General features: G+C 51.9%; 29 protein-coding genes, 5 long non-coding RNA genes and 2 other non-coding genes across 68 annotated transcripts in view; 21 read left to right on the forward strand and 15 right to left on the reverse strand.

Annotated features, from left to right (window-relative positions):
* Positions 1-19774: 19774 nt before the first annotated feature.
* Positions 19775-26093, forward strand: LOC137864610 (uncharacterized). 2 transcript variants are annotated; one of them, XR_011101571.1, is made up of 4 exons: positions 19775-20312; positions 20559-20931; positions 21488-21607; positions 22476-26093. It is a non-coding gene; the product is annotated as an uncharacterized lncRNA (long non-coding RNA). The 2 variants fall into 2 exon arrangements; XR_011101570.1 differs by having other exon boundaries at positions 19825-20312; positions 20663-20931.
* A 15457-nt stretch (positions 26094-41550) lies between these two features.
* Positions 41551-56032, forward strand: LOC137864801 (uncharacterized). 4 transcript variants are annotated; one of them, XM_068699319.1, is made up of 20 exons: positions 41551-41697; positions 42006-42137; positions 42385-42514; positions 42676-42769; positions 43622-43772; positions 44163-44325; positions 44809-44934; positions 46116-46178; positions 47543-47665; positions 47971-48126; positions 48543-48596; positions 48853-49070; positions 49363-49439; positions 50190-50300; positions 50850-50936; positions 51792-51899; positions 52088-52209; positions 53296-53418; positions 54785-54827; positions 55001-56032. In XM_068699319.1, the coding sequence occupies exons 2-20, from the start codon at positions 42035-42037 to the stop codon at positions 55076-55078; spliced, it is 2130 nt and encodes a 709-aa protein (XP_068555420.1). In that variant the 5' UTR covers positions 41551-41697; positions 42006-42034; the 3' UTR covers positions 55079-56032. The 4 variants fall into 4 exon arrangements, with proteins under 4 accessions (XP_068555420.1, XP_068555421.1, XP_068555422.1 ...); XM_068699320.1 differs by having other exon boundaries at positions 41576-41697; positions 42003-42137; XM_068699321.1 differs by lacking the exon at positions 41551-41697 and adding an exon at positions 41751-41882 and having other exon boundaries at positions 42003-42137.
* A 4799-nt stretch (positions 56033-60831) lies between these two features.
* On the forward strand, positions 60832-63756 carry GNG13 (G protein subunit gamma 13). The gene is made up of 3 exons (XM_068699335.1): positions 60832-61322; positions 62419-62559; positions 63282-63756. Exons 2-3 carry the CDS (start codon positions 62462-62464, stop codon positions 63385-63387), a joined length of 204 nt encoding a protein of 67 aa, XP_068555436.1. The 5' UTR covers positions 60832-61322; positions 62419-62461; the 3' UTR covers positions 63388-63756.
* A 62-nt stretch (positions 63757-63818) lies between these two features.
* On the reverse strand, positions 63819-74714 carry CHTF18 (chromosome transmission fidelity factor 18). Its single transcript, XM_068699334.1, has 22 exons — positions 74538-74714; positions 74098-74268; positions 73820-73961; positions 73503-73683; positions 73257-73346; positions 73110-73162; positions 72783-72924; positions 72441-72653; positions 71647-71744; positions 71442-71565; positions 71195-71322; positions 70501-70594; positions 70326-70424; positions 69910-70040; positions 69469-69631; positions 69098-69322; positions 68841-68990; positions 68155-68285; positions 66507-66651; positions 65145-65261; positions 64482-64539; positions 63819-64130 (listed from the first exon to the last, which is right to left on the reverse strand). The coding sequence occupies exons 1-22, from the start codon at positions 74653-74655 to the stop codon at positions 63994-63996; spliced, it is 2910 nt and encodes a 969-aa protein (XP_068555435.1). The 5' UTR covers positions 74656-74714; the 3' UTR covers positions 63819-63993.
* Positions 74715-74794: 80 nt separating this feature from the next.
* Positions 74795-78702, forward strand: RPUSD1 (RNA pseudouridine synthase domain containing 1). Of its 3 annotated transcripts, XM_068699219.1 has the most exons (6): positions 74795-74880; positions 75083-75222; positions 75308-75431; positions 75564-75666; positions 75749-75850; positions 76098-78702. In XM_068699219.1, exons 2-6 carry the CDS (start codon positions 75137-75139, stop codon positions 76496-76498), a joined length of 816 nt encoding a protein of 271 aa, XP_068555320.1. In that variant the 5' UTR covers positions 74795-74880; positions 75083-75136; the 3' UTR covers positions 76499-78702. The 3 variants fall into 3 exon arrangements, with proteins under 3 accessions (XP_068555320.1, XP_068555318.1, XP_068555319.1); XM_068699217.1 differs by lacking the exon at positions 74795-74880 and having other exon boundaries at positions 74892-75222; XM_068699218.1 differs by lacking the exon at positions 74795-74880 and having other exon boundaries at positions 74892-75141.
* A 2187-nt stretch (positions 78703-80889) lies between these two features.
* LOC137864944 (mesothelin-like protein) lies at positions 80890-89071 on the forward strand. Its single transcript, XM_068699583.1, has 17 exons — positions 80890-81027; positions 81275-81511; positions 81756-81787; positions 82166-82215; positions 82838-82958; positions 83037-83122; positions 83471-83597; positions 83687-83877; positions 83966-84056; positions 84141-84285; positions 84797-84981; positions 85375-85524; positions 85679-85812; positions 86037-86167; positions 86260-86354; positions 86549-87587; positions 88323-89071. The coding sequence occupies exons 2-17, from the start codon at positions 81466-81468 to the stop codon at positions 88421-88423; spliced, it is 2724 nt and encodes a 907-aa protein (XP_068555684.1). The 5' UTR covers positions 80890-81027; positions 81275-81465; the 3' UTR covers positions 88424-89071.
* A 1750-nt stretch (positions 89072-90821) lies between these two features.
* Positions 90822-105368, reverse strand: LOC137864902 (mesothelin-like). Its single transcript, XM_068699506.1, has 23 exons — positions 105248-105368; positions 104864-104949; positions 102672-102712; positions 102330-102351; positions 102176-102203; positions 101671-101842; positions 101101-101316; positions 100825-100995; positions 99658-99804; positions 99455-99504; positions 98810-98930; positions 98403-98488; positions 97697-97826; positions 97375-97565; positions 96535-96625; positions 95923-96034; positions 95486-95670; positions 94540-94686; positions 94175-94308; positions 93374-93501; positions 92652-92746; positions 91865-92054; positions 90822-91375 (listed from the first exon to the last, which is right to left on the reverse strand). Exons 2-23 carry the CDS (start codon positions 104931-104933, stop codon positions 91281-91283), a joined length of 2622 nt encoding a protein of 873 aa, XP_068555607.1. The 5' UTR covers positions 104934-104949; positions 105248-105368; the 3' UTR covers positions 90822-91280.
* An 8910-nt stretch (positions 105369-114278) lies between these two features.
* Positions 114279-127398, forward strand: CIAO3 (cytosolic iron-sulfur assembly component 3). 3 transcript variants are annotated; one of them, XM_068699874.1, is made up of 11 exons: positions 114279-114432; positions 115799-115894; positions 117242-117385; positions 117718-117850; positions 118216-118350; positions 118700-118818; positions 119868-119997; positions 120208-120280; positions 123973-124110; positions 125175-125332; positions 125982-127398. In XM_068699874.1, exons 1-11 carry the CDS (start codon positions 114367-114369, stop codon positions 126218-126220), a joined length of 1431 nt encoding a protein of 476 aa, XP_068555975.1. In that variant the 5' UTR covers positions 114279-114366; the 3' UTR covers positions 126221-127398. The 3 variants fall into 3 exon arrangements, with proteins under 3 accessions (XP_068555975.1, XP_068555976.1, XP_068555977.1); XM_068699875.1 differs by lacking the exon at positions 114279-114432 and adding an exon at positions 115418-115569; XM_068699876.1 differs by lacking the exon at positions 114279-114432 and adding an exon at positions 115469-115607.
* Positions 127399-127910: 512 nt separating this feature from the next.
* Positions 127911-133089, reverse strand: HAGHL (hydroxyacylglutathione hydrolase like). The gene is made up of 8 exons (XM_068699878.1): positions 132728-133089; positions 131893-131957; positions 131642-131759; positions 131252-131360; positions 131023-131126; positions 130758-130859; positions 130593-130672; positions 127911-130310 (listed from the first exon to the last, which is right to left on the reverse strand). Exons 1-8 carry the CDS (start codon positions 132830-132832, stop codon positions 130145-130147), a joined length of 849 nt encoding a protein of 282 aa, XP_068555979.1. The 5' UTR covers positions 132833-133089; the 3' UTR covers positions 127911-130144.
* Positions 133090-133587: 498 nt separating this feature from the next.
* Positions 133588-144185, reverse strand: LOC137865106 (hydroxyacylglutathione hydrolase, mitochondrial). Of its 5 annotated transcripts, none has more exons than XM_068699881.1 (10): positions 143974-144072; positions 142086-142116; positions 140453-140634; positions 139924-139988; positions 138266-138383; positions 137094-137202; positions 136338-136441; positions 135781-135882; positions 135555-135634; positions 133588-135018 (listed from the first exon to the last, which is right to left on the reverse strand). In XM_068699881.1, the coding sequence occupies exons 3-10, from the start codon at positions 140555-140557 to the stop codon at positions 134919-134921; spliced, it is 783 nt and encodes a 260-aa protein (XP_068555982.1). In that variant the 5' UTR covers positions 140558-140634; positions 142086-142116; positions 143974-144072; the 3' UTR covers positions 133588-134918. The 5 variants fall into 5 exon arrangements, with proteins under 5 accessions (XP_068555982.1, XP_068555981.1, XP_068555983.1 ...); XM_068699880.1 differs by lacking the exon at positions 142086-142116 and adding an exon at positions 143626-143667 and having other exon boundaries at positions 143974-144065; XM_068699882.1 differs by lacking the exon at positions 143974-144072 and adding an exon at positions 143626-143667.
* A 58-nt stretch (positions 144186-144243) lies between these two features.
* Positions 144244-145511, forward strand: FAHD1 (fumarylacetoacetate hydrolase domain containing 1). Its single transcript, XM_068699885.1, has one exon. The coding sequence runs from the start codon at positions 144420-144422 to the stop codon at positions 145089-145091; it is 672 nt and encodes a 223-aa protein (XP_068555986.1). The 5' UTR covers positions 144244-144419; the 3' UTR covers positions 145092-145511.
* Positions 145512-147516: 2005 nt separating this feature from the next.
* Positions 147517-174700, reverse strand: MEIOB (meiosis specific with OB-fold). The gene is made up of 16 exons (XM_068699877.1): positions 174618-174700; positions 160092-160235; positions 159860-159963; positions 159176-159248; positions 156348-156405; positions 154881-155012; positions 154055-154127; positions 153117-153312; positions 152710-152810; positions 151528-151580; positions 151346-151441; positions 150851-150952; positions 150293-150446; positions 149768-149951; positions 149169-149255; positions 147517-148618 (listed from the first exon to the last, which is right to left on the reverse strand). Exons 4-16 carry the CDS (start codon positions 159242-159244, stop codon positions 148493-148495), a joined length of 1431 nt encoding a protein of 476 aa, XP_068555978.1. The 5' UTR covers positions 159245-159248; positions 159860-159963; positions 160092-160235; positions 174618-174700; the 3' UTR covers positions 147517-148492.
* Positions 174701-178868: 4168 nt separating this feature from the next.
* HS3ST6 (heparan sulfate-glucosamine 3-sulfotransferase 6) lies at positions 178869-207476 on the reverse strand. Its single transcript, XM_068699156.1, has 2 exons — positions 206947-207476; positions 178869-179616 (listed from the first exon to the last, which is right to left on the reverse strand). Exons 1-2 carry the CDS (start codon positions 207315-207317, stop codon positions 178998-179000), a joined length of 990 nt encoding a protein of 329 aa, XP_068555257.1. The 5' UTR covers positions 207318-207476; the 3' UTR covers positions 178869-178997.
* Positions 207477-208656: 1180 nt separating this feature from the next.
* On the forward strand, positions 208657-212658 carry LOC137864948 (uncharacterized). The gene is made up of 2 exons (XR_011101701.1): positions 208657-209083; positions 209726-212658. It is a non-coding gene; the product is annotated as an uncharacterized lncRNA (long non-coding RNA).
* A 13231-nt stretch (positions 212659-225889) lies between these two features.
* Positions 225890-229157, reverse strand: MSRB1 (methionine sulfoxide reductase B1). 2 transcript variants are annotated; one of them, XM_068699152.1, is made up of 4 exons: positions 228443-229157; positions 227951-228093; positions 227732-227846; positions 225890-227209 (listed from the first exon to the last, which is right to left on the reverse strand). In XM_068699152.1, the coding sequence occupies exons 1-4, from the start codon at positions 229155-229157 to the stop codon at positions 227178-227180; spliced, it is 1005 nt and encodes a 334-aa protein (XP_068555253.1). In that variant the 3' UTR covers positions 225890-227177. The 2 variants fall into 2 exon arrangements, with proteins under 2 accessions (XP_068555253.1, XP_068555255.1); XM_068699154.1 differs by having other exon boundaries at positions 228471-228611.
* Positions 229135-237139, forward strand: LOC137864723 (testis-expressed protein 2-like). Of its 4 annotated transcripts, none has more exons than XM_068699149.1 (13): positions 229135-229272; positions 231287-231429; positions 232166-233046; positions 233135-233335; positions 233420-233723; positions 233918-234129; positions 234267-234440; positions 234561-234660; positions 234816-234948; positions 235050-235187; positions 235376-235588; positions 235698-235818; positions 236238-237139. In XM_068699149.1, exons 3-13 carry the CDS (start codon positions 232183-232185, stop codon positions 236361-236363), a joined length of 2586 nt encoding a protein of 861 aa, XP_068555250.1. In that variant the 5' UTR covers positions 229135-229272; positions 231287-231429; positions 232166-232182; the 3' UTR covers positions 236364-237139. The 4 variants fall into 4 exon arrangements, with proteins under 4 accessions (XP_068555250.1, XP_068555251.1, XP_068555249.1 ...); XM_068699150.1 differs by lacking the exon at positions 229135-229272 and adding an exon at positions 229477-230478 and having other exon boundaries at positions 232163-233046; XM_068699148.1 differs by lacking the exon at positions 229135-229272 and adding an exon at positions 229477-230478.
* Positions 237140-237269: 130 nt separating this feature from the next.
* On the reverse strand, positions 237270-245102 carry RPL3L (ribosomal protein L3 like). The gene is made up of 10 exons (XM_068699155.1): positions 244971-245102; positions 243912-244104; positions 243132-243300; positions 242116-242251; positions 240999-241185; positions 240436-240596; positions 240089-240190; positions 239347-239442; positions 238879-238998; positions 237270-237385 (listed from the first exon to the last, which is right to left on the reverse strand). The coding sequence occupies exons 1-10, from the start codon at positions 244971-244973 to the stop codon at positions 237329-237331; spliced, it is 1224 nt and encodes a 407-aa protein (XP_068555256.1). The 5' UTR covers positions 244974-245102; the 3' UTR covers positions 237270-237328.
* A 563-nt stretch (positions 245103-245665) lies between these two features.
* On the forward strand, positions 245666-247246 carry NDUFB10 (NADH:ubiquinone oxidoreductase subunit B10). The gene is made up of 4 exons (XM_068699269.1): positions 245666-245869; positions 246147-246285; positions 246563-246702; positions 247041-247246. The coding sequence occupies exons 1-4, from the start codon at positions 245722-245724 to the stop codon at positions 247136-247138; spliced, it is 525 nt and encodes a 174-aa protein (XP_068555370.1). The 5' UTR covers positions 245666-245721; the 3' UTR covers positions 247139-247246.
* A 366-nt stretch (positions 247247-247612) lies between these two features.
* Positions 247613-250702, reverse strand: RPS2 (ribosomal protein S2). The gene is made up of 7 exons (XM_068699268.1): positions 250525-250702; positions 250249-250338; positions 249703-249810; positions 248981-249154; positions 248747-248906; positions 248196-248287; positions 247613-247736 (listed from the first exon to the last, which is right to left on the reverse strand). The coding sequence occupies exons 1-7, from the start codon at positions 250678-250680 to the stop codon at positions 247656-247658; spliced, it is 861 nt and encodes a 286-aa protein (XP_068555369.1). The 5' UTR covers positions 250681-250702; the 3' UTR covers positions 247613-247655.
* Positions 250703-250887: 185 nt separating this feature from the next.
* Positions 250888-251887, forward strand: LOC137864783 (uncharacterized). The gene is made up of 2 exons (XR_011101622.1): positions 250888-251132; positions 251613-251887. It is a non-coding gene; the product is annotated as an uncharacterized lncRNA (long non-coding RNA).
* LOC137865171 (small nucleolar RNA ACA64) lies at positions 251285-251408 on the forward strand. Its single transcript, XR_011101794.1, has one exon. It is a non-coding gene; the product is annotated as a small nucleolar RNA ACA64 (small nucleolar RNA).
* A 238-nt stretch (positions 251888-252125) lies between the features above and the next one.
* Positions 252126-262641, forward strand: TBL3 (transducin beta like 3). Its single transcript, XM_068699222.1, has 22 exons — positions 252126-252226; positions 252317-252368; positions 252464-252559; positions 252763-252810; positions 253397-253538; positions 254054-254138; positions 254599-254769; positions 254981-255056; positions 255242-255338; positions 255646-255851; positions 256222-256363; positions 256820-256878; positions 257120-257223; positions 257884-258034; positions 258162-258392; positions 259074-259144; positions 259672-259828; positions 260255-260313; positions 260787-260890; positions 261272-261343; positions 261897-262055; positions 262414-262641. Exons 1-22 carry the CDS (start codon positions 252192-252194, stop codon positions 262524-262526), a joined length of 2430 nt encoding a protein of 809 aa, XP_068555323.1. The 5' UTR covers positions 252126-252191; the 3' UTR covers positions 262527-262641.
* Positions 262642-263067: 426 nt separating this feature from the next.
* NOXO1 (NADPH oxidase organizer 1) lies at positions 263068-267614 on the reverse strand. Its single transcript, XM_068699223.1, has 8 exons — positions 267380-267614; positions 266807-266887; positions 266634-266709; positions 265961-266132; positions 265520-265710; positions 264971-265084; positions 264643-264760; positions 263068-264417 (listed from the first exon to the last, which is right to left on the reverse strand). Exons 1-8 carry the CDS (start codon positions 267437-267439, stop codon positions 263811-263813), a joined length of 1419 nt encoding a protein of 472 aa, XP_068555324.1. The 5' UTR covers positions 267440-267614; the 3' UTR covers positions 263068-263810.
* A 9718-nt stretch (positions 267615-277332) lies between these two features.
* GFER (growth factor, augmenter of liver regeneration) lies at positions 277333-281534 on the forward strand. Of its 2 annotated transcripts, none has more exons than XM_068699252.1 (3): positions 277333-277574; positions 278190-278395; positions 279015-281534. In XM_068699252.1, the coding sequence occupies exons 1-3, from the start codon at positions 277368-277370 to the stop codon at positions 279175-279177; spliced, it is 576 nt and encodes a 191-aa protein (XP_068555353.1). In that variant the 5' UTR covers positions 277333-277367; the 3' UTR covers positions 279178-281534. The 2 variants fall into 2 exon arrangements, with proteins under 2 accessions (XP_068555353.1, XP_068555352.1); XM_068699251.1 differs by having other exon boundaries at positions 277334-277574; positions 278187-278395.
* An 8578-nt stretch (positions 281535-290112) lies between these two features.
* Positions 290113-309661, forward strand: SYNGR3 (synaptogyrin 3). 3 transcript variants are annotated; one of them, XR_011101556.1, is made up of 5 exons: positions 295877-296122; positions 300101-300341; positions 304905-305047; positions 306920-308250; positions 308304-309661. XR_011101556.1 is itself a non-coding variant. In XM_068698818.1 (4 exons), exons 1-4 carry the CDS (start codon positions 290197-290199, stop codon positions 307127-307129), a joined length of 693 nt encoding a protein of 230 aa, XP_068554919.1. In that variant the 5' UTR covers positions 290113-290196; the 3' UTR covers positions 307130-309661. The 3 variants fall into 3 exon arrangements, 2 of the variants coding, with proteins under 2 accessions (XP_068554919.1, XP_068554918.1); XM_068698818.1 differs by lacking the exon at positions 295877-296122 and adding an exon at positions 290113-290295 and having other exon boundaries at positions 306920-309661; XM_068698817.1 differs by having other exon boundaries at positions 306920-309661.
* A 2622-nt stretch (positions 309662-312283) lies between these two features.
* Positions 312284-329243, reverse strand: ZNF598 (zinc finger protein 598, E3 ubiquitin ligase). Of its 3 annotated transcripts, none has more exons than XM_068698815.1 (13): positions 328915-329243; positions 326160-326272; positions 324620-324749; positions 322266-322477; positions 321474-321691; positions 320749-320866; positions 320274-320315; positions 319514-319695; positions 318208-318277; positions 316801-317564; positions 315802-315937; positions 314871-315015; positions 312284-314598 (listed from the first exon to the last, which is right to left on the reverse strand). In XM_068698815.1, the coding sequence occupies exons 1-13, from the start codon at positions 329131-329133 to the stop codon at positions 314251-314253; spliced, it is 2697 nt and encodes an 898-aa protein (XP_068554916.1). In that variant the 5' UTR covers positions 329134-329243; the 3' UTR covers positions 312284-314250. The 3 variants fall into 3 exon arrangements, with proteins under 3 accessions (XP_068554916.1, XP_068554915.1, XP_068554917.1); XM_068698814.1 differs by having other exon boundaries at positions 318208-318280; positions 328915-329242; XM_068698816.1 differs by lacking the exon at positions 320274-320315 and having other exon boundaries at positions 318208-318280; positions 328915-329240.
* Positions 329244-340273: 11030 nt separating this feature from the next.
* On the forward strand, positions 340274-342005 carry NPW (neuropeptide W). The gene is made up of 2 exons (XM_068699333.1): positions 340274-340756; positions 341715-342005. Exons 1-2 carry the CDS (start codon positions 340346-340348, stop codon positions 341748-341750), a joined length of 447 nt encoding a protein of 148 aa, XP_068555434.1. The 5' UTR covers positions 340274-340345; the 3' UTR covers positions 341751-342005.
* Positions 342006-348388: 6383 nt separating this feature from the next.
* Positions 348389-380584, forward strand: NHERF2 (NHERF family PDZ scaffold protein 2). Of its 2 annotated transcripts, none has more exons than XM_068698890.1 (7): positions 348389-348788; positions 353108-353365; positions 371827-372003; positions 373872-374025; positions 376112-376155; positions 376479-376541; positions 378146-380584. In XM_068698890.1, the coding sequence occupies exons 1-7, from the start codon at positions 348579-348581 to the stop codon at positions 378302-378304; spliced, it is 1065 nt and encodes a 354-aa protein (XP_068554991.1). In that variant the 5' UTR covers positions 348389-348578; the 3' UTR covers positions 378305-380584. The 2 variants fall into 2 exon arrangements, with proteins under 2 accessions (XP_068554991.1, XP_068554993.1); XM_068698892.1 differs by lacking the exon at positions 348389-348788 and adding an exon at positions 350826-350960.
* A 564-nt stretch (positions 380585-381148) lies between these two features.
* Positions 381149-387127, reverse strand: NTHL1 (nth like DNA glycosylase 1). 2 transcript variants are annotated; one of them, XM_068698893.1, is made up of 6 exons: positions 386990-387127; positions 386431-386645; positions 384734-384904; positions 384023-384182; positions 382321-382426; positions 381149-381648 (listed from the first exon to the last, which is right to left on the reverse strand). In XM_068698893.1, the coding sequence occupies exons 1-6, from the start codon at positions 387045-387047 to the stop codon at positions 381525-381527; spliced, it is 834 nt and encodes a 277-aa protein (XP_068554994.1). In that variant the 5' UTR covers positions 387048-387127; the 3' UTR covers positions 381149-381524. The 2 variants fall into 2 exon arrangements, with proteins under 2 accessions (XP_068554994.1, XP_068554995.1); XM_068698894.1 differs by having other exon boundaries at positions 387014-387117.
* TSC2 (TSC complex subunit 2) lies at positions 387024-420141 on the forward strand. Of its 7 annotated transcripts, none has more exons than XM_068698881.1 (42): positions 387024-387157; positions 387507-387659; positions 388535-388621; positions 389260-389370; positions 390190-390334; positions 390469-390586; positions 391063-391111; positions 391526-391651; positions 392006-392079; positions 392419-392545; positions 393178-393321; positions 393550-393687; positions 393905-394008; positions 394803-394884; positions 395753-395908; positions 396251-396367; positions 396919-397041; positions 397293-397399; positions 397991-398144; positions 398874-398996; positions 399327-399461; positions 399976-400165; positions 400597-400690; positions 401017-401119; positions 401340-401434; positions 403952-404083; positions 405863-406027; positions 406670-406822; positions 406998-407110; positions 407564-407785; positions 408224-408439; positions 409978-410046; positions 412214-412374; positions 412717-413219; positions 414009-414084; positions 414989-415075; positions 415314-415500; positions 416582-416721; positions 416936-417014; positions 417730-417821; positions 418096-418194; positions 418553-420141. In XM_068698881.1, the coding sequence occupies exons 2-42, from the start codon at positions 387522-387524 to the stop codon at positions 418718-418720; spliced, it is 5502 nt and encodes a 1833-aa protein (XP_068554982.1). In that variant the 5' UTR covers positions 387024-387157; positions 387507-387521; the 3' UTR covers positions 418721-420141. The 7 variants fall into 7 exon arrangements, with proteins under 7 accessions (XP_068554982.1, XP_068554983.1, XP_068554984.1 ...); XM_068698882.1 differs by having other exon boundaries at positions 403955-404083; XM_068698883.1 differs by lacking the exon at positions 409978-410046.
* Positions 420142-420474: 333 nt separating this feature from the next.
* Positions 420475-504688, reverse strand: PKD1 (polycystin 1, transient receptor potential channel interacting). 2 transcript variants are annotated; one of them, XM_068698880.1, is made up of 46 exons: positions 504035-504688; positions 469631-469702; positions 468715-468786; positions 466840-467009; positions 464758-465426; positions 464249-464432; positions 460785-460999; positions 460239-460351; positions 460030-460156; positions 458533-458804; positions 457285-458034; positions 456056-456187; positions 455246-455421; positions 454673-454806; positions 450885-454507; positions 449734-449880; positions 447294-447437; positions 446051-446330; positions 444487-444703; positions 443269-443419; positions 442163-442315; positions 439861-440005; positions 438432-439034; positions 437789-437945; positions 436812-437064; positions 436053-436248; positions 434851-435021; positions 434603-434746; positions 434059-434269; positions 433583-433709; positions 432686-432802; positions 432440-432489; positions 432121-432323; positions 431786-431891; positions 431038-431156; positions 429874-430076; positions 429370-429564; positions 428504-428643; positions 428191-428318; positions 427657-427825; positions 427216-427341; positions 426879-427053; positions 426110-426397; positions 425618-425752; positions 425086-425400; positions 420475-424699 (listed from the first exon to the last, which is right to left on the reverse strand). In XM_068698880.1, the coding sequence occupies exons 1-46, from the start codon at positions 504307-504309 to the stop codon at positions 424073-424075; spliced, it is 13179 nt and encodes a 4392-aa protein (XP_068554981.1). In that variant the 5' UTR covers positions 504310-504688; the 3' UTR covers positions 420475-424072. The 2 variants fall into 2 exon arrangements, with proteins under 2 accessions (XP_068554981.1, XP_068554980.1); XM_068698879.1 differs by having other exon boundaries at positions 449734-449883.
* On the forward strand, positions 504047-507566 carry LOC137864624 (uncharacterized). The gene is made up of 2 exons (XR_011101577.1): positions 504047-504130; positions 506288-507566. It is a non-coding gene; the product is annotated as an uncharacterized lncRNA (long non-coding RNA).
* Positions 507567-516955: 9389 nt separating this feature from the next.
* RAB26 (RAB26, member RAS oncogene family) lies at positions 516956-545999 on the forward strand. Its single transcript, XM_068698889.1, has 9 exons — positions 516956-517276; positions 519669-519779; positions 540168-540209; positions 540878-540944; positions 541019-541071; positions 542465-542530; positions 542825-542881; positions 543231-543307; positions 543601-545999. The coding sequence occupies exons 1-9, from the start codon at positions 517070-517072 to the stop codon at positions 543701-543703; spliced, it is 783 nt and encodes a 260-aa protein (XP_068554990.1). The 5' UTR covers positions 516956-517069; the 3' UTR covers positions 543704-545999.
* Positions 546000-546281: 282 nt separating this feature from the next.
* Positions 546282-548898, reverse strand: part of LOC137864673 (uncharacterized) — a 2725-nt gene continuing 108 nt past the window's right edge. Inside the window, exons 1-2 of the long non-coding RNA XR_011101587.1 lie at positions 548868-548898; positions 546282-546995 (exon numbers count right to left, since the gene is read on the reverse strand). The exon at positions 548868-548898 is cut by the window's right edge and continues 108 nt beyond it. This is a non-coding gene — a long non-coding RNA (uncharacterized lncRNA). The remainder of the gene's footprint in view (positions 546996-548867) is intronic.
* Positions 547065-547151, reverse strand: LOC137865170 (small nucleolar RNA SNORD60). Its single transcript, XR_011101793.1, has one exon. It is a non-coding gene; the product is annotated as a small nucleolar RNA SNORD60 (small nucleolar RNA).
* The window catches only part of TRAF7 (TNF receptor associated factor 7), a 24346-nt gene continuing 22995 nt past the window's right edge, over positions 547548-548898 (forward strand). The window contains exon 1 of one of the 3 annotated variants that reach the window (XM_068699039.1): positions 547548-547707. The gene's annotated coding sequence lies outside the window, so the exon portion shown is untranslated. Of the gene's footprint in view, positions 547708-548643; positions 548747-548898 lie in introns of those variants that run through there. The other 2 variants (XM_068699040.1, XM_068699041.1) reach the window with 2 other exon arrangements.

Consider the following 548898-nt stretch of genomic DNA (forward strand, 5'->3'; position numbering starts at 1 on the left):
CGTCGCCAGCGCGGCCCCGAGGACAAGCGCAGCCCTGTGCGGCCCTGCAGTGCCCAGCACACAGCACCCACGCGCCCGGCCGCTGCTCGGGGCTCAGCCGGGGACAGGGGCTGCTTTCAGGAGGCGGCTGGAGTCACCGAGTCTGCCGCCGGCCCCACCAAACTCAAACAGGTTTTGTTTTATCGGGCCCTGGCCTGGGCGCGCAGACGCGCTGGGCTGCTTTTTCCTGTTTGCTTAACCTGGGGTTTTATAACTGGCTCTTTCTCTCGGCCCAGAGCCGCGTGTTTGGAGAGCTGGCGGGGTTTGGTGCCGCGGGTGTCTGTGCTCAGGGGGTGTCGAGCATCCTGTGGGGCACAGCCCCGCGCTTGGGGTAGGAGAGGAGCAGCCGCGGGCCGGTCCCGCTGGGTCCTGGCGGTGCCGTTGGCCTCAGCCCCCCAGGGGACAGCGGTGGCTTGAGAGCACACAAAGAGGCTTTCAGACTTCCAGCTCGGGGTCAGCCCAAGCCACAAGTGAAGGGATGAGCGTTGCTCTGTGCTGAGCCCTGAAACGGGTCCGTGCTTGGGGCAGAAACAGCATCCCTTGGTGCCACCAACTGCATGGGGGCTGATGCCAGCCTTGCCCCTGCCCTGTCCCCAGGGCTCATCTGAGCCTGTCCTCTCGCAGCATGAGAAGCTCAGCAGCGTGGCCATTTGCAGTTTTGAAGGAAAAAGATGAGAAAGCAACCAACAGGTAAACCTGTCCTACAGACCAGTGTGGGGGGGTGACCACACTGCAGGGAGGATGCGGGCACAAACGCCGTGTCACACGTTCCCCCCCGCCTCCAGGCCGCATGTACCAAACGGGCACCACCAGGAGGGTATTTCTGGAAGGGGATTAAAGAAAGCAGCTCGTCAGTAACCACAGAGAGCCTTCCTCATCTTGAATTTTTTCCTGAAAGTGTTAAAAAAGGAAACAACCACCCCAGTGCAGGCAGCCCGCTGTGGTGTATGCCCTGACGTGGGTGCTTGCCCACTGGGGACACCGCGACTCTGGGGACTCGCCACGATGACTCTGTTGAGTCCTGGGTGTTACACCGCTCGTTTCTGTTTGCAACAGGGCTTGGTGGCCTGCCTGAGCATCTGATCCCCATCCCACTGACCCCAGAGGTGCCTGTGGGACCATGGGTGCTGTGAGGTGTCCACCTTTGCCAGGGGTGCTCCAGGCTCAGCATGGCCAAGCCCCATGAGGGTGCACAGATGAGCCACCCGTGCACTCCCCTCTCCCCGTGCCACCAAGGCCAGCACCATCAGGGAGATGAGCTTTGCAGGGGTTTAAAACCTGTCCCAGTGACCGCTTGCAGCTGGCACCAGTGAAAGCTGTGGCCACGGTGGTGCTTAGCCCCTCGCCACAGCCTCAGCACCGCTGCAAAGTGTCGGTGCTCCCAGGCAGCAACCGGGCGAGTCCCGTGCGTGAGCTGCATTTGAACCCCGACTAATAGCTTAACTGCAGGGCTTGGAGCAAACCTATAGTGCTCTCTGAACTGTAAATAATGTTTATGGCTCGATTGTGTTTTCCTAAATATTTGCCATAGTTCAAAACCAATATTCTGAATGCGTCTTCCTGCAAACAATGGAACATTTTGTTCCCATTACCATGCGGAAGGACGGGGGTGAGCGCTGCGATGCCGCGTCTCGCTCCCAGCATCTCCCTTCCTAGCATGGCTGGGGGACAGCAGCAGGCTCTGCCTTTGCTGTGCTCGGGGTGACGGAGGCCGCTTTGTGCCCGTCAAGATCTGCTGTAGTTCAGGCCCCCCCAAAAAGCACCAAGCAGAGGTTAAGGGGCGAAGCTCGGCTGCTGGGGGCTGCCGGTGCAGCTGCTGCCTTGCTCAGCCTTCGGGGATTCAGCGCGGAGCCTCCCGTGGAGCATCCCTGTCTGTGTGAGCACAGGAGCTGCCGGCTCTCACCTCGCTGCCAGATGTTATTTGAAGCATTTCATGATATTTTTTTTTCCCAGTTCTCACACAGCTGAAATTCAGCCCTGGGGCCGGATGCTCTCGCAGGGCCACGGGCAGCACCGGCTGCTGGCAGGGTGCTGGGGTGGAGAGCTGGGGGGGAGCCCTGTGCAGCTCGGATCTCTCAGGCTTGGCAGGATGACGGAGCCTCCTGTGGATGGGGAACCCGGGGACTTTGCACCTGCAACCTGTGATGGTTGAGCCTGCCCCATCCCCATCTGTGCCCCGTGAGGGACCAGGCTCCCACTTCGTGCATCCTCCTGAGCTAACTCTCCACTAAAAGCTCCCCCAGCCTCGCCGGCTGCTTCCCATCCGCGTTCATCTCTAATGCAAACAAGCTGTCCCTGTCCGGGGCAGGATCCGTGCCTGCCCCGTCCATCCCAGTGAGTGACGGTGCGAGGGCGCAGCGGGGCCGGGGGGGCGCGGCCGCGTGTCCCACGGGGACAGAGCCCCCCCTGCACCACGGCCGCTCGCGGGCTGCTCACCGGCAGCTCACGGGGTGCCCCCCCCACACACCCCGCTTTAATTAATTTCTTTTGGTTTCCAACCTCTGGGTCAGGGATAATGGAACCCAGACTGTCATTTACATTCCTGTTTGTTGTGCGTGGCGCTGCTTAAGGTTTTTTTTTTCTTCTCCCTTTTTTTTTTAAATCTGAAATTCTCGCTCCACTCTGGAGCGCTGGCTGGAAGATAATATACATTCAAAGGCAGCGAGGAAGGTGCACGCAGGGAATTAAATTAGAAACGTTTCCCTGGGACAAAATTTTTAAAAAGAAAAGGAACAATTATTTTGAGGGGGTTAGGAAATCAGAACCACATTGTGTTATCTGTTGACTGGAAGTTTTCTTGGAGAGGTTTTTTTTTTTTTTTTTTCTTCTCTCTGAGCTATGCACTGGACATAAAACTTTGTGGCGTTCCCAAATCAACGCGCCATAAATCCATTTGAAAGATAACTCTGTCTGAGGCCTGCTCCTGCCAAGTCCCTCTCCCTCAGATGCTGCAGAGGATGGGAAGGGGACACCCACCGTGCACCCGCCGGGGGGATTAGGGTCTGGACATAAACCACGGCAGCTCCTCAGCGCAGGGTGCAGGTCTGTCAGTCAGAACAGCCCCTGGCTTCCCCCTGTGACAACTCTGTTGTGTTTGCTGTGCTCTCCCAGCCCATCCCCTGATCCGGAGTCAGACCTAATCCCACTCCTTCCTCCGGTTCCTTCTTGAGGTCCAAAGTGGTCTCAAAGCCGCTGGTGACGAGGCCAGGGTGCTGCTGTGTGCCTGCCCCATCCTGGGACTCCCAGGCTCCCACGGCAGTCACATCCATCCCAGCAGACACGGGCGGATCAAATTAAGCAGCTTTTCTTTTTCTTTTTGTAGAAAAATGTGTCTGACTCACGGGTTGTTAGGAACACATCCTCCAAAGAGGCGACCCGGTGTGCGTGCACCCTGCGTGGAGCACTGGGGAGCCGCTCACCTCCTGCCCTCTCCAGTCCAGCTGCATCGCGGCACGAGGGCTGTCTGGCTGTCTGTTTGTCTGTCTGTCTGTCTGTGAGGACATGTGGCACTCTCAGACCCCAAGGAGATGGGTGAGTGCCATCAGGAGGGCTGGGGCAGGTGAGCCGTGTGTCCAGCACCCCCTCTGGGGTTGACAAGAGGATGCCTGCTGAAGTGCTGGGTAGGGGGGCGTTTTTAGGCTAAGACCAGGGTGGTGTTTTTTGTTTGTTTGTTTGTTTGTTTGTTTGTTTTCCTTTTTTCCATGATTCCAAAGTTTTTAAAGTTTTGGGTTTGTATTTCCACCCATTGGTGGTGTTGGGTCCTGCAGCCTTGTCCAGGCTGCTCACCCCAAAAAAGGGAACCGGGTTGTTTTCATCCTATACATAAATGCCCGGTCCTGTGTGGCTGCTGGAGAACACAAGTTAATATACACAGGCAGGTGGAATTTAGTTCTCTCTTGTACACAGGGAAATCAATCCCTACTTGGGTAATTTGGGAAAACCCAGCAGTGTGGCAAGCTGAAGGTGTCCACGCCAAGGGGACAGTGGGGTGGGAGGCTGGATCAGGCCATTCAGGGTCCCCAGAGGGGCCGAGCCCTTCGGTTGCATTATTGCTCTCCCTGTCGTGTGAGGCTTTGGCTTGGACTTCACTGAATATAAAGTTGCAAAGGCTTTCAAGTTTTTATAGATATCTCCCTGTCTCCGAGCCCCGCAGGAGAGCTGTCTTCTGGAGGTAAGATGAAAACCTGCGCCGTGTGTTAACACGCAGCATTTAGCCTCCCACAGGAATTTCAGACAGCTGGAAAATCTTTCGTGATGGATTTCTATTTTGAAGTTGTTTCCAAACACGGGAAGGGTCGCTGTAAGACAGCTGAGCTTTCTGCGGGGATTAGCGGTAGCAAGGTGATGTGGGGTGGAAATGCTTTGTGCTGCCGACACCGACAGGGTGGGTTCTGTCACAGGAGGTTCCCGACTCCATCACCATCTCGCTGCTCCGTGCACCCTTGGAGAACTTCTGCCCCCCTTCAAAGCCCCTCAGACTGACACCCTTCCTTTAAAAAAACCCTCTAGGGTTGGTCTAAAAAAACCCTAGGGCTGGGGCAAGAAGTCCTTCCTCTTGTTGGATTTTTTGGGATCCACACAGGTCGTACTTTGAGACCTTTCTCTGGATAGCAGCGTGCATTGGAGCAGCACCTGGGGCCGTGGCTCTGCAGCAGGGCCAGCAGTGAGTCCTGCAGGATTCACCAGGCTCATACCTGTCCGAGCAGCACCGTGCACCAGCCGGGGACCTCCTCGTTCCTGCAGCATTCCTAAGCTGTGGTTTTTTGTCGTGAAGCTGCCAAGCTTCAGTCTGTGAGTTCCCGGAGCCGTCTCGGTGTGCCTTCCCCACTCGGAGCTGCTTTTAGAAGCTGGCTTCGCTTTAACACATATTAAAGGAAAGAGCTTTTTTCCTTCCCAGTAGATTAAGTTTGGCTAAACAATTCAGTGTGAACTGCTGGGCATGAGGCAGAAACCTGTAGGCTAAATTACCCAGCTGCTATAAGTTTAGACCAGCATGGGATGAATTTCAGGATCGTATATTAGTTTTCATTTAATCTGATTATTCTGGGCTGGAGTTCCTGGAGGGTCTTCAGGTTATTGTCAGTCAAAAGGATCTTTAAAAGCTTCCATTTGCACTAAACTTTTCCCATTAGAAGTCTATTTTCATTATGGATCAATTTTTATTTTAATGAAAAAATTATTCCCCTCTTTTTTTTTTTTTTTTTTTTTTTTCCAGATGGGTTAAAAATGAAGCAGCGGCGGTTGCTTCCCTGCTTTGTGTCAGATGTGCAGCCGGGGGGGGGACTGGCGAGGTCCAGGCACGGAGGGGTTGGCGGGGTCTTGCCAATCAAAATGCCATTTTCCTCTTCGGGCGAGGATCTGGCGTGGCTGAAAGACCTCGGGCGGGCGAGGCGGAAAACGCAGAGCCCTTACCCTTGGGATTTTAGTTAAAAAAGCGATGTGGAGGTTTCCAGAAATAAACCCCAAAGCTGTGTCCTTTGTTTATGCAGGGTTTTGCACTGGATGTGCCAGCCCAATCCCTGTGTCCCCGCGCTGCTCCAGCTGGCAGTCCCAGCACTGAGCCATTTGGGACCAGCGCCGTGCGAGGCTCTGTGGGGACCCGCTGCTGTCTCCTTGTCCCGGTGCCTCCTCACTGCCAGAACCGCTCAGCGGGGCACGATTTGCAGGGGGGTGATGGGGAGGAGGGAGCTGAGCCGTGGAGCTGCACATCCCAGCTGAGCACCCTGCGGGTCCCCACGGGTGTTGGGTTTTGTGGGCAGCCCAGGCTTGCTGGGGACAGCCCTGAGCATGTGGAGTTGGTGCTGTTGGAGGTCCAGCCATGCCTCAGTTTCCCTTTATGCAACAGAGGAGATTTCATTCTCTCCGCAGAGATAATGCAGATGTTGGTTTGGTTTTGTCTGGAGGGGAGGATTTCTGGGCTGCTCTCTTACAGCAGAGCCTTCCTCCACCCAACCACCCTCTCCATCCGACAGCCCCTGACTCCCCCATCCTCCACAACCTCCCGTTTCTTCCTCCCCGGAGCAGGAATTTGGGAGCAGCCCTGCAGCAGCCAGGGGATGCTGCAATGCCCTGCACATCATTTATTCGGGGGGCTTTCCCCTCTCCCCCCAGCACGGAGGAGCCTGCTTCCTCCGCGGTAGCTGCTCCGGATAGGATTGCACGTCGCTGAGCTTTTCTGTGTGTGTAACTGTTGCTGAGACAATTACGTTAAAATCACACCACCTGCAAGCAGTTAGTTAGAATAATAAATAAGTGATAGATTATCAAATAAAGTGTTCGCTTCAGATGAGGTCATCCTAGCACCGTGTCGCGGGTCTCGGAGGGTTTGCAGGCTGCTTTCCTGCCGCTGATCAGCTAAATAGCTCTTGTATCAGTCAATAAAAAACTTGTAGAGATTAAAGAATCAATTAGGCATTAGCCGAAGGGGCAAAAGCATAACCCAAACATGCTGATAAAATCCAGTAGGTGATTATGGGAACGGTTCCTATTTCATTTTACGTTAGGAAGGAATAATTGCTCGTTACAGAGCATGGAGCAGGCCTAGCCTGGAGACTTTTCCAGCTTTATAGGGAAGCAGGAGGAAATCCTGGTGCTGGGCTGACAAACGCGGAGGCACGCCGTGTGTTAGGGCTGAATGTGTGGGTTTTGGTGCGTTCTTTAAGGAATGGCATTTTAGCTCCAAAAAGGGAGATGGGGGAGCCTGAGCTGTTGTTTGCCACGGCCTCACCTGGGGAGATTTCTGCCCCAACCAGAAAATTGCCTGCTGAAGACAAAAGGCCATGGGCACACGTTTGCAAACACATTTCTGGACCCGAGCAGCGCTGATGCCCACCGATGGGCTGCACCCTGCGAGGCATGGGAGCATTTATATTCACATGCATTGCGCCTGGCAGATGTCTGCTGTTGGTACACGCACAAATTTTGGCTAACCAACCAAAATCTGATCAGCTGAAAAAGCATTTGGGGATGCATATATTCCAGCCCTTTCCAATATTTCCCACGTGGCCTCCCATTTTCCATGAAAACTCATCCGCAGCGCCAGCTCTGGTCTGGGCAGCTCGTGGGGGGGAGCCGGGCTGTGCCATGTCACATTTTGTTAATTCATGCTAACATTTCGTCTCTCCGCATACCTGTCTGGCAGGTGAGACGGGGAATTTGTTTTTCCCTTTGTTTGTTTGTTTTTTTTTTTTCCTTTTTTACAGTTCATATACCAGCAGGCCGTGCTGTGGCTGCAGGCAGATTGCTTCGTGTCACTTTGTTTTAGGAACGTGGGGGGAGTTTATCCCAGCTTTGTTGATGAGGTTTGGGCAGAGCTGTGCCATGGGGCATGTGCACGAGGCCAGGGCGTTGCCTGGCCTGCGTTTTTCCACATTCACCCAAATAAATAAATAAATAAATAAAGCCCAGAGCTGCAGGGCTGGCTCCCCGGCCGGTGCAATGCCGTGCGGCTCGTGCTGGAGCTCGTCTTGCCCAGCTGCAAGGCGGCCGCTGCCGCCCGGGGTTGGGTTTCCAGTGCAGGGGAAAAAAGAGCCCGATCCTCGCTCGGGGGCTGCGCGGCTAATCCCCTGTTTATTCTCCGTCTAGCCCAGACGCCCACGCTGTCCTGAGCTTTTGTGTTCCTTAACAAGGTCCAGAGTAAAAAGATACCTCTGCGGCAGCTGCCTGCCGCTCCTGGGGCCGGCACTGCTCCGCCTGGCCGCAATGCTGAGCTTTTATTTCACCTACGGTGCTGCACGGACAGCGAATGTAGTGCAGGAAGGCTGTGCGGCTGCTGACCGTACCTATAGTGCATGAGCAATCCCATGTGCTGCCCCTGAGCTGGTGCATTTCAGTGGTAAAATAATCTTTGTCTCCTGGGGCAATTTACAGGGCCAACTGCTGTTCTGGAGCTGGGGAAAGGGGAGCATAAGTGGGGAAGTGGGATCTCCACACTGCAGCTTATACATCCCGTTACACTGCCAGTGAAGTGTTGAAAGATGCAAAACTAAATAATAATAATAGTAATAGAAATAATAATAATAGTAAAATAGTAGTGCTGAAATCCTAAGGGAGATAAATATACTTTGGAAATAAAATCAATAAGCGTTCTCATCTCCTGGAGTAAAGTAACTGTTTAAAAGGCCGAGATGGTTCTGAAGCCTTTAAATAAATTCAGAGGTGACTGAATGAATTTAAATGACTTCAGTCTCTGAGATTGTTTTGCAAGATGCTGTGTGAGGGCCCTGGGCGCTGTGTCCCACAAGTACCCCCCTGCCTCCGATGCAAAACGTGCCCGTAGCCCGCGTGGCAGAGCCACCCAAGGCAGGGCAGCAGGGGGACTTTTCAAATAGGTGATTTTCCAATTAATAATTTGCTGGAAGTGTGTTTTCTGCAGCCATGCTGGGCACCGCGCTGGCCTCACAGCACCCTCCTGACACAGCCCTGCTCACGGGGCAGCGCATCGGCCACCGGGGTTTGCTTCTTGAGCTGGAACCAGGGGCCAAGAGCTGACGCTGGAAAAAGCCAGAAAGGAAATCAGAAGGATTCCCATCCTTGACAAAGCGGCTGCTTTTCATAAGCAGCTTCTCCCCGTCTCCAGGAAGGCCTTTGGGAACGACCACAAGCCGTGTGACCCCTCCGCAACCCGTCCCGTTTGTGGGGCCGCAGGTGCCCACCGCAAGGCCAGCGCGGACAGCTGGGTCGGCTCCTTGGGAGACCCCAGCACCCCTTCCCGCTCGCTCCCCTCCTCTCATTAATTGCGTTTTCTGTCCCTTTGTGGCGCGGGCACGGCGGCTCGAGCATGCAGCTGTGCGCCCGGCGCGGAGCAGCCATCTGCAGCACCCACCCTGGAAGAAAGCCTCGCAGCTGCGCTCGCCTGGTACCGGCGGTACCCGGACGAGGTCATTCATCACCAGGAGCCCGGGCAAGGAAGCTTGGCAGGGAAGAGGAGGACGGCAACCACAGGAGGCAAATTTTAAAGATACCGTGCGGGTGGCAGTTGTTGTATCCGCAGCCTGAGCTCGTTTCCTCTCGCTGCTTGAGACGGGCAGCGATGGTCCCCGCCGGGGCTGGGAGCGCCCTTTGTGTCCTGCCTGCGATGGAGCAGCCCCAGCACGGCTCCATCGAGGAGCAATGACCCAGGGCTGGGGCCAGCTCTGCCCCAAGAGGTGGCAGTGGGTGGTGGGGTGGGTGTCCCCTCTCTGTGCAGCGTGAGAAGCATGGAAATGGGGAATGAACAGCTCGGTCCCAAGGGCAGCACGTTGGGTTATGCTGGGAGGGTGCCTTCCCTGCTGCCCTCACTGAGATCCTTCCTTGCTGCCTTGCCCCAGTCTCTAGAGCCACATACAATAACAGGAGAGCAAAATGTGTGAGCTGAGCCCCGTAGGTACTGAGGTGCACCATCCCCACTGGTTCTGGCTGTGTGAAATGCAGCAGCTGCAGGTCCCGTCCCCCCCCAGCACCCGTTAGCAGCACGGCTGGCTGGGAGAGCAGCCACGGTGATGAGCTGAGGTCCTGGACTGGGGAGCTCATGGTCACCCCCTGGGCCTCCTCCTTGGCTACTGCTCAGCCTAGCAGAGGAGCCAGCAGACACCCAACAGTGACATCCACTGCAGCTCTGATCTTGCTTCTGGTTTTCTTAGCCCCCAGGTCACTGGAGAGGAGGGTGGGTATCAGGAGCTGTGTGAGAGCCATGAGCTGAGCACCCCAAAACAGCATCTGCAGGACCCTGATGTGCTCCAATGGACACAGGGTGCCACTGCTGGACCCTTCGGTGGCGACAGCTTCACTCGGATAAGACAGGACACGGTCACCTTCCCAGCAGAGAGAGGTGAGAGTGGGGAGCACGGTGCTTGTCCCCAAAAGGGACCAGGGAACAGGGTGCACGGGGGCACCTGCAGAGCAGAGAGCAGCAAGACCTTGTCCAGCAATGCGCATCGCTACTGGTCGTCTCTCCGTGGGATGCCCTGTCTTTCCTGTTTACTTGTTATTTTGGAAATGGAACAATAAATAATTTATCGCTGATCGGTTGGCACGCGTCCGACTTGTCAGTTCAGTCGATTTTAACTGGCCAAGTGTCAGGGCAAAAGGCCAGGAACGCTGTGTTAGGGAACAGTCAACAGCACAATTATAAGATTAACACCTTGTTTAGTGGTCAGATACTGTCGAGTGGTAAAAGATTGCCCCGGTTTGTCTCTATAGAGCATCGCTCACAAATTACCTTATTAAGCAGGATCTCACTCGCGGTCGGCTCCCTGCACCTGTGTCCTCAGATATTTCCATTCATGCTGGAGAGGAGGCCAGCACTGCCGGGGCTGCTGGGGGCTGCGCAGCTGCGGCAGCATTATTCGCTCTTAGCATATTTGCATATCAATGAGACTCTGATTAATATTTAAAGAGCCAGCTGTCCGAGCCACCTATGAAAGAAAAAAAGCTCTGTTAGTGTTTTATCTATTTTATTATTTTTTTTTTTAAGGGATAACACTTACTGCCCTTTATCAAGTACGCTTCATTTTTAACCTCCCCCCTATTCTTTTTATTAAAAAAAAAAAAAAATGCCAGGGGGAAAAAAAAAAAAGATATGAAACGCCATTAAGGAGTTATCAGTGAATTAGTTGTGCTGCTCTCAATGCGTCTCAGTGCCTTTGTGCCGCGCTTGCAGCTGCATGGCGCAGGTTTGCAGGGGCCGCGGGGCCGGCGGGCGCCCATGGGAACCGCGGCTGGGGGCAGCTCCGGGAGAGCGCTGGGGGCTCGGCAGCGGGTGGCAGGGCAGGGGCTGCCTTGCTGGGGGCCTTTTTTCACCCCGGGTTCCCCTCGCTGCCGTGGCAGAGCCATCGGCGGTGTCGCTGCGCCCCAGTTCTCCTTGCATGTGGGCACCCGAAATGCTCCCGCCACTGGGGGCTCACTGGGGTGGGCTGGGGGCTTGTTGGGGTGGGCTAGGGGCTCGTTGGGGTGGGCTGGGGGCACAAAGCCACTCTGTTCATGCCATGTGCACCGTGTGGTCACTGTGGCCATGTGGCCGGTGTGGGCATGGTGAGCACGGTGATGGGCGCTGGTTTGCGCCCCACCAAAATTCGGCTACGGGAAAGGAGCAGGACACAAAGGAATGGCTCGAGCAGGCTAATCAGCTGAAATGCCAGCGAAAAAACGAGGCTTGGTATTTTCTGTGCCTTCTCAGCGCTGTTAATCGTCAGGCCTTTTTGTTTCCCTGCTTAAAAAGCTGTCATTTTAATAGGCTATTCTCTTGCCGTTTTTTTCCTTGCACGTTTGTCAATAATCCTCAAACAGCGGAAGCTTTGTTATCCCAACTAATTGGAGTCAAGTAGGGCTCTGATAAAAGATTTTTCGCCACCAAGCCCTGGGAAAAATGCAAAAGGATTTTAATTTTCAATAAAATATGCAGATAAGTAGAAATTAGCAGTGGGGAAGGGGGTCTGGAGGCTGCGTGAATAATGGTGCTGCTCAGACGGCCGCGGCTCGAGGGACTTAATGAGGACTTCAGCGGGTTGTTTGCGTTGCTGCCGGCTCTGCGGGGCAGGCAGGGACCAGGGGGTCAGCACATGGACCCTGTTGGGATGGCAGTGTCCCCCCCGCACCTGCCTGACTGCCACCACCCTCCAGCCTGCGCTTTCCAAGGGAAAAGGATCACTCGGGTACTTTTTTTTTTATTGTAACCAGTACTTTTTGCAGCGGTGGGGTTTATCTGGCAGGTCGCATCCAACTGCAGCTGCTGCAGAAATATTTCAGGTCGTGCTTTGTTATTTTTGCACAGGAATGGGTGAAACTGGGGCCTCTGTTAGGACGGCATCGCTGCGGGACATGTGCAGCTCCCAGTACAGGCACGCGTTTGGCCGTGGCCAGGTTTGGTTGGGATGCACGGGGGCTCGCTGCTCACTGCCTCCCCCCTGCAAGCACCACGCAGTAGCTCCATCCCGCCTTTCCCAGCAGCTCAGAGCACTTCTTAGGACGATTTGGCACAACTAATGCCTCCCAGCAGATGCGCCCCATCCCGCTGGGATGTGCTCAGCCCGGGGCAGGAGGCAGCCGCACGCAGCCGCCGGGGAGAGCAGGAAGGAACCGGTGGCCCCGTGGCCAGCTGAGGACGCGGGGAGCAGCCCCCCTGCTGCCAACAGCCCGCACGGGGGGCTCGCAGAGGGCCCTGGGGGGAGCACAGCTGAGCCGTCACCTGTTGGAGCTCAGACGGCCGCAGCTGCGCCCGGCAGCTTTGAACCCGCTGGATTAGGCAGACAAGAGTGCCCCGCACGCACTTGTGCTCCGCATGCCAATGCCTTCCTCCTCCTCCTCCTCCTCCTCCTCCTCCTCCTGGTGCACGCCCACAGCCTCCCCGACCCAAAGTCTCATCCGTGTTGGAGCAGCAGAGGTGTGTGGAATTCGGATGATTTCACAAAACGCACCGTGCCTGGGGAGCACATCATGCAGACATCGCGTCCAGGGGCCGCATCGAGCCTCTCTTTTGTTTTTGGCCCCAAAGTGAGCAAAACGTGGTGTTTCCAGGAAAAAGCTGATGGCTCAGCTGGCCGGGAGCCCACCGCCACTGTCTGCGTGGGTAAAATCATGGGAAATCTGGGAGAAAAAAAAAAAAAAAAAAGTTATATATTTTAACTGGGAGAGCCAGCATGTAGTCACAGCCCAGTGCTCAACTGCAGTTTTTCAGCCCTTTCCCATCACCTTCCCACCCCCGTTGTGGTGGGGCTCACAAATCATCTGCACCCTCCTTCCCCTGTTTTGTCTCGCCCTCCTCCACCAAGCATCCAAAAACCCAGAGGTGCTCCAATTCTGCCCTCGGACAGCAGCAGCCCAGATGCCCCTGTGCCCTGGCGGAGCTCAGCACAGCTTTTTGGGGACACGGAGGCTGCAGACACGGCTTTGCTGCCCCAACCATGCCCTGCTGCTCCCCATGGGCTGCCTGTCCTCGGCATGGGGGCTGGGAGCTGCCCCCACTTCTCATTCCCTGCTCGAGCTTCAGACAAACCCAAAGCCCATGAGGTCGGTGGAAGCGGGTCTGAGGATGGCCTCGGTTCCCAGGTGTGTTGCTCAGGATTTGCCCTCTGCCAGTAAAAGCAGAGAGGGATCGGTTTGGGTCTGGGTTGCTGGGTTTTTGTGTTTTTCAAGCTTTCTTCCCCGCGCTGTACTTTTAAAATTGACGAGTTTTGCTATCTGTTCCCCACGCTCATGCTTTTGGTCTATTTAAGAGCAAGACTGTAACATTAAGGTGATTTATAGCAAGCTCTGGAGTGGAAGGGCAGAGAGCTGGGTATTTTTTTCCTTTTCCTCAGGTGAAAGAAAACCTCGAATGTTAACTCATGAGACATTACAACGACTGCTCCTTCAATCCTTGATTTACGAGCTCAAATTTATGAGTTAAAAATTATTATTCCACTCGCATATATTTTTTCCCCTGGCCGTTTTAGTGCTTGTGAAAGGTGAGGGTTTTGACAGCTCCTGGAAACAAAAGCCTTTAATATCTCCCCGAGCGAGGCTCTCCCAGGCAAGAGGAGAGCTGCCAGGAGGACTTTCCCTCGCCGCTGCAGATATTGGTCACTCCAGCCCCAGCTTATCCAAACAGAGCAGAAAGTTGGCGTGAGATAAGGCAGGGCTAATGAGCAAAGTCTGGGTTTTGTGCCTCTGGGATCATCCTCCGCACCCGGGGAAGATGGGCTGGGGAGCACGGCTGGCACAAGGATGCCCATCGCAGCCCTGCTCCTGGCCACCTCCAGGCTTTTTGGCAGGGGATGCGCAGGGCACTCTGCTTTGAAACCTCTTTCTGTAGTGCAAATCTTACAAAGCACTGTGAGATCATAGAAAGATTCAGTGTGTTACCCATGATGTGGGATGTCTGCAGCCCTCAGCCCGGGTTTGAGGGGATAACCCGGCCCCACAGCATCACCGGGAGATTTAAGGGCACGTTGCTGGCAGGCTGCGGGAGCCCTGCTTGTGTCCCTTACATCAAGCAGGGAAAACCAGGCGTAGAACTGAGTATTCAGTAAAGAAGCTGTTTGTTTCCAGAGCACCTTTCCCATCACATCGCAGCAGCCGGGCTGTGCCGGCTCACCCTCCTCCCCCCAGGTGGCTGCAGGATTTTTCTGATCACTTTGGTGACGAACCTACCCCAGCCCCGACTGACACCAGCGTCTTGGGCTAACCTAAGCTGGCAGCAGCCTCTAAAATGTAACATCTGTGAAATACCAGTGAGCAAAAAATATCCTCTTTAAAGCATATGTCGCGCAGTGGCTTGGAGAGCCTGGGGATTAAAACCTTTGTGGCACTCGGGAAATAGTGCCAGAGCCCCTGCTGCACTTCATTAAAGTACATTTTTGATGCAGCTTGCCTTATTCAATAACAATTTAGCTGACCAAAAGCCGAATCAAAAGGGACAGACAACTGCACAACGTTTTGTTGCATTTGCATTTTCTGCATTTTTTTGTGTCAATTTGCCATCCGCTGCCGCAGCGCTGGAGATACAGCTCTGCTATCCAAAATGCAGCCAAAGCACCCCCAGCTTGGGGCAGCAGTGCTCGTCCCATCCGTGGTGGCTGCCTGTCCCAAGGTCACCACGCCGCAGAAAACACTTCTGGTTTTACTGGCCACGAAAATGAAAAGTTGGGGTTTGGGCGGTTTGAGTGTCAGAGCAGAAAGGAAAAGTTGTGCTGACCTTGGCTGCTTCCTGTGGACATTTCCATTTTGAGGGAAAAGGCATTTTTCTGTTGAAAAACACGCTCTTGCAAAGAAGAAGGATGGCTCGGTCAGCTCAGGACCAACACGGATGGCTGCAGATATTCCTGGTGCAGATCTGTCCCTGAGGCCACATCAGGGCACAGATGGGACAAACATCCCACATCCCGGTGGCTTTATGGACACCTGGGACTCTGGAAGCCCCGAACATCTCTTCCATCTTACGGAAAGTCATTGCAAGAAGTGAGCCAGTTTCAGGGTATGAAATGGCAGCTCACATGGCATCGAGTTGTTTTCATCTCCTTCACCAACCTGCTCCTACAGGCAGATTTTCTTACCCTCAAATTTGCTGAAAAAAAAAGAAAAAAAGAAGAAAAAAAACAGGTTGAGATTTTGTATTTCAGGTGTATGGGGTGAATTTTTTTCCTTCATGCAGGCAGGGCAGCTGAGGCTTTGCTGGGCATTGGCTGCGCCGTGTTTGAGCCACTTGATTTGGAGAGTGGAATATTTGGGAATATTTTGAAATGTAATATTTGGAAGAGGATATTGCATGGGCTGAGACTGCAGGCACTTCTCTATGTGAGTCTGTACAGGGCTGATCTGCCCTAGGGTGTGGTTTTTGGGGTGAGGATCACCTTTTCTGCCCTTGTTACCTGCCCATGGGCAGAGCAGGTGCTGCGCTCATTGCAAGCTACCTCCTGCAGGGTGGGCACAAGGAGTTCGAGGTGGAACAAGCACCGAGGGCTATTAAGGGACATTTTCCAGCTTCAGGCATCTCTGACCGTGCCTGTTCCCTCCTGGTGCACCAAAGCCCAGACTGAGGGATCCAGCAAAGCCCTCGCGTTCTCCATCCACGCACCACAATGTTCGCACAACTTCATCACCATGGGCTCCCTTGTGTTGGGTGAGCCGGGGAGCAGGACAGGGCTGGGGATGACGTGAAGCCGTGAGCGATGCTCCTGAGGTCAAGTGCGGGCAAAAGGGGGTCCCAGGGGAGCCGGGCAGCCAGGTCCAAGCGTGGCCCCACCACGTGCATCTTCTCCAGGAGCAGCCAGCCAATGTTCCCACAGCGTGTGTCACGGTTCCCTGAATAACCAAGGCGTTCGTACAAACAAAACAAAGAAACCCTCCGTCTCTCCGGAGACAAGTCACAAACAGAAAGCCAGGCCAAGCTCATTGATAGAGCTGTGCGCGGTGAATCACTCAACCAGCTGTAGTTGAAGCAATTTGGGTCAACTATGCACCCTGGCACAACTCCACTGGCTTATCTTGCCTTTCACTTGTTGTACCTCAGCTGAGAGCTGTGCGGGGCTGTCCGCTAACTGGCGAGTCCTTGGTGCTGAGGGTGGGTACCTGCATGTGCAGATTTACCTGAGGAATATGCTCTGATTTTTTTCTGCCTGCCTATGGTGATGGCACTTTTATTCCTGGCTCGTTTTTCCTGCAGCCACACACAGAAGACAGCAATGAGCAAGGATTTGCACTGAGCTGCTCACGTCCCTATGGGTGCAGGATGCACTCAGAGCCTCACAGGTGTCCGAACAGGTCTGTAACATGCCCCGTGGTGCAGCACCGGGGTGCCAGGCATTGCCCCACCTCTGTGAGCCAGCACGGGGCCGCAGCGAGGTCTCGGCGCAGCTCCCGATCAGCGAGCGTGGGCCCAGGGGACCTTTCTCCAAGATTACATCAGTAGCATGAGGATGCTGAGTGTACTGTCTGGGAATCTAGAAGACGAGGGTTTTTTTTTCTTCAAGATTATGTATATGATAAAATATGTTCTTCTGACTCTCTTTTTTGGGCCGCCTGCAAGCAGGGATGTGCTGCAATAGCGGCGCTGCCTGCTTGCCCCGCACCTGGGGCAGTTTTGTTTGCTGAGATGGGGCAGGACGGGGCTCGGGGCTCAGTTCCCCTTCTCCGAGCTCGTGCCCAGTTTGGTACTGGTGGCAGAGTGGCTGGAACTGGTGTGGCTGGGCAGGAGGGGTGTGCACAGCACTGGGTTCTCAGCAGGGGCTCAGCGCAATGGAGATGTTTGGGGTTTGGGTACCACCATCAGGGTGCTCCGAGCAGGGACCAGCTCATGAGGGCAGCTTTATTGGTGCTGTCCTTGGAGCTGGCAGCTGTCTGGGTGAGGATTTCGGTAGATGAAGGGTGCAGCGTTGTGTGGCAATAGAACCTGGTGTTTCCAGCCTCCTAGTAGGGGATTTTACCCCAAACGAGGGGGTGAAGTAGGAGAAGGATCCAAGGAGGTGCAGCTGGGAGCCTGCCTGAGATATGGTGCACACAGAGCTCAGCCCAGCTCTACACAGGGTCCTGGTGCAATGCGGGACCAGAATTGGGGGGACGAGGGCAGCCCGGGGGCTCTCTGTGCGGGAACAAGCTGCTCTGCACAAGTGTTTGCCGGCAGCGGGGGGGAGGCAACGAGGATCCAGTTCCTCGATTTGAGGTTAGCTGGAAAATGAAGGTCTGCCCCCGGGCAGCTGGGGATTAGCTGGGGGGAACTGCAGAAGGGGGCAAAACGCGGGGCTTCCTTCGGCCAGGATGACAGGAGCATAGTTGAGCATCAGCCAAGGCCTCTCGCAGCCCCGCGCCCCGCAGACAGACTCCACCTCCCGCAACAAGCGCCTCGCGCCGGCTTGGCAGCGCCGCTGCTTCTGGCAGCCCCCTCCCGAACAGCCTCAAAACGTGTCTGACAGATCCAGGGTGAGCTCTGGTCCCAAAAAGGGATGAGAGGAGGGGGCCGGCAGGATCCACATCAGCTCTGCTGCCCGCGTTGTGCCCTTCCTGTGGGTGCCGCTTGGCCAGAAACAGGTGGGAGAAGGGGATGGGGCTGAGCATCGCCCTCGGTGCTGTGTTGGAGAGCCAGGTTGTGCACTTCAAGCCCTTCTGGATGGAGGAGGGAGGTCAGGGCATGTCCTTGTCCCAACTGGTAGCCCAGCGGGTTGCCCTGGTGCCCACTGAGCCTGCCCAGGGCTCCTGGCTGGCAGGAGGGATGCTCGGAGGGACAGCGCTGGCTTGCCAAGCCCTGGTGTGCTGGGGAGTGAAGCATCTTTAAAAAAAATAATAATAATAAATTGCTCCCTTTCAACATTTCAGCAGGGAACTGAAATTTTAGCGGTGGGGGAAAATGGAAGAAAAATTTGTCAGTGGGGATGCCGGTGAGTCGCTCGGCTCCTCTGTCCTCCCCCAGCACAGAGCAAGAGGGGATTGCTCCACAACTGCAGTTTTCACCCAAAGAAATTAAAACAAACAAACAAACAAAAAGGGAGAAGAAAGAAAGAACACTTGGCCGTGTTTTTCATGGTTCCCTTCCCCCTCCTTTTTTGATCGTCTCTGTCTTGTCCAAGCCTGGTAGAGGCCGACAAGTGAGGATCTCACCCGTCCTTTCAAAGTAGCGGGGAGGAAGAAAGCAGCCTTTGTGAAGGGGTTTCTGAACTTCTCTGTTCTGGGAAGGTTGGAAATAGCACAAAAACATCCTTTCTCACTATATTGTGTCGCTTCCAGCTCTAAGCTCCACCATGACCCAGATGTTTAGATGCTGATGCTGAAAAGGAAAAATAAGAGCTACGAGAGAAAGCCAAGAGAGGGGGGTCGCTGTGTGAAATTCGCTTCTAGAAACCTGCTCTGGGTTGGGTAGGATGCTTTCTTTTAGGATCAGGAAAAAGAATTAGTGAAGGAGATTGAGACGTTGTGAATCAGTCTGAACTCAGTGGGTACCGCGGTGACTGTTAGGCCAACTGCACACCTCCCTCCATGCAGCTGTGTAGGGTGCTGTAGGACACTGCACAGTCAGCCTTGAACGTGGTCAGGATTTGTTTCTATCAGGAATTTTTGCTGCCTTTTGATCCAATTCTCCTCTTTTCACCCCTGTGTTTTGAAGTGCCGTTTTCCTGCCCTTGGTGCGAGTGCATCATTTTGCTTTTAAAGTTATCTTTATTCAGAAGGAGGGAGCTGTTTAGGTGGATGTAGGGAATAGCTGGTACTGCACACTTGGTTGGACAAGGAAAGTTAAGTGTGAAACTCTTCTGTATTGTCTCTTTCCTCTCTCTAGGGCAGCAAACCCTGTGTTGGGGTGGCAGTAGGAGCAGGAGATGGACACCGTGCTCACCCACAGGCCAGGCACGTGCCAGGTGGGTGTCCCCGTGTCCCCCGCAGGAGCCATCCCCGGGTCTGTCCCCAGGGTGTGAGTGATGCTTGTTGCTTTGGGGTGATGCCTTGTGGCTCTGTGACTGCTGGGAAAATCCCACGCTTTGCTCCTGTGCAGGCTGCTGGGGGCAGGGAGATGGGTGCAGCAGGGAGGGTGACATGGTCAGCACCCAACGTGGGCTGTGTGGGGACAGGGAGGATCCATGGATGTGAAGGTGACCCCAATTTTCTCCAGTGATGTGCCCTAAATTATGCTGCACTTCTGCCCATCCCTAAGCTTGCTCGGATGTTCTCCTGCTCACGGCGGGTCCCTGCAGCCACAGTGTCCCCATGCACCCCCCTCACCATTCCCCAACCCTTGCTGGACAGGAGAGCGGTCAGAGACCCGGCTCCCGCCCTCCCTTTCCCCCAGTCGTGCTTAATTCAATTTGCTGCTCCCCAAACGGCTTCCCATAGTTTGACCATTAACAAATGGACTTGGCCAGAGGCCCCGGGGACCATTTGCATGATAAACCTTCTGCCGCGGCGCGCGCGCCAGCCCCGGGCACCAGCGAGCCACGAGGGCCCTGCCAGCAGCCCCGCGGTCGGCACGCCAAGGAGAGGTGCCAAATCTCAGCCAGCCCGTGCCAATTCGGAGAGAAAGGGGCGAGGGAGCTGCACACAAAGAGCGGTTTATAGCCCGGCCGGGCACCTGACACTGGGAGGAGGGAGGGCTGGGACGTGCTTAGCCCTGATAATCCCCGGGTTGAGTTTAATATATATATATATACTTTTTTTTTTTTTTAATCAAAAGCACAGCAACAGCTGGGGCCGAGGCTTTCCAGGAGATGAACTCATGAACAACTGTTCAAAATAACTTTATTCGTACTGCTATTAGATCAGTCCACTGGGGAGCAACCAATTATTTTTGATTACTCGAGGCAGATAAGGCTGGGGTAGAGCCGAGAACCACGCGCTGCAAGGGAGAGGGGCTGGAGGGAGGCACCTCCTGGCTCACGCACGCTGGCTGCGATCTCCCTGGCAGGGTGAGGGCCCCCAGCCCCTGTGGGAGCCCCCAGCCCCTGTGGGAGCCCCCAGCACATTGGGTTTGAGGGTTTTGCACAAGGCTTTGCAGGTGTGCGTGGTGTGGGCATGAAGGAGGCACAGGTGTGCTGCAGGCAGGCAGGTGGGGTTGTTTGCAGGCAGGTGTGTGTTGTTTCCACCTACAAACCAATTAACGGTGATGCTGCTGAGCTCATTAGCCTGCCTGTGGCTGGCCCATCCACCTTGTTTGCTAGCCCCCAGCATGCAGACAGCCCAGTGGAGCACAGGGATTGAGCAGGGCAGGTCCTGTCCCAGCAGCTGAAACAAGCTGTGCCTGGTCTTGGTGCAGCAGTGCCAGCAGGAGTCAGCATGGGCAAGGAAATGAGACGCTTCCAAATAATTTACCACCCTCTGCTTGCACGAAATCCATTTGCACGGTGGGTGAGGAGCAGAAAAGGGGGATTGGGGTCCCTTTGTGCTGCTCCGAGGCACAGAGCCGGGCTGCTTGGGGTGCAGGACCTGTGCAAGCTCCGCACTGCCCCAGGGTTGGATTGGGCTGGATGTTTCCATCTCTTCCCTTACTGGGCTGGGCTGGGCGTTGCCCATCACCCAGTGGGCACCAGTATGGGGTGGCTGGGCCGGTGGCATCCCGCTGTCCCTGCCCCAAGCCTTTGACTTTCCAGATTTTGCTGTGCTTGGTCGCTCGCCCTGCCTTCATCCCTCGGGTGCTCGGGGTTAAAGTGCATTCAGTCAGCTGAGGCCAGTGCTCACCATTTCTGCTTTCCAGCATGACATCAAGCAAACCTGAGTGTGCGAGCTGCTAGCCAGCAGAACGGTCTCCCAGGGGAAGGAAAGGTGGAAGCTGAGACGCTGAAAACTGGGCTGCAGGGAACAGCCTGCACTGGCCAGGAGACAGACTGCATGATCTAATAGGTCTTTTCCATTTCTCGCTCCTGTGATTCAAGAAGTCCTGTCGCTGGGGATTTTTTAAAAATAGACTGGATGAAACACAAGACGGTGGATGGACAGATCGGTCCTGCCTTGGCCGGGGGACAGGTTGGTCTAACAGGACTTTTCCATCGCTCTGTTCCATGATTAGTCAAGACAAGAGGAGAAAAAGGAAACTGATAAACTCTGGATGGAATTACTGTTGTGTTTGCCTTAGTCAGGTTATTATAATCCTGACATCATGTCTTGAAAAGAAGACTGGAAATAAATCTCTAGCAGATAGGATCTGCTTGCGGGGGATGAGGGGTGCGCGGGGCTGCGGGGGGGCAGGAGTCAACCACCGCTGGGTCCCCCTGCCCAAAAAGCCTCCTCTGGGCTCCCAGCCCTGCAGAGGGAGCAGGTGGCTTCCAGGAGAGACCTCGCTCCTTCTTCTGCCTGTGCTTTCCTGCCAGAAGCACCTCTGTGGGGGTGGCACAGGTGCCTTCGGGGTGTAAATTGGGGTTTTTGGTCCCTCTGCTGCTATGGGTGGGTGCGAGCCCCAGGGTGAGGCTGCCCCAAGCTGTGTCAGAGCCCACAGAGCCCCGGTCCTTACTGACCACAAAGGTCCTGGTGGAAATCACCGTTTCAGGGAGACAAATGAAATATTCTCCCTTTTTTTCCCTAGCAGGTCTCCACGAATGGCAGGTCTCAGTCTGGAACTGATTTGACTCCAGTCACCAGAGCCGCTGCTACCAGGGATTTTGTAAGAATCTGCAAGGCCTTTAATCTCTTCCCCTACAAATAGGTATGATGTAAAACCCAAATCCTGACCACCTCGTGGTTACAAGTTCCTGCAAGAGCCAGGAGCATGAGCCCCGGGGTCCTGGCCAAATTCCAGCGTGGGAATTCGCCTCTGCCCCTGGGTTCCTGCAGCATCAGCTCCGCACTGCTCACTGCCAGGGCCAGGCTGCATCCTCACAGCAGCCCCTGTGCTGTGGTGCTATGCCCCAGGAAAAATGCATTATTATTTTTTTTTTGTATTTGTTTTGTTTTTCTCATTTAGCTTGTTTAGCGAGTTCGTTTTGTTTGGTCTGTGGAAACACGCTCCACTGCTCTCCTGCCACCAGCCCTTCGTGGAGCTGCATCCCTGTGCTCCTAGGGCTGCTTCTCATCATTCTGATGCCAAATCCCCATCCAGCTCACACCTGCAAAGGAGAAATCCAGAGCAGGACAGGCAGCCCTGCTGCACCCTGCCAAGGTCTGGCCACCTCCAGCCCAGAAACTGTCCTGGCTAATTCCGACCTGGCACAGGGCCGAGTGTTTACGGGTTGAAACATGAAAAAAGGTAGATTTTTTATTATTATTTATTATTTTATTTTTTAATTATTTTTTTTAATTTAGTTCTACCTGTTGCATGAGGTGGAGCACTGCAGCCTGCACCCAGCACCATGGGAAGCTGAAGATTGTGCAGGGAGATCCTCACTCTGCCACCAGCTTTGGGCTCCTGGCAGGCAGCAGTGCCCTCTAGTGCGGCTGCACCTGCTTGGCTTTGGGCTTTTTTCTTGGATTTTGGAGTTTTGTTGTTGCTGTGGTGGTGGTGTTTTTTTGTTTCTTTTAATAAGGGTCATCATCACATCTGATTTTAATTTTTTTTTCCCCCTGACCCACTGGAGCTCTGCAAACGCCTCTCCTGGCACCATGCCCCAGGGAGCTGTGAGCATCCCTGCACCACGCCACGACCTCATGAGCACCCCCCGGGAGGGTCACCTGCCTCATGTCCCTTCTCTAGCTCAGAACCGTGCCTGGGGATGACAGGGATGTGGCAAGCAATGGATTCATGGTCCCTGTGCTCTCCTGCCCGGGGTGACAGGGAGGTCTCCACGAGGAATTTCGGTGCAGATGTTTAATAACAGCAGGACACGTGAAGTCTTGTTCGCCTTCACGGCTATCGGTGCTGCTCAGCCACGCACACGGTTGTTTTCCTTGGCTCTGACAGAGAAACGCGCTCCTCGAGGACTTTTCATTAAGCAAAAATTTATGAGAGAGGATGAAAATCGTGTTTTACTGTCTGAGGGCTCAGTCAGTGCTGTTTCTTCAGACGTTTTAGTAATTCGTCTTGGCAAGGACCTAGAAAATGTCTCCAGTGGAACAGAAATTTCCCTTGGACGCTTGGAGTCGCTCGCATCGGCCGGTCCCGTCCCCAGCGTGGACCGCTGCCCGGATTAACGACCTGCCCCCCCGGGAGCCGAAACAAAAGCGAAACACCTCGCAATTTATGTCCAGTGAAAAATAACGTGCGCATGATGTAAAGCGTTATTGGGATTTGATGCTAATTTTAGTGGTCACCTTGGCTGCGTTTGAGGAAGTTGCCGGCGCTGCCAAGAGCAAATTTACCTGATGATGAATGAGGAATCGGAGCATAAAATAAATAAATATCAGCAACACCTTTTTTTTTTCCCTGCTTTTTTGGCAGGTTGGTGTCATCCAAGGTCACACATTTGTGCATTAGGAGAACTACTGCCAGAGCTTAGCGCTTTAAAGTCATTTCTGAGTGAAGAGCAGCATCTTTAAGGGCTGAGTCTTAAAAAAAGAGTCCAAAATATTCTCCCAAAAAATTCTTGCCATTGGCTAGGTTTGCACATAAGGTGTTAATCTTCTTCCCTCCTTGTGTTCCTTCTTAGGCTTGGAAGCAGCTTGCCATGAATTTCTGCAAAAATTCCTTGTTTTCCTCCTTGAATCCAGGGCTGAAAGCACCCACGGCAGCCCCGACCTGGAGAGGGGCAGGGCAGGGTGTCCTGCAGGGGAGGAGGTCGGGCCACGGAGTGCCCCTTGTTCTCCTCTCCATGGGAAGACCTCTTGAAACTTTGGTTTTCTGTGCTCTAAATGGAGAAAAGGAGGGTTTTCTGTTTGTTTTTCAACAAATCGCAACAAGCAGGAAAATCTTTTGTTTCCATCAGCGCTTTTCTCAGACAGAGCCCGTGTCCCAGCCAGCTCCTGGCACGAACTCAGGGCTGGAGCCAGGCTCCGGCAAAGCAAACAGCACATCCCAGGGCTGCCTGAAGCACCCCGAGGAATTTCAGCTCCCCGCTGAGGTGCCCTGCCACTGTCGGAGGACAGACCCAGGACCTGGGGGAAATCCAGCCATCCCAACCTTTTTTTGTGATTTCTTTTATTACTTTGTCCTCCCACAGCAAACCAGGAGGGAGGTCAGGAAGAACAAGCGTTTTCAGGCTCCCGGCACTGCGACGACAGAAAGCAGACCTCTGAGCGCTTGCCCCTCTGCGAGCTTCCAAAAACCAGTGCAAGCCCTGGGCAAGTCACAGCTACAGAAGGGCTTGCAAGCAAAACCAACACGAGCCTTCCTGCATGACCCCTGCTCCTGGGGTTCAGAGGGCAGCAAGTGTCACTGCCCTGGCTCCCAAGCTGTTGCTAATTACTGAAAGCATCTCTAATAAACCAGGAAGCTCCCCCGTTAGAAACCACGAGCCTTATTTGCGTGTAGTACCAAGCATTCTGTGGTTTCGGAGATGGCCTTTCCAGATTTGCTTTTTTTTTTAATTTAGTTTTGTTTATTTTTATTATTTTATTTGTTATTTTTTTCTTCCCAAAGAGGATGCGGGAAGGGGATGTGTAAGGCTGCCGAAATAATGCAGCCTGTGCAGGGAGGGGACGTTTGCGTTGTGTTAAGCAGGTTCCTCAGTGGGGACGAGGCACGGCTGAATTTATAGCAACCCTCAGAAGAGAATGATAAATGGAAGCTGTAATTTTTACTGGGGAGGGGGACAGATCATGGGTGAGGGAACAAAATAATAAAAAAAGCATAAATTAGAAGCGCGGCTTGACGGCTGGGAGCCGAAAGTGTTTGGCTCGTATATAATGTGCGTTTCTCGTGGAACATGATCCAGCCCAGCGCATGGAAATTACCTGCAAAAAGACTTTCTATTAAGTCATATTACTGTGAACTCTCTCTACAAGGGCTCCGAGGACGGGTGCCCCGAGAGGCGCTGCTGCTCCTTGCTTCCTGCTGCTCCTGACCCACATCCTACAACAACCGCCCGCCCTCAGCTGGTCTGCACGGCGCTGCTCCGTTTTGGCACATCCATATATTTAATATAGTCAGGATGAAAGTCAGAGAGCAGGGCCAGCACACCTTTTAAGCCCAATACAAGCCCAGTGGGACACCCTGTCGTTCTCCTTTCTCTCCTTAGGAGAGGTTTGGATGGTCTGGGGGCAGCTGCTTGTTCTTGCACCCATCCAGCATAGATGGGTGCTGGTCCCCATCCTATTCCAAGTGCCCAGGGGTATGGGGCAATGCTCTGCCTCTTGGAGCCACTGTTTTTTAACCAGGAAAAAATGCAATGTGCCATGAAGCAGCGCTGCGGGTGGCTCCAGGACCCTCCATCACCAGGAGAGTGCAGGAACATCACTGCCAGGACGTGGGAATGTCACTGCTGGGACACAGGAACATCACTGCCAGGATGAGCAGCTCAGAGGATGTGGTGTGTGCCCCTGCCCATCCCAATGCCAGCAGTTTGGCTGCTCACAGACCCTTCAGATCTGGGTGCCACTGGGATGTGCACGACCTGCAGCAAAGTCATCTGCAAAGCCTTGCCTCGGAGAGAAGTGTTAAACCAGGACAGCTCCTCCATGCAGGGAGGGTGGCGGGGGGCAGCCTGGAGGAAGGCAGGAACCAGAGGCTTTGGTGGACCCACAGGAGAAACAGCAGAGTTGAACGGAGTGACTCTGGGTCTGTCTGATCAAATAACCGGAGTGGGAAGGGGCCGAGCATCTTTCCATGACACATTTCCACCCTCCACACGTTCTCGAGGAGCAGCAGCCTCACAGCGCCCCAGACTTCCCAAGTCTCGTCCTGACAGCCAAGTTTGTCCCTAAACCTGACCGGTTTCTTTGGGTTTGAGTCCATCTACCAATCCCTTTTTGATGCCAGAAGTGCTTCCCTGAGCCAAATTTCCCTGGTAATTGTCCTTTGGATTAGTTTGGAAAATTGCATAAGCCCTGGGTTAGAGCTGGCTGCGTCTCTCATCCGAGTGCCTAAGGCTTCATGGGGCAAAGACTAAAGAGCTGTGAAATGCAGAGATATAACAGATGTTGACATGTAGTGAAAATACTAGACGCAGGAGCCTAAGATAATAAATCTGAAAAATTAACACGTAGGAGAACGAAAAAAGGAGCAATATGTTTTGGTAATCATTCTGAACTGCTGAACCCTTCTCCTGCAGTTCAAAAATCTCTGGTATTAAGCAGATGTCATTCAACCAATGATTAACACATTACCGAATTTCTCCAGTCGTTTAATAAAAGTTTTACATAACATGCAGGTAATTGCTTCCAAATGTCAAGGTAACAATGTGGGCTTCTATGGATGGCATTGTTTCCAGCGTCAGGTGAAAACCCCTCTCGGTGCCGTGCTATCAGGCGAGGTCCCGCTGCGAAGACCCCGCGCCTGGCCAGCTGCTTTTCCCGTCACTCCTCCTACAGCAGAAACAAAGAGACAGTCGGGGAAGATGAAAAGCCTTCGATCTGGTCATGTTTTCTTCCCTTTGAATGTCTGTGCAGGCAGCAAACAGGCCTCGTGCTCCAAAAAGGAGGCACAGACACGTCTTCTCTGTGATTTTATATTTTTTTTATTTTTTTCCTTTTTTTTTTTTCGCTGCTGGATGCAGGTAGGTAGTGGAGAAGAGCAGGGTACATGGGATGTCCTGGCAGCAGGGGTGGGTGATGCTTCCAGGCAGCCCACAGGCTCACAGCCACCCAGCCCATTTCTGCAGCAGCTCTCTCCCCATTCCTGAGCCCACCCTGAGCTCAAAACCCGAATTTACCCACCGTGGGAGCAGGGAAATGTTCATCCCAACCAGGTTATTTGCCTGAGAGCTGTCCCCGTGTACAGCCGGGGGTCTCAGCACCACTGCAGGGTCTCGCTTGTTATTTCAGCATCACTCCCAGCGAGGTGTGAGAGTGATGGATGCCCGGGGACGGGGGAGCCTGACAGGCTGCAAACTGTGTGCAGACTCTGCGAATTGCTGGCCGGTGGCTTTCCAGGCTGCAAATTAGCTTCCTAAATTGTAGCTGGAGAACAGGATACTGCGAAAACAACCGATCTGTCGCGAGATGCATCCTGTGTTTGTCAGAGGCCAGTGTAGCTCTGTTGAGAACAGCAAGGGGTGGCTGTCCAAGGTGCGTGTAGATGCCACAGCTTTGACATGATGCTGGCTTTTAGGAAACCTTTAAGTGTTTTGTCCTGGCACGGCAGGTGGCACACACTCCTAACACACTGCTAACCAGCATCTGCATCGGATCTCGCTGCTGCTGAGACGGGCAGGGCTGAGAGAGCAGGATTGTCCCCGATCTTGTGAGCAGAGGAGTCCTGTCCCAGGTGCAGTGCTCTGTGCCAGACCCGCAGGGATACAGCCAGGTATGTATATTTGTAGATAGGAATGTTTCATCATTGAAGTCATCTGGCTTTTTTTTTTTTATCATTTCCACATCAACTTTTATCTTGAATTAAAAGCCAGCTCTTTTTGGCACTTTTTCAGTGTTTTTATGAAGGCGTAACGACCACCCCTTGCCCACCTCACCCCATGGCCTTCAGCTGATCTAACTCATCCCATCCCACAGCCCCCAACCTCCGGGGAGCGAGGACAGGCCAGGTGGTCCCAGCGATGGGAGCAGGATGGGGAGAAAGGGGCGAAGGCAGGGTAGAGCTGGCGGAAAGGGCTGTTTTGCTGCCCTGACCCTCTGGGGGTGCTGGTATTGCTGACACGGGCACGGGATGGGCACAGTGCAGCTCCTACCTGGCTGCAGAGCGGCCCCGGCCCTTCTGCCAGCCATCAGGGAGCAGGGTGGGAAGGCCTGGCAGGAGGGCTTTACATTGCTCTGTACTGAAAAGCAATACCTGCTGAGATTAAACCGCTTGGCCTCCTTCCCCCGGTCTCCAAGGCAAACATAGACGGTTCTATTCATACCCACAAGAAATACATATTTCAGCATTTGGTTCTTTTTTTTTTTGTGCGTGCGCTTTGTTTTATCTAGCGCCACGGAGCTTGGATGTCTCTTTCAACTCATATTGTGCTTTGGATGCGGCCTCTCCTATTCAGCCCTCTTGCTGCCTTCATAAAGCATAACAGCAGCAGTTGTTTTTCCCCTGGAGCAGGGGCTGCTGTAAACCCACGGGAACCTTCTTGCTGAAAGGGGACAGAGCATCCAGGATGCTGCCATGGCCATTTCCACAGCTGCCCTGTACCCTGGGCAGATTGGCTTTCCCAAATCTGCACGGAAAGCAACAAATTGTCCTATAAAAATTACTTTCTTAATTCCTATTTTTCTAAGGAGACAGGCCCAGCTTGTAAACTTGGGACTGACATTTCCTCCTCCTCAAATGGGCAGCCGAGTCCATGACAGAAGCCGTGGCACTGACATCTCACAGGGGTCTTCAGATTCTGCCCCTCTCCCTCCCTAAATACACACTTGAAGCCTCTTTTCCTGGCTGTGGGAAGTGCATCCCAGGAGCTTACCTAAGACCCCACCTTGTGCAACCCCTCAGCAGCTGTCAGACAGCAGAAAACCACGCAAGGACATTTCTACTGATCATCCAGCTGAGAAGGGACAAGAGCTGTGGGCCCAAGTGCCAGCACTGAGTCCTTGCCCCACACCTTGTGGCAATGTGTTGCCCTTGAACCTTGGGCTGGGAATTGTGGATTTTAAGGCATTTGAAATCTGTGTCTGAAATCTGTGACTCGTCTCATGCCCTAACCTTAGAGAAGGGACATTTTGGGGTGGGGTGGCCAAATGAATGAACAAGAGCAGCTGTGTGGGACCTGCACCGCTGCCTGGGGACAGCACCTGGGGTCCATGCCCGAAAATGCCCATCCCGGCTCCAGCTCCCACCAGCTATCAGTGGGGTCAGTTAATGCCAATGCACCCATCATCCGAGACAGCTGAAGGTCTGGTTCTTCATGCCCAGGTGAGCACCCAAACCTCTTCTTTTTTAAAATACACCCATTTCTATTTGTCTGGGGCTGCATGTCGCATGAAAGTGCGCCCAAGGCTGCTCTGATTCTTGCCGCCAGCTTGCAGAGGGGCAGCTGAGGGATGGCCAGCACCATCCCCACTAATGGGCTGCCAGTCCTGCCCTCCAGGCAGCCAGGGAGGAGGCAGACGAGGCTCCAGCCCCACACGTCTCAGCTGTGCAGAGCACCGAAGACAAATGAACTGCAGGAAGCATTTCCTCTGCCGAAGGCTCGCACTCGGGAGGTTTCTGTTCACAGCGTAGGTCAAGAGTTGAAAAACGAAGAAGAAAGGAAAACAGATAGGAAGATCCATCTTCCCCTGTAAAATCCCCAGAGCGGGGGGCACTGGGAAGTCATTTTTCACTGAGCTCAGAGCTGTTTCTGGCCCTTCAGCAGACGTTATTCTCTGCTCAGACCTCATGTTTTGGGACATCCTCATGGGTGTGGGAAGAGCTGGCTCGGGGGTGAACACGGTGCTGGGAGCAGCCCAGGTCAGGCAAGGCAGGTCAGGTCCAGCCCCAAAACGGGCCTTATAAAACGTTCCTTGTAGTGCCTTGGGATGAGGGAGGAATTTTCCCTGCAGGAGGATTGTCCTGGGCTTTCCGGGTGAAATACACTTTGCACCTTCCTCTTTGCACGACGCTGCTTTGGGGCAATGGGGCCACAGCTCCACACACGCTGGCAGCTCAGTTCCTCAGCATGCAAACATTTTCCAACAGCTAGGGCTGAGAGGCAAGGAGAAATGAGGGGCTTGGATTTGCCAGCATTAACGCACAGGTTAAGAGGGACAGCTTTTAACGGGGAACAACCTCTGCAACAAGAGGAAGGAGAATTTCAGTACGGTTGAAGCACATCTAAATAAAATTCCTTTCTGGAAGGAATTCAAGAAAATTATTTTCCTTCTGTGTTTCTGTCTCTCTTCTTCTGGCTTATAAAAACACCTTGGCTTGGATATTACATCAACTCTGCCTTTTATTAAAAACCCCTGCTCCAGTTGTGCAGATCTCATGCTGTTACATGAAAGTAAAATTTTATGACCAGAAGCTGAAATTAGGAAGGAAACTTTTTTTGTTGTTGTCATGGGCTGGATGCTGTGGGTAGTCACGGGGGCCTGTTTATTTTTGTTGTTCCTGAAAGGCAGCCAGCCCTGGGGCTCGGCACTCGGGGCTTTTTGGGGTGTTTGCTCCAAGCAGGTGCTGGCAGAGGGCAGCTGCGCCCTGGGCCGTGCGAGGGGCTGGGTGCTGGCCTCCATCACGGCTCTTGTCACCTTCAAGTGAGCAGGGTTTTGTGTTTTTTTGCCATTTTTCACCTTAAAGGTGGTACTTCTGGTCGTCCGTGAATTCCTCCCTCCCCTGATAAAAAAATAATATGTATATAAGGGCCAAAATAATGTTTTGAAGGTGAGGCCACTCCACCAGCCGGGTGGTGGCTCAGAGCTGGGGACCTTTGCAGCACAGCTTCAGCCTCAGCACCCCGGGGATGAGAGGACACCTCGGGGGACTTCAGGCCTCGAGGACAATCCCTGCATGCAGCCAGCTGGGAATGGGGCTGGGCTGTCCGGAGACACCGTGGCGGGGATGGGGGCTGCAGGTCAGGCCCAGTGGCCCCTCCGTTTCCTTCCAGCCCCAACGTCTGCGCAGCCGACTGCTGCCCTGGGAAGATTTACGGAGCAGCAGTAAGTATTTCACCAGCTCTTTATTAATAACGCGGCAATAAAAAAGGTGCAGCCTTTCTTCCCAAGGACTCGCAGAGCCCCTAATAATCCAAGGAGGGATTTGGCTCCCCCCCCGGTAGATGGCTCACCGGTGGGCATGCTTTACGGCCCCTTTGTTGGAGAGGGGCTGTCCCCCAGCATCAAAGTGCGAACTGAGGCTCGGTGATGGGCTACCCCATAAATCTCTCCTCCCTAATCCTTTCCTTTCTACCATTTGCAAACTGGGGGAGGTGGGGGTGGACTGGACGAGGCAGGCCGGTTTTAACCCTTTGTGCTTTGGGGGAATCTTCTCCTCCTGAGCAGAGGAACGGGGTGTGTGAGAGGAGGACTGGTGTGTAGCCACCTCGTAGCAGCAGGTAGTTGTGTTCTGCAATTAAACCCCAAATGACAGCTTAAAGAGCTCCTTTGGAAGTTTAATAAGCCCACCACTGTATATAAGAAATAAATCTGGCTGCATTACAATCATTTCCAACTACTTAAGCAATAAATGCAGAGCTCTGCTCCTATTCACCCATTACGTGGGTAGGGTTGCTTCATTCCTCGCTTGGTTTCCAGGTTTGGGTTTCCAGAGAAGGACCCAGCCCCAAATTCAGAGACAAATCAACACTGCGGAGACTACAGGCCTGTGGCAGGGAGGTGGGGTGATCCGGGGCTTTGGTTTGGGGCCACCTTGGATCTGGGGCCGAAACTAAACCTTGAGGAAACCGAGTCAAATCCCAAAATCTCCTTTTGCTTTGTGGCTGGTGATGTGTGGGGCTCTGGAAAGATGTGTGGCATCCTGGCTACTCGGCGCTGACCTTAGAGGCAGAGGATCTGGGTGAAGAGCAAGGGGAAGGACGGTGATTTTGGTCTGCAAGTGTTTGTGCAAATGGCTTGTCCAAGGGCAGGTTTTACAGGCGGGACTGTCACTGTCATGTTGTGACACCAAAACACTTCTTGGTGGCTTTCTGCCCTCCCCGTGCCCACTGGAGGTGGGATCAGGTATAAGGGCCATCGTTGGCCACCTCATGCAAAGTCTGCTGGCAGACCTTGTGCAGCCTTCAAGCTGCCACACGGAGCTTCCCAACCTCTCCTGGCCCTGTTACCCAAAATCTGCCCAGCGAGGGGCACCTCCGTGCCCAAGAGAAGTGGGAACCATCCCAGAGCAGGATGGAGCCACAAAGGGCTGCTGCAAGCACCTCATCACCTGCTCCCTGCAGCTGCCGATGTCTCCATCCTCCAGGCGCTGCGAGGGTTGAAAAATGAACTCTGTGTCCGCTTTATCATAAAAGATCCCGGGCTTTTTAAGCCCAGCTTTATAAACAGTGATGAAAGGTCCTGCAACGGGCAGAGGTCTGCTTTTGAAATTGAACAAATTGTCGTTTTATGGTTCCCGTGTGGTGGGGGGGCTGTAAATCTCCCAGCATTTAACGCATCTGTTCTTTTCCAACCACGCTACCAACATCTCGAGGAGGAGAGGGAGAAATATCTGACATTTCCTGACATCGGCTGCTCTCACGGCCCCCGGGAGCTCCTCGGGAAAGTTTTTAAAGTAATATTTATGGATGATCATGGTGAATCAGGGCCTGAAAGGTACAGAGACAGGACTGGTGTTCATTAACATTTGGAAACTGTGCACTGAGGATTTCCCTGCGGAGGGGCAAAAGGAATGGAGTGAAAGTGAAATAGCTTTCGAGGTAATCCAGGTCTTTCTGAAAATTATTGTCGTTGGTAAAAATCAGAACCGTATTTTGGATGAAGGGAAAAAAAATACATTTTGGGGATGGTTTCCCTTAAAATGCTTTTCTTTCTAAAAGTCCATAACGAGTTCCTTAGCAAAGACATTTGTTCTTACTGATATATGGATACACGGTTGGTTTTGGTCTTTGTTCATACTCGTCTCCATATTAAAACAACAGTATATCTGCTCCAGCTAATTGCCTAGGAATAGCTTCCATTTGATATTTTTTGATATCCCTCGTTGCCACAAACCATTTAGTTCCCACTTGATAAAAACGTCCTTAAAGCGTTGCTCTCACGCTGGCTTTCACGTGATGTTCTCCGAGGTGAACTTCCACGCCTCAGTAAATAACAGATCTTTGACGGAGACTTGTAAAATCCCTCGGCGGTTACTCAGCATTAATTACTCGGGTTTTATGAACAGGAAAACTATGCACCGGAGGACGGCCGGTTTGGTAGAGCACGAGTAGAATCAGGTCCGGGGGTTTCGGCTTTCAGTGCGTTTTCCTAAGGGCAACAGCGGTGCCCTTGTAAGTCAGTTAAAAGCCTCCCCACAGCCCTGACTGATAACACGGAGTCCCTAGAGGTGAGCCAGCGTTTGTCCTTAATGTATTTATGTAAAGTATCTTTGGAAGGATTTATTCAAATGAATGCAGGGAGGAGATAAGGCCACACGTGTCCTTTGAGCTGGCTGTTTCTTTCAGCACAATGCCTTGGGGCTTATCTGAGTGTACCTAAAATCAGAATTAGCCAGAGAGGGAGAAAATTAGGGGATATTGGCAAAACAACATACAGATTGCTCCATAATCCCCAGGGTTTGAATTTCTTGGGACTCCTGTTGTGTCCCTGCACATCCTGCTCCCAGCAAGGACCACATCTCACCTCTGCAGCACACCGAGTGGTGGCATCTCTGGTGGTCCTGTGTGGGGCCATCGGCAGCCCTGCAAGCACAATCCTTCAGCTAGGAACTGCTCCTGGCTCTCTGCTCAGCTCCGTGAGCTTGGCACAAGGTGAGGAGCTCAGCCTGGGGCCCCGGGGAGGCGGCAGGGAAGCAGAGGAGGGATGCTGTGCCTGCTGCATGGAGCTGCAGCTGCTCTGCCCCATCCCCTGGGAGCAGGGTGGGTTTGGGGCACGAAGCCACGATGAGTTCAGCAGCAGCACGATGACTCCCAGCACCCAGCCGACCCTTGCAAAATGCCACCAAGCTGCTGCTCATAGCCCAGAGCTGGATTGTTACCACAGGCAGCAAAAAATGGTGGTGTTTTTTTTTGTTGTTTTTTTGCTTTTCAGTGACTTCATGAATCCAAGACACTGCCAATTCTCTATCATCCGCGGCATTTAAAATGTCAACACCTCCCTCCCAAATGGAAATGGAGTTAAAGGTCCTGTGCTAGCCTGTGCCCCTTGCTCTGCTCCTCCTGAAGGACTTCATAGCAAGCAGCCAAATCCTGCCCCTCTCTGTCTCTGCTGAGCTGAATTGTGCTTGCACAGTGCTGGGGCCTTGCCGAACTGCAACCAAGTTCAGGCTGCAGCAAGCTGCCCCCTGCCTGTCCATCCCCAGGGTATTTGACCCCATGGTAGGTGCCGTAGCTCATTGCTTCCATGTCTTCTTCCTTCCATGTCTTCCCAGCATCTCCCTCTTAAAAAGAAGCCTCCATCTCTCCCCCTTGCTTCCTTTTTGCTGAGGCTCTGCTTGGAACTTGCGTAAAGCTTGCCCAAAAATAACACTGGCCGCTCTCCCAGCTGTGGGCGTCGTGACTTCTGTGCAGGGAAGGCTGCGCTCTCATTCGCTTTGTGGCAGATTTCGGTCAGCGTTGGCCCCCCTCCATCCTTGCTGGTACCAAATTTACAAGGTTCCTCCTTCCAAGCCTTTCACTCTTCTCCTGGGCTTACCTTTGCCTCGCTGAGGCCTCGTCTCTGGGAAGCCGCAGCGTTTTCTTGGCGCGGCCACCTGCGAAATGTGGCACAGACAAACCAATAAAACCAGCCAATAAACCCCGCGACGCTTCTTTCCTCTGCTGCAAGTGGCCAAGGCAGCGCCGCTTCCTTTGGGATGACATTACAGCGCAGCAGAGAGGATGAGACTCGGATCCTTTCCTATTTGGTTCCCGGCCATTGGATAATTTTTCCACCGGTGCAAGAAGAGGAATTATTTTAAAGGGAAAATAGTTACAGAGACAACTGCCGCGGGTGCTGGAGGGTCAGCCTGGGGTCCCTGCTCTGGTACTAGCCTCTTGGGCAGTGGTTGCTCATCAAAACTGGAGTGAGAGCCACAGGCCTGATGCCCAGCTGACGCTAATTAGTCAAACTCTTATCATTTTAATGAGCTTGACATGCAAAGATCACCTGCGCTGGTAGCTCACTTACATGCTCCTGGCAAGAAGCACAATAAAGAGAAGAAGTGTGCTTTGTCCCTCTCAGAAATCCTTCCTCCTTCTCAAAGAGGCCAGCCGGTGCCTTTTGGGGTGGGGGGAAGCCTGCTGCTGGCCACAGCCCTGCTGGGGACAGGGGACATCCCCCGAGGGATGCAGGCAGAGGCAGCAAGGGACTAGCCCTGTGCCCTGGTCCAGCCCTTGGCTCTGCCCTGCATTCATTTAAAATGCTGTGAAGTGAGAGGGATGGGGTGGGGAATGCTGTCTAAAACTTGTTCAGAGCCTTTGTTGGATAAATCCCCATGGTATTTAACTTAAAGGAGCTGACACCAGTATGAACCATGCCAGCACCACCAGCTCTTGAACACGTCCTACCAACTGCCTGCAGGGCTCTTGCTTTCTTATTTAAAGCAAAGACTAAAAGCAGCTACAACTGCTTAAGACCTCTGTGCAAAAAGAACACTTTTTTCATCTTTTCACTGCAGTAGGAAATAGCATCTGCTAGAAGAATCTGGGACGGACAGCACACAGAGCCTCGTCTGCCGGCCCCGCAGGCTGCGGAGAGCCAGGGCAGAGGGAGAAGGGAAATAAAGGAAAGACTTCCAGGAAAGGGAAGAAGACATCCCTGTATTTACAACTGTGTACCTGTGCTTAAGCAAAGTCCCCAAAATGCTACTGGAACACAACATCAGGCTGCTTTGTAGTAAAGTGAGCTCCGTGAGGTTGTGCGTCTGCTCGTGAGCCTCAGCTGACGAGTGACAGCTCTGAAGAGGCAGGAAAGTGGTCAGGAGTAAGCATGAAGCATGTAAGATTGCAGAATTCAAAAGGATAAACATTATTTGATACCTTATTTATAGGGCACCACAGGGGAAAGGTAAAGGTTTCAGAAAAGAAAGAAGCACTTTAATTTTATCTGGAGATTTTCCAACAATAAAATCTAATCCATCATTCTCTCAGTGTGACTGCTCTTAATGAAAATTTAGAGGCTGTGACTGAAATTTAGAATTCACAGGGGATACTATTAGGAAGATGTCTAGCAGCTATGCAAAACCTGTTATATCATAGCCCCTGCCAAAGGCCGGGGGAAGAGTGGGGTGTGAAGCGGACAGCTTTGAATTCGGCGTGCCGAGGCCGAGCGACGCCGAGCCTTCCTCGCCGGGTGGCAGGGGGACTGCCGGGGCTGGCAGGGCTCATCCCGGGGCTCAGCACACTGGGGCTCAGCAGCCAGGCCTTGTTTCCTATTTATGACTTGGTCTGAGACCCTCCAGGTTTGTTTTGTGCCGCACAGCCTGGGTTGCTGGTGGTTATTTCAGACGTGCACTGCCCGGGAAGCATGAGGACAGAGCATGGAAGGAGCCCGAGGGGAAGGCTGGCCGTCTCTAATCGTTCCCAATCCTCTGCACTTTATTTTTAATCAAAGCAGATCACTAGGCTGTTTCCAATAGTTTTTAATGGGCAAAAAGGAGCTTCGATTATAAAGACAATAATGGTAAATTATTTAAGGGCCTGGATGTACATCATGAATCAGTTTAATACCAAAGTCACTGCCAATTACCCAACTGATTCAAAATGAGACTCCATCACAAAATGTTAAATCACAGGATAAATCTGTCCTAGGAAGGGCTTTAGTAATCAAAATTCTCTCAAAGCAGAAAAACCTTTTCTAAAAGCAGGGGGAAAAAAGGGTTACAGCTTAAGCCAGACATTATATAGTAATGCCAGATGTTAAACAGTTGACTTAAATTATTGGCAGCTATCAAATGCAAGATACTAATACTACTGGTTGCAGAGCTATGCCACCAAGTTTGCAATCTGTGGAATGGGCTTAAATATTCCTTTAATTTTCTGCCTATGGATAATAAGCAATTTGGATTAGCTTCCGCAGAATAATAACCTCCTAATTCTCAGCAGATGAGTCTAAGCCTTCTGCAACATCAAAAAACCAAGGCTGTGCTTAATATGTAACCTTTAATGGCATATGTTTTTAAATTATATGACTCCACTGGACACGTGTAATTAAGCCCAAGAAATGCTTATAACCGCTCTGCTTGCCTTGCAGACAGGAGAAGGCACCTACGTTGTCCCAAATGCGGAACAAAACTAAAAATCTGTTCATGGATTGATACTCAAAGGAAAATGCTGATCTGCACCCCAAATTGGCCATTAAAACACCCATGTATGCAGTCCCATATGTCCTGGGCATCCTGCAGCAGCCCCCACCGTGGTGTCCATCCCTAGCTGAAGGGATGGGGTCCTGGGGATGGCCTCGTCCCCCGTGCTGCTCAGTCTCGTATCCTTGTCCCGTGTTTTGTTCTCACCCTGCACTGGGCTCCGGGATGCATTACAAATAAATGAAGCAGCCATAGCCAGACCTGTTTTCCAGCCGTTTGCTCATCGATGTGCGTTGTGCAAATTATAAAAGCTCCCCAGCATGGCCGCAAGCCTACACGTCCCGTGAGCTTTTGTTTTGTCTTAATTCATTCTTTTTCTTTCCTTCCCTGAAAAAGAGCTGCAGGCACTTGTGAGCTGGGCACGCTCCTGGTGCTGCACCACGGGAAGGTCCCTGCGGGGGGCTGGAGGTGGGTGGGACGGCGGCGAGGAAAGGGTCAAAACATCCTTCTGGCTGTGAGCAAAGGAGGAATGTTGGCAGGGGAAGCCTTGCCACAGGAATAAGAGGTTGTCCTGGCTGTTCGGATTACTCCACATGGGGTGAGTAAAACTGTCGGTCGGACTGAAGCGTCTGCTATACAAAGGGGAATAAAAACTCATTAAAGGTCTAAAAGGAAACTCTATTAAAATACCAAATATAAAACGGAGGAGACTCGATCACCCCAGTGCTAGAGAAGTGTCAGAGCTTGAACGAACCTGGCTTTTTTTTTTTTTTTTTTTTTTTCCCTGAAAGCAGAGGAAATGTGTTTTGTGGAAAGCCAGGTGGGATGAGGGGCAGGTAGGGTGTCAAAGAGCACTGATAATATTTCAGGGTCTCGTTAGGAGCCTGGAATACGAAGGGGATTTATTCAGTTTTCGGCAGGGAAGAGAGTGCTAGCAGATTTTTGAAGGCTTTCCAATGCGGTTCATGTTCATCTGTTTCTTAAATCGCGAGCTGCTGGCTGCCGTGGAGGGGAGCATCTCCACCTCCTCTGTCCCCACCCCGCTGCCGGCACCGACTCAGCGCCAGTGCATCCCTGTGGTCCCCCTGCCCTGGCCCGCTGGGGTCCCCCCAAAAACCAACAAACCAGACCGCTTTTACAGGGCCCGAAATACCCCGGGAGCGGTCCTTCTCACGGCATCTCATTTCTGCTTTATTTGATCTTGGGGAAGGGAAGAAATTACGATGGGAAGGAGCTAACCGAACTGTTTTCTTCCAAGCATGAAAACACCGGGTCAGCCTGTGAGTGCTGGAAGAAGGGAGCCTGGCTTCCAACACACTCGTTCCTCGTGCCTGATGGGCTTAAAAACCAGTGTTAGGGCTGTCCCCCTTTGTAGGGGACACTACTCTGCTGGCTTCTCCTGTGTGGAGAGACCGGTGGCACACAGGCATGAATGCTACCAAGGCTTCTCCACGGATGGGGAATTTTGTCCCACCTCTTCCCAGATTTGAAGGTTTTGGATCACGGTTGAATTCAGGAAAGGCATAAACAGAGGGTTCCTCTCTCACACACACATAACTCTTATCACAACATTTTTGGGACTTCTACCTGCCATCCATTTGGTTGAAATCAGCACCAGAGTTCAGTAATTACCAGGGCTGCACTCATACATGGGCTGTCACCACATGAATCTCATTTCCTCACAAGACCAGGGTTCAAGGAAAAGCTTGGTCTGGTTTAGACAGAGGTACAGAGCAGCTAACGTGTGTTTCCCTTGCTCTGGTACCATTCTTTTTCTCCTGCACAGTGAGGCTTGTTTTTCTTTTCAGCGCTCCCTCTTGGATCCCGGCTTTTGGAGAGCAAGGATGGCTCCCTCCCACCTCGGTGACTTCTGGACACGAAGAGGGCCCGTCATTCACTCAGGCACACATTATAACCACGTAAGCCTCGTTTCCGTACGAAACCCGAGCAGCACTGCTGCCACACAACAGACGACACTTCGTCAGCCCATTGCAATGCGCTCGGAGGCACTTCAAAGATCAAGGGGAGGGGGGGACCGCCTTCAAGTCACCGCGGAAAGTTTGCCCGTAACAGAGGCGACGGCTCTGCCGAGACGCCAAAGGTAGCTGGAAATGACCGCAAGCCTTTTCCCAGCAGCTCCGTTAGGAGAATCTCTTTCACAGCTCTAGCACTGAACATCCTTTTCGGGGCCAACGAGCGCGAGGCAGGAGTCAGCTGGCGGTGCCGGCACGGATCTGCGGCACCTTGCTCGGGCGCAGCAGGCTGATGGATTAGCACTCGCCCGAGGGGAATTGTAGGTTTCAATCCTCTGAGCCTTTTCCAGCCGACTGATCTATCCCAAGCCTTTCATCGGATACAAATGGGCCTTTGACTTTCAACAGAATGAAGCAGCAGTAAATATAAATGGGACGTGAATATATATATATATATATTTGGAATGGATGTTTTAATGGTCTGTTTGCTCTACAGCTCTGCTGTTGCGGTCAGAGAGGAATTCTACCTCTATTTCAGGAGCCAGTGGTAGAAATCCATTCCCCTAGTCCCCAGCAGCCCACTCCCATTGAGCTGAAGTCTTCTGCATCTTCAGTTAAACCTTGACCTGGTCCAGACTGCTCCATTCCTCCCTTAAGGTTTCACTTCCCAGCCTGCTGCTAATTGTTGCCTATATTCCACTTCTTTATTTTGAGGCTACCAGTTGTTCCCAAATATACACCTATATAAATCTTTATTCCCATTCCAGGCACTGACAAACACAAGCCCTTGCTGTGCTAAGCCCCAGCAAGCAGCAGAACAAGGTTCCTGCTGCCTTTGCACAGAAAGGGCAGGGGCAAGTGCACAGCAAAGCAGTCGGTGCTCTGAAGGGATGGGGAAGCTGCTTCTCTCATGTGCAACAATAAGAAGAGAATATGGTTGCATTTCCAGGTGTGTTGGAATTGAAATGCACTGAATACCAGCCTAAATCAGGGGTATTATACAGTCCTGTCGCTGTGGCCGTGGGAGTTCACCCAATGCTTTCTCATTGTTCTGCCTTGGCACAGGATGGAGAGTTGAGTCTGGCTTATGGGCTCAAGGAGCAGGAGAGCTGTCTCTTCACCCAAAACACAAAAGTCACTGACCTATGAGATGAAGACCATAAAGCAGAAGCCTGTGGTGTCAGTCCCAGACCTCAAGCTCTGCTAGGTCTGGGCATGAAACGCTGCGTGGCAAAGCAGACTGAGCTGAGGCGATACAAAATTTAACCAACATACTTTACACCCACACCACTAAAAATAGGACGCCGACGCCAACTCTTCATCTGGAAAGAGAGGAAACACCAGTGTTGCTGTGTTTTGGATGAAACACAGCGCTGAGTCCTGACCATATTTGGCCATAAGATCATCTCCCAGGACTTCTGCATGAGAGCGGAGTTTTCAGAAAAATTCTGCTGGCCAAGTGCCAGTTCTGCCTTTATTATTTCTCCTTGCTATCTCAATACTTCATTTCATCACCTAAATTGCTGTGTTGAGTTACTTTGGGCTGTTAAAACGCTGTCATGCTACAGAGGCAACTATGTGAGGGAAATGATGGCTCTGCAGAAAGTGCTCCACGCAGCTGAAATCGGGCCACCTATTTAGGTGTCGGGTTTAAATTTTTCATTGTAAGCACAGAAACTTGAAACACTTTGCCCAAATGTGTTGAAAGCTATGAAGACATTAAAGATTATCCATAGAATAAATATTCATTTGCAGGAAGGCATTTTTAATGCATTAATATTTCAAGCAGCATGTTGAAACGTGTGCAGCCTCTTACAGAAAAAAGGTAATCATATTCCAAGTGTTGTTTCAATAATTTTTATTATTAACAATACCAGAAAAGTACCACATTTTTATGAATTGACAGCAGTTTCAGCTTAAATTAAAATACTTCCTAGGTTTTCCTTGTACTATTAACTACTAGTAATGAAAAATTTCCATTCCATGGGTATTAGTCCTCAAATGCTCTCCTAAAAGGTTCTGTAATACCTTCCGTTTGCTGATAATTTTTAACCAACAGTACTGTTATGCTTGTGCTGAAAACATGAAAAGTGTCCTTATTTCATTCACAATTACCCCGTCCACTTTTTCCCATAGAAAAGGCGATTATTTTGCCAACAGCTTATGAATATATTGCAGCTTTACATCTTCAGCTTCCTGTGTATCAGAATTTCCACTTTTGAGGCACTTTTGGTCCCACCGGCTGATGCTTGCCGGGGCCTCAGTGTGGAGCTCTGGTACCATCTAGTGTTCCTGGGAAATCCCAAACATCTGCTGGATGTGGACATCTTGCTCATCACCTGCTGGGTTTGCAGTAGGAGAAATCTACCATGGGATTTTTCCAGAGGAAAAAAAAAATAAATTTGGTGATGCCCAAAGCAGCAAAGCTCCATGAGCAGCTGCCGTGATGGTGGATGCTGGGCCTGGCTGGAAGGGAAGCGACTTTTTCACTGTGTGTGTGGTGTTTGGGGCCACATCTGCGGGGTTCAGTCACGGAGACCCCCAAAAGGAGACACCACGGGTGTCTTCAAATATAAAGTAAGAAAATTAGATCCCAAAGGAGGCTGCCATGAGGCGTGAGAGGCGGCCTCTCCCTTCCCTCACACAGCACCTCGCACACCACAGGGCCCTGCAGGATCACACCCTGCCATAATTCCTGTTCCCCCCCCCCCCATTTGCTGTGAAGGACGAGGGGTTTATTAGGGGTTTATTCCACCAGGGGGCCAGCCATGCCCCTAGGCGTGAGGGGGACACACGCCCCCCCCCTTGCCCACACCAAAGATGGCGGCCCCTCACTGCCCTCCCAGCCATTCCAAACCCGCTGTGAGGGCGGAAGTAGTGCGGGCGGCTTCAGGGCGGGCTGCCCTCATGGGGTCGCCGCCTCGGAAGCGGTTTGGGGTTCAAAGAGTGGCGGGGCCCGGCGGGACGCTGAGGAGCGCGGTGGGGACCTTGGGGGGGGGGGGTCGTGAGGTGGGGGCGGCCTGCGGGGCCCGGGGGCGGTGAGTGGCGGTGGTCCCGCCAAAGGGGGGCAGCTCCCGCCGTCCTGTGCCCTTTATTTTGTCCCTCCCTTCCTCCCCGTTGAGGTTTGGGTGGAAAAGTGGAGGTTTTGGGGGCTGCTGGTTGTGGTAAGGGTTGGGTGGTGCCGTCCCTAAGGCGGCTCGGAGGGGTTGGGGGCTTTGGGGGAGGCGTTTTGGGGTGTTTCTGAGGGCGGTGGGGGCGAGCTTTGTGTCCCGCTTGCTGCCCAGCAGCGTGGTGCTTCCTTCGAGCTTTGGCAACCATGGGGTCCTCAAAGGGGGAGGAGGAGCAGGGTGTGATCCTCATCAGCGACGACGAAGCTGAGAGCACGCTTGGGACTTCGGTTCTGTTGGTAGACCCATCAGGTAAGCACTGGGCTCCTGCTCACCTGTGAAAGTTCTCACAAAACAAGTCTGTGAAAGCCTCTCCTACCTGTCTTTGGATAGCATGTGCAAGTCTTTTTTCCTATTGCTGTGTGCCATTTGCACCATATGCAACCATAAGAAAACTTGCACCTTAGTGTTTCAAAGAATAACTCTTAGTAGCTGATAACTTTGTTATCAAGTTGTAGTTACCTCTCTACTCATTTAGACTTTTTTCTCTTTTATACAGAAAAGACCGCCGTGGAAGAGGAGAAAACTGAAGAGGTTGTAGATGAGGAATGTGACCTCATGGTTACATTCTGTAAACAAGCAAATGTGATGCCCCACGCCAGATACGACTGTACAATACACCCGTTTGAGTATGTTCGCTGATGTGGAGGACGATATGGGGCTTTCCTTTCCTACATTTAAGCCACCTTGTCAAGTAACCTTGTTAGCATTTGAACAGCTAACAAGCAGAAAGAGTTGGACAAGGGCACAGCCAGCTCTGTAAGTAATGGTCTGTTTTTTAACTGTGCAGGAGAACGGAATGTGATACGTGCTCGCCCCTTGGAAAAAATGCTGATTTTTGCAGTCAGTGCTACTGCTACATTTGTGATAAACTAGCTTCTGAGGTAAGGAAGAACTGTAGTTTAAAAAAAAAAAAAATGCACAACTTTGAGTAAACTGAATTCCTGAAGTCTTTAAAAGACATCACTCTTATGCACACTAAAACAATAAACAGAACTTAGAATTTGATTATTTTAACATTTCCTCTTCTAAATGTTCATCTCAGTCAGCTTCACAGCGCTAAACACATGGCCAGTGTCTGTATTTATTTCTAGTAGTCCAGTAAGTTGTTGGAGTAGATGTTCATTTGATAAAAAACAAATGTACCTCCTCTTTTCCTTGGGCACATGGTGTATTTCATGGAATCATTGCACTAAATCAGACTGTTTCTCACTGCCCTAGGCAAAGGTCAAACTTTAGATATTCCTAACCAAAGTGTAGGGGGGAGCATTGTTTTGTTCTGTTTGTTTGTTTCTCTGGTGTGACTCATTTTGTTTTAGGGGGAGGGATCTTTTGTGTATCTCTCCTTTGCTTTGCTTTTGTTTTTTAGAATTCAGCAAACTTTACTTTGTGAGTAAAGTTGGGCTAAACATGCAAAAACAACGTTCTGTTACCAGTTTACAAGGGGGAGGGTGTGAAGCCTAACTGCCTGTAAGGTGTTCGTTAATGAGGGTAAAACTGTGGGGAGAGGAAGGACCTGTCCTTTTTTTCCTGCTTTTAAAGCCACGGTAGCAAGCTATTGCTGCATTGGTCTCTTGCCTCAGCTGTCAGAATACCTCCTTGTGCTTTGACTAGCTCTGTAAAGCATGAAATGAATTCTAGTCCTTCACTGAGTTGGAGGAACAACTTTTTGTCTGCTTAACTTGGGAGGAGAAAAAAAAAAAACTTATCCCTGTCTTTCCCTTTTCATGAAATAGTGCCAGAATTGGACGACCTCTTCCCTCTGTCACTGCAACGCACATAACAAAAGCAAATTCTGGAAGGAACAGCGTGATTTTGCCTTGGCTGGTGTTCTTGTAATGTTCAAATTGGAGCTCACAGAAATAGATGCAGACCTTCGGCATGGTGGTAAGCATAGTGCACTTACACTGTCTTGGGAGACCTGTGGCTGGCTGTGTTTGCTCAGTCTGTGGCTCGATGATACTTAAAATCTGTGAGGACTGCTTGTCTGGACTGCAGCTGTCCTTGCAAAGGCCTGGTGAATTATTTAGGTAGCAACTTTTCTCTGCTATACCCTTCCTGTTCCATTTGTGGAACAGACAGATCTGCAGGTCTGTTTTTTTTGCTTCCTACTTTTCTCCCCCTGGAAGAAGCACCAAAGCATGCCTGGCCATTAAATTGCATGCAGGGGATTTGACAAACATTTCACACAGGGTACCTATGAATGTCTTGCTGTTTCTTTTAGTTTTGAAGAAAATGAATGCACTAACAGTTTTACGTCTCTGCCTGCCCTCTTAGGAAATCTTCTAATAAATTTTATCCAGGAACTTTCTGTGGAATATAATAAGTATTTGATTGGAGAAAAAATACCTCCCATACAACATGAATGCTTTTGTCTCCCAAAGTTACCTCCTGGCCAATGCAGTATCTGCAGGTCACGCAACCCGGAGGTTGTATACAAGTAAGTGACACCACAACTAGCAGTACGTGTTGGTCAGTGCAAGTTTGCTTTCCTTTAATTACATGCTAGTTAGAGTCATGGCACCTGAGATAGCGGGAACTTAACTGAGGGAACCTAACTGGTCAGCTGGCAATTAAACTACATCCAAGTTCAATTCAAAAACTCCTTTAAGTGTATTTTTAAATATGTCCTTTTCTCTATGAGAAGACAATTGCTAATATTCCTCATAACAATTTGGGAAAGCATGAAACTGAAGTCAATATTTTTACTAATTTCTTAGAATTGGGTTTAGTTCTTACTCAGTGGTATATGCCTTTAAAATACTGAAAGTAATGCTTAGCAAATGCCATGTCACCGTGTCGTAGGTTCTCGAGGAAAGGCAAGTTAGTTTGCTTTCCAACAGTAGGATGGTCATAATTGCCATTTGTTTACAAAATACGTTGTTCCAGACACTTTATCTTATGGACTGCTTAACTTTCTTAGGTATTCTGGAGTTTTTGCGCTGGTAACAAGATTTTTAAATCAGGCAGAAAGAGAGAATCCTAAAGCTACTGCTGTCATGCTTCTGGGAGCAGCTAAAGAGCTAGCCCTTCATAAAGACCCTGCTTTGTAAGTATCCGGTTCCATATCTAGTGTGTAATCTCTGTTTGCTCCTCAAAAGGAGGAGATTAAGTGAGAGAGTTCTGGTTTTCCATTTATTAAGGGTAGGAACAGTGTAAAGGTCATAGCCCTGGTTGCAGCACAGCGAGGGGAAAATGAGTATGCATGAGGAAGAAATGAGCCTGACTGCAGGGAGGGATTCTGGGGGACAGAGAATGATAAAGGTTGCATGTGGGAGGAAGAAGTTGCATGGGATTGAGCCATGAGGGAGAGAGATGATCTCTGATGATGGAATTTGAGATGGGAACTGGAAGCAGAGAGGGTAACAGACAGCAGATGGTGGCAGGTGGGAATCAGTTCTAAGGGAGAAGATAAAGGGCAGGGGAGCGTTCCTGAACGAAATATGTGCAAGCTGCATTATGTGAAGAAACATCTGCTTCTGAACTGGAAGGGAGGACGTGATGCTTTTCAGGTAGTAAGTCTTAGAGCTGTCCCATAAGTCTGGAAATTGACCTGTTTTGCTGGGAGGACTGAACAATAAATAAACAGCACAGTGTTTAAAGTCTGTTTTTTATTTTCATGTTTATAGTATGGCTGGTTCATACTTGATTGCTGTCTGGCTCGAGCAAGGTCCCGGAACTTTGCTTAACAGAATCTAAATATTTTGGAGCTAGAATTGAAGGCTTCTTAAAAAGCAGCAGTAAATGTGGTGTGGATTAGTTCAACAGGCCAGAAACAGCAGCTCCTCTGCAGTTATTTTTGAGGAGTTATCAAGGTTGGAACCATTGCTTGGGTAGCTCTCCCTGTACACTTACTCAGAGTCCCACAGCGTTCACTGTAGTCACATAGGATGTGGTTTGGCCCTCTTGTGGGCTGATATACAGCCCTGTGCAAGCACAGATGTGCTTAAAATGATCTAATACAACATGTTAGAAGGTTAGGTACGGCTTTCCTGCCCCTGTGACTGGGCCAGAGGGGTTGTGCGTTAGTTGGTTAGGTACTGCTGAAAACCAGCTCTAGGATGTTTTACACTTCGATCACTTGTTTTATCAATTATTAGCGTGATAGCTCCAAATGCTTTTTAAGAAAAGTGTTGTCTCAAACAGTTGTGTACAGAGAAGGTAAAAATGCAGGAAAAACAAAAAAAAATAATGCTTTTCTTTCCCTCCCCCTCTCTGTGCCCCCCTTAGAAGCTGGCAGAACCATGGTCATATTGATTCGCTAAAGCTTGCTGTCCCTTATTTGTTGCAAAGGTAAGACTTATCACATAATGCTGAGATGGCAATAAGATGGTTGCTAGATGCAAGCATTCTGCTTGCACTTGAGGTTTGAGTGTGTGCTTTAGCTCTTAAAAGCCTTAAGTAAACGTGCACAGATCTAGAATAAAGGTATGGAGTCTTATGGTTCTGTAGCACTGGGGAACAGGACCTAAATATACAATGTCAGGAACTGGTTTGTTTGAGCAGGATATGGAGAGCGAGCTGCATGTGTGAAGACTGCAGATGTGTAGGGACAGACAGAAGAGTATGGAAAACTACACGCACCAGTCAGCCTAATAAGCAGGGACCTCAGCATGCTTTCTTATTCTATGATTGTATGCAGCAAATCAGGGTTTTTAGCATCTCTGCATCTTAGTCCCTTTCTGTGAAGGACAAGAGCAGTATCAGCCTTGCTTAGAGCCTCGTAAGGACTCAACCCTTCTTTGTTGCCTCAGAGGAGACTACCTTGATAGTGAACTCAAAGCCAAGAAGATGGATTACTTTTAGACTGTAATCTAGGAGTGTTCTGTAGGGCCAGACCAAAAGATGGTGTTGGGTAGCTACTTGTGGTTAGTAAGCTGAAGAGTAAATAGCATCTGTTCAGAATCAAAACAGCAGCCTTGTAGTCCTCCACTGGGATGGAGTAGTCGGGGACGTAACATAGTGAAGTTCCCCCAGAGGTTAACGAATGAGGACATCTCGCTCACTTGGCTTAATTCATTTCTCATTTTAGCTTTTCACCTTTAACCTGAAATTCACTTGCAACAGAAGGTTAATGAATTAAGAATTAACTTTTTTCTAGGAGCGCTCAAAAACAATTAATATTCTCACCTCTATGACAGGTATAACCTAAATCCTTTATCAGTTTTCATTTTAAATGACTATTCCTGAATTTATTAATTTTTTACTTTAAAAGAACAGTAAAAGGATTTTCTTTGCCTCCCTCCCCCAGCTTCAAAAGAATTAAGCTCTTTGTGTCAGTGTGTTATCTTCAGTTTTCAGTTAAGACAAAAATGGTTTCACAAGCTTTGAAGCTGCCAGGAGCTTAGGTTGATCAGTTTCCTTATCGAGTTTACAGGACGTTGCTGCAGTGTTTCTTGCACACTCACTGGGGATCTTCTTTAAAGCATAAGCCCACAGAACACATGCTTGCACTGATGTTTACAATTAATAACATAAGAGCAATATCCATATTCACTGCAACTCTTAAAGCACAAACTTGCAGATCCAAACTGTCTGACATTTAACTGAAGAAATCTATATGTACTCTCTGTAGTTTTCCATGTTGTTTTTTTTAATTTAAATAGCAATTTTATTTAACGTTAACATTTTCTTTTTGTTTTTTCTATTTAAAACAGGATCACAACAAAACTTCAGAGGATGCTAGTGTTATGTGACTTCCCAAAAAATTTATATGAGAAGTTTATTCATTTTTTCCAGTCCATTTCACTTCCGTGTCACTGTTTTGGCTTCTCAAATAGGTATGTTCTTTGCTTGTTGTTTACAAAGTATATTTTCATACAGCTGACTTATTTGAAAACAGCTGTACAGAAATGCACATTTTATTGGAAGGTTTCAGTATTAGCTACTTGCTATCCTGTCCTTACCATAGTAAGAAATTATTTGATGCTATTGCTAAGTGCATATTGATAATTTTCTGTTTCTGTCCCTCAAATTGAACTGTAAACTTCAAATGTTTTATTAATAAGTCTTCACATTACTTAAGGGAAATACGTTGTGGCACACTAAAAAAAAATACACTTAACGTTTCTTTTTGTGCTTCTAGCTTGAACGTTGTGCCATGGGATCATGTCTTACTCACCACTGTTCTAAAAGGCCAGAATACCACTGGACAAAGAACACAGAAAGGAAGAAAAATATTTCTGTGGGAAGCGCTTCCTGTCATACAGGCCCGAGTGGAGAAATTAGTAGACAAAATGAAGTGAGATTGGTTTAGTCTCGTTTTGTGTTTGTTTGTTTTTTTTTCATTTTATAAATTCAACTTTGTTATTAACTGCAAAAAGTGTGTTCTGCTCTCTGAGTCTTCTGAAGCTTCTATTCAAAAGAATATAATCCACTTAAAGACACTCCTGTTCCCAGCCTCCTGTTCTATTTTCCTAGAGTACAGAGATGATCTGTGGATAGCTCCTTAATTCAGATATCTACTGTGTTCCAAAGTGTCTTTATGGAACTTATTTCCAACAGTCTCTCTTTCTGCCAGTTATATTGCAAAAAAAGGTTAGAAATACCTCTTATGTGGGAGGAACTACTGTTTTGCTTCATGAATTGTAATATTTGACATGTACACAGCTTAATGCTTTCTTTCTTTTCCTACCCACTTGTTTTTTCTCTACCCAGCTATAAAGAAGTTGTTCGCTACCTGAGAGCTGTGAAATGCAATGATACCAAAGGGTAAATAGCTCTTCTTGTTTCTTTTCTTTAGGTTTGTGTCCCAGTCTGTCCTTTTGTTCAATATCTTAATAAAATGACAGAAAGAAAAGCGGGATTTTGGCAGCTGTTTACCAAGTGAAAATAATACTGTACTGCAGCTAAGTTCTGCCTTATTGGATGTAATTTACTAGCTTTCAAACTTAATCAGGTATATACATACACAGTGTAAAACTTCCAGTGAACAAAAATAAAGTATGCGTTTACTTCTTCTTTCCAGGTTAAGAGACCTTCGAGATAAAATCCCATTCTATTTGTGTAAAACTGGAGACTTCCTTGATGCGGCGCATTCTCTGTTGTTTCCCGTCAATAGCCTTGCATGCTGCACTGCCTGTCGGCTAACGCCTTTTCAGTTTGAGGTCTACCTGAAGATGTTCAGAACAGGCAGTGTCCCCACTGGAAAGGATATTCAAGAACCTGCACCCTGGATTACAACTGGCAAGTGTAACTTCTTGCTTTCAAACGTTTAGAATCTTAATTGCAGCTTTTAATGACATTCTGAAGTCTAAACTTCATTCAGTTTTTTTTACAGTTTTCTAGGATAGCATGTAGGTTCTGCATAGAAGAACTACAGCAAAATATTCTAAAAAAAAAAATAGCTGTAGATGCTTTTTTTTTTTCTTTCAGTTTCTGTAGAAACCTGTCTGCAACTAAACTATTATCTTGGTTTTATCCATACTCTGTAGTTATTCAGGCAATAAAAAAGAGTCTTGGATTTTTCTTCTTGCAGGGTCTCCACTGAAGGATGCTGTTCTAATTAAGCAGGCACTCAAACTCCTTTACAGCAATCTGTCACTATATAGGAATGTGAGTCTGTATTAAAACTCTTTCTATGCCCCATTGAGTGGTTTTGTACATTATCTGTTTTGTCCAGTTACTTCTCCAATGAAAGGATTTACTGTCAGGACCCTTTTCTCTGAATGGTTCATACCTTTGTGAGACTTTTGCTTTACTTGTGGGGTTTTTGATCATTTAAAAAGTCTTGTTTGGGGGAGGGGAGGAAACAAACTCTTTTCTCCGATAATAGTTCTGCATTTTGTCACAAAACATGTCAAGTTTTGTAAATGGTCCGTTGATTTAGCTGGAACCTTTCTGACAAAATTATGACAAATCTTGTATGTATGCAGCTCTTGTAAATTTCCTGAGTTTTGCAGTATGCCATAGTAGTGATAATCAAACTTACCATATGTATACGTTCTTACAGCCCCACTGTAAATAATCATAGCAGTAACGATCACACCAGCAGCAGGTCTGTTGATGGGTCATACAATAGAAATAAAACACAAAATAAAATAAAACATATAAACATAAAATAAAATAAAAGCCTCACTTTACTACAGGTGAGGCAAAATAGGTGGGCTGTTTTGCAACCTGATAAATGAGACTGGGGAAACCCCAAGCATTAACATGTAATTTGGGTGTAGTTTTGCCTGGGTGTTCCATTAGAGAGAGGAAGAAGAGTGAATGCAAGTCAGCATGTCAAAGGGACTTACTCTGATGGCTAAAGTTTGCTGAACATGGATTTGACTGTAAAACAAATGCTCTGCTGTGTTTCAGCCTAAATGCTGGAGTTCCCTCATCATGATTTTGGGTAGTAGCCGTTTGCTAGAAAAAAATGGGCACCTACATCCTCTGTCACTGAAAGAGCCACCGCTTGACTTCCAAGAGGTAACTGAAATAGGGCTTTGAGATGGAAGTACTGTTGTCTCTGCTTTATACAAGACATAATTGGATGTGGGCATTGCCTCATCCTTTTAAATACTAAGGTTAACGTTACACTACCTCATCAAATATTTTTATGGTATGTGCCAAACGTAATACTTTGCAAAAATTGTGAATAGGGAATAGATGAACTCTTTTTGCAGCTCAATGCTGAACACTAATTCTATATTGTTCAATGTTGAGATGAATCAAACAATAGCAAAATGGATAGGAAAGCCATTTAAGAAAAATGTGTTCAAAGAGTCCTAAGAGTCAGTACCTGGGTGTTTTCTTGACAAGAACAGAAATAAGTGTCTGCTAATCATAACAGGTTAAAATGATACGTCTAGTTAATGCTACAGAGCCTCAACTTTCTGTGTGTATGCTGTTGAACAGTCAACTGCATCTGTAAAAATGCTGAAAATAAGTGAAAGCACTTTAAAGGAGATCGTATTGGGCAGTTTGTAAAGTAGGTAGGCATCCTCTTTGACTTGTGATTCGTTACTTCTTTTGCAGGGGGTGCTGGCTGCCAGTGGCAGTCTCTTGCAGGAACTGAAGGCAAAAGTTAATGTTTCTTTACCACCTGCTATTTTCTCTCCTCAAGTAAGTGTGCATCTGGCAATAAGGAAATTGACAACTTGGTTTATAGCTCTCAAAGATACTGCAGTTGTATTATTATGAAAAGCTGTTAAGAGAGGGCTTGAAGATTTTGGGGAAATGGCATAAGACTGTTGTTCTTCACATGGTCTGAAGGTTAGAGCAGAAATCTTGGATTGTAAGGAAATGATTAGGGCCTGTTTTGGTCTGACTCTAAGAAAATCTTCAATCCAGGAGAAGTTTAAATTCACTGCTGTCCAAATTTATGCATCTACAAAGTGAGGGCTGGTAATCCCTGATTCTGTATTAACCTCGCACATAGAATAATCTTGTGTCGTTTGATTCAAATTAGAAGCTATCCTTTGATACTAACAGTGTGTTTGTCTCAAAACTCAGAATAGCACAGTTTCCCAATTTGCTTTGAACAATGGTTTCAGGTGTGAAGCATGACTTGAAACGGGTTATTTTATTAAATACAATCAACTATCTAAGGAGCAATCTTACTCTGTTTCACCTCTCTTGAGGAAACTGCATTTAGGTTATTCTCCAAGTACGTTACTCTTGGGCCAGAGTTTTTCTCCCCTTAATTCTTCCACTTCTGCTATACTGTGATGGTATGAGACTTCATGTTTCTGTGAGGACTTTGAAAGCCCCAGGCAAAACATGCTATAGAAACAGAAATACTTGTTTTATTCTCCATCTTTTGGTCACTGTAAGATTCTTCTGGATGTTGTCTATCATCTAGCCTGTGTGCTTGGAATGGTAGTGATTTAGTGCTGATTTGATTGGATGTGATATGCGAGTAGTGAGAAAGTGGACTTATAAATACATGTCTCTTCTTGTGGATATCTCTTCCTGCAGTTACAGCATGAGGCTTGTCTTATTCTCGCAGTGCAAGCAGTACAACAGATGCTTTTCTGTGATCTCCCATACTTGACTTCCTTCCTAGAGATAGCCCTGGCTTTTGGGGTGAGTCCTAGGTATTGACTTCTATTCTAAGAGATTAAAGCAGATTAAATATAAAATCTGTGTAACACCAACCTGGTGTTGTTCCCCTTAAGCTTTTTTGACCTTTAATTTCTTCTGTGTATTTGTGTTTTTTTAAGAAATGATAGACAATTAAGTTAAATCAGTGCCCTTATTTTGTCTTTTCCTAGAATAACTTCTGGGCTCTGAGGCTGTTACTGGATCACCTTTCCTATCAGGAGCATGTTCTCCATGGCACTGTCAATCTGATTTTGAGAGATCTGAGTCGGCAGAAAGTAACAATGCTAAAACTGTGAGTAAACACTTGCTTCCTGAAATCTGTTCATAAAAATCTTAATAGCAGTCTCGAAGCGGTAGCATTTAGCAAAGACACAATCCTTAGTTCTTTGAAAATAAGATGCTAGGAATCAATGGGAAACAAGAGACAACAGAACACTTACATAAATGATGCATCTGTTTTGAATATTGTGCACGATCCTGATTCCTTTTCTCAAGGTATAGAATGACCTCTGTGAGAGGAATTGGTTAACTTGACTCAACCATCTGAGCGTAGGGTTATGATAATGGTCTACAAAGCTTTCTATGCTAAAGGTGACCAGGGAATAATTGTTCACAGATCAAGAATCAGGGGGCTTAAAGGAAATCTGACGTGGCAAAACAAGATGGATTAAGGTTGTATCACTTGGAGGTGTGAATTTGGATGAGGAGAATGCTGTGGAAACAAAGTATATACGGACTGAAAAGCAATTAAGCAAATTGCTGTAAGACTCAAGTACGACCAGCGTGGAAATAGCACTCCAGACCTAAGGAGGTAGTTCTTGAGCTGTTGACGATACGAGTGTATTTAGACAACAATTAATTTCCATCAGATCTGTATGAGCTAGCACTATTCCTTATCTGTTCCTTTAAACAAAAAGTATCTAGGGCATCTCCTTCTGTGTATCTGGTTTGCAGAAGGCCAAAATAAATATTGTGGTTGTTGTGAAGGGAGGATACTGAGCTAGACGGGCATGTAGCAATAAAGCTTTGTAGTATTTCTTACACAGTAATGCTTATTGGGCAAGTAAAGGTACATCTGGAATAGCTGCAGCAATCTGGAGTCTCTTTCCCTGATGGGGACCCCTATCATGGTGAAATAGTTCCAGCTGGAAAAAGAATGCCTGGTCATGGTATTGCTATGCCTACCTAATAGATATATTGTTAATCAGAAGGTTTTAAGTGGAAATTGTGATTTTTGCATTCCTATAATGAGATACTACTACTGTTAAAGCAGATTGAAGTATGAGAAAGTAGCATCAAGAGAAAAGCAATGCAGATATTGCCATTTGTCTTTGTTATTGAACAGATATGTTCTGTTTCTTGGTCTTATGTTGTTTAGGTGGCAAAACCTTGGTCCCCAGTATGTGGGTGAATTCCTTTGCCTGTTCCTGACTTGCAGGCATAAGAAGATGCAATCTATCGGTCTGTTTGCTCTGAATATAGTTACAGAAAACCTGCATATGTAAGTGTTAATCTTTATCATAGCCAAACAGCAAATCATTATACATTGCAACAGTGCTGGTAGCTTTCTCTTAATTAACAGGTTTAACGCAAAATTAATTACTGTTTTATATACTTCCTTATTATTAGCAGCAGTAAAGATACTGAAAGTGATAGTTTGAGTGGATTTGAAATTGTTCTATGTTCCTGTTGAACTAAATGGCCTTCTAACTTGCCAGTGCCCTATGTTGTGTCTGCTCTGTGCAACCCTAACCAGTCGAGTTCTGTTAGTTTAATGCCATTGTCATCTCACTTCATTCTATTTAGGTTTATAAAAACAACAACAAAAACCTTAGTTGGAATTTAGACACTGGACTCTAGGGAGGTATAATGCTGCATAAAACTTCATTTAGAGGAAATAGTTCAAATTAGCTCAAAATGTACATTGTTGTATATCTGCCAGAGTACAGTGGGTTTACAGATGTCAACGTTTCTTTTAAACTTGTAAAAGATGTTTCACATGGTGGTGAGGGAGTAAATCCCTATTAAAAACTAGACTCAGGAACATCTGGGCACTGTAATGCAAACTGATGACAGGATTAAGTTTGTGCTTGTCGGTCTTATCCTTTTTTTTTTTTTTTTTTTTTTTAAAAAAAAGAGAAGATTTGATCAGCACAAAGCTGCTGGAGTGGAAAACAGCTCTGAAAATGTCTGAGTACTATGTTTAGATTACAAATGATGGTAAAACACTGATAAGTCCCTATGGAGACCACTAGATATTCCTAAATATAATCCTTGCTCTCCTGGGTTGTGCAGGAAAGCATTAACTTCTATCACCTTACATCTTATGTGTTGACATAATAGTTTTAAAAAGAAATGACTCGATGCTTATATACCAGAAGGCAGAATAACTGCCTGCTCTGACACTTTTAATTCACACGTAGCAGATGGCAGCAGAATAACATTGAGAATTCACTTTTTAGTAGCTTTCAAGTAAAATTCATGAACATGTGAGTTAACTTACCTTGTAAAATGCTTTTTCCTTCCCCTCTCTCAAGCCTTTGTATGTATCTTAGGAAATAAAATTCCTAACTTCACTCTGTTGTTAAATATAACTTGGCTCATATAAAAACTTGCGGTTCTAATAAATGCCTCTTCTTATCTCAGATTTTGTGAGGTTTTACAGTACGCTCTAGCAGTAATCCAAGAGAATTTGATGAGATCCTTTTTGTTATGGTCTATCTTTGTCTTTTTTTTTACTGTACGTCTGATGCGGGAGTCCTCTCTATTTGGAAGTTGAACTGAATTGTTAGTGTGGCTGAAACTGGGGGCAGGTCTGTCCCTATAGAAAATGGATTAAGAATTTTATATTTGGATCTGTTTTTCAGGTGTCCATGGGCAAAGCACCTTTGCAGATTCTTTCACAATGTAGTAAGTATCTCTGTATCTCAGAATTAACAATAAAGCATATAAATGACAAATAAATCATTGATATATGGTGTATTTGATATGTGATAATTGATAAATATTTGAAATATTTAGCAATGTCATTTATTGTAAAGTTGACAAATTACTGATGTATGTTATCTTCTTTGTCTGCACAGGGATTAAGGTATCTGCCCCTTGGCACTGCAGCTCATCGTGAAGTCTCAAAGTTCATAAGCATTTTTGAAAAACTATAATTTGCCAAAACTTTCAAGCATTTTTCAACTTGTATTCCCTGGACATACCTCTTGCTGGGTTCTTTGTTTTCTGTTTTGTCATCTCTTCCTTCACTTAAAAACATTCACCTAAGAACTGAACAGACAAAACCAAAAATTTTAGATTTAGGTGGTGAATAGTGGCTGTATTTCAGCAGATATGTTCTGGAAATGTCCTTTTTTTGAGACATGTGTATTAAGCCCTCAGTTAAAGAGGCAAGAGCTGTATGTTGTAGGAAAAGCTGGCCTACAGAGATGCTGATCTGAGGCGGCGGATGCAAGAGGTATGAGGAGAGAAACACGGACGAAACAGCACCAGAAGTTTTTGCTTTTGAGTTGCACAATTGTGTAGTTGTGTTCTGGGTGAGAAAGCTGCAGCAGAGCAACTGCTAAGAGAACAGTTAGAAAACCTTCTCCAATGGGGAAAATTGCCTCTCCACTAGTGTACAACAGCGTACGTTAATGCTGTTTGCACTCCTTGGTTTTCTTTAGTGCATAATTATAAAAATAAACCACTCTTCAGTTAGTGTGGTTCAGCCTGAAGCTTTCTTATTTGCTGCAAGAAATCAGAATCAAAAAAGCCATAGCCTGTTTTTTGTACTTAAAAAAAATATATGTATAGTTTTAAGGTTTTCTAATTGGGGGGGCTTTTTTATATTCTACAATAGCTGGCAAACTGGTGCTGATGGCTGTCTTTTTTTGAAGTCTGACTACAAGTTTTAAGAAAACTTCTTTGAACTGTGAAGGTAGAAATGGAAATATTTCTAGCCTTGTTGTACTGTTCTGATACCTGTCTGCATTGTTTTGGCAGTTCGGACGAAGTTGTTATACTGTATTTTGTTATCCAAAGTGAGTTACGTTATTCAAGTCTTCCACAAAAAATTACACGCATCTAAAATTACTTGAGGTTTAATAAAACTTTTTGTAGAAATTGCATCATGTTGTCAGTTCTGTGAGGTTTTTGTTTCTTTGTTTTGCTTGTAAGCAGTTGCTGTGCCTTTATCTTGTGCTGTCAGGGGGTCAGTGAAGTCCCCTGCTGCAGGTGAACGTGGTTCTGTTGGATAGTGGCAGGGGTGGCCACGTGCTGTTCTTTTCTGGCCTGGGCCCGTGTGGCATGGTCTTTCATCCTGGTTTCTAAGAGAGGTGTTGTTTTTTTTGCTTGTTCTTAGTGCTGTGATCTTTCGTTCTTAGTGCTGTGATCTTTCTCACCCCATCTACATGAGTAGAAGGCCTCCATTCCTCGTGTAACAGAGGTGAGGAAGGAGACTGCAACCACTAAGCTTCTTTTTAGTCCTCACACAAGGTGTTTGGACTCTCTGCAGCGCCCTGCTCTACAAGCCTTCCTTTCCAGCCTGCGGTGGGGCTGGGCAGCCTGCGTGGCGTTGCTCACGCCTTGTTTCACTTCTCTGCAGATGTAAAAAGACAAGGGCAAAGCCAAGTAAGCCATTGCAGCTTGAAGTGTGTGGGCTCCTCGGTGCCATCCTTTTGGTGCCTGGAGCAGGGCCAGGCAGGGGAGGGAGTGGGAGCAGGTGAGGGCAGCGCTTCCTTACCCTGCACAGTCTGCATTTACCATCACAGGGAAGGGCAGGAACTGCTTCCACTGCAGTAAGTAAATAGCATGTCTATTCATTATTTATCTGCAGCTGAATTTTAATGAATTAGAGCAGCAATGAGTAAAGCCCTTATAGCGAGGATTATACTACAGATAATGATATAATCTTTTATGTATGAGAAAATGACTTTCTCTGCAGATTAGCACTTGACTTTGTAATAACTGAACCTGTCTATCCAAGCCGTGCCCAATCAACCACAGTAGAAAACATCTTCCCAGTACCCTGAGACTGACTAGTGTAACCTCAAAGGTAAATTGAAGGCTCTTTTTTTTCCCTGCTTTGCTCCAGGTATAATTGAGATGAACAGAGCTCATTAAAAATTGAAATCTATACTTCAGAGTAGAAAATATGCATCTAAAGCTCTCTGATCCAGATATTGTATTTTAGCAAACAGGACTCTGCTGTTTTAGCAAGAGTACGTACAGCTGATACTGCCAAACACTAAGTAGAACACTTGCAAGTAAGTACATGCATTGAAGATAAAACTTTGTCTGGAACTAATGAAATTGTTTGAGATTCATAATGTCTGGGAAGGGAATGCCATCGTTCAGCCCAGGAGCATAAGGTGTGTGTGTGCTTGGTTGTGATCAGCAGACCTCCACTGAGTTTGTCAGAGAAAGATTTCTAAAATATGTGGCTAATAAACTAATTGTTTAAAAACTTGTCCTCTAGTGTAACATTTAAGGGGAGGAAAAAAAGAATTATCTTGTGCCAGCCCTAACCTTGTGAGGCTCTTCTGCTCTGGGGCAAATCCTAAGCTCCCACAGCATGGTTGGGATATTTCTAGATCTGAACAGAAAATACCACCTGGCACCCCACCACCTCAAGCCTGACATGAATAACTTCACACTCAGGGTGGATTTGTATGAGAAAAGGGCAAATAGGTGAGTTCATGGCCAAGGAGACAGTGGAGGAGGGCACAGGACCACCCCCACATGCGTTGCCTCGTCCCCCATCTGCTTTCCAGCCTTGTCTCTGCTCAGTGGGCTGGGAGAGAGCTGCTGCTGTTTCTGCCAAGGACACTAATTAACCTGCTAAATGAGTTTATCCCTTCAGAGTGTGTACCGGAGAACTGAGTTATCTAAAATACCGTTCCACTGAGAGCCTTAATTAGCAGCGTGTGCTGAGGGCAGACCCCTGCTTTCTGGGGGGTGGATGGGGGCTGGTGCCTTGCTGCTGTTGTGGGGCCTCACCCTCAAATGCTGTGCTCAGCATGTGCTGTCCTCCCTTGGGTGCTCGTGCAGCACCCAGCTCTGTTTGACAGGCACAGCATCTCTTCCCTTCCCTGATCTCCTGGCTTGCACACTTGGGGCTTCAGTCCCAGAAGAAGCCAAAACCAGCTGGCAGCTAAATCTGGTTGCTGCCACAGTAGCTCCATGTCAAATGTCCTTGCCCACTCTTGCATACCCTACAGCAGGGTCCCTGCCACGTCCCTGTGTTTGGAAAGCATCCTGGTGCTAGTCCATCCCAGCACTGACCTCATATCTCCTGCCCACATCCCTGAGATAGATCCCATCCCTGCTGGCTCCTAGTTTGAGACCACAAAGCTGCCCCTTACCTTCCTGCACCCGAGACACATTTCTCCAGCCTCCAAACCCTATCTGAGATAAGGGGTTCATGATATTTTCTCCTTTTTTACCCCACACCCAGGCTGTGCTGGGCATGGGCTGTGTCCCCTGCGTGTGGGCTCCTTCCCACCAGTGCTGGTGCTGCCCACAGATGGCACCGATGACGAAGGGCTGAAGTCACTGCTCGGCCACCTCGGGACACCACCGAGGAGTAGCTTTCTCCCAGCTGCCTGCCAGACCAAAAATACTCCATTTTAATAACTGGACTAAGCAAAGTTTAAAAAAAAAAAAAAAAAAAAAAAAAAAAAAAGCAGCTTGTTGCTGGCTGCCAGATTAACAGATGGCTACAATCATTAATATTGCAAAACTTCAGGAGTTCATAATTCTTTAATCTACAAAGCCAGGCAGGGTTGCTAATGCGAGCCCTGCAATCTGCTGCGCAGGGTGGGCACGGTGGGGGCTGCGCAGCTGGGTCCTCAGTGGGTCCTCGGGGATTTGGCACATGGGGCACTTGTCCTGCTCCCAGCCCAAAGCCTGCCAAGAAAAGGTACCAGGGTGGCCGTGGCTATAGGAGGGGATGAGCTTCAGGGCCCCCTCAGTTTTGGGATGGTGTTGATGGCTCCAAAATTCGGTGGGCACTGCCTGTGCCATCCCTGGCAGCTCTGCCCGGCCCCTCTCAGCTGGTGCTGCAGTCAGATTGTGGAAAATCCACAGAAATCCAATAACCCGTCTCCAGTGTCATTTTATCGCTAAACCCCAGCCTTTCCCATAATTGTTTGGAGGCAGCGCTGGGAGATTACGACTGATGTCAACAGCGAGATAATCTGCGGGCCAGCGCGCCGTATCGCTGACCTCCTTCAGGCGGGTGGTGCCATGTGGAAAAGTCCAGGCGGTGGCGACGCAAGGAGGCCACCACCACCACGGAGCCGTTTGCAGGCACCCAGCGCTGCTGTCCCAACAAATACGCACGGGCACCGCTGCCCCTGGGCCACCTCCTCATACTGCTGGCTCCATGTCCCACTGCCAGTCCCTGGTGGCTCCATCCATCCATCCATCCATCCATCCATCCATCCATCCATCCATCCATCCATCCATCCATCCATCCATCCACCCATCCATCCATCGCTGGCTGCAGCCCAGCCCCGCTCCCTGCAGCATCCTCTCCTGGGGCAGGGCAGGGGGGCGGTGAGCCCATTAGGAGGCCGGGGGGGGGCCGTTAGTGCTATCGATCCTCGATCCTCGGTGGAGGCTGCCCGCAGAGCCTGGGGATGGGCGCCGGCAGCGTGCAGGGAGCAGCAAAGCTTTTGGGATGGGGCACCCGGGTGGCTGCAGGGGCTTCTGCGCTGCCAGAGGCATCCGAGGTGCAGCCTTTGTGTAAGAGAGAGAGAGAGAGCAGCAAAGAATAAAGTTCTTATCATGAGGATTACGCCATAGATAATGATACGGTCTTTTACGTATGAGAAAATGTCTTTCTCTGAAGATTTGCACTTAATTTTATAATAACTGTGCCCAATACTACGTAATAAGTCACTACCTTCTAATAGCAGGGATTAGAATCTGTGCCCAATCAACCAAACATCTTCTATAATATATAGTACATGTTAATTATAGTATAATTTATGTTTTATTATATTTATATCATTTTATATGCTAAATGATCTACTATATTTCTAGTGTATATATTTACTTCATATTTTATTATTCACAGAATCACAGAAACATAGGGGTTGGAAGGGACTGCAGGAGATCATTGTATATATACAAGAGATTATTTTATATATTTTTTTTTTATTATATATTTTTTTTCACCTCCCTTTCCTCAGGCGCTCAGGCCAATGCAGGGCATTTGCTCCCTGAGCCTCCAGCACACAGGGAACCCCCTCAGTTTGGCAACACCAGGCTCATCGCTTTGGGGTGGAATTGGGCAGACTTTTTTTTTTTCTTTTTTTAATGGTTGCTTAATATGGATGGTTTGTTGTTTTGTGTTTTGTTTTGCTTTGTTTTTTTTTTTGTTTTTTTTTTTCCTTTGCGGTTTTGCTTTTACTTCAATTATGGTGATTTTAATCAGTTAACAACACTTAGTGTGGCTTTATCTTTTTCCTCCCTGTAAGTTACACTAATTGCTGCTTTTTAATGCTCTTGTTGTTCAACGTGTGCATCCCCTGAACTTCACCCTGGCCAAATATTTAGTTTCCAACTGCTCAGTATTGCACTTGTTTTTTTTTCTTTCTTTTTTTGTCTTTGTTTTTTTTTTTTTTTTCTTTTTTTCTTTTTTTCTTTTTGTCTTTTTTTTTCTTCTTTTTTTTTTTCCTTTTTTTTTCTTTTTTTTACTTTTTTATAAGCCATTCCCATGTGCACCCCTGCAAATCCCTGCCCCCTGGCCCTGCCAGCACCAGGAAAGTGGCAAGATAAAGCGGGAAGATGCAAGAAAACCAGGGGCAGCAGCACACAGCCACCAGCCAGGCGAAAGCAATGGCATGGGCATGGGGCTGGGGTCTGCATTTTGGGGGGGGGGAATCCTTGTTGATGGCACCCAGGAAAGCTTTGCAAGGATGCAGGCAGGGATGCGGGCACAGACATGGGCAGAGGTGCAGGCAGGGATGCAGGCACAGATACATGCACAGATAGGAGCAGGGACACGGGCAGGGTTGCAGGCACTCCCTGGGGTGCTGCTATGTCCCAGCACTCATCCCACTCGTGTCCCCCCGGGGCCCATCCAGCCCTTCCAGCGCAGCCGAGGCCGGGGTAGCCGCGTTTCGGCAGCACGGCCGCTGCAGCCCCGGTCCCAGCACGCTGCCTTCGTCCCGGAGCTCACGTTCAGCAGAGCCAAATCCCCCGGGAGCAGCAGGGGGGGAGAACGCTCTCATTATCCGGCTCTTGCCGTGTCGGAGGCAGCTGGACGGGCCGTGCATTAATAGATTACACAGAGGATTTGGGCTTGCTGACAGCGAGGGCAGCGCTAGCGGGAGGCGAGGCCAGCGCAGCTTGCCGAGCCGGCGGGGACGGACGCAGCCCCCACTCCTGCTAACACCTTTTCCAGCCGAGGTAGGTGGAGAGCTCGGCCGTGGCCGTGGCACTGGGATGCTGCTGGGATGGCCGGAGTGGGGCTGGGGATGCTTCATCACCGGGAGAGCCGCCGGAGGGAGCGGGAGCAGCGGGGAGGCCGGACCGCGGGCGCACAGGGATGCTGGGCGCTGGGTGCCCACCCTCCTCCCGGCCGTGCTGATTATTTTCCCTGTGGATGCTCTGCAGAAGCACGGAGCTGCTGAGCCCTGCCCTGCACGGGGCTGAGGATGGCTCGGGATGCGGGGTGTCCCCCGTTTGGCCACCCCGGTGCAAAGTGATGCTGCTGGGTGGGCCCGGTGCTGCTCTGTGCTGGACAGAGCATGGCCCCGGGCTTTGCTGGGGTCATGGGTGGCTACGGGCAGGAGGAGATGTCCCATGTGCCACCCATCCCTGGGACAGTCTGGGAAGCTGGGGATCATGGGGCTGTGGTCACAGTTTGTGCCCAGTTGGGTGCTGTGCCTCAGTTTCCCCACCATGTCCCCACTATTCGCCGTGTTGCTGCGGGGTGCTCGGTGCTTTGCTCCCCTCACCCCCACCAGCCCTCCCTGGGGCCACAGGGCCTCCTTCCCTGGTGGATGGTGCCACTCGGTGCTGCCCGTGGGGGCTACTGCAGTTCAGGGGTGAGGCTGGGAGAGGGGGATCTCACCCCAGCCCCAAATACTGGTTTAGGGGCTGCAATACATCCCCACCAAACACCCCACTGAGCCTTCACCAGGGCTGTGCAGGGCCAAAATCCCTCCTGCCCCTTGCTCAGGGCAGGAAAATGCTGCCCCCCACCCCGGAGAGCCTCTGGTTTGTTATTTACACACACCAACAGCCAAATTACAGTCAAATCCAGCCTGGCTCTCCGGGCAGGCTTTGCATGTGCCCACGGGCTCAGGGTGGGTACAAGAGCGCGGCACCAGGCACTCACCACCATGCCCGGCCGTGCCACCGAGGTAAGCAAAACCTCCCAAAATCTCTCGGAGCCACAGGTCCGCAATGGGTGGGATCGGGAATGTCCCCAGGAGCTCAGGGAGCACGGGGATGGGGTGGGGGGCAGCTGGGGACACAGCACGGACACCCTGCCTTTCAGCCCCCGCTGCCGCCGCACCGAGCCCCCGCCAAGCCCGGGTGCCATGGACGAGTGGGACCTGCCGCAGTGGAAGAAGGAGGTGGAGAGCCTCAAGTACCAGCTGGCCTACAAGCGGGAGATGTCCTCCAAGACGATACCCGAGTGAGTGGGCATGGCTGGGAGTGACGGCGGGGCTTCCTCCCTCTACCCTCTCCAAATCTCCTCCCTGAGCGAGTTCAGAAATCGTCCCCCCACAGCCACCCAAGCCCCAGCTGCTGAAGGCTCCCCAGACCCCCCCGCAGGTGTCCGTAACACCCCGTGCCTGCTCCTCTCAAGATGCCCAAGTGGCCGGGATGTGGTGGCAGCTGAGAGACCTCTGGGACTCCCCAGGAGCCCCCCAGCGCTTTGGGCTCAGCCACCACCTTGTGCCCTGTCCTGTACCTTTCCTGTAATGGGGCGGTGGGTGCGAGGGCAGACACCCAGAGGCTGTAAAGCAAAGCTGGAAATGAAATGTGTAATGTGGTCGTGAAGAGGCATTTCTGCGTGGCTCGCACCTCACTGCTGCCTGCCATGAAGGGGCTCAGGACATCCCCGCGGCCTCTCTCTTACACAGTGAGGGGGGAGAGGAAAAGGGCGACCCAAGCACAGTTCACAGGGTAGTGCTGAGGCCAGCAGCACACGGCAGCCACAGGCACTGGGGACAGGAGGCAGCTGAGGAGGTCTCAGCGATCTGGGGGCCCCCAGCATGGTGCTCCCACAGCAAAACTTTGCCCCAGGCCCACTGTGTGCAGGCCTCGATTCGGTGCGGAGCAAATCCAGAGGGGTTTGTGCACTGCAGCCCCAAAAACCCAGGCTGTGTAACATCCCCCTGACCCCTCCCGCAGGTTCGTGAAGTGGATCGAGGACGGCATCCCAGAAGATCCCTTCCTGAACCCGGAGCTGATGAAGAACAACCCCTGGGTGGAGAAGGGGAAGTGCAGCATCCTCTGAGGGCCGCGGGCCGCCAGCAGCTGCCGGGCGCCCGGCCTACCGCTGAATGTACACTTTTTTATTAGGTAGCTTCCGAATACGACTAACTGAAAAACCCTACCCTCATCTTGTCTTATTATTTTTAGTAGTAGAAGCGTTTCTTTTTTATACGGGCTGCCTGGGAAAACAGATACGGGGTGGGCAGGGTGGCCGAGAGGCATGGGGCGAAGCAGAGGAGTGAGGGTGTCTCTGGGGCTGGTACAGACTGCCACATACCTCTGCCCCCCTTTCTGTAAACATGACTGATTTTTCAACTTGTAAAGGAAAAAAAAAAAAACTTTTATAAAACATTTACAATGATTTTACTCTTTTGTATCTTGTAGGCTATGCAGTTTTGCAGCACAACAGGCAAAACATGGCAACTAAGGGTTTATAAATGAAATAAACAGAGCAATATTGCAAGATTTTATTAATTTTTATATTTTATTTTTTTTTAAACAAAACAACTGGTTATTAAAAAAATATCAGCACCATCTGCACACGCTCCATGCAAGGGTGAGACAGCTAAAAGCCAGCTTATCCTTTCGCACCTCGCTCCGGTAGCTCCTGTGTTCCCTCTGGTCCCTGCTAGAGCAGGTCCTTGATGTAGAGATTCCTCCTGACGGCGTTTGAAACCCCTTCGTTAAATCGGAACCAGACGTCGCTGTTGCCCACGGCCTTTCCCATCTGTCTCTCGATTGAATCTTGCTCAGAGGGCTGAGCGGCTGCAGGGCAGGGACGGGGGGGGAAGGTCGGGGATAAGGAACGTGGAGGAACTCCCCCCCTTTATTTATGAGCCCCACTGATGCTGAGAGGGGAGCTCACACCGTGCACAGGAGTGGTTGCAGGCACACAAGACTCAGCTCCCACAGACACCTGCAGGACCCCAAACCCCTGCTCCCCAGCTCAGTTCATTTCCCAATTTCCCCTTCCCACCCCACCAGCATTCCCCAGGGCTGGGGACAGGGCTTAGGGACAGAACACCCCCTTGGGCACCCGTGTGTGCGGGGTCCAAGCACTGCAAATACAGGGACCCCCGGCAGCACCCGTGGGCACCCCGTCCCCCTGCCACCTACCCGGGGCTGTGGACACCTTCTGCCGCAGAATCGGCCGCCCGAAGAAGTCAGTCTCAGGCTGTGGAAAACAAACAAGGTTGGGGTCAGCACAGCCCTGCCCGTGCCTGCTCCAACCCCCGGCGCAGGAGCAGGAAGCCACCGAGCAGGAGCTGAATGCAAATCCCGCAGAAAAGGGCGAGTGGCCTTGGTAAAATGCAAACAACATTCAAAATCAGTAGGAAAAGACAAATGTTAGGGGTTGCTGTGCTAAACGGGGCTTTGCTGAGGGCTGAAGTCTGAAGTTCAGCCCAGGACAAGGGGCGGTGGCACGGGACCAGGAGAGCCCCATGGTGTCCAGTTGGTCCCTGGTGCTGCTCTGGCTGCTCCCCAGTGACCTCCCCGGCTGCAGCCAGATGGGGTTTGGGTGCTTCGATACGGATGTACGTGGGCTGTGCTGAAGGCACTGCCACATCTCCTGTCCCCACAGATGGGGCCTTCAGGGGATGTGCTGCAGGCTCCCCCTCCCCAGGCACTGACGTCCCCAGGTGCAGGGAACAGAGTGGCCGTGGGGGTTTTATGGCCAGATGGGTGCAGCAGGAACACCCCAGGGACACATCGCAGAGCCCACTGATGGGTAAAGGCCCCTCCGACCTTACTGCTGATAACTGTCCCCCCCCCCCTCACCTTGTCCTCCACCGCTGCCCTCCTCACGATGTGCTCCAGGCGCTGCTGGTGGTTTTGGGGCGCTGCCGGTCCCGTGTCCCCGCTCTCTGCCGGCTCATCAGGGCCTCTTGCTGGCTCCTGTTGGGGAGAATACCCCTGAGCACATCCCCTTGGGGCTGCTCCTGGGTGTCCAGACCAGGGAGAAATCCCCCAGCTGAGGACCTCTGCCTTTCTCCAACACACAAACACCCGAGTGTTCCCATCTGGGAAACGCAGGAGGATTTCTAAGGGTTTTGTTACAGATATAGTCATCTTCAGGCTGTAGTCTGGGGTCTATTTGCTGCCTATTTGGATAACAATACTTTGTTAGACATGTTTTTCACCATGTTGTCTCCCAGCAGCAGCTCCAGATTAGCCCAAGGCAGCGCTTTGGGCACGCTGTGTGCGCTGCCTCTTTGCCTGGGACTTTGTGGTTGGCACTGCATAAACAAGAAGCCTCCAGAGATGTTTTTACACCATCTCCCTGCCACAAGTATCCCCTGAGGAACTGCCTCTGCTGCAAGAAGGGGCTCCCAGGGACCAATTATCCCCCTGGCACCAGGGCAAGGCAGTCAGCAGTTACACAACCCCCACCAGGGCTGTTTCTCAGCCTTCACATTTGCCCACTACCACCTCCTCCTGCCTTATGCCCACTGCTCCGTGCAGCAGAGGGTTTTGGCAGTGGGCAAAGCTCTGCTCCTCCTGGGTCCTCTGGCATCCTTGGGAAGATCAAAGTGAAGCAACAGGATCATCCAGATAGGAAAGAGCAGGTTGGCTCCTTCACTGATGTGTATAAGTCACAGCCAGGTCAACTAAAATTCCCATCCCTAGCTAGGTTACGGGTTTAAAGCTCATACTTAGAGTATTTCCAGAATTCATGCAAGAAGATGAGCTGTTTGGGCTTGGATGTGCTGCCCCGTGCCTGCTGTCAGCCCTAGGCAGATGTGCAGGGGCAGGGGGGGCAGGCTGTGGGGACCCAGGGGGTTAATCCTGGATTTCCAGAGGCAGAGCAAAAGCCACCAGCGTGCTCGTGCCTCTGCTGCCATCAGCAGGCAGAGGCGGCTGGTAGGGGCAGCGATGGTGGGCAGGGGCATTTTGTAACCCCAGAGAATGGGGCAGGGGGACACAGACAAGACGTCTTCCTAGACCCTCTCCAACTGCAGTCAGGCCCCCTAACAGGGTCTGTGCATGCGCTGACAACCACTTGCTGCTTTGGGAAGACCCCATCCCCACACCAACCCTAAGGACTTCATTCATCCCCATCGCCCAGCTGCACCCCAGGCGATGGACCCACCACCACGGGCCCCCTGAAAGCCCAGCCACCCCTGCTCTCCCCCTCCGTACCTCGCTGAGGTTTCGTGCCTGCAGCAGAGCCTCCATCCTCCTCATCTTTTCCAGCTCGATCTCCCTGGCGATGAGCTGCTTGGCCTGGTAGGTCAGCTGCTTTCGAGCTGGCAGGTCTGGGAACCGGCAGACATCCTCCACGTTCCTTCAGCAGCAGCAGCCAGGTGCACGGGGGCAAGGAGGAGAGAAAATCAATCCATCACCGTGCACGGTGAGACCTGCAGCACTGCCAGCCCTGTCCCCTTTCTGTCCCACCCTGGGACACGTTCCCCACCGCTGCCCTCCCAGCGGGTGCTGGCAGTGTTAGAAGATGCCCAGGTGGTGCTGGACGTGCAGCCCCAGGCTGCCCTGGGACAGCGCAGCTGAGTGACAATCCCCGGGAGATTACACGCTTCTTAATCTTGGTTTGAGTGCAAGAACAGGAAATTACACAGGTTTGTGAAAAACAGGCTGCCCTGAAAAAGCCCAAGCCACAGGGTCGCAGCTGAGGCACAGGCGGCAGCAGGGCCCTTGCCACAAAGCAGGGGGGCCTCAGGGAGCCCCCCCAGGGGATGCAACCGTGAGCAGGCATTTGGGCAAACCACAGCAGCTGGGCTCTGAACAGGGCTGGCACGCCAGTTAAGGCTTTTTCAGCACAGTTGAAGCCCAGCCCGAGCACCGAGCAGCCGTCTGGTTTCCTTCGTCTGCCGTTTAGACCGTTCTGTGCTTTATTCACATTCAGTATTGTTTCCCTTCAAATAATGGGAACGCACTCGCATGTCAGATGGATTTGCAGCTGTTTAGAAGGCAGCTGTCAAATCTACTGTTTAAAAAGTCATTTTTCTTCCTGTGTTTCCTCACACGGTCCCTCAGCTGCCTTTAAAGAGCAGCAGCAGTGACAAGGCAGCACCAGAACAGGCTGCTGCAGGAAAAGCAAAGAGCGCAGACACTGAGCTTCCCTGTAAAACCCAGCTCCTGTCCTTCCAGGTACTGCCATCTCCAAAACCACTCTGGCTGTACATTGCAAGAGAAAACAGCTCGTGACAGCTCAGAGAAAACAAAAGGTTTTGCTGTTAAAACAGCTCTGTTTGCCAGGTGCACTGGGATGGTTTTTAGGGGTGCCAGCAGGACACGGCACCTCCCTGCAGCACCAGGCATTGCCGCAGCAGGGGCTGGGGACAGCTCAGACCTCAGAAGCAGAGCACAGCACACCAGGTGCTGCTCCACGCTGCTCCAGCACCCTGCCGGTGGCTTTTCGGAGCAGCCGGGCTTGGGGGGCAGGAGAGCGATGCCTCGCCACAACCCAAGCAGGTCCCCCAGGCATTTCCGTGGAAAAAAAAATAAAATGCTTCGCTGTAATTAGATACGGTGGCTTGATTTAACAGAGGCTAATTTCTGTAATTAACTTTGTACCAGGAAGACATTAGCTTTGCTCCTAGCTCTGCTCGGGTCTGTATTATTTCACCAAAGCCTCGGGAGCATTTACAGCTCAGAAGATCCCTAAAGCACAGCCAAGACTCAGGTCCAGGAATGGCATGCTACTGATACACCAGCTCATCAAATAAAACCGGGACAGTGCACTCATTTTCTCATCCCGGTACAGCACCCACGAGCTCCTGCCTGGCAGAAAGAGGACCGGGCAGAGGAACAGCAGCCCCTCGAGACTTACGGGTCAAGCTTGTAGACGTACTGGCCCTCGGGCAGGCGCTCCTGGTGGTAGGTGAGGTTGTAGGCCAGCATGGTGCTGATGAGGTCGGCGAGCTGCTGCTTCTCCTTCAGGCTGTAGAGCTGCGTGTTCACCTGGGGAGGACAGCGGGGCCCACCGGGGAGGTGAGCAAGGGGAAAGCACAACTCGAGATATCTAGAGCAGCTTCTCAACACAAAAATAACCCAAAGCAGGCTTCTTGTCTCAAGATGAGAACAGATCGCAAATGCCCATGAGGATACGACTAGGGAGGAGAAAAGTTTGGTCTCCTATTAGGGACACCCTGCGCTTCAGGGCAGGGGAGCCTCCTGCATCAGCCCCAAGGGTGAATGTGCCAAAGGAGCAGGAGAACCAGAACCAGGCCTCCAAAATCCTCACTTGTGCCAAGCCCCCGGCCCCAGCTCTGGGAGGTGCACCCACAGCCAGGTGTCTGAGTGCCACCTCCCCTCTGACTTCTGCATCGGGTGCAATTCCAAACCAACCCTGAACTGGGGACGTAGAGGTCTGGGACATCAGCTCAGCCCACGCCAGGGCAGGGCAGCACAGGGGACGTGTCCCAGTCCCCCTGGGAGCCTCTCGGGGAGGGGACCCATCACCCAGGACCCTGCCACCAGGACCAGAGCAGCCAGAAGGGAACGTGGGGCACTCACCGGCCGCAGCTTCGGGGTGAGGATGTCCAGCAGCAGGCAGAGCACCTCCAAGACGAGGGACTGCTGCCCGGTGCGGCTGCGAGCGCTGGGCGTTATCCCCGAGACCATGGACACGATGAGGTTCTGCATGTGGTTCTGCTTGGCCAGGGCCTGGGAAGAGACATGGCCAGGACAGTTCAGCCCCAGCCACGAGTGCAGGCGTCCCCATGAGCAATGGGGCCAAAGCCCCATGGCCACCGTGCCCGCCCAGGGCTTGCCTCGTGCTGGCTGCTGGGGTAAGCGAGCCGGGGGATGCTGGTGGCTGCGAAGAGCAGGTGGAAAGCCACGGGCAGGAAGGGCAGGTAGCGCATCAGCTGGAAGCTCTGCCCGTGCAGCACGGCCCTGCCCAGCATGTCGGAGAAGCCCAGCCACTCCAGGGCCAAGCACACCGAGCTCAGACTGGAGTCCCGCAGCTTCATGTTCAGGAAGTTGTCGTACAGACCCTGCAGGGTTAAAGACAGGCAGTGGTCCCGTTTCAGGATTTTAAGCACCCCCCCGAGCTCAGCTCCAGCACCGCACTGCAGCCTGGCACTGAAAGGAGCACGGACAGGAGCTCACAGCCCTGGCTCTCCTCTCCAGGCTGCTCTACCTGGGCGAGCTTCTCCTGCTCCCCCGAGGAGCTGGCGAGGTGCAGGACGCGGTGGAAGCGGTGGGAGGAGGCGTTGAGGCCGGCCTTCACGCCAAGGTGGGACAGGTCGTCCTCGTCCGCCAGCAGCTGGTTTGGCAGCGTGGGGTCCATCCCGATCCTGTGCCTGCGGACAGCAGCAAGGACAGGGCTCAGGGGGCCTGGGCCACGCACAGAAAGCGCAGTGCTGGGTGGACCAGCAAGGAGGATTTGGACCCTTTTAAACCAGACTGAAGGCAACACCAACATAAAATTAACGGGCACTAAAAAGAGCATCTAGAGTACCCAGATTTTCTGAAATCAAGCCTGGTCTCCAGCATGGTTTGGGTTTCTCCACTGCCAGTCCTGCAGGCAGGGCCAACGAAGCAGCATGTGCCAGACAGACCTACCAAATTCCCCGTTTACCTTTGAACCCGCGGGAGCTGGAAGATCTCTTGCCAGATGGAGAAGAGCCCCTTGTTTTGGTCCTTCAAGCCGATCTTCATCGTCTGCACCATCTGCACGTTCAGCTCCTTCTGGCCTCGGCCGTGCAGGAACTGCAACACAAGCAGGGGGCTGCGCAGGGGGAGAGGGGCAACGGGAGGAGAAAGGGGGTGCCAGCCACAGCTCTGCGGTGCTGGGAACAGCCCGACACAAAGACACCTCATTCTTCCTCACACTGTAGCAGAATCGAGGTTAAAAATAACACCAGGGACAGGACTGACACTTTAGGGACCTGCCTGGAACACAATCTTTCCCTTAATCCCCACCTGAATCCAGAGCAAGGTCAAGCAAAGCAGCAAGCCTTCACCCCCCTGGGACCTTCCCGCTGCTACAAATACCTGCAAGGTGTTTATGCACGAGCGGATGTCGTTCTCCGTCTTCTCACAGAGTGCCAGCAGCGCTCCTGTGTCCGCCCTCATGCCCTGCAGGAGGGCGATCTGCAGGGGAGGGAGGTGAGAGGGGCTCCGGCCACGCAGCCACCGCGCGGGGACAGGAGCCCGGGGCTGTGCGCACCTCGCCGAGCCGCTGGGCCAGCCGGGACGGGGCCGTGCGGGGGAAGCTGAGCAGGAAAGCTTGCTGCCGCAGAGGTCTGAGGGCAGGCACGAACCTGGAAAAAAGAAGCAGAGGGTGTCCGAGGGTGTCTGAGCCACCCCAACAGAAGAAATCCAGCCATTAACGTGACCCTCCAAAGAAACACGGTTTAAAGCGCTGCATGTGGTTGCATGCACCAACCCTACCGTTCTGTTCAGCCTTGAGAAGAGAAGACTGAGAGGGGATTTCATCAATGTTTACAAATATCTTAAGCATGGGAGGCAGAGGAATTTGGCCAACCTCTTTTCAGTGGTTTCTGGGGACAACGGCCACAAAATGGAGCCCAGTTCTTTCCGCACCATGCGAAAGAATTTCTTAATAGTGAGGGTGATGGAGCGCTGGGACAGGCTGCCCAGGGAGGCTGTGGGGTCTCCTCTGGAGATATTTTAAAGCCTATCTGGATGCCTACCTGGGCAGCCTGCTCTAGGGAACCTGCTTTGGCAGTGGGGTTGGACCCGATGATCTCTGGAGATCCCTTCCAACCCCTACAATCCTGTGACTCTGTGCACATCCACACCCAGCCAAAACTCACACCAGCACCCATCACCTCGTTCAGGGCAGGGGTTTCAGCTTCCCCCCCGTCCCCTTTCCCACCCCGAGGACGAGCAGCACCCACTGGTCGTTGCAGATGCAGACGATGGGCCTCAGCAGCAGACCGCCCTCGCGCCGCCTCCGCCGGCCCGGCGCCGCCTCGCCCTCCGCCTCCTTGCTGTTGATGATGTTCAGCAGCACGCTGATGGACGCCTCGGGGAAAATTAAGGCACAAAAGGGAACGAAAGCTTGCCATTTAGAAGCAAGAAACAGGTAATAAAATAGAGCAGAGGCTAAGAATTAAGCAAAAGGCAGCCAGGTCAAGGGCTTACGGTAGGCGCGCCGTCTATCTCATCGATGATCAGGCAGTTTGGCTTCTCGTCGGCGCCCAGCACTGACTTCATCTGGGTGGCAGCTTCGATGCGGGTCTTAAAAACCTCCGGGCTGCGGTCGTCGCTGCAGGAGAAGGCCACGGGGGGAGGCTCAGCGCGGCACCACCACCAGCGGCTTTTGGGGCCGGGCAGAGGTGAGGCTCACCTGGCGTTCATCTCCACCACGTTGTACCCCGCGTGCTTCGCGATGACGTGGGCCAGCGTGGTCTTCCCCAGGCCGGGTGGGCCACAAAGCAGGGCCACCTGTGGCACAGAGGGGACATTCAGCCCCTGCAAGGCCCTGCGCTGGCACCTGGAGGGGCACCGTGAGCAGGGAAAGTCACTGGGGGAAGGGGAATGTAACAGGAGCTCCTGGAGACAACAGTCATGCTGGCTAGCAGCTGGACCTCTCATGCATTTTGTAAATGTATAGGATGATAGAAAATGAAGAATAAAACCCCTTTCAGAATCACACTCCCAAAAAACAGCTTTTACACTTTTAGCATCTAATTTTTGTTTCCCTACTTTTTACATCCTTTCACTGGATATGTTGAAGCTGGTAAAACAGCCTGGGTGGTTATCTCCATTCCTTTTACTGTTTCAGCACCATTGCTCTCTTCCAGAGGCAGAAACTCTTGCTCAAAGACATGACACGTTAGCCCCTCACGAATGAAGTCCAGACCAACCTCTGATAAAAAGGGCACTTCCTTCCTCAACCAGCCCATTTAATTTGGCTGGAGAAAGTCTCTTCAAACCTGCTCCCCTCTACTTGTTATCACATTACACAAGATGAAACAGCAGAAGAAATTAGAAAAATATATATTTCTAAATGAAAAACAAGGAATCCATTTTTTTCCCAGATCTGCACTGGAAAAGAAGAGAAAATGAAGACCCTGCTGCTCACCACGGTGGTGGGGTTAGGAAAGGAGGCTCACCACAGCCACGTCCTGTCCTGCTCACCTTGTATTTGGGTCTCTTGTGCTGGTCCAACTCAGCCTCCAGAATCTCCTCCGTGAGCTGGGCCTTCGTCTTCCACTTATTCTGCTGCTCCTTGGACTGCCTGAACGGGGGATGAGCCTCAGCGCTGGGCTTTGCCTTCTTCACGGGCTTCTCCCTCCCGAACACCACCGTGTCCCAGAGCTTGAGCCACTTCAGGAGGCAGCGATTTGTGTACTGGTGGCAGACAAGAGCGAGCAGTCAGAGTGGGATCTGAGGAGCAAGAAGCAAACCCAACAACCCACAGCATTAAAGAAGAGCTATGAGCGATAACCCCCCCGAACCCCACTTATCCTAGGAGCTCACATCATCACTGAGCAGCTCCATGTAGCGCCGGGGAGTGAACTTGTCCACCCAGAGGCAGTGCAGTGAGGATTCCTCCTTGTCCGCTGCCTCCGCTGCCTCCTGAGGCTCCGCGGTGTTGGTGTCATCACAGGTCTCAAGGCAACTGCGAGGAAGGATTAACACGTCCCAGACCACGCAGGGAGCCAGGACAGGGCTGGGAACTAAACCCAGACTTCCCAGGCTGAAGGATGCTGGGGGCAGGCTCATCTCCCCCACACACCCAAACCCACCAGAGCCTCGAAGGAGCCACGTCTGAGCGCAGCAGGCCAGGAGCTGCCCACACCTCACCTGTTTATGATCTCCGTCAAATGCTGCGACATCTCCAGAGCGCGCCTGCGACGCTTGGGGACAAACGGGGCGAGAGGTGGGGGTCAGAGACAGGCTGCTAACGGGGCAGCAGGGGGCAAAGGCTGGCGGGGCAGGAAGGTGAGGTACCTCTTCGTTCACTTGTTCCTTCAGGTAGGAGAAGGGGACCCCCAGCAAGTGGAGCGGCCGGCGTGCGTTCCAGCCCAAGGAGTCGGGGAGCTGTGAGAAGCAGAGGGTGCAGTGATGCTCACGGTGATGCTCACGGTGATGCTCAGCACGGGTGCTCTGTGCTTCACCAAAGCTCTGCTCCTGAGCCAAATGGAGGTCGCAGAAAGCAGCTGAGCTGAGGATGCCCGGCCTCCACACCCCCCTCACCTCCACTCCTGTCCTGGAGGGATCTTCCCTCACAGCCATGAAGACCCTGGTGCCTTCGCTGGACGTCACGTTGATGTAGTCCTCCAGGATGGGCGGCCGCCTGAGGACCCGCTTTGGGTTCTTGTGGGAGGGCGGCGTGGTCTGCAGGGGGGCCATGCCGCTCACCTCCAGGCGCTCCGAGCTGCACAACAGGCTCCGTTATTTGGGCGTGAGATAAGGAGCGCTCAGAGCCCACCCAAGGGCAGGCCTGAAGGGCTCTCTGAGCAAAACACGGTGACAGAGGGACAGCGATGAAGCTTCCAGGGGACCCAGCCAACCTGGCAGCCTGGGGAGCTCCCGGCACCTCCGGGCCAGGCACGAACGTGGCAGCGTCCTGCAGGACATCGGGAGCCCACTCATCGTCCGCGCCGAAGTTCAGCTTCTTCACAGCTTCCAGCCGCTGCCGCTTCGGCTTAGGAGCTGGGTGAGATGGAGGCAGCAGAAAGCTGAGAGATGTGGCATGGACTGAAGCCCACCAGAGCAGGCTCGGGTGCAGCGGGGCCCCGCAGAGCCCCCAGCACACCCCAAAAACCAGCACGGGCTCAGCGAAACCTACTGAGGGTCACGGGAGGCTCCGGGGCTGGGGAGAGCTGCGGGGATCCACGCAGGGCGCACTCCTGGCTTCTTTTCTTGGGGTTCCCCCCCCCGGCTGGCTCCGTCTCCTCCAGCGGCTGCCTCCTGCTCCGGAACTGGGAGATTTTGGGGCCGGCAGGCGGGGACGGGTAATCTGCGGGGCAGCGCGGAACGGGGCGGCTGGGGGCTGGCGGCCACCAGCGGGGCCACCCGGAGCTGGGGTCCCAGCCCCACGTCTGGGAGGCTCCGGGGATGGCAGCACATCTCCGGCACGGCCGGACGGAGCCTCCCGGGCTCCGGTTCGTGCCCGCTGCCCCCTGACCCCGCCGCCAGGAGCCCGGCCCCGCAGCCGCAGCCCCCCGGAGCCGCTCCCCGCTCCCCGCCGCTCTCCTCCCGGGCACCGCGCGGCCCCGGCGCCGGCACCTTCCAGCTCGGCCAGCACCTCCAGCTCGGCGGAGAAGCGCTCGTAGAAATCGTCCCCGGATCCGTCCCCGGGGCTGTCCCCGAGCCCCTCCATGGGGTCCTCCAAGGGGCCCTCCATGGCCCCACCGCGCTGCGCCCCGAGCTTCCTCCCGCCGCGCCGCTCGCCGGCACGGCCGCTGATTGGCTGCGCCGCGCCCCCCGGCTACAGCAGGAGGCGCTGATTGGCTGCGCCCCGCGGTGAGGCTGGAGGAGGAGGCGCTGATTGGTTCCGGCGCGATCCGCGCTCGGCGCCGAGGTGACGCGCTGCGGCCGCTCCGCCCGGCCGGGCCGGGCCGCGCCGCAGGTGGGCCGGGAGGGGGCCGCGAGCGGGGCCGGGGCCGCGGGGAGCCGCGGGGACCCCCGGGACCCCCCTCCCCGGGCCGGGCGTGCGTGCGGGGCTGAGGCGGGTGAACGGCCCCGGGGCCGGCTCCCTGCCCCGCTGCTGTCCCCGCAGGGCGCTCGCCATGGAGCCGGGCACCATCGACAACCTGTGCATCCTGTACCAGAGCCCCGACTTCATCGTGGTCAACAAGCACTGGGACGTGCGCATCGACAGCAAGATGTGGTACGAGACCCTCACCCTGCAGGGCCAGCTCAAACGCCGCTTCCCCGAGCTGGCCGACCCCGACACCTATTACGGCTTCAGGTGAGCGCCGGGCCCCGCGGGGGGCTTCGTGCGGCGGTGGCGGAGCCGCCGGGTGCTGCCCCCCCCCCATGCCCTCTGCCCCCAGGTTCTGCCACCAGCTCGACTTCTCCACCAGCGGGGCTCTCTGCGTGGCGCTCAACAAGGCGGCGGCGGGGAGCGCCTATAAGTGCTTTAAGGACCGGCTGGTGACCAAAGCCTATCTCGCCCTGGTAAGTGCCTCCTGCCACCTCCTGCTCCTGGGTTTCTCACCGTGCTCGCTGCTCGCCCGTCCCGGTGCTGCTGAGGAGCGAGTGTCAGTGCTGGGCGCACCCCGTGGGCTGCCTCGTCCCCTGTCCCTGCAGGTGAGGGGTCACGTCGCCCAGAGCCGCATGACGATCCGTTACGCCATCGGGAAGAACACCACCGAGGGCATGACCCACATGATGTGCATCGACGGCACCCAGGGTGAGCGCCCTGCCCGCACTGCCCCCGCCGCCCTCACCCATGTGGGGCCACGCGGAGCTGACCCCTGTGGATCTCGTTGCAGGTTGTGAAAATCCCAAGCCCTGCCAGTCGGAGCTGATCGTGCTGGAGCATGGGTCGTACAGCGGAGACCCCGTGACCAAAGTGCTGCTGCAGCCGCTGACAGGTGGGAGCTGTGGGGTGGCTGCAGAGGTGGGGGCTCCGTGGGGGCTCACACTGCCTTAGGGCAGGGTGCTGAGGCCGGACGGGTCCTGCGGTGGGACCTGCGCTTGCAGCCACGTGGTGCAAGGCTAAGCCTAGAAAGGGCTAAGCAGAGCTGAGAGCTCATGGAGGAACTGAATTCTCTGGCTGGGGGGCATTAATGCCATTTGGGAATTGGGTGATAACCTGTTCCTGCTCCTGTTTCCCCCCAGGGCGCACCCATCAGCTCCGCGTTCACTGCAGCGCCATCGGCCACCCCATCGTGGGGGACTTCACCTACAGCCACAAGAAGGACAGCAGCCCCTACAGGATGATGCTCCACGCCTACTACCTGCGCATCCCCACCGGCAAGGAGCTCATCGAGGTCTGCGCGCCCGACCCCTTTGTCACTGAGATGGACAGCAACTGGGTGCCCCACCACGTCACCCACCGGCTGGACGACACCATCCAGGAGCTGAAGGACCAGGCGATGCAGAAGGGGGAAGCGGAGGAGAGCCAGAAAGCCGTGCTTGAGGACAGGGGAGAGGAGGTGCTGAGCGAAGCCAAGAGCCCGGAGACAGAGGAGCAGCGAGCCCGGTGCGAGCAGTGGCTGGCCGAGTGGGCTCTGGAGTGAGCACCAGCCCCGTTCCTGCATTTCCAACCCACTGCTCCATTTCTGTCCCGATGGGTCCCAGAGCCCAGCGCTGACTCCGCATCCGCACTTTCCGTATGCCGTGGCATCCCTCACTTCTGGGGCTGGGCTTAGGCAGGTTTTAGCAGCAATTAGGATCGGTTTATTTTTTTAACATACCCATCACCCATCTGGCCACCGGACGCCCCTTTCCTAATTGTGTGCCTCGCAGCCGTCACTGCGTCACGCGCCAGCTTAGAGTGACCCCAGAGCATCACGGCCCTTTGCCAGGGCTGGGGCACGGCCGCTGGCTTTGCCAGGAAGGTGGGGGGCAGCTCCAGAGCCCACCCGTGCTGGGATCTGAAAGGCAGCCCACCAGGACGTGCTGGCTGCAGCTGCGGGATCCGTGAGGTCTGCGCCCCCCGTTCCAGCCTCCTGCGGTCAGCGGCAGGACCCCCAGTGCAGGGGATGAGCTGCCCGCCCCCTCCCCACCCCCTCGCTGCGTTTTTTTAAAGGCTTATTGAAGATGGATGAGTTGATACTAAGAGATTTTAAACTTTTTTCAGGTTTTTATGAGAAGAATCTAGTCTTTTAGCAGTTCTGAATACCGATGGTCCCAGAGATGCGCATATTTTTAGTACTTCCCTTGTATTAAATTAGCCAGCGTCCCGCAGCTTTTTCTAGCAGCTCCCACTATTCTTTCTACTAGCGTTTCCTTTCCTTAGCGCCCACCTTTTTCCTGGGTGTGGAGGTAACTCCTGGTGAGACATAAGAAGACAGAAGCTTCTTTCTGCTTCATCCTAACCAAGGGGAGCAGTTACCACATTTTGGTCCTACTGCTCGACCGCCCGGCTGGCGGGTCGCTGCGGGGCTGTTGGCACTAGATGGTGCCGGAGGCAGGCCCTTTGCTTAGGCTGTTTGTTAGGGCTCTGGAGCAGGGAGAGGAGCGGACGAGGTGGCTGAAGCGAAAATAAAAGCTGCAGGCAGCAGGAAGGAGCTCGTCTCTCACCTTGGCGCTCAGGTTTGCAGCATGCCAAGATTCGTTTCTGCACAAATGCCCTTGCTTCGCCGGCCAGCTTCTTCCTGCTTTGCTCTCCAGTTTCCGCCCCACTTCTCTGCAGCCCTTGGAGAAAACGAAGAGAGCAGATCAGCGTCAGTGGGATGAGGAGAGACAGCGCGTGGGCCACGGTGCCCAAAGGGACCGGAGCCACTGAAATGTGTTCCTGTGCACCGAGTGCCAGAGCCCCAGGCACCAAGCTGTGTGTGCCGCAGGTCCCACCAGCCCACGAGAAGCCCTGGTCCATGTGCAATGCACTGTGTAAAATCTCATGCGATGCACCTACCCAGCGGGTGAGCAGAGCAGCCTAAAAACCCGTGTGGGGTCTTGCATTGTGCTTGGCTCTCGCCCTGCTCGGTGTGAAGCTGCTGGGGGTCAGGACGGGCGCACGGCTCCGGCACCGAGCGGGCACCGAGCGGGCACTGGGGGCTCAGGAGGCGCTGCTGCGGTGGCAGAGGGCTCGCTGGAGCCGTCTCCGCCCTGCCAGGTACCATCCCCACCTCCAGGTGTGGCTGGGGAGGCAGCTGCAGGCGGGTCGGAAGGCTGCGGATTGATGACTTGAACTGTTTGCCAAAGAATTAGCGTCAGCGATGTGCCCAGCAGGGCCCAAAAGGTTCCGGGTGAGGTTTGCTGCCTCGGAGCCGGGATGCGCCCATCACACAGGTCCTGCGTGGGGACGTCCCCGTTGCCACTGGTGGCTGCAGGGACAGGGGCTGCCCTCGGCTGCGTGGGGACACGCTGTGCCAACGCACACGGGGACAGTCACACAGACCATCACGGCCAGGGGCTGGCCTCAAACCCTCACCTGGGAGCACCGGAGGAGCCCCTGCGTCCCACGCCGTCCATCGCATGTTGCACTTCTACTCGATGTTGCAGGAACCGGAGAAATCTGTAGTTTCTTTCCCCAAAGATGGGGTCACCGGAGCCCTGCCCCTGCTCTCCCTCGTGCACCGGTGGGCAGTGCTGTCCGCACTCGCTCCCACGGGGCATTTGCTGCATCGTGCGTGAACCCACTCGTGCATGTGCGGTGTGGGGAGGGGTTGTGGTCGGGTGTGCGTGTTTCGTGCCATTCTGTACCTCTGGGAGTAACCCTTATTTATTGTGTGTTTGTGGACATCACCATAGTAAAGCGTCACCTGCAGGCACCGCAGTTCCCCCGTGGTCTCCTCCTTCACCCCGCGCTGCCAGGCGAGCCCAGGGGCTCTCAGGAATGAGCACGGACCGGCACAGCGGGGCCAGCCCCAGGGCTGCAACCCGGCCAACCTGTCCTGCGAGCAGCACCCACTTTAGCGCGGGCACCGGCTTTCATCCTCACCCTGGTGAACCCCCCCCTGGCCGAAACCAGCAGGATTATCCGTCCAAAAGCCCTCCTGGGAGGGCAGAGGGGCTCGGAGCAGCTCCACCACCGCAGGGGATTCGGTAGCTCCCATGCAGGTGGTGAGGACACACGGGGAGGTTGGGGCAGGTGCTGCCTGATCCTTCCCCAGCCCAAACCTCGGCCCCCCTGTGCCACCCCACAGTGTTATCCCCAGGGATGGAGGCCCTGGGGATGGGAGCAGGGAGGGTTGGCTGTCCTCGCTTGCACAATTCTTCCCTGGGGACCTTTTCCATCTCAAATACCCGAGGTCCCACCCCATTTCATGCTGTGGGTCCCAGCCCTGGCACTGGCCTTGGCACTGGTTGAGCCCCCCATGTCCCTGAGGGTATGGAGGGGTTTGGGGCCCCAGGGACCACCTGGAGCTCTGTCCCCTCCTGCACACACACCCCGGGGTGGGCTCAGCCCCCTCCGGCTCCTCTCCCCCCGCAGCCTCTGGCGGTGTTGTGCCAGAACCAGAACTCTGTCACCCAACAAAAAGCACCTGACTGACAACACCGGTGGCTGGGGCTGTCCCAAACCAAACAGAGGTGGAAGAAAAGTTTCTCCTAACTGCTAAAAGTGCAGACCTCTGGCAAGGACAGGCGGGAGCAGCGCAGCCCCGAGCTGCTGGGCTCCGTAGGGGCCGTGGGGAGCGCTGCCTGCAGGCGTTGGTTTTCGGTGCCACTTTTACATCAGTTCACTCCTCGGCTTGGCACAGCTGGAGAAACAAAAGATCCAAAGAGATTACGTGCAGCCTTCAGGTTGTGAGCCTTTAGGGTTGGAGATCTGGCCGCAGCGGGGAAGCAGCCGCCAGGAGCTGGGGCTCTCCTGCTGCCTCCCGACGCAGGAGGCTGGGGAGGCAGCGACCCCGTCTCGCTGCCAAAAATACAAAGGCTCCCAGCACATGAGGGTCCGTGGCCACCTCCCGTGATGGGTCCTGCACAGCCCCTGAGGTTTTTCAGGGCTGGGTTTGATCCCCGAGCAGATCCTGTGTCCATGGTGCCCCACAGGTGCCCATGGTGCCCTCGCCCCTGTTCCCCACCACCGCCTGCCAGGAAGGCTGGGGTGGTGGCCGCATCCTGCCAGCAGCCCCACACAAGCGAGTTTCTGTAATTGCACCATTCCAGCAGCAGCTATTTTTATCACGGATCCTTTTGAAACAGAAACCAGAAACCTCTGCCAGCAGCTGCCCGAGCCCCTGCGCTGCGCGACCGGTTCACCAGCTCGGGGACGGGGGGACACGGGGGGCAGCAGGCACTGAACGGCCCCGCAGCGAGCAGCCCCCAGCCCCGACAGCACCAGGGCAGGACCCCCACATCCCTCGAACAGGAGGCACAGGGAGGGGAGTGCAGCCCCTCTGCGAAGGCTGACATTCCCCAAAATGCACCCAGGGGCAGGGGGAGCTCCCACCTCGCTGGGACACACAGCTGGACCCCTCACTGCCCAGCTGCCGTCTCCTCCCGGGGCTCAGAGGTCACAGGCACTGCATTCACAGTCTTGCATCATCATTTCCCTCTGGCTTTTCATTGCATCTCCTTGGAAAGGCTTCGCTTCCTCTTTTTCTGCGTCTTTTTTCATGGCACGTGCTGGCTGGCATCACGAAGCACGACCAGAAATTCCAGGGAGAAAACTGTGAGAAAGGAAACAGAGATTGTCCACCTCCAGGGCAAGAGGAAAACAGTGAGGAAAAGGAGTTCTGAGCCTTTACCTGAGGACTGCTGTGTTCCGAACCCCAGCTGCCCTATAAAATATATCCCCAAGTGGCTCAGAGGGTTGTGGCTAACCCAGAGGACCTTTGTCTCCGTGAGGAGCACAGGAGCTGCCAGCCCAGAGGCATTAATTCGTTAGCCCCAAAGTTCAAAGTGACCCTTTACATAAATAAAAAAAAAAAAAAAAAAGGGGAAAAGGAAAGGAAAGAAAGCAACTTTACAAAACACTGTTGAGAAACTGCCTCCGTCACACCCCGTTTTTCAGAGCACCATCCCCACCCCGCAGGAGATAAGGGCTGCACCGCTCCCCGGCGCTGCTCATCCCTGGCGGCTGGCGCGGGGCAGGCGGGCTCCCGGTGCAGGTGGGGGCCTGAAACCCACGGCAGAGCAAAGCTCCAAGGCCAGGAAGGTAATTCTCACATCTGCTGATCCAGCTTTTGGAGCAGGGACTTATTTTCTGTATGGGGGGCTCTCGGGGTCTGGATGCAGGGGGTGCAGCACCCGCTTGTGGGGCTTCGTGCGGGGTGGCTGCCGCCTTGTGCTGGATTTCTCCCCACCTGCACTGCTGTGGCCCCACGAGGAGCCAAGGGATCGAGGGGGACCCAGCTCGGGGTGCCAGCAAGGACATCTCCTTACGGAGTTCATTTCAATACCAGGCAGAGAAGGGGATCTGCCACCCACCATACGGGATTCAGAAACCTCCCACGGCTGCGCGAGGACCTGTGCGGGCAGTACCGGGGCTCAGCTCCAGCCCCAGCTCCAGACGGAGGCAACCAGCACCAGGACCCCCCCCAACTGCAGCCCCCGCTCGGTGCCCACCTGCAGACGAAGCCCCGGAGCAGGCAGGATGCTGCTGGCGGCCCCCGCCCTGGCCACCCTCGTCCTCAGCCTCCGTGAGTCACCGCCTGCCTCCGGGCTGCGCTCCCCGGGCTCTGCCATCAGCAGCCGTGGCTCTGCTCGGGGAGTTTTGGCCAGCCCGCAGCAGGCTCCACATCAGGGCCCGGCGTTTACTAAACCTTGCTAAAATGAGAAAAGAAATCGTCCCGGCCTTTAAAGCTGGAGCTGCTGCAGAACAGCCCCCTATCACCTCTGCATGTGTTCCTGCCCGTTTTATAACACCATCTCACTTTGTTGCAGGATTTTCCACGGGCCTGGCACGAGCCGCACTGGTAAGTCCCTGCGGGTTGTCTCAGGGGCTCCAAAGGCACGGCAGTGACCCAAAAGCAGCAGAGCTGTCACCATGCCCTGGCCCCATCCCCATCCTGGCCGTGCCACGGCCCCACTGTGCCTGCTCGCAGCTGCCCCACAACCTCCCCGTGCTGCTCCCAGTCCAAGGGAGGGGGTCCCAGGGGAGACAAGGGGAGCCCCACTGCTGAAGGGTTTGTCCCCAACCTTGGCACGGGCTCTGGTGGCTTTTGCACCTGCGTGTGACCTGGAGCATCCCCAGGGCTGCAGCCTGAGGGCACAGCAGCCAGGCTGGGAGCGCTGCCCAGCCCTGGCAGATTTTGGGCTCGCTGCAGCTGATGTCTGCCTGTCCCCCCCCCCAGGCTGCCCTGCTCTTCGGCACCGTCCTGACCGCCACCGAGCCCTTTGCTGGGTAAGTACCAGCCCCTGGCAGGGCTCAGCGAGCGCGGGGGGCTCAGGGTGCGGCCGGGGGCTCCTGGCTGGGGTGGCCGTCGCATTTCTCCCCGCGTGCGTCACCGCCGCCGTGACAGGGAACTTGGGCTGGAGAAGATTTAAAACCTGGTGCAGCCGGTTCTGGTACTGGGCTAGGATTTCAGCCCCATCGGCTTGTGTTGTAGCACAAACAGACAAAAAAAAATGCCCTTCCCTTTACCGGGCTGGTACAGGCACAACAGGAGCCTCCTCCCCTGGGCCAAAATTCCGGGCTCTGCTGGTTTCTGCCTCACCCACAGCCCCGGGCACCCTGCTGCAGCTGGAGCCTGGCACTGCCCCGGGCTGCAGGGGACACTGCCTGTGGCTCTAGGGCATCTCCTTTGTCACGGCATCCCTTTTGTCAGGGCATCCCTTTTGTCAGGGCATCCCTTTTGTCACCGCATCTCCTTTGTCATGGCACCTCTGCCCCTTTGCCCCATGCAGCCCCAGACAAAGCAAAGGGGAATTTCCCGAAGGGTAGGGCAGGTTCACCCTTGCCAGGGGGAGAGGGAAGGGAGGGACCCAAAAGAGGGATGCGATGCAGCCGTACCTGCCCCCTGCAGCCTTCCAGCCTCGGTCCTGCAAGGATTCCAGTGCTCCCAGGCCCACCACCTGCCCGCTGCCACCGTCCTGGCGCTCGCCCAGGAGATGCGGAACAAAAGCGTGGAGCTGAGCAGCACCCAGGTGGGCAGGGGGGGCTGTTGGGGCGGAGGGGGGCTCGCACGTCCTCAGTGTGGTTAATAAAAGCTTTTCTTTGCCCAGCTGTCCTGCCTGGCCCAGCTGCTCGCTGCCAACAACCTGACGGCCGACTTCAGTGGCTACCCGCCTGACCTGCTGCTCTTCTTCGAGTGAGTACCGAGGGTGTCCTGGTGCCCCTCAGGAGCTCCACACGGAGCAGGATGCGATAAAAATCACCTGCTGCTGGTGGCACCCTCAGACCAACACAGGGCACTCCCAGCCCCGCAGCCCCCCAGCCCCTTCCTCACTCTGCCCCTCTCCAAGGCCAGCTAAAGCAGCACGGGCTGTGTGGGGCTGGGAATGAGACCCCCAGCATGGGCCAACGCACAAACTCACCCCTTTCCACTCATTGCTCAGAAGGGAGGCACGCCTTAAAACAACTCTCCAAAAAGGGGCAGCCTCTGTGCCCCCGTTTCCAGCCCCCCCCTCCCCACACCGCTGACTCTTGCTCCCCGCAGCGTGGCCGAGGTGCGCGGCGAGACCTGCGAGGAGTTTTATTCCTTGGCTGCCCACGGGAACCTGGAGCTGCTGCCCCGGGGCTCAGCACAGCGCAGGGCAATCCTGCACGGGGCTCTGGCCTGCGTGGTGAGTGGGGTCGTGCCGCGGGATCTGTGCTGGGGATGGTGAGGGTCCCCCGTGCCGAGCATGGGACAAGCACCACGTCCCTCTCCCAGGGCGCAAGCGGCTCCCACCTGAGCCTCGAGCAGCTGGGCAGCCTCGGGGCGCTGGTGTGTGACATGGAGCCGGACACCATCACGGCCTCGGATCCTGGCATCCTGGAGAACCTGAAGCTCTGCTCAGCACTGATGGAGTCCCAGAGGGGTGCTGTCAATGCTGTGCTCCTCGGGGGTGGCACGGCGTATGGGTGAGGAGCCCCCACTTGCTGGGCAGTGAGCAGGAGGGGGGGCGGTGTACCTGTGAGGATGCTGGACCGTGCCTTCTGTCGGTTGCAGGGATCCTTCGGGCTGGGATTTGCACACTCTGCAAAGTTTGGGGCCGCTTGTGCTGGCTTTGAACCAGACCACGCTGAGCCTGGTGGCCAAGGTAAGCCGACCCCAAAGCGCCCATCCATCCACTGGGGCCAAGCCACGGCCACGGGACCCAGCACCCTCTGCCCTCCCCTGGCAGGCAACGAGGGAGGCGTTTGCCAGGAGCATCGCGGCCACCTACAGCAGCCAGGGGTGGTCCCAGAGGGAGAAATCCCTGACCCTCCTGAGCGCCTTCACAGCAGCCTCAGCAGCTTCTCACCCCCGGCTGAAGCGGAGCGCAGACCGTGAGCCTTTCCCTTCCCTCTGGATCCTTTCTGTTGCTCAAAGCTCGTGGGGTGAAAAAAGCCCCCAGGGAGGGGGAGAGGATAGGCAGAAAGTGGAGAGTGCCCATAAAGGAACCGGGGAGGTGGGGGAAATGTGGGAAATGTTCCTTCTGCGTGCTGGGGGCTGCAGGGGGGGCAGCACTGTGGGACCCGTGCAGCTCATGTGGCTGTGCTGGACCAGAGAGCTTTTAATTGACAAAGCAAATCGCATATGGCCTGCAGAAACATAAGCACGTTCCCCAGGAATAAGTTTAAAACTGACGAATGAAAGTGAATAAGCCACAAGAGTGAGAGGGAGAACTGGGGGTGGGAAGCTGACCGCAGCCCTGCCCTACTTGGTGTTCAAGCAGCGTTACTGCCATAACCTGCCCCTTCCACAGGGCTTTTCTGGGGGCTGTAAGGTCCCATGATGAGATCAGGGCCAGGTGTAGGGGGAAAATGCTGACCCCTGAATTGTGCTCCCCACCTGCAGGCTGCACGTCCACACCCATCACCCCCAGCAACCTCTCTGACAGCCTTCTGCTCATCGACTACGAAACTCCCGAGCAGTTCTACCTCTGCCTGAGTGATTTGGTCCTGCAAAACAGCCTGGAACGTGTGCTGGAGCAGCCACTCACCACGGATTACCTCCAGATGGTGAAGAAAAAGCTGCTGGAGGTGATGGATGAAGCAGGGCAGGGGCTGCTGCTCGGTCCCCCGGTTGGCACGGGTGGGACCGGGGTCTGGGCGCTGCTGGGAGCAGGAGGTGCTCAGCGGTGGGCTGGTGCTTGGGGTGATGCCCCTTGGTGCCCCGCAAAGCAGCAAGGAGTTTGGGGGCTGGGGATGGCGTGGGCAAGGCAGAGAGGCAGCAGGATGGGGAAATAGGTGGGGGTGAAGAATGCGTGGCAGAGAGCAGAAGGGTGGTGGTGTGGTGGAAACAGGGGTTTCTCAGTGCTCCTTAGGCTGCTGGAATTTGCCTCGGGATATGGAGAGCACCTCCTGTCTTAATATAGACAACGAGAGAAGCATCCCCCCTTCCCGACCCTCTTCTCTGACCCTCTGGCCATGCAGATATACCCCGCGGGGATCCCGGAGGAGCAGCTGAGGCTGCTGGGGCCAATGTCCCGGCAGTTCTCGGCTCAGGAGATCAGGCAGTGGCAGGTGACCTCCAGCGACACGCTCTACGCCCTGCTCATGAACGGCACATGGAGCACTGCCCAGGTACCTGCGCTGCTGGGGGACATGGGGGGACAGCTGGTGGCAGCAAAGGCAGTGCCCGAGCAAGGCATGGGAGGGGGTTTGCAGCTCACACGCCTTCCCCCCAGAAGCATTTTCCTGCCCCGGACACACACAACCCTTGGATTGTGTTTTCCAGAAGGAGCAGCTCATCGCAAGGTACCTGGAGCTAGGGGGCAAATTAACCGGCCCCTTGCTTCGGAGAATCGGTGGGAGCTGCCTGTGCAGCCTGAGCGAGGAGCAGATCAAGGGAGTAACCCCAGAAGCAATCGGGTAAAGCACTCTGTAGGGGTATTTGCCGGCCCTGCGAGGTGCCTGGGATGGCGGGGCAGGAGGGCAGAGGGGCAGCGAGTTCCCACCTCCGTCCTGGCCCTGCCATGTCCCCCTGTCAGCTCCTGCCTGAGCCAAACCACTTCTCCCCCCCAGCCACCCAAAGGGCTTTTGAAGTGGCTTGGGTGTTGCCCCGTGCCCTGCCCTGTGACCCTCCCTTTCCCCAGGAGCGCCGGAGAACTGGACATTTCCTCCTGCTCTCAGAGCAAAAAGGACCAGCTGTACAGAACAGCCCGGGAGGCCTTTGATGGCCAGGCCTGCACCCGAGCCTATTACGACCAGATCCGGCCCTACCTGGGTATGTGCTGGGTGCTCCAGCCTGTGCCTTCCTCCCCATGGCAAAGAGGCACGGGGATGCACGTATTTAGGCCCCCACGTGCTTTCTTCAAGGTGGAGCTCCAGTAAAGGACCTGAAGGACTTAGCTAACGCTGGCATCACCATCAGCATGGACACTTTTCTTGCCCTAAATCCCAAGGAACTGCAGGTAACTGAAGGGAAGGGCCAGTCGAGGGCTGCGCTGTGGGGCTCCAGGCCGCAGGCCCATCGAATCACCAAGGCTCTATTTTTCACCTTTTTGTTCTTTTGTAAGCTATTACTTTCTCTGCAGCCCCGTTAGTAAAGCACCTTGTGGCAGTGTCAGCTGTGGGGCTGACCAAAGGTGCCGCGTGTGTATTGCAGAAACTCAGCGTCATGGACGTCAAAAACCTGCTCGGGACGGAAGTTCAAGAACTGAAGAAAGCCGAAAACCAGACCGCCGTGCTTAGCTGGATCAAGAAACAGTGCCAGGAGGAGCTGGACCGGATCCTGGGAATCTGCCTGCATGGGGGGATGGAGGAGCCCTGCCCCACAGGGACCACCCCCCCGCCTCACCCCGCCACCTCAGCCAGTAGCACCCCCACAACCGCCGCCCCCACCACCACCACCGCCCTCCTCACTTCCCCCAGCCCCATTGCCACAAGCAGCCGCCCTCCTACTATGCCAAACACCAGCCCCAAGACCCCCACCCCAAAGGCTGTCAGCCCGACCCTCCCTACCAGCACTGCCCCACGCGCTTCCACCCCCCGGCCCAGCACCACCGTGGGTCCCGCTGCCACCCCCACAGCCCGGCCCACCCCAGCCCCCAGCTCCATCACCCCGTGCCTCATCCACCAGTCGGCCACCCCAAACAAGACCACCACCACCCCAGCTGTCACCCTCCTCACCACCATCCTTGCTGCCACCAACCCCAGTGCCACCACTCCCAGCTCCATCCCCCCCCCAGGTGCCACAGGCAGTGCCCCCCCCAGCATGGGTGTCACCAACCCTGCTGTTACCCGCGGCACCAGCACCCTGCTGGTGCCCAGTAACACACCAGCACCCGGGGGCACCACCAGCCCAGTTCCTGCCACCCATTTCACCACCAGCCCGAGCACCCCCGGTGCTTCCAGTGCCCTTGTCCCAAAGTCGACCGCTGCACCCGCTGCCATCACAGCCACTGAAATGAACCTTCCCCACAAGCCCACCCCAGTTCCCAACACCACTGTCTCCACCCAGAAGGGTGGCAGCTCCTCAACGGTCAAGACTACAACGTTTGCTTGCAAGACTGGTGCCCCTCCGGCACTTCCCGGACCCTCTTCCACCACCTCCAGGAGTGAGAACACCAAGAAGACACCCACAGGTGTGCCAGAGACACCGAAACCAAACTCTGGTGGATACATCAATCTGCAACCCGAACCTGGTAAGGCGTGTTAAGAGTCAGGAAAGGCTTAGGAATCGAAACCGAGGCAGAAATCTTCACTGACCAGAGCAGCCGATCTGCATTTTTCCTTGCCAGGTTCAATCCTGGCATGCTGTTGTCCACAAGAAACCCCAGATAGTTGCTGGGACACCAGGTAGCAATGTCTCCACAGGGCCTTACAGCCCCTGGGTCTGCAGCATTCTGCCTTCAGATCCTGCAAGTCCAGCAAGGTGCATCTTAGGATGTCTTGTAATGTTCTGAGTGCACAGCAGCCCTCAGCCGCTCTGCAGAAAGCTGGAGAAATTGCAGTAATGCCAGTGCTCTGCTTTATTTTTCACAGGGCAAGGATACAGGCCTTCCGTATTTTAGCTGCACGTGGTCTTCTTGAATAGGCATCACTGCAGAAGCCCTAAAATCTGAAGTCCTGTATCCTGACAGAGCTACTTCAGTAGTTTTATTGACTCAAAGAGATTTACTCCTGTTTTACACTAGCAAAATTAAGAGAAGACTCATTCCTCCTGGCTGCTCATGGCAAGGTGGTGTTTGCAGCTGGGGTGTAGGTCCAAGCCTGAAGGTGCAGGGTATGGCCAGTGTGACAAAAGGCAGAAAACTGTTGTCCTACACATGCAGTCCTTCAGGGTACCTGAACCCCAAAGCAATTCTACAGCCCTAACAGCTCACACGTGGTATTGATATGGATAATCCAGTTATTTCTCATCTGTGTTCTCTCTCCAGGATCAGGATCCTCTCCAGGATCAGGATCCAGGCTCTCCTCCTCCTTGGTGCACATACTGACCATAGCCGTGGGCTTATCACTGCTGCAAGGGCTTCTCTGACACTACACCACCACCCCTAGCACCATACTCACTAGATCCCTCCTTTAATTTTTCACCGTTCTGCAAAATAATGGTGCTGGCGAGCTCCCTGCTGAAACGCAGAAACTCAGGAAAGTAAAAGAGTTGGTCTGTTTGCTTCCAGCAAGGAATTTGCTCATTATTTTTGAAGCTGGGAAGTGAAAGGAGGACAGATGATTTTCCATCCCAAAGCAGCCCAACAGATAATTACTACCTAGTTGCTCTGTGTAGTACCAGTATCAGTAACATTGACTGAGCTGGCAATGCATTAATGCTGACAGCGGGTACGGTTCTGACAGCTTCACTCACACTGGGTGGCGTTTTACTTCTATGCAGTCCCACTGGGATCTGCTGAAAGCAGTGGGAAAACTCAGGGATTCAAGCTACTGGCCACTGCAAGATAGGTAAAATATGGCCCAGGAACGCTGCCAGAAAGCTCGGCCAGAAATCCACTAAACTGCATTTAACTTGCTTCATGAATGTTTGAGACTTTTGATCAGCGGTTGTTCAAACTACGCCAGGCCTAATTAGAGGGAAGATTAACTGAAGATAGTTTGTCTTGATTACTGTTGCAATACTATGTAATAAAGTATCAATCAACTTTTTCCCCTAATAAAATGTGTTCTTTGATGTGTTTAGTGCTTTGTGGTTTTTGTTTGGTTGTTTTTTTTGCTTTTGTTTTTTGTTTGTTTGTTTGTTTTTCCAGCTAACAAACCTGAACAGTTTCCACTTCTTTTGCTCTGACTTCCTTCTATCTTCTCCTCTCATAGCTCTTCTGCAAGCAAGCATTTCTCCCTCCAGCTTGCAGAGTTTCCTCCTCACTAATTCAATTCTTCACGGGCTGAGGAGACTCTCTCATGTCATTTATTGAGTGAGTCAAGGCACGAGGAAACAACTCAAGATTTCTATTTAAGGAATCATGATTTGGGGAAATACTGTTAAAAATGTAGGCTGCCTTACTTGGAATCCCACGCCCTTCCCTCCCAGCCTAGGTAGTGCCCCAGCACCACTGGATGCAGGCAATGAGGAAATGTCTCTTGCCACCCAGAGATCTGCAATGATGGACAGACCAGTCTCTCACATTCCTTTTCTGTAAACCCAGACAATAAATATTTATAATGCCTTTGCAGGAAAGAAAAACGGATTTCAAGGGCTAGATTCTGACAAAGTACAGTTCGCACTAGGGCTTTTTCAGACAGAAATCCCCCATGAGTGGAAAAAATATGCTGAAAGCCTTATACAAAGTTCTTACGCCTGTTTTTTTATAAACGATCTGGATGTAGGAATAGAAGGTTTTTTGAGCAAGTTTGCTGATGACACCAAACTTGGAGGAGTTGTGGACTCTGTTGAGGGTGGAAAGGCCTTGCAGAGGGATCTGGATAGGTTGGAGAGCTGGGCGATCGCCAACCGCATGAAGTTCAATAAGAGCAAGTGCCGGGACCTGCACCTGGGACGGGGAAACCCTGGCTGCACGTACAGACTGGGCGATGAGACACTGGAGAGCAGCCTAGAAGAGAGGGATCTGGGGGTCGTGGTAGACAACAAGTTGAATATGAGCCGGCAGTGTGCCCTGGCAGCCAGGAGGGCCAACCGTGTCCTGGGGTGCATCAAGCACGGCATCGCTAGTAGGTCAAGGGAGGTGATTGTCCCGCTCTACTCTGCGCTGGTGCGGCCTCACCTCGAGTACTGTGTGCAGTTCTGGGCACCACAGTATAAAAAGGACATTGAACTGTTGGAGAGTGTCCAGAGGAGGGCTACGAAGATGGTGAAAGGCCTGGAGGGGAAGACGTACGAGGAACGGCTGAGGGCACTGGGCCTGTTCAGCCTGGAGAAGAGGAGGCTGAGGGGAGACCTCATCGCAGTCTACAACTTCCTCGTAAGGGGGTGTCGAGAGGCAGGAGACCTTTTCTCCATTAACACCAGCGACAGGACCCGTGGGAACGGGGTTAAGCTGAGGCAGGGGAAATTTAGGCTTGACATCAGGAAGGGGTTCTTCACAGAGAGGGTGGTTGCACACTGGAACAGGCTCCCCAGGGAAGTGGTCACTGCACCGAGCCTGTCTGAATTTAAGAAGAGATTGGACTGTGCACTTAGTCACATGGTCTGAACTTTTGGGTAGACCTGTGCGGTGTCAAGAGTTGGACTTGATGATCCTTAAGGGTCCCTTCCAACTCAGGATATTCTATGATTCTATGATATTCTATGATTCTGTCCCACGAGGAAGCTGAGAACAGACTCAGCCCTTAGATTTCTGCAGTCAGATTTTCAAATAGAAAACTATCACACCTGTCTGGGGCTCCCAGACACTTAATTTGATCCAATACCTGCAGACACTATGGTGCAGGCAGTGCAAACGGAGAAAAGACAACAGACACTCATATTTTGCTTCTGGCATTTTTTACTTAGTTCCACCATTTCTTTACAACCAGCCGGAAAACTTTACTCCCACTCAGAGGTCCTGGCAGTGTCGAGAGATCAAGCTCTGAGAAATTTAATTGTTAACATGCAGAACAGCTGATTCGCTCACCCTTACACCCACCAGGGTTACACAATGAAATATTGATATTGGTTTTGTTGCAGCAGCATGGCTGGGTATAACCTGGGCTTGGTCTGTACAAAGGGAAAAAAAGATCCTGCTCTGAAGGGTCTGAAATCTTCCCTTCAGATGGAACCCCATTTTTTTTTTCTATTGATTTGAAAGAGAAAAGCACCTAGCAATGAGCACCGGGCTACGTAGCAGTTGTCTGCTAGCACTGAGTCCCCCTTTATCCCGCTGGCCTGCCTCAGAGCAGGTCACAGGCTGGTCCCCCTCGTCTTGCTGCCTGCTGAGAGAAGATTTTCAAGACAAGGCCATCGTCATCAGGAAACTGAGAAGCAGAGCAGGGAAGAGGTGGGCTGCCATAGCCACAGTGCCCAGAGTGGATGAGGATGGTGCTAGAGGAAAAAGAGGGAGGCATCAGTGCAAAGAAACCAACAACTGAATCACTCCCCGTGGGGAGAAGTTCCCTTTGTGCCACATCTGGGGAAGATCTTTGGCTTTCTAACTGGTAAGCAGCCATCATCCTTGGCAGAACTGAATTTACTTCCCCCCCATGCAGGGAGGCGAAGGGAGCAGGTGAGCACTACCCAACGTTTTAGAGGGGCTGGGTGGCTGGGAAGTGACACGTGCCACTGGAAGGGGTCTGCAGTAGCCCAGACCAACAGCACAGCTGAGAACAGGACTAGAACTGCTTGGCAGTGCTGCCCAAAGCAACCATCTCAAGCAAGGTCCCTGATTCAGGGCCCGCATCAGCTTGGTGCACACTCACTTCTCTTACAGACTGCCAAAGGCACCCCATTTCCACAAGGCAGTGGTTTTCCTTCCTGTGGCCCCAAAATAAATATTTAAAGCGTGACAATCAGAGGCCCTAACATACTACGTACGCTGAAATTGAGGTGTGACGATGATTATGTAGCCTTCTTGTGTTCCCCCAGTGAGCCCAATGGCCAGCTTATCCAGTTCTGCTTGTTTCTGTCTTCGGACCCACTCCCGGATGGGAGACTTGTTCTGCCATTTCACCAGATCACGAATATTTACCCCAAGCAAGCCCTTAACTTCAGCAGGCGTCAGGCTCTAGGAGAAATCAAACAGCAAGACTTACAGCTGTAAAGGCAGAAATGGCAACAATACCTCTGCTCAAGGAACTGGTGAAGTTTATATTAGCCCAAGTGTTAAAAACGAGAAAGACAAACTTCCAGTGAGTAGTTTCAGTTGGAATAATCTTGCCTTTGGTTAGGGGAATAAACACAGTGATTCTTCAAAGCCTCTTTCTGTTGTCCTCTCATGACACATCCCCTTGACCCACATGAGGGCCCCAGTCCTTGCCCAGGTCAGTAGGCTTTCTTCTAAAATTGATGATATTACTGCTAACGCTCTTGTTAGAAGATTTGTCACATAGCTGCGTACTGTAGCCTAGTGGAAGGCTCCTACTACTGCTCTGAGAGCTTGGACTAAAGAAATTCCCCAGTGAGATTGGGTAAGCATCCTTGTATGACTCCAAATCAAACCTCTTCAGAAGTTCCAGGTTGGTTCTCCACTTTCCACTAGTCAATTATCACTCTGAATGTGATGGAATGACTCCAGATTTACACCAATGGACAATGCAACCAGAAACAACCCCTTAGCACGGCATACACGCAGGGAGTGAAACAATTTCAACATTCAGCTCACCATCAAAGAGTCTGTTCTTAACTTTGCCAAAGTATCAACACTCATGTTCACGTTGTCCTTGCTTAGGGCTTTGAGATCCGCACCAGGAGCTCCACCTGTGACCAAAAAGAGAATGTTTTATTCCAAGCATGGAGATCAGCCCTCAAATTAGCAGTGATGTGTATCTGTATAGACTGGAGATACAGTGATGTCTTCTAAATTTATTAGGCTGGGGCTGCTAACGGAGTAAGTTCCAACTGAAAAAAAAAAAAAAAAAAAAGATGCTAGTTCATTTTGCTGCAGGGTTTTATGATATTGGCCATTAAATCAGTCTGCATCAAAGCCAGACGCTAGATGGGAGGGGGAAGAAGAGTTTACTGAGGCTGTGAATAGGGTTAACAGGGAAAATCTGATTTTTTTGACGTGGGGAATGGCTGTGAGATAAGCATTAAGCATGAGCAGCTGGATTTCCAGGGGTCCTAACAGACTTTACCCATTCCAGAAGCCCAGAGTCTGATTTTCCCTGTGACAGTTGGGCAATTGATTTGGGGAATTCTAAGTCAGGTACAGATTCTTTCAATAATATTTAAGCCCACCTACAAGTTGGAAAAGGATGTAGACCCTCCAGAACATTTAACGGTTTGGCTTTGAAAATTCCCAAACCTTAAGATGGTATTTGATCCCCACTCAGCTTCTGACTAAGACCCCCCTCTTTCCCTGTAAAAGATTGTTCTTTTACATACCTAGATATGGTTCAATGTGCTTATAGTAAGAAGGTAAATAGTGCTGGTCTGAGAAAGCACGTTTTGCTTTAGCATATAAGATGTCTTTCGTAAACTGTGGACAGGATGAAAAATTCAGAGAAACCAGTCTGTAGAAAAATGAACATTTAGGAAGAGTTTTTATTATTTTCAATGTGAATAATTTTTGAACTATTCTGAGTATCTCTCTGGGCTTCTCTACACAGGACAGATTACCTCCTCTTCCATATAACCCCAGGTATTTCCCAGTAGATAGAAGAGGTATGGAGAGAAGCTAAATTAAAAAAAAAAAAAGACTCAGGCTACTGCTCAATGTGATATGTCTTCTAAGTAATGGTGGCTCTGATGGTGTAACGATAAGTTTGTGTGTTTGAAAAGATGTAGTTATTTAATTAATTTCATTTAGCAGTCTTTCAGAGGAAAGTAAATGTCATCAACTCTGTTTTGCCTTTAGATAAAAACATGCTTGCAAACCATGTTTTTTGTTGTCACCGATATGGTTTAGTGGAGGACTTGTTATAGTGTTAGGTCAGAGGTTGGACTCGATGATCTTGAGGTCTCTTCCAACCTAGACCATTCTGTGATTCTGTGAAAAAAAATTTGATTGCAAATTGGAGCCCTTCCTGGCAGAATGGAGAACAGCAGGCTTTTAAACCCAGACACAAAGCACGTACTGAGTTGCTTCCTAGATTTCCTTTCACTGAGTGCAGAGAAACTAAACTGAACTTGCTGATGCAGAAGTGTTTTTGCAAGCAGCCAAGAGCATCGCAATATTTGACTCACTTCAAGGCGTTGGAGTCTATCCTATTCAGCGCGGTTGCATTTAGAAGGCACAAGTCTTTTCTATTAATTGCTTCCAGTGCAGTGGCGTTCAAGGGATTTCCCAAGGTAACGTAACGTTCAATCAGTGCAATAGCCTAGGAACACAATTATTTTTTTTCAGAAGTTAATTTTAGCCAGCATCTATGGTTTCATCTTCAAAAGAAAAACAAATGCAATAATTACACAATAAAAACAAAACGTTTTAAATCTACTTGTTTGGACTTCAAAGATGGACCAACCATCTTTGAAACCACTAAGCCAGTTCTAAACCAGCAGTTCCCAAACAAGGAAGCAAACCTAGGCAGGAAGCAAATTGAAATCCCCACCTGTTCATCTTTGGGCAGTCTTTTTAGCAAGGAAGCCAGAGTGTTAGGTGAAGTTATCCTCCATCTTTTAATTTCTTCTGGGGTGGCAGTATTAATGAAGGAGCCCAGTTTGGAGAGTAGACTGTCAGGATACCCATCAGGGTATGTCTGTGGAAAGACTGTTGTTATTGCTATGAATGCTCTTTGTCATGTCTATGCTCTTTGCAAGATCACTGTGGAAAAGCCTAAAAGGCCTGCAAGGAAGAAGAACCAAAGCCAGTGAGATTACTTGAGCACATCTGTCATGCATTTTTCTGTATGACAGCTCAGGCAAGCAGGCCCCAGGGAGGGAACAAAACCTGCAGCAATGCAAATTGACTCAACAGAGACATGAGTGGAGGTATACCTTGAAGTGGTGAAGACTAACCAAACACTGGACCATCAGCACAGTCAGCAGATCAGAAGTGATTATTCCCCTCCATTTGGCTCTTGTGAGACCCCATCTAGGTACTACATCCAGTTTGGGACTCCCTGATGCACTAAAGACTTTGACAAAGTCTAGAAAACACTAGGAAGTCTAGCAGAGGTCCATGCTGGCTGAGGAGTTGGAGGCACAACATAGGATGTGGAGCGGCGGGGCTGAGGAAGCTGGGTATTTCAATCTGAACAAGAAAAAGCTAGGAGAGGATTTAATTACCATCTTCAACTACTTACTGGGAGATTATAGGGAGAATGGTACCACAGTCTTCTCAGAGGTGTGTGGTGAAATGATAAGGGTCAACGAGCAATGAAAATTCTGAATAGGTATTAAGAAAAATCTATTTTCACAGTAAAGGTGGTCAAACATTGGAAGAGGAGTGCAGAGAGATGGTGGAGTTTCAGTCCCTGGAAACATTGAAACTCAACTGAAAAAGTCCCTGAGCAATCTTATCAATGGATAATTTGTCGTCCTTCAGCCTGGCATTACCTGATCCAGATTCTCCTTTAGCACAGCCAATTGCTCTTTACTGAAGGGATAGTCCAGCATTTGAGAGAGGTGATTCTCCAGAGAGACATTCTTCAGGCAAGCACGTAACTCTTCAGCTGTATACTTAACAGGCATCATGTCATCGTTAAGAACTGCGTCTGTTATCTTCTTGTTGTCTGGGCAACCTGTTGAAGAAAGTATTAAATGTACTAACACCACTGCCCCTTGTTAAATCCTTTTGCTTCAAGCTTTGAGTGCTCTCCATAAAGATGGAGGTAGACAGGTATGCAGTCATTGTTCCATACTCCTCCTGGGCAACCTACCACCAACTATTTCATAGCTCAACTCAGACAAATTCAGGGAGTCCCACAGGCACTGGGGTCAACCCCAATACCAGGGGGAACACTGCTGTTATGGATCAGAGAAGGTTCCCATACCACTAGCACGCTTGTGCCTAGCAGGCAGGAGTTCTTCAACAATGGTGGCCAGCTGTTCCCTTGACAAAGGCGAATCACGTGCAAAGTTTTTCAGCCAAAGAGTTAAAGCATTCTGCAAAGAAAGAGTTTAATCAGGAAGATTTTCCAGTCTTGGGTATATCATCAGCATAAGTGATTATTCACACAGATGAGAAGCCTTATTGTTGAGATACTATGGGCAGCTAGACTTCTGCTAGAAGTTTAGAGACCTTTCCTTGGTTTGCCATAGTGTAATTTCTAAATGCTTAAACTCTACCGTATTCCATGCCCTGTAAATGCCTTTCACTCCTCACAAAGCTCTGTATATAGTTACTACAGCTTTCTACCTCTGGTCCTCTTCTGACAGTTATAGGAAGAAGATTACAGCGATCTGGGTTGGCATTTGCAGGCCTTCTGACTTTATTAATCCTCACTTTTCACAGACCATCTGACCCCTTTGGCACCATGTTTTTAGATGAAGACATACTAGTGAAAGCATGAACAACCACAGTCAACAACCCCTGTCATATTTCTACTATACTGCAGATCCTAGGAGTGCTTCCCAAACTCCTCACACCCCTATGAGTAACCCACCTTGGGGATCTTCTGCAAGATGCTGTGATCAAATATGGGAATCAACCCAGCGAGCTCATTCAAGGTAGAAACTGACCACACTGAAGGAGGCCTGCATACAAAAATTAGTAGGGATTAGCTTTCAAGGATTTTAAAAAAAAAAAAAAAAAAAGGAACTTAAAAGCTGCCAGCATTATGCCTTTATAATATTTTAAGTTAAGAAAGTAGAAGATTTATATCTTGAAACTTCTCAGTCACTTCCTGTTACACCAACTTTCATTCCAGTGGAGCAGAAGCAACTGTTAGTAACATGAATAGGGCAGCTGTATAATAAAATGGCATTTAACAAACACAATATTTTCTTAAGCATGAAAACCAAAGAGTATCTACTGCTTACTATTGCCCATTCAGTGCCAAGATCTTAGATCATTTGACACAGGAAGGAAAATATTTTGCCTCTTTGGACAATGTGTCTTAGAGACAGCAAGGGACTTATTAAGCATCTGGCAGTTTAGGAGGTGGAAACAGAATGTTTTCTGAAAACCGTTAGGTGACAAACAGCTAGAGCCCATCTGTGTTCATCAGGACTATCTCAGATAAGTTTGGTTAGTGAAAAACAAACCACAAAAATGGTTTGATAACTACTGCAGGTGAGACAGAAATAACTATATATTTTTCAGTTGAATTCCAGGCTAAATTTTCAACTGAAAGAAGTTCAGATAAAACAAAATAAAAGGCCCAATGTGAAATTTAAAACAAATGATTCAAGTTTATGATCAAGCTGGTCAGCTGGAGTTTACTTAGGACAAGGGTTTTGTTTTAGGGAAGTATTTTACAGATGCCAAGAAGACAAACGCATACCCAAACGTAGTGTTACCACTGCTGATCACACTCTTAATAGCCTCTTCTTGATCAGGTAGGAAAGATGCACACTGGCTCAACTGCTCCAGCAAATTCTCACCAGAACTTCTAATGTATTCTTCACCCAGGTCACAGACCAGATGACCCAGAATCTCTGCATTTTCCTCGTTCACTTGTGTTCCAGAAATTTTCTAAAGCAATACAAGACAGAGGCATTAAATAGAACTGGATACCACTGTAGAAGAGCATTCTTGGTCTTGTTGACAGCTGACAACCCCAGACTCTCCACGGCTTTGAGCAGAGTTGTCCCCTGACCACATACCAGACATGCTAGAGCTTCCAACAGCAGCTGTTTTCGCTCAGACGAGTCTCTTTGCAGAAGATCAAGATTGGCTTTCCCAACACTAGCAAAGTACTGCCTGCAGCTTCCTGTTGCTGCGTAGTCTGAAGGGCTAGAAAGACAAACACTCTGTGAATTCTGCTGGGTGAGATCAAACAGTTGGTCAGCTCTGTTCAATATAATGTCTTCCACACACATGGTCTAAACTCTATGCAGTTTCTTCTCAAAGACTGAAGTCCACATTTTTCAAAAACTCGTTTTCAGCTGAAGGACTCTATTGTGAGACTCAGTTAAAATTGTTCAAGATTTGGATACAGAACCACAGCGGATAGCTACTGGAACAAAGAAATCCACTCCACTGTCTATTTCATCTGATGCTGTAAGGGAAAAGCCCCCTCAGAGAGGATAAAAATTACTAAAAAGCCATAGTGGTTTCACATCAAGGCAGAAATATCTAAAAAGAGCTTCATTCTATTTTACCAGTACGAAGGATGATTAAATCTGAAAGGACCTTAAAACTGTTTTGAAAGCTTTCCACAGTATGATTTTTTTTTTCTGTAAGGATGCCTGAACAAATTGGAAACGTATGTCAAACATGAATTAGTCATTACCAGCCAGCTTACAAAGTCACGCCTTTTTTTCCCCACCAATGCCTAACACAACAAGATGAAAACCATAGCCCATTTACCTTAAAAATAGCAACAGGTCTTTTGGATAGCTATCTAAATCCTTGGGAATCCCATGCAGCGTCACCATCTTCACTAAGCAACTCAGCTGAAAGGATAACGGAGTTTATATCAGAGAAAGAAAACAGCATGGAAACACAAGAAAAAAATGAATATAAAGATTTTACCCCACTCTAAAGAAATAAATAAAAAGACAGAAATTGGAGATTTTGGTTTCTGAGACACCTAGCCAACTGGGTTTTGACTTTGCCTCTCCCTGAAGAAATTCAAAACAGTGTGATCGAGACCCAAGACCAGTTACATTCGTTCTAGTCCCTTAAGCTGAAAGCATTCTTGTTCTTGCTGAACAATCCTGATTGGTATCTCCATCGCAATATCAAATGCAGCATTTTGGAACACAGGAACTGACCTGGTCTTCTCCTAGCTGGACATTCTTCTTCTTCATGACTTTGGCCAGCTGCTGAACTCTTTCTGTTCCTATTTCATTGGCGACTGCGCATGTGTAGCCTTGGAGAACCGACTGGGAAAGCCTGTACATTTACAGAAAGCAAATCAGAGGTGCAAGAACTTCAGGAGAAACGTCAATTATAATCTCCTGTATATAACATGACAAATATGACAAGCATAAACCCCTCCCATCCTTAAATCTTAATGCTCTCCAATCTCCATCTACTCAAAATTGCTAGTCTTGCATTTCGTAGGAGACCAAAGAGCCATCACTTCTTGAATAAACATAATCTGGAGACTTTCCACACTAAGCTGCACTGCTGTGCCCTGATGTACAAGATCAGTCTCCTCTACTTGCTTTTACTACATGCCACACGTCAAAACCAAAATAAAGCCTTGTTTTAGAAAGCAAGTCTGGCTTACAGGCACATTTTGCAGCTAAAACCCTGTAGGCCTTGGTGCTATGTGCCTGTGTTTGTGTTTGAATGGTGTTTTCCCATCTCTTGCTATAGATTAAAAATGATGAGGCAGCATTTGTGACAAAGGCAACATGGATAACACAAGCAAAGCAAGCAAGGAGAACCGAAGGAGAGTAAGAAAACACTACCTGCTGAAGTCAGGCTCTCTCTTTATCACATCACTGAAAAACATGGCAGCCTGTGGAGCAAAGCCAGATTGACAGTGGTTTACCATGCTCTTCTGCAACATTCACCTGTATTTTCAAACAGATTTGCAGAGTGGTCTCACAGCTCTGCAATGTCCAAGGCTGACACTGAGGGATGAGAAGGACACCAGCTGCTAGCATTTTACCTGTTCTCGGGTCCACATTTTTCTGTTGAGATCTTCAATACTGGGCTTCTCATCCTCAAAAACAAGCGATGATTTTGGGATGTAACTAGCCAGAGCATCAGGGATACGTTTAACCAACTCAGCAGGGTTGCTTACACTGGAAGAAATCTTAAAACAAACAAACAAATAAACCATACGTATATTCACATACATACATAAAAATAAACAATTCGAAAATAATTTCTGTTGAGGAAATGAAAATTTGGAAAGAGGCCAGGGGAATTCCTCTGTTGATCATCTGGGCATTTGTCAAAGACCTAATACGAAATATTTCCTGTTTGACACATGCATCAGACTAGGAGAGCTGCATGGAGCTAACAGTTGAGGCTCTGATGAAAGGGGATGATTCTGTCTCTATCACTTCCCCGGCTCCTGGCTTTATGCCCTAAAAGCCTTTAGTAGGTCAGAAAGGAGAGACACTTCTTCCCTCTCTGACATCCCAAACAACATCTTAACTCCAGAAGGCACGTTGCAGAGCAATCCTTTGGTGAAGATGTTATTTCCCTAAGGCATCACACACAACCCTGACAGCCCCGTTGCCCCAGCACATGCTACAGGCTATACCAAACACGGGTCAGTGGCTTTCCTACAGGAGGGAGGACGAATAACAACAAATTCAAATGCTGCACATGCAACTTGAAGGTTAAAGTCATGGCTGGGAAAAGTGGGAAAAGAAGTCCAAGACCTGTACAGTCACACTGGGAAATGGTATAGTGCATTGCTAGGGTCTGTCCTAAAAGGGGCTTCCTGAGAGCAGCCTTCACTTCTCACACAGTCTCACCCCAAACCATGGCAATGACCTTTCCCTGACAGCATCTTATCAACTCAGTGGGGAGTAGTTTCTAGATATACCCTGTAGAAAAACTCTCTCTCCTGCCCCAGGCCCTAAGAGGCTTGACAGGTCACACTGGCTGGCAGCCAAGGACATCTACACGGGTCCAGGGATAGGGACGTGGGATGCCTGTCCTGCTGCACACTCCGGTTAGCAATGACAAATACCCCCGAGGGAATGCCGTGTGTGTGTGTGCAGGTATGTGCCAATGCCTGGCCCCAGGTAACCAGTGTTCTCGGCTGTGAGTCATGGGAGCTTTGCTAATTTGTGACGTCCATAGAGAAAAACAATTTCACCATTTCCACAAATGTCCTTTTCAGAGCAGAGGGCAGGGTCACCAACTGCTGGACAAACTCAGGCAACTTAATGGCTTCCAAGATCACTTCTGGAGGGAGACTTTGAAGCGTGCTGCTGCTGAGGCCAGCCACCAAGCTCCCCAGCTTTGCCAGGCTCTGTCCATCTGAAATCTGAAGGGAAATACATGCAGGCATGAGTACACAAAGGGCCAAAGATCATTTGTGCAACTAGCTATACCAGGTGTAAGGTGCATTTCTGGACCTCAACCTTTGTACCTGATAGCCAGAGCGGAGCAGTTTATTGATAATAGCACTGGACTGGTCAGCATTCCAGCCACGAACTTCACCCAGGGCAGGAAGAGATGCTTCAAGGTCTTCATCACTTATTTTATTTTCGATGTCGGATACGGACAGCCCAACAGCAACCTGGCCCAATTCATGCAGGATTTCAGGAGTGAAATGCTCAAACTTGCTCACCAAAGAAGAAGCAACCTGAAGAGGTCCCATACAGAAAAGAAAGTCAGAAGAATAATGAGATGAGCCTATTTGATCCTACAAGCTTTGGATGTCTTAAATCACTGGGTTTTCTGCCTCAAATTTGTGTGATGGTGCCTGTGAACGGACTGCCTCTATCACTGAGATTTGCAGATCATAAAGCACCAGCCAGACACCATAATAATAATAATAAATTAAAAACAAAAACAAAACTAAATAAAACAAACAAAAAGAAAAACACAAAGGTGAGCTCTAGGAGCTTATATGGGAGGCACAAGAGTTGAATCCTCAATTCTCAAAACTTCTGTCTAGCTGCATGAAGAACTGCGGTGAGGCTGGACAGCAGATTACCTGCAGTTCCTCTGTTGTCAGGAAGGAGGGAGCTCGCTCTCCGTTTATTCCTCTGTGTGTCACTTTCAGCGGGCAGTTCTTGGTGATCCTGTGGGCCAAGCTTAAAGCCTCGTCTCTGCTCAGGTTGCTCACTGCAGAGGGGCTCAGGTAGCAAACGAATTTGTCTGGGAGACTGCAGGTGGGAGAGAAGGGGGAGAGGTTACCAGTCTGATAGGCTGTGACTCTGATTTTTCCTCTTTTTTTCCAGAGGATGCTCTTTTCCAGTGCATATTTCCCCTGATTCCTGGGGCTCAGACACTGTGCCCCAGGAAACCATTTTCCCTTCGCAATTCAATCCAGCAAAACAAGGGCTCTCCCTGCCCACAGGCAGCTCTGGGACTCTGCAGGGAGGAAGGTGCTACACCAGGCTTCAGAGGCTTCCTGCCACCCAAAGTGACATCCCCAACAAACCAGTAACACTCCCCAGGGAAATGGTGCCAAGGTAATTTGCTGATGGTTCACATACCTTTTCACTGAAGCACACACGGTGGTTTCTGATTTCCCAAAAAGAGAGAGAGAGAGACAAAGATAAAGGCACTGTGATAGAAAAACGTATACAGAACCACGTTTGAATATTACCTACATAAAAATGTAGGGAAATTACTTGGTAAGAAACTCACCATTGACAGGGGAGCTGGAGCACTGAGCAGGGAGAAAGAGAGAAAAGAGATACCAGTGTAACTACAGAGTGATGTTAACGCAGCGTTATTTGTGATCATTTCATACAGAGAAGCTTGGACCCTACAACCATTTGTACTTGGATCTGGCCTGAAAACACACAAATACCTACATCAGAGGAAGGGCAGTTAGCACCCACCTCCCTCACAACACCCTTAATTTGGTTTGTGGCAGCTGATGCCCATCAATGCCCTGCTGTCGGGAGAAACCGCGCTGACCACCAACCCCCACGTGCTTTGCAAGCAAAGACATGGGTGACACTTCAAACACAGAGTTTGCCTTACCAGGTATGTCTCAGCAGAAGCTGGATCAGCTGCCAGCCAACCTGGAAGACAACGTGGTGTGATTTTAGCAGCAAATGCAGGACAGAGGGCTCATTCTCAGTCCAACCCCCAAATGGCTTAATAGGTCCTGAACCTCACTCATCTCCCTGCATTATTCTGTTCTTCATTCTGGACACAGTATTTCACAGAATCATTTCTGTCAGCTGTGGCCAAGCCTTTGTTGTTTTTCACACCTCTCCTGCTAAGTCCTTCACTGGATTAAAAGACTCCAGTGCTGCAGGACTGCACAGGGCACAGGCAGTGCCCATGTGTGTCAGCCCTAAGAGCTCAGCAGGGATTTACTAAAAGAAACCAACCTGTCACTGCTGGCTCTCGGCAGGTCCCTGCAAGCTCTCCACTACCCTACACTTTGTTTCCCAACAACTTCACTACTCCACACATTGTTCCCAAAGTAAACTTACATCTCCCCTCCCAATACCGTGAAGTTCAAAATACGGTGAAATGTGAGCTTAGAAACCAAACCAGCATGGACAAACTCAATTCTCCTTGGCATTACCATTATTTACTTCAGATTAGAAGCCTGCCAAGCTCAGCATCTCTTGTGTACAGAAAAAAAAAAAGAAAAAAAAAAAAAAAAGATTAAGGCAGGGACTTCCATTGGTTTGTGACAGGACAGAACAAGTGTCTGCAACAAATGCCACATGAAACCAGAGGCAGTGAGAGGGAGAAGACAATGGTTTAAGCTCCTGAGGTTACACTGCAGGGCTGACGGGCCCAATTTGGGTGGTACTGAGTCATTGCTAAGTCGTTTTTGTCCATGTACTTCTCACACAGGAGTGTTCTCCCTTCTGGGAAGAGAGAGAAGATCCCCAAATGCTGATGTGCTTCATGGTGTCGTGACCTGTGGTTCCTCCACACCCTATGGCTAAAAGCCTAGGCTGTGCAAGACCAGGACAGTCCCAGTCAAACCCGTGGTAATATTTGGGCACAAATCAACGGGATGGGAGATCCTCATCACTGAGCTGTGATGGGGAAGGGGGAGGAGATGTGAAGGCAGTGGTGTACGGGGTGTGAATGAGTTCTCCATACAGTGGCCCACATTAACAAAGGGATTGTCAAACAGCTTGTAGGGATGGATTAGAGGAGTCCCTCATTAGTGTAACAGCTTTTTTGATTACTACTTGCTACACCTTCTTAATCATTTAATTAATAGGGAACTGCCACTAAGTAACAGGCAAAGGAACCGTACCCATAGGTGGCCTGGTACGTTCCTCTAATCCTAACATACATTAGATTTACTCCTAGATAATGTCCCAGAGGAGTTCCCGAAGTAACCAAGAGCTCAGTGCCAGAGGCCATGCTTCCCTGCTTGCAGACGGAGCTGGGACTGTTTCCACCCATAATAATCACTTCCTCCTCACCTCAGGATCGGACCTTGGAAAAATAAAGCCAAGCCTTCTGGCCCCAGTCTTGGAAAGGTCTTACACATATGTTTATCTTTAAGCACAGAAATCATCCCATTGACCTGTAAGAGCAATGCTCAGAGATCCGTGTGGGAAAGGAGGAAGAGGAAGATTGGCTCCTTGTTCTGCAAGACCAGGGAGGCCCCCAGTTCACTATCACAACAATCCTAATTCTATGTAAGGGCTACAGGCTCCTCTTGTGTCATGAATCATCAAAGATTTGTGTCCATTGCTCTGGAAACAAAGCCTTTCCAGAACACTGCTGTCACTCCTGTGCCTCGTTAGTGCCCAGGCACGGCAGCCATAAGGGACAGGACCAGCTCCGTCCCCCACAGGCATTACTGACCTGCCAGCCTTAAAAACAATTGCATTAAGAGCCATTAACTTTTACAAGCAACCCGTGTACTTCTACTGGGCAGAGACTTCTCTCCCTGTACAAGATGTCAATATAAAATTGGAAAATCAGATTTTCATCAGGGTTTCCCAGAGACACCTGCATATTCCAGTAGAAGGAGCAGAAACTAATTGCTAATTTGCTACAGGAACTAATATATTTCAGTTCACAGACACAATAATAAGCAGGACTAAAGGCTGGGGATTTCAAGCAACCACCTAAATAACGTTCAATGGCATTTCAGCACAATCTTCCCTTTTAAGGGCTATCTCAGCTTCAGCTGTTTGTGAGGAAAATCCTCCCAGGACACCCGTCACCCTCACGGTAATACTCACCAACCAAAAGAAGGAAGCCAAGCCGTGGGAGCAAAGGCAACATTTCTGCAGAGGTCTTTAGGGTGCCCATGCACACAAGGAATCACCTTATTTCAGCCAAGAAAAATCGAATATGAATAATACTTAACTATAAAAATAAAAATAGGAGAGTTGAAAGGTGCTCGTTCAAATAACTATCTTGCAAACGATCTTACACATATCAACATGCTTCGCAAAACCTATCTGAAACTGGATCCAAAGCACACAAAGCTATTGAGGGTCTGCTAAGTCTGGCAAAACACTTCATTGCATGAGATAATTCAGATAGTTAAGCTAGATTCCTCTCCGGGAGAAGACAGTATCAGTTTGCAGAGCCCTGCTTGGAGGATTACCGGTGGCACTCACCTTCCAGCTGCTGGTTGCTGCGTCCTCAGTGCGCAGGTCTCCAGCTGTAGAGGGCTGCTTTTGACTGAGCAAACCAGGGTGTGTCTCCAGCTTCTCAAAACTACATCTGAAATTACAGGATGGGTTTGGAGCGCTGGACACACCTGTAAGTCCTTGAAGATGCAAATGCTCAGTAGTACAAATAAATGGGTGCTGTTTGTTAATGCTTGCCATTCCCTAGGACACCACAGGGAACGCCGAGCCCACAGAGAGGCTGCGTGGAGGGACAAGAGCAGTGAATAGATGCATTCCTTCCTTGCCCTGCACAGGACCCATTTGCCATTCACAACCATCTTCCAGCTCCAGAATTGTACTCCCTGAGATCCCTGTCTCCCTATCACCAGAAACGTGCCAAGTTCCTCCAACACGACATTACGGGCTTTCCAATCCTGCAGGCTGCTCTACTCCAAGAAGTAAACAACGTTCTTTTTAAAGAGCTTGCATTTGGTTATAAGGGATCTTTATGCATGAAGAGGAATGTCGTGACGGGTTTGTCCCGCTCCTTTGGCAGAACAACACACGGTGGGATTCCCCACGACGTCCCCAGGACGGCACATCAGCAGCCAGGGGAATCAACTTGACTGAACTTGTGTTCTCTCCCAGCTAAAGGTCAGTTTGTAAGGAAAATGAGACCTGCTGCAGATTCTAACAAGGAATGGACATTAACTTTTCTTTCATCTAGTTCTGACTTCGTTTCTCTGACCCTCAGAACCGAGTCCTCAAGCCACTACGAAATTGCCCACAGTACCTCTCTTGATTTCTCTGGATGCAGATGAGTAATTCTGTGTACTCAGAATTGAAAAAATCTTTGTTTGGTCACTTTATCGATGCCTTTCAAGAGAAGTTTGAAAAGCCAGTTGTGTCCCAAACTCCGGCTTGTCCCATCATGCCCACCTACAGCTCAGGTGTCTGTGGCAACACAGAGAAAAGCTGGTGTTGACTCAAGGCACGTACCCAAACCCCTGCTCCCTCCCCACTCCCAGCTTTCTTAGCACACTTAACATGTTTATCAGCTATTTTGAAACTAGTAAAAGAATACTGATTCACACTTGTGGTTTGTCTGACTCAGAAGTCCAAAGGATGCCAAACATGAAAGCAACTCTCATCGGCACCCATCTAAGCTACCTCTAGCTATGTAAACTCGAAACACGTAATTTTATAAATAGTCAGGTTCGTGGATTCCCAGTTCAAAGCAAGAAGACTTCTCCAGAAAATCCAAATGAAGTCTCCTTGAGATGGATGGAAGAACCTTTAATCGGGCTTCAAATACCACCGCTTTTTGTGCTTTTTGGAAAGACAGCATTGTGAGCAGGCTGGCCAGGAAGGGGGGTCAGATAGGCACGTGTTGCTCTGGAGCCCTGGTCATGCTGCTGGAGAACTGCAGGTCCCCAAAATGAAGAAAGCAACGAAGAGCACGTGGCACAGCACGCCTCCGCCATCTGCAGCCAGACCCACGGCTCTTCACCAGGGTATCAGGAGGTGAATCAGAAAAACAGGGAAGAGATGAAAAGCAGAAAAATCAACAGTGAGCCTTGGCCGTGGATGAGGAAAAGAGGGGAGGGGGGCAACGCAGAGGGTCAGGATTTTCTGCCTGTGTTAGTCAGGAAATCATGCATACCTAAAAAGTGTGCAGAGCACCCTCCCTTCTGGGGAAAGAAACTAAGGTTCACAAAGGCAAGGAGGAACTTTCGTCTGTAAACAAACTTACTTTTCTTAACTGTGTTCACAAGGTGGCTGAGCAGAAGTATCCAGTATCTGGCATTTGTGTTCATACCAAAGAAAAATTCAGATTAGTACACAGGATAAGGCTGGAGATGATTTGTGGTATTGTATCTGCTCAAGTAAGAGTAAATAAGAGCTGCAACCTCTTGAAATAGGCTTCCAGCTAGAGGGTTTGGGCTGTGATGCCACCTCCAGCCACACCACTCTGTAGCACGGGATCAGTTGGGTCTGTTGCAGGTTTTCCTGCACCTTCTGGATGCCAGCCTGCCCCAGCCTGGGACACAGCCGCAGAAATGCAGGAGGCTCAGCACTGCTTTCAGGGCAGGAGAAGATCCCTCTGGTGGATGGCCAGTGAGGAGAACATCACAACCTCTCACAAAGTGATGTGACTCTAGAAAAGCAGATTTTATGCCATAATTCCATGCTAACCAGAGAGGACGTGGTCTAGGAGCTTCACTCCTAAAATATTCTCAGCAACATGCAGCAATTCAGATAGCAACTGTGACTAAGGAAGAATTTGCAGCCCGCACCCAGGCAGACAAGTCTTTCAGGGGACAGAGCCTAGCACACCCTCCGCTACCACCTCCCCTGAAGCGGAGCTCTCCCTGTCATTAATTTCATTTGCACCTCGTTCCCTTCCTAAGCCCTGCTTTCCCCACCCTCTGTGAACCTTCCTCATTTCGCAGCATCAGGCCTCTCAGGTCTCTTGCAAACAGAAGGGAACAGAGCGCACGCGGTGGTAAAACTCCCTCTTGGTGGGAGACAACCAGAGATCTCTTCTCGCCCAAGAAGCAAAGAGCTGGAAGAGGTCTCAGCCCTCCCCTTGCACCATGGTGCAACTGCAAATACCTGGGCTGACAGAGGTGCATCCAGGCTGCCATTGCATAGGCATGTAGGAGGATTTTGGAGCTCTCCTGTGAAAACAACCACTTCTAGCTCGCTGCAGTTACTGTGGAGACCTCCCTCTGCCTTCTTGCATTCTTCCCTCTCTGTTTCCTGAGATGGAAAATAATCCAGTGCCTTCATGTCACCCCTCTCTCTTCCCAAGTGCATGAATTTCCCTGTGATAGCATGTGGGGAGCGTAGCCCAGCTTTGCATCCTGACCTCTCATCGCTCACGCTGAAGGGTCAGGGCAGGAGGGAAGTCAATGAAATCTGCAGAGGGTGGGCAGGAGCGGGCCAGGTCTCAGCTGCAGTTTGTGCCATGGAGGAATGAGTCGGCACCTTGAAAACCCTCTTCTCACCCGGCTTGACCCTGAGTGTGCAGCATCAAGTGCAGCTCACGAGTTCTTCAGCACCAAATGGTACAACTGTTTGCCGAGGTGTTCCTGCCATGGTAAGCCAGGTGTGGCAGCAGGCAGTAAATCTCCCTCGATCCCAGCTCCACCATGCACGCCACACACCCCGTTCAGCCCAAAATCATTGGACTTCCCCATAATTTTCATGACAGGGCCTTTGCACTCTCCCAGAAAAGCCAGGGCTCCCATCGGTTCGGTCCTGCACCCCGGGGCAGCCGATCGATGCTCGCACCACAGGTGAATCCCCATCAAACAGGTCAGAAGGTGGCAGGCACAACAGCAGCTTTTAGGAAGATCTCCAAGATCTGCCTCTTCTGGACAGAGAACCAGAAAGTAAGGTGGATAAGGTTAAGGCTCAGCTTAGAGCAAATCTCTTTGGTGGGGCAAGGAAAGGCCCAGCTTGCTGTAAGAGTCGGGTGAGCAGTGGGAATCCCTTGCAAAGGGCTGTGACTAGAGTTGACAGAAGGGATAAAGACAGAAGTGATGCAAAGCCTGTGGCCTAAGGTATAAACAGATCAAAGCCCACAAAAGTGGTGTTATAACAGAGTCATCACTTGCACTTAGCCCTTCTGTTATCCTCCCTGTACAGATCTCAGGCTTACTGGGACTTGGCACACAAAGGAAGACTCCCCAGTAACTGAACTAAGCCCCTGTGAAACCTCTCCTCTGCTTATCTCTCTGGAAGTGCAAACAAGGAAATAGTGCTAAATAAACGTCCACATCTGAGAACTGTGATTTCATTGATAACAAACCAGGTATTGCTCCATTGCTCACTGTTTCCACTGCAGAACTGTCCTGCCCTCGCTCCTGCAGCCCTGGACCACAACTGCTATTGCTCCTTACAGAAAAGAAAGTCAAGGGGCCTCTCAAAACGTTTGTCAGAACATCTCTTGGCTTAGTAGTGGAACAGACTTAAAGCACTTTGCCTGGAGCAATCTTGCAGGTCAGCAGCCTGAAAGGTTCTGGGTTAAGGCATTTTTTTGAGAGCTCTCTCTTGCAGGTAGCCTACGAATAAGGCTTTCCACTTGAATATGCTGTTGGTCAGTGATGGTAAGAAGAAAGCTTTAGCATAATTAGGCAGCTATGATGTCTGGCATCACAGCCTTTGCAGCACAGAATGTGTTGGCCCATTTTGGCTCCATAGCCACCTTTCAATGGATTCAAAAGGACCAAGCAGAGGCAGTTCAGACTTGAGAAGGAGCTGACCTTTCACACAGGCAAATAAATTGCACGGCTTTGTCTCAGTAGGTGGCAGATGCTAGAAGTGACCACTGCTTCAGAAAGCAACTGTACAAAAGCTCTCCGTTCAGACCTTTTCCAAATGCAAGTGTGGTTTTGAATTGACGGGGCTGATTCTTATCTCAGAGATCTTCAGAAGAATGCGTAAGCACACAGGTCACATCCAGCTATGCGACTTGCTATTGCGTACCTGCTTGTTAAATGTCAGCTAGAGATTTTTATAAACAAGGCAGTATTTCGCTCAATACACAGCTTGGCTCACTTCTGATTGCTTAAGCTTTCAGTTACAAGTAGGGAACATGAAAATAAATATCATTGGCTTTGAGATGTCACTGTGCCCACACCTACACATGCCAGTGGGGTCTGACTGAGGGTTTGTGTCTGACATCTCAAGCAAGTCAGTTGATCCTCCTTCCCTACACTAACAAACCTTCAATTAAGGCTCTTTCTAAATTGCGAAGGACAAGAAAGGGAGTTGAGGGTCTCAGAGACCTGCCTACCATCAGATACATGGGCTCCTTGGCCGCCTCAGGACTAAAACTCAGTCCTGATCTGTTCCCACTGCACTAACTTCACAGCAAACCCTGCTCTGGCCGCTTTGCACTGCCAGAGCTATTCTCTGCACACTGCTAAAGGAAGTATCACGGAGACTAATAAAAAAAAGGCCAAACAGTATCAAATATCAGTTTATAGCTAGAAGTACAACTGACCCTCCATGCTAACACCTTGCTAGAAGTTTACACAAGAGATTTTGCTTATTTTCTACCTCCCTTTCTTCCTTATAATCACATTTGTGTTGCATGAGCTCAAAAACCACCTCTATCTAACACTCAGACCTCCTGAATTAAAAGCCTAAGAAAGCTAAAAAAGAAGTACTCAGAAGTCTGATTTTCCTCTCTCTCGGCAAGGTTTCTATTTTTGTTGGTGACTGACTGGCTGCTCTAGAGAGAGGTGGTGTTCAGCACTCCCCTAACCCTACCAGTTCAGCAATCCCCTAACCCTACCAGTTCAGCTGCCCATCACGTCTTAGAGACTCTCCTGACACATCAGCAGCCAGCATTCAGAAGCAGGACCTGGTTTCAGGTAAGTGACATTTCTGGAATTACATTTTGGCAGGAGGAGGCTCAGAGCTGACAAATGCTCCGAGGAGCCCAGCCCAGCTCAGGAAGACGCAGGCTGTTACGACACCGACCCCTCAGCCATCAGTTCTGGCTGCACCATGGTGCTCAAGTCACTAGAAGTATTTGACATCCAGCACTCTGGCAAGGTGCTACTTGTGTCGGCTGCTGTGCCAGGTTCTCACAACTCCCATGTCTTTTGGGTGAGCGGGTCCTCCTGAAGCACATACCTGCTGTAGTGCCAGGCATGGAAGTATTCCCACGGTGAGTGCCTCTGCCCATTTTGCCCTGCCGTATCATCAGCACTTGGACATCTCTAGTATGCACTTGAGCATAGCAAAAAATAGCTATAATTGACAGGCACTCCTTATTCTCAAGGACAAAGAAGCTCTGTGTTTCATAGCTTCAAGAAAATGGTCTCCTATATGAGTCAGCTGCCTGCTAAAAATCTTCACGTGTTCTTAGTTGCTTCCCCTTACAACAAGGCTGACACCTTGCGATGTAGCAGAGCAGCCTGACCTCCCTCTCTTCTTTATATATAAATACTCAGATATACATGCACAGGTGTGTACACAGTCACCTACAGACGGTGACACCACACACAGCCCTAAAAGAGAGGGGAAAAAGAGAGAGCCTGCCTAGTGAGAGATCCCACCCAGACTGGAAAGCCTAGCTCAGTCTGTAGCATGACCAAAAACCATTCCTCAATCTCCCTAAAGCCCATCAGCCAAAGGCCCACAGCGTTAAAAACCCTTTTAAAGTAACTTCTCATCCCCATGTGGCACCTTGCAGCACCCTGCAAGGGATTTATTTCAGCTCCCAGTCTCCTGCCTTGTCGTGCCCCCTGCAGTGAGTGCTCTGTAAGGCAGGCTAGGGAGCCTTCATCCCTTTATGCTGCATGTATGTGTCTGATGAAAAGCCACGGGGCAAGGGCTAGATAGAAAATATTTGGCATTTTACCCTTAGCCATGAAACCAGCTGACAGGAACGGAGTTCAACTGGATTAGCTCCTTCTCTGTGTTGCTCAGGCACTGACCCAGCTCTGTTCATAGCAAGACCATCACAGCCCCTCAGCCATCCAGATGGTCCTGGTGCTAACTGGGAATGAGGAAGAGCCTCTCCAGTGCCTTCCTAGAGGACTTCAACACTTCTGTCCTGAAGGTGAGTAATCTAAGTGACTGCAATGATCAAGTCCTCGGGAGCACAGCAGGTCAGAGGTGAACTCTCAGACTTTGAACTCCGGGAACCTCACGGCCAGACATAAAGTCAGTCTGGAAGACGAGTCAGAAAGGAGTTCCTCCTGCTCCAGCATGATTTGATCTCAGTCCAGCCCTTACTCTGGCTTAGCTTCTGTGCACAGACCAGTGTAAAAAAGGCTCTTCCTCAGAGGAACTTTGGGAAGCACACCCACCAGCCCAGCCTAGAGCCAGGAGGTAAACAGCAAGGGCTTTGCTATTGCTGATCTGTGGTGACCTAATGACTAACAAAAAGCTTTGGACCAGGCGCCTAAGCTTGTTAACATCCATTAAAACATGTATGTGAGTGAGAAAGACCTTCTCCTGCTTGTCCTAGCTGTGCTGAGTGGAGGCTCTTCATAAAATAAGTTAAGAATAAGTTAAGCAGAGCAGCCTGAGCCTGCCCCAGCCTTACTTTACACATAGCATGACCACTCTGCTGACTGCCGTAACAAAAGCAGTGGCTGTGGGAGTGTAAGAGAGAGGAAATCCAAGCACCTGGCTTGCTTTGTTGTCCAACTCTGCTGACAAAAGAAAACCTGAAGTGCCAAGGTCAATTCCCCAACAAGGCCACTGCTGGGCCGTATTCCCAACTTTTATTGTTAAACGGGGAGGAAGGAAGGGGAGGGGAGCAGCATAGAGGAGGAATTGCAGTTACTTTGCCAATTTTTCCTTCATCACCTTTCCTGCTTAGCTTCACCACTCAGGGCTTTCTAACAGCTCTGCTCATCACCTTCAATTTCTTCCTCCTTCCTCAGAGCTCCGATTTCCTAGGAAGTGCTGAAGTTCAAGAAATGATGCTACTGAAGGCGGCTGAGATCATCTCCCCACAAATTCCTGACATGCCCTGGGAAGACACACCTGCGTGGCGCATTTTGCTCCCCAGTGTGAAGGAGACAGTGCTGGAGCTGCTGCCCCTCAGCACGCCGTGCCCGTCCTACCAAGCTTTGTGTCTGCCAGCAGGGCTGCAGTTCTGTGTGGCTGTGGGGCAGTCGCTCTTGCATCAATATTTATTGATCAGGCAAGGGCTGCTTTTACACCCAGTGTAAAACATGAAGATAATCAAAATCAGTCAACAACCCTGCTCCAATTGCAACATTTTATTGTAGAGGGATACCAAATACTAGTCTTTATCTCTCAAGCACACCATAAATGATATGAGCCAGCAAAAAAAAAAACAAAACTCATTAGTCACATGCAATAGGCTAGCTATTAGCACCTGCCACCTTTGGTTTGTCAACATTAAGAAGTTCTCCTCACCCCACTAGACCCATCTGTGCTCACAACAACACTGGGAAACAGAAAGGGAAATTGCTTCTCCTTTTGAGGCTACAGGGAATATTGGTGCAAGGAGGTGTGATATTATAGAATAAATGGAAGATAGGCAGAGAAATAAGATTTCCATTTGGCATAGTGATTTCCCATCTTAAAGCGATCAGAGAGCAGAGCAGACCCTGCATCTGCAACAGAATGAATTATTAGCCACTCTTCTCTTAGCAGCTAAGAGATTAGTCACAGGAAGGATGCCTAGATGCATCAGAATATGATCTTTCAGAATATGCTGTGGGCTTTAACTCTGCAGGTCCGTTTTCTTTACAGGATCAGCATGCCAGGACAGAACAACTGGGACTGAAGACTGGCTGCAATAGAATCTGGGAAGGTGTGTGTTGAGGAACTAAATTAAATGAACAAGCCTTTTACCCAGACATTGCTGGAGTCTATGCACTGAATAGCAGTAAAATTAGCACCAGCTTCTAAGAAAACCCGATAGCTTCCTGGGCTTTACATTGCAGAGGTGGGAGTTGGTCTATTCTCCCACGTGCCTGGTGACAGGACGAGGGGGAATGGGCTTAAGTTGTGCCAGGGGAGTTTTAGGTTGGACCTTAGGAAGAACTTCTTTACTGAAAGGGTTGTTAGACATTGGAACAGGCTGCCCAGGGAGGTGGTGGAGTCACCATCCCTGGAAGTCTTTAAAAGACGTTTAGATGTAGAGCTTAGGGATATGGTTTAGTGGGGACTGTTAGTGTTAGGTCAGAGATTGGACTCGATGATCTTGAGGTCTCTTCCAACCTAGAAATTCTGTGATTCTGTGTGATTCTGTGAAGGAGTAAGGGCAAGATGCCTGTGGTTCCTCAGGACACCACCTCCTAAAGCAAGGATTATCTGGGGTTTATATGGGAGATTCCTAGGTCTGAGCCATGTGCAACATCGGGGGGTGAAACACACATCTGTATTTGGATCTGTGTTTGGAAGTGCAGCTGTAGGACTTTAACCAAGCAGAACTAAACGGGGCCCAGCGCGCTCCTTAGGGCGCCTGCACCTCAGCCCCTTGGTGCCACACCGCAGCCCCGCGCATGCGCACCGCCCTTCACGACGCCGCGCCTCGCTTGACGGCAGCGTGGCACCCGCGTTTTTGCGACGGTGTGGCAGCGCCGCCCTCCGCCCGGCTGCCGCGCTTGACGGCAGCGATGGCGTCGCGGCTGAGCGGGGCGCTGCGGCTGGCGGGCCTGGACGACTACATCGCGCCCTCACAGGTGGGCAGGGGGGGCGGTGGTGAGGGCCGGGAGGAGGTGGGAGAGAGGTGGAGTCCCCCAGCTGCCGTCAGGGGTCGGGGGGTACAGGGGGGAGAGGCTCCCATGGGTGCCAGCCGCCCCCATGGGTGCTGGGCGCTGGCAGGGCTGGGCCCCCCGGCCTGGGCCCAGAGGTGTTGCCAGGGGCACCGAGACACCCTAAAGGGTCACTGAGCCGCCCTAAAGGGTCACCGAACTGCCCCAGAGGTCACCGAGCCACCCCGAAGGTCAGTAAGCCACCCCAAAGGGTTATCAAACCACCCCCACGGGGTCACCGAGCTACCCCAAAGGTCATCCAGCCACCCCAAAGGTCACCAAACCACCTCAAAAGGGCGGCCTGTGACACCCCAAGCGGGGCCGGGGTCGTGGGGGCAATGAGCAGGGCAGCAGGGGCACGGAGGTTTCTTTCCACAGTCATCAAGCACCAACAAAAGTACAAAATCCTGGACGTTTGCTTATAAATAGTGCAGAGAACTTCTGAATCTGTGGAATGGGATGTAGCAAATCCCATTAACTGTCCCTTTAATACCTGCGTTTCCCACTGAAGTCTCTAATGTAAATGATGTGACCCGCTGCTCTGCTTCAAATACAGTTCCTTGCTTGGTTTATTCACCGAGCAGAAGTGAAGAATCGTAGAGACTTGTGCCTATAGTCTCTGAATCTGGCAAAATGCAGAACAAAAATGTAGTAAAGTTGGATTAAGTTAGGGGTAAATCTGTTTAAAGGTGTTGGCAGAGCAAGGATGCTAAAAGGCAAAATGAATTGTAGCTGTGGAAGTAGGACAAGGAGTCATAAAGTGCGTAAACAATAAAAATCGCACAAAATGTGAAAATACCCCGGAGACTTCATCACAGAACAATACAGAAAGCTGGAAGCTGTCCATCTGAGGTCGTCAGAGTCCTTTCGACATTGCATGAAACTTCATTGGCACTAGCCACATGGAGACTGTAGCGACCACGCCTCCATCGGTTAAAATTCGCAATGAAGGCTGCACGATCATCTGTCAGATTCGAGAGAGGAGAGGAGGACTTTACAGGCAAGGCTCCTGAAAACACAGCTGTGCTATTTGAGAAAGAACACAGAAACTCTCCTCTGGTTTTGGTATGATGCTGAAAAAGTGTTCCTTCTGTAAAAAAGGGGTAAGCGGATTTTGCTGGTACATTTTCCCTTGGTGCTTATAAACACCGTAAGTGTATCCAGCATTGCTTAAAGTGGGGTAGGAGGCGTTCACTTTAGAACAAGTCTCCGGGTTTGATCATTTTGGTTTCTTTGAAACCAGCCTTCTGTGCGACATTGCTCATCTTGTTCTGGGGTTTTATTTCTCTTTCAGGAATGTGTCAAGCCTGTAAAGGTGGAAAAAAAGCCTGGAAAAGCAGCAGCTAAGATCAAAATTGAAGCAGATGGGAGCTATTTTCAGATCGGTCAGGTATTTGTGATTTTTCTTTATTATTGTGTAAAATATGCAGAAAATGCTAACGTATTGTTACATATTAATAGTTGTAACCTATTAAATACTTCACAGAGGACCAAGATGTAATAAGTGTTGCTTTTGTCATCAGCATTCTCACATCTTTTTTCCAAAGTCCAGCTTGTTAATGATTAAATTTTACGAGTAATAATTCTGATTTGGTGTCTATTATTATGCTCTGAAACATTGACAATAACAAATGGTGATTTTTAGTATAAGAGCAGATAAGCTAAGTGTTTTTTGCCATCAATCCTTAAACATTAATAATTCCTAGAGTATTTGAGATAATGTCTTTTTTATTGCACTGTTTCATATGGTTACTTACAAAGAGATTCAATTAGATTAGATGGTCTTTTAACTTTAAAAAAGTGGGGCAGGGGCAGTACTTCTAAAGGAGCCTGATTTCTGATTAAATATTTTAATTCAGTAGTACCTAATTGCTCTGTGTCTGACTTTGAGATATGAAGTTTAAGGGGGAGAGTCTCATTGCAAAACTGATTTATTCAGGTCAATTACTATGAAAAATATTTCCTTCTATTGCCATACCACACAATGATAGTCAGCCATACATTTCCCTTTTAGTGTCTGTATAAGTTTTGCATGCAAAATATCTGCAGAACATTCAGCATCACCTAAAAATGCTAGCAAGTTGTAGTCTGGTTACACGATTTCTTTAGCAGGAGTGAAATTCAAGACTCCTGTGAAGAAACAGCTCCAGTACTATTCAATAATATGAGCTGCGTCTGACAGAGGTGGCAAAGCTGCTGTGCTTTCCCAAGGGTAGATGTTCAATACACACTGGAGGTTGGGTCTTAAAGGCTTAGGATCTCTGTGGTCTACAGTTTTGTGGTTAAAGTTGCAGCTGCAATCTGCAGTATGTTAGCCATGGCGGCCCAGCTTTTAGCCACCCACAAGCTGAAAAACTACAAGACAGGCCGTATTTGCTCCTGGGAAAGTATATAATTGCAGTGTTTTGGAACAATGTCAGCCCACCGGATAGCAGAAATAACTGTGGCCTCAGCAACTGTTCCATATGTGCTGACAAGTTCATGGTCTTGCTGAAGTTTATCCTGAAGTTCCTCAACATATTTGTGTGGGTATGCCGAAAGATCACATTAAAATCAGCAACCTTCAAAGATACATCTTCCTCCTTATTTTACTGAAAAAGAAATAAATAAATAAACCAGGGGGGTAAAAGGAGCAATATCTAATATCTTTGTTACTAAACAGAGTAAAGGTTAGAAACTGCCTCCCTGCCTAATTCTCTATTGCAATCAAAACCGAATCTAATCTGTTTCTGCCTAGGATGGAGAAGCACAAAAACTGGAAAAGGCTAAAATTACTCTGAACGACTGTTTAGCTTGTAGTGGCTGCATTACATCAGCAGAGAGTGTGTTAATCACTCAGCAGAGCCACGAAGAGCTCTGCAAAATACTAACTTCTAACAAGGTAGGTGACAAGACACGGGGAGGTAAGCTGCAAAGTCTTAGGGTCTTAATAGATTGGTGTGGTGCATCTGTAGAAGCACGTTTGGAAACAGCACACACAAAAATTAGTTTCAAAGATGGGAAGGATCTGAATACATTCTCAGTGCGGCGTGGTGCATTTTCCAATTTTTTAAAAAATAGTCATAGGTTTGGGAATGTCCTTTTTATGTTGCCAGTCTATGTTAGTAACTTGGGAGGTGAACTGGAGATATTTGGTGAAGTTCTAATGTGCTACAATACTGCATGAGCTCTGTTGGTACTGTCTGAACAGATACTTTTTATTTATTTTTTAAGACTGCAGCTCCGAATGAACAGAAGTTGGTGGTGGTTTCTGTTTCACCACAGTCCAGAGCTTCACTAGCTGCGAGATGTAAATTGAGTGTTCTGGAAACAGCAAAGAAGTTGACTGCATTCTTGAAGAGTTTAGGCAAGTGTGGTAATGTGTTCTGTTAATCACAGGTGGGACTGCTGGGATATGTGTTAGGTACAAATTTTATGAGCTCGCAAGGGTGATGTAAATTAACCTCCATCTGGATTCATAATTCTGTGTAATTTGCATTAAGCTAAAATGCAAGCATTCTGCATTTTCAGTCGCAAAGTAAAGTTGGAGTAATGGAGAGAAGGAACTTTAAATGATTCACATTTTTCCTGTGACTTTTGCTCTTATCTATGCTGACATGCTGGGGAAAACAGTTCACTCACAACTGCAGAGGTTGATAGCTGTGGATATGATGTGCAGTTTGCTGCTTGTATGTTCCCTGTGAATTTTAACACGTGTGCTGTATTGCCTAGGTGTGCACTATGTATTTGATACAACCTTTTCAAGAAACTTCAGTCTGCTGGAGAGTCAAAAAGAGTTTGTAAAACGCTTTCAAAAACAAGCTGAAGACAAAAAGGCTTTGCCAATGCTAGCTTCTGCCTGTCCAGGTATGGTAGTAAATTAGTTACAGAAATAACAAAATGGCATACTAAAGTACATCAAAACAAGACTTCAGAAAGCTAGTCAGAAACATTAACATGGATAAATTTACTGAGGGGATTACTTTCTTCTCAGTACAAAGAGATCTTGGTGTTAATAGCAATAATGGTCTATGCAGCTGCCTACTGATCTTTCCAAAATGAATTGTGTTACACTTCCTTTGCTTTTTGCACTGAAGTGAGTCTGAAAATGGTTATTACTGGGTAGTAAGTCTGGGGTTGAGGGCCTGTGGGCACAGTGAAGGGGTGCTTGTTTTTTTTATTTATTGCAGCTGTTTGCTAATTAGACTCTCCTCAGGTTGGATCTGCTATGCAGAGAAAACCCATGGCAGTTTCATCATTCCTTATATCAGCACTACCAAGTCTCCGCAGCAGGTCATGGGCTCCTTGATAAAGGGCTATTTTGCAGAACAGCAGGTAAGGTCTATTGAACAATATCTGATATATATTCCTTTGTGTTTTACAAGAGAGCTTGAAAGTAAAAAGTTGTCTTGTAAATTGCCAGCAAAGGCAGCATCTCCCTCGTTTCTGCATTATCTAGTAAGAAGCTGACCACTGGGCCAGTAACACTAAGCTTAAGCTTGGTGGAGTACTTAAAACCTCTCTATATTATTCAGGAAGGCTAGGGAATCTGATTGTTCAGTGTACTTGTGCTGACATCTCAAATACCACTGTGTAGTATTTTCATGCTGTTCACAGTTGGTGGATAACTTAAAATAAATTAACCTAAGACAAAACTTCAGTCACTGCATACGTGCAGATCATGTCTTGTCTAAAAATTACTTGTTCTTTCCCAACTTAATGTTCTGTTTCAGTTTGACTTCGTTTTGTGCTCAGTCTTTAACCTTTGGAATCTTTCCAAATGTAAATTTGATACTTAAAGACTAGAGTTATACTAATAGCCCAGAGTTGTCCAGCAACAAACTTAAGCACCGTTTCTGATTGTATGATTTATTGCCCATTAACAAGCACTGGTTTAACGCTTGCATTAAATAATTGCTGACATCTGCATATTTGTAACAAAAATTGGCAGCTACTGAGAATATTTGGCACAAGACAGCAAAACAATGGCCTTGAGTCAATGACTTATTTCCTCAGCTTGTACTTATTTCTTGGATGGTCCTGAGTTTTTTGTCCAACTCTAGATTATTTCTCAGTTACTGATGCAGGGGTTTAGTAGCGTGTTAGAAACGCATCATGTAACTGAATAGGATTTCTCCACTGATTGGATCACCTGCACTAGCAATAGGTGGTGGTGGGGAACTGTGGAAGACCATATTGGTGACACTTGCTAGCAAGGGTTCTATAAGAGAGAAAAAATATATATTTTCATGTTCAATAATCAAGAGTACTTCCAGAGGCATGGCAGCATTAATTTCTTCATACTCATTTGTAGTTGGAAAATATCTTGCACAAGACACGTTTGATATTGACCCATCCAGCTACATTGCTGTGTCTTTTTCCAGCACTTAACACCTGACCAGATATACCATGTAACAGTAATGCCCTGTTATGACAAAAAGCTAGAGGCTTCAAGGCCAGACTTTTTCAACCAAGAGTACCAAACTCGAGATGTGGACTGTGTAATCACCACAGGTAAGTAGAGCTAGAGACAGTCTAGATAATTCTGGACTGGTTTTAATAATCTTTTTTTTGGTGGTGGAGGAAGTAATGCATGGATATTGCTGTATAATCTCACTTCAATAATACGAATCACATTCTGGTAAAGACTGCAGATGTATGCTTAGGTATTGATCTGTGGATTGTTTTCCTTTATCCCCAAAATATGCTGTGCTTCTGTTTTAGGGGAAGTGCTAAAGTTACTGGAACAAGAAGGAGTATCTCTATCAGATGTAGATCCTGCTCCTCTGGATACCATGTAAGAACAAGATTTCATTTGTACCTTTCAGGCATGTTCTTGTTCATCCACTCTTCTTACCAAGTTCTTCAACACAATTTGCCTTGTACTACTGTTCTCCTGTGCACAAGGCTGCATGTGTTTGCATTTATTTGTTTTCACTAATTTTGAATGAGTACAATTCTGCATAAAGTACTTTAGCAACCTGTGACAAATTTACACTTTTGGAGCACCTGTAGCTGTTTGCTAGATTTTAGTAGGTCAAGGATTAGCAATTCTCACCATAAATCATCAGTATTGCTATAACAAGCTCAGTAAGAGTGTAACAGCAAAATAATTGTGCAGAGAAGTACAAATTGCATCACAGTCGTTTCATTACTTTTACTCCCAATATAACTGGTTGAATCCTATGAAAATCTACCTGCGTGCTCAGAGGAGTGAAATAATCTAGGTCAGCAATAAAAGAGTTTGCTGAAACAAGGCCTGGTATTGCACTGGCTGCAAATGCAAGTTTGCTTGTGTCTATTCGTTATCTGAGCTTCTATAAGGATTCCAGTATTAAAGCAGAGAAAAATATTTAGGTCACTCAGCTAATCTCTGGGAGTCTTTATTTGCAAAAACATGATCTTAAACATATGCAAACCAGATGAGACTTCAGTTGCATTAACTGAAAACATCTGGTTAAGTGACAACTGCAGAGATCTAAGAGATTATAGAAACATTAAAATCGCATTTTATCACTCTAAGTTGACATGCAGTAGTGGTTCCACACTGATCATTAAACCAAAGCATTCTCTTCATCAGTTTAGAAGAAATGTCTCTGTAGCACTTTGTGTCATAATAAACATACTACATATGTAGCAACCTTTACAAATTTTAAAAGATTAACAATATAATTCAGAAGTTTACTGTTCAGACTAAGATTTTAGGAGAGATTTTGATACCCCAAATACACAGATGGCACATGAGTAGGATGTGGCTCTTGTCTGTTTTCAGTTATACCCTTTGCAGATACAACACTTGTTTTGAAATGTAGCTTATTTCTAAAAAGGATTGAAGTCTTTCCAATAGAGATTGAAGTCTTTCCAATACAACTAAGTGCCATGGGCAGCCTTTGCTTAGGAGCTGTCTGAACAGTATGTGTACTTTGACATAGCTGTGAACAGAAGCATCAAGAATGTGAGATAGAGATTGTCTACTGCAGTCTGATCCCTTTTATTCAAGGGATACTTTCAAAAAAAAAAAAAACCACACCATAGTAATGAGATTTGTAGCTTATTAGAAGATTATTATTAGATTTGTAGCTTCTGTACTTTTAGGTAAACTTAAAATGTGAACCTTGTTACCACTGATAGGTAGCAGAAGGAAGACTTTCCAAATAATACACTGAATCTGTTCTGTAGAACTCAGTCTCCCATTCACATTGCTCAGGAGGACTTGCTTAAGGAACCGAAAGCACACCAAGCCAGCAGTCACTCTTTTTTCATTTACTATGATTGATCTTGTTTCACTACTATATCTGCCTTGAAAGACATGATGATATAAATGACATCAGGTGATGCATAGCTGGAGTACTGATAAAACTTTAGGAACTGAGAGACTGCATAACATGGATGCAAATGTTTTTTGTGCTGCCATTAAGCTTGTATATTGAAGGAGTTTACAGCAGTGCATGCGTGTAAAGCATTTTACTAGCACAGATGTACTCATGCATTCTGAATTTATAAATTCTTCTAGTATTGCCTTTTTCTAACATGGCTTATGCACAAATTACTTTCACATCAAAAAAAAAAAAAGAAAAATGTCTTCAGCTGTAATAACCGTCTGCATGGCTAATTCCCAAAGGTACAATTTCAGAAGTTGCCCATGTAAACAAGCACTTCTGAACTACATCTTTTATTGCTATACTATTAACAGAAAATCAAGGAGTTAAAAAAAACATTCTGAAGTGTTTGGATTCATTTAGGAAATAACATTATAGAGGTGTCAGTTATAACATAGAACAAAATGTCTAATTACTTGATAAAAATCTCTGGCTCACTCCTTAGGAGTACATTCTGAGCACTAGGCCTCATGCTTGTGGTGATAAAGTGCTTCTATAACCTTTTGCTAGCTTTAACTTACTCAGTAAATTGACTGGTTACAAACTGCACGTATTCATCAGAACTTGGAGCATTAACATAAGCAGTCCAATGACTGTTGTTCTGCCTTATCCTCCAGCACGTGGAAAAGCCCATTAAGAGGTTATTATATTTGGCAGCAAGAACGAGATAAAGTGCCAGAAATCTGAGGACTTTTGATGGTATAACTGTTTGCTCCAGGCCAGCTCTAAAGCTTACTGGCAGCCTCAGTTTAAGAGAGTAGCAGTACGTGAGGCCAGACACACTGAAACATTTCATTAATGAAGCTCAGTTCCTGTAAACAAGATCAAATTAAAAATAGTTTCTGAAGGTGATTACAGGCTAAAGTGTTGCCTTCTGCAGTTCTTCTAAAACTAAGATTTTATCGCAAGAGGCAACATCTTCGATTTGACTTGAAACTGCTTGGCCTGAATTCAAGTGTTTTCCCTCCTGCAGCTGTTAGTAGGAGAATGCAAGTGTCACTGCCTGATGAGTGCTTATAAGCATACCCCACATTTTATTATTCTCTTATAACAAAAGCTATTGTTGTGGCTTCCATCTGGTGAGCTGTTTTTCAAGAAACATTATCTTGACCTCTAAGTACTTGGTCGTGTTTTAGGATATCAGTGAGATGGAATTATTTGTGCAGAACTTGAATTAACAGAACTTATGTTAGTGCAGTTACTCAACACCAGAGATGTTTTGAACTAGAACCAGGTTCCTGCTGAGGACAACTATGTACAGAACAAATGCCCTGGCATTATTAGGTTTGTTCATCTTTATGTTCTGCAACTCTGATGGCCATGTGAAACCACAGCAACACTGGTTTCATCTCTTCATGCTTGGACAGACAGCACTGATACCTCCCTGAAGTGTTCTCTGGTGTCCTGGCAACTAGACATAACTATCCATTTTCCAAAAAAAAACGGTGTTGTAACAGAGGACCAGAGAGCTTTAAATAATGAACTCAGCTTTTGCTGATGTTGCAGAAAAGCTTTATGACCGATGTCTCTTGACTGACTCTAGACTGTGTTCTCCACAAGAAGCATAGGCTGCACAGATCCATACCCCCACTGCTTCATTATTTCCCTCCTCCCATTTCTAAGTATAACCCAGGATGTTTGTAGAGATACTAAACAGGAAGCTAAGTAAAAAATGCATTCGCTTAGACATCTCAGGTAATTGCCCTCATAACTCAAATGTTCCCAAATGTAGTTTTGTTGTGTGAAGATTAAGTTGGCAGTAGGATCAAGTCACAGTATTTCCACTGAGCTTAACCCAAGGGATGTTAGCACAGAGTTAAATCTGCAGGGCACTGAAGCTATAAATAGTCTCTTCCCAGGAGAAAAGGCAAGGCTAGGAGTTCAAAGGGAGCCTGTCTGTGGCTTGTTCTATTGCTTTTGAATTCCCCAGATGAAAATTCTGCTATCAGAGAACCTCACAGGACTAACAACATGATGCTTCTATTAGAAGTACTGAAGCTGTTTTAGTATTGGTGTAATGAAACTTCTGTTTGAAGGAACAGTGGGCTTTGCGCTGGCTGTTGTTTTATCAAAGAACCCCTTAAAACTGCTGCTTTCTTCCCTTCCTCAGGTTTAGTAGTGCTGCAGAAGAGGAACTCACTAGCCACTCAGGAGGTGGTTCTGGTGGTTATTTGGAGCATATATACAAGTATGCAGCCAAGGAACTCTTTGGAATTCAAGTGGATACAATTCAGTACAAACCTTTAAAGTAAGAAGTTTAAAGTTTTTACAGAAAGCACTATTTTTATTGCAATTCTGTTTATGCTTTGCCTTGCTGATGGGCCAAAACTTTCTTTGCAATGTTAAACATTTTACTTTGAGGCATGGGAATTGGCTTCTCACTCCCACAGTTGCTGAGCCATAAATCAGCCAGCACTCCATGCAGCCTGGCCCTTGGAGACTTCTAGCCCCTTCACCACCCACACATTTCATTTTGGCCTCATGGATTTTCCCAGTATCAAGTTTCAGATAATTTTAGAGCAACTTAGAAGTCAGAGCTTACAGGGATCTGAGTTGTCTCACCTGCAAACAGGCCAATAATGTAACCCTGTTACTGATGTAGCTATAATGGAAGAGAAAAAATCTTATGTCAGGATTTTGGAACTCCGTTTTAACAGTGTTATGGTAAGAAAGAAAAAAGTCACTTTGGTTTGGGTATAGAGGCACATTTAGCTGAGATTCCTGCATGCTTCCCAGGTATAAGCTTAATGTGACATTTGTAGTGAATTACAGTCCTGATTAACAATATTAGTGCTTAGTAGTCTCTGTTGTAGGAAGCAGATGGAATATGGAAGCAGTTCCTTGCAGTCTCCATACAAAACACTTGATAAAAGTGAAATTACTTATTATCAGGAACAGGTATTTCCACTAATGTTAGGAGTCCAGAAGCCTTCACTGATAGTTACCTCCATGGTTTTATGACCCGCTACAGTTTAAGTTTCCTTCAGTAGCCTCACTGATGTGTAAGTTGGCTGAAGCCAGCTCAGGTGGCCTATAACAGTGAAACTTCAGTTTAGGCTCCATTTGCTTAGGTTTTGAGGATTTATTCAATACGGGTGTTCTTCAGGAAACTGAGTTCAAGCAGCAGGTCTTCAGACAGGATCAGAAAAGGATTTGTAAGCTAGCTCTGCCAACTGTTTCGCTTCAGTGGCAAAGAACTAGGACAGCTTTCTCAAATAAGACTCTATGAAGAATTTTGTTTTGACGTAGGCTTCTTTGAAGTTTAAAATAGAAGTTAATTTTGATAAGACATTCTCTGCTCTTGTTCCTCAGAAACAAGGACTTCCAAGAGGTGACACTGGAGAAGGATGGAGTAGTTCTGCTCCAGTTTGCCTTGGCATACGGGTTTCGAAACATACAAAACTTAGTGCAAAAGTTGAAACGAGGGAAGTCACCCTATCACTACGTTGAAGTCATGGCCTGTCCATCAGGTAAGGCTGCACAGGGATTTCACTGCTACAGTCTGTAGCTGTAGGAAGCCATATGGAGCTGTAACTAAAATGTGAGATGACAGCAGCTTCTCACATCCCTGAATGTTGTGGCAAAGTCTTCAAATTCTTAAGATGTGATAGTACCAACATGGGATTACCAAGGGGTATATGTGTTTTCCTACCTAGAAACTAGTAATTCTTCGGGATTTAAGTAATTACAGTTAAGTTTCATGTTGAAACAGCAAATCCAGAACATATCCTAAGATATTTATCTTACCTTCAGTTGAGACCACAGGGCTGTTTTTGCCTAGGTTGCATACTGGCTTTTTTTTTTTTTCTTTCCCTGATGACAGAGGAAGAAAGCCATCCCTCCTTGCTTCCTCTTATCTCTGCCTCCCTGGCACTTCCCAGGAAGCCTTGGAGCCCTGTCACAGCTGGGCTGAATTAATTAGCATTGGGTCACACCAGGCAGTGAGCTCCCCTCTTGGGCTGCTGCCTGCCCTGCTGCTGTGAGATAATGAGGGTGTGTTCTTATTTCTGCAGCTGTTCACAGGTGGAAAGTAAGCTCAACTGTAGTTGGTTTTGTTTTCCTGATAAAACTGAAGTAATGTCTAAACTCAGTGATCTTTTCCCACTTTGTTTTATGCAGGCTGTTTAAATGGAGGTGGTCAGATAGAACTGGAAGGTGAATCCAGCAAGGATGGGCTCCAGCAAGTTGAGAAGCTGTATAATTCTCTTAAGGCTGAAATTCCAGAGGAGAACCAGACTGTAACTGAACTGTATGAGCAGTGGCTGGGTGGCACGGAGTCAGAAAAGGCTGGGAAAGCTTTGCATACAGAGTACCACGCAGTGGAGAAAATAAGCACTGGATTTAACATCAAATGGTGACGACTGATGCTGGATGCAGATCTGTGAAGCCCAGATGAACTCAGTGCCTTTTAAAGTTGATTGTATTTAAGATTCTCAAGAGACTGCTAAAGCTCAGCGCCATCACTGGTGAACTGCACTTTCTGACTCTCCTTGGGGAGAAGGTAATGTGCGTATAGGCAGGCAATACTAATTCCTACAGCTTTATAATTATTATAATGATGTGAATAAAAGACAAACAGTGACTTAAATACATGTTAAAAGAAGCAGTAATGTATCTTAGCCTCTACAGTCTCTAACGACTAAATCTGCATTCCCTTTATAATCCTCTTCCTAACATAAGTGACAAATTTAAGGTACTGAAGGATTTGTCTTGAAGTAGACTGTAACCTCACCGAGATGAGCTTTATGCTACCTGAGAGTATTTCCCATCCAGGCTTTGCTGTATTTTTTTACAGCACTAAGTTTTATGGCTGTCTCTTTTGGGACATCCCCATTTAGTTATAAATGGTCTAATTAGACCTTGGGCTTTGTTTTTATGTTTCTCTGCCCCTGACTGGATGCCCTTGAAGTCCAGCTGCAGCCTCTCTGCACTGGCAGAGGGGGGCGGGTACCAGCAGCCTGTAATCATGCAAGAAGCATCATCTCTAGGGCTGTTCTGTGCCCTGCTGAAATGTGACTCGAATGAATGTTTAAGAAGAAAAAGCTATGTGTTTTTTTTTCCTTTAATTATAACAATCATCCATAACTGGGGACAATTACATCTCTCTCTCCATAAATACATAGAGACACACACAGCTGTCACAGCTACACTGGCCTCAACAGTTACTGATGAGTAATATCCTTAAACTCAGCAAAAACAGTTTTTACAGTGCTTCAAGTCAGAATTTATTGCTACTTTTCTTTTTGACAAAAGTCCTTGGTGTCTGAAAGGTGTTAATTTATAAAAGGTCATAGAAAAAGAAGGCCGGGGGATGTAGTCATCACAGTTTACCAGAATAATCCAAGAGGTTAGCAAAAATACATCTGATTTAATATGGTGCATTACAATGCTTTGCCAAAACACGTGTGGATGTGAACTAGATTTGGTCTTTTGTTACGGGAGATGACGTGTGCTTGACTTGCTATCTGTATTTTTACCTATGGGTGTTTTCATAACTATTTACAGAAAAAAAAAAAACACAACTGTGAATGACTAACTCTGTTTTGGTCTCTTTAATCTGAATGTCATTTCATGGAGTGACAGCATGTATAGGAAGGGGACAGTGGAAGTGGGAGGAGTTGCAGCTGTGCCTTACTTCAAGGTGAAGGGACACTGGCAGATGTGGAATCTCCTTGTGACCGCTGCAAGTGAAAATGAATTTAAAAATCATGTTCTTCCTTCACTTAAATATTTCTCCTTTTCCCAGTTACTTTCTGCAGAGTCATTCATCACATAGCAGTGAAGTGGATGAGAATTGAACACAAAGCTGCCCTTTTGCTTTGTTCCTTCAGAGTAAATACAAACAGCCAAAGCTGGTTACTGCATCTAGCCCAAACTGAAACCTTGCCCAGACCCTTTTCAGAGATAACCCCTCAGTTACTGCAGGCCGTGAGCTCAGGGCTGGCAAAAAGCAAAGCTGCCAGACCTTAATCTGCCCCTTTTAACAGCTTCTCTGACACTTCCCTCTGTTCAAGCCTCCCACTATTCATTAGAAGTAAGCCAACAGTGTAAAAGACAATTTTAATGTTTTTAATTAAAAGCTTTACATATTTTAGGTGTTGCCGATCAATTAGTGAATTCACAGTGTTCATAAGGCAAAAATCTCCCACTGTTTCCCCCTCCCTTCCCTAGTCATACACAAGCAAGTTGGTAGTTGCAGTGAATGCCCTTCTCCATGCATAGTTCTGTAGCACAGTGTTATGCTAAGTCGTAACGTTTTTATCTACAGGAAGAGAGACCAGTGCTAACGCAAACGAAGTCCAACATGCTGCAGTGCTGAGCCCATAAACTGTGTACATCAGTGCAAAAGAAACACATTCTGTTCCTGGTGAGAACATGCACATCCAGCCAGAAGTGCACAAGTAAAGCTGAATGAGCTGTAGATTAATGAGGATTTGCATTTTGTCACCTCCAGCTACCAACATGCACCTTACTAGAGCTGCCAAAGGACTTTCCACCCAGACCACAGCTCCCACAAACTCTCCCAGTTGTCTGCTCTTGCCACGGTATCAAGAGCAGCTCCAGTTTCACCCAGCCTTTGAGCTGCACACTGCTGTCAACACAAGCAAGCCCCGTGCTAGTGTGGGAACCCTCCCACACGCACCCTAGTGCATCTTCACTCAATATACAGCGTCCAGGGGCACTCCCCAGGTACGATGCCTGTAGGGCATCACCTGCAAACTGCACCATTACATCTGAACTGAGTAGCTGGGAGGCAACAGTACCGAGGCAACTTGTGCAGCAGGACTGACTCTTCCCCTCCTGTGCAGAAGAGTAAATTCTAACAATATAACAACCAACCAAACAAAAAAAAAACTTAGTCAAGTTTCTAGCAAGGGAAAAAATGGCCATAAAACAGGCTTCAGTGGTAACAGATGCAGTTCACAGTCCACACACAACAGATCCTGAAGTCAATGCTATTCCAGTGTTAGGAGCTATAAAGTTTGTAATCAGTGCTGATTAAAAGGACACCCCCGTGGTATGGGGCCGTGGGGCCAACTCCTCTGGTTGCTCCTCTCTGTTCTCATGCAATCTGCATGACCTAGGGGTAAACTGAGCAACACCGAGACAACGAGTCACACACATTGCACAACTGAAGGAAAGGAAAAAAGAGATTGGTGTGACTGCCCAACGCGGGGCAACCTGCCCCAAACCAGCCCCATCGGAGGGATTTCACAGCTATTTACAGAGCTACCTTCAAGCCCTATTTTTCCCTAAAAAAAAAAAGAAAACTACGTTACTCGGTTTTGTAATACAACTCACCACCACCTGCAAAATAAAAGCGCTACACATTTTTCAGACTTAACAAATAAAATACAGTACTGATTCTGCACAAACTGAACAATGAGGGCTGCATGCTCAAGAGGCATAAGAGACCCAGCTGCTCCTCACTCTTACTCCAGAGGAAAGGCGAGGTATGTGTGAATTTATCCAGTATTTTTCCAGTATTCTATCTTGAGGGAAAAAAATTGTAATGGATCCATAGTAGCACATGGTTGCTGCCTAAAAGCTCTCCCACCCTGAAAAGCACTGTACAGAGTGGATGAGAGCGTGCTCTCCTCCACACCTGAACTCCACCTGAAAGCATCCTGCAAGGCTTAAGCAATTTGGATGGCTCCGCTAAGTCAGCAATTGCCTTAGAAACCCCTCCAGGATCTCCTACATTGCCTACAATAAACCAGAAAGTAAAAAAGGAAAAAAACACACAAACCACAACGCAGGCAGGGTTTCTGTCAGCCCAGCTCTGAAGTCCAGCAGCTGCTGATGCCCAGCTCGATGCCCATCCCCTGGCTGCTGGGAGCCCGGGGCCAGCCCTGCGGCAGCTCCTGCGCGTCCCCAGGGCCTCGCACCCATCCCTGCCCCGGGCCTGATCAGGGCATGGGGACACCCCGGGCAGTGCGAGGCAGCTGGAGGCAGCAGAACTTGGAGCCCACTGGGTGCTGCCAATCTCCCCGCTCCCCCCAAATCCTCCTCACCCTCTGCAGCAGCACCCACATCCCGGTGGCGCAGGGCTGACCAGCGTGGCTGCTCGCTGGAGGCAGCCACACATTTCCAAAGCTCCTGAAGGCAGCAGGAGCTGGGCTCGGCGCTGGAGGGAGCGACAGCAGATTGGGCTGAAAACGAGCAGGTTTGGGACAGGAGCCCCTTCCCAGCGGTGAGGCCCTCGCCGCCACCACCGGGATGCTGAATTTTGGTGGCTGTGCCCATGGTCACACCAGGGAGCCGCCTGCTGCCACCGCAGCTCACTTCTTCTCCAGGAAGGGGCTGAAAAGTCCCCAGTCGAAGGCCAGCACAGCCTGGGGATGGGGCCGCTCCTTGGGCTTCTTGAAGTTATCCTTCTCGGTGCGGAGAGCCCTCAGCACCTCCACCGGCTCCGTCTTCCCTGTGAATTTCTGCACGGCCTCCTCCCTGCAAGGGCAACGGCTCCGCTGGGATGGTGGGGATGGGATGGGGACCCAGCTCGACACTGGGACAGCGAGGGGCATGGCCTCAGGTTGGGGGCACTGTGGGCATGTGGCACCCTCCCCTCCCTCGGGGTTTGGAGTTCCCAGTGTCCAACAAAGCCATGGGGAGAAGGGATGATGCTGGAGGGGAAGGGGAAGCAGGTTTGGGGGCAGGAGCAGAAGGACAGGGATGGACACGGGCCCCGTTTGGGGCCCTTTGTGCCCCCAAGGTGCTGGCTCTGCTTACGTGACCCGCAGGAAGGGGTTGTAGAGGAACTCCTCCTGCAGCGTGGAGGGCACCGTGGGCAAGTCATCATCATCCCGCTGCTGCAAGGAACCAGATGCGTCCAAAAACCCGCTGGCACCCAACATCCCCCCCCGCCATCACCTCTGTGGGGGCACGGACACCTACCTTGGCCCACGCAAGTTTCTTCTTCACTGCTTCGTTCTCCGGTTCCACTTTTAAGGCGAACTTGAGGTTTCGGACGGTGCACTCGTGGCCGCAGAACACTTTCTGCAAGGGCAGCGGGAAGCACCCAGCGTCGCGAGCGCTCCTGGTGCCGGATCCAACCCTGCTGCACCCCAGTGTATGCAGCCCCGAGGATGGGCACTGCCACCCCATCAGCCCCCCCAATATTTTGACCCCCCAAGTAGGGGCTGAGATCCAGGGCACTCACCGTCTCCTTCGGCAAAGCCCCCAGCACCTGGGTGAGGTTGGTGTACATCTGCTCCGCCGTCCCCTCGAAGAACTTCCCGCAGCCTCCCACGAACAGGGTGTCACCTGCGGGGTGACACGGGGCTGGGCACGGGGGGGACCCCAAACCCACAGCCGGACAGGGGGACACGGTGGATTCACCCCAGGAGCATGGGGTGGGGATGGGGTGCATGGCAGCAGGGTGGGGGTACCTGAGAAGAGAGCTGGTGCGTCCGGGGAGCCGTCCTCCCACATGAAGTAGCACATATGGCCCGAGGTGTGGCAGGGGGTGAAGAGGCACCTCACGCGGATGGCCCCAAACTGTGGGGAGGGAGGGTCAGGGCTATGGCCAGGCATATCTGGGCTCACCGCGGACCCCCGGCCTCCCCAAACCTCCATGCTGCTTGCCCAGGGCCTGGTGGGTGGGAGACACCAAGGGGGACGCAGCCTTTGGGGTGCCCCAGCGCCATCCCAAACACACCGGGAAGGGGACAGGGCTTCACCCCATGGTCAGCACACCCACCCCACATGAAAGGTGCCACCTCTGCATCACCCCGGGGGCTGCACACCCACAAACACCCCCGGGCGCAGGGCTCACGCACCGTCAGCTCCTCGTTGGGGGCCACCTTGTGCGTCAGGGCCCCGATCCGCTCATCGGCGCCGTACACCCGCAGCCCGGGGCACAGCCTCGCCAGCTCCTCATTGCCCCGCGCGTGGTCCCTGCACGGGGAGAGGAGGCAACAGGCACCACTGGGCGCTACTGGGCACCGCTGGGCACTACTGGGCATGGTCATGGCCATGGCCATGGGCACGGCCACCACCTGCACCCCGTACAGAGGCCAGGGACACTTACCAGTGGTGGTGGGTGGTGAGGACGGCTCGCAGCACCACCTCCTCCCTCCTGACGATCTCCAGCAGCTGGAAGGGGCCAGGAGCAGCAGGAGGTGAGGGCAGGAGGTGGTGAGCACCCAACACCTCGCACCCAACACCAACCCCACACACCCAACACCCAACACCCCACAGCCGCTCTCGGAGCACCCAGCACCCAGCACAAGATCAGTCCCGCACCGACCCCACTCTGCAAACCGGGTGCCCAGGGAGAGGAAAGGCACCCCAAAAACCACGCACGGCCGGGGGGGGCTGGCAGGGGTTTAAGGCACGGCTCAACGTGCAGGACCCATCACACAGAGCAGGGCAGGGGGGTGCAAAGGGGCAGCTCCCGGGGGGTCGGGGGCTGTTTTGGGGCCGGGGCCGTTTTGGGGCCGGGGTTGGCACAGCAGCAGCAGGAGGTGGGCCCGGTGCGCCCCCCCCCCTCCGCTCCTCCACTGCAGCCGCCTGGAGCCACCCCGGGGGGAGCCCAAATTCAGCGCCCCCCAGCATCCCCCCTCCCGGGGCTGCCCTCCTGGAGGAGGAAGGAAACGTGCGAGCAAGCGGCGAACGCTTAAAAAAAAAAAGCGAAAAAATAAAAAATTTAAAAAAAAAAAAAGAGGAAAAACAAAACAGAAAGCGGCGGCGCCTGCCGTGCCTGGGGGGGGTGGGGGGAGGACACGGGGACGGCTTTAGGGGGACCGATCGGGGCCGGTCGGGCTGTGGGGGGCTTTGGGGTGTCGGTAGGAGGGGGTCTGCTCCGGGTTGAGCCCCCCCCGAGCCCCCCCCTTGGCAAGGGGCAGGGGCCCGGCGCCTCTCACCCTTTTGGGCACGGCGGCGTCCACGGCCACGGCGTCGCGGGTGCGCTCCTCGATGACCAGGTACATGTAGTTGTCCTCCAGCACCGACACCACCTTCACCTTCATTATCCCGGGGCCGCCCGCAGGGACCCCCCCGGGATTCCCCCCCCCGGAGCCGGAGGCGGCCGCTACCTGCGGGAGGGGCCGGGCGGGGAGGGGAGGGGAAGGGACGGGACGGGAGGGAGGGGAGGGGAGGGGAAGGGCTGCGGCGGGGGAGGGCGGCGTCCAACCTCGTCCCCTTCCCTCCCTCCTTTTCCCTTCCCTCCCTCTTTTTCTTCTTCCTTCCTGCCCTCCCTCCCTCCTTTTCCATTTCCTTCCCTTCCCCTCCTTTTCCTCTTCCTCCCATCCCCTCCCTTTTTTCCCTCCCCTCCTTTTCCTCTTCCTTCCCTCTCTCCTTTTCCCTTCCCTCCTTTTCCATTCCCTTTCCTCCCTTCTCTCCTTTTCCATTTCCTTCTCTCTTTCCCTTTCCCCATCCCTCCCTCCTTTTCCCCTTCCTTCTCTCTCCCCCCTTTTCCCTCCCCTCCCTCCTCCCCCAGCTCAGTGCAATGCAGCCACAGGGCAGGGGGCAGCTCCTCCTGCAGCCCCCAGTGCAATGCAGGTGGTTAATCAATCCCTCAGCTCCCTCCCACCCCATTTTCTTCTTTTAAAATAAAAATATAGTCTTAACAAGACCTTGTATAAAGCCTCAGATGTTCCCCAAATGCCTACCTGCTCCCCCGTGGGATTAAGAGGCAAGCTGCTACAAGGTCGCTCGCTGACTTTAATCACCAGTACAAAAAACCACGACTTTAAGAGGTCCACTTTTTTTTTCCAGACTGCCATACTGTTTACAGCTGCGTTTATTTCCCCAGTTGTCAAACAGCCACCAGTACAGTCATGCTTAGTTGTAGCAGCACAGCATTCAAGTTAAGGAGTCAGTAAAGTTTTAGGTACCATTTTTCTAAAATACATAAAAATTTACCCTTTTTTTTTTTTAAAGCAAATAAGGAAATGGTGCTACACCAAACTCCGCTCCTACACTGCCACTCAGCACGCTCTTTAGAACAGCAGACCAAGTTACAGAGCTGAAATCCAGGCGGTTGTGCACTCCCTCACGGCACTGCTTACCAACCAGCGTGCACTAGGGAGAGAAACTGGAACCAAAACTGTTCAAATCTGTTACAGATTCAGCTGTGAAACATTTGTTTGCAAATCTCTTGTATTTGAGCAGATCCGCAGCATGCAACTGAGACCAAGAAACGAGGGATTTAACACACCTGGGAGGAAGATGCATTAAGGACAGATGCCAAGCCTTTAAGACACTTATATGCTAGGTAAGTTCTTTCTTCTCAGGGAACAGCAGACAAATTCCTTCTTCATTTTTGTGGTACTCACACAAGTAACACACAGATCACGCCCACGAGCAGTAAGCAGGTGCATGCAAGCAGGCTTCAGTTAGCAGGGAAAGGGCATAAGCAGCGGTGCAATCTCTAAGCCAGCATGCTGCCTGGAAAAGTTACTGCAGTCCAGGACAAGGAATGTCAAAGAGAAGAGAAGATCCCTGCAAAACAGCTGGACAGTCCCGGCGTGCCATGGGAAGAGCCAGGCCACAGCATATTTAACAAACCATGCCCTAAACTGGCTGCGGCAGAGCAGGTCCATCACTGAGAGGTTTTAGTAGAGCCAGAAGTGACAGAATAGTTTAAGTAGCAGCATGGAAGAAAAGCTTCTATCTTCAGATGGCAATGCAGTTAACTGCATTTTGTCCCTGCTTTAAACGGAGACCGAATACCTTCACGTAGAGCAGCCCCAATCCCACTGTCTGCGTACACATTAGGCGCCTATAAAATAACAGGAGTTTTTTTCCTAAGCCTCAAGGCTCGGCCCTTCCCTACCCCAGCCTCTGAGCTATGTACCAACGCTTGTAAAATGATCTGCATGTGACACGTGACAGTTGGAGAGCCAGCAATAAAGGGATAAATATTCTTCATCATAATATAAATATGCTGTAGAGTATCTCAACAAGGGCAAAGTGCTTTTTTTTTTCCTCAATTAAAATAAAATAGAAACCTAAATAAGACTGTCTCGACCACAACAGAACGTTCAATTCCTAAGACATCTGAATAATCCAAGTTGCTATGAAACTGACAGTAAAGTGACCTAGGCAGAGTGCTCAGTCCTTTGGGACCCTGAAGTTATCCTTCTCTTTTCTGATGGCTCCCATTGTCCGGATAGGGTCCGTCTCTCCAGCGTGCTGCTGAACTGTCTTCTCCCTGCCAGGAGGGAACGCCAGGGACAGAAAATGCAAAGGCTGAAAGATAAAATCTCAGGTATGAAGTCACTACTGCCCCATTTTGCCTGTATCAAGGGGATATGTTCTGTTTAAGATCAAGGACTCGGGGCTTTGGCACAGGCTTATCAGCTCTCTTGGTTGAAACACTCACAGGCAAGAGGAAGTTGCAAACACTTTTATGCCTTGAATGGCATCTTTTACTGCGTCCGTCTGCCCAACCCTGCGTGCTGAAGGAACATCATTACACAATAAAGCTTGTTCTGGCTCCTGAACTCAGGGACTTCAGCACTGGCAGAGATGCTCGCCAAAACCCTTCCAATTTTACTGCAACAACCTTCTGCCAGGACAACGAGTACCGTACCTTACTTACGGAATGCAAATGCTTTAAGGAGAGTCTTGAGGGCATCAAACAGGAATGTGTGAAGCAAGAGAGTAATTCCCACTTAAGGCTCTTTGTTCAGAGACCTCATCCCTCCCACACCCCCCTCCACCCCAAGCCAGAGGGCCCGTTCCTACCTCACTCTCATGAAGGGGTTGTACGTGAACTCTTCTGCGATGGTGGAGGGTATGGTTGGCTCGCCGCTGTCGTACTTGGCCTAGAACAAGGGAGAGATTTCTGCCTGATGGGGAATGTTTTGGTGAAAGAGGAACACCCCACCACCATCCCCTCTCCTCTACGTCCTCAGAGAGGCTCTTCCTCCACGAAGGCACACAAGTTTAGGAAAAGGATGAACCAACCTACCTTGGCCCAAGCAAGCTTCTCCTGGATACTTGCATTATTGGGTTCAACGTGCCGAGCAAATTTGAGATTGTTGATAGTGTATTCGTGACCACAGTAAACTCTCTAGGAAGAGAAAGGATGAGTTACACGTGGTAACTCTGAGGGCACAAAGGTGGAGTGCCAAATCATCAGCGTTATTGTACACAGCAGAAACAAGAGTCAAGCCCCCAGGATTCACCGTTCTCTCCACCAGACAGATGCAAAGTGCTGGGAGTTACCAGACAACGCTAAGTGCAAATTTAACAGTTAGCCTGATGAAAGGACCAGGGCATCCAAGCTCTCCAGCCTTTGTTTCAATAAGCAGACTCTACTTTCCCCACAGAACACAAACATATTTGGGTACCCATTTCCTTCTCAAAGGACTCCAGCTATTCGAAAACAACTCCTGAAGTAAGCGTGCATTCCTTCAACATGAGAAATTCTCTCACTGAACACTATTACTGGGAAGATGTTTTTTTCTGATGTCTGTAGTAGTTTCTGGCTGGTTACCTTACTAGCATAAAAGAAGAGTTCCATACCGTTTCAGGGTCCAAGCTGCCCAAGATCTCAATCAGCGCTCTGTACATTTCCTCTGGGGTTCCCTCGAAGAATTTCCCACAGCCGGCCACAAACAGCGTGTCACCTGCAAGCAAGGCGTGATATGGCATCAGACAGAGCTCTTCACACCCAATGTGAACACCCTGAGGGCTCGGTCTTGCCATTGCTGCCCTCTCTGCAGCTCACGCTGCTCTGCCCTCACCAGGAAGGCACAGGGACAGCCAGGCTTTCCTGCTGCCCCACACTGGCTCGGTGCTACATAAACCCACACAACAAATGGTTCTCTAACCTAATCTCAGCTTCTGATGCAGGAAATCCCACAGCCTCACCAGGCAAACCATGCCAGAGCTTCCCTACCTGTGTCTGCTGTCCACTCTTGTCCCTTCTACAATAAACACTTGTCCTCTTTACTGTGAGGACAATAAAAAAAAAAAAAAAAAAAAAAAAAAACAGCTCATTTCAGTGAAAAAAGCAATAGAGGTAGGACTCATCCAGGGCTCATTCTTGATTTTGCTTGCAGGGTGTCCAGCAATAGTTTACGGAACTAGAGGAGTTTCACTGGTTTCATTTACAATTACTACTAGGTAGCTTTGTGCGGGGACAAGGTGTGGGAGTTAAATTAGCTGCACTGGTAATAAGGAGCGAATGCACATCCAGAGTCAGGAGCACACAGGCAGAGGGGTAGCTTATTTCTTCGCAACACAGACTGCCGGCGGTGTAACCTCCCAACTCCTCACCTGTAAAAACAGCAGGTGGCTCGGAGCTATTTGGCTTAGTCACATAATAACAGATGTGTCCAGAAGTGTGACACGGCGTACAGAGGCATTTCACATTAAGAGATCCCACCTGAGAAGAAGGCAGAAGACTGGAGCTTAAGCTACTGTTTGGGAGCATTTGTACCATTAGAAAAGAATTGCAACTATTACAATGGCCTAGTAGTCCTACAGGCAAATTCTCACGTAGCTGGTCAGTAAACATCAGCTCTTTTCCTGAGAGAGTCCAGCAAAAGAGTTTTATGGCAAGGACTTGGAAGGGAGCTGTTTCCTCTTAGCAGGTGTTGTTACAAAGAGAACTGCCAGATTCTTTCATTTGCATGCAGAGTGACTCAGCGTCTGGTTGGCAGCAAGGGAAAATAGATCTAGAGCCATACAAAATCCTAAACAAAGTTAATCAAGCGGAAAAAGCTCCGAACAAAAATGAAGCTGAAGGGTAGAAGTGGAAGACGCTCAAGAAAAGGGAGGGATTAAACACATTCATGAGGATGTTTACCCCACAGCCTTAATTTGTGCACCTTCCCATGTTCTGCTGTGCTCCCTTCTTTGCTTCTGACTGCCCCACAAAAGGTGCACTGCAGGAATAGCAGTGACATTCATGCCAGCCTGCAAATTTCATAGCAGTTTATGCAATCTGCCAGCTCATCTATAAACAAACAGCCACGTTTCAACGAGGTTTGCCACTTTAGCTCTGGAAAAGCAACGCAAGGCAGCTAGCCCTGCTGGCCCACTTTCTCTTCACCCTGTGTTTCAGCCTGCATTCAGAGAGCACCGTTTGCATTTCCTCAGTGCTACCCAGGCTCTAAGCAGAACACAAGCCCTGTGCTTTCGCATTTTGGCTCTGACCACCCCAATTAAGAGAGCTGTCAAAGAGCAGACAGACACCCAGCATATCCCAGGCAATACACACGTCTGAGCCATGCCAATGTTACCATGAGAACTCACACCAGCTAACAGGAGCCAGAGGGACTGTGGCTCATAGGGCAGGAAAAGGGGAAAAGACGTAGTTAAGCCATCCACTACTTCCAAGAAATGTTAACACAGTAAAAAACAAAAAACACCACACCAGTCCACCTCCAAGCTGTGAGAGGAATGGGAGATGCCCTCAGCCAAGTCCTGCAGACCACTCCCTTTACCTTGAGCGTTGTCAGGTGAGACACCTTCTGTGTCAGAGCTCCAACTCTGCTGTCCCCGCCGTACACGCGCAGCCCCGTCTCCATCTTAACGAGCTTCTCGTTTCCTCCAGCATGGTCCCTGGAAGGTCAGAACAAGGGATTTTGGTAAGGATGAACACAAATTTATCTTAGCTCCTATCGCAACAGTAACCTCCAAGTGATCATTTCTGATCAACTGGTCTCCCCATATCCTGACATCTAACACCGTCCTATCAAAGAGCATGCTACGTCAGCACCAGTGGAGATAGTTTCTTTATATGCCAGTTAATTAAGTGCTGGTGGCTGCAGAGCAGCACATTTAGGAAGGATTTCTAAATAGGACTTTGGTCACTGTCTCTCCAACAACCCCCTCAGTTTCACACCTGGTTGGGAAACACCGGCCTCAGAGGATCAGAGTCACCTCTCCAGTAACTGGGGCACTGAGATGACTGGGATAACAGTTATCGATTCAGTGGCACCACCACGACCCATGGGAGAGGTTATTCAGGTTCAGCACTGCAAAACTGCTAAAGCAAAACATTCATCTCCATGTCCCTGGCAGAGTTAATCTGCAACCCAGGTAATCTTCCCACAGCTGCTGACTAAGTATCGTGCCGCAGAGACATGCCCCAGCAACTCAGTGCTGCACTCCACAGCTACCTGCACGTTTATCCCACTGACCAGCTAAAAGAAGTCAGCATTTTGAAGGTTAAAGGCTCTAACACAGAGAACTCGTAGCCTAAACAATGTGCCTGGTCATAGCAAGAATTACTCATATAAAGTCTGGCTTGACTCCAGGCACAGGAAGACTTTCCCATCTTTGTTGTGCACTCGGCTACTTCGTACTGATTTCTCTGCACTTCACTTCCTCGTGTGCTCACCATGCCTCTGGACCAGGTAAGGACCAGACTGTCCCCCAGAGCAATGCAAACAAACAAAACAGCATTTGGGATAGCCTGGGTGTGCCCAGTCTGCTAGCACCTGGACATCTTCTAGGAGAGATCTTGACACACAACTTCAAAGCAGCCATTTACCAACCTCAGACTGAGGGAGTGTCTTCCTTTGCCTCACTAATTATCTCGCTACTGTGCTTCCAAGTCTGTGCTAACGCTTGATCAGTCGTAGCTCCAAGCTGTCTGGTCAAATAAGAGCAAGGAACAGCCACAGCAACTGTCCCCCACAGGCACACAACGGTGTGCTGATTTGAGCCATCCTCTCTTAGAGACTTCTCTTACTCCATTTATCCCTCTCCTACCTTGTAAAGGAAGATTTGGGAGGACTGTCTGCTCCAGCTGAGCCACCAACAGCACAAGAAAGCATCACTGCCAAAGCAGTTAAGAAGGAAAGGCAATGACCAAGGCCCAGATGCAAGGATGAACTCTCACCACTGGAGCCTTTCCTCTTTGCTCCTGTCCTCACATCTGCACTCTGAATCCAGGCCCACTGGGACACCCAGGGACCTGTGTCCCTGCACAGTCGGTATCCTGGTGTCCGACAGGCCAAGGGCACTGCCTGAGCTCTGATCCTCGCCTCACACCTAAGCTCCTGACGAGAGAAATCTGATCCAGAAGAGAAACAATTATTAACTGCTTGTGTTAATGCGGAGGAAAGGGGGATCCCACTACAGCAGATGAAGTTACCAGTGATGGTGTGTGGTCAGGACAGTGGTCAGCTTCACGCCATGCTTTTTGACTGCATCCAAAACCTGCAGAAACAGGCACGAGGAGAGCATTAGAACTCACATGAAGCAACTGAACAGCACACCTGGTACCTGTGTGCAACCACTACAGGGTTTGAGAGCCACACGTGCATGCAATCACCCCAGCAACTTTGCAGAGAGCCCAGCCCTCTTCAAGCAGTCATTACAGATCAGGACACGAGGTCTCTGATCCAGCCAGGCCATGACTAAACCCTCAGTCCCATTTCCTCTTTTCTGCACAAGAGCAAACACGGGGAGGGAACAAAATCAGGGCAGCAACTCTCCAAGTCAGAGAGAAGCTGCCTGCGCTCTGAAGCTCAGTGAAGCTTTATCTGCACGCAGGAGAGGCCAGCATTTCCTGCCTTTCCCCAAGCCTGAGTCAGCCCGTGACTAATTCCCTCGTGTACGTGGCAGCCTGGAAGCATCTCCCAGAGAAGCAGCCCGCTCCCGGGGGCAGCGGACAGCATTACCTTCTGGGGCTGCACGGGATCAACTATTGCGGCCTCCTTCGTCTCCTCGTCGATGAGGAGGTACATGTAGTTGTCTGTGAGGGCCGGGAGGAGCTCCACCTTCATGTCGGCTTGCGTGACCGTCTTCGACTTCCTCTGCTCGTGCTCTGTGTGCAGGAAGAAAGCTCGCAGCCACACAGGACCTGGGGAGCCAAAAACAGCCAGACTTCAGGTTAGCCCTGGGAGGGGTAAAAGTAGGACAGCACAGCAGGTCTGTGGGCAAGGAGAAGGGCATGCACAGCCCAACCTGCCTCCTTTAGAGGAGAAGAGGAGAGCAGCCACCACGGGACAAAGCGTTAGTGCCTGGCTGTGTCACCCTGTGCCCTGCAGCATGGGAGGATCTTGGTGCTCTGCAGCTTCTGAGAAAGGGATGGGACTCTGCTCCTAGGGATGTACTCATGCAGGCGAAACACTGTGCCTTGGTTGGAGAGGTTTCAAGGGGCAGGAAAGCAGAACAGAGAGGGAGCACTTGGGCAAAGGTCAGCCTGAGACAATGACTTTGCAAAAAAAAAAAAAAAAAAGCACAAAATGCCATGTTACAACCAAAAGGGAGAAAAAAAAAAAAAAGAAAGAAAGAAATACAGATACTGCTAGAACAGAAATATCTGGTTCATTAATTGGGGAAATCACTTCTTACGTAGAGCTACAGAGAGAGGGGAGGTTCTCTGCGTGGAAGGCCAGGCTCCCTGCCTGGCAGATACCAGGCATGCACTGCAGGAAGGGTTCTTGCTCACGGACTACCTTGATGCAACAGCAGTGCTTCCCTATTTGCTTTTGGTTAAATGTTTAATCAAATCCAAGTAGAAAATCTGATTCCAGATGCAAGTAACCTGGGCTCCTTTTTTCCCCCCCACTCTTTAACTCACAGATGCACAGTTCTTAAAGAAGCAACTGAGTCATAAGAAGCTCTGCCATAAAAAAAGGGAAGGAAAACAAAGACAACGAGGCCTTTCACTGCCAGCAACCCACAGCACAGGCCTGGGTCCATGCGCATGCAGGGTGAGAGACACCAGCCTCTACAAATCACACATCAGTTGTCTTCAACCCCCAAGGCCCCCACATGCCACTGAAGGTGCCTGCGTTGCTCTGAATCATGCTGGCTCAGCTCCTGGTTCATTTTGCACCACTGCCTCCAGCCCTAATGCTCCGCACTTGGTGCTCGGTAACCTCCATGGGTGCCAAAGGGAGGGGTGATAATTCTCTTATCAGCCTGGCCCACTCTCACAACAGCTCAGTCCTGATAAGAGGCAGCTTCGGGGAGCAGAGGCCCCGCAGGCTGCCTGCAGCCCACCCGGAGCTCCAGAGGCTGACCCACACAGTGCTGCAAAGCCAGGACCAAAGCTCCCACCGTGCATGCAGCTGCAAACCCAGCACAGGGGTAGCAGCACCCCTAGGGCCCCTCCAGTACCACTATCCTGCCCAGAACATCTTCCCCTTCTGCATCACTACCTCGCCTGCTGGTATTGGGAAGGAGGCACAGAGGGGAGATGGGGGTAAAATTAAATGCAAAAAAATAATCCCAAGGCACAACAGTGTAGGCATGCTCTGGGTATGTGACACAGAAGGCACGTAGTGTTAAAGAAAGCATCCATACCTGCCAAGTGGTCCTTAGGGGCAGAAAAGTCCTTTTTAAAAAAAAAAAAAAAAAAGAGAATAACAAATCCTTACTATTACGTGGTAGGAACAAAAAGTAATCGCTCCTCAACTGCTCTAGCATAACATGGAGCACTTTGCCTGTGGATGTAACCAGTCACAAGAGCTATGTTTGCTGTATGTTTGTTTGCAGAGTAGATGCAAACTGGAAAATAATAAAAAGAAAAAAAATACAAAACCACAACCCTAGCTTGAACTCAAAGGAATTATTCACATAGTTACAATGCTTTCTTCCTATGAACCATTTTTAATCTTGGCCATGATCCTCAAGACTCCTCGCATGTTTCGCTCAGGATTCGTGCACAACAAACAAACGACACCACACACGGAAATGTTTTCTGAGATGCGATCTAAACAAAGGGACAAGAAAGCGTCCACGCCACATGAAACTCATTCTGACTCCCATCTGCAGCCGAGCTGCACCTCTCCGGTCTGCCTGTTCAAGGAGCACACCAAAAGCTCTCACGCACACCCAGCACTGCTCGTAGGAGAGCAGCAGGCTCAGCCCCAGCCCTGCTCTTCCCCAGCACCTAATAAAATGGGCTCATTTCGAGATCACTGTGATGCACGCAGGGCTCCTCCAAAATTAAGGTCCAATAATTTCATTTCCACTCGTTTTATACCACGTCCCTGCTGACTCGATGCCTGAAGCACATGGGAAGCACTGATGGTAACACATGCATGCTCGAGGTTAGGGGCAAGCGGTCAGCAGCATAGGTTAGTAAGAGGTTACTGCAGTAAGGGGGTGCTTTATACACTTTCTCCACAGTATTTTGTTTTACTCTTTTTTTAATTACAGCAAAGAGTGGAAAATTCCTCTTTCAGATGTGGCTGTCACACACGAAAGCGACCGCACATGCATCCCCAGATGTACATCCCTGCATTGCCACATCAGTAGAAACACCACGTTCACTTTTTAATGTGCAGATATTTTTGGACACCGGGCGAGCTTGCGTTGGCTGCACACCCCCGGGGAGCAGCAGCTCGCAGGACGCCCACCCATGCACACCCTGCAAGGGGGAATTGGGTCTGCCAGCCCCTCGGTTTGCTCGTTCCCAAGATAGCACCAGGGTTTCCATGCCTGGCACTAACTCCCAAGGGTTCTTGCTCATAAGGCCAGGTCTTAAAACTGGAGTGATGCAAAAGGCCTCCAGCAAGACCCGCCCGAGACACTGTCAAGCCCCAGCCCAAGCTGCAGTTCCAAGAGACGCTTTCAGAATTTAGGCCGCAAGTTTAAATGCACAGCCCAGCCTTTTTTTTTTTTTTTTAACGTTATCGATACAATTTCGCATTGAGCTCAGTTAAAATTCCAGCTCCCAGCCCTCAGTTCCCCAGATCCACAACCAGCGCCCGTGGCAGCCCAGGAACTCCAGGAGCCTCCAAGATCAGTTATCAGTAGAAAATTAAAAAAATAAATAAATAATAAAAAAAAAGCAAACCAACCACCACCAGAGCCAGGCTCCAGCTAAGCAGATACTGACCTACTTGGGGCTGTGAGTCAGCTTAAAAAGCTCTGCGCACCCCTGAGTGGGCAAAGGAGAAGAGAAGCCACCGTCAAACTGCTGCTCCCGGGGGGGGGGACCCCCAGATACCCCCGTCCCCCTCTGGGGCCTCAACACCCCCAAAGCCTCCTGCCCAGCCCCGGAGGAAGGGAACCCCCGGAGGAAGGGGGACCCCTCGGGTGTCAGGGGACGCCCCCTGAGCAAGGGGGACCCCCGGAGGCAGGGGGACCCCCGGCCGCCCCCCTCCCAAGGGCAGCCTCCGGCCGCCCCCCAGCTCCGTGCCCGGCGGGGCAGGTGGGCTCCGGCCGAGCCTCCCTCCCCACCTACCGGCTCGGAGCAGGGCCCCAGCTCGCAGGGCGGTGCCGAGGCTCCGCCAGCCCCCGCCGCGCATGGTGCAGGCCCGGCCCGGCCCGGTTACCTTCGCTCCCCGCCCCGGGAGGAGGAGGAGGAGGAGGAGGAGGAGGAGGCGGTGGCAGCCCCCAGCGGCCAGCCCCGGCCCCAGCCCCGGCGTACAACGGGGGCGGCGCTGAGCCCGCCCGGCCCCTCTTTGCACACCCGGGCCAGGCCCTTTTTTATTTTTTTATTTATTTATTTTTATTTTTTTCCTTTTTTTTTGCCCAGCCCTGTGGTGGGGCTGGGTGAGGAGGCGGAGGTACGCGGCCTGGCCCTGGGAGGCAGCAGGCAGGGGAAGGAAGAAACACGGAGCTGGATTTGTGGCTCCCAGCCCGGCAAGGACACCCCAAGGGCACCCCGGGGAAGGAGCCGCCGAGCTCATGGCCTCCTCCCGGCCCTTGTCTCGCTTCTGGGAGTGGGGCAGGAACATCGTCTGCGTGGGGCGCAACTATGCCGAGCACGCCAAGGAGATGGGCAGCGCGCCGCCCGCACAGCCCCTCTTCTTCCTCAAGCCTTCCTCTGCCTACCTGCGGGAGGGATCTCCCATCCTCCGGCCTTACTACTGCGCCAGCCTGCACCACGAAGTGGAGCTGGGGGTGGTGATCGGGAAGAGAGCCCAGGCCGTGACCCAGGAGGCTGCTATGGAGCATGTGGCAGGGTACGCACTGTGCTTGGACATGACCGCCAGGGACACGCAGGAGGAGTGTAAAAAGAAAGGTTTGCCCTGGACCTTGGCCAAAGCCTTCAACACGTCCTGCCCGGTGAGTGAATTTGTGCCCAAGGAGAAGATCCCAGACCCTCACAAGCTGAAGATCTGGCTGAAGGTGAATGGAAAGCTGAGGCAGGAGGGGGAGACCTCCTCTATGATCTTCTCCATCCCCTACCTGATCAGCTACATCAGCGAAATTGTCACCCTGGAAGAAGGGGATTTGATTCTGACGGGGACTCCCGAAGGAGTTGGGTCTGTGCAAGTAAACGATGAGATAGAGGCTGGGATAACTGACGTCCTGTCCATGCGGTTCAAGGTGGCACAGCAAACGCGTCGCTCCTAACCGAGAGCATGGCTGGGACCCTTGTCTGCATAGGAAAAGGCTCTTTGGGAGTAACTGGCAAACAAAAAGACACACAAACTGTCCTGTGAATTAAATTGATATGGCCTAAGCATCTACTGGACTGTCGGGTGTCAAGGACACATAGCTCATGAGCTCTGAAGACCTTTGGCCGAAACAACCCCATTTCCATGGAGGTTTCAGCCTCCTCTGAGGCTGTACAGCGGAGGCCAGGCCAGGAGTCCAACCCAGCGTGGGGCAGCCGGTTAATACCTAAACGGTACCTTGGAACTTTCTGTGCAGACTGTGCTGGGAGACAAAAACAGGGCAGGAAATGCAGCAGCAAGACTCTGGCTGTGTGTGCAAGCCCTTCTGTTCTATATATTGACTTAAAATTTAAAAATAAAAAATTAAACATTAAAATGGTGATGTATGGAAAGTGCTCTGGGGTCCTGGTGAGGACTGCAGCTCTCCCTGTGGTACCTGCTTGTTAGTAGGAAGGCTTCCATGTCCTGGCTCCCAGGTCCCCGTATGCTCAGCCTCCTTGCGCAGAGGTATTAAAGTAGCAAGAATGTACACAACGAGAAATAAAAGTTTAACCTGAGGTCTGGAATCCACCCAGGGTGTGAAGCTACATGCCCTGGCAGCTGTCAAGGTGGGGTTGTTGCAGCTTGGGGTGCTCCAAGGGCTGGCTCATAGGCGACTAAACAGCGGTCAGAGGTGCCCTGCTCCTGGGTGCTGGGGCCCATCATCACTGGGGAGCTGCAACAGAAAAGAGGTGTGGTGAAACATGGGAAAGCCTGTGGGGAAAGGTGCCTTTGCAAAGCACTGGATATGTTTTCATAATTACAGTGAATAATCTATAAAACCATAGATATCCAGGGGGTTAACTAATCCCTTTGTAGGCCACCACTTTAAAAGTTACCCTTGGGCATTCTGAAAGCCCAGGTTCACATGCTGTGTAGGGTGGGGGCTCCTTTCAGTGGTTTTATTTCCAAGATCGAGGATTTGGGGTTATAAATAAAAATTAGGAGCTAAGGCCCACCCATCCTATATGAAATCAAAGATGCATATGCAACAGTAAACCAAGAATTACAGCTTCAGAAAGAATCTCTTTCCTCAGAGTATTCTGCAATATAAAGATGTTTGTTTTTCACAGTAGTTTCATGATTCCTCCATGCGTTTTTCAAGTGTACAAATTAAAAGAGGATTGCTTTCCCTCCCACTCCAAGGGGCGTTATGCAGCAGAAGTGTTCCAGATGCCTGGCAGATCTTTTTCTTAAACTAAGCTTTAAATATACTTCTAAAAGTGAAATAATACAAAAGATCAAGAATAAAGAAGCCCTTGGTAAAGATCACCAGTAAACTTGTCTTAACTTTCACTGATTTAAATATATTTTATCAAAATCTAACTGCAGCAATTACCATTACTTACATAACACAGTGCAACAGTTGAAGGTTTTTTAAAAAATATTTCCAGCTGTTAAAAAGCCACATCATGTAACTTTTCCTGTTTCCAAACTCCAACTGATCTTACGCTCTCGACCAGTTTACATGACAGTGAGCTCTCTTTCAAATCAAAGGAGTGACAAAACAAGTTATAAAATATTAATAAAAAATCTCTCCCCATGAACATCAGAACTTACCGTTTTCAAAGGCTGCACAGTCATCCAATTTCTAAGAAAAACAGATGGATTTTTTTATTTTTTTTTTAATAATAGTTGTGAATGCTGAAGTGAAATGCTGAAGCCAGATCTTAATAACTGCTAGAAGTTTTGTTTCAAAATGTACATTCGAAGTTTTACAGAACAAATTATGGCAGCCCAAAGACAAGTATCTCTGTGAAAGAGCAGTGTGGTCCAGTATACTGCCAATCATATGGTAAAAGAAAGCAGAACATGTTGTATAACAAAACATGTATTTTTTTCTATCAATTTCTATTTTGCTTGTCCAGCTGCATGCATCTTAAGCACATCACTGCATGCCCAAACACCACCAGGTACTAATCCTGCCAACACATACACATCTCAATTCTCTGCATTTCAACATCAGCCAATGGCTTAAAGCACGTGTAAAAGTTTTTTATGATGAGACCTTATAATAACTAAATGCTGTGAACATAATTCAGATTTTACGTAAACAACGCTTAAGGAATCAAGGCCAATTGAAATAAACATTCAGCTATTACTTCTGAACAAAACCAGCCTCTGCCTTATAGAAATAAAAATGTTCCTTGAGTCAGTGGGAATGCTGTGCTCTGAATTTGTTGCAGCTCAATGAAAAGCTGGGCCAAACAGCAAAGTGAGCAAAGCGAGCTGGTCTGAACAGAGAATTTAGGGTGAATAATTCTGATGGAAAAAGGATGGAACTCGCTCTCTTTACTGTTTCCTTTCCTTTGTGCCTGTAAAACATTACTGTCTATGGCAACAGCAACAATGCAGTATTTGTAATTAGGTCTTAAACACTGTGTATCAGTTGCAGAGCTGAGTTGTGATTAAAATTATTGGAAGCATTCAACACTTTCCAGATGTAACAGCTAATAGTCTGCAGTTGTTATTGTTGCAACAGCAGAGATGCAGTGACCCAACACATGCAATATTTGTACATTTAAACCTTTGTTCTGACTCACAAAAGTGCAAAGGTGCAATGTGAGTGTATTGATTGGCAAAATTCACTGTTTCTGCTATTGCTTCCTTTCTGCCATAGTGTTCAGACAAAAAAATAAATAAAATATCTGGAGAAGGGCAAAATGTACATACCTGGGTTCTTTCTGTTCAGCTAAAAACTGGGAAGGAAGAATTACTTTCTTTTCTGCCACCTACAGTCTTAACTTGTTTTGTTGATTGTCAGCAGTCCCTGGTAATTATTAGTCTGTTCTAATAAAACTTAGCCTGTCCTAAAGAAAAGCAGCCTTGTAAAAATCTTGGCTATTTCCAACCCCCTGCAGTTGCCGAAAGTTCTGTGTTTAGACTTAACAATGTACACCACAAATGCAGGCAGTACTTAAAAGGGGGTAGTCTTTATTTATTTATTTATTTATTGAAACAATACAGAAGTAGCACAAAAGTAGCTTTGCAGTTAAACAAAGCACAAGAGATTTGTCTTGTATAATTGTTATTTCTGATTTTTTCAAGTGTTTTCTAAACTGAGTGAAGAAAGCATCTACTCCCCCCCACACACACACACCAAAGGGATGAATTCAGCAGAACTAACTTTTCTTAGGCTAAGGACTTAGTCTACTTTTCAAAGTACAATCACTAGAAAAAAATATCACCACAGAAGACCACTTAAAACAACTAGTAATGCATATTCCTTTTCTACCATCAGAACATAGTCAGCAAAATACTCCAACAATCTTCTACCTCTAATAATACAGTGAGGAAATGGTCTTTTCCCAGCTGTTATCAGTCCACATGGTTTAATCTCTTTCTTTTTCCCAACAAGCTCTGACTTGCCTCTGTTGGGTCTGCCAGTTTGCATGAAAGTATATTCACCTTCAGACCAGTTCTCCAACTGGGTGACAAAGTGATCTGTAAAAATAATTAAAGGTCTTTGTTGTTGTTGTTTTCTTTTTTTTTTTTTTTTCTGATGTATAGTATTTTGATATATATTATTTTCAAATATCATACAGCATATTTAATTGACATATTTTCTTATACACATTTTACATTATTTTAAACATGAATACACAGATTTTCTGTTTTATACTTCTTACTACTGAAGTAAAACACTTTCATTATTTCCTGGAAATAGAAGGAGACAGTGGAGGAGAAGGAAGAGTAAGAACAGTTTTGCTGAGAAGGATAACTTTATAAACAGGGAGTCAATTTAGAGTTGTCCTAAAACAGACAGTTCTATGAAAAAAAAGGAGTCCAGTCCAGTATAAAGCATGAAATAACTAATAATAATGCACATTTCTTCATGAAGAGACATCATCTGATGCTGAAATTATGACAAAAAGCACTTACTTTGAATATTCTATGTATAAAAACTAATGCTTATTCTGAAAAGTTCAGCACAACTGACATACACTACCTAATGGGAAACAGCCACTGTTTTAAATTAATATTAAATACCAACTTTAAAATAAATCTTGCTTCGCTCCAGAAGAAGTTGCCACTTCAAGGCAGTCTTCTTGTCTTCTGTTAGGGTGAGGAACTCGTGAACCTGTTAATAACATGACATCAATGAACTCTACTTCAGCACATAACCGTAACATCACAACAAAATGATGATTAATTTTAAGCTCTATTTTTTCTCTTTTAATATAACGTTTGCTGTGATACACATACCTAGACAGTCAGATTAATCACAATATATTACAGGGTGTCTGAGAATCAAAGTTAGGGAATTCCGATCGTGTTCTCAGAAAAGTGTAAATTAATTTAGATGAAGTGGTATTCTGAGTAGGGTATTAACTCTTACGTTTAACATATTTCTTCTTATTAGGAGTCAATGACTTCTAAGTTTTGACTTTAAAAAAAAACATATGTATATATATATATAAGTATATATACATATCCATATGTATACATTTAACCACTGTATGTATATACATACACACACATATATAAATGAAGAACGTATGTATATATGAAGAACAGTCAGATGAATTTGCAATTTTCATCAGGCTTCACAGCTCAGATCAAATAAGAACAATCTCATTTGTTTCTACTTACAGTGCAGCCTAATGTTTCCTCAGCTACGCAGTCAGACAGGTAACAAGAGTTAAGAGTGCCTGTATGGTCTGTCAGATTAACGAGGATGTCAAAGCTCGCAAAAGTTGACTCTGAATTTGAAGAGATGTCACCACAGAAAGTGCATGTGTTTGACATTTCATTCACCACAAAACGGCATATTGAACTGAAACACAAAGATAATTAAAGCATGTATGTAATTCCTCCCTGCTTGAGCCTATTTTCTTTAGACTGAGATTCCCCAAGAGACTCTTAAAAAAAAATTAATCTTCTGCACTCAGTCCATCCAAGAAGAAATGGCCTCTTTTCTCTAGGACCAGAAAGTCCTTCATAAAGCTAGCTCATCTTTCTTGCTAATGCTGGAAAGTCTACACAACAGAAATTCATGTCCTTCTCCAGAGCAGTTTTACTTCTTGTCCAGAATTAGACTAAATATTGTTCTAATTTGGGCCAGGGGTAGCAGGATAAACACTTTTTAATACAAACTTAAAAGAAACAGTTGCTTACCATCTGTTCCGAATAACTTTAGATACATTATCATCAATGTCCAATGTAGAAATGTAGCCATAAATAATGCCAAAGACTGGTTCAAGTTTCCCATCGCTCTGTAAAGCTTTTTCTTTCAGCTGCTTCACAGTATAAACGTTAACTATAGTCTCCACTAAAAATTTAAAAGACATGTTTTGTGTCTGAGAAACAAAAACCACAGAAAAGCAACAACATATAAAAAGGACCTCAAGGTAGTAAAGAAGAGAGGATTTAATCTAAAGCATCAGAAAAGCCCTGCACACCTTCCTTTTGGAGCAAGCTTATGATTACAGGGGGAAAAAAAGATAACCAGGAAAATCTCATACTTAATCTTTGTATCAACCCAAAATGAGTTGATCAAAAGTTGATCAAAACTTTCCCTCTCCATCTTTCTTACTTATTAAAGCCAGAAAAAACATGTCAGGGCACAAGCTCACATAGTCACGTGAACATGTGAACACACAAAGAACTTGAAATTTCAACTTCAGTACAAAACTACACTATCTAGTTCAATAAAATCAAAGTGTTTTAACTTACAGTTAATGGATTCTTTTGATTGCTCCTCCATTTTATCATGCAAAGATCCTGATTGTGCACTCTCTTTTATGAAGCTGAAGAGAACGTTTGCTTCTGCAGTTTCTTTAATATATATATATATATTTAAGTTGTGAATATATGTAATATGCAAAAACAACAAATATATTGTATAATTTTTTAATTCTGGTAGAACTGTCATGTCTTGTAGATTTAGCCAAGGGATGCTTTTTTTTTCTTCTTTTACCATTAGTCATACATGGAATATATGAAGGCTGCTTAGATTTTATCTATACATATATATTACTATTTTTATATATATGAAATGGAAGCAAAAAACTTGGTCAGTATATAACAGATGAGAAAGAGGGAGCTTTCTGAGGCAAGCTGGTAGAAGAAATTAGATCTCCAATGGATTCATTCATGCTTTCTAGTCTACAGTGATTACTAATATGTCAATTATGCAATTGTCAGAAGCAATATGTCGATAGCTCTTACCTGGATTAGTTGTAATAATGGTCTTTGATATCACAGTTGCAGTCATACAGTTCCTAAATTTGTCAAAATTTATTCTCACATCTGCTGCAAATATTACTGGGCACAAAATAAAAAATCTGTTACCTTAGAGTATGCATCGCATTAAGAACTACAGTAAAAACATCAAGACAAAAACATTATACCTGTTTTTCGTGGGATCCAACTTTGTGCAAGCTGGATAGACTCATTATCCCAACTAAATCAAGAGAAAATAGTGGGTCAAAACATTTCTGAAAAATAACTAGAACTGTTAAGTACAAAACAAATAATACAGTTATCATTAAACTGATCAAAGAGAACAATTCCCTTATTACATGCACATGCAAATGAAATACTGCGTATATCCATGTGCATCTAGTTCACAGCCAGTAGGATGATTTAAGTGTGGTCCAATACTGTCCCTATATTATCCCATGCCAAACAGGATAAAATAAAAGGGCTATTAGGCTGTTCAAAATGATTAAATGTCACACACACTTGGAAAAATGCTACATGCATTTCAAAGTTTTGACTGAAGTAATTTCTAATTAAAGCAAATCAGAAAGAAAGTAGCTGCTTATCATCCGAGCCTTTTCTGTGGGAACAAGCCAGTTATTCACATCACTAAGCCAGATGTTCAGCCAGCTTTCCAACACTGGAACCTTTGTAAACTGTGGATAAGCCTAGAGTGAGGTCAGTGCTATTCCTAAAAAAAAAATTAAAAAATAAAAAAAATAAAAAAGCTTGATAAAATCTCTCAAGTAGTTCCTCTAAAGTTTGGATGGCAAGAATACTGCCAAAGCACAGCTCTGTTCTGTTTTTCTCAATCCCCGCAAAAAGATTTCAGATATTTACTTTTCATCTAGTATTCCTCAGCCACCTGTTCACTGATGGCCTCTGAAATATCTTCACTACAGTGCTGTTGCTCAAGCATTTCCCCAGATCTTTGCCTCTACCTATAACTCCATGCAAGAGCAAAAGGCACTATTTAAAGTAAGCACAGGAACTCCACCTAGTCTCTCCTTATGAGGACTCCTAAAGCACACAGCTCTGTATCACTACACACCAGCACTAGAACAAGAGTAACAAAGCTGTTGCACTGCAACCAAACAAGCAAAAAACCACCACCTATCTCCACTCCACTTCTTAATTCTTCTTGGCTAGCAGTCAGCCATCATACAACTAGTCAATACATGTAAGGTTACTCTACTATCTCTGTTTAATATATATTGCTGCCTCATCACAGTTGCTACACAAATAATACATTTAGGAGTACTGTAAAGAGTATGCATTCTTTATCTACTCATGTGTGAATTTGTGTATTTTAGTAAATTAAAACATTTTACCATATAATTGGAAAAGACGTCTCTGTTTCATCATAGAGCTTCACTTCACACCTCTGACCTTTTCTTTTGTCTGAAGTCATAAAATACTTTGGCTCCCCAACCTTTAAAAAGAAAGAGAAGACACTTTTATAAAAATCCATCTTTTACATATTTGCAAATTATCTACTGCTTGCATATGTATGATTTCCAAAAGGCAACTTCTGTAGGACATTTCCATTCCCTTAAATTTCTCCCTCATGTTGTAGATGAAAACTTTAAGTAGACTATATTTCAACTCACTTGAAATGACTGCCAACCTAAACAAACAACACTGATTCCTGGTCACCGAGTCCCAAAATCAATATTCACACTTAAGTCAATTAAGTTAGCCAGGCTAAGTAGAGAAACACTGTGGCACCTTAACTTACTGACATTACAGCTGCAAGCACATTAAGGATTCTTCCATCAAGGCTTTGTCCATTTGCAACGATGTCACCCAGTGAATAATAATCCTGAGGGTCCTTGACAGGTAGATGCGACAGAGAAAGCAGTTTGGTGTCCATTTCATAACATGAAGAAGTTTTCACCACTGAATGATTTTCACTGAGCAGTAATTTGTAGCAACTAGGTAGTATGCACAGAAAAAAACCAAGTCACATTTCACTTAACCAACATTAACAGTCTAAAATGTTAATTCAATTCATATGTGAAAAAATTGCTGATTTTCTCCTTTGTTTTCCCAAATGATATATATAAATTCCGACTTTTCAATAATTTTTAAATATAATTTTCTAGCTTTCCTCTTACAGAAGATTTATTACTGTCTACTTAATATTCACTTAGAATTCAAAAGCCAGCTATCAACATAGAATACATATTTCTAAGCCTTTCAGCTCTTAACAATGACTATAAATAAAATCTGAAATGTCTGTAATCCAGGTAATTGAGAGGTTTTGGCATCGTGACATACTAAGACTACTATGGTCTGACTGGATTTGGTAGGAAGTTTTCCAAAGAAAGAGCCCAAGGAGTTTAGGAATGTTTAAAATGCACTGTTAGCCAACTGAAATAAGGTATAATCAATATATTCTGGATAAATGTATTTTACAGAAATGCAGTCTACAGTTCTTTTCCCAGTGAAGATTCTACCTGACATTTGTTCTACTACCTCTTTCTTTTTAGCCAGAAAGTAAGTAGTGAGTGTAACTACGATGGATATACACTTGCTACAAAGCTTAAGAGATAAAGAATAAGCAAGAACATAAAACTTCTACCAATCGTATGCTGCTGCAATCAGCTGGCAATTAAAGAAATTATTAACTGTGATCTTACTGGAAGGATCTACCAGTCTACACTTTACATTTACCTAGGAGTTACAGGGTTGAATTTTTCTTCCCTTTCTCCTTCCTTTGACTGGACTAAAGGATTTTCAATTGTAACTGAAATAAAACATTGACAAGTTATGTTTAAAAACTGCAAACAGATACATATAAAGAGAAGTAGCTTTAAAAATGGTTGCTTCCCAGGTCGGATATGGAAAATAACAGATACGTGGTACAACTACTGTTAAATGCTTTCATACTGAAAACAGTGTCTGTCCAGACAGCTCACATTATAGCCAAAGTCCCAAAGGAGTCCTCAAGACATTTAATGGAAATAAAATGACTAAGCGTTCTTGTGTGCATACTTTTCATAGGCACGAGTTTCATCCGAACATTCTGATGCAGCAATCGTGGGCAGCAGAGGATTTTAATAACTTAATATACAAGCACAGACTGTAAATAAATATGTTGCTGTTGTGTTTTAATGGACAATCATAGTAATACCTAAAAGTAATGAAGACAAAAATAAAAAACTGAACTACTTTACAGAGTTTATTTTTCATAATTTGTAAGATCTAAATGTAATGTAAGAGTTTAGATCCATTCAACTATAGGTAAGTTCTGGGTGGCTGCATTCAGTGGATTTCTATCTGGCCTTTTTGTTTACATATTTATTGGTTTTTGAATTTAAATTCTAGAGATTTTATTCCCTTCCTCTATATACTTAACTGAACAATTTGTTTCCAATTAGACTGTTTTCCAAGCCCTCAGAGAAAAATATAGTAAAACCACAAACACATAACACTGAATTACTGGGGAAAAAAATACACATTCAAACAGAGACATTAAGAAAAAAAAATTCCAACTTACCACAGTCACCAACTCTAAAGCTTTCTGAAAGTGATCTAATATACTCTTCTCTGCCCCAACAACTAACATTTATAAAATAAGTTGGTGAATCACGAATAGTGAAACCGAAGGTGTATCTTTCAGACCCAATGTCTGCAAAACCAAACAGCACTATTAGCATTCAGTAGCACACCTTAGATTCAATCAAGAACATGTGTATAAAATCTGTGGTGGGAGGTTTGGCTAGATTTTGTCATTAAGAACTGCCATCCGCAATCTGGTGAGTACCACTAGAGGTCAGCAGACTTTTTGGTAAACACATCGGTGTTCATGGATGGGGACAGCTACAATTCCTAAATTGGCTGTACCCCTAACATGCCACCCACCCACACGTATCACTTAAACACAGGCAGCACCATATAAGCTTACAAATTAAAGAACTGTACAGTACAGCATTCAAAGCAGTCATCCTACCCAAACACATTAACAAAGGTAACTCATAAATAAGCGTATGTGCTAGCAAAAATAGTCTAGGCAGGCAGTTTTTAGAGGGCTGTGCCCATGTATGAGAAGACCGAGATGACATACACGGCTGCAGATTACAGGCAGTATTACAGTTCAGATAGTACTAAGGGGTCTAACTGATTAAAACAAAGGGTTTCCAGCCCTATAGAAGTTCATGATTAAGTGAGAGTAAGAAACGCTGCACTCCCTTTTCCCTCACAGCTAATTAACAAGCTTTCCATGGATCATACAGCAGCCTGCAACATGTTATTTTCAAATTATCGGTAACAACTGTGGAGCCATCTGCATACAGGGAGCGCAACCTGGCTGTAGTTCCATGGAGGCATCCACGTGAACCACCCCATTTCCCAGCTATGTAGAATTGCTTCTCATGAGGATGACTTCCCTCCAAAAATTCACCAAGAGCAGGCTCAGTGATGCCAATACCAACAGCATAACTGAGCCCTTCACACAGAGCTGGAACGACTGTGGCTGGAGGTGCTTCCTAGCACTGTGTTGTCTCTAATCTGTAGGTACATGATCTCAGTTTCCAATGAACAGTGTATTAACAATGTACCATTCCCATTTTTTCTTGAGAAATACTAATTTGGTGCTACCCAGACCAGAAATTACTCATTTCACTCAAGACATCTCCTTAACATTTCTAAGACAGAATGAATATGAAGAATTGACTCCAGCAGTATTTATAGTACTAGCGTGTTCAAATTGGTACCATCTTCTTCAGACGCTGAAATACTTCCATGCTGGAATTTTTTAAACTGAATTTTAACTGATAAGGTTTACCCAAACTAATGCTGCTCTCTCTTCTTGTTTCCCATCCCCCACAGTTTTTTTTTTTAATTTCTATTCCATACACTTTACACTAAGAGGTCTGTTTACCATTTACATATCGATTTCAGTCATACATGCCAAATTATACCACATAAGAAAATGAAGTAAAAACAGTTAAAAAAAAGACTCTACTTTTTCTGTCTGGAAAGCCTCTGACATCTGTTTTCCCAATAACCACACCGATTACATTCTAAAAAATAAAAAGATTATAGAATACAAGTATTAAACACAGATGTATACGATGAATTAGATTTCATGGACTTGTACTCTACTGATGATAATAAACATATTTCTGACTGGTAATCATTTTAATCTATTTATTCCACATTACCATATGAACTAAGGACTACAACATAAACATACAATTTTACTTTAAAAAATGTGACTGAAAATATTAAAAGAAATACATCTGTTTCTGTTTGTAAAGACAATGAGAGGACAAAAGTTCAACCCAAAACATTTATAATTTTGTCTGTTTACAGCATCCTCTCCTCAGGTAGGTAGTGATGTTGTTGTTGATGTAGAATAATATATAATATGTATTATAATATATATCTATGTGGTATTAAAAAAAAAAAGTATCTCCTCAGCATGAGAGAAGAGCACAGCAGTACTAGTTTGGGAATTTAAGAGGTAAGCAATGCAAGCAGTATGGTAACAAAGACTGGAAGGGTGACTGTCACTGCAACACGGCAGAAAGACAGAGGACGGTAAGGGACAGTTTAGCAATTTAATAATCAACACATGCTGAATTTTCTATCTGTTCACAAAGCAGTACAACCTGACCGACTCCACTACAACTGTACAGTATCTGTACGTGCTCAAAAATTAGGTCTCACGTTCCCAGTTTACTCTGAATCACTAGATGGAGCAAGGTAGCTGTGTTATCCTACACTGATGGACATAAACTCGTTAGAAGGATGGATGTGGAAATAGTGTAACATCTTCCAAAGTTCTTCCAGTCTTTTTATCATAGAGTATTTTCTATCTATCCACAATATGTAATGAATTAGTATTTTTTCTATTTTTACTTTTGCTTCTTTAAAAAAAATAATAAATGAAATCAAACTACAACATACCCTGTATCTCACCACTGGTGTGAAGAACTGACATTTAGGATGACTTTTTACATAAACTATGCTGATGTAGAACTACAGTTTACAAAAGAGATCTCCACTATCCCTGCTGCAAATGTATTCATTATTCTTATATTAGTAGTAGGGCTGCACAGCAAGCTGGCAGAAGGAAGTGATCTGGCTGAAAACTATGGGGGGAGAAAGGGGTTTAAGAACTTTCAGAGATCATTTCCTTGATCGACTTTATTGTGCAACTACACAAGCATTAGTTTCACCCGAAGAGGAGGAGTGAAACATGCCAGCCACAAGGGAATGGGCTGCACTGCCTTTTTTGGCAGAGCATTGCTTAAGACTGCTCAACCAAATCATGAGACTACAGCATTACAACACTGCAAGCTTCGTAGACTTTTAAAAAAGTCTTTTTCACTTTTAAAAAATAAACTCCAAAGTAAAAAACTATGACATTTCGGTACTTTGAATGCAAAGAGGTCAGCTATTTTAGACTGGTCAGTATGTGTTTAGGAGGTTATCACCAGATACTGGTGAGTTATTGTAAAGAAGGTTGCTGTGTTTTTTTATTATTATTAACATCTGCTAATTGCAATACTCAAAATTAGTTTTATTTGTAAAATAAAATCTTTTAACAATCTAAGTGAACCAGTTTATTGTGAGTAACTGTGAGTGACGGATTACTTGTGCTGGAGACCAGGAGTTCATAAAAAGTTGGAAAAAAACATGTGATTTCTCCTTCATATGTTTAAAATAAATGAGGAAAAAAAATGGTAATCTGTGCCCCTCTAAACAAAAGCTGTGACAACAGGAAAACTTGTTTTCAGCTCCTCACAATGCATCAGGTTTTCCATGGGGGATACAGCTCTGCAAACGTGCATCTACTTTTCCCTGTGTGGAGAGATGCAGCTGTAGCAGGGCACTGCAGCTCAGCTGGTAGTGCATCCATGTGGAAATGCAACTTCTCTGTTCTGTTCTCCAGGCACCAACTCCCAGCAGCACCAAACATTTAAAGACACGTTATCACTGGTGGGCTACAGAGAGTGATGGGTGGGAAATAATGAAGAGAGAGCTAAGTAGCCTTCTCCCTCTTGTATTAAAACAATCTTGGATACCAAAGAATGAAAAACTGGGTCCTCGGACTTTCTATTTTTAATTCAATCATCTAAAACCCAAAGGAGAAAAACATTGAGTTACACTGCACACCTTTTTGTTCAACTCTTACTAGTGAATACAAAACTCTGCTGTTTGCTAAGTTCACTTTTCGGTTCATCCTACTCTCTCGTACTCCCCCAAGCAAAGATCTTAGCTCCTTAATAGCCTGACAAGCACAAAACCTGCTTTTTGTTCTAAAGAAACAGAAACAAACCCATTTCATGTGTAATTGTGAGATTTTTTATCTAGTTAAAGGACCATACCATTCAACAAGACTTTTGTTTGAATAATTAAGGACTACATTATTTAGTGGGATTGAGCACACAAGCAAAAATTGCAGGACCAGGCCTTATGTTCATAGCTTGTTGTAAAAGACTATTGTAGGTTACAGATGTATTGTGACTCCATAATGCTGACTCTGAACATGCCTTTACTAATTCAGCATCCATTTAAAACATTACAAAGAAACCTCTGATACTTTCAGACATTGAATTGTCCAGTCAATATCTGTAGTTGTAGTATCCACATATTATGGACAACAACAGCATCAATTTTCATTTTCCTGGTTTATGCACAAAGAAAGTAGGGTACTTTATATCTAACAATTATACTAATGCTATTAGTATCTAAATACATGTCAATTACATAATTTTGCTGAAATGTAATACAGCCATATACAATTTCACTTGAGAACAAAAGTACTATGTCACTGGGACTTACAGGACGAGCAAGATTTGGGTGCAGATCTGAAAGTGCAACAAAGTCCTGTGTTGAACTGTAATAAGCCATTTATCTGTAATTTGAGAAAATTAATTTAGATTTTAAAAAGATCTAAACAAATCACTTAAAACTATTCATAAGGAGAACAACAAGCAATTTTTATCAAATGTTTTGACCCAAATAGCATGTCTTCAATAAAAGCATTTCAAGCCATCTAAATTAGAAAATTCTTTATTATTTGTATTCAGTTATGTAATAGTCATGAGCTTTACTATGTTATCTGTGCTTCTCAAACAAGTGCTTGGTTGGTTGGTAGCTGTTGTTTCTGTAAAGCATTCAATAACTCCATTAGCACAGGCCTTGAAGAAATATTTACTCTCCTTCTCCAGTCTGGGAAAAAGATACTCCAAATTTGCTATATAAAAACTACTTAAGTGTGGCTCTCAAACCTGCTCCCATCTCAATACGTGGAAGAATGTATGTACACTTACTAGGAAAGTCAACTATCCCTCCGAGGCACGTCAATATCCTTGTCTCAGTTAAATATTGTTAAATGATGTACCTCACACCACAACTGAATCAGGTGAGAGACAACAACACATGGATCAAAGCACTAGCAGAGAGGCTATTAAAGATTTAAAGTGCTCCAGGCCCCGAACAGGGAAGAGCACTATCCAGTTGTACCGGTCGTTTATCCTCTCCTCAGAGGCACAAGCTCAGCTCCTGTTGTCAGCGGAGGGAACCTGCTCTTCGCGCCTGCTCAGCACCACCCAGGATCAGACCCTCTTCTGAGGAAAAGGAGAAGACAGAAGACAATATTTAAAACCACTGAAACCTTAAGCACTGTCATGCCATCCCAAACCGGTGTCTGGCAGCAGGCACCCTCAAAGCCTGACACCACAGAGATTTTTCTCACCGCCGTCCCTCCAGCTGCCGAGAGGGAAATGGGACCAGGAGGGGACTGAGACACAAAATGGCGGCGGGCGCCATGGGCGGGAAAAGGCCTTCGTGCCCCTCCATGTGTGACCGAGCCTAACCAGCCCCGGGCCTCAGGGAACAGCTGCCAAAAACAAACAAACAAAACAAAACTGAGAAATTTGAAGTCTCTGGGTCAATGCTTTAACCTGCCTGAGCAGTGGTGAGCAGCCTGGAGCCACCAGCCTGGAGGACAGCACCATCACATTCAATTTCAGTCAGAGAGCTTGGCTGAGGGTGCAGAACTTGCATTTCACTTCACAGAATTATTTATAAATGTTCTTATTTGCAGGACTGGACCTGGTCCACCTCCAATCCATAGCTGCAGTTCTAGCTGTAGCAAAGGGTGCTCTTACCAAGCTCCTGGAGTGCATGAAGCTGATGAGGCCCAGGAGTCAAAAGTCAGCCTCATTCTGCCACAGTTATAAATGCAAAAGATACCAGCAAACCCCAGTAAATTTCAGAAAGCTTTGGAGAAATGGTTCCCTATCGCTTTTTTTTATCTTTTTTTTTTTTTTTCCTTTTTTTGTGGTAGCTCCAGGAGAAAAAAAATGTAGCCTGCATTTCATAAATGAATTGAAATTTATGTTTTAAGACATTATTTGTATTGATTTGCACACAGCATTCTTGGGTTTTCAGGCCATGCAGAGGACTGAAGTGGGCCATTTTGTCCATTTATATTGCATTATAAATTTTTTTAATCGATACTCTTCACTTCTGTGTCATAAAAAATTCTACTCCTGATCAGTAATTTTATGACCTCAAGGTCATAGCTATTGAAGTTTTTAGTGTAGCCTGACAAATTCTCTGTGTTGGTTCTGTATTACAGGATCTTTCATTTCTTCAATTAAACAGCTGAAAAAGGATACCACCTGTGCTCTCATATTTATTGTGTCACTAAAGTCCATGATAATTACACCATGCTGATGACAAATGGCATGACAGAAAACTGACAGCCTGGGTGCTCAGGTTTTTTAGGTCGCATTTTATACAGTATGATCTATAGATCTAACTTTGTTCCATAGGTTTGAAGTCTCCAGAAAAGAGAAAGAACACGTGACCACGGGCCATTTTTCTGTTAATTTCATTGTTTTCACTACCTCAAGCTAATGAACTAACAGCAGATAACAAATATGGTGATGGGACCCTAATCAAGTGGGAAGGAGAACTTGTACGCTAGCTGGAAAATGCTGCTGGAGGTATATGCCTCATTCTTACCACCATGACTGCAAGGCAAAATACACACAAAAAAAAATATCTGAAATGAGATCTGCAGGGTCTGCACTGCTGCTGAGGGTGATCAAGGCAGAATCATGCCCTGCAGACTTATGGGCATTGGATTTGTCCAGCATACCAGCAAGGTTTGGGTGGGATGTGAGCACCCACTTTGCTAAACCGAGCAGGGATTCTGCACCACTGCCCTGGCATGGGCACCACTTTCCTTAGGTTTTGTCCCCTTGAGTTGCTTTTCTCCCACAGGCACAAAGGGCAGGTGAAACCCGAGGCGGCTGGTGCTCCCAGCCCAGGGCTGAGGCTTTGTTTGGTCTCAAAGCCACTAGAACAAGGATGCTGTTGTGCACTGCTCCTCTGCACCCCTACAGCCTCCGGAGATGGTTAACAAACATGTGCTTTTGCCTTGTGGTCTAGTCCCATTCCCTGCTCTCATTTTCAGCACACCTACATTTTGAAAAAAGGCTGTAATTTACTTTCCCATGGTAGCTCCTGCTAAGAAGACATTCTCAGGTGTATCTAGATGCAAGAAGCATCACAAAGGGGTGCACCCATCCAGCCACAGGCACAAAGCTGCCGGGGGAGTGGATGTGAGAACAGAAAGTTTCCCTGGAAGACATGATTTGGTGCTGAATTTCTAACTTGCAACTACGGAGACAAGAATACATTTAATTGATGTACCTGTCTCACAGTGATTCTGACTTCTGCCATTTGTCTGGCACATGTCACAATAGGGGACAGTCAGCAATTTGGACTCCTGTAGGTTACTAACAACATCTAACAACTAACATCTAACAACTAACATCTTTCTGGTACTAATAATAAACAAATATCTTCTAACCTGAACATATCTCACTAATATGCAATATTAGCAGCTTCTCCAAGTTAGGAATTTTTTAACAGAAACACTGAAGAGCACTTACAAAAACAAAAGTTACTCAGCTTTACTCAAGCTTTCCTCCTCAATTGACCTCAAAGTGGTCTTATAAAAGATATTCAGCATCATTATGTCCATTTGACAGCTGGAGAAACAGAGGCCAGGAGCAGTTTCCTGAGGGCCAGGTATCACACGAGGACCCCTAGGCACATCCAGCCCAGTACAAGCACCAGCCCCTGCAGGAGGGTACCAATACAAAATTAGTATTTTTCTGATGTAGAGCTTGATCCCTGAGTGATTTCAGCTCTCCAGCACTTCAGCAGCACTCAGCACTCTGACGGATTCAATCTGTGATTAGCAAAGACTTCCCATGCACAGCTGCAAATTGAATGGTCCCTGCTAATTAGGCCTTCATGAATGGATTTATTTAAGTTATGCTCATTGGCATGGTCAAGGAGAGCAAATGCCATTTTGTAATTCACTTAGCGATTTGTTATTTGATGATCAGTACTGTTTGCATGTAGGAGAAGCTGTCTCTGTCCAGCAATATGAGAGACATCTCTGAAATTATCTTCAAAAAGATTTTCAAAGCTTGAACATATCAAAATATTTGCTCTGCAAGTTTTATACTGCCCACAGTTTTTACAGAGTGGGCTCATTTAACGTTTATACACGCTAAGGACAAATAGAATCTGTAAGATGAAAAGGGCAGACCCGTAATTTTATGTAATTGGCCTGACTGAATGCATTAAAAGCATCAAATTATTAAAGGTATTCTCTCTTCAGGCTTTAGCTGATACCTGAACTGGATGAGAACAGAGATGCTGATGAAGTAATGATGGACATCTTTAGCAGAAGTAGTGCAGGTGCTGATGCAGCCAACAGGTGCTCAGTGTGCTGAGGGATATTTAATCTAAATTTCTCTCCATCACTGCAGTGAGTCTTTGTTCCTCTCTTGCCTTGCCTTGCATTCCCCCTGTCCTGGTCTTAAGCACTGGACTAATCCCAGCAGTGATCCAGTGAGATTTCCTCACTCTGAAGAGAGCTGCAACCTCACACAGCCCAGGAAAATGCAGCAACCTGGCACTTTATTTAAAAAATAATAATAAGTGTGAATCATGGCTGGTTTCAGTATAATCTGTGCTGCTTTTAGCTGCTTTGGTCGAGGGAAGACACCAAGACCTGAGGTTGGTGCATCTGTGCAGCAACAGAGTTTGAGCGCAGCTTGTGTGCATGTGTGAGCAATGGAGCCCTACATCTCAAAGGCTTGGAGCAGGGGTGCTGATGGCTCTCTTCTGCCCTACTGCTGACAAAGAAGGAAAAAAGCCATCTTGAAGGTGTGAAGCTATTTGGGACATGTAAGTGTTACCCTTTCCAGCTGTCTGGGAAGGACAGTTTTGAAACAACAGATGCTAGCAAGACATCTCCTTGTTCTCTCTGGTGAATTCACACGAAACTCCTTGAAACAAGATCCAGCTTTCCGCTTGGGCAGGGAGTGAACAGCATTTGAAGGGCCTGAGAGCAGCGAGGTCCGTGCTGGCAGATGGCAGCAGGGCTCACCCTGCAAAGTCAGACCCAGATGCTTGCTCACCAGCAACCTCAGTTCATAACCAAAACACGCAGTGAAACCTACTCACATCAAGTGACCATTGCAGAATTTTAGAGAAAAAAGAAATAGAATTTAAGACCTTCTGGATAATCACTGTGTAGCTGGTATATTTTCAGCAGTTTGCAAATAAACATATCTCAGAACTAATCCTTCTGTGCCTTTGCTATTCCAAAAAGCCCAAATAAGGTGTCCGTATAGGAATTCACTGTTTGAAAACACTGGCACATAGTTTTCTTTACTTCTTTGTCCACACAATATTCTACCTTGCTTTTCTGCAGATCGGGCTTTAACTGCTGAGAACTTTTGAGTAATCACTCTGCTCTTTAGCTTACCTAGAAGTGCTTCTTTTTGGAGCCTCCGAGCAGTGTGAGAGCACCCAGACTACAGAGGATAACTTCCCCCTTGCATAATTCCAAATAAATAAGTGAGGTCAGTGAAATTACTTGGATTTTCATCACTTTCCTCAAGACCAGAACTTCCTCCTCCCTCTATGAGCAAAAAAGCAATGAATATTTTCCAACAAAATGCTATGAATTCAAAAATACAACAATTAAAAATAGTTTTAGTGACAGCTCCCTGACATTGGGGAAGAATGCTCTGGGAGGAAAAAAAGAAGATATTTAGCATTGGTTGGCTGCCATTCAAACATTTTCAGCTATTGAAATCAATGAACCAAACCCAAATAAATTATATCTGGATTTCAGTTTGAGACACATGATACTCAACAATACCAATTAGACCATACGGGATGGGAGTCTTCCAGCAACAAATGTGGGGGAAAACCCTTCCAAACTTCAGCTGCTTCAGTTTCCAACCAAGTGTAAAACTCAATCCTTTTCACAATGCATGAGCAGTTCATAAGGAAGAAAATTTAGGATGTAAATCTCAGAGACAGATGGGGATGGCTGTAAGAGAAAACTGGAATCATAGAGTAAATAACATTTTTTCCCCCCACCACAGAATTCAGTGAACAGAACATCAGTGAAATGCAAACGATCTGTCCAAGCTAAACTTTCCAGCAAAAATATACCTTTGATCTCCTGGCTGAGTGCTTGGCCCCGGCACCAGTGGCATGGCTCCCACTGCCTCTGAGGGCCAGGACTGCATCCAGCCCGTTCCTATAGGTAATGGTGTGTCAACATTTCCACGGTACGCCTGGCTGCCTGTCAGCCAGCTAGTTAGAAAATTCCTGCATCCCGACGCTGACATTTTCAGTTTTCATTTGCTAGAAAAACAAAAACTCCCCCAAAGCCTTTCCAGAATGCAGAGATACAAGACCTGATCAAAACAGGACTTTATCAAGAAATTTTCCATAAAGAAAACGAACACTAGAGGTCAACCTAACAACTTGTCCCGGAAATATATATCCCTGGAATAAAATATTACAGACTTCTTCTGTATACTGTACACCTCTCTAACTACATCCAGATTCACTGGCTTGGCAAGGCACTTCATATCTAACAAGAGTTTATTCTATTCTTTTGAATTTGTTCTCGTCTTGCTGTACATTAGTATTTCCTTTTCTGGAGCTTGCCTGTATGATCGCTGTCCCAATTCACATGGCTCACTAATGTACTTAACTACCCGTTTATGAAATGAAAGGGGAAATTGGCACTTGTGTGCGTAAATACTGGAGGCCAAATGTGTCCCTGCTGCAGCTCCACTGCAGAGGGTTGAGCTGGATTGGAGATGAGCGCAGAGACAAAGGGGCAGCCATCCCCACGTGGATGAAACCCATCTCACTGGTCCTGGGGTCTGCTGGATAAAGCCACAGCCTCAGCAGCAGCAGCAGGGACCTTGTGAAAAATTGGGTTGGATGTGAGCAAGGAGTTTGTGGCTTTCAGCGTTCAGTTCTTTTTCAGTTCAGGCCAGGCATCTTCCTCCCTCTTCCCTGCTCCACGTAAGAGAAATAACATGTAGAAATAACATGTAGCCCTGCCAGCCTGCTCCAGCTTCCCACCGCAGCCTGCCATTGCAAATCCCCCGCTCCCCTCTTGTTGGGCTCCTTTCTCAGCCAAACTCAATGGGGACACCAACGTGGAGGCTACCTCCACCGAGGAAGCTAGGGGACATTTAAGACTTAAAAAAACAAGTCCAATGGAAGCGTGGATCCAGCAAGGAGTGTGCTAAAGCAAAAAATTTCTCCCAGGGAGTCACTGGGACCGCTGGTGTGCTTTGCACTAAGCACATATGTGAGTGCTTTGCTGAACCGTGGCCAAGCGCAGTTCTTCTTTATGACTGCGGGCCAGATCCTGTAGCACTGAGTAACGCCGATGAGTAACATTCATTCACACAAGTGGTCTCTGTGGGGAAGGGCTGCCAAGTCCTGGCCCTGTATGATTTTCTCTTTAGCAAGCAGCCAGAGCAGAGCTCCATATGGCAACGCCAGTTCCTCACTCAGCAGCTTGCCTGCTGCCAGCTCCGTGGTGGAAACAGCCCAGTGAGGCAGAAATGTTCCAGCTCAACCTTCATGCTACAATTACCTTTAAAAAACTGCCAGATAAATTCCTTAAAATTCTTCCAGGGAGTTTCTTCCTGATGCAGCTCTGTGTACGACCATGACCAGTGATGCTCTCATGGGCAGCACCCGAGCTCTTTTTGGGGGAAGGTATCTCCCAGGGCTTGTCCACAGGGTCTCAGCTCTCAGCACCCAGCTTCTTGGTGGCCCTGAGGCTGCTGCAGATGTGCTGGGTTAGCAGGACAGGACTCTTATACTCCTCTTCAACATGACCCTAATGTGGAGCTCCAAGAGAGCCAAAATTGGGCAGAGCTGAATGGGAAACCTCCCCCCTCGTTCATCTCACCTGCAGCATACTCCCAGAAGCTGCAGGGCTCTGGCACCTTGCCTCTGGAGCTGCTCTGGTCAAATGCTGCCCTTCCCCAGCACCTCTGAGTGCCCACAGGGGAGATGCCCAACTTGGCCAGCCCTGGTGCAGCAAGGACAACATCCAGCCAACCTCTGCTCCCTGCCTCTTGGGGGGGGCACGTGAAAAACATCCACCTGGGAGCATCTGCAGCCCCACATGGGGTGCACCCTGAGGCTCTTTCTGAGGGCTGACAGCAGCCACAGCAACCAGCTGCTTCCCACTGCAGAGACACGTCCCTCACCAGCCCCAACACCTGCTGCACCAGCCACAGGGACCCTCCATGTGCTGTGGGAACCCTGCCCGAGCCCCCCGGCACCGTGGAGACCCTGCAGTAGGAAGCAACAGCCACCCACCCAGGAACCCACACACATCCCAGGTTCTCCCCAGCCTTCACCAGCCCTGGTCCAAGAGCCACGCATGCGATCACTGGTGAAGGTCCTGAACAAGGACTGACATTTCGTGAAGGTCTCCAATGACACTGGGCAGAGTGCTGAGGAGACGGACCTGCCAGAAATGATCAGCAGCACTCAGAGGGGAGCAGGGCTCCAGTGTCCCTCATCACCAGCAGCCGCTCCCAGTCACCTCCAGCACATCCCTCAGTGCCATCGTCCTCCTTGTGGGGTCTTGGCACACAGCAGGGCTAGGGGCAAAAAAAAAAAAAAACAGCAATACCCAAGCACAGTGGGCTTCACCCAGGCAGGATCAGGCCCCACCAAGGCCAGCAGCAAGGCTGGGTAACACTTACAGAGCCTCTCTGCATCACTGCACCCTCAGCCTCTGTAGCGTGTGCTGTTACTGCCAAATCAATACGTGAGACTTCTTGGTAAATAATTGTGTCAGTGGGATGTTAATGGTGCACAGTGCTCGTGGTGTCAAGACTTTTTTTTTTTTTGTCAGCAAAGCAAAGTCATTCATTTTTCTCCCCCTTCCCCCTCCCCGAGCCTTCCGAAACGCACAAAATGGGCTCCAGACCCACCTCCTACAAGGAAATGAGAACCAGCCCCGGAGGATCACCCAGCAAGAAGCCTCTGTTCGGAGATCTGACGCCTCTTCAAAGCTGGGGGAGCAAATGTGCTCCTACCTCCGCTGATTTATGAAGAACGTCTGCGTCACCGATGCAGGGGAAACGCTTAAACGCTACCAGAGGGACGGGGAGCCGGGCGCTCGCGGCCTGTGCTTGGGGGCTGCCCATAGCCCAACTATTTATTATGCTTTGTTTCCATATAATTAGCTCTATATTACATTTGGGGAGGAAAACAAACAGCCTGGTGGCTGCGGCACATGCTGCTGGGTTCTGTGCCCTCTAACAAAACAAACACTGGTGTGCCACAGCCGGAGCAGCACGATGGCAGGCGGGACGTGCCAAAGGCACACAGCAGCAGCCAGCCCAGGTCCCAACGTGTGAGGGGACGCGGGGAAAGCAGGTGGCTCTCCCCTGCTGGCAGGAGATGCCCGGTATTGCCTCTGCCAAGGGGAAGCCAGCACACGGCTCTGCAGCCTGCCCACAATCAGCTGGAAAGGTTTGGATAAACAGGGACAGAGCCCAGCGGTGCTGCGCAAAGCTGCTCCTCCTCCCTTCCCTGTGTTGGGGTGCAAATTGCATTGTTTGTTTCTAATTTCTGCTGATTCCCTGGCATTATTTATGCTCTTGAAATACAGCAGTGTATAGTACATGCAGGCACAAGCATAGCACTTCATTCATGAAATACATCCCACTACCTATGCTAATTATCAATCGGAGCAGTAAATAACTCCAACAGGCACAATTTTCCGAATGAGTAGAGGACGTGGCTGAAGGCTGCCCATATGCCAGGGCTGGCAGGGTTGCACCAGCAGGGCTGGTGGAGTAGTTCCTGAAATGCTCTCTTTTCACACAAAACAAAGCCAAGAGGGCCAGTGCAGCCCCAGGTGGGTGGCAGTGACAGCTGTGCCCTGCGCTGGCACAGGGCTTCCAGCCAGCCCGGCTAGTGCTAGATGGACATCCATGGGGAAACAGGATGCAGCCTGTCCTGGGATGCTCCCAATTAATGCCAGAAGGAAAGGGACAGCCAAAAGGTAACCACTCTGTCCTGTCCAAGGGACACAGCCACACCAGGAGCTGGTTCCCACAGCACCTCACACTCCAGGAGAGCCCAGAGGCCACTGCAAGAAATAAAGGGCCTCTATAAGAATTCTATTTTATTTTTTTGATTTGATCATGCTGGAGAAGAGGAAGGCAGTACATAACATCCCTGTGTAGAAGCAGTTGCTTGATTAGCATAGTTAATGCCTCTGGAATTTATTCAATGTCTGAATTCTTGCACTCTTTCCAGGGGAAAAGCAACAGGGAAATCTGCATAATGCTGTCCATGCAGAACTGTGCCTCAGCTGTCCCAAGGATTTCCCTGGAAGCCCTCTCTACCCTCCAGCAAGAAAAGGGACCCAGGAAAGCCAAGCGCTAGGCTGGATAGATTTAGGGTTGCTAGACTGAGCCTCATTTATCTTGGCTCAAAGGTGAAGCAGCACCACCCTCAAGGACAAAAGCTTACCAAGCAAAGTAGGAAGATCTGAAGCAGACACTGACCTGGTCTCAGTCACAGAGCTGCACCAAGCCAAGCGAGGTTGATTTATGGCAGCAAGAAGGCAGTTTCCTATGCTCAAATTCATGCCCAGCTCCTGCCACCACCGGAGCTGCCTGTGCTGGGTAGAGCCTGTCCTGCTAACACCACCTCTCCTGACAGCTCGGGGCTGCCAGCAGCCCAGCACAGAGCTGAGATGTGACGCCCATGCTCTGCCTCCACAGGAGGCTCACACCAGCACTTTGTACTGCTGATTTCAGCATCCTGCCTCGTTGGCAGCCTCGAGAGTCCCAAGGTAAAATAAAGACCCTCGGGAGGGGTCGTGCTGCAGCAGACAGTCCCCAGCCCTTCACCAGGGGGCTGATCCCATCCCGATCACAGCTCCAACCAGCAACTGCAGCAGGATAGGGGCAGCCATGCAAACCTGTCCCCCCCCTGCTCTCCCAGTCCCCCCAGTGTTGCTGTCAGCTCTGGCTGTGCTCATCTGGGTTCATTTCGGGGCAGTGTGTGTGAGCAGGGTGGTACAGAGCGTGAAACAACAGAGTGCTTTCAGCAGCTCTAACATTCACCCTGAGGCGATAGTGATACCCAGGCAGCCTCTCACCAGGGCTGGGCTCCTTCCAGTTTAGCTGGTCCCTGTTGCAGAGGGCTGAGCACGGGCTGAGGCACTGAGGAGGCCAAAGTGGGAGCCACAGGAAGCACAAACCCATGGCCTCAGGGGGTTAAAGCCCAGGAGTGTGGTGGCAGGATGCCCCGCAGCACCCAGCACTGCCAGATATCACCGCATCCAGACAAATCCCCAATTCGTGCTGCTGCCTGCACACACCAAAGCTCTTTGCCTCCCCAGGGATCCCCCAAATATCCTCTCCTGCTCCGAGAGGGAGGCAGACAGCAGCAGATCCACCACCCCCCTTCCCAAGGGAATCTCAAACTCAACACCTGCCCATTTCCACCACTCAGAAACCTTTCCCATCCCCGAGGAGCTGCAACAACCCCAGCCTCCTGCAGAGCCCCTGCTGCCAGGGATGCTCCTGTGCACCCGGGGCAGGCGGAGACCAGCACCCGCTGCTCTCCCCAGCCCTGCAGATAGCCAGCGGAGCCTCTTCACCTTGGCTCCCTCCCCAGCCATGAGCTATTTGCCAAGCCCTGACTTGGATCTAGCGATAGACTTTTGTGCTCTGGCTCGTAGATCCCGAAAACAAGAGCTTTAATCATTGCTTGCTTTTATGTGCCGAGAGCCAAAATTGTCTTGTTAAATACAGTAAGCGATCAGTGCTCGCAGTAAAGAACATTTCAATGACGGCCTGTGTGGGTAATTATTTCAGGCTTGCCTTTCTTCCCCTCTTGAGAAAAATTACGGAATGTGGAAATTATTGCGAAGCCTCTCTGGACCTCGAGCCTGTTCTGCTGTCTGCAGGCGCTCACTCCAGGCAGCTGCAGCGACGTCTGTGTGCCTGGCCGGGCACGCTCCTGCTCGCTGCTGGGCACAGGAATCGGTCCCTGGGCATCTGGCACCAGGATCGTGTCCCCTGCCAGCAGCTACAAGAGGGGCCTTGAGCTCAGATAGGTCTAAATGACCCCAATTGTCCTAGAGGCAACAGGAGGCTCTGCTGTACCAGCCTTGTCCTGCCTTGTGCCCAAGCTCAGCACATCAGCACAGCCCAGAAAACATTGGTTTATTGTTTTTTTGTTTTTTGTTTTTTTTTTTTTTCCTACCGCTGTATCCCTGAGCAGCCTTCAAGCCATGCTTGGGAACCCTTGTCTCACCCTTTCCTCCCAGCGCTTCTCTTTCAGTCCCGTTTAACATTACGGTATCAAAGTTTCCTCTTAGCTTTTGCTGTGATTTTTTCCAAAGATTAAGCAGCACAGAGGAAGCTGGGGGCAGCCCTGGCACAAACGATGTCACTGGAGCCGGCTTGGACCAGAAGTGCTGCAGTGAGGCCAGGGCATGCAGCAGCCACGGGGAAGAGGAGGAGGATGGTGCTCAGCTGTCCCCTTGCTCAGCCCCAGCCTTGATCAAGGGACTATTGTGGAGCTTGGAGAACAAACCACAGCAAAGGGGCTGTTTTGTGGAAAGTTCCTTTTTCCAGCATTCTGATCAAAATATCCCTGGCTGGGTGGTGCAGGGGGGCTGCATTGCTTCCCACTCTGCAACCCCAGCCCTGGGGAGTCGCAGCATGAACACCTCTGTGCAGGTTCAGGTGCGAAACAACCTCCCCCCAGCTGGCAGGTGGGCAAAAAATTCATTTCTTTGAGTTTACTGCAGATGGGAGAAATGGGGCAGAGCCATTAGCTCGAGCAGGGGCCCTGTCAACAACCTGCAGACAGGCAGGGCTGAATGGCACAGCTGCATCACCCCATGGAGGGAACAGCGTGAAAACTGCAGCAGGAAGGGCCCCACAATACTTTTTTTCCCCTCTGCAACCAGACCAAGATCAGAGCAGAAGCCTTCCAGGGAGGACTCTTAACACATGGCTGCATCTCCACGTGTAAAACCTGCTGTGCTGGCAGATCCCAAGGCAGCGCAGCACCAGGTGCAAGGAGCCTGTATAGGGGGGCTGAGCACCGTCAGCAAAAGCAGATGTGCCCCGCGGTGGGCACAGCTCCACGGCACCAAGCCCAGAGCAGCTGGGCACACGGAGGCACCCTGGCTCTGCACAACGTGAGCAGCTGCACCCCAGGGGAGGCTGCAGCTCCGCAGGGCAGGATGCTGCTGGGTTTGGGGTCTTTGAGGTGATACAAAATCATCCATGGGTACAGCAGACCAGCAGGGTGTGCCCGCTGCCAGTGTTCACACACCCAAACTCACCTTGCTGGACAGGTGAGCTCCTGCTTTTCAGTTGTCAGCTGGCCCTGGTGCAGCTGGGACCTCCCTGCCTGTCCCCAAAGCCTCCCTGCAGCTCCAGGGCTGGCTCCTGCACCCACCCCAGAGCCAGACCCAGCTCTCCCAGTCCCCCCCAGCACCGCAGGCTTTGCACCCCAGGTGCGAGACCACATCCTTCCCTCCCAGCACCCACGCCCCATCCCCCTGGTGTGCTCCTCCACACCAGAGCCCTGAGTCCCTCGGGACACCACAGAAGCTGCCTTAAAGATATTTGTGTGCTCCCCATCCCTCCACCCACACACGGCCCCGCTTCTCAGCCCCGTTTGCTGGGAAGGCGTGGGGGGGGACGCGGCACCCGAGCAGAGCCAACAGGAAGGGAGGCACTCCCGAGGAGCGCTGCTTCTAAACCACTCCAATATGGCAAGGCAATGGTAACCAGCTGGGAGAACGCTTTAAAGACCCTTAATTAAAGGCTGGCTGTTGCACAAGCCCCTTTTTCCCATCCCCACAGGAGCGTTTCCCAGTTTCCCAGCCTCTCCCCCGCTGCCCTCCATCCCCTGCACTTCCCCGCTGCTGCCTGCCCGCAGCGCACTGGGGCGCTCAGCCCCTGCAGGCAAGGGAAGTTCATACCCACAGCACAAGAGGGAAAAGTGAAATATTCTGTGATTTTTTCAGGCATGGATAGAGAGGCAGAAGCTGCAAAGCTTGGACATGCCAGCCAGGTGCTGGGACCATCAGCTTCATCGCCTTGCTGTGCTCTGCACCGCTCCTCACCCCCCATGGTAAACCAAGGGAAAATGGGGCTGGATGAGGGCCTCCAGCTCCATCGCTTGCCTCTGACACCAGAATCCAGCTGCAGCATTGCTTGATGCCATGGCACGAGGCAGCCCTGATGGCTGCAGCTTCCTCACCCCTTCCCCTGCCCTGCTCTGCACCCCCAGGCAGTGGCACTGCCCGGTCCCACGCGTCCCCCTGTGCCCACACCCGTGGGAAGCGATGGGGGGTACACAACAAAGGGCTGGGGCTCATCTCCCGTGGGACAGAGCTTGCTAGAAAGGCCCCAATTTATTCCCTCTATTGACATAAATTGATGGATTAAGCTAGGCACTGGAGGGCTGTTTCTAATCAACAGCCCCCAAAGCTGTCGTGCTGCCAAGGGAAAGCGCTCAGCCTGCACGAGGGCGCAGAGCCCAGCGGGGCTGCGCCGCCTCTGGCCAGGATCTGGCCCTTCACCCACCCTGACCACTGGGGGAAAAGGGATGCCACGAGCCAGGGAGCCCATCCTCTCCCAGGGGGATGATCCCAAGCACCTAGGATGACCGGAGCATTTAAAGATGCCCCGAGATGGAGCTAAACCCATACAGGAGGAGGCCAAGACTGGCACCGCTCCTGGTTGAACACACAGGCAAGATTTAAGATCTGAGCAGAGAAGCAGCTTGCACTTTTAAAATAGCTCAAAGACAACATGTTTTACCCCAAGAAAAGCAAATAAGCCTGGTCGAGCTGGTTTCCTCCCAGCAGTGCCACCATTTACACGCCTTCCATGCTCTCTGGAGCCGTGGGGGATGCAGGGTGGGGGCTCCAGCCCTCACTTGCAGCGGGACCCCCAGACACTTGCGGTGGGGACGTGCCAGCAGCGTGCCCTGTCCCAGTTTGAACAGGAACTGATCCCAGCAGGTTGCTCCCAGATAAGTCATTTGGTTAATTATTTCAGTAAGCAACAACTTTCCTAAAAGCACTTAGCTGCCTGCTCGCTCACCTCCAGAGGGGCTGAACACAAAGGCCGCGTTTGTCTCACCCTAATTCCAATTAACCCAGTGAATAACCTCACCCACGGTCGGGGCACAGGTTGAACCAAAGCAGCCCAGCTCCCTCGGGAATGGAGGTGAGTGCCATGCTCTCTGTTTGCTTTTACACCCACGATGCTGGCTGCACCTGGCAGTGCCTGTGCCCACATGTGTGATGCAGGCTGCGTTTGCATGGCTTGGAAGCCACCGCAGGGCACGTGGTTGCAATTACAGCAGCCTCTGCCTCGGCGTGGGCATTCTCTTTTCTGTCGGGGAACATGGCATGAGTTTGTTCCATGTGTTGAGACTAAGTCAGGATGGAAAGCAGAGCAGCAGGCAGGGGAGTTGGCAGGGAAGACAGGGTGCTCTAAGGGGATGCACGGCCCTGTGAGGGCTCCCCTCTGTGCTGGGTGGGCAGATTCAGCCCTCCCTGCTCCACCTTTACTTGTATTTAAGCTCTGGTGGTCCCCAAACCCCATCACTGCCCCCATCACACACTAACAGTGCACCAGCAGCCCCGGGGAGCAGCAGGACTGCCCCACGGGACAGGCACAGCTCCTCTCACAGACCTCAGGCACAAACACGGGAAATCTCACAGGTACCCAGGCACCCAGGGGTGCTCCCTGCCCGTCACTGTGAGCAGCCACACCACCCATCCCCAGACCCTGGGGGGCACACGCAGCACCAAGCACAGCCAGCCTCCTGCCCCCCTTACCAGGGGGATCCTTCCCCGATCCAGGACAGCTCCTCTGCCCCCTGCACAGCTGGGACAGATCCTGCAGCAAGGAGGGACCCCTCAGCCTCCCACATTTATAGCCTGCAGGTGCACAGGGCCCCAGCAGCACCAGCCCCACCTGGGAACCCGGCCCCATGTGCTGCAGCGGGCAGGGAGTGGGCGGATGGGGGTGTTTTCAGGGAAAAACGTGGCTTTCCTTGTCAAAGGTTAAAAAGTGTGTTCCCAGAGCACACCGAGATGAGAAGTGTAATTGCAAATCAGCTCTTCTGGATCTCCAGACCTACACAAAGGCTGGAAAGTTTTAATTATTTCCTTGTGGAGCCTTTTTTTTTTTTTTTTTTTTCCCTCTTCTGTCCTCCTAAATTTGGAATAAAAGAAGAAGAAAAATGCGTAAATAAAAATTTTGGAAAGCTCTTGCAACCCTGCTCTTCCTGGCGCATGCAGCAGCCGGGACAGATGGGGAGGCCCAGGGCACAGGAACAGCAACGCTTTGGAGAGTTACTTTTAAAAACAAAAATTGGGTTAGAAATGGGAACTGCTTAACCGAGACTGGGAACAAAACTTCTTTTCACGCCTGGCAGCCAAGGATTCTTGTGTGGATTTCCATCCCCCTCTTGCTCTGGCACTTCCCCCATTTAAGATCCACTGGGAGCTGGTACCCAAAAGGCATTTCTGCAGCTCTGGCAGTACAGGAACTTTGCATCCTCCCCAGATTGAGCAGACACAGACCCATAGCTCAGAAATGCCTTGCCCAAGCAAGACCCAGCGGTGTGCTGGGGAGCGATAGCTGCCAGTGCGCTCCTGGGGACTCAAGCACGGACTTCCAACACCTGCCATCCTGTGGGAAAAACATCATCTTCCAAACTTCTGGATTTTTAGCAATCTGAGATAGACGTAAAGAAGGGAAAAAGTCATAAACACATCCACACGGGGCTGTTTTCCCTCCCCAGTCCACCCCAGCGCCACGCAAGGAGACATGAACACAGCTCTGCGTATAACTTTATTCCATCCCAGCCTGGCAGTGGCAGCAGCTTCTCCACTGCCTCCTGCCCACGTCCACGGGCTGATCCTGAAGCAGAAGGCACTGCGATGGGGGGCCCAGCTCACATTTCCTTAAGAGCCCACCTGAGATCTCCTGCATGAACTCCACCAAGGCAGCCAAAATAAAGAGGCAGAGTTTCCCTTCCTCAGCTCTTGGTGCACACGAGGTGTTGTGCCTCCACCAAGGCGGGAGCTGACCCTTTCAGAAAATCAGCTGCTGACTTTTCCTGCGTCTCCTTTTTTAATTAGGTCAGCGATGCCAAAGGCTGTTTCTCCTCTGGATGGACGTGGGACACGCTGCACCAGCACGTGGTGGGCTCCCCGTCCTGCTGATGGTCAGCACCCACCTGGCCTTGGGGAAGAAGACAGCACAGGGCCACCACGACTCTGATAACAGCTCCGACTCGCCCATCTCATCTTGGCTTTCACCACTGATCGTCACCTGTCCTCACAGGCTGGAGTTCCCCAGTTTAGGGCTAAGGCCATGCGCACGCGGAGGCCACCAGTGCGCCACCAGTGCAGCATGAGGGATGCTTCAGGCTGGTCCTTCTGCCGGACACATTGCCCCAGCACCACCATGGGACACCACTGCCTTGTGCCATGGACAGCACCGATTTCCTGAGCCGATGCCATCCTACAGCATGGCACGGTGGAGAAATGCCTGGTGACCACTGGGGATTTCAGGCAATCGCTGCTGTCAGAGCGAGATCCGGGCGATTTCATCCCGGGCACCTTCCCCCTGCCTGTCCAAGGCCACTTTTATTGTCTTGATGTAATGAAGTGCGGGCTTCACCTGGACAGACCCACAAGTGGCTCCTCTCGGAGGCAATGAATACAAATACTTGACCTCATGAGCCGTGGGGCAGCAATTAGTTTAAGCAGGGGGTTTGTGTAACACTTCAAAAGTCTTAATCCGTGCGGTCAGCCCTGGCACGGTATTTGCCAGAACCTATTGAGTAGTCTTAATGAGTCTGCAAAGCAAGCTTTCAATACATTTTGGGTCGCTTCAGATGCTTTAAATGGCATAGTCTATATGGTATTGTGTGGCTTTAGAAAGGCCCGGGCTTTAAAAAAGTATGGGTCCCTTTCACAGGGCAGACAGAAACCATCTTTAGAGCCGGGACCCTTAGCGTTTTGCATATCAATACGGCTCGGGCTGAATGCAGTCACTCAGCTGGGAAATAGGATCACTATCAGCGTTTCCAGGCTTTCACAGGCACTTGGGAAACTTTAAAGCCCTTCGCGGAGAATAATTTGGTCGAATATCGTGGCTGGAAACAAAACCTCGGGCGGTGGAGCGCAGTGCCTCGCGCCGAGCTCGCGGGACGTTACGGCAGGAGCCGTGTCCGGCCTTCATCTCCTCTTCCTATTTCTTCAAAACTTCCCCGATTCCTGCCTTAAAAGCCCACGGGGTTGTACACCACAGCCCCGGCATCTTCAGCTGCTGCGGAGCTGCTCATGGGTGTTCGAAGGGATGGAAACACGGACAGCCAGTGGAATGGGCAACCATACGCATCTAATTCCCACATCATGTTAATCCCACTTGTGTCACCTGTCCCATGCGTGTCACTTGTCCTGGCATCCACCAGACGAGCACAGGGGCTGAAAGGGGCAAACGTGCTGACCACACATTGGCATGGAAAGTACGTGCCAGCTCCAGGGGGCACAAAGGGTGCCCCAACAGCCGGGACATGGGAACGGGGAGAGCTGCGTGGGGCAAGGCACAACGTCCCAGTGTAAAACAGCAAGAGAAGGCTCCCGTGCCTGCTGTGAACCCCAGGACAAGCTGTACCCTCCACATCCATCACCCTCATGCAGTGGTAGAGGTGCTGAGCGGTGCGGGAGGGAAGGGGACGTGGTGGGACGGTCAGCGTGGGGATGCGGCACCAGGGGGAAACCACAGCCAAAGCCTATTTGCAAACAATGCGGGGCCCGAGGGCCCTTGAAAACACGTAATTAGCTCATTAAAGAATCAAATACAAGTCACTAATAAGATATTAAAGGTTAATTAAATGTTTTCCCCATATTTAATTAAGGGAAAACTTGTTAATTCAGACTAAACTAATTTCTGCAGCCTCCCGTGATAGCTCTCTGCGGCTGCAGATCTGAAAATCTATTGAGATAATTGAACCCAAAGGTCAGAGTCTGGGGCTTTTGTTTGCTCTGCTTGGGTGAATTTGGGGAAGCAGGGATTTATATTTTATGGGGGAGAAATGCCCTACTTCATTAGCTGGGATACTCGAAGAGCATATGTGATACACAGCTCCCTGTCCCCAGCCCAAAATCTGGCACTTACTCCAAACTACCTCTGTTAATTGTTGTCCTTAACTAGGAAATTCCTTCAGATGATTCTCAGCCTGCAGAAAACACCCCGTGCTTTGGGTTTGCTGCTTGGCCAGCCTCAGCCCCACGGCAGCCAGTGGCTGGCCCCAGCACAGACGATTGCCTGAATGCAACCCCCTGGGCTGGGAAGGGGCTGAGGGCACAGCCAAGCACCCACTGTGCCCCAGCACCAGCACCCCTTTTTTTCCCCTTTTTTATTTTATTTTTTGCACGTAGGATTGTTTCAGCAGAGGGGAGCTGCACCCGGGGCTTTTTCAGTCTTGGCCAACACCATCAAACTATCTCACCACGTCCAGGAACAGCACGGATCCATACTTAGCATTTTGGTTTTAACACTTCCAGCAACAGAATGTGGAAACGGGGGGAAATCGGTGCAGGGAGGAGCAAGCTCATTGCAATCACCTTCACAGCCCTTCTCCCGTAAATCTCACCTTGAGATACGAAAATCAGAAAATAAACCGATGGGATGCACAGAGGCTGACCTTGTGGCCAGCAAGAAGGGAAAAAGGAGCTGCCATCAAATGTCACAAACACGGACCTATAATTTATCGTCTAAGGCTTGACACTGCTCACAGTAAAATCAGAGAGTAACCGGCTCTCTGAAGGCAGCAGAGGGGCTCACACATTATTAAATAGAAGTTATTTTTGCCACCTCCCTTGCTGGAATGGGCACGGGCAGAAGCCCCAGGGCAGGAGCAGCCCGGACCTGGCTGTGTGCCCCAGGGCTGGTTGGTGCCCGGTGCTCGCACACCCATGCACCCACACCCTCCCTCTCGCCCCCAGCACGGCCACAGTTAACATAGATTTGCAAGATTTATATGGAAGAATATTTAATCTGCTCAGGGGGAGAGGGGTCATCTGTGTTTTTATTTCTTAAATATTTCTCTCTACTCCGGAAGGGTCCGTTTCTGGCCGGAAAAGGTCCGATATAAATTAGAACGAAGGGAGGAGGCTGCTGGTGGCCCCGCGCACGGCTCAGTCCCACCCGAAGTCCTGCCCCGTCATCTGGTAAAACTTCATGTTGAAAGGTCTGTAAAACTCCTGCAGGCGCTGCACCACCTGCCCGTCGATTTTGGGGTGCGGCCGCCCCTTGGACTTCCCCAGGCAGCGGGGCTTGCTGCTGCCCTCCGGCTTCTTCAGGCAGGGAAAGCCCTTGGTCTCGTTGAAATAGAAGTGCTTGTCCGTCACCACCCTCTTGAGACCCAGAAAGTCCTGGACGCGGCCCATCTCCCCCGCCGGGTCGCTGACGAGCCGCTCCCCGCTGACGAAGAGGAATTTGGAGAGGGGGAAGTACCGCAGCCAGTTGTCCAGGTGCTTGGCGTAGATCCCGATCCTCACCGCGCTCCAGCTCGTGTCGATCAGCCCCGTGCTGACGTTTTTGAAGGCCAGGGCCTGGAAGCTGGGGATGGTGGGGTTTTTGGAGAGCGTCTGCGTGTAGTCCGAGATGGCGCGGGTGACGGGGTTGCGCACCACCACGATCAGCTTGGTGTCCCGCGACATGTTGTAGATGCGCCGCGGAGCCTCCTTGGTGACGAAGTAGCTGGGGGTCTTCTCCATCGTGATCTGCCCCTCCAGCGTCCGCGGCATCAGGCTCCTGGGGAGAGAAAGGGGCACGGTCAGGGCTGGCGGCTGTGACCCTGCCTCATCACACCCTGTCGGTCACCTCCTCATCCTCAGACCCCTTTCTTGGAGCCCCCCTGCCCAGCTTAGCCTCCTCCTGACCCCCCAGACCTGTCCCCAGGAAGGGGTTCCCCATTACTGCCCCGCTCGCACCCCACTGCCTGTCCCAGCTCAAAACCAGGGAGGAACAACGGCTCAGCAGGACGCTGGAGGAGAGGTTCCTTAGAGCACTTCATGCAGAGAATCTGACTGAAAGCAACTCAGTTTTTGTTGGGGTAAAAGCCCCTGAGAGCCCTGCGGGGTCGAGGTGCCGGTGTGATGCACGGTGTGGAACCCTCCTGCACAGCACCCTGGCACCGAGGCAGGAGCTGCCCCAACCCAGGACCATGCAGAAGCCCCCGTCCTGTGCCCATTCCTGCACGGGAACACTTTTTGTCCTGGCCACCCAACAGAGCATATCGACTGCAGATGCTCACACACTCCATAGGGTTGCAAGGAGAAAAGAGGAGGAGAGGTAAGCCTTGACATGGGTGTGGGCACCCATTTGGGTTGGCAAAGGGATAAGGGGGTAACCTGGGGGTCTGGCACAGCCCTGGCAGCAGAGATGAGCACTGTGGGGGCTAAGCTCAGCCACCTCAAACCCAACCCAACCGGGATGCAGAAGCCCACCAAGGCTCCCCCCTCCTCCAGACATCAAGCAGTTAAGGCCAGAAAAAGATTGTTTCCTTTAAAAAAAAAAAAAAGGAGGCGGAAAACCTCTCAGGGCCCAGGCATTGTGTTGTGTAAAATTCACCGCCCTGATTGTTCCCTCGTGCACTTTAATGAGGCATTAATTGCTGGAGAAATTACCCAGGCATATCATAGGCGTGTCACCCCATGGGCTGAGGGCTCAGGGGGCTGTGAAGGGGTACCCCCCTGCACCAGCACAGCACCTGCCCTGAGCTCCGCATGTCCCTCTTCGTCTCGGGGGGGTGGACACGTCCCCCTCTGGGTAGCTGGTGAAGAAGGGGCTTGGTTTGAGCCCACAGCGGGGTCACCTCGGACACGGCACGCAGGAGGTGCTGAGCGGGTGCCCCCTCAACTGCCCAGCCCCAAATGCCAACCATGGCCAGGGATAAAACACCCCACGGGCGATCCCCCCACGTGCTGCTGGAGCTGGCAGCGCTCTGGGGACACCGATGGCTCTGCCTGGTCCCGGTGGCACTGCTGGGCCGTGCCTGGTCCCCAGGCAGGGACACACGCAGCAGCCTGGGCCACGCCGCCGGCACGCCAGGGCTCTGCCCAGCAGCACGTGTTCCTTATGTAATGGGAAAAGGCTTGAGGTTTGGGGATTTTTTTGTTTTTGTTTTTGTTTTTTTTTTCCCCTGGACGCAGGAAAGAACACTTTATTAAAAGCATTTGCGAGCAACGCTGGGCTCCGCACAACTCCCTCCCCCGAAAGAGAGGCGAAGCCACTTGCGGCTTTATTTTGGTGGCTTTTTTTGGACAGTGACAGCGCTCAGAGCCACCTCTCGGCCCCAGCCTCACCGGCCATCAGCAGCGATGGGGCAGCCTGCACAGCTGGCTGGAGAAGCTCCTGTCCAGCAACCTGTCACTTTCCCCTGTACCTGTAACCCCAAACACATCCCAAACCCAAACCCACAATGGCTGGGGGATGATGGACACAGACACCTCCAGCCCGGCCACGTCCCCTGCGTGTCCCCGAGCTGCCTGTGCTTGCCTGGGACGCCGCTGGTGTCTCTGTTTCTGGAGAGCGACTTCCCACGTGCTGCTCAAGCTCTCAGCACACATGGGCTTAAGACCTAAATCCGTCACTGTCCCCGCTGTGCAACAAAATGCTCATTATGCAACATTTGGGATGACGCCCTCTGAGATGCCACAGAGCCAACGTTACACCGAAATGCTGCTTTCTTCAGGCTGTGCTCCACAAACTTTGACCCGAGCTCAAGTTCTGCTCCGCTTTCGTTAGAGGCAGAGCTTTGAACCTGCTGCAGCTGCCACCACCGAGCTCCCCGAGCCATCAGCACCCATCCTGGCATCCGCAACCCTAAAAACTGGTCATTTCTTATAGCACAAATTGAAAGAAAAGAAGAAAGGAGGAGACCCAGACTGCTAGTCCAATGGGAATTACCTCCAGGTACAGCGCAGCGCGCCTGGGTGGCCACAGAAAAAGTTCCCGGAAGGCAGGGTTTTGAGAAAAAAATCACTAAAACATTTTAAAGGTACCAGGTTTTTTATGCCAACACATGCCGCTCTGTCTGTGCTGCCAGGGGTTATTTCTAGGAAAAAATAAAATAAAAATACATCCCTGCCCAGAGCTCTCTCTGCCTGGGCTCCACCTGACTCCCCACCCCGCTGTGATGATCGTGAGGAATGATGCCAGCCTGGACACCCCAAGAGCAAACTTTCCATCAATATTTTCCAAAAGCTGCTTTATGCCCTCTCCTTCCCCGCAGGAGGGCAGCCAGGGCTGACAAGCGGGGTGACACGTGCCTGATGCCACTGGTGCCTTCCCCACATGCATCCTGCCCACCAGGGGCTTGTCAGCACGCAGGAGCAACCCAGCTTTAATTAAAGCCGACCACGCCCTCCTTAGGCTTAAGGAAAATTTAATTAAAGTAGAATTTTTAATAAAAGCCCACACTAAGGCAGGGATTCCCAACTCTGCACGGCTGGAGCAGCAGTGAGGGCTGTGCGAGGGATGCGGGGACTGTCCCCACTGGGGACAGCGACGCCCCACGCAGACCCCCAGGAGCAGCACTACGAGCAAAGCCCCTGCACGACAGTGCTACCAAGGACCCTTTACAGAGCCCCAGCACCTCTCTGGTTTTGTTGCTGCCCAAGCACATCAGGAACGACGGCTGCCAAAGAACTGTGCAACACGCATCTTCTGCACAGCTCCGGCACACGGATTCCCGGCTACCTACGAGATAATTACACTCTTTCACGTTTTCATTAACTCCCTAAGAATTGCCCCGGTTAATTATTGATAAGCTCTGCCTGCCTCCAGATCTGGCGAAAACCAGCAAATGAAGGGCAGGGCTCCTGTTGTGCTCCATTTTAGCAAAAGCGCTGGAAACTTGAAACTTGGAGCTAATTTTTGTTGACCTTGAGCTCCTCGGGTGCACCGAGCATTGCCCACGGGAACATGGCACCACGATGGGGGGCAGCCTTCGATGGAAGTTGGATTTCAAGAGATCCCACACGCCCAGGAGGAGGGATAAAAGTCCTGCTTCTCTATTAAGCTGATAAATTTCAATTTTTGATAAATATCGAGGTGACTGGCACTTGAAAGGCATCGGAAAAAAAAGATTTCCTATGTGGAGATGTACAAAATGTGGAGATGTACAAAATGTGCCGCAGGGTGCTGGCACACGGGGCTGGTGGTCACCGGGGGACTCATATCTGGAGCTTTTCCTCGTGGCTCAGGCACGCTGCTGAACCTCCCCGGGACAGCACAACTCATAGCCAGGGGGAAACTGCAGGTTAAGGCTGTGCTCCTGGGGGCCCTCGCTTAGATGAATGACCTCCTCTCTTGAGGTGGTGAGGTGCAGGAAGCCACAGCCCTGATAACAACGCAGAAACCTGCAGGAAATACAGATTAACAGCCATAGCAGGCAGGTAATCGGAGCAGACTTCAAAACCTTGGGCTGACATAACTTCCCAGGGTTAATCGGTTGAGGATTCCTCAGCTCTGGGATGGTTTTGCTGGAGACGGAGGAGAACTCATCCCAGGAACGGGCTGAGTGTAAAGTAATGGGTGCGCCTGCCTGGGGCGAGCTCGCTGGTAAGGAAGGCTCCAGCCCGGCCGCCTCCCACAGGTGATGCCAGGCAGCATTTTTAGCAGGGCCCAGCCTGTGCCAGGAGTGAACAATGGCCCCAAAACCCAGAAAAACCATGGACAGGGGTGATGGAGGCTGTTGGACCAGGGCATGCAGGTCCTGCATCATCACCCACCCCGTGGAAGGCAAAAGGGGGAACAAAACCTCCCCATTATTATTAAAAAACGAGCGCTGACCAAATAAAAAGAAAGAAAAAAAGCCACCGACAAAAGCAAGTGAAAGGCGAGGGGATTTCTGCCGGGGTGGACATGGTTGAGAGCTTTCTGCAGTGCCACAGACAGCGACTCTTTCAGGGCGCTCAGCCGGGAAGGCGAGGGGTGATGCTGGGGACAAAACCGCCAGGATGGGCGCAGATTTGGGTCACCCTCCCTGGCCTGGCTGGTGCAGGCAGGGGGCACAGAGCCATAGGGACATGGGGGACATGGGACATGGGGGACACGGCACCCCCCGAGCAGCGGGGTGACAGCCTGCCCCATGGGCTCAATGGGGCCGGCACCTTTTTGTGTAAATGTAAAACAGTTTGGAACCGGAGAGGGGCGAGGGCCGGGACAGATTTATCCAGATTTATCCTCTGCCCGCAGCCACCCCTACCACCCGGATCTGCATATGAATCGCCCCAAGGCTTATCTCACCCGGCGGGGACAAGGCGGCCTTTGTGGTGGCAGCAGCAGCGGCTATGAAGTTGTTAAACTGGAACCAGTTAGGGATACTCTCAGATACTGGGCTGCTCCGTAAGGCAGCCGGGATAGCGGCACCTCTGCTGGAGAGCGGGGCGAGAAGACATTAAGGGCTAGGACATCACAAGGATGGACCCAGCCACATGTCCCCGGGCACGGAGCTGCAGCAGGACCACAGCTGCCAGGGATGGATGGGGGCGGCCACCCTGAACCCCCCCATCCCCAAATCAGCGCCTGTCCCTGCCCTGGTCCCCTCCACCACCTCCTTCTGGAGCATGTGTTGAACCTCCACACCCCGACAAGCCGCCCGGGAGCAAATTAGGGCCGTGGCCACGTTTGCTCCTCATTACTGCGCTCTTCCCCTCGCCTTCCCCGTCGCCCCCTCGGAGGGGCCAGCGGGGCCGTCCTCGCCCCCACCGGCGGGCAGAGCCCCGCGGCGCTTTCCCTCCCCGCCTGCCTCCATTATTTTTGATTCTTTCGCCGATTCAAAAATGTGCAAATGAGGCCCCAGCTTCCCAATCGGGCCTGGCCATGAGCTAATTGGCTTTAAGCAGGGAAACCTGAATATGCTAATGGGGGCAGTAACGAGCCCGGGATGCGCCTGGAAGGGGAGCCAAGCCCTCGGCTCACTGATCGGCTGACTCGAGACACGTCAATTAACAACAGGGAAGATAATTTATTAATGCTCCTTTGCTCCCCTCCGCCCTCTGCACCTAATTACAGATGGATACAAGAAACAACCCGGAGGTTTGGGTTGTTGAGCCCCCAGCACCAGCAGCAGCCCAGGACCAGGCTGAAGGTGCTGAGCGGGCGCAGAGGATCCGCGGCTCCTCCAGCCTCAGCGATGGGTCCCTGCCTGGAGCCACCCGGGCCGGGCAGCAGAAGGGGCTCAGGGAAGGGGCTGGGAGCTGGGGAATGTTGTGTTTGGCTTCCCGACCTATTTAGCATCATGTTCTTGGGGATGTGGAGTGATGGAAAGGGGAGAAGCCTGAGCCAGCATTAGCATTTCTAATCAAGTGGCTGCTTTTACGAGTCACCCGACACCCGGTTATTAGCCCCCGATAAGAAGCAGGGCCGTTTCAGAAGCCATTCAAAAGAATAAATCACGTCCCTTCTGCAGGCTACAAAACCATCCAGCCCTCTGCACACCCCACGTCTCAAATCCTGCCCATAAGAAGAGGAAAAGGACGTTTCCCCCCCAACACCATGGGGCAGCTACAGCCCCCTGGCACGCACGCCTACTCCCCTCCACCACACTTCATCTGCGCTGGGCCCACGCTCATGTTTATGGCTGGGGAGTGCAATTATGGGCAGCTCGAGGCCCTGAGTGATTACGGTGTTTTCTTTCCATGGTTATTCCAGCAGGGTCATTAAGGCCAAAAGGGCTACTGGTGAATACACCCAACGCATACCATTATGGAGAGCAGAAACCAGAGACAATGCGAGCCCAGCTCTGGCCCCAGAGCAGCAGCACTGGATGAAGCTGCATGGGGTGCCCCAAGACAATTGCTCCTGCTCGCAAACCTGGCTGCTTGCACACACAGTGCTCCTGCACATATTCATGCACCAGACAAGCACCAAGAGCTGGCTGGATGGGGACAAGGAGCCAGCAGTGCCACCCCGGGCAGGGTCCACAGCAGCACGGGGATGCTTGCAGCCCACAGGTGCCACGACTGGAGAGAGACCAGGAGGAAAAAGCTCCTCCGGTCCCTGCTGCACTTCACGCGCAGTGAGCAAAGGCACCTATTGAACACCCAGAGTGCCAAAGCAGCTGAACCCCCTTTTACAGTTACAACGGGTGAAAAACAAAATAGCAACAGGAATCCCAAAAAAACACCTCCAGAAAGAGCGAGCAGGCAGGTCACCTGCACGGGGACCGGGGACGCTGTGGGCTCCCTCTGGAGCAAAGCTCAGCCGAACACCACAATTAGAGCCCCCCCCAGGGGCTGGCTCCCCGCGCCCCTTTGATTCCCAGCCCCGGGGGCGCAGGGACGCCGGCGGCAGGTGTCTTGCCTGTGACCCGGGTCAGCCAAGGGCTCTGATCTCCAAATGACCCTGCCCGGCAGTGAATATGTGTACCCGCGCTCAAACAGCTTGCAGATGAAGGAGCAGCAGACTGGAGATGATTTATTCAGGAATTAAAGGTTCAGTACCCCTTTTAAAGGCCGAGCCTCGCCACTGTCAGCCTTCATTGCACACAATTAAAGGGGTTAGCTGCCTGGGCCCGCCACGGCCCTCCTCCCTTGCAGGGGAATGAAATAAAACAAAAACAACCCCTCCACACGCCCCCACCGCCCCGCAGCCCCGTCCCTGCAGCGTACGGTTTGGGGCATGACGGGGGGATTTGCAAACTCAGCCCACGAATGGTGCTGAGCTCAGGCACGGGACGGTGCTCTCGCAAGGATGGGGAGGTGCAGACCCTCAGGAACGGGTTTTCTCCCCTCTCGCAGATTTATTTCCTTCCCTTCAGAGTTCGGCGAGCTGCCCCAGTGTAACCGAGGGAGGGGAAACATCGCTCACGGGCGCAAACAGCAGGAACTCAATGAAAAGCTTCCTTCCCTTTATAGCAGAAAAGGAAGAAATCCGCTGCCTGCAGCGGCTGCTGGTAATCTCTTTCCAAGGCAGTAAATTTTCCTGCAGCTACCCCAGCAAGTAATCCAGCAGATTATTACACCTTTCAGTGAAATCAGCCGTTTAAATACGCTCTCCCCTGGCCGTGCATCTTCTGTTTTACGGCCGGCTGAAGATGCCCGACGGGCAGGCTGAGAGCAGCCAAACAAAAATTATGCTCTGCTGCAAACAGAGCGGAGGCACCGGTGACAAATTTTATACCTCCGGTAACCGGGTCCTTGGGCGCTCCAATAAATAAGGAAAATTTCCTCTTAAAACTCGGCGGGGCTGCCAGGCTTGGGGCCGTGCATCACCACCGTGAGAAGCCCAGGGGAGAGCAGGAGGGGAGCACGAAATGCAGGGGAGGGACGCACCCCAGGTGGGCAGAACACAGCCAGAGTTTACAAAATCTTTCCTTACAATTACAAATAAAAAACCCACATATATTGGTTTTGACTGAAGTATCCTCTTGCAGCAACGGGCTGATCCTTCCTGGTTTCAGGAAGGAAATAAAAAGGCCATAAGATCTCAGTTTTTCAGCTTTAAAGTTGCACGGCTTGCGTCTCCTGTCTGAACCCTGCTTGCGCCCCGGACAGGGCCAGCAGCTCCTGCAGAAACGGGAATTCCCCAGCATCCTGATGCCAAAGCAGGTGAAAGGAAAGTGGGTGTGCACCAAGAGCCAGCCCTGGGCACGCAGTGAAAAAGCAGAGGGGAGCGCATCCCTCCCACGGCACCGCTGATGGGTTAACCTCTCCCACAGCATCAGCGGCCCTGGGGAGGAAAAAGAAAAATCCTATAATTTTGCAGTTCTGCCTGCGGGACCTTGGGGCACTGCACGCCCATGAGCCTCACTGAGCAGCTGCAATACAGGGACAAAAAAGGGGCAAAATCCTCCAACATGCCGGGTGTGATTGTCCTGCAGCAGTGCAGGGTGCATCCACGGCCCCGGCATCGCCGCAGGTGTGGGACCAGCGGGAGCGCAGGCGAGAGGGAGGAAGAAAGGAGGAATTCACACGTGTCTGCCAGAGCGAGACCTTCCTGCCGGCCGCTGCACCGACAGATGCTTTGATTTGATCAGCAGATGCTGACGAGGCACCAAGACAAGTCCCCAGAGCCATGAATAATTTCGCTGCCTTCGTGTTTATTTGATCTCAGCGTGGGGCTGCCCGGCGCGGCCGCCCCATCCGGCGCTCTGCGCCCCATGGCCCTGCTGGGGCTGGGAAGGGTGCTGGGTGCTCTTCCCCCGTGCACCTGCACCCCCTGCACAGGTTGGGGGGCACAGGGAGCATGGCATGAACATGACCAAGCCCGTTTTTTTTTATTTTATTTTTCATTTCTCCTTTTAAATGGATAAAAATGGGAACTCTGGACCCGAGCAGAGAGTGGAGGCTCTGCCCCAGGGCCACCAGGTTCTGTTGCAGTCACCGAGTCAATGCTTGGTAGAGCACAATGAATGCATTTCTGAGTAGCTAAGTGGCCACAGCCCCCCGTGGTATGGCACAGATCCACCCACCCAAGGTGGCCTCCGGACCACAGCACCCAGGGAAGCGATGGCCAGGGCTGAGCAGTGGTGCAGGACCGCAGCCAGGCCAAGGCAGCACGAGGAAAATGCCGTGGGCAGAAGGGATGGGGAAAAACCCTCACTGAGGTCTCTCCAGGATGCTATCAGCTCCTCCCTGGGTGGCTTTGGGACAGCCTGGGGCCACCTGCAGCACATGCAGCCCTCGCTGTGACACTGCTGAGCATCAGATGGGGACAGGGGACGTGGGGGGACAGCATCTCCTGCCACAGGCAGCCCCCTTCCTGCAGGCCCCTGCACCTCATCGCCAGACACTACAGGTGGGGAGCACACCCTGGGGCCACCCAGGAATGCGAGCATTGGCAAGGAAAATCAGGATAAAATAAACGTGCAGGTGGCTGCAGGCACAGCCCCGCACACGGGACACAGCCGCAGTGTCCCCGGGCCCCGTGCAGAGCACGGCGCAGTCGGGTGTTCTCCTCGGGATAAAACCACTCTGTGAAACATGAGCAGGCTCCAGAGACGGGTTAGCTAATCTGGTGAGGAAAAGCTGTCAGATTTGGCCGAGGGACAGAGCCAGCTTTATTTATTTTATAACGCAGCGGGTGGTGCAGGGAAGGCTGCTTGGAAGCTTCGTTCAGGGTTAAAAAAAAGACCAAAAAAAAAACACAAGACCTGCCTCTTCAGCAGGTTCCCTCCTCATGCCAAAGGGAGGCCAGGCTGACCTGCAGCTGGGAACCGCTGCGTGCACAAAAAAACAGGGGGAGACAACCCGGGTGGGTGCCCAGAGGCACGTGGCCAGGGAGCACGGCAGTGACGGGTCCATCTCGCTCCTCACCCAGCCACGGGCAGCATCCACGGGGTCTCAGAACACATCTGCACTGGTCCAGGGCCTCTCCTAGGCTTGGAAGCCCATGGCACGATCTTACAGGCCCTGTGTTAAACCTGCACAGCCTGACCGAGGACCCCGGGTCCTACTCCAGCAGGTAAACCATAAGCAGTAAAAGCTGCTCATATCACCCGTATCTTAAACTGAGCAAATTCAATTGCTTTAACTAATCCAATTTTAAAACAATTACACTGCCCACAGCACCTCCAGCATCCAGTCTAGAACTGCAGCAGCGGGATGTGACGAGTTAGAAACCAAAGATGCTACCAGGGAGGGTTTCGCACGTGGCAGCTCCGCTGGTTCCACTTCACGGAGACTTCTGCAGAAATGCTTTCCCGGCTTGGCTTCCCCCTGCTGAACAAGCGCTGGTCCTGTTCGAAGCTGCAGGTTCGAGCTAACCGCGAGTCGCTCTGAAACGCATCCAGAACTGTCTTGTTTCTACCTACGAAAACATAAATCAGCCCTCGCTCCTGGACCGCAGCCAGGCCTGAGGTCTGCGGCGAAGCCTTTGGGATCCATCGGGAAAGTTTCCCGCCCCGGTTTTAAGCTCTTTTGGCCAGATCCACAAAGGTATTTGGGAACCTAACGCTGACTGAGATCGCCGGTACCTGAGCACCCAAATCCTCCCAGGAATGGGATCTGCAGGCAGCCGCCTTCGCCTTCCTGAGGACAACACTGAGAGCTGTGCTGGTTTCTGAACAAGAAGCTGAGCTTTTCCCTGTTTTTCCACATCCCCCAGCCCCCTACATCCCCAGCTTGCTGGCGAGCATCCCCGCACACAAGGGACCACGTGCCCCAAACCCATCTGCCACAGACCCCCGTCCCCGGTGGCAATGAGCAGCAGGACGGGGCAGGGAGCCAGGACACCAACAGCCGGGCACTGCCACCAGCAGCTTCCACAGCCCAAACCAGAGCCCGAGCTCTAGGACTGGGCCCCAGGGAGGAAGGGCACCATATTGGAGCAATTACCTGGGTTACTCCCATCTCCGCGGGTGCCCGCCGTGCCCACCGCCAGGCTGGGTTCAGTGGCAGATGAGCGGCACCAGCTCTCAGCAGGGCACGGAGCAGGTGTGTGAGCAGCCCCATGAGCGGCTGTGGTGTGGGGAACGGGGGCTGCTCACCCATGGGGGGAGGCAGCAATGCCACAGCTGTGCCCAGGCAGGGGGTGCACAGAGATGCGGTGGTGCCCCCCCAGGCATCTCCCTAATGTTGTCCGCAACAGCCTGAGCAGGTGATGGTGTGGCTGCTGCATCCACCCTGACTGTGAGATGGGCACCGGAGCCTCTGGGCTTGGTTTTGGGTTCAACAAAGGAAGCTTTGAGTTAAGCCCTCACCCTGTAACAGGCACTGTCCCCTTGTCCAGCCAGCCCCTGCACCCTGCAGAGCCCGTGCTACCTGTGCGAGGGTTCACAACAGCTCAGGGCTCCAGGGGCTCGTGTCCCCATCCCTGCCTCCGTCAGCAAGAAACAATCCCATCCGGGCTGCTTGGTGCTGCTCTCGGGCAGGACGTTGTCATGCTGCCACAGAAAAGCTCTCGTTGTGATGGAAAACGTACCCAATTTTCCACAAAAATGAAAAGAAACAACAAAAAAAAATCCCCATCTGTGTCAAATTTGTAATACAGCCTCAGGGAAGATGGGAAACAAATTTAGCTCTTTTTTTTTTTTTTTTTTTTTTACTATCAGAAAAAGCCCCGTTTCCTGGCAAGGAGCACAGCCGAGCTGCGCCCCGAGCACAGCAGTGCCGTGCGGGGCCATGCTGGGGACAAGGAGCATCCCATGGCACCCACCAAAAAGAAGGGGGAACTGGCCCCGAGGGGCTGCCCAAAGGTTCCCCTCCCTCATAACCTGCTCAGCCTCTTCTCTGCATCCACAGGACTTTTCTCACCCACCTGCAGCCCGTCCCACATGTGCCAACAACGCTCCCTCTGTGGAGAAACCTCAGAAAGGCAGCCGAGCCCTTAGGGGTGGCTCGGGTGCCCCCTGGGCTGTGCCCATCCCTCTTGCTGGGCACTGGGGGGGTCCTGCTGGTCCCCAGTGCAGGAAATCCCTGCCCTCCCAGCCGGGCTATTTGCAGGTCCCCAGCCACCCCAAATCGGCCCAGCAATGGGGTCTGGGGGCTCTGGCAGATCCGGCTGTGGAGCCAGGCTCTCGGCCCTCCCCACGTCCTCCTTTCCCCAGGAACAACTGGGAATTCTCTCACAAAGCATTTCGGCACTGGCAAAGCATCAGTTTGTGGCAACCGGAGCTGTTTGTGGGAAAGGACTGGATTTTTATTATTTTTAGCCTGGCTTCCTAAGGAAATGTGGCTTAAGCAATCACACGGTCTGTCTGCCTATCCGCCCGCCTGTCTGCTGGTCTTCCCTCGGCCGCGTCTGAGCCCACCGGCCCATTCCAACCTAATTTAATGGAGGAGAAGGATCAAAAGTAGGAATTTCGCACATTTCCAGGAAAAGCTGCGGCCAAGCAGGAGCCGTGACCCTGACCACTACCCTTGGCTCGGGGAAAGGCAGCTCCAGCACAGCCCCATGAGGAAAACCCCACCAGGAAAGCGCTTTGCTGGCCTCATTCAAAGGAAAAGCACAGGCGAGCATCCCAGCACACCCAGCCCTACATCCTCGCACTGTCACGGTCCCCAGGGGCATCGTGGAGCCCTGCAGGACCAACCCCAGGCAGGAGCAGACCTGGCAGCAGGGCACAGCACCATCTCCATCAGCAGGGCCAACACGTGCGAGCAGGATGGACGCGCCCGACCCTCACCCCTGGGCAGAGGAGCAGCAGCAAAGAAAGGGCATTTCTTCACAGCCCACAAAGCTTTGGGAAGAGGGAAGCTCCAGCGGCACAGGAATTCAAAGGCTACATTATTTGCTCCCGAGTTATTATGTGCCATCATGTGTACTCAAGACAGTCTTAAGCCTTCAGAAGCTGGTGGCCAGCGGAGCAGCGAGGGCTGAAGCGCAGCAAGCTGTCAGCAGCAGAAAGCTGCTATTCATTTGGCCCCCATAGAGGAGAGGAGCAAATCCTGCCCGGCCTTTTCCACTGGTGCAGGGACAATAACGCGTATTTCATTTCACTTGGCCTGCTTCCAGCCATCAACTTTTACGTGCTTCCAGGAAGCGAGGGGCTGACTTTTATTTCTAAGTTTGAAAACCTTCCCCAAGGCCAGCACACAGCACACATTGACCTCTCTGCTTCTTTTTGTTATTTGTTTTTTTTTCCAACATCCGAGCTGCCTGTAAATAAGGCATCTCCCCAGGACAGGGCTGGAGGGGCACGGGCACTAGCGGGGTGCTCCACGAGTGCTCAGCTCTTTGCGTCACACCTCAATTCATCAGCAGTGATAACAATTATCAGCAATGACAATAATTTATCCTCATGCATCAGAGGCTCCTCCTGGCTCAGGGCCGGGCAGAGCAGGCTCACAGCGGGCAATTCGGATGGTGCTGGGCTCTGGTGGCAGCAGCACCGTGGGATGGGCACAATCTGGGACTTGCAGGGTGGGGACGGAGCGTGCAGACAGACCCGATGCGGATCAATCCTGCACCCTGGTGCTGGGCATGCAGAGCCCCAGGACATGCAGACAAACAAAAAAAAACACACACCGCAAAACAACACGAAACAAGACAAAAAGTTCTTTAGGTATTTCAGAAGAGTTTCTCTTAGTTATCATGAAAATTTAGCTCAGAAATGTGTTGGGTAAAACGTTCAATTCCCCACAGCCTAGAGAGCCTCATCAAAAATCCATTTGAAGTGTTACTCTCAAATCCCTCATGGCAATGGGATATTTTAAGGTCAGTTAAACTTATTATTCACTCAAGATTTTCTTTCAGGTTCCTGCATATTTTAAACAGATTTTCCCCCATCTCTAACCCAACTGTGTTACAAAAACCCTTTCCTTTCTTTTTTTTTTTCCTTCTGAAAAGAAAAAAAGTTGTCAAAAGAAAAGATACTAATCAGAAACAGCTTCTGAAGTCTTACAAGCTGCTACAGTTTGTACTTGTTACCAAAAAACATTGATGCTCTCTCCAGATCCCTAAATCCCTTGACTTTTAAAATGTTGAATGGAGTTGTGCATGGAAAAAAAAAAAAAAAGAATTAGCAATTAACTCAAATTTGTTTTTTTCTTCTTTCTTATTTGCATTTCATTTTCCTTGAAACACAGTTTATGCATGATTTTTTTTTCTCCTTCAAGTTGCTCAAGGAAAGGAAGTTTCTTCAATAACTGCTGAATCTGGCCCTGCGCAGACAAGCTGGGGCTCTGCACCAGTTCTGCAGGCCCAAAGTAACAAGTGTATTAACAAAAAATCAGACTACTTTTACAAGTGGCCACAGAGAAACTCTGCAGATGATTACAAGGTTCTGAGGCAGTAAAAAGATCAGTGATCCCCTGAAACACAAACGTCAGTTTTCCGCTCAAAAACTTCCTGGTTTTAAAACACTCAATTCAAGGTTTCCCTTAGAAGTTCTTTGCTTTCTTATTTTGTTCTAAATAAATAAATAAATAAAAAGCAAAACCCTGCTTCGGAGAAAATGGGGCTTTTGACCACAAGAAACCAAACCGTACAGCAACCCAGAGTGAAACTGCAGCTCCTGCCTCACCCCAGCACCTCTCACCTGGAGACCAGCACCGCAGGGAGAGACACCAGCAGTGGCACGTGCGTGGGGACAAGTTGGTCCCCTCCTGTGCCCAGCACCAACACCACACCTGGGTTGCTGCGCGGGGCTCCCCCACCTGCAGAGCTGGCTGGCACAGCTCCACTCCATGCTGAAACACCTCCTGTCCCAGTCCTGGCCAGCAATATTGCACAGCCAGCATTTTCCATCTCGTTTTGGCACCTTGGAATCTATTAGGAAAATCAGCGAGCCAACCAGTGGCTAACCTCACAGCAGGGACCAGGAGGCAGGTTCCTGTCCTTGCACCACCACCCCCCATCCACCTCCTGCACTACTTCATCCCCCTGCTAGTAGGAAAGTGACTCAGCGGGTCCCAAGGACCCTTTCCTAGGGGTACTGCAAGCACCTTCGTCTCCAAAGCCCTCCAAACACATCCCTCCTCCTTCCTTTCCCCACGTAACGCATGGTTCAGCCAGTGCCAGGGAGATGGCACCTGGTAGGAGCCTGTTTCCAACCCTCTCCCAGGAAAGACAATGAGATCAGTTTGAGCCAAGCTCCTTTTTTGGGTCAGGTATTCGGTAGGAGCCAGAGGAAAGGCAACGAGCACCAGAGCCACCCCTGCTCCCGTGTGGCAGCTGGAACAGTGTTTGCTTGTCCCAGGGCACAGCTCCTGCAACTCCAGTGTTTGGTGCTGCTGCTCCAGAGCCTTCAACCCGGCCAGGTCAGCATGAATTAGAGGCAGGACACCCCCCAGCCACTGCTGAGATGGTTTTGGACCCATTAACGTACATGGGACTGGGGAGCCATGAGGCATTTCCAAAGCTCCACCTCCCAGGCACAGCGGAGACACCCTCACAAATCACTGGCTGCTCCCTGAAAGATGCTCAGAGGTTATACCCCAGATAATAATTCCATAAATTTGTGAAGGTCACAAACAATATTAAAAGCTCTACGTGAAGCCAAGAGTAATGCAGCCAGCACAGGAGGCAAATTGAGCAGAGAGGAAAAGACTGCAAGTGCCCATAATCTTGCTCTAGAGAGCAAAGAGTTTAGAAATTATTAAACAGTTCCTAGCATTTCCAGCCATCTGGCCTGCATTTCTCCATTTATTCAATCAGACATATGCTGCTTTTATCCCCACAACTGCCAGCTCTCCCCTGTGCTCTGAAAACATGTGCATCCTCCATCCTGCTCGCTGTCAGCGCGGCACAAAGCACAGGCTGTGTGTTCCGCACACAGCGCGGGCTCCTAACAAGTGAACGTGCCCGTCACAGCCACTTCCACCAGCACATTTCTCTCACTTGTACCCAAACATCAATGTTTGCACAAAACAAGGCAGTCTTGGCAGACTGAGATGGGAGTTTCGAGTTGGAAAACCCCGCTCGTGCCAAGCAGCAGCAGGCCCCTGAAAGCCGCAGCACCAGGTCTGGTGGCAGGTGTGGAGAAGAGCCCACGAAGAAGAGCCTATGAAGAAGGTTCCTGTGCCATTCTCCTTGGGGACATCACCGCCTGCTTGTGCCAAAGCACAGACACGCTGCCCTGCTGCCCAGCCACCCTACGTGCAGGCCCTGCAGCACACTAACACGTGCAATGGCATGCCCAGGCCACCCCTGCTTGGTGTAGCCTCACACAACATCTTCTCTGACCAGCCAACCCTTTGGACCTCTCACTTCCAGCCATGATTTCTGCCCCGTAACGAGCAGAAGATGTGTCCAGGGGGATCAGAAGCCAGAAATGCAAATAATGGATGGAAAGGACCAACGAAGCCTGTGGCACCACAGGGCAGCGCCAGCAACGCAGGCTCCTGCTGCTCAAGCCCATCATGGCCCTGGCCACTACAGTCTTTGGAGGGCAAGAGGAGTCCCCACAGCATGCTCAGGGACATCTGCTCAGACCCACGAGCCACAGGGGCTGTTTTGGAGCTGCAGCCACCACTGCTCCCTGCCCAGCAAGGAGACGGAGCTGCCGGCTGAGACCAGGCCTCGCTTGCTGACGCAGCTCTCCTGCCACCTCCACCAGGCCTCTCGTCCTGCAGCCAAGCACTTCTTCGTCTTCATGGGACGCCACCGCCACGCCGGCAGTGCCTGCACATTCCTCCTCCATGAGGCTTCCCCAGAGGTCGCCCCTCCAGCAGGAACAGCGCTCTTGGAGCCCACGGCAGGGCAAGGAGTGAATTACGTTTGCTCACACACTGTCCGGGGGCTTAGGTATCAGGCCAAGTGTTACCAGATGTGCGGGGATCTCTGTCAGAGCGATCTGCAGGCTCGAATGCCTGTTTGGATATTTAATATGTTGGTATCTGGGGTGCGAGGGTCAGAGCTGGGGGTTTCAATGCAGATGTTACACATCTTTTCTACTCTTACCATCACCTTTTAATAACACCATAAATCATCAGGCACTTCTCAGGTGACCACGTAATTGCTCATTTGTGTATCCGAGCAAGCTTATCTGGCCTCTCACTCCTTGCTGCCATACAAAACTGCCAGCAAAGGAGACCCGCTGGGAACAAACTGCAGCTACGGGGCTTTGCGTGCCCCGTCTCTCCTTCAGCAAGTCGTCTCCTGGCATATGTGCTTCAGATGCATCGTGGCAGCGCGAGGAAGAGACAAGTAACTGATACGGGAAGATTAAAAAAAGGTTGGATCAGTCTGTTCCTAATGTGAGCCTTGCTGCTCGCAGCCCTTTGATTGCAGCAGAAATAAAAGATGGAAATTCACTGGAGGCAAAGGAATTAATTAAAAGGAGAATAAAGGAGCATCGGTCTGTTGGAGTCCTGGCATCAATTCTGAGACTAGTTTTGAAGTGGCAACAGTTTTACTTGTTCTTTAAAGCTGTTCCTCTATGTCCTGCACGGTGACTTGGGGAACTAATGTGCAGCATGTGCGGTGCCTTTAGCCAACAGCCTTCGGGGATGAGGCGGCTCAGCCGGTGCAGGGCCCACGGCCACAGCACCCAGCCCATCCTGGCAGCCTCCCCCTTCTGTATCCAGCATCCTCCTCAAGCCCTGGAGACGAGGAGGAGCTGTGGCCTCTGCAAGGTCTGTTCAGGACTTTACACCCAAGTTTGCACATATGTACAGCTTTCTTCTGGTTCCTGAGCCCTCAGGTTTCTCGTTTCTTGTTACACTTGCGTCAGGCAAGAACTGAAGCTCTGCCCAATCCCACAACTCTGGGAGCTATGGCTCTAGTGGTACCTCTCCTTTCTGTCAGGAACTTGGATCCAGCTTCACTTGAAGCATAGCCTGGGTGGGGACTGCTTTCAGATGGGCTAAAGCCAGCCCTTGATGTGACTAGAACATAAAGTCAGCCTTAAACTCCCTTTATTTTAATTAATGCTTGCCTAGAAACAGGTTTAGAAGAGATCTTGCCCTATCAGACTGTTTTATGCTAAATCACTTTATGCTATTTATCACTTGTTCAAGTTTCACACTCTGTAGTTCAAGTTTTACAAACCTTTTACAGGGCAGAGACCTTAGAGAGAGCCCTGGTCCATCCTGCAAACACAGCGAGCCCTCGCACACTTCCCGATACACTCTGAAGCGGAGCAATATGAATCTGGAATATACACAAGACCAGAACTGAACAAGGCAGTCCCTTGTGACCCTTGGAACAAGAGTGGCTCAAACTGAGAGCGCTGCAGGCAAGAATGAGGTGGCCGGGCTCCACGGCGCCAAGCTCTGTGCCAGGAAATCAGGCGGCAGTGCTCCGGGACCCGCTGGTGCAAGGAGCCAGCTACCACCTCCAGCATCCACTGCCGGGGTGCCTGGGGCCGGGGATGCCCCTGGGGTCCCCAAAAGCCCGGGCAAGAACCAGGCTGTGTTTCACACCCGGGAACAAGAAGCAATCAGCCCCTCTCCACCAGAGCAGCTCGGCGCTATGGCACCAGCTGGGTCCTGCCTTGCCCACACCAGGCTCTGGGATGCTCCCAGCCAGGCCCTTTCCTCCCTCAGCGTGATGCAGAATGCTGCCCCTGCAGCACCGCTCACCCTCCCTGCAGCAGGATCAGGCCCTGGGGATGCCCCCTTCCCTCCTCCTGCTGGGAGCAGCCCCTTTGGGAAGGGCCAGCACCAGCAGCAGCTCCACGTCCCGGTGGCAGCTGAGCGGATGCAGGTTGTCACACTGGGTCTCTGACACCGCGGGGGACGTTCAACCCCCTTCCGGCCCCCAAAACACGCTTTTCATGGAGACAAACGATCCCTTCCCTCAACAAAACCTAAACTCTGAGCCCAAAGCACTTGGCAGCGACCCCTTGAAATTTTTCCTCATGGCTTGCGTGGCTTAGGAACATGACTTTCTGCAGCATAAAGGCAGCCGGAGGAAGCGGCCGATGCTCTTGTTGAAGAATAATCATCTCCCCCCCCCGGCTGGTGCCAATCGCACGGAGCCCCGCAGAGCTGTCACTCGGAGGGATGGCGCTGGCAGCCCCAGCAGCACCCGGCTGCGCTGGCCGGGGACCTCGGCAGCTATCGACAAGTGCCAGCAGTGAGGGATGTGCTGATGAGCCCTGATCAATGCACAGTGAAGGAAGCCCCTTCAGCAGCCAGGCCAGCCCCAAGTGCTCCCAGTAATTGGAGGATTTCTTTCGCCTCCACTGTTATTGATGGTTTTCCCCTTCGGGGTACGCTGCCACTTGGTGCTATCAGAGAGCTGAATGGCACAAGCAAGGTTGGTAACAGTGGCACAGCGCACAGAGCAAAGCATCCAGAGGGAAAAGCAAGGGAGAACTTCTGGGCACTGCCAGGAGCTGAAAAAGTGCTCCAGGGTTAGGAGAGATGCTGGAGCTGCTCTCGCTGCTTTTGGGTCCAAATAGCATCCAAGGAGCTATGTAAAAATATGTAACTCTCACAGTGGACCAGACACACGGCAGATGTATTTCAGTGTCCTGCCCCGTAGGTGCAGAGAGGCAGGAGCAGCAAAAAGAGGCTCCTGACACCTCCGCCCTCAGTTAGAGAAAGGAAAGGGAACTCTGCTCCCTGGGTCCCAGCTAGTCACCACCTCGCCGTGCCATGGCTTTTGCTCTGGGGGCTTCATTTTAGCAGCACCAGGAGCAGCGGGTCCTGCCCTTGGTCAGGCACAGGCAGCTCAGCCCCTGGGACCAGGCTCTGGGATGCTGCGGGCTCTGGAGCAGCTGGGAGGTGCGGGAGGGCTCTGGCAGCGCGGCCCCAGCACCGCTGCACCCCATCAGGAGGCAGAGCTGAGATCTGGCCCCTGGGGACGGGACCCGTCACGTTCCCTGTGCGTTCCCATCACTCAGCACCCGCTCCCTCTCCTGCACGGCGCGGTGCCCGCTGACAGCGGCTGCTAGCTCACAGCTGGACCAGCCCAAGGGGCGCGCAGTGGCCGGGCACGAGATCACAGATTCTCGAACACGACCGCCCAAATGCCCCCTGTGCAGCCACGGGTACACGTAGGTGTGCATGAAAAGACGGAGCTGCTCGCGCTGCTTAGGGACCGAGCAATAAATCAATAGCAAAGTGGGCAGCCCTTCCAGCAGCAAGGATGCTTAACAAGGTCACATCCTTATTCTCTCCAGACTAATGAGCGGAGATTACTAATAAGACCTCGGTGACAAGTGGATGTATTAATGTAATTCACTCCTGCCTGTAATCAATTTGCTGTGTTAAAATCCGCAGCTCCTTCTGACACCGAGATCTCCCGTGCTGCCCCCAGCCGCCGCAAGGCTGCTGGCTGGAATGGGGAGTCGTGTCCATGCCGGGCCGTGACATTTTGTGCAAAATCTCTCCAAGAGGAGCCATTTCAAACATTTTGCTCCACAATTCAGACATGAAACAGTGCTGGTCAGAGCACTTTGTGTGCTGCTGTGCTGGGCAATTCGTGGAACCCCGGCTGCCTGGCGAGCAGTGTGTGCTGGAGCAGGGAAAGATGCTCTTTTTGGTCTCTGGCTCTCCAGCACGTAGCAAAGCCTGGATTTCCTGCACACAGTCATCGCTCTGGTCCATAAATAGCAGCAGTCCACGGGGCTGACCCCGTGGACTTACAACATTAGGCATTTACAACCAGTACACAGGGATCGCTTGCACGTTCAGGCTGGGTTAGCCGGACACGCTGCCTCCGCGCCCCAATGACAGCAGAGTGCTCTGATTGACTGCAATATTCCCCATTTGCATTTCAAATGACTCTTCAGATCAAGAGTGACTCACTTAAGAGATGCATGAATAATTCTGAAGACGCTTAGACTCCTGTGATCGGCGAGCTGTCCCCAGTCGGAGGCAGGAGGAGGCCAAATTGAATTAGCTGCTGTGAATTTTTCACCCAGGACCATCCCCACAAAATGTGAGCACGTGAAATGGGAGCAACCGAGAGTCCCGGGCAGCCACACTGTGGGACCGGAGGGTGGGGACCCCAGCTGAAAAATCAACCCCTCTGCCTGCACAGCACACTGGGAGGCCAGAGGCATGATGCCCGCGAGTTTGGGCAGAGCCCCAGTAGGAGAGCAGCGCAGGGTCAGACCTCCTCCTCTGGGCCCAGCTGCAGAAAGCTGCCATGTATTTCTTGCGTGCAGCCACCGCGATTTTCAAAGCCCTGCAGAAAGCTGTTCACAATATCCCTCTTCTCCTCACTCGGTACGTTTATAAACAAACGCACCAGAAAATATGCGGTGGGAGGAGAGCAGGGGGCTCCCACGGCACCGCCAGCCCCTCGCCGCGCCCCCGGGCACAGGCGCTGGAGGCGGAGGAGCTGCGAGGGCTGCGAGCACCCCAGGTACAATGCAGCTGGCTTCTCGCTGCTGGGCTGAATGCCTGCAGGAACCCGAGCCCACCATGGTGCTCAGCCCTTGGGCCACCCCAAGGACGTCGGCTCTCGCTCCCGGGTAGAGCACGGCCCTGCAGGAAAGAAATGGGAGCATCGGGCTGCCGCCGAGCAGCTCTGTAAGCAGGCGGATTTCCAAAGCCCTTTGAAAAGCCATTTAGAGCTAAGTCCTGGTATTAAACCTGGCCTTTCATTAGTCAGGTTTTCAATCTCTACCAGAGCCTGTTTCAGTGAAAAGTTTTTTAAAAGGTCAGGAAGAAGCTTTTAAGCATATTTGCCAATTAACTATTGTAACTCCCTCCTCGACTGGATGCGAGCTGCCCGCTTCCGTCTCCAGGGACGGTAATTACTGTTTGGTAAAAAGCTTTGAACACCCCTAAGTAATAGTCTCTCCTTGCATAAAAGCACCCTAAACCCACTGGCCTTTTCCACCTTCTGTCACAATCCGCATCTAAAAATAATCTGGAAGAAAAAAAAACAGAATGCTCTTAAGAAGAAACCCCCGTGGTGCTGAGCGAGGCGTCGCCGGGTGTCGGCACAACGCAATGCACGCTGCAGGACGCGGTGCTGCTGCAGGGTTCCAAGCAAAGTTGCCAAAACGGGGCAATTTGAAATACAGAGGGGGGCCTGGGGACCCTGCCTGTCCCAAGCAGGTTGGGCAGGAAGCACAGCAGCCCCCCGCAAGGGGTGCTTGCACAGGCTGCCCCCTGCAGCCCCCTGGCCTCATCTGGAATATGGCCAAGGCTGCCAAAGCCCCACATTAGCACCCCAAGCCCCTCATATTGCCACAATTGCTTTTGCAGCCCCTCAGCATTTCCACTCCTAGAAACCCATCCGCTTCCACTGCTGCCCCTGAACGTTTCTTACATTCAGCCTCAAAAGTTCTCTGGAGTTCCAAGGGGATGATAAAAAAACTCCCACGTTTATGTGCTTAAATTTCCAGCCCCTGAGGTTACAAAAGAGCAACTGGGGAACCCAAGGAAAAGGCCGTGACCGAGGAAGTGTTTTTCAAAGACATTGATTCATACAATATTCATTTTTTAAAACAGTTCCAGGATTTCCAGGTGCCCAGCCCCTATCTATTTATTCAAGCAGCCTGGGACAGCAACGCTGGCATACTTGAAATCCTTTAGAAACTCAGGTTACTTCTACACACTCCAGTGCACAGCGTGTATATAAAACCACCATTTACTTAAAAGAGACAGCACCAGAGAAAGAATTCCTCAGTCGGGAGGACCACGACCCGTTCCACTCCACGAGTCACAGCGTCTATCAGAAAACCCGGGGCCAAGACTAACACGCGGCTTCAATCGCTTGCTCCTGGCGCTATCTCTGCATGGAGCAGCCAGCCCGGGCTGAGCCTCGCAGCCTCAAAGCCCGGTGCTCAGACCTGAGCGCACCAGCGAGCAGCACCACGCCGACTCCAGCAGGATGCGGGTGAGAGCACAGCCCGGAGCTGGTGGCCAGTGGTGGCCTGGGGCTGGTGGCCAGGGGTCCCTGCTGCTTGCACAGGGTGGGCCAGGAGGAGCTCCCCAGGCAGCAGGAGCCCAGCCCAGCCCCGCTGCCCTCAGTGGTGGCTGCCTACGAGCGCTTTAAACGTTTTCAAATGTTAATTCCACATCGTGGCAATAAAAGCTATTTTTAATCCCACGTGAAAGCACTTTGCAGCAGACCTAGCTCTGCACGTATCACGCAGAGCATGCGACGCGCTGCAGCAACCAGGCAGCGGTGGGACGGGGCACACGGTGGTGGAGCCAACCCATCCTGCTGCTAGCACAGCGCCTGCTCCCTCCTCTTGGCACAGAGCTGGGGCTGAAGCATTCCCTCAACAGCCAGCAATACGGCAGAGTCACGGAGCCCCGTACACGTGGACATGTTTTTTTCCATCTAAAGACAAATCCAAACTATCTTGCATCAAATAAAGCATTAAAATATCTTCTTTGTAGTTAGAAAATTGCAGCTTTTCCTCGTCTTTCCTGCATTTTTTTTTCTTTTTTTTTCTTTTAGGATTGCTCTTAATCTTTTAAACATGGGGGTGAGGACAGAGGAAGCGGATACAAAAAGGCTCTGTTTTGCAACAAAAACTTAAAAAAAGAATGAGAGATCACAAAATCAGAGCAGTAAACCCAAGAAGCGCGCTCCAGGACTGAGTTTCTGCAAACGCACGAAGGAAAAACAAGGGCCACTTTGAGGTGCAGAGTGCTGAAACGCGAGTCCATTAGGAGAGCAGATTAGCCGGTGTCAATGAATAAAGATAATGTCCCGGAGCAGCTCTCAGTGCATCGCCATCTGACTCCTCGCAAGATCCCTTTGTCTCTTGCCACCTATGTGTTTCTTAAATGCGCCTGTGAAAAGCTCTGCCTGGAAGGGGATCCGAGCTTCGTGCCAAAACGCAGCCTGGTGACTCCTGAGTAGCCCCAGCGCCCGGGTTTTATTCAACAGCTTGTGCTATAGAGTGTCTTGATCTGTCTGTACAATCACAACACACACAAAACCCCCTGAAGGCATCTACTTAGCTCTACTTTTCAGCTGCCAATAACACTCACAGCAAAAGTCAAAAGAGCAGCGCCGGAGCCGTGTCCCTTCCCTGCCGCTCAAAGGCTCCAGGGCTGCGAGGTCCGCAGATAACAAAGTCTGGCTCAAGAAATCCTGGACGCCTTTCAAGAACGTTGTTAGCTTCCATGAATGGGCTCGAAGGGGGGAAACATCGCATGCGGCAGCTTTTGCTCCCCGTCCACCTCCGCCGGGCACACACACATGCTCCCAATCTGGGGCACCCTCCGCGCAGCCCGGCATCCATCGGCTGCTCGATGCACGCACAGAAGCACAGCGCGAGCGTGACAAACCACATGAAGAGTTCTTCCTCCCGCAGCCCCCAGCATGCAGACCTGCATGCGTTGCAGCCCACCAAAAGGCAAAACGAGGAGGAATCGTTGCAGCCAGCTGCAGCGGAGAGCAGTGCCAGGTCGCTCGGCAGTGCCGGCCATGCCCACGCAGCTGCGTGCCGCCGCTGCGGAGCTCAAGCCTCAACACTCACGTGGAGGCATTTGCCAACTGTTACCAGCAAACCCACACTGGCTGGATTGATTACGTCTGCCCCAAAGTAAGAGAAAATGAGGAAGGAATCGCAATTCCTGTGAAATCCAGCACGCACCATCACTCAGAGCGCAGTCTCGCGGAGCACAACGCCAACGGCCGCTTTCGTGCGGCGCGCTGGGCTCAGCGATGCGAACGGCCACCGGGAGCCCTGGCCCAGCCCTCTCCGGCTGTGAGGCTCTTTCTTTAGATACTGGGTAAAAACAGGAAGAGGAGACGGGGAAGAGAGGGCTCAGATCATAAATCGTACAAGGAAGTACAAGACAGAGCAAAGCTGCCTGATGGAGCTGCTGCCACTGCAAAGATTCAGGGGACGGAGACAAGGGAACTTTGTACAAGCGACAGCAGAGCGAGTGCTCGCAATGTGCATTCCCCCAAACTTCCTTTCATGCAAAACCGCATCCGCAAAGACCATTCCCTGCACCGCCTTCATGCCTCATGTCCCCCTTCCTCAAGTCCTTTTCCCAGCAGCACCAGAACCGCAGAGGCTGCGCTGAGTTAGGTGTGGGACAGGCGGATGCTGGTTGCGGGTACAGCCGCATCGGGTGGCCGAGTGGAAAATGAGGCTGGTTCTGCTAACCAGGAAGGCAGTGGGAGGTTCCCAGCTGTGCCCCGACATGGGCACGGCAATGAGCAAATGCCCCCAGCCCCCACGATCACCGCTTGTGGACGTGGCAGGGCTGTGAGCCCCCAGGGCTTATGGCCGTGGCAGCCCAGAGCCGCTCAGCCCACTGCGAGCACTTTTCTATATCCACGCAACCAAGGGCAGGATCAGCCCGGTGCCATCACACCGAGCACCACTTCACATGCTTGTGATGAATTTTGAAATATCACCAGGAAACGTCTCAGATTCGGTTCTTAAATTTCCCTTTGCCCACGTTGCCATAAAGCAGAGGGGCAGCCAGCGGCGAGGGGCACAGCACCACTCCAGCTTCCCCGGCAGGACACTCGCGCTCCCAGCGCCGCTGTGTAGGAGAGGAGCACGCCTACTGATATCCCTCCCGTTCTCTTTTTATTTGGGTTTACCCTAAGCAGCACCGAGTGCCAAAAAAGTTAAAACACTGTTTTGCTTTAGGATAAAATTTCACTTCATGCTTGGATTATCCATTAGGTAATTTACGTTGCAAGGCTAGAGGAGGTGTTTAATCTTCTTATAATTAGCTAAACCGATAGTAACTCAAGGAATTTCAGATGAGATGCTTGCTGCTTTTACCAAGTATTTTCGTCATACCAGCAAAAAGAACTACTTTAAAAAAAAAAAAAAAAAGGACTTTGAGCTATTTCAAATTTAAATAAAATAAAATGCTCCAGTAAGAACAAATGGTTTCAGTCAATGACTTACATTATAATGTAAACTACTCGGCACCCACAAGAAGATACTCCTTCCACAGAAGCAAAATCCTTATGGAATTAAACTATGAAGAAAGAAAATTCTGTGGCAATATTTGTAAGTTTTTGTTGTTGTTGTTGTTGTTTCCTTCTTCTCCCTTTTTTCTCCTTACACTGACTTGAGACAAGCAACGACCTACAGGTGCCTTCAGGCCAAATATCTTGGCATGAGAAGCAGTTGGTGTAATTTTGGTTTCCTAGCACATTCAAATATTTTAAAAATGTTTACACCACTTTGAGATAATCATTGGAAAAACCTGAACTTCTGTCCAACTTCTATTTTCCTCCACCCAAACACACCCCAGCTTTAGACATTTAGCTCTGTCTGGCTTTCAAGGGAAGAAAAACCCTCAGTATAGCAAGATCTCGTAAGAAGACAAAACAGGAGAGGCAAGGAAAAGAGGAAACTGAAAAATTGTTGTGCATATGATTGAAAACACACGTGCTCTATGCGGAATTAAACCAAAACATCTAATAATTTTCCCCCCAACTAGAAAGGATGCAACTTCTTCCCAGTACACGGAACGCTTCCCTGTATACGCTTCCCTGTATTGCATTTGGCTGTACCAAAAATGTTCCCTGCTCTATTTCTCCAAATTTACCATAGCCATACAGAGAATTATCTTATATCATCTAGCTGCTTCCAGGCCAGGCTCCCTGCGAGCACTCAGAGCACTGAAAACTCCCTACGCAGCAATCCCAAAGTGAGTTTTATTTATTCTTCTCTTGCCACAGTCCATCCTGCAAATGCCTCGCCGGACTACAGCAAACGATATGAAAGCGTTCGATCTTCCACACTTTAATTACGTGCTTGCGGTCATTAAACTCCCATCCTGCCAAGCAAGATCTATCTTGTAATCCTCACCCCCAAAAATTAGTTATCATCATTATTGTTCCTGGTGCGCCGCGGATACGTATGGAACGGAGAAATGAGCCAATAAATCACGGCAATATTAATACAGTCATAAAAATAAGTGTGCTACTTACTGCGTTTGAAGGTGTGTTAAGTCAATAACTTTACAGTCCAGATGTGGTCTTACAGAGCCGAAACTCTGCAGGTAAAATTACCACTAAAATTACGCTTCCCATTAAACGGGCTTATTTTTCACAGGTTATTATTTGGGCGAGCATTGCTCAGCTGCATCCTTCCCCAAAACATAAAGAACCATTAAGCGCACGTAGGAAGGAGTATCCCTGCGGGGTTTGGAGGGAGCCCGGTGGAGGAGCAGGAAGGACAGGGAGAGCTACTCCTTTTATTGTTTTCAGATGTTTCACGAGAACACCGCAGCGCTTTTATAAATCTGTACACTTGGACTGTCTTCAAAATAACGGAGCAGATTCTTTCGCTGGCTTCAAGGGGCTTAGCGCTCCGACTAGGTTTGGCCGGCCACTTTGGAGTTGGCCACGATACGGGAGTTTAATGGACAACACATGCACAGTAGCTGCTCTTCCGATGCTTTATCGCCCGAAGAGCTCAATTCCATTGAAACCCTCAAAACTAAACAACTCCCTTGAATCAATACAGCCCTGCCCTTTGACACAAGCAGACCGGGGAATTCAAGGGATACTCTTTTACCCTTCCCCTTCCTGCAGCAGTTCGAGGTTTCAATGCCAAAATCTGCCGGGATCAAGTCAGGTCCTGCGAGCTGAGCTCCTCGCTCCTTTCAGTTTCAGAAACTGAGATTTAAGAAAAAACAAAAAGCTCCCTAAAGGAGTTAATCGGCGGGGTGAGAGCCACGGGACGGCTCCGAATAAAGTGGTAGGGCCACGACCGCAAACGGGGATCACCAAAAAAAGCCAAGCACCACCTGCCCGCGGTGGGGGGGGGGGGGCACGGACACGGGGCCAGCTCCGCACCCCTCCAGCTCCCGAGGCTCGGTGTGGGGGGGGTGCCGTTACCTGTACCAGCGCAGCCCCTTCTCGTAGCACCTGTCGAAGAAGTGCGGCTCGGCGCCCACGGCGCGCACCCCGGGGTGCACCCGCAGGAACTCCAGCAGCGCCCGCGTCCCGCCCTTCTTCACGCCCACGATGATGGCTTGCGGGAACCGCCGGCTGCCGCCTCCCGCAGCCCCCGGAGCCCCGGTCCCCGCCGTCCCCGGGACCGCTCCGTCGGGGAGCGCTGCGGGCGGCGGCAGCAGCAGGGCGGGGGGCAGCGGTTCGCAGGGCCCGGGCAGGCAGTAGAAGAAGTAGGTGAAGAAGAGGATCATGGTGAGGAGCAGCGAGGCGCGGCGCCCCCCGACGGGTCCCAGCAGCCGCCCGCTACATCCCATCGGGGGCCGCTCCCGGCGCAGCCCGCCCCCGCCGCCGCCGCCGCCGCCGCCCCGCCGGGCAGCGCATCCCGTGCGGCCGCTCTGCCCTGCCCTGCCCTGCCCGGCACGGCTCGGTTCTTCTCGGCCCCGCTCCGCTCCGCGCCCCCCCCCTGCGCACTGCTCCGCGCCCCCCCGGCCCGTCCCAGCCCTCCCCTCCCGCCCTCCGCGCACCGCCCCCCGCGCCCACCCGCGGGGAGGAGGCGGGAGCGCGCGTGGGGCGGCCCCGCCCGGGGACGGGGCTCACGCGTGGGGAGCCCCCGGGGGGGGGCAGAGACCCCGCCGGGACAGCCCCCGCCGGGGAGCGGCGATTTCCCAGACGCTGCTTTTTTTTTTTTTTTCCCCGTTTTTCCTTTTTTTTTTTTAATTTTCCTTCTTTTTTTTTCCCTCTTTTTCCTTTTTTTTTTCTTTTAATTTTTTTTCCCTTTTTCCTTTTTTTCTCCCTTTCCCCCTTTTTTTTTTCTTTCCCCTTTTTAATTTTTTTTCTCCGCTTTTTATCATTTCTGGAGCCTCACTTCAGCCGTTAACACCCAGCAGCAGGGTCCCGGTGGGGGCTGAACTGCTTGCACCCAGTGCTCACCGTGCTGGGAGCTCGAGGCCCGCAATTAGCAGCTGGCACCCCCGGGGCAGTGCTAATTGGGCTGCGCAGGCTCTGCTGCAAGCGTGGAAAGGCAGCCAGCATGTGCGTATAGTTCTTGGTTGGGATGGGAGGAACCTGGGGTGCCAGCCCTGCACCTGGCAAAATACACCCCAAAGCAGCAGCTCAGGTGTTGCAACCCAAAACGTGCGTCTGAAATAAGCAGTGGGGTGGGGTAGCAGCAGCCAGGGAAATGCCATTCCCCCATCCCAAAGCACCAAGGTGCCAAGCCCCAGGTGCTGCAGCGCGGGTGGCACACGGTGACCCTGCAGCGAGCAGCTTTACGGGCGGCATCCCTGGGCAGTGCTGGCCAGGCCTGGACCTCGTGAGCAGCAATGTCCCATTTGCCCCTGCCCTCCCCACAGCACAGACCTACAGCAAACACAAATCAGCCCAGATCCAGCCTGGGGGTGCTCCTCGGGGCCGTCGTCCCCCCAGCCCAGCTGTGGCTTCATTGAACCACTCCAAGGATCTGCCCCTGCACACACCCCAAACTGCCAAGCCTCACTTCCAGCCTTGTGATAAAGCCTTTTTTATTTTTTTTTTCTCTGAAACCAGCAGTGTCTTAATTAACCTATCAATATAATTAGCTCTTTTTATAATTAGATCCCCTGAGTCTTCCAAGAGATAGAGCATCACGGGGAGGGGGCGAGCATGGCCCAAAACCGTGGGCGCATCGCCACCGAGCCTGGGGGACAGTGACACTTCTGCGCGGTGGTGGCACAAGTGACAGGCTGCACGGTGCCACGGGCACCTGGATGCGCATTTCAGCATGGTTGGGTGGTGGCACAATGCTGCAAGGTCGCCCGGCTGCAGGAGGGGCTTTGTGCCCTCTCGTGGCTGGCGCTCGCAGGAGGCTGCGCGGGGGCTGCCCGGCCCGGCCCGTTGCGCACGGGAGCTTTTCAACAAGAGGAAATAAAACGCTGGGGCGCGACGGAGAAACCTCCCAATTCACAACGCCAAGGTTCCCCGGGGAAAAAACGCGAAGGGAGGATTGCGACGAGGAAGTGAATCTGTTATCGGGAGCAGTTTGATAAATAAAAACGCATCCAAAATCTTCCGCGCGGCACTTGCCAGCTCTTGTTGAGTTTACGTAAGTGATTAGAAATAGGAACTGTTTCACTCCGGGCTAGAGCTGGTGGGAATTTTTCCAGCTCCGTGTTTGGGTTGGGGGGGGAATTGTTGTTGTTGGAAAATGCCAATTTGTCAAAATGGAAACGTTTGGCAGGAATATATGCATTTTGACAAAATTCTGTCTAAACACAGCCAGGGAGGCACAGGAAAGGCAGGCGGGGAGCGCAGCACCCGCACCATCCTCATCCTCACGCAGGGAGGATCCCAGCGGGCTGGGGATGGTGCAGCAGGATGGTGCAGTGCTGCCTTTTGGTGATAGCCTTTTGGTGCTGCCCAATCTGCCCGCTGCACAGCAGGGCAGGGCCAAAGGGCAGCGCCTTTTCCTTGCCTGCCCACTAGGCTGGAGGAAAAAGCCTAAAAGGTGACCCGGAGCTCGGTGCTGGGGCCAGGAGGCTCAGACAGTTAAAGGCAACAAGCACTCAGGTGTCACTTTTTCAGCAAAATTAGAAGATTTAATTTGACTCGAAACGAAACAGGTGGGTAGCAATTTTCAGCTCTTTGAGATTTCTTCCCAATCTGTCATTTCAATATAACGTTAAATCGAGCAGAGGAGCTTTTTAAGGACAAAACACTGCATTTTGACTTGGGGACGTGCTTTCAGGGTCCTGTGCAGGCAGTAAGCCAGGAAAGGGCCTGGGGACCCTGGTGCCAACATTTCCACAGCCTTCAGCCAAAAAAAAGGCTGTTGTGAACTGAGCAGCTTCGATGTCCCTGTGCGCGGTGCCGCTGGCTGGCAGTGGCTGAAGGTGTGCAGGACACGGGATCCAGAGCAGGCCCTCTCTGATCTCCCGGCCACCTTGTCTGCCGGGACGCTGCCTGTCTTCTCCCTCCGTTAGCACTTCTTCATCTGCAGCTCTGATAACACAACCCACCGGAGAGTGCCGCTTTTCAAGAGTTTCCCAATCATTTTGAAAGGTCCCCGCCATGGGTACTCGGCTGGATGGGGTCGCGTTCGCCAGGAGCAAGTGATGCCACCGCGATGGGCACCGATGTGCTCACCCCAAGGAGCCAAACCTGGCTGCCCCGCAGGCACCCCATGGGCACAGCTGGTCCCCAGGGCCGCTGGGGTGCATGAGAGCCGCCGGCTGCCCTGGCAGATGCAGATGAAAGTGTTCCGGGCTGTCACCGGCGTTATGGATGGGCTGCGAGCGCTCGTGGGGAGCGTCGTGCAGACACTGCGGATGTGGAGGGAGCCTCCGCGCTTCCGAGCCCTGATTGATGAGATGCGAGGGCCGGCCGCTGCACTCACTACATCACCACTGCCTCAACCTCTGCCAGGGGCGAGGGGTGTTGGAGCCCTGGAGATGACTGGCTGCACTGAGGAAGGGAAGGGTCATCGTTCCTGGGGCCAGGCAGACTCACCGAGGGTCCCGGGGGAGCTGACTGCAGGTTTGGCAGCTCCCCAGGGACTGGGGGACTAACAACAGCCCCGGGGGAGCCGTGGCACTGTGGCTGTGCATCTGCATGGCCAAAGATGCTCCGTGGATCACGGCCGAAGGAGCTTTTAGCGGCTGTCAGTGCAGAAGAGGTGAGGGAGGCACATCCCCGAGCTCAGGAGCTTCCACCAGACACTGTGGTACACATACGTGTGGTTTGAATTGTTTTTTGGGGGGCACAGAGGGTTCCCCCTGGCCAGGTGCATTGGGCAGCCCTGTCCCATGGCCATACCTGCCAGCACCCCTGAAGCAAACCAGGGATTTATCCTGACACCAGGACAGAGCAAACTCTCAGGGCAGCATTCCCCAAAACTGCCTGTGCCCCGTGCAGGGGTTCACCTGGAGCACCCTCCACCAGCCCTTGCCCTCATTTTCCCTTAATTACAACCTCCCCTGGAGCCCTTGGACTCAAGCAACCGAGCTCCTTCACGGTCCACACAGAGCAACAGCAGCACGGCTCTGTGTGAGCTCAGTGCTCCCCTCATCCATCCCTCCCCCAGCCCCAAACCATCTCCCCTGGGCAGGATGGGGTCCCGGATAGCGGTCGGAGCATCCCCACGCAGCCCCTTCCCCTGGGACCTCCCCGACCCGTGCAGCACGCTGGCGGGAGCTGCAGTGCGGGCGCCGTGGGTCTCCTGAAGTTTGTTATTACAAAGAAAGAAAGAAAATGGCTCAAGGGATCAGCGGGGATAAAAAGCGCTTTAGAAACACAGGAGATCGTTTAACAGGTCACCTCCGCAGCGGAGTTCGCCGAGCTGATAAAGGCGAGTAAACTTATTAAAGGGCGCACAGCTTGATTCGAAACGGCTGCTCCCAAACAGCCAATTACTCAGGGCCCTTCCAATCCAATTAGGGCGGCTGTTTCCCTGATTACGGCGGTGTGTTTTACAAATACACCCGGCTCCTCGGGTTCAAAGAGCAAGCCAGAGAAGGGGCTTGGTAAGGGGCGAGGCGGTGCCTGCAGCCAGGAGAGGCGCGGGGAGGCAGAGCCCAGGCGTGTGCCCTGGGATATGGATACAGATGGGGCTGGGGATGGCTGAGCCATGCAAATAGTGGTGTTCCCCAGAAGAGCAGCCCTGTGCCCATCCCTAAAGCAGCCCAGCCCAGCTAAGGAGGTGGGTTACATCTCCATGGGGGTGTTCAAATAGGGGCTGGACCCCTGCAGGGTCCCAGCAAAGGCCCTGTCACCCAGCTCAGCCGCTCTGTGACATTACTGAGCCTTTCCCCAGGGACCCGGGGAGTTTTGAGGTTTGCCGTCTGGGCATTGTAGGTGTCCTGGCCTCGAAATAATAGCATTGGGGGATTTGCCCTAATCCTCCCTGTGGGAAGAGGCAGCTTTTACAGGGAGAGACCTGGGATGGCTTTAGCAGGAGCTTGGAGCTCATTAGGGCCAGGCCCTTGGTGTTTTCATGGATGTGGGCACAGGGACTGCCAGGAGGATGAAGGAGGAAAGAACCGTGTCTCTTCCTAACCAGGATCATGGGTGCTGCAGTGCAGCAAACGGATCTGATCCTGTCCAGAGCAGGGGTGTCCCAACACCTGGGGTGGAGGACACAGCGGGGAGCTCATCACCGTGGCCACCGGGAGGCTGAAAATTAACCCACAAATTCCGACCTCCCCTCGAGGGGCTGAGCAGGGCTCGGGAGGCAAAGGGGCCACACGGCACACGTCTGGAGCTGGGCTGGAGCCGCGGCTCCTTCTCCTCCACCGCTCGCTCAGCGCCTGCGCCGCCGTCCAAGCCTTCACCGCAACCGCTCCAACGGGTTCGCTTCAAAATACTGGCACGCGGCCACCTCTGGGGTGTAGCACAGCCCCTGTTATTAAAATGTGTGACAGCAGCTCGAGATGGAAAGTGAAGTTGTACATTCTCCATCTGAAACTCCGTGAGGAATTTCAAGCAGGGGAATGCAATTTCCAGCCTGGAGGAGAGCCAGCAGCGCCAGGGCGAGATTTTTCTTAATATGGTTTTGCAAAACTTGAGCGCAGAAAATTGCCCGTAGCTATAGCAATACCAGCGAGCTGGAGACGGCCCCGCTCGGGGAGCGTTTACACAACAAAAACACCCCCAAAGCTGCCTCTCCTGTGCCACGCTCCGTGCCACCCGTTTGGTCCCTTTAGCCCCTGAACGGGAACGTGGTGATTATAGAGGGCAAATCTGGTGCTTGCAGCATGCCCAACGCAGGAGGAGGGTTATCCCAAGCCCCCAGTGCTGCCCCAGCTCCCTCCAACAGCCCAGGGTTCAGCTCCATGTTTTTTCCTCCAAAACGGCCTTTGGGGTGGTGGCAGGGCAGGATGGGGTTCCCAGAGGGGTGGCCCCATCCCCGGGTCCCCGCTGTGCCCGTGCCCGCCCAGGATCCGCCACCCGCCCGCAGCAGCGCAGAGGCAGCTGGCTCCGGGCCATCCGTGGTTACAAAAGGAGCCTGCCCCGTATTTCTGCTTTTGATTTAAATAATCCCAATAAGGGGATAAAGCAGCCAAAACCCACTGATTTTTTTAAAGCTTCAATTTAAGAAATAATATATGTGAAATGTGTGAGTTTTATGAGAGTAGGCAGAGCTGTAGGGTATCAGACGCAGCCCTTCCTACCCAAACCTCTGTCCCCAGGACTCCAGCTATTAACTGTGCCATCCAGAGCCCTCAGACATCCTCCATGCAGCTTTCCAGCCCCATTTTCCTTCTCTTTTTTTTTTCCATGCAAAAACAAACTCGGGCTGACTGCAATTACTCCCTTATTGGTGCCCTCCTGGGCGAAGACACAGCAGTGACAGCAGTTTGACATCACGCTGGAGCTGCAGAAATGTGGGGACTGGGGGAGGATAACACACAAAGGTGCTTTTTCTGTTTGATTTGCTGTTCCCAAGCATCTGGTCACACCGCTCTATGGGAGCAGGGGGATTTCTTTATCCTATAGGGATGTATGGGGCAATACTCCACCCCAAGGGAGCTGGCAGCTCACCAGAGGACCCAGCCGTCACGCTGCTGGGACCCCCAGTGTGCCAAAAGGCCATTTCCAGCTGAGAAAGTCACCTCTTGACGATGTCATGTAGCCAGACCATGAAATATCACTGTATTTGCAGGGGAAATATTGCTGTAGCCAAAGCTGATGGTGCAGGAGCGCATCCAGCTGCAGCCTGGGAACACAACAGGACCTTCGGTGCGGTGTCTGGGGACCCTGGTGGGGCATTAGGGGGTGTCTGCAGCCCAGAGAGCTTGGGGACAAGGCAGGCTCGGTGCTGGGATGGCAGCAAAGTCCCCATGGGTCTCCCAGAGCCACAACTTGTGGGAGAGTCCATGGTGCCTCTGCCTTTCCTGGGCAGGGAGGAAGCGAGGCTGGCACGGGGTGAGGCTCAGCCCCCACCGTCAGCCCCTTGTTAGCAGCCTCCAGCCCCCCTGTTCCCCCCCCTGCTGTTATTTCTGCCTGGCTGCTGTGTCAGCCCGCACGGCGAGCGGCTGCTGACTGGCCGGGGGTATCTCGACAACTGCTTACCTGCTCTTTATGAGCTTAATAACTCAGCGGAACCATAATTATGTGTTCATTGCCGATCTCATTTAGAGTTAATTACATGCCAGATAGATGTATCTCTGATGTGCTTGGAAGCATCCCAACCACGGCTCTCAGCAGCCATCGATCTGCACTCGAGCACAGGTACTCCTTCTGTTTCAGCACCCGGAGCTTGTCGCAGCTCTGCACCAGCGGCATCACCCCTTTTGGTCCGGGGGGAGATGCAGCAGGAATTCGGCTCTGGGCAGCCCCAAACCCACCGCTTCTGGAAGCAACTTGGGCAGGATGGGAGGGCTGGATCCCACGCGGGCACCTCCGTGCCATAAAATAACAGCAAAGCCTGTTGTCTTGGGGGTAGAGCTGGAGGACTGCGCCCTCACCACCTGCAAAATCACCCCGTGGGTGCGCAGAGCAGCTCTCCGTCAAGAAACGTTTGCTCGCACCAAGCCCCAGCTGGTGCGCCCCACACCGCTGTGCCCAGCCACAAACTTTACAAGTTTCCTCTTTTTTTGAAATAAGTAAATAAATAAATAAATAAATTTGCGGTGGGGGTTGTTTTGCTGTTCATCTTGAAACAAAACGTCACAAGGTGCAGATGGCCACATTTTACGAGTCTATGAAGCTCTGGCATGCCCACTGCTAATTCCTTGCACAGGTGGGGGGTAGCTTTCATTTGGCTCCAATTCAGCCAAATTTCCAGTGGCCAAGCAGAGAGGAAGGTGTGGGATCAACAACGGCAACATCTGGAGCAGAGCCGAGCCATAACGAAACATGAGGCTTTAAAGAAATGTCTCGAATGCATCGAGGAGGAAAAGCGGTGCTGGAAGGATTCCCCGCTGTCAGCGAGGGGCAGGCAGCCTCCCAGGTGTCATTTTGGGGTGCACGTGCACAGCCTTTGGAGACGGGCACAAAACCAGCGTGGTGCAGGGGGAGGCAACAATAACCACTGGATTAAACACTGGTGGCTGCACCCCCAGACCCAGCAGAACACTACGGGCAATGCAGATTGCAGAGCTTAATTTGAGAAAACCTAAACTTTGGTAGCTTTTCAGTAGTAGCAGAAGAAGCCAACTGAAATTTTGGGTCAGAAACCTGACTTTTAGCCCCCACTTTTATCCCCTGGCAATACAGAGCCCGTTTCCCACCTCACGAGTGTTTAAGCCCTGCAGGCGGGCGATGCGCTCTCTTTGTCCGTTCCCATTGCCTATTCCAGCCTTAATTCTGTAAACCCCCTACGACAGCAAAACGCTTTGCCATTAAGACCAGCTAATGAACACGTAATGAATCAGGTAATGAACACAACGATCTCATCCCCTTGTTCCCCTCAATAGCCACATGCATCATGTGCATCCAGAATCACAGCCGCAGAAATCAAAGTCCGGGCAGTCTGCGGGTGGTGCCGGAGCTGTGGGACAAGGGGAGAGCTCCAGGATTTTGGGTGTCACCTGGGAGTGACAAGAAGCACGCAGAGAGGCACAGCAGGGAGCCCTGCTATCCACTGGGTGCGGAGGATGTGGGTCCCAGTGGGCTGCCCTGCCCTGCCCGGTGGGCGAGGGACGGTGCCGTGCGTCTCTCCCCATCTGCGGCGCACATGCTGGAGCAATTGATGGGGGGGGGAGGGCTGGAAAGGCTCCAAATAAAAGAGGGCGCAGGGTACGCCTGCGCTCCCGCTGCCCCGGGCTGCAATACCTTTCACACCAATAAAGTGCAGGTGCTGGGGGATTGCGTGCGCCTGCCTGCGCGCCTCAATAGCGTTTGGATCGTGCCTCCGGTGCCCGGCCCCCTCCCGCCTCACACGTGGTGAGAAAAGGCTTGGAAAAGGCTCTGTTTGGAGACAAAAGCCTCTCGGTGAGGATCCCCTTTCCTGGTGACAGTGGGCATCTGGTTCCTATAGCGCAGGCACCCACATGTGCTGCCTGACCCCACAGGCCCCCCTCTCCCCTCCCCGTGACTCAGGTTAGCGCACGGCGCTTCGCGGCCCCGCTGGGAAGGAGCGGGGCTTTGTCTGGAGCCGGGCCGACGACAGGAGCTTTCAGGGAAATCACCCAGGCCCTGGCGCGTCTGGGAGAAATGGAGCCGGGCCGGAGCTGCCGGTAACCTGAGGCTCGTCAGAGCGAGCGGGCGGGGGCAGCAGGGGGGCTGTGCTCCGCAGGCACCCCCAGGAGTATGGGACTGCTGGAACAGCATCGCCCTGTGCAGGCTCCTGGTACCAAACAGCATCCCCCAGTAGGCTGCAAAGATTTACCTGGTTACCTGGGTGCTCCCATGAGGAAGGGTTCACATTGAAGGGGGTGCAGAAGCATGTCCCAGCAGCTCGTTGCTGCCTGCGGCTGATGGCACAATGAAGCCCGTGGGTGGAAAACTGTGCATGGCCCTGCCCTGGGTCTCCCCCATCACCCCACTCACCTCCTGAGCGTGGCTAAAATCAACAAGAGAGCCTAAAATCTGAAATGCTGGCAGTGGGTTTTAGCATCACACTGTGGGGAAGAAGCCTGGACACACAGCTGGCCAGTACCCCCTTCCCTGCGCCTGGGGCTGGGTCCCTGCAGCGGCACCAGGAGGGGACTGGAGCAGCTGGGAGCAGTGTGTCCCCGTGCTGCTTCTGCATCCCAGGCTGCCAGGATGGGGCCAGAGAGCAGGACAGATGGGATGTGCAGCCCAGGGAAGTGGTGAGCTGCCTGGTGAGCAAGTGAAGCCTCTGCTCAGTTCTAATACCAGCCCCATAACCCAGGGCTGAGCAAGCAGTGGTGCAGGGGATCATCCAGCTCAGCTTTGCAGCTGGCTCTAAGGCATCCCAGAGTGGTAAAAAACCCAAAACACCACTGGGATGGCAAAAAGGAGCCATCTCCAAGGCCTCTGCAGAATCTCCATGCTCCATATCACTGTACAGAGGGAGATGGATGGAGATTTCAAGGTACTGGGTGGGAACAGACCCGATGATCCCATAACCCTGGGGCAGAGGGACAGTTCTGCTCCCTGGGCATCAAGAGCAGCGCCCACAGGGTAGCACTGACCTGCCTGGGCACAGAGGGGAACAGAGGGCACCCCAGTGTGGGGAGCCCCAGCTCCTCTCAGCCGCCCCCGCAGCAGGGCCAGCCCGTGAGAGCCGCCATCCCCGGGCTCATGTGGATGCCCCCTGGTCATTTTTAACCTCAGATCTTTGGCATTATTAACAACATACGTGTGGGGCTCGCTTACCCTATGGGATAACATCTGGGGGTTATTCATCACGGCCACCGCAGGCTGCAGCCCCCCGCGCTCCCCGCGGAGCGGGATGGGTCACATCTGAACACCAAGCCGCTTGATGTGGAGTCATTAGCATGCACAGACTTCCAGCCCAATTACTTGACAGATGAAATCAAGATCCGTTGGCCTTATTGTTTGCATCTGGAGGGCCGCATCCGCGCACACTCCTCCTTCCTCCGGCCCGGCCCCGCTCCCAGCCTGCACCGGCGCTCGCTTCATCTGGAGGTCGTTTAGCGCCGCTGCGCACATGGGAACGTACCGAACGCACCATAACAACGTCAGCCCGACACAATGACAGTTACCCACAGCACCTTCAGAGAAGGAAAAATACCCCACAGCCTGCCCCTTCCTCCTCTGCCCCTTCCTCCTTCCTCCCACCAGCGCGTCTCGCTGGAGGAGCTTTGCTCCATTGGGGAGCGCACAACGAAGCCGCCGTGGATCAGTTCGGGGCTGTCCATAGCTCGAGCTTCGCAGCCAAGCCGCTGCTGTTCTGCTGATGGATTTTACACAGAGGAACAATTCAACCTCATTTCTACCCATTAACACAATCAACAGCGTTGAGCTTGCTGTAAAAGCAAACCCTAACGGCGCATCGGAACTGTTTGAGGAGCTGGAGGCAGCAGGCAGGTGTGGGAGCATGGGGAGCACCCAGCAGTGTGCCAGCTCAGGCAGAAAGCCCCAAATCCCAGTAATTACGGCCAAGAAATACTGGTGTGGGACTGAGACTGCCAGCACCCTTTGCACCTTGCTTCAGCTGCACCCCCAGGGCCTCTCCTTGTGCTGTTGATTGGACAAGAAAGAAATTCATCACGTATTTCCTCCCATGTTTGGTGCTCTGGAGGGCCAATGCTTTGGGGGGGAGCCCCTGTGCAGCTGCGGGATGGGAACCTGTGGGATGGGAACCTGCAGCCCTTGCGGGGCACTGCTCGCCCCTCCAGGTGACAAACCATCCTGCTGGCACCCCGGGGCCTGCCAGCACACAACACATTGCTGCGGGGACAGCTGTGGCTGCCTGGCCCTGCGTTCAGACACCAGGAAACGGCGTGCTGCAGGGGGCTCGGGGTGGAAAATGCACGGAGTGTGGGCAGGAGGGCGGGGAGGGACAGCGGGGAGCGGATGCGCAGAGGCGTGGGGCTCCGGATGGCTCCCGTGGGGCTGGGAAGGAACAGCATCCCCAGCTGTTGTAGGGCACCCCAGGAGCCACCTGGCATCTCCCCAGTGGAGGAGCCGGTGACCCCGGCACGGTGCCTGTCTGGTCCCCGGGCCAGCACGGAGCCGCAGCGGGGACGAGCGGCTGTGCTGGAGGCAGCACCGAGCGGCAGGAGGAATTCGGGTTTCTTTTTTCCCCTGTAACCCATCTGTGCTTAATTTCTTTGGGGGTTTCACTCCAAATTCTTCAGATTCTATGGCAAATGCTTTGCGGTGCTCGGTTCAGCTCGCCTCCGTGGCTGCCCGGCTCGGGGCTGCCTGCAGCCAAAGCAGAGGGAAGGGAAAGCACTGACCCTACAAATCCCCTGACACAAACCTGATGCCCAGGCAGCACCTCCAGCAGCAGCCCAGAGGCAGCGAGAGCCCTTGCTGGGGCTGTGGCAGCAGGGGACAACGCAGCAGGGGACCACATGTGGCTGGGGACCACATGGCGCATCACCGCCCCCAGCTCCGTTTCCAGCCCCCCACCCATCCCTGAGAGCTGTGCTCCACGCAGGGAGCAGAGGAACCCAAATCCTTGCTGATTTCTGCAGACACCTGGACTGAGCAGTGCCCGTCCTGCCGGGGGGATGAGGCACAGCCCTGCTCCCACCGTGCGTCCCGGCACATCCCGCACACCAGAGCTATGGAAACAGGAGGTGGCTGGAGGCAGCTGTCAGCCTTGCGAGAGCGCTGACGGGAGGTGTTTCTGTTTGCTCCTATCATTTGTAGCAACAAATCACTTGTTTTGCCCTCATTTTGCAATTACAGACTGGTAGCTCTGGGCTACAGGCACATGCAAATGCCTCAGTCTGGGGAGCAGAGCTGTGCGGTGCGCGCCGCCCTCGTAGGGAACGGCAGCAGCGTGGCAGCACCGCAGTCACTGCTAATTAGCCGCTAATTTTACAGACTTCTTTATGGCTTTGCAGTCGTTTACCCTTCCCAGTGGGCTGGAGCCCTGCAGCCAGAGCTGCCAGCAGGGCACTGGTGTGGCTCTGCCGCTTCTCCCCAGGGACAGCACAGCGGCAGTGCTGGGGCAGGGATGGGCGCCAGCTCCAGCCCCATCCCTAGACACTGGGGACAGCCAAGGAAAAATGCCTGAACCCAGTGGAGGCCACGCTCAGGGTGGTGACAGCTCCCACGGGCACTGCCCTGGTTTGGGGAGAGGGATCGGGAAGCACTTCTCTCTGCTGCTGTGCAGAGGAGAAATTCAGATCCTGCACAATCCCGGGTAAAAACGATCCCGCACCAGGAGACCGGCCCACGCCCGCATACAGGTTCAATCTAGGCACAGTTCTGAAGATTTAAGTGGTGTCTTGGCTTGACGCGGGCTGTCTGCAAGAGTAAGTTTCCTCCCCAGAGCACACATCCAAACCTCTGTTTTGATAAGTATCAGGATACCGTGCTGGCCTCAAATGGAGAAATTAAACGAATACCTTGCATATTTTGGCGACTCACGCACGTGAGCAGCTGTAATTGAAGACACGACCTGTCTCGCCCTTCAGCATGTATTGGCAAATTACAGCTTTTCATTATTTTCCTCTGTTTCATCTATACCCAGGCAGAGATGTTCATCTAAACCCAGCTAAAACCTGCACCCTGGATGGGATGGGGGCACAGGGCTGCACACCTGCCTGGGCAGCTGCTCTCATGCAGAACAAGCTGCACTTACCCTGGATCAACACCAATCATGGGTCTGGGGATTGAATTTTTGCATTTTCATTGCCCCTCGGGTGCCATTTGCAGCAGTTGTTCCCTACAGCGTGGTGGACCAGCGGGCAGTGCATCGTGCTGTGCCCACTTACTGCACCTCCGTGCTGCGCGGGGGCTGCGCAGGAAGAGCGAACAACCTTCAGCATTGCGTCTGAGGAGCCATCGGTTAAATGAGCTATTTTAATTAAGTGCAATCTAAGTTATGCGCTAATGTCAGGAGGGATGATAGAAAACACTCCACTTGGCCTAGTGAGCAGCGGAGGATGTATTTCATGAGCTTCATTAGCCCCTGACCCGCCACCGACCTCGCCCCGTGCGCACGTTTGCACGCTTGCGTGCACGCTGCGCCCACAAACCCCGCTCAGCTCAAGGCAGACCCCATTCAAAAAAAAAGATCATCCACCCGATTTCTGCCCCTCCAACCGAGGTGGGTGGGTAGGAAGCACCACGGTCAGGGTTAACTCCTCCAGACGGACAGCAGGGAGCATGCTGTGCCAGGACGGACGGACAGACGGACACGGGACGTGGCCACGAGAAGCAGGGCAGCAGCTCACCTGCTCCGGCGCTGCCGAGAGCTTCCCGAGCACTTCATCCCCCACCGGAGCCTAGATGCTGGGCCTGCCAGAGCCAGTGGCTTAGATTAGTCTGAGCTTAACTGGTTTGATCTCTTACTTTGAATTTTATGGCTGCGAGGTTTTTAAAGCTCGGCGGAGTTAATTTCCAGCAGAACTGTCGTGCTGCTGGCAGGCACCGCCGTGGCCATAAAATACCATCCCCGACTCAAGACGTCAGAGGGGAACAAAGATAGACCGTGATGCGGAAAAGATGCACACATTTAAAATAATCTCCTAAGAATGCAGCACAGCCCTGAAGACACATGTCGGCAGCTCTCTCCCGAGCTGATCGTTTCCTCTTTAAATAGACTGCGCTGCTGATTCCTCCTGGTGGCTTTCCAGTCCCTATTTCTCATCCAATGCTGGTGCAGTTTATGATCCCGTATTCCAGAGGCCCAGAGGAAGACCCCTCGATGGGCGCCCACTCGGAGGTGGCCTCCGCACCCGAAGCAAGCGCCCACGGCCCTGGAGATGATGTGGGGTTTGCAGAAATTCTTGGCAGTCCTCCCACAGCTTCCCCTCTCCTGAAATTAAAGGATAGAGCTGCAGCGAGCCCTCCATCTAAATTAAAACGAGCTATATTTACTGTTCATACTAATTGAATTATATTAACTCCAAGCTAGATGATAAGCAGAGCCGTCCCTCGCAGTTCCTGGTCTTAATATGTTTTGCATTCAGACAAATGCACACCAGTGTGTCATCGTGTTCAAAGCAGAGGAATTTGGTCCTGGGCTATTTTCCTGCTGCTTTGACAAGGTCAACCAGGAACTTGTTTTCTTTTTTTTTTTTCTGTAGGCTTGATTGCACAGTGCAAAAGCGTTGGTGAGTCCAATGCAAGCCCTGCAAACCCCTGTGGGGTGGCACAGGCACAGGGAGCCCTGCCCCGGTGCCGTCCCCAATGTCCCTGCCAGGGAAAGGCAGCACACAGCCAGGAAGGGAGGGATGCTGCTGTCCCCATCCCACAGCAACCCCCAAAGCTGGGGCAGGGCACCACAAACTGATAGGACGGAGATATCAGGGAGAGAAAAAAAACATGCTATCAGCCTAATGCCATCAAGATGAACGTAATTCGAAAAACTCGGTCAGGAGGCTTCAATAAGCCCAAAGGGCCCTGCCAAGAGTCGCACTTCCTATATCGAAGTGCATAAAAGCTAGACATGTAAAACACGGGGAAAGCTCTGTCAGGGTAGGCCAGTGCCAGCCAGCAAATATGTAACAGTGGGAACATGAAATATTAATCACTGGTGCATAAAACAATGGGAAAAACCTGCCTTTTCAGGCAGCCATCAATCCTCGCTCAGCAGGGAACATCAAGGGACGCTAATACCATACAGGTTCTGCTTAAATATTTGCCTTCCTTAATGCTCACGCAAGAAGCATTTGCTTTGAAGTTGAAAATAGACTGTAAATGTCTTTTGTGTGAGATGAAACATGATAAGACATGAAACTAGGAGGCTAAACTGTAGTTAATCACGGTGGTTTTACAAGCAACAAATCATTACTGCAGACAGCGAAGCGCAGCGCTCAGAAGCGGCCGGGCAGAGGGGAGAGCCTGGCGTGGGCATCGGCGGCTCTGGGGCATGGCACAGCTCGGGCACGGCACAGTTGGGGCACCCGAAATGCCACAGGAGCCCTGTGCCCCCCAGGGGACACCCAGACCTCATCCTGCTGTGTCCGAGGCGTCTCCATGGGTCCCCAATGCCGCTGACGTCCAGCATGTCCCACAAAGCAGCAGGAGCATGACTGCCTTCATGTTTTCAGGCAAAAGGCAAATTTCTCAGTGGGATGAGGTCACCGAGGGGCTTGGGATCTGCTGCTGAAAGTGGCGGCTGTGGGGCTGTGCCTGATCCTGTGCCAGGGGGAGGTTTGCTCCGAGCTCCCCCCGGCAGCGCTGGGGTGATGCTGGCGCATCCCGGAGCCGCTTTCCTGGGCACCTTGGGGTGGGTTCCTCCAGCAGCTCCAGGGGGGGACATGGGGACACCCACAGCTCCCCTGCACCCCCACGGCCCTGCTGGGAGCTGGGATGGACGTGGCCCAGCCTGGGCAGCCTCTGTGGGAGACCCATATGGGGAAAGGCACCCCAAGAAACCACATGCGCTTGGGATGCGGACAGAGCCCAGGGATCTTTGGGTGCTCCGTGGGAAAAGCAAGCAGAGGCGGAGGCACAGGAGCGGACAGGACGAGCAGCAGCCCCATCACCGCATCCTGGCACAGCCGGCAGCACACACAGCATCCCGGGACAGGTATTTCACACATCAAAAATGCAGCTTATGATTAGAAGCGATGTGCACTTGGGAGCGTGAGATAAGACCCCAGAGCAAGCGTATAAGTATGACTGATTAGCAAATAAACTCTCACTAATTGCCTTAAAAAGTCAGATCTCAGCAGCCAGGCAAGAAGAAAAAAAAAAATGATTTAAATTTTCCTCGGGCTAAACATTTTTCCGTCGAGCTCAGACTCGCTCCGAGTGTTTCCAGTCATTATCTCCCTAATTAACGCGCACCGCAAACTGAAAACAAATTTCCTCACCTCGTGGCTGGGGAAGGTTCACTGGGATTAAGCAAACTCCACGAAATCGGTCAGCGATTCCCTCCCACCGGGTGAGCGACGGCTGCCGGGTGGGAGGCAGCCCGGAATAAAGATAGATGAAGTTATTAGCAGCGAACGAAGTGAAATAAGCCTTTAATTTCCCCCAGCTGTTGCTGGCTGTGCCCTATTGACAGGTGCGCTCTTGGGATGGGGGCAAGCAGGCGAGCTGGCGGGGGGCACCTCGGCTCCTTACAGCCCCCTGCGTGCCAGGGAAACCAGCAGGGTGCACGTTTTTGTTTTTTTTTAAATTCCCATATCTTTATTTTCTGCCATTGACGTAAAACCAGCTCCAGCCCTCGCTGCAGTTTTATGGCCCCGCAAGGAATTGGAACAATTCTTATTAAATGGTGTTCCTAAGCGCCTGCAGAGTGTGGTACCCAGTGGGCTGGGCAGGGATGGCGACCCTACAAAGGATCGGGATTGCAGGGGCAACCCGAATCTGGCCTTGGCCCCCCCAGCAGCACTCAGCCCTTCCACCTGGTAGCGGCCAAATTGAAATAAAACTGAAAATTTAAGGTAAAAGAAACCCGTTGCAGGTGGAGGGCTCCCTGGGCAGCCTGCTTGTTCTTCCTGTGGCACTTGCTCGCAGGAATAATGGTAATTAGAGCTCCCTAATGCCTCCAGGTCATCTTCTTTTTCCTCGCATAACGCAATTTCTATAGGGCTTGTCGTCTTTATTAGGGGAATTAATCTGAATCTCGCTGGGCTCTGGCCGCTCGGCTTTCCACCGGAGCCATGCCGAGGAGGGTCAAAGAGGCAGGTCCACCTCATGTCATGCAAATAAAAAAATTAAAAAAAATTAAAAAAAATTAAAAAGCGAGGTCAGCTGGAGGCTACGGGGGAGGAAATTAATGATTTTTTAAACAACCAGGGAAGTTTACGTCGGCCTGCTAACGTAATTCAATTTCTGTCTTCAGAGCCCTTTATGTCATTAAGCCCACGTCGCCAATACGGGGCCTCTTTTGCCCAACTAAGCAAAATCTTCCTATTAAGCCAGAATTGACATTAGCGCAATAATAAAATTAGGATTAATGACGGGGGAAGGGCTGCTCCGGGCCAGCCGTGCAGGCAGGGCCGGCTGGGGCTGAGCCCCTCGCTGCGGGGCCGGGGGACCCGGGGTGCCCGGGGGAGCTGGGGGGGCTCGGGGGGGATCTGCCCCTGGTGGGCTGCATCCTGCACCCACAGCACCGCCTGAAGCCTTCGAGCCTCCCCTGCCAGGCTGTGGCATCAGCAGCTGCAGACAGAGGCTGGAAAAGCATCTCATCCCTGGGAGGGCATCCTGGGCTTTTTGGTTTTGTTTTCCTTTTTTTCTCCTTTTTTCCCCTTTTTTTTTCTTTTTCTTTTCCCTTTATTTTTTCCTTCCCCCCACCTTTTTTTCCTTTTTCCCCTTTTTTCTTATGTTTCCCTCTTTCCCCTCTTTTTTCCTTTTTTCTTTTTTCCCTTTTTTCTTTTTTCCCTTTTTCACCCTTTTCCCCTTTTTTCTTTTTTCCCCTTTTTCTTTTTTCTTTTTCACTTTTTTCTCCCCTTTTTTCTTTTTTTCCATTTTTCCCCCTTTTTCATTTTTTTCCCTTTTTCCTATTTTTTCCCTTTTTCTTTTTTTTTTTTTTTCCTTTTTTTTCCCACTTCTTTTCCTTTTTTTTTTTCCTTTTGGCTCAGGGCAGTGTCCCTCCTATTTGCTCGAGGGCAACACCCGCTGCTTGCCCTGAGGGAAGCCCCGGGCGAGGAGCCAGCCTTCAGCAGAGGCTTGGGAACACCGCGGGCACCCTCCCGCGGCCGCTCCCCGAACTGCAGGCAATCCGAATTACAATCAATCCGAATTAGTCAATCCGAATTACAGCGAGATGGCCCCCCCGGCCCCTCCCGGTGCCACCTGGGCGCTGGGAGAAGGCCCCAGCCCTGCTCCGGCCTCCAGGCCTCACTCAGGGGGCACCAGGCTGGAGGCGAAGCAGCAGATCAGGGGGGGATTAATTAGCTGAAAAGCAGCTTGGAGCTCAGGCCGGGATCTCATTAGCAATTAGTGTAACAGAGCCAGGGGATGCAGAGTCCAGCAAAGCCCAGTTCAGCCTCCATGAAGCCAGGACAAAGAGACTTTTGGGGGCAGGGGACAGCAGAGCTGCCACCGACAACTGGCTTCTCACAGGGAAACTGCTGAGACGCTGCCAAAACCCATCCCTTCTTCCCAGCACGTCCTGCCAGAGGCTGTGATTTCAGCAAGAACACACTGAAACAGCCTAAAAGCACCTGTAGTTGAGCTGAAATGGTGACTTAAGGTTAAAGAAATCCATCCCCGGTTAAAGTTTTGACTCTGGCAAAGCCTGAAGACTTCCAATGCATCCACATCTTCCCCTCCAAAACCCAGGGGAAGACACAAACCCACCCCAGCTTTGGGGGACCCCCCCCAGCTGCAGACTCCTCAGGCACCAGCAGGAACGCTTTTAAAAGACAAAATAAGACGGCTGTTTCTCTGACACAGTGAATCAATGTTTTATTTTTTGTTTATTTTCAGTGTTTGAAGAGGTACAAGATGAGCAGTGAGCTCCAGGGAATGAGCTGGCACATTGCACTTGTGGCCGGCACCCTTCCCTCTAGCCCAGGAGGCCTGAGGAGGCAAAAAGCACGTGGAAAAAAGCCCCAAAAGTGCCCTGAGTGCAGCTGAACGGTAACGCTGTGGTTTGGCTGCACCACCCCGCTCACGTGCTGCACCAGTTACACCATCGGACCCACGGGTCAAAGGTTTGCTGTGCCCAGAAACCCTCCTGTACCGATTTCAAAGAGGAGGATTTGGTTCCTGAGCAAAGCAGGGCAGTGAGGGAAGGCCACGAATCAGACCCTGAATTAAGGAAAAAATCAGTGTCAGAGCCCTTTCGAGTGCAGAGAGAACGCAAAGGTGACTCCTAAAGCCTGAGTTGTGCAAGGTGCAGTCGGTGAGCCTGGTTCTGGCCTCCCTTACAGCAGCATAAAGTAAGGAGGAACCGTTCACACCACGAGGGTTACAACACAGTAATACCAGGTCTGCTGTGAGGCAGAGCCAGAGCCAGGCCCAGAGGACACAGTAAATGCAGAACCGCCTCTGCTGCCTGCACGGTGGTGGGTCGAGGGGTAAAAAACCCGGGTGCTGTCCAGCAGGGTCATAAGAACATCCTTGCCCCAGCATCCTGGAAGGGTTTACAGAGGGCAATTCATACCATGATCCCAGCCCAGAATAGCACCAGAGATTAACCCAGGCTCTGCTCCCCGCTAATCCAGCGCCATCCCCCCTCCGAGACGTCAGGAGGGAGGCTCTGGGTGGCAGCGGTGGCAAGGCAGCGTCTGCCCTTCTTGCCACGGTGCTGGGGCAGCCCCGGCTCTGCTGGGCACCACCAGAACTGCCCCAGCACCCAGCGGAGGCAGGGACGCAGGCACGGGTGCTGCTGCAGTGGGCAAAGCAGAAAGGACTCAGCAGCAGCTGCTGGCAGAGGCAGGGATGTCTGGGGGAAGATGGGAGGGGGAAAGGGAAGGTAAAATGAAGAGCTGCAGCCTTCAGCTTAATTCGTGCAAAATAACCTCAGGCACGGGTCATACAACCCGGCCCCCAGCAAGTGCAGGGCAGCCACAGCCTCCCCTCCCCTCCCAGCTCCCTCCCAGCACCCAGAATGGGGATGTCTCAGAGCATGGAGCCGGCCTGGGGGCACCAGGAGCTTTGTCGGGGGGTCTCTTGCTCCCAGTGCACCCCAAGATGTGAACGCAGGATCAGTCCCCAGCAGCATGTTGTGTAGAGCAGCTCGCTTACTTCTCCTTCGGGTCCTTATCTGCTTTGCCTGGAAGAGGGGGAGGAAAGAAATCAGGGTCCCTGTGTAGCACTGCAGTCAGATAATCAGAACAGCAAGACGAGGCTGGGGTGCTGCCCTGAGCTCAGACACAGCCTCCCAAAGCCTTTTTCTGACACTGGGCAAGCAAACAGCACCACAACCACTGCAGAAAGAACTGGCCTTTGCCTACCATAAAGCGGAGGCAATGTTCAAACCTTGCACGTGACTACTGCAGGAAATGAGCCAGCAAGCTCAGCGCCATCCTGCCCTGGCTCTGCACCACCAGCAGAAAACCTCCATGGTTCTGCTGCTCCCCTGACACACAGGGACCTCCAGCATGCCCCAAATTCCACCAGGCAAGGTCAGAAAGCCCCCCCAGAGCCACCCACTGATCAGGCTGAGGCGTGTGGGATTTGCTGGGGGCCTGGGGGGCTCCAGGCTTACCGCATCCCTCACCGTGCAGCCAGGCTGGCAGCAACCCCACCAGATAACCACGAGGACAGAGGCAGCCCGGTGAGGCACAGCCCTTACCTTTCGGGATAAATTTCAGCGAGCTGCTGAATATTCAGAAGCGGGACTGCCCCCTCTTGGGCCCGTCATTGAGGAACTCGTGGCCCAGCCCGTTGCCACACTTGCCACAGGACACCTGGAGACACAAGGAGGGGGTCACAAGGGGCCTTTTGTCAGCACGGGCCCTGCTATGAGAAACGGGCGTTTTTCACCCCATTCTGAGCGTTTGGGACCCCTCACCTTGAAGGCCCCCGGGCGCTCCTTGCGCTTGGCCACGCTGTCCTCGTGGATGGTCTCGGTGAAGGCCGGCCAGGGCGAGGAGTGCTCGTACTTGGCGCGGCTGGAGAACAGCTCGTAGCCACACCGGGCACACGCGTAGATACCTGGGGGGGGGAGGGATGGCAGAGGGGGGGGCTCAGCACTGAGACCCCCGAGAAGCCCCCCGGGGCCGTGTCAGCTGCCCCGGGACACCCGCACCCTTGGGCTCTACCCCTGGGGCTGCCACCAACCCAGGGCCGGGCACCGAAAGGGGGCTTTGAGCTCGCCCCCAGACCCCCTTTATAGGCAGCCCCCCGACCCCTCCAGCCTCCCCCCGGCCCCCCGGGGCTCGCCCCCAGCCCATCCCCGCAGGATGGAGCCCCCCAGCCACGCCACCCCCCCCCCGACCCCCTTTATAAACGACCCCCCAAACCCCTCCAACCTCCCCCCGACCCCTAGCAGGACCCCCCCGACTTTTAGGGTCGCCCCCGGCCGCGCTCACCCGGCTCGAAGTGGTCTCGGAACGCCTCGCCCCCCAGGAAGGAGCAGAACGACATGGCGGAGCCCCCCCCCTCCGCTGCCCCGCCCGCCACCCGCCCACTGCCACCCCCCGCCCCGCCCCCCGACCACACCCCCCCAAAAATTCCCCGCCCACTCTGGCCCCGCCCCCTCCGCGGAGCCCCGGGGCCACCGGGGGGCGTGCGGTGGATGAGGGGGGGGGGGGGTCCCACCGATGGGGGGGGGGTCTCCCCCGCTCCCCGCCGCTCCCCCCAGCCCCATCCCGCTGTTTTGGGGCTTTTTGGGGCCGCTCCGGTCCCCCGCGTGCTCCTGGTGCGTCCCCCCCCCGGGGCAGCGAAGCACCGGGAGAGGGGGGGGGGCGGCTCCTGCCGGGGCTCCGCGGCACCGGGGGGGTCAGGACGGGGGGGTCCCGGCTGTGTGTGTGTGTGTGTGTGTCCCCGCCGCCCCCCCCCGCCCCGCACAGCACCGCACCGGGGCCGGCTGAACACGAACGGAGCCGGCCCCGGGGCGGAGCTCGGCGGGGCGGAGCGGGGCCCGGCGCGGTCCTGCGGATGCTCCGGTACCGGCGGTGGGGAGCGGGGCGAGCTCCGAGCCCTGCACCGGGCACCCAGACCCCGTGCTGGAACCGGGGCTGAGCCCTCACCTCCGGTACCGGCACCGCCACCGGCATCAGCCCTGCGGTACCGGCACCGGCACTGCCCCCCCCCCCCGGTACCGGCCCCGATCTCCCCCGGTACCGGCCCCCCCGGCCCCAGGAGCGGACCCTTCCCGGCAGCACGGGCCAGGTACGGGCGCTGCGGGATCGGGGCCCCCGCACGGAGCGGTGCCGGGGGCAGCCCCGGTGCCCGGAGCGGTGCTGGGGGGGCCGGGCAGCGACCGGCATGGGGCTGGGGGCTCCCCCCCCCCCCGTGGGCTGGGGTTCGGTGAGCGGCTCCGGGGGGGCTCGGGACAGAGCAGGGGGGACGTGGGAACGTGGGGGGACAGGGGACATGGGGACATGGGGACGGGCACCCCCGAGGAGCCCCCCCCGAGGGGTGCGGGACAGGCTGCGGGCACCACGGGGCACAAAGTGGGGGGTGCTGTGGGGTGCAGGCTCAGCGGGGATGGTGGCCCCGTCCCGCCACCCTAATAGCAGGGGGCAAAGGGGACAGCCAGGCTCCAGCAGACCCTGTGGGGACCGTCCCTGCTGGGCCTGGGTCTGCGGGGTCGGCACGGAGAGGGGGTGTGGGATGTGAGCTGGGTGCCCCCATGGGGTACATGGGGTGTGGGGGCTCCTGGAGGAGGAGGGGGCAGCAGCCCCGCGTGCCGCAAGGTAAGGGCTGTGCGGTGAAGGTGAGCTGCAGGCAGCAGGAGCCAGGCCTGGAGCAAAGCGCTTAAAGGGTTTCTGGGCCCTCCTGATGGTGACACGTCCACATCCCACAGCCCGGAGCAAGAGCCGGGGGCTGCATCTGCCCGGCACGTGGAGCCCCCCCGCGCAGGGCCACTGCTCCTGCCCTCTGGATGCTGCCGGTTTAAATTAGGTCAGGCGTACGTCGCGGGCTCCACCGCGCTCCCGCTCGAGCCCAGGGGATTGATGGCTCGTGGCAGGCACGGGGAGGACGAGCCTGGGGCTGGGGTGGTGGGGAGCCGAGGATGCTCCGTGCCGCTTTTGCAGGCAAAAACCTGCACCTCGGTGCAGGTTTGCAGGCAGCCTAAAGCAGGCAGGCTCCAGGAGCAGCTGCAGCAGCCACCGGGACCCTGCGTGGCGGCAGCATCGCCCACCCGGCCCCTCTGCTGAAGCTTTTTCAGGGGGTGAAGCCGTGGCTGCTCTAAAAGCTCTCGGATTTTGCCTGGAAGCAGTCTGCGTTCGTCAGATGCCGGTGCGCAGAAAATTGATGTCCTTAGGTTGCAGCGAGACTTTCTTCAAAGCCCTGCGCTCCTTAATCACAGGATAACGCAGGGAGCTCTCCAGCTACAGCGCTCGTAACCACAGCAATTTGGTTTCTGCGGCGGTACGTTGTGAAGATAATTAGACGAGGGATTTCCAACTTGTTTGGCTGGGTGATAAAAACCTCTCTGGGAGGAGGCAGAGCTCTGCCACAAGCCCCGCTAGCGGTGCCAGCCCGCCTCCGGCAGCCACCGGCAGCTCTCATTAGCTGCCGAGGGCTGCTGGAGATTAATTTTTCAATTAACTCTCCTTGTTTTTACATCAAAAGCAAACACCATTTTGGCAATGGCCCACCTGGGAGGGTGTAGGTATCACTGGTGGGCGTGAGCCAGCGCCGGGCAGTGAAGCACGGCAGGAGCGCACTTTTGCTGCCTTGTGCGTGCAAAGGGGGGTGTGGAACGGGGAGGTGCTCGGGGACACCCCCCTGTCCAGGCTGCGCTTGTGTCTCCTTCTGCACCACGTCAAGCCAGGATCCTGCACCCGAGCCAGAAAGAGAGAGATGAGAAGCCTCCAAAGCTGCCTCCAGAGACACCTCTAGGCTCAATATTTGCTTTCTGAGCCCTGAGCTGAGACCTTCACCGGGGCTGCCCCGCACGGAGCCCCCACCGGGGTGCTGGTGGCCCTGCTGTGGCACCCCCAGGGTCCATCCCCCTGCTCCGCACCCCCCCGGCCACCCCCGCTCCCCAGAGGTGGCTGCGTCTCAGCAGCGCACACGTAGCCCCCGCTGTACTCGCTGTCCCTGCCAGCTGAAAACTCCCATGTAAACCCAGGCTATTATTATCTCAGTCTTCCACTCTGCTAATGGTCTCTCAGGAAACAGACTTTTTCTTTCCCCCCCCACCTCCTTTTTTCTTTTTTCTTTTTTTTTTTAGCTTTTATAACCCAGGAATACCGGAGCAGAGGTAACCAAGCACCAGGCAGGGCGCAGCGGAGCACCGAGCCCGTGCCACACGCTGGGGAGCTGCTGAGCCCCTGAGCCAACAACAGGGCCACGGATCAGCATCGGGGCTTTCTGGTAGGCACAACCATGGCTGGGGGGGGGCCCAGGCAGCACCGGGGACAGGTTTGGCACTGGGGACAGCTGTGGCACTGAGCCACCAGGCTCAGGGTGCGCTGGGGGTGCCGGAGCCCTGGGTGGTGCCATCCCGGTGCTGGGTTTGCCGAGTAAATGCGAGGAGCGCGCCCTTGAGAGGGGGCAGATGCTGCCAGAGCATCGCTGCAGGCGAGGGAAGGAGCTCCCCAGCACCGCTCCCCGTGGGCTGCCAGCCCCAGGACCTGTTCGATCTCTCCCTTCCCCTAGCCCGGGGCATCCCCCCAGATTATTTGGGGTTAACAGTTGGCGCGTGTAAATCAGAAGCAAAGCGAAAGCCGCGAAGCAGGAGATTACATAAACGGAGCTGGAGGCAGCTGCGACGCAGCCTGTAATTAATTCATGGTAGGAAAGCGCTTTGAAGATCCTGGCTGAGGCACATCCCAGGCACGAGGCAGCCCGAGGGGCAGCACCCACCTGCAGCCGGGACCTGCTCAGCCCCGCTCCTGCCGTGGGGATGCTGTGAGAGGAGGGGTGGGGGCGCAGGACGAGCTCCCCGTGCTCAGCCCCGTGCTCTGGGTGCTGGGCTCAGCCCCACGGTGGTCCTGAGAGCCTGGCCTGTAGCTCCCATCCTTCCTCCCGATATCACACACATGCTCAGGGGTTCAGGCAGCCTCGACGTGGCACCAAGCTGAGCTGCTCCCTCCCGTTCCCTCAGCAGCACCGGCACCATCGGCGATGCGCGCGATGGCAGAGCAGGCTGTGGCAGCAGCGGACGCCTCCCCAACCCTGGCACCATCCCCAGGCTCCCCTTGGCACAGGGACACCGATGGGACAAAGCCTCAGCCCGCCAGCACCAGGGAGGACAGCGGCGGCCGGGATGGCTGCGGGATCATTTTCCCTGTGGATGGGGACACAAAGCCTCTCCCCTCGCCCCAGCCCCCGGGGATGCTCCTGGCTGACATCCCGAGGGGGTCGCAGCCACGGCTGAGCCTGGCCAAGTCCCGCACTGCCCCATCCTCGCCCAGCGTCTCCCCGTCGGAGAGCCGCGCCGCCCTGCTCCGGCTGCGGGAGGCCAAGCTGGAGGACACCAAGAGGAGGCTGTCGGAGGCCGTGCAGGAGCCCCTCAGCCGGCTGAGCCGGCTCATGGCCGAGGAGAGCAGCCCCACGGCACGGCTGAAAGCAGGAGGCAGCCCCGGGCAAGGAGAGCCGGGGGGGCGAGGGGCTGGGGGCCGCCGGGTGCGGGACTGGAGCCCCTGGGAGCCCAGCCTGAACTGCCGCTACGAGATCTGCTCCTATGGGGACGTCATCCAGGTGGTGGAGGTCGTGCAGCAGGAGGCTGAGCCCCCGGAGCAGCCTCCAGCAGCCCGGCTGGGGGGCTCGGTGCCGGGCAGGGCCCTGGCTTGCATTGCGCTCCTCGCCTACGGCTACTTGGTCCTGCCGCTGCCTCCCTACGCTGCTGGGCTCTGCCTGGGGCTCACCGGTGGGTTGCTGCTGGGCTTCCTCGCCATCCTGCTCCTCCTGCTCAAGCCGCCACCACCGCGGGGCCGCCTGCGCCCTGAGCTGCTCCCGGGGGGCCCGCGGGGAGCCCACGGCCTCCAGGTAGGAGAGGGGTGGCCGTGGGCACAGGGTGCTGGGGCTGCCCAAACCTGCACGGCACCACGGGGCAGCCGGCTCCTCTCCCCTCCAGGGCTGGCTGAACCAGCTGCACGTCTACGACCCCGAGCTCTACCACCCATCGCTCACGCACTCGGTGCTGGCCACTCTGGATGGGGCCACCCTCAAGCTCTCCTACCCCAAGAACAACATCCCGCGCCGGGCCGCCTTCGCGGAGGAAATCCTCGAGGCCACCTTCATCAGCCAGCGCTGCTACGACATGACCGATGCCAAGGTGACCGCGGAGCTGCCCTTGGGAGCGGGGGGCTGTCCCCTCGCAGGGACCCCCAGTGCCTCACGGCCACTCTCGGTGTTGTAGGTCTTCCTCTGCCCCCCCTGCCTAGCCCGAAAGCGGCTGTGGAACAAGAAGTACCCCATCTGCATCCTCTTCCCGGACCGGCCAGACACGGAGCACAGGAGCAGTGATGAACACGGCACGGAGCCGCAGGGGGATGAAGGGATGAAGAAGCCACAGGTGCCCACCCAGGACGTCCCAGGGGACTGCAGGGAAAGGTGCCTGTACCTCTTCGGGCGGACGGGGAGGGAGAAGGAGGAGTGGTACCAGCACCTCCTGCGAGCCTGCCACGGGACCCCGAGCAGCAGCCGTGGTGAAGCCAGGCCAGGTGAGACGTGGCCACTGCTCTGATCCGGGGCTGGGAGCTGCCCCGTGCCGGGACAGGCTCTGGGAAGGCAGCAGGGAGTGGGGAGGGAGGTGGAGGAGCTGGGACAGGGCTCACCAGCCCACAGCTTGTGCAGCAGCAGGGGCACCACGTCACCCCTCGCTGCAGCCAGCCCGGTCGTGTCCCCGTGTCCCCAGGACCGGCTCCGCAGAGCGCTGCCAGCAGCAGTGGAGGGAGCACCGAGGACATCCCCTCTGCCATCAGACTCAAGGACCTGGCTGGAAATGTCCGACAGAAGATTTTTCTGGATTACAGCACCTACATGGCCCGCTTCGTGCCAGCAGAGGCTGGGGGCAGCCCGGAGCAGAGCCCCCCTCACAGCGTGCTGAGCAGCCCCGTGCCCGGGAAGGTGAGTGGGGCAGATCCAGCCCTCGGTGCCGCTGCCTCCTGGCCCTGTTGTTCACCTCCTCCCTCCCGGCACCACGGTTTGGGTGGCCGAGCTGTGGTGCTGGGGAGCACAGCCCTGCAGGTCCCACCCTGCTCCAGGCGCTCGTGGCTTCTCCCCACCCGCAGCTCGGTGAGGACGCAGCCGGGCGCAGCGAGGGGTGCACGGCCTGGGTGAACGCGCTGGTGGGGCGCATCTTCTGGGATTTCCTCCGGGAGCACTACTGGGCCGAGCAGGTGGCCAGCAAGATCCAGAAGAAGTTAAGCAAGATCAAGGTGAGAAGCAGGAATGGCCCCAGGACCATGGGAGGTGGCAGCAGCAAGGAGAGCCCCGTCCTGTCCCAACGGTGGGTGCCAGGCTGGGGTGATGATCCCTGTGTGGTTTCCCTCCATCAGCTCCCGTATTTCATGAATGAGCTGACACTGACGGAGCTGGACATGGGCACGTCCATCCCCTCCATCCTCAGCACCTCCAAGCCCACCATCAACGACCGAGGTACGAACCCTGCTGCCTTGCAGAGTGGCAGGATGCACAGCAGCTGTTATTGAGGTGCCAGCCCGGTCCCCAAAGCAGGGAGGTTTTGGTGGGCACGTGAGCAGCCCTCAGCCCCTGTGGCACTGACAGGGGCTCGCCCCTTCCCTCCCCGACAGGGCTCTGGGTGGACATGGAGGTCACCTACAGCGGCTCCTTGCAGATGACCCTTGAGACGAAGATGAACCTCTGCAAGCTGGGGAAGGAGGGTGCCGCAGAGGACAGCGGCCCGGCGGAGGCAGGAGGAGAGGGGTAAGGTGACCGCGCGTGGCTGGGTGGCATCCACATCCTCCCACCTGAGCGAGGCGAGAGGGTGCTGGTGCCAGGGCACTGATGCAGCCTGGGGCTCACAGGGCCAAGCCTCGGCTGATCCTGCTGGCAGACAGCGACGCGGAGTCATCCAGTGCCGGCTCCTCCGACGAGGAGGACATCACCACCGCAGAGCCCGCAGGAGCCCTAGGAGAGCGGGTGCCCCCGCCTGGCACCGAGGGGTGAGGGGCTGCTCGGGGCCGTGGGGTGGAAAGGGAGGTGCTGGGGGAGGCCCAGGCAGGGGTCCCGATGCATCGTGGCAGCCCTTGGCAAGGGAGTCCCATCCCTGCGGGGTGCTGGTGGCAGGCGGCTGGGGGTGCTGAGCACCAGCACGGCTCCAGGTCTCACCCCGCGGCTCCCCTCGCTTTAGCCACGTCAGCGGGAACAGCACGGGCCGGAAGATCCTGCGCTTTGTGGATAAGATTGCCAAGTCCAAGTACTTCCAGAAGGCCACCGAAAACGAGTTCATCAAAAAGAAAATCGAGGAAGTTTCCAACACGCCGCTGCTGCTGACGGTGGAGGTGCAGGAGCTGGCGGGCACCTTGGCCGTGAACGTGCCCCCGCCGCCCACGGACCGTGTCTGGTACCTGCCCTCCTTCCTCCCGGGGGGTCCACAAGCTGGCCACGGGGGCTGTGCCATGTGCATGGGACGTGATGCTTGATGCTTTCTGCTGCTGTCCTCCCCCTCGCAGGTACAGCTTCCGTGTCCCACCCCAGCTGGAGCTGAAGGTGCGCCCCAAGCTGGGCGAGCGGGAGGTGACGTTCCTCCACGTCACCGAGTGGATCGAGAAGAAGCTGCAGCATGAATTTCAGGTGCCTGTCCCGAAGGGCTGGGTTTGTTAAAGGGCTGAGCAAACCCTGCTGGTTTGTTTTCTGCTTCTCACCCTTGAGATTTCTTCTCAAAGAACAGAAGGTTCCCCACAGATGTTCAAGTTCCCAAATGCCCCTAGAGAGTAATCCCTTTGAATATCCTCAAAGCCCTGGTCACTGCCCTCTGCCACAACCACTCCTGAAACCCTCCGTACAGGTGAGCCAGCCAAAGATAAGCTGCTCCTGCTTGTTCCTCCCTGAAGATATCCAAAGCTGAGGAGCTGGGAGCCCCGGAGCTGTTTTTAGCCCTGATCTCTGCCCCAGGCTCCTGTGGCTCCTGCCACGGCCACTTCCAGGCCAGAGCATCTGCACTCAGGTAGTGGAACTTAAAATCACTTGTTTGTCTGGATTCCTCTTTACAGAAAATTTTGGTGATGCCAAACATGGATGATCTCATCATTCCCATCATGAGCTCTGGCCTGGATCCACAGCCATCCGCTGGAGAGCTGCCCAGGGACCCACCAGCCAAGGGAGAGAGGAGGCTCTGATGTGCAGCCCTGTGGGCAGGACAGAAATGCTGCACAGGGCCTGGGGACCTTGCTGGGACACAGAGCTAGCTGGGGCCTGGCCACTGATGGCATCCAGCACTACGCCGTGGGGTCTGAGCTTCTTGGTTCATCTCATCCTCAGCATCCTGCTCCTTTGCAGATGAGCCGCCTCCTTCAATACTGCAAGCACACGTTCAGAGCTGAACCAGACCCCAAGGAAAGGGGTTTGCTGGAGACCCAAGAACTTCATGCACCTCCCACCAGCATCTCAGGACTCCTTCTGGCCAAGGGGGCAGCTCCAGGGCAGCGGAGGGCTGGGTTTTCCCCTGCTTGGTTCCCAAAGAGGGTGCAGGACGCAAAGACAGCTTCCACACTCGAGGAGTTGTGATCACCACCAACCCAAGGCATCACAGCTCCAGGACACATCACACCCTTCCCGCTGGCAGCTGGACTGCAAGGAAAACATGGGCGGGAAACGAGTCCAAAACCCGAATAAACCCATCACTGCCCAATCTTACCTAGCAGCCACCTTATTGCACACACATTCCCACGGCTGGACGGATGCCACGTGGGGCTGTGGGGTTCCTGGAGAGAAAAGGCCATGGATCGTGCCTCCAGCTTGGCAGAGAGAGTGTTGGGGTGTAAAAGTGAGGGATGGCAAGGGGAGAGCTGGGCAGCGAGGCTGGGCAGAGGCAAGCAGCAGGTTTTTTTTCACCATTCAAAAAGGGAGAGTCCAAAGGACAGAGCAGGCACTCGGCTGGCCTAGTTAATCCCCTCCATACAGGCCTGTCCCGAGTGTTACCTGCCCCAGCCCCAGCTGCGAGGTGCTTCAAGGACACGGTGCTGTGCACAGGTGGCACTGATCACAGGTGGGACACTCCTCCAGAAGGAAGGCAGGCAACAGGCACGGCTTGAAACCCCTTTATTGAAGGTGCCCCATTAGGAAGCCTTGTGTATCTCAGCCCTTACAACTCCTCTTGCACAGCCGGCTTCCCTTTCACCAAGTGTTTCTTCTGAGGGCCCTACAAGAGAGCAGAAAGGAGAGGTCTTGGTGTTAGTGGCACACAGACGTGGCTTTCAAGGCTGTGTGGGAGCTGGGTGGAGCAGAACTACAGCTCTGGCCCCTTTCTGCTTCATAAGGCTGCTCCTGGTCCCCGTTCCCCATCTGGTATCCCTGCACTGCCATTCACCAGCAAGCCCTGAGGCCGCCCTAGCCCTGCAGGCATCAGGAGCAGAACATCAGGGGCCTTACACAAAGGGTTTATGTATCAGGATCACACATTGCCAGAGAGCTCTGAGCCAGGCCTGCACTCGGGGCGCGCTGGGGGGAGCGTTAATTTTGCTTGTGAACGCTGCCAGGAGCCCCCCCATGGGGGGAGCAGCTCCCGGCTGGTGTTCAAGCTCTGGACGAGGCAAGGTCTCCCGGGACCAGAGGCACAGAGACTTATCAGCCAGCTCCAGGAGCCTGAGGAGTTTCGGCCAGCTAGGAAACGGGGATTTCATGGACCAAATAAGTCCGAGGGAAGAGGCCGCAAGAATTACTTCTGTGACAAAATACTTCCAGCCAAACGTGAAGTTTTAGCACATTATACGTGGGGGAACCTCTCACCCCATGGAGAAAAAGGCAAATGAAACCTCCACAAGCAGGTAAAGCCGTGGCCCGTCCCTAAGGCCCCTGCCATGGTTACTCAGGGCTTAGCGCAGACGAGCAGGACACGCACGTCGCTCTCGCTGCAGAACAAGCTCCTGACGCTGAGCTGAAGGAAAACGGCTTAACCTCTAAAAGAGCTCTGCAAAGACACTGCATAACCAATCCCCCTTCCGGGGGCTAAGGAGGCTTAGCGAGTTTCACAGGGATTTCTGGCTGGCAGGCAGGGAACGCAGGCAGTTGTGTTCCTTGCTGCTAGCTGAAGGCCCAGCTCACCCAGCACTTCCTCCATTTCACATTCAGACCTAGGCGCCAGCCTGGTGTAGGCTGCAGAACTATTCAAGAAGCTCCATTTGTTTTGGATTTATTTAGATGATTTTTTTTTTTTTCTGCCCTGGATCTGAGAGAAAATATACTGCTTGGCCTTTTTGGAAGCTTCCTGACAGAAAAATCACAAGTCTGTGGCTGAATTTGACCCAACCTTTTCCTCTTAAGAACATTAAAGTTATAAATCATTCCAAACAAATCAAAGAAGTGCACAATTACGGGTGAAAGGGACCATATGTCCAACACGGTGCCTGCCAAGTTAACTGCTTGTTTAAAACATCCCGTGGTGAATGGAAGCTGGTTGGCCATATGGTGGTATATTATTTGCTAGCTGCCTTGTCTTGGATCACTCACACGACCATCGTGTTCTTCCTTAGCATAGGATCTGCTGTGTGAGTTGAATTCATGCCTGTCTTTTATGTGAGATGGTCCTGATCACTGCCTTGGCCGTTGTTATACCTAGAAGCAGATGCTTGGCCGGACTCAGTCGGTTGCTTTAGCCCCAGCTGCAAGTGTGGCCCGGTGCAAAGCGTAACTCACCATGAAAGCCCGCTTCTCCTGAGCCGTCTGGAAGCAGCCGTGGCCAAACTTGGACGTGGTATCGATGAATTTGAGTTCAATGGCTTCCTGAGCCCGCCGGCTGGTATGCACCAGAAGGGACTGGAAGGGAGAAGTCACAGAGCATCATGCTTACCTTTACAGAAAATCTGGATATCTGCTCTGATGGAAGCAGGGCTGAAATATCCTAGGTGCATTCATTAGATAACTATCTCCATGAAAATCTGCTTTCTCGGAGGAACACCATGGCGCTCAGGTGTCAGGCGATGCCTTGGCTTGTAGGGCAGCTCTGAAATGAGCCTGCTCTTTTATTTCCTCACGGTCTGCTCCCCAGCATCAGGACCCGGCCGATCTCCCTGCCAGCCCCTGGGGCAGAGGCATTCTCCCCATGCTGAATCTGTTAGTGGACAGCTATGGCCAGCCCCTGCCCAGCACCGGTTGCACTCTCACCTTCCGGAGGGTGAGCACACGCTTCTTGGTGCCCACGACGCAGCCCTTCAGCATGAGGAAGTCGTTGTTGACCTCCCCGTAGTGGGGAAAGCCGCCCTGTAGGGAGATGCAGAGAGGGTTGGCAGGCAGCAGAGCTGGGTGGGAGCAGGCGTGACAAACTGGTGACATTTTCTAGGGAAGCAGAGGGTAGTGACCGACAGTCCTTTCAGCTAACGACGCTCTGCACCCTTCAGGACACCTGCCCTGCAACACCAGAGCCACGCTGACTCTGTGATCCCAGCCAAGCAGCACCCAGTGAGAGCTGGGGAAGCAGGAACCCTGCTGGAGGATGTGGGTAAAGACAGAGCAGAGCTGGACAGACTCCTCAGTTAGCAGTTTATACATGTAAAAGGGATTTTTTTTAAGGGGATTTTTTTTTTAAACCACATAACAAACATTTCTCTGTTGAGTATGTTTTTTAAATGTCATTTGTACTTTTTTTTTTTTTTTTGAAACAATGGTCTTGGTTCCTGCCCAGGGTATCAACTGGAAGTGAAATGGTGGGCCTAAAAAATGCTCATAGAGCTGGCTTTCCATGTCCCGAACACGAGAAAGGGAATTACTGCATTTCCTTTGGTGAAATTCAAATAATTTCCTATGGATCTGTGTCCAGTCAAAGAATTACTTCCCTGGCCCAGATTGCTGCAGCCAGGGCCACTTTCTGTGGGGTACATCAGGCCACCACAGCTCTGTCACCCCTTACCAGAGGTGTAATGGTCTTTTCTGTGACATCGTAGTTCGTTGAGGCGTTGTTCTTCACCACTTTGCCATCTTCCACGTGGATCCCATGGCCAATGCGGTAAATCTAAAAGAAAGGAAACGGAGGCGGTGACTTTCCTGGCCCCACACTGATGTACAGGGCAGGAACAACACGCCTGTCACTGAGACGTGCCCCCTGTGATGTGCCTCTTGAGCAGGAAACAAGCACCTGCAGGGACGTGCGGAATGACAGCCCTACAGATCTCTATGGAAACATCAGAGGAGCTGGAGGGAACTGAGGCCAAGGATGGAGACAGCAGGGGAGGAAGGCGCAGTGGTGCTGGGCCTTACCTTCTTGTTGAGCTCCGTGCGGTGGTGGTAGCCCTTCTGGCCAGCACGAGCAATGGAGTAGCCAACCCGGGCTGGGTGCCAGGCTCCGATGCAGGCAACTTTACGCAAGCCCTTGTGAGTCTTCCTGGGGAGCTTCTTGGAGTGCCATCGGCTCGTCACCCCTGCAATTGAGATTCAGGGCTGGTGTCTGAGCACTGGGGGGAGATGCGAGGGGAGGAGGGAGCCTCTTCACCCTTCTGAGGTTCTCAGAAGACACCGCGTTGGAAGGAGACCAAGAGCTGTCCCCACAGCGAGGGCCCAGGGCATTAGGACTGGTCTCACTTCCCATGAATCTGATCACTGTGATATGTTCCTGTGGAGCACATCCCCACACACACAGACACACATCTCCACACACGTGGGGCTGGTGAGAAGTGTGAGGCCTTTACATCCCTGTGACACCCCTGAGCTTCCTGGGAGGACTGGGCACAGCTGGCAACATGACCAATAGGACATAAAGGACACTGAGTTCTGCTCAAATGGAAGTGCACCATCGTGGCAGCAAGGGTCCCCCTACTCCGTACCTTTCATCCCATGCCCCTTGGTCACGCCAATGACATCAATCATCTCATTCTGGCTGAAGACGCTGTGCACGGAGACCTGCTTCTCCAGCCTCTCCCGGACCCAGTCGACCTTGTCAGCCACTGTCCCCCCGTTCAGCTGGATCTCCATCACATGGGCCTTCTTCTGCCGCAGGGGGAGCAGCTTCATCTGCGTTAAAACAGTGCGTTAGGGCAAAACGTTGCCCCTCACCCTGTGAGCACGCAGACAGGGCTGCAACACCCACCACCTGTGAGAGGTGCAGGGGTGAGCAGGGGCCAGCTCCCCACCACACTGCCCACCTCTTTTATGACAGTCAGGGATCTGGGTCTGCATGCACAGATATCTGGGATCTTTTGGAGCCCGTCCCTTGCTCTTAGGCCAAATTGCTCCCATTCTTACCAGCTAGGCCATGGTAAATGCCCCACAGGTGCCCATCACCAGAACACACCTGGGGCTGAGCATCATGCTAGGATGCAGCTCTGCACTACAAGCCACAGCATCAGACTCTATCCTTTGGTCATGCTCCCTCGCTGCTTCCAGACAGAGCGATTACTTCTAGTTTCAGCCACAAGGTGCCCTCGCTCCCTCCCAGTCCCAGCTCCCTGCACAAAGCCTCCACCAAATTCCCACAGTGGGACTTTCTCTGAAGGCTGCACCAGCCACAGGAGGTATGAGGCTCTGCCTCAGGCTCTGATGCAGTTGTTAACTCCAGGGATCAGTACGAAAATGGGCCCTGTGTATCCAGCAATCTGCATCTGGCAAAACTGCGTCTGCCAGTGGGTTATTTTTTTCCCCAGCACTTGACACCAGTTGCTAATTTGAGGTGATCATGGGGCCTGAGGTCCAGTGCTGACACAGGGCTCGCCCTGCGCTGATCCCCGTGCAGGGCACTGTGCTGAGCCTGGCTCACACGGACGGGGCTGGAGTCAGGAGGTAGCTGGAAAGGTCAGCCAGCACCTCCCACCGTCTGCATGCTCCGTCCCACACCCCTCGACCAGCCTGTGCCTGCTCATTCTCCTGTAACCCCACCAGGACACCCCCGTGCTCTGAGGACGACCCCGAGGCCCCCTCGCCCACTGCCCTGGGTAAGGCTCTGACCTGCGTGTGCACAATGACACGAATGACCTTGCAATACTTTTTCATAGCTGCAAAATCCTTCTCCAGCTGCTTTTTGCCATCCTCATCCTGCCATTTTTTGCAGTACTTGGTGAAAGCCTTCTTCTTGCTCTTGTGCCTACGACAGAAGCGTTTAATAGCTATCAAGAGCTGAACAGTGAGGCGTTTCTTCTCCGTGCCCTGCAGGCAGAACAGCACAGGGCCAGATCACCTCGCCAGGCACTTTCCTGGAGGCACCAGGTACCTGCGGGTACCTGCACCATTCCTGGCTGCCCACCCCATGAGAGGGGGCTCCGAGGTGGGAAGAGGAAAGCGAGTAACGAGCTGCAGAAAGGGCTGGTAATTCAGACCTTTCTGCATGAAGAATCCAGTTGTCTCCCACTGACTGGCTCAGTGCCATCAAAATACAAGCGCAAAATCAGAGCTTAGTGGAGAAAGGAGAACAGCCTCCACCAGGGATCGGAGGCATGTGGTGGGTGGATCTGACGGCCAACAGGCGCTTTTGCAGGAGATGTGATTCCTATGGTTATGAAAGTCGGGTTTCCATTTTCCTCTCTGCCAGGGTGGGATTTGCGGTGTTGCTGTTTACAAGGGACAGGGGTCACGTTGTGCATCGATATTCCCCCTGAAAAATCTCTTTTTGCTCCCTTCGCTTGGTACCTAAGCTCAAACATTCCAGTTTAACAGGGAGTAGATGGGCCCAACCTACACAACGAGAAACCTGCAGCGCACACTGTCTATGATATCACGGAGAGCGCTAACATGGTTCAACCACTAAAATAAATTTACATATGCATATGCTGATTCCTAGCATCAAGCTGTTTGCAGCATCTCTGTGCATGACTGAAGAGTTGTTTCTCGCCACCCCAGAGCCAGCTGCTGGTAGCTGAGCGGTTTGCAGTGGCTAGGCACCATGCAGAGCCTGGGGGAAAGGCCCGCGAGGGACTCCCCACGTGCAGGGGACCCCAGGGACCCTCCGCAGCCAGGGAGGCACCTACCAGTTCTTGTAGAAACGCCGCCTGCACTCATCACTGATGTGCTCAGCAAAAACGGTCTTGAAATTCCTCAAGCCCTTTGGTGTTTCTACATATCCCACGACTCCCACCACCACCATCGGGGGGGTCTCGATGATGGTCACAGCCTCCACCTCCTCCCTCTTGGAGACCTCTGCAGGACAGCAAAGGGAAATGGAATCAGATCATCCCCTGGGAGCCATCCGTGGCCCATCCCTGTGGCCCACTCAGCAAGAAATATGCTGAGAACAGGATCACATCCTAGTCTCACGGCCAGCCTCAGCCCTTCCAGCCCCTTCCAGCCCCTTCCAGCCTCCCAGCACCACAAGCCCCCCAGGAGGGCCACACAGCTTCAACCACCAGGTACCCCCTAGGTTAGATCCTATGGCCCAGCACACTTTGACATCTTCTCCAGCTTGGAGGGAGCAGAACACTGGATGCCCTGGTGTTTGGCTGCAATCCCAGGGGCATCCCACGAATTAACATTATAAAACTCCCCATCAATGTGCTCCAGGATTTGTCAGGTAATTACCCCACAGGGCCCTTCTGCCAGCAGGGTCCAACAAACCGCCAGCCACCATACTAGCGTGGGGACTTCCCCAGAACCCCCTTTATGGCCTTTGGCCATTTAAGATCCCAACAGCATTACAGGAGATAGGCTACAAGCTCTGTGCTCCACCACCTATTTCCACGAGCAGCCTTTCCCCCAACAAGCCCATGCCCTCTCCTCCTGGATGTGACCCTGCTCCTTCAGCCAAGCCTTACTGAGCCCGGGCCTGTGCACCTCCCGCAGGGTGTGCGTCATGCCAGCTTTGTAGCCCAGGAAAGCTGTCAGGTGGACCGGTTTGCTGGGATCATCCTTAGGCCACGTCTTCACCCTCCCTCGGTGGCGGCGGCTTCTCTTGTGGGGGAGGAAGCCCAGGTGGCCATGCCTGGGAGCAGAGAACTTGCGGTGGGACTGTGGAGAGGAAGAATGAAAATGATCAGCCTCACTCTGTCCCAAAAGACACCGAAGGGACCAAGCCCAGAGAACAGTGGAAAATCTCCCCTTTAACATAAGTGAGCACTGGAAGGATTCTGGGCTTTTCCTTCTTTCTGACTTGAGAAAAAGACCTCATAATAGCATGGGCTTCTCTTTAAGTTTCCACCACGTGCATCAAAGAAATCAGTAAGTTTCCGTACAAATGAAGCAAACTAACTGAAAACTTAATCTCCCCCTTTTCTGCTTGAAGACTTTCAAGAAGTAGATTCTTTAATAGGTCTTCTCAACTGTGACGTTAATTATAACTATTAATTTGATATTCAGAAGCACCAAAAGGACCTGCTCAGAATTCACAGGGGCATGTTCAATGCTTTGTGTCATCAAGGCAAGTGGCACCAAGCAGGCACAGGTAACAACCAGAAGAAACCAGAAAGGATGCCCAAAGGAATCAGCAATAACATGCGCAGGTTAAATATGCACCTTGAAAAAAGAGTTAGAAGAGATAAATACATAAACCCCAGTCACAAGGTCATGTTGAGCCAGGCAGAGAAAAGCAGCAGCACTTCAGAGATACGTGGACAAATTCTTACAGCATCAAGGCAGGAAGCTAGGGGGTCAGTCCAAGCACTGAGGAGTTAGATGTAAGCCCGCTGCAGCTCCCTTCTTGCTGAGCCCAGCTCCAGCACCTGGCTGCACTTTCCACCACACTTATTTTCCAGCCCAAGTGGAGTTCTGCTGGGTCCAGCCCCACCTCAGCTGTGCTAACTTAACCCAATAACCCAGCCCTGTTCCTTGTCCCTCTCCATGCAATCCCAAAGGTAGCAGCGCCGAGCTTTACAAACCATGGGACGTCTTCAGCCCAAGTCAGCAGCAGGAAGAGGCTATCGCGAAGTGCCTCCCCTGCCTAATACTTGGGATGTTTATCAGTCTGAAGACACAAATTTAGCCACTAGCTTCATTCGGCGCTATATTCATTTCATACTCGGCAAAGCTGGCAGGTTTGACTCTAACAGTTGGGATGTGGTAAAGGTCAGTTGCTGGTGTCTCAGTTTACCGCTCGCCCTCCTGAACAGCCCGAGCGTGAACGGAACCGATCACAATGGCTCCCAACCACGGCACAACCAGGGCAAAGCTGGGAGTCTGCGATTTGGGAGTCAGATTTGGTGCGTTGAGCAGGCTGCTCTTGGACAGGGACAGATTAAATGATAATAATGGTGATAAATGCGTCAGTGTAGGCAGTAAAGACTCGGTGGTTCTGACTGGAGAAGAGGTGAAGCCAACACCGTGCGTGGGCACACTCAGGGGTGAAACAACCAGTGCCACAGCACCGAGGATGCTCAGAGCATCCGGCACTGCTGACAGCGTGAACCCAGCCCCTCCATGCTGAGGGCTGTGAGCTAAAACACAGAGGGGGGGGAACAGGGCCAGCTCCCAGCCCAGTCAAGCCCCCCCCAAGGCGCCGCCATGCCCCCATCCCTCCCACCCCCGAGACTACAACTCCCAGCAGGCACCGGGGCTCGCGCGGAGCATGCGCAGAGCGGCGCCGCCCGCCGTAGAGGACGCCGCCATCTTGGCCGCGTCCCCGCCGGCACCATGGCGGAGGGCCGGGACCGCGATGTGTACACGGCGCCGCCGCCCCGCACGCCCGTGGCCGACAGGACCACGTCGGTGCCCAACCCCGTCACCTTCCTGCAGGCCGTCTTCAGTTATGTCATCGACACGCCCGTTACCTTCGTGCGGGGTACGGCAGGGCCGGGCCGGGCCGGGCCGGGAGCGGGGATGGGGCTGAGGGGGACGGGGACAAGGACAAGGGGATGAGGGGATGGAGGGGGTGGGGGGGGAAGGGGGGAGCTGCCACACACGGGGGGGGCACGAACAAGGGCACGGCACTGGCGTTGGGGTGGCTGCACGGGGATGGTGGCACTGGGAGGGACACACGGAGGGATGGACACACGGACAGGGGACACACGGACACGGGGACGCGCAGGGCCGGGGGTGTCTGACCGCTGCCGTTGCAGAGTGGATCGAGAGCCGCCAGGCCAAGAACAAGTTCTACTACTACCACCAGAAGTTTCCCCGCGTGCCCGACCTGAGCGAGTGCGTGGAGGGCGACCACCTCTGCTTCTTCGAGGCTGAAGCGCAGTGGAGGAGGGACAGGTAGGGCACCGGGCTGCCTCCCTCGGTCAGGGTGGCAGGAAATCGCAGTATTTTAGTGGGTTTTGGGGGCATTCAATGTTTTCCTTATGCACCTGAATCGCAGCCACCTTCTTACAGAATGCTGGTGTTCATAGGTGTGCTGCCCCCTGCACAGCTGGGCAGGGTGGCATCAGCTGTCCCCCTGCAGGGTTCTGTGAAAACCCAGAGCTGAACTGCCACCACCTAGCATCTTCACACCTTTGTTCATATCTTTGTTTTATACTCATCTCCTGCACAGGATGGTGGACCAGCAGATTGTGGAGATCTGCCGGGAAAGGCTCGGTGCATGCAAGCAGAGGGAAGGACCGAACCAGTTTCAGAACTGTGCCAAAGAGATGGAGCAGCTCGCACAGGTCACCAAGGCCTACCAGACCAGATGTGAGTACGGCAGCAGCACGTGCAATCTGCTGTGGGGCTGTGACACCTCGGGAAAAGGTTCAGAACCAAGATTCCTGCTTGGAATTTTACCTTTGTGATAAAAATTCCCTCTTGGTAAATGCTACAAAGCTGGGCTTGGTGCTCAGCTGTGCTGGGCAGTGACATTAAATAAGCACAGCAGTTTGTCACTGCTGCTGCTGCCAAAGCCATCAGGGCTGTGTGCATCTGCACTGCAGCTTTCACTGCCCTGATGCTCAAGTGCCAGATGTTCCCATGGAGCTTAGTTCCTTACAGGTGAGACACTCTCACGACCTTCACATGATCACTTCTCTTCCTAGATGGTGATCTGGGTGTCCATGGAAATTCCAGGACATGCCTGATGAAGCAGAAGCACCGGATGATCGAGGAGAGGAAGGCACAAGCAAACGCATCTTAGATCCGGGTACGGAATGGTTAGCACCTCCTCCTTGGTGCTCACTGAATACTGTTGTGTCTTTGAACTGTGATGCTATTGCCCTCTACAATAAACGTACAACACAGAGAAGCTGTTTCCAGGTCTGCGTTCATCTCTGAATTCACTGGTTGCTGCCACACTCAGTATTTCCCAGCATTTCCCTGCCAGCCCCTTCCCCTGCTGCCATGAAGCAACAGTTCTGCTCTACCCAGCCCTGGAAGGGACCTCCCTCAGAGTGAGTTGTGCTGCAGGACAGTATAAAGGCCTGTTAGATTCCTTCAGAGCTGTTCTAGACCCAATATAGGATTAATGCATGATTAACAAGGATTAGTGTAATGTAACATTCAATTTCATTCAACAGATGTTTAGATCCCAGTCCCCAGACTAAAATCTGTGCTGGGGATTTGAGTAGACTTAATCCGCATGCCCAACACAACAAGCATCCCATCACACCAGTTTCTTGTCCACTGATCATTTTATTGTCTTGTACAAAAACCACTTAAGTAGTTGCCACAGCAGCTGCCTGGGTTCTCTGCACCGAGACTCTGGTGTGGGTCTTGGCCAGATGATCAGTGAACTCCTGCAAAAAAAAAGGTTAATTTTTATAAATCACTCTCACAGCATCAATACTGCATCCCTTTCCATGTGTATGTGTTGGGCAGGAGGGGATGTTCAGATACAGCTTGTTTTTCAAGTGCTGAGTAAACCTCAAAGTGAGATCCTGCTGCCTGGGGATTTCAGGTGGGTGAACAAGTCAGGGAAGAGGGACTGAGCAGCACTACAGGGCTGGTAACTGCAGTTAGCAGCAGGAAGACCCCAGGTACAGCTGCACGAGGCTGGTTCACAGAAATGCTGAGGCTGGAAAGGAGCTGGAGAGGCTCTGGGAATTACCTCGGAATTATTTGCTCCAACCCCCCAACAAGCAGGGTCAAGAGCAGGCTGCCCAGGACCACATCCCGTCAAGTTCTGTCATCTCCAATGGACTCTAACCTGGGCCACACATCCCAGGGCCCAGCCCTCAAAGGTTCTGTGCTCTTACCTGGTAAGGAGACTTGGTGAACACAGTCTCTTTCCAGAGGTCAGGAGTCAGGTAACTGTAGGTCTTGGAGATGGCATCGAAGGTGGCTTTGGCTATTGACACAAGGCAAACATTGCACATCAGGGTTACAGCCAACAGCTCTCCCGCACCCACCCACGCAGCTTCAGGAGTGTGGAATTTCAGAAGGAACAGGGAGACCATAACAGGGTCCCTCTGTTATACGTTCCAAATTCAGGTTTCTTTCTCTCTCCATTTACGACAATTACACTACTTCAGACAAGTGCAACCGCGCAGATTGGGAGATTTTTTTTTTTCTATCAATGCACATAGGATTTTATAATTAACTTCGTAGAACTCCACCATCAGCTACAGGAGTAAACGCATAGCCTGCATTGCAGGAAGTACCAGCACAAGGCTGCATTCCTCCTTGAATGCTAGAAGCTTTTGATTTAACACATTTAAAAAATGCTGTAGAAATTATTTTCCTGTCAGCAACAGAAAATTGTCCATACAGACACATCTAACCCGTGAAGCAGCAGCCTGGCACTTACCAAAGTTGCCCAGTGTGGCAGTACAGCCCCTGGCAGAAGTATAACAGTCATCAATACCAGCCATCATCAGCAGCTTCTTGGGGACAGGGGCAGACACAATTCCCGTGCCACGGGGGGCTGGGATCAGCCGCACCAGGACAGATCCACACCGACCAGTAACCTGCAGAAACACACCCAGTCACAACCCCCAACACACAGCACCAAGCACTGAGACAACACACCAGCAGTTCTTACCTTGCAAGGCACAGTGTGGGGCTTGCCGATCTTGTTCCCCCAGTAGCCTCGTCGTACTGGTACGATGGATAATTTAGCCAAAATGATGGCCCCACGAATTGCAGTGGCAACTTCTTTGGAGCATTTCACGCCCAGACCAACGTGGCCGTTGTAGTCTCCAATAGCAACAAAAGCCTAAAGTTGAAGAAAGGTTTTCAGTGGTGGATGTACAGGAACATTCAGACCACAATCCATCAGGGTCTGACCAAAGCTAACCCCAGGTGCTCAGCAGTTAAGTCACAGCTCATCCAAATACACGTTTTAAAAACAGCTCCTAAAACTTAAAGCTCATATGGTTTAAGCCTACTTTTGGCCTTAAAACTTATCCTCTAGATCAGAAACAAAAAATGGGGATTGAGACTTCTGCTACAGCCACAGTCATCAAAATCCCAGCAGTTTTGAAGGAGCATTCCCTGTCCACAGGAGAAGCTTCACTTACCACAAACCCCAACATCACAGCAGCTGTGCAACTGGATTTTGTGCTAGGGCTATTGCAGCGTAACATTTGAAGACATTAATATAGTTTTAAAATTACTAATCATAACCTTAAAAATAGCAGCTGCATAACATTACATACTACAGAACATTAAAGCATCTAGACTCATCTATTAATAGAACACCCAAAAAGCAACAACCAAAACTAAGGTTTTGATAAACAAAAAAAATACAACAGAAAAGTTTACCTTAAACCTTGTACGCTGACCAGCACGAGTCTGTTTCTGGACAGGCATGATCTTCAAAACCTCATCTTTCAGAGAAGACCCCAGGAAGAAATCAATGATCTCTGACTCCTGCAAGATTAAGTCATTTAATCCATAGCATAAAGCCACACGTTTCAACTAGCCCTACACGCAACCAGCATGGCTCCCACAAACCAGGGTCGACTATATAAACACAAAAGTTTAGCTAATAAATACTTAAGTATGTTAAGTTATGCAGTTATTAGCTTATTCTACCTTGCCAGGCAGTTCTGTCATATAGCTGCAATTTTATTTTTCCATCACTAAGCAGAATTCTTATAATCATTTGACCAGAGTACTACCATCTCAACACAAGGAGAAAGGCAACACAAATCGAATTACTCCTCACAATAAACATTGTCCACAACTTTTATTGATCTGGAATTTAAATGAGAACACACCATCAGCTTTATAAACCAACACAGCACGTGAACTGAACTACAGAGCTCAAATTAGGATTCTACTGCTTACTAACATCCACAGCCTTACCTTGATGGGAAGAGAGAAGAGATAGATCTCCTCAAGAGATTTGATCTTCATATCCTTGACCAGGCGACCAAGTTTGGTGACAGGAATCCACTACAGAAGCAAACAGCAACAATGGCTCACCAACCGCCCCAGGAGCCAGCACCCCATGTCCCATCCCTCAGGAGCACACCAGGGGTCCCTCCCCACCGGCTCGGGGCCTGCCCGCAGACCCCAGCCCTGCCGCTGCCCCCCCCCCTCACCCCAAGCCAGCCCTCGCCGCCCCCTTCCCCTCCTTACTTCCTTATCCTCCGCCTTGCCTCCGCGGGCTCCACGGCCTCTGCCTCGGCCTCTCCCTCGGCCACGCCCGCGGCCCCGCAGCCCGGTCCCGAAGCCTCCGCGGAACCCCCCTCGGGCGGCTCCCGGCCCTCCCGCAGCACCGGCGTCGTCCGCCATTTGCTACAACACAGAGAGAGGCGCCTCAGTCCCGGCTCCACCGCCGCCCCGCTAGAAATAGCAGCGCGGCGGAACGACGGGGTCCGTCCGGCATCCGAGCAGCCAGGCACGGCTGCCCCCGAGGCGACGGCGGCCCCGATGGCGGCGGATGGAGCGGAGGCCGCCCCGCCGCCATCCCGCCCCGCCGCCATGCTGGGAGCCTTACGTGAGCTCAGAGTAGAAGGCCGCAACGCTGCGCCGCCCGCTATTTATACCCAGCCAGGTCTCGCGAGAGTTCCGCCAGCCCCGCCCCGCCAGCCCCGCGCGCTGAATACGGGACGCGCCGCCGGGGGGCGGGGCCGCTGCGCGGACACTTATACAGGGCGCGGGGCGGGCGGGCGGGGGTGCGCATGCGCAGGCGCGGAGTATAAAAGGCGCGCACGTTGAGGGGGACGCTCAGTGTGAGGGGAGAGGTGAGGTGGGGCGGGTGCTCGCCTGTGCGGAGCGGATGGTGGCGTTTTGGCTTTTTGTGGGTTTTAAGTGTGGGCTGAGGTTGCTGGGTGGACGTGGTGGGGTTCTTGGTGAGGGGCTGGGAGGGTGCGCCTGGGTCTGGGGGTCGCCTGGCACGGTCTGAAAGTCACCTCCGGTCTCTCGTGGCCCTGGTGAGATAACTGTGCCGACAGCACGAGGAGCATTAAGCTTATTGCCCACGGCCATGCGTGGGGAGTAAAACCCATGTTCCTACAGGCAGCTTTACTACAGCTGCTGGGGGCTGGCTGTGCCTGCAGGGGTGGTGACAGCCCTCGGCACGCTGTGTTTCTAGGGGGGACTGAGCTGTACCTGCTGCACGGTGCCCTCGGCTCCCTTGTGAGGGAGAGCTGCCAGCAGTAGCACAGTGTCCTTATCTCTAACTTCTGTAGGACTTGTAAATCTTATGGATGTTTCTCTTCTAGATGAGCCTTAGAAGACATAATGGTGTTGTGGAGAGTTCAATGCATGCTTCCACCTGGAATGCTTCGAAGTTACTGAGGAGTCCTCAAGGGAAAGCATCATGCATTGGTAGAGGCGCTTCAAGAGGCCGTGATGAGGGAGCTAAGCAGCATTCCGGTCCAGGCGCCTCTGGAGGCGTACAAAAACTAGAAAACTCGTTGGCAGCAATGTGTAGATGTGGAAGGGTGCTACTTTGAAAAATCCTTATCGTTTGTTCTGTCCTCATGGGTAAATTTTTTTTAAAAAAGTCCTACTTTCAGAACAGACCATGTATACACCATATATATATATATGTACTCTTAGAGTTCTGTATTTTTAATAAAGATTTAATTGCTTGAATTCACAGCCCAGTCTCCTTATTTGTAATTTGTGTTGCCCAAATTGCCCAGGTGGCACCGGGGGGCGGGTGGGACGCTGAGCACGCTGCGGGGCAGCTCTGCCCGTAGTCACCATGGCGCTCCCGGCTTCCTGTGCCCTCAGACGTCATCACCCCGAGCCGGAAGTGACGCCACCCGGCGTGCGGCACGAAGAAGGCCGGCAGCATGGCGGCGGCCGGGCCCCTGCGCTTCAAGAGCAAGTGAGCGGCGGGCGGGCGGCCGCGGGGCCTGGCGCTGAGGGCCCGGCCGCACGTCCCTTATCTCTCTCCTTTATCTCTGTCCCCTTCCAGCTACGCCGTGTCCAGGAGGATGGAGCCCTTCTACACCGGCGGCCGCGTGCAGGTAAGGCCAGGCCGCCCCCTCCCTCTGCTGGGGCCCTGCTGCCTCCCCCCTTCCCCCCGCGGCAGCCCCGCTCCTGCTCCCCGCTCTCCCCCCAGGTCAGCCGTGACGGCACCGCCATGTTCTGCCCCTGCGGCACCCGCCTCAACGTGATGGACGTGGAGACGGGGGCGCGGCTGCACAGCCTCGAGCAGGTGAGGCCGTGGCGGGGCCCTGAGGCGCTGCTCCGAAGGGATGGGGATGGGGCTGGGAGCCGGGAGCGTGGTGGGGTTGTGCGGGGTCTGTCCGGGCAGCTGGGGGCTGCTGGGTGTGATCCCCTCGGCGGCAGCTGCAGGGAAGGGAGAGCACTGAAACACCGCACTGACAGCCTAACTGTGACTGCTTTCTTTTTGTAAAGGATGACCAAGAGGATATCACTGCGTTTGCGCTTAGTCCTGATGATGAGGTATGTCTCGGATTCTTTGCTTTGTGTTAATTTCTCTTGGGCTTCTTGACAAACCTGGTGAAGACTGAAGGCTGTTCTTGGGTGTACACTGTGCTTCCAGAGATCTCTGTGCAGCCTCACCTCTTCTGGGCTCAAGTTAGATAGGGCAACCCTTGCTGTCTTGTTTTTTTTTTGGAGCTAAGAACAAATCCTGGGATAACAGGAATGTTTTAATCTGTTCAGCCTATTTGTAAGGACTGCAATAATCGATGTTTTATTTAAATCCAGAGTGTTTTCTGGTTTCTTTCATGCATCCGTGTGCACCCTTAAGCACTGCAGGTCAGATTCTCTGGTAGAATTACTGTTCTCTGTAATTCTGGTAGAGAATTACTGTTGGTTTTGGTATGTCAGCCTAGAAGATTTTGTGCATATATGCTAAACATTCAATGTTTATTTTATTTCCTATGGCATTGGAGGTAGTCTCGTGAATTAATTTTGAGAAGCGGAGCTGCAAGAATGACATAACATTTTGTGTGTGTGTGTGAGCACAGAAGGAAATAGAAGTCTAATTGTTGATTTTGCTTTCTTTTACCTTGTTTGTGTGTAGATTCTTGTAACAGGAAGCAGAGCCCTGCTGCTGAAGCAGTGGAATTGGCGAGAGAGCAAGTGTGTGCGCACATGGAAAGCAGTGCACGTAGCACCTGTTGCTAGCATGGCCTTTGATTCTACTTCAACACTGTTAGCCTCAGGTAAGATCCTGCTTCGCTCTCCTACAACGGGAATGGTACTGAATGGTCCTTCTGCTTCTGAATAAGCTACACCAGCTTGATGCAGTCTGAGGTAGTGATCTCCTGAGTCCAGACAAAACCAGAAGTAGTTATGCATATATAGAAGTGAGGCGATGATGGACTAACAATAATTTTTTCAGTGTTCTAAAATGCACACAGTAAAGTGCACATAAATATGTGGGACCTATGATTCAGTTTGGCATAGTTATCCCAGTGTACGCCTGGGACTCTGGAGATGGAGGAGGGCAGGCATGAACTGTAACTTACTAACTGTACTTCAAGATTCTTGTCTGGGAGTAGTCAGGCTTTTCCCAGCTCTCTGGAATCGTAAGGTGCTCCTTAAAGTTGCCGTGGTGTGGGTGGCTGTTACTGAGTTCGTTTTTCTTTTGCTGCCTTTGGAACCCATGACATCTTACAGTTGCTGGCATATTAGATCTCTTGTCTCTGTCTTTCATTCTTATGTGCCCTTCTCCAAGGTGGATGTGACAGCACCATTAAGATCTGGGATATGATCAAACAGTACTGCACACACAACCTGAAAGGATCGTCAGGAGTTGTACAGTGAGTACATGTTGGTGTGCTGCTTGGATGCTGAGACTGGTGTGAAATGTCTTAAGTTAATGAAATGCAAAAAAATGTTTGGATTCAGGTTCTGTTTCCTGACTCTTGAAATGTTTTGTGAAGGAACGGGACTAAATTGACTTTAGCCCAGGGAGGAAATGATTTGGTCAGGAAGCCTTGGGATTTAAATGAAATATCTGTGCTTGCTGATGTAATTCAAGAACATATAAGATTGGCAAAGACCAGTTCTAAATTTTCCTGGTGGGTGGAAGAGGAATGAAGTTTTGCAAAGAAAGCCATAGTGCAAGTTCAGCTCAATTGATTTGTCAAATTCTTGCTGTAGAGTATAAGTTTATTGAAGTAATATAAGTATATAAGTTTATTGAAATACTGGGCTAATGCTGAGGGGGTGCCAGACCCTGTATTCCCATCTCATTCGGGTTCATTTCCTTCTCTCCAGCCTTGTTGAGTTCCACCCCGATATCTCCCGTCTGCAACTCTTCTCCTCCTCAATGGACTACAAAATCCGGATCTGGGACCTGAATACCAGCAAATGCATCGCGGCCTTGGATGGCCACTTCAGTGCTGTCACCTCCCTGGCGTTTGCTGCAGATGGGAACACGCTCATTAGGTACAGGTCTACAGAGCCTTAGCTTTTCTCTCCTGTTTACCCTGCTCCCAACAGACTGGGAGCTTGCGTGAGGTCTGGGAAGTAGTGAATGCTGGTGCCTTCTTTTGTTACGGGCCTCTTCAGAGAGGTGTTGAACTCCTGCAGTTCTAAATCCGAAGTCAGAGCCTGAGTTGAATGGTTTTAGCATTGAAGCTTCTCTTTTAACTTGCAGTTCTGGCCGTGATAAAATCTGCATGGTGTGGAACCTGGAAACCAGAGAAAGTAAAAGAACTGTTCCTATCTACGAGGTAAAGTTGATTTTTTTTTATTCCTTTGAGATCCTTTATTGTTTGTAGTCATGGTTTCAGTTCTTTTCATAGGCAGTAGAATGTGGTGTGTGTGCTTGTTAGCACTGACAGACTGTTACTCAGCTGCCTGCTAAAATGGGATGTCAGTCCCCTCTGCTCAGCTGATGTTTGGTCAATCCTTGCAGAGTGTGGAAGCTGCTGTCTTGTTACCTGAAAAAGGAGACTTCTCGCAGCTGGGCGTGAAGAAACAAGGGCTGCACTTTCTCACGGCTGGCAGCAAAGGTGAGTGTTCTGCATGTTGCTGCTGGATTTAGAGGCTGAGGAAGGGCTGTTGCTGTTATTCCTGGGATGTGTGTTATAATTTATGTGGAAGAAGTCTTGGCATGAACTCATGGATGCAGAGTGTTCTCCTGAGTTTATATGACAGTCATGGATGAGCAGGACTGATCGGGCCTGCTGTGGAGTTTTGACTGTGCATGTTTTCAAACTGCAAAAAAAGTTTGAACTGAAGAAAAGCCTCGTAGTCCCTACATGCCACTTCAATTAGTCTAAAGTAGTGTCTCTGACAGATAATTTGTGTTTGTGTTAGGTGTCCTGAAAATCTGGGAAGTTGCCACAGCTGCTTGTGTATATACCCAGCCTGTGCCCTTTGAGCCTGTGGAGTCAAAGGAGGAGGCCAGTGAGCACAGCCTGACCCAATGCATGCTTGTGCCTGAGAGAAACGAGATTGTCACAGTGTCTGTGGAGCACAATATTGTTTTATATGATGCTCAGACTCTTCAGCTCAGGAAGCAGGTAACAACCTTCAGCATGCCCTTTCTTCTTCCTTCATCTGTATTTTAGGATCACCTCAGCTTCTGGTGGTAGCTTAGTCCAGGAGTTTCTCTTCTCCTTCCCGTTCTTGAACTGTATCTTGGTTACAAGCCAGAGAGCCAGTTTCACTCGGGTTGTTTGGAGAAAGGTTGCACAGAAATGCAGGCAAAAGAAAAGCAGAATAGACCTAGCCAGAAATCCTGTGTTCCAGATTATATCTAACAAGATTTTTTGCATGCAGCACTAAGTGAAAGGTAACAGGAATGCAGCTTTGCCGGGCACGGTACCATTTGGTACTTCTCTAACCAGTTGGCTTCTCCTTGTTAAACTGTTCCTGTTCTGCTGTCCTCAGCTTGCAGGTTACAACGATGAGGTTCTGGATGTGAAGTTCCTTGGGCCTGGTGATTCTCACATCGTTGTGGCTACCAACAGCCCTCAGCTGAAGGTGTTTGAACTGGCAACATCACATTGCCAGATCCTCTATGGTCACACAGGTGCGTGGTCAGCTCTGATGTGGGTGGGTGGAAGCTGTGAAGGGATTTCTTTATCCAGCTTCAGTCACAACTCTTATGTGGAGTGGAGTTTTGTCTGGGGCAGCATCACAATATTTAGAGTTGTGTGGAAGAAATATATTTATGCAGTCCTGATTTTCCAAATACTAGTTTTCTTTTTCCAGGTTTTCAGTTCAGTCCCTCTCACTAGCAGTGAGATCAATTAAAAATGGAGTTAAATATTTAGGTATGGGAGTGCTAGCTCTGAGTGTCATTTTGTGGCTGCAAGTGACAGATCCGCACCAATGCTGTAAGCAGGCAGCCACTAATAACGTGTGGATGTGTCTCTAAAACCTGTCCCCAAGTCAGTAAGCATTGGACTCCATACTAATTCATGCATTTCTGTTGTCTGATTTCAGTATTCCTTTGCATCCAGCTGTTTTTTCTTCCTCTGTTTAGAAACGGTTCTTGCTTTGGATGTCTTCAGAAAAGGCCTGATGTTTGTAAGCTGCTCTAAGGTGCGTAAACCTTTTTCTTCATTGCTAGTGATCTTCATAGTGGTCCAGAAAGGGCTTTTTGTTAAGATGCAGGTCCTGAGTGCTACATCCCCAAAATGCAAGGTTCTTCCACAATTCGTTTTTAACATTGCTCCGCTGCTCTGATGAATGCATGTTCAAGTTTAAAAACCAGTGAATAACCAGGCTTATTTATGCAGTAAATATGTGGAAGACTGATCACTGATGTCCTCTCCCTTTACAGGACAAAAGCATTCGACTGTGGCGGATGAACAAAGGCGGAAGGGTGGTCTGTGTGGCTCAAGGACTGGGTCATGCACACGGGGTAGGCGCTGTCTCTTGCTCAAGGTAATAAAAACTGGACAAGGATTTACCTTTGCAAACATGAGTCATGGCTACTGTGCTAATCCTCAGAGTGGATGTTTTGGTGAATGCCTGCCTCTGAGTGATGTTTGTCGTGTTTGATTCCAGCTTGTCATGGTGCTCTGAGTCTGAAGGAAGAAATTTTTTTGAACAAATTACTCTATCCATAGGTTGTGAAGCTTGCATTTCTTTGTTGGTCTACTTATTTGCCTTAAAGAGCAGCACCTGCATAAGTTGCCAAATAAAGTTCAACTGATTTAGAGAGAAGGGTTGGGGAGTGAAGGGAAATGTGTCTATGGAAGGTGTTTGCTTAATTAGTATATCTGTTTTATCAGCTGTTCTCCTTTCTTCATTCTGCCGAACAGTCTGGAAACTCAACTTGCTTGTTCAAAAGATGCAATATACCTTAGTGTATAAATGTAGAGAGCTAGCAGTGCTCTTGGCTAATGCCTGAGTTGCTGGGGTCTATCCCAGTGACTTGAGTAAAATGAAAAACAGTTTGGAAGCCGTTAAAGCACTCTGTTTAGCATGACAGCAGAGTGACTGAATGTGGGTAGATTCCAAGAGGGGAGGAGAAGGCCCTTTTCTGGTGCAGGGGAAGCCACTGTTTTGCTTTCTCACAGTTGATCCTTTTTTCCCTTTCAGAATGAAAGAAAGCTTCGTGGTGACCAGCAGCCAGGACTGTACGATAAAGGTCTGGAATATCCCAGAATCTCTCATTTCCAAAGCAAAAGCAGCCTTGATCTCCAGTCCAGAAACACTTCATGCACAAGTGACCGAGAGGGGTCATGACAAGGTAAAGCTCCACCTCATGTGAGAGCATATTTTTAGTACTTAAATCCTCTCCTGTTTTGTACCTGACATTTAATGGCTGTCTCACAGCAAAATAAAAGGCTTAAACTGTATTTGTGTGACTTTTCTAGGACATAAACAGTGTGGCAGTTTCTCCCAATGACAAGCTCATTGCCACAGGCTCACAGGATCGGCTGGCCAAGCTGTGGTCTTGTTCTGATTGCTCTTTGCTGGGTGTCTTCACTGGACATAAGCGTGGAATCTGGTGCGTACAGTTCTCCCCTGTGGATCAGATTCTGGCCACCTCTTCAGCAGATGGAACCCTGAAGCTCTGGGGTCTTCAGGACTTCAGCTGTTTAAAGGTAATGTGGGATTGATTAAGGCTGCCTCCAAAAAGCTGGTGTTAGTGCAGGTGAAATTTAGCGACATAACCGTGTAGAAGGAACAGCTATTGAGGTCTAGCCTTATTCTCCAGGATATTGGATGTATGAGTTGCATGCAAAGCTCCAGGACAAAAGGTGATCTTTTCTAGCTATCCAGTAATCAGTATGGTTCATTGTAGGGGAAAAACATTCAGGTAGTTGAAAGAAAGTTGTCTTTGCCTGACACAGCTGTGGCCATGAATGAAAACAATTCCTGTTTAAATTTCAGGCCCAATCTTCATATAAGAACTGTTTTTTTTCTGGCCTAATAGTGTCCCACTAAAACAGTGAGAAGGCAGTTGCTAATTCTGTCCCATGTTCTGGCACTTACTGTGTGTTAACTTTTTGGAAGATTGCTAAATCATTTGGTCTCTGTGTTCATACCATTTACAATTGACCTTGGGTAACGAGTCCAAGCAAGCAGCTTGGTTGAAGAAATGTTATTTTTGCTAGTATTTCCTATTGCCCCTTCAATCTGCACTAAGAGGAAGTCCTAAGGGTAGAGGCTGCTTTCTGGAATTTACCTACCTGGACTTTGGGAGTAAATGTTCCCTTGAAATAAGATTCTTTGAAGGCCTGGCAACAGCTCTAACACTTTCACGCTTCCTTTCTGTTTTCCAGACCTTTGAAGGTCATGACGCCTCTGTACTGAAAGTCATTTTTGTAAGCAGAGGAACACAGCTGCTCAGCAGGTAAGTGCTTACACCAGAACCTTAGAGAAAGATCCTGAAACTTGTCAGAAAGCAAATCTCTTAGCTGGTAGCAGCAAACATAGACATTGATGGATTAGTGACATACGCCACAGGGCAGAGCTAAGGCTGAATTTCACCTTACTGCCTTTGAGGCTAGACCAGCCAGAGCTAAACAGTTACTGGTACCTGCAAAGGGTTTCTTCTCCAGCAAGTAGCAGGAAAGAATGTGGTTTCTCTTGAATCACCCTTTCTTACAGAAAGGCTGAAAGAGACTGGGAATACCATTAGTGAGTATGAGGAAATGTAGGTAATAGGGCTTTCCATGATGGAGCCACCTGAGAGGGTGCTAGTAGTACTGGCAGCAGAATGGATTTCTTATGCTCTCTCAAGATTTTTGGTTAATTCTGCTCCTGCTTGATAGGCATTGGAATGGGATGAGTTTATCCAGTATTTTGGTTGGGGCAGAGCAAGAATGGATCTATCCCGTGATTCTCTGAGCTAAGTTGGTTGTTTTTCTCTTCCAAAAGTGGTTCTGATGGTCTCTTAAAACTCTGGACAATTAAAACAAATGAGTGTGTGAAAACATTAGATGGTCATGAAGATAAAATCTGGGGTCTTCACTCTAATAAGCAAGACGACATGGTTGTGACAGCATCCAGTGACTCCTCCATCACACTCTGGAAGGTACAGTGCAGAATCTGTTTCCCTCTCTGGGTTAGTGATCAGAACACAGTTGCAGAGATAAAGATCCCGGTGGTTTGTTTCTCGCTGTTACAACATGACACACTCTCCTTATTTTCTTCAGCTTCAGATTGCATCAGTAAGGCATATCTTTGGTTTGTTTGTTGTGTTTTGAGTTGTTTTTCTGACCACACTGAATTTTCATAGCTGATTTTATAAAAGGAATAGGAGATGGGCTTTAAGTGGCCTGCCTAGCCCTAGTGTTCTACGTGGGGCTTGGAGGGCAATTGTGAGTTGCTAGATTTAATACGTAATTTATTTGACCTGGAGATCTTGCTGCAGAAACTGATCTTCTGTTTACTTGTTGGCTGCATAAAAAGTCATCTGTATTAAAGCAAGATTTGACAGTCATGTTTTGGTTTGTTATAGGATGTCACTGAAATTGAACAGGAAGAAGCACAAGCTAAACAGGAGGAACAGATTATGAAGTAAGTTGATCCTGGGCAGTAGAGGGCTGTGAAAGGCAAGTTCTGTCCAGTGAAACTGCACATCTAGAGCCATGCAGGTCTACCTACTCTGAAGTATATGTCAGTTAGCTATTTAGATGCTGTGAAGGCATGGTAATCTTCCACTTTGTGGTTTATCTTTAGTTAAAGCAAATCTTTGCTGTAATATTATCGGCTTGATAATGGATTAGTTTCATGTTTATATACTACTAAGATAAGTCACATCAAACTGCTGAAACCTGCTTTCATTTCCTTATACTTCAGCCAGCACCGGATAGTTCAGGGAGCCCTTGATTGTGCCAAGGAAATTATCTGCACAATGAGGGCATTGAGGCATTCACCGCCAAGCGGTATTTACTTGGCATTAAACCTCTGCACACCATTATTGCCAAATCCATTATTTATTTATTTTATTTATTTATCCTTATGTTTCACTCTCTTGGTCTGTTTTCCAGAGAACAAGAGCTTTCTAACCTGCTTCATGAGAAAAGATACCTCAAAGCATTGGGGTTGGCAATCTCTCTGGATCGTCCACACACAGTGTTAACAGTTGTTAAAGGTGAGTTCATGTTACGCTCTGACAGTGTTTTTTCTGCCCTCTCTGCTTTCCAGAGCATCTCTTCCAGGTAGACACAGACCGTAGTCTGAAGTTTTTATATAGTAAAATAAAGTTAATAAAGTAAAATTGTCTGAAAGCCTCTATTTTACCCTTTTATCACTCCCATTTTCCTAAATGAAATCACAGCTGATGACAAATACTCTCCCTGCTCTTAGCCCATGGGTGCACTTTGGAAGGGATGAGATCACGTTGAAACTTATGGGTTTGGAACTGCCAAAAGGGATGTTATTTTCAACAGAATCCTCAGTGTAGGAGGAAGACACGGATATTTCTCTTGAAATGATTTTCTTCCTCTCCTTAATTCGTTTATTTCTTTTGCAGCCATCCTCAAGGAAAGTGATGGGAGAAAGCACTTGGAAGAGAACATTGCTCGGCTGAGGAAGGATCAGAAAGGTTTGTTGTGACATAGTTTAGTGTTAAAACCTTTCAGATTTGGGGCTTGTTTTCTTAACTGAAATTAAAGGGAGAAGAGTTTCCTTAGACCCAGTCTTTACAGTCTTTAACCAGTGAGCGTCCACCACCCTTGAGCAGGTGCTGCCCTGGGCCAACTCTTCTTTTGTACTAGTCATGCTCACCAGCAGCTGCTCTGAGCTTGTTTGAAGTCATCAGTCTCTGGCTTTCAGGGCCACTTGGCCTCTTTCTGCATGACCTGAGTCCATCCTGCAGCTGGGAGATGAGTGCACTGAGCCAGTGGCTGTGCCAGGATTTCCCCCCCTCCCTGTCTGATTTCCTTCAGTTACCACTGCCCAGAAGGGGGCCACCTTCTTGTTTAAGATGTCTGTGATGAGAAACCGTTCTGTGTATGGTTGGAAACCATTCTATGTATGGTGGTTCTGCCCTTTCTAGGTTTGTTACTAGTGCTGTGTGGGAGCTGAGCTTCTCTGAGATATTCTCTAACTCAGCATCTGCTGCACAGCCTGTGTGTATAAATGTCCTCCTTCCCTAGAGGCAGTGTTAGCATTCTTGGTGACGTGGAACACAAACTCTCGAAACTGCCATGAGGCTCAAGCTGTCATTGAAACCCTCCTGAAGCATGAAGCACCAGACAGCCTTCTGCAGTACTCGGGCATTAAATCTGCTGTGGAATCCCTGCTGCCTTACACTGGTGAGTGGTGGTGTGGGGATATTTGGGCAGTGGGTGGATTAGTCTGAGTTAGAGCTGTTGGGAGATGCCTGTGGTGGTGATGTGCTCAGTATTTCATTGTACAGTCTCAGCTGCCCTCTGCTCCTGCAAGATTTGAGCTCTGTCAGGTTTGTGCTCTTGATCCTGGTGTTATGTGAATGTTGGTGCTTCCTGGCCTCGTATTACCAGCCTGGATAAAAAGCTTTTCACAATTTGTGTGTCTGTGAGGTCTCTTGTGTTGTGAATGCTCCTTCTCTGCCTTGGTTAAAATAGATTTTGTACCCATTTCTGGTGAACTTTCCTTCTTGTGATATCAACCACTGGTTTTCTTTCTTTGCAGAGCGCCACTTTCAGAGGCTGAGCCGATTACTGCAAGCCTCCATGTTCATTGACTTCATGTGGCAAAACATGAGGCTGGCTGATACATCACAGCAGGAAGATATGACTTTGTGACCCTTCTCCCACCAGCTGCTGTTTCCTGAGGGGACAGTCTGAACTGCTTTCCCACCAGATATGGCGACTGGAATATTCCTTTATTTTATAATAAACTTTATAATTTTTTTTTAAAACAAGTCCACTATTCAGTCTCTTTGGAGCTTAATGAGAGTAAGGGTGCATTCCTCTAGGCAAGCCATGTTTTCTCTTTGTATTATCACACCCTGAATTTTGAGGCCTGGACACTAAGATTGCTTAGTTTAGAGAAAAGACAATCTGGCTATGAACGAGCTGCTTGTCTGTACAAGTTAAAGGCTACAAAGTTGGGAGATACAACATGGCCAGTAGTATCATATCCCAAAGTCCTATTAGGTTGTGTATGTAGATCAGTGTTGGCTAAGCACTGAATATTCTCTCTGCTTGGGCAAAATGCAGCCTGGGCCAAGTCCTGTATCTCACCTCTGCCTGCTCTTACATGTGAAAATCTGCCTGGCAGCTGAGTGCAACTTTAATTACCCAATAAGAAAGTCTTTAAAGTACAAAAAACACATAGCATTCATAGATTTTTATCTGCATTTTATTTTAGAGAAAGAAATATATAAAACTTAAAACTATAAAACTTCAAACAACACAAATCGTTACATATTGGTTAAATTGCTTATATCAAAAAAAAAGAAAGCACCATACATGAGAGACTTAACTAAAAGGTAGCAATCTAGACAAGAGTCCTAGGTTTTCTAACTCAGTTCTGCTCTCTCAGTTCAGAGGCTCTAGCTAATTCACAGATACATGATAGCCAGTTCCCCACTACCCAAATTCACTTAACTATAAAGTAAAAAATACAGTTTAAAAAAGAAAAAAATAATGGATTCAGGTAAATGACATTTACATGGCTGAATCACCCCGTCCCTACCCAATATAAATAACTAGCTATGGATTTCATGGGTTACACTCCATTCCTCTGCAGCACTGTGTTGCATAGCCACGTTGTGGGGAATAAGAAAATCATGACATTCTCAAAAACCGTGCTGCAGGATAAATACATGCCTGAGGGAGAATTACCTCAATTCAAGTTATACAGGAGCTGCTGGGACCCCAGTGCTGTGGCACACCCTAATTAAACCGCTCGATTCTGGCCCTCCTGTGCTGCAGCATGTGCCAGCAGTAACCTAGCAAAGCAGTGGCTGCAAGCCTGCTCCATCGGGACCTTGCAGTGTCCTTGAAATGCAGTGGTCCCCAGCAGTGATGCTCCCTGTGGCTCCTGAAGGACTTGGTAAGGGTCTGCTGGGGGCCTGGGCCCTTCTAGTGCACGTTGGGGAGCGGGGACAAGGCCTGGGGGGCGGACTGCCTCAGGGCTCGCCTTGTGACCGTGCTGCACCTCTGGAGGATCTCATGAGCTGAGGGGCGCGTGGGCACCTTGGGGACACCACCAGCTGTGTCCGAGTCAGAGAGGGAGCAGCTGAGATCGGCGGCAGATGACTCCACAAAGCCAGAATCGTTCCTGTCCTTGTGGGTGAGGTGTGGAGATTTGCTGCTGTGCGTGGCCAAGGCTTTCCCCAGGCGGGGGCTCCTGACTTGCTCCACCTCAGGCAGAGACCGTGACAAATCGGGCTTCCAGCTCAGCCTGCTGCCTGAGCTGAGTGAGGAGCTGTCTGAATCCAGGTCTGGTGTGGATCTTGATCTGCTTCTCAAAGAGCTCACATCCTCGTCTCTCCGGTCCTGGGCAGCGTGGTCCTGCACCCTGCCGCCTCCCCTCGCCTTGCCCTGGGGCTGGGGGGCCGGCGGGGAGGCGCTGAGGTTGGGCGTGGAGACATTGAGGCCGCAGTTCATGATGGTCTGCAGCCTGTGGTGAGGGTTCTTGTAGGGCTGGAGGCACATGGAGGGCATGTAGCCGGTCTGCCCGTTGTATCTGAGGGGAGAGGGGGAAAGAAGCACTGAGCTGAGGGGCTCTTCTCCCAGCTTGGACCAAGGGCAGGGGGCAGCGCCACACTTAGGGTGTGAGGAAGAACCACGGGGTGGTTATTTCAGTGAGGTTACACGCAGCCAGGGGAGAGTTATCAGGCAAGAAGCACCTGCAGCAGGCACCTGGCTGCCTTGGGAGCACTAAAGCAGAGCCGCGGAGAGGCCTCCTTACCGGATCAGCCACCAGCCATTGTCAGACTTCCTGACCACCTCCACCACCACGCCGCTGTGCAGAGAGAGCTCGTCCGCCTTCTGCGACTCGTAGGCCCGCACAACGAAATACAGGCTGCCTGGAGAGAGAGGGGGAAGGACGTTCTTGATTTCTGGAGAGAAAGCTGTGGCAAGCACAGGATGATGGGCCCAAACTTCGGCCATCTGCTGAGTGCAAGCACAGCCCCAGGCCTGGGGAGACTTTTCAGGGCCCATTTTTTGAAGGAGGAATGCGGTGTGGTCCTGAGCCCAGAGCTGCTGCTTTGGTCCCGGGGCACAAGCAGACTTACCCTCCTCGTCTGAGCTCAAGGTATCCTGGCTGTCCTCATGGACATCGATCTCCTCCAGGTATGAGGCTGGGAACCAGGCTATCTGCTTGTCTGCGTTTTCCACTAGCCACCAACCTGCAGCAAACAGCAAAAGAGAGTTTGTAACCTACAAGAGGCAGAGAGGTGATCATAAAATCCCAATGTAGGGGCAGCCAGAGCTATAAGACAAGAGAGAAGTTCTGCAGAGCAGCTTAGTGCTGACACTGGCAGAGCACCACCTAGACCCGTGTTTGCACCATGCAAAAGTGTTGGGATCCACAAAGCAAAATGTGCAAAGCTTTCTGCTTGGGCTGTGAATAAGGCACCATGTCTCAGCTCAGACTTTTGCCTCCCTTAATTAGAAAAGGCCAGACCACTTGTTCTTTCCTCCTGTCTAGATCCAGGTAGTTACCCGCAGGCACAAACATCACCCACACACTCGATGCTACAGATGCATTCACCAAGCCATAAATCAATCTGGAAATCTCACAGCATCCACCCCCAAAACTGAAGAATCCTTATCAAACGTACCAGTCATGTCCTTGAGTAACACTTCAACTATTTCCTTCTGAGCGACTTTGAAAGCCTGGTTCTTTGTGTCTTTGGTTTCAAAGGTTTCGACGCATCTGTAGCTCTGAGATGCCTGCGGATTGGTAATAGAGAGCTGCTGCTGCGCCTGCTTTTTCTTTTCCCCTCCAATTTCTGAAGGCATGATCACAACACTGAAAAGCAAAGTTTAATATCCGTTTACTGAAAACTCCTGTGAAAGGCTGAGTGTTAATTTCAGTAAAATCATGTCTATTTACAAGGCTAAGGAGAGCTTAGGCATCAAAACCGATATATGCATTGAAGCTTTCAGTAGAACATCCCTTTCTGCTACCCAAAAACCTAACTTATGTTTCCCTTCAATCCATATTCTATAATATTTCTGTTTCTTGAAGAGATACACAAACAAAAAATATGATTTCATACCTGTCTTCAGGAAAGCACGGATCTAGGTCTTGGGTTTGTGCCCTGAAAAACTGAATGAGATCTTCACTCTGGGAGATCTTAGCATCTGTTTTCAGCAGTTCCTGGGAGTATGTTTCCAGCAATTTCAGTCTCTCCAGGAACTTGTTCATCTTCCTCTGCTTCACGTTTACATCTATAAAATAAAAAAAGCGAAAGTTGATGCAAGACAATAGCAGATCTGGATGCCTCCAGAGCAGCACCTTGTGCCTGAGCACAGTGGGCCCCCACCTACCACCCTCCCCTGCAGGGGCCCAGGCTGCAAATAGCTGAGACAGCAGCTGGTTCTGCCTCGCTGCTCTTTTAAATAGCTCCTGATAGAACTTTTGCATATCTAAAATTTGTCTTTGTTCAGATGTTGCAAGGAACCCTGAGCCTATACTTAAACTGCAATATTCATTTACCAAGTGCATTTGTTTACAAAAAATAAATGTTTCTAGGTTATTTTAAATCAGAGATGGACCTGAGTACATAACCCAGCTGAACCATGCCCCCAGCAGGAGCTGTCTGTTGATCTGTCCCATAGGATGTTGGACTCAGTGACTAAAGCCTACATCACCAGTTACAGCTGTTCCCAGCAGCTCTGTCATGTTTGTCACACAATCTTTGAAAAAAATCGAAGTTTTTTCCTCCTTACCTTTAAACTTGGGTATAGTCCTGTCAGATCTCCTGAGTGATCCACTCTCAATGGGGAATTTTCTCTTCAGCTCTTTCTAAAAGTGAAACAAAAGAGTGAATAACGGCGCTCACAAGGCTGAGCTCCTCCCTGCCCAGGATGGAGATGTTACTTTCAGGGAGCTGTTCACTTACGTGGAGCCTCTTAAATTCTTCAAACGTCCGGTAGATGAGAATGTTGTTTTGATCCGACCAGGATACAAACATCATGTACTTCTGAAAAAATAAAAGGGAAAAGAGATGCATTTTTTATCACGGTGTTCAATATCAGATGCTTTCAAGCAATGAGCATTTGCCAGGACCTGTGGTTTAGTTCTGGTTTCAGGCTGCAAGACTGTCACCTAAAAAATGAAATTAAGGACTAAACCTACAAAAATATTTCCTTAATTTTAGGGTCCCAGATGAGTAATTGTTGTTAAAAGCAGAAAGAAGTTCTGAAGTTGTGAAGAGGAAGAGAGCAAGTCCATGATATCATTTTCTTATGAGATGGACCACCAAAAACACGTCTGAGACCCCTGTCCTAGAACAACACTTTAATTTCAATGCTGCAGGAAAATGAGCAAATGTACTCCTGAAAGAATAACTCAAAAAACAAAACAAAAACAAAAACAAAAAACAAACAAACAAAAAAACCACTCTACTTTCCTGATTTGTAAATAGTATTTAAGGAAAAAAAAGAAGAAAAAATAAAAAATCAGGTTAAAATACCTTCTGCTTTCTGCATTGCATCAAGCCTACAGCTTTCACATCCACTGGGAACCGGCTCATCTTCCCAACGCCTGCTTCTCCTGCAGCTGGTGGCTGGAGGTTGGCAGAGGCACAGCTCCAGGCACAGCCTCCGGCAGCTTAAATACACTGGGGCCGAGGGAGGGCACACATGCACGTGCGCTGCCTTCCCTGCTTCCTCCTCCGCCCAGAAGCTCGAGGAGAAATTCCCTAAATCTGCAAGCTAACCCTGCCTTTTACCTGTGGCCTAACATGCAAATAGTACCGAGAGCAGCTGGCGGGGGCATAGTTCAGATGGTTGGGGAAAAGAGCCTTATCTTATCATGTGCTTGATACAGCAGTGCTGGGAAGGAGCCCAGCCCTGCGTGCAGTTCATCTCTGGGTGTCAGTGGAATCCCCTGGGGCAGCAGCGGCTCGGGAAATGAAGTGCACTTCCAGGGATCGACGTGTTTATGGCTCCATTGCACCAATTTCCCTGTCAAAGCTGCCTGCAGCCATAACAGCTTGGGCTGCGATCATATCGGTCCCCAAAACTGCTAACCAGCATGGCCAGCTGTAGAGCTGTAGGCGTGATTTCATGTGTGTGCCAGCTGCCACAAATCTCTCTTCTTTATTGATTATTCCTGTTTGATAAGTGAAAGGAATTTGACTTTAAAAGGAGTGCTGGTGGCTATATCAATATTTGCATGCTCTCAGAAAGAAATGGAAAGTGTCGATTTCAACGCTGCCAGAGGAAAGTATGAACACATCCCCACAGGTGTAACTGGAAAAGTCCCAAAGCTTTTCACGTGTGAAAATACAGCGGAGACTCAGCTCCGTGTACCCCGTGCTCTGGCCTACATCAAGCCTGGGCACCCACCTCCACCCAAGGCGATGGGCAGGGCGATGGAGAACCCCGGCTGGGAGACCCTGGGAGCTCCTGGGACGTGGCTCAGACACAAAGACAGACACAGGGAAGGAGCGGAGCCGTGTGTCCACCCAGGAGCAGCTCTGCCTGGTGCTGCACAGGGGAAAAGCAGAGCCAGGAGAAGGAATTGCTTCATTTCGGCTCCTTGCTGCCCCAAGGCACGGTGTGACTGGTAATTACAGCCCTGGAAAGGCTGTCCTTTCCCTGAACTGCTGGCCTGAGGCATGCCTCTGGTTATAACCAGGCTGATGGGCATCTGTGTGATCAGACTGCCTTCTCTGTCCTCCATCCCTCTCTTTGATGAAGCCTGAATTGAATCATTATCATTACTGGAGCCCAGATTGCTCAGCCCAGCCTTCCTTTTCATTTTCCAATTACACTGGACTTCTTAAAACCCTCGGCAACAGGTGCAGATGACTTTTCATCTATCAAAAAACAAAAGAAAAAAAGCCCACAACAGAGTCCCAATAGGAAGCCAGACAAGATTACTTCTGAGCAGCTAGAAAATGCAGTGATTAGGGCCTTGGCTTGCATTTAATGAAAATACGTGAGGCTGCTCCTGCACAGCAGGGCGGCAGACAAAGGTGTTTTCAGTGCAGTTTGATCTGTTGCTGCTGGATCTGTTCTCCTTCGGGAAGGAAACGTTATGCGGCGAGCTCTTCAGAGCCATGCCCGCATTCGGTGGGAAAACCCCTTCACTGCCATCCCCGGGGCACTTCCTGGCTGACAGAACGACGTGGAAACTGCTGCACAAAGTCGCCACGGTGTGGGCTCACAGCACTGAGCACCCCCAGCAGCATCAGACCCTCCGTCCCTGTTCACTAAGGGACCGGGATAAGCACGAGCTGTTAAATCTGGCTGGCTCTTTGGAAGAGGGGGAAATCACTGCATCCAGAGAGCTGCTTCTTTGTGATGCTGGTGTCTGGAAGCCATCAGTCTAGGGGGTGGCAAAATGCTGCTGTGCCTCCGCCAGCATGGCCATGCTGCTGTGGGAGCCGCCCCGACGGGGCCACGCTTTGTGTGCCTGTCCTGGCACGGGGCCCTCGGGAAGAGCTGGAGCCAGGGCTCTAAACAAAGCACAGTGTGTTGGTCTCCTGTCTCAGAACAAACACAAACCGCAATGTATTTCCAAGAGCACAAAGGTTTAAAAATGTTTACCCTAAAAAAAAAATTAAAAAAAATTGAACTGTTCAGAAGTGAAATCTCTACGTGCATGCAAACTGGGCAGAAGCAGCTCACACATTGTTTCATTCCCTGTCTGCAAACACTGCAAAAGTCAGTAAAACAAGAAGAGTAGGACATAGCCTTGGTTTTGACACTTGCTAACTCCAAAAGCCTTGCTATATTTCAGAGTTCCCAGGAAAAGCGTGCAGAAGAGGTGGCTACAAAGCAGAAGTGAGATGAGAAAACACAACCAACTGCTGGAACAGCAAGGTGAAACCACGTGGAGGTTTGCTGGGGCTGACGATCCAGCCAGACCATTCGGAGAGCTTGTGTTCTGGGAAGAGACTGCTTGGTGGCAGGGGTCTCAGGGCAAGGCATGAGCAAAACTACTGCAAATTCAGTGACTAGATGTTGAGAAAATGTACTGCAGAAGCTAAGGTCACTGCGACATCGAGCAGCAGTACGAGGAAGGGATGTGTTCAGGCAGAACCTGGGGATAACTGAGTGTTTCTGGAGCCATCCTACCACTCCAGGCTCTGCACCTGTAGAAGTGTCACTGCCTCGTTGTTGTTGTCAAGGCTGATGTCAAGAAACTGTCCGCTCAGGAGACTTGCCTAGTGTGTCACGTAGGCTGGAGTGACTAAATCCGAGAAAGAGCAGGAAGGGCCGTGCCGGGCTGCATCAGCACCAGCACCAGCACGAGCAGCACTGCCCCGTGGCCCGGAAAAGTGCCGTGGGTTGGTGCCGTGGCTGGTAGGATGGGTGGAGAACTGATCATAGAGGCCATTAACCCCACTGCTGTGTCAGATACCTCTGGGCACACAGTGAAAAGTAAAGCCATTTCCCGGACAGTAAGTTGTGTTTGCTTTGTGTCTTCTGCTACATCGTCCTGCCGCTGATTGGTACCTGTCGGTGTGTAATTATTAATGGAAGGCTGGGAGCGGTCTGCCAGGAAGAAGAGTATCGAGTCCAAGTATTGCTGGGTGCTGAGATTACCTCATCAGTATTTATTGACACAAATCATGAGGTACAGCGTTAACTTTTTTTTCTTCTTCTTTAATCATTTTATAGGGTACAAAAGAGATCATAAATTAACAGGTAAATTTATTACCTGTTGATTTATTAAATATTATTATATTATCAATATTAGATATTATTAAATATCTATTAGGAATGGACTGTCCTGCTTTGAGAAGGCAGAACATAAATACAAATTTTTCTCAGTAATAGCTTCTGTCCCTGCCTGCTTTGTGGCCCCCTTCCAGAATCCCACATGTGCCTTGCAGTGGTGGGGAACATCGCTGCCACCACGGCACGGCTGTGTAGGAGAAAGGGCTCGGGCACAGGTACAGGCATGGGGGGCTGAACCAGGGCACCTGCCCCAGAGAGCCCTCAGTCTGAACAGACAGAGATCATTCAGTGCCTTCAAGGCACAGCAGAGCCACACAAAGCCCCAGGCCTCCTGGGCTTCCCCCTGCCCTATCTCGATCACAAGAGCAGCTGCCCCCCACCACGTGTACGATGCCCATGACAAATAAACACCAAGCGTATGATTCTCTTTTTATTTCATATGATCCTCCAACCAACACACACAAAAAAAAGAAAGAGCCATGTTACAAGCATCTTCTACCATGTCCAGGATTTAGGCATGGGTTGGGCACGGCTGCAGGTGTGGGGGACTCAAACTCATGTGTTTCTTATTTTACATCCAGCACAGGAGGAGCTGCTGCTGGTTTGACTCACTGACCTCTTGCAGACTTGCTGGGGAAAGGCAGAGAGGAAAAGCCCTGAAGCCACCCTTGAGATATTGCAGCTGTGAGGCAGAGAGAAGGAAATGAAGCCGCTGGGCCACGGGCATGGCAGAGGGGGGCCCTTGCCTGGTAAGCCACCTGCATGAGACCTTAATCTCCTCCCAGCATCACCTTCAGGATCAAACCCTGCCCTTTGCTGTTCTTGAAGGTCACCTGCGATAGCATATAACCTATCAGCACCTTTAATGAAAAGGCCAGCTGCTAAAAGCTGATTTTAAGAATACAAAGAGGTTTTAGACTTCCATTAAAAAGAGAAACAGACCTTGATCAAAAGAAAAAAATATATTAAAAAAAATCAAACACTGGAGTTGTCAAAAATATCCTTCACCTCATAAACAAACTAAGCCGTTGAACATTCACGTAGGCTGGGATGAGAGATTTTACAGTATTTAATCCAGAGGAAGGTATTTAATTTCCTTTTAACTTGAGCAGCTGCTGCACAAAATAAGGTATTTTTCAGTGGGTTGTTGCCCACACACACTGGGGTCCCGTTCCCTCCCAGTTTGCTGTCAGCACGGCCCCAGTCAGGCAACTGGTAAAAAACCTTGCAGCACAGCAACCCCCCAAACCTCACATCTGCCAGCTGGGAGGGTGACAGCAGCAGAGCTTAGTGCTTGGTTTTCCCTTTAGATGCTTGTGGGATCCAGCTGCCAAGCCCAGGGGAGAAAAGAAGTGCCCTGGTGGCCTGTAAAACACCCCCCAACCGTTTACCAAGCACCTGGAGCAGCAATTTCACAGCTCCTTTGTAAAAGTTTTTTTGCTTGTTTTTCTGAGGTTATGCAGAGGGCGAGGACATGATTCAAGAACAAAACTTCCAGGAAGGATGAGAATGAAACTTAATCCTAATGCAAGAGAAAGTTTCCTGCATGGTTTCCTAGAGCAAAGAGACAAAAGGTGTTCGGTGGCTGCTCTTTGTGGTGAGAGGCCAACACAGCGGGTATATGCACAGGGACCGATGCTTGGGCATCCTCCGGGGAAACCTTCAGGAATCCAACCCAAAAGACCAGTGGGAAACAAAGCAAATAGGCAGAAATACTGGTTTTGTGTCGGCAAAATCTATTCTTATTTCACATTGACTATGATAAAATCTGCTCACGTGCAAGACCGTTGTGATCCTCACAGATTAGTCAGAAGTGCTCATCCTACTGTTTTCTTTTCCTCATTCCCCACCGCCACCAATAAACAGAATATGCAAAGTGCCTTATCTCCTTGGGGTTTCTATCAGCACTGGTAGCCTAAGTTAAAAAGCCACCTTTATTCCAAAGTGAAGACAACATCTTTGTGTTCCCATTCCCCATCATCAAACAGGAAAAATATTATTTAATCCTCAGCCAACAGGCTGGCAGAGAGAAGAGTGGTATGGAAGTCCAACTGCTGCTTCGGCAATGTTTAATTCATAGCAAGTCAGCACAGTCTCACAGCAATTGTTAGCAGAGAAAAATCTCTTCCTCCACCACCAGTTAAAACTTTGACCTGCTTCTAGAAAAAGGAATCACCCATAAGCCAGGGAGAGCTGCATAAAGGTGAGGAAGAGGAGGAACCCCATGTACCCCTGTCCTGTGTGGTGCCAGCTAGTCTAAAAGCACAGCTCTTGTAACAAGAGTCATTAGTTTTAGGAGGCAAAAAAGGGAGTCTCTGATAAGGAAGGACCCTCAAAATCCACATGGAAAACAGCATGGTACCAGAGATTTACAATATTTTAAAATTATCTTCAAATAGATAAATATATCAATATATCTTCAAATATATAAAATTATCTTTCAAATTATCTTCTGCTAAAACAAAAAGTGTTCAGGTGCAGAAGCCCACACTGCAGCCTGGCCCAGAGCTCTTCTGGCATTCGCAGAGAGCAGCCGGGCCAGTCTCCTTGCAGTGATGCTGAGAGCGGTGGAAGCTGCCTGCTGATGACTTTGAGTTTTATTCTTCTTCAAGAGCACAACAGAAAAAAAAAAAAAAAAGAAAAAAAAAAAAAGATTTGCTTGTGTTTGTGCTCAGAATGGAAGAATTAATTCCACGGAGAGCCTGGGATGTAGGAGAAAAAGAATGGAGCATGACAGAGGACTCAGAGGAAAGGCTGTATTGACTTGCTTAAAATAATTTTTATTTTTCTCCCTATCCCTGCCCTTGTAAATGTGTGCCCTACGGCAGCTGTGCCAGTCCAGCAATGAAGTGTCCCAGCACAGTGGCAGGCTCCTTCCTGGTAACAGCAAGATTTCTGCCTTGGGAAATTCTGCAAGTGCAAATTTCTTGTATACAAACAAAGCTGTTCAATATAAATGATTTATGTACCTGGAAATATACCTTAAGATTTTCTGCTGCTATTTCCTAGTTCATTGTACCTTCACAAGAAACTATATGACGAATTCCTAAGGTTGTCTTTCTAACCGGTTGGACTTTAAGCTCACTTCCTTACCTGTACATAGATGTCAGCTTCCTGGCAGTGTATTACCCTGGGGAGGGCAACAGTTCTATTCAACAGGAAGTATCCATAAACCATCACAGAAAAACCACAGTAACAATCCTGAGAGATAGAGGGTAAATCCTGAGAGGCATAGGGTTGCCCAGAGAGGTTGTAGTCTCCTCCTTGGACATCTCCCAAAGCTGCCTGGACGTGGTGCTGGGCACCAGATGGACCCAGAGGTCCCTGACAACCTCAACGAGTCTGTGACAATTTTCCAAAGCACTCTAAATAAATTCATGAAAAGTCAATGCTATTTAGATTCCCAAATGCAGCAAAAGCCTTTGCAGGTATCGCTCCTTGTTCTCTGGTCACAATCTGACTTCCTAGCACAGCAACAGAGAGAATCGCAGGGCAGCAGGCAGCCTGGGCTGGGTGTTACCTTTCCATACAACCCCGTTACGTCCTAGAAAGTGGGCCATAAGGGTAGCAGAGATTGTCTCTCTGTTAATTGTGCTAGTTAGCTCTGAAAATCAGCAGCTTCTCTGCAGACATAACCATACCCACACACACGTGCACACTCCTTGGGGCCTCCCCTCCATGGGGTCTCCCCTCCTGTGCTCCTGCCTGCCTTGCTGCTGCTCTCAGACCCTGCTCCCCTGCACCCCAGGAGCTGCCACTGGATGGCGGGGCTCGGAGGTGCCCTGTCCTGGCTGGCTTGAGGGTAAGCAGTGGGCTCTGTGCCTGGCATCTCCCACTGCTGACCCATTTCTTCTTCCTCCCCCGTGCATCCACTATCAGCTGCCAGTTCGCAAGCTCTTGTTTAGCAACTGCCAGAGATAAAGGCAGAACATCAAACAGCAACCTTCCTCTGAGAAACACAAACACACCTTACACATTTTCTCAAGTTCAGGGTTTACCAATGCTTCCTGGTAATTAGTGTCATTAGAGCCCTGCACGTTACCCTGTTCCAGTCACAGATCAGGTAGCTGCTCAGATGAGGTACCTGTCTGGTAGGCCCCGGTGAGCCCTGTCTTGCAGATACAATTACATTAAATAAAACACAGGGGCACTGTTAGCAGAGTCCCACCCAGGAGTGCCCCGAGGCGCCGGGTGCCAGAGTGAGGAAGCCTCAGCGGGGCAGCACGTGGCGATGCTTCAGTCCTCACCACAGGAGACAGCTGCTTTTAGGAGGGGGTTTTTTAGACACATTCTTGGTAACAGACTTCTTTATTATACCACCAGCTCCTCAGCCAAAGTTCTAGGTGGGAATGTGCACCAGCTCAGCCTGCCAACCAAAGACATTGCTTTGTCTTACAGACATTTCTGCAATTATTTAATTGCCTAACGGCTGAAGAGTAAAGCACTGTAGGAATTTCCCCTGGTCTCTTCTAGATGCCATCATACCTTTTTTTCAGAATTAAAAAAAAAAAAAAAAAAAAAGAAAGAATGAGGTCATCAATGTCATTTAAACTTTTAGTGGTGTACAAGGAAAACAAATATAAAGAACATATTTTCTCTTACTAGGTCTTTCCTTCATGTGTGAAATTTATACAGAGTTGTCTATAACTTTAGACAAATATGTTTCAGTAATTGTAATCAGTTACGCATGTCTCTTCTCCCTCCCACATGAATAACAACAACAAAATGTTCTCATCAAATCGCAAATAAAAAAAAATTGATTCAGGCCCAAGGATGGAGATCCAGATCACCAGCTCAGTACTACGCAGACCAGGAAACATATCAGCCATTTCCACATAAAGCACACTAATTTTGAAATCTTTCCTGAAGGCGAGTTTCTGAAGCATTTTTCTAAAATGATGCATTACCTACTAAAAATGTTACACCATGCTGTGTTAAATATATCAGAGGATAAGAACAGAAAATGAGAAGTACTTTTCTAGCACCTTTCGTACAAATTGTGTCTTTGCAGAATTTGCAGCACAAAAGCATTTAATTTAACATCAGGGGAAAGTCTCAAGATGCATTTCAAATAGGCTATGACACAGCCAGGAAGAAACAAGACGTGGAGAAGTACAGCCATGTCCAGAAGGCAAGAGCTGCTCCACAGAAGGCTCGTACACCAACACTGCCTGAAGGGCCACAAAGAGGTCTGGTGCTGCCTGAATGGGAAGAGGGGTGTGTGTATGTCAAAAAAAACTACCCCAGACAGCTTATATGAAATTTGTTAAGATGGTGTTTTGGTCCTCTTTCATCTCAACCATACATTTGCATGTATTAAACAAAATACTGTATTTTTCACGTGGCCTGCAGCACACGGTGAGGTGAAAAGTGGAAATGGGCACAAACTTCATGTTCTAGAGTGCATTGTTCAGAGTGGGAGATGTATTCTGTGGCCTGGAAATCTCTGATGACATGACAGCATCGAGCCAAATAGAAAGAAAAGAGCAACCCTGTGCTGCCTTCTGAGTTTTCATGCCCAGAACCCCCATTAAGAATTTCATAACACTGCTCTGGCTCGGAGTCTGGCCAGAGGACACACTTTTGGCAGTGGCACCCACAAATTAACTGTCTGCAAGCTATTTTGCCTTTCCAAGGGGCAGCAGACAGCTCTGAAGCTGGTGCTGTGCAGGACCACCACCCAGGGTCGGACCTGAGCTGGATCGCAGCAGCAGTGTGCTTGCAACCCCCATGGCTCACCAGAACAGGAATTAAAGGAAAGCTGCTGAACATCCACTGAGCACAGGAGAGCTGGGGGAAATGTCCTTGGCACGCTCTGCCCTTGCATAATGTGCAAACAGTCTGGGCAAATCCCTCCTTGGTATAGTTTTACCGGGACATGAGCACATGACGGTTTCTAAAAAACATAAAATCGGTTACGGGTGCATCCTGCTGCAGGTGCACAGGTTAAGCTGGGTCAAACAGTAGTTTGTCCTCTAGCTTGGGGTGCCGGCTGTGTCATGGGACAGCACTGAGGTGCCACCACAACCGCCATATAGAAGAGTGCCCCATGTCACTGGGTGTCCTGGCTGAGCCCACGTGCTGCGTACAGGCATTGGCACAGCTGCTGTGGCCCCCCAGATATTTTGGGACCCCCAAGAGCTGCTGCAGCCCCCGAGGTGCTGTGGGGGACACTCAGTGTGGTATGTGGAGCAGGCTCTGGCTGAGGCACAGCATCACAGCACTGCAGTGGCTCAGCTCTGCCTGCCTGGCATAGCAGTAGCTAGATGAAGGGCTTGACTGTGGAAACTGAGCATTTGCCTTGGTCTGTAGGGTGAATAACCTGTAAATATGTGTTCAGACTGGCCTTGGTCTGTAGGGCAAATAAGCTGTAAATATGTATACAGACTGGCCTTGGTCTATATGGCGAATAACCTATAAATATGTATACAGACTGGCCTTGGTTTTTAGGGTGAATAAGATGAAAATTCATATACAGACAGGCCTGGGTCTATACAGTGAATTAACTGTAAATATGCACACAGACGGGCCTTGGTCTGTATGGGGAATAACCTCTAAATATGTATACAGACTGCACTGGGTATGTAGGGTGAATAAGCTGTAAATATGTATTCAGACAGGCTTCGGTCTATATGGTGAATAACACGTAAATGTATATACAGACTGCCCCCCCCATCCCCAAAATATTTTATTATCCCGCCCCCCCCCCCCACAACCTCGGCCTCCAGCGGAGGCCGCCCCCGGCCCAGGGTGCACCGCGGCGCCAAGATGGCGGCGCCCAGCGAGGGCCGGCCGGGCCGCGGGGCCGCGGGGTTCCCGGGCGCTGAGGGCGGCCCCTTCCCCTTCCCCTTCCCCGTCCCTGCCGGTGCCGCGGGCTCCGGGGCGGAGGAGCCGTCCAAGAAGCCGTGCCGGGCCTGCACGGACTTCAAAAGCTGGCTCCGAGAGCAGAGGAAGCGGGCGGCGCCGGGCGCAGGGGTGAGGCAGCGGGGCCGGGGCCTCCCCTCACAGCCCCGGGGGTGCTGGGCCGCGGGCAGGGTTCGTGCCCCCCCTCCTGGGGGAGGGAACGGGGCAGGGGCTGCCCCAGCTCGGCCGCTGTCCCTGTGCTGGGGTGTTAAAGGGGCTGATGTCCCCTCACAGCCCTCGCTTAGGGCTGAAACATTGGGCTAATGAAATAGTGAGGGGCTGGGGCGCCTGGTGAGTGAGGGCAGGCTGAGAGAGCGGGGTATGGGTAGCCTGGAAAGGAGAAGAGTGAGGGGAGACCTCATTAATGTGTAATGGGAGGCTGCCAAGAGGATGGAGCTGGGCTCTTCTTGGTTGTGCCTAGTGACAGGATAAGGCAACGGGCATGAACTGAAGCACAGGAGGTTCTGGCTCAATAAGAGGGGGCACTTCTGTGCTGGGAGGGTGACAGAGCACTGGGACAGGTGCCCAGAGAGGTTGTGGAGTCTCCTTCTCTGGAGGTCTTCAGAACCCGCCTGGATGCCGTCCTGCACAATGTGCTGTGCTCGGCAGGCAGTTGGACTACATGATCTTCAGAGGTCCTATCCAACCTCGGCCATTCTGTGATCCTGGGATTTTCTCCCACAGCAGGTTGTGGTGGAGGAGAAGGAGCCACCCCCAGATTGTCCCCTGGACAGCGAGCAGCTGGGCCGAAACACCTGGGCCTTCCTGCACACCATGGCAGCCTACTACCCCGACCGCCCCACCAGCACCCAGCAGAAGGAGATGAGAGACTTCATCAACCTCTTCTCCAAGTTTTACCCCTGCGAGCACTGTGCCGAGGATCTGAGGGAAAGGTCAGTTCCCTCTTTGATTTTTTTTTTTTTTCCCGGTAGCTGGTGAAGGGGCCTGAAGTGCTGGCTTGCAGCAAGTATTTGCATATCTACAGCTCTTCCTGCTGTTGGGGTTTATAGGTACCTGAACTGTTTTTTTCCACTATAGATCAAAGAGACGGTTATTCAGAAAACAAATACCTTTTCTAGTGCTGTTAGGTTGTATGCTGCCTCCAAGGCCTCCCTGAGGTCGTTTTATTGCCTTTCTGGTTCAAACTGGACTTGCCCTCAGTCGTGGAATTATACTGTGACTTTGAATAATTCAGGTTTCAGTAGGCACGTGTTCTTTTATCTCAGAAGAGCCCCTTTACTGGCAACCACAGCAGCAGAAGCAAAGACTGAGATAAGCTGTGATGTTTGGTAAAGTTTTCTACTCCTGTTACTGTCAACATATTTATCAAAAATTTCATTTTTTTTGTGATGAACCGGCAAAAACGTTTGAAACCTAGTTAGTGACTTAGCAAGCATCACATGGCAAAAAAGGTTCAGCAGGAGACTGGCTGTCTGTGTGCTACGTGTCTTTTTTGGGTATTGAAATTGGTGACTAAAGCAGTAACATTTGTTTCCTCTTCCCTCTTTGCAGGTTGCGAACAAATCAGCCTGATACGAGCAACAGAAATAACTTCTCCCAGTGGTTGTGTCTTCTTCATAATGAAGTGAACAGGAAACTGGGGAAATCGGAATTTGACTGCTCTCGTGTGGATGAGCGCTGGAGAGATGGTTGGAAAGACGGTAGTTGTGATTAATCCATGGAGACTGCTCTGAAATCTAACAGACCAATTCGCTCTGCTGTTGAGTCACTACAGGGAGATGTGCGAGGAAATGCGTGTGTTGGTGCGCCTGTGTGTGTGACTGATCTGTTTTGTGAAAATAAAGGTGAAAACAATTCTGAAAGTCGACTTGAAAATCTTATCCTAATAGCATTTCGATAAATGGTCGTATCAAATGCATCATCTGAGGGACTGAGGCCTTACATTCGGCACAGGAATTGCCAGAAACCTGTGAAGTTAAGTTACTGACAAACTTGTGAAGACTTTTTCATTGCAACATTTCCTTATTTTAGGGGCATTTGCTTGTTTCTGTGACTAGAATTCCTCTTCCTGCACACTGTTGTAGAGGACTGCCTTGTGACATTTTATGTTTGTCTGCAAGTACTACCCTGATGTTTTAGAAAACTTTTTCGTTGTCATTTTAACTTCTGTTCTGATAGGGCAAATTCATAGTGTGTTTTGTGCCAAGTCTGTACCCCCTGATTGCTCTTTCAGGCATCTCCAGTTTAAAATCTCTGAAAGTAGGTACGTGTGAGAGCTAAAGTCATGGAACCTTCATTTCTCATTTGATTTCTGTGTTTCAGCTTATGAAAGATGACGTTATAGAAAAGTGAACTATAACAAGAGCAAAAAAAATCATGAATGGAAGGAAGTATCAGCTGGGTGAAATTCAAATGTTTTAAATTGATTGCTCATTTTCTTTGAATCCAGATATAGTATGAGAAGAAGGCCTACTGCGCTTCTTACTGCTTCTTACTATTAAAGCAGATAATTCTTCATCTTTATTAAGAACTGTTGTCAGTTGTGAAAATAGCTGCAACGGTCTGAGACTGATATCTGTAATGCAGCATATTCAGTTTTGTTTAGCATATGGTATTTCTGAGTTGTCATTTGTGTTTTGAAATTTTTGATTGGGATTTGCTGACTTGTTTGACATTCTGGGGTTTTTACCTGGCTAAAAGTCACCCTAGAACAAAAGGACTTTACAACACCCCTTGCAGTTTTTGAGTCCTACTTAGCGCTGTAATATCAGCTTTAGATAGTATTTATTGCACAGAAGACTGGAAGGAGTCCCTAAGGTAGATGCCCTCTATAGATACTGGCCAGAATCCATGTCACTGGTGTTTGCCCTAGGTCAGCTATATTGTGTCAGTGTTACTGATACGTAAGTGTGAATTTCAGATGAAAGTGCAATAGCAACGTAAATGATTTACACCGCAACGTGTATAAATGCATGTCTCTTTAAAGAGACAGTTTATATGTAGAAAAAGTCTAAATACTTTCAAATTCTGAAAAAGGATAGCAATATTGTGCCCTTATTGCATTTCTGGCAGTGAAAGCTTGCAGGAGTTTGCACAAACCATGACAATAAGAGGCTTTTTCCTTCTGTACTGAGCTTTTCTGGTGTGTTTTAGTAAGCTTCCTTGTTTGATGCACTGCAGAATGTTTGTAAATTTACTTTTGCTGATAGAGTGGGAGTTAGATGGAAGTGGTACTTTTATAACAGTATGAGGGTGATGACGGTCAGTAGCTGAGAACTTTGATCTTCAAACCTCTGTAGGTGGGGCTCCTTAGTGTTTAGAAAAGCAATCAGAACTTTGGAAATATATTTGGAAGATTTATGGCATGTTCAAATCTTTTCAGGTTGGACCTGTTAAAAGAGTATGACACGCTTTATGGACTGGTTATTCTAGCAAATTTTATTTAATAACGTTCCTAAACACAAACCAAACAAAACTGAGAAGTGTTTCATGAAGTGAGTAATCTGACTTCTTACTTCAAGGTATTATATAGATTATTAAAAGCGCTCAGAAAAATTCCCGATTAGCATGGTGACGTTCTTCTTAGAACAAACAAATTCCAGCCCCTAGTTTTTGTTTTTTCAGTAATGAACTCAGTTCCCAAAATGATGCATGTAGGTATCCACTAGCGTGGTGAGGACCAACAAAAAGGCTGTAGCCCCTTTTGTCAGGCTTGGCCTAAATTGCCAATGGATGTGGACAAGCATTTTCTGCTGGACTTGGTTGTGCTAAAGGATCATTTTTCTGTTCCTTTCTAATCTGCCCTCAACAATTTCATTGCTCATGGGAGCAGGTTATGAGATTTCTTAATAAATTTGCTTCAGTGGAGGCTGGTAAAGCACCTGTTTTGTCCTATTTCATCTTAGTACTGAAAATGGGCCAGGTTAGAGAGTTGCACTTGTTCATGCAAGCACACGTGGTCTGCTGGCAAGTCCCAGGACTGCTGCTGCTGTGTGCAGGCCAGCAGCTGGTGACGGGCAGGAGGATGGCAGCCTTCCACCGAGCATCTGTCCACATTTTGAGTGTGGAGAGGAAATAAATCATGTATCCCTCTCAAAATCAGGGATAGTAGCTGTGGCAACACCAAATTTTTATCCCTTGTATTGTTCAAGGAGGTGGTAGGCCTGTGCAGAAGGAAAGTCCCCTTCTGCCAGCATTTACTGTTTTGCTGTCCTGGCAGTGGTGCAGAGGTAGAGGAAGAGCTTTAAACCAACAGCATCTGTAGCAAATGCTTGCTCACAATGAGGCCACAAGCTGTGGCTACCAGGATGTTTCTAGGGCCATTTGTAACTCTAAGTGTCTATTAGGTAAAATACATGCTTGAGTTCTCTGTTTTCTCCTGTTTATGGTTTTGCAGAAGAGCTTTGACGTGTTTTTTGTGCATATTATCTCTGTGGATTTGACTGTCCAAGAAAGGATTTATATTTTTTTTGCTGCTCATTTATAACATAATTAAAGTTTTAATCTTATATATGGAATTTCTATTGAAGATATTTGTATTTGTGTACATAAAAAGAAGGGGAAAATCATGAATTCTCTCCTAAATGCACTTAATTAAATCTAGTTTTAAAAAAATATATCTGTATTAAAATCATGTTTCCTGTTTATGTGAAAATAATAAAGCAACTGAGTTTGTTCCTGGCTTCCCTACTGCACGAGGCCTTATGAAAAGCCATCGTGGTGCGCTGGCCTGGCCAACCTTCTGCATGCCGATATCTTACTGAGCTCAGCCCAGGTTGTGTGATTTTCTGTGAGTATTGATCAGACAAGGTGGGGCTGCAACCAGTTCTTTTCCCTTGTGCTGCTGAATTGCTGCAGTTCTCTTCAGAACATGAAGCTGCAGAACAGCAGCGATGTAGACCAGGTCCCTGTCCGTCTGGTCAGAGTTTGGGGGCTTGGGGGGGATTTTCTGTGCTACGCTTCTAAGAAACAGCACTGAAGGTAGCGTTATGGTTGGGAGTAGATCAGATCTTGCTGAATCTGAGCAAGATGGCAGTTGGGGGTGTCACCCACTGGAGGGCGATGCTTGTTAGCTGCATAGTCACTGCACAGCCATGCACGGCCAGAAAGGGGAAGCTGCTAACCAGGAACCCTCACAAAATAAGCACAGTCGGGAGCAGGTGCTGCTTGAGGAGCTTCTCAGACCTTACTCAAGAGCTCTGTGTACTAGGCACCTGGCTAACCTTTCAGCTTGTCAGAGGACTTACTGATTTCACAAACTGGGTTCCATTCAGAGCTGACTTTTTTTTTTCTTTCCTAAAAGCAAAGAGCAGGGAGCCACGAGGGAATTTTCTTCATGAATGGGAGGCAGAGCTGCTTGAGTAAGTGGCAAGTGCAGATGTTGGCGGAAGCAGCACTGTGCCTTTAACATTTTGCCAGGGATTAGCTGTTCTTTGCAGTGTGTCGGGTGTATACAGTCTCCTGTTTACAGTAAGATCCTCAGGAGTGGCTTTGCTTGCATGTGTCTCCAGCCTGTTACAGGTCGTGTGTGGTATTTCTTCCTGTTGGAGTTTTTCAGGCTTGGAGAGGGTAGTGGGTTTGTTTGGTTTTCCCCTTCCTAGCAGGTTATTTTATTTTTTTTTCCATTCCTGGAATGGCTGTTCAGGCTTTTTGTCTGAGCGATGGAGAGGAGCTGCTCGGTGTTCTCTGCAGTCAGGAGGAAGCACGTCAGTAGAAACCGCCAATAAGGTTGTGTGAAGTCAGCTCTTGATTTCGTAGGCTAATAAGAGAATGGAAATCAAGCAAGTTAAGCAAAACCACAGCTACCAGCACACAGGCAAGCCATCAGGTAGGGAGACAGGACTGTCAGAGGGAAGGGTGAGTGCTGTGTTCAGCTGGAGCACTGACCTGGGTTGGCACGTCCTGCAGGGAGGGGTGTGTGAACACTGCTGCTTCCTCGCCAGCCCACACAGAGCCGGCTCAGGTGTCTGCAGCAATCCACGATTAATTCACAGCTGGGAGCTGGTGGTAGTTGGGATGCAGTGTAGTCTGCTACAAGTCAGAAAACACTGCAGGCCACACAACTCTGCGACAAAGGATGGCTCTTACCAACTGAGGATAAATGGCACTCAGCACCCTCATCTGTCCTGACACTCCGGTGTCTGGCATTGCCGTCAGTTCTTCATTTTTGTAATTAATGTCTCCAGAAGCAAAGACAAGCAAACAGCACTAATATTTGTCTGCCACGCTTTGAAACTTTCTGTTCCCTTTGACGTGTGCCAATCCTGTCTGTGTGTGCTGGAGGTTAGCTGATCAGCCCTGGAAGTTACCCTGGGCTCACAGCAGCTGGCACGGTCTAGGCAGTGTCCCTGGCACTCAGACCTACTGAGTTTTGCTCCTGTGACCTTGCTGCTGAAAGGTGCCCTCTGTTCCTGTGCTCTGTGCTAGTGCAGGTTGTTGTGTTTCCTCTAGAGCACTCCCAATGTAGAAGTTTCCTCCCGGTCTCAGGTTTTCCCTCCCAAATATCACGTACCCTCTAGCTTCTTGGTTTCTGTTGTCTGTTACCGCAGTGTTCTTCCCAGATCTGTTGGTTATAGAGAAAATTTGCTTTGCATCTTAACCAAGTAAACAGTAGAGGGCAATAAAGCTTGTATTTATTTGGTTTTACCATTTATTTCTTGCACTTCTTTAAAACAGCGAGCTGCTCCAGTCCTTTTGTGGTTGCATGAGGAGCTTTTGGTGCCTTCAGTTACTTTTCAAACCAGTGTCTGCGTGCAGTACTTCTGTAATTGCACAGATGAGAGACACGTTACTTTTTTGCCAGCAGCTAAAGCCTGCACTTGGCAGTATAATAAAGCTGCCTGGATGCTATTTCCAGCTTGCTTCCTACCTGCTCTTCAGCCCGTAACTGGTTGTATTTGGATAAATCTTGGCTTTTCAAACAAGCAGTTAACGGATTGGAAATGGTGAAGGAGCTTTATCTGATAATTTTGTAACAGTCACTTTCTTACACAGAGCACTGTTTGTGTAACACAGGGACAGTACTTGCCTTCGGTGTGAACTGCTCTAGCTACAAAACCAGAGGAGAGCAGAGTGCCAAGGCACTTACAGCCTAAGCACCACTGGAGCTTTGCACAGAGCAAACACGGGTAAGGGCAAACAGACAGCAGTCATGAAAATTTTAGTCAGGAGGATCAAGATTGTTTGATGCAGTTGTTATGTGCTCTAAAGGCTTTCTGGAAAAAAAAGAGGGTTCTGTTTTATCCAGAACACCAAGCTTTACCTCTAAACTCAAGTCCTGATGCTAGGGGACTTTCCTTTCAAACACCAAATTCGGTCAGGCAAAGCCAAGCTTTCCCTGCTTCCCCTATCACTGGCGTCCAGCTACCAGGAGTGTGAAAAAGTGGGTGCTGTGGCTGTGCTTCGTGTGATGATTCTTACAGGGGGTAAAAGATAACGCCCCGTGCAAGATAGATGAGGTGAGGCCCATATGGCTAGAACACAAGGCTGGAGACTCGGAGGTTCAGTTCTTCATTGACCGTAGGCTTCGTGCTAGGCTCTAGGTAAGTCGCTTCATCTTCTGTAGCTGCACTTCCACTTCTGCAAAATGGGGATAAAAATAGCAGGTCCACCATTCACCAGCCTTTTCCTGTGTTTTTTATTTAGATGACAATCTCTGTCAGGGAGGCCATCTTATTGTGTTTGCACTGCACAGTCCTGGGCCCACGATTGCTCATTATAATAAAAATCTCTCATCTTAATCTGTCTCTCAAATCTCCTCTGTGTCAGGTTACGTCTTTCTTTAGAATCCAAGGGCCCGTTTGATATTTGCCGTGCTCAGCTAAGAAACGAGGTGTTCCTCATTTTCAATACAGTACTACAAATACCACGTTTGCTGTGCAAACATCAGGACCCTTTTTTTTTTCCCCCAGAACTTGCACTGTGAATCTGGCAGCGTTGTGCAACACGAGGGGAAACGATAACGGGATGGCTGAGCCGGGGGGGCTCCTTCGGAAGCAGATCTGGACGGATCTTGGATGTGAGCTGCAGAAGCTGTGCGTGGCAGAGCATGGCTGGAGCTGCTCAGAGGCTGCCCCGTGTCCTTGTAGCTGTCAGCGCTGCTCTCGTTACCATGCCTTCGTGGCTGGTAGCAGATGACAAGCACCAAAGTCAACGTTTTGGTCAGGCTCTACACGATGTGACTCCTTGTTGTGGGGCTAAGGAGGTCAGTTTGGAAAACAGCCAGGGGTCTGATTCCCCTCTTGTCTAGCACTTTTTGAGGTGTTTGTGCACCTTCACCTAGAGTTCAGCCCGGCTGCTGCAACAGGTTCGATTACTGGTTTGCTATGAAATACTTAGAGAAGAAGCAAAGAATAAGGTTAGCAGATAAGACATCGCGCTTGCAGTTACACCACTAGAAAGCATTTTGAAACCCGGTAGGGGTTTCGTTCAGTTCGTTTTTTATGCAAGTGCTGAGATATTAACTCTTCTGTTCTAAACAAACGCTGTCTTAATTAATTGAATTCCACCTTCCAAATCTTCCCCTGGTGACTTCAGTTAATAATTTTTTCTGCATTTTTTTTTTTTATGGTGTACTTATCTTGTATTTATCCTTGCCTGGTAGCTGCTGAATCCCACCTGAGAAATGGCTGCATTTCAGACAGGGATGTGTAGCCACCTAATAAAGGAACTTCCAGATATTTTTGGCCCTCTTAGGGTGGAGGGCACGAAGTAGCTTTCTTAGTAATGGCGTTTTAAGGTATTGCTAATCAGGAAGCCCATTCTCCGTTACTGCATGCTATGAATTTCTCAGTACCTCTCAAAAATAATTCCCCCGACCGTCCTGTTTTCTAGAGCCTAATGGCTGAGAGCAGGATTAGCCAAACCCTAATGAATGCCCAGCAAAGCATTTCAGAGCAACAAGTAAGTGACTGTACAGCAAAAGCACTGCTTCAAGCACGCCATTCAAGCGATGTAAAGGGCAAGCTCTTCCACCACCTCCGCCTGTATAAAAGGCATCAGGCCGTGTGGAAGTGCTGGGGTTGATGGGCTGTAAACTGTGGGTGAAGGCTGCTTGTGCCCCTTGGGCCGTGCTGAATGCCTGCTGCCAGCTCGTTGCGGTGTTGTTCTGAGGCAGCTTTGCTATAAATACGTCACCGAAGCAGCTCTGAGAGCTGGGTGGTTTCACATCAGTATTTGGCTTTGGAGTTGTTAAGTAGTAGCTGTGGCCAAGGGGTTGTTTTGTTTGCAAAATCGGGGTGTCCCACTGCTGCTCTCCCCTGCAGACAACACCTGATCAGCCCTGCTGGAAGAACTGGCGTTAACTCATCTCACCCCTTGCTGGATTCCCCGTGGTCAGGTCCCAGTCCCAGGATCAGGAGCTGTGGAGCAGGATGCATTGGCCTCAGTCTGCTTGGAGAGTTTTGCAAGTAACGTTCTGCTCACAGGGCGGCACCAGCACTGCTCACAGTCCTTCAGCTTACGGCAGGTAGCTCGGGGAGCTTTCAAAAACTGGTTATGTTCAGTCGTGTGCCCTTGAAAACCCACTGCTGCTCTTCCCTCTGTGGAGTCAGCCCTTAGCCGGATGGATGGGGCTGACTCCAACTGGTTCTGAAGGCGAAGGCCCCACGTCTTGTTTCCTCAAGGTCACCGTGTCTGTGTACCTACCCCTGGGTAAAAAAACAAATTGCTTTTTTGTGTTGGAGGCAGAGCTTAAGGAGTCAGTGTGGCTACGGGAAGCACGAGGCAAGCCCTCGTTTTGTACCACCCTTAATTAAACTTGTGTAAAACCAAACCATGGGTACGTCTCCGGCACGTGTTTGCCTGCTTCTCTTTCTGCTCCCTGTCACTGAGGTCTGGGGGGAACAATAAACACAGAACTCATCACAACTGAATGAATGCTCTGGGAAGTGCATTTCCAAACACTTTTTGCCCATTTGATGGGGGAAAATGTTCGAGCCCCGATGTCCTTTCCTGTTGTTGCCTGCCTCGCTCTATCTGTTAGCTTACTTGCAGCAATAGGAAGTGAAATAGGAGCGCAGTTGACGTGCACACCAGAGATAGCTGCTGCACTTTATCGGCACAGTAGCGAGGGACAAAAGCTAGCACAGCATGAAGAATGATTGTATAAAACACACTGCACACAGCAGAAGTTGGAGAGAGGAGCCTCAGAGAAAGAGGACAAGTTTAGAAGCAGGGATTTCCGTGGGGATCTTGCCTCGTGCATCCCAGCCACTCCCTGAAGAGTGGAAACCATTTACCTGTTTGGAAATGGTCACGATTTGTTCTATCCCACCATCTAAAAGATTCAGACAGTGTCTTGGTCTTGTTGTGCTTTGTGTTGCCCAAAATACGCCTGTCCTAGCCTGGACGGATGAGCTGGGCAAGACACTTCAGAAAGGGGGAGCAGAGGCCCCGAAGGGTGGGGGAGTCTTTTCCAAAGCCCCCAGAAAAGCGGAGTAGCCCCCAGAGGTCAGGACAATTCCCTATGCAGCAGCCCCAGGAGCACACCGCTTTCCTGCATGTGCGCCATGCCACATCTTCTCTTCATGCCATTGATTTTCTGAGGTGTGGGGCACGCTGAGCCCCGGTGGCCAGCCCCAGCAGCAGGGCCTCTGTGGCACTTTCTGCCCTCTGGGAGCAGGGCCGGCCTCGCCTCTGTACATAACTCTGGGCTGGCAGAGACAGGGTGGTTTTTCCCAACACATTAAAATGATTTTGAGGTCACTGGAACAGCTGCCTGTAAACCACTGAAGCAGTTTGAAAATCTCACCTGTGGTAACCCTCAAATAGTTACCTCTCTGTTGTTCATTTGCAGTTCAGGGATGAGCTGGTGATGCTCTTGACAGTGGGATAAAATCCCTGGCCAGCCCCAGGAAAACCCTGCCAGAAGCAAGCAGGAGGCACCAGCCCGGCGTTCTCTTCTTTTTTTCCATAGTAAAATGTGATTTCTACTGAGCTGGTGACATTGAGGAACGAAAGGCTGGATCCTGCTTTTCCTGCTGCGAGTCAGAAATAGATCTGGAGAGACGATGACTCACCTGTAATTGAGAAACGGATGGCATCATCGGGAGCTTTAACAGTTAAACCCGCGCCCAACCTGCCAGAAGGAACAGGCAGACAAAGGTGCAAAAGGCCAAGCTGTGAGCTCGGAGACAAGGCCCAACACCCGAGAATTCTCTGATTTTGGGGACATTTTGCATTGCAAGGGCTTAACGTGCCTGCTACACATGTACCCTGTGTGATCCAGTGTGGTCCTGGCTACATCCCTGTCCCCAGAGGGGCAGGGAGCTGCACAGACAGCAGGCTGGGGACGAGCTGTGGGGTGGCCACACGAAACCCCCGGCCCTGCCCGCAGCCCCGCGCGGTGCCAGCAGTGCATGCGGTGCCAGCAGTGCATGCTGCATGCGTGCTGCTCTGCGCCGCTCCCCCTGCAGTTGCCGTCCGGGCAGGGATGATGTCAGAGTTGTCATGGCATCGGTAGCTATGGAACCGGGAGCAGCGCTACCCAGGCTAACTCAGGAGATGGTCCTGGAGCCCTGGGGGGAAACTCCCTTTGTAATAAACCCAGGGTTTCCCTCCATACAGTGGCTCAATGGCTCGCCTTTTCCTCCTTTCTACCTGCCCTGGGGTGGGAGCGAGGATGGGGCTTGGCCTCTCCCCATCCCACTGGTCCTGCACCAGGCAAGCGAGCGCTGCAGCCCCCAGCCTGCAGCAGATGGGGGGTGAGGCAGAGCCCAGCCGTTCCCTCACACCGCTCCAAAAACCCTCCTGTGCCTGGCGGGGCCTCGTGGAGCTGCTGGGTGCTGATGGAAAGGGAGCAAGGGGTGCCCTGCAGCAGGGGCTGAGCAGGATCTGGGTGGCGTGGTGGCTTGGGGGCACGGCACCTCCCTGCTGGAGCAGTGCTCGTGCTTGGGGCTGTGGCACAGGCGTCCCTTGCTGCTGCACGGTGGCACTGGCTGTGGTGGGGTGTCCTGGTGTCCGCAGCAAGCTGTCCCTGGGTGCAGCGAGGTGACCAGCAGCAGCACGCCTCCCTCAGATGCAGCACGTGCACGGCCACGGCACAGTGCCCATCGCCCCAGCGTGGTGTCCCCAGCTGTAGCACAGGGTCACGGCTGCAGCACGCTGTTCCTGGCCATCATGTGGCACCCGTGGCCATCGCATGGTGTCCCTGGTTGCCACACGGTGTCCCTGACCATCTCATGGTGCCTGTGGCCATTGCATGGTGCATGTGGCCATCACACAGGGTCACAGCCGCAGCACAGTGTCCATGGCCACCTCTCGGTGCCCTTGGCTGTTGCTTGGTGCCCCTGGCCACTGCCTGATGCCCTTGACCATCTTCTGGTGCCCTTGGCCATCGCACAGTGCCTGTGGCCACCTCCTGATGCCTGTGGCCACCTCCTGATGCCTGTGGCCATCTCACAGTGCTGCTGACCACCTCCTGCTGCCCGTGGCCACCTTCCAGTGCCCATGGCCATCTCCTGGTGCCCCTGACCACCTTCCCCTGGCGGTGCCCACCCTCAGCCCGTGCTGGGCGCATCTCCCCGTGCCACCCCCTGCCGTTTCCCCTCCGGGTGGGGTGGGGTGTGTGTGTGGGGGGGGGGCCGGTCCGTTCCCTCCCGCCGCCCGCGCGCGTCGCCGCGGCCGAGCCCACGCGGGAGGCGCGCGGGGGGCGGGCAGGCGCGCGGCCGGCGCGGGGCGCGCGCGGCTCGGCTCGGCTCGGAGCGGCGCGGAGCGGAGCGGGCGGCGGGGGAAGATGGAGGGAGCCTCCTTCGGAGCTGGCCGGGCGGGGGGCGCCGTCGACCCCCTGGATTTCCTCAAGCAGCCGCAGACCATCCTCCGCGTCACGGCCTGGGTAAGGCGGCGGGGGGGGGGCGCAGCGCGCAGTGGCCGCGCACCGGGTGGCACCGCGCACCTTGCACCTCCTTCCTGCACCTTGCAGCCCCTTCTTGCATCTTGCAGCCCCTTCTTGCGCCTCGCAGCCCCTTGCAGCACGCAGCCCCCTCTTGCACCTTGCAGCCCCCTCTTGCGCCTTGCGGCCCCCCGCAGCACGCAGCCGCCTGGTGCCGAGCTGTGCCCGTTGTGCCCAGCGAGCCAGGCACCGGGCACCCTCACGCGTGGGGCAGCCACACGCGGCGTGGGGCCGGCCAGCGCCCACGGGGGGCTGCGGGGTGCTCCTCGGGAGCAGGGCAGGGCACGGCGGGTGGGCGCTGGCACAGCTCCTCAATGCTTGTGTTGCTGGGGCTTGAGCAAAGCCTGCAGAACGGGGTGTAAATCAGGAAGCAGAGGACATTTTCCTTCCTTCCTCGCTCTGCGTGTGTGAGAGAGAGGAGAAATCCCACAGCCAGCCTTGCCCAGCTGCCCCCGTTCCTCTAGGATGTCATGGTTTTGGGCTGTTCCCCATGTGTGTGTGTGTGTTGTACCGCACAGCAGGGAGGCAGGAGGTGGGCTAAGCCATGCAGCCGCCCAGCCAAGGCTCTGCCCGTTGACGCTCCATGAATAAGCAACCCGGAAAGCTGCGCAGGGGAGCTGGCGGGAGCTGTGCTGCCAGGCTGCCGGGGCTTAACGGCAGCCCTGAGCCACCTCCCCGCAATGCCTGGCTTTCTATGCCAAAATCTGCGAGTGTACGCGGCCAGCGAGCTCTGCGATGCCTGCCCCTTCCCAAAAGCCCCCCGCAGGGAGGCTCTGCCCAGCCCTCGCCATGGCCAGCTCCTGGTTCTGGTGCTGGGAGGCTGGGGGAGAGCAGAGCCCCTGGAGGCTCGTCCATGCTTGTGCATGGAGGCCCTCGCCTGCTGGCTCTGTGTCACCTTCAGCAGTGCCAAATGTGTACAGCGAGCGAAGGAAAGGTGTGAGGGGAGGTGCTGCCCCCCTGCTGCCATCCTTCAGCCCCCACAACGGGCATTTGGGGCTCCCTGGGGTGCCTCTGGCCAAGGCCGCGAGCAGCACGACATGGAAGCATGTGCCTACCTTGAAGCACATGAGCAATTCCAGCTGCAATCACATGCTGAAAGTTAAACCACACGCTTAAATGTTTTGCTGGATCGGAGCCAGCTTTCAGAAGGACTCCACTGCTGGGGGAAGGTGGAGGCCGGTTGTGGATCTGGAATTCCCAGGCGTGGGACAGGTGCGATGCTTGGCACAGGGTTTGGGTGGCACACGGTGCCAGGTGTTTCCCAAAATGTCACTTTGGTCTGGGAAACTTGGTTGGGATCCACTGGGATCCTCTGTGTGGCAAAGCGTTGGCAATGGTGTTGGTTTTGGGCATGGCCAGCTAAATTGTTGACCGTGTTGTTGATGGTGAGTTTGGCTCCTCTCGAAATAAAGCTGCCACCACCCACCCAGGGAGCTCACCATCCTCGTACAGTGGGGATTGGACCCTGCTGGGAAACAGGAACGGAATATGGGAGGTGAGCTGAAAATCCCAGTTTAGAAAACATTCATGCATGGATTTGCTGGCTGGTTTATTCAATAGAGAAGCCATTTGTTTCATAGGTTCACCAGGAGGCTGAGAAAAGCGAGTGCTTAGGACTACAGAAGCTCATCACCCCTGGGCAGTGAAGGGCCCGTTGGCTTGGATGAACGTCACGTTCCTGGGGCTACACCCGGGTAATCGTGGCACTCAGTCAGCTCCAAAACCCACTGAGCTCATGGGGATTTTTTTGCTCTTTCCAGTGGATTGTGCATCAGGCCCAGGAAGCTCACGCTAAAAGCCACTCGCACCACATTTCCCAGGTCTCACATTTGGTGGCAGATCTGTCAGGGACCCTCCTCCCTCGCTGCTCCAGCGTGGGGGTCCGGAGTTCCCGGCTGGCCTTGGCTTGGCTGTTGCAGGCTGCAACCTGTCGTAAAGCAGCTCAGTGTTTGTGGCTCCTTCCCAGCCCAGCAGGGACGTTGGTCAGCACGAGCTGTGAGCTCAGTGCTGGTTTCCATCCCTCCTGCTTGCGTGGCTCTCATTATTTCTTGCTTTGTAAAGCAAAGTGCTCCCAGACTCTTTTTGCTTTGCTGCTCGTGCCAGATGAAACCCATGGCCCGTTTTAAGATGGAGAGCTTGGACAGGCGGCAGCCGAAACACTACAAAACCGTGTCGGTCTGTGAGATCTCGATGCCTTTCTGGTCTGCCCCAAACTCCTCCTTGCTGGGCTGGGGAGCGTGGCGGCATGTGGTGAGGGCTGCCTGCTGCTTATCACACCCCGCTGCGGCCAGGATGGGTGGCACGGCCCCACAGCCACCACGATGCTCCTTTATTATTTGCAGAACAAACAGAAACCTCGCCGGTCTGGCAGCCGCGGGGAAGGCGAGCTGCCTGTGCTCACATCTGCAGCCTCTGAGGTTCTTCAGAAGCCCCTTGGCTGAGGCCGGGCTGAATGTAGGTGTTGGGGCAGGTTTTATTCATGCGATTCTCCTTCCTGTTGTTTGCTGTTGTGGTTTTTCAAGCGTGTTTAACCCGTGTCGTTGGACCAAACCTTGGAGACTTGACCCTGGCCACCTCGTAGGACGTTCCTTTGGAGCGAGGAGGAGGGAGCTGCTGTGGCTCCTTGGGGATGTGCTGGTTTGGGTGGCTGTGTGGGTGAAGGAGGGCCCCTGGCTGGGACCAGCCGTCGTACCTGGTGCCCATCCAGCTGATGGCCAGCAGTGGGGTTTCACTGATGGGGACCCAGCTCCATTTTGTGACTCCTGCAATTGCTTTGGGGCCGCAGGTTGAGCCCTTGTGCTGGCAAACAACAGAGGCAGTTGGGGGTGAACAGTGACTTCAGCTTAGAAATCCCCCAAATCAAGTTTTGGTGAAAGGGGATTCTGATTGTGCCTCATCTAGCAACCTTTTAATGACATATATAGTAATTCTGAATATCTGAAGGAAAAAAAAAAACACAAAACTCTCCTGGCATGAGCTGGAAAGAACCATTGAACAGTTCCTCATTCATCTCTTCCCCCTCAGCCTGATGCAGTTTGTCAGATGAAGATGTGATCACTCTTGTGGTTTCCTTTTTAGACTTTTTTTGCACGGCAAAACAAACGCGATATTCACTGAGGATGCCTGCAGAATCATGAGTTCCCTTCCCTGTAACTACCACTGCTATCTATACGTCTGAGCAGTCGTGCAGCTTTTTAGGGGAATTTGCAGAATCGGAGTGGTTTGGGCTGGCAGCTGCCTTGCGCTGTCCGGTGGGGCCTTTTCCTCTCATTTCTTAAAGTTGAATGAATTTTTAGTTCATCATCCGTACACTGACCGTTTTTCCTGTGCAGTGTTTTATCTCATTGGGCACAGCGTTTGGTGGCTTTTCCTTGTGTCAGTCTTCAGGGTGAAACCTTTATTAGGGGACTGATCTACAGCAGCCAAACCTGATCACCTGGCAAGGGCGCAGCGGCAGGGTGGAAATCCCCGTGCCCTTTGGTATGTGGCTGTCAGCTCTCAGGTCCAGAGGTTGCTGCTGCTCACATCCAGGAAGGTTTTCTTGGGCTTGGCCCTGCACAGGTCTGGGTCTCAGTCCGTCACAGGGCAAATCATCGCCTTTCAGCAAGGCAGAGGTGCTTTGCTGAGCTGTGACTTTGGCAAGGGACGTGTCGGGTGGTTCGGTGGGTGAGGAGGAGGTGGTGGGGTGCCCCCTTTGGGGTGCCCTGCTCCCACACACGGCCCACTTTGTGGGGTTGTGAAGCTCCCTTTCTGGTGCCTTGCCTGTTCCAAGCGTGCTGCCGAGGCAGCTGGAGGAGCTGCTTGTTGTACCCAGCAGGGCTGAGAACCTCCCGAGGGACATCGGCAAGGAACACCCGGTGTTCCCAGGGCTGCACGCTCTGGAGAGCCTTCAGGGGTTCAGACACGTGAGGTCTCGTGGCTCTTCGAGAGGAGATGCGGGGCTGGGCTGGCTCTTAGGGAGCCCGCAGCGATGCTGAGAGTCATTTTGTGATCTTAGCTGCTCGGGGTTTGGTCTGGGCTTGGCTACTTTTCAGCAAGGTCACCAGATTTCCGCCTTCATTCTCCTTTTCTGTGGCTGTAGATTAAAGGCAGAACTTAAAATTAACATTCTTGTTAATGGAATTAGACAGAAGTTTCACCACAACTGAGCTTAAAATGCTACCAAATGGCCGTGTTCCTGTTACCACTGGTTCCGAATGCTGCTGGTTTGATGTCTGCTCCGATGGCATCACTAGATTAGGTGCTTTGAATGGACGCTGTGTTTCAGCCAGCGTCTTTTGCCACGTTACAGAAGGTAATTCAGTAAAAATCGGTCATGTGGCCGTCGATACGCATCCTCCACAGGCTGATTAGCCCGTCAGACACGTCCATAAACCTATTAGGGCCAGCATCACGCTATCCGGTCCTGTGCCAGAAACTGCGTCAGGTCTTTCCTTTGTGGTCATATCCCCGCTCCTTGGGGGAGCTCTGGCGGTGCTCACAGCAGCTCTCGGCCTTCACACTGCAATAAATTACACAGATCTGTGCTGGAAACTTCCCTGGGACTGATTGTAAAGATAAACTTGGGGGGGCACGGGACCTGGTTCCCCCAGAATTTGAGCATGGGGGGTGCTGAAGGCACCTGGCACTCTCCCAAGGGTACAGCCCATCTCTGAGCTTAACCAAGGCTTAACCAAGGCTTATGGAAATGCTCAGAGCTGGGCAGGATTTGGCCCGTGCTGGTGTGACCATAGCTGGCTTCCCTTCTTGTCAGCTCTCCCTCCTTGCTGGCTGGGTGGGGGATCGAGGAGCAGTGGGGGCTGCAGGAGGCTAGCACATGGCATCTGCTCTCCCTGGAGCTCTTCGTGTGGGGAGGGATCACCCAGAGGCTGGTGCTGGCTCTCTGTCCATTCAGGTTGTGCCTAGCACCATCGATAGAGAGCTACAGCAGAGCAAATTAGGGACGGATTATTTTTCCTCATGCGTTACATTCCCTGGATGTTGACATTAGCAGTTGCTTGCGTGTGTAATCAAGGCAAGGTTTTACAGTCTCCTACAACCCCACACCTTCTGGTAATGTTTTTTATAGGTCCCAAATCGAAGCGCAGTGCATCAGCAGTGGAAACATCTCACCTTAAAATGGCTGACAGCTCGCACACTGAAGCTTTTTCCAGCTTGTGCTCTCGTGGTTTTCAGGCTTTCAGTTTTCCTTGCGATGACTGTGCTCAGATTGTCAGGTCTCCTTAAGCACATTTTAGGTGCCTTGGTGACAAAAAGCTAAAAGCAACCTGGAAGAAGGGTGTGCAGGTCCTGTGGTCCATCAGCCTCAAGCCCTGGGAGGGGACGTGGATCTGCAAAGCACAAGGACAGAACCAAGCCAGGGCAGCCTGGCGAGCCACTCACTTCCAGATGGCAAAAATCTGGTGCACAAAAGGCAGCCGTGGGTCTCAGCTTCATGCACACCTGAAATGGTGCCTCGGTGCCTGCTGCAGGGCTGGTGCTGATGCCCCAGGTCCCTGGCAGCGGCTGTGGGGCTGACCAGAGCATGGCACAACCGAGCAAGCTTCCTCCTGCCCTCTCAGGCTCCTCCTTTCCTTTTTTTGGGGGAAGACTGAGGTGTCATTTGGTCTGCTGCCCGAGTGTCCGTGCTGCCCGCTGCCAGCTCGCTGTGCACGGTCACCTCCCTGCCCCAGAGCCCCCATGGGGGCATCCACCACTGGCACCGAGCATCGGTCACCAGCCCCTGCACGTGGCAGCAGCTGTCAGTGAGGACGAATTGGGCTCTGGTTGGGTGAGTGGGGAAGAGGGAGGTGGGCAGGCAAGCCAGAAAAGCAGGCATGATGTGCATCTGGGTCCAGTGCTTTGGATATTGAAACCAACGAGACCCCCAGCCGAAAGCATGGTTGCCTGGAAGCTCTGGGGGGGAGCCTTTCATGCGGGGGTGGCTGGAGGTATCCAGCCTTCTCCTGGGTTTTGCATCAGTTCACCCAGTGGGAGCAAAATTTGCTGCTCTTTGTTGTTCAGCTGGACAGTGGAGTGGCTCAGGTGAAGGTTTGGGAGCTTGGTAAAATGGGGGAGATGTGGAAAGGGGGCTTGAGGTGCGTGGATTTGTGTAGCCCATGCCTCTGTGCTGTGGGTGCTGCTCTGCCTGGTCGCTGGCACCCCCTGGGCACTGGGGCTGGGGTCCAGCTGAGACGTGGGAGGTGCAGGGTGCCTCTGGAGAGCTGGGATCCTGCCTCCCTGCTCAGACCCATCAAATTCCACTCGCTGTGGAGAGTCTGACCGTGTCTTTTCTCTCCCAGGTCTCTGATGAACTGGTTATGGGCTTGAGCAAATGAGGTTTGCAGAGGTAGTTGGGAAATGACACTTGTTTCTCGTGATCTTCAGAAAATTCGTAGGGGTTTCATTTTCTCCCACCTACCCACATTTCCTCAAAACTCCTTTTTTAACCCCCACACAGAATAACATCACCAAATCTATTCTCATTAAAATGTTTTACCAGCACCAGTTGTTTTTCCAAGAAAAACTCTAAAATTTCAATCATGGGGGGAGGGGGAGAAAACAACACGGAAAGACTTGTTTTCACTGAACAGCATGTTTTGACAGGACTATTTCAGCCAGCGCTGATGTTTTGAGTACATCTATCAAATGTGTGCACTTGAAATCCATTCTATTTTGGCCTCCCGAAAAGGGCTGCGTGTCCCGTGGGCGCTATGGGCTTGCTGCCTCCCGAGTGGCTCTCCCCACCGCATCCCTGCAAGCCCCTCAGCTGGCCGGGGCTGCTGGAGCTTCATCCCCTTCCCTGCTGTCTGTCTGAGTCCCTCGCATCACCCAGCTGCAAGGAGGATGCGTTTCTTTGCATTGAGCTAAGCGAAATGTCTGCTCTTACCATCGCCAGTGACCGTCGTGCTTGCAGCAGTCCCAGGAGTGCCGCGTGCACCCCAGGCACCTTTTGGCTTTTGGGCTTCTTCTCGGTGCTCTCTGTGCATCATCCTTTGGCAGAGCCTGGTACAAACCTGTACTGGCTGTAGCTGCAGCGTGGGATTTGTCTTCTCCTTGCCCAGCAAACCAGGGCTGTGCAGGCAGCACCAGCACCACAGGCAGGCACAGCCCCTCTGCCTCACCCACCCAGGCGGAGAGCCCCCGGGGGGTGTCGGAGAGCACGAAGGAGTAGTCCAGGGAGGGCTGTTAATCCTGGGAGGACTAAGTAAAACACTTACCTGAGAAGCTGAGTACAAGTTCACTGGCCTGCCAGAGAAATAATCCAGTGGAATCAGAGGTTCTCAATTATTCATGTTTTCCAGAATCACATTATTTCTTCCAGGGCCTGTTTTATAAATGCTGCTGCTATTTCTGATGGTAAATAACAATTTTGCATTATTTATGAACAGATTTTTTACAACTGCTGATATTACAGCTGCTGCCAAAGCGCTGGGAAAATTATTATTACTGTTTGTTGTTGTTTCTTTCTTACAATGCGGCCCTCTTGTTCTTCGCATGATGATGTGCCCGGCGCGGTGAGACAGCCGAGCTTCGTTAAGTGCAGCACTAACGAGGAACAGGGCAAATGCAGGTGGTGACACAGGTTAGCACAGAGCTCACGGCTGGATAAGGGAAAGGCCCCTGGACACTGGTTAAATTTGAAGATGGGGGAATGCTCAGCAGGCTTGGGGTGCTGGGGTGGCTGTTTGCAGGAGCTCTCATACACCTAGGAGAGGATGTTCTCCAGAGACTATTTCTGCTGCTTCTGCTCGTCGTTTGTTTCAGATGACACCCTACAGAGAAAGAAAACACCCCACACCAATCCCTCGTATCTTAGGACTGCGTTCTCTTGTAGATCTGCTGCCTTGTTGTCCCCTCCAGTTTGGGGGACAGTAAATGGAGATGGTCTAAGGCAGGTTTGCTAGTGAGCCTCTTGCATTTGTAAGTAGCTTCAGTGAGAACAGCCTCTCTCTGCTTCACCTGAGCCCTGGGAGGAAGCAGAGGAGAGGGAAGAAGTGCTGTCTGGATGAAATGCTTCAGGGCAGTCAGGTGTGAGACATCTGGCCGGTGCTTGGGAGAAAATGTATGTCACAGCATTACGCTAAGGTGTGCCGGGAGCTTTCTGGAGGGTTTCCTTGTGGTCGATTCTGCTCCCTTTCACCCCAGCTTTGCTAGCACTACCCGCTGGGAGCAGGGGTGGCTGTTCGGTGGGGTGTCAGGCACGCAGAGTGACTTTGCAAAGGCCACAGGCTGCAGGTTATCAGGTGGCTGTGCGGCTGCTGCCACTGTCTGCTGCCTGTCTCGGTCTCGTGCACTCAGTTCTGTGCTGGTACTGCAAAAAGCAGTGGGGCTGCCAGAGCAGGAGCTGTGCCCCAGGACCCTACCTGCTGCCGGTAGGCTCACCGGAGGAGCACACGGTCTCTGTGCCTGCAGACGTGGCCTCCGGCTGTGTCCTGTGAGCCAGCAGGGCTTGGAGGCATGCAGGGATCCCATGGGCTGCTGCTGGCAGCAAGTGACGAGATCAGAGATGCACAGCGTGGTGCAAAGGCGTCTGCAGGTCTCGCTGCCTGCCTTGCTCCGAGCCCAGCAAGCGAAACAGCAGCGGCGCTTCCCAGGCTGTGACGGAGCAGGCTCCAGAGCGAGCTGTAATGCGGCTGGTCCCGGGGTTCTGCTTGCTGCCTTTGGTTTGGGAGGGATCGGGGAATTACCTGAGCGTGCAGCACTGTGAGTGGTGCTGACATTGTGCTGCGGCCCCGCTCCTTCCTGCGGCTGGGATGTCAGACAGCCCGCTGGGTGCTGGGCTCGGGGCAGCTGCTTCTTCTCCCACCCCTGTGAGCTGTGGCTCTGCAGCCCTGCCTGGGAGCAGATCCCCTCCAGGGGACCAGGACAGCAACATCAGCCCACAACCATGCTCCTGGCTCTGCCACAGGTCCCAGCAGTGAGTGGCACGACTGGGGCAGCCACCAGCAAGCCCTCTTCCCTGCTGTCCTTAACAGGGCTGGAACTGGGTCACTGGATAATGGGTGCAGGCGCTGCATCCTTCAGCCCCTGCTAAGCCATGCATAAGATTGCCCCGTTTTTTGCATGGCAGCACGGCTACAACCTCTTACTCCATCCTGCAGCAGCCAGGTGAGCTGCTCCCTGTGCCCCCAAGCTACTCCCCATGCCCCAGAGCTGCTCCCCATATTATCCCTGAGCTGCTCCCCATATCCCCGACCTGCTCCCCGTGTCCCCAAGCTGCTCCCCACACCCCCACGCAGCCCTGCCCCTCCAGCAGGCGCTCAGTCCTTCCCAGGGCCAGCCTGCTGAGCAGCTCAATTATCCTCTGTAACTTCATTTCTCTCCGCTCCGCAGTTACACAAGGGGGTTTATTGAGCACAGCCTGACAGCGCAGAGCAGCACAAGCAGAAAGCCTGTGCAGAGACCTGCCTGGCCAATCTGTTTATTTTTTCCTCCCCAGCCTGTCTGGAGAATAGCATCTCTTAAAATACACTGCCAGCCAAGCCACCGAAAGGCAAACAGGCTGGCAGCAGTGCAAGACCAAGGTGCCGTCCATCAGCACCTTGCTTAGGGCCACCAAGAGGCTGTGGGTAGGAACGTGGTATGGTGGGGGACCCAGGTGGTCTGTAAGGTCCCTTCCCACCCAGGCCGGTCTGTGATTCTCTGCTCTGCCTAAAAAATGCCCCGTTGCCATGGAGTCAAACGCAGGGCCGCATCCAATTAGGGTGCTGTTGGAAAACAGTTCAATGTAAGCAGCTGAAGTCGCATTTTCCCCTTCGTTCCGCAGATCTTCTCCATCGTGGTGTTTGGCTCCATCGTGAACGAGTGCTATGTGAACAAGGACAGCCAGTCCCCCGAGCTGCTCTGCATCTTCAACGAGAACGAGAGTGCCTGCAGTTACGGCATCGCCATCGGCATCATCTCCTTCTTTGGCTGCATCTTCTTCTTCGTCGTGGACCTCCAGTTCCAGCAGATCAGCAGCGTGAAGGACCGCAAGCGGGCCGTGCTGCTGGACCTCGGCTTTTCAGGTACAACCCTGGCTGTGCTGTGCTCAGCGGGACAGTGCTGGCACCGTGGGGCGTGTGGGGTCATCGCTGTGCCCTGCAGCTCCACACCTGAACCCTCCTCTCCTCCCGTGGCGTGGCACAGCTCGTGTGCCTCAGTCGGGGAGAAGAGAAGTGGCAGAAGGGCTGTCCCGTAGTGGAGAGCTCAGGGGCAGCAGTGAGGTGGTGCCTTGGGGTCAGAAGGGTCCCACTCATCCGTGTTGCTTCTGCAGCCGGGGACGTTTGCTGAGCTGGGACGTGTTTGCTGAGGCCACCCGGGGAAGCAGGGCTTGGTGGTCACATCCCAGAGAGCAGACGGGGCATTTTGCCCTCCCACGTCTCCTGTTTCTGGCTCAAACAACTGTTGTTTCATCAGCTACATCTGGGTCTGTTTTCACTGTGTGCGTGTGTGTTTCTGAACAAAGCAGAAGCGTGCTTCTACAGCGGGAGCTGAGACACCACGGCAGTCCCTCGCCGCCTCCAGGACTGGGGCTTGCAGGTGCTGCTGGGCCTCCGAGGGCTGCCACAGATCCTCTGGGCTGTCCTGAGCCCCTTGGCCTGGTGCTCAGCCGTGTGAACACGAGCGGGCAGGACGTGTTGTGCCAGGAGAGGCCATCCTCCGCTTGGCTGCGCTGGGAGTTTTCTGGCTGAGTTTGCAGCTGATGTGCTCGATTTCCAGGCTCTCGTGTTAGCGATGTCTGAAGGTGATTTATCCAGCGCGAGCAGAGCTGATGGCTCTCTGCTCCCAGATGGAAACATCCGTCATCGCCTCCCTGCTCCTGCCTGTTGTTTAAGGCTGTCCTCTCCTTGCTGGAAAGCTGATTGCCATGGTGTTAGAGCTCCGGCGGCCAGCCCTTGTTAGGTGATATTTACAGCCCCTTCCGTGGGGCTCGGTGCCTGCAACCCTTCAGTTCCAACGGGAGGGGAACATCCCCATCCATCTCCTGCCGGGCTGTGCGTGTCTCGCTGTGAGGCTGCGATCCTCCCCTGCCTTTCTCCTTGTAAGAGCCGCGCTCTCCCCTGCAAGGCGTGTGTGAAATGGTCCCGGTTCAATCTCTGCCTCATTCCTCTGCTCTTGCCACACGTTGTGTGCGTGTTCGTGGGCTCAGCAGCAAGCTGCAGAAGACGGGCTTCTGCCCTACAGAGCTTCTGTCCCACGGGCATTGCTCTGCTCTTGGCTGCAGCGTTGCACCCAGGGTCTGTCCTGGTCAGTCAACCACATCCACAGCCTCCAAACACTGCTGTGCTGCCAGCGGTGACTTTTTCCTGGGACCAGGGATCAGTGTGCATGCTCTGGGTACATCGTGTCAGCTGCGTGTGTCCTTCCTCCTCCCTTGGGCCTTTCCCTCTTTAGGCTTCTTGGTAAAAAAAAACAGGTAAATCACTTCCTTGCTGGCAGGAGACCCATTTAGATGCAGGTTGTGCCACTGGGAGGGCTCTGGGAGCGGCAGCACCCTGCTGGGTCGGCCAGTCTGCTCCTTCCCCTCCCCAGCTAAGCTCCCAAATCAGGCCGATTGAAGCAGCAGTGCCAGCTGTCAGCACACAGTGCTCGGCGTGCCAAACACCCTCCTGCTGTGGGGGCTTCCACTGGGAAAGTGGGGCTTCAATGGTCGCAGGGGCTGCAGCCACCGTGCCCACCTGCGCTGCCTCCAGCACCCAGGGCATCCAGCTGCTGGGTTCGGCGTCCTCAGAGCCAATCTGTGCAGCTCAGAGTGCAAAGTCTGAGAGTAATTTGCATTAACCATCTCTGTGTTAATCCCTAGGGACCTTGTGGGACTCTCTTAGGCTGTCCGCTTCCTTTTCTCCCTCCCCACCTCTTGATTTCCTCTTACCTCCTTGCCACTGTGTCATCCTCCCCGCACGTAACCTCAGCATTACTGCAGGCTTTAATATAAAAGCTGAGAATACATTTGGGAAATAAGAGGGTGAGGAGCATGCTGGGGTAAGAGGGAACATTGCAGATCAGGCAGCGAGTGGGCGGGATGAGAAAAGAAAGTCCTCGTCCCCTTCGCCTGGATCGCCCCGGTGCCTGCTGCCGGCTGTTATATGGCAGCTGCTGCCTGTGCGGGCCGTTGGGGAGTTACAGTGCGACCCCACAGCTTTATTTCGCTGGAGGGAAGAAGGGCTTGTGTGTGGGATCAGTGCTAGATTGGAGGGATCGCCCCGAGAGCAGTGCTGCTCCTCCCTGGCTGTGCAAGGAGTGTGAATGTTACAAGGCGCCCGAGTTACGGGGCTGTCCCTGCAGTGGGGTGCCCCAATGGGGCAGGGGGAGCTGCAGCCCCTGGAGCCCCCTGGAAGGGAGCACTGGGCACAGGCAGGACCACCATGGCCACGGCGCTGTGCGAGTGGTGTTTGGGGTTTGCTCTTCCAGCTGCTCCCGTAGACGTGCGCTTGCTTGGAACCAGGCTGTAATTATGGCTGTAACGTATCTTTCCTGGTGTTTGCACTCTGTTGTCTGCAGAGCCTAAAATTATAATTATCTGCTGGCTCCTACACTTCTTCTTAGTGCTCTCCTTCCTCCCAGCACTCGGGAGGGTGCAGAGCTGCAGAGCTCCTCCTGTGCACAGGTCCCCCGGGAGTCAGGACGGGTGCCTGCGGCCACAACAGCCCCCTGCCAGCTCAGCCCCTTCCTTCTCAGGGCTGTACATTTCCAAACACCCACTTCCACCCGGTCCTGTGACTACACCGGGGCTGGGTCTAGGTGCCACTGAGCTGGGGGAGCCACCTGGCCCCTCTGTGGGATGTGACCGTGGAAGTTGTGGGATGGTGACAGTCTCGGCCTGCACCACCAGGAGCAGAGCAGTGGCACCAGGACGGCCCTGCCTGTGCCTCTCAGGAGCAGTTTTGTTCCCGGCACATGATTCAGGGCGTTGGGAGCAAAGTTTCATCTCACAGGAGTGCTAGCAGAGGGTGAACGTGATCACAAAGGGAAATGGTTCTGGCACAGAAATGAAATCAGCCCTTCCTGGAGCCCTTGGGCGCACACAGGCTGTGTCAGCCCTCTGAGGGGCCTTCGAGGGCCGTACTGGGCCTCTTCTGGCCTAGGCCAGGCCCTCCTGGCCTTTGGTCCCCACACACTCTGAGGCTGGAGAGCTGTGGCAGCCCCCTGTGGGACACTGTCTCCTGCACTGGGACCTGCTGGGGCCACCCTGCTCACCACATGCTGGCCACCCCGTCTGTGTCCCAGACGTATTTCAGGCATGAATCTTCCCATGTCCACATTTTGGAGAGAATCTGATTCCTTAATGGGTGCCAACTGCTGGTAAAGCCTGATTATAACAGACATGGAGGACTTGAAGACATGCGTGGCCTCTGGAGAACAAGCCCCTGAGGTCCCGTTTGTCGCTGAGGACAAGGGGATCATCCCAAAACCGAAAATGTGTCCTCAGAGATCTGGGGTAGCGGACGTTAGCCACGTTCTGCAAAAAGAGGCTGTTTTGTTAGTCTGTGGCTTGGAAAAGGAAAGTTTGGGTGATCCTGGCTGGAGGGTTTTGTTGCTGTGAGGGCAGGTCAGCATCTCAGGCAGGGCCGGGCTGGGCAGAGCTGGTCAGGAAGCCCCAGGTCCGATGGTGTAAGAGGAGGAAACGAGGGCTGTGTTCTCCTGAACCGCAGTGAGGAGCACATTCTGTCTACAAGGCAACGTACACGCTAAGCCCTGTAAATCTTGCAACGTATTTGGATACGTGCATGCATTTTTTATCATTCTTAAAAACAACTGGCAAGATGAAGGGGAATAAAGGCAGCTCCTTTCCTCCCCCTGCAGCCAGCCTGTGCTTTGCAGCCGGCTGCCCCACGGGGCAGGCAGTGAGGCTGCTCATACTGATGTCCATAATCCTTGGGAAGATGCCTGGTAGCTCAGCACCCTGCCTGCCGGGGCCCAGGACCCTGCCTGTGCTGCCCCCCAGAATCGGCACATGGGGTGAGCTTTGTGCTGGGGGCGCTCAGGAAGGCTGGAGGCCCTTAAAACAGCATCGTGAAAGGCTCCAGGTTTTGCAGCTCCTCCTTCCAGCACTGGAAAGCATCGCTGCTGGTTACAGCGTGTGCTTGTGGCTTGCTTTATACTGTTGTGAGCTCCTTGGCATCAGGCACTGCTGTTGGCTGGTGATTAAATTAGGGGAGCTGCAGCCCTATCTTGCTCAGCCAGCCTTGGTTCCAGTAAGAAATAATCAGCAGAGCATTTTTGCTCAATCCCCCCGAGCCCAGCAGGGCTGGAAGCAGGAGCACAGTCAGCGGAGGGCAGCAGCAAAGAGCAGAGCTGCCTCCTGCCTGGCATCCGTGCACCTCCACGGCTCGGCGGCTCCTGCCATGCTGCAGAGCCACTCTCCAGCCTTTTTTTTTTTTTTTTTCCGGTGGTTGTAAATCAGCCTCTTCTAAAACAGATCTCTTTGGACCACTCCACAGGCCGAGGTACCCAAGATTGTCGTCGCTGCTTGAAAATCTGGGTGGCAGTGTTTGGTCGTCAGCACGCAGATCACTAGGGTCTGGCAGCAGAGGTCCTTGCCCTTACTGTGGGCAGTAACAGCACTGACCGGCTCTGTTCTCTTTTAGGTTTCTTGTCCTTCCTGTGGTTTGTAGCCTTCTGCTTCCTAGCAAACCAATGGCAACGGACGAAAATGGGCAAAGGGGCTTTGCAAGGAGCAGATGCTGCCCGGGCAGCAATCGCCTTTTCCTTCTTCTCCATCGCTGGCTGGGTGAGTTCAGCTTCTGCATTTTTCATAAATCCTATCCTGATTTTTTCATAAATCCTATCTTTATCCAGAGGTGCAGCATGGCAGCCTGGTACCCAGGGCATCACGGTGTGAGCACTGCCTCCCGCTGTCACCGCCAGGGTCTGAGCCCTGTACTGGGCAGACACCAGTCAGTAGCTGGGTGTTGTGCTGGTGAATATTCACCATGGCACAAATGTCATGTTTGCAGAAGAAACGGCCCAACTCAGAGCTCAGCTGGGGAGAGGAGAAATGAAACCTGCTGTGGGCTCAGCGCTGAGCTGGAAGGAGGAATTTGGGGCATGGTTTGGAGAAGTGAATCCTGGTGGGCCAGTGTGGAAGTAACCTGCAGTCCCTCCCCCTGCCCCTCTGCAGAAAGGTGAAACTTATGGTTCCTTACTGGGAAACACCAGCTCTGTTCCCCTCTCCCCGGGGAATTCCAAACTTCCCCTTCTCCTGCCGCTGGGAAGTTGCATTTCCATCGAAAACACGTTGCTGGCCATGAGCTGCCCCCATTTCAGGGCCTTGGTAGAGCCCCAGGGCCTTGTTCAGACCGTGGTTTGAAGCAAATGAGTCCCCAGGAGAGGTTTGCCACGACGAGCCTGTCCCACGGGACTGCGGGGGATTTGGGCAGCCCGCAGGCTCAGCAGCTCAGCCCCGGGGGATGCCGGGCTGGGTGCTCCTCTGCCCTCCCCAGGGGGACTGAGTGCTGGGATGGGGGCTACTGGGACCCCCTGTGCACACCTTTCGGGCTCTGTGTGTCCCACATCATGTCCCATGATGACCATGGGAGGTAGAGGGACATCTGCCAGAGGGTGCGTGGCCCCGCAGCAGCCCCGTGGGGGTCCCTCACCTGCAGCCGCCAGCCCCTGCCTGTGCCCGCTGTGCCTGCGCCTCTTGGGCTCAGCACCTGCTGGTGGAGCTGGGGCTGGGGCCAGGGAAAATAACCCGTGCTTGCCAGAGGGCCATGTGTGGAGGAGCAGGGGGAGGCCCCTGGGTCATTTCCACCCCCGCTCAGGCTGTTTGCAGGCAGAGAGCACGCGAGATGTGCGCTAATTCCGTAGTGCCTTAAAAGAACTGGAGCAAAAACCTGCCTGAGCCTTTCCAGCAGCAGCAGCCTGCTTCCAGTTACTCGCCAGTTTTACAGCTCCCCACTCTGTTATTATCCGAATATATCTCCTTTAATCCCAGCTCCCCTGCAGCTCTTAGCCACGGGCAGATCCAATCGCTGGGTTGCCAAGGGAGCCACCCTGCCTGCCCCACAGCATCCATCCACTGCCCCCATCCCACAGCATCCCATACACTGCCCCCATCCCACAGATTCCCACCCACTGCCCCAACAGGCTGGGAGCTGGCAGCGAGGGCTGCTCCTGGGCTGCTCCCACCCACCGGCAGCGGGGAGGGCTGGGGGACACCCAGTCCCCACCTGCAGCAGCCCCTCCACGTGCCTGGTGAGCTCGTGCTCCTCTCCCTGGAGCCAGAAAGTCGGGTGCTCTGCCCGATCCATGTGTGGTGCACAGCCTGCCGGCAGCATTTGCGGTGGCTGGGAGCTGTTCCTGCTTAGTGCAGGCAGTTTTTTTTTTTCCCTGAGTCTGTCATTTATAAACTAATTGAATTGTTAATGAAACCGCCTGAAATAAAAGCAACGCGGTGCTCTCGCAGCTCTGCCGCTTGCTTTTCCCACAATTTGCGACCTGAATACCTGCAACCTGGGAGAGGGCGAGGGAGTCTCTGCAGGACTGACCTATTTCCTTGGCCTGGGACCCAACAGCGGGGAGCTGGAGGGCTGCGTGCTGGGGAAAGCAGGGTCCTGGTCATGGTGCTGCGCTCACCCCAACCCTCTCCATCCCTCGGCAGGTCGCGCTGGCGGTGAAGGCACTGCAGAGATACCGCCTGGGGACTGACATGTCGCTCTTTGCCACCGACCAGTTCACGGCTGACCCCAACGCCTCGTACCCCGGGTACCCCACCGGCAGCGGCATCGAGAGCACAGAGACCTACCAGAGCCCCCCCTTCACCGAGACCTCAGACGCCAACCCGAAAGGTTACCAAGTGCCAGCATACTGAGGGGCGAGGGTGCCACGCGGCCGTGTACAGATTGAGCACGTCCTACGGTGCAGTACAGTTAACCGGTTGATTGCAAATGTATTCAGTACCATTTCCTTAATGTGGCAAGTCAGTGCTGGGTTCCTTACTATTAGCTAGTTGTGCAGTGAATTCTGTACAGTGGTATTGGTTCTTGTCTTACCTGTCCAAGGGTTTTATAAAAGCAGTGTTCCCTCTAAGTCAGAAGGCAGGAAGGTCGCTACCACAGGTGGCAAAAGACAAATAAGTACCTGCTCTGAGGCTCGTTTTAACAGCAGGCAGTGGGCGCCGGGTTCCAGTGAGTGCCTAGGAAAGCCAACAATACCTTCTCCTGTTAGAAAACACAGTAGCTGATGAGTTGATATTTATCTCGTTCTTCCAGAGCTAACACAGAACTGGTCTCGTTGCAGCGAGTGTTGGGGCGGCCGGCCCCGGGCTGGGAGCTGCTGCGGGGCTTTCGTGTACAGCGCAAAAGCAGAGCCCAAGGAAAGTGCCAAATTCACAAAGACATAAAGCGGTGTCTGTGTTAACTTTTGTTTGTATATAGTTACTGTACAAAAACTAACCACGACAACCAAACAGGTGTTTCAAACGTAGTTTAGGATGCAAGCAGCACGGGGGTGGAGGCACAGAGGTTTGGGGTTTGTGTTGGTTCTCCAAACGGCTTCGTGCTTCAACATGGGTCTGGCTGAGGGCACGAAAAGTTGCTGTTTGCAACTCGCTTTGGAAAACAGTTCAGCAATAGTTGTCTGCTAATTAGAAATAGGCTTGTACCAGTGGAAAATCTGGCGTGTTACAGTTCCACTTCTTCATCGGGGGTTGTTAAAGTTTGCAAATTTACCAGTAGTTACCGATCGGCGATACTGAACACTTACTCACTCTCAAACTCCGAGTTGCCATCACAAAAGGTGTGGGTGTCTCAGTGACTCAAAGTCTAAGTCAATTAGGAAGCAGCATACAACGTGTATTTTTGTACAGGGAGCAACCACCATCTGTCGTAATCTGCAGCAAAAACCTCAGGTGTGAACGTGTGCTTGGCACTGCGGGCTCCGGCAATGCGGAATTCAAAGGGAGCACTGAAAAGACTCCCCCTAGGCTCTGAAGTCCATCCCGGGGGTGCACGCAGCCCATGTTTGCACATAGCAGCAGAATGCAGCTCACGAAAACATGCCCAGGACAGAGGCTGAGTTTTGGTTTCCAGCTGCAGAATTACAGCCTTGGCTAAACCAAGGAAATAGGAAAATCCAGTAGAGCCTCGTCAGCAACCTGGTGGCTTTCAGGCACCGGGGTGCAGGGGGCAGGGAGCTGAGCTGTTTGCTGCTAGGATTGAAGCAGAGTTGGAAGTGCACCGCCTCGGTGGAAGCTCTGCCCTCAGCAGCCCCGGCTCTCCTGGCTCGCAGTGCCTGGCTGCTGGGGAGGAAGGTTTTGCCTTGCTGCTTTATGCTGGCAGACGTCGTGTGTTGCCTTCTGACCTCCCGACAAGCAATAGTTAAGGGACTGCCACAGCTGTTCTTGTAGCAAAAAAAAAATATAATAATAATCCAGCAGTTTTTTGTCATCATCATTAACACAGCTCATTTCTGCTGCAAAATGGCAAATAAATGCATTAATTAATAAGCAGCAAACCTCATCACAGGCAGTCATTATCAGTGACAAAAACGCGTAACTTGAACCCCCTGCTAGTTAGGTCAGCTCCACATGTGCATTCGCAGCGAATGCTGCCAGGACTGGATCCGGACCTTCACGCTCGCCGGGTTTTCTCTCCCAGCACCTCCCAGCTCAGACACTTCTCCTGCAGGGCCGTAGTGACACGGGGACCTGGCAGCCCACAGCGGTTTCCACCGTGGCTTCTCTCTCCGATGCCAGCACCAGAGGCTGCGCATCTCCCTGCCCACACCTCTGCACCCACTTTTTAACTCTAAGGTGTTATAAAAGAGCCTCGCCTGCTGCCTGCAGAGCTGCCCTCAGCAGCGAGGATGCCAGAGAGAGAGCAGGAGGATGGCACAGTGCCTGACCTGAGTGTCTCCTGCCCGGCTGATGCAAGAAGGGTGACCCAGGGGCATCTGCACTTGGCCTGTGCCAGTCAGGCGGTGAGAAAGCCGTGCACGAAGTAGACCCGGGACATCCAAACACCAGTACAGTATAAGCCTAAATTCATTATGTGCCCCCCCCCCGTGATTTTTCTAGAGCCAGTCTTGCTGACAAAAAAAAGGCAAAAGATTTTAATACAGGGTACAGTAGAACTGTAGCAATATTTTCCTTAGAGGGAACACTGAAATTTTAGCAGCACAAACAGTACTTGTGTTAATATTTTAGCAAAATTATAATCAATTTAAATGTTTAAATTGATTGTATGTGAGATAATGTTTGTTCGGTACATTGTATTTTTTCTAACTATATAACTGTTCCAGAGTTTCCTTGTAACCGTAAAGAACTAAAGTTCTGTCTGACTGCGAGAAGTGTCCTGATCAGTGGTGTAAACGTGCTGAATATTACAACATCTGAATGTACGCACCCCAGGCCTACATTGCATTTCTTTCCTTTCCACCCCTTCCACCCGGTGGCAGCGGGGCACAGGATGGCTGCGCACCCCCCCCGCACCCCCACGCTGCCACTGACCTGAGAGCAGCTGTGCCACGGGTACCACAACAGCACAACTGCGACTCCATCCCTGGGCCAGGCACGGTTGTTCTTCTCAAGGTCAGCTTCTTTTTACAGTCATTGCTCCCCGAAATTCATCAGCAAATGGCACTTGGCGCTGTGTGTGCAAGGCCCTGGATGTGCTGTGCTCAGAGAGGAGAGGAGGAGGAAGAGGTTTGGGCACCTGGGAAGGTTCCCAGCAGGGATGAGGCAGAGCAGATTGCTCCTCGAGTGAACTGGAGCTGGGAATTGCATCCTTGGTCCAGCCACACCAACGCCACCTGGAGAAACCTTCACTTGCCTCCTGCGTGGTGCTGCTGGGAGGGAGCCTTCTGCTGCAGAGAGGAGCCAGCAGCTCTCCTGCGGCCGCAGGGTGGGCGCTGCCCTGCTTCCGTGGCACGAGGGTGGGCAGAGAGCTGGGCAGGCATCCCACAATTGATGTATTTTTTTCCAGGCAACAGCGATGAGTTCACTCCCGAACAGTCGCCCCTCAGGCTGCGTCAGCCAGACGGGATGGGAAAAAATGTAATTAACGTGGCACTGCAACACCTAAGACACACATGCCTTGGAAACAGCATTTACCCACCTTGGAAGCAAAACCATGTTCTGTTTCGTTGGCAAGACTGTTGATGAACTCCTGTGTAACTCCCTGTCCCCCAGTGACAGCAGGGGAGCCCACACGGCCCTGCTGAATTAAAACATGCTTAATTAAAGGAAGCGTGAGGCACCGGCCCTTGCCCTGGCCAGTGTTGGTGCATTACCAGTGGTACCAAATCCTGTTTCCAAGCTCTCTGTGAGACCCCGCAGTGTCCCCGCTAGCCGTTCGCTGTGTTAGTGGTACCGTTATAGTGTCAGTGACTTGTCAGGCAGACCAGTGTGTGCAGGTACGGACCGTAACTAAATATAACCTTATGGGCTCATGGTTAGAGAATTGCTAGATCCCTCGGTGTAACGCCTGTAGTATCTTCCTCGAGGTTTGAGTATTCTTAACATCAGTCTTCATACTTCTTTCACCTGCTTTTTCTCCCTGTGGATTCACTGTGGTAGACAGTAGCTGCTTTCCTCGTATCTATCCACACCAAGTCTTAAAAGCATGCCTGAATTTTGCTGTGAATTCGTGCCATGCCAGCTGCTACCCTCATGCTGTTCCTGCAAGCTGTTTAATATATTCTCTGTTCTAGAGATCTCCAGAAGCCCAGCAGCTAACTCAAGCTTGCAGAGGGCAGGACTGTGCTGCTCTCAGGCTAGCGTGCCAAAAGCTTCTACATAGTGTTAGCATTGAATTTGGGTGTAAAGAAGAGAATCTGAACAATCCTGTAGCTTTCCTGGAGATTTATTCTACAAGGTCATCTTGCTCCAGGAGGTTCTGTTGTGACAACACAGATATTTCTCATTGCTGAAGTTAAACACATCGTGAGGGGTTTTTTGTTTTTATGAACTTATAGTTTAAGCACATTAAGAGTATTTGAAAGCAAGATGTTAACTGGAAATCATTCCCAACATTTTAAGCTACTCCTAGGAAGATGGAAGCTTTGCTTAACTGATACTTAGCAAAAACATCTCCCCCCAACTGCATGCTTCTAAATCTCATACAGTTTAAGTCACGTCTGTGAGCAGTTGGATTTTACTTGCTGTTTTGCCAAGGCACTTTGTAAGATGAGTTTCCTGTCAGGCAAATTGCAGGTAGCTACACAACAGCACTGGGAATTAGTTCATACTACAACAGTAACAGTTACTGCCTTTTTTCCATCACCCAGCCATTCTTTACTGGGGTATCAATACCCATCTCTCTCCCCAGCCAGCACTGTCCCCTCCAAGCACATATGGCTGGCTCTTTCTTTGTTCTGCCTGCTGCAGCTATGAGATCATTTAAACAGAATTAAACCAACTGCAGTCATTGTCTATTCATTAGTAAAATCACATCATTACTTATGTGGAATCAGTATTTCTCTCTATAAAAGCTACTGTATATATTTGCAGACTTCCTTTCCGCCTTGTTTTCCTGAAGCGCAGCAGATGGATGTAGCTCCACTCTGTTTTATTCATAGTACTTTCCTAGATTGCATTTTGAAGCTGTGTGTCAGAAGACCCTCCCTGCCACCAGTGAGGCTCAGAAAAGACCTTCACTGTATCGACTTGAAACCCAAGTTCAGCTGCCTGTATTTTGTTGCAATATGCATTTAAACCTCAGATTCTTTACAAGTTTTAATAACAAACTGATACCAAATGTGGTTTGCAGATTTCAGTTTTTTGCAGATACCTCCGTATAAGCAGACCGCTTCAAAGAGTTGCAGTTGTCACTAATCTTACGTGCATTGTAGTATAAAGTGGACTGTGTATGAAAATAAGTTAAAAATGTTTACAACTTTTGTATATATATAAATATATAAAAAATATCTTTTGAGAGAATAATGTGTGATTATGTATTTTCAGTGTCTGTGTACCAACTGCAACTTATTTTCAATAAAGAGTTTAAAATGAAAAGAAGCGGCCTGAAAAAATTTGGTAACACTTTATTTAACCAGGTGAACACAGGGAACAAGGGAACTGCATCAGTTCAGAGATAGATCAGAGATCAATCGCCTCGAGGAAACTTACAGCAGCACTTCCAGTTCTCAACCTGCCAGGCGGGAACTACGGATCTGCTAATACAGAAGAAATTAACTGAAAATAACGGGAAGACATAAAAACTCCTGGAGAGTATATGCATTTTGTTTCCTCTGAATTTTACAAACCAAAGGAACATACAGGGGGAAAAAAAAAAGTTGACGCTGTAGATCCATTGCTGACTGGATGTGGCACGGGCAGGTGGCATCGAAAGTGAAGCACCCAAGTGCCAGCACAGTCAGGTCTGTTGTGGGTCGTGGTAGTGTCACGGGCATCAGGCCCGGCTCTGCTCGAGAGGAACCCGACTCGAAGCAGGAACATGGAAGCATTACTACTTGCAATATATTCATGCATTTTATAAACAGCCATGCAGCCAATCCTCCCCTCCCCACTTCAGGGCATGCAGTCTGGCCCCTGTGCTGAATACAACACGCTTAGGTATTCAAAACAGCCTTAATTATTTGGAAAAGAAACCAAAAGCACTTTGCAGCCTGACAGCAAGCAAAAAATAAGTAAGTATAAGGCAAGAAAAAATTTCTGTAGCCAGGACTAGCTCTTTAGTAATAGTCTGAGCTCATGTTCATATAAATGCTTATATAAAAGCAGTATTTTATCACTTAAAAATTACATAAATTAACTTCAACATGTTAAAATAACTAAACCTGGTCTGCAAGGATGGGCAAGAATCAGACACTTATAGCCGTGAAAGTGCACTGCAGGGAGGTCTCGTCACTCCATCGCATCAGAGCTGCTGCTGGAGGAGTCGCTTCAAACAAGGAACAGATTCAACTCCCATTTCCTAGAGGTGGAATTTATAGATGGCAAGCAACAGAAGCAAAGCTACTGCAGACCGATATCACCAAGGGAGGTACAGGATGTAAACACTCCATACAGTCTGAACAAATTATCCTTGTTAGTGTAGACCACTGTAAACAGATAAATGCACTTAAAGGCACTGCAGATAAACATGGTCAGTGATCAGCAGCATTTAATGTCCCAATACGCTGTTGCTTGGAACTACCACCATTAATACATCCAAGAACTTAGAAACATGGCAGTCATTAAATAAAATTACTGTGAAGTGTGCTTTACAGGAAGTAAAGCTTTAACATTATGATTCTACATGCAGTGCTACAAAATAAGTTTCTTTAAAGAACATGTTACATAAAATGTCAGAGGCAACTTCAAACCTCAGGTTCAACTCATCACACCGATCAGTCCAATTCTTCAAGTAGTAGAATTAACTCAGTTTTCAAACAGGAATATTCTTTGCTGCAGCCCAATATTTATAGACACACAACTGAAACGGTCTCATTCACTGGTGAGTAGGATCTTTTCCTTTTAGTAGGATCTTTTCCTTTTCGGCATCTTTGCACCCCTGACTACTTTGATTTCCATGGTCACAGAAATAGCACACAGATCAGAATATACGGGAAGCCACTGCTGCTTCCATTCATTTCAGTGACAAAATCTCCCCCCACCCCCCCACAAAAGAAAGAAAAAACCCAAACCAGATGCATATTCCACTACTGTGTCCCCTGTCAGTCGTCAGATCAGAAAGCATTTTCTCAGCTATTGCGTTACAGGAGAAAGGTGGCCCCCACCTGCCCACCCTGCGATTTTGCCCTAATTCTACTCAGGCATTTTGGAAGCTCAAACTTTGGGTGTTAATTAGCTACGGTGCAGTCCAGTGATCCCTTTGCACATTATTTATGAACAGCACTGAGAGGGCTCTCTAACAGTTACCTGCATATGAGTACTCAGCTGGCAGTGGCTCTCAGCCACACTACACTGTCAAACCTCATTCCAAAAAGTGCATATTCATAGACAAACTCTTTTATTGGTCTTCAGAAAAGCTAACTTATAATTCTACTGATTGCTTGTAAAGAAGGGAACTCCTCATCCTCAATATGCAAAGCTTTATGGGTGACAATGTCCTGCTGAGTTAGTACTTGCTTACATGTTGGGCAGATGCAGCAGTCAAGATCAGAGTTGGAGTCCGTTTGCCAAACGTGCTTTTTGTTCTTTTTGGACTTGTTTGAACTTTGCTTTTCTTTGATTCTGAAATCATTGTGAGCAGAAAGCAGTTCTTGTTGCTTAACTGTGTCCGGCAACAACACCAACAACTCATTAAAAATTTTCTTGAAATTATCCCCAAGCAGTTCTCGGCAACTTTTGTAATACTGTGCTGCAGAAATCAGCCCCTTCAGTGAAAAGAAAATTGGAACAGTTAGGAATTTAAAAAGAAAAAAAAGAAAAAAGTCCCATTCATCTAAAAATGCACTCACTTCTTCCCAGGCCACATCATTCTCACTGCTTTTTTTTGCTACCTTAGCACTACAAAAGAGCTACGGTGAAGCACAGAGGAAAAGAAAACCTGTGCAGTCCACCCACTAATACCAAATAGTGACAGACGCACAGTATGAACTGAACAGAGAGGAAGATTTCAGGAACGGGAAGGTTCTTGCCCACTCACCTGTCTGAATTGCCCAGAATGAGTTTTAAACTTGTTGAACTTGGACTCATCGCTTTGGAGAAATTCTTTAATGGATTGTATTAGCTGAATGTTCCTTTGCTGGAAGTTCTCAGGTATCAAGTATGACCCATGACAAGATTTTGGCCTGCATTTGGGGGAGGGAAAAATAAAAGAAAGAAGGAATTTGATACTGCTTCATGTTATAAAAAGATAAACATGATCTGGCTATTCTTTTCTATAGGATGCATTCCCTCCTGCAGTAATGCAGTGGGAGTAATCCTGTGGGATTACTGCATCAGATTCCAGCTTTACCTAGATAGAACACATTAAATTCAAATTTAACGTAGCCTTGACTAGTGATTTTGTAAGAAAGGTTCACTGAAAAGGCATGACAACAGACCACGCCATGAATAAAGCAGAACGGATTAATACAGACATCTGTATTAAACTTCCAAAAATTTTTCCCTTCCCAATTTTTTATAATTTCAGCTCTCTAGCCCAGAAGGGCTCAGCCAGAGACCAGCTACTAGAAAGATCCAAGCAATGAAGGCACGCATTTAGGGGTTGTCAAGAAAAGCAATCTGCAGCACCTTGCTTCTAGGAGTCAGACAATCAACTGAAAGATTAAAGAAATATGTTGTAGCTGTTGTAGAACTGTGTCCAAACAAATCTAGAAAATAGAAGGCTGTGCTGCCAATCCACATGTTTTCATTTCCTCAGACTTGCATCCAAGCAATGCTTGTGCCTGTTTTCACAGGAGTCTCCTGACTGGCCATGGGACTCCACAGCAGAATCGTTACGTGGCTGGTCTCTGGTGCAGCACCTGCTTACAGTAACCCCCTCAGAATATTTCATGCTTCATCTGAAGGCTCTATGACATACCTGAGACACAACGTGTGAAGTAACTCTAACTCAAAGGACTTTTACTTACTCTTTCAAAGATGTAGTGACGGGTTCAGAGATATTGGTGGCTGGAATAACAGCAAAACCTGGAGGGGGTTTACTAACAGGCACGGACAGTCCTGGAGGCGGAGGAGGACTCTTTAATAGCACCACAGTGTTAAAGCCTAAACGAAAGCAGAAATGGGCAGGCAATTAGAGCACATATCTGTGGCACCCACATACCACCATCTGTAATTAACACCAATGGTCTGATGTACTCTCAGAAGCACCAGGAAGTTACAAGTCAACAGTCCAGGCCACTACATCAGAATAAACCTAAAGAAATTAAAGAGGTGGAGATCCAGCCTACAGTCAGGTCAAGAAGCACTTCAGAGTGGCTGATGTTACTCTACAGAGTACTAAACTATTGAGTTAATTTTTCACAAGGCACTAATCAAAAAAAAAAAACACAAACCCAACCCCACTCAAACTCTTGATGGTAAAACATGTTATTAAAACAAATGGAAATCACTCCAGAAGCCACAACAGAACTAGGCATCGCATGTTCTAGTGTACTTCACCTACAATTATCCACAGAGCAGCACAGAACAAAGCAGCTATGCAAGTCATCTCCTAATGCGATGCCACTTTCATTAAAACCACTGCAGGTCACATTTGTTGCTACGCTGCTCCAGTTTTACAGGATTATGGCACCACTAAAAGTAAGGGCATTGCATCTCTGTGAATGCAGAACAATTGACCAAGGAAGCCAACTGACAAGTATCAGCAGGTACAGATCACAGCTAAAGAGGGACTTCCTTCGTCCATGGGAGCTTCCAGACACACTTTTGTGCTCATTAGAAAGACAGTGACACGTAGAGACTGGCTGCTCATCTGTGAGGCCCCCCCCAAAACACAGACACCTGCATCAGACTTGTTTTACAGAGTACGCTCAGGACTGCCTGTGTTTCCCAGACTGCCTTTTAATTTCAGCCATGTTTCTCCAAGCTACAGCCAAGTAAAGCTGACTGTGCCCTGTAGTGCTTACCTGGTGGTGGTGGCATTCGAGCTGATCCTGAGCTCCCAAGTGCTGGGAAGTCTTCCTGAGGTAAAGGGCATTGGTTAGTCACTGTGGGCTTTTTAAGGCCAGGGGGCTCTTTGGGTGTACTACAGATTGCTAACGATTTTTCCGAATGACCATTCATGACAGTTGTGGATCTGTCAGGGGCGTGAAGAGCAGAGGATGCGTTTGGTGTCTGCTCTGCTTCTGGCAGCTTTTCAATGGATGATTTGGGAAACGCTGTCTCCTGAAACTGGTGTGGGGATGATGGTCTCTGCTTCTCAACCCCCATCCTCTTTTTCTTGCTCACTTTTGTAAAAGTTTGTGAGGTAGAAGCTGCCAGCAAGGATGAGACATCAAACATCGTTGGTGTGTTTCTGATCTCCTGCGTTGTCAAGCCACTACCATTGTCTTCATCATCCGACTGACAGAGTTTATTGCTCTTCTTACTTCCTTTAGTGCTATTCAAGGAGGATGTTTTCTTGGCTATCTGATTTACACACGGGCTGCCAATGGCTTTGACCACATTTTTACTGGAACCATTGTTCCACGCAGATGTGATGTTAGTTATTGTTTTACTGTTAGGCCTCATTTTTGACACGAGAGCTGGAAAATCCTCCTCTTGAAAAGCTGTTTTCTTTGCAGTTGCTGTGTATGTCAAAGACATCCCAGAAGAGATCGTAGGTGCTGCAGAGGATGACAAGCTTGGGAAATCTTCTTCTTTAAGCTTAACCGCTGCTAGCTGGGCAGAGCTGTGAGAAAGGACAAGTACACATAGTTACAGCAGCAGGGCAGAGGCAGCAGGACTCCACCAAGCAGAACAAGCTGCATACCTGACTGCAGTCTTCCTCAAACTTATCACTACAGCAGGCATAATTTAACAGAATGTAACTACCCTCAGGCTTATAAACCATGCCTGGAACGAGTCTCCTCAAAGCAGTCACACCAGCCTTGCTGTGTTATCAGTACTGTCTTAGTACACCTTACCCTGACCAGCAGGCCATACACACAACATTCAGAAGTGCATTCTAGCTGCCACATCCTGCAGAGATTCTATTTGAATTACCACCCATTTAAGGATAGGATGAATTTTAAAACCCATAGCATATGGCTCCCTCAAGATAAGCTACTGAATTAAAGAAGTGTCTGGAATTAATACTGAGAACTTCCCTGCAATTGCAGCACTAACAAAAAAATAAAATCAAGCCATGAACTGAAGCAACAGCCTCTGCTGTTCATGCAGGCGACCAAGACAGAAACAGTCTGAAGCAGAAGAGGAACTGGGGAAGGGGAGCACTTGAAGCCTAAGTGATCTGTAAAATCATTTTCTACAGAAACAGAACCCACATAAGTTTCTACATCAGCTCTCAACACTGCAGCCTTGAACAAACTTACCCTTGTAGAGGTCCCACTGCTGAACCAATTGCTGGAAAGTCATCTTGGCTTAAAGCACCGTTAGCAGCTGCTTCTTTTGGAGTTTTGACAAAAAGAGCAAAGAAATATTTCAACTGAAATCCATTCATTTCAGAGGGAAGCTATCACTGAACATGACAGCAGTATTAACAAGTTTCATTTTCAGCAGCTGATGAGGTCATTAACTGACATTCCAAAAAAGGAAATTTTAGGTCCATGCATCACTATTTCCTTCAATTAACCACATTCAACCACATTCACCATTATGTCACCAGGTACTGGCTTTAGCATGCGGACAATTCATGATACTTATTATGAGCAAAACATTGGCTGGTAAGATGCCTGTGAGGATATCCTGTAGAGACTAAGATGTCAGTGCCCCCAGCTGCCTGCTCCACACTTCTCCCTGAGGCTAGCACTCAACTGCCCGCACAGGGTTAGGATTCTCTGAGTATGCTGATGCTTCATTTGGAAAGCTGCTCCTCTGAGCTTTCCTCACACCTCTGCTGCACAGGTGCCCAGACTGCTCAGCAATCAGCTCCTGGGCAGTTATTTTACATTGAAACATAAATCACTTCAACTTGTATTTGCCTTAAAATGCAGTGCTGTGGACTGCAGCAGTTCAAGGACAGATTGGTAACAGCTTTGACACACGCAGCAAAAGCTGGGCTAGCAGCAGGAGGAGATAACCTTGCCTCCCATCCCCAGCTGAGCTGTACCCATTAACCAACCAGAGCTCTCAGCAGCACTCAGCTCATTATGAAAGCATATAAACTAAGGGGGAATCCTGTTGTAGGAGCAATAAGGCAGTGAAAAAGGGATCTAAAGCAACAGTAATATCAAAACAACAGCATCGTCTTTATTTGCCCCTAAACCTAATTCGGAACAATTAAAAGTTTGATTTGACCAGTTACAGACTTTTACTAGGAGCAACTTTTTCCCAAAAAAGGGAACACTGAGCTTAAGCACCACAATAAATCAGTTTTTGCACACTAGAGTAGGAAATGTCAGCCTGAGACAATAGTTGTGGATAGAGCACCATATATACTGTTGTATGTTGATTGTGTTTGGTATTTATACCCTGCTCCATTTTAAGTATAACCTGCTGCAAGAACCCCAGCCCGCTCAGTCACATTTCAATGCAAACAGTTGTTAGATTAAGATTCTGCACAGCTCTCCCCATATCCCCCAGCTTTTGAGAACAGTGCATGGCAATTCACACTTCTGCCAGCCCGATCTCCTGAACCATCGTATCTCCCTGCAGCTGCAGAACATGTTCAGCACTAACCTGGAGTTTCATTCGAAGACTTTGGCACGCGTTTGGAGCTGGATCCTTCTGAATCCCTCAGGTCCTCCTTTTTACCTCTACTGCTGCTGTCCTCTTTGTCTTCTACCCGTTTTTTTTCCTCCTGACGTTTTGCTGCTACAGATGCCCTGACTGCCGCCGCAACGTCTCTGTCTTCTTCTTCCCTACAGGACAGGGCAGATTTTCTTGGTCAAACAGCAAGGATTACTGAGCACATTTGTCTCACTCCAGCTCTCACCTCTCTGGTGTCAGGTCTGTTGACAGTCCCTGGCCTTGTGCTGCCACCTGCTGAGAAGGCTGAAACAAACCCACTGCTCCGATACACCCTGACACCAGCTGGTAAGATGGGCAACACTTAACCCCTGGATTTGCAAGTTCTACATGGTGATAACAATCCAGGACAGGAGAAACCAACTGGAGTGAACTGGGAGAGACAGTACCAAAGATGCATGGGGACACCTCTCTCACATTTTCAGATGTATGAACGTCTTATTTGTAGGCCAAAGTAATTCTTTGAAACATGGCTTGTCATGAACTCTCAACACATGCACAATCCACATGCGACACCAACACATAAAGTGTTTAGAGATGGACTTTTTCCCCTGGTGAAATTACCAGTAATGAACCAGCTGACTTTCCAGGGAGAAAAAGAAGAAAAATAGATGTGCAGTATGTATAAAGCACTCAGGTCTTGTGTGAATGAATAGACATATAAATGCAAACTTTCATTTCAATACTTAACCCTCTTCTTTTTCCAAAGCATTCAGTCTGGCCACACAGAGATCTGTTTGTTCAATGAAAAGCATGGTCCTTAGAACATGAACTTCATGATTACCCAGACCAAAAAGTCCATTAAACCTGCAAAGACTTATCACTTCAGAAAAGCCTATTTTAAAAGTTGGCACAAAAACAGTTGCTGAAATTAATTTAGGACTCCGATATTAGTTAACCCACACATTGAAGATTACAGTGTTCATTTTCTTTGGCAAGTCCAGAACGCTTAAACTTCACACAAAACAGCTACACTTTCATCAAATGCCTGGTCAGCATGCAGGCTTAGACTGAAAATTAGTTTTGCTCTCAACTAAGGATTCACTATGAAAGTTTCCAAATTTTGTACCCACTTCCTTCCTGCTGGTCCACCAAAAGCCTCTTAATAACTAAGTAAGAAACAGCATCAAGCAGCAATAAAATCCACAAAATATTTTGCCACTCACCTCTTATACCTCCAGCTGCCTCTTCTGTTTTGCTGACTTCCTCGGCCACCCAATCTGCCTGACCTTCCTTGCCTGTTGTACCTGTCCACTTCCTCATAGTCCTCTCCACCTATAACACCTGAACAGGAGGGAGGGTTGATCATTCTTAAAGTTATTTCTCTAATCTGGGCATCACACTATGCCTGAAAAGGAGCAAAAAATACACTAGTACAAATAAACCTATCTTGATTTCCTTCTGATGATTAAGTAGTATGTAGCCTCCAGGACTGCTACATTAATGGTTGGACTTGATATTAAGAGTCTTTTCCAACCTAAATGATTCTATGACTGAAATATATTTTGCAATATATAGATTCCACGTATTTAAACCTGCAGTGTGAGTTTTGAATAATCTCATTTTTGTGCAGATTTCTCTAAATAAAATAGAAGTATGTATGTATCTCAATCTCAGCACACCAAAGTGGTTATGTTCCTCTGGTCTCATGCTCCTTGTTCATCACTATTTCATATCAACTGTAATATAAGTAATTTGTGTAATTAGTCATTGGAGAAGTTTAGTTTCACTAAAATTATTTATCATCACTGAATCCACACATGGAGGACAAAAAAAATCAGAGTAATTTAGGAAGGGAAAGACCTCTGGTGGTCATCTGCTCCATCTCCTTGCTCACAGCAGGGCAGACTCTGAAATTACGTGAGGTTGCTCAGGGCCCTGCCACACTTACCTTCCGTCCTCCTCTGGTGCCTAGGAGCATAGGTAAACTGGAGGTCTATCTGCCGGTTCTGCCTGGCCTCAGCCCTGTTCTTGCTGTGGCAGGCTGTTTTGTGCGCTTTATAATCTATTTCTGTGCGGAAAGCATGGGTAAACTGTTCTGTACTGCACCGCCCCTCTTCGCAAAGGAAGTGCTTTTCGCGGAAGTGTTCACGAAGGTATTCATAATCGCTGGAAAGAGAGAAGAGGCTGAGCTGCAACTTTCCCAACACATTTTACTAATGGTATATGTTTATTCTTCACTCCATCTTTCAAAGAAAGAACCAACTGCCTAGGCTTGTCTTTATCTCCAGGCAAGTTTTCCAACTGAAACCATTTCTGTGCAGTCTACACATACCCCTTAATGCACAATCCCAGACATTAACCTGAAACTACTGGATACTTGTCACACCAAACTGCATGCAAGGCACGTGTTTCATAAAAGAAAATTGAGTTTATCTGCTTTGCACATAAATGTTGGAATATTAGAGTTAACACACTACACTGCTGCAGACACCTGCCTGTCATGCTCCAAAATGTAACTTAACACCCAACATTAACATTGATGAGGATGACTTTAAAGCACAAATAGACAGAAAGTAGTTTCTGCAGCTACTGGTTTAAGGAACATGAAAGCCTACAGCCAGTCTGCTCACACATTCTTGCCCTCTATCTTCAAGCACTCCTCTTACAGAAACTCAAAGCAGATTGAAACAATTTCTCTAAAAATTTAAGCTACAGAAAGAGAAATTAAACTTTCACAAACCTGTAGTATTCCTGAGCACCATCAGAGTCACAGAAGTGACAAAAATAATGATCTCGTCTTAGATGTTTCAGTAACTCATCATTATCCAAATAACGCTCGTCACAGAATTTACACAGGGGATGCCCACGATGAGAGGTGTCATCTGGATCTCCATGGATTCGATGGCGAGCAAGGTCCTTACGAGTATACCATTTCCGTTCGTACGTAAAAATCTGAAGAAATACACAAAAAAATTGAATGAGCTAGGTTCCGCACAACTTACTCACTTGCAGGAGTCAAAAATTTGCTTTAGAAAGATGCAATTTGATGACACCTAAAAGTTTCAGTGAATAGGAACCAAAATTCAAGAGACTGAATACATCTCATTTGTATTTCACTCACCTCAAACACTGGAAACAGATCTAATTCACTTTTCCTTTCACAAGTGTGTGTATTAACATAATATAACAAACTTTTAAACCTCTATTGGAAAAAAAAAACTACTTTTTTTATGAAAGTACAGTATTTTGCATGCTAACTCAAAAAAGTGGAAGTGGCCTGTTTAATGCTCCTCAGACAGCAGCTACCCCAACATAGCTACATACAGATGATACAGTTCAGTGTACAAATTCTGCAGTCTTCTGTCCCTTTTAACAAAAGCTATTTTAGTAAAAAGGGTTCTGAAGATGCCAAAAAGATCAATACACCCTTGAGAACAGAATATCCTTTATTTCTTGCCTCCTCAACAAGGAGGCACGACTTATTCCAGAAAAAGGCTCACTTGGCTTAGCTAGGGTTGATTGACCGAAGCTTCTATGAGTTTAAGAACTTCTTTGCAGCCCATATGGAATCTTCCTCTGAAATAAAAATGTGCCTGCAGTATTCTGAAATCAAAAGCCAACAACTTCTAATATAGTTTGTGACGTCTTTGGGAGATGATGATAAACAAGCTTTAGTGATGGCTGCTTAGGCTAGAGGTGGAAACACCTCTTAACCAGAGTTCAAAGGACACTGCAACCAAAAGAAGTTGTGTTGGCCTCTCCAACTCACCTCCCTTGAATTAGGGCTATTGATTGCACAACCACAGAAAAGAGAATCAAATTAGTTCAGTGAAAGCTAACCCCGCAAAAAAGATGCATTGGTCTCAGAGATGCATTCATCTCAGCCCTGACCACTTCTGGATCTTGTCCCTTTTGGCAATAACCTACAGTTCAACTGGCATAAACCAGCTGTGACACCACCATATAAATGCATTTCTCTTAGTTGATACTCGACTGGTTTCATAGAAAACAAACACACGTACAAAACCATATGTACCGAGTTCTAACAAAACCTGCTCATGAATTAAATTCCCTCCTACAGCAGTACACAATGCTGACGACTATTAGGCACAGAGGTTAGCAGTCCTAGCACTCATTTAACAGCAGCTGCTGATTTTGTCTGATGTGCTTTTCAGACACAGGAAAACACACCAGCTCCAGGGAAAGGTGGAAAAGGTGGAATTCTGACTTTCAGACTGAAAAAAGCTTTGCCTGACTGGCATAACAAGAGCTGTTATATGGGAAATTTGGGTGGGTTAAGCAAAAAGGACAGTGATGGTGATAATAAGATGTGTAGCTTTAAGACCCAGAACAGGCAGACAACTCAGCTTTCCAGTAACTGCTTTATCTTTACCAGGTTGTAAAACACATTTTAAAACAGCCTCGGTCATTTTGTTTGTGTGTACATCAAACATGGTGGACCTCAATTGCAGACAACAGTTAAATTTCATTTTCCAATCAAATCAACAAGATACAGGAAATTTGCTCTGAACAAATAAACAAGATAATGAAATATAATTATAGTTCATTAAACCAGCAAGATGGACTCTCATCCTGTACATGAGTCAACTGTAAATGCTATGATGTCTCTGGTCTCAGAAAGAAATCCATCCGGCCCTGATACATTCTGCCTTCTGAACTGGCACCAACACTTTCTCAGTTACAGTTTGTAAAGTCATCACAAGCCTTAATAGATATCAAATCTCTAGTTACAGCTGTAGTGCCTACAGCTCAGGCTTAACTTCCTATCAGGCAGTTAGGGTTTGTTATTTACACAATGTGGGGGAGGAGCTAACCTCAGAAGGTTATTAACGTGGTTGGGTTTAATTTAAAACATAATCCATTCAGAACCTTCAGGCCTCTTTCATTAATCAGTTTATGAAAGAACACAGAGTTGAAAGGAAGCAACTGACCTAGCTGCAGGCAGACAGAAGAAATTTAAAAAGCAAATTGGTGCTGTTCAGCCACCCCCTTCTTCCCACCTCCCCAGGTATTGTTGCAGGTCATGTAAGGACTCAGCCCTCCTTCCCACGTCAGGACACAGAACTAGCTCACCTTTAAGTGTTTAACACAGAGCTTGCAACAGAAGAGTTCATGCTGCTTTCTCATGTGCTGTTCCAGATCTGCAAACGTGTTGAACGGCTTCAGATCTGGACACAAGAAGCACTCATGCTGCAGCAACTTCCTAAGGGACAAAGAAAGATTTACTAAATATTATCCCTCTCAGCAACCCGCTACCTTTATCAAAACCAAATGTTCTGTCAGTAGCAGAATTCTGCATTTTTATAGCTCCCCCAGCAACTTGCAATGAGGTTAGTGTCCTGCTCACTCCAAGAATACTTTGTCATCTGTCAGGAACAGGACAGAACCGAATTACTGTAGGAAAGGAGCTGAACAGTTGCTGTCTAAGAAATCCACGTGCCAGTGGTGCACTGCTAGTGTACTAGAACATGTCCGTGCAACAACCCCCAGCTTACTGAAGGTTCAGCTGATGCATGCAAGGTTCACACCCAGTTCAATTACGCTTTCTACTGCAGAAACCAAAGTATATGATGGGGGGCATAAAAAAAATGTAATAGAAAAGGAAGAAAAGGAAGAAAAGAAGTAACTCCAATGCTTCACAACCAGAGCTGAAGGCAGAGCACTGGCCTCAGCAGGAGACCCCACTCACATGCACTTGATTTCTGCCCCCCGAGTGGCAATCTCAGCAGCTCTCCAGCAATCAGATCATCAAAAGCAATTCCCAGAGCTGGCGTATAATTAATCAGAATGTTTCCAACTGCTTCTGCTCGCTAAAGCCCATTGCCCAATTCCATAAATTGGAAGTCACACAAAATTATAAACTTATCAGCAAGGCTACATTTTTAGCCCCAGTCAGGTTAGATTAGATAAAACACGTGACTCTCCAAGAAAAAGGTACCACTGCCTACGTGGTTTCACCTGTTTTTGTTTGTCTTTCCTTTTAAGTGGTCTTAAACTTAAAGCTTCCTAATAAACGTGCTATGAAAAGTATTTTTAGAACACGATGCTGATGCCACATTTTTACCCTGGTTTTTTTTTGTTTGTTTGTTTTTACTTCACCCTTTTTCTCTCCCATTTAGGACTAACACCTTTGCAGGAAGAAGAGGATGCTCTTCTTTTCATCTGATGTAGCATACAAATGATTGTGAGTAGTCCTTATGCAACACAGGAATAAATAGCATTACCATAGTAATTTTGCCTTTACTAATTTACAGGCCATATAAGGAATTAAAAGCCTTCCAGCAAGTTTGCTGTTGGTAAAGAAGCAAAAAGCAACTTTTCTTGACAGAGCAACACTCCTGTACTATGCTTCTGTAAATCCAGCGCCCCAGGGCTTGAGGAGCTGCTCTGTTTGAGGACCATGGCACTGAGAGCTCATGCCAACCGTGCCGCTCCAGCTCCTCATCCCACCAAAGGCTCCTGCGCTGCGGGGTGACTAACACAGGCAGCACGGCAGCCACCATTTCCATAAACCAAAACCACACTGCTGTTAACGCACGCGTTTCCGGCCACGTAAGGCAGATAAGAATATGTGTTTTAGGGACACGTTACAGAAAGGAATTCTGGTGCTTACCTGTACAGAGCATAAACCTCTGCATCCATAAAATAAATGTCATACTTCTTCTCATGCTGCAGCTGGCTAAGTGCTATCGTTGAGAAGGATGTGAGCTTCCGTCCAAAGACGACCTACGGGCAACACAACGCAGGAATCAGACAGAGAACACGTGGGCTGCACAGCCTTCAGGATTACAGAGCAGCTCCTCAGCACAAACTTTGTCAGGGATCTCATTGTAGCCTAAGGCTTGGACAACACGCCCCGAGCTGTGCCAGGCCCAGCTGCTTGTCACCACCAGCTGCTGTCCCCACGGCTGTCAGCAAAGCAGCGTGACAGCTGCTTATCAGCCTCCAGCAGGAGCACCAGGCAGAGGAGGGTGGGACTAGCCTGGTCTTTGGATTTTGAACTGGATTAGGAAACTCTTTTATGATGCTTTGCTACCACAACCATGCTGAGAGTAAACATCTGCCAGCAATTCAACCCATTCTGCAGCGAGTGTCTGTCCAGAGCCCCGCACTCAGCTGCCTCCTGGCAGGAGATCACCCAGACTTAGAGCCTGCAAGTGAGAAATGATGGTACTCAGAGTCCGACTGGGAAACTTCAGCTGCTTCTTTCCTTTCTCACCAGGAAAGTGAGAAACGGAACGCTGCCTCCCTTCCCAAAGTATCTGTCCCCCTTCTAAGGGAACTGGGCTGCTCCCAGTGACCTCCCTGCAGCCTGGGCAGCACAGCGCAGCCACCCGTAGTGCTGTGTCCTTCCTGAGAAGTCTCATGCCCTCGGTGTGCTACAGCACACCCCCACTTTGGGAAGTGCTGGTGGGGCAGCAATATTGATGGAATTACCGGCTGGAATTACCTGCAGCAGCTCAGGAAGGCTAAGACACAAATATGCTAATTGTCCTGAGTCGTCACAGTAAATACAATAACTCTGGAAATACCTGCAGCCTTCATAAAAGCATTCCATTAGATACTACACGTGTAGTTCAGTCATGTTAAGTCACTCCTTTATCCCTCTTGTGCTGAAATACCTCGGAGCAAGCTGTGTGCGTGTTCTTGCTTAAAGCTTTCTTTACAGCCAGGCTACTATTAAGTTAACCAAAGTGCTTTTTATATATACACAGGCACACACACCTCTCTGGAATACCAAGCTTAAAATAAAGAGAACACAAGTCTAAGTTTGTTGGATAAATGCCTAACTTCAGCTATTTAAAAAAATAGTTTCAGTAAAGTTCTACAGACATTTCACCTCAGCCTGAAGCGCATTTTGGAATAGAGGAATGGGTCAAGAAAAGCAGATTTTATCACAGGAGTTCAACGTAACATGAAGTAAACACACCGACTGATCCTCCACGCCTGATCCAAGCACATGTCAGGGTTGCTTTCCAGGTCAAGTAATCCTTCCTAGCACAGCAATTAGGCACCACTGAGAGCACACATTACCATAACGAGTATATCCTGCTTTCCCCTCCATGTGTTCCCTGGTGCCAGCCATCTTTGGAGCTGTTTCCATTTCCTTTGGATGTGTCCCTTACCAGTCCAACCTACACTGATCAGCACAGCACCAGCTGAGGTCTGGTGGAGCTGCCCTCGCCTCTTCTAATTCCACACACACCACGCGAATGAAGAGACCCTGCTTTACATCCTACTTATACAAACAGTTCATTCGAGGACTGTCTTGATGTGGTTCATGCCCCCCAGAATCTTTTTTCTTTCCTTGGGGCAGACGGGTGCACACACAGAGCAGCATTACAGCTGTGCTTAAAGATGAGGGGAAAAAGAGCCCAGCCATCAGGAAGGATCTCTCGGGCAACTCTAATAGAAGGATGGCTTTTAACAGGTAACAAATGAGAGAAAAAGATGTCTTACTGCACCAAAGTTCAGGCTGCATAACAGCGATTATTACAAACCTGGGAAGATCTCAAGGTTAACAGGCCATCTGTGACCCTAAGACAAGCAGCGTTAAGGCACAAGAGCAACACCACAGCTGGCTTCTTCCTAATACAGCAGAGGCAGAGCAGCAGCTCCCCAGAGCTGCTGTCAGAGACAAAAATCACTTTTTAAATCTCTTATCTTCATACATAGGCTACTCATGTGCTACTGAGGTCAGCTTAAAAAAAACACATCAACATGTCCGGCCTCCACGAAGCCTGAGGATCTTGAGCAAGCAGCTTAAGAACTTCAGTCCCTCCAAACTATTTGAACAATACGAAAAAAGCTGCCAAATAACCAGAATTAGCTGGGGGGAAGAGGGGTGTCCCCTTTTGCCACAGGGGAGAGGAAGAGCTCCCCTGGCAGACTTATTTTACTCCATTTCCTAAACCACACAACGCTAGGAACAATTCTTTTCTTCTAAAAACTTTCTTTTTTTTCCTCAAACCCTTTTCTTCTAAAACCTTTTCTTCCTTTACATCAGTCCAAACCGGAGCACTTGTTCCTGCCAACACCCCCAAACAAAGTTTCCTCCCCCGATCCCTGCTGGCACCAGCCCCCCCACCCCACCCCCCAAATGCTCGGGGCCGCTTCCCCAGACCCCTACCGGGGGTCCCCATGCCCCGACCCCCCCCCCGGGGAATCAGAAGCGGCACGGGGGGGGGGGGGGGGGGACAGCACACGGCGCACCCCCACCCACAGCAGCACCCGCAGGGGATCGGCACAGGCCGGCAGGGCGCGGGGCAAGCCCGGAGCCCCCCCCTAAACCCCCATAACCCCGGCTGGGGGCAGCGGCCGGCCCCGAGCCCTCATCCCCGTGCCCTGGGCCCGGCGGCGGTGCGGACCTGGCGCAGCTCCTCGCGGCACACGGCGCAGTACCGCACACCGCACAGCGCCCGCATCCGCACGGAGCAGCGGTAGCAGATGGGGTGGTCGCAGCGGCCCAGCGCCACCACGTCGAGCTCCCCGCAGCACAGCACGCACGGCCCCTCCGCGCCGCAGCCCGAGCACGAAGCCGAAGAAGCCGAAGCCGAAGCAGCCGGGCCCGGCCCTGAGGCCGCCATGGCGGCGCCGACCCCGCCGCGGCCTAGGCCCCGCTCCGCCTAGCAACCGCCTCCTGCACCACCGAGACGAGGCCTAGAGCGCCGCCACGCCGCGCGACGCTCTGCCCGGCGGACGACCATAGAGAGGAGCGCCCGCCTCTCCTCCACCCGCCCATTAGCCAACGTGGGCGGCCCGCGGGGCCACGCCCCCTCGACGTCACGCGCTTCCGCCAGCTCTGACCATAGAGAGGGAAGGCAGAGCGGCGCGCTCGCCGTGCCCTCACAGGTCCGCTCTAGCCGCCTCTCGCTGCTCCGCACCGCCACCGGGGCCTCGGCTCCCCGCGGCCGGGGGCAGCGCCGTGAGAGGCCTCGGTCGGGCCCTGTCACACGGCTGGTGGCGTATCAGGCGTCAGTGGCGCAAAAACACCACAAAAACAAGCGAAAAACGTTAAATAAAGGAGCTGAAACACTATAGGAAATGATAACTGCGCGCACCAACGCAGCTCCCGGCACGGCTCCGGGGCCCGGGGGCTGTGGCGGTGCCGCAGCCGGGAGGGGGAGCCCCAGGAGCGCGGGGAGCGGCCGCGTCCCTGTGGCAGGCGGCTGGGGAAGCAGAGTTTGTGCTGTTTGCATACAGCAGGGGCACCCTCACAGTGTTCTCCAACTTTTATTTATCCTGGATTCCCACAAAAAGACCTATCCGGGGTCGCTGTGCTTTCCACTTGTAAAAAATCAGATGGATCCCTCTCAAACGCAGCGATTCAGCCGCTGGTTCTGCCCAAACAGCTCTCCAGAAACGCCCAGGGCCGTGGCGTGAGGCGCTGGCACTGCCACATCACCGCCTGTGTCAGCAGCCGGGCACCGAGTCACCCCGATGAGCAAACATCCCTGAGGCCTGGCCTCTGAGTCAAGGGCTGCCACTGCCCCAAAAGTGACAAAATGGCCCCGGCCTCCCGGCCTCCTCCCGTGACTCGCGGAGCTGGGGCCAGAGGGCGGCTGAGGAATGGTTCCGGGACACGCCATGCCTCAGGGAAGCTGGTCAATGGTGGTGGCTCAAATTACTTGGTGGCCCAACGTGATAACTCTTAAAACATCCCAAAATAAAGTCAGTTTTCTAGCAAGGGAAATGGTAACGAGCCACGTTAAATCACACATTACAATGTACCACAAATTCTTACAACCTGCTCTTGTGCAACACTGCTAGCTGGAAGACTGGACAAGCAGCACTTCCATCATTCAGATGCTTTCTTTTCACTGAATTCCTTGTCATTTGAGTTAAAAGAGGGTCTTCATTTCTGTGATGCATAAACAATTATTTTAGGACAAAAAACACCGCGAGTTCGTTAAAATGTGTCGTGATGTTATTTAGTCCAAAACCATCAGCATTTAAGAACATCTGCAGTAGAATAAATAAAGTAATAGGTTGGATAAGTATTTTGGAAAACAGATAAACTAAGTAATTCAATATCTGGGGTTGCTGGATACAACAGGTAATATTTACTTTCTCCCCAAGAGACCCATTTATCACACTTCAAAGTAGAGAGTAGATAATACATGTCTTTTTGGTAATCAACATTAAAGTGTGTTTGGGTGGGGCTGTATTAAATAATTAGGAATGACTGAGGATGTTGGCTGTAATTACTTCAGGAAATGTACCCCCCCCCCTGAATTAATGATACTGTTGAAAATGTTTTTGTGTCAAAACTGCATCACACAATTTTGGAGAGCAATTAGCATGAAATGAGATGGAGGCTGCTGACAGTAATGTGCTGTCTTAAGTGTCACTCGTCTGTGAAATTACGCAAGTACCCCAGTGCCATGGCTGAGCATAGGATAATAAATATACCTGCATAATTAGCCTTAAAAGTGACATTACTCATCACAATGAACATTGTGACAAAGCAACTGGCCAGAACCGGACTTTGTACTTTACAGATTTCACCCAAGGGTCTCATTTTTTTTGGGTAGGAGCAGACCTGAGGCACTGCTTCCCACAGGCCCGGAGTGCTGAGGACCTAATCCTGCGAACTGTGGCCCTACAAGCATGTTTTTCCCATCAGCGGCCTGTGTGATGTTCCTGGTGAAAGGAAGCACCTGAGTCTTTTCCAGGGTGCCACAGTGGCTTGCAGGCAGCAGTCCTGGCAACTTGTCAGCTGGGGAATTTTCTGCTTCTCGGATAATAGTTACTATAATCAGTCTGGAGAGGGAATTGCTGATGGTTTCGCGTCCCTTTGCTGAGAAGCTAAACTTCCATCAGCAACGCAAGCTCAAAATTCTTCTTCTTCTTCTTATTTTTTTCTAAGAGTTGGACTTTGCAGTCTCACAAAGTCCTCAACTTTAAAGTGGATCCAGGAAGTTTATTTTGAACAAAGAGCATGTAGGGTTGTTAATCCTTCCAGTGCAAGCTAGGAGGCCAGATCCAGACTGTCCTCTGCAAGTAACCGTCTGATGCTTAAAACAAACCTGGTCCACATGCTTCTGGCACGCTGCCGATGCAGCCTTCGGCAGAGGTTAGGTCTCCTTAACTCCTGCCTCTGGTCCTTGCTCCATGACACTGCCAAACAGCAAGTCAGAACAACCCCGTGTGATGTCCAGCACACTGCAGCTGTCTGTGGCTATAATATGGATAGGTCTGTACACAGGTATAAAATGTAAGAAAAAAATTATCTGTGCCATTTCAGTATCATTGCAGAAGATGCTGCTGCTTTCTTGATATCTGGACCTTCAGCAAGTCAAACGAAGAATTGCTAAAAAGCCAACACTCAGTCTTTTCTCCAAAGTTGGTTTTCAACTCATCGTCATTCTGAAAAATCATATTGCCAGTGTGTGTGAGTCACGGGTGTAGATTAATTTATTTCACAGTGCAAAGAGGTTTTTATAATACTCTTTCAATGGATTGAATCATTCTTCACTGATGACTTAAGGATGCTGTTTTATTTCTCTCTGGATTGCAAATGGAGTCTGGATCTCATCACTAAGTGTGACCCAAAACTATAAAGAAATATAATCATATATAATTAACTAGGCTTCAGTGTATCATTGCTTGGTTGGTACTTAGTTCTATGTATTGTCAAGATGACAATGTTTTCGTCCCAAGATAAAGGGTTAATAATGATGCTAGTGGTAGTTAATCTCCATGTTTAATTGCTAAATATTACATGATAATCTCAGAAGAAAAAGGCACTCTTCAAGTCATTTAATCAGCAATAAATATACTTTGGAATAATTGATAATTCTGCAGATGAGTTTTCTTCATAGATTTTTTCAAATCCATTTTACTCAGAAGAGCAGCGGATCAAATATTTATAGTTTAGCACTAAAATACTGCCAAAGTGTAGAGCTAAAGGTTACGCCTTAGATTAATTTCACACTCACAGCTTGAGGTGGATGCGGTTCATTTGCAATGAAGCTACTTAGTGCATAGTAGCGAGATGCACTTTCATTTGACAAAGTTTCTGTTAGAAGTGACAATTTTCTCAGAGCTTAATATATTTTTTTTAAGTCTCAGGCACTCTTTAGCTGCAAAGGAGGTAGCTGGGTCTGTGTTTCTCCCTCTGCTTTGTCCGGGATCGTGCCAGAGGCAGCGGTCCAGCCTCTGCTGTCACCTCGTCCTGCAGCCAGCAGTGCCTGGCAGTGCAGCAGGGCAAGGTCTGCAGCCACTCTGTCCTTGCAGGGTGCTGGCTTCTGCGTCCACAGAGCCTGGAGGTGGAAGCTGGAGCTTTATATGAGCATGGGGCATCACCGGGCTCCTCTGTCCAGCTGGGCTGCAAGCTGTGCAGGTTCCTCACTTCAAGGCAGGCCTACATTTACAGCCCTGAACGTCCACAGTCTTTGGAGATCAGTGCATTTCTCTAATCATTTTATGCTATTATAAAGTCAGCATTGTTTGTCCCAAGCACACCACGTTGCCTTCCTCCAAGACGTCCCCTCTTGTCAGGCTGGAACCAGTTGTGCAGCATTTCAAGGTGTGCATGTGTCAGTGGGGTTTGGCCATTTTTTAGTCTCAGGTTTGGATCAAACATACCAACGACTGTATCTGTGGGACTGGAAGAAAGGTGGCCTGTTGTTTTCCCACATTTAAAAAAAATATCCCAACCTGCAATTATTAATCACACCGGTTGTTCACCTGTTTTAGTGGAAGCTTGTTTTTCTTTCTAGAAGTTCAATTGCAGAGGCACACAAAGGCTTCAGCCTCTCCATTTGCCAACAGGCACGATGCACTTTGTAAGATTTCAGATTTCACGAGGGAATTTTCCTCCAAAATCTAAATGTGAGAAAAAAGCATAATTTAGTGCTCCAAGCTTTTCTGAAAAGCGGTGGTTCCTTAAAGAGGGAGAGGATGAGCAGGGAGGGGAGCTATCCTTAAAGCATAAATAGAGGTACATGCTGGGAAGCAGAGTTGTATTTTAAGGCATTCGTAAACATTAGCCTAGTGATAGAGTTTTCTTTAGCAACTGCATGTTGGAGGATGAGAGCACGCTAAGTGCAGCTAACAGAAAGCATAGTACCTCGACGGGAATTCAAAGAAACAGCGGGGGGAAGGAGCGGCATTAAGCTTTCAAGGTGAAGAGCCAATGTGCAAATTCCCAGAACAGGAAGAGGGCCTCGGGAGAGCTCGGCTTTCAAATAACATTAAGGCAGCTAACGTAAATGGACAGGAGCAAAGCAAAGGCAGCGCCGAGCTGCCTCCTACCCACAGTGATTGCACCGGGAGCAGAGCTCGTGGGGCCACGGGACCGGGCAGTGCGGGGGCTTCAGTGGTGCTCAGGAAGCTGAGCCATGACCCAGCCCCAGACACTGGCCCCTGGACAGCCCTGGCAAATGCCTGGATGTCTAGGTGTGCTTTTTCAGACTGGGATGTGTTTGCATCCCCCTTTTACACTGGGCAGGCTCAGAAGGCTCCTGGCTCCTCATCCCGGCCAAGCAGACTGCTCTGAGGGATGTCATTTTACTGTGTGTTGCTGGATTTTGGGGGCGTCCGTCTCACACCTACAAGGACTGCATAAATAACTAAGAATTGCATGCCATCAGTGTAGGACATCGTGCTTCTTCTTATTGCAACACAGTTGTAGCACATTTGATTCCACTTGTAAGGATGGCCCGGAAACAGGACTGCTAATGTGCCTCCTTTTTGATATCTCAGAAGGTTTTACAAATATAGCTCTTAATCCAGCAGCATGCGTGCCAAACCAAACACACTCCACCTGTGCAGAGTTGCTTAAAGACAAATTTTGTTCTCAGCTATATGCCTGGGAGCCCTCTGCTCCAATTATCTTACACACGTATAATTGTGTGTACAATATAGCCTCAACTAATTAAATTTCAGGAAAATAGGAGAGCACTTCAGCGTTGTGTGGGATTTGGTTAAGAGATCTCAGAGCTGTCAAAGGAAAGATTCATCTCACAACTCTTCCTCCTTACAGTAAACATGCCTCAGATCAGAGCCAAATATACGCTGCACTTCACACATCTGGGTATTAGCTCACTTTCATTATTGTAAATTACTTCCAGGAGAAAGACTGAATCATGGAATGGAGGGGGCTGAGAAATCTGCTTGCCTTAGAGACATTCATTTGATGTCATCTTTTTTTTCCCTTGCTCTTTTACCTGCTTTTCGGATTTTCGTCTTTGTTGCTTCCTTATTGCTTTTCTAAGGCAATATTGTCATAGCGCATCCTTGTGATTTTTTCATCATGATCCATTGGTGCTGCTATGCCGTGCCCAAACCACGCTGTGATGGCATTGCTTCAGCCCCTGAGATGTTTAGAGGCTCTCCTAAAATACTCTGCCAGAGGTTGGAGGCAAAAGAGGCCAAACGGAGGCCTGGATGGCTGGTGATCCACTCCTTTCTGACAGCCCATCCCTCCACACCAGTGGCCCCATTGGGGCCAGGTTCGTGTGTCTGAGTCACGTAGGAGGTGTGGGACTGTGTGAGATGCCGGGCTGCTTCGTTATGAAGTGACCAATTAGCCCGGTGTGATGGGCAGTGCAGGGGGCCCGGGGCTGCACCTCCGCTCGGGTTTTGTCTCCGATCAGCAGTTCAGCTGTTCCCTCTCCGTACCTCAGTTTTAAGCAGAGCTCATTCCACTGACTCAGCTGGGTGCCGTGGGGCTTAATTGTTGTCTATAAAGGGCTTTGGAATCCGAAGTGATCGATGCTGTGAGTGTGTCTGTGATTAGGAACTGCGTGCCCTGCCGTGGGCTCCGCTGCGGGGCCTGAGCGAACAAACAAGCTCATTTGGCTCAGAATGGCAAACGCTAGGAAACTATGCAAAAGTACTCTGGGTCGGGCTTTTTATTTTATTCTTTTTTTTGAAATTTAGTGCTAATGGATCCATTGTTTCATGTAAAGGTTTCTCCCACTTTTGTTATGGTGTGTGTGACATTCACAGTACTCTTTGTTCCATTAGCAAAGTAATTTGAGAGAGTTTATTATCCTTTGGAGACTTCACTGCTTGCTGTTTAACTTCCATGTGATTGGACCCTGGAAAAATCTCTTAAAATAGTGCACGAGCCTAAAAATAGTGATGAATTAGTCGTTTCTTAGGAATAAAATAATTAATTTGGTGCACTTTGGAAGATCAGAAATGTTAGGAAACACCACTTACTGCTTCCTCTCTCTCTTCAGAGCCACCAAAACACATGAAAGGCTTTATGGTGGAGTCAGGGTGCCTCTCGCCTCGCCGTTTGAGATCGTAATTTGTTTGTATCAGCCACAGTTGCTTTACTTCAGGGGAACAGAGAAGTGGCATTTAATCAGCATCTTCTGAATCACCGGTGAAAGGAATCGCTCCCTAATCTGAATTTATCTCACCGGGACTCACTCTAGCTGCGAGGCGATGGCACACGGTGTTATTCCTGGGCTGCATTTCGTGGCGGTGCCCGCGGGACTGCGCCTGCCTGGGTCCCACTCGCTAAGTGGCTCAGGCGCCCCGCCGGGCGAAACACGCTCGCTCTGATTCACCGGGAGAGCTCAGCGGTGTGCTGGCTGCTGGAAGGCATCAGGGTTCGCTGAGCCACACGGGTGGGAATATTTTCTCCTTGCCGTGAAGCCTTCAGTCGCTCGGGGTTGGAGCAGCGCTGCAGGCAGTGGCGGCGCGAGCTGGGGAAAGTTGGTGAAGGTTGAGCCGTGGCACCGGGGCGTGCAGGAGGAGACAAAGAGCAGGGCACAGCCGCTGTCCCCCAGCACAAGGGGTGTAAACCACGCTCCCTGCTACAGGGGGGACCTTCGGTGCCAGGTTGCTCACTCCCTGAGCTTCAAACCCCATGCAAAGGGCAACCCTCTGCAGCAGCACCCTGCTTGGCACAGCCTTGGGGAGCCTCCCTGCCCCTTTACCAGCCTTGTTGCCCTCCTCTGGGTGCTTGCAGGGACCATACCAGGCTTTTTATGTTGTGGAGGCCAGAGCTGCACGCAGTATTCAACATGAGGCCTGAAAAAAAGAGGATGGCTGCAGCTAAGAGAGGGCTGTGGTTCTGCAGAGTGCTGTGCGGCCAGAGGAGGGCAGGTTCTGTACCAACCTACGAGTCTCCTCATCCAAAATGGTCTTGCCTCCAGCCTCTCATTGAACTCCCACAGGGAGATGCTGGAGAGGCCAAATGGCCAAAAAGTGCCATATACAGAATGAGCAGTAATGGCCAAGTGTGGCAGAGGCCCCATCACCGGGCTGGCCTCTTAAATTGCTTTGTTTTCATGCTCGGATGAGTTGCTAACCTTCCAATAAACACCAGAGTCATTATAATAAAAATGTGGAAAATGCTATCATTAAACCACACCGGTTTATTTTTCAAGTGCCTCTTTCTGGGACATCAAATTCATTTAGATCATTCTCAAAAGCCACAAATCCTGAATGGGTGCAGTAATGTGTGTGGTGGGAGGCGAGAGCACAAGGCACATTAAATTGGGTAGAGGCAGGGCTCTGACAGGAGAGCTCGGCTGGCTTTATTGCAGGGGGTTAAGACGTGACGCCTCGGGCTGCTCACCCCTCTTGCCCCCAGTTCTGCAGACTGAAACCCTGGTTCATGCCCTGACGTCTCATCTCAAGCCCCGCGGTGGAGACGGTGCAGGAGACAAAGGAGGCAGCTCCTGGAGAATCCGAGCAGGGAACAGTGCCCAGGAGCCAGGGCCCTTCCTATAGCAGAGCCTTCCCCTCACAGAAAGACACATTTTGTTCCAAAATACAGCAAAAAGGCCTTAGATCCTTCCAGCTGCAGAGCCAGCTGGTTAGATCCCGCTCCCCATCACCTCTACAAGTTTGGAATAACTTCATCGAGGGTTTGCCTGAGCACTGGGGAAGCTGAGCAGAGTTTTGGCTCAGTCTCCGTGTTGTTGGCAAATGTGGTGCTGGGGCTAATTGCGTTAATTAAGTGAAAACATAGATGTGAGGTTTTTGAAGGGACTTGAGATTGGCTGGACTCCACTCAGGTGAAAACAAGCACACGTAGCTTACAGAAGTGACCTAAAAGGCTGAAATCCTGGGTGAGCCTGCACTAAACTTCCATAGGAGCCAGGCGTTGTTCAAAAGCTCTTTATCTGCCAAGAGGAATCAAGATTTTATTCATCTGAGGAGTTTCTGGCACGAAGGCCCCCTCAGAGCAGCACAGCGTGATCGATGTGTCCATGGGCGTGCTTATGGCATCTGCAGAAACATCAGTTCTGTGGGGGGGGTGCCCAGAATAGAAATCGAAGACAAATTTCTCCTCAGCTGTTTTGCTCCAATGATACTTAAAAATACTTGGGAGGGGAAGTGTGCTCTGTGCTAGGGAGCTGGAGCCTTCAGGCACCGTCTCGGAGTATCTCGAGGTGCTGCGCATGGGTCGTTTGGTGCACGGGGAGGAAAGGGTTCAATTTAGCTCCCGGAGGGTTTATCAGCATGACAAGTTATTCAAGTTATGCCAAAAATACACAGAAAAGACACTTCAGGCAGAGCTCTAGGAATGTAAAAATCTTCCACTCCTGGTAGGAAGCTTGAGCCCACGTTTGTACGTTGATGCAGCCAAACACAAGCTGCTGAGCTGCCGGCTCAGTTTGGAACTGGGGCAGGGTTGGAGACAAGTTTCTGCCTTTTCCAGAGCCCAGCACCGGGTTGTTCAGAACTGACACTGCTCTCGGGGCGAGAGGAGGTATAATGGCTTTTTATTGAGTGAAATAAAGCTGATAGCGCGTGTGTCCCATCGTGAACTGGGGTTTGGTGACCAGGGATGCGATGTGATTGTCTGTGTGCTGTACTGATGCCCTTCATTAATGGCTCTATTGCAACATGGAAGTGGTGAGGCCATTCATAATTTCCAGAGCACTCAAAGTGTGACAAAAATAGCCTGTCCATCAGAGATCTGCTCGGTGGAAGATGGAAGCCCGGCTCCGTCCTTATGGTAAACCTGGGTGCTTCCAAGAAGTTGCGCCATGGCTGAATTCGACTCTCCTCGTCTGGATCAATAACAAAAATGTTTTCGGCTCTGCGCGCACGTGACTTCTTGCACTCAGCTCGGGAAGAGGCCAGAATCCCCTTCAGAGCATCCAGGAATTTCACTCCCTCCTCACCTTTCCCGAACAGGAAAATCGCGAGGCTTTGTGCTGACCCATTTACACTTCCCCGTATCTCGATGCTGCTTTGCAATTTTGCTCGGCATCCCCGAGCAGAGGGGCAGGATGGAAGCTGCTTCAGAGGGAGCCCGACGGCGGGCAGCAGGCTGCCCACATGGGAACACGCTAAAATAACAACACGGAGAGGTGAAATGGGCACACAGGAGCATGCAAGATGCTGAGAACAAAATTAATCAAGTTACCGTGCGGCCTGAAGAACAGAAATGATTTAGTCATAGTGCAGGGTATTATGCCAAGAAATTGGGTAATAAACTCAGTAAGCAAGAGGAACTGGAATTGCTCACCAATGAGCACCAGTATGACCTACTTGGTTTTATCAGGGAATCTGGGGGGAAAAGTCAGCTGACTGAAAGGGCAAAACTGGTGGTTACAACCCGTAAGAAGAGCTGAGCTGCCGAAGAGGAGGAGGAGCAGCACTGACAGATCCACTGCAAGCAGCTCTGAACACTTTGCTGCAGGAGAAAGCGCGAGGGGCTGCTTGCTCCAGCTCACTGCAGCTGCTGAGTCGCACGAGGGAGCAGAGCAAACGGCTCCTTGCATCTCTCCAAAATACCTACAGATAAAACATGGTGTGGTTGCAAGGTTTCCATCCAGGCAACACACTGCAGGAGGCTGCAGGATTGGGGTTACTGACCCCTAAAACGTTTAACGTGGGTAACAAGTGGCACCAGAGGACCATTGGAAGGGGCTGAGCATGTTGGGTCCTGTCCTGAGGGGAGCACAAGCTGGCAGGCATCCCATGGGAATCAGGTGTTACCCTCCCAGGTCACCTTTTTTCCATAACAAAGAGGTGGAAGAACAGAGTTCCTCACCGAAGGAGCTGTTCGGGAAGGGAGGCAGGCACTTGGCTGTTTTCAGCTGTGATGGCAAGGGACCAAGAGCAGGCTGATCCTCTGGGTAGCATTTGTAGGGGCAGGAGCTGTACACGAGCACAGCAGCCCCCAGAGCCCCCAGCACAGGCACGGCATCTTCTCTTTCCCACTGCTTTGCACCTCTTTGGCAGTCTAATTTTGCCCTGCACCGAGGCAAGTTCAGAGGCACTGGGAAGTACCCTGCTCAGAATAAATTTGGCTGAAAACCACCAGTTTCTTCACAATTACAGTTCCTCCAGGGCACGTTCCTGTGCCTCGCAGCTCATCCCTCTCTGGGCAGTGAGGTGGGGGGCACAGATCCCCTCTGGGGGGGTCCTCACTTGCGGTCGGTTTGAAACCTCTCTCTTCCTCCTTCTGCTGTTGGGCAGGTCCTGGGGGTCTGGGGGGGTGGATGCTGAGCTGAAGAGAGCTTTGAGGGGCTGCAGGGGTGGCGCAGGGCTGCGGAAGGCTGCTTGGGGCCGGGAGGGGGCTCGGGGATGCTCGGGACGGTGCAGAGGATGCAGGAGGCGGTGGCGGGGGGGGGGGATGCTCGGGGCGGCGGGGGGATGCTGCCGGCTGGGAGGGATGCTGGGGGCTAAGGGAGGGGATGCCGAGGGGCGGCGGGGGGGGAGGTCCGAGGGGCGGTGGGGGGCTGCGGGGCGGAGCTGAGGGGTGCCCCTCCCGGCGGCGTTATAAAGCGGCGGGGCTCGGGCGCGGGGCTGCCTTCGCTGGGGCACCCGGGGCTGGGGCAGCGGCGGGGGGGACGCCTCCTGCCCTCAGCGATGGCGAGGGGGCGGCTGTCGGGGGGCGCCTGGGGGGCCCTGGTGCTGCTGGGGCTGATGCTGCCGGCGACCCCGCCGGCCGGTGCCTGGTACAAGCACGTCGCCAGCCCCCGGTACCACACGGTGGGGCGAGCCTCGGGGCTGCTCATGGGGGTCCGCCGCTCCCCGTACCTCTGGCGCCGGGAGCTGCCGCCCGAACCCCCCCGCCGCCCCGGGGGGCCCGCGCCCGCCGCCCCCCAGCCCCCGGGACGCCCCGACGGGGGCTCCCCGCCGCCCGCCCCCCCGCCGCCGCCGCCGCCGCCGCATCCCGGTCCCGGCCGCCTCCTGCAGCGCCTGCTCCGGAGGGGTTGGGGCTGGGGGGGACCCCGGCCGGCCCCCGCCCGGCCGCCGCCCGCAGCCCGCGGAGCTCAGGTAAAGCGGGACCCGACGGCAGGGCGCCGGGGGGGGGGGCGCGGGGACAAGGCGAGGGGATGTCCCGCTGCACCGAGCCGGGGAGGTGGCGTTTGGGGTGCGGGAGCCTTGCTGCGGGTCCCCCTGCGGCACCCTGGGGGGCTGGAGGGGTGCCGCCGGGGGGCTGGGTGCGGGAGGCTTGCTGCCGTCTCCCACCGTGCAGGCATCGGGGGGGGACACACGGTGGGAGAACAACCTGAGCAAAGACCTCATGGCATGGCTGGGCTGCGGGGAGATGCCCCCTGCACCTGGGGGGTGCCCAGGCAGGGGAGTGAGGGGAGCCGGGACCCCGCGGGACAGCCCGCGCCCTGGGGGGGGTTCCAGCCCCAGCTCTGGATCGAGGGAGTTTGCAAAAGTCTCTGCTGTATTTTGAAACTTGGACCATGAGGTCCCAGCAGGATGGAGCAGCCAGGCTTCCTCCCGGTGAGATGCGTTCGGAGGGGCTGCACCTGGGTCTAGGGGCAGAAAAAGGAGCTGGGGGATTTCTCTGCCTGTGTTTGGGGTATCCCAAACCTGCACCCTGCAGGGAGCGAGCTGTCAGTGCCATGGAGGGGTGTTTGTGGTGCTGGAGGTGCTGAGGAGCTCCCAGCATCACCCCTCTGCAGGACCCCTCTCCCTGCCCTCTCCACTCGGCCAAGCTGCGTGGGACTGTTTTGGGGCCGTGTCCAAACATTAAATCTCTTCTCCCCTATGTAAAGCAGGAGCCAACATCCGGCTGAAATCCAGGGATGCTTTTAGATGTTGGATCAGCCCCGAGACATGCAGCCATATTCCCATCCACACCCCTCGCCTTCATTTTTTGGAGGCAATCTGGGATTTTTATCTTTTTGGGAAAACCCAGGCAGGTCAGCTCAGCCCGTGCTATGCAGGTCCCTCGGGCATCACCATGTAATAACATGGGGTCCTTTTCTTTTTTCAGCCTCTCCCGATGGAAGACGTGGCTCTGCTCCGCTGAAAGGTCCCAGCAGGGATGCTCCGGGTGCCGGAGGAGCACTGGCTGCCCGAGGTGGGGACTGTTTCCGTGGCTGGTGAGGAGGAGTTTCATCAGCGGCCCTCCGGGTTTCTGACCTCTCCGAAACCATACAGACGGTTGCATTCAAAAAAAAGTCTGATTTTTCTTGCCCACTGTCCAGACACAGTGGTAAATTCATCTTGTTTTCAGGTCGACTTAGTGCTATAAACTTGGGGAGAAATAAACAGGGAAAATATTTATTTTGTTTATTTTTTTTAGATTTCTGTACTGGCTTGTTTGCAATATGACACAAACATGTACTGTTTGCTTCCTAGGAACCTGCCCTCATTAAAATGAGAATCGATCAAAGGAAACGTGTTTCATGGTGCATTTTATTTTATTTTATTTTATTTTATTTTAGCAGAAGCTGGTATGGCTCAGACAGGGCTCAGACACTTTGGTGTTCCCAGATTTTTCTGATGTTTTCTAACTCCTTGACAGAGTTTCTTCTGCAGCCCTACAGTGAATCTCCTTTAGTGCCCTTTGGGGAGTTATTGCCAGGGGGCTCTCAGCTCAGAGGACAAAGTTTGAAATCTTTCCTGGAGTCTGCTGAACAAAAGCTCTGCGAGTCCTCTGCTCTGGTTGCTTGTCTGCATGTTTAGAGCTTAATTTTGTATTCATCTCTGCTGATGAAAGAGAAAAGTTTTTCCCCACTAAAACAGGGTGTGGGTGGTGAGCCAGTGGGGCCGAGGCAGTAGCACACACTGGGATGGGTGGGGTCTGGATTTTGGGGGGCCCAGCTCCCGTGGTGGGATCACAGCGTGGGCACAGCGGGGCTGCCTGCTGCCCATCGGAAGGGAAAATCCCTGCTGGTGCTTGCCGGGGGGCATTTCAGTGTTTTACACATGAAGGATCGGTTTCCCCTCTGTGTCCCCTCTCTGTTTCCCCCACGATTTCAATCTTCTTCCAAATTCCTGCTCTTCATTAGCGCAGCACGGTACGGGGACAGCACAAATGGCAGATAATTGCCCCTAACCCATTAGGCTGTTGCACTTGAGCAGGGCCGGGGCTGCTGCAGCGCCCATCAGCCCGTGGAGTGGCCGCAGAAGCGGGTTGCTGTTCTCAGGGAGGTAAGTGGCAAAATGAGGTGAGGAACGAAAAGGTCAGCATCGCACTGGGGGTGCACAGGGAGGGCGACGAGAGACATGACTTGGGTGTGCTCCCACCCCCCTGCGTAGGAAAGAAGCACTTGTGTGCGTCCATACTGGGGCAAAACCAGCAGATGCTCGGTTAAGCACAAGCCCTTTTACCTAATAAAATATTTCTCCCTGCTGCTGCGGAGGAGGAGCATGAGTTGATTCCCCAAAGGGAAAACTTTGCTGGGGCAAAGTAATTTCCCTTGTGCTCTCAGCTCTCTGGAGACGTCTGAGCATTCCCTTGGGTCAACAATCCCAGTAAACAGGAAGCAACCTTACAAAGGCATTTAATTACCCCTCTCCGACGAGCATTAATCCAATCCCTTCTTAAAGACAAGCCCCAGGAGAGCTTTGCCTCCGTCCTGCCCGCGGCCGTGCAGATGCTCCAGGGTCTGTGTGCCTGGACCGGGGGGACCCCGAGACAAAATACAGCAGTTTTTTTTTGGGGGGAAAGCTGCTTGCAGGGGGAACAGGGTGGCAGCGGGTGGCTTTGCCGTGCCATCTTGTGGCCGTGCCGATGCTGTGGGACAGGAGAGCTGGGAGCAGGGCAGGGGCTCCGAACCACGTCCCCATCCCAGATCACCCCTGGAGGGGGCAGCTCCCATGGGTGCCCTCCTGCCTGCATAGCCCCTGCCAAAACCAGCTTGGGGCTGGGAGCTTGGGGCTGAGGCTGACCCGCTGCTCTCCGTATCTCCCAGCCAGGGCTCTCCATCACCCAGCGGGTGCGTTTTGTTCCAGCTCAAGTGATGGGCGAATCCTGGGGGCTGTGGCGTGCAGGAAGGCGTCCCACCCCTCCCAGCCCGAGCCCGGGGTGGCTCCGTTTCCTTCCCGGCTCCCAGCCTCTCCCAGGAGGCCAGCGGCATCCACCGGGCACACGAGGCCGGGCCGTGGCTGCTCAGGTTTGGGGCAGGAACCACAGCCCCCAGGAGCTGACGTGGGCTCCTGCTTGGGGCTGTACACACAAAGGCTGCGGGGCCCTGAGCGCTCCAGGAGGAAGAAAACTCCCCGAGGGATTTTCTCCCCACTGGAGCTGCCCAGGAGCCGCTCCTCACCCCGCCAGGACAGGACTGAGCCCCTCTGTGTCAGGGCAGCAATGAGCTGGGGTGGCGAGCCCTCTGCAGGGCTGGTAGCCCCTGTGGTGTGGGAGATGGCCCCGGAGGTCCCTGTGGACCTGATGCCATGTCGTGCCCATCTGTGCCAAGATGTGCCAGGCTGTGCCGGGTCTGCAGCAGGCAAGTTCCCAGCCTCATGTCCACAGCCTCATGCTGATGCCGCTTTGGGGAATTGAAAGGCTGGAGATAAGGGCGAGGAGATGCAGAGAGCAGGGAGATAACGCTATCTCTGTGCTTTCGGCTTGGCCTATTTCAAAGTTGTTCAGAGTGCTGATAAGGCAACGAGGGCTCCGAGACGCAGGCAGAGGTCTCCCTCACCGAGCTGGAGCAGCCTGGGGCTGTTCCCAGGTGCCCAAAGGGGAAACACCAGGGGCAGGACCCCACGTTCCCATCCTGAGGGCTAGGGAACACCTTGTCGGCCCCATGCCCATCCACGGTGTGGCTAAATGATGACTTTTTCACCCAGCAGCAGCACTGCCAGCCTGGCCGGGCCCAGCAGTGACCTTATGGGTGCATTCCTGCCCGGGGAGTTCCCCCCCGGCCACGCTGCTATTTCCGCAGACGTGGGCACCGGCACTGCTCCGCCACCAGCCTCGCCCGGGGTGGGTGCTCTGGGGATGGGTGCACCCGGGGATGGGTGCCCATGGGCTGGGTGCTCCTGGGGTAGAAGCTCTTGGGGTGGAAGCTCCCAGGGATGGGTGCTCCCAGGAATGGGTGCTCCAGAGCCCGCTGGAGGGCTCGGTGCTGCTCTCTGTTACATCCACTTGCAGTTCCGATTTACTGAGCCTGAAGCAAAGCATGCAATTAGCGTGCTGCCCTGGCTGTTTAATAAAATGAACAGGGCTAATTACTTGCTAGCAGAGCCTGTTGTCTCTGGTGCTGGACTGAATTGAGCAGGGTGGTAATTGCAAGCATCTGGGAGAGGCAGCGGGCATCCCGACGGACTCGCTGAATCCAGGGAGTGCACAGCCTTGGGTGAGGGGCTGGGACCCACCTGTGGGCATTCATGGCCCTGGCTGGAAACGTCAGTTCCCAATTTTCCTTTTTAGAGTGCTGGAATGATAGGGGCAAACAAGAGGGGAGAGTGATGGATGTCTTCCTGGGAACACTAGTTGGTATTTTCCATGTTCTGCAGCAGACACACACAGGTATTCCTCGGACAGGGATGGGCTGTCAGCAACCACGTCCCTGCACGATGCCAAGTGCCGTCTGGCGCAGCACCCACAGCTCTGTTATCTGGTTGCAAATAACAAAGGGCTTGGGCAGATTCCTATCTGCCAGCCTGTGAAACAGGCACCCCCAGCTCCCGGCAGCACAGCTGAGCTGAGCTGCCCGGACTTTTGCAACCCACGAGGCGTGTTATTAATCCTCCCGATGATTAATTCTGCTATCCCCATAAATCTCACCTGGAAATTGTTTACGGCTCAATAGTGCCACACACAGAGACCTGGAGAAAGCGAGGCGGCACATTGCACAAGCCCTCCCTCTCCATCACCAGCCTTGGAAAAACTCCCTCCACCCCCATCCTATCGCCCTTCCACCAGCTCAAAATGAGCCAGCGGGAGCAGGCTCGGGTTGAACAGCCGAATTTTTGCCACGTTGTGAATATAAGGCAGGCCTTAAGCTATGAGCCTTAGAGATCCGCCGCTCCTCCAGCGCGGGGAGCCTGCCCGTCCGCCCGCATTTCTGCCGTTGTGAAACTTTTGGAGCGTGTGTGTGTGTTTTGAGGAGGTTACACAACCTGCCAGGCCGAAAGCAAACAGCGTTGGCACACAGGTGTGACCCCGTGCCACGGCTTCACGCAGGGATGAATTACAGGCAGGTGTCAAACCAGGAGCCTCAAACCCTCCCAGGTCAATTAGCACACGGGTCCCGAAAACTTCCCCAGCTTTCGGGTGAGCCCAATTAGGACGTAGCTATTGGCATGAATCAACACCCAGAGAGGTATGTGGAAGGGAAAATCATCCGTGAGGTGTCTGCTGAGTCTAATCACGGCTCTGTGGTACCAGAAGATGCGGGAACCCCCCCATGGTCTCCCCTCTTTTTGGCTCTGATGGGCCACAAATGGGTGGCTGTGGCTTGGGAAGCGGCAAGCTCACACCGAGAACTGGGGGGGTTTGTACTGTGCGAGGGTGAACACTTGCACAACGTGGTTTCAGGTTCTTTCCAACTGCTTTACATGAAGCTGGATGCCTTCTGGGGATGATGAGTTTGAAAAATGTCGACAAATTCAGGTCATACTTCAGAAAATATTTAAGTTAAAAAATAAGCATTTTGGGAAAATGCAAACGTTCCGTTTTCAGCTCTTTGAAATGATATTTCCCCCCTTTTTACTTTACAAGCCACCAACACTTTTTAAAAAATGCCCCAAAGGGTTAAAATGTTCTGTCTGACCACCCAAAAGATTTTCTCACTTGTGCTTTTATTGCGCTGAATAAAAAGAATAACTTTTTTGTTCAAATAAACTTGAAACAATTCCTTCTCCTCTCCCCCTCCCTCCAGTTTTTTGGTTTGGCCACTGAGTGGAAAAATCAATTATTCGCACTCCTCTAGCCTGATAAAAAAAAAAAGCTCCAGGACTCCACAAAGAGGCTCAGGGGAGTAGTTATGTTATACAGCAAATGAAATGGTCTCCGAGTTCCCCGACTCGCCGGCCTCCTCTCATGTCACCGCAGGCTTTGCGCAGGGCTCGGCGCTTCTGCAGCGCTGCAGGGAGCAAACCTGGCGGTGTGGGGCCGGCACCGAGACCTCGGCCACAGATCCCAGAGCTCCTGGGGGGCTGTGCCCCCACCGGGGGTCCCAGGGGTCTGCGCCCAGTGACAGCTGCCCCTCCTTGTGCACCACCCCGCTGCCCGTGCTGCCTGTAGGAAATGTGGGTGGGAAGTCCCGGAGAGAACAGCAATGCCTTTTTTTTTCCAGGATAGCAGTGCAGACACGTCAGCAAGCATCTTTTTGGGTCCAACACCTTCCAGTTTCATGCAGAACTTTAGTGGAAGTCTTTATTTCATTTTATTTTATTTTAAGCAGACTGCAAATTAAAAGCAACTCAATATTCACCTCTGGAGAGTTCTATTTACCACCTCAAGCTGGCCACTGCGTTTGCTTCAGCTCTATAAAAATCTGCTAGGAAAGCAGTTGGGGCGGGAGAAATGCCACGGAGGAGAGCTAGAAAACCTGTGAGCTGGGAACATGACACGGCAGCACCAGCTCTGGGACAACTAATCTGGGTCATTTCCTCCTTGCAGATTTCAAGGAAATGAAGATCAGGGATGTGAAGGGGCAAAGATGGGAATCTCTGTTTTCCACCAAAGCAAAGCGTGTTCCACAGTGGGACCTGGACGGCTGCTCAGCCAGGCATGGGGGCTGCAGCAAGAGGCTCTCCTGCCAGAAATGCTGCTCACGGGGCATGGCCCGGAGCTGCAGGCCTGCAAGCTCATAACCCCCATCCCTGTGGCCTGGTATTTGGGGGACACAAAACATTTGCCAGAAGTTACACGTGTACCAAGCTGGGGATATCACCGGGGGACACCTCAGTGCTCTGCAGAAACAGAGGTGAATGGGACATGGGAAGGACATGCCTGTGGCAGCTGGCCCTGGGGCTGGTCCTCAGCATGGAGCTGAGCACCCCATTTCTGAGCTCCTTCACGTGAAGGGATGCCCACATCAGTGGGCAGCTCCACATGTGCCGGACTGGCTGGATGAGAGATGCCCCCAAAGAGCTCTGAATCTCCCCGCGGTCAGGGCTGTGGCAGGGTGGGCAGAGCGGCCGGGCTGCATCCTGCCCAGCTCCCCCAGCAGCTCAGGCTCAGCTCCAGCTTCCCTCCCGTGTCGGGGTGGTCTTCACGGGGCTGGAGGGCTGCGGGGTGGCTGCGGGGCAGGGCCGGGCTGCGGGGCTCCGGCCCTGGCCCCTCGGGGGTCCCGCTCCCTGCAGCCCGGGGGCTCTGTGCTGAGCCGAGGGTGGGGGCAAGGGGGACCGGAGCAGAGTCCTGGAGGGTCCGCTCAGCCCCCGGCAGCCCCGGGGGGTCCCGCTCAGCCCCGGGGGGTCCCGCTCAGCCCCCAGCAGCCCCGGGCGGCTCCGCTGCATGCGCCCCCCGGGCATCCCCGCTCCGTGCGCCCCCGCTCCATCGGCCCCGGGAGGCTCCACCGGTTCCGTCCAGCTCCGTTCCCGGCTCCGCCCGCTCCGTCCCCGTCCCCATCCCCGTCCCCAGCTCCGGCTCCGCCTCTCCCCGCCCGTCCCCGTCCCCGTTCCCGGTGGCCGTCCCCTCCCCGCCCGCCTTGCTCCCGGCGCCGCGGGCAGCGCGCAGCATGGCCGCGCTGCGCAGAGCCCCGGCCCCGGCCCCAATCCCAGCCCCGATCCCAATCCCAGCCCAAACCCCAGCCCCCGAGCCGGCCCCGGCCCCGCTGCCGGCCCCGTCCCGCCCCTCCGCTCCCCGCCGCCCCGCGCCCGCCCCGCGCCGCGCATAAAAAGGGCCCCGCGGCCGCCCCCGCCCCGCTCCGTTCCGCTCCGCTCCGCCGGCCCGGCCATGGCCAAGGACCAGCTGAAACCGCGGCTGTGCCACATGCTGAAAGGGGAGAACGGCTACGGCTTCCACCTGCACGGCGAGAAGGGCAAAAGCGGGCAGTTCATCCGCAAAGTGGAGCCCGGCTCCCCCGCCGAGGCGGCGGGGCTGCGCGCCGGGGACCGCGTCGTGGAGGTGAACGGGCTCAACGTGGAGCAGGAGACGCACCACCAGGTCCGGGCACGGGACCCCCGCGACCCCCCCCCCCCAACCCCAAACCCAGCACCCACCCCCGTGCTGGCCTCCGCGAACGGGCTGGGTCGGGAGGAGAGGGGGAGGGCTCCCCAAATGTCCCCAAGGGAGGGTCCCGGGGGGTTGGGGCGCGCTGGGTGCCCCCCGGTGCCGGGCTACATCTGTTAGGGGATGCAGCCTCTCGCCCCCCCCGGAGCAGCTGGGGGGCTGTGCCGTGCCCGTGCCGTGTAGGGCTGGGGTAAGGGTGCCAGCAGCCCGTCGGGTGGGCGAGGGGGGGGGAAGGTGAAGGTGCTGGGGCACGGTTGGGCACCGCTGCGTTATGCAATCCTTGGCGAAAAGCAGCCGGGGGAGCCGGGCTGTGTTTCCGGCTCTGCTCTGCGTTCCCTCGGCCACTTTGGGCAAGCTCCTTCTGCAGCACGGAGCGGGCGAGGATGCCTCCAAATCTACTGATAAAGCTCTGCAGGCGTTCAGCAGTTGGGGTGGCTTAAGTGAGATAGGGCTGGTAGGGGAATAATATCTGGTGGGAGACCGTGGCCGCAGCTGGGGGGGATCCAAGCGAGCTGCTTCCCAGCTCTGCTGCAGAAGCTGCGTGCTTCAGGCCTTGTCCTTTTCTGTTTATAAAATCAAAACTCGTGTTTGTTAAACAGCCCTGTCCAGAAAACAGGCGGGGAGCTTGGGGCTGCTCCGGGCTGGCTGGAGCCGCTGTCCCTTGCAGGGGCACAGCACCCAGTGTCCCCATCTGCCTTGTGGCCTGCAGGGCTCTGCGGGGTGTAGTGTTGTAGTAACTTAAAGCACGCGCCTGGCACCCGCTGCTGGAGCTTTATCGGGGCCAAGCAGGGATGTGGCTGGTGCAGGCTGCAGCCCCAATGGTGTTTTGGGGGTGTGTGGGTTCTGGGTTTCCCCTGCTGGCATGGATGTTGGTGTGCTCAGGGCAAGGCAGAGCCCTCCGGGGCATCATGGCCAGTCCTGGTGACCCCAGGAAAGCTCTCTGGGCTCCTCGCTGTGGGTTTGGGGGTCTCTCATGCTAATTTAGCTTGTTTTGATGATCTCAGCCAGCTGTGTAAAAGTTGATGTTTGTCTTGAATGTGACTGAAGGAGGATCCATGTCTTTGATGTAGCTGGGCAGAGAGCTGGGCTGCTGTCCCCCACTGGAAGCCAGCAGAGCTCCCTGCTGAAAATCGGATGCCGGGGAGTGAGCGATAGCGCCAAGACAGCAGCACGTGTCCCTGAAACGTGCAGGGGGGCTTGTAGGTAAAGTGAAATGGAGAGATTTTCCCTCTTCCATTTCCAGCTGGCAGAGGCAGGATTGAGCCTGCTGTGGGGTGGGATGGGTTGGAGCATCCCACCCGGGCTGTCGTGGAGCTCGCTGTCCTGAAGTGCTCCCACTATGGGGTCATCAATGCCTGAGCGTGGAGGCAGGTGGGTGATGTGGTGGTTGAATGTTGGCTCCTGTGGATGGCTGAGAGCAGCCAGGCTCACCGTGGCCTCTCCTGGTGCTGTTACGGTCCCTGTCCTTGGCTGAGCGCTTCTCCAAGCGCGTCTGAAACTGTGGCAGGACAGAGCCAGGAGCACACAAGGCCTCGCTATGTGGTGCAACTATGTTTCGGGCTGAACTTGATGATATTTGCGTCTGTGCTCTGTTTCCACGGCCTTCCCCAAGGAGCGAAGGCAGGACGTGTTCTCAGGGCGTCCTGTTCCCATCTGGGATGAGAACCGTGTCCGGGCTGCTCACTTTCCTCCTCCTGGGGGGTGGGCAGAGCTGTGCCCAGCCCCCCTTCTACAAGCCTCTGCACCAGCGAGGTGAGCGCAAAGATGACCAAGTGGTGCTGTTAAAAGGCGGTGCAAGAAAGCTTCCAGGTCCCTCATGGGGATGTAAGAGCTGTGTGAGGGTGGGGGCATCACACCCAGAGCAGGAGGGGGAACTGTGCCATCTCTGTGGGTCTCCTTCCCAGCCAGCTGGGGTTTGCTTGGAGTGGACAGGCCCAGCGGGCTCCGCCAGGCTGGTGCTGGTGCAGCCGGGGTGGGAGCCGGTCTGGGTGGAGCCGCGGAGGATGTGGGGCTGGGAGCAGCGCTGGGAAGGTCCGGATGTGTCGGGGAGGCTGAGTTGCCTTCAGAAAAGCTGCGAGTGAGGTGGTGGCCATGGCTCGGAGGCGGGTAGGTTACTGGGCTCTGCACCTGGTTGCTGCTCTGCTCCATCTCCAAAGCACCTTGCTGCCCAGCTGGCTCATCATTGCAAGGCCTTCTGGCATGGAGGGAGGGGATTTGTGCCTGCTCCGTGTCCCAGCACAGCCAGAGCGGGGCTGGGAGGATGCTTCTTCCACTGCTGCTGTGCCCGTGTGGAGCTGGGGGGCAGCTGGGCCACAGTGCCATAGCCAGTGCGTTACGGCACCTGCAGTGTCTCAGGGTGCTTCTGCTCTCTCTCTCTTCTGCTGTCATGAGGTTGCAGCTGTCATGAGGTTGCAGCTGGTTTGGAAGGGTTTGGGAGCTCTCTGGGGGTGTCTTGTGTTGTGAGCCCCCCAGTGCTGACTGCAGCAGAGCGTGGTGCAGCGTGTGCAGTGCTTGAGCTCCAGCAGCAGCGCTGGGGCTTTCCAAAAGGAGAACGCTTTGCTCTGTGCAGCAGCTCTGAGGAACGCGCTCTGGCACCTGCAGTTCCCCCCCGCACGTGGTGCTTGCAGGGACCGGCCCCGCTCCCAGCCCCACGGAGCTCCCTGGTGCTGCCTCTCCTGCCACAGCGTGCTGCTGGCTGCCTGCTCCCGGATCCCCTCCTGGAGAAGTGGCTCCGCTCAGGCGCTGCCTTGCTGGTGTCAGCAGCGTCGCCTGATGCCGTGTATAAATAGATGTGAAAAGGAGCAGATGGATTTTCTGGGGCTCGGCGGAGAAGCACCCTTCAGGCTGGTTATGGATGGGAGCCCCGGGCAAGCTGCCTCCTGGCGCAGGGCTGGAGGGCTTCGTTGGTTTGTGGAGGACAGGCAGCCTTGTCTGCAGTCTATAAATTTCCTCTTGGTTGTTTTTTTTTTTTTCATTTGCAGATACCGGGTCTGTTGACCTTGAATGGAGCTTGCAGGGGAGTAAATAAATGCTGGCTAATTGCACATTAGGCTCATTTGTCACTTCTAACCTTGGCGGTTGCAGCGTGTCTGGCCAGCATGACCTAGATCAGAGCAGGAGCGCTGTGAGGAAGCCTGCACTGCTTCGGGGCTTTCCCAGCACTGCTGGGGCCATGTGGGGCTGTGGGGCAGTGAGCAGTGGCCAGTGGCCCCCTGCAGCTGGGGACGGCGGCTGAGCAGCATCAGGACCCATCCTCACCCCTGGGATGAAGGCCATGCAGGGAGGAGGAGGTGTTTGCCCCATCAGAGCTCTGAGGCTGCTGGCAGGGAGTCCCGGAGGTTTTATCTGCCCCTCGCTCATGTCCTCGGTTTGCCCCGTGCCCACCCCGTTGTGCTGTGTCCCTCACGTGCCAGATTCGGCTCCTCTGGGGCTGCTGAGCAGCTCTCCACTTTCCCACGTGCGAACTGCCCAGCTCTCCCCTTCCTCCCCGCTGGGCTGACACCGCCAGCTCCTTTCAGAGGAGCTGCAGTCACAGAAAAATGAAGGAAAAAAAAAAAAGGCAAGGCTGTGTGAGGACAATGGCCCCTATTCAGCAGGGCCTGGAGCTGGATACCAGCAGGGACGGGCCCAGCTCCTGGTGCTGGTTTCTCTTATCTCCGCTGTCCGGTAGCGCAGGAGAGGATGAATGCAGATCAGATTGTTTCTTTTGTGAATCCTCCTGGGAGAGGAGGGGAGAGCCTCGCAAAGCAACTGGGGCACCGCGTGTGTGCGCTGCTTCACGGTGCCTCCTTGGGTATTCTGGCTCTCCCCTGTGCCCTTGGGGTTGGGGGGAGAAGGAAGCCCCAGATAAAGGGAAGGGGGTGTGTGGGCAGGTTGTGTAGTGGGACAGATCGTGCTCCCCCTCCAAGGGACAAAGGCAGGGAGCAGGACCTGTGATGCTCGGTGCCCAGTGTGGCCTCTGGGCAGAGGGGTGACACCAGGCGATGTGTGTGCAGCTGCCCTGGGCAGATTTGTCCCTTGGGTTGGGCTGGAAGGAGTTGTCACTTGTCACCAGGGGCTGCAGATGTGCCATCCTGGCCCTCCCAAAGATCTGCCCTTTCCCCATCACCAGTGGAGGTGGTAGCAAGGCTGAAGCTGCAGGGCCTTCAAGGGCTGGGGGTCCAAGCTGCGAGGCTGGGGGTCCTTGGATGCAGCTCCTGCCCCAGCTGGGGGGGTTCCCTGGGTTTCTGCTCACTTCTTTCCCTCCCTTGCAGGTCGTGCAGCGCATCAAAGCCGTGGAGACAGAGACTCGCCTGCTGGTGGTGGACAAGGAGACGGACGAGTACCTGTGCAGCCTGCGCCTGACGTGCACGGAGGAGATGGTGCACAGCGGGGTCCTGCTGGGCTCCGGCGTCTCGCCCACCAAGTCGGTGGGCAGCGACAACGGGGAGGTCTGGAAGCCGCAGCTGGACCTGAGCGGGGGCAGCCTCCAGCGGCACTCGCACAGCTTCTCCTCGCACGGCAGCAGGAAGGTGAGCTCAGGGCTGGCGGGGCTGGGTGGCAGGATATTTCTGCCCTGGGACGAGCCCGGTTTGCTTCCCATGAGAAAAACCTTCTGGATGTGGTTGTTGGGTCTGGGGACCCTGCTGTGTGTCCTGGAGCTGTGGGTGAGCTGCCCCATGGCCTCATCTGCTCTGCTTGAAGCAGCATCAGCTGTTGGTGCTGTGCTGGCCTCTCCCTCCCTGCACTCCTGGAGGGTCACAGGGGCTGCAGGGGTCTGGGGGGGTCCCCCAGCCCTGGGGGTGAGTGTCCCATGGGGTCTGGCTGAGGTCGGTGTCCCCGGCCCATGGGGACAGGCAGCACGGACTGGGGGCCTGGTGGAGCTGCCCCTTTTGCCTCCGTTATTTCTAGGAGGGAGGGAACATCTGGTCGAACGTGTTCTCAGCTTTTTTTTGCTTTAAATAGGAAGGAAATTAGCTCTTTTTCAAGTGGCCTGGGTCTGGGCTGCGATTCTGCAGTAAGTGCCTTTTATTGGTAAGCTCCTTTCCAAAAAGGAAAGAATTTGAGGTGGAAGATGTCCAGTTTCCATGGCTGGCTCCCCGCTGGGGCTGGGCTGGCGGTGACGGCGCAGCCTTGCACTCGCAGATAGGCAGCGTGCTCGGCCCGGCGCCCTCCTCGCTCGGGGTGCGAGCGTGGCAGGAGCAGCGTGGGACCGAGACATCACAGCCACCGCCGTGCAGCTGGCCGGCCCCATCCTGCGCCCACCCCACTCACCCGGGGGGTGAAACCTGCAGCTGGGGCTGTACGAGCCCTCCTGCCACCAGCTGGGGGGGGCTCTGCTTGGAGCAAGCCTTTCCCTGCTCCCAAATTCAGCTCTAGCAGCTTCATGTCCTCAGGAGCCCCCCCCCCAGCTGAGGAAATCCCCCCGTGGAAGTGCGACGTGATGCTGGTGGGGGGCAGGAGGCACGGAGATGTGGGTCTGGGGGGGTCTTGCCTGCAGCCCTTCCTTTCAGGGCTGCCTTTGTCCCACAGGGGTGTGCCTGCCCTGGGGGGGCTGCCCTGCCTGGGGAGGATGGGCTGGAGGCTGTGAGGATGGAGGTCAGCGCCGTGGGGGGCTTGTGTGCTCCCCCGGGACAGCCAGAGGGAAGGGAAGGGGTCTGGGGGGAGTGGGGCCGCGGTGGGAGCGGCTGGGCACGGCTTCCCGGGCTGGGGGGTTTCCTATCCTGTCTCTGTTTCTGTAGCTGGGTGAAATCCAGCAGTTTGTGCTGACGGGAAGTCGGGCGCGGGGAACGGGCCGGTCCTTTCCGGCCTTTGGGTTTCAGCTCCCTCCAAGGAGAGGGTGGGACAGGGAGAGCCGAGAAGGCTGGGGTGCGAGGTGGGGGGGCGCCTATGGGACACGGCCAGGGGGAGCACACAGCATGGGGCTGCGTTTGGGGCCATGCAGCAGATGCAGTGCCCCAGCTGGACAAAGGGACCCGCAGTGGCTTTGCCTTGTGGGGCCCTGCTGGGCCTTGTCCTGCCTGCTTCAAGGCAGAGCTGCCCCTCTGATGCTGGGTTTGGGGCAGGCTGATGGCCCTGCTGTGGGGCCGTGGCAGCTGGGATCCCATCAGACTCCCCTAAACCACATCTGGCAGGGGCCAGGTGCTGGGCTCAGCAGCACCAGGAGAAGCTGGGCCTGGGCTGGTGCTTCTGTGTCCTTCCCTGGAGGTGCTCAGGGAAGGAGAGGTGGCAGCTCTGCTCCTCCTGCAGACCCACGGCCTCGACCTGCTGCTGTGGGGGCCAGGGCTGATGCTTGGGGCAGGATGGGGCTGCGCTGGTGACGTTTGTTTGTGTAAAAGCTGCAGCTTTGCTTTGTGTGAGGCCAGGTTGATCAGTGCAGCCTAAAGCAAGGAGCAACTGAAAGAACGAGGAGGGAAATCTGGCAGCATGGGGTGGCCGAGCTGTGGGCAGCAGGGGGGTGATGCAGTGGGCAGAGCCCTGCCAGCCCCCCCCTGCTGCCACCTTCCCCTCCTGGGTGAGAAGTGGCGGTGGCTCTGGGCATTGAGGTTAACGTGCACCCCGGCAGCGACCTGGTGTCCAGGCCCCTGTGCCTCCAGCAAGCACTGTAGCACGATGAATAATTCAGCGTGTATTTAAAATCAGGCTGCCTGCCCTGAGAGCAGGGCTGGCTGCCAGCAGCGTGCGCCCATCGGAGCGCTGCTGTGCCCGGCACCCGGGGACTTGGTGGCTCTGGGAGCGGGGTCTGCGTGGCCCCATCCTGCTGCTCTGAGCCTGGTTTGTGTCCCCCGTGCTGGAGGGGACACTTCTGAGTACCCGAATATTTTGAAAGGCTTGTCTTCAAAATGCCTGCCTTGGCTCTGCACTGCAATTTGCCCTGCAGGCAAACAAAGCTGTGGGGAGGTGAGGTGTGACCCAGGCTGAGCGGTGCTGACAGAAGGGCTGAGCCCCACGAATGTGCCGTGCTGGTGCTGCTTCCTTGTCCCTGGGCTTCCTCGTCCCCATGTCCCCCTGTTCCCAGGGCTCGTGGGGTTTTGGAGGCAGCGGGCACGCTGTGGTGGAGGGCAGTGCAGCTCCCAGCTCTGCTCGGGCTGTTCAGGTGCGTCGGGTGCTGTGTTCCTCTGAGCTGCTTTTATTGCCAAGGTGCCTTTGGGACGGCGCGGTTGGTGGTGGTGTGAAGTGCTTGGGCTGCCCGTGTGCTGTGGGGCATGGGCAGAAGGGGGCTGGGGCTGCCCGTGGCTCGGTTCACCCTGCTGCTCCCTGGGGGACTCTGCGCAGTGGAGCCTGGGTCCCCGTTTCAGCCACAATGTGCTCGTTAGCAGCGTCCCGGGGGGTTTGCTCCTGTTGGGACTTGCTGCCTCGCCGTGCTCCAGCTGTGTTTGCAGGAGAAACAAGAACAAGGCCCTGGAGAGGCGTTTGGGGTGATGCAGTTCCCGTGTTGTTCTGGTCACACCAAAGCACGATTTGGGGGCTGGGGATGCAAAGGGGCTGTGACAACAATCACTTATCTTTTGGAAATTGAGCCTGCATCTTGTTTAGCTTCTGGATTCAAGCAGCCTGTTCTCCTCTGCCGGGAACTTTAACATGGGGGGGAATCAGTGCCTGGGTTTTGTCTGGCCCCCGCCTGAGCCTGGCAAGAACCACAAGCCATGAAGCGAGCAGGAAAATGGGCAAACCCCCCTGGGGGGCCCTTTGTGACAGCGAGCAGGCGCTGAGCTGAGCCTGGTGCGTGCCACGGGCCCATCCCACACTCAGCAGCGGGGACCTGGGGACGGCCACGCCGTGTCCTGGAGGAGCAGGGCCGAGCGCGTGGGCTCGGGGACCCGCAGGTGCGGGGCAGCGCTGACATGGGGCAGTAAATATTTACCCTTCTGTTTGGGTCAGGCACAAGAACTTTTGTTTCTGCTGCAAATAAAACTCCGCATTGCAACATCTCCTGCCGCCAGCTTTCTGCCGGAGCGCTGGAAGAGGAATAACTCGGGACAGATGTTTTCGGAGAGCTTTGCCAGCTCAGTTGAGGCCCAAAATTTAGGGCTTGTAGAATAACCACAGAGATGTAATAAAACCTAACATGAGCAGAAATGTCTGCAGTAATTATGCAATTTAAAAAAAAATAAATAAATTTTTGGCTTAAACTAAAGCACTTCCCTGCAGCATCCTGTGCTCCCTGGGTCCCCAGGGGCTGGCTGTGACCAGAGGGACAGCAGGACGAGTCCCTGGTTCTCCTGTTTGGGGCTGAGGCACGGGTCAAGGCTCAGATAAACCTCTCCAATGTGGCTGTGTATGCCACCACCCTGGCTGAAAAAGCAGGCATATATCCACCTTGTCTTTTTTTTTCCTCTAAAAACCTTTGTGAAGCCCTTTCTGCACTGGAGCTGCTGCCCAGCGATGCCCACAGCAGCTGGGTGCTGCTCTGCTGTGTCCATCCGAGGGTCTGGGATGGAAGCACAGCTCCCCTGGCCCATGCTGGAGAAGAGAAAATTCCCAAAAGGAGAGGCAGGGAGGCAGCACCCAGGGGTGCACGGGATGGGCAAAGGGCTCTGTCACGGCTGGAGCCCAGCCCAAGGAGCTGAAGCTGGGCTTTCTTTTGGGATTAGCGTGCTAATCCCATCCGAGAGGCAGAGGCTGGCGTGCAGCTGAGCCGCGGGGAAGCCGGTGGCCCCGCGCTGGCGCTGACCCCGCTGCATTATTGATAGTGCCGGGCTCGCCGGCATCGAGTGTCGCGGGGCCGGGTGGACTCGGTGCGAGGACAACGCGGGGGGCACGGGAGCAGCTGCAGCGCCTTGGAGATGGGGATAGGGCAAATGTGCACAAATAATCACATTTTCAGGCTGTTTTTCCCTGATAGTTCCGGGCACTGGGGCTTTGTTAAAAGGAGTGGGCTGAAAGCTGTGTTTTTGTGGAGTGCCTTTTCGGGAGCTGGATGTGTTTCTTGCAGCTCTCCGTGGTGCAGGGCTGTGCAGCATCTCGGGGTCTGTGCTGTTTGGGGGGCTCTGGCCCCATTGCCTTGCTGCAGACAGGGCAGTCCTAGCTCTGTGCCTCCAAGTCTGCTCCCCCCCTTGTGTATCAGCAGTCTGTTAACTTCTTTTATTTGTTTTGGTATCACTTTTGGGCAGGTGTAGGAAAATGGCTGGTGCAGTGGGATTTGCTGGAGCCCTGATTTGATGACCCCGCAGTGCTGCAGCACTCACAGCTCTCAGCAGGGGTCTGAGCCTCATCCTGCTCCTCCTGTCCTGGGGGCACTCCCCAGCACCCCAAGGTGCAGACAGCAGCGCGATGCTCTCCGTGCTGCGCTTTGGCAGGGTCAGCCCTGGCTCTGCACCCTGGTCCCTCACAGATGGAGGATTTGGGGGCACACATTTGGATGTCAGATGCTTCCTTTCCTGCCAGCTGTGCTTGTGTCCCAGCACCCAAACGACCCCGGGTCTGCAGCTGGGCTGTGGGACCGAGGGAAGGGAGGAACAGGAGCCCCCCTGCAGCTTGGCGGGGCAGCGGGTCCCGGCGAGGAGCTCACCGGGGGGTGTTTTCATGTGGGGTGGTGCAGGAAGCCCCTCCCTGGAGGAGAGCATCCACCCCGCAGCAGAAACTTCCTCCGTGGGATATTTTTAGTGAAACACAAAGCAAGTGGAAGGGAGCGGGAGGCAGATTAGCATCAGGAGGAGCTGCGCCCTGCCAAGGGTCTTTGTTCCTGGGGCCACGTGCTCCTGAGGGATGCCTGGCCTCGTGAGGGGACAGTGGGGTCACCCCTTGGGGACCTGCCACCTCTCGGTGGGTGGTGGTAGCATCCCAGCCCATTGCCAGGCTGCTGAGCAGTGACACAGAGTTGTGACCCTGCTGCATTCGAGAGGATGAACTGCAGTGGGTAATGCTCCTTTCTGCATCCCTGGGTAATCAAAAGCTTTCCTCCAAAGTGATTTAAAAACCCCAGCGTTACTGGGAGCAGTTCAAACTGCAGCTTGCTCTGGTGCAGCCAGCCCCGGCCCCCCTCTGCTCGCAGGGATGCGCTCGAGCAGCTTGCTTTAATAACAGCCCTGCTCCTCGCGGGCTCCGCGCCAGCCGTTGAATGGTTCTGTTCAATAGTACAAATATTAAATGCTTTCAAATAAATTAAAAATCATCTGGCAGGATCTGGACCTTCTGCGTGTGCCCTGGCAGCTGCACAGCGCCTCCGCCGTGACTTTGCTGCGTCCTGGCGCGTTGCTCGTGCTCCTGTCGTGGGGCTGGGCTGCAGCTCCTGCGGGGTGGCTGTGATGGGATGCAGCAGCCGTGGGTGGCTTCAGCCACAGGGTTGGAAATCTCTGGGTCAAACTTTTTTTTTTTTTTTGGGGGGGGGGGATGGTTTTTGTGATGAGTTTGTTTTCAGGTGCAAAAACATCAGCTTTCATAAGAAAATGCTTTTGTTTCTGTGAAGCTCTGAAGTGTTGAGCGCTTTAGCTTTCTCACCTTAAAACAATGTGGCTTTGTTTTGTGTTCTTTATTCCCAAGACCCAAATTAATGTGGGAACTGCATGGTTCCAGTTGTCTCTACCCAGCGTTGTGCCTGGTGCCCTGTGCGAAGTGGCTGGGCCTCGAGGCGCTTGGCTCCAGCCATGGTGCTGCTGCGGGCGATGCCTTGGGCAGAGCCAATGTGGGGGGCTGAAAAATGGCCAGGGACTGAAAAATGGCCAAGGACTGAAGGTGCCAGCAGGCGTGGGGCAGCTCTGGCACAGGGTAAGGTGCTCGCAGGGAGTGGGAGCACACGGAGCGAGCGTGCGGTGTGCGCGCCGCCTTCACGGCACATTCCTGGGCTGGAAGGGGCCGCGGCTTCCAGCTGTCGGGCAGGCACACGCGGCTTCCAAACGAGCTTTTAAAGAGCTCTCTTTAATCCGCAAGGCAGTATCCCCGCACTGATTGCAGCTGTAACAGCACGCAAGTGAGATGCGATGGCTGTGGCAATGGCTGTGGCGTTGCCTCGCTCCATACGTGTCTTTCCTGCTCTTTGGGCAGGGAGGCTGAGAGGTTGAGCGGCTCGCCCAGCATTACAGGAGAGCTTGGCACACTAAAATAAGGTCTGAAGAGAGCCAGGTTTGGCTCCCAGTCCTTGGCTCTGTCTCTAGGTGTGGAGGTTTTACAGGCGGTGGTCTCGGGAGGCTCCAGGCAGGGATATGAGCGAGAAAATTAAACTCTTAATCAGTAAAGGGCTTCTCCAGGTCCACAGGTTTCTATAAATAAGGAATTAAAACCCAACTTGTAGACATAATTATTCCTGGCAAGTTCCACGTTGTAATTTAATTTCATTGCCGCTCTTGCTTGCGCTCCTGAGTGTTTTGGTTCGACTGCTGCGTACGCTTAAACCGTGACCAGACTTGGAGCTGTGTTTTTTTGGCCAAATATCTCTCTTCCCACTAAATCCTTGCACAAGTCTGTTACGAGTAACTGTAGGTATCTGTCAGCAGTGACTCTGGGAAAGCCAAACTGAAAGTAGCTTTATCCATAAGGGGAAGGAGACTCCCTCCCTACGGGTGCTGGTGCTGCAGCAGTGGCTTTGGGGCTCTGTCCCCCCACAGGGACATGGCACTGAGCTGTGCCCTGCGCTGCCTTGGGGCTGGTACTGCTGCTGCCACTGTGAATACCTGTGGGAAAGCATCTGGAAGTGGGTGGGTGAAGGGAACAGGGCACGGGGGCAGCAGCGAATTGGTGGGGTCAGGATAACAGGCCTTAGTGCTGCCTGCTGCAAATCCCGTTAGGCAAGGCTCGCTGCCTGCAGAGACCCGGAGGAGTCCCCGCGGTGTTATGTCATTAAACCCTCTTATGGATTTACAGGGACTAATCCCCTTAAAGAAATGAGTGGCACAAAAGGCGGCGGGCGGGCTAATCCCCGCTTGCTGCCCTGCGGGTTAACCTCCTGCCCCGAGGTGCTCCGTGGCCACCAGGGATGGGGACGTGGCTGTGCCATCCCCTGGGTGCTGGGTCTGGTTTGTGGGGCTTTGGTCACCTTGGATAAACCCTGGCTGCTCTCACCTTGCCCCCTGTGCCCAGCACGGGCAGCGTTCCCCGTCTGTAGCACCCGCTGGCTCGCTGCGGGCTGCCCGTCCTGCATGAGTGGCCAGAGGGCATCCCAGGTAAAGCAGTTAATTCTGGCCCTGCGGTTGTTCATGGTTAGCGGGATTTAATTAAGACGAGCCCTAATTAGTTCTAAGAAGGATGAACAGTCTGCTTTGCCTGGAAAAGTTCCCCGCTCTTGTCTGGAAGCTGTTTATGAGGACAGGGCTTGCACTGACATCGGGGCTGGGTCTGCCCCAGGGATGGGGTACGCAGGGGACCTGCCTTGTGCTGAGGGGTGCTCGGGGCAGCCCAAAAGCAGGAATAAAACCTTGCAGCAGCTGCTGGGCCTTCCTGGCACCCAGACCCCTCTCTCTGCCAGCCCAGGACTCCTTTGGGCAAACACCGGGGTGCTGAGAGCTCCTGGCTGTATGCTCACCTCCCCTGGGGTTATCGGCACCTGCAGCCGGAGCCCTGCGCTGGCTCCAGCAGTTATCGGGGGGGTTCTCTGTGCCCCCATTGCATGTGCCTGGCACCGCCAGCCTCTACGTGGGGCTTTGCCAGCGCTGCCCTTATCTGCCCCAGCACGGCTGTGATGTTTGGCCACCCCGGTGGAGATAAACGTGTGGCTTCCTGCAGCAAGCAAGGGGTGTCTGCAGCCATCCCGTTTTGGGGAGCTGGGTTTAAAATCTGTGGATTTTGAGCCGAGCGCCGCAGCAGGGTGGGAAGCAGCTCTGTTCCCCAGTGCGTCAGGTCCTGGTCTGATCCCGTGATTTCCAGCAGGGTTATGGGATGGAGCTGGCACTGGCATTTTGGAAAGAGGCTGAGTTACAGATGTCAAGGAGAGCCTCCGGTGGAGCCATCGGCTCCAGGTGGTGTGTCCAGGGCAGATTTTGTATAAAAGCTTTGAGTTGCAGGGCTTTGGGAGGTGGGGATAGTTTTCATGTCCCATTGAGGGCCAGGAGTGAGGTGTCTCACTCCCTTCTGCTTGCTGAAAGTTGCCCCCTGGATATTTTATTGAAATAAAAAAAAAAAAAGGCCTCACATTTAGCTAACCCCAGGCACGGGTGCCACAGCGCTGCCTTTACTTTCATTACAAGGAATGCAGAGGATGTTGGGAGCCCTCCCCCCGCCCCGTTTCCTCCCGAAAGCTGTGCTGCCCGGCCAAGACAAATATTGGTAGTAAACTATTGAACTTCCCCGCTCCCCAGTGCTCCCCGGCACGGTGGGCGCACAGAGCAGCGCCTGTTCTCCCTGCCCCACTGGTGGGGGCCGGGCAGGGAGGTGTGGACGTGTCCCCATGCCGGGGGGGTGTGGATGTGTCCCCGTGGTGGGGAGCACTGCTGGGAGGCACACGGCAATGTGCAGTGTGACCGTGAGCCCGTGGCATCAGCTCGTCCTGCCCAGCTCCTTCGCATCCACCACCCCCGTGCTTGGGTGGCAGAGCGAAGGGGACAACCCCAAAGGGCTCCTGTGATGGCCTGGGGGGTCTCTGCCTCTTTGTGTGTGATTTTTTGGGCTCTGTAAGTCTACAGTAGTCCCCGTGACCCACCTTTGCCTTTTCCTTTAGGGCTGGGGAGGGTGCGTGGGCTCGGGGCAGGGACTGGGGGCTCTCGGGCTCTCCCGTCCCATGTCCCACAGCTCAGCCATCAGCCCGTTTTCTGCAGGGCTGTGGGTTATTTACTGCTCTGCTCACAACCGCTCCCTGCCTCGGGAAGTCAGGCTCCCCAGGCAGCTCCTGGGGGCTTTAGGACGCTGGTGCTGGCCCCATGGGATATGGATCACTGCCTGCCCTACGTGGTGCCCCTTGCATCGCAATGAGCCCCCGGGGCTCCCCAGTGCATTGCACGGAGTGCCCCTGTCTCCAGGAGGGGTCCCCTGAGCAGCCACGGTGCCAAGCTGGTCACCATGGGGCAGTGGTGGTGGAGGTCACCGCAGGTGCTGGTGTGGGGCTGGGGACCTCGTGGTGGCACCTGGTGACCCCGCTGCAGCGGGAGCCCAAAGCTGGCACGGCTGGGTTGGCACGGCCGGGTTCCTGGGCTCCTGCTGGTGGCTGGGATTAATGAAGGCAGTTAAGGGGGCCGGCATTAATGAGTGATTTGGTGATTGCTCAAGGCTTGGCCTTGGCGAGAAGCTGGAGAGTCCAAAGGGCAGGCTGATACCGCCTGGTTCATGGTTTTCTGGGGGTGGCTCTGGCCGGAGCCCCTGCTGTCCTGGGCTCATGGGCTGCAGACTCGCTGTAAGCAAGCACGAGCTCATGTGCAGGGTGTGCTCTGAGCCCTGCCTGGCAGAGGAGCCGTGGCTTGGGCTCCAGGGTTTGCCCTTGGAGAGGTGCTGGGGACGCCGGGACGTGCCACCAAGGCTGGCAATGGTGCCACTGCTTTGGGACAGGGCAGGGCACATCCCCCTGGGGGCTGGGGCAGCTCCATGGGAGCCCCCTGCCCCTGGGAGGCCGTTCCTGGTCTCTGCCTCCCTGTGGTCCAGCAGCATTCCCTTCCCTCGCCCTGGAGAGGTTCGTGGTGGGCGTGGGAAGCCCATTTCCCCCTTCCCAGCAGCTGGAGCCCTGCACGGAGCGACCACCTCGCCTCCTTCCCTCCCACCTCCAGGCAAGCAGCTCCCTGGGGCTCTGTGGGCTGCCTCTGCTTCCAGCAGGCACATCCCGTGTTTTTCCTTGTGGACAAACCCCAGCCCACGAGGATCTGCGTTGTTGCCCCGTGTCCTCCTAGAGCTGCTCCCCCCCTGCATGCCGGCTTCCCGGCTGCGAGTTCCCTTGGCAGATCGCGCTGGAAAAGTTGTCTCTCTGAAAGCAAACACATGCACGTGGCGTTTTCTCTCCCTCCCTCTCTCTCTCCTCTCTCCTGCCCTGCCTCCCTCCGTTTCCCTGCGCTGCCGGGGCCAGCTGCTCCCCTGCTCCAGCCAAAGCGCGTGGTGCTGGGCCTGGCTGCAGCCCTGCAGGGGTTGGGAATGCGTGCGCTGGGGAGAGCGAGCTTCCCTGGCTGCCTGAACGCCAGCAGAGGGGGAGGAGGGGGGGGGAAAAAAAAAAAAGAAAAGCAAAAAGGCTGGCTTTTGCAGCCTCTCGCTGAGAAATTCCCCAGCTGGGGGATTCCTGAGAAATGACACGGAGATCGCAGTGCTTGGCACCGCTGCTGGGTGGCGGGGAGCAGCGGGATCCCGTGGGGTCGGGCTGGGTGCATGGCTCGTGGCAGTGCCTGCATGGGGCAGCTGCCCTGCCCTGCCTGGGGGGGCCGTGCCCAGGGTGTGTGGCCCTCGCTGGGGGGCACCAGGCAGGGGACAGTCCTGCAGCACGTCCCGAGAGGCTCTGTGGTGCTTGGGGGTCTCTGTCACACCATGGCACGGTGCTGGGGAGCACGGAGAGGGGCTCTGCTGCTTCTCCACACCTTTTGCATCCTGTGTTCTCTCCTGCCTGGTGGTTTCGGGGGATGACAGCCCCTGGTGGGGTCTGAGGGGCTGTGGCTAAGGCTTGGCTCTGTTGCAGCCTGGCACTGCCCCGCTCTCACGTGAGGTTTGCATCCCATAACGCATGGAAGGGATGAGCTGGGTGCATGGGCTCAGGGGGTACCTGGGTGCCTCAGTGCATGGTTTGGGGTGATGCAGAGCGTGTTGCTGCTGGTTTTGGGGCTGATCCTGGCAGGCCACCCGCTGCTCTTGAGGAAGCGCAGCTTTTTGGCACGGTTTCTGCTCTCGAGAGCTGGCAGAGCCCAGGCTGGCAGGCACGGGGCGCGTTACCCGATGGGGAGTGTTACCCGATGGGGGCTTGCTGCCCCGTGCAGCTGTCCCCACTCCAAACTCGTGCTTTGTTTCCTGCGGCAGACCCGGCGAGCTAAAACCTCACTCGCTGAAAATATCCAAATTACCATATCAGCTGCAGCTTGGCTGTAGGTCCTGCTGAGTACCCGGGCTGGATGCTTTCCACTGCTAATTGGAATCACTTTGCTGTCTCTGAGCTCGCCTGTGATCCTCGTTTGCTCCCTTTGTGCTGCGCGTTGGCGGAGAAAGCAGCGGGACACATCCAGGCAGCGCCCTGCCCTGTGTGTGTGCTCAGCACCCGGACCACAGCCATCAGGATTTGGGTGTTCCCAGAGCAAGGGCACGGCGCCTGGCTGCTGCGGGGCTGTGTGGGGAGAGTGCTGGAGCCCTGGAGGAAAAGCACAAATTTTTCATGGCTTCTGCCCTTTAAAAAATAATATATATATATATATATATATATAATATATATGTATAGTTTTTTGATGTTTCTGTTATTCCAACCCAGCTGGAGGAATTTGAATAATTGGAGCAATTGGAATGATGGAAACAATTTGAATACCCTAAAGCAGTTTGGGCCTCACGTTCGGGTCTGGCAGTGGAGGTGCTGGTGCTTCGGGTTGGTGACAACCAAGCTGTGAGGTCGGGGCTGTGACAGCAGCAGGGAGCCTGGCGGGGGGCACAAGGCAAGGAGGGGGCTGCCACGTCCTGGGGTCCCGCTGCTCCATCTCATTGTCCTTGGGATGCCCGGGTTGCGTGGTGGCAGCTGGCTGATTTTGGGTGCCAAAGCCAGAGCGTTTTTGGGGTTCTGACTGCCCTCTGCCATTGCTGTGGGTCGGGGTGCTGCAACATCATGCATCCCTTCTCCTCCCTGCTCCTCCCAGTCTGGGGTGATCGCAGGCTCTGCCAGGTGTTCTGTCACGGTGTTTTCACTCCTCGTTTTCCATCAGGGTGGTGATTGCCGTGAGTGCTGCTGCAGTTGGTGTTTATCCCCAGGGAACGCTCCAAACTTTCTCTGACTGTCGTGACGTGGTGGCAGCGGCTGCTGGTGCCGAGAAGATGCTTGGAAAAAAAAAAAAACAAGTTTTAAGAGCAACTGTCAGTCAAACTGCCAGGGCTTTATTGGAGGAATGAAGTGAGCTTTTCTCTTTTTGACTGCTGGTGTCTAAGCCAGAGCACCTCTCTGGGTAGCGAGCAGGGTGGTAATTAGGGTTGTGGCTGTGCAGAAATGGAAGCAGCTTGTTTACTGCGTGGAGGCTGAGCTGCTCCTGCCCCAGGGGTTATTCCTGGCCTGGGAGAGGGGAGCAGGAATCCTGGCTCCTGCAGCAGCACCAGGGCTGCTGCAAAACCTCTAAATAAGAACCTCTAAATTTAACCGTGTGGCTGGGGCACCTCTGGGTGCTGGAAACGCCGCCTTCCTCCCCCAAATCCTTCCCGCATCACCCCCAGCTCCTCCCTGGGGCTGCGAGGAGGGGGAACATCTGCTGGAGTTTCCGTGGGACTGCCGTCCCGCCAGCCCGGCCTCCCCTTCCCCCTCGTTATTTATAGCTTTTCACCAACATCTGGAGCTGAAGCCGCGTTTGGCTCTGGCTGTCTCCGAGCTGTGGGTTGGAGCTGGGTGAAATGCGTGCGGCCGCAGGCTCACCGGGAGCCCCCACTCCTTCCCCATGGTTTTTGGGGGGCTGCAGCATCCCGGTGGGGCCCTGGGGCCATTTAGGGGTTTAGGGAGCCCCAGAGCATCCCGTGCTGGGGGTTCCCAGAGCTGAGCAGCAAATCCCTGCTGGGAATAGGGCAGAGGGTGAGCGGCTGCCTCTTTGCAGCACGGAGCCCGGGGGGGCTCTGCCTGCCCTGCACTGCTCCTGCTGCTTGTGGGAGCCTTTGACATTTGTGGTCCCCCTCACCCAGCCCTGCCCACGGTTCCCTGCTCCTTCGGTTCCCTACTCCTTGGTGTCACCGAGGTCCTTCAGGCCCTGGGGGATGCGAGGCTACAATAGCCCCCTTCTTGGTGCTGCTTTCCTGGGAAAACTTGAGTCATTCCTGGGGGAAGGGGAATGAAAACTGGCCCCGCTGTAGCAAGCGTTGGATGGCTGGCACGGCGGTGAATGGAGGCAGTAATCCCGGCTGTGGCACGAGCCCAAACCCCTGCATCTCACGGCGAGCGGGGCTGCAGGTTGGCTCCTCATCCTTGAAGCACAGCAGGCAGCAGGTTTCCATGGCAGGGACGTGCGGATCCCCCTGCCCGTCCCAAATCAGGGCAGTGAGCATCTGTGGGAAGTTCCGTGCGTCCCCGCAGCTGAGCAAAGGCAGCAGCCTTTGGAAACGGTGGTAATAATAGTGGCAATTAAAGGCTGCCTGCGGCTCAGCTCCCGATGTAACTGTTACTGCCAAGGGAGGGTGCCCGTGTCGGGCGGGTGTCAATGGGGCCGTTGTTCTGGTGGTGCTGTGGCCCCAGCCCCTTCCTGCTTGGGTTTCCACCCCTCGGTGCTCCCCGTGCGGTGCCCTGCTGCTCGCTGGGCATCCCAAGGCCAGGGGTCCCCCTGTGCCACCCAGGCTCTGAGAGGAAAGGAGCGAGCAAAGGAGCCGTTTTCTGAGCAAAACCCCAAGCAAAAGGAGAGGAAACGCCACGGGAGCCGACTTGAAAGAAAATATGTTAACAATGTAAATTAGGCAGGAACGCTCCTGCCTGTGTTTTCTCCAGCTCGGCTGGAGCAGAGGCGGAAAAGCTTGACGTGTCGCGGGGTGATCCGCAGCCTGGAGCGCGGCCAGGCGGGGCGGTTCTGTCGGCCCTGGCTGGGTCTGATTCAGCTGCACCAGAACCCAGCAAAGCCCCCGAGCTGCGGTGTGCGCCGGGAGGGAGCCTGGGGCCAAGGGTTTGGGTTCAGGCAGGCCTGGCAGAGCGGTTTCCTCGCCTTGGCCCCTTTCCCAGCTTCTCCTCTCGTTGCGCCGCGGTGCATCGGCGCTTCAAAGGGCAGGTTCTGCTCACGGGGAGGTGCTGCCTGCTCCTTAGCTGCATGGGAACCTCTTGGTAGTCAGAGCTGGTTGTGTTTATGGTGCTGGCTCTGCGGTGAGTGTGCTGAAGCATCCAGCTGTACAGAACGGGAAGGGGAATGGGATCTGATCTGTGCGTGAGTCCCGGTCACCGCAGTGACCTGCGCGGTGGTGGCACTGAGCCCGGGGCCATGGCCACTGGCTGCAGCACTGCAAGCCTCCAGGGACAGCCTCAGTGCTGGAGCTGCAGTGAGATTGTGAGAACTGGCAACACCCAACCTTTTTTTTTTCTTTTTTCTTTTTTTTTTTTTTTAAGTGTTTCATTGTTCTTTCATATTTTGTTTGTGCTTTTTTTTTTTTCAAATGAGCCGGCTTGAATAGTGTTTCCAAAACCTCTTCCCTTCCAAAATGACGACGATTTGCCTCAAGCAGTAGCTCCAGCGGGGGTGCAGCACCACGGCTTTGTGTCCATGCGGTATTTAGGATCATATACACATCTGTACATACGTGGGGGTGTACGTGGAGTAATGCTCACGGGGGGGAATACAGCCTGCCATTGCCTGTTCGTCCCCCGTGTGCAGTCAGTGGGCGGCGTGGGATCTGGATACCTCGGAAAAGGCTCGCTTTGTTGCGTGCGAGTGGACAAATACACGGTTAATTTTTGTTGGCTCTCCTGTACGTGTGTGTAGCTCACACAAACCGGCTCTTATGGCCGTGGCGTGGGAAGGCGGCGGAGCCTGGCGGGCGCTGCGGGGAGCGGGGTGGGAAGGCACCGCGCAGCCCCCCCGGGGCTTCAGAGCTCGGGTGGGTTCCAGGGAGCCCCGATAACGCGCTGCCGCGGCGGGGAGCGCCTCGACGGAGGGCTTGGGTTTCACAAAGGCAAAATTCCTCCCGGGAGCTCAGGAAATATCTTCCCAGAACAGAACCAGGGAAGCGTTGGCACAGGTCGTAAAGAAAATAAATAGCAGAGCTGGCAAGAGGAGCGGCGGCTCCGTGTCAACAAAGCACGTAAGTGCAAAGTGTTTAAGCATGTGCTCGAATCTGAGTGTGGCGAGGGGATCTTCGGTGTTTGTGGAGTCCCAGAGAGGGGCTTTCCAGAGCTGAGATCAGAGACCTGCTTGTTCCAACGGCTGAGGACCACGGTATTTGGGAGGTTTAACAGCCCTGCATCATCTCTGCAGAGGGGTGAGCAGTTCTGCCCGAGGATTTCTGTGCGCTGCTCGGAGCAGATGCTGGGGCTGAACTGGGGCTTCTTTCTTAAAGAAAGATGTGGAGTTCAAGGACCTTGAATTCAGGATGTGCTGGTGAGAGCAGAACAAGCCTGTGCAGGATGTGGTGCTGGGTACCCCCAAAAAGCTGCTGCAGGAGTTGTCTTCTCCTGCCTGGTTTCTGTGTGATTTATTTTGGTGACCCCGAGTCTGGCTGCGACACCCCGCTGGCTGGCACGGCGCGCACAGGGAGCCGCTCTGTGTGTCTGTGACCCCTTAAAAATGGGCTAAGAGTAAAATAGCTCAAAACCTGAATTTCTAAGCCCAGGTAGGTGATTCTGGATGTGTTCCTTTCTTCCGGAGAGAGGCAGCCCCTTTTCCCAGTGCTTTGAGCCCTGTGCATCCCTTGGGGTCGCGCCGGGCCCTCGACACGCTGACCCCGCTCTGTGCTTGAATCATTTCCTGTTTTCTCCGGCTGTTGAAGAACTCCACGAGGCGAGCTGGAAGCGTTTGCAGAGGGTGAACTAACTGCACTGAGGCCATGGGAAAACACAGTTTGCTGAATCTGCAGAGCGAGAGGATCCGTGTGCGGGGGTCCTGGTGGCTGCCTGCGCTCAGCCGTGCGCCATTGATCCGCGGGTGCCGTGCTGGTGGCTTTTCCCTTTCGAGAACCACTGTGGGCATCGAGGCACTGATGCTGAGAGCATCTCCACAGGCAGGAACGTGTGGGAAATAGTCTTTTTTTTCCCAGAACTTGTCGTGGTAGCATCCATGCGCCCTGCAAGCTCAGGCTGACGAGGCTGTGAGGGCTGCAGTGTGTATCAGCGGTCACTGGGGCTTTTCTTCAACCCCCCTCCTTGATTATTTTTTTTTAAGCTGTATTGCAAAGTTGATATTTGTAAACACTGGGGCCCTGCAGCCCGTGGAGCCCACACAAGTCCTGTGCCCACGCCGGGCACTGCCAGTGGTGGCTTCTTGAGGAGCTGGGCGCTGGGGCCCCGAGGAGCCGCGGCATTGCCAAGACCTCGGTTGCTCGCCTCCGTCCTCGTCTCTTCCCAGGCGTGGGGTTAAGCTGTTCCAGCTGCGTCTTGGCTAGAAGCACCCAAGTGAGTTCCCCATCCACCTCCGTCCTCAGCGTGTATCCCAGTACCGGGGCCAATCTCATTGCTCCGTGGCTCTTTTTGCGTTCTCCTTCCCAACTCAGAGGAGGCTGTGGTCATGCTGGAGCCATCCGCTGAACTCCCCAGCCTGATGTGAGCCCCGCCAGCTCGAGTATTTCATAAACAGCTTGAGGAGAGCTCTGTCGGGATATTTATTTACATCCCATTGAGCTGGCGGCTGTGCTCGGGGCCGCAGCAATGCAGGAGGGGGCAGGAGGGGGGCTCCCCGCTGCATTAAACCCAGGGACAGGGGTGTTGGGAGCTGTCTTTCACAGCACCTTCTGGACAAGATGGGAACGTCGGGGAAATTTTTGCTTGGCTGCTTTATTTTAAATGAAAGGTTATAAAGAGATTGTACCACAAATGCGATCTGGAAAACAAATATCTGAGGTCTAATAGCAGGAGGGGAGCAGCATTTCTTTTAATGCAAATTTCAAACCCAGCCACAGGGAATGTTTTCCTTAAACCACAGACCAAAAAAAAAAAAAAAAAAAAAAAAGAAAACCTGCTTCTATTTCTGAAGCAGCTCCTGCTGGAGACACGGCTGTGTTGGTGTGCCTGGCTGCTGCCCGGCCGGGCTGTGCAGGGGTTGCCGTGGGGCAGCTGCCTTCGTGGGAGCAGAAATGGCTCTTGTGAGCCTGCAGAAAACCTGCTGCTTGCTGCTCCCCCGGTGCCCTGCGGAGCCATAAAGCATTTTGCATGTGATGGGGGGAAGCAAGACACTCCTCACGTGCTCCTCTAATGTTCTGCTGCCTGCAGCAAGCTCGAGCTTTATGTGCTGCAGGAGCAGCCCTGTGCGTCCTGGGAGGGGAAAGCACCATGTGCAGGGGCTTGTGCATTTCTTCCCCTCTGCAAAACCCAGCTTCTCTGCAAAGCTGGAACTTCTGCAGGGCTTTTCCTCCCAGCCCAGCTTGGTGTTTCTGTGAGTTCTCAGCTGTGCCAGCAGGAGATGGCTGCAGAGCGGCCGTGATGGATGGCTGAGGGTGGTCGGGTGGTCCTGCAGGTCCTCCCGCTCAGCTTGGGGCTGCTCAGTGCTTCCACTTATTTCTGGGGTTCTTTAGCTGGTCACAGAGAACTGGTGAAGTGGGCAGGAGCACATTTGGGGAAGGTTCTCTTCCTTGGAAGTGGGGTCACCAAGGGCAACCTCATGCGCTGCCAGGGCGAGGGTGGCTCTGATGGATGGGGTCAGTGCTGGCCGCACTGCCAGAGCCAGGCAAGACCTGATTCTGGGATGGAAGGATGGATGGTGGTGGTGGTGTGTGCAGGGCAAGGGGCGTGATTCCCTCAGTAATTAGGTGCTGTTGGGGAGCCCTCCCATAATGAGGCATCCAGGTGTGACAGCTTGGGGCAGGGATGGGGCCATGCAGGAGGGCCAGCCTGTCCCTGCGGGCACGAAGCCATCTCTGCCATGGCCAGGAACGTGGTTTCAGAGCTGGGAGGGAGAGGATGGAGCTGCGTGCCGTGCCGAAGTCACTGGGACCAAGGGCACGGCGCTGCCTTAAATAAATAACCCAGGTTAAGGTGCTGGCCCTGCCCGGCTGCGCTGTGCCCGGCCACGGGGCTCGGCAGCCCCCGGGTGGGGCAGGCTTATCTGGGCTGCTGCTGGCGAGAAGGAAATGCATTTTTTTGTTGTTTCAATTTCTCTGGAATGGTTTTGGACAATTGGTTTTCTAAAATAAACTCAATGAGAGGAAATTCATTTGTTAACCTGTCCCTGTTTAGCTGGCAGGGGAGGATGGTGCGCAGATACGTTGCTTCCTTGTTAGTTTTAGTTATGATTCAGAGCAAACCCAAACCTATAAATTAAACGCTGTGTTTTTTCCCCCCCCACACACACCTTCTTCTTTCAATCAGGATTTAAACGGACAGAAAGAGCTGTGCCCACGTCTCTGCCACCTGAAGAAAGGCCCCAATGGCTACGGCTTCAACCTGCACAGCGAGAAGTCCCGGCCGGGGCAGTTCATCCGCTCGGTCGACCCGGACTCGCCAGCCTCCAGAGCGGGACTGCGGCCCCAGGACCGGCTGGTGGAGGTAATGCCGGGGGCTCAGCACACCGTTCCCATCAGCCTGGAGGTCTTTTGGGGTCCTGTGCCCCTTTTGCAAGTGGGAAGAGGGAGAGCAGAAGCGCTGTGACCCTACAGATCAGCTGGGATGCCTGATGCTAAATCGAGCCCCCTTCCCTTGATCTTTTCCATCAGATCCTGTCACATTCCCCCATAACAGAGCCTGATGCTGGTGCCCAGGCAGGGTGCTGGACCTGGGGATGAGCACGGATGGAGGTTTGGGGGTGCCACCTCCCCGACATGGCCAGGCCGGAGCAGAGAGCACCCTGCATTTGGTGGTGCTGGCATGGGGAGGTGGCTTTGTGGGGACAACTGGGACTGGTCCCATCCCAGTCACCCAGGGAAGCTGCTTCTGTCCCATCACCCCCATCTGCCATGGGCTTGGGGCAGCTCGGTGCCACCCAGCTGAGCCAACACGCTGCTGGGCAGGGCAGGCATTTGGAAACACAGGGGGAAAAGCTCTGCAGAGAGGTCTTAAGGCATGAGATTGTGAAAGATTAGGAGAAAAACCGCTCTTGGAAGCGATTTCCTGTTCACTTATTGCTGAACAAGAGAATTTTTGAGGTGGTTGCTGATCACCCCCCATTTGGCTTGTTTGTGCCTTGCCATTTTTACCGAGTACTGAGATCCCCCAGTCAGAGCTGTGCGCTCTGGGCAGGGTTTGGGCAGCGCAGACAGACAGATGGATGGGGGCTTGATCCTAAAACCAGCACCCCAGGAGCAGCCCTGGTGCCTGCTTCAGCTCCTGCGTGCTGGGAGCACCTGAATGCCCTGTGCTGGGGCTGGGTACCAGCCCGTGCCCCCACCCCTGGGTCCGGAGGGACGAGGGATTTGCACACTCGGAAGAAACCACGCGCATCCTGCGGAGCCGGGCGGTCCCCGAGGTGGGGAAGTGAGCGAAGACCAAAGCCCTCGCCCTCTTTCCAGCCCCGTGAATAATCATGCAGGATTCCGTGGGAGCCGCCGGCTGCCTCCCGCCCCATGCCAGGGCTGCTCCCCGTGCTCGCCCCCAGCACCGCGGTGTTTTTATCGCGGGGAGCTGCGGTTCAGAGCGGCGCGATGTCACGGCGAGGGATTTTGTTATTTATTTATCGGCCCTTGGCCAAGTGCCTGGCGCACACAAAGCGGCGAGGGGTGAGCTGGAGAGCTCGGAAACCCAATCCCCCCCGAGCCGGCTCTTTGGGGCTCCGATAAATATTTGATGCCCCCAGCCCTGCTGCACCCCCTGGGCGGGCTGGGGGTGCCGGAGGCTGCGGCGCTGACCGGGGTTTATCGTATGCAGCAAAAAACAGCCCTGCAATGAGAGTGGCATCGAGACCTTTTCATGTGGGACAATGGGTGTGTTCGTTCCTGAGCACAAACAATGCCTAGAAATCACGATTGTTCCCTTTCTGCCCGCGGAACAATTGGGAGGAGAGATCCTGAGTGCTGGTGGGTCCCAGGTCGCGTGCAGCGAAGGGAAAATGAGTCAGTGCGTCGGGGACTGGGACAGAAAGGCCGAGCTCTGCTCAGCCACCGGGACACGGGAAATCCTCCCTTGCTCCTCTCCCAGAGGGACAAGCAGCCACGAGCCCTGTGGAGCAGGACACGGAGATCTCAGTGCAGGCTGAGGTGTTTGGGGCAATGCTAAGGTGAATGAAATCAGTGGAGGGGAACCTGCAAGTCCCTGAGCACCTGGGCACATGGGGTGGTGGTGGAGGCTCTGGCTGGGTCTCCCTGCACGGGGTTCAGGAGTTTTGGGCAGAGGTTTTTGGTGATACGAAAGGTGAGCACAGGGGTTGTTCCCCTGTCTGTGCTGCGGGAGCCAGACCTGGTCCTGATGGTGCCGCTTTGCAGGTGAACGGGATAAACGTGGAGGGGCTGAGGCACTCGGAGGTCGTGTCCCACATCAAGGCCAGGGAGAGCGAAGCCAGGCTCCTGGTGGTGGACCCCGAAACAGATGATTACTTCAAGAAGCTGGGGGTGACCCCCACCGAGGAGCACACCAAAGGTGAGACTCGGCTCTGCTGGGCGACCCCACAGCTCTCGTGACTCACTGGGACACTGGGTGGGATTTCAGAAGTGCCAGAGTCATGTTTCCCTTGTCTCATCCCTCAGTAGTTTCCTGAGCACCACCCAGCTATTTATAAGCAGTGAGAATACTTCCTAATCTAGCCAAAAAAACAATTTGTTATTTTTTTGCACGGTGAATAATTAACCCAGGAACTCGCTGCCAGGAGGTGGCTGGGATGAGGAGGGTGCTGGGGGGGGCGCTGAGCACGTTGCTCGGGGAGGGATGCTCAGGTGGGATCTGTTCTGGTGGCGGATCCTGGGGCTGCTCCTGCTTTGTTTGCAGTGCCTGGGAGCAGAGCAGCCGGCCCCATAGTGCTGATATGGGGCTGTAAGAGGGAGGGCACTATAACCCCACACCGCTCTGTGCTCCCGAGACGGAGCCTGAAGGTGCATGGAGAAACTCTGGGGCTGGCCCCATGTGCGTGTAGAGGGAAGGACTTCACGCGACAGCGATCACAAGGGCGGCTGCTGCAGGAAATGTTTCCCTTGCTGCTGAAACCTGGCAGAGAAAGCAGCCCGGCCGCTCCCCGACCTGCCACGGGGAGGGAGCTGCCCTGCAGCCCAACGGGGGGCTCTGCTTCCCACGCTTCCAGCCCCTGTCCAACCTGAACTCTGCAGGACATTCCCGGTCTGCCAGGTGCTCAAGGGGAAGATTTGCCCAAAGGAACGGGTCAAACCGTGCCGAGGAGCACGCGGGGCGAAAGCGGTGTCAGATGCTCCGAAGCGGTTGAGGAGGAGCCGGTGCGAGCGCTGGCTGCTGGCACGAGCACAAAGGAGCCCTTGTTCCCTGCAGCGGGGACGTGGCCGGGGCCAGCCGCACGCCAGGGTGCGCGGGTGGGTGCTCAAGTGCTGGGCCCTGGCTCTGCAGCTCCCTGCTGGATGTTGGATGCTTTCCTCGGGGGTCAGCAAGGAGCGGGTCTGCCTGGCCCGCAGCCCTGCACCGCTTGGGCATGGCTGTCCTGATGCCACAGCTGAGGTCATCACACCAGCACGTTTTCAAAGTCATCTTTTGTTTTTATTAAATAAAAAAAGTGCCCTGGTTTACATTGGAAATACCTAAGTTTGCACTGACACATCCCAAAAATCAGCTCTTTGGGAAGCCTGGCCAGCCCTGGATGTGATGCACGGGCAGTGGCTTGGAGCTGTAACATCAGCAGCTCTGGGTTTCTGCAGTTGCAGGCTGCCCTTGGCTGCAGGCACAGCTCTTGCTTCACTGGAGCTGCTGTTACACAAGGCGTGCACGCACAGCATTGTTTTCTGCTCGGCCGCTGTGCGCTGGGGGCACCCTGGGGTCCCCCTGGGGTCCCACCGAGCCGGTCTCACCCCGTGCCGTGCACTGAAAGGGCCCTGTGCCCCCAGACGTGTTCGTGCTCAGTCGTTAGCCCTGCTGCAATTAGCACATCTGTGACACCACAGCTTGTCTGTCCCGGGCTGCCTCTAGCGATGGCTGGGTCGCGGTGACTGGCAGCTCATCTGCAATGAATTTGCCATTGTTTGGAGCGTTATTAGCGCAAATCATTGGAACCGGGCAAAAAAATGGCAAGGTACATGAAAGGAGGGTTGTTTGCCCCGTGCTGTTGCAACACCAAGATGCTGATTTCAGCAAATAGCGTTGGGCTGGTTTTTAAGATTTCTGATTAAACGGCTTCTGAAGAAAAATTACTTCACTGTCAGAACTGGGAGTACACCGCGTTTAGTGCTCACAGGGGGAAGCTGCTCGGTCCCCTTCCTGGAAGACATTTTCTTTTGATGAAAACAGGGAAATCAAAGGAAATTGAGGTTTCAGAAGAATGTGGTTCTAGAGGGCATGGGGGTACAGAGGTGTTTGCCTGAGCTCAGAGGCAGCGCGGGCTGGGTCTGGCTGCAGCTCTGAGGGAAGGGGTGCGCTGGGCTTTTGGGGCTGGGGTGGAGACCCTGTGCCAGGAGGGGTTCAGCCAGGGGCGATGCTGGAGGGCACTCCCCTAGGAGCCCAGCAGTGTATTTATGAGTATATTCAACACATTTTTCTTTTGCGTGGCCCTCAGGTGTGGTGCCTCAGCCCCTGACGAACGGATCCGCACAGACGCAGGTGAGTCCTCGCCTGCTCCTGGGGGCTGGGTGGTCCCGGGTGGGCTCAGAGCAGAGGGAACCTCGCAGCCTCCCTGAAGCTCATTTAGCTCAGCTTAACCACTGCTAGCTAATTGTAATTGCTTCCTGATGCAGCTTTAATTTCGGGTTTGCACGAGGCTGGTGTGAGACCAATTCACTCCTTTTCCCCAGGGACAGCGGGAGGAGGTGGGTGGGTGGTGGGGACAGGGGAGCAGTGGCTCCCCCCCCCTGTCCATTTATTTGTGTGTTGTTTTTTTTTTTTTGTCTTTGCACAAACTGGACTAACATTTTCATTTCCAATAGCTGAACGGAGGATCCACATCTTCATCTCACAGTGACCTTCAAAGTCCCGGGAAGGAATCAGAGGTAAAAACCCCGATCACACACCCTCTTCTTTGTACATGCTTACATGTGTACGTGTTTGTGTTATGGTACTGGGCAAAAATGCCTCTAAATGCAATTTCAGTTTCAGATTGCAGACTTGGGTACACTTGTATCCACCCAGCAAGCAAAACAGGGAGTTTGCTTTCATGCCCTGCCCTGTAAATCCGCATGAAATGCGGCCGTGAGCTCCCGGCAGCTGCTGGCTCCAGCCCAGAGGCAGCTGCGTTCCTGGGGGCATCGATGACCCCTTGGGTGGCCTGGCGAGGCCGTCCCGAGCACATCTGGCTGGAGCGTGTGGGAGCAAGGCGAGCTGCTGCCAGGGCTGTGTGTGCCCGGGGAGGGGGCCAGCAGCAGCACACTGCCCCCCAAACCCACGTCAGAGAAATATAAAAGCATTCGAGTGTGAATTAAATGCTATCATGTTCTGCCTTCCCTTCTGCTTTCAGACGGGCAGGAGTGGGGTTGGGTTAAGTGATGGTTGCAGATTCCTTCCAGTCCTTGTCGGGGGACAGGAGGGCTCTGCCAGCAGCAGCAGATGCCCCATGTTAGGGGATGGTTTGTGAGGGTCCCACTGTGTGCTGTGCCCCAAGGGACTGGTGGGCTCCGTGTGCTCTGCCCTGGGGAAATGGGGCTGCCCCAAGGGCCAGCAGAGGAGAGAGCCAAGGGGTAATGGCAGCGAATTAACTGGTGCTGTAATAGTTTGGAGGTGTAAGATGAAAGGGTGCCTTCAAGGGTTTTAGGTCTGAGGTGCCCGGAGCCTCTCCAGCATCTCAGGCTCAGAGGCTGCGCACGCCAGCTGTGTCCGAGAGCTGGGCCAAGTGCCTGCAGTCTGGCAGCTCTATTTCTCTCTGAGCATTAAATAATACATGTCCTGCTCCTCGGCGATGGTGTGCCGTGCTAAGCAGTGCACGCCAACCAGTTTGCATCCAAAAGCCAGAGCAAAGCAGTTCTCTTGCAGGCAGCGCTGATGGGAGACCTGCCCGTAGCTCCTGGCAGGGTTTTTGTGAAATCCCTTTGGAGCTTCGTGTGTGCGTTAAAGCTATGCCAGTGGGCAGGCTTTAAGATGTTTCCTTACAAATGAAGGTTTTTATTCTGCATGTTTGCTGTTCACATGAGTGTGGTGCGTGCAGGATGCTGCTGCAGTGAGTTTAGGAAGGAAAGCTGATTTCTGTATCATACAGCACTCTTACTAGGCAGACAGAAGGATGCTCTTCCCAGTACAATTCCTGAAGTAAAATGTGCTGGGCACACAGGCACTGCCGGATCCTGGCTCTGGCTGTTCTCTGGAGCAAACTGGAACCCGGCCATTTGAGCACAGGGGTTCCTGGCTGCAACGGTGCAGGAACAACACCCACTGAGTGCAATGTAATTATTTGCTCTGTGCCTACGCAGATGCTGCTGCTGCTGGTTAAACCATAGGCACGACATGGGGCAAGGGCTGCGACCTCCTCTTAAAAACCTGCAAGTTTGCTTATCTCACACACATGCTTGGAGATTTCTGCTCCCAGCAGCTTGGGGATGGGATGCCGGGTGGCTTTGGGCACACAGTGCTGGGGGCAGAAGGTTGATCTTCCCTCTCTGTGCAGGACGGAGACTCGGAGAAGAGGGACCCGTTTGAGGAGAGCGGGCTGAGCCTGAGCCCCACGGCTGCCGAGGCCAAGGAGAAGGTGCGGGCCAAGCGGGTGAAGAAGAGGGCTCCGCAGATGGACTGGAACAAGAAGCGAGAGATTTTCAGTAATTTCTGAACCTCGCTGGTGGCACTGCCTGCCTTCCCCTGCACCTGGCCGGACGTTCAGAGGTGCCTGCGCCCTCTCCTTCAGTGTCCACGTGAGATGCTTTGTGCTCTGCTCTTCACTGGTTGCTTTTATGAGGCGTATTTTAAAGTCCTTTTTTATTGATGTTATTATTATTATTATTGTTGTTGTTACTCACCAGCGATTCTCATAAGACAAATGTGACCAAAGCTCCTTTTCTTGCTTGCTCTTCAGCCCGGTCTGGCTGCCTGCTGTCCCCTGTTCCTGCTGAGAAAAGACTGGAAGAGTTTAACTCTCATTTCTTACCTGCATAATTTAGGCTTTTATTACTTTTTTTTTTTTTTTTAATTGGGGTGTTAGTTTTGGTTTTGCGGGTGTCCCAGGCTGAGCCCCATGGGATGCTCTGTGCCCCTGTGCAAATGTCCTACGGCCTCGCCGTGGTGGGTGGCCGGGGGGTGGCAGCACCCCCAGCCCCCGGCCTGCAGCTTTACCCCCTCACGATGGGAAAAGGGGCAGTGGCTGGAAATCTCTCGTGTTGACTTTGCTATTGAAATGAAAAAAAGTTCTCGTTGGTGTTTTTTAATGAAGCCCTACCTGTTTCCAGTTAGTGTAGGAGCCTCCCTCCCAGCAGCAACTTCTGCCCCAGCAATAAAAGCCCCCTTTCACCCCCCTGTTCCCCCCAGGTTGCAGGATGTACAAGCAAGACAAACCCAGCACCAAATGCCCCCAGTCCCACAGTTTGCACAACGCAGCAAGAGGTTGCAGGAGATGCTGCAGGACCAAGCACATCTCCGGGGAGCCCTCGGGGCTGGCACCCTGCCTCTCGCTCCCCCCATGGTGTCCCCCATCCCTGGGCAGGGCTGGCGGGGTCCCCAAAGCTCCCCAAGTCTCAGTGGGGCTGGCGACAGAGCAGACTCATAGTTAGGAGAGCATCGATGTCCTGGGTGATTGCTTTGGCGCTGTGTCCTGCTTTAGTACCAAAAGCAGCGTGTTCTCAAGCCCTCAAAACCTATCTTTAAAGCACTGCAGATGAAGCCAGCATAAGTTCTTTGGCTGTGACCAAGGAAGACGAAACACAACGTGCTCACAGGCTGCAGGCGGAGGTGTTTCACTGGGGAAGGTTTGTGTTTTGGCTCCCGTGTCAAAACCGCAGGGGGAAGGGACTGGGCACAGTTGCGTGCAAAACCACTTTTCCCAGCTCAATGCAAATGGCAGCAATAACTTGGCCCTTGATGACTATTTTAAACAAAAGACTTGGCTGCGACTTTGCCCTGTATTATTCCCCAGAGCTGATGTATTACAAGGCAGAGGCCTTTGGGTTGGTCGGCGCGCTACGGGTGTTGTGGTGGCTCTGTGTGCATTTCCTAAATGCTGAACTAAAAGGTGCCTTATACCATTTGCTGCTCTCCTCGGCGGCTGCCCGTGGCTCAGCACAGGGGCAGCGCGGGGCCGGGGCGTTTGGCTGTGCCCCAGGGAGCTGCCGGGGCTGCTGCTGGCTGGCGAGAGCACGGAAACCCTCAGAGGTGAAGGAGATTTCTTTTTTACGAAGGTGCAAAGTGTTGATGGGCTGGACAGGTTGAAAAATGCCTTTGGAGAGGGACTGGCGCAGGTGTTTGGCTATTGGTGATGAGAGTGGCGGCAGGATGACTGCTCGAGATGCAGAGAGGTTTTTTCCCCCCACCAGGACTCTGCCAATTATTAGAGGCCTCTTCTCTACCCCACCTCAAAGACGATTAGCTCCTCTCTTTTCGGTCCCCAAAATACTTGCTTCTGTAGGAAATCAGGAAGGACTGAAGGCGTCCTCCTTTTTCACGGTATGCACGTTGCTTCCAGTGCCTGCGTAGCCAAACCCCAGGCAGTGCTCCGCTCTGTGCAGGGCAGAGCGCTCCCCACTACACCACGAACTCAACCCACCGTGCATGTCAGAGAGCAAAGCCTCGTTTGTAAATACCGCATTTCTCACCCAAGACTGGACCACTGTAGTTAAGGGGGGGAAAAAGGAACACGTAGTTCTGAATGCAGATCAAAAGAAATCAGGTGTGCAAGTCTGTACTGATAAGATTTCAGAATCTTAATCTCTGCTTAGTCCATGGAAATTGCTCCTGGTTAAAGCACTTATCATATTTCTGACATCTTGTAGCTCAGTAGTAATTATTCAGTTCCTGTACATTTAACGTGGAAAAAAAAAATCAATAAAGTGTAAGGCTGTTAGCTGCATTGTAAAAACAATGTACACTGTAATGTCAGTAATAAACTTTGTTTTCCCATGTACCACTTATTTGCTCGTTCTTCATCTGTTTGGTAGGGAACTTCAGAGCGGAATTACAGCCTTCTTTAGCACGTTATAAACTTTGCTTCCTCCCTTGCCTGTTTAAAGAGTAGCTGAAATTATTCCTTTGAAGCTCTACAATGAAGTCAGCACTGCCCTTTCTTTGAAGAACAAAACGCACACGTGGGTGGTGGCCCCTCTGTCAGCTTCTGAGGCGCACACCAACCTGGATCCTGTGGCTGTGTAAGCTGTGCCAGCACACATCTGACAAGCAAGAGCGTGAAGCTGGATTGTCACCTGCTCCCTGTGCGCTGTGTCCCCTAGGCTCCTGTGCCAGCAGGACTCAAAGGTCACTTGTCCAAGCAATGGCTGCCTCTGGCCCTGGGTTGTGAAGCTTTTAGCTGGACCTTACAGCCCATGGTTCTTGTTGCCAGCACCAGGCAGGCGCCTTGGCAGGCTGCAAGCCCTGGCAGGGCTGGTTGCTATGGGCTCACGCTGCGGTGAGGCCATCGGAGCTCTCCTCCCCCTGCCCAGTGTTGCAGAGATGCCAGCAAATCTCACACGCGTTAGAAAACAACCCGCCACCTTTATTAAATGTGTATTTACAAGCAGCAGCAGATCCTGCAGCACGAAGCACTCCTCTCCAGCTGTTCCTGACAGCGCACAGCCTGCTGCTCGGCTGGGACACGCTCAGGCATTCACCCGGGGGCTGGAGCCGGCAGCACTGACGCAGCAGGACTGCTGCACTTTGAAAGACCCTTTTTCCTCTTGAGAGCTCAGCCACTGCCAGCAAGCTTCTCCCTCTCCAGAGACACTTAGCTGGCGGCAGCAGTCTCCCATTTCCCTGCAGTCACACAGTCAGCCCTGTGCAAAGCACAGCAGTCCTAGGGCTCAGCTCTGGGCTGAAGCAGCTCTGTTGCTCTAAGAAGCCAGGATGTTCCCTCAGCGTCTCTTAGCAGCTGGGCAAATATCTTGATTGAGGCATTCTTTGCAGCGAGGATTCACGGGCAGGCAGGTCTGCTGGCCAAAACCCACCAGGAGCCAGTTTATCTCCCTCCAGAGATCCCTGTAGTGAGAGGAGACCGTTAGCTTTCCGATACAGCTGCTCAGAAGGGTTAAAGAACAGATCATACTTTTAGATGGACAACTTTCACTCACTGCTTTTGTTCCTTTTGGCTGCCCAAGCTGCCTCTTGCTAGAAACAGCCCTCCTAGCTGTTCCTGAGCACGCTGAACGTGGCAGGGAGGGAGGAGAGGCAGAGGACAGCCACATAAAGCGCGTGTGGGCGTTCTCTTGCGTGAATGCCAGATGTGGAGACGTGACAGACTGGGGAGCCCTACCTGTCAGCTGGCATTTGATACAGAAGATTAAGCCTCAGTGAAGGCCAAAATCCAACCATGGCCTGACAGTACTGTGGCTGTTAGACTTAGCAAGGTCCCGTGCAGAACGTATCTGGCTTGGGTCATAATGCGTTTGTTTAGGCAAAAGAGCATGGCACCAAGGCCTGCAGGTACCTTCCTGGACTAGCAGTGACTGACACACACATCTGATAGCGGGGAACCCACCCAGCAGCGGAGATGCTGCCACAGCAGCCCTGTGGGAGAGGAGAGACACCTGCAGACAAGTCCTGCCATAAAAAGGAGGCACTGAAAATGCCATCGGCAGGACTGCGTGCAGCTGTGGCTCCTCCAAGTAGGGGCATGGTATCAAGGAATGAGGCTGGGGGCTCAGACCTCACCTGGGCAGCCAGTCCTCCAGCGCCACCCGAGTTTCCTCAGGGTATCTGGTCTCCTTCTTCACCCACTTCAGCCTGTTTGTGATCCTGTGCACGTGGGTGTCCACAGCTAGGAAGGGAGAGCCCAGAGTTTAGGTGGGGGGCTGACACGCCTGAATGGAAGGAGCGCAGCCAGGGCTGTTTGTCACAGCAAAGCAGGTTCAGCACCCTGCAGCAGGTTTCCTCCGTGGCCCTGCAGCAACACGGCAGGTGAAACAGAAGGGGAGGCTCGCCCGCAGAACAAACAGGCTGGTTTCTTCCTAGGCGCAGAGCCAGCAGCAGGCAGGGTGGATATCTCATACCACGCAGCTAGCTACACGCTGACACAATCTTACAGAGCCTTCTTACAAAGGTTTCCGCACTCTGATCTAGCAGGCACAGGGCAGCCTGTCCCGGGTTCTCTTCCTCTGGGTGTTTCAGCTGATGTTACGCAAGTTGCAATCTCTGCCCCTTAGTTTACCCAGATGGAAAACACATTTCATAATGCCTACTAACACAAGAGGGTTTGTGAGGTTTAAACAAATGTTTAGAAAGTGCTTTGAGCTAAAAAGCTCAGAATGCAAAGTATATTATTGTTAGATCAGGAGCGATAAACCTGTCTCTATGGCTAATTGGGCAAAACCCAGGAAACTGCTGTAAACAGGAAGACTAAGTCTTGCCTCCTAAATCAAAACTGAACACACAATTATTTGGAAAACAGTTGGCTAGTTTGGCTCCCACTGGACTTCCCTCCCCCACAGCAGGGAGAAACCAGCCCCCAAACGCTGCTGACTTGCAGAGGAGCCACATTTTGTACAGCTGGCAGGCACCAGTGGGGCTGCAGGGGTCAGCTACTGCTTGCACTGCCCTGGGGTTGTGCGCTGGCTTTAGTGGCCTGCAGTCATCAGGTGGCACCGTTACTGGCCTTCCCAGGGCCCTCCATTAAGCTGCAAATACTCTTGGAATATTAATCTGTCCCCAGGGTCCCTGGGCTGCGCTGATCTCCCAGCTCCATCTGCCGGCTGCGTTGTGCAGCCCCGGCCCCATTCCTGAAGGGGCCCAGCTGCAAGAACTAAAATATCAGAAATTCAGTACCTGCGGGTTGCCTCAGACCGTTTCTTTTTCCAACTCACTGTGAATCACTGATTTCAGCCAACTGGCACTGCAGACTGAGCCTTGCTTCTGCCCTCTTAAAGGCTTGCCAAACACAAAAATCCTAACCAAGATTTGTTTAAACAGAAACAACCTTGGTAAAAAACAAAACCAACAATAAACCAACCTCAGACTATCCTAGAGCTATCTGCAAATCACAAACTTATCCTCAACGCCCTTTCAGTTGACTCCAAGGAGATTTCAAAGCGTTATTCTCCTAGCACATCTTTTGGGATGCCTACACAATTAAGCAATAGCTGCTCTGCTTATCAGCATCTGAGTGGAGGGAGTGGAACTTGGGAACTAGGGGATTTTTCCTTCAAAATTTGGGCAAAACAGTTCATTAAATCCTAGCAACACATCCACTGTGAGTAGCTGCACCCACCCAAATACAAGATATGGTGTGCAGATGACTAAATCAAAGCAGTACTGTTAGGCTCCTCGGGCAGGCAGCTTGCAATGCATCCCCTCAACCCAAGAATGGATTGGGCAGGATTTAGGAGGAGAGGAATGTGGAAAATACAGTCCAACCTACCTATCCCAGACACACTGTTCCAGGCAATGTTCATGGCCAAGTGGGCCATTTTGGGCCCCACTCCTGGCAGCTTCACCAGCTCCTCCACAGTGCTTGGTATGTCGCCCCCATACTTCTGCTTCAGGATGGCTGTCGTCTGCTTTATGTACTTCACCTTGTTCTGGAAAACCAAGGGGAAAGGCAGAAAAGACAAGTTGCCCTCCAATGCAGAGAAAAGAGACAAACAGCTCAGGAAAAAAATAAAACCATTCCTCAGTGTGCGTTATGTGTGAGGCCAGGCGCTGGAGTTTGCAGAGGGGTGGCAGAGGTCTTTGAGTTCTCCTTGAAAACGCTGAAAGCTGATTAGCTCGAGCCTCCTCTGCACTCTGCAGGCACTGCAGCAAACAAGCTTGCTGTGAATACAAATTGCTAAAACCAGCATAAAATACAGCCTGTAACTCGACTCCAGGGAAAAGATCACCGCGGGGCATGGAATAGAGGCTGAACGCAGGCTGGGGTAAGTCTCAGGGGCAGGGCTGCTTCACACCCACCTCCTGCCTTCAGCACCTACTTTCAGCACAGCCACAAGATACAGCCTGCGAGGGCCAAGCCACCCACCCCATGTTCCTCTCCACGGCTTCTGAGCCGTTTCTGTCAGCTACATGGGAGCTGAGGACGGTGGAAGAGGCTCCTCCACACGCCTGTCGGGTGCTGTTGCGGTCCTGCACTCACCCTCCAGAAGCCTACAGGATAAATGATCTGCCCAAGCGTCACATCATCCATCTGCAGAATGCTGTCAACCGTGAGGCCGCGCTGCCGGAGGCGCAGCATGGCAGCAGACGTCACCTGGTCCTTGGTCTGGCTGGAGAGCATCAGCGACAGCAGGACTTGGTAGCGCATGACCTGGGGGAAGCAACAGGGAGACACCAAAAGGCTCAGAGAGGATCCTGCTCTGCGGGGCAGGGTTCTCCCACCCAGCACCATCTTTATTCCAGTGCGCCGTTTCAGCTGTATCCATCCATAACAGAACAGAAGGCTGAAACAGAAATCGCCTGTAACCTTTCACTGCTACCACAAAACAAAGGGGACAAAAAACCACCTTCAATCTAAGCAGTCAGCATGCATAAAAGGGCAGAGAACAGCTACTGTGTGCTGGGATCTCACATCCAAGGACACCAGTGCTTGGCCACAAAGGGCCAGAGTAAGCTTTTCTTGATAATGGGATTCTCAGGAGACCCCACAGGTCATACAAATAGATATCCATTTATTATTTATTTTTATTTTTAATATATATAACTTGCGGTATAAAGTAGTTTTTGAAAATCCTTTTCTGCTAGGCATCAGTAGGAACTGAGTATCTTGCTCCAATGAGCTCCTTGGGAAACCCAATTAAAAATTTTGGGTGTCAGAGACTGGGAAATGAAGCACAAAACCCAGACGTTCCTCTAATGACATCAGACGTTGTGTGAAGCGTGTTGGTGCTGCACTGAGGGTTACAACATCCACTTTATGTTGGAAGCAACAACCCCGCTCCCCTGGGGTAAAAACTGTATTTCCTTGTCAGGCAGGATCCCAGGCTCAGCGCCAGCCAGGAGGGACGTGCTCCCTGCACTGCAGCTGTACCTGCACAACCCCGCTGAGCCTGCCCGTGGGATCCCCGTGTCCCCTGGCCCTGCAGCCCTGTGCTGTGCCACGTCCTTGCCTCGCTCTGTTTTTTGTACCAATGCAAATGCTGCCCCCAGCTGGAGGTGCCATCTGGGGCCTTTGATAGTGTTCCCAGGCTTGGGGAGCACACTGCCATCCCAGCACGACCCTGCCTTTCAAGACCCTGTCCTTTAAGGATGACAATCTATGCTTCTGTGCTGCTCTGAAGAGCACAAAAGCAGCCTGCAAAGTCTTTTCTCAGCTCCCCTCACCTTCTCCCTGTGCTGTTTTTCCTCTGTATTAGGGCCATCTTGCTGGATATTTTCCCTGGGCTCCTACAGACACTTTTTAAGAGAAAAGGAACATGCCTTCATGCCCTGCCAGCCTGCCATGGAGGACAGCTGTAATGCATTTTCAGGATTTCTACTCAAAAACTGTCTCATTTTTACCTGCTCTTGGTTCAGCCTGGTAACTTCTGACAGTTTAAGCTGAGGAAAAGGGCACTTCATAGATGTGTTTGCTTGCTGCTAATGCCCAGCACAGGCTGAATGTGAGCAGAGAACTGACAGCACCCAGCACCCCGACACGGGGACTGCCTGGAGCCCCCGAGCCAGGAGCAGGAGAGGGAGCAGCCAACTCTCCTCCGCCAGCAGGACAAACCACTTCTCTCATACATGTGCAGTAACCCCTGGTGGGCCCATTCCAGCCCCGAGTCCAGACGTGCCCTGTATTTATTCTCCTGCTCTGTGCTTCCAGGTGCCTGTGGGGCTGCAGGACGCCGTTACCTGCGGGGGAGCGCTGCTGTCATAGCACTTCTCCGCTCCCATCTCATCCACGGGAGCATCCCTGGCTCTCCTCATCTCCCGGATGCGCTCCAGCTGCTGCCTCCAGTTCTCGGGCTCCCATTTGGGCTCCGGGGGCTCGGGTTCGTAGGCGATGGCGCTGCTCTTCCCCCTCCTGCTGCGCTTCGGGGCGCTGCCAGCGCTCGGGGCCCGGCTCGCTGCGGGGGGCAGGAGAGAGGCGTGAGCCCGGGGGGCCACCGTTGGCCACCAGAGAGCTTCCACCACCGGCCCTGGGAGCCCCCGGGACGCCCCCGGGACACCCCCGGGGCCACCGGGGCGAGGGGCCTGGGGCTGGGGGGAGGCCGGTGCCCAGCGGGGCCCCGCGTCCAGGCCCCCGGGGCCGGGCAGGACCAGGCCGGGGCCGGGCAGGACAGGACCGGGGCAGGCCCTGGAGCCCCCCCCCGGCCCGCAGCCTCCCCCCCCGCCACCGTCAGGGCCACCCAAGCCCCCCTCAGCAGGGTCGGGGGCTCCCCGGGAAGGCCTCGGCCTCCCCTCCCCGTACCTGCGGCCCCGGTCCCGGCCCTGCCGAGCCGCCGGGCCGCGGGCCCCGCCGCACACATGGCCCCGGGACTACCGGCCCCAGGCCCCCCCGCGCCGGGACAGCGACGGAAGCGGCGGGGAAAAGCTTCCGGGAGGGGGGGAGAAGCACCGGGGCCGGGCCTAGCGGAGGGTGAGCGGCGGTGGCGGCCGGGGGAGGGGGGGGTGGTCTGAGGGGACCGGGGGGAGACCAGAGGGGACCGGGGAGGGGCTGGGGGGGCTCTGCTGAGCCCCGGGGTTGTGGCACAGGGGGGGCCGGGGCCTGCGTCGTGCCCCCGGGGTGGGATGGGGGGAGCGGGGCTGAGGCGGGGGGAGGGCGGCGGGGGGGCCTCAGGCGGGCTCCTCGCTGCTTCGCCCTCCGTGTTCGGCTCCTGCCTCCTCTAAACGGGCTGAGGGTAACGCCGGGTGCTGGGGGTGGCAGCGCTGGGCTGGGGGCTGAAGGTCTGGGCCCCCCCCACTAACAGCAACCGATCTGTGCGCAGGGGCTCGGCGCGGCGATGGCAAAGCCTCAGAGCAAGGATTCCGGGCTGAAGGAGAAGTTCAAGAATCTCCTGGGGCTGGGGACGTCCCGGGGAAGTTCAAAGTCGGCGGAGGGCAAGCAAACAGAGTTCATCATCACTGCTGAAATACTCAAGGTGGGAGAGGTGGCTGTGGTCGTGGTGGTGTGGTCTGGATCACCTGGGAAGGCCCTCACAGGAGGGCTTGCTCCTTCTCCTTTCTGTGTTGCCATTTGTTCCCCTGTGATCTCGCCTTTTTACCTTCTCCCTCAGTTCACTCCAGTGAAATGGATGTAGAACTTGTGAGCTTTGAAGTCGCAGCGTGTTAATTATTCGGTGTTTGAATAGTTTAGGGGTGTTTTACGACCTGATGTTATCCCCTGTTCTGTCAGGTTGCAGGGTGTTTTCTCAAAATGTGTTGCTTGGCATGCACTGTCCGAGCTTGGTTAAATTTACGTAGTGGCAGTTAGTGCAAGCTGGAAACTTTCTGTTTTATGAAGATGTCATGGGTTTGTGGAAATAAATAAAATTCCAGTAATTGGTCCAGCAAGTCCGTAAACAGAACAGTTGTCACATAGGGAGGAAGACACATACAAGAGAGAAAGAGACCAGAATCCTCACTGCCTGTGCTGGAGCAGCTGTGCTGCTGGAAGCTGGAGAGCCAGACTTATATCCCTCCTTCACCTGCCTGCCTCCTCTGTATGGATGGATGAGTGCTGCAGTTGGCGAGTTATTAACTTTTCTAAAGAAAACGAGATGTTTTGACCTTTAGTGAAAAGCTGCTTGGCTCCAGTTCTGTGACAGTTCTCATTCTGACAAATCATTGTTTGCTCATGGAAAAAAGTTTCTGGAGAAATTCCTGAAAAGCTCCAGTAATAATGACTAATAGTTAGATCATTTTGGGCAAATGTGTTTGAAAACTCCTTTTTCAAACATCTCGTGATCCCCCTTGGGAAATGGATAAGTGTTTCTAATAAGATGTGCTTTTAGCTTATTTCTCCATCTCTTTCCAGGAACTGAGCATAGAATGTGGATTAAGTAATAGGATACGAGCGATCAGCCAAATCTGTGAAGTGGCAAAAACCAAAAAAATCGAAGAGGTAGGTTTCAAAGTGTTTGGTGAATGTTTGAAGCTTGAAAATTTAAACAACAGCTCTTGGCCTATTGTAAGAGGTTCCTGTAGTTTAATCCGCCTTTTCAAGCTGGTAATCCCAGAAGCAACGTTTTGTGCTGTCCAAACCTGTGAAGGGGTGGCCCACACGCCAAGGACATTAGTCTGGTCCAGCCTGGCAGCTGCAGAGCAGAGAGCACGTAGCTGACGGGCTTCTTGAACTAAGTGGAAGGAGAACGCTGCCTGTACACAGGCTTGATCAGGACAGTTTGCTGGAGATGATGTTAATCTTGCAGGGGAGGTGCTTGCTTGCTGTCCTGTTAATAAGCAACTTCAAATTGGTTTTAAACTCATGTTTAAGTGAAGGTTTCTGCACAAATGTGTGAAAGAAGAACTTCAGGTACTGGGGTGTGAGTTGTTGTACAGGCCAGGATTTGGTATCACACATGCTTCACCTGAGCTAATGACTGGCAAGGTGAGAGTTTCCCTCAGAAAAAGGAACTCCAGCCGTGAGATCCCTGGAGGTCTTGTCCGTTAACGTCCTGTAATTAATGACTGGCCTCTACTGGGTGAAGATCCCAGAAGAAGCTTACCTGTCCTACTACTGCCTCTTGCATTTGTTTTCAGCATGCGGTGGAAGCTATATGGAAAGTGGTAGCCGATATGCTCCAGCCAGAGCGCCCAGCTGAAGCCAGACACGCTGTTCTTCATCTGCTGAAGTCAATCGTTCAAGGACAGGTGAAAACAAAGTCTAGAAAAAACACTGCACTTGAACTGGGGTTCATGCAGAGTATGACGTGAAAAATATCGGGCAACTTTTTCCTCTGACTTTCCATGTTTCTTTTTTTTTTTTTGGTTGTGCTGAGTAAATGGGAAGAGGCAGCCTTTTAACTTAAATCTGCTTGACTGTTTTTTTTCTTTTTAAAGAATACTTTGGGTTAAGTTCAGGAATAATAAAGCACAGTTTTATGCTCTTTGTCCAGACATATCAGTCGTAGTCTGCAGCCATTTCTGATGTTTCAGCATGTCAAGTGTGCAAGAAGTTCTGTATGAGATGCATTTCTAGCCTGGCCAAGTTAAGCATGCTATGAATTCTTCGGATTTCACAGTGTGCTATTCAAACACAAGACTGTACCAGACCAAAGTCCTACTTTTCAGTATCCTGAAAAAATAAGGGTAGATGACTGGGAAAAAAATAGATATCAATTCTGTTTTGTTTCTGTTTTTTAAATGCTCTTCTGACAGTGCAGTCTGTTGCGGTTTCTTTGGTTTACTTGTGCATTGGATGCTGTCTGTATTGCTGGACAAAATGCTTCCAAGCCCTGAATTCTGATAAATAAATGTTAGAACAGATTAAGAAGTCCTGAGCTATTGTCAGTAGCCAGTAGAGATGAAAGTATTTTCAAGACTTTTGTAGCCTGTAGGAAAATAAAATCATTTCAAGCATCAGTCAAGCTTACTGCTACAGACCTTGATCAGGTCCAGGTCTTTATTTATTTATTTTTTTACTGACACTGTCGTTTCTCTCTCCCACTTTTCTTTTTTTTTCCCCCCAAGGGTGAGAGATTAGGAATTCTCAGAGCACATTTTTTTAAAGTTATTAAGGACTATCCCTCCAATGAAGACTTGCATGAACGGCTTGAAGTGTTCAAGGCTCTAACAGAGAATGGGCGTTATATCACTTATTTGGAAGAAGAGTTAGGTGAGTATTGTCTTTACCTCTCTTAAATTTTCTGGGAATAAGCCAAGGGGCAGGTATTCAGTGATAAAAGAAACAGGTAGTGATAACACTTCTGGGTAAAAAGCATAGTGTAATGATTTGTTTTCTTCCTTTAGCTGACTTTGTACTACAGTGGATGGATGTTGGTTTGTCTTCTGAGTTCCTTCTGGTTTTAGTAAACCTGGTGAAATTTAACAGCTGCTATCTGGAAGACTATGTAGCTGACATGGTCCAGTAAGTTTTTTAACCCCTAAGTGCTTATTCTTGGCTTTTTTATGGGGCAAAGTTGCAGATCAATATGCAGATTAAGTGGAATCTTTTTCATCTGATCTGGATCTCTTTCATTCCAGGTCATACCTGTCACTTCTGACAAATATTTGATTTTCTTACAATGTTCAGATTCATTTTAGTTTAAAGTGTTGCATGTGTTTTCCCCATTTCATGTGATTAACCTGACTGCATTGCTTAGTCTCACAAGGGGTCTCTGTCTGCTATTTTATTAACATCGGCATACTGAGAGGTCATTTAAGTGCATCTGTAACCTAACTGTTTATAAAAGGTTGTACTGTTCCTAGGAATGTTATCAACAAAGCCAAAGGGGGGGAATGATAAGTAAAATAACACGGCAGTTTACTTGTCTGTTTTGTCTTTGTAATTTGCCTAAAATCATATTAAGCAAACAATTATAATTAAATGTTCTTTCCTAACAGCAAGATATGCATCTTGTGCATTCAGACTTCATCATCTGTGGACATAGAGGTCAGTAATTTGACTCTCTGAGTACTTTGAGAGTTCTTTGAAAATCTTTGAAACTGTATCTGCTACAAACAAAATCAGATCATCAGACTCTCATCCCAGTTTATTCTTATCTTAGAAGAGAGTTAATACAACGTTATAAAGTGTTTGTAAGCCATCATCTCTCTTATACAAATATTAATTTTATTCTAAAAGAAATAGAGTGTGCATAAATTTGATAAGCAATTCAGTTTGTCAACAGTGCTTTTTATGTCTTTCCATACTGCACTGAGTGGAAAAAAAAAAAAAAAGACAAAAAAAGACATATCTCTATCCCCTTTGACTTCCAGAAGATTTCCTGGGTCTGTCAGCTTTAAGTTTTGACCCATTTTGATCCTAGAGAAGTGTATAACCATTTTATCTTTCTCTTTTCCAAAGATTTCCTTGCAAGTACTAGATGCCGTTGTTTGCTATAATTGTCTGCCATCAGAGAATCTGCCAGTATTTATCATCACTTTGTGCCGTACCATCAATGTGAAGGAGCTCTGCGAGCCGTGCTGGAAGGTCAGAACTTTCTTGCAGCTTTGTTTCTTATGACTTCGCTGTTTTGGACTCATAGATGAAGGGCCATGTGTGTGCAAATGTTTGCCATGAATTTCACTTTGGTTTTAAGTTTAAATAAATTAATAATTGTTTCAAGTATTAAGGGGATCAGCATGCTGTTAGTGTGAATTCTGTCACTTCCATGTAACTTATCTATGCTTCTGTCTCAGCTGATGTGATGGGCTACTTTTTCTGTTGTGTGAAAATGGCATGGAACATATTCACTTTACCATAAACAGTTTTGGTTGGCCTGCTGACTGCATATTTGGGCTAAGGAGAGTTTTAACAATCGGAGTGTCCTCTTTGAATTTGCAGCTTATGCGCAACCTTCTGGGAACTCACTTGGGACACAGTGCCATCTACAACATGTGCAGGATCATGGAGGACAGGTAAAGAAGGTCTATCTAAACAAATCCTATCAATTTTGTAGAGGTCCCATTGAGGTAGACAGAGAATCACTGATTTCAGAGGAATAGGCTGAAAGTTGTGGTGTTTAGAAGTGAATCCTAGTTATGCTGCTGAAATGCTCATTTTTTAGCTTTTCTGAATTTATTTTTCCTTCATTTAAAACTAAAATCATACTAAATGGTTTGTTACGTTTAATGTTTATAAACTGCTATGCAAGTCTCAAATGTATAACAGCTGGTAATTACTGCCGTGATAGTTTGTATTCCTATTGAGTCTTGTGGCCTAGCATGGTCTAAGGTTTTCTTTCCATCTGTTCACAGAGCTTACATGGCGGATGCTGCGCTGCTGAGAGGAGCTGTGTTCTTCGTTGGGATGGCTCTCTGGGGTGCTCATCGCCTAAATTCACTCAAGAACTCCCCAACTTCAGTGCTGCCTTCATTCCTCAAGGTAAGATGGGATGCTGGAGGAACTTTTTAACTAGGTATACATCCAGACTTGCACAGATTTAGAGCAAAAATGTAGTCCCCTACACCAAAGAAATCTTTTTGTGGCTGAAAGGTAGCAATTGGGTACTCTGGATGAAGTGTAGAGAAAGAATAAAACAACAGACATTTTAGGTTTAAAACTGAGGCCTCCTTCTGGAGTATCTGTGTATCTCTGTTGGCCAGAAATGCAAACTCTGAATTCTTTTTATAAAATATCTGTGTTGTGGTTGCTAGCTTAAAAAATAAAAATCAAGCAAAAGCTTTCACTCTTTCTGGTGTGTGATACAAAAATTTGAGGGACGATGTCCTCAGAGCTCCATTAAAATTTTCTTGTCCAAGTGGATCAGGCACCTCACATGCCTTTTTTCAAGATGGGGCTGTATTTGACATCTGATCTACAGCTGCTTGCAGGAGGGTGTAACCACTTTATAAAATGGTTCTTTGCTTTGGTGTTTGTGTATGTTGATTTAGATTTATTTTTTACTGGCCTTCAGGCTAACTTCATTCTGAGCAAGGCATCTTTCACTTGAATTTGAGAGGGTTTCTGACCATGACTTACCAACTGTTAACTAACTGAAGCACTTTGTATTCCAGGCCATGACATGTCCCAATGCAGTTGTATCTTATGAGATAGTTCTGTCCATAACACGTCTAATAAAGAAGTATGGGAAGGAGCTGCAGGCTGTAACGTGGGATATCCTTTTGGACATCATTGAGCGATTACTGCAACAGCTGCAGGTAAGTGTTGAGCCTATCTTGATGTGCTTTCAATTAAAAGACTCCGCCATAAATATTTTTGAAAATTCCTCTCTTGTTTGTACGCTCTAGTGCACTTTGAAGTCAGATGAAGGTTTCACCTTATTCTTGATACTGTGGCTACCAGCTGAGTTTTCTGTTTATATTTAAAAGTTAGTACTTTTTGGTAAAGTAGAAGTCTTTTAGGAATGTTTTTGCCTTTTGTTTCAGAGTTTAGAGAGCCAAGAACTTAAGTCCATTGTACATGATCTTTTGACTACAGTAGAAGAACTCTGTGACCAGAATGAATTTCATGGCTCTGAAGAGAGATTTTTTGAGCTGGTGGAAAGATGTGCTGATCAGAGACCAGTAAGACTTTCCCTGTTATCTTCTTTCTTTACGGCCAGTTGAAACAGTTTTGTTACTCAGTACAGCTGAAAACTGCAAGTCCTGAAATAACCAGTGGTTAGAAAACGTCAGCAAGGACTTACCTTTTGCATGAACCTTGTTCTTAGAGGGAGGACAAAAAATGAATGTATTTTATTTGTTCATACACTAAAAAAAAATCTTAATCTTTCCATGAAAGGAATCTTCTGTACTAAACTTGATAGCGTACAGAGCACAGTCCATTCATCCTGCCAAAGATGGTTGGATTCACAACCTGCAGATGTTAATGGAGAGATTCTTCAGGTATGAAATCATAATTCTATGAATACAAGGTACTTTCACATGTTTCTTGCTACCCTTCCATGTTAAGTAACTTTGTTTTCTGAAGGTCTAATGTTACTGAGTTTAAGTATGGTAGTTCCAGGGCATAGTATGTGAAAGCATTTTGTTTAGCAGAAGAAAATCTTACCACTGAGTTATTTGTGTTCTTTTTTTCCCTACTTTCCTTTATTTCCATTGGATGGTGCTATTCCAGTTAACTTAGGCAGTTACGTGCTCCACTGCACAGCACTTTATGATTCTGACACCAAACAAGAATTTACTGTTAAGCCTTGAGGCTGTATGTGGTTATCCAATATTAAAGTAGTACCTGTCTTTGAATTGGCACTTCTAAAAATACTGTTGTGTGCACCAATAAAAAACTTGTCTCATTTGTGAAATGTTGCTGAGGAACAGCTTGATCTTTCTGCTATGTGTTTGATTTTGAATTTCCTTGCCAGAGCACTTGTTCTTTTGACATACACTTCCTAGTTTGGACTGGAAGTGGAAAAGCTGCAGTTACAGGTTTTCAGTAGTAGTAAAAGCTGAATTGTAGGAAAAAAGTTGAATTGGGATTCTAGTTTCCACTTGTTCTTGAATCTGATTTTGTATGTAGAGACATTAATTGAAGGCTGAGTTGCCCTCTAACAGTTAATGTTCTAACTCTTAAAAAATTTCTTAGTTTGATTTAGTTTTATTTTCGTTTTCTCTTCTTCCCCCCTCACCTAAATACCAGCAACTTCATTTCACTCATCTTGAATTTGCTCTTTCTATTTTAGGAATGAAAGCCGTAGTGCTGTTCGTATTAAAGTTCTGGATGTGTTGTCCTTTGTACTGAGTATTAACAGACAGTTCTATGAGGTATGTGTTTATCTGTTCCTGATGATTACATGTGAGATCTTAAAGGCTTTGGCGAGGCGGGCTTTATGGTGTCATCTCTGCCACTGAAGAATGCACAGAACTGTGCTTTAGATGTTGAACACAACAAACATTGCTTTAGGAGAGCTTGCCTTTCAATTGCCCTTAGCTGAGTAAAGGTCTGTGTGACTTGCAGTGGGAGCTGCTGTGAAGTGTTTTGAAGACATCCTTGCTCGTGGATTCACATCCTTGTTTTAAAGTCATTAATTCCATATACGTCTTGCTTTGGAAGTACAGAAGGTTAGGGTGAGAGATGATGAGTTCATTTAAAATCTTTGTAAAAAGGTGAGGTCTGAACAAAATCTGACGTGGGCAGATTGACTTGTCATGGTCCTTCCAGTGATCCAAGATGGAAGCTGTTTGAGAGAGATGTCTTCAGTTCCTCGGAATGTACCCAGAGTGTGTCAGAGGACAGAAGGGGCAGAGGTGCTTCTTGGATTCCTTGAAGTTTTGTGAAAACATGAAAACATGTTACTGTCATGTTTCCTGCCTGTCAAAAAAAAAAAAAAAAAAAAAAAAAGCCCCACAGAATTCCCTTAGCCCAGGCTCAGATAAGACTATTGACGTTGTCTGTAGAAAAGATGAAAGCCAAAACATTGAATCCAAGTTCAACGAAAGTGTTAAATGTTTGGAAGGAGGGATATACAGAAATACTTAACTGGGGGGGAAGAGGAAGGATCAAGGAACCAAATGGTTAGTTGAGGAACAAGCCTGATACCAGTGTTGTTTTTGTTCTGTTTGCCTCTTTAATATGATGATTGAAAAACTGACAGCAAAATGTACAGACTTATTAAAGTCGGTTCTCTTGCAGGAAGAGCTGATAAACTTGGTTGTGATCTCTCAGCTGGCTCACATTCCAGAGGATAAAGACCATCAAGTTCGAAAACTGGCCACTCAGCTACTTGTAGACCTTGCTGAAGGCTGCAACACACATCACTTTAACAGCTTGCTTGATATCATAGAGAAGGTGAGGCAGAGTTTGCTCAACTGTCAGTAGCATCATGACGGCTTTTGCCAGATCCTCGTATTGTGGCTGAGGAGACTAACCCATGAATCTTATGACTTGCATGGATCAGCAGGGTACTGGAAAATTGCTGGGTTTTGTAGATGCAGGCATGGAGCACAGAGCTTTCAAAACCCTGTGAACATACATCCAAGCTATGTGACAGAGCTTGCAGAATTTCCAGCAAGGGTGAATTTCTGTGGTCTTGTTTGATCTTCCAAGATAGCATTAAAGAAAAGTTGTGCTGTGGATTTAAAGTGTTGTGTTATATTTCATTTTCTTTTTTTTTTTTTTTTTTTTAAACAGGTGGCTGCACATTCTCTCTCATCTCCATCTGAACTGGAAGAGAGGGATTTGCTATCATATTCCGCTTCTCTGGAGGATGTCAAGACAGCAGTTCTTGGACTCCTGATAATTCTTCAGGTAAACGTGGCAGAGTGTTGAACAAGCGTTCTTCAGAGTAGTCTTCTGCTAGACTCCATTGTTTTTTTTTTTCCAGATAACTCCTACTATCTGCCTTTCGATCTGCACACTTAAAAGTTTAACTTTTCTGGTCACTTCTTTTGTTTTGAGTATTGTGTGACTGCTAAAAGTTTTTTTTTTTTTTTTTTTTTTTTCTCTTAATTAGTGTTGTACAGTGAATATGAATGCATTTTCACATGTGGAGGGCAGATGTGTTCATAAGCTGTAGCAGAAGGAGATTGGCTCCTAACCTTGAATAGATCCACTGTGTTTGGCTGGCATATCCTGAGATACAGTTGAAGCAGTTGCAAAGAGCTGTTTGTTCTGAACACTGCCCTTCTGAAGCCAGACAAAGTTGCTCTGAAGTCTCTGCAAAGGTTCTGACTAGATTGGTCTGTTCATCTTGCTTTCAGGAGCAAGGCTTAGCTGTGTTGTTTTTGAATTCTCAGTGCAGATACACATTCTGAATAACCAGTGTCAGATTGTGTTAGATTGTTTCTGTTCCTTTGTAGACAAAACTGTACAGCTTACCTTCCAGCCACGCAATGCGTGTATACGAGATGCTGATTCACCACGTCCAACGCCACTATATGTACTCGTACAGCCTACCTGTTGCTAGCAGCATCAGATTGCAGGTATGAGCAGTAACCTGTACTTGTAGGTCAAGAGCTGTGTGCTGTCTCTGGGAATCTTGGATTGCATGTGGGCAGCGTGTTCTGTAGAGCTGGTCAGAAGCAAAATTAAGCATTTCTTGGCTAGTAGGAGTACAGAACTAGCCACAGCATCTGGAAGAAATCCCTTTGTGCCTGCAGGTGGGAGAATGGGAGGTGGGAGAGTATGTTACTGGCTTCGGTTTTTAGTTACTCCAGTGTCTTGTCTATTGCAGGTATTTGATTTCCTGCTGATGCTTCGAGCTGACTCCCTCCACCGTCTTGGCCTTTCCAACAAGGATGGAGCAGTGAGATTCAGCCCTTACTGTCTATGTGACTTTGTGTAGGTTTCTCATAGCATCTAGCAAATGCTGTTTTCAGAACTATTCTACATTCTTGCATGAGTTTAATAGTTCATTTCCATTTTGTCTAAACCTTCCAAATCCCGATGAATCTCTTGCTAGGCAACTCTATAGTTGCAGCTTAGGATGGTCTCAACTAATAACTCTGTGCTTTTTCAAATGACTTGTCTACAGAATTACCAATCCCGGACATGGAATTTCTGTTTCAAAAATTCACAAAAATGTTTGCAATTTCCTGTCTGGAACCAGTTCTCCTACTGAGATTTGATTCAATGATTTGTACAAATCTGGCTATTTTAATTTTATAGCTCGTTCTGATGTTTCCTGTGTAACATACCACAAAAGATACCTCTCTAAATTTGCTAGGGGTCTGGATAGAAAAAGTATTTATCCTGACCAAACCGAAACCTTGGTCTACTTGGCAATCCCATGTTTTTTAATTGATAACCAAACAGCAACACAATACTATTTTCAAACTAGCTACCAAATAGGGTAGCATTGTAGGTAATATGGATAGGCTGTTCTTGTCTTCATTTTACATTACATTATTTTTCTGCATTCCCATGTTGCAGAGAAGCAGAGAAGAGAGCTTCTGAGAAAAAGCCGACTGGTACGCTCTCTCCACCTTCAGGAAGTCCCAGCGTGCCTTCCCAGAACACCACCATCCGTATAGGGCATTTGCCATACTCGATGGTTTTTGGTGTCCTTCTGCAGTGTTTGAAGCAAGTATGTCCCCCCTTAATGACAGCTACCATCCTCATATGAGATATGTCAACTGAAAATGTCTGGCTAGAGAATGTCATCCCAGAGAATCTAAGTAATGCCTAAAAAATAATACTTAAATCCTTCTCCTTGAGCACCTGTGTGTAGTTGTACAACTTCATAACCACCAGTCGGAGCAGCAGTTCAGCTCTTTAGGAACTCAGCAAGGCTTTCATTGTGCTCTGCTTCAGAGCAGACAAAGGCAAAAATGTATTTGTTAGGACGATTCTTTGATCTTTGTTTATTTCTGAAAGGGCATTTGAAACTAAAAGAAACTGTCCAATTGCAAGTTTTTGAAGTATAATGAAAATTGGTAAATTTTCCAGTTGCTGATGAAATATATATATAATTTGCTCATTAATGCTGGCTTTGGACATCGTTGAGTTCTGAGAGGGTGTCTTGCTTTGGAAGCTCATTTATATTAGTGGTTAGGAGAGTTGAATTCTGGCTCTGCCTGGTTGAGCTCAATCAGGTCTGGATACAAGTCGGTTTTCAGTATTGCACCTAGAGCTGGATGAAAGACAGGCAGTAACTTGTGACAGATAAATGTCACTGCTTTTTATGTAGCTACCACGGCAAGAAATACAACTGCCTAGGAAATGGTATGTCTGGAATGTGATTGGTCTTGCTTTCAAAATGAATAGAATTCATCATACAACAATTTTTCACCCTAATTTTTTTCTTTCTTTCCAGGAGACAGATTGGAAGGTGTTGAAGTTGGTCCTCAACAAATTGCCAGAATCTCTCCGCTATAAAGTGCTGTTTTTAACTTCTCCTTGCAACATAGACCTCCTGGCATCTGCACTGAGCTATATGGTAATGCTGCATGCCCTACTGATATATAATCATCAGATTCTTAGTTTGCTTGATAGTTTTTTGAAATTTTTTCTTCAGTCTAGTATTCTGAAGTATAGTATTTTTAGTATGTTATCATGCTTGTTGTCAGTCCTGACTCACCTTCCCTTTTTGTGAGGGTTGTTTTAGGTATTTAGTAATCGGTCTTTGTTCTTTATATATAGTATTTTATTTATATATATATAGATATATACACACCTATGCAAAGGTGGCTATGGGCAGTGCCTTTCCACTGCCTTTTAGAGAGTATTCTTAGTGTAAGGTATTCTAACTTAACGTGTACTATATCAGCTCACAGACAAAAAGACAACTGACAGACTCCATGGTACCCCAGAAGGCTTCTCTCGCACTGATTTGCATCTGGCTGTAGTACCAGTGCTGACGGCATTAATATCTTACCATAATTATCTGGACAAGGCTAAACAGGTAGGGGAAACGTGTGTGTCGGGGGGAAATTACAGGGTTGAGCCTGTATAGTGGAGTATTTCCTTCTCTTTCACTTTTCTAACTTTGCAGCAGTAACTGTCTGGTTAGTTGGTCTCACTGTTCTCCATCTATACCTATTCCCCCACTCACACATTGCTGAGTGACTTTACCTTCTGCTGGAAGACCCTGGTGAATGTAAAAATTGAACAGAAAGACAAAAATTGTCCATAAAAAGGATTTGATACATCCCTGTATTTAATCAGAAGCTTAAGTAATAATTTCTAAAATTTCTACCTGATTATGTCCCATAGTAAGATTTTGGCCTAGAATACATGCAGCCTCTTTTAGGATTCTGGTGCATTTTGGATAAGAATTCATGTGTATCATACAGGCCTTATGGTAGCTATACTTTGCAAATTATTCTAAAATGCTAATTGAAGTCAAGAGATGATACGTCACATGTTTTTTCTTCCCTGCATTATGACCTTTTTCTTTTTGTTTTTTATTCTTCTAGCGTGAAATCGTGTACTGCCTAGAACATGGTCTTATCTATCGCTGTGCGAACCAATGCGTTGTGGCACTCTCTGTCTGTAGTGTCGAGATGCCTGACATCATCATAAAGGCGCTTCCTGTCCTAATAGTCAAATTAACCCACATTTCTGCTACAGCCAATATGGCAATCCCTCTCTTAGAATTTCTTTCAAGTAAGTTGTAATGTTCCTCTATGTTTGATCTTCTACAGTTGTAAATGTTTTGTTTGCATTGAATATAAGTATTTTGATTGCATTTAGTCAGCAAATTCTTGTTTTTTTGGTAATTCCCTTTCACCATCCTCAAAATATCAATGTTTGATCATCTCTTAATTGTTATTGCTTTTCTATTGAAGGCACTTGCACACACTGAAGAAAGAGGCATGTTTTGTGCAGTGCCACCATACAGTGATGGGAAATACAAAGCTGTTTTCTCTGCCTTGTTGCTTATAATTTAAATAGTGCGAAGTTATACCATGATGTTAGTATTCATGTCAGCTGATGATTTAGAAGAAACAAAACAATTCAAATTAAACTGAATTCTGGTATTGAACAGCTCATGTTCAAAGCTCACCTGTGCTGGTTTTCTTCTTGAACTATTCTAGCTCTAGCAAGGCTCCCTCACCTCTACAGGAACTTTGCAGCAGAGCAGTATGCCAGTGTGTTTGCCATCTCCCTACCCTACACAAACCCTTCCAAGTAAGTTTATAGCAAACACGCTTCTTCTCCTTCTTCATCTGTAAAATAAAGAGAATAAGATAAGCTTTTTTTTGTAGCACTCAGATCAAGGTTATGTATTTGATATTCCTTATTCTGGTATCTCTAAGCCTTTTCTGAAGGTGGGACGTAATCTCCTCAGACACAATGTCTGTTTTTCTTAAATAGAACTTTTTTTTTTTTTTCTTGAAACTTACAGTAGGTAAAGGAGTAGTTCTATTTCTCTGATAGAAAAGTCCCTCTGTTCACTTCTGGAATGGCATCATATTGCAGCATTAAACTCTGTGGAGATCTTTTTGCTGTTTTAGGTTTAACCAGTACATTGTTTGCCTGGCCCATCACGTGATAGCTATGTGGTTCATTCGGTGTCGCCTTCCCTTCCGAAAGGACTTCGTCCCCTATATTACAAAGGTAACGGATACTACTGAATCAAACAGTACATAAATAAAAAGGACAGCTTATACTGGTCTGAGAAGTATAAAGGTTCTGTTTGAAGCCAGAGAAAAGCTCATTTTCTTGTTAACTTCTTTTTCAAGACTAAATGTGAGTTCTTGTGCATTGGCCACGATTGTGGTCTTTCAGCTGCAAGTCCTGCTCATTCCAGCTGTTACCTGTTTGTCTCAATTGGCAGGGTTTGCGCTCGAATGTCCTCCTTTCATTTGATGACACACCTGAGAAGGACAGTTTCAGAGCTCGTAGTACAAGCCTCAATGAGCGGCCAAAAAGGTAAATAATGTTAGATTCCAGTAGGGGCTTGTGTTCCCTGTTTTCGTGCTCACACCATTCCTATGTTTTTTGGAAGGAAGCTGTTTAGTTATCCAAAATCCGACAGTGCATTTAAGCAAGCAAAGTAAACCTCTTTAGGTCAGGGGATTGGTAAAAGACAAACTGAGTTTGGTAAGAAGTTGAAATCAAACGTGTCTGACAGTCTGGTAGTACGTATGAAGGCATCACTGTTCTGTAAGTTTTTAGGCTAAGGTGTGGGTTTTTTGTGGTTAATTTTTGGAAAGCAATGGTTCTTTCAGGTACACTGCTACCAGAATAGAGAAGGGTAATACCAGAAGTAGTAGAGAACCATATTTATATTGATAGTGTTTACTCCTTTTAATAATTGATCTCTAATGACTATTACAAACAGTAGTGAGGTAAATTATATTGATTAGCAACCTGTATAAATTAAGATAGCAAAAAATGTGTTTTTCCATAGTGATATCACTCAAGTCAATGTGCTGGGTGGCAGACAGCTGCCTTCTCTGTGGCTGAATGGCCTGATCCTTTTTTTTAATTTTGAAAGCAGTATGTCAGTTTTAAGCAAAGCCTGGTATCTTTAGAAGTCAGAATGTACCTTGTCAGTAGTCTTTCAAAGTAACATTTGCAGGGATGGAAGAGTATTGCTTGGAAGGCATTCAGGGGTTCTCTAATGTCCTTTTACCTGTAGGACATACCTAAATTGGTTCACTTAACTTGCTTCAGTGTTAATATGCAGTACGCATCCAGTGGCATTTGAACCCTGGGGAAAGTGCCTCTACTTTAACTGCAAGGCTCAGCGAGTATCTTGCAATGAAGAAACACCATCCCTGCCCTAATGCTATAGCTGTAAACCCTGTTTTGTGTTTCATCTCTCCCATCTCCTCCTCTTTCATTCAGAAATTTGGAAGAGAAGCCTTTTGACACTTGTCTCTTGAATTAGAATTTCAGCTAATCTTTTTTTTTTTTTTCCAAAAAAAACCCTGTTAAATTCAACCAGGTTGGAATACTACTGTATCTAAAGGCTTTCGCTAATGCTGCAGGATCACTTTCATAGAAATCTCTGCTGAGGAGTGTGGGCTGTACTCAGACAGCAACTTGAAACACCAGAATGGCAGTGATGCCTCTGCTTTCAAGTTTAGATTCTAGCTAAATGAGAGAAGAAATAGCTTTGAGCAGATAACTGCTTCCTTGCTTGAGAAACTTGTGTGTTTGGGTTTTGTGCTTTGAACCCCGAAGAATAAGCATTTCTCTGCTCTAGCTAAGGTGCTGGGTGTTGAAAGAGATGAAGATTCCAACAATTTTCAAGGCTGCTGAATGGCAGTGTTGGTGTAGGTGATTATCTCAGTGTGGGTCTCTGCTCTCTGTGGTCACATCTCCAGTTGTGGCCGAAATGTAACCTGTCAGGGGGAGGAGGAGGAGAAATAAACTCTAATCCATCCAGGTGCCTATCTGAAATGTAATCATTCACTGAAAGGAGGAGAGCAAATAAATCATGTTTAGGAAGAGTCAAAAGGGTTAAATGGGTATCTTCATTTTATATAAGGCAATGTGAACTGCTGAACCAACTGTTACCTACCTATTGGTGCCCAGCCAGGCATGCAGCTCAGCTGTGACTAATTGAAGTGCCTCTTAGATGTTAATTGCTGTCATCTGCCACATGTGGTTGGCACCAGACAGTGTGAAGGCTTATCTTCTTTTCTGTTCCTCTTGAAAGTCAAGTGGGTTATCTTGATCCACCTGAAGTAAGATAGCTTATTTGACAAAAGCATCATGCAGTCAGCAGCAGTGGAGAGGATGTTTGCCTTCTTGTCCCCGCATCCATGCAGTGCAGTGCGAGAAGGATCAGTTTCAGACAGGCTGAGTCTCCCCCAGTGTATCAAGATCTGAGCCAAGGGACACCTCTCACCGACCCTGGTAAGTTTTTGTGGTTCAGAGTTGAAGTTCAGGCTCAGGCCAGACTTGACAATGTTAGAACCCTGTCTCTCTGGGAAGAATGTGCTGCTACCTGGTACTGGGAAAGCATTTTAGGATCTGGGGATCTGGTCTTTGTGTAAGTAGCCATTTTTTTTTTTTAGCTGTGCTGAATTGTTGAGGTGAGATAACACAAGAGCTGGCAGAACTGCACAAACCTTCTCAGACTTGAGAGCTTTGTGCCAAATTAGCAATAAGATTCTCTTGCCTTTGTTTAACAGTTCAGTATTCCAACAATCATTTCAATCAGTTTTTTTGTTTTAACCTGTACTAATTTCATTTGTTTTGTAGCACATTTAAAACCTTGTTTTCAAAATGTGGTTTGTCTTTTTAATGCTTTCAGCTCTGCTTGTTTGTACGTTTTAATTTTTATTTTCCTTTTTTGGCATTTGTTTTATTTTACATCACCCTCCGGGATCCCCCAATATTGACCCTGTGACCTGTGACCTTTCAACCTACATCCCTTCAATGATTTCCTCCCTTCCTGTGACCTCTTATGGGGCTTGGTGCTTCTCCACCTAGTAGTTTAAGACTAGCCAAAAATGCAAAGCAAGGCTTGAATAACTCTCCTCCAGTGAAAGAGCTGAAAGAATCCTCTGCAGTTGATGCCTTCCGATCCCGCAGCATCAGTGTGTCTGAACATGTGGTCCGCAGGTAGAGGCACTTTTAAGTGGGGAGAATCCAAGAGCAATTCAGCACTTGGAAATTTTACTGCAAGGGTGGGTGGAAGCAGGGTGGATTTGCATGTGGGATGCTTGCATGACTTTGATCCACATTAAAAAAAAACCTGCTCCTGGCCACAGTCTAGGTTTTGGGAAAGCATCATGGATATTCCATGGCTTCCCAATGCTGGCTGTTGGGCTGCCACATTGCCCCGTGTGTTGTGTATGTCTGCTTTGCCCTGTTCTCTGATGCTTTTGCAAGAAAAAAAATCGATTTGCAAAATATGGTGATGGGAAAAAGAAAAAAAAAAAAGAAAAAAAAAAAAGAAAAAGGTTGCATTCTGTGTAAGTGAGCATACTGGTTAAAACCCACTGAAACTTCAGCTTTCTAAGCAGTGACTTGCTGCAGGAGATGCTTTTTATGCTCTGCCAGCTTAAGTGCAGGCCCTCTTTCCAAACTATGAGGAATAGTTCTGGCCTGGGTTTGGGATTTGTTTTTTGATGCAGAGGGGGCTGTCAGAAGTATTCTGGTCAAAATACAAGGACATGAAAACCTTAATTTGTCTCTCCATAGAGTAGTGAAAGATGAAACACGCCCAGCCCGTAGGAAGCTATTGCTTTTATGGCTAAAGAAAACACATTTTAATCACAAACATGGATTTGCTCACATGAAAGATGAAATGATTTACGCTAGTTTTTTAAACCTATTTTTGGATTGCTTCCCTTGAAATTTAAATTGCTGTCTATAACATTGCTGTGTAGATCGGAAATCTGAACCGGAATGTTTGTTCCTTGATCATTAAGGATTCCTATCCATAGGATTTTATTGCATGTATTTGTGCTTTGACTGTAGCTATACGTTATTCAGGGGAAAGACACTGACGTGACTAGATTGTGAATATCATTCTATCACTTGATTCTCTAATATCCTCATTAATCTATTAGGTGATTTTTTTTCTCTTGTTTTTATATTCAAATTGTAGCAACTAAAAGCTCAGATAATTAACCTTAGTGATGCCAAAGAAATTGTCACATTGTAAAATTTTGGCTGTACTTCAGTTTAGCTTTTATTATGATGGCATAAGAATTCTTCTTATAAAAACATCCCAATCCAGCCTGTTACTGCAATTATTTTAAATCACATTGCTAACTTTGTTAATTTGAAGGCAGAACTACTCTCTAGTCTTGTGCCAATGTCCTGTACAGAGTGCAATTTTTTTCTATTTCAAATTGAATTAAAAAACATATCTATTGTGTTTATTTGGAGAAAAAGAAAATCTATATATGAAAGAGATGTAACAGAGGGAAAAGTAAACCACAATATTATGAAGTTAAGTCTAGAAAGACTTGATTTATGGCTCATGGGCAACATGTTGCCTGGGAAACTCTGCAGGTTGCTTATGTCACAGAATGCTTGCCCTCACTATAGATCAGCCAATTCAAAGCATGGTGCTGCCATTCCCCATTTGCTTGGCACACTTGCCCATGGGCCACCAGACGTCAGAGAGCACTGGCCTCACCTAGTCATTTGATGGTCATTTAGATGTTTCTCAGCCTCAAGATAAAACACACATCCTCCAGTGACAATCTACAAAGCACGACATGAAGGAGATCCAAAAATATTTTGATTATATCCTGGGTTTAATGTCTGGCCACTTCTCTATTCTGGCACATGCATGTATCGCAGGTGGTTCTGCATCATGTTGTCTTCTGGGTGATGGGGATGAACATTTTGCAATGTGATCTGTCAGTTGGAAACGTTCTCTTCTAGTCGGATACAAACATCCATCACTAGTTCAAGCTTGGGCTCTGCAGATGAAAATTCAATGGCTCAGGCTGATGACAACTTAAAAAACCTCCATCTGGAACTCACTGAGACCTGTCTGGATATGATGGCCCGATATGTCTTTTCAAACTTCACTGCGGTGCCAAAGAGGTAGGGGTCAGTCGGTGACCGGGCAGAAATATTTTTGTTTGAGGTTTATATTTTACTTTATCAGTGAAAAGTTGCTTTGACACCCTTGAGATTCTGGCAGGCCTAGGAGCCATTTCTTGCAGATAAAATCTGGCTTGTGCAAATACGAAGTTAGATGAGAAAAGTCCATTGCAGCAAACCAGCCTTGTCCCCAGCCTTGAGCTGATCAGAAGGAGATGCACTGAAGGTTGTGTAGCCCCAGTGGCGCGCTGTTTGTGAGCACTGCTTTGCTCCATGTCCTTGCTTGACGATAGCAGTTTTTGCTATAGAACTGAGTACCATGCCAGCTGGCTTCCAATCAAGGGCACTTTTCTTGTGAAACCCTCCCAGAAGGGGACACGTAGCCCAGACAAGCCTTGTTCCCGTACTGCTCTGTAATGTGTGGCCAGGGTAATAGTGGTAGTGCTTCTATCTAATGAAAGGAAAGTTAGCTCATCCCTATCCTGATGGGTAACACCTACATGGATTGGGGAATATGTTTCAGTTGCCATAAAAAGGAAGAAAACAGAAAGTATCTCCTGTGTAGTTACAAGGAATCAGCTGCCTCTGGAGGCTCTGTGCTTTGTAGTCTGGGAGTTGTGCTCATCACAAATGTCTTTTTAGGTCTCCTGTGGGTGAGTTTCTGTTGGCTGGAGGAAGGACAAAGACCTGGCTGGTTGGTAACAAGCTGGTGACTATCACTACAAGTGTCGGGACAGGGACAAGGTCCTTGCTTGGCTTAGACTCTGGAGAGTTCCAAAGCAGCACAGAGTCAAGGTAACTTTTGCTTGCATTTCTAGAAACATCCACCTAACAAAGTCACTTTAAATGTCCATCATTGTTACTGTGCTTTTTTTCTTAAGGTTTTCCTCTTACCACAAGAGGACTGTTGTATTTGTCCAACATGATACAATCCTCGCTCAATATCACCAATATCTTCTGTTTTTCACAGCTCAGACCCTGTTTTGCAAGTGAGACAAACTAAAGAAGCTCCAGCAAAACTGGAATCTCAAGCTGGGCAGCAGGTTTGCAGAAGCTCTCGCAACAGAGTCAGATCCATGTCTGGTAAATTCCTATCCTGGAGTCTTACTGCCGTTGCTGGGTCTGTTACAGGTTTAGGTGTCCTAGCACCTACTAAAGAGACCTGGGTCTAAACTGAGCTGAGAATCTGGACCTTCCTGGTACTTAACAGTGGGCAGGTAGCAGCAGCTGTTGGTCTCAGTGCTGCTGGTGCTGCTTCTGCTTGCCTTTCCTTGCAGGAAAGCTTTGACAGTTGGTTAAATGGCAAGCACTTGCAATGAGAACCACCTATATCTACCTAACCATGTGGTTTATAAGAAATACATGCAAGGTAAAGCTCTTAGGTTCTCAGTGTTGTGCACACAGATGCTAGAGGATCTCAAAAGATTTTCTATTTCTCAGATATTTGTATTACTTACTTAACTAGTAAATAATTACTATAAATATTTTTAGTATCAACTAAACATTTTTTCCCTTCTGTTGTGCTTGTCTTGCTAGGTGGTCATGCCTTACGTGTTGGTGCCTTAGACAGCTCAGCCTCCCACTTCCCTGGTGGTTCAGCTTCCCAAGGGACACAGAGTCCTCCTGCTCCTTCATCTCGATCAGAGAAGTCTAATCCTGCTCCACAGACTCCTCTGCAGAAAGAAAAAGCAAACTTAGCTGCATATGTCCCTCTGCTGACACAGGGCTGGGCAGAAATCCTAGTGCGCAGACCAACAGGTATCTTTACCTGGGTGTGGAGTGAACTCTTTTTGAGTTGCATAGGTGCATCTGCTGTTAGGGAAGGATTAATGATGTGCTGAAGGTCAGAATTCTTGAATACTGCAGTACATTAACTGGGAATTGTCTTTTTCAGCTGGAAGTTGCTTCCTGAGAAAATAACTGACCTAGTATCATTAATTAAAACGAGCATTTTGAATACCTTTTGGGAACCTGCTATGGTAATGAGTTTACTAAGGATTGTTTTTGAAGGACTTGGGACAAGGTATAGAGTAGTGGGAGCTACGTGCTGAAAATAGGAAACAACCAAGTGATCCTGCCAAATGTCAGGAGAACTGAGGAGATCTGTTCTCTGTTTGGATACTTGCAAAATCCCAAACAATGTGTGTTTTTCTGGGGTGGAAGTCCTTAATGCTCTTCCCTAATTTTCTTCACCAGGTAACACAAGCTGGCTGATGAGTCTGGAGAACCCGCTGAGTCCGTTTTCTTCAGATATTAACAATATGCCCCTGCAAGAGCTGTCTAATGCACTCATGGCTGCAGAGCGTTTTAAAGAACACCGAGAGACGGCTCTATACAAGTCCCTCTCTGTCCCCTCCTCCAGCTTGGCCACTGGGACAGCCAAACCATCACTTCTCCAACGTTCCAACACAGGTGAGAGATGTCAAGCCAGTTGTGTGTCTAGCATAGCTGTCACTAGCCTGTTTCAAGTCTGTTGAAGTTACTGTAGGTGTTCCTGAAGTGTAAGTTAGTGGCTTGAGGAGTAACAGTAATGAGAAAGGGAATCACTTCTTCTCTTTGTAGTTTTCAGTGAAAAATTCCCTTCCTCCTTGCTTCTGATGTTTCATCAGAAAAGTAGCTCCCTTTCTTGACTAAAAGAAAGAGAGGAGCAGTGGAGCTTCTTTGCAGGAGTTATGTGTTTCATGATAACTGTTTGCCAAATGAAAGTAAAGTCACGGATCTTTTCTCTTTCCCGCTGATCTGAGCATCCCATGTGTGAATGGATCTTCCCATGCAGCACTTTCATTTGTCTACAGGTTTTTTTGGGCACTGGCAGCGGTAGTTTCCTAGGAAAACAGCCTAGGGTTAGTTAGTTGCCACTGCTTTACAGCAGAGATGGCAGAGCACAAATCCCAGCAGCTGCGGATGTATTCACCTTTTAAAAAGACTGTTAAGCCTTCAGACTGGTGCTGTTGAATCACTTGAATTTTCTTTGATGGCTTTAATGTCGTGGTCAGGGTTTGTCACTGTGTTGTCTGTAGTGCCTGGTGATGTTGGTGCTAGTTTACTTTGAAAAGAGGTGTTAATGCTGGGTTGTTACTGTTGACCAAGCTGGAACTCGTAAAGCTGTCAGGAATCCCAGCTTGGAGCTGTCACCAACAACATCTAGCTGAGGCTGTCAGCATCACTAGTGCTAGCAAAACTGACCAGTGATAGCAACAGACAAGGCTGTTCTGAGCAGGCGGCATCAATGGTATGAGTTGTTTTGGAAATCCAGTTAAAAAGAAGAAAAAAATCTTATCCATGAACATTCCTGTTGAGTCCTACAAATTTGTGGTATGTAGGCATTAACTGATCAGTCAAAAGAAACACTCACCTGAATGCCACTCCTGTGGCACTCAGTGAGAAAATCATTTTGGTCATATTCTTAGCTTCTGCAGTAGCCTGCCAGATGCAACAAGTGATGTGAATGTTTTGAAGAAGTTTTGCTTTAAGACTCTCATATGCATGGTGTTCTTCCTCTTAAGAGGTTAAAGCCGTGAGTCTTTATACATATTTCTACACTTCAGACCCTTCTGTGCATTTAAAAACTATCTTTTGCCAAAAGTATGTATCTCAGGAAAAGCTCAGACTGGTTTTCTGTTTGTGCTAGGACATCACCGAGGAACTTTCTGTTTCTAAAACTCACAAAGATGCATTCTTCAAAGAGAGCAGTTTGAGTCTGCATTGTTTGAATGTGTTTATGCCTCCTTATTCATGTTGAAACCTTGCACCCTTGAAGTATCCCTTTGGCATCTAGTGAGCTTATCCCAGCTTGTTCTTTCCTTTGTTTTTATTTATTTATTTATTATTTTTTATTTTTAAATAGGTTCTTGGTTACATTTTAAACTCTGTGCTTTTTAATTTTATTTTCTTTTCATATAGTCTCTCCTTCCTTTTGATGTAGCTGCTCACTTGATTTCCCTTTGCAGTGGCCTCTTTCTCTTCCATGTACCAGTCCAGTTGTCAAGGGAAGTTGCACAGGAGCATATCCTGGGCAGGTATATTTATATATCTTTAAGGGAAAAAAAAAAAAAAAAAAAAGTATTGCCATAGAAGAACACCTCTGATTCATAGAAAATGTATCCCTCATACTTCATTTTCCCCTTCCATGTCTCCTGTCTGTACCCGGTCTCATTACTCTCAACAAATGGGATCTTGACTAGCATGAAGAAGTCCAAGCCAGATGCAACATTTGCAAGTGCAGGCAATTTCTTAAAGCAACTTTTCTTTTAGCTGGGGCGGGTTGTGAGTCATGAGGCACAGCGTTCAATGGCCTGTCAAAATGTCTGAGTGGCTTGATTAATTGTTTATTTTCAGCTTCAGTTTACAATTGGCTTTGTGTTCTGCTAAATGTGAAAGTTCCCTATTCTGAGAATAGCATATAATATGCTACAGGACAATCTACCCAGAAATGAAGTCCCATGCTACTCAGCCCACAGAAATCTTTCAGAATTGGACACAGAATCTGATGAAAGAAGCTGATAAATACGTATTAAAAGTTTGATGTTAAAATGGATGCTGGTTTACAGTTTTTTTAAAGAAAAAAAATATATTTAAGGTGGAAATGTGATTAAATTCTAGCTTTTTGGAGGCCCAATATCAGTGTAAAAACTGTCTCTGCTTCAGTAAAATTTACTTTGTCATTAAATTAAGCAGAGATCAAATTGCATAGGTTATGAGCACAGCCCCTGTATTGCTTTGATGATCTGCAGTGCTTTGTGTCTTTAATTGGAGGGTTGAAATTTCCTTCTATCTTCTTTCCTTCAGTGGAAAATTCTTTGTAGAACACCAGAGTATTCCTAACTGCTGTTTTATTTTTTGACATAGGCCTCTTAAAGCAGCACAAAGACGCTGCAGTAAAATGTTTTTCTATACTTCTTTCAGCTCAAATTCTTCTATTCCCACCTAAAGTATAATCAGTGAGCATTTACATTTTTAAAAATCACCAGCAATCTTGGCAGTGATGCAAGAGCTAGGGAAGCTTGGAAATGCTGGATATATGCAGGTGTGTTCTGGCTTGGACAGCTAACCAGATCAGCACGTTGTTTTGTTTTTGTTTTAATTTTTTTTATTTTTTGTTGAAAGTATGTGTGTGCAATGCTAACTCTTAATTGCTTCTTTGAAATAACTTTGGTCCTGCGAGCTGAAATCAATCCAGGAAAAGCTGCTTTAGTGATTTTTTTTTTTAATGTTTTGCTGATTTTTCTTTAGTTTTGGTGTGTGCTTTTTTTTTTTCTTTTTTCTTTTTTTAAATTTGGAAAACAAATCTTGGCCTTTCAGATTGGTCTTCCAGTCCCTTGTGTGCATAATGGGAAGCCTCCTGTTCTCCAGCCTTTTCCTCAGGACAAAAAGCAAGGCCAGGAGGAGCCTTTGGTCAGACTCATCCCTGTGGTCAGGGTCACAGCCAGAAGTAGACACAAGGTTAAACGCTGCAATAACTTCCTCCACCGTAGGCAGGGCTTCCAAGGAGCTTTCTTGTCAGTGTGGTTTCGTTACCCATTTGCCTGATCAGATGCCACATGCAGGTTTCCCAGTATTGCTGCAGTGCATGTATTACTCCTGCTCTCTTCTCCTTTCACATGTCTAGGGCTGAATTGTTTTGCTTCTACTGAGACATACTAGGAAAACTGCCAAACTGCAAGTAAATGGCTCCTAGTAAAATTTCTTACCTCCTCCTAGGCCACTACAAGGCACCAGGAGCATTACATTTCAATACAAGAAAAACTTAATTTCTTTGCATACTTGCATAGATCTGATCTCTTCACTGCCTGGATAACGATGAACTTTTAATGCTAGTCTTGTATTTCCTTACATCTCTGTAGTTCCTGTGTGTCCTCATAGCTGAGTATGGATGTACAAGGTCCCATTTTCTTCATTCTGTCCCCTGCTTGTTCATCAGTGACAATTGGAAACAACTGCACTTGTTTTGACAAACGTAGGTGCAGGCCTTTGCTGTCAGGGTAAGGTGATCAGTTATCCTGTACAAAAGGGAAACCAGGAACAAGGCTGACATGACGTGAAATCAAAGAACCAGGCCACTCATTCAATATGGCCTTCCATTGAAATCCCGTAGGGAAAAGGCTGGTACTTCAGAGGAAAGGAGGGGGACCTGCCAGTCTATTGCCTCTGTGCAGACTTCAGTTCTTCTGCATTGTGTCTTGGTAGAATCTGCGGTAGTGCTGGAGGAAGGGAGCCCGTCAGAAATGGAGCTCAAGGAAACCGAGTTCCCGGCTGAGTCTCCAGAGAGTGAAGATTTTGAAACTTCATGTTCTGAACAAGTCTTGAGTGAGGAAAGGTTCAGTAAATCCCACGAGTCGTATAGCAGGGTAAGCAGAAACAAACAGCACTTTTATGCTGTGTTGCAACCCCATCTTCAGACACATGGGATAAGTTGTCTGTGCCTCTTGGCACCTTTTCTAGCTACTCACTGATGGTACCAAAATGTGCACACAGTCATGACTGAGTTGTGTGGCTCATGGGAGACTGCAAACGGAGCAGGAGCAGTAAATACCTGTTTCATGCAGGGCCCTTGATCTGTGTTCCTTCGTATTGGGACCAATCTGCTCATCTTTCACTGGAAGCATCATAGGCTGCCTTAATTATTACTGTTTTCAACTTACGTTTTGTCGATTAGGAAAACTGTTTGTATTTGTTTCTTTCTCTTGAAGTCCTCCTCAACATCTAGCCAAGAAGAAAAATCTTTGAAATCAGATGACCTGGTGGAGGGTGGAATTCCCATCGGGAGAGTCCTTCCCTCGGAGGATGGCCGAACGCTGGAGGAGCTTTCCTTCCAGCCGTCCCAGCCGCTCAGCAAGTCGAGCTCTTCCCCCGAGCTACAGACACTGCAGGAGGTTCTCAAAGATGCAAATGGCAGAGAAGTAACAAGGAGACTGAGCACAGAAGTGAAATCAAAATCTCAGTCTGGGAACCTGGAAGGGGATGGGCTGGGCAGTTGGCTGAGCAAGGGAGAGGATGCCAGAGCAGCTGGGTCAGGGGGGTTGGATGGAACTGGGCTTGCCACCTCGCCTCGCTCCCCCTCTGGGCACCGGCCCAGGGGATACACCATCTCTGACTCAGCCCCATCAAGGAGAGGGAAAAGGATTGAGAGAGATGCCTTCAGGAGCAGGACGGCCGCCTCCAATGCTGAGAAAGTACCTGGAATAAACCCAAGGTGGGTTGAGGAGCATATCTGAATCTAGAAATAGTAAGCTTGTATTGCTGGAGCCAGGGCTGGATTTGTTCAGATGGGTCTGCAGGCTTTGTGGGATCTACAGGACAGTAACTGATTAAAAAGAAAGATGAATTACTTGTGTTTTTTTTTTCAGGCCCTAATATAGAAATGTTTAATTTGCTGTTAATAAATTAACTTCACAGTCTTAGGAAATAAGTATAAATGGATCCCACTTTAGGTTCCAAATGCACGTGTGGCTTGAATGCAGGACACCTAGAGTTAATTTTGCTATAAATAGGATGAATTGCTAGTTTTGCTGTTCAGGAAATCTAACGTGCAAAAGGAAGATGAGGGGGTATCATGTATATATATTTTTTTCAACTTCAGACATAGGTAGTTGCCCCAGATTATGTTATGAGACAATCTTCATTTAATGGTTAATTTTGTAAAATACAAGTGTCTGTAAAATCATTTGTCTTGCAGACTAGAAGTACCCATGTAACTGTGAGGAAGGAGTGTGTTCCTACTCCTTTGTTCTACCAGTGGATTGCCATTTTAACAGAGGCTTTGTGCAGCTGCCACCGTTTGACATAATGATTGTTTTTTATGACAGGGGTTTATTAAAAACTGCAGGTAGTCCAGGCACCCGGTGTCTCTAGGAGATGAGTAATGCTCGGCTAGCATTTTAATTGCTTTTTTCTTCTTTACATAATGTTCTTACGTACAAGAGGTCAAAATGGACTGAAATTTTTTATGGTAACAGGACATGTTTTTCTCTCTCTCCCGTAGCTTTGTGTTTTTACAATTGTACCATTCCCCATTCTTTGGTGATGAAAACAACAAGCCCCTTTTGTTGCCAAATGAGGTAGGCAAGGATTTTTTTTTTAAATTCTTGTAGTTAATCTTTCTAACCTTTTTAGTTTCCAGCTCATGTGGCGTGATTTAAACGTGGTTCTTACTGACAGTGTTACAGATGGGAAGTTTTCTATACCCCATTCCTGGTGGCTCCAACATTCTGCCTGTGTATTCAGCTAGAGATGTTGGGAGATTCTGTTGATGCTGTTGCAGGGTCCCAGCCAGAAGGCAGGATGATTTGTGGGTTCTTGGTTTTTTGCTGCTAGTAGGAGTGAAGGATGAAAACGGAGCACTAGGTGGTACTGGCAGAACATCGTTAGACAAACCTGTCAGCCATCAGGATAGTTGGGAGTGGCCAGGATGCTTTTTGTGGTTGCAGGAGAAATAAATCACAGGCTTCCTGGGGAAGTAGTGCAGGAGTGCTCATGAGCTGAGCACCACAGACCCCCTGGTGAAAGTTTTTCCCTTGCTTCTGGTTCAGGTGGTGAGGCAGCAGGGAGCCTGGGTGAGATAAGGTGATGCTTTGTGTTAAAAATATTCTTCAGAGCAAGAGACGTGATAATTTTTCATGCCTGGAGCTGAAGTGAATAGATGATGTAATATGTCATCTAAAGGACATCTAGCCTGTGCAGTTTGCCAGACTAATCTCATCTGAAGTATTAAAAAAAAAAAAAAAAAAGAATCCTGGTGACAGCTGCCGTATAGCACAGCTCTGTACCCTGACCTGATGCACTCTGCTCTTGCAGAACAAATTCGGGCAGCATTCATTGAGGTCACTAGTGAAGGTCAGGGATCTTTGCTTACACTGTGCTGTCAGAGTCTGTGCGTGGCCTGCTGCTGTCCAGGTTTAGGGAGGGCAGTGAGTGTTTGGAGATGGTCACTTTTTAAAGATGTGACAAATGTTTTGATTGCAGACGTTTGAAAAATCAGTGCAGCTCCTGGATCAGATTCCTTCTTACGATACACACAAGATTGCAGTGCTCTACGTTGGAGAAGGCCAGGTGAGTTGTGAGCAGTTACATTTGTGATTTAATGGTTACATCTCAACAGAAGGCTGGGCACTGCTACTCCAGCTGTGTGATCTGTACTGCTCCTGCAGTAGCCTTGCTTTTCCTTAGCTTCTTGCATTAAAAATCAGTGCCTGTGTGAATCCCTTCTGGGGAGGTAATAACCTAATCAGTCATGCTGATGGAGTGCTCTTAACATTCGTTGTGGGACTGCTCTGTTCTTGTTTTCTAGAGCAACAATGAAATTGCTATTCTGTCGAATGAGCACGGATCCTATCGCTATACGGAGTTCCTGACTGGCTTAGGGAAGCTCATTGAACTTAAAGATTGTCAGCCAGATAAAATTTACCTTGGAGGCCTGGACGTGTGTGGGGAGGATGGACAGTTCACCTACTGTTGGCACGATGACATTATGCAAGGTAAGATGTCTCCAGAAGTTAGAAGTGGAAGGATGGTTTCTTCTTATTTTAATACTGAGCTGCTTTCTACAAGCTTCCTTTTCATGAGTGTAGTAAGGATGGCCTGGGGCTGTGTTCTCCCTCCATTCTGTTTGATGTCTCTGCAAGCCAAGGAAGGGAGAGGTGCATACCTGCCTTCTTCAAGAAAAATCATACCACTTCTAAAGTAATCTGTACTATGAAGGATTGATAGGGATTTGTGTAGAGGTTTGTAGAATAAGCTGCTTGGTCCTGAGCTGCTTTGAAGGCTGTTAACTGAGGACAGTATGTGCATGTCAAAACTCTGCTAGTGATTTCTATGAAGAGCAGCATTGAAAGCAGGAGGGTTGTTGTTACTGTGGTCATTACTCTTTGAACTGCAGCATTACCCAGCTCCCACACTACTAAGCAGTGCAGATACCAACCAGGATCCAGCAAGCCATGTGAGGAACTTCCCAGATGTTTCCATGCAGCTCTGTGGATCCCAGTCATCAGGCTTTGTCCAGTTCAGTGGAGCAGCTGCACGTTACTCACCAGGGTCCTTGGTGCTCTGCAGAGTTCAGCTAGGGAAAGTCCTGGTTTAAGGTATTTAACTGTTCTTCCTCAAACCAGTTTCTGCTCACCATGCTACAGTGACATGGAAAATATTAGCCAGAAGCACATGCCCAGTCCCCTGTTTGTTTTCTGTGAACAGAGAGCTAACGACCCCAGCTTGATGGGAATGCTTATTCCAGTGTACATCGTGCTGTAAACCAGACCTGTAATTCACTTTTCTAAGTGTGGTGCTAGGGAGGACCATGACAGACAGCACCTAGGAACTGGCAGCTGCAGAGCTTTCAGAGGCCACCCTTTTACTGGCAAAGAGCTGCCCACTGTGCTCCATCCAGAAGGACTGGATTCAGCTGTCACAAACGGGGACAAACCTATTGAGGGAGCACAATGTATTTGTTCATTACGGTGGTGCTGGTACTATGTTGTCTTGCAGACAAATGCTACGTATTGACCATTGCTTGCAGCGTTGTTTTCCTAGCTCAGCCTAAGGGTCCTTCTGTTTCCTCTTCAGCCATTTTCCACATCGCTACTCTCATGCCCACAAAGGATTTGGATAAATATCGCTGTGACAAGAAAAGGCACCTTGGGAATGACTTTGTTTCTATTGTTTACAATGATTCTGGAGAGGACTTTAAACTGGGAACAATAAAGGTACAAGATTTTACTTGCAGGCATATTACAAAACAGGCATTTGACTGTTTTTAAAACCTTAATCTGATGTGCATTATCTTGGTGAACAGTGTTGAGATCATGAGTGGAGTTTATTTGCCTCAACTGGATTCACACATGATAGTGTATAGCATTCACCAGAGTCACATTGGATGCCAGTAAAACGTATTTGACTGTTGTATTGTTTTCCCGTTAGGGTCAGTTCAATTTTGTGCATGTTATCATAACGCCGCTTGACTATGACTGTAATCTGGTGACGCTGCAGTGTCGAAAAGGTAGGAATCCCTCCAGCATTTGTTCTCAGTCTTTTCTTTATTGTTGGTGGCGCAATAATTGACATCACTTTGCAGTATTTTTGCATTCCAAAAGTAAAAGCTTCCAAGAGAAACTTTCCCAAAACAATTTGCTGCCCAGTGACATCTGTTTATGTCCTATTTATGTATCGTACCCTATTTTTGACATCTTTCCACTGCATCACTCGTATCATCTTCAAGCTTAAGATAAAGATCACAGAGTAGAGCAGATCCCTCCAAGCACTGCTAGGGAATGCTGCAAGAGTTGGGAGGTGGAGACCCCTGCAGCTGTTGGCTGCCAGTGTCCTTCCCAGCGCTGCAGGTCCTGATCCTTGGGGTTCCATGCTGAGTCCTGCAGTGCTCGTGCAGTTACCTGCAGGGGCGTTTGCTTTCCTTTTACCAAATGAGCACTTCTGGGGTATTTTTGTTCCATTTCAGTTCGTATAATAATGAGCTCAGCAGGTTCCCCTCAAATGTTTACAGAGCAGCCAGGATTTGAGAGCCAGTTGAGTTAAGTTGTGGTCTAAACTCTGTCAGTTAAAGCTGGAGCTGTAGTGTTTGATGGAAGCTCCTGAGATTCTGTGAAACAGTTCTTCAGGTTTATATTACTTGTCCATTTGGTTACTGGCAACTTTTGTCTTGTACTTCTTTCTTAACTGTCTGACAAGAACTTTTCTTCTTTCTTTAAAAAATAAAGACATGGAGGGCCTTGTAGACACAAGTGTCGCTAAGATCATCTCTGACAAGAACCTGCCATTCGTAGCCCGTCAGATGGCCCTGCATGCTAACGTGAGTACCCCTGTGCTCCCTGAGACTTTGTCCTTCAACGGGCTTGTTGGTCTTTCACCAGCTACCAAGGAAAGTAGCTGGTGAGTAGGACTTGCTAAAACAAATAAGCGTTCTGCCTCAGCTATTTCTTCCAACCTTTGAGTCAATTACTACATAAGCTTACATTTCAATTGCAGTCAGACAGTACTGAAATGTTCTATTAATGTTATTGGCATGGTTATCTTAATGTGCATATATCTTCTTTCCCTCCTTTTCCCCATCCTTCCCAAATCAGATGGCTTCCCAGGTTCACCATAGTCGATCAAACCCTACTGACACCTACCCATCCAAATGGATTGCTCGGCTGCGTCACATCAAGAGGCTAAGGCACCGGGTGAGTAAACACATCTGTTCTTGGTGTTTAGAGCTGGGCTCTGCCTCACTGTGTTATTATAAATAAGGCAAATGAAATCAGCTGTCAAAACTTACTGAGTAAGAGAAATGTGTATATAAAGGTTAAAATCCAGCTCTTGCGGGAATGGTAAGTGGAGTGATGTAGGTCTGGATTTGCATCTTCCCTTGTGATAAGTGCATTGGGACCCCGATATCTAGACACAGAGCTGCCTGTACTTGACACCGTAATAGGGATTGCAGAAAAAGCTGTACCGAGTAACCTGTCCTGCCCTGGCTAAATGGAGAATGAAAAGAATTTCAGAGAATACAGAGCTCATCTGTTCTCATTTGACTTTCAGCTACGTGAAGAAACCCAGTACCAAACTCCTGGCCTTCCCCTGCAAATGCATTCATCTGCTCCGACAAAGCCCCCTCCCCAGATACCTCAGGATCCTCCACCAACCTACGAGACTGGTCAGAGGAAGCGGCTGATCTCCTCGGTGGATGACTTCACCGAATTTGTGTAGATCCCACTGGGTTGGTGTGTCCTGGGACGAACGAGGCAGTGCGTGCTGACTGTGCAGCTGCCTAGACGTGGAGGAGAAGGGTTCGGCAAATACAGTGTGGCTGTGCTGCTTTCTTGTGGATTCAGCACTGAACTTTATCAGGAGGTTCAAGTATGTTTCACTGTCTCAGCCTGCCGCTGTGGTCTGATGAAGATACTGTGTATCCCCAGCAGATGCTCCAAGAGAGGACCAACTCCACATTTTGTTTTTATTTGGTTTGAGCTATTCCAGGGCTTCCATCTCTGATGGGAACTTTCTTGCAGAACCTTTCTCTAGACTCCTTCAGCACCAGTGTCTGGTGGGAGCAGACAAAGTGTGATCCTCTGCACTTCATCACAGAGGTGGAAGAGGCATGAATTGTAGGAATTTTGACACCTTTATTGGGAATTAAATACAGAGTACTGGAAACCCAGTCACCATTTCTAAGCAACTCGGAATCTTTGCTTCTCTCCAGGTCTCGTTGACTCTCGGGACTTGAACTCTACAGCATCTGAGACTTGCTCTGCTGCCAGCTCTGGTAAAGGTTAAGCCGAACATGCTGCTTAAATTCCCAAGAACGTGTCTCCATTTTGAAAGACTCGCAGTGAACCCTCCCTCAGCCCAGGAGAAATGTTTTTGCTGCCAGAAGTAATGCAAAGCAGGGAGGTGAGTGTCACTTGGTGAAGCAGCAGAATGGCAAAGAGCTGGGGCACGAACCTTTGGGCAGAACAGTTTCACCCACTGGGGCTGGCTGCAAGGGTTTTAGCCAGAGGCCAGATGTGGTTTCTAGGTTCAGCTGCAGGATTTCTACTAACTGCAGCAGTGCTGGGGATAACTCATCCCTCTCTGTGCACTCGGTAAAACCCAATTTGAAAGACTGTTGACTTGTCCTGGTGGCATCAGCTCTGAATGAGTTTTGCCTCTTGCACTAACGCCTAGTGCCAGGCTCTCCTCCTGGGACCTTGGCTGTTGTAATTAACAAGCTGTCCTTTCAGTGCAAGCATGCACGGGTGGAATGGGATTATGTAGCCCATCTTGTTGTAAGATGGTCATCAGACACTACACTACCAAACTGGGAGACACCGTGTAAGCTGGCCTATACTGTGAGTACTTTAATCTCCTGCTTTGTGACTGAATGGAAGTGTGGCTTTTTGATGAGGGGGAACTGCAGAGCCTTTGCAGTGGAGCTGAATTCAAGTGCAATCAGCACATGGTACTGTGAAGTGACTGGCAAGAGGACAATGTATGAAATGCATTGAAATGAAATTGATGCAAAGTGATGCAGGGCTGTTTGGGAACTCTAAGTGTATGTTGTGTTTTGAGTGTTTATAAGTAAATATGTCCTAGAGGAAATAAAGTATTTGTATGGTCAGTGGGTTCTTGCTGACCTGGGAAGACTCGAACCATGTCTGATGATAATGTCACGGGTAATTTGCCTTTGTGGTGATGGCAGATTCCTCACTAGCAGGCTGATGCAGTTAATTACAGACCAAAGCATCCCTAATTGGTTCATTGATGTAAGAAAGTCTCGCATATTGTGCAGGAAACCTCAATTAAAATTCTGGTCACGGACAAAAAGAACAAATGGGGTGGGTAGGAATGTCTGGACAGGCAGCTGGACAGGCTCTGGTGAGTGCTGCTGTGCCCCTGCGCCTTTCCTGATCTGCTGGTAGTGGTGAGCAGCTCGCTGCCTGGCTGAGGGCTGGAGTGAGTGCAACAAAAGTACTGGAGCCAGGTTGTAGCAGTCATCTTTTATTTGACCTTGTCATTTTTTTAAGAAACATCCCCACAGTTACAAAATACGGTATTTTTGTTTGCAGTGAAATGCTGACCAGACAGTTAAAATTGGCATATTGATCACAATCATGTTTAAAAAAAAAAAAAAAAAAGCATTTATATAGAGGTCCTTCCCTCTCCCTTTTAAACTAGTGGATAGTTTTTTTTATTTTATTTAAGCAGCTTGATACTGTTACATCTGTATGAGACTTAAGACAATAAATAAGAAACCATCTCTGGGTGATTACAAACACAGAAATATACATTCAGGAGTACCTGGTGGTTAGGGCTGTAAGTCAAGTTCATTGCTGCTGACAGTATAACTCCATGACTAGTAACTCTGGCTGCAGCTAAGTGCATTGTATACGTGGAACCTTAGCTGTGACAGTGAAGGAACCCTGTGAGTATTGCTATAGCTTGTACAAATAAATGCTGCAATGAGAACTATGATTGCTTGAAAGCTGTCCGTGGTGCCCACCAAGCACGTGGGCCCTCACTGAGGTGTCTGACTTTTCAAGAAACAACTGTGTGGGTTCCAGAGCTGCTCTCCGTACTTCAAGTTAAGGTAAGAAGTAGGACAGTTGTCTTGGCCTGTTTCTGCTCCTCTTTGATTAGAAGAAGCACTTGGTAAGTCACGTGCATCACCTCACACTCACACACACACACACAGCAAGCTTGGTAAGGAACAGACACTTGGGACCAAGAATCCCGATGCTTCACTGGGGAGCATCCTTGTCCAGCCCGCAAATTTAGCTTATTGAAGGCTGTTCCGAGCACTCGGGTCCCTGCTCACTGCTGCCTCTTGCCTCCCTCTCTCCTACCTGTACTTTAGTAACAACTTCTTTTCAATGAACATACTTAAGCTGGGAGTCAGGGGGAAGGAGCTGAGCTCTGAACTGCTTCTTTTTTTGGGAGGTGGGTGGGGAAAAGGGCTTTTGATGATGCCAGGGCCCCAGAGCCTTCCAAGACCTGCTTGGTTTGGTCACTCAGCGCCCAGTCCCCCTGGCTCCCAGGCTGGCACTGACAGCCCCGTCCCTGTCCCACGCTGCTGTGGCACTGACCACAGCGAGCAGGCACCTGTAACCAAGGGGAAGGGGGCACAGCCCTTAGGGGTGGCTGTATCCACAGACATTATTCCACTGCAGCAGGAGGGAAATGCGCAGTCCCATTTAAACTTCAGCTCCAAAAGTGGCTGTTCTGCTGCAGTTGTGCTTAGGAGCTCTCCTGTGTGAGAACCCCATCGTCACCTGCTCCAGGGCTGGCATCGCCCCTCTCCCCTTGTTCTACTCACCTCCGGGCACTTCTCTGCCATCTCTTCAACCTGCCTCTTCCTTTCCCTGAGGAAAGCTTTCTGGGTACTAACAGTTTTCTCCACTCTGCACTCTACTTCCCTCCGAAATCTACTCTTGCAACCTTTACGGTGACCAACCACCAACTCACTGTAAGCGATCTTCATTCTACAGCACACCTCTGCTCCTGTCTGCAGCCTTCTGCAACCTTCCACAGCCCATATCCTTCACAACAATGGAGTTTTTCCAAGGGCAATTTACACCAGTCCCACAGCCATCACAAACAGCACCCGTGCATCTTCCCCCAGTCACCCAGAAGGGACAGGGGCAGGCAGCTGAAGCCCAGGAATGAAATCTTCACACGTATTTAACAGCAGAAAGTGCTGGGAGCTGGAGGAGGAGACTCACCCATGGAAGCATCCAGGAAGCATCTGACTGCTCCCAGAGGTCTCCTCCCTGGTCCGGGCAGTCCTAGGAACGATGCTGCCAGGAGCAGCAGCACCAGAGGCAAGACACACTGTCCCCTGCAGCAGCGTTTGTGCTGCTCAATGCTTCCCTTCAGTTACACTCCAAAGCAGGGAGCAGATTCAGGAAAACCACCTCGTGCACTGCGGGATCCCCACCACGCTCTGCTCCACCTGCGGGGACTGGCCCTGAGCCAGCCCGGCCCAAACCTCGAGAGCACACGCACCACATGCACACAGACACCTAATACTTTATATACACGGGACATTCCCAGGAAGAAGCACTTAATACATCCTTTAAATAACTCTGACAATAGTGTTCTGTCTCCTATCTACATGTTTCAAACACGTTACCGATGCTATGAAAATATAGCAAACATACAAAAATATATACATTTAAAAAAAAACAGAAACCCACATATAAATTACTTACAATATACATCATGTGAAATGGCGAGGACAAAGTGAACGCAGGCCCTGGCAAGGCTTCAGGGGTCGTGGTGCTCGCTGCTCCAACCCTGCAAGCACAGCCCCAGTGTGCTGCGAGTCACCAAGCAGGGCTGCGGGGACTCTGCCTCCTCCTGGCCCCCTAAAAATCTCTGTTTGAGTCCCCTCCAAATGCAGTTGGACTTCACAAAGAGCCCAGGAGGTAACGCCGTGGCCAGCTGGGGTGGAGGGGCTGCGTTCAGTTTATCCTCACTTGCTCATTTCAGTTTATGATTTAAACAACAACAACAAAAATACTGCTTCTGTGATATATTATCCCGTTCTTGTTAGATCGCATGTGTCATTGTTAGCTGAGGAAAGCATTGTTTAAAGTGCTGGGCAGTACATACGAACAAGTAAACCAAAAAAATACATATACTTACGTCAATACATTCCTTGGGTTAGAAAAGCCAAGCAGCCAGCAGCACGCTCACCCCTGGGCTGCCGCGCGGGGGGCGAGCGCTGGTGGGTGGTGGGGTGGGGTTGGGGGGTCCGCAGCGAAGCCAGCACGTTGGCAACCCCCTGCTCAGCGCCGACTGAAAGCAGCCCCGGGTCTCCAGCCCTTCCTTACCCCTCCGAGCCTGGCTGGGCAGCAGGGCTGGCAGCTCGCCGCTTGCAATGTCCTTTGTTTTAAATATCGGATCTCTTTAAATACAAATAATACCAATTTCCGGAGGATAAAAGTAGCCAATACTGGAAATTAACTGATCTGGGTGTAGATATTTATCTATATATATTTATGCTTAAAAAAAAAAAAAAAAGGTTAAATATCTTCTTGAAACCTGTAGCTTTCCTCCACAGTGCGTCTGGTCGGCAACATCCAAGATTCAGTTCAACCCCTCAAGGCCAGGGGCTCCCCTCTCCCCCTTCCACCTGGCACAGCCAGCAGGGAAGGGGCGGTGAGCCTCGTACCAGTCACCCTATGCTGGGCCCCAGTAAAGTGTCCTCATCACAGTCGCCTGAGGCAATCTGCTTGAAGATGGGGCCATTTAACGAAAGAGACAACTTTTTAATACTGCCCTACTGTAATTTTTTTTTCCCCGCACGCTGACCATAACCCGTGCCGTCTTCCCCGGCTGTCCACGAGGAAAGGCTCAGCCTTTTCCTATGAACCCTTGATGCTGGCAGCCACCTGCAAGGATGCCAGCACGCCTGAGCCACGAGGCCAGGAGCGTGGAGGACGGAGGCTGCGCCAGCCCCATCGCCAGCAGCGGCACAGCGCAGTGCTCGGCAGCTCCCGCTGCTCCAGGTGAGCTCGGCAGGCACAGCCCGCCTCTGCAAACCCTTTCCAAGGCTCGCTCTGCCCTCCCGCAGCTCGGCTACTTGACAGTCGGGTGCACCCTGTTCTTGGCCCGGAGAGGCCGCTTCTTCTTCACGGCCGGAGCCAGCGCGGCGTGCGCCTTGTGCGGGGGCAGCAGGGAAGCCGCCGCGCTCACGCCTCTGCTGGCACGAAGGAGCCGGCTGGGCACCGAGCCCCTGCTGCCCGGCGGGGCCGTGGGGGAGTGGGGGGACAGCGGGGCGTCCCGCAGGGGCTGCAGGTCCACGTCCGAGGAGATTTCGGGTGAGGGTCCCCGCTCTGCATTGCCCGCACAGTACCTGCTGAGGACGTCCTCCGCCCCCTGCGCGCACCTCCTCCTGCAGCGGCGGCTCTGCGAGCCCTCCAGCTGGTGCTCGATGCGGTACACGTCCTCCGTCACTTGGTTGACGCGGTCGAATTGGGCTAGCAGCATCTCGAAGAGGGAGAGGAGCCGCTGGATGTCAGCGTCCACCTCCAGGCTGTCGCGGGCGCTCAGCACGAGGCTCAGCCCGTCCAGCTGGCTGGAGGAGGTGGAGGCCCTGGAGCTGTCGGAGGCGGCGCTGGGCGTGGGGCCCCGAAAGGATTTGGAATCGCTGGAGTCGCGGGACGGCAGCGGTTCCATGCCTTCAAACCTCACCTTGTGGCGGAACTGGGAGAGAAAGGGGTGGGGAAAAAAGGGGAGAGGGAATTATTTCAGGAGCTGGCAACAGGGTACAACTGGCTGTGGTACAGCGCACCCCAGGGATCTAGGGATGGATCCCAAATAAAAAAATCACCTAAAACAATGGGACTGAGACCTGACAGCCACGACCCTACAGTGCCCCATCACTAAGCCAGCCCTTGGGCCTCCAGGATCTGCCCCTGCTCCACCTCTCCTGGCCAGAGGAGCTGGGGGACCTGACTGGGAGCAGTGCTGGGAAGCAGCTGGAGGCAAAGCGGGGCTGAGGATGGAGGACATAATTTCTCTGAAAAACCTGCACCTTAAGGCCTGCTACCAGAGCCCTTGCACACAAACTCCCCACGGGCTGCACTCACCTCCTTGGCCTTGCTGAAGCCCATCCACATTTTCAGCCTGCGCACGAAGAGCTCCACCATCTCGTAGTCCTGGGGCTCGAAGGCGGGACGGTACAGCTCGAAGTGCATCTCCCGGTAGCTGTAGACAAGCACCACGGTGAAGAGCCTCAGCACGATCCACACCTCCAGGATGATGTAGCTGGTGCAGAACAGGTAGTAGAGGCCGGAGGACTCGGGCGGGCAGGGGCGGAGGTTTGTGCTGCCCCGCACCATGGCGAAGAGCAGCAGGAGGCTGCTGCCCACGCTGCGGAAGGACTCCGAGGAGGAGGAGAAAAGCTGCAAATGGGACAGCGGAGAGATAAAAAGGGATCAGTTGGTGCCACAATGTCCCCCAACACGCACTACCCCACCTTACAAAGTCTGAGCCCTGCAGAGCAGCAGGGCTCTGCTGGCAGCTGCAGCACGGGGAGGGCTGGGGGGGTCACACAACCCTGGGCAGCCCTTGCTCGCAGCCAGCCCCCCGCCAGGTGAGTTGGGGGGAGCAGGTACTCACCAGGAAGCCAAGCTGTGCATACGCCAGGAGGAGGACCACAAAGGCCAGCCCTGCAGCCATCAGCTCCTTCATGGACTTCTGAAAGGTCTTCCCGAACACGGACCACTGCCTGACGAAGCGCAGCTGCTGGGCCGCCTAGGACCAAGTGAGAGGACAGTGTTAGGTGTTACAACATGGGCTCAGGTGCACAGGGTGCTGCAAGGCCTGCCCAGCACCACAGAGCCTCTTCCTTGCTCTCCTTGCCCTGAGAAGAGGCATTACAGCACTGCCTGCTCTTGGACTGCACATGAGAACTTGCAATGGGCAGGCAGGCAACCAGAGGCTAAAGCAGAGCCCACAGGCTGAGGACACGGGGCTGTCTGGTCATTAATGTGGAGGTGCAGACATCCCTGGCTGTGATTCCAGCCCCAGATGGTAAAAAAACAACACCACATCCCTGAGCAAAGCCCACATCCCCGACCACATCCTGCTCCCAGCCAGCCCTCTCCATACCTGCACGGTCAGGAGGAAGAGGAGGGAGGCAGCCAAGGTGCTGAAGATGGTGTTGAGGAAGGCCACCTGGTAGAAGTTGGTGAAGCCCTTCCTGTTGTTGAGGTACTTGAGCCACTGCTGGTCGGCGAGGGTGGCCTGGCTGAGGTGCACCACCACGGTGCAGGTGGTGAGGAGGATGAAGACCCACTGGCCGTAGTTGCCCCACAGGGTGAAGTAGGCCCTGCCCTCCTTCTTGATGGAAAGCGACTCGGACACCACGAAGTAAACCACGAACATCATGAGGAAGACCTGGGGGAAGAAGGGAGAAGTTACCAGGGAAGGAGGGGGCAACGTTTGCCTGCCAGGCTGCACCAGGAGACCTTGCAGCCCCCCAGGACAGCAAAAACCCCATGGGCTAGGCCAAGATCTGCGAGCCTACCCCTGGAACACAGTTCCTCAACTCCTCCCATGCCTTCCAGCCAGGAGTTGGACTTGATGATCCTTATGGGTCCCTTCCAATTTGGGATATTCTATGATTCTACGATTCCTCTTGCTCCCTCTGTCCTGTTCCCTCTTGCCCTAGCAGCAAAGCTCCCCAAAGCCCATCCAAGGCATGTGCAGCAGGGTGGCAGCGCCCAGGGAAGGGGGCTCTGCTTCCACCCGGCCCTAGCCCAGCCAGGGGAACTTTAGTCTGCGGTGACCAGTGCTGCTTTTCTTGGGGACAGACCCCTGAGCATCTCTGAGCAGTGACCAAAGAGGAGAGGGGCACAGGATGAAGAACCACACTGACCATCATGAGCAGCTGCAGCGTGACGCCCCTGCTGAGCCGCAGCAGCGGGAAGGGGCTGATGGAGAGCGCGGTGACGGCCTGGCCAGCGCCCAGGAACTCCAGCTGCAGGGTGATGGCAGCGTGCAGGTCCACGCTGGGGTTGTACTGCATCAGCTCCACAAAGACCGCCCGGCTCCTGCGGAGAGAAGAACAGCAGCTCAGGGACCTGGGGCAACACCAACCCTGGGCTGTGGTGCCTTTGTAGGGTCCTAGGTTCTCTCCCCAGTGACACCTCCAGGAGTGCCCCTTAAAAATCTTGGTGACAGCAGAACATCTCCTTCGCCCCTGCCACACTCACATGTTGTCGATCCAGGTGTGCTGCTGAAGGTAACGCAGCTGAGCCCTGCTTTCCTCTAGCGAAGCCCCCAGCTCCTGGATGTAGCCACCGGTATCGTAGAAAGAGATGTAACCCCAGTACCAGACCCTGCAGAGGAAGAAGAGCCACGGGGTGAGAGCTGGAGACAACAGCCCTGGTGTGCTCTCCTGCAGGCAGACTGAGCGGGCAGGGAAAGCAGGAGCCAAGTGCCTGCCACCACTCAAACTGCCAGCATGGGCGCATTTGGGAAAAGCCCCTGGCATTTTTGTGTTAATTTACCCTTTGCAGAGCTCAGGGGCTGCAGCTGACCTTACTGAGGTGAGGGCTGGGAACCACCCAGGGCACCAAAACACCCGACGAGTTCCAACGCCCCCAGCACGTGGAGCAGAGGCACAGAGAGCTGCAGGCTGGGCATCTCCTTACCCGGTGAGGTCGGGCGGCGAGTAGGACCACGCGGCCGTCACGTTCACGGCTGCCCTTTGCCAGCCAGCTGCGTAGTCAGCCGTGGAGAAGCCGGGCGATGTGCTGCAGTCCTTCCCGGCACCTGTGCCCAGCCCACGGAGGAAGTCGTGGGCAGTGAGCTGGCACTCAGCTGGAAGGAGACCGACACCGTCACACACACAGCACCCAGCGTGGGCACACAGCTGAGCCTTCACCCTCAGCATCTCCCCTCCTCCCGAGCCCCCTTCACCCCCGTGTCCTCACCCGCACCTCCTAAAATCCCATCAACCTCTCCCTTCAGTGTAAGCCCCTCCATCCTCATCACTGCCCCAGTTCATTTCACCTCTGGTGGCAGCAGCACCTCATACACACGCTGCAAAGAGCAAAGTGCCTCCATAACCCCTGCCTTGCTCCACCCAGCACCCCACTGCACCCAGACCCACCCATTTCACCCTCCAGGCAGTGCCACCCCCCCATAGGTGACAGCAGGGCCCCGGGCTGCTGTCCCCTCCCTACCTTCCTGCAGCCGGAGCTGGCGCAGCCGGGCTGCCCCCAGCGTGGTGCTGTGGCTCTCCTGACCCGAGCGGTTGTTGTAGAGGTACGGGAGGAAAACCTGCGACATCCAGACCCAAAACTGATCCGACCTGCAAAAGGGAACGGCTGTGAGGGGCAAAGACCTAAAGGTGAATGAATCCCCTTGATGCTGAGCCCCAGGGAAATCCTGGAAGGAGCCAGCAGGTACCTGCGCCCTCGCCCTGCTGGCTGGCCATCAGCCCACCCCAAGGAGGGGATCGCTCAGCCCACCCCAGCCCAGGCTCTCTGCTGTTACCTCTTGATGCGGAGGAATTCACTGCTGCCCAGCTGCTGCTTGATGGAGCTCTGCAGGAGGAAGGCCCTGCTGTTGCGGGTGGCGTCTCCGTAGTTGGTGAGCAGGATCACCAGCAAGAACATCATGTAGATGAGGAAGTTCTGGCAAGCAGAGAGCAGAAAGGGATTGTACCCAACAGCAGGATCCCGTCCTGTCCCTGCAGGAATCGATGCCTTCTGCTGGGTGCAGCGGGATCAGGCCCCAGAGCCTGCTGATAATTCCCGTTTGGAAGCAGTTTAAAACAAAATCCAGGCACAGGCTTCTTTTTTTAACTCCCCTCAGAGCAGCCAGCCCAGGACCACGTTTCAGCTGGTAGACACTGCACAACCTCCCTGCAGCAGTGCTGTAGCTGGCAGCTTGGTTTATAAATGCAGGTACAGGAGGTTTTGCTCTTTAAAGGATTGGCACTCAGCTGACAGTAGCTGGATGCTCTAAAGCAACCGCGTACTCCCAGCACCAGCGTGGAATGATCTACAAAGAAACTGGGACTTCTGCTCTTGTTATGTCTCACAAGACCCTGTTCATTAATTTTCTTTGTGCAAGTTGATGCTGCACACCTGGCCCTAGCCTCAAACACCCCAATTACAGAGACAAACAAAGCCACTGCTCCAAATCAAGGACACGGCCACCCCCTTACGGTCCTGCTGTCCAGACACCTCAGAGCTTCAGAGAGAAGATGAACCTCACTGCCTGCCTTCTACAGGTGGGGAAACTGAGGCAGGGACCGGACACCTGCACCTCTGAGCTCAGGGGGTCACAGATGGACTGGGAGGGCCCACACAAGGATTGATCTCAGCTGGTGGTGCCAGCGCTCCACCTCTGCTCACCTTCAGCATCCTGTGCAGCAGCTTGACCTTCCTGGCCTCCTCCTTGGCCTGGAAAAGGGCAAATCCCTGGGGGGGTCGGACTTTGCTGATCTTCTCAGAAACGTGCTCAACAAACGGGTGCTCCACCAAGGTGTCGTCTTCCTCTGGGTGCAAGCGCTTGGCGACCAGTGAGAAATAGAGGGCTTCCAGCAGCACCTGGGGACACCAGCACGCTGTGAGCTCACGGAGCAGAGCTGTGCCACCAGAACCACGGGGCAGCAGCTCCTGTTTGCCCTTCAGCCACAGGGCACGGCAGCTCAGCACCACTTTGTGGAGCAGCTGGCTGCCTGTAACCCAAATTGCCACCACCTGCCTCCCCTAACACTGCTGTTGTGCCCACCCTCCTCTGCAGAATTCAGTCCCCTGTGTCTGATAGGACTTGATTAATATCTGGAGATGTTAATTACAGCTGATATGTGCACACAGACAGGTAAGTGCTTGTGTCCTCCCTTTTGTTGTCCTTACCTTCAGGGGCTCCCAGACCAAGAAGGATGCCAGGAAGCTGAATATCCCTGAGATAAGCCACATGAGGGCAACGCTGGAGGAAAAGCCCACCCCGATCCACACCGAGACCCCCGTGGAGGTGGCAAAGAGGAAGAGGCTGATGCCATGAGCCAGATAGGAGCACCAGGGGGGCAGCAAGCGCTTCCTGAATGTTTGGTCTGCAACTGGAGGGAAGAGAAACGAGAGCAACCGTCACTGCTAAAGGGTCCCAGTGGGCACAGGGCTGAGCACATCCCTCATCGCAGCAAAGAACTCGCCACCAGTCCCGGGAGGGTTTGGAGGGATTGTCCCAGCCATCTCCCACTAAGCACGAACACAGCAGCCTGAACCACAGCCAGCCCAGCACAGCAGCCTCCCATCTGCAGCAGCAGGGTGGGCAGCAGGAGATGGGATCCTGCCTCGGCAGCGGGATCAGCTCCCTGCTTTCCATTAGAGCCCCAGGAAATGGGGCATGCCCGGCCTGGCTGGAAGTGCTGCGGTCAAGACCTGTGAAAAGCCACACAGATCTGTCACAGCCTGCCAAGCCACCCTGCCCCGGGGCTTGCTCGGGCACAGCCTCTTTTATCCACCCATCTGAACCAGTGCTGGCATAGAGATCCTACAGCCATTCATCAAGCACGATGAACGGAGGGATTTTAGCAGATCCAGGAGGATTTACTGCTGTGTCCAATTCTCTCTGCTGCAGCCTGTCCTAAGGAGGCCGTGCCTCAGGAAGCCAAGAGTTCACTACAAGAACTGGTGCTCAGCCTCTGCATGGGGCACAGCCTGGCACTTCCCACCCCCAGGCCTGACATCCTGCTGGTGCAGCCCCAGCTGTGTTGCACGCTCCACTAGGAAGCACCTCTCCTCCTCTGCTTTGTTGGGTGGTTTGAACTTTTGTTGGCATTTGACTCATTTTCCTGTAACAGAGACCCTCGCTCTGCATCCTCATGCTGGATGAAGGAAGGAATTGGTGGCTGAAGGAAAACAGCAGACACATCCCTGCTGGGAGCAGCCTCTCCTAACGCTCTGCTTACCTGCCTGTTCCTCACAGCTGTGCTATGTGCCAAGGCCCCTGCCCGTCCCCAAAGGCCCCTGCCCGTCCCCAAAGGCCCACGGCACTGCCGCTGGGCACAGCCCTGGTACCTGTCCACGTCGACTTGGCCGACCTGCTCACTTCCCGGGGAGGGGCTGCCATGCCCTGGCCCTTGTCGTTCAGCTTCTGCATCATGACAGTCTCCACCTTCTCCCCGAACACGCTGGAGCTGCCGAGGCAAAGGGGTGCTGTTGGTGAGCCATGCGGGTGCTGTGGGGTCAGGCTGTCAGCAGCACGGCAGCACTGGGCCAGGCAGAGGTATTTTATAGGGCAGCAGGCTCAGGCTGCCAGTACCCTGATGCTCTGCTCTGCATTTTGCAGAGGAACACTTTTTGCTGGAAGACTTTCCCCTCCCTCACCCTGCTGCTTTATGCTGGCTTTATCCGTGAGCTGCCAGCCTGACCAGGCAGTGCCCGTGCCCCAATGCAGGGTGCTCTGGGCATGGCAACACATCAGGGATTCAAACCCCCTTCCCCAAAGTGCCTCCCTGGCACTTCATCAGCAGCCCACAAAGCTCTGGAGCCATTTCTCCAGCCAGGGCTTTAGGGGATATTCCAGGTGGCTCCTGGAAGGGATGCAGAGCCCTCCTGGAGCCCTGGCTGTGCAGGCTGCAGGAATCACAGTGACACAGTGACTGTGTGACAAGGCTGTCTGGGGCTTTGCAGTGCCACGAAGCCCAGCTCAGCTCGTTGGGGCTGCATGCAGCAGAGCTGGCAGGCACAACAGCAGCGAGGGCAAGGACAGGAGACACTGGATCTGCCTGCCTTGCGTGGGGAACTCTGCTCCCCCCGTACTTACAGGCCTGAGATCAGATCTGTTTCAGCCCTCATGTACGGCCCCAGGTCCTGGGAGTGGGAGATGCCACTAGTTCCTTCTGCTAGGATCTGCCGTATGAGGTCCTCATCTGGGGAAACAGCACAGAGGGCATTGGCAAGAGCACAGCACGCAGACCCCCACCCTGAGAAGGTTCTGACATTCCCATTAAAAACATGATCCCCTCTTCTGCCTTGCAAATTGAAGCCAGTTTGGTGGCAAGCTCTGCTGTTCTGCTTCCCTGGAGCTCCCAAGCACCAGATTGCTTCTCCTGCACGTCCCTGCAGCATTCAGCACAGAGCAGCCCCGCTCGCACCCACCTGAGGCAGAGAAGTACCGCGGCTGCCCCTGGTGCACGCCAAGCGACAGGCTGTCCTCCTCAGCTGCCAGTGGAGCCTCGAGCCCTAGGTGGCGGCTGGCTTGGCCTCTCTTCAGCTTCTGGATGGTGTTGCCCATGATGGAGGGGTTGCTGAGGAGGTCTGGCCAGCTGAGCAGCGCCTCGCTGGAGGGCCACCGCACGAGGCTGCGGGAGGACAGAGCACGGCGTGCAGTTAGGAAAGGAAGAAATAATTTGTGGGAGACCAGAAGAAGAAGACAACACTGAATTCCTACTTGTTCCATCCCCAGGAGCCCACTTACCTTTTGGAATCCTCCAAGAACAGATCTGTCTTGGTTTGCTCAGAGAAGGCCTGTGGAGGAAGAGGAGGAGTTTCAGGGATGTGACACTGCTGCCCAGCCAGAACAGCAGCTATGCAGAGACAAAAGGCTGTGGCTCTCCCCACCACCAGTGCTGTCCGGTGGCACGAGTGCCTTAGTCCTGGCACTGACGGTGATGGATGCAGCTGTGGGGGTGCAGGAGAGCCCACAGAGACACCTGCAGCTTACCTCTGCCCGCAGCCCAGGGAAGGTGGGGAAGGAGCTGTCGAGGATGGAGGAGTCCAGGTAGTTGTCGATCTCCAGGGACTGCTGGTCGGAGTGAGTCAGCGTGTGGTTGATGGAGACCTGCAGGAGGCAGGAAGGCTTGAGCAGACCCAGGAGGGGTAGAGGTGGCAATGTGCCCGGTGGGGCTGAGAACAGGCACGTCCTTCCCTGCCTCAGGCACTGCCCCACAGCCCAGGACCCTCTGGGCTGTGCCCCCTACAAGTTCCCTAGAAGCTGCAGGGGTTTAGTCTCCTGCAGAAGCAGGGAGTGCTCATAGGAAAAAGAAATATCAGACACATTTGCTGCTCATCAGTCACTGAGCAGCTGGCTGCAGTACTTAATGAGGCCGTTAATTGTGTGTAACTAGTCATTAAATCCCTAGCTAATCCTTCCACAGCTGCCTAACCACAGCTCTGTTCAGAGAGCTGAGTTTGTACCCAGGGCAGGTATTTCATTAGGAATGCTCGACTGAGCTGCTCTCAAGCTCCTACCAAAGCAGCAGAGGGTCGTACCTTTCAGTGGCATTTGGGTACTTATCACTTACCAAAACCAGGATGAAGTGCCTAAATAGAAGCCACTATCACCCAGCAAATGTGCATGACAGTGACCTGTCCCCCTAAATAAAGCCAGGGGCTGCTCCCTGCTCAACAGGGGGTCAGAGCCCTGCATTGTCCCAGGCTGTGGCCATGAGGCAGGGCAGTGCAGAAAGGCAGCAGGGAGACAACCCTCTGAAGAAGTGATATACCACCAAGGGTAGAGCACTGCCCCAGATGAGAAAACCTGATGAGCACACCCATTTGGGCAGCCAGCAGCTACTCTTTTCCTTTTTTACTCTTTTCCTTTTTTACTCCTTTTAATTACCTTGCCACGAGCCATCCGGAAGAGAAATAAAATGACCAAGTAGAGAGGGTAGACCACCACGCTGGACACCAGACCGACAGCCACGGTGTCCACATTAACAGGCACCAGGTTGGAAATGGCTCCGTTGCTGGAGAGAACCAAGAGAGATTGGAGATGGGTGTTAGCAGGAGCACTCGGAACTGCCAGCCAAGCAGAGAGCAAGACAGAAGAGCACAACTGGGCATTTCAGGAGTGCTGGGAAAGAAATGGGCACAGGCTGTGCTAATAGATGGCACGGCAAAACTGGGCAAGGGGAAAAGCTGATCAGGCTCTCCTTGGTCCCCCATGCCCCATGTCCTGATCCCAAATTCGTTGCGAGGGGAAGGGCAGGCTGCAGGCCACAAGCAAGGCAGCTGTTTGCAGGAGACATAAGGTCTGTTCTGTCCTGCCAAAGGGGAAGCACAGGAGGGGCTCTGAGGAGTTAAGGGACAGCGCACCTGAGGTGTACGTTCCCCACCATGCCGTACCACACAGCATTGGCACAGAGGAAGAGGAAGATGAGGAGGGAGCAGCAGGTGGCCCTCTGGACACGGGTGAAGCGGCTGCGAGGCGGGCGGTCCCACATGGACAGCCAGATGTGCTTCTCGAAGAAGCCTCGCTGCAGCTCTGCTATGAAGATCCGGGAGAAGCTCCTCAGCTCCGTCTCACCTGAGCACAAAGAGAGACTTTCAGGGTCAGCTGCACAGGAGAGGGTGCCCAGCTGGGGCTGGCACAGTCCCTCCTTGCAGGCTGATATTCAGAGTATCCCCACTGCACCTATGCTGACCTTTTTGCAAAGCTGGATCCCAGCCATGCCTTGTCCTCTAGCACAAAGCACCCAGCAGGGCATTTGGCTGTGCAAATCATCAGTGCAGTGAGATTGTAGCCGTGTGCAGGCTCTACGGGCTCTCTGCAGTCTCCTGCACAAGCCCTTCCTCGGTGCAATGGGAGCTGCCACCCTGCCCAGCCTCCCTGCCCTGCGCCCAGGAGCCGAGCACTCACTGGCAGCATAAACCTCTTTCTCCACCATGCCATCGTTCTCTTCGCTCTCCACGGACAGCCAGTCGTTCACCAGGAAGAAGTAGCTCTTGCTGCTCTGCAGGTCCCGGACGATGACGTGCTGCAGGTACCACGAGGGGCTGAGTCCTAAGGGTGAAGGAGTAAAGAGATGTGTTTCGGGGCAGACACTCCCCGCGTGAACCCCTGATGCCCGACGGCAGCCTCAGCCCCCACGCCTGCCCCTGTCCCACCTTTGTTGTCGTGCCAGATGCGGATGCGCCAGATGCTGCCCAGGTTCCGCTCCGTGGCGATCTGAAACACGTCGAGGCTGTTGCGGTGGAAGGCGTTTTCCCCGTCCAGGTGTCTGTGCCCACTTTTGTTGTCCACGCCGTACAGGGCGATCCCCACGTGCGCTGTGGTACCTGGCAGGGTTAACGGGGCTCGGTTAGGGAAGTTTCCCCAAGGTGGAGCCGTTCCCAGCCCTGCCTTCCTGCCAGGGACATGGGGCCGGGTGTCTTGGCCCTTCAGAGGGGCCACCTGGGGACCTGGGAGGCAGAAATGCCCTCGGCAGCTGTCCCACACCCCGCGGTGGTGTTACACAGCCTGCAGGGCAGCTGCTCAGACTGATCCTTGGCATCCTCGTGTTTTTCCATTTTGGAGGGGACTGAATCTGAAATTCCTTGACTTGCTAACACCCTACCGGGAGGAGACATTTATTCTGGATGTCTCTTCCATCAGACAGTCAGAAGACTTGTTTGCTTTGACTTCTCTCTGGTACCCGTTGCCAGATGCTCCCTGGTCCACCTGCTCAACCTGGGCGGTCCTTGGGGGGACTTTGGACCAAAACTGCTCCCAGTGAAACCAGTGGATACGCTAAGATCACTGGGAGCATGCCTCTAGCAGTGACACGGTGGCATCCTATGCCCATCTGTGCTCAGAGCTCCCACATCCCAGCTCCCTGCATTTCCAGGCCTGGGATGATATTTCTGGCAGCTCGAGCTACAAACCCAGCCCCAGGTCAGAAAGCCAGGCTTTCTGCCTTCACGCTGCTAGGAAAGATTGGGAGGGGAGAACAAAGTGATGGATGGAGGTGGAAAGCAAAACGATCAGTCTGCAGTGCCCACAAGGCCTGGATGCTTCTGCAGGAAAGGATCTACGGGAGCTCCAGCAGTGAGGCACAACGGCTGCCTCCTCCTGCAGGTGTTTCTGTACCAGCTGGCTCCCTACATCAAGAGGTGACTCTTTTTTTTCTCCTGCTCCATCATCAAACACACAAAAACATCTGAATGCTGTGGGTAAGCCCTGAGCTGACTGCTGGGTGCTCCTTCAAACAACAGCTGGGCTCTGGGCCCTGCCAGGGGACATTTGGTGCGGGATGCCCCGAGGGGAGCTCTCAGGGAGCTGCACAGATGTCACCCTAGCAGTCACGCACGGGAGGAGTCTGTGGGCTGACCTGATCCTCTGCCCCAGCCAGTTTTCACCAGGATCTCGTATTTATACAGCCCGTTCTTGCCACAGAAGGGAATCACCCCGACGCGGTTGATGTCAATCATGTCCAGCTTGTGCACAATCAGCGCGGCCACCGAGTAAGTCACAAAGCAGACGGCGCACGTCAGCAGAACGATGTAGTTGAGGCCCGGGCCTGGAGCCTGGAAGAAAAGAACCAAGCTGAAAAATGCTCTCTTTCCTCAGGAGGACCCCGCTGCTCCCCGGGGGCTGTGATGAACATCACTCGCAGCACCACGTGCAACCAGAGACCTGTCCCTGCTCACACTGTGCTCAGGGCTCATGTGCTGGCAGCAGCCAGCCCCAGCTCACTGCAGCAGCTGCAGGGAGCTCTCTGCTCCCACCTATGGCACAGCAACAGAGCTGGAAGGAGCCCCAGTGTTCCCAGGAGCCAGGGAGCAGCTGGCAGGTGCAAGCTCTCCGGGACCAAACAGTGCTGTGACAGCTGGGAGGAGCATTTGGCATCTCATGGAAAAGGTGAGCACACTGCGAGGTATTCAGACTGGGGAATAAAGCCAGCTGCAAGCGTCTGCTTTTAGCATCAGCAGCCAGGACTCACGAGCAGGGGACACAGCCCCTCTGTGCTCGGCTGCAGCACCCAAAGGTGTGCAGGTACGGGTGCTGGTCTGCCAGCCACCACCCAGCCCCAACGTGAACACCAGCAGGAGCCCAAGACGTCACACAGCCTCTGCTTTGTTCTACTCACGGGGAAGATGAACTGGACAGAGTTTGGGGGCACAAAGAGGCTGGCCCCGAAGGCGGTGAGGTGCTGGGTTAAGCAGACGGCCTGGTCTGGCCTGGTCTCCTCGAGCGGGACGATGCCTTCTGTCTTCCAGCGTCGCTCCTGCTCGCTGAAGTACTGGCACAGGGACGTGTACAGCCCCAGGGTCACCTCCACCGGGGACCAGCTGAAATGGTTGGTGATGTTGAAGTAATACTTCTGGATGGTGTCATCCGTCCTGGAAAGGGCAGGACAGCAAGACATCATTACCCACAGGCTGAAGGGACACAAACCCCAGAAATCACCCCCCTGCAGGGACAGGTAAGCACACAGGAGGAGAAAGAAAGGCCTGGTGAATGTGGTATAATCTGCACAGCCCTCTATGCTGAAGTTCTGGGGCTCTAAAGACCCCTTGAATTCTTCTCTCTTTGCGTTATTTCAGTACCTGGGAGCACTGCACTGCCTGTCCCTTCTCTTCTGTGTGCTGGGAGCCTTGCACAGCTCTCCACCCGCCCTCCCCTCTGTCCCACTGACCCCCACGACTCTTCCAGAGCAACTTCACTTCTTGGCTGGGAGCAGACTCGCTCATCAGGAGGATTAATTCCTCTTTGAACGTGCTGTTACCAAAAGCCATGGAAGTTGTGTCAACTTACACAACAGTGGCTCCGCTCCTGCCCCGCCTATTCCCAAGCTGCCTGTCTTTCTTCTCAGATCATGCCTAGGAACGGCTCATAAATAACACGAGGCATGAACACACACACTCCTGGGAAAGGCAGCAAGTCAGTGACTGAAGTTACAAGAACGACTGCTCTGACAGAAAGAAGAGAGCTTGGCTCCAAACCCCAGTGGCACAGCAGCCCAGGGCAGCCTGGCATTAGCCATGGCAAAGCTCTAAGAATCCCTCGTGCACATCCACGGGACAGCCTGGGGGTGGCAGGGATCAGTAGGGAAGGTGCTCTTACAGCGGTGAGGTGAAGAAGGTGTAGAGCTTGTGGTCATCTCCAGACAGGGCCTCCAGGCTGATTTTCTTCGAGGCAGTGCAGTTGTACTCATTGGGCTCTGGTTCGTGGTGGAGATAGGCCATGATGAACGGCTCAGGCTCGCTCGCGATGTAATGATCTGCACAGGGGGAGAGAGAGAAAGAACAGAAAGTACTTTATAAACACCAGGGAGAGCTCAACCACGCGGCTGCTGCCAGCAGTGGATGCTCGGGGAGGAGTGTCAGCAACACGGAGCTGGGAGAGATGATTTCCTGCCTGCACTCTGCCTGCAGCTCGGAGGATTCCTGAGCAAGAGGCTCTGGATCCCAGTGTACCTGACCCAGGGACAGGACAAGCTCCCTCTGGTGCTAACACAGCTCACAGAAGCCACGCTTTGCTGGGAAAAGCAAAAGGCTTCTCGGTGTCAGAATCCTCAGACAAGGATTGCACCAGGGTTGGATAATGCCCATGACAGCTGCGACCTCGGCAGCGCAGTACAGGACCTTCTGTCCCGAGATGTGCTCCCAAACACATCCCCTGACACAGCCTCCCCGTGCCTCCAGCCCAGCCCTCCCCGCCCACGGGATGAAACAGCAAAGAGCACGGGGAGCTGGCTCTGAGCTACCGTTCAGGACTTTGTAGGTGAGCCTGAAGTGCAGTCCTGCTTCTCGGTTGTTGCTCTCCATGGTCACGATGAGGTTCACGGACGTTCTTGCCTCGATGACCTCAGTGCCAGCAGCCAGATTGTCAGCGTCCGTGTTGTTTGACACCATTACGGTGATGGCTTTCTCCGAGTCCAGGCTGCCGATGGGGATCTGCACCCCGTTGTGGGTCTGGAACTCCATGGAGGCCACCTTCGTGGACACGGTGTAGTTGCTGATGTAACCAAAGGGGAACGGGTTGGAGTCCACTTGGAACATGACTTGAATTACGTCGGTCAAGTTGGAAAGGGTGGTGTTGAAAGCCTGGGGGATGGAGAACTGGCAGTTCGGCGTGTTCTCATAGCAAAGCAAGTTAAAGGGATCAGATCTTTTGCCTGTGGCCTTAATTTCTCCCCCCACCAGCTCCAGGGGCTCTTCATTCAGCACGCGAGACTTCATGAGGATGCGCATCAGGCTGGAAGACAGGTTGTAGGCTTTGGGAGCCAGCAGCAGGTTGTGGGAATCAGCAAGCAGCTCCTGGGGCTTGGACTCTTGTGAAACCGTATTGACAAGATGGATTAAGTCACCTGTCAGGAGAGAAATGACAGTGCAAAGAGAGGAGCTGGTAAATAGTTGAGTTAACTACTAACATCTAGGTAACATCTGACACCTTCCCAAAACAATCAGACAGATCTTTCCTTGCTGTTTTCTCACTGTCACTCTGCACTGCATACAGTGACCTGCCACGCTTGAAGTGTTCAGTAGCCCTGAGCTGAAAATAGAGCTGTCAGCTCTTCCTGCCATGTCTGGGCTAATCTACACCGTTTGGTGATGAGGACTTAATCACAACAGGCTTTATTTTCCTCCTGTGAAGTGACAGGAACAACAGATTGGGAAACAGCGGAGCGGATAAAACAAAGATGTTAGCAGGTTTTTGCATTATATATTGAAAAATGGTCAGAAATGTATAATGAGCAGTGCAAAGAAGGTGTCTCTGCTTGTAACCAGGTGGGAATTTCCAGTATTCAGGGGTGCCCCAGTAAAGACTGGTACCCTGCTCAGCCTGCAACCAGGAAGGCGAGTATCTGGAAACCCTATCTGTTATTCATTCTTTACAAGAATGACAATTCCCTGAAGTACTGCAGAGTTTATTAACAGCTGTCATATTTAAATATCCACAGAGACAGCTGACAAAGCCAGGATAACCTTGGGAAAAGTGCAGGGAGAATAAAGCAATGGGGGTGCCATGCTCCAAATCTCAGACACAATTTCCCTAACGTCTCGAAAAGGCACGAGCCAAACCTCTGGTCCAGGCAAAAGCCTGCAGAGCTCCCCTCAGCCTGCTGCTGTCCTGCAGACTCTGTGCCTACAGCATGGTCAAACGCCCCCCACTCCTGCGTGAGCAGAGCCCACCTGTGATGTTGAGAATGTTGTCAGCAATGCCCGTCGGGGTCACGGTGCCCTGGGTCGTTTCCCCCTGCAGAATGGTCATCATGGTCTCCAGCTTGTTCAAGGTCCTCGTCAGGCAGGACTTGCAGACCATCTCCTTGCTCACCACCTGCACAGGGAAACACAGCCTGATTCAGCTGGCTCAGTCCTACAAAGACCCGAGGACATTTGTTCAAACGCTTTTTTCATTCTCCAAGTTATCCTTGTTCTTTCCAGCCCCGAGGAGGTACCTGCAGAGACCAGGGCTGCTCTGCCCACACTAAGAGGTGCCAAGGTTTTGTGGGTGTCTCCAGACACCTTCCACTCACCTCCCCTCATGCTCCCATCTACAGGCAGGCATGCTAAGAGGTGATGGAGGACACATTAGTTTGAAAAGGACCACGAAGGGCAGCATATTCAGCTTCCCTGAGGTTTGGCTGTAAGGACCAAGCACGTCTCCTGGCATTGCAACTCATGGATCACCCGTTTGGGGCCACACACTGCTCCTACAGAAATCACCCAGGAGGAGCTGCACAGGATTCCTCCAGACGCTCAACTGTCTTCAATGGCAGCAAGGTCTGGCCCTAACTGAATCCACTGCGGTGTCCAAATACTCCTGGAAACTGTGGGAGGGATCCTGCCACTCAGGCATGATGGATGTCCCTCCCTCTGCTCCCAGACGTGTCCAAGAAACAGAATGTTCCAGCCACGGCCTGCAGCTCCCAGCGCTCTCGAGGGCTGGATGGGAGGGACCGAGGCAACACATGGAAGCTGTTACCACAGGCCAGTTCCTAGCTCTTATTCATCTTTTTCTTTTAATCATCACAGGATTCAGACGTGATTCACCATATGTTTTGGTGAAGAATTAAAACAGTGTCTGCAGGTCTAGAATTCCCCTGGTTTTGCTTCTATTTGTAAGCTACGAGAAGCTAGGATGTACTCTGTGTGACAGCGAGACAGACTGAGATATCGAGCACATCAGGAAAAAAGAACCCACTAAGAAGAATGAGATTCTTTTTTCCCTCCAGGAGAAATTTATTCTTATTTTTCCTCTCCCCTGTAGGAAAAATCAAAAAGTATCAGCACCGATTGACGCTGCTACAGGAAAGTAAATTTGTGATCTCTGTGCTGCTCCGAACCATTTGGGAAATTCTGTATTACTCTTTTTATAAGCTTTTTATTCCAATCCAGAGCACAAGCTAATCCTAGAACATCACCTTTTCCCATGGAACAAAAATTCTATTTCTAGAGTTGAGCTTCCACAGCGAGATCAAGTCACAAGGCAAGGGCATGGGTGAGAGACACAAACAAAGCACCAGCATCAGAACGGGGTGTGCTGAACCCCAAATCCCTGAACAAGGATGAACGGACAGAAGTGATTTTTGAGGCTTATAGACGTTGAAGCTGAGGAAGCAGCAGCAGACCAGGCGCTCTGTGGGTGGGATGCAGTAGTCTGTCTGTGATTTCAGTGAGAGCCTGTTCCCAGCGAGCACGGTTGCTGACCTGGCTGGGGGGCGATGAGCAGCCAAGGTCAGGGTACCTGACTCCAGCCCCGAGAAGGAAAGATTGGGAGGGCGGGGAAGCGACAGCATGCCAGAGCAGCCTGGCTGACCACCAAAACCCCAGTGCGTTATATAACTGGGCTCTCTTCCCTTTGCCCATCTGACAAAACACACAATACCACTCCTCAATCCAACAGGCAGCAGCCCCAGCACCAGGGAGCAGAAACTGCTGGCTGGCCAGGGAAAACAGCGCTTCCAGTCAACAGCAGAGCAAAGAAAGTGCTTCTCATCTTGTACAGGGCTGGAAGGAACATCAGCCCTTGGCTTTGGCCCCTGGCTCAAGGCAGGTCCGCCTCTACTTGTGTTACTCCTGGTGGAGCCCAGCCTGTCCTTGGAGACGCTGCGCATCCCTCAGCAACTTATTCCAGTGCCTCTCTAACCTGCTGGGGCCTTTCCTACAGCCTCCATCTGCTAGTTAAGGATCCCTCTTGCAAGCAAGCTGCCACAGCAAGGCTGGTATTAAAAGCACAGAGTTCCTAGGTGAACTTCCAGCACATGAATGCATCATTTTAAACCTGCCTGCTGGATCAGTGGTGTGGTGAGGGGCAGAGCTGACAACGGTTGGGACATTTCCACTGAAACCCTAATGATGTCAGCAAGTGACACTTGTCCCTGTGTGGTGTGTGTGGGACAGAGAGGGGCAGGGAAGCAGAACAAGAACTGAACTGCTCCTAAGCTGCACCTGAAGGGCAGCAGGTGGGAGGAGGTGGTGACGAAGTACGTACCGTGCACTGAGCCAGCGCTGCTGAGATCTGCTGGATGTCATCCACCGTGTTCACGTTCAGCGAGTTCAGGGTTTCTGTGATGTTGTTGCGGGTCCAGGTCCGCAGCTCAAACTCGTTCCCAGTCTCAGGCTCCAGAAGCTCTGTCCGCTCATACTGAGGGGATCAAAGCAGGCAGTGAGGGAACGCATCGGGCTGCTTCAGTGATGAGCTGTGCTGAAGGCACCTCTCCTGCATTCTACACCTTCTCCCCCCTGTTCTTCTCCCCTCTCATGAGCTGGGTTTTCAGCAGAACTTTCTCAATTTCACCTGTGTGCACTCAGCAATTCACTTAACACCCTCGCACGGGACAGCTCGGCAGCACACCAGCGTGCAGTCCCTGTCCAGCTCAGCACAGTGCCTGTGCTCGTGGGCATCACCCCAGCCTGGTGCCCAGGCATGCAGCGGGCTATTTTTGGGGGAAGAAAGCACGACTATAGACCAAAATTCCTACCCTGCCTACAGAGACACACGGAGGGACTGGGTCCTACTTTAGACAGGAGTGAAAGCAAAAGCTGCCAGGAGGATGATGCTCCTACACCATAGATCAAGAGCCTCTTGTGCAGCCAGAAGAGCTTTCCAGCTCAGCAGTCAGGACAAGGAGGTCTCTGTAGCACCCAGACAGCACCTGAGCAGCTACCGGGAGTTTCCAGGCCCGCTGTGATGGAGCAGGGTGGCTTCACGGGAAGCATGGGGCAGATGGGGAATTTGGGCCAAGATTCCCGCTTTTAAATTCAGCGTTTAGACTTGAGTTTTTCCTCTCAACTGCTAACCTATCTGAACATGACAGCTGAACAGGGGATGCCCAGGCCATTGCCTTCCCTGGGAACCCTGCTTTATTTTACAGCCCCTCAGCTTTCTCTGGTCATTGTGTGTCTGGAGACTGTTACTCTCTTTTTGATGCATGGAAATCACTCCAGCCCCGCTCCCACCATGCACGTATGCTGATTTACACGGAAAACTGTAGCATTAGTCACTTCCCTACATCGCTGTGGAAAACCTGGCCAAAGAACATTACTGGCGATCGCAAGGGCTTCCGGAGGCCCCTCTTGGGCAGAGTGCTGCTTTACCTCATTTAAGATGGTGATGAGGGCCAGGGAGTACTCGATGACCTGCTGAGGGTCCCCCTGCTTCACTAAGCCCTGGAGCACGGTGTCGGTTTGATTGTAGAGCCAGTAGGAGAGGCTGGGGAAGCCCCTGGGTAAGCCGATTTCCATGGAGCTGCCGAAGAAAAGAGGCATTTGGTTGAAGAGCGTGCTGTGAAACGGGGCTGGGGGCAGAACGGGGAGCTGGGAAGGAAGGTAAGGGGGGACCAGGTGGTTAAACAACAGCGAGAGCATTGCTAATGCCTGCCCTGGTGCCCAGTTTGCACCAGGATGTAGGAACTTTGGGGACCTGAGCCTGCTCAGGTGCGCTGAGCCCAGAGGAGAAAATCCAGGTTTGATGTGACGGAGCGTAAAGGGCTTACAAACAGGAGCAGAGTGCTGGGAGGAGCTGCGCTGCTTTTGGCACCATTCCCCGGGGCCTGAGGAACAGCTGGGTCACAGATTGTCCTCCCCAGGCACCGCAGGGCTGTGTGCTCCCCCTGGGGGGGGCCAGGACCGCACGGACAGTGTGGAGAGCTGCAAATCGGCCCGGAGCAGGCACAGAGCTGGGGCAGGAGGCACTGAGACCCCTTCAGGAGGCTCCCCCAAGACCCAGGGGCACTCATTGCCTGCACGGAGCACACTGGAAGCCAAGGGGTGTTTGGAGAAGGGGTAACTGGGATTTTAAGGTGCTGGACCTGCTGAGGCTCGAGCTGCAACACCTTCCACCCTGTTCCAGTGCTCGTGCTCCCCACCTCAGCTACACGGCACCTCCCTGGCTCGCAGCAGCAGGCACCACTGCTTGCTGCTGCCACTTCTCCTTCAGCAGCTCTTGATGCACAGAAGGGGGCAGAGCACAGAGCATCAGAGACCTTCTGAAAAAGCAACACAGTGCCTTCAAAGCAAAGTGTCAGCAGGAAATTAAGAGGGGGGTCAGGAGAGCCATAACTGCTGGGAAAAAGTCTCCCCCTTGGGAGACGATCCACAAAGACTGGAGCTCTCTGTGGCTGCAGTGCCTCGCTTCTGCTAAATCTCCCTTTGCCTTCCTGCCAGTGGCCTTGTCCAGGAGGAGAACATTTCACCAGGATGTGCTGAGCCCTTCAGGAAAGGACCTGGTGGTTCAGGCATAATGCTGACACCCAGGAGCCTCAGCCAGTCCCTGGCATGGTGCGCAGCCCCAGAGCAGCCTCCCCCCAGCCTTACCGGTTAACGGCCACCACGGTGGCACCCAGCTGGTCCTGGACAAGGACTGACACGGACACCACGAAGCCGCTCTCCTGGAAGCCCGGGGGCAGGAAGGCGCTGTGCTCGGCACGGCTGCCCTTGTACACGCAGAACTCGTGGTAGTGCCCGGCGCGGCGGCGCGATGCCAGCAGGATGTACACCAGCGGGTCGTCCACGTTTTCTGTGTCCCGCCAGCCTGCGAACAAACCCAAAAAGAGGTGACTGGGGGGAGGGGGCACTGGGGAGATGTCACCACCCTGGAGCCCACAGTTGGGGCAGCTTAAGGATTCCAGCAGCCCGGATGATGTTTTCAGGGCTGCAATGCAAAGGTTTGACACTTTTCCTGATGTTTAGGGGTTTCTGCGTGGGTGTTTGTATCCTGTAACATTTGAACGGGTCTGTGAAGAGCTCTCAAATAAAATAAAAATGAGAATAGAGCAGCACTCATCCAAGGTCACAGTTTCTGCACCAATCCTGCAAAGCCTTACATTAGACAGAGCTTGGTGCAGCGCTCAGGCAGTTCAACATTTTAGGAACAAATGGGTCTAGGACAGAACCTGCACAAAGGTTTCCCTAAAGCTCCTGGATAATACAGGGAATGTTGTGGGGCTGGGCAGTGTGGAAATCTGCTGCACTTCTGCCAGTAAGCACCAGTGAAGGACTGGGAGGACCTGGCTCTGCCAGGGCTCACTGCACTGGACACAGACCAGCGGGGCTGCATCCTGAGCATTCCTCTTCATCTTAAAAACAATCACCCAGAGCTAGAATTCCTACTGCTCCGAAGACGTACTGATTTCATAATTACTCTGGGTAATACTCTGGGTAGCTTGTACCACAGTCACAGTCACAGCACACTGAGCACACTTCTGTTTCTCCTCCAGCTTAAACTGTGCTTCGGTGACCAGGCTCCCCAGAACCAGCAGGGCTCGTCATTTCCTCTGCGGCATGGCTTCCCAGCATTTGTGCACAGAGCACATTAATCTCTAACACTAATCATTTGGGGAAATAAGGTTTTCAGAGGCACTTATTTGTTGGCCCAAGGCTATAGGCTGTCAGCCAGGCCGCTTTTCCAAAGCTGGTCTCTTTGTTGCTGTCTCTGCAGCTGGTTGAGAAGGTAACTGCTGATGGGAACATCCAGCCCACATGGAAGAGAAGGCCCCAGTGCTCTGTCTCTACTCTTCCCACGTCTGTGTGACTCAGTTTAGAGCATCTATGTTCTTTTTCCTGCCCCCAAACGCCAGTTTCTTCCATGAGTACTGTCCTGCCCTGGATACTGCCATTCAAATACATGGACTATAAAAAAAGTGCCTGCCGTGAATTTTAGAGAGCTCCTTGATTTGATCACACAAAATTGCTTGTGGTCCAAGGGGAACAGAAATAGAAAGGTCCACTTCTGAACTAAGGCCTGACCAACAGTGTCCTGGGGCCGGAGTTAGGGAAAAGACAACTTCTGTGAGAATAAGGGCAGCTGGTACCTTACTGAGCAGGAGAAACATTTGCCCACGAAGAACAGAGAGGGCTGGCAAGTGCCCAGCACACTCACCTGTACACTCAAAGTGCACCTTTGCCATCAGTGCCCTGAGCGGTCCTCTGGGAAACAGCCTGCAGGACCCTCCGACAGGCGGCTGGTTGGGCAGCAGGTCAATGGAGGCAAAGCCTTCCTCCCCTGTCGTGAGGTCTGTGATGTGGAGGGTGAAAGTGTACCCCTCACCGTCCTTCAGCGCCCCTTGCCTCAAGACCAGGTTCATTCCTGTATCGCCAGTGGATGTAGTTCTTTTGTCCAGCACGAGGGACTTGTTTTTAAAGCTGTGCGCTGCCCATCTCTGCGGAGATGAAGAGGGGAAAGACAGGAGAGGTTTTGTTTGAATCTGAAGTTATGCCCCGAAACGTTTTCAGATTGAGTCTCTTATAAAAAGTAACAGATTTCTAGTGGGAGCGTCTGCCAAATTTGCAGTTGATAATTCAGCTTTAGTCTCGTGTGCTACAGCAACAAGAACTGGAACCTTTCCAAAATGTCTGGTGGGAATATTTCCACTGTGAGATCTGCTTTAGTCTCTGGGATTACATCATCCTCCGACAGAATATTTCATAATACAGAATACAAAACACAGGAAATAAATTAAGTACTGGTGGAGTCTCCACGGGATACCATGTTTTATATGCTGTAAGCTGAACGTGTCCTGGATGATTACTGTTAATAGCACAAATGTACAATTGCGATAACAAGAGGATTGCTGAGAGAGCTGGCCAGCAAATGCCATGCAAGTACATGCTCGCCTTGCTGGGAGAAATACAGATTAGCTCTCACAGAGGGACTTCCACTTCCAAGACCTGTTTCATTCAACAGGTTGCAGAGACGCTGCGTAGTGGAATCTGTAATTAAAGGAGAGCATGAGGGACCGAGCAACCTCTGCTTGAACCACCCGAACAGCGTGTGAAATGCCAACCAGCAGGGAGGTAAAAGCACTTCACTGATCTGTTACAGGAAAAAACGTAGCCTTTGCATAAAAAGGTCTGGTCATTCATAGGCTTGGCTTGAAAATAACTCAGCAAGGCCCCCCTTGGGTAGACATTAATGGAGCACTAAGAGGGCATGTGTCCCACAACCTGCGGGTCCACCAGAGCAGGTGTCTCCTTCAGGATGCAGCTGGAACAACCTCGGGCAAGGAGAAGCTCAGACAGCTTGCCCGGGGACTCAGTCTTTCCACCCCGACCTCTGGGACTCCCCCGTTCTCCCTGAAGTCTACCAAAAGTGGAGCAACAACCAGTGTTACAGATGGCTTTACCCCAAGCTTGGAGTCATTGTGGCAGTTCTGGCAGGTCCCCTCCAGGTACACGTAGGAGCTCTTGCTGACTTCATAGACGGACTGAGCCTTGCAGGAAACACACTCCAGGGACACGATAGGGACTCCTCCCCTCTTGATGAACACCTGGGAAAACAAGAGGCTCCGTCAGGAGGTCTGAGAGGCTGAGGGGCAAGAATGCAGACACCTAACCAGCAAGCAGCCATCCCAGCACCTGGTTCTCCAAGCAGGAGTTGCTCTGCACCAGCCCACTCTGTGCTAAGGGGACAGCAGAGAGGGATTTCCAAAGGATCCCAGGTCAGACTTCAGCTACCTCAGTTTTCTTATGCTGGGCGAGGTGAGTTGTTCTGCCACTGATTTTCAAGAGCCACCCAAAGCCAAACTGGGCCCATCAAGGAAATTCTGGGTTTATTTTATTTGCATTTTCTGACATGAATCATTTTCAAAATGCTCCTCTTGTACCCTGTATTGAATTCCCAGTGAGTCCTACTTGCCATTCAGGGTGGGGATGATGCTACCTGAAGCACTTTGCTGTTCTGAGCATTGCAGGACAGGTCTCAGCCCTACAAAAAAGAGATCTGCACTACAGCTTGGAAAAGAGGCGAAGTCTAAATGGAAGGAGGAAAGCCTCCATTATAACGCAGACCAAACATCTGGCGAGCACCTGCTCCAGGAAGCAACTGCAACTCTCCTTTGTTTTCTGGGGGCCAAACCTCTGGCCCTGCCTCTGCAGCTGTGCAGAGCCTGACCCCAAGGGATCACACACTTCTGCGGTGCACACAGTGCAGGGCTGTGGGTTCCTGTCCTCGGCACAACAGGGTGCTTAACAGGAAGCTTTTACAGAACAACGGAGGGCTCAGAGCAAGCCAGTGAGCCTGGTGAACTGAGGATGTCCTCTGCAAAGGCAGTGCCTGGTCCCCCCAGGCTGCCTCCCCAGCTCCTGCTCTCAGCTACCGAGCTTGGCAGCAGCCTGCACCCCTGGGCTCTGGAGTGCTGTGAGCACTCCTGGCACAGCTCTGTCCCGGAGAGACAGGAACGGTGGCAAAATTAGCTAGATGCAAGTCCTGCTGTGCATCAAGCGCTCCTTGCTCAGCAGGTGGAAGGCTCTCCTTTTCCACAGAGCAGGGTGTTATCCTGGACTTCTATCTCTGATCTAAGCTGCACATCTCAGGACATCCATCACAGCTCCCCGGCAAAGCACTCCGAGGGAGGAAAGCTTCAGAAGCACCGGTCTCCAGACATGATGGCTGCTGAGCTCTGCCCGGTTCTTTGTCCAAATGCCTTTAATCCCCTAGGAAGCAGGACCATCTAGCAGGGGCCAGAGCCCTCTGCCCCGGCATAATGAATATTCCGAATTCAAAGAAAGACAATAGTGAAGACACTGTTTAGTATGGCAGACTTTTAAAAGGGGATAAATATTCCGCAGCATTAAGCCTGAGTGCATTGAAGCTTCATTCATTCCTCCAGTATTTGCAAATTTCCTATGACACTGGAATCATTGTTTTGCGCTCATGCATGGAAACCAGATAGTACGGAATGTCCTTGAAAGACTATCAATTTAATTTTTTTCTTTTTATCCTCCAGCTTTGGTTTAAAACCCAGGCAGTAAGAATTTCCATTTTCAGACTAACTATATCTCTAATTGCCAAACACACCACGATGAATGTTTCTGACATAAACCATAACTGCTGTCGGACTGCAGATGCATTCAGTGTTGGGCTTAATTTGACATAAACAACATGCACTTAAAAACCCTCCCTTAAAAAAATTCAGAAGGAGAGAAGAGAGGAACTGTTGACAGTGAAATTAAGGACCAACTCTTAGGAAGCTCTCTCTGGGTAAAAATCAGGGAAGAGCCTAGAAATGTGACGTGTGAAGGGCCCGGCACTGCACACAGAGTGGAACAGCGACTGACCATGGGCTGCTTTGCTGTTCTCTTACAGATCTGCTGCCTCTTGGTCCCAGGAATGGCAGCAGCCCAGGGCTGGGTGACTAACACCAGGCTGCGCAGCGAGACCAACCCCAGCTCCGCAGGAAGGAAGAAGCTCAAAGGGCTTGGCATGACAGGCACAAAGAGCTGCCCAAGGCAGCACAGATGAATATATCACGGAAATACCAGTGTCTGCTCCTGCCAATGACCTGGGTGGGATTGGTTATGGAGCCCCAGTGATGTCCTAAAATCTCCCTCCCCTGCACCTCTGATAGCGGAGCCTTCCACAGCCCCTCATGGGACTGGCACTGGCTCTCGGCTCAGGCCAGGGAAGAAGACATTGGGACCTTGGAAATAGAACCTCAGAAGGTTCTAGTTCTTCCCTGGAAGGCTCTAGACAGAACAGAACAGACATCCAGCAGACATCCAGCATGGCTGTGCCCAGCAACGGGCACACAAAGGCAGAAAGTGACAGCGTTCTGTGGTACGTACGGTTTGATTCGTTGCCTCGGGACTCATGCCCTCCTTCCAGACAGTGAGGTTGAACGTGTACTCCACATCTGCTTCTAATTCAGCTTTGGGAATTGTGACATTTCCTCCCTTGGCACTGAAATTCAGAGAGCACCCTGCAGCCGAGCTCTGCTTGCAAGGAGAAAAGAACTTTCAAACCCTCCTTGGTACGGGTGCACGTCGGGTTAGTCCACAGCCAAAACATTCAGGCCCACACCAAGCCAAATCACTGCCACAGACCTTACTGCGCAACGCCACCGCCGGGGTGGGAGCAACGGGGCGGTGTGGATAACAAAGCACATCATCCTATTCTTCAGGTTAGTAAGAAGTTTTTAAAACACTCCTGTATTTCAGCTGAGTTCCAAATTCTTATTTGATAGCAATTAACTTTTCATGAATTAAAGTTTATAAACATTGCCAAACAACACAAAAAACGTCAAATTGAACTTGAAAGTCTAATCCACACACACTTCACGTTTTTTTACTTTGTAAAGACAGAAAACAATGATCTTTTACAAGCAAAACAATCCTGCATTCAATTAGAAAAATATTCCCCAGGTGGATCTCCCATGACAATTTGAACGGCAACTCTCCCCTGCCCTTTTACCACTGCAGTGTCAGATCGTTTCAGTGTGCCAGGAGGACAGGCACAGCGACTTGTCTGGGACTACCTCCTTGGGACTTGCCTCCTCTGAAGTCCAACGCTGGCCCCTGCTGCTATCAGAGACATTTGGACTGTTAATGGAAGAGGGACCAGAGCCCTCAGCTCCTTGGACTGCAATCAGCAGCTCTGTAATTGCTCCAGGTTATGGGAGCAGCTACACTGAAAACATGAAGCAGAGGCCAAGTCCAAAGGAAGCAGCAATGAGAATGCTTCTGCTTCCAGTGCAAACGCTTCTGAAGCACGCTGCAGGCTGCATCACACAGCTCCTCCCAAAACCTTTGTACCACCACCCTGAGCTGGGAACAGGGCAATCTTTGCAACCCTCCTTCCTGAGCAGCTTTGCTAAAGGTGCTGACAAAAGCTCCCCTTGCCACCATTTCAACCCAGACACTAGCTCATATAGTGGAGCTGACGTGGAGCTGGAGCTCCCGAATTATCACCCTCTGTGGCTGTGCAAAAATGCTCTTACCTTGGAGGAGAACGTACAAGACCACTGGTAAAACAGCGGAGTCTGTTCACCATCTTCCAAGTTCGGGTCGTAGGACTTCTCCCCATCCAAGATCAAGTCCTGAGTGTTGGACCACACGCGGTATGAGCCCCCATCAATGATTGGGACCAGTTTACTTGGTATCATGGTCACGTTGGCAAAGATGCTTTTGGACAGTGGGGTATCTCCAAAGGAGACGATGAAGACGAAGCAGTAGTTCCCGACTTCCAGGGCAAGCTTTGGTATAACCAGCTGCGGCCTGTTCACATCTACGTTGGGCAGATGGATCCTGCTGGACTCATCCAGGCTCAGGCAGCTGGGTGCCCGGTATATCTCCCACAGGTGCTCCGTCTGGTACTTGATGCACCCCCGCAGGTCAAGCTGTGCCTCGAGGTAGTTCCTCTGGGACCGCTTCATCACGACTTGAGGGGGCAAGGCCAGCTCCACCTCTGGCTCCTCACACTCCAGAACTCTGACGGTCACGGTGAGGCGGGCCGTGAGGAAGCTGATGAGATTGGTGGCGTTCACCTCCACCAGGTAATCCCCAGGGCTCAGGTAAGAATAGTTGGCCACCGCGACCCTGGTGGTTTGGGTGGAAGAGCCGTCCCCGAAGGTCCACAGGAACTCCACACCCCTGGCACTGGGCACCACCACGGCCTCGAACAGCGCTGTCCTGTTGACAAAGGCATTGGAGGCGGTGAGGGAGACGTGGACTATCGGGTCCTGGACCTGGATGGTTCTGGTGATATTGACACCTCCCAAGTCGTTGAAGGCACGGAGGTAAATCTCGAGCAGCCCCGCAGCTTCTGGAGTGTAGGAAACACTCTCTCCTGCCATGGTGACCACGGAGCGGCCCTGCTCTTTCCAGAGGGAGAACTGCCAGGAGAAGGAGACGCGGGAGCCGCTCCCCACCTGGGCGCTGAAGCTCTTCTCCGTGCCCGTGGGCACGCCTCGCTCGCAGCAGTTCAGGAGCCTGACATCGCGGACAGCCTCCAGGACGGAGATGAGCACCTGGGCATGAGCGATGCTGATTTGGTTCTGCACGGTCACGGTCACCAAGTAATCGCCGCTCTTGGTGAACTCATGCGTGTACTTGGACCCGTTGAGCACCACGGAGTAGTCCCCACTTATGCTCACCAGGTAACTCACTGAGGTCCCCGACACCATCCTGATGATGAAGGTGACCTGTTCTCCTGGCTCCACCACCTTCTTGCTGGCAAGCACTTCCAGTCCTTGAATCCTGTCCAGCACGGAGATATTCCTGCTGGCCAGAGCCCAGCTGATGTCATTTGATGCATTCAGATAGACGGTATAAAAGCCTGCTGTGGGGAACATGACTGCCACGGACTGGCCTGTCAATGTGCCGTTTGGCACCTCCCAAAGCCACGTCACTTCGGTCCCCTTCTGCAGCTCCCCCTCGAAGACCACAGTGGAGCCTGAAGAGACATACCTACAGTCCAGTTCCGCAGTGCCTATACTCAGCCCCTCTATGACCTCCTCCACACAGACATAAATCGTTGCATTGGTCGAATCCAGCTTGTTTTCTGCTCCAACGATGACCTCCATAGCTCCAGGGCTTTGGAAGGAGTGTATAATGAAGGGTTCAGATGTAACGGGAGAGAAGCCATCCTCCAGGTACCAAACGTAGGTAATACCAGTGCCGCTGGTTATGGTGGCACTTATATTAACAGAGGCATTAATGGCAACTGGGTTGGGGAAGGCATAAGGCTTTAAAAGACCAAGGCTTTCGATGAATTCCAGTGTCTTGTTAGCAGTTGCGCATCCCAGCATGTTCGTGGCTTTCAGATAGACAGTGTAGTTCCCAGCTTCTAGGATGTTCAAGGAAAAGGTTTTCCCAGTAAAGGTCTGCACAGCATGGCCATCCTTTTGGGCGACCCAGCTGTAAGAGATGTTTGTCCCCTCTCTCACCACTGCATGCAGATGGAGCGTTTTGTTTGTTGGGAAGTAGACATCCTCCACCAGGTCACTGCTAGCCACCTGCAGGCCTTCGATCTGTTCCAGGACGTAGACGTAGATGCTGTCCTGCAACGAGCTGATCTCGTTCTCTGCTGTCACAATGACATTGAACGTGCCCACGGAGCGGAAGGTGTAGGAAATTGTGGAGGAGCCTTGGATGGGAGTGCACCGGTCACAGAGGATCCAAGAGTAGCGGATGGCACTGCCAGCTACCAGCGTGGACACAAAGCTCACCGAGCCATTTAACGGCACCACTGTCCTGCTGGCATTGATGGTAATCCCCTGAAGCCGCCGTTTCACTGTGACCTCAATTCTGGTCTCATTGGAGCTCACGTCATTCCGGCCCGTCACACCAATAGTGTAATGGCCTGTGTTGTTGTAGGAGTGGGTGGTGATTTGGCCAGGCTGGGTAGTGCCATCTCCAAAGTCCCAGAAGTAATTCACTTTGGTCCCATTCATGCTGGCAGAGAACAGGTAGATCTGGTTCAGCTCCAACACCCTTGTCCCATTATATTCAATCTTTGCTACTCCAACGGGTTCCTGGACTTCCACAAATGCCGTGTCGTTATTGAAAGAGACATTGTTGGAGACAGTCACTGTGACCAGAAAGACCCCCGTGTTCTTGTAGGTGTAGCTGACTTCAGTCCCACTCGACCTCGTGGACTCATTGTTTCCAAAATCCCAGCGGTAGCGGTACTGGTAGGGGGGCATGGCACTGACCTGGAAGCTGCTCTCCTCACCAAGCCTCACAAACTGCTTGGGAGGGAGAAGCGTGACGTTGACTATCTCAGGCTCCACGCAGACACTGGTGAAATAATGAGCCTTGTTAAACCTGCTCGAGAGGGTCAGGGAGAGGAGGAACGTCCCGCTCCGGGTGAAGTTGTGCATCACTACAGGGTCCCCGCTGACCGTGACGTTGGATGAGCCATCTCCAAAGGTCCAGTCGAAGATGTATTCATCAGGATTCCCCGTCACGTACGCAGTGAGCTGCACATCTGGATGCTCAAGGATGCAAGAAGTAGGGTCTATTCTGAGCACTTCCAAGACAAATATCCGAACAGGAACGCTCTGGGAGACAGAGTTCACAGGATTCACAGCTGTCACGTTCACGGTGCAGTTGATGTCCTTTGTGTACACGTGCTCGACCACTGGCACCTGGCTCCTCAGCACCGTCCCGTCCCCCATATCGAATATCCAGGTGATACTGTCCCCTGTCTGCACCGAAGCATTAACAGTTACTGCTGCACCCAGCTCCGCTGCCTCATCTACAGAAACGCTGAGCCCCGTTATCTCTTCAAACACCTGGTAACACTCAACTGTCTCCACACTGCTGATGGTGTTGTTCACAGACACGGTGATGTTGTAGACCCCTCTTCTGGAGTAGCTGTAGGTCACCGTAGGCTGGCTCACTGTCAACAGCGAGGAGCCGTCCCCGAAGTCCCAGGTGAACCAGACACCGTAAGGGGACGGCAGTGCAGTAGCTCTGAAGGTGACCGGACGGCTCACAACCAAAACATCTTCCTCTGCTTCCATCTTCACATCAATCAGGTAACTGTGGATGTGAACTGGGACCAAGTGGGTGAGGTTCTCAAACTGGTTTGATACTTGAACCATCAGAGCGTATTCACCTGCAGAGGAAGAGAGCAGAAAAATAAGGCAAGCTGCTAGAGACTTCCATTTCCTCTGGCAGTTTGCTCAAGAACGAGCAAGCCATTTTATTTGAAGACACCTTGTGACCCCCCCAACAAATACATCTGAGTCCCTTCTTCCACAGAGAACCAGCCTGAGCTTACCTGGGTGTTCATAGACGTGTGTGACATTGTGCTCGATTACAACCTCATGGACGCTGGGATCAGGGACAAGGAAAGACTTGTTGTAGGGAGGTTTGAACTGGTATGTCTCCTGGACATCATCTCCAAAATCCCACCTGGAGAAATATACAGACCATGTTGCACCGTTCCACACAAGCCCCAAGCCTGGGTCTTTCAGATGCAGGGCTGGGGTTTTTGGAAAAAAAACACAGGAATTGTAATGCCAAGTACCAAAGAAGTAGCTGGGCCAGTGCTGCATAACCGTGGCTGTGAGCAGAGCACAGCACTGGTAAGAGAGGGAACTAAACACTGAAGAAGTATTGCAAACATTTAAATTAAAAGTATTCGAGGCTTGAAGTCAAGGTCCCAGCTAGTGTGATTGAATCCCTTCCAGGGATTAACTAGACAGCAGTTTGCACTTCAAACCAGTGAGACAGCAGCTAAAGAATGGGACATTGGAAATCAACTGGCCCTGAGAAGAGTTCCCTAATGTAGGGAAGGCCGGTAAGTCATGCACAGCAAAACCCTAAGGTAGGCAACTTGCAAAGGACTCACAGGAACAGAGCATCCACGGCTGAATCAACCTGGACTCTGGCTGTGAACTCCACGGAGCTGTTCTGGGGGAGGACCGGCAGGACACCCAACACAGTCAGGTTCTTCATCTTGTTCATCATCTCTACTGTGACGTTGTAGTTGACCGTAAAGTTACTGACGTGGTTGGAGGCGGTGAGCTGGGAAGGACAGTGGGACAAAGAACACATTTGGGGTCACCGTGCTGGGCTGCCCCCTGCTCGGAGAGGGGCTTCCCCGCAGGGGAGATATCGCCCCAGGCAAGCAGGGGAGGTCAGAGAAGAGCAGCCTGGGGGACAGGGAGGCAGAAGCAGTGGCCTGAATGGCACTGGTAGCAGCATGAACTGGAAGGTTTATGGTTTTCCCTACCTGGCACAGCCTCCTCTTGCTGGACCCACCACACCTCCACCACTACGTTAGCCCAAGGAAGGGCTGGTTCTAGCCAGCAGGAGGACAGAAAGGCTGCTCATCCTGAGGCACCTCAGGTCCTGACCCTGCCATCCTTTTGCTTGCTCTGTGTGCCCCGTGCTCTTTCCAGCTGCTGAGCATGGGGACTTGCAGACACCGAGGGCGCAAGAACCACGCAGTGTCCCTAGGACAGCTGCAGGTGAGCAGCTCCAGGCACATGGTGTGGGGATGGGGGACTCCTAAAACTGAACATGCCAAGGGCAGCCCCAGCACCCTGTCTGCAGAAACCTCTGCCTTCTCCTCTCCCTGCTGCTTTCCCTGCTTAGTTTGTGGGATAAAATGGAATCCCATGATTAAAAGGGTATGATGGGAAAGGCCTTAGCTTACCGAAAGCTTGTACACAGCTGGGCTTTGGTAGATAACGTTGAAGACAACATTGTAAAAAGTGAAAGATGGCTTATCATCTACTGTCCATCGGAATGTCACATCTGACCCGGCTTCCATCACAGGGACGTAGCTCTGAAAGGCATGAGGACATTTTACACTAGGGCAAGGGAAAAGCATGCACAGAGCTTCCCAGAAGATCTCCAGATGACCAGGAGAAGAAGCAGAGCCAGGCTGGGAGGCATCACGTATCAGTCAGACAGCACTCTCAGAGCACAGCATGGAGGTGCAAGACCACCTGCAGCTGTGTCACCGACAGGGCACTGCACACCCCGACCCTAAAACCAACAGCAGAGCTGGGAGCAGAAGCCACACTGCCTGCTCCCACACTGTAACGCTCTGCTCTGGGCATCAGGTCTCCTTGCTGCCTGAAAACATTTCTGAAACCTTTGTAGAAACAACTCAGCTTCACCTACACCTGCAACCCCAGTCTCTGACTCTCGTCCATGGATGCTGCCTGCCCCAAAGGCTAAGGTGGTTGCCTTGTGCTGGACGGGGCAGGGTTTCTTCCTCCCTCCTCCCGTGCCTCCTGAGCACACCGTGGCAGCTAGGGAGGGTGAGACCAGAAGGCACTGCAGGCACCGGGTTCTGCCACAAGCAGGCAGAAGCTGAACACAGCATTTCACAGCTATCAACGGGCAGCTATTAAACAGGTTCCTAGGGCTCGGCTGTGGTTCTGGGGACAGCAGATTTGAGGGGGAAAAAAAAAACAGACTGCAAACACCAGAGCAATCCAAGACTTTGATGGATGGGTGAAACATGCCTATAGCTTCAGCTGGCTGGTGTAAGGATTTAGTGGAGCAAATCAAAATGCCTACAAGAATAACTACCTTAACAAGTCAAAAGGAGGTAATCACCGGCCTCTGATAATACATTAATTTTCTGAGCGATCCCCTGAGCAAATACAAAGCCAGTATGCCCCTGACACTGCGTGCTGCCTTACCACTGAGGGAATTACAGTGAGCACACAGCTGAGCTGCCTTCCTGCCCGCGAGCAGCAGTGGGGTTTTGCCACATGCACGTCCCAGCAGCAGCGCTGACTGCATGGCCCACGAGCCAGCGCTTAGCAGCAAGCAGTGCTGTGCCCTGACCCCCAGCCCTCCTCTTCTCAAACCCACACCGCCAGCAGTGGAGGCTAAAAACCATCACTAACAGCAGCGGCAGCCACTCACCACTCGCGTGTTCAGCAGGACCCTGCTCTCAGGGTCAGGCGTGGCCCTCAGCCCGCGGATGGGCTCCTCCACTTTCACTACGACGGTGATGTTCTGGGAGCTGACGGCGTTCTCCGCCACCAGCACGTGGCTGCTGGCCCCCTCCCTGAGGCCGCTCAGGCTGAGCACGGCGAACCAGGTGTCGTTGGTGTCCCTGGTGCACTCGGCCGTCAGCAGAGCCACAGCCGTGGGGCAGCTCCCCTCGAAGGGCACGCTGTGGTTGTCGCCCAGCCAGCGGGCCGTGGCGTTGGCGCCCGAGGAGAGCTTAACCAGCAGGGTGGTGTGGTTGGAGGGCACGTACACCTTGCCCCCCTGGGGAGCCGGGTGGACAACGCGCAGACCCGACACCCGGGAGGTGACCCAGAACGTGCAGGAGAGGTTGGCGCTGAAGGGGCCGTTGTCCACGCTGGCTCTGAGCGTGTAGGGCCCCGGCTGCTCCAGCCCCGTGTTGTGGGGGCTGATCACCGGGACCTGCTGCTCCTCGGCGTAGCGAACGCGGAGAGAGCAAACCGTGTCGTTGATCCAGGTGGCCGAGGTGGAGCTGGCAGACAGCCCGAGTGCCCAGTCTGAAGAGTATGTGCTGAAGAAGTTGGTTTTATTAGGGGATGTGGGGCTTGGCTGGCACTGCAGGAACGAGCCCAGGCCTGCGCTGTGCTGGATGCTGAAGACATCCTTGGCCCTGACAAAAATATCTTCGTTTCTGAACGTGACCTGCAGAGAGAGGAGATGTTTTTGGATTGATGCATCAAGTTCGGAGCGCTCAGCACCCAACTCTTGCCTGGGCAAAATGGCTGGATTTACTGCCGAAGGGAAACCCACAGAAAAGCCACAGATCCAAACGCTGCGTGGGGAAATATTTCACCACCCTGCTCTCCTTCGCCACTTTAAATCAAAAATGTCATGTGCTAACAAGGAACTCGGCTCTGTGCTCTATCTGCACTTCCTAAGTGCAATGGGGATAGCAGAGAGGCTGCACAGTGTTTTAGCTGACTGCACTAGGTTGTTACTGCAGGGACGAAAACAGACAGTGGTGGTGTGAGCCCTGTGCCAGGCCTGCCAAGGATTCCCTGGGTGATCCTGGGCAAGTCACTTCATCTGAATGGACTTCAGCTTCTCCATCCGCCAACCAGGAACAATTCTTATTTTACCCAAAGCACCCAGAGCCACCTCCCCACCTCCCCACGAGGTGCAGCAGTAATAAACACTGACCAGGTAGGGGGAGGAAGGGCCAGCTGGTACTGTGAAGAGAAACTCCTTGATGAGCTGATAGCTGGGCTGGCTTTCATTGTGCTGAAGGAACGCGGGGCTGCTGGCAAGAGAGCTGTTGGTGCACTCTGTCGCATTGCAGCAGTTGTTTGCCGATGAGCACAAATCGGTCAAATGACACCACTGGAAGCCAGGAGGACATTCAAGTAGAGTCCAGTTCCCATCATCCTGAGAAGTACGGAATGGTTCTGTAGCATTTTGTCCCTCCTGGTAATCTGGAAGAGGTGAAAGAGGAAGCACAGATTACTGTCCTACCAGGCAACTCTTAGTGCACTTCTGTGGTGCTCCAAATTCACCATATTTTTTCCCACTGTGACTGATGAAGACTCCAGCCTTAGTAAAAGCTGCAACTGCGATGCATCCTGGTACTATGTAAGTCAAAAGTGTCCTGTTTTACTGGAAAATTTCACAAAGGCAGGAAGATTGTTTAAAACAAAGTCAGTCTCCTTTCCAGTGAGAATGCGCCAATTCGCAATCTAAAAGAGATCTGTGTTCAGGAGAAAGCTATTCCAAGCAAAAGCAGAGCTGGCTTTGAGGCTGAAAACACATTAAGTAACTTTTCTTAAGTTAATGTTTCCATGTTAAAGTATCAGTTTTTCAGCGTCAAAAAATATCCTTTCGTAATCAGCCAAATATATGGCTATCGCAAAGAATTGCCTGCAAAATTAATTGTTGCCAAACTGTGAGTATTGAGCTGTTGTACAAGGAGTAAAGGGCTTTTTGGATCATCTCATCCATCAGGAACAAATGGGCTCAAGAAAATACTCTTCCTCATTAACCTGCGGGGCCAGATGGACCAGAACACGTTCCATTAGACGTGTCATGTCTTCCCAAAGTGTTAAAGTATAACTCAGAAGATTAATTCCCTCCTACGTGTGTTCCGTACACTCTCATCATTCCTCAGGCACGGAGACAGGTAACAAAGCCATAAAAAACTGCTTGGGGTCCTTGTGGGGAAGGAGCATCATTCCTAAGTGGCAGCTGCTGGTCAGCTTAAACTAAACGGAGAAACACAAGGCCCTGAAACTACCAGCTCTGCATTTGACGTCGAATTTGAACGTTCTGCTTTAAGTCAGGGCTGGCGGACAGACATGCCTGGAACCATCCTCACACACAGGTCCAGGAGAGGCCTTTTCACTAAACAGGCATAACTGGGAATACCCTGGGGTCTCTGAATAAGAGAAGTGCTTCTTTGTTTTAGGACTTCTGCCACAAAAACGATGGGAGAGGAGACATTCTCAGCACTGCAGTCTGCCGAGTTTGTCCCTTTGTACTGTCCCTGTTACAGCTGCCAGCCCAGACTCCAGTCCCCACTGCTAACCCACCACATCCGCATGGCCACAGCTGATGAAGAGCCATTATTAAGCTGCTCAGCTGTTCTCTGGTCACTGCTTTTCCAGGACCACCTCTGAGCTAAAGGGTTGAGAGGAGATGTCTCACCTTCTCCATCTATTGGTCTGTGCACCTGGAACCTCACTTGAACGGGCTGATGCAGGTCTTGTGTCACAAACTCCAGGGCAGTCAAATACCCCTCATGCTCGAACGCCAGGTCAGGGAACACCATCACCTGCAAAACGAACCAAGGCTCTCACCTACCTGTGTCTTCCTGGACCATCTGTGCAGCAACAGGATGAGCAAACCCTCCTTACCTCCCCAGCTTGCACTGGAGCTGACAGCACGTCTTCTGTCACGTTTTTCAAAGCCATGTGTGTGTCAAACACAGGGTTTCCCACAAGGAAGTTTTCGGCATTTAAGAGAACTCCTGTTTACAAAGCAAGTATTTGAACAAATCAGACTCACATAGCAATCTCCAAGGCTCCATCATATATATACATGTATATATTCCTATACAGTACCCCAGCATCTCACAGACTACAAGATGGCACAGGAAGAAGTCATGACAGCAGTGCCACAGCCTCAGAGGAGGCAGCAGCACTGACTGCTCAAATAATGGGGAGAAGCTCATTCCAAAGCTCCACATCAGAGCTTCACCTCTCTCTTTATGCCTATAGATGGCAGATTGGAGTGGGCCAAATTCCTTGCAAAGGGAATGCGGTTGCTGACGGTGCCACTTGGTAAAGGGGCAATGGTCTGGACAGCCCCCTGCATGCAGCCCTATTTTTCTCTGGCACGTGCCACCAGGACACCTGGCTGCCTGGGATGTCAGCTGAGAGCAGGAGGGAAGCAGAGCCCACCTGCTGGCTTGTACTCGCACACGTAGCTGTGCTTGGCCATGCACAAGTCCGTGTTACACTGCCCGGTTGGGCCCATCCGGACGCAGTGATTAGCGTTTGATGGATGCGGTTCTCCTGGCAGCCAGTTCTGACAGCTCTCCAGATTAAATCCTTCGCCTCTTTGCTGCGCTCCAGTGCTTGCAAAATCATTGAATGCAATCCAGACATCGAGGCTCCTTCAAAAAAAAAAGAAGAAGAAGAAGAAGAAGGGGGGGTGGATTTCAGGAAATTATGAGTATTAGAAAGATCTGGGACAGATGCCATCTATGGTCCTCTATGAAAATAATAATCTTAACAACAACAGCTCCATCCGGGTGTAAGGAGCTGCATGTAAAGGAGCCTTTTAGTTACGAAAGGGTTTCAGAGTCCACCCTGCCACTAACACTTATTGTTTTAACAGCAGCTCCTTCCTGGTGCACCATTCTGTCCACCAGCTGCTCAGGCCCTTGTAGTGCAGGCTGCAGAGAGCCACCCGCCCTCTGATGTGCTGAGGGGACAGCAGAGCCCAAAGGATCTGACAGAGCCAGCAAACCAGCAGTACATTGCCAGGGAGCTGGGAGGGAGAAGGAGCTGGTGGGGCTGGCTGCGTCAGGCGGTTCAGCAGGCTGACTGCAACCTCAGGGCTCTCCTAGCAAGCAGAGCAGTTTGTTAGAGCAGCCTGCCTGCATCGCCGTTTAAATGACCTTCACAGATCCTTTTTTTTTTTACTGAGTCATGACTTAAGAGGAATTTTACGGTCATACAAAACTGTCTGAAGAAAAAGACGCAACTTTTAGAAAGCTCTCGTTTGGTTTCTGGGGACCTGTGGAATCTGCCACTGGTTGCTTCTCCACTGCAAGTGGAGCTGACAGCAGGGCAGGATTAAAGCTCGGATGGTGCCAGTTACGGGAGCTCCTGTTCAGCTCCTGTTCAGCTCTGATGCAGCTGTTGGAAGATAATAAACTCCTCAGCCACCACCGAAAGGCAGCAAACACAGCGGGTGGGCAACGCACAGCAGCAGTGGCCAAAGCACTGCAGGAAGAAGAGCCCCACATGCAAGAGAAACCGCCAGGACCATTTTAGGAAGATGACATGGCCCTTCCACATTTGGAAACTGGATGAAGCCCAGCAGAGATCCTGGTGGAAAGTGCTGAATGGTCTTTCATAGCCACAAACAGCCCGGACGACTGTTTCTAATCGCACCCAGCAGAAAGAGAGGCATTTGTTCCATATTAACTTCTGGGGGGAAGAGCCTCACCGTGCGCCCTTCAAGCCCCCCACTTTTTCTCCGCAGCCCCTCCTGCTGTGGCCTTGCCCTCTGCTGCAGCCCAGTCCAGCCGCTGTGCATGGAGCAGACAGGGGAGGTAACTGGTGTCTCTCCACCACCAGGCTCACGACAGATGGAATGATTAATGAGGTCATGCTGAAAAACGACGACGAAAATAACTGTGCTGTGAATCAGTAGTTTTCACTGCAAATAAGATTAAAAAATAAATAGCCGCTCCGCTCTGCTCCCGAACCACTGGCAGCGGATTAGGGAGAATGGGTAGGAAACCGCCTGTTTGCTGCCATCAGTAAAACCCGATCGAGTTTTTCCTTTTCTAATTCCAGCTATGATCTAACTTCAAGTCATCAAAAAAAAAAAAAAAAAAAAAAAAAGAAAGGAAAGGAAAAGGCTGGATGGATTGCTTCCCACCCCTGCCCCACTGCTAGGCCCATAACCTTGCAGAGACCCATGAGGGGGCTCCAGACACCCTCATCTGAAGCAAGGTGAGGGTGCCCCTCCACCTCTGAGGAAGGAACGAGCTGCCTTCCTTGGGGCAGCAGGAGCAGAACAAAGTCTGAGGAGGCCTGGAAGGGGAGAGGGACTCCCTGCACTGCATTGGAGGAAAACAGGGTCCCCTGGAAGGGCTGTGGGCTCTGGAGGTGAGACAGCACTGGTTCAGTGCGCATTGCTCCTGGGGAGGTCATCAAATGATAGGAGCGAAGGAGAGAAGAGAGCAGTCCTTGCTGCTACGTGCTCTAATGGAAAACAGATTTCAGCTTCTGTCATTTTCCCACAAGAAACTATGGAAGCTGCATGTTCCAAAAACCTGCGGCTTGCTTGATTTGTCTTTTATCACCAGGGAAATCGCATCCTGGAACTGTCTCATTCATGTTTATCTGAATGGATTAATAAAATAAAGAGATTAAATAAAGGGGGCTGGGGAGGAGAACAATGTGGGGCAGCAGCTGGGAAACAGCTTGGGCGGCTCACTCTAATCCGAGGTCTCATGATTTCCTTGCACTGCAGTCCATCAAAAGCCTTGCACGCAATGCCTGATAAATCAGCACACCAAGTGACCAGCTCCCAACCCACGGCAAGGGGCAGACTCCTCTTCCCAGGGCAGGGACCACATCTGTAACCTCAGGATAAAGCCCGATGAGAAGGGAATGCAGCAAGGATGCACGTCTGGGGAGAAGGGCTGCCAGTCCTCACGCAGGTCTGTTCAAATCCTATGTCACATGCAGTTGTTCCCTCTGCACGTGATTTCTGGGTCACATTTATTAAGACAGGATCTGCAACATCCTCACCTGGGAGTGCTGACAAGAGCTGTCAGGCCCCCAGAGCTCCCCTGCTGGGGTTCTTTCCCCCAAGATCTCTGGTTGCAGAGAGGGCACTTGGAGAGGCCACGTAGCCCAGGGCTGACGCTCCAGCGCTGCCTGTTTATAAAGCCCGAGTGCTGAGGTGGAACAGATGTTCCCAGAGCCTGACGCTCAGAGAGGAGCACTGCTCCTGCTCGGGATGCAAAAGCAGAGGGGATGTGGTCTGGGCTGCAGGCTGCAGCCGTGTGTCCAGGATGTGGGATTCCGAGCTGAGAGGCAGGATTACAGCGCTGGCTTGTGCTCTGCAGGAGCAGCTGCTGGACGTCCCGGTGTCCTGCGCTGGACAACCCAGCTGTAGCTCTGCTGATGGAGGGAGCTGCTTCTAAGGTCACCTTCCGGCCCTGCCTAGCAGCCAAACACCTCCTGGCCACCAGCACCTGCCCCCCTCTGCTGCCTGCAGACTGTGCTGGACCCCGTGGATGTCTCTGACCCAGCTGAGAGGCACCCAGAGGCACAAACACAGGCACGAGATGCCCACCAGCCGCAATCCCACAGACACCAGTTCTGATTTCCAGTCTTTCTGCCTCTACCCTCTTCTTCCCTCCACAGCCTCTATGCCAAGAAGCCAAGTACAGCAAGGCTCGAGCTCTGCTTATTCCTCCTCCTTTCTCAGCAGCCTCACACCCAGCTTCTCCCCGTGCCATATCACCCTCAGCTCAGACCCGTGCGTCCCACCAGACCGCCTGGCTGCAGAGGGCTGCCTGCTGCAGGGCTCTTCCCCCCAGACACCTCTGCAGATGTAACCCCAGGGACACAACGTCCCTCCCCAGGAAATCTTAACCCTTGTCCTCCCCGCCTACCTGATGACGTGGGCGACCAGGAAGGCCTGGATCTCAGGGCTGCTGACAAAGGCCAGGTCTCCGGTGCTGTGCTCCTTGCAGTGCCGCTGTGCCTCCTGCCACTCGGCCTTCTCCACCACCAGCCGGTAGCAGTGGTTGTTGCCCGGGAAAACCAAGCCATCGGGGGGACACATGGGGTGAACCGCTGCGAGAGGCAGAAGAACACAAGTGTAATGCCCTTCCTATGGGACCACAATCCCCAGCCTAACCCGGGGCACAAGACACCAGGTCCTGCCCTTCCTGGTGCCAGCAAATCCCATTCTCTGCTCAACTGCTCTCTGTGCAGTCCTGTTTGTGGCACAGTACCAGGCAAAGCACTGCTTGGTCAGCCCGGGTAAAGCACACGGGGCTGCAAGGAGTACCAAAGGAGTGACCCCTTACTCCTCATTAGGAAGGAGTGACAAGGGTAGCCTCAGGACCCAGTGCTCCCTTGCTCAGCACCCTCTGGCCTCCCAGCCGGCCCCGCTTACCTCTGCTCAGCTCTCCGGCCTCTGCCGTGATGCTGTACAACACCGTGAGGCCACTGCCGCCCCTGTTACGGATCCGTATGTCCAGGCTCTCGTTGGTCTTGATCAGGGAAGGGCACTGCAGTTCTAACTTCTGGGGCGAAGCCACCACCTCAACTTCTGCCTGCACGTCTGTGAACCTGGCGCCCACAAAGACGGTGGCGGTGACATTGTACTGCCCAGGTAAGGCATACCTGTGGACAACTGCATTTCCAGTGGTGTTGAGAACCTCTGTCTGGTCCCCAAAATCCCACTGTAAAGTGCTGACGGCAATGGGAATACTGACGTTGAAGAGCACGGCCTGGTCTAGGCCATACCGGGGCTGGAGTCCTGTGAAAGACGCAGACAGCTGAGCCTTGAAGTGAAAGTGGACGAGCGATGGGCCACTGCAGGCCTGCCCAGGCAAATGCTCAGTGCAAAACAGCAAACAACTGGAGGAAGAGTTCGGTTCATGGGCAGAACCACACAAACACTGCCCCTGGGTGCTGAAACCTCCGTATTCCTGGCCTTCGGCGTAACAGAGCGCGCTGCAGGTCTCGTTGGTGAGGTTCCCGGGGTGAGCAGACGTGAAGAGGATGAGCAGTTCAGCCTCACCTGTGTGGTTGCTTGTCAGGCACGTTATATATTGAGCTCCTGGGGGGGAGAACAGAAGATCCTCTTACAAACTGACACCATGAAGCCATGGCTTGATGAAACTCTCCGAGACACCACCCCCCATCCTGGTGACTGGGCTGCTTCTACTCCAACCTTTTTGAGTCTTGCCTGGCAGTCTTCAGTCCCTCAGCAATGACTTCCATCTCTCTCTACTAACTAATGTTGACAGAAATAAAGCCACTCCCACAGATTTACGGAGCAGGAATGCTCAGTAACAGGGGTCTTTGGAGAGCCTGACGGTGCCACAGGCCATGGAGCCGCTCAGAGTCTGAAAGGAGACCCAAGGAGCAGCCCCCAAGCAGTGCCAGGAGAAAATGCTGTCCCGTGGTAGCACCGTGGCTGGGCTGCTGCAGTTTCACTTCCAGCCCAAGCCCGTAACCAAACACAGCTGGGCAGAGGGGCACACTGGGGACATGGGGGAAATGCCACGGGACTGTGCCCCAGGCCTACACTGGGTGTGCAGACACTGCAGCCACCTTCAGCCCTGGGACCTCCGAGAGCCTCCCACCTGCCTGCAGACTAAACGAGGTGCTAGAGAGGAGGACAGTGTCGCACAGCCTGTACCCGGGAGATGCAGAAGGACGCATTCATAGGCGTCCACATCCCACCCCCGGGGCTTCGCTCCCCCCCCAGCCTCTTGCAGGGGCCCTGCCCCAGGCACGCGGTGCTGAGCCGCAGCCCAGCTGGGGCCGCCTGCCTCCCGTCCAGCTCTGCCCACGCAGCCGAGCCGGGCTGCCTGCGTGTTTCTGCTGGTTGCTACAACATTCCCCCAAACATCTCCACAGCACTGGCCTCGCGTGATCTTCCCTTATCCACCCCATCCAACTGTCCGGCCTACTCCACGGCCTTCCTGCAAGCGCCGGGCCGCTTTTCTGAAGAAAAGTCCCCCCAAGGAGGTGCCATGCGTGGGAACTACCTTGTTTTTAACACCAGCCTGGCCGTGCTCCTCAGCTCCCTGCCGGCCAGTAACAGCTACCAGCAGCTGGCAGGCTCTCCCTGGCCTATCCCCTTTACACTGAATTACCCCAGGAAACATCACCTGCAAAGATTCAGCTTGGCACGTCCTCCAGTCCCATCAACTCCAATGATATTTCACAGCTTAGAGTCAGATTGTTAAATGCATGAGAGAACGAAAGCCTCAGGCCAGAGATGGGGCTAGCACCACCTGAGGGCTGCTTGAAGATGGGTCTGTAACGAATTTGCTGATCCCAGCTGTGGTGTGACCGACTATACATCAAGGTACAGCCTCATGCTACCATTATGTGCTTAATTAGGTTAGAACTAGGGACTTGAGGCATACGGAGGTCTAACTGGGATCACCAGCTCCCCTCAGGCCCACTGTTTCCACAGGTTTAATCACCTCACCCACCACAGCCCACTGTGTCTCCTTACCACAAGTAGTGTTGACGAACGAAACGTTGAAGAGAGAAAGGTTTGCCACCGCAGGAGGCTGGGCACACCTCGTATCTGACGCCTGGAGAACCGTCACTTTTCTGTCTTCCACCCAGCGGGGCAACCAGGAAAGTTTGCAGTCACAAAAAAATGGATTCCAACTTAAGTTTCTGTAACAGGAGATCAGAGGAAAGTTGTGCATTAACTTGACAACGGGAAGCATGTGCTAAGTGTTAATTACAGCAATGTGCAGATCCCTCACTGTTCCCATCTGCGCAACTCCAGCAAAATGCTTCAGAAAGAACTGCTTAGGGGAGTTAATGAATAGGGAATCAAGCAATAATTAACATGATTTTTCTAGAGGCTAGAATTAGGCAAGTACTCCAAGTACTTTTTTCACTCCACAAATAATTGTTGCAATTAGAAGCAAATTACAGACACAATCTTATATTTAAAATAGTCTGCCATCTAACAGCCGTTGGATGTAATGGCAGCCTCAGCAGCTAAGGGAGACTATTTACAGCTCCATTAAAAAATAGCTAAGAGAATAAAATTGATCTGTCAAAAAAGAAATGCAAAGTCAATGATAATCTTTCCATGTGGCAGTTTAATGAAAAGATGGAAACTTTAATTGCAGCTAAGCTTGATCCAAATTACAGCCTTTGGCATTCAGCTGCGAACAGGACAGAGATGGAAAGATGTTTGTTTAGCTGACGCCAGCTGGGCTGGGCTGCCGCAGGGGCTGAACCCAGGATTTTTATACTGAAAGCACCACTTTGCAGGCCAGCCCCAGCAGGGACAGGCTCACTTGGACACAGCATGGATCCTTTCTGTCTTTTCAGTGCCATTTGCAAGTAAAAATGCAGAGCTGAAAATGCTCTTTGTGTCTTAGTCTTCATGGAGAGTGCAGAGCTGAGCTTTTTTCTTGCTTGCTGAGAGCGATTGCACAGGGTTAATCCCTGGGGTCGTTCAGATACAGAAACCCCATTCTGTGCTGTGATTTTGTGTACCTCTTCTGGAACTGTGTGGCGTTCCCTGGCCTCCCGTCATGTATCAGCACGGATTTTAATTACTTCACTTAAAAAGCATTATAAGCATAAGAACCTGAATCACTTAGGGAGAACTTCTCCAAGTGTCTTCAAGTGACTTCGGCAGCTGTGTGGCAGCTTTGCATTAGGTCCCCGGTCCCAGTGTGTGACCACACAACCAGGAACAGCGAGCGGGGCCTGGAGCACGGCCAGAAACTGTGACACCTCCAGCAGAGCTGGTGTGGGAGAGAAGCAGGGAGACCAAGAGGGCAGCAGCAGAGGCTGGAGGTATCCAGGAGACAGAAGCAAAGTCTGGGAGGAGATTAGGCTTGAAGGGTACCAAGAAGACCCAGGAGCAGCTTGAGGAAGAAACTGGAGAGAGTCCAGAAAGAGCTGCAGGGACTGCAGGAGGGCGAGGAAGCAGCAGTTGGAGAGAGGAGAAGTAGCATCAGGGAGGCCTGGTAATGAGAAGGTGGCAGTCAGCACATCCACTCCTCATCCCTTCACGGCAGAGGAGCAGCCAAGCAAATTGAGGCTCCCTCCACCAGCTCTGTGTTTCCTAAGGTTCACGAGTTTTCAAAATGTCACAGAGAGAGATGAGGCTTGCACTGTCAAAACCTCACCAAGGGAGCAGCTGGCAAACGGGCAGAGCTGCAGGGGTTAGTGGGGATGGAGGCTTCAGCTCCCCCTTAACACAAATAGCAAAGTGTGTGCCACCACACATGGTGGAGCAGTACGTAGCCCTGACCCCCCCAGGACAGCGCTGCATCCCACCCCCTGGAAAGGGAAGGGCTGTTTCAAGGGAAGGTCCCAATAAAGAGCTGGGAAACAAAGAGAACGAACTTACATTTCACTTAAATTAAATAAATTATCAAATATTCCATCTTCTAATGTAGAAATCTTGTTGTGGCTTATATCTCTGTAAAAAATGAAAAGGGAAGTTCAGTAATTGTTCATCACACTGGTAACTACTTCCTTGCCAACACACAGGATCAAACTCTCTTCCAAGCCCTGCTCAGTGACTGGCTACCTTCTGAACACCTCTGGTCTCAAGAGCTACTTACATATGACAGCAATTTTTTCTGTGAGATGCTATGTCACAGAATGACAGTGTTTGAGGTTGGAAGTGACTTCTGGAGGTCATCTAGTCCAAAACCCTGCTCAAGCAAGGCCACCTGGAGTGGACTGCCCAGGACCATGTCCAAGCATTAAGCATCTCCAAGGAGGGAGACTCCACAGCCTCTCGGGGCAGCCTGTTCAGTGAGTTTGCTAATGGTTTTTCCCCTTCTCCTGGCCCACACAGAGTCTGGGCAGTTTTAGTGAGATGAGACACGGCAGGGTGTTGGGAACAGTGGCCATGCAGGCAGGCATTTGCTCCACCAATGCTGGGCTCCTCAAAGGACCCTCATATTCAGTACCCAATTCCCTCCAAAGCTAAGTGGGATTTGGACAGCTTTATCCTCATTTTCTGTTTTGCAACCCATCTTGTGACAAATGTAGCTTACTCTCCTGCCCCAATCCCCCCTCCACCTGGCAGTGCAGTGTGCCCGCTCCTGCCTGACTCCGAATGCCAGCGAGCAATCGGTCATTCCCGGGACTGTGCAGCTGAATGCCCCGAGGAATGAGTCCACAGACACACAGCTGGGGCCCAGCAGCTGAGGTCAAGTGAGAACAAGGCTGGCTCGTGCAGCACCAGTGTGCGTGGTACCAGCTGAGGGGCGTGCTGGTAGCAGGACGGCTGGAAGGGTGCAGCATGTACTTACAGTTTTGCCAGAGAAGTCAGGCTTCTGAACGTCTGAACATCTAAAACACTGATCTCGTTACTGGAAAGATCCCTGGAGAAAGAAAACAGAGCTGTCAGCTTTTGTTCAACTTTTTGTCATTTTTGTATAGCCTCTCCCAGCTATACAGCATTTGCTGCTCACAGCTTTGTATGCTGCGTGTATAAAGACTGGGACTATCACTAAATGCATGCCATTCTACAGCATATCTAGAGCAATTACAGACGTGACTAATGTACAAGTTTGAGGTATCCTTCAAAAAAGTATGCAAGTCTATTATATGTTCAAAGAAATAATTAAGAAAGAGTTTAGACTAAAATAGTAATTAACTTACAGAAGAAAAATTCGGAGGAACTTTCAAGTCTATCCCTAATGCCAAAGAACAGGTAATTAATTACACGACTGATGCATTCAGCTTTTAATGTTTAAAGATCTTTTTGTCCCTTTTGGAAAAAGCGTACAAGAAATGAAGGAACAAAGAAAATTTTCTGTTTAAAATCAGGCTAGACTTTCCCTATAAAACAAACACCGTTTAGAAAATCTTTAATCACTCTCTGTAACACTAATAGACTTCAAGTCATCCAAAGAAAAATTGTTTTTGTCCTCCTATTCAGCTCTCTGTTTTCACCTCACGTCCTCTCTTTCAATTTTAAAATGTCACTCAGCTAGAAGTGAAAGTTTTGCTGATTGCTCCCTGCTCGTTCCCAATAAACTTCACTCTTCGGTTTCAGATGAATCCCCGTTGGCCAAAACCTTCTTTTAGCAGCACCAAAATACTTATTCCAAGCCCTTGCAATGGTGATTCTCCTTCCAGGATTTCTGGCAGCGCCGCGGGGAGGCGGACAGGTCTGGGGGTGCTGCCCAGCTCCCCGCAGCTGCAGGCACACGGCATCAACAGAGACGTCCTCCAACCCCACTCCCTGCTCACCTTTATCCCTAGCACCTCTTGTAACTTCTCAGCATGTCTCACCTCTTATTTTTACCTCTTCATGGATTAATTCTTGATTTTATTCAGTATTTAAACTTAATGTATCTGAATGAAGAGAATTACGCCAAATTGGCAGACGAACTACTTATGATTCCAGGAAACTCTGGGGATAAGTAACAGGGATGGATGTCTCTTTAAAAGGTTTAAGTTTATTTTTCCCAATTTTGCTGTCCAGGAGTTCTCTGCCAAGCTGAGAGTGGATTCAGAAGAGTTCACCAGCAACACCACTAAAGAAGGCCAAGAAATGTGCAAAATAGAAGATCAACAAACACACTTAAAAAAAAAAAAAAGTGCTAGCAAATGTGTCAGCCAGCCAGGCAGCCTGGGGCAGGAGGGCCACGCCAGCAGGACTGTGCTGCAGAAGCACAGTGTACCTGTCAGGTGAGCAAGGGCAGAGCTTTAACAAAAAGAGCATTTTCTCTGCTCCTCTGAGAAACCTGAAAATAATCCAGGTAATTTTTAGGCAGCACCTCGAGCCCCAGACAGAAGGAAGTGGTGTTCCAGCTCCGACGTCTCTCGTGCCCTGGCCTTTTTGCTCCTTGCCCAGACAAGAGAAACCTCCAGAACAAACTGTCCTGCTGTTAAAAAATGGGGGCTTTGGCGTCTCCAAGAGCCCTTCACAACGCCAGCTGGCTGCGCGGAGAGCGTGCACAGGGCAGGGCGAAGCCCTCAGCACCACCGATGGCGCTGGGGACCTTGTGGTGGCCTGGGACACCAGCACCAGGCCCAGTTGCTGCCCCAGCAGCTCCCCAAGCTCCCCATCCATCCTCTCCAGCAGGTGTGGAGGGGTCAGTCGTGAGCCTTTCCAAGCCTCTTACACGCATCCCTTCTCATTTTCATCTCCAGGCAGGCGACCAGCCCCAAGCTACGGCCCCAAGCCCTCAGTGAGCTTCAATCCTGCCTGGGGGTGCCACCACGCTGCAGGAGGAGCAGCAGGCTGCTGACACCAGCCCCACCAAACAGGGAAGATGCGAGCAGGAGCAGCAGCCCCCAGCTCAGCGCCGCGTTTACACGGCACACGGACTGACACTAGATGTCAGTGCGCACTGAGCAGCGCAGAGGGGAGGCGATCCTGCACCGTTAGGTACAGACTGGAGCCTGATTCCTTTGCTGTTTTCTACCCTCGCCATCACGATTTGATGAGGAACCAGCACAAGGCCTCCCAGCTTTCCACCTCCCCGGACAGGGAGCAGAGCCCCGCTGGTGGCCCCGGGGGGAGGCCGGGGGCGGTGGCGGTGCCAGCTCCTGCCACCTCCAGCCGCCTGGCTCAGCTCGGCTCCCTCTGCTCCCCCCCCTCCGATTTGTATGGAAAATAATATTATGCCTTCCTGGCATGGGAAAGATGGCTGTGAACCAAAGTAGGCTGCAGGAAAAAAAAAAAAAAAAGAAAAAGGCAGGAAAGAAGTACCGACCAATAAAACCCCCGGCACAGGCTGCGGGACGCAGCCCAGCCTCTCGGTGCCACAAACTGCCACGACTCTATTTTCCCAGCCCACTGCCAGGCTGGAGGAAATTCGGAGCAGGTTCAAGGCAGAGACGAAGCCAGCAGAAAACAAAGCTCTCCATTGAAACGCGCCGCACACGCAGACTGCCGCTCTCCCCCACGAGAAGAAAGGAAATCGTGGTTCAGTCGTGCCGGGGGTGGCACTGAGAACACGCTGTGGTGCCTGCAGAGAGGGCAGCTCTGGGCCAGCCACAGCTCCGTGGTCCCACCTCAGTTTCCACACCTGCAAAGCAGAGCTGTGTGCTGCCAGATGAGGCAGGGAGAGCTTGGCCCACTCCTCTGCAGAACCTGGGACAGGCACCAAAAGGCACCAACAGCTTCGGTCCAGAACAAGAACTGTGTGAAGGATGCCCTGTGGGCAGAGCTCCCTGCGCAGCTCCCCAAACACCCCAGAAAACGCAGCCGCATTTCACTTCCATGGCGAGCAAAGGAAGTTTGGAGAAAACTTCTGGAAGTAGAAGTGGTCATGTGGGGAAGGCGCAGCGGCGGAGACGCGAACATTTGGTAACGAGGGCGTCTGCCTGAACCTTGGGAGCCTGGAGCTCCTTCCCAGCTCTGCTACCAATTCCTGCGCGGGGCTGGGCAAGGATCTCCTGAACCTCTCTGGAGCTGCGTGGGCCACAGGGAGAGCAGCAGGGCTAACGGCAGGGCTAGCAGCAGGGCTAGCAGCAGGGCTAGCAGCAGCCCAGCCCACTGATGGAGTGTGAGCAAACATCAGCCACAGACACCACCACGGACATCTCCTGGACAGGGCCCATCACTTCTGGGGGTACAAATCACTGCCTTGGAGCAGCCACCAGCAGGGACCAGCAGCAGTGCTGGGAGCCCCCAGCCCGGCCACTGGCACTGAGACAGGCAGGGGGTGGCCAGGGAACAGGGGCTCCACGTCCCCGCGGCAGCCCCGGGCAGCCGGGGTGTTTATTTCGGCAGCGCTGCGGTGGATGGGCTTTTTTTGGTGCACTGCTGTTTTTTTTTTTTTCCTTAATTCCACAGAACGTATAATGTCGAGCAGAGTATAGCACGCCTCCGCCTGCCAAGCCTGATGTCATGCTCTCATTATGTCATTTGTGGGCCCGCTCACTTCACAAAAAAAAGGGAGGGAAGGGAAGGGAAGGGGGGCAGTGCTGGCTTGTGCCTTCCCCAGCCCTTTTGGTGCGTGGAGCCCCGCCAGAACAGTAATGGGAAAAGCATCCGCAGACAGGGAGAAGCGTCTGTGCGGAGGGGAGCCTGCGTGCAGGCTGGGGGAGAGCTGCAGCGACTCATTGGCAAACGAACTCCAGGCCTACGAGCTGCAGCAGAGCTGAGTGCTGGAGGTAGGGGAGCTCCAGAGGTGCCAGGGAAAGGAGGCAGCTTGGGCACATCCCTGCTTCCAGCCAGAGCCTGCACAGGAGCCTCTGCAGTGGCTATGAAAGGGCTCACACCAGCACAGGAGGGATAAAGCATTGCCTCCAGCACACCAGGTGTCCGTGCATCCCATCCTGCAATCACAGCAAAAGCTTTCCTATCTCTCTGCCCATCTTCCCCAGCTGGCCTGGCACTGCAGGATGCAGGAGGTGAGCAGACGAAGCCTCTGCAGCATCCCCTGGGGAGAAGCACTTTCTCCCCGCGGATGTGCAAGGCTGAGCAATCCCCAGCAGCCTCCCTCCACCAGCCAGACTTCCCTGATCCAGGACAGCCCCCACAGAAAGGGGTTTTCCTTGTGTTTGTGTGACTGAAGTGAAAGTCAAGGGATGCGGCTGGGCCCCGTTTTGGTCCAAAAACTGTGTTTTAGCAGCAGGAGCAGCTACACAGACAGCAGAGCAGCTGTGCCCACGGCATCATACAGCCAGTGCTGTCCAACCCCTTCCTCTGCCAGCAAGAGCCCACGGCAACGAGTCCCATCACCCACACACTTTACCAGACCCACTGCTTCCCTTGGTTCGTTTAAACCTGCAAGAGATACCACTGCGTCGGACACTGCCCTATTTTCAGCACTATTAACACCAAATAATTGTTCTTATTTAACTTCTCCGCCCCACTCCCGATTCCAGAGGCCGTTCCTGGGCTGCCTCAGTCCCACTTTCCCCAGCACAACTGCCAGGGGAAAAGAGTTTCCCCTTTCTGCCCTCGGCACACCGCACAAACCTCACCCAATGCCCACCCGGGGGCACCTTTGGGACACGAGGGGTGCTCAGGCTCGAGCGCAGGGCACACGGGCAGGAGAGGCACCGAGCGGCAGCAGCAGCAAGCCCCGGCACAGGGCACATCACAGGTGGCATCAGGGCAGCTCCGCTCCCATTTCTAGCCCCCCGTTGGGTCACGTTCCCATCCGAGAGCCAGACTGCACCGCTCACACCTTGCAGAGGGAAAACAAGTGATGGGGGACACACGAGGTGGCTTGTGTGACACTACAGCCCCGCTCCCTGAGCCCTCGGCCAGAGCAGCCTGTCCCAGAGGCAGCCCAGAAGCCGAAATGCTGCCCTCAGTGTCACCATGGCAAGTTCCCTTCTGTCCCCAGGAGCACCAGGCAGCAGGGTGCCCCGTGCAGCAGCGCTGTGCTGACACCGCCTGACGTACGTAATAGACTTTCCAGAAAAGCGGAGGAAAAACCCTATGTGTTTTTGCATGCTTGAGCCAGGAAAATTATAGGTTTTTGCTGATCTGATTCCTTTTTTTTTCTCTTCGTTTTTGGCTTGCACCTCTCCTAGGAAGCACAGTAGGAGTAGCAGCGCTTTGTGTGCAGAGCGAGGAACCGAGATCGATGCCACAGCGGCGAAGGAGATGTGGAAAAGCACAAGAGGCTCGCTTGGTGCAGAGCTTGGGGAGGACCTGCAGTGCTGCTCGAGGTGCAGTCCTGAACGGGGAGCAAAACGCTGGGGCTGGCAGCCAGGGGAGCACCCTCAGCTCCCGAGGCTGTCACAGCACGAGGACAATTTATTTGCTCATTTGAAATTGATGAGTTTCAACCGCTGGCCCGAGCATCGGCTCTCTCCAAGGAATTTGCCCCAAAAGATGTTTTCACAAATATCCATCTGAAAAATAAATGTTTTTCTTCCCACAGCAAAATCCTGAGTGTTGATAAGGCCAAGGCAGGGACACAGGCGTTTCTGCAATGTTCGTACGCGCTGTGCTCTCCTGGGAGAGCTGCACAACGCTCTCACATATATCCTTGAAATGCAGATGTGCCCGGAGAGGGTCGGGTTTGGCATGAGGAGCCCCAGGTGTGAGGCCCGGCTCTGCCACGGGCTTGGGGCAGGACCAGGAGGGGTTGGGTCCAGCACTGCCTGCTCCTGCTGCCCCTCGGAGCTCCTTTCCCTCGCAGCCTGTACGGACCTCTCCCAGAGCACCGGCAGAGTGGATCTGGAGTAGATCCCACTCGTCCTGCTCTGGGCACTAGTTCCTGGAGATCCCACAGACAGAGGTGATCTGCAGCATGCACAGAACACTTCCCGTGGCTCTCGGCACAGCGGGTGAGCTCAGGGGTGAAGCTGGGCACTGGGTGTCCGTGTTCCTTTCGGCAGCCAAAAAAAGGGGCTGGGAGAGCCCAGCACGGGAGGAGACCGCTCTGAGCCCTGCATGAGATGAAGCCGAGCTGGGACCCGCCAGGCACAGCCCTGATGCTGCTCACCCACGCTCCTTCCTCACCCTGCTGCTGTGCCCACCCGTGGCACAGGACACAGCACTGGGTGAGTGCACACCGAAGGCACCCGAGCTCCAGGTAGAAGTGGAGAAAAAGAGCAGCTCCTCGGCTCCTGAAGCCAGCAAGCTTTGCTCAGACCTTCCCAAATACGGTTACGAGCAGCAGGACCGGGGGTGAGGGCATTCAAACAAGGGGACGTGTAACCGCCCGCAGCGACGTCGTGCTTTGGCAGGGCAGCTCCCAGGCACTGCCACCCGGCTCCATCCTGCTCCCCCCAGCCAGGAGGGCTGGGTGGGGGCTTTTCACAGAGGCTCCCAGGAACCGGAGCGCTGCTGTCTGCACAGGGACCCACAGAACAGCTCGTTTTACAGGCTATTTTTAGGCTGTGACTGACTTCATCTCCTCGTTCCCAACGTTTGAACAATGGAGCTGAGAGCGAGGGGGGCACTGGGGAGCCACCGAGGGCCTCCTGCGCTTGTGGGGGTCAGCAGGAGCTCCCACCAGCACCATGGTGGGACAAGGGGCTGGCTACGGCTCGGGACAGTCGCTGCCACAAGAGGCTTTCCAAGGCAGCTCCACCTTCCGAGCCACCAGTGCCCAGAGCTGGCCCTGGAAGTGGTCCTCCCGCTGCCAAGAGGTGAGCTAAGGTGGCAAAAAACAGGGCTCGAGACATCACGGCAGGAGGCACCCAGCCCTGCTCTGCCTCCGACATCCCACCGAAAGATCGGAGCAGAGAAAAGCGAGTTTGAGAAAGCAGCAACCCAAATATTTAAATAAAGTTAATGTCCATAATTAGTGCTGCGCATAAACAAGCTGTCTGCAGTTCCATCCAGCTAAATGTCAGCCCCGCAAATATATGTTTGTTTCATGGAAAGTTTGCAAAGAAACCAAGGATCCATCAAAACAAAGCATCTTCCCAGCACACATGGCAGAGCTCAAGGAGACAATGTCAGAAGCCCACAGCCCAAGCCCGGCCGCCTGCCAAGCAGACACACGCTTCTTCCCCGAAAAAGCCCTGGCCTGGGGAGCCCCCCCATTTGGAGGCATCGCAGGCTGACACACTGCCCACAGCCCTGAGTGCACAACCAGGAGGAGAGCAAAGCAGCACAATGGGGTCAGGTGGGGGTTCACCAAGGATTCCCAAAGGATTTGGTGGTAACACCACCTACCAGCCAAAGTCGCCTCTGCATGCTAGACAAAGCGGACAAATCTGGACCCAAAACACTGAGAAACAGGGCAAGACTCAGGGCCAAAAGCTGCTGAGCTGGCTGAGGGACGAGGGTCACTGTTGCTCTCTGCTGATGTCCCCGCTGCTCCCTTCTGGCTGTGTGAGCAGCCTGGGCTACACGTAACCCTGCTTTGGACCTGCAACCATCAGAGCAGCACAAAACACAGGGAAAACAGAGCTAACGCCAAGGTTTTGGGGCAATCTCAGGGGTCATTGCCAAAGGGTGCACCAGGCACCCAGAGCCCGCTCCAAAGTGCCCCTGGACCAAACCTCCTGCAGGGCATGGGGCAGCAGCTGCCTGCTGCGCCACCATCCTGTGTGCCACCACCTGGTGTGCCACCATCCCATGTGCCACCACCCCTTGTGTCACCACCTGGTGTGCCACCATCCTGCGTGCCACCATCCCAGGTGTCACCTCCCTGCATGCAACCTCCCCGTGTGCCCCCACCGGTGCAGACCTGCTGCCACCCTCCGCAGTGCAGGAGCGGCTCCATCCCTTCCACCGCCGGGAACGCTGGCCCAGTCACCAGATCTCTGCAGTCACTTCCCACGGGTGATAACGCTCCCTGAAACGCTTTCCCTTTTGTAGCTGACAGCACCAATTTGTCTGACCTTTAGCTAACAGCAATCTGTAACAGACGAGCAAGTTTCCCAAGTCCCCGGGTGGCTGCTAAAGAAAAACATTTCTGTGTATATTTTAACCGTGTCTGTCAAATGATTTTCACCTCCGATATGTTTTACCAACACTGTTTCCTCACATTTAGGAGATTCCCTGCTCCGGGCTCTCAGCAGCACCCTTCAGCTCCGAGCGTGGGCTGCCAGCTGCAGGCAGCAGGGACGGGATGGGAGGCAAAGCCCGGGCTCACGCAGCCCTTCCTGAGCCTGGCAGCACTGCCAGCTATTGGAAATCAACCTTCAGCAAGGTCCTGCAGCACCGCCTGAGCTGGGAGGATGCTGAGCCCCTCTCTTATTTTCTTTTTCTTCTCCAGACAGAAAACTCTGGGATTTGGGGCGGTCACAGCAGCACTCGCTATGTTTAAAAATAGCACAAAGTAAATGGTGCTGCTCTGCGCAAACAATGCTGAGCACAGCCACAGAGCTCCCAGCCCGCTGCCTGCGACAGACAACCACAGCCCAGGGGAGCCTGACGAGCAGAAAAGTGGAAAAGTGCAGCGTGTTCGGGGCCGCAGACCTGGCCAAACCACGGCTGCAGCACAGTCCGGTCTGTGTTTTCCTTGCGCTCCCGATGCTATCTCTGCTTTCTGTGGTCTCCTAAGAGAGGGACAGGCTCTCCAGATGTTCTGAAGCCCAGGGACCTAGCGGTGCATGAGCCAGTTTGAGGAAAGATGGGAATGGGACACAAAGCTACCGACCCTTCCCTTCTGGCAGCCTGCTTCTAACGCAGAGCAGTCAGCTAGCACCGACCCTCGGGTGCAGCAAACAGGAGGCTCCTGCTGTCTCTCCAAACACAATCCTTTGGACACACTCACGGCTGAATTCTTTAGGGCATCACTACCTTCAGGCGGTGAGGACACCAGGAAACACAGCCCCTCTACTCCACAGCTCCCTCCTTACACCTCCCCTGGTGGCAGCGCCCTCCACCCCGCACCCAACGAGCACCCCCCCTGCAGCCCTGGTGTCCAGGAGGAAATCCCATCCCGCACACCAGGACGTGGTGCCCCTCGCTCCCAGACGCACGCTCTGACAACTGGCAGCATCCTTGCTCTATTTTTGCATCCCAGGCTCAGCCGCAGCAGAGCTCTGGTTCTTGTTGTCCGCCAGCCCGTGGACAAATCTGCTACAGAGGCAGTCAGCAGTCTGAGACCTCGCTGCAACCCAGCTCTTGGGGATGACTCCTTTTATTCTTACGTTCTGAAGCCAATATTTAATCCCTTTAATATATGTCATGGTGATTTTTTTCCTTCCAATTCCTGACAAATGTATGTTGCATCGAGTCAAATACCTACAGAAGTCATATGTGTATTACATCAACACCATCATCTTCATCTGCTCCATCTGTAAACTTACTCAAAAGGCAGACGTTCACGAGATCTATTTTCCATAAGTGAATTTTCCATGTTGATTGCCACTAATTACACTATCCCCTTTAAGTTTTAGCTTATATCCATGCTGTGCGCTGTATTGTTTTGCCTTGGGCTAGAAGATCAGGACAGCAGCCTAATAAACACTTGCACCATCCCATTTACCTTCTGTTAACACTGGCACCATGTTCATACTGCTCCAGTCCTTGGGAATTTCCCTACTGCCCAAAAATTCCCTAAAAGTGAACATTAATAGCCCATAGGGCTCCTCAGCCAGATCTTTTAAAATTCTTGGATGCAAAATATCTGAACTTGCTAGTTTAAGAAGGTCTAACATTAATAGCAGCTGTTTAACATCCTCTTCAGTTACTGTTGGAGTGGAAAGTATTTCATCATCCTCATATGATACAAATACATCATCTGGCTCTTTTCCAAATAGAAAACAAATATTTACTGAACAGTCCTGCCTTTTCTGTATTTTCATTGATAATTTGACCATGACTGTCCACTAACAGACCGGTACCGTTTCATTTCTTCAGTTCCCAATATACTCGAGCAACTCCTCACTGTTCCCAACTTTGTTGGCCACAGATTTTTCCTTTTCTTCTTTTGCTTATCAGTGTTTGATGCGCGACCCCTCAGTCCATACTTGTTGCTATCAACATTTCTCTTGGATGTTTTTTTTTCCGTAACTACTGTCTTTTATTCTCCAGGCTTCACTTAGTTTTTATGCGGGGTATAAGACAAGGTAGCCCGTACATTGATTAATACAGAGGAGCACATCAGGATCAGGGCAGACCCCATTACCAAAACCTATCCAACACCCCAAACTAGGTTCTCTCTAGGGAAGCTATGGGCCCCAAATGATCTCACAACGCTAGAGGCAGGGTTTTGAACAACGCAGCTCAGCACAGTAAGATGATTAAAATGAGGTTCAGTAAGGATGACACTGAGAGAAAATGACACAAGTGAAAGAATGAGTGACCTCCCGGATCCTCCTATGAAAACAGGACCAGCCCCATCAGATATTCTTCAGGGACGGCTCCAGTCTTAACTGCAAGTCCCAAAAGCTTCCACTGGCTTCCTTTTGCCAGTGGCTGTTCCATAAAGGTGGGATTTCAGCGTTCCCCACACTCCACGCAAACTTTTTTAGTCCAATTCAATTCCACCTCTCCGTTTTCTCTGGCTCTGGCACCTCTCTCCTTTGTCCTTGGCAGCAGAGCCCTTGGATACCTGCAGGCCGTTAGCACCCAATATCCCACAGTTTTCAGAGCTCTTTCGCTCCATCTCCAGCAAAATATGTGGCACCGAGCAAGAGCCAAGCTGCGCCAACAACGTGCAAAGCTCCTGAGGGCAGCGGGACCCCTCTGCCCCCAGCACGCATCCCCCCAGCCCAGCCCCAAGCCCCCGCAGCTCCGGCAGAGGCCGCGGGCTTTGGCCATCAGCGGGGCTCTGAGCGACGTTCCCGGCCCGGGGACGGCTCGGCGGGGCTGTGTGTGTGTGTTTGTTTGTGATTTTGTGAATAGGGCCGCTCAGCACGTTGAGTCCTCCCCGTGGGGATGATGTGTTACAGCGGATTGGCTCCCAATTCCCCGAAGGAAACATCTGCACATTCCAGACACATTTTGTAACGGGAGTGAAACCCATCCTTGAAGTGAAATTTTACAGCCTCCACAGCGCAAAATAACGATTGCTGGCAAGAAGCAGTGGAAAAGTAATGTTTAAAATATTATTACAGGGAAGCGGCTGCCAGAGCCTCAAATTAATCACTTGAATGTGTCTTTGGAGCGGAGCGGTGCGTTATGTAACGCTCGGCCACCTCCACCCGCTCCCGGCCCCGCTCCTGCACCCAGGGACCCCAGGAGCCGTCACGGGCACCCGTGCACTGCTGGGCTCCATCCTGGCCACCCGCAGGAGCACAGACCTAGCACAGATCTGGGCGAGGTCTCAGCGAGCTGCTCTTCCAGGTACCCCCTTTCTTCGAGGAACACCCCAGAGGGATGACCCGCAGGGCTGTTTCTGATGGTCGCCTCTGAAAAGCTGCGCTTGCCACAGCTCTCCGCGGCAAAATAAACTTCAGAGGAGCTGGAGGGAGGCTCGGCTGCTCCCCACCACGTGCCTGCAGAGGAATGGTCCTGATCCGGGAGTGGAGCTGTCTCCACGCTGGTGCTTTTTAAGATGTCTAGGGCAGCTGGTTAAATACATAAATATGCTTCGGGCACTGGTTTGCAGCAACCCACACTGCTCACTGCAGCCCTAAGCCAGGTGAGGGAACGGGGCAGTTATCTGTGCAGTGTCCTCTCCCTCACCCAGGCAGTGCAACGATCCGTAACTAACTCGAACAAAATATGATAAAAATGCAACTCACATTCAAAAAAAAAAAAGCATCTAAATGAAAGCAGGAGCACAAACAGCAGCGGATGCAGACACATCTACGGGGGAGGAAGAAACTAAACGCTTGGCAGTCTGTACCAACAGCAGGAAAAGAAGTGACATGAGTACGGTGAGGGAAACGAGTCCTGTGCTACAGCAATTGGAGAAAAAAGCCTTTAAGTCCTCAGGAAGTGATATTCTCTAAGCAGTAATGAGGGCAAAGCTGTGATTCCTGAGGATATGCCAGCAGGGACACCAGCCCAGCACAAGGTGTGGGGCAGGCAGCAGGATGATTCCAGGTGGCCCCAAGAAAGGCCCAGATGCTGCTGGGCTGCTGTGACCAGGGCCCAGCTGGAGCCCCACCAGGGGGATGCTGAGCCCGGCAGAAGATTTTGGCTGTGCAGATGACAGCTCCTGAAACCCTCATCTCCTCCCTGTGCTTCAGGCTGGGCACCCAGCACCAAGGGGACTTCTGAAATGTTGGCCAAGGATTTGGGTTTCTCCTACACCCGAGTGCAGCTGCAGTGTCCAGCAACATCATCTATGGCAGCTGCTAAAGCACATCTCCTTCCCTGTCTCGGTTCACTTCCCTGTCCCCGTTCACTTCCACACTCCCTGGATTCTTGGTAGTTAAAATATTCTGGGTCTTAGATAGACAGACAGATGCAAACATACATAGACACTGAGACAGACAAACAGATAGATATTTTGCCCCCAAAGGGATTTTCTTATTCAAATCCATTTTATCAACTACAGAAACAAACGAATCCGAGACTGCTGTTTTAAATGTCTAAATATGCGCTTCACCAAAAGGTCCAGGCAGGAGTTCTGCAGGAGTTGCTGTGTCTATTTGTTAAATAAAACACATCTGGAGAAACTGTCCAAACGCGCAGTTAACATTCTGGTCTGCTGGGCAAATAGCAGAGACTTAGAATGAACTCTAGAGGTTTTATCTATTTAAAGGGAAAAAAAAAAAAAAAAGCAAAATTGACTAATTAAGCACCCTAAGGAAAAGGAGGCGGGCACCCCGAGCAGCAGCAGCGTGCCTGGTGGCCGGCGGGCTGCACCTCGGGGTCTCCCTGTGTCACGGCTCCTGCTGAAGCTTGAGGTAACGGCATTTCCATGCCAGGGAGAAAGGGCTTCCCACCTCCTGCTTCACTGTAAACATCTCATGCACAAGGGCACGGCAATTCAAAGTCTGGCCCACGAATCCCTGGTGGAACACAAACGTCCAAGGAATTCATTAAACAGCAGCTCTGCTCGCCGTTATGTGCCATAAATCACGGGGCACGATAAAGACCCAAAGCCATTCTGCTCTGCCACTGTGGAGACAGACAGAAAGACAGACGGAAAGAAGGAGAGGAGGGAAATGGTTTACAGAACGCCCAAGGACAGGCCTTTCCTTAATCCGCGTGTTCCGGTGCTGTTACCGATACGAGCTCTCCCTGTATTTTTTCAAATGTGGTTGTTTGGATTGGAGAGCCCCGTTCTGAACGTTTCTGGAATACGTTCACTATAGGTCCTCAAACATCTTCCTTCTGAAAACAAAAACCAATTAGAACCCAACACAGATCCACTGGTTCCAGGGCCGAACGGATTTGCATGTTTCTGGCGTTAATAACGCGTGTGGTCGCGTTGCTTCCTTTTAGCATTAGAAAGTCTTCTGTGATGTAGCCGGAATATTTGGACTCCAGAAAACACCGATGTTCAGAGGCCCCAAAGCAGGCACAAAGGGAACTGAGCAGCTTGCTTGGGCCTCGGCAGGGCCCCGAGATACAGCTGCACCCTCTAGCAGATCCTGTAGACAGACAGGATAAGGGATTTGTTTGGAAGGGCATCTCCTCCCTCATCAGAGGAGATGGACTTCTCCCTGCTCAAGCCATCAAAACACTACAATTACAGGGAATTTTAAGACAAGACTTGTCAAGAAGTGACGGGCTGAATTCAGCCTTGACATCAACAGACGTACCCCAGGGATGCACTCGTTTTCATGCGCTGTGCACGAGGAGAGGCCAGCAATCTCTCAGCGCGCGCAGGGCGCAGATGGCACACGGACACGTTGGCAGTGCCACAGCTGAACGATCTGGGCCTGACGCTGCAGAAAGGAAACATTTCAATCTCATGGGTTAAACGGGAGTTGCACATCTAACTCTCTACCCATTCCTTGGAAAATTTAAACTCTAGACAGGAGAGAGCCAAAACTTTTAACACGATCTGCCTGTGAAGAATAGCTGTCCGCGCTTCTGCCAAACATTAACAGCTGATAAATCCACCGCGCGGCATATCTGGGGGTATGGGGTGGAGACCAAAGAACAGATCCCTGGAAAGAGCTCTGGAAGAACGCTCCAGTCCAGTCATCAGCTTATCCTGGAAAGATGCAGCTGACCTCAAGATAACTTGCTCTCGCACCGCTCCCCTCAGCTCAACTCTCCCCCACGACACGGACTGGGCTCCACCTGCCCGGAGCAATGAAAGCAATTTACCTCCGACCTCTGGCTCAGCTAAAGGCCCTTTGGGCTCACCTCCGCTGGCTTTGACAAAGCTTCTGTGCTGCTTTACTGCAAAACTTTTACTGCAAAACTTTTACTGCAACCTCTCCCTGCTACCTGCTGCCCAGAAGGGCTCGTGCTGCACTCCCAGCAGGTGCCCGTCTCTGCAGTCCGCTTTGCTGATCAGCTCTGGAAAAGGGATGGACGGCCGTCCCTCGGATTAATCGCACAACGGAGACTCGGTTGGTCTGATTTTGTTGTGATGGAATCACAGCGAGGATAATCCCATTGGCTTCAGACTGCAGGTCGCGCTTGCGGTCTCTTAGAGGGAGGATCACTACCATGCCTGTTCCTTTCTCCCACAAGACTGACGCCTATAACCTTTTTTTTAAATCATCATTATGTGGAATAAACTGTCTAGGGAAAAAAATGGCCTTGCAACTCCGCTAATCTTCCTAATGATTTAATACCTGCAAATACTACTGGGAGGTATTCCTTTCCCGATCGCATTAAAAGCTGTCATATTAAACGTCTCACCACACTTCAGCATCCTACTGTGGATTTTTTTTTTTTTTTTTTTATTAAACAAAGCCAATTTCTCTGGAGACCGACTAGGGGTTTATGCTCCCCACCAGCCCCCCCTGATCTTTAAAGACTTCTAAATGCCTGCCTGGGGGATTCCAATAAGTCCTGGCACAGTTCCTCCAAATAGTAGCAAAGCTAAACAGGGTACGGCTGTTATTGCAGAGATCACTCACTGCCAGCACAAATACACAGACCGGGCCATTCAACCTCTTACAGCGGGAAAGTCACGGACAGTTGATGATTCACAATCAGCATTTTTTCTTCGACTACAGCCACCCTTTTTCTTTAATTACTCTTTCTTTCTGGCAAGCGTCCCTTCCCTGCAGTTTTTACGATGCTTTTTGCCCCGATTTCTTCATCATACCAGCAAGAGGAGGCAGGGGACATCCCAGAGCCCACAGCTGGATTTCTGTATCTGCTGCGCCTGAGCCCTGCTGAGAGGTCCCAGGCAGAGCCTGCTGCGGCTCAGCTAGCCAGGGTTATCATCCCCACATGTACAGGGCCAGAACAAGGCCTGTGAAGCACTGCTGTCCCCCTCCAGACCTCAGGAGAAGGCTGAAGTGGTTTCATGGCCCATGTTTGTGCTGGCTCTGTGCCCAGGGGTGAAGCTCACCGGTGGGAGCCCATTCTATGTACTTTTCTTTTTTGCTTTTCACGTGCACAGCCAAGAGACATTTCTTTCCCAGGTCAGTGCCTACAGGCACAACCACCTGTAAATCTGTTTAAGGATCATCTGTTCCCCACCAAGCACTTGCTAGGACAGAGCAGGGTTCGGGGTGCCCCCCCTGCTCCCCACCAAAGCAGCCTTCAAAGTCTTTCCTTTCAGAATCCTTCCTTCATTATTCAACTTCAGTCTTCCTTAGTTTGGGTTCCATCCAGAGTTCCCAGAAGCTGGTCCTCTGACAATTCACCTTGACTACAGGCTTTTGCTGCTAACACCCACAGCCAGTGCACATCACACGCTGGTGGCTATGAGAGAGCCAGCAGGTGTTGGGCAGATGTCACTGCAGCAGAGACAGGCAAAGAAAAAAAAGGCACATCCCTCCCCCTTCCTTTTTTTTTTTTTTTTTTAAACTGTAAACAAACTGATTTTGCTGTTGCTGTTTCATTTTTTCTTGAGTCCAACGAAACCAAAGCGACTCCCCTCTCTGGCACAGCGCTGCCCGAGGAGCCTCTGGGGAGCCTGGTGCTTCGCTTCAGGTTCAGACAACTGTCTTGGACTACATCTTAACTTACTGATTACATTAAAAATGACTCTACCCTGCTCTTATAAGCTGAGGATTGAAAGAAAAAATAAAAAAAACATGAGGGTGATTGTGTAAGAGAGTGTTAGTGGTAAATACAAACTGCCAGTAAATGTGCTTTGTTTAAAATGGAGAGAAGAGCACGAATCCAAGCAATGCCAAGCCCCCAAAGTGCTAAGGACAGGGGCCCTGCACAACAGAGGTGTGAGCCCACGTTCCTGAGCTGTGTGCTGGGCAAAGAGGGTGGCAGCACGTCCTGCTAGCACCAGCGGCTGCCCCTGCCCTACGCGCTGCGGAGACTGGACGGTTACCAAGAGCAGGCTTGGCACAGCAGGACATGTAAATTCAGTCTGATCCCTTCTTAGGCTCCATACGGAGACTCCAGAGGGTTTCGGTAAACATCCTTGGTAATCTTTGGACACCGCAGCAATGTCAAGAAGTATTACATTCATAAATCAGACCTTACATCAGCCCTGCTGGCAGAAAGAACATTCGCCCAGTTCTCAAGGCGCACGGAGCCTCAGACGGCATCATCATTTCTCAGGATTTATGGTAGACACTGAGTTAAGCTGCATCTTTGGTCTTATGCTAAATCACCTCCTTGCCAAGGCTAAAAATTGCTCCATGGTGTAATCACAAACCGAGGCAGAAGAGTGAAATAACAAATTTCATTCCCATATAATAATAACAAGTTACGTTTCCATAGCACCTCTCTGCCTCTCAGATCCAAAAGGACATTACCAACTTAACTCCCTGAAACCCACTGTGTGCACAGGGATTATGTCATGCACCGCTGAAACACGGCCGCTGCTATTTCTTGCTGCAATCCAGCACCGAAGCAGAGCCTCAGATGGAAAGAAGAACCACCAGTGCCTTGGGAAAGGGATGCCACGGAGCAAGCCCTGAAACCTGTCGTCCTGCTGACATGCCCCTGATCCATCGCCTGCTGCCTGCACACCTGCCGGGGAGTGCTGCTTTCTGCTCCCAGGACCAAGCACAGCTCTCTGGGACGATGACAAATACCAGAGCCCCCCCTGCAGCAGCAGCCAGCAGGGCAGCACCTCTGTGCCACCCCCCTCCAGGTTGCGTGCCCCGATGGATATATGGACAGACAGACAGACTGCCAGGTGCGCTGTGTCTGCCCGGAGAGCAGAGCGGCTCCAGCAGAATGGGAAGCCACAGCCCAGGCACCTGCAGTCAGTAAAGGTCCTGGGTCACGTACTAAAAGACAAGAACAGCCCCTTACGTGTCCAAGCCACGCTGGGATCGCTGCCCAGCCATGCCTCCTCACCGAGTGCACCCCTCTGCCCCTGCAAACAGCAGCTGAGACTTGCTGGAAGCTGCGCTTTGATCTGTGGTGGGCTCAGGAAGACAAAGACCCCGAGGGTTTTCCAGATAAATAGCCTTTCTTATCCTTTGGAAGCCTGTCAAAGAGCTACTGTTTCCCTCAAAATAAAATACAATTAGAAGCACATAGGGACCGTGAGCATCGCAGCGGCTGAAGGGGGGGTTCATGCAGGCAGAAGGACCGAGGAGCGTGTGAGGCAGAGCCCCGCAGCCCCGCACACGTCTGATCTGGAGGCAGACTGAGCTGCAGACTGCTTCGCTCCGTTTTTCCTTTCCAACATTTTCCACACCCTCCTGCCAAGAAACCTCAGCGAGCTGCCTGCCATGTCTGGCAAACGCTTCCTCCCCGTCCGCGCACACACGCACACCGCGCCGGGGGGCAGCAGGGTGCTCACCCCGCTCCGTCCTCACCCCGCACCAGGGCTGGGGCTCCTCTCACGTCCCCAGGAAGGAGAGACCTGGGGAGAGCCAGGGTGACCCTGAAACATTTTGGGTCCTCCACAGGCCGGCTCCCCAGCTCCCACGGGGTTTGGAAGCTGTGTAAGCCAGAGGGCTCATGCCAAGGTTTACAGCAGATGAAGAGGAAGGCAGCGTGCTGGAAACGAGATAAGCGTTACTTGCACGTGCTTAGGGCTTTGTTTAAGTGCAAAAAAGGGGGTTGTGTCTGTGACACTGTTCCCATGTATCACACAGAGACAGAGACAGCAGACCTCAAGGGGTGCACTCCAATGAACCCTCTATCAAGGGCAGGGCCAAAAAGGAACAACCTTAAAATTAGAACAGGGCCAATGAAGGCACCCAAAGATGACAAATCCCACAGCAGGCAGGCTCCAGGTTTATGGGTGTTCTTCTGCCCAGCATTTAGCATTGATTTCATGTATTATTATTACATTCAGAATTGTCAAATATTGTGACATTTTTGTGAAGTTACAAATTTGTATCTGAGGTGCCTTGATTTTTTTTTGCTTTTATTTCCTGCTGTGTGAAATAGGAGGAGCAATAAAATCAAATCCTTGGAAACAAATGACAATTGTTTAACAGAGTCAAAAAAAATCTCAGCACCTCCCTAGCCTGCTTGTGCCACAGCTACTGCAGCACGGCTGCTCACACAGGTAGAACGGGCTCCAAGTCCGGACTTCCTCACTTTTATGGGTTTAAATTGGATCCCACTAGGTGTTTAAGGCCATTGTTGAACTGCTAACACATTCTGCAGCATGACTAACACCAACCGGGTTATTTTTTGTTCTTATTTGGCTTATTTTGGCTCCATCTGCCTGTCACAGCAGACAGGAGAAGAGAACAGAGCAGCACAGTGCCAGGTGAGTGACAAACACTGCTCTGGATGCGTGCAGAGCACAATGAGAGTTCACCAGCTACTGTTACTGAAAAGGTGTAGGGACAAGTGGCTCCATTCCCTGATCCGGTGAGCAAAAGGGATGAAAAGAAAAAAAAAAAAAAGAAGAACCACAGGGCACTGCCACAGAAGTTGAAGGAGCAAGGTGGCTACCCAGAAGGCTGGCTCCATCCCTCAGCAAGCAACTGCAGTGCCTCTGCTGACTTAGCTGGGCTCTTCTGCGTTTCCACCAATGGTCCTGGAAGCGATGTTTTGCCCCATGCTTCCAGGAGGTTGAGAAACCTCTTTTTTTTTTTTTTTTCCTCAGAAAAGCTACTGTCAGACTCTGGTCAATGGCACCCACTTAGCTAGCCAGAGTCTGGCAGCAGGACAGGCAAGCCCCGAAAGCAGGAGGCAGGCTGTGTGTTATCAAGCACCCTGTGGAACCAACATTTCCCCTTACCAGGAAGGATCTTTCGCAACTGGATGTCTCTGAATTATGGATTTGGGTAATTTCAGAACTCTCCCTCCGCGACCTCTTCCCTTCCTTGCCAGACTGTGTCTTCATCATAAAGGAGGAGGCAAAGTGGGTCGGGAACATCACTAATGGCATGGAAAGAAGTGGGAGAGACTTCCCAAGAAATTCAACCACACAGCTGGTTCCAGGAGCCCCTCCCTGCACAACTGCAGCTCCCAAAGGACCCTGGAAGCAGCTGGCACGCTCATCCTACCTGGAATCTGAGCAGGACGCTCAAGCACTCCAACCTCCACGGCCAGAGAGCTGTCACCCCAGCAGCCACGGGCAAGCTTTTGGACAAACATACATCTGTACTCTTAGACAAATCTTCCTTAGTTCAATGTATCACCAAGTGTGCTTCAAAATGCTCCTTCTGCTCTCCCATTAATTGTCTAACAAGATTCCACATGGGGAGTCCTGGTAACTTACAGTGAGCAATTACTGCTTGCAGTTTCAAATTGGAAGCAATCAGCTACACAAGCCATCAGTCCATGTCTATTATGTGCACACACCCCAGGGGCTGGCACAAGCCACTGGACTTGGCATCCAAGGTCTCACAAGCTCTACTGGCACAGGAGAAGTCCAAATCTGTTCTCCTACCTATGTACTTGTTGGTGTGAGTTTACAGTATTCAGCTCAACAACACCATGATTTTCTTGCTAGGAGCCAGATCAGAATCAAGCTTCAAATATTTTTTCACAGGAGTCCTGAGAAGGCATGAAAAAAATATTGATAAGGTATCTCTATTTCACATGTGGACACGGTGAAGCTGGCAGAATAGGAAGAACAGAAGAGACCTCTGAAATCAGCGAGTTGGAGCACCCTGCCCTTCCATTTAACACTTCACAGTATTTGAATTTGGTATTACAGACAAAACACAGCCTGAATCATCGGGTCCCCTGATTACGGTCACACACTGTGGGTCCACTCAGCATTCCTGAAGAAGGCAAGGGGAGGTGAATCAGGGCTGGGAAGAAGGAAGACAGACCCAGATTCCTGGATCAAAGGCTAGCTCTGTCTGGCACAGTAATCAGTTCAGCCTTGGGTTACCTACAGATTAAATATTTACTGCTAAACAGCAGAAATATCGTATAATCCATCCGATCACAGGACTAATCCTCTAAAACTGACCCTCAAGATTTTGGCTGCCTCTTTAGCAACCTCAAGGACTGTATCAGCCTTGATATCTTAACCAACTCTCATATAGGGTCCCATGATACATGGCTCTAGATGATCCTTTCCCAACCCACTTCAACACAAAAAGGGAACTTGGAAGATGCACTGAGTTTTGCCATTAGAGAAGGGATGGTTTCCTTAAACCTGCCTCCTGAAATCGTGGCATTAAATGATAATCTCTACTTTTTTCTTGCCTTTTATTTTGCTGATTTTTTTAAATACATTTCCTTTCTAAGAGATACAGATGTCTCTGATATGGGACTTGAGCCTCAAGGCAACATTTGGCCTTTTTTGGTTTATTTTTAATCTCGAGATTTATGAGAGGTGGCTGACTCATGTTTTGGCTGGCAAAGCCAGACTCTTCTGAATAACTGCATCCTAGCTAGTTTATTAAGATCAGTTTTCCCACTTCTGTTTGAGGTGTTGGTGATGCCATTGACTGCTGCAAGAAAAATGCAGATCTTTGCCTTGGATCTCAGGTAGGTAAAAGGCCAGACGTTTCCTTCTTCAATCCCAATTTCTGGCACGTGCACCCAAAGAGAAAGGTGCAGATATATCAAGTTTCCCAGCACCGCTCAGCTCTATCAGCTCATTCAAGCATCTCCTCCCACAGGACAGCTCCACCCTCAGCAAAAAGCAAGAAACCCTACACACACCAGGGCTACTGTGACTTGTTAAGTATGGTTTTGCTTCGCATACCCCAATTTCCTTTCCAGCAACGCACCAAAAAATTACTGAGGAAAGGGTTTGTAGCTGAGGAATTCAGTGAATGATTAACTCCATCCTGCCGATTAACCATTGCTCTCCATTCCCTCATGCCTTGCAGAAACCCCGCTTCCGGGTAGCGAGGCCATGCCAAAATCTGATATCCCGTTGGTTTTGCCTGTAGAGCGGTCAGGTGATACAGACGGTGCTGGCTTTGAGCTAAAAGACATTAAGGGCAGTAATGATTAATCCAGAGCCCCGGCACAAACTCATGGCAAAATGTTGTTCCTCCCGTCTGTCACTCCAAACTTCTCTGAACGAATCCTGCTTCCTGGAGGGCAGCACAGAGGAGCAGTCCCCACACAGGCAGGGCCTCCACGCACACCAGGAACAGGGTCTGGAGCAAGGACAGCTCTTTGCAAGGCACCAAAAGAACACGGTAACTAGGTGTTGCTCTCCTCACTCCAAACTGAACCACATCTAAGCCATGCTGTGCTGCATTCAGGGCTAGGACAAGACTGATTACAGCTCTCCCAGTCTGAAGATGCCCTAGAGCAGCGGTGCCTAGATGTAATCCTGCACTCCCACCATGACATCTTCGTGTCAGATCGGCCCCATGTGCATTCGCAAGCCCACATTTATCGCACTCAGCTGCACCTCAGAAGCTCAGGAAGGCTCAGGGCCTGGCTCTGACACACGCTGCCAGTAGGACTGCAAGCAAGTCCCTCACTCCCTGCGCGCATAAAGCTTTTACTGCCTTAACCAGCTGTAAAACAGGAAGATTTCCTTTTTATTTTGCCTTGTCTATCTCTATTACAAGATCCTGAGGATAAAGTCTGTTATTCTGCACATCTGTGTATGGTACCCAGCACTACGAGGTCCCAGTCCTGACCAGGGCTCACAGCAGTACACACACAAATAACAATTTCCAGAGCTTTGGGTCTTTTCTGCAAGCCCACACATACCATGCAAGGTACCATGCCACGGAGATACAACTGAGTCTCTGCACTTTAAACTGAGCTTTACATACAAATAGATACCAGCACTGCTGATATGTCAGGAACTTACTCCACCAGCTTCTTCCTCATCATCCAAAGACTGGCAGTAGGTCAGAGGCCTGAAGGCCCTGTTCTGCTGTCAGGACCGAAAGTCTTTGGGCCCAACACTAAAAGTCCTGAAGTTCCCACTATAAGATGGGCTGTAAAATTTTACAGGCATCTGCTGAAAGCCACTTACTTCCACAGTCTGTCATCAAAGTCCCTGGCATAAAGCGTGACATGCGAGTAAATGGCTATTGTACACCCACTGCTAGGGCTGGGTTTCATCAATTAGTGGTGCTGAGTCCCTGTGCAGCCTCAGCCCGTGCACCAGAATAGATGTCTGCTGAGGCTGCTCAACACCAGGACCTCCACAGTGCACTCAGGTCATAGCTAAAGCTGTATATTGAGAGCTGAAATATGTGGACTCCCAGTGTCCCAAGACCCAAAAACCCATCCTCGCGGTATGAGAGTTGGAATATTTCATGGGCTGCACACGCTGGCAGCCAAGCAGGGTTCAAGAGCAGCCCTTGCTCAGCACAGCGTGGTGCCCCTGGAAGGACGGGCAGGACTGACACACTGCTCGGCAGAAGCCAGGACCCGATGCTGCCAAGGCCAAGGCTCTCACCCATCTGTGGCCTGTGCAGAAACAGACTCACAAAACACAAGTCACCCACGCTCTTCAGTTCTGTAGATTAATTCAGTGACATCAATCTGATGGGACTGTTCTCACGGCCACACCACACACACAGCTCTGTGCTGACGCTCTGCCACTCACGGCAAGCTCGTGTGCTCCTCAACAGGCTGTCAGCACCGCCTGCGCTGCCGCCAGACTGCCCGTGAGACGGGAAGAATTAGGGCCCCGAGAACTTAAAAGAAACAAGTGTAGTAGTTGAGCTGCTGCCAGAAGGAGATCTGGGACCTATCCCTGCCACAGGCCTGTGTCTCATCTGAACAGTAAGCTCAAGGCTCCTGCTGGGGGCTTTTATTCCTCTAGATTCAATGAAGAAAAAAAAAAAATGCTGCTGCTGAAATGTGTTTCACATTGTAAAAGACAACCCCCCTCCCTCTGGACGGCCACACTCCAGGCTGCAGTGGCAGCAGCGCGGCCGAAACACGGCTGTTAGTGCCCTGCAGTCAGTTTGATTAGGCAGAGGATCAAGGCGTCCTCGCACTCCCAGTAGGAATACCGAAGCGCACCCCTAAGGAGGTGGGAAGGGGCAGTCTCCTCTCCCTGTAATCAGCCATCATTAAACAAACAACCAACAGCAGGGATCCCACAGTACGCGCCACAGCCAAGAGCTACTGACTGCCGCATCCCGGACCTGCACGGTGGCGGCAGGCCCAGCTCCACAGCCCGAGGCTGGCAGCTGACTCGGCCCCATGGGATGCCCAGCCCCAAACACAGGGCTCACAGCACCCCTACCCTGCAGCCTCACGGCGAGGTGTGTACAGCCTGGGGCCCTGCGTGCCCAGCAGGTGCCAACTGCTCATGGAACAGAGACCACGGCGGTGCAAGGCAGGAAAGGAGGCGGACACCCCGCAGTGGCTGCAAGAGGCTGCTTGCCCCAGACCTGCTGCATGAAGGCACCCAGGAGGGTTGCGTGGGGCCAAGGAACAGGGCTGGGCCATTAACACCACAGATACCTCCTCGCCTCGTCTCCCAAGGGGCATGGGGGGATAGCACGACAGAGCCAGAGCTGCCTCACGGCTGCGTAAGATGGCTGCTGGCGTGTCAAAATGGCGCCTGGCTGAGGTGGGGTGCTCGGGAGCAGCACTGCAGAACGCAGTGAGGATCAGAAACGTAGCCAAAAGCCTGATATGTGGGCACAGACAGTCCTGTCCCAGCAGCACGGCTCTGGCCTTGTACAGCCACCTCTGCAACTTCAGCCTGGGGCTGCACTGCTCCTGGTGAGGAAATCAGCCCCATCCCATGAGGAGCCCGCAGCCATGATCTGCTCGGGAGCTGGCACCCTGGAGCCAGCACAGACTTCGTATTTGGGGCTGGGATGTCACTGCCTTGAAGCTAAAATAAAACTGGGCGGCAAACCAGACTCTTCTCTTTGCAGATGTGTTCAAAAGGAAAACGATGGCTACAGCAGCACAGCGAGATCCAGCTGGCTCCAATACCTGCTGCACTGTACGTACCAGCAGAGTGCAAGGCTGTGTGCTTCATTTGGGAGATGACAACAGGGTGGCGCTGAGGCAGGAGGGCAGGAGCAAGGTCACAAATAAACCACCAAAATGAGCAAAAGCCTGTGTTTTGCTGTCCTGCCCTGTACCTTGCTCAGACCGCAGAATCAGCATCCCGAGAGTTGGTACAGGACATTGTTTCACTGCCTTCTCACAAGGATGGCAGAGCACCAAGCAGTAGGAATTCGAAAGCCAGGGCATCTATCCAGCAGCCACACATTTAAGCCTTCCACAAGCACTTAATTCCCATAAATAACCACTACAATACTCCCATGAGGCAAGGACGCATCAGCCCCATTGCTCAGACAGGGGAGACTGAGTGCAGCCGAGTCAATGACAGCCCAGCCCACGCAAGCAGGGTCAGAACTGAAAACAAAAGCAAGAAGTCCTGCTTTCCCCTGTGTTCCAGCTGTTAGACAACACTGCCCCCAGTAGCTCGGCTCTCTTCCCAAACCAAGGTATGCACTTCGATTGCCTGATTGTGGAGGGGAGAAGGACAGAAGGAGAAACAAATCACAGCCTTAAGCGTGCTGTACACAGCCTCCAGGGCTGCTGCAGAACTTTGCAATTTCAGGAATTGCCTGGCAAGCCAATGCACAAAACACTGACTCCACTTTCATTTCCCCTCTCCTTAGGAGAGGACAGGAGTCGTCAGTGGGCACAGGGACAAAAAGGCCTCCATGTTGTTGATCACACCAACCACCAGCAAGAGGAGAGGATTTGGGGTAGGGCTGCAGGCCCTCAAAAGGTCCAGTGCACTCCAATGACTTGTGAAGTGTCTTTCCTAAATAGCTAGAGAGTTTTGTGTCCTGCGGGGGTGTTGGAGATTATTTTTCAAATGTAGTTTCCTCTCCGATTCTCTCCAAAGTTATGGAATCATGCTACAGACTTGGAGTTGTCAAAGTTAATCCAAAGGAAGCCAGAATGTAGCAGCAGGCCTTGCTGGCTTGTTTTACAGATCTGATGGCTAGCTGTAATTAACCTTTTAAATGCTGCAAATTCTACATCATGCTGGAGGGCAATCCTCCAACCCAGCTGGCTGCATAACATAGGGCACTGCACTCAGTGCAAAAAAAAATCCAATGCACCTTAAATTGTTGGTTGGATCAGATGCAATCTGTGAGTGTGATCAGAAACTAAACTGTCCAAGGACGGTGACATTACCACCCTTACCATTTACTCTCTTGCAAGCACTGGAGAGGCAGAAAGCTTTTCAAGAAATGACTTGCTGCTGGATGCAATGACTGAAAGCAGGGGCAGCTGTGAGGGCCAAAGGCCTCAGAGTTCAGGCTCTGACTGTCATGCTACTGGAGTTGTTTTGTCTTGTATGAAGTAAAAAATCAAGAACTAATGATGCTGTTGGCACTCCCTGTAAAAAATGGGGTGTGTCTTCTTTCTAAATTAAAACTTGGGAATTGTATTCTGTCGGCCTAGCAGAGCCTCAAGTACCACCCAAGCTTTGTTTCCATGGTCCTGTCCTAGTATGTTCTGTGCCCTACAACAGCTTTATTGCACAAAGCAGCAGCATTTTTTTTTTCTTTTTCTTAAGGAAAGCCTTTTCTCACTGCTGGTGTGAACCCAATCCACCACTTATATTAGCTACAGCAAATTTTCTTAATGCAACTGAAAGACTAACAAAGTCTGTCAGCCCCTTCTAGCTTTTGTCTTACTACCTTTGTTTTGTCTTCACTCGCTTTTTTTAAAGACTTCTGATACAAATTTTGTACTGATCTATTCAATCAAGGGTTGCAAATCTAGACAAAGTTCAGGACATGAAGCCAATGACTTCATGTTTTCCCTCGGTTGGAGTAAAATAACGTTCCCACACTCTGATAGAAACCTTTGATCTGCACAGATTTAATTCATTACTTATGAATTTCTGGCCAATGTCACCGCTCATTTCAGTGGCTCTCTACTTGCAGTCACCTCCTGTGTCTAGAAGGACACAGGAACCTCCCCCTATTCCCCACTTTTTTTTTTTTTTAAATGCTGTGGTGAAACAGCTGAGACGGGATCCCAACTAATGGATTCACAAACTTGTTGCTTATGTAACAGTTCTCTTCTAGAAAATCACCAAGGTAGCAATAATGAGCTGTCCTCTAAAAATGCTTCACAGAGGGCTGGTCAGGAGCCAAGATATTTTTCCAATGGAAGCTCTACTCCCGGGGAATCACCCTGCCTGCACAATCCACAGCCCTTGGTCAAGACCCGTCCCTTCACTATGCCTGCACAGTGCCTGTCCTATGAGATCCCAGAAGTGGTCCAGCGATACGAAATAATAAAGGTGCCGGTTGATTGCTCCTTCCATATCCAAACTTCCTTGTCTGAAACTCACTCTTTCCAGAAGGCTTTCCAACTCTTTTCATTTGGGGTGAAACAGCTCTGCTGAGGGTCAGCTCCATGCCGTGGGCTGCACACTATGCTCACTGCACTGTTGCAGGCAGAGCAAGGAGCCTTTCACGACACCTTCCCAATGCTCCTGTGCAAGGATCTGCCTGTGGATGATGAGACATTGTCCCCAAATCCCTGTCCTCCTCTTTCCGATGAAGAAAGCCAGCTTACGCAGAGGTGTCTGAGGGAGCGAAGAGCACAGCTATGCGCAGAGGATGTGGCTGCAACACTTGTCTTGGAGACTCTCTACTCTGCATCTCATTGCGGTTTCTGACTGTTCCCATAGCTCTAAGCCCTGGGAGAGGAAATGCGGCACATATGCTCTGTGCTGGGAGCACACATCACAGGATGGGGCCCACAATTATCTTTTTATCACCCCATGAACAACCTGGCACTGGCTAAAGAGCCTGGCTCAGATGGTTCTCCCTGCTCTCAAACAGCTCCATAGCCTCTGCACGTGAAACCTGTGAAGCAACAGCACAGAAGCAACCCATGAGGCAAAACCCACCAATATTCATTCCCTTTCTGACAGTGCTCCAGTCCCTGCTACCAGCAGGACAGGGGGTGCTGGCACTGGGCCCCATGCACGGCACGGGGTGCTGGGCCCCCACCACACACGGTGCTGGGCCCGTGTGCCAGCACGGGGGTCCTCCTGTCAGAAACGTGGCATATGGGAGCGTCAGCAGCGGAGACGGGAATCGAAACATCTGTTTTATCCAGGCCACGCTTGGAAAGGCTCAACTGTATTCAGCCCTTAAAACGTAACCAGCCCAGCTGTGAGGCAAGCCGATGAACACATGTACAAAAATAGCCACTTCTGGAGTACTCTTTCAAACAACGTGAGTTTGCCCTAGGAAAATAAATACATTAAAAAGAACAATGTTTTTTTCAGCTCTTAGAGGGACCCGTGTGCTCACATGGCTGCGGCACGACACCGGGATCCCTCTGGCTTAGCCCTGCATTCCTCGCACGCCCCTGCTGCCTGACAGCTCCCAGCCCCGGACCTGCCTGCGGCGCAGCACGAGCACAAGGTCCTGGTGGGACCAGGCACAGAGGCTCCTACCAACCTGACCTAAACCAAAATCCGCACGCTTTGGGCCGGACTCACTCCACCCCCTTCCCGAGGCGTGGCTTTGAGAGAGAAACTAACAGCTTTGGCCAACGCAACAGCTCGGCCGGGCTCTCGGCTCTGCTTTCCCAGGCTTAGCTGTTCCCCGGGTCCCTCCCTCAGGAGGACTCAACCCACACCCTAGATCCTCTTTTTAGAGAGCCACTCCCACCTCTCCGACATGGAGCATTTGCTGCAGCAGAACCTATTTAACCCGTTCCCAGCACAACCAGTGCCCCTTGACCAGGCAGGGAAAGATGTTTACGGAATCCCATCCAAGTCCCCACACAAGGGGAAGGAAGCAGAGGCTCCACCGCCCGTCTCAAAGCTGCAGAGAAAAATGCTCTTTTGCTTCTGGGCTCTGCAGAAATCTGTCTCCCTGCTAGAGGAGCCCAGAGCAGCGTGGATGCTGCGGGAGCCAGGGCCGAGGTACTGCCAGCAGATGTTGCAACGAGCAGTGAGGAGGCGACTGCGGGGATCTGCGAGCACCATCAGCGGCTCTGCCCGGGAAGCGGGCACACGTTCCACCCGAGGCTACAAACTCCACCCTGGAAATCAGTTTCAAACCAGCGATTAGATCTCACAACTTCATCACAGACATGCAAAGTAGTATTACACCGAGGCAAATGTGTTTTTGATACAAGTAGTTGTCTGCATAGGAGGGCAGAATGCAGGTGACCCAGCTAGCTAGAAGAAATAAGGGCATGGGATGCTGCCCAGGCGCACTTCCAAATGAATAGGAAAGGACTGGCTGGATCCTGGCCTGGAGCCACAATTTGTGTCACTACAGATTGCCCCGTAGGCACATCAAAACCCAGAGCTGCTGCGGGCCATCTGCTGTCGGTCGGCACAACCTCCTGATCGTGCTGCAGCAAAGAGCAGAGCCAGCACCTCCAGCACCACGCTGCTGGGGCAGCCCACGGCTCCAGGGCTGGAGGCAGAGCAGGACCCAGCGTTAACACTCGTACACCCCGACTGAAAAACACCCTGGGTGGGAGATGCCCTGCTACGAACTGAACATCACTTCTCCTCCATTGAGCACTGCTACCAAACCAGCCTGTCACACTATCTCACCGCAGGTTTCCAATTAAATTAAAAATGACACTGCATCGGAGACAACAACACACACCACATCTGAAGCTTCCTCTCTGATCTCAGTTTATTAAAATTTTTACTAGACCTGATGCCGGGAAGCCAAAGAGATGTGCTTGTTCCTAACCTGAGCAGAACTATTTTTACTGTCAGACAGGCAGGGGACAGCTGACTCCAGAACACTGCGCTTAGTTTGTTCTGATTATCTCTGTTTAAATTCAGTGGTAGCACATCATTACATTGATGCAATCTTTTGGGAGAAAGGGAGCAGTTGGAAAAGTGAGGACAAAATCTGTTTACTGGTCACAGTTCCTATAATTTACCACAAATGCTATGGATGGTCAACTTGGATGTTGCTGAACCTCTTCCTGGCCATAGTTATCCTTTAAAAAACGGGAATGGTGGCAATTGTGTATTTTTGCTTGCTGTGCTCTTTGCAAAGCAAAAACCAATGTTATGTTTCAATTTGATGTTTTTAGTTTTGGCAAACAGAGATTTGGCAAACAGAGAGGCCGACACAGATTCAATGTCTAAGCAAACAACAGCCCTTTGATAAGAAAAACAAGCTAATTGTTCAGTGCAAACGTGGGTTAAGGACTAGGGACCGGGGAGGTCTGATGTCTCCTGTTGGCCAGGCAGCGACGCGCGGCAGGGCGTGTAGGTGGCAGAAGCTGCAAGGGGAGCGCAGCCGGCAGCTCTGCAGCCCAGATGTCGCTCGCCAGGCCTTCAGCTCGATCTCAGCAAGACCCCTGTGAGAAGGGTGGGCAAAAAAAAAAAAAAAAAAGCAAAAACTCTTCTGAACAGCAACAGTGCCTCGGGTGCTGCCCACCAGCAGAGCGCCAACTTCACACCGTGGAAGGGACAGGAATGTTCTTTTTGAGCCCGGCAGCGACTGCCCAAACCCTGCTGTTGGCTATACGGGGACTATTTCACAAGTGCCGTGTCCCCCACATAAGAGTGAGAAGCTCCATACAGCTCCCAGCTGGGAGAAACATCTGGGGACATGTGGGGTAAATACATGCAAGACACGAAATCAAGCTGAACTGCAATGATCAATCAAAAGACAACAAAGCTCGAAGAAATGAGAAAAGGATGACGCAGAGACCTAGCATGGAAACCACAGCGTGGAAACTGCGGCATGACGAGAGAAAACAAGGGATTCCATTAAATGGCAAGCAGGGAGCGAAGCATCAACAAACCAGATGAGTCTGTTCCAGCCCACCTTCCGATCGAGGGATTTTCTGCTTAACCCCCCCCCCCTGTACAGGACAGTGTAACAAAGCAGCTGGGTGAAACCTGAAAGAGACCTGGAGGGGGCTTGCCAGCAGGAGGAAAAAGGCAGGACTGGGCCCAAACTTTTGCTCCAGTGAGGGAAAAGCCACAGATAGATTGAGACACCACCAGTAAACTTTAATATCGGAGGAATTAAGAGGAGAAAAATCAATGTAAAAACAGTATCAGGTAAAAAAATAAATAAACCAGATGTCAAAGGAACCCCGAAACACAAGGCGAGCACCGCCACAATCCTCTCTACTAATACCAGAAGTTATCACACCCCTGTAATGTCTCCATGGTGTACAGGGGAAGGAATTACTGCTCCAAAAGCTCCCCTGGATTCTCCAAGGTAGGGCCCTCCAGCTACTGAGATCCCACGGCAAAGAATTGAGCCACGAGCAGCATTGAGGTGTCTATTTTATTGCATTTACCAAGAAGCAGGAACACCTGCAACCACCACCCCTCCGGTGGATGCCTTTTCTTCTACTACATCTTTAAACACCAGCAAAAAACGGCCAAGGTTTCCAGGTAAACTTCTCAGTCATGGGATCAGCACTCAAACTTCCCTGAAACTGGAGGAAGCAGCATAATAAATAACCCGAACCTCATGCTCATGCCATTGCTGTGATGGCATCACGGTGACACTTCACTAACACCAGAAACCATTAGGCTCTGATGGAATAATACAGAATTGCCTCCTTGTTTGGTGCTTTAATTGCATTTACAACTTGCTTACGTGATTGGTTCCTTCCACAGGCTGAATGAATCTTGTTTGCAAAATATTTATCTAGCACCTCATTTGGGCCTTTTTCCCCTCCAAAATTCCTTACAGAAGAGAAACACAGCCTTCTTTTCACTAGGGATACGGCTTCTTATGAGAATGACATTCCAAGTTATTTACGTTTTTTCTAGAAACAGAAGTTAATCTATTTTGCCTTTGTAGACTGGACGGCATTGTACAGACACTCTGCAGCTTGTGGTTTTACTTGAACTGGATTTGAGTTTTAATCGGATTTTTTTTTTTTCCAATAGCTTTTGAAGACACCTTGAGCTTTGAAAAAGCTTTTACCGAGTCATATAACAATACCAAAATCTACTGACCATTGCCAACTCTTGCAATTTAAAGACTTATTACAGACTGTAGGTTCTTGAATCACGAAATCTGTTTATTTTTAGGAGGTTTGCTTAGGTGAAGTCACCAGCTGGGCAGCATAACCCCAGATTCCTTGCCAAATCTACAAAAACAAACAAACAAACAAAAAAATCCCCTACATTGAGTTTTGTATGAAAGTTATGAGCCCCCAACTTGCAAACCTTACACAGGCGTGTGGCGATAGCAGAGCCGCTCTGATATTTTCACCTTCTCTTTCTTCCCCATCCACAAATAGTGCTCCACAGTAATGAGGGAGGAAAAATTAGGGACTTTCAGCTCTACAGTCTTACAAATTGAGATTCTAATCTCCACTTCAAAACTACCGCGATACTAAAGAGATGCCAGAAACAGTCAATATTTGCAGGGGAAAGTCAGAAAATCTTTGTGAGGTTTATTTCCAGCTGAGGAACGAAAGAGGCGACACCGTCTCATGAAACAGCCAGGTCTGAAAGTAAACGTGAGCAAAACCCGGTAGCCCTGAAAGCAACGCATCCGAAAAGAGATCAGAGCAGAGCATTTCTCAGATGAGGAATCTCAGAAGCGCAAACGCTGCCACTTGAAGCTCAGTTGAAACTGCGCTCTTGAAGCACAGTTTTTACGTTGTCTGCAGTGCAGACACTTTGGAAAAAAACAGGCTCTGCTCCTGCCTCCAGCCTGCACTTGGAAAGCCCGGCTGCAGCAGCGGGCTGGGGCCGACATCGCCGCTCGGTCTGCCTGGACACTGCTCCCATTACGGCTGCGAGCAGCAGAGCTTATTTCCCTAGTGATTCCTCCATGGGACATTTCTGTACTCATAGTAACAGCGCTGCTGAAGTTGGCATTTTGTTTGTCAGAGTTGCTAGGTCCACAATGCCGGATACAAGAGGAATTCATTTCCTAGGCCTTACTTGCACAGTGTGGCACGCTGTCACGTTTGCTTAGTGCAACCGCTGGCACACGCCTGCCGCAGAATCAGGGAGCTTTGGTGATGGTAATTTTCTGAACTCTGCCTTCTTAAAGGCTGTTTTCATTTCAGGGTAATAAAGCAGCAATATTTTGTGGAGATATAATTTTTTTCCTCTAATGAGAGGACAGGCAGCAAATTATTAAAAGCCTTATTTACCTCATTTAATGGTGTTCAATAAAAGAAATATGAAATACGTAGATAAAAGCAGTTGCATAACCTCACTCTGTCATGAGCCAGCGTCCCTCTCACCCCAACCAAAACTCATCTGCAAATCTTTCATGGCTATAACAGCACCCTAAGCGCACCTGCCTTCTTTCTCATTGCCAGGAGATCAACCAGGGAAGTAAACTGCTCCCCAGAGGACACCTGCGTGCCACTGCAGACCACTTCAGCACATCTTCACCAGTCACTAGAAGATTAGCAGCACGTTTTTTCAGCTGAGCTGTGACTACACGCACCAGACGATCAGCTGGCTGACAAGGGACTTCGCCATCCGTCCACTACAGGCTGATGGCCCTTCCTCAGCGGAGCAAAGCTCTTCCCTTAACCTTAACACACTGTTCTCACCAGCACTGTAGTTATCTCCCCATTAAAAATGGAAGAAAACATCAGTAATGCCACCCTGCAGTTTCAGTCGATTTGCTTTAGTAGCTTCCCGTTTCTCACACTCTGGACACTTTTTGTTGACCTGCCTAAGCTTTATGTCTATCATCAATTTGTCATTGCATAACAGGATCCAATCCTAAATGGTCTGGGAGCTTTTATAACTCAACACCTTTGAACAACAATAACATAAGCAGTCTCAAACACTTAATACCAAAATTAATAATCCTAGAAAGACACTCTAATAGCCCCAAATCCTTAAGCAGCCAAAGGAGCGAGCTATCACAGGCAGTCTTCAGAAGGCTGCTCGACAAGTGACCAGCAAAGCCCTGGCACGTTCCACCTCTGCTGCGACGGCACATTCACCCTCCGGAGCAGCAGATCCAGAAGTCTAACTGACAACAGATAATGCAACCTCAGAAAGCCCTCGATAAAAGTCAGCCTCTCCCAGTTAGGGACTTTCTGCACAAAACAATGGTTTTCTTTGGAAAAGTCAAAATACATCACGTAAGTAAACACTTGGAAAACACCTCATCTGCTGGACATGCAGGTTGGGTGTTTTCCCGAAGTTACTCAAGATACATCTTGCTGATTTACTGTTTTCTGTGGTATTTATGACTTCTGCAATATTTGTCAATCTATATTGACACTACAAAGTGGAAACTCAGAAGAGAAAAGCAGACCTTAAACTTATTGAAATACCAGCAGAAATTAGTTCAAGGGAGATTCTTCCATCATGCCGGACCCTACGTCATCTTTCCTACATGAATCACTCAAAGCTTTTGCGTCCTCAAGAAGAGGAAAGTTACTCCATATATAGAGCAAATTTAGATTGGAAAAAAAAAAAAAAGAAAAAAAAAGAAAAGAAACAAACCCCACAACTTTTCCCCTTGCTGTTTTTCACATCACACAGTATCTATTGAAGGGACTGAGCATACGGAGCGCTCCAACACCCCTCCAAGACACACACCTTTGGGGCTGGTGTTCCCAGTCAGTACCAGGACACGAGCACAGCGGTCACCCCATTCTCGCACTTTTATCACAGGATTTTGATTTGAACTTCTGAACCGAGTCCTTTAAACTTAATTCGAGCACAACCTTTAAGCCACATCCAGCTGCTCATTTCATGCCACAGCTCTCCCCTACCATTCCCCTCCATCTCACAGCCCCCAGCACCACGAACACCCCCGGCTCCCCTGGATATCCCCATGAGCATCTCTGCTCCCCACCACCCGGGGGGGGCTCCGGGAGGGCCTCACTCGCCCCAAAGGGCCACCAGCACTTGGGGGGCGGCCACATTAGACGCGACCAGCCCCTGGCCGCACACCCCCAGGTGCGTGCGGGGGCTCCCAGCACCCGTCCCCCCCCCGCCCCCCAGCACCGCAGCCGGGCCCAAATTCCCCGGGGTGTCCCGGTGCCGTCCCCCCGCGGTACTCACAGGGCCGTGGCGGCCGGGGGGGCTCCTGGGGGGCGCTGCAGCCCCCGTGCCGAGCAGTTGGCGATGCAGGCGGCGCCGGGCCGGCCGTCGGTGCAGGTACAGTCGGCGGCGCAGGGCTGGCAGGAGGGGGCCGGGGGTGGGGTGGGGGGGGTCCTGCCGGCCGCCAGCCCCCCGCACAGCAGGGAGCAGAGCAGGCACCAGCCCGAGAGGGGCAGCCGCGCCGCGGGGACGCCATGTTTGCGCTGTGATCCAGTGTCTCCATTTCCAAAAGGCATCTCTCCCTACGGGCATGGCATGGCCCCGCAACGCCGCTCCCCCGGCCCAGCCCGGCCCAGCCCGGCCCGGCCCGGCCCGGGCCCGGCCGAGCTTTGCTTCGCTCCTCTCCTCGCTGTCCCGCTTCGTCCCGGTCCCGCTCCGCCCGGCTCAGCACCCCCCGGGCATAGCGGCCTCCCCGCAGGGCTGCGCTGGCTCCCACCGCGGTGCCCGGCCCGGCCCGGCCCCCGCTGGGTTCTCCCCTGCTGCTGACAGCCCCGGCCCGGCACCGCCCGGCTCGGCTCGGCTCGGCTCGGCTCGGTTGGGCTCGGCTCGGCTGTGCCGTGCTGCTCCGCCCGGGCCGCGGCCCCGCCGCCTCCCGCTCCGCCTCCCGCCCGGCGGAAACCCGGCGCCGCTCCAGCCCCGCCGCCCGCCCCGGCCGCCCCCGCCCCGCCCGGCCCCGGCGCCGCCGGGAGCTGCGGGGAGCTGGGGGGGGAGCTGCGGGGTACGGGGGTGCTGCAGCCACTGCCCCCCGTCCCCCCCAGCAGGGCCAGCCCCGGGCACGGAGCCCCCGTTCCCTGCTTCCCTCCGGCACCCCCGGGCCCCCCCCGGGCAGCTCTGCCTCCCCCCGAGGGCAGCACGGGGGTCGCCTGCCCCCCCGGCTGTGCACGGTGCCGAGGGGTCACAATTTGGTGGTTTTGCGTCCTGGCCGGGCTGCAGGGTGCGTGTTACACACCTAGGGCACGGTGGTAAAATTGGTAAAATTGGTAAAATTGGTAAAATTGGGGGGGGGGGGGTGGAGAGGTGGGGGCAGGCGCTGCCCGGTGCTGTAATGGGGACATTGGGCTTCCAGTGCTGCTTGTGTGTGTGTGTGTGTGCAAAGCCTGGCCCCAGCCATCAACCGAGGAGGATGGACGGATGGTCAGATAACACGTGGAATGGAAGAAATGATTGCTTTTGAACTGCTCGCCATCTCCAGTGCCGCATCGCTTTGGAAAGCAGAGCCATCAGCTCCTGCCCAGCAGGGATTGCTCGCAGCGTGGCACCAGGCTGCTGAGAAAGGCAGAGGATCCTGGGGGGAAGCAGCGGGCAGGGGCCTGCCCCCACAGGCCAAAAGGCTGGGGCAGGGAAATTTGAGGGGCTTGGACCCAAAGGTGGTGCAAAAAGTCCTGCACATCCCCCAGAGCCAGGTGCTACTGAGCTCATGTATGAAGTGCCAGCCAAAGACACTTTCTGCTTGGAAGACTTGCAGATCTGGACAAGACTTTCAGCAGGGGTTTTACTAAATAAGAACAAGAGCATTTTGCCTATAAACTTTTTTTTTTTTTTTAATGCAACTACGTTACTTCTTGCGGCCCTTTGTACCTTTTAAAATATTTATACGTAACATTGAAGTTCAGCACAGGAAATCACAGCTCAGCCCTGCTGCCAAGCATGCGAGTGTGCCCACAGGAGCCCCTGGGACCGCCCGCGTGCACAGCTGAAGCCGCAGCTGAAGCCAAGTCTGTGCAATCACAGCTGCGGCAGCAATTGCCATCTAAGAAATCCTGCTCTCAGGGAGAGGGGCTGGATGGGTGACAGGCAGTCACTCACCTGGAGAGGTGTCGCACCCCTCCACCAGCCAGCTGCCCAGGCAAAAGGCCCTTTGTTCTTGTCCAAAGCTGCCTGCAAAGCGCAGTGAGGCTGGCCTCCTGCCCTGTGGGGGCTGCCCGCTTGCTGGGGGGCTCTGTCACCACCCTGTGCTCTCCAGCAGCCGGGCAGCGAGCGTGCTGGGGGGCTGCCATCCTGACACTACCGCAGGCGTTGTGTCGGTGGGGCTCTGTCAGCTCTGGGGCTCAGGAAATCTTCCTGGGAGCTTTCCGAGGAGCACCCACAACAGAAGGGGTGGGAGAGAGAGGTGCTGGCTGTCCGAGCATCTGAACGGCGTGAGCAACAGGGAGCCAGAACAATTGTTTGGGGTGATGTGAGCCTGAGCCTGCTACCACTGCTGTCATTCTCTAGGGACTGACCTGTGAGCCCTGGTGTATGCCCGCTGAGGGCTGTGAAGCTTTGTGCCTGCAGAGCTGCTCGCTGCCCCTCTGCTCTACCTGTGGGTATGGTCTGGACCCAACAAAGCCCATCAGTGCCTGCTTGGCTGGAGGTGTGTGTGTGCCATCCTGTCGAAAGCAGAGGAGTGACAGTAGATTGTATTAGCTGGGGTTCTGCATTTCCTCATCCAAATGCTGTACGAGCCTTAAATAAGAAGCCTGACAGTGTCTGATTTCACTCCTTGGCATGGTGCTTAATGTATGTGAGAATTTACTTTCCGAAAACATTTTGTGCCTTTTGGACTTGAAATCTACTGTAAAGACACATCGTCTTCTGCGTGATGTATTGTGCCCAAAATAGCTCAGCGGTTACTACTTCCTCATGTGACTACCATGTATTTATTTCCGCTCCCTCAATTGTAAATTGCTTTCTGTTTTTCTTCCCTAATCTTCTGCACTGATGTCCATATTTCTTAAGATAACAGCGAGGAGAAAATGTCAGCAGATTAGATCACTAATGTAATCCAGCGGATGTAATGAGGTTAAGGGCTCTCCCCCAAACGCTGGGGCTGCCAAGCTGTAATGAGGGCAGCAAACAAGGAAATAATTGAGTGAGTGGGAAAAGAGACAGCAAATCCTGATCAAGTTGCAAGACAACAATTTGTTCACATCGAACCATAATTTTTGATCTTGGAGGAAGGTCTCATTGCTGAGCTGGGATGGATTTTAAAACGCAGACTGCGGAAAATGATGGAAGTGGAAAATGTACTCGGGGGCCGGGAGGCTGTTGCTCACTGCGAGGCGGGGAAGGGCTTCTTGTGGGGACGGGATTCTTCTGGTCCCTCCTCCTGGCAGGAGGATGGAGAGTTTCTCAATACTGTTTACTCGAAGTAGAATTAAAACCCAACTCAGAGGGTGTTAATTCTCCCTGTCCCACCAGCAATGCAGGCTGAGCGCACCCAGCACAGCAGCAGACACGCTGTGGTCAGCAGAACGTGACAGGGCTGCGGCCAGCTGGGATTGTCCCCGCTGCCTCCAGCCAGAGCCCAAAGCTCCCCAGATGTCTGCGGTGGCACCGACGGCCCCGAGACCCCACCAGCAGCACACAAACGCAGCACCTTGGCTGTGGTTCAAAGAAAGCAGGAAAATAGCCTCCTCCTAAACTTCTGCCCCCCTTGTCACAGCCTTCGGGCCCTTTGGAGGGCAGCTGTGCTAACGTATGGCCACGTTGCTCATTTTGCCATTATTTCCCTGCTTGCACAGCTTGCCCTCAGTAGATGTCCAGGGGGTAAGAACTTCCCACTCGCCTTTACCTGGGACATGAGTACCTCCGAGGAGATGAAGATTTCCATTTCTCCAGGTGGAGGGAGCTGCTTCCATCCCTGCAGGTTGTTGCTTTGGGGCCATCTCCTGCCCCCCAGGCCTGGCTCCTGCTTTGCCTGCCAGCAAAGCGCTCCCCAGCTGCTATCCACGACCAGATGACTGCAGCCAACCTCCTCATGCTCCACTGCCTTTCATCCAGACACAATACTTCTGCTTGCCTAGAAGGCCCGGGGGAGAGGACAGCTGAGCTGTTATCCTCTGTTATATCACACTTGCCACCGCTGATCTACATTTGTTTTTCTTTTGCAGGGCTCTTTAGCTGACTTCATATCATGAGGCATAACTGCTGGTCCAGTGCCTTGGTGCGGTGATGCTGAGACCTGTGACAGACATTCCCTGGCACCAGCTGCTCCTCTTGGCACCTTTCGGATAGGGCTGAAAATTAAAAGCAAGGAACTCACCACCTCCATAGTGTTGGTGCAATAAATCCCAGCCTGGGTGCCTCCTGCGTGGCTCAGCCCTGCTGAGAGCTGTGGGGGTCGCGAAGCACCCCCTGGGCGAGCCGAGAGTGGGCACCCCCCTCCCCAAAAAAGCATCCTCCGGGCTGGAGCTCTGGAGCTCTGCGCTGCAGTTACTCCTCGGCTGGGTTTGGTTTGTGAACGCGTGGCGCCCTCTAGTACCGCCGGGCTGCCCTCCTCGCAGCCTTCATCCTGGCTTTAAAAAATAAATAAATAAATAAATAAAAAATAAAAAATGAAAAAAGCCTGCAAGGCCCCACGAGCAGATGCGCACTACAGCCAGATGCAAAGGGAGCTCAGACAGACAGGCACCCTGCCTGTCCCTATCAGTGACACTGCTGAAGGTCCCAGCTCCTGCCCTCAGCCTCCCCCTGCACGGCTGTGCACCCCAGGACAGCACCAGGACAGTCCCTGCTGCCTGCACCTCGCAGCCCAGGACCATGTTAGTCCTGGCTCAGCCACTGGGAGAAGGGGCACCTTAACCCCTATCCCAAACATATTTAATCCACGAGGGATGAATTCAGCCGTGATCTCCCTGTCTGAGGGCTCCCAGCTGCCAACCTGCACTTGCTGGGCACAGGATGCAGCAGACGAGGTCAGGATGTGTTGGCCTGGCCCTGCTGTACTGACAGCACAGTGCCCACAGCCGGGTGGGATCCATGGTGTCCCCCAGCTTCTCCTCAGGTGCCTGGAAAAGGGACCCCCTGTCCCGGCTGTCCTCAGGGTGATGCTCGCCAGCGAGGCACGGGGCTGTCATTTTGTGCGGGGTTTTCAGCTGCACGAGGCTGAGCTGAGTCAGCAGTGCCAGCACATGCCCCCGTTGGGCTTATTCCGGATGAGTTTTGTGGGCAGTTTCAGCTCAGGAAGTGAATTTATTCACGCTGATCATTTTCATCCATTTGACATAGCGTGAATGCAAACCAGAGCCGAGCGGTTTCAGTGACAACGCTTTCTGCTCAGTAACTTAATTGGTGGCGATTCTGGTTTTATTTACCAAACGCTCTTTCAAAGCAAACAAAATGTCATGATTCCTCTCTCAATAGGTTTTGAAGTTCCAGGCTTTTGCAGCTCAGGGGATGCTGCTGCTGAGCACGGGCTGGCAACGGGTGCAGGGTGCAGGTGCCCTGGGCAGTGGCACCGGAGCTGACCATGGGATGTGACCAGCACCCATCCAACCTCTGCACGGCTCCCCCGAACCACAGACGCTCCTGCTCGTTGTTAGAGCAATGCTGGTGTCCACACACCGTTAGGAGGCATCTCAGTGCTGGGGCTGGTGTTTGTAATTGGGGCAAATTCAGCTGGGTAAAAAGCCAGGGAGGGGCTGGAGCTGCTCGCTCCCTGCTGCAGGGGCCTTAGGAAGCGGTCTCCCCTCTTGTTCCCTACTCACACCCACTGGTCCTGGCATCGCCCTCTCTCCCTTCTCATGGAGTAATTTACACACAAGGACAGAACTCAACCAGGAGGTCAGCAGTGCTGGGCATGTCCCCATGCACAGGCATCCCCCAGGATCACATCTGCAGCTGCTCCCACATGCCCTCTGCCTCAGCCTCCCTTGGCAGCAGGCTTCCAGTTACACTTGTGCATTTGAAAACTTGGGAAAATATGATTTTTTTATTTTTTTTTTTCACTCAGATGTTCCTCAAAAGCTATTGCCTTTTAATGCGATGATGCGAATAAAACTTCTCTGTGCTAATTAGTGCTGAGGAAGCTGAAGCCAGAAGGCAGCCAGCGGAGGCAGAAATATGCATTCAGAGCCTTTGGACTTGCTGAATTCTGGTGAAGGCCAGGAACTGGCAGCCCGGAGGCTGTTCTCAGAAGGGCTGGCAGGGAAGGATCCGCTGCACCACAGTGGGATTGCTTTTGAGAAGCCAGCTTGGAGAATTCACTTGCCAGCAGCTTTTTTTTTGCTGTGAATTGGCTGTAGCTGGTTGCATTTGGCTGTGCCTCGCTCCATGCCTTCCCCAGGCAGGCCTGATCACTTACACATGTGCGCAGCTTTTCAGATGTGATTAGTCCCTCTGATTGCAGAAGGACAGCTAATGCAAATCAAATTGCTTGCAGACAAAATGTTTGCAGGACCAGGACAACCCTTAGCTTTGTTGGGGAAGAAGATGTTTCCAGCAATAAAGAAGAAATGCTTTTAAACAAAACAGGAAATTGTAAAATCACAGAAAATGGTAGGCAAGAAGATGCCGGCTGAGTGGCTCTATCGAAGCTGATTACATTGCAGAGCTGAGGGTGCCTTGCAACGCCTGGCTCTGGGCTGCTCATGCTGCTCGCTCATTGTCATCTTCAAGATAAAACTAATTGCCCAAACTTACTGGAGTTTTGCTGGGTGGAAGTGCTAAGCCTTCCTCAGAAAGCATTAACAAACATTATTAAAGCTCCGAGATGCTTCTTCATAGCCCAGATTATTAATTAGTTGGAGCAATGCCACCTGCTGAGAGCTCAGACCATGAGGACTCATTGCAGGTGCGTTGCTCCTGGGCTGATAACTACTGCCTGGTGCTGCCTGCCTCTTGTTGGTGACCTGCCTTAGTCCTGATGGGTGGCTGAACGAGCCCTGGGGACAGCCCTGCACCTCCCTAGCATGCAGCTCTGCCTCTGCCAGCTCGTACAAAGCTCTCACAACACCAGGAGCAGGAGGTGAAGCTGCTTTTCCCCTGCTGGTGAGGGGACAGCGCAGACAAGCCCACGGCGAGCAGCGATGCGATGGCTTGCTCCTGCAGGAGCTGCTTCCCTGGCCTGGCACTGAGCGTCTGACTTGTCCTCTGGAGCAGCAGCTTTATGAGCCTCTGCACGCTGCCGTGCTAGCTCATTAGGGCTGCTTGTTATTTTACAGGGCCCCAAAGAGCGCTGCACACATGGCTGAGCTGTGGCTGGCCCGGGGTATCTCTGGGTCTGTAACGCCTGAGCTGCAGATGGCAAAAGATGAGTTTTTGGGGGTAAAATGCTCAAGCTCTGGGGGCTCTGCCTCCGAGGGTGAGAGGCTGGGTCCTGCTGATGGTGCAGTAGAAAGCACCCCTTGGTCCCTCCTCTCCCTGCCCCACATGCAGGAGGATAAGCAGCCCCCCAGCACTCATGGTGCTGCCTGCACCCAGAGGTGCCAAGCCTTGGCCATCCCCGCACCCTGCATCCTGCTGCTGCTCCTGCACGCAGCGTGCACCCGAGCGTGCCCTGCAGCACCCCGGGGCCCTGGGAACACAGCCCCAGCCGAGACAGCAGCGGGACATGAGCCAAGTGCAGGTGCTGGCCCCGTGAGGAAGGCGAGAGCCTGGGCTGCTGCTGCTGGCCCTGGCCCGACCGGCACAACCCCATCCCTGCTGGGAACGGCTGAGTGCGCAGATAAAGGTCACGCCGTGTGGTGTTTACACACTGGCTTTTGAAACTATAACCACATTCCAACCCTTCCCCGTTGCAGGATGTCTCTGTGCAAAATATCTTGGATGGTTTTAAGATGAGATATTAGAAGATATTTCTGAAATATTTGATGTCACTGAGGCATGTCAGAAAAGCATTTAAAATATACCAAATAGCTTGAAAGTGTCTTTTATTTTGGAGGCTGAGCATTTGTTACCCAGCCTCCTCTCTCTCTCCATAGGACACATTTCAAAGGCCTTTTGAATATCCGACTTCATCATATTTGAAAGCTCTCGTGGGTGACTGCTGGAGCAGAGCCGGGCCGAGGGCTCTCATGCGCTCAGTCCTCCACCGGCTGAAATCTTGGCTCATTTCTGTCTTGGCACAAGTAAAATTAATTTCCTGGCCTCGGCCCAGTCCAGGCTCATTAGGATCTGGCACGATCACCCTGTTGTGCGCAGAAGGGGCGGGTGGGGGCGCGGGGCAGCAGCGCCGTTACCTGGGGATGCCCATGGGGAATTGCCGAGGCAGTCCCTGCACCCCAGCACCCTGCTGGCAGGGAGCAGAGCCCTTCAGGTGCAAGGGCTCTGTGTGTCTGCTGTGCTTTGTTTTGCAGTTCATTGCAGCAGCCAGGCTTGCCGTGCTTGCCCCAGGTACAGCTCCTGCCTTGGGTGCTGTGTATGGGTAACCCCAGGCTGCTGTGCCCCACGTGCAGGCACCAGGGCAGGCAGCTGGGAGCACCGAGGGCTTCTTGCCCTGTTGGGGAGGAGGAGACTGAGCCCCCCTTGGTGCTGCCACTGGCAGGGGCTTGCCAGGAAAGATGTTTTCTTCTCTTGCCTTGGCCTTTTGGAGAGGCGACATGGGCTAATGGGGCACTTCTGTGGGTGAAGGAGCACCCAGGCTTTGCCTCTGGGCTGCACGTGCTGGGATAATGGCATCCAACCTGCTCCATCATCCACTGAGCCCTTTGGGGGCTGCTGCCACTTCCACCACTTGCTCTAAAAGCAGCAATGTGTGCGAGGTGTTAACTTGGCAGCCTGCAGGGGCTGCTTGCAGGGCTGGGGGGCAGGTGGCAGCTTTGACCCCAGCCCTTTTGGGGTCCCACCAGCAGCAGAGGCAGCGCGGAGCCCTCGGGCAGTGCCAGGCAGGGGAGGCCAACGCAGTGCTGCTCGTTAAACAGGACCTGCCCCGTGAATAAATTATGGGTTTGAATGCCAGGAAACAAAGACTGGGCAACAGGCTGAGCTCCCAGGCTCCTGGTGCCCAGGGTTTGGTGTGTGTGTGCTCTGCGGGGAAACAGCGGTGATGAAGGGTGGGCGAAGAGCAGGTGGAAGCTGCCCTTCGGGACAGATCACAGGGAGAAGCTAAGGAGCCAAGGATGGAAACAGAGGGACTGCGCTCAGAAGAGATGGAAAATGAAATAAGCAGACAAAGGAAGGAGGTTTGCAATATAAGACTTGACTTGGCAATATAAGAAAGGGAAGAGACAAAAACAGTCTCCCAGCAAAACATTGGAATTTAACTTTCACAGCTGCAAAAGGAAAACAATTGCTTCCCACACAAAAATAACTGATGGGCTGCATTGATGAGAAGATGTCTGAGGAATTTCAATTAAAAGCCAGCGACACTGACAAAGGCAACAAGATTGAAGTGTTCAGAGGTAAGTGAGCAATGGGGAGGGAAGAACAATAAGTGGCGAGGAAGGGAACAATGACTGCTCAGCTCTGTGTGGGCTGGGACCCTTCCATGCAGGCAGAGGGAAAGCGCTCGACTCACCCAGCGTGGCAGGAGCCGTGGTCCCCAGCACCACGCGTGTCCTGTGCCCACTCCCAGGACATCTCCGTGCCTCTTGTGAGTGGGCACTGCTCTGGAGGCAGAGGTGCTCCTGAAGGAGGGTGTTGCATCTGCCTGACAGCTGGTGGAGGTCTGTCTGCTCGTGCACAACACGAGGCTGAGCTCCTGGTGTATTGCCCAGGCTCTGTCACGCCTGCATGGACAGCACCGTGCCTGACGCATTGACCCCAGCACCACAGTGTCACCTCTGTCTGCCTGCACCTCCCGTCCAGGTGCTGTCCATGCCTTCAGGTCCTTTCTAAACAACACCTCTAAGACTTTAGAGTCAGAGCTGTTTGCCCTCGGCAAATGATCTGTAGCAGTAGAGAAAGCGAGAAGGGACACCGGGTTTACAAGGGACTGGGGGAGCAGTTCCCGTAACCTTGGCTGGAGGCACTGCAATAGGTGAGAGCAGAGCAGGCTGAGCTGTGCTACGAGCAGAGCATGGAAAGAGCCTGCACCGGCTCTCCTGCAGCTGCCAGGGCACCAGGCAAAGAAGATGAATATCTTCCAAGACAGTGCAGCTGACATCGTCTCCGATGGGAATAGCTCGTCCTTGCAGCCTTCCTGCTGCAGACACAACTCCGCTCAGCCTGAGCCGGCAACAAAGTAGGAGAGAGAGCAGCAGGCTCGGGCTGTTGGGAAAGGCATTGGCAGATGCTGGTGAGGACAAGGCGGGTGTCCCTGCCTGGGGGGGCAGTGCCTGGGGGCTGCTGCTGTGGCAAGGAGCAGTTGAGGCCAGGAGAGCACAGGAGCTGCTGCAGCATGAGCCAGGGACGGAGCAGCTTGGGCCAGCAGGAGGAAGGAGGGCTGGCCTCGTGCTGAAATCTCTCGCTTGGCTATGAGCACGGCGTGCAGCTTCTGGCACACAGAGAACCCTGCAAATTTCCATCTCGGAGAAAACAGCTAGATTTAAACCCCCAAAGTGCAGTGTTCGTGCAGAACAGCTGGTCAGAGCCAGTGCCCAGCCCCAGCCCCAATCTCCATGTCTCCAGCTCTGCGCAGAGCTCTGTCCCCAGGTGGGGGAGGCTGAGCAGAAAGCAGGTGCCATCCTTAATGAGCTCGTTCATAACTCCTCGTATAGGCAGGCCCTGCCATGGGGATGTGTGTGTGCATTGCCCAAGGCGGACAGAAACACCCAAAATGCAGTGCCACAAACAGCCTCCTCGGCTAGCAGCCCTGATGGGGATGAGCTGATTTTCTGCCTTTAAAAACAAATCTACTCGGGCATAGGTATACCAGAGTAGCAAACAGCCACCATCGCTGCTGGCCCTGTTCAGAGCCCTGCCAGATCCCGCAGTCCTGCTTCCCCAAGGCACGCCGTATCTCCAGGCGTGTGTTGTTCCATTAATCTATTTTTAGCAAATACATTCCCCTTATTTCAGCTGCAGTTATCTGATTAGTTCCTGTAACTATATGGGGAACAACATTTCCAGGCATGACTGAGATCTGTGAGCAGGCTGTGCCTCTTCACACACATTTTCGGAAGGAGAGAAACTTGCTGGAGGTGCTCCTCCCGTGGCCGTGCTGCTTTGAGTGCTTGTGGCACTGCACAAGGCTGAGCCCTGGGGCTGGGGGCAGCGGGATCAGCCCCGCTGGCAGCTCTGCAGCACGCGACCTTTGATAAGGGCTGCAGCAAGCAGCACGCTTCCCTGCTGCCGCCCTCGATAAGGGGCCATCCTCGTACAGTGTTGCTCTGATGCGGCCGTGATAAGCAGCTGGCTTTGTTTGCTCGTGAGCACGAGGCTCTTCAAGATTTCCATCACCATCAGCTGTGGCTGAGAGCGGGGGGAAAAGCAAAGTCCTCGTGCGTCAGCAGCGCTGGTCTCCCGGGAGGCTGCCCCGAGGGTGCTGGGGGCTGCACGCCCCCTTTCCCAGGCAGGGAAGTGCTCCATGCCAGCTTTGTCACTGCACAGGGACACGCTAAAAATCCGACAGACCCATAGATGGCTCCAGCATTGCACTTTGCTCCAAGGCCTCGGCCTCTATTGACTGCAGCTGTCCTGGAAAATCAGATTATAGAGCAAAACCTTGGCATCAAGTCTGCTCTGACAAGTCAGGTCTTCCATCTCCCAGATGGATCATCAGGAGGAAGAAAGCGAGATGAGGTGGATAAGCCTCTGCCGTGAAAGCTTTTTCTCTGGTCCTGTGTGTGGGAGCCCAGAGCTCCTCCAGCCGTGCAGGAGGCTCAGGGGGGGAGAAGTGGGATCTTGCCCAGAACCCAGGCACGAGAGCTCCTGACCCCAGCTTGTCTCCCTCATCCATGGGGGAAGCAGCCAGAGCTCTGCTCTCTGCTTCTCCCCCACTGGGAGATGGATTAACATCAGGTTTAAATGCCCCTGGCAGAGCTATTCCGGCACAGACATGGAAACGCCATCAGGGGCAGGTGTTGTGTGCCCAGGAGGGGAGGAAAGGAGCCTTGGGGGATGGGGGTACCCTCATCCATCTGCGCAGCTCTGCTCCTGTGCCCACTCCTGTGGAAGCAAAGGGAAAAGCTCATCCTGGCCACAGCACGAGCAACATTTTGGCATCACCGTGGTGGGCATCTGGACTCTGGCTTTGGTTCCAGCTTTCCCAGCCCGCCCGAGCCCCTTTGTTTTGGCCATCAGCTCCTCCTGGTCTTGTGCAAGCGCTGTTACTTATTTACATCTTCATTGTGTGCCTGCCTGGCTTCTCACCAGAGAGACTTATTTTCCACTCTTGCTTCGATATGACTGCTCAAGCCTCCTTTTCCAGGAAGGATAAGACCGCGCCACTGGAAATATGTCACATAGCTAAAGACATTTATTTCAGTTGAGAGCATTGCAATTGCCTCAGGTGACACTTCATTTGCAGTCAGAAAGAAAGATGCAAAGTGTTGCTCGCTGAAACCAGTTGCTGAGACAGACTGGGGACAATGCAAGTTCCCCCCCAGCAGCAGCAGCTCCCGCCGGCCCGTGCCTCAGCCCCCTGTGCCCCGTGCGCCCCCCGGGCCGTGCTGTGCCAGCCCCTGCCCCGCTCCGCGCCCCCCTCGCACCCCAAAGCCCCCCGCACGGGAGCTGCCCGCGGTGTCTGCTCCGTGCCTGCATCACCCAAATGCCCACCGGCGGCCGGCTCTGCGCCTGCTGAGGGATGGGGGGGGGGATGCTGAGGAGCGGCCCCCAGCCCTGCCCTGCCGGGGGGCCGCACTCAGCCCCCGCTGTGCATCGCGGGGGGCGGCGGGCACGGCTCGGGGGCACCGGGAACGGCTCGGGGCTCGCTGCGCTGCCCCAGCGCCGGTCCCCACGGGGGGCTGCGGTCGCCTCTCTCCGCTCCCCGGCCCGGCACGGCTCGGCACGGTACGGCACGGCTTGGCTCTACACGGTTCAGCACAGCAGGGCTCGGCACGGTTTGGCACGGCTCGGCTCGGCACAGCAGAGCAGAGCTCGGCACGGTTTTGCACGGCTTTACAGGGCTCTGCACAGCTTGGCACGGCTCGGCTCAGCACAGCAGGGCTCGGCACGGCTCGGCTCGGCTCTGCGCGCACCGGAGCGCGGCCGCGGGCGCCCCGCGGAGCGCGGCCGGGGCGGAGCGAGCGGGTGCGGAGCGGAGCGGGCCCGGCCCCCGCCGCCGCCCCCGCGGCGCTGCCATTGGCAGCGGGGCCGTGCCGGGCCGGGCCGTGCCGAGCCGAGCCGTGCCGGGCCGGGGAGGCGGCTGAGCGGCGGCGGTGGCACAGCCCCGCGCCCTCAGCGCCCGGCCGCGGCATGTCGCGGAAGAAAGCGGCTCGGAGCAAGGGTGGCGGCGCCGCGCCCTCGGCCGCGCTGCCCCCCGCCGCCCAGGGGCCCGGCCGCGCCGCCGCCGCCCCCCCCCGGAGCCCCGCGCCCGCCCCCGAGCTGCCCCGCAACGGCGGCGCTGCGCCCGGGCGGCCCTCGCTGAGCAGCAGCGGGGAGTTCTACGACCTCGCCTTCAAGGTGCGGGGGGCCTGGGGGGGCGCAGCCGGGCGGGGACAGCCTGGGGGGGCTCGGGGAGAGACCGGGGGGTGCGGAGCGGAGCGGCCGGGGCAGCGCCGTGCGTGCCCGAGAAGTTCCCCGGGGATGGAGAGGGTGGGGGGCGCCCCATCCGAGCCCCTCTCCGAGCCCCCGCTCCTCCGGGGCCGCCGCTTTCCCCTTCTCGTCCTTTTTCTCGGCCCCGCAGGGTGCCTCGGAGGCGCTCCCCCCCCTGCTCGGGGCGCCCGGGATTCACGACGAGCTGCGAGCACATCCCTCCGCACCGCGGCTGCTGCTGAACTTTTGCAAGTGGTGCTAAAAGGCTTTTGGCTCGGCTTAGCGACCGTACCCTTCTGCTTCCTCTCTAACAACGTTAAAAAAAGCAGGTTATAAGCCGGGCTGACGGTATTCCTTGAATCGCATCGAATCTGCGCTGGCTGCCGTTGAAATGTCTCCAGCTTATGCTTTCTTTTAAGGGCTCAGATGGCTTCTTCTTGCTGCTTGAGATTCTGGCAACTCGCAGATCAAATGTATCTGCACCCCCCCCTCCATCACACGACCTGATGCAAGCCCATCTTGGAGCTCTCTTACCAATTTTGGCTGAGGCTGTAATTCAGTGCAACCCATCTGACTGCATTTCTAGCACAGATCTTCATAACCGAGCGTGGGGGATTAAGCTGCGAGGAAGACAGTGTTTGCTATGGCACGGTCCAAGCCTTGGCATGCTGTGCCAGAGAGCTCGCTGCCTGGGGCCATCCGCATGGCCACGGCACGTTAAGATTTGGGATGTGGAGTAGGCGGTGATGGGTGTTTGAGAAGTGGATTTGGCTGGTTTGGTAGGCAGGTGGTCTCTGGTACAGCTGCAGTAACAGTTCAACAGCGTCTCTGAAATGGAGCCCTTCTGCATCCATGCTGGCCCTGAGCTCGCCTCTCACCAGTCCTGGCTGGGGTCTCAAAGGAACCCAAAGAAAAACCCTCTGGTATTGGTCTGGGTGCTTCTCAAACACTTGACAGCCCATGTTGTGTTTGGTGAAAGCCCAATCCAATAAACTTTCCCTTATCCCTCTCCTGAGCTCTGCCACAGACAACCACAGCCCACAGCACGGCACGGGGCTGGATCCTGATGGCCAAGCCCTTGGCAGGAGCCTGGCTGCAGGTCCCTGCGTGGGGCTTGAACGGTGCTGAGCAGGGAGCAGTGCGCTTTAGGGGTGGCTCTGCTCCAAGGCAGGTATCTGGAACGTTTAACTAAATATCAGCACCACTATTTTGGACTAAAAAATGACTTTTTCCCCACCATTGTTTGGACTCACATACATACATGTCTTGGTTTCCATGACCTTGCACCAGAGCTCAGAGCGGGGCTGTGTGTGGGGGATCCCACAGGACACCTGCTGCAGGGCTCCTTGCCCTTGGGGCTGTGCACTGTGGGGACAGAGCCAAAACCGAGCCCCCAAATGGGCTACACCTGCGGAGTCCATGGCAGAGGCTGCTGCTGCTGCTGGCTGCTGCGTGGGCTTGGTTTGACCCAGGGCAGCGCCTGAGTTAAAACCATTTAAATTCATTCATGGGCTAACGACTTCTGAAAGGATAATGGCAGTCGGGCTCAGGGAGATGGAACCGTGCCACGGGCGCGCGAAGCCGTGCCGAAGGGAGCAGGTGCAGAAGCTGCGAATGCAGCTTGGTTGTGCAGCCCGGGGTTTCTCTGCCGTGAGAAGCTGTCAGCCTGCCCCGAGGGATGGGGTCGGCACCCACGGGGGGCAGAGGGCTCGGGGTTGGGGCTGTGTTAGGGAACGGTTTCTGCCTTGCCTTGGTTTCCTGTGGCAGGGCAGGCACTGGGGGGACAGGCGGCACTGGGAGCTGCTCCCTCGGCATTGCTGAGGATCGAGGGTGGCCTTGGGGCTATGCTGGTCCTGGACAAGGAGCTCATAGTGAGACATAGGTGCTCTGGGCCCCCCCACAGCCCCGTGTGGGGGAGTTCTGCAGGGGTGTGGGGCAGAATGGGGCCCTGCAGCTGTGGGGCACAGCCTGGCTTTCCCACACACAGCGCCTTTGGGTTTTACAGGGTGATTCCCCGAGGGAAGTCTGCTCATACTGCTTGGGGGAAGGTGTCCTGAGTTGTGCCAGTGCTCAGGGATGTGCACAGCTCAGGGAACACAAGTGATGCTGCTGTGCAGGGGCTTGCTGCTGGAGCACTGCGCTGGCTGCAGCTCCCTGCCCTCCCCCTGGGTTCTGGGCTGTGACTTTTGGCTGGGGCTTCCCATCAGGAATGAGGATCTGCTGCTTGCCCCCGGCATGTGGCTTTTGGGATGGAGATGGGAAATTGCTGCGGAGGGGCTGGAAATGGTGCCTAACCCGCTCCTCCCTTCCTCCCTCGCAGGTTATGCTGGTGGGCGACTCGGGGGTCGGCAAAACCTGCTTGCTGGTGCGCTTCAAAGACGGCGCCTTCCTGGCGGGCAGCTTCATTTCCACCGTCGGGATCGACTTCAGGGTAAGTCAGCAGCAGCTGGGACCTGCCAGGTTAGCGACTGTCCTTGCAGAGGGACACCAAAACGTTGCTCCAGCTGCTTAAAACTCCTGGTGCCGAGGCCCGTGTCAGCGGCAGGCAGGGCACCTCGGGCTGCGTCGGGCTCAGGAGCCATCTGATGACTGCAGCAGCTCAGCGGTGTTTTAATTACGGCTCTGCACAAGGACGGGGAGCGCGTCCTCTGCTCGGCGCTGCAGTGCCCTGGGGACGATTTGTGTGAGAATAACTGTTTGGGCCTGAACATCTGCCCAGCTAAAATATTTCCCCAAATCGGTTTAATTGCTTTAAAAGCAATTATAAACCAAAACCAAGCTGACACGAAACGATGTCCCCAGAGCAAACCTTTGGGGTGCTGACACGGGGCGCAGTGCAGAATCTTGGCGCTCTGTGAGAGCAGTTTTGGTGGTGGTGATGGAGGCACCAGAACGTCCCAGAGCTGGCGGGGCTGGGGAAGATGTGCGCAGTGAGAGGGAGGGGAGATGGCTCAGAGGGAGATCAGTGCGAAGGAAAGTTTTGGAGCAGGTGTGCTGCTGGGCTGTTCCATAACCGAGGCAGGTTTTTCTAGTGCCTCCTTTGGGTGCCCTGATTGATGCCTGGTGCCTGATACTCCCTGTGCCTTGCTGCTGTTTCCCCAACCATTTGCTTCCCCAAAAACCACGAGCTTGCAGCCCCCAGGCACCCGGCTGGAGCTGCAGCCTCCTCTGGGAAGGGAGCTGTGCTGAGAGTCTCTGCCGTGTGGGACAGGCTGCGCTCTCTGGTGGGGGAGTTCTGTGTAATGAGGGACCTGGGAACGGGCACGTAAACCTGGCCAGCCCGAAGGGAGATTAATGGGCTGCGGCCATGCAGAGTGGCCAGGTGCTGGGGCTGTGCCATGGCCCTGTGGGATGCTTCTTGCTGCTCCTCTGCGGCAGTGTGGGATGGAGGGTGTTGTGTGGGAGCAGCCACGCCTGAGGGCTTCTTGGTCAGTGCCACAAACGTCCCCAGGCTGCTCGCTCCTGTGGCAGCAGGGGCTGCCCGTGCCGCTGTGCCGTGGCTTTGGCTCCGTTTCCACACCGTAGCAGTGCTGGGAGGTGTGAGTGGGGGCTTTCCAACTCATCCCACAGGCAGCACCCGCTGTCCTCCTCATGCCTCCAGATCTTTCCCTCTGGACTCTGCTCGGCACTATCTCAGAGCTCCTTTTCTTGGAGGATTTCTGTGAGATTGGTGTCTCTTGTAACTCGCTATTTTGCCGGTGCGAACAATAACTTGGGAGCATGGTGACAAGGTAAAGCGATGAGGCGATGCTCGGAAAGCCTTTCAGAAATAAAATGATGCTTTCCCTGCCAACCAGTGCTGGGTGCAGGGCAGCACTGCGGGTTACGGCTGGCTGAGCTGCAGTGGCTCAGTAGAGTTGGTGAATTGGAGTCCATAATTTTATCCAGAGGTAATTACACCGTATTTCAGGTGTTCTTAAAAGGAAAAGCATTTTATTACTGATCACAGTGATTGATACCAAGGGCAGTCTTAAAATCTTGTGACTTATTGATTAGAGTGCTGAAATGACTGCTACTGAGAAGCAATCAAATTAGGGTTAATTTACTTCTGTAATAGAGCTGCTAGACGTACATGGGTTTGAAACGGGCGGATTATACAGCGAGGAAGATCGTGTTTATGGCCTAAAATTCATTATTACCATCTTTGTGAGATACTCACTTTTTTGGAGACATGGAAATAGTTTTTTGATTACATATCTCCGTTCCTATCAAGATAATCCTGTTTGCAAGCACTGCGTAATTGTGCCCCCCTCGCGGTTTGCATTACAATGCAGATGAAGCTCTGGGGTGATAACACCGGAGGCTTCTGCTGCAAGAGCACATTTTGGTTTTAATTTTTGTCTTTCTAATCACAAAGCTGTCACATCGCATCTCCTTTTCTCCGAAATCCCAGAATTAGGAGCTGGGTTTTCTGGTTGGAGCAATGGAGCCCACTTGTGCCAACAAGCAGTGGGGTGGTGGCTGCTGGTCCCAGCCCGTGTCGGGAGGTGCTGAGCTCCCCTGAGGGCACAGCCACGGTTCCTCAGGGCTCGTGGCAGTCACGGAGCCGTGCTGGAGGCAGTGAGAGCTCCCCAAGGCCGCAGCAGGCAGCAGCTGGGCTCCTGCTCACGCACGACCTTGCTCGGCTGGGGCAGGCGGCTCAGGGGAGCTGCCCGGGGATGTCGTGGGGATGCGGCTGCCCCGCTCCTGCCATCGGTTCTGGGACAGTCCCTGCTCCTCTCCGAGGCTGGCTGGTCCCTGTGGGGTGCCTGGTGCACATTTGGTCACACCCCAATCTCCTGGGCACCCGACGGGCTCGAGGACAGCTGCTGGCAGCCGAGGGTGTCCGGGCGTTAGGTGCGCACCGAGCTCTGGCTGATGGATGGTGTCAGCCCGAGCAAATGTGAGCGAGGAGAAATCCATTTAAAATTAATCGGGCTTTACAATTCCTAATGGCCCCCTAGGTTTTTTCCCTCCTACTGTTTTATGTTACAGAGAACCTCTCACATTTTGTGGTTTGTTTATAATTGTCTCTTAAACAAAAAAAGGATGTTGATCTAAACATTAGCGTTTCATTTTCCAAATATACTAGGGAAACAGAGATGTTGGTGTTAGGGAAAAAATGCATCAAAATGGTACCTATTAGCTTCTAGTTCTGGAGATTCCCAGTCCTCTGGCTTCCCATCCTGTTCAAATCAGTTTTATGCTGGGAGTATTTTCAGCCCGTCGGGAGCCAGCCAGCCCTCTCCTTTGGCCAGGCAGTGCCGGAGCTGTGCCGGGTGCTGTGTGGTGCTGGGATGTGGCAAAGGGTTTGGGCAGCAGTGGGAGCTGCTGGGGTCAGAGCCAGGCTGCGACTGCTGCCATACGTGGTGGAGCTGAGGCAGAGCCAAGATCTCTGCCTTTTGTTGTCATTTCTTCCATCCCAGCTTCTCTGTCCCCTTCCCACCCCAACTGGAGCTTGGGGCTCCCCGGCCTCTTTGCCCTGCAGAAGGAACCCCTGCACAAGCTGGCGTTTCCTCCATGGGGTTTCGGTGTGTCTGCAGGTCCGTGCAGGGGCTCTGGCTCCCCAGGGCAGCTGTGACCCCCCCGGTGTTCCCGTCCCACCACCGCCTGCTTGCAGCTCCTCCCTTCAGCATGTGGGCTGGGAAATGCACCCGGGGTAAACAAACACCTCTGCCTCCAACAGCTTCAGCTTCGGGGTTTCCAGCCCTTGCTAGACAATGGGATGCTCAATTATTCCCTCCCGTGAGCCATGGCTGTGCTGCCAGGGCTGTGCCAAGCACTGGTCCCCAGGGTCCCCCCTGCAGCTGTCCCCAGCTGAAACCATCCAGGACTTCACTGCGCCCTGAAAACCCCCAGGGGCCCCCAAAGCCCCCAGGTGCCAGCTCTGTGGCTCCTCTCGCCCAGAGCCTGCCCTTTTCTCACTTTGTGTTTTAGGAATTTCAGGGAGAAAAAGGGCTCCTGGAAGCGAGCCGCTCTGTAAGTCAGAGGTGTGAATCCCAATTTTCCTGGTAGTGCTGGAGGAGCTACGTTTTGCTGTAATTTTGGGAATGCGGCAGAAACCTTGGCAGAAATTGAAGCTGCACAACAAATACTTCTGTCTGGTAGCAGCTCACTTGGAGCATTTTGCCAGAGAAAGCAGTGTGGGGGCAGCACACCCTGCCCCCTGCCCCCGGGCTGCGCTCTGCCCCGGCACTCACTGCCCCTGCTTGGTCCCGAGCTGTGCTGAGCCGGGTGAGTGAAGGGTTTTGCACTAATTGGGCCTGAAGGGAGAAGAATACGAAGGGAAAAATTAAAGTTGAGCCTTTTCTGTGGAAGGAGGTGCTAATGAGTTTCTTTGCGTTAGCTGGGGAGGTGGTTTCTGTGTCCATCAGCCAGGGGAGCCGACCTGGTGCCACGGCCTCGTGCTTCAGCACAACCTGGGGCTTTCTGAGCAGGCAGCAGCGCACAGAGAGTATTCCTCTGAAGACTGGGCTCTGGCTTTCAGCAGCGGGCACAGGAGATATTTCTGCGTGTTGCTGCCCCGTGGGAGACCCACAGTGTCCCCCGTACGCGGGTGCGCCCGCGCAGGGAGCGCTCTTTGCTCCAGCCTTGGCCGTGCCGCCGTTAATCTGCCCGCTGGAACAGTTGCTGGGCACGGTAAATAACACAAGCTGTCACTGGTGACCCTGAGCTGTAAGGACTCCTGATTATATCCAGCCCTGCGCCGCTCTGGAGGCGGAACCAGCAATGCACAATTTGGGTTTTTGCAGAAGAGCTTGGTTGCATCGCTGTTTGTTTCTCGCGGCGTGTGTGTGTGCACCTGCCGTCGGCAAACAGCAGATGCCGGCTGCCTGGCTGGAAGCAGGGAGCTCGGCGTGGCAGGAGAGGCAGGGAGCCTTGTTTTGGGGAGGCTGGGTGGGCAAAACAAAGCTGGCCCCGGTCTCAGTGTGGCCAGCCCGGCCCTCGGTCTCTGTGTGAATGCGGAGGGAGGGAGCAGGCAGGTGGGTGAGCAGCCCCGAGCTGGTTGAGACCCTGCACAGGGGAAGGTGCCCGGCTCCTGGGGATGATGCTCGGTGGTGCTGGGAGTGGTTCTTGTCCTTGTGCCTCCTGTTGAGGGGCTGCTGTGACCCAGAGCTGCCTGCGAGCCGAGGGCTGGCTTCTATCTCCGCGGTTGGCACCGAGCGTAGCAGGGCTCATTTCCAGATGGATCAGTCTGGAAAAGGTGGGAGGGGATCCGCTCAGGCCAGAAGAAGGGAATGGAAATAAATTAATTCCTGCATGTCTTTCAATGCAAAACCAGTCCTGAATGTCAGAGGAGCAGGGTGCTGGGCATTGGGTCTCTTCCACGTGTAGGCTTTGCCACGCGGGGTGGCCCCGTGTGGGGGATGAGTGGGGTGCTCCGTTGGTCCAAGGGGGCCGTGGGCAGGAGTGCAAGGGCAGAGGGGACATCCTCAGCCCCTGGGTGTCCCTGCAGGGTGGCCTTGCCCTGGGAAGGGCACCTCGGTGTCACCTGGGCCAGGTGCTTGGTGCCCTCCTGGTGGCGGTGCCGTGCTGGGGAAGGACCCCAGGTCTGTGCTGGGCACGCTTCTCCTGCAGCTCTTCCTCTGAAATTGGCTGGTTCCGCATTTCTTATCACTGCATGAATTTTAATAGGAGCCAGTAGCTGATTTTCTACTTTTACATTTGTTGCTGTAAGGGAAGCCGAGCTGTGTTTGCCCAGAGCAGCTCTCCTGCGGTGCTTCCCACCCCGTCTGCTGGGTTTCGGGGGGGCAGATGTGATGCTGGGGCCGTAGGGACCGGGTGCTGCCCAAATCCAGGTGAGCTGTGGCCTGCAGGGCTTGGTCTGTTCATGGGAGCCCACCTTTATTTTATCGATTTACTTCGTGTCTGCTTCCTAGGACGACAGCTGCTGCTGGCTCCTGCTCCCCGCTCCCTGGGCAGGCTCTCTGGGGAGCAAAAAGCCTTTTTTCCGTGCAGCCGAGCCCTGCTTTGCTTTCAGCTGCTGCTCTCCTCCCTTGCAGAGGGACACAGCCGTGCAGGCTGCTCCTGATCACATGAACGGCGAAGCCTGTCATTTGCATGCAGGGGCTCAGTTGCCAAGAGATGCTGAGAGCAGAGCCCGTGGCGGGCTGCACCCTCTTCTCACATCTGCTAGTATTTTATTCATGTTTCTCTGGCTCTTGCATTTGAAAAATAATAAACCTCCTCGGCGTGCTCTGATCCCGCAGCACACTGGTGAGGCGCAGATACCCGCGTGCTGTCAGCAATCCCAGTGGACACCAGACTCAATTCCTGCCTTGGGGAAGGCAGAAAGAAGGAAGATGAATGTCTTCAAAGCAGAAAAGTGCTTGAGTCGCTCTTTAAATGAGCATCTAGAGTGGCCTGGAGCCCCAGAGCCTGTTTAAGACGACTCTCGAACAGTTTGTGCGGTGCTGTGAGGGTGCCTGCCCTGGTCTCAGCACACGAGGGGCTCTCCTGCAGCCCAGAACAGGCTGGGTGCCTGATCCAGCTGTGAAATCTTGCATCCATCTCAGCTGACAGCAGTGCTGCGAAATTGGCCCCCGTGTTTGGGGGGTGAGGGGCTCTGAGCAGGGCTGGAGCATCGATGGTGCTGGGCACAGAGCCGGGCTCTGTGCTGGGTGTGCTCGTGGTGCTGGGAGCTGTGATGGAGCGTGGCACGGCCACTAACGCGTGTCAGTGGGGCCAGGGCGAGTCTAAACGGTTTGAATATTTAATGGAATAATTTTGGCTTAAGTTCGCTTTCATCTTTCATAGGTGATAAAATATTGAGCTCAGCTGTGCAGAACTGAGTTTTTCTTTGAAAGCAGCAGGAGGGCAGCCAGGCCTGTGGGAGGCAGGGCTTGGGGTGTCCGTCCCGCAGCGCTGGCCCCATTACAGGGGCTTGGGGACATCCCTGCCCCACGGTGCTCGCCTCGCTCAGCCCTGCAGGTCCCCACTCGGGGCACGGTGTCCAGGCTGTGGGCACGGTGGGTGCTGAGCTACTGGGAGCAGAAACCTGGGTGCAGGGGGGTCTGTGCTCAGCCCCTGCCCCGCACCGAGCACTGCCAGGATAACGTGGGCTGCAGCCCTGAAACCTGCACGTGTGAGCCCCCACTGCCTCTCCCCTGAGCTGCTGACTCACTCGGTACCGCTGATTAATTATTTGCCCCCAGGAGGCTTCAGCACGTTTCTAAATAAATACGCCTCGGGGAGAGCAGGGCGCAGCGGAGCTCGCCTGGGTCCTGCCTCTCCCCTCGGGGTTGCAGCTGCCGGTGCTGGGTCTGTGCTTGGGGGGGACAGGGGCTTCATTTCGGCTGCAGTGGGCACCGGGCAGGGTGCTGGGGCATTGCTGCCACCCCCGGGGGACTGTGGTGGGTGCTGAGGCTGTGCCCAGAGCAGCTTGACTCCAGAACTCAGCCCCTGCCCCAAGGAGGGACTGGGTTTGGAAAATGTACGTGGGTGGTTGAGCCCAGCACCAAGGCAAGGGTTCCTGATGTCCTCTCACCTGGGAGTCGGGGACGAGCCGTGAAGTTAGGCATGGCCCTGCCATGGTCAGAAGGGCTCTGCTCAGCCCGTGCCTGGTGTTTGTTATCCTTCATGGCTCGGAACAGGCTGTGCCCGCGAGCGATCGTCTCCCTTTGGCTAAAAATAAAATAAATAATAAAACTCCAAGAGCGTCGGAGCCATGTCAGTGGAGGGAAGGAGCTGGCAGCGCGTTGCGTGGCTGAGCAATTGTCCACTCGTCCTTGGCTGGCGGTGGGGGGGCCGCTGGTTTCTATGGTAATGGGGAATTTAAAGATCAAGCGCTTGTTTACCTGCAGCGCCTTCGCCACGAGGAAGCTAAATATTGTGTTGGCGTCGTCCTGGGGGAGCAAGGGGCGCAGGGGGCTCGGGGCGGTCGTTGGCGGAGAGCCCTGAGGAGGAGGATGGGAATGGGGCCGGTGGGGTTTGCTGCCTGGGACAGCTCTGGTGGCACCATGGGGACATCCCTGCCTGCCCTGGGAGCACAGGTTTGGCACAGGGTGGGTGTTGCGGAGCCGTGGTGCTGCCCCGTGTGCTGCCGTCGGCTCCATCCAAGAGAGATGGAGCTCTGGTGCTTGCCCTGTAAGTGATCTCCAGAGCAGCAGTGTAATTCATGTGGCTTTGTTTGTCTAACAGGGGCATAAAGTATTTTTAATCCTGGCTAAGCACCAAATCATTACCTTGAAGGATTGCAGAGCCTCTCAGAAGCAACAGCAAATATTTCATATTTATGCCTGCATAGGAAAAAATGTTTTTCCCCAGTCGTAACTAATACGTGTCAGGAGCTCCTGCTCCTTCAGCTTTAGGGGGTGGTGCACATCGCCCTGGTTCGTGGTGGTCCAAGGACAAGGAGAAACACAATGGGGAGCCCTGGGGGCTCCCCCCTGGTGGGATGTCAGTGTTGGAGAGGTGGTGGGTCCGTGCAAGGGCAGAGGGAAACACTGCCCACACAGGGCTCAGCAGCAGCAAAGCCCTTTTTCCTTTTTTCTAGTGGTCACAAGGCTGGCAGCGTCTGTTAGGATGCAACTGGTCCTGATGTGAACATCTGGCAGGGTTGTGTTTCATTTTGCCTTTTTTTTTTTTTTTTAATTTAGTCAAAGCTGTTAAATGAAAAGCTGTGAAATGGGCGGAATCCGAGCCCAGCTGCGTTTCTGCACCCGGTCCTGCATGGGTTGGATGCTGAGAAGCCGTTCACTCGCAGCCTGACCCTCGCAAGCCCCGGTTAAAGCCGGGTGCCTGAGCGCCTCTCAGGATGTTTTCCTCCTTCCTGTCAAGCCACGATGTTCCTATGCCCAAGTGACACATTTGGGAAATGGAGGCTTTTGCTTTTCCAGCTTTGCTTACGCGGGTGTCTCTATGGAAACCGCTCCGCCGCCCTCCCCTCTCGCCAGCGGGCTCTCTGATGGCTGCTCCAAGTGAGGAGCTTGTGTAACGCGCACCATTTTGTGGCACGAGCCTTGTTATTAGCGATCGCTGCTTGCTTTTCAGTCCGTACCTGCCGGGTGATTCTCCTCCCGGGGGGCTCTGCCCGTGCTGCACCCAGTGCCACCCATCCCGCTGCTGCTCACCCCAATACGGACAGGCTATTGGGATCAGCCGAGCTCTGCTCCCGGTTCCCCTTCTTCCACGGAGAGCTGTTGGCATCGGCTGTGCTCTGAACCTTAAATCAATGCCTAGTCATGCTTCTTTTTCCCCTCAAACCCAGGCAGGGCAGGCTGCAAGGGGTACCCAGGCCCATGTTGGGGCACGCAGCCCCTGCTGGCAAAGACCTTGCTCAGCCACGCAGATGGCAACGCTGAGCGTTGGGTCTGAGCTGCCAGGGCTTGCTTCCTGGCCATTGTGCCAGCGGCTGAGAACCTCAGATGTTGGTGGGAATGAGCTGCTGCTGGTACGTCGGCAGTGCTGGGGTGCTCTCCGGCAGGGCACCCATCCATCCATCCATCCATCCATCCATCCATCCATCCATCTATCTGCCTGCTGCTCCTGGGTCATGGCTGTGGGAGCCCAGCATCATCCTGCCCTGCCCTGGAGTGCCAGGCGCTCACCTCCTGCCCCGACGTTGGAGAAGCTCACACGGGCTCCCTGGTGCACACGCGGCCCCGCTCGCTCTGCGCCGCGGCGGAAGTGCCGAGGGATTGCTGCTACTCACAGCATCTCTTTTTAGAGCAGAGCGCGGGTTTTGGCAGTGCTGCTGCCCAGCCCACGCAGCCCCGAGCGGTGCCAGCCTCAGGGGAAGGCTGGCAGCTCTGCTGAGCTGGCGGGGACGCGGGTGAGTCTGCTGTGCCGTGCCGCGCCGTGCCGTGCCGTGTGCCCGGGGCTGAGCCAAGCACTCATTGAAGGTCTGCAGGTGGAGAGGTGCCTGGGGAGCAGCTTTGCAGTTTTGAAGGCATCTCAAGCCTCTGGCTCCGGTGTGGGCTTGTTCGGGCTCGTGTGAGTCAATGGCTTCTGAAAGCCGATTGAAGAGAAGCGTTCCCGGGAGATCACGCATCACAAGCTCCAGATGAGTGGGCTTCTCTTTCTCCTCCAAGTGCCAAGGCACACGTGGCCTGAAGCCAACCCGGAGCAGCTCGGGTGGCTGCTCTGCTCCTGCACAGAGCTGGGACACGGTGGGGGGCTGCTCCTTGCCCCCTGCTAACCCCGATGTGCCAGGGGGCCCCAGCGCTCAGCACCCGGCACCAGGCACAATTTGCTGTGAGATGTGGCCGTGTTGTGCTGGGACCCGAGCGGGGCTGGGTATTGCTGCCCTGCTGCAGTGCTTGGGAGCAGGGCTGGCAGTGGTGTGTCCCCATGGCACATCCCCATGGCACATCCCCATGGCACATCCCCATGGGCACCCCTTGGCATCAGGGTAGGGCCCGGGCTTCACGAGGTCTGGTCACGGCAGCAGACCTCGACTCGTTTTCTGCGGGGTGTCAGTTCAGGCAGGTCTTTCTTAAATGCATTAACTTGCCGCACGTATTAATGTGCGTGAATTAATGTGAGAAGTGCTTGACAATGCTTAAAATAACTTTGTTCCCGAGCAGGCGTCAATGCACAGCATATGTGTTTTTCCCTCCTGAATAATTACACACGTGAGGTCAAATTGCTGCTAACAGCTCAGCTCACCCGCGGGACCTGCTGTGCTGGGAGGGCAGCGGGTGCAGGACCCCCCCCAGAGACCCCAGCTGCAGCCTGAGCCATCGGCTGTGCTCAGGCTTCCCAGGGGCTGTTCCTGGGAGGGCAAAAAAGCCACGGTGCCAACGTGTGGGTTTTGGTTCACTTCTGTGAAGGGTTTGCAGGTGCCTGTTCCCCGGAGCACAGCCTGGCTGGCTGGGCATCCCCAGGCACTACCCTGGTGCTGGGGTTGGAGGTGCCAGATTTGGGCTGTTTCAGCACCTGCTGCTTTTGGGGAAAACTGATTCAGTAACGGGGCACTGTTCTGGCAGTGCACTGTGGTGTGCCCGGTGTGCCACGTTTCCTCGGCACCTCGCAGTCCCCTGGCTGGGTGCTGGTGCCGTGGGTTGGACGTGTGCGTGGAGCCTGCAGTGGGGCCGTGTTTGCTGCTGACTTCTGGAAATGTTCCTCTGACTTCTGCGGGGGGACATCTGCACTTACAACAGGAGTTTGTCAGCAAGGAGCTGTGTTTTAAGGTTGCGTGGGGATTTTTTCGCCTGCAAAAAACAACTTTTTCTTAGCAAGGATTGCCAGTCTCCTCTGCTCACAAGGTGCTGAGTGCTGGCCCTGAAGGTAAATCCAGCAAAGGGAGAGCAGGAGCCGAGGGAAGGATGGGACCAACCCCGGGAGCTGCTGGCTGTGGGTGCTGTGCCCGCTCCTCTCCCCGTGCAGACGCAGCAGCGCAGCTCAGCGTGGCCAGGGCGGCTCTGTGTGCCCGTGCCTGGCAGACGGCGTTATCGCTATTAATTGCTGCCGAGGTGTTCTGAGACGCCAAAGATAGGTCTGAGGAAGAGGCTGCGGAGAGCCTGCTGGCTCTGCACCTCGTGCCCAGGCAGGGAAGGAGCCTGGTTTTGATCACATCGCTGCTCGGCATCGCACGGTTGTGTTTTCTGTTTCCTTCTGGCCAGAGGCTGCAGCTTGTGCTCGTTTCCCAGCCCGTGCTCGGGCAGCTGCAGTTCTGTGTCTGCAGCACGCCCGGGGTGCTCGGGAGCTGTGGCTGCACTCGCAGGGTGTGCGAGGGGCCTCGGGCTGCAGAGCTGTGAAGCGGGGGCGATGGGACAGCCGGGCAGGGACACAGCCCAGCGCCTTGGTGTGTGCTGCACCAACACCTCTGTTGGGCTGTGGTTTCTGCATGGCTGTGGGTGTGGGGCTGGGCTGTGCAGCGAGGCTCCGGCCCCCCGGTGCCTCCTGGCCCCTCTCCATGGGATGCTCGGGGGCTCTGCTGGGTCAGGTCCCAGTCGGGAGCAGGTGGGAGCGAGCTGGGCAGGCACTGCTGCTCCACGGGGCTTTCTGCGGTGTTGAATCCTTGAAATTGTGGGCTCTGATGGCAATACAAACACAAGAGCTGGAGCTATTGCTGGAGAGCAGAAACCCTTCTCAAAGATCAAAGCCAGAGCTGCCATCAGCGGTGCTTTGGCTGCGTGCTGTGCTCCGCGTTAGCGCTCACAGGGATTCATCTCTGTGACTTCTTCCCTGTGCCATCAGCGACCACCCTGGAGCTGCGGCCCCGGCGGTGGTGGAGGCATGCCCAGGGCGGAGGCAGCATTTATCTCGGGGTCAGTTTATCTCCTGGTCTGTGCCGGGTTGTTTTGGGCTGGTTCTGCTGGCTCTGTGGGCGGACAGCCCAGGAGCCCAGCGGTGCTGCTGGTGCCCGTGGTGCAGCCAGCTGCTGAGGAGGGGGTTGCCCTGCGGGGAGGGGGCTGGCGCTCGCCGTGCTTCAGCCCCCGCTGCTCCGTGCGCCCAGCTGCGGGATGCAGCAAGTGGGCTGGGGCTGTAATGAAGCACCGAGAGCTGGTACGGGCCGTTCCCAGTGCCTCAATGGACTTTTATGAACTTCAGAGACATGGATTATAGTACATCAGTTGCTTTCCCCCCCCCCTAAATCCTTCCTTCGAAGGGTTCCTGCTTAGGACAAGCTTTCGGGAGCTGCCTGGTGTTGCAGCTGCAGGTGCAGGATGTGTGCATTTGTGCGTGGATGCGATCAAGAGCTACAGATTGGTTTGTCAGGTCTGTTTTTTTAGGGATGAGAAGTGCTATTTAATAATGCTGTTTGCAGTGCCGTCTGCAGAAGATCTTCTGTTACTGCCAGATGCTGCCGGGATGTTTGCTGCTGGATATTCAGACCTGATTTTTTTATTTTTTATTTTTAAATTGGATTGCAAAGCGATTTCTGAAACTTCAGGCAAGTTTCCATCCATTTAGGTGCCAGCCCACCGATAGGAAGAAGCCTGGCTGCCGCCTGGCCGTGCCTCTGGCTGTAATTACAGCTACAGCTAATTGCACGCGGGGCTGCACAGGTGAGTTGTGGCGGCCACAGCCTGGGAGCCTTTCTCAGGGGCATCTTCATTCAGCCCAAGCCAGTTCCCTGTGCTGGGAAAAGCCATGTCCCTGGAGCTGAGATCGCACCGGGGGCAGAGCAGGCTGAGCAAAAGGCTGGGTGTGAGACGGGTGCTGCCCTGCTGGGCCATGCCCCAAGGACAGGCCATGGGGGGCTCCCAGGAGGGAGCAGTGGGAACGATGGGGCCAGCAGGCAGGGGAGGTGCAGGCGGTCACAGGGCTCATCCCAGGGCTCTTGCTGCCCCCCCCCAGCTGGTGTAACAGAAACCCTGAACGAAGCAGGCTGTTTCTGACAGGGACTGGCTTCTCTGGCATAAAAACCGATGCAAGGTTTTGTTTTCCCCCAGGAGCAGAGTAAACAATTCCCTGTACAGCACTAATTGATGACCCATTTTTCATTCTCGTAGCATTGACAGGCGCTGCGTACGCTGCATGGGAGAAGTGATCCCACAATAAATGTGCTGTAAAGATTCCTGTTCTGCTTTGCCGCATGGTATGGCCTCGGTGGAGAAAATGAAGATAAATCTGTTTGTTGAGCACCACGTTTCTTATTCCCAGTATTGGCACGGATCCGTGTGAGCCATCTCTGCCCCCTTTGTTTCCAAGACTGCCTGGTTTAGAAGGAAGCATGGATATTTTTAAAAAATCTCTCCCCTTTTATAAAGTGGAGGAGACGGAAGGGCTGAGTAATGCAGCTGGGACGGGGGAGCTGCCTCGCAGTGTCCCCATGGTGGGAGGAGGACGTGGTTCTGGGTTCTGCCTGCTCCCAGGACCCCTCCAGCACCTCAGCACCAGCGCTGGGATGCGCTGTGGTGTTCTGCAGGCTTCTGCTTCTCGGTGGTCTCTGTAGGGCTGGAGACTGGATCTGCATGGCTCTGGGACCTCTGCAGCAGATCCTCTCCTGCACGTTTTTAGGGCAATAAGTGAGTCCTTTCTTCCCATTTCTCTTTTGGCGAGCCATTCCCTCCACCATCCTGTGTGAACGAGAGGCACAGAGTTTCCTGTTCAGTGGAGCAGCCCAGGCTGAGAAGGGAGAGCTCTGGGGACACGGGCACCAAACTGGGGCTGCTCCTTCCCTGGGGCCACCTCTGCCAGGCACGGCTCCCGAGGGAGATGCTGAGGAGCAGAGCAGGGCTTGCTTTTACAATGCATGATCCTAAACAGATCCTCTTACCCCTAATCTGTCCCTAAGACACGGCTCTCTCCTTCTTGCCAGAAAAACCTTTTATGTGCAGACTGATGTGAATAGAAGATGATAACTCACTAATTCTTCAGTGTGTCTGCTTTCAAAAGAGGATTGACTCTTATCTCCTGCAGGGCCGGCAGCCAGGCAGATGTTAATTGGGCTTTAATGTAGCGAAGGTGGCTCTTGGGAAGACGGGCAGTCGGGCTCCTGCGCCTTGGGCTGCAAACGGCACCCGGGGCTGGGGCTGCTTGTGGGGTGGTGCTGAGCCCTGCTCATGCTGTGGGACCTGGTGTGCAGAGGGGACACGGCGGGGTGACCCTCGGGGGTGGCAGGCAGTGAGGGATGTCCCCAGCAGTGTCCGTGGCGAGGTGCCATGTTCATGTGCTGACGGTGGGGTCTGCGCCCAGCTGGGGAGCGAGTGCTGGCCTGGTCCCATTTTGGAAAGGACCTCGGCAGCGGGGCTGGGCAGGCTGGCTCTGCTGCACACAGGGTGTGCGAGTCCTGGGGGGAAAAAAGGCAAAAGTTTGCAAGTTTAGCAGCAGAACAGAAGCGCACGGTGCCGCCGAGGAGAATAATGGCCTGTCCTGGCAGACAAATGGCCGGGCTTGCTCTCCGAGCAGAAGATTTATGGGACGATGCGGAGGGCACCGCTGTGGGGCTTGGTGGCTGCCCGGGTGTCCCGGCCTCCCCGGGGGACCTGCCAGGGCTGTGGGGATGCTCGGGCACGGCCCTGGCAGTGGCACAGCCCAGTCCGCCTGCATCCTGCCGTGCTCCCCGGCTTCCCAGCAGGTTTGTGCAGGCTCAGGTGCAGCGTGGGGCTGCTTTGCCTCCTCTGCTGCATGGCACGGGCTCCTCAAATGCTCATCCCTAAGCTGTGGGCTGCTGGGCTTGCTGTTTGCTCTCCCCATCCAAAAGCGTGCTGGAAATGTTGGCTGCACGCATAGGACAAACTCCTGTGCGACACTGGGACAGGGACAGCAGCCTGGCACCACGTGCTCTGAGAGCTTGTGCGAGGGGAGATAAGAGCTCAGCAGTGCTCGTGCTGCTCTGGTGTCTGTTTGCGGTTGCTGAAACTTCAATATTTGTTCCTGGTTCCAATTTATCTCTCTTAATGGATCTTGATTTCAGAAGTGCAGCTCCTTGTGCAGTATGGGCCTCCTGCTCTCTTCTTGTTTGTTACCCCATCGGACACAACAGGAGGTGTTTTTTAAAAAAAATAATAAAATAAAAAAATCAGCTCTGTCAGAGCAGTTTCCCAAACAAGATGCCTGGGCAGCTTTTCCCGGAGGCCTGGCATGATACAGCAGCCTCGGGCGCAGCCGTGCTCAGGGACAGAGCCCCCATGTTGCCCACTGACACCTCCTGTTCCCGGTGCCTTCGGGAGCCCTGTGCCACGCTCCCATCTCCGTGGAGTCTCTCTGTGGCTGCCGTGGCTGGAGGAGGCGCTGAGCACCCAGCACCAGCTCGCTGGCAGCGGCACGTGCATGTTGGGGGGAAAACTCCAGGGTTTTAATGAGCAAATTGAATGCAGTGTCCTGCTGCTCTGGGCAGATTTCCACATCGATCCTTAATCCATTTTCATAGCCGCTCCCAGGGGCAGTGTGTGTTTGTCTGTCTGCTATGGCCCCGTCACAGCAGCATCCCTGCCCCGCTGTGGGGTGCTTGTGCTCACGGTGCTGCGGGGGGAGCAGCCGGGGCAGGGGCTCCCTGGGGCTCTGCAGAGCAGATTTGGGGTCTCTCCTCGGCACGAGCCCGGCAGGACCCCGCACGCGGCCACGGCTGGCACACCGAAGCCCTGGCAGCGCACCCAGCCCTGGCCGTGTTGCAGCCCTGGCAGCCCTGCAGCCCGCAGCTCAGCCATTACCGCCGCTAATTAACTCGGCGAGTGCCCCGGCCGTCGCTGGTCGGGTTTGATGTATGCTCTCTAATGCAATTGTTCCCCCTTCCGCAGGAACTCGCCCTCCTGCTTATTAGCGCGGGCGCAGGCGGGTGGGATGCTGCTGCCTTCAGAGCGCACTAATGACATTCGGTGGTGGTTTTTGTTTTTTTTTTTTTCCCCTATTCTAGACGTGGAGATGGCGGTGTGGTGGGGACCTGCCCCCGTGGATGACCCCCCAGCAGCAGGGTGGGCACAGCCACAGCCCCTGGCACGGGGAGGGGGCGCGGGGCTCCTTGGGGAGCTGCTGGGTCCCCGTGCCCTGGGATTTTCTCTTCCCAGCCCTCCACAGGTGGCCATGCCCAGGCTGTGCCGTGCCACCCGGGTGTGCGCAGAGGGGGGGCTGTGGTGGGGCTGTCATTCCAGGCAGCCCTCGGGGTGCTGGGGAGCCGGGGCTGGTTTCTATTCCCTGGTGTCGGAGGGTTTCAGCAAGCAGCCTGTGATTTGTCGGTTTAATTGCGAAGCGAGTTAATCCATGTATCCAATTTAATCTTTAAGGCTTTAATTAATGAGCTAATGTGTGGAAAAGCTGCAGAGGCCGAGAGCAGGACAAGCCAGGACAGGGCTGTGTGTGTGACTGCGCACCACGGGTTTGTTTCCCTGCCCCGCTGCCCTCCCGTGCCGGGGATGTCCCCGAACAGCAGCCACAAACGAAGTGTCCCGAGAGCAGCAGGGCTTGGGGGAGCAGCGGGGTTTTGTTCTGCCAGTGGGCGCCTTCCTCCCCTCCTCTCTGCTTCCAAAAGGCAGAGCTTGTGCTGTGGTCACCGGGGTGGGACCGTGCTGCGGGGCTGCTGGCGCGTGGCTAACACAGCCCCTAACTGCAGGAACCTGCACTTGGCAATCTCATCGCCCCTGCGTCTGCAAGGTTCCAGCTTTATTTATCTGTCATCCCGAGGAGTATTTAGCTTACGAGCAGCTTGTTCCTCCAACAAAGGCGCTCCACGCATCCCACCGCTACTCCCACCAGAAAACATTTCCTACCTCCGCCCAAACCCCGTGAAAGGGACGGGTGAGCACGGCTGTCCTGAAAGCAGGGAGCGACAGCACAGCCGAGCTGCGTGGATGGCTTCCCTGCCTGCTTCTGCGTAGCGGGGGGGCCTGTTGTGAATATTACCTCCTTTATGTTAAACTGTGCACGATGAGGAACAAACCCCCAGCACTCCAACACGGCTCCTCCTTGCATTCAGGGCCGGCAGCACGGTTTGTGTTTCGGTACATTGGAACATGTTGTCTTTTGTCTTTGGCTGCTTATTGTTCGCTGAAACACCCAGCTGTGCCTTTTGAGGGCTGTGGGTATGGCACTGAAGTGTAGCTCCCTGAGCTGGGAGCCTGGCAGCCCTGCTGCTGGGGTGGGCTCAGGCAGCCCCTCCGCTGGGTACCTGCTGGAGCCACCTGGGTGCTGGCTGCAGCCCTGCCCTGTGGTGCCGTTGCCTTTTTTCACACAGCCTGTCCTGCTTCTGCTCGGCTTTTTTTTTTCTTCTTTTACCTGCGTTTTGCTTCCAGTCCGTGCTCACTTGCAGTGCTCCTTTGCTCGCATTGACCCGATGGTCCTGCAGCAGGAGCATCCCGAGCCACCTTTCTGCTCCAAATTCAGCTGCCCAAGCTTTGCTGGTAGATAAATGCTCTACAAGTTGGAGGGACTGAAAACAGGCACTTGGAAAGGCTTGCAAATGCACAGGAATTTGTGTCCCCTTGTTGGCACATCCCACAATGACCCTTCAGGCCACCTGCCTGAGCATGCTGCAGGTGGCAGCCCCGTGCTGTGGCTCTGAGCCCCCCATTGCTCCTCGTAGGGCGAGCCGGGGGGGCTGCAGCACGGTCACACTGTGCCAGCACCAGCCCCAGACCCTGCTGAAACCCTGGGGACTCAAGGTTTTTCCCCAGCCTGGCCCAGCAGCACTTGGGTGCACACACTCCTCCTTGCTCGTCTAGATTGCAATTAATTTTAAGAATCCCCCCCAACACAAAATGTAGGTCAGTCCTAATTAGTTTGAATCCTGCTGCTGCCAGCTTTGCTTTTAATTAAGCTCCTCCAGAGGGGAGGCAGCGCACGAGGTGCGGTGCTGGAGCTGCAGCCCTCGTGGCACTCGTCACACGCCTCGTGGTCCCCGCTGGCAGTGCCCGGTCACCCGGCTGCCACCGCTGCTGGCACTGCGCTCACGGCATCGCTCACCACGAGGACAGGGGCACGGAGCCCCCCTTCCCACCTGGGGGCTGCTGTGCCCTGCTTGCTCCATGCTTGGGGTGAGCCGAGCCCTGGGCATAGCCGTCGGCTGCAAACTGGCCCCAGTTTGTGCATCAGCTTGGGGCAGGGAGCTGGCCACGAGCCGTCCTCCTGGTCCCCAAGATCCTCCTGCTGCAGGCAGCTGCAAGCTGTTGCCCGCAGGAAACCAGCTCCGGCTGCCAGTAGAGGTTTCCTTTTCATCCAGCAGCGAGGTTTGTGCTATGAAATATTTAGTGAGGACCGGCTGTCCCTCGCCGTTCGCTCGTGGCTGTGGTTGTTGCGGGGTGATGCCTTCCTCCCAGTCCCAGCCCCTCTGCGCTGGGCAGGTGGTGGGGCCAGGGGTGGGCTGGGGGCCAGACCCCGTGCCCTGACTGCAGGGGGGCAGCTCTGGCTCGGCTGTACCGGCCTGTGTGGGGCCATCGGGGCTGGTCAGGGATTTCTGAGGGCATGGAAATGGGATCTCTTGCAGAACAGTAAGCCTTGCACCTGCAGAACCTGCGTGGATTGGGCTGGTATGAGGCAGCAGCATGGGGCCAGCGCCGTGTGCTTCACAAGGGGTCTGTCACTGCAAGGGGGGCACTGGCAGTGGTGGACTTTAGGATCCGGACTGGGACTTCTCCCCTTTGCTCACTGTGCAATTTTTTCCAGCAGAGGGGTGCTGTTCCCCCCGGGGTGCCGTTACACCGCGGTCTCTTGCACTTTGTGCGTTCCCCCGAGCTGCCGTGGCTTTGCAGCTGATGGTGCTGTATTTCAGCACCAAAACGTTCTGCTAATCCCCAACACGGTGTGAGCGGTGTCTGTGGAGTGTGGCTGCTCCAGCCCCTTTACATTCGTGGTGCTGGCACCCTCAACGGACCCGCTCCGTTCCCCTGCCACGACCCATGCGCCCGCAGCCCCCTGCCGAGGAGTTTTCTCAGCGCCCTGTGCAAGTGTTCGCCACCCACACCCCTTCCCCTCCCAGCCGTGGGCTGGCTGCCCGTTTTTACCCCTTCCAGGGCCGTGAATCACTCCACTCCCTCATCTCCATCGCTGCCTTTGAAGGTATTTATAAACTGCGACCGTCTCCCCTGCGCCTGCTTTAGCAGACGGTGTAAATTTAGCGCGCTCGTTGACTCCGCTCCTCTCTTCCTCGCCCGCATCCTCGCTGCTGGAGGAGTGTGGCTGTGCAGGAGCTGAGATCTTACCTCTGGCCTGATTAAAAACATCAAAACGCAGAGGCAGAGCCCTGCCAGCGCTGTCCTGGCAGGTAATGCCGAGCGCCAGCATCCCGTGGCGTTGGGTAATTGTGGCAGGTCAGCACGCGAGGTGCTGGGATGGCCTCTCCGTGGGGCAGAGGCACTTTGCCGAGCTCTGCCCGGTGCTTGGTGGCCGTGCCTGCTGCTGAGGTCACCTCACAGGACTGCCAGAGGGGATGCATGTGGCACTGTGCACCCTAGGGAGCTCCACACGCTGGCTGCGGGCTTTGGCTCAGTCGTAAATGCAGCAGGTGCCGGTCCCCAGCACACCCAGCCCCGTCACACACCACTGCTTGGGATTGTTTTAATCACACCCTGGTGATTACTGTGCTAATTTCTGTCGATCTAGCAAGCAAATTAATCTCCTCTCTGCTCCGTCCTGTGGGGCTGTTTGATCTTTAGGGTTGGGTTTGATGAACGTTTAGAGCCGCCTGCAGCTCGCGGGGCTGCGGTCGCTTGGTGTGCGGTCAGAGTGCGGCCCTGGCCAGGCTCTCCCCACACACCTCGTGGTGCCCCCGTCCCACACCACTGCCAGCTCCGTCCGGGTGATCATAAAACGTTTCCTGTTGGCTCTGAAAAACAGGATCTGAGGAGCTGGCACTGCTTTGCTGGTGCCCGTGGTGCCCAGCCCCTGCCCTCGCAAACACGCAGGTCTTGCAGTGCTGTGGGATGGGTGACATCTTCCCAACCTGGTTTTGCTCCCTCCCTGCTGCTGGATCTCGCAGGAACCTGCACCTCAGCCCCAGGCAAGCACCGGGGGGTGGCACGGAGGGGCATGGCCCCTTCTGCTCCTCCCTGCCAGCCCTGCTGCTAAACACGAGCAAAATGGGGAAAAACAAACCAAGAGGCAAAGCGGTGCTTGCTGGGAGAAAAATCAGCAAAAGTGGCAGGCAGAGGAGTTATTTTTACGTCGCTAACTGAATATGGAGTAGTTAGCTGCGCCTTTTGAAGGCCATTAGGATGGGATGCTGGCACTCATTAATTTATTGCCAGAGGTGGTCTAGCCTGAGCCGCGCAGCACACTAAATCAGCCATGCAGACACAAAGATTTAAGTATCCAAATATATGTAACTTGCAGCAGGCGCGGGAAATGATCTTCTCACTGTGCCACCATGCAAATTACTCCAACAGGCGCTGTGACCAATTTATGCAAGTTTAAGAAAATGGGGGAGAAAATCAGCATAAACACGGCGGTGGAGCCGGTGGAGGCGCGGGGCAGCAGCTGCCAGGCGGGCGGCCTCACCGCTGCTTCTCTTCTCTTTCAGAATAAGGTGCTGACGGTGGATGGGGTGAAGGTGAAGCTGCAGGTGCGTCCCCATGGCCCTGGAGCAGCTCCTGCGGTGTCCGGGGCTCGGTAAAACCCCTGGGAGCCAACGGGCCAGGAGCAGCCCCAAAAGCTGGTCCCCATCTCCATCCCTTGCTTGGAAGCTGTCGTTGTGTGCATGTACATGCATGTGCAGTGCACCCCCTCCTCTGTCCCTCCCTGCCAGTCCCTCCAAAAAGCCCTGGCAGCAGGCAGAGCCCCAGCTGCTCGCCCCGAGCCCCAGCTGCTTCCTGACCCCTGTGCCAGAAGCCGAATAACGCCATTAGCACCGATCTTCCCCCAACAGCAGCGTGGCACTCTGGAAACATATCGCGGCATTAAGAACTGGTAAATTAAAGTAACGAGTCCCCACACATCCATCTGCTGGATGGATTTTCCCATTAAGGAGGCATCGCGAGGACCCTTTGCTGCACGCCGCCGTCCCCGCGGCCAGATGTGCTGAGGAGCAGGGAGGTGCTGCTTAAACATTCACTGCGCTTGGCACCGCTCCTCTTACCGGCCTCAGAACCCCCCTGCAGCCGCGAGGCGGTGCAGACAGAGCAGCCCCTGGGCTGCTGCTGGAAGCGAAATGCTGAGGGAACTTTGTGGGGTTGTGCCAAGTGCTCGTTCTGCCCCGCGGGATGCAGCTGACCCCTGTCCTCTGCCCTCCAGATCTGGGACACGGCGGGGCAGGAGCGATTCCGCAGCGTCACGCACGCCTACTACCGGGATGCCCACGGTGAGCACTCCGGGGGCTGGGGGCTCAGGGGGGGGCACGGTGCCAGCACTAACGAGCCCCTGCTCTCTCCGCAGCCCTGCTCCTGCTCTACGATGTCACCAACAAAGCGTCCTTCGACAACATCCAGGTAGGTGCGGCACCTCCCGGTCCTCTCCTGGCGGTTTCGGGCAGCTCTGTGGGTTTCCTGCACTGCTGGGGCACCGCGGAGGCTCTGCAGCTTCTGAAGCCCTGTGCACTGGGCACTGGGATTTACTGGTGGTGGTGGTGGTGCCCTGTGCCAGCCCCGGAGATGAGCAGGGTCTGGGGACTGGGGAAAAGCTGAGCCCCAGCTGGAGGGAGCCCGGAGCAGAGCTGTGTGCCAGGGGCGCAAAGCGCGGCCGCTTCCGAGGGGCTGCGAGCGGTGCCACGCAGCCGGCTGGCAGCGAGGACGGTGCTGGGGCGTCGGAGGACGCGTGGAGAACATTTCCCTTTCCTGGCACATGGAAGGGGCGACAGACTCACCGCACCGGCAGATTTGTGCCGCGTTAATTACAGCACCAGCTGGGGAGCTCGCTCCCGCTAAGCGAGCGCAGCCAGCCGCTAGGAACGAGGTGCTCCCTCGTTCCATGGCAGAGTGTGCCGTGTCCCTGCCCCAGAGCATCGTGCTGTGACCCTACTCCAGAGCATCGTGCCGTGTCCCTGCCCCACAGCATCGTGCTGTGACCCTACTCCAGAGCATCGTGCCATGTCCCTGCCCCACAGCATCGTGCCGTGTCCCTGCCCCACAGCATCGTGCCGTGTCCCTGCCCCACAGCATCGTGCCGTGTCCCTGCCCCGCAGCATCGTGCTGTGACCCTGCCCTGGAGCATCCTCCTGCCCCCCTGCCCCAGGGCACCGGGGGTGCTGCCTGCGGGTGTGGGGAGCAGGGCACAGCCAGCAGTGGCGTTTCGTGCTGAACTTGTGACTCCTCCATGAAAATTACTCGAAGATTTTCCCCCCACGTCGTGGGGTGAGGGATTACGGGGAGTTAGGGTGGGTTTGATTCAATTAGGCTGGATTAGAGGAAGGCAGGCTCGCCACGTGCTGCCTGATCATGCAGTGAAGCAGGCAGGGGGCACGGCCCAGAGCAAACCCTTGGCTTTATGCTTTACAAACACAAAGGGATTTTTATTTTATTTTTTTCTGCTACAAGGATGATGAATTTCCCCAATAGCAGCCTTCCAGCCAAGGAGAGAATTTGGGTCCTGCGAGTGCCTGTGGGCAGACCCCAGGGTGTTCAGGGGGTCTGTGGGACCCGGCTGCTCCCTGCCTGCGGTTCCTGCTGTGCCCAGCTGAGTTTCCGAGCTGGGCTTTTCATTTTACATCTCGCCCCCAACCATCTCCTCCCTGTGCCTGTGTAAAGCCCCCAGTGTGGCGTGGTTGTGGCAGGGTCCCCACGGAGGGGCCCCAGTGCCCAGGCCCTGGGCAGCCCCCATCCTCCTCCTCCTCCTCCTCCTGGAGCCGTTGCTCCCTGCAGCTTCTCTCTGGTTGTCTCCCTGCAGGCCTGGCTGACAGAGATTCATGAATACGCGCAGCAGGACGTGGTCCTCATGCTCCTGGGAAACAAGGTGAGCCTGGCGGAGCTGGAGCTCACCTTGGGGTGAGCCTGCCCGTGGGACGTGGTGCCCAAAAAACCACGTGGGCTGTGGCAGAAAGGCAGGAGCGGGGAGTCAGGGCCCTTAAAAGCGTTCAGCAGAACCCAAAGCCCTGAGCAGAGGGGAGCCAGGGGGGCTTTGCGCCGTGCCCCGGCAGCCCCGGGCTGGCCGTGTTTGGGAGCATTGGGGCAGGAGGGTGCAGGGGGTGTGGGGGCTGCCCAGTGCTGACCTCCCAAATCATCCCAGCTTGCTCTTTGCTGTTGGCAGGTGGATTCAGCCCAGGACAGAGTGGTGAAAAGGGAAGATGGAGAAAAATTAGCCAAGGTAGGGGAGCTGGCTTTTTGCTGCAGCGGAGCCCCTTGTTGGGTGACGGGGTGCAGCACAGGCAGCTGCCTGGGAGCCGCCTTCAGCCCTTGTCTCACTCCCGTCTCCCTCCACCTCTGCTCTTTAAGCTTCTGCTGCCATTTCTGGCCTCTCAGCCCTATCCTGAAGCTCTGAAGAATGAGCACTCCTTTACCTGTCACCCCTCGTGCAGCTTTCCCCCCCCTGCAGTGCCGGACCCCTCTCCCCCTGAGCTGAGCCCCGCGGCAGGCACCGTGCCCGCTGTGCCCGCCGGGAGCTGATCGGTGTCCCCCATGGGCCTCCCTCACCTCCTCCTCATCTCGTCCTGCAGGAGTACGGCGTGCCCTTCATGGAGACCAGCGCCAAAAGCGGCCTAAACGTTGACTTGGCGTTCACAGCCATCGCCAAGTAAGTGAGTGGTCCCGGCTGTGCCACGCATGTGGCACCGTCCCCTGTGTCACCACCAAGCTGGTGCTGCACGGGGACAGGTTCTTCAGTTAGAGAGCCGAGGGAAAGCCCAGCTGCATCACGCACCGCTTTATTCTCTGGGGAAGTGCTTGCCTGTCCCATATAGCTGCAGGATGCTTCCCCGGGGGTCTAACAAAGCTCTTAGACCAGGTTTTAGCTCAGCGGAGCTGCTCCAGGCAGCTCAGAAGTAGGTGGCGTGGGCGGAAAGGTAAATGCTTGTCCCCTTCCTGTAGGGAACTGAAGCACAGGTCCATGAAGCTGCCCAACGAGCCCAAATTCAAGCTCCACGACTACGTGAAGAAGGAAGTGCGGGGCTCGGGCTGCTGCCGGTCCTAATGCGCCCGGCGCGTTTGTACAGAGACTCATGCCACGTGTTTGTGCGCCGCGCTCTCTCCTCGTGGACAGTGTGTGTGCATGTCTGTCTTGTGTCTGTGTCTGCCTAAAAGGTGAGCTGAGACGTGCGGGGCGAAGGCAGCAGCGGGAGAAGCGATTTGGGCCGGCACCGAGGCCGGCCGTGCTGCACCACACGCCAGGCACGCTCCCCAAACCCCACAGCACCCACCCACACCTCGTCGCTTGGGTCCCCACAGGGAAATGCATTTTCCTGGCCGGGCTGCTCTGCTCCTGCCCGGCTCGGAGCCGCTCTGCCCGCTGCAGGCAGGAGGGGACGCGGGGAAGGGGCTTGGTCGGCACAGCCACGGTTCCTTCCAGCTTCCTCCACCAGCTCAGCAGCGATGCAGCTCAGCCAGGAGCACCCTGGGGTTGCTTTAACGCGAGGAGGAACGATGGGGGTAGGGGAGTGAGTGCCTGCTCCCCGCCAAAATCTGGGTAGGAAAAAGTCCTGAATTCACTTTTCCCACGTACCCGGAATTCAGCTGATCCGATCCTTGGCCTGGGGCACACAGGAAAGCTTTGTTTTCAAGGCAACTGTTTTTTAGCTGCTTATTTCTGTCTGTCAGTCCTTCCCGTGTTGTAACATAGCTCCTCGATGAAGGTTTCTCCTCTTCCCCGCAGAAGACAAGAGCTTAGGTGTCCGTTTGAGTAAGCTCCCGCAGACATCTGTTGTACAGAGGTTTCCTGACTGTGTATCTGTTCGGCGAAGGCTTTGGTTCTCTCACTGCAGCCATTCCTTGTACTTTAATGAGAAGAAAGCTAACGTACTGCAGCTTATTCCTAGTCCCTTCGTGTAAGCGCGATAGCTTTTTTAGACTGCAGCAGTGCTTTGCTCCGCAGTTCTCTCAGGACAGCTCTTTCTTCTGCAGGAAGAAGGGCGAGGAGGGTGCTGTAGGCACTGCCTGTACAGGTCTGAGACTCCGCTGCCAGCTCTCTTCAAGGGACCCCTCAGCCCTTTTGTCTGTGCCAGGCACGTGGCTTTTGCTTTTTTTAAAGTTGCACTTCTAAGTACAAATCACAACTTCGGAGGAAGTGTTTGGCCTCTGGCAATTTTCGTATTAAAAAATTCCACCTGCACGACACCGGGTGCCCTGCTGCGCTACCCTCCGCGCACTGCCCTAAACAGAGCACTTAAATCCACCCGTCCCTCACTCCCAGCTGGCAGAACACCGGCTCCCAGACGTTATTTAGCTGCAGCTGCCCCTTGTCGCAGCAGGGGTGCCAGCCTGAGCTGCAGCACAGCGCTCCCCAAGGACACAAATCCCTCGGGGCAGGATTCAGGCAGGCAGTGACAGAGCAGAGCCCTCGGAGCTGCACTTGGTGAGCCACAATAAAATACACAGCACTCAGAGCTACTGCTAGAGCAGCTCCAGCACAACGATGGCATGGAGCTGAAAATAACCTGCTGAGAACAGAGCATTTTCCCTGCATAGCTTTTAGGGAGAGCTCTCTCCGTTACCTGACTTAAATTTTGTTAAAACTGTTCCTGGGGGAATGTTTGCAGCAACCAGCCTGGAGCAGCCCCTGCTGCTGCACATCGCCGGGCAGCGCCTGCTCCCTGCTGGCAGCAGGAGGCAGGGGCTGGGGGGAGGCAGCCAGGGCAGCCCCCGTTCCTTATCAACCCTTCCCAGCACCAGGGGCTCAGAAGAGCAGCAGGCAGCTCAGCCCCCTGGGGCTGTTCCCAAGTCTGCCTTTGGTGTTTCCTCAGCATAACTGTGTAAGGGCAGCCCCTGCCCCAAGGTGCCGGTCGCTGCACAGACACTGCCTCCTTCCCCCTCCTCAGACAGGACACCCCACACCTGGCCAGCCTGAAAAAGCTGCCAGCTCTCTTGGTACTTTGGGGTGTGACCAAAACAATCTAAAAATAATTTAAATAGAGCAGCTGCGAATGCTACTCTTTGGGTATGTCTGTCAGGACCTAACCAGTACAGCAGAAACAGAGCCACATTTGTGGTACTCCTTAACCCACCCAAACTTAAGGGACGCTCAACCCCTGCCTGCCCCCTCACAAACTCCCTGCGCACCCCTCACCCCTCACCCCCTGCACACAACCCCCGCAGCTGCAGCCCCCCCTGCTCCTTTAGCATCTTTTTACACGGGCCTCTACTGCCACCACGCGCCGCAGGATGGTTCAGTGCATTCCAGCAGGCCGAGGACTTGGCATGACACGCACTTCTCATTCGCTGCCTCTTGTTTACAGCTTTTGTTTCATTCCTGTTAATAAATTTTTTTAATAATCTTTGCGGCCGCAGCGGTACTTTGGTTACTGTCTCTATGCCCGAACGGTTTGATCATCCCAATCGTTCAGCTCATTCTTGAACCTACTGGATCGCTGCATTACCAGCATGGGCTCAGGTACCCCAATGCACCCATCAGGAGCTCAAGAGACCCCAACTACAGCTGAACTGCAGCACACGTTGTACAACAGCTCCTTCAAATAACAGCAGTGATTTGCAGTGTGCCCAGATGCAAAATTTGTGTTATGCACAGGATTTGTAAATAACAGAAACAAAAGCAGAAGTCTTTTGAAAACTTTATTGAATTATCTGTAAGCTGTAGAACCAGCCCAACAGAGAACATAAAGCTGAGATAGAGGAGCAAGCAGTTTAAAATTTACAACATTGAACAGCTGAACTTTATTTGAGAACAAGGAAAGAACAAAGACCTGAACAACTTGTTAAATTAAAAAAAAAACAACAAACAAGAAAGTTGATTTTAAGACTTAAATCAGTCTCCTACACAATCACTGTGAGGACTGCTGGCTGTGACTCCTTTTGTTTACCTGTACTACTGCATCCACTGCCTGCCATTACCTTTGCTGTAGGCTACCACGTGGTAGAGGAAAAAACAATTTTTATTTTATTTCACAGAATCGTGCAGCCGATGCTGCGTTCTTTAAAAACTGCACTGACTCTTTAATTGTACAGCATGAAAAGCATCAGTTTCACTGTTTGATACAGCAACCCCCGACGCGTTTTTTAGCTGTACTCGGGTGCATCCCTTGCTGTATTCACAGCCTGATGCCTACGTTACGCCTGGGGTCACAGCTACACGCAGCCCACCAGGCCGTTACCCCAGCCCCGATTCCACTTGCCCCAAACCACCTCGTGGTCCCGCACAGCTTCCCGAGCCAGCTAAGGAGCAGCAGCCCACCACACACGTGTGCACCTCACCGCTCACCAGGCCCTCGTGCCTCCCTTCCCGGTCCGCCGCTGCGGTGCGGGTCCCGCCGGCCCTGCGGAGAGAAGGCAGCGCGGTGAGAGCAGCCCGCTGCGCCCCGCGCCGCCCGGCCCGCCGCTCCCTCGAGCCTCAGCCGCGATGCGTCAGCAGGGGCCGCGGCCACCCGCCGCCCTCAGACGAGGTGTCAGAAAAGGTCGGATCATCCCCGGCTCGCCAGGGCCCAGCCCCAACCCCAGCCCCAGCCCCGTGCGGCTCTCCCCGCCCCGCCCGCCGCTCACCTACCTGCCCGCCGGAAAGGCCCAACTCCGCCCCCGCCGACCTTTTTATAACCACCTCCCTGCCGCTATTGGCCAGGCTGCCCGTGGGCTCAGCCAATCGGCACCAGTTGGGGTGATCGCCCTCACCCCTCTACCGGCGCTGATTGGCTGCCGCTCCTCCTCTCCTCAGTGGCGCGGTGCGGGCCGAGGAGCGGTTCGGCGCCTCCCGATTGGCTCCCGGCGGAGTCCGAGCGAAGCCAGTAGCAACAGCGCTTGTAGCACCGCCTGAGCGCGGAAGCGCCAATCAGCTCTATGCCGCGCGGGCTGCTGGGAGTTGTAGTCCGGGCGTTTGGGAGACGCGGCGAGGAAGCGGGGCGAAGCTGGGAGCGCGGGACTACAAACCCCGAAGAGCACCGGGACGAGCGGCACTTCCGGCCCGGGCGGCAGCGGGGCCAAGGCCCGGGGCCGCGATGTGCCGGGGCCCGGCGGGGCAGCTCCGGCCGCTGCCAGGTACGGGCCGGGGGGGGGCAGGGCCGGGCCTGGGGGGGGGCAGCAGCGGGCGGTGAGGGGGGAGGGGCCGGGGGGGGCTCCAGGATCGGGGCCTGGGGGCTCCCCGGGGGTCGCACGGGGGCTGCAGGGGCCGGGCCCTGCGCTGCTGCCCCCACAGGCACCGGTGTGAGGGGTGAGGGGGCCCGGGGGGAGGCCGGGCACAGCACAGAGCCCTCGCGTTGTGGTTCCACGGAATTATTGGGGTTGGGGGGGGCCCGCAAGGTTACCCCGTGCTGCCACCCCCCCCCCCCCGTGCTGCCACCCGCTGGGCTGTGTCCCCGGGCACCCCGGGGCCGGTGGCAGCACCCCCCGGGCTGTGCGGACCCCCCCGGGGCCTGCCCGGTTTGGCCCCCAGGTGAAGAGGTGAAGCTGCCAGCAGGAGGGGCAGCGCTGTGGGGAGCGGGGTTCAGCGTTACCGAGCAGTGGGAAGATTTTCCCCAAGCCGCAGGGAGCCGGGCGTTGGGTCAGGGAGTGAACCTGAGCTGTGAGGAGTTTGGGCTGTGTGCCCCGGGGTGGCACTCACGCAGTGTGACCCTGTGTGTGTGTGCCCTGCTCTGCCCCACGGGGAGCTGCTCTGGGCGCTTTCTGTGGCAGCTCCGTGCTGGTGGTTTTCCCCGGGGCGCCTCCGTTGCTGCTTTGCGGGCTGCTGGATACGCAGCGTTATGGATAGCTCGGGAACTATCCAAGGAGGGTGAGAAACTCCGATTCCCTGAGAAGTGGGAGGTGGCTGAGCTGTCCCTGCGGATTCCTGGGGTCCCAGGCTCGGAGCTGTGTGCAGCAGGAGGTGCTTTGCTCCTCACCAGCCCGTGAGCAGCGCGGGGATTGGCCGTGCGGGGCTTTTCCAGCTGGCTGGCCAAGTCCCCCCTGCTCCGCGTGCCTTTCTGCTTACCTCACTGCGAGCCTCAGGCACACAGCGGAAGGGACGATTTGGCCGGGGGAAGCTGCCCGAAGCTGTGGGGTTTGGGGCCCTGCCGCCCCCTGCCCCTGCGGGCAGCCTGCGGTGAGTGCTGCGGGCGGGCAGGGCCCTGCTGGTGAGCCCGGGCTGCTTCCCTCAGGGCAGCAGTGGGGGAGCCGAGCTGTTCTCACAGCCCTGCTTAGATCAGAGTGAGGGCAGCAGGTACCTGAGGTCCAGCACTGGGTTAGAAGCGGTGC

The sequence above is a fragment of the Anas acuta genome, chromosome 15 (assembly GCF_963932015.1).
Source record: "Anas acuta chromosome 15, bAnaAcu1.1, whole genome shotgun sequence".
NCBI classification, from domain to species: Eukaryota; Metazoa; Chordata; class Aves; order Anseriformes; family Anatidae; genus Anas; species Anas acuta.

Coding starts and splice junctions, on each gene's coding strand:
- LOC137865106 (XM_068699879.1), bottom strand. CDS start 144,037: ATGCGCGGCGGGGGCTGGCGGAGCCTCGGCACCGCCCTGCGAGCTGGG. Junction 139,989..140,452: donor ATCCCGTGCAGCCCCAGAAG/GTAATGCTGTCC, acceptor CTGTTTCTGCAG/GTTTTGGATGCAGTCAAAAA. Junction 135,019..135,554: donor AACCCCTTCATGAGAGTGAG/GTAGGAACGGGC, acceptor CCCTCCTGGCAG/GGAGAAGACAGTTCAGCAGC.
- NTHL1 (XM_068698893.1), bottom strand. CDS start 387,047: ATGTGTGCGGCGGGGCCCGCGGCCCGGCGGCTCGGCAGGGCCGGGACC. Junction 386,646..386,989: donor GGCCGGGACCGGGGCCGCAG/GTACGGGGAGGG, acceptor TGCCCCCCGCAG/CGAGCCGGGCCCCGAGCGCT. Junction 381,649..382,320: donor CTGGAGGACTGGCTGCCCAG/GTGAGGTCTGAG, acceptor CTCTCACTACAG/GGATCTCTGGAGGGAGATAA.
- PKD1 (XM_068698879.1), bottom strand. CDS start 504,309: ATGCCTTTTGGAAATGGAGACACTGGATCACAGCGCAAACATGGCGTC. Junction 449,884..450,884: donor CTTGTACGTTCTCCTCCAAG/GTAAGAGCATTT, acceptor TCTCCTTGCAAG/CAGAGCTCGGCTGCAGGGTG. Junction 426,398..426,878: donor CGCTGCAGCTGCTCATGATG/GTCAGTGTGGTT, acceptor TTCTTCCCCCAG/GTCTTCCTCATGATGTTCGT.
- ZNF598 (XM_068698814.1), bottom strand. CDS start 329,133: ATGGCGGCCTCAGGGCCGGGCCCGGCTGCTTCGGCTTCGGCTTCTTCG. Junction 320,316..320,748: donor GGCAGCTGGAGGTATAAGAG/GTGAGTGGCAAA, acceptor TTGAACAAACAG/ATCTCTGTGTGGCCAGACTG. Junction 319,696..320,273: donor TGCTTTGGAAAAAGAAGAGG/GTTAAGTATTGA, acceptor CCTGTCCTGTAG/GGAAGAAGAAGACAGAGACG.
- LOC137864902 (XM_068699506.1), bottom strand. CDS start 104,933: ATGGGCACCCTAAAGACCTCTGCAGAAATGTTGCCTTTGCTCCCACGG. Junction 98,489..98,809: donor TCCAGCTAGGAGAAGACCAG/GTCAGTTCCTGT, acceptor TTATCCTTTCAG/CTGAGTTGCTTAGTGAAGAT. Junction 93,502..94,174: donor ATAGACTCCAACGCCTTGAA/GTGAGTCAAATA, acceptor ATTTTTCTACAG/ACTGGTTTCTCTGAATTTTT.
- NPW (XM_068699333.1), top strand. CDS start 340,346: ATGGCGAGGGGGCGGCTGTCGGGGGGCGCCTGGGGGGCCCTGGTGCTG. Junction 340,757..341,714: donor CCGCAGCCCGCGGAGCTCAG/GTAAAGCGGGAC, acceptor TTCTTTTTTCAG/CCTCTCCCGATGGAAGACGT.
- NHERF2 (XM_068698890.1), top strand. CDS start 348,579: ATGGCCAAGGACCAGCTGAAACCGCGGCTGTGCCACATGCTGAAAGGG. Junction 353,366..371,826: donor CCTCGCACGGCAGCAGGAAG/GTGAGCTCAGGG, acceptor TCTTTCAATCAG/GATTTAAACGGACAGAAAGA. Junction 376,156..376,478: donor ACGGATCCGCACAGACGCAG/GTGAGTCCTCGC, acceptor CATTTCCAATAG/CTGAACGGAGGATCCACATC.
- FAHD1 (XM_068699885.1), top strand. CDS start 144,420: ATGGCCTCCTCCCGGCCCTTGTCTCGCTTCTGGGAGTGGGGCAGGAAC.
- LOC137864944 (XM_068699583.1), top strand. CDS start 81,466: ATGCTGCTGGCGGCCCCCGCCCTGGCCACCCTCGTCCTCAGCCTCC. Junction 81,788..82,165: donor GCCTGGCACGAGCCGCACTG/GTAAGTCCCTGC, acceptor CCCCCCCCCCAG/GCTGCCCTGCTCTTCGGCAC. Junction 84,286..84,796: donor GCTGAAGCGGAGCGCAGACC/GTGAGCCTTTCC, acceptor CCCCACCTGCAG/GCTGCACGTCCACACCCATC.
- HS3ST6 (XM_068699156.1), bottom strand. CDS start 207,317: ATGGGATGTAGCGGGCGGCTGCTGGGACCCGTCGGGGGGCGCCGCGCC. Junction 179,617..206,946: donor AAGGGGCTGCGCTGGTACAG/GTAACGGCACCC, acceptor TTCTCTCCCCAG/GAGCCTGATGCCGCGGACGC.
- RPL3L (XM_068699155.1), bottom strand. Junction 239,443..240,088: donor AAAAGACCATTACACCTCTG/GTAAGGGGTGAC, acceptor ATCTCCCTACAG/GGCGGCTTTCCCCACTACGG. Junction 238,999..239,346: donor GTGTGCTCACCCTCCGGAAG/GTGAGAGTGCAA, acceptor TCTCCCTTCCAG/TCCCTTCTGGTGCATACCAG.
- LOC137864723 (XM_068699149.1), top strand. CDS start 232,183: ATGCGCGCGATGGCAGAGCAGGCTGTGGCAGCAGCGGACGCCTCCCCA. Junction 233,336..233,419: donor ACGACATGACCGATGCCAAG/GTGACCGCGGAG, acceptor TCGGTGTTGTAG/GTCTTCCTCTGCCCCCCCTG. Junction 233,724..233,917: donor CCGTGGTGAAGCCAGGCCAG/GTGAGACGTGGC, acceptor CCGTGTCCCCAG/GACCGGCTCCGCAGAGCGCT.
- CHTF18 (XM_068699334.1), bottom strand. CDS start 74,655: ATGGAGGGCCCCTTGGAGGACCCCATGGAGGGGCTCGGGGACAGCCCC. Junction 73,962..74,097: donor GGAGCCTCCCGTGACCCTCA/GTAGGTTTCGCT, acceptor CATCTCACCCAG/CTCCTAAGCCGAAGCGGCAG. Junction 69,632..69,909: donor CAGCTCCCGCGGGTTCAAAG/GTAAACGGGGAA, acceptor TGCTGTCCGCAG/GCACAGGATCGGGATGGACC.
- SYNGR3 (XM_068698817.1), top strand. CDS start 295,877: ATGGCACAACCGAGCAAGCTTCCTCCTGCCCTCTCAGGCTCCTCCTTT. Junction 296,123..300,100: donor ACGAATTGGGCTCTGGTTGG/GTGAGTGGGGAA, acceptor TTCGTTCCGCAG/ATCTTCTCCATCGTGGTGTT. Junction 305,048..306,919: donor TCTTCTCCATCGCTGGCTGG/GTGAGTTCAGCT, acceptor ATCCCTCGGCAG/GTCGCGCTGGCGGTGAAGGC.
- GFER (XM_068699251.1), top strand. CDS start 277,368: ATGGCGGCGCCCAGCGAGGGCCGGCCGGGCCGCGGGGCCGCGGGGTTC. Junction 277,575..278,186: donor GGGCGGCGCCGGGCGCAGGG/GTGAGGCAGCGG, acceptor TTTCTCCCACAG/CAGGTTGTGGTGGAGGAGAA. Junction 278,396..279,014: donor GCCGAGGATCTGAGGGAAAG/GTCAGTTCCCTC, acceptor CCCTCTTTGCAG/GTTGCGAACAAATCAGCCTG.
- RPUSD1 (XM_068699217.1), top strand. CDS start 75,041: ATGGAGCCGGGCACCATCGACAACCTGTGCATCCTGTACCAGAGCCCC. Junction 75,223..75,307: donor GACACCTATTACGGCTTCAG/GTGAGCGCCGGG, acceptor CTCTGCCCCCAG/GTTCTGCCACCAGCTCGACT. Junction 75,432..75,563: donor CCAAAGCCTATCTCGCCCTG/GTAAGTGCCTCC, acceptor CTGTCCCTGCAG/GTGAGGGGTCACGTCGCCCA.
- RAB26 (XM_068698889.1), top strand. CDS start 517,070: ATGTCGCGGAAGAAAGCGGCTCGGAGCAAGGGTGGCGGCGCCGCGCCC. Junction 540,210..540,877: donor GGGTGAAGGTGAAGCTGCAG/GTGCGTCCCCAT, acceptor TCTGCCCTCCAG/ATCTGGGACACGGCGGGGCA. Junction 541,072..542,464: donor CGTCCTTCGACAACATCCAG/GTAGGTGCGGCA, acceptor GTCTCCCTGCAG/GCCTGGCTGACAGAGATTCA.
- RPS2 (XM_068699268.1), bottom strand. CDS start 250,680: ATGGCGGACGACGCCGGTGCTGCGGGAGGGCCGGGAGCCGCCCGAGGG. Junction 248,907..248,980: donor CCCACACTGTGCCTTGCAAG/GTAAGAACTGCT, acceptor GTGTTTCTGCAG/GTTACTGGTCGGTGTGGATC. Junction 247,737..248,195: donor TCACCAAGTCTCCTTACCAG/GTAAGAGCACAG, acceptor TTTTTTTTGCAG/GAGTTCACTGATCATCTGGC.
- TBL3 (XM_068699222.1), top strand. CDS start 252,192: ATGGCGGCGGCCGGGCCCCTGCGCTTCAAGAGCAA. Junction 252,369..252,463: donor ACACCGGCGGCCGCGTGCAG/GTAAGGCCAGGC, acceptor CTCTCCCCCCAG/GTCAGCCGTGACGGCACCGC. Junction 252,560..252,762: donor GGCTGCACAGCCTCGAGCAG/GTGAGGCCGTGG, acceptor CTTTTTGTAAAG/GATGACCAAGAGGATATCAC.
- GNG13 (XM_068699335.1), top strand. CDS start 62,462: ATGGACGAGTGGGACCTGCCGCAGTGGAAGAAGGAGGTGGAGAGCCTC. Junction 62,560..63,281: donor TCCTCCAAGACGATACCCGA/GTGAGTGGGCAT, acceptor CCCCTCCCGCAG/GTTCGTGAAGTGGATCGAGG.
- LOC137864801 (XM_068699319.1), top strand. CDS start 42,035: ATGGGGTCCTCAAAGGGGGAGGAGGAGCAGGGTGTGATCCTCATCAGC. Junction 44,935..46,115: donor CTTCATAAAGACCCTGCTTT/GTAAGTATCCGG, acceptor TGCCCCCCTTAG/AAGCTGGCAGAACCATGGTC. Junction 49,071..49,362: donor TGCACCCTGGATTACAACTG/GCAAGTGTAACT, acceptor TTCTTCTTGCAG/GGTCTCCACTGAAGGATGCT.
- MEIOB (XM_068699877.1), bottom strand. CDS start 159,244: ATGGCTTATTACAGTTCAACACAGGACTTTGTTGCACTTTCAGATCTG. Junction 155,013..156,347: donor AGGCTTTCCAGACAGAAAAA/GTAGAGTCTTTT, acceptor TTGGTTTTGCAG/ACATTGGGTCTGAAAGATAC. Junction 153,313..154,054: donor TTCAACCCTGTAACTCCTAG/GTAAATGTAAAG, acceptor CATACTACCTAG/TTGCTACAAATTACTGCTCA.
- NDUFB10 (XM_068699269.1), top strand. CDS start 245,722: ATGGCGGAGGGCCGGGACCGCGATGTGTACACGGCGCCGCCGCCCCGC. Junction 245,870..246,146: donor GCCCGTTACCTTCGTGCGGG/GTACGGCAGGGC, acceptor CTGCCGTTGCAG/AGTGGATCGAGAGCCGCCAG. Junction 246,286..246,562: donor GCGCAGTGGAGGAGGGACAG/GTAGGGCACCGG, acceptor TCTCCTGCACAG/GATGGTGGACCAGCAGATTG.
- HAGHL (XM_068699878.1), bottom strand. CDS start 132,832: ATGAAGGTGAAGGTGGTGTCGGTGCTGGAGGACAACTACATGTACCTG. Junction 131,361..131,641: donor CCCCCAACGAGGAGCTGACG/GTGCGTGAGCCC, acceptor CCCTCCCCACAG/TTTGGGGCCATCCGCGTGAG. Junction 130,311..130,592: donor AACCCCTTCCTGCGGGTCAC/GTAAGCAGAGCC, acceptor TTGCCCTTGCAG/GGAGGAGGCCGTGCAGAAAT.
- NOXO1 (XM_068699223.1), bottom strand. CDS start 267,439: ATGAGCCGGTTCCCAGTGGATGTGAAAGCTGTAGGCTTGATGCAATGC. Junction 265,711..265,960: donor CCGTGCTTTCCTGAAGACAG/GTATGAAATCAT, acceptor TTTGCTTTTCAG/TGTTGTGATCATGCCTTCAG. Junction 265,085..265,519: donor GTTACTCAAGGACATGACTG/GTACGTTTGATA, acceptor TGTTTGCTGCAG/GTTGGTGGCTAGTGGAAAAC.
- CIAO3 (XM_068699875.1), top strand. CDS start 115,450: ATGAAGGCTGCACGATCATCTGTCAGATTCGAGAGAGGAGAGGAGGAC. Junction 115,895..117,241: donor GCTATTTTCAGATCGGTCAG/GTATTTGTGATT, acceptor GTTTCTGCCTAG/GATGGAGAAGCACAAAAACT. Junction 124,111..125,174: donor ATTCAGTACAAACCTTTAAA/GTAAGAAGTTTA, acceptor CTTGTTCCTCAG/AAACAAGGACTTCCAAGAGG.
- TSC2 (XM_068698881.1), top strand. CDS start 387,522: ATGGCAAAGCCTCAGAGCAAGGATTCCGGGCTGAAGGAGAAGTTCAAG. Junction 397,042..397,292: donor CTAGCAGCATCAGATTGCAG/GTATGAGCAGTA, acceptor TGTCTATTGCAG/GTATTTGATTTCCTGCTGAT. Junction 406,823..406,997: donor CAAAGCAGCACAGAGTCAAG/GTAACTTTTGCT, acceptor TGTTTTTCACAG/CTCAGACCCTGTTTTGCAAG.